Consider the following 576,716-nt stretch of genomic DNA (forward strand, 5'->3'; position numbering starts at 1 on the left):
AGACCTGGGCTAAACGGTGAAGATAAAAACAGACATGTAAACGAGCAAAAGGAAGAGCAGGTAATGGTGCAAGTCAATACAGTAAGGAAAGGGGTTGTGGGAGACAAACACTGAGAAGGCAAGAACCCGGAAAAGGTGAAACAAAGGTGAGCAAGGAGGCTGAAGACAGGTCAGCTGCAGCGGGAAAGAGGAAAGGGCCCTTTAAGAGACACATCAAGCCGCAGGTGTTGTCCGGGAGGCTGGCGCAGGGCTGGCGCCGCACGTGACACGTGCTCATCGGGGAGCGTCTTGGGAGCTGCGGAGCCCTAGGGCCTCCACCCCCCACCCGCCCCTCTCCCCCCGCAAACCAGCTCACGTGTCCCACCTGGGAAGAGCAGGGGTGGGTGGGGAATGGTGGAGGGAAAGGAGCGAAAGCGGAGAAACCGGAGGGAGGGGGAAAGCGGCTGCTGCAGAAAAGAAACGAGTAACTAACCCGCTTTGTGCTTGACTTGCGAGGCGTTTCCTTCCCTATGAGACTCAAAGCTGTCACCTCTCACTCTCGGTTTGGAATAAATACACTCGCCCACCAGAGGGGAGGAGGCGCCGTGCCTGGCCGCACCTGGGAGGTACCTGACCGCACCTGGGAGGTACCTGGTCGCACCTGGCCGCTCGTCTCCGGGAGCCACGAGCAAGGACCGCCTCCTGGACTTTCTACTGCTCTGCAGGAGGATCCGATGACTGTGACCGACTGGGAGACCGACCCAGGAGTGCCTGGCGGGGTGGAGGGTCTGGAGACTGTAACTGGGGAGCTCAAGAGACGGGGTGGCGGCCCGAGGAGCAGCAATGTCTACGGAATCGGCCATAAAGGATCAAAGGGGCCAGATAGGCCCCTATTTCTGGTTCTCCTCCAAACATTGGTCTCTGCGGTTTTTTTGGCAACATTTTCTAGCTGGCTGGCTCCTAGCAGGCAGATCATGCGCAGAAGAGGTCGCGCCACTGGGGAGGACTCACGTGCTGGCTGGAGAGGGCACCTGGGGCCCTGGTGGGGATAGGGTGGGTGGGTGGGGGGTTCCTGGAGGTCACTCTCTCTTTAGGGAAGCTTCCCAAAGCTGGGAAAGCTGTGACCTTGTACCTCACTGAATGGTGTCATATTCCACTCCATCACTATGGCCTCGATTCTCCTCCCCTCCCTTCCTCTACCCCTTCCCCCTCTCCCCCCTCCCCTCCCTTCCCTTCCCCCTCCCCTCCCCTTCCCATCCTCTCCCATCTCCATCCCCCTCCCCCTCCCTTCCCCTTCTCTCTGTCTGCTTCTCTCTTCTCTCTTTTTCTCTCGTTGTTCTTCTTCCTGGGCCACATCTGAGACTTCTTCGGGCCCATGCATGTGACCCAGTGTACAGAGCACTTAATATAAAGGGCATCACTGAGGCCACCTCAAATGAAGGTTTCTTTCCTCAGGCACCTTGGGTGACTTTCTTCTGTTACACCAAGTCGCCTCACTGCCAAACTCCACCCCAACCCTGTTGGTTAAAAATGCACAATTTACAGCTGTTTAAAGCAACTTTTCAGTTGGAACAGCTGATAATACATTGCACAGTTCTAAAATGATGGAGCTGACATTCCAAGCTTCCCAGAAAAACCGCTTCATCACTTCAGTTACATGTCAACAGTGACAATAATGGTGCAGTCTTGTTTCCTTTAAATATCTAAGCATGGATGGAGTGTTCTTTCCATGTACCCGCAGTTGTCAGCCTTCTTTGCAGCTCTTCGGGCCAGGTTCCCTGGAGCTGGGGGAAGGCATGGGCAGTTGGTGTCTTTCCTGCTTCTGCTTCTGTCTGCCTCTTGGAAGCTTTGGAAGCCAAGGCTCTTGGGTTGCCTGAGTTGCCTGGGTCCACCAAGCACTTTCGGAGCTCCATTCTTTTTTTTTTTTTTTTCCTCCAAAGCACTTTATTTTCAGAAAGGAAAGGACACCAAAAATAGGCCTGTCCTGTGCAGATGTCCAATAACCTCAGTGTGGGGACCAAATACCCCCCAGCCATTGGAAAGACAGATCTTGTAAGTCCCATTCATCGGTGCACTCACCCATTCATTCGTGTTTATCGAGTGCCTGCTCGGTGTTGGGACAGATGAGGATGGACGTTCCTGCCATCGTGCTGAGCTCCATTCTTATAGACAGACCTCTTCTTCCTTGTAGTTCTTTCTTTGTTTCCTCCTTGCTCACAGGGTCTCCTGGCCCTTCCTTTACTCTTCTGTTTATTTCAGCAACTCTGTAGTCTGCTTTCTAGAACGACTACATGAGGGAGTTCCTTTATCTTCTTACAGCTTCAACCCCTGGCCTTGGCAACACTGGGCTTACCTGGTTGCTCCAGGGTCCAACCCTGTCACCACATTACCTTGACCTACAGTGTCTAGCGGGCTCCAGGAAGCTGGCATCCTCTCTGTTGGCGAGTCCCAGCTGGGTTCTGCTTATAAATTAAGATTCTTAAGAAGTTGAGTCTATTTACTTTTCCAGAGACACAGCCTAATTTCCACCTTAGTCTCAGTTTCTACTTAGGATACTGCCACTCTGAAGGAAGGCTGTGGAGCTGGAAATTTGAATAAGACAAAATGATTGTCTTTAGATAATAGAGTGCCTTGTAGATTCCCAGAGCTTGACTCGACCTTAGACATCCTCTAGTCCAGTGGCTCCCAAAGGAGATGTGGAGGATTAATAGAGCTGAAACATGACAGCGAGGGGAAAGCAACAGTGTTTCCAAGCATCTGTAACATCCAGGGCAGGTAGACCAGGAAAATGGTTCCATGCCCAGCTGATCATCAGGGTCACAGGGGGAGCTGGGTTGCCAAGTTTCTGCTCAGTGTCCGCTTCCCTTCTCTGCTGAGGTTCTCTAAAATGTTAATTATTTCTTCAAATTCTTTGTCCACTTGTTCTTCTGAAATGTTCTATCCTCCCTACGACTTTCTTGGTGGTTTTCTCCTTCCTCTTCACTTACTCTATTTCCTGAAATGCTCTGCTTTTCCACCCACCAACTTGAGTCCCACACAAATAGCATAGGATAGCATAGAAATCATCGTCACTTTATATTTACCATGTATTTTCATATTTATTCTCATTCATGCTATCTCCTAAAGAACATACCACCCAGATAAGGTCTCCCTCTCTCCCATGCTCAATTGGTACACAATGGCATGTGTAGGAATGTACACATGTAATAGAATGTTTAATACCAGTCTTCCTGAGGTCTACTGTTTCCACCAAATCCCTAAAGATAGAGAACAATGTAATAGATGCCACATCCCCCATATACTAGAAGGTGTTGAACCACATACAAAACACCTCAGGAGCTTAAGAAACCAGTGTTGCTGCAATTAGTACATCACTCGCCATTGTCCCGTGGAAGGAGTCGACCACACCTTTACAGAGTTTTGATGCTGATATGGCTTGGCTGTGTCCCCACCAAATCTCAACCTGAATTGTGTCTCCCAGAATTCCCACATGTTGTGGGAGGGACCCAGGAGGAGGTAATTAAATAATGGGGCCCGGTCTTTCCAGTGCTAGTCTCATGATAGTAAACAAGTCTCATGAGATCTGAGGGGCTTACTGGGGGTCTCTGCTTTTGCTTCTTCCTCATTTTCTCTGGCCACCACCATGTAAAACATGCCTTTTACTTCCCACCATGATTCTGAGGCCTCCCCAGCCATGTGGAACTATAAGTCCAATTAAACCTGTTTTTTTGTTACCAGTTTTGGGTATATCTTTAGCAGCAGCATGAAAACGAACTAATACAAATGCTTTGCTCTCCTCTCAAGTCACCTGGCATTGCTGGGATCACTCAGAGAGCCTAACATGTCTCTTAGGGAATATTAGGAACTAGTATCTAATACTTGCTTGAAAATATAAAGGAAAAGGCTTGACATGGCAGAGGAGAGAGAGAGGCAGAGACAGAGACACAGAGAACTGCCCTCAGAGCAATGTGCACTTGGACGTGTATCTGCAGAGCAGTGATGCTTCCTGGTGGACCATGTGTGTGACATGCTGGGTGGAGATGACCTGGAGTCATCTGCAAAGGGGCCCAAAGCTCTGCTGCTGGGATGGACTGAACTGGAGAGGGGTAGGCCCTTGCAGTGGAGAGCCTAAGTGTTGGAAGCTGACACAGCCAATGGGGGAGTCAGTGCCTGGTCTGCTACAACAGCATTGGGAGGCTCTGGAGGGGCATCTTAGAGAAACCACAGATATAAAGCTTGAGTGAAGAGTGCACTTGGAAATTCTGCCAGGCCAGAGACCACTAACTGCACAGCAGCCAGAAACTGTACCCTTTCCTGAATCCCTTTCTCCACCCTCATCAGGGCCAGAAATAGCAACCAGCAAGTAGCTAAGATACCAGTGGAGAAAGAAAAGCAGCCATCTGCCCCGGTCCTGTTCAGCAGGCAGTGCAGAGCTGAGGGAGCCGCAAAGCTCCAGATGGGATCAAGTATTATTTGGGACTGGGCATATTAACTATGAGAAGAAACTTACTCTCATGACAGGATGAGACACATCTTAAGACCTGCCCAGGACTTGCCAGGCCCAGGGCAAAAACTAGCCTTCAGAGCAGGTTGAAAGGGACACAAGGGAAGTTGAGTTCAGATTAGCAAGGACTCAATGGCACACAGACAATAATGAGCAGGGGAGCAGATAAGAACAGACGAAAACATTCATTGACCTACAATTAAAATAACTGGGAAGGCTGTGGACTTTCTATTTTGACTTGGTCATTCTCACTGCAGTCTTTCCTATGACCAGAGGTTGGGCTTACGACCGGGCAGTAATGGATGCTCTTTAGCTTCCAGGTTCTTGATTGCCATTAGGTACCCTGCCTGCCACTGATGAAATGGGAGGTGACTTGGTTATGGATTTATAATCCAAAACTAGGCCTCCTAGAGAGTGTTAATAACGTGCTTTTCTGCTCAGTTATATTTTTGCATAAAATACAGATCTTTAATAAAACCAGATCAGCCTAAACTAGTACTAGCAGAACACGAACTATTGTTTTAAATCATGAATTCTCTATTTCTATAAGGAAATAGGAATATCTAGATATTTTCTTTCTAGTCCAGAGGATCATATATGCATTAAAAAATTGTTAGGATCTTGTTAAAATACAGGCTCCTAGGCCCTGTCCACAGCGATTCTGGGTTAATAGTCTTGGGGCAGGACCCAGGAATCTGTGTTTTGATAAGCACTCGAAGTGACTCTGATGTCTCTTGCAATTTGAGAAAGATTGTTTTATTGGGTACAATGTGCACTACTCAGGTGATGGTTGCATTAAAGTGTCAGGTTTCACCACTGTACAATTCATCCACATAATCAAAACCACTTGTACCCCAAAAGCTACTGAAATAAAAAAAAAGACTGTTGTAATTATTAGTGATCATATTATCACTCTTTGTTCAGTCTAACCGTTTGCTTTTTCCCACTTGAGTGAGACTACGTTACCTTGAATTTTTTAGGTTAACATTAGAACATTTTGAGGGGCACTCAGCGTTAGCAACTTTATCAGACATCAAACCTACTAACACTTCTCTCATATAGGAAACTAATAAATTTGTTCTATTTACCTGACTTCAAGTTTATTAGAATACATATTTGCCCATTTTTTTTTGTGGCTCCTTTTCTTCAGGTGACAGAAATAAATAAAATGACCAGTTAAATTGTAGCTTCACAGTGGTTTCCCTACCAGAACGACTGCACCAATCAATAACAAACAAAACTGAAGTGTATTCACTAAACACTTTCCAAAGTACAGATCACACACTCGGGATTAAATACAAGTCTGCCTCTGATAGACGTGCTTTGAAAGCTTGGGGTTTAAAAATCTAAGCTATCCCAGTTCATTTAATTGGAATCTAACAAGATTTTTAAACAGACAAGGTAATATCTTCACGCACTCAGAGATCGTCAGAAACAGGTGTGATTAGAATAGTAAAAATCAGGAGGGAGGAAATCTAGTTCAAGGATTTAATCAGAGGCTCCAGTCAATGACCTATAAGGTCCTTTTCTTCTACAATCCTGCCATTTGTTTTTCTCTATTAAATTTCTTTCTGGCTCTTGCTCATCATTCCAGCCTGTTGAGAACAGTTGAAGTCTTGGTTTTGTCTTCTATCATATTAGCTATTCCCCCAACTTCCAATTTGATACACATACTTATGAAGAGGTTCTTTCAAGCTGGTAATAAAAAACCCAGACCAGGACAGATCCATAACTTTACCACAGGGCAAGTGGACCTGTTCTACAAGCAACACGTACGTACATTGTCCCGACTTGCACATGAAACCTCAATATATAGCTATAATCACACAGAGAAAGAGAGCAGAAAGGTAGCAAATATATTATTCCCTATAGTTGGTCAGAGACAGATAGTAGGTGTGAGTTAGGGTTCACATTGAGGGTAGGGGGAGCAGGATGGGACTGGAAGGAGACTCTACAAAGGACCTCAGGGCATTCATAATAATCATGAACAATTACGTTGACTGTTTAACAGTGGCCATGCTTCCTTCGCTATGCTAGCACTGTGTATGCATTATCTCAATAATCCCAATAACTCCTTATAGGAGAGACTTCGTGGCTACCAGCATAGTCTTTGGAGCAAAATGGCTTGGCTTTGAATCTTGACTCTGGTACTTACTTGTTGAGGCCTTGGGGAAACTACTCTCTGTTTGAAGAGCCTCATTTGAAAATGACAATAATAGTAGCACTACTTGTGGGCTTGTGCAAATAGGTAGGGACTCTAGCTGCTTTAACGGATGAGCCCTTAAGTCTTACTGGCTTAAGATAATAAAGGTTTACTGTACATGTAGAATAGTACAAATGTGTGTTCAATGGCAGCCTTCTGTATGGAAATTTAGTTCATGTTTCTTCCCCTTTGTGATTCTGCTAACTGCCAGATAGAGGAAGATCATCTGGAGAAGAGCTGGGTGGATGAGGGGAGGGGTTATGGATCAGACCTAAAGGCTTTCCACAATACCCAGGGTGCACTCATGGCAAGGCAGGCTGAGAAATGAAGTCTCTGTGTCTAGGAGCAAAAAGAAATGAATTTGGTCTCTTCCATACTTGTGAGATTAAACATTAAGTTACTTGGAACAGCACCTAACACACAGTAAGTGCTTGGAAAATAATGATAGTGATTATTCCCATTTATGTTGTGCCAGTGCTGGCTGTATTTCTTTTCTTTCTTTTTTTTTTTGTTTTTGAGATGGAGTTTCGCTCTTGTTGCCCAGGCTGGAGTGCAATGGCATGATCTCAGCTCACCGTAACCTCCATCTCCCGGGTTCAAGCGATTCTCCTGCCTCAGACTCCCTAGTAGCTGAGACTACAGGCGTGCGCCACTGTGGCTGCCTAATTTTGTATTTTTAGTAGAGATGGGGTTTCTCCATATTGGTCAGGCTGGTCTCAAACTCCCAATCTCAGGTGATCCACCCGCCTTGGCCTCCCAAAGTGCTGGGATTACAGGCGTGAGCCCCCATGCTCGGCCAGCTGTATTTCTTATACGTCTTCCTAATGCCTATTGCTGTCTTGACCTTTCACTTTAGAGTTTCCTCGGATTTAGCCTGTTGGACTGGTGATGCCTGGGGGGTTCTCTTCATAACTATTGGAATCCTCCAGGCATTAAAGCCGACTCTGTTCTGTGGACACCAACCCCAGATTCTTTTCTGAACTTTAGTCATCACTGGAACACTAGTAGGATATGAGAGTGGGGACAAGACAGGGAGAGGCAGTGTGCCTCTGGACTGTCCGCTGAAGATCCCCGCAGCCTTGGCATGGCAGACCCCCTCCTGCATTCCCAACATGCTAGAGGCTGTTGCAAAAACCTTTGCATGAAAGTCCATGATTTAAAGTTTGTCTCTGTGCAATCATTTAATCAGTAATAGAGCAAGCAACTTAATCTATATCCCCCTAACCTCCCCAAACTCATAAACATAGTCTGACTAAAATGTTTTGAAGTGGGTGGGGTACAGGGCCTTTGAATATGGTAGTGCAGGTATTTTTTTTTCTGTCTTGGGTAAAATATTTGCAATGCATGAAACAAATTGAACTGTGACTTTTGTTTTGCGGTCGATGTTGCAGATATAAATAAACATTGAAAAATTGATTATGCTTTTGTTAGCGTAACAAAATGGTTAGGATCTGCACTTGAATTCCAGCTCCATATCTTACTAGTCTTGGGATTATGGACAAGTGATTTAATTACTCAAATCTCAGTATCTTTATCTGGTAAATGAGGATAATAACAGAATATATATCACAGAGTGGTTTTGCATGGTACCTGGCAATAGTAAACTCCAAATATTTTTATTTTTGTTATAATGATGACAAAAGACACACACACACACACACACACACACACACACATGCACACACACACTCCTCTGTAACAGTGAGGGACAGATACATGTGTTTCTCATGGCTCCCTTAAGGCCCTGAATACCCTAACTGGAGTTTTGAAGAATATTTGGAAAGAGTTGCCTGTTGCATTCTAACTCTGCATTTTTCCATTCGTAGAAGCATCTATCCTCCCTCATTATCTTCTTTGCACATCTAAGAGGGAGACACCCCAAACAGCTAAGGTTATTATCTAAGCAGTGTGCCATGATAGATGCTGAGGGCTTCAAAAGGTAGGAGTTTGTGGGGTGAGTGATGCAGATGTCGGAGAAGCTCCCGAAGCAAAGCCTGGTTGAGGCTAGGGCTAGAGAGTCCTAAGTGCAGCCCATGTCTCACTCGGTCTCCTTGTTAATCTTCATGACAATTCTGTTTGTTGAGAAAGGCTCCCCACTTAGCCTCAAAAGTCTCTCTGAGGATCTGATGACAGTCATGAGCTGTTATCCTAGAAAAATGCATTCATGGCCACTCACATAAAGGTTTGCAATCAATTTCAATACTCCCATGGGGCCCATCTGTGGATCTCAGATCTAGACACACTCTTCATACTGTCCATTTGTTTTTGTATGTGGGGAAAAACAGCACCCTGAAAACTTTGCAAGGACGCACATGGTGAACCCTTCCAAGAGATGATGAGACTACTTTAAGGCAGCGGCATGGAGGAGAGAAAATAGGGGACACACATCAATGCATAAAGACTCAGGCACTCCAGATGCTGGGTGGTGAGGAGGTAGAGGGAGGGTCCAAGGATGACTCCAAGTTTCTCAGTTTAGTTGACAGACTGGTGCCATTCACTGAGACAGGGGATGCAGGGAGGGAAGGAGGACAATTATTTGACGTACTTGTGGGATATCTCATGGGGATATCCCAGAGGTGGTTAAATCTGTATCAACAGTTCAGGAGAGGGCTACAGATAGAGATTTGGAGGTTTGATCAACATTTTATCAGAGGCCATTGAATTTGATTGAATTTTATCAGTGGTTATGAAATTTCATTGAATTTATGGGACTAGATAAGAAATCGCACGAAGATTATATGGAGTGAGAGGGGGCCAAGGTCAGAGTCCTGAGAAACACTACAAGAAAAGCTGTGTTTCCGAAACCTCAGGCATTTGCAAATCCCAGGCTCATGTCACCTGTACTATGATTTTCTTGGGATTTTTTTTTCCATTCAGCTTTCTTTGTTTTGTAAGTTTTGAAAGGGAATAGATTATCCCTATAATAAATGAGTCATAAAGAGAAAGTAATCTTAAAATGTCTACCAATTGAAATAAAAACCCAAAACCTCTTTTTCTGTATTCTTGCTGGTGACTATTGGCCAGAGAACGCTTTGTGTCTGAGATTGCTCTCTCTCTCTCTTTTTTAGAAAAGGAAGATGAGCTGGGCGCGCTGGCTCACACCTGTAATCCCAGCACTTTGGAAGGCCAAGACTGGCAGATTATGAGGTCAGGAGTTCGAGACCAGCCTGACCAACATGGTGAAACCCTGACTCTACTAAAAATACAAAAAATTAGCTGTGTGTGGTGGTGCGTGCCTATAATCCCAGCTACACAGGAGGCTGAGGCAGGAAAATTGCTTGAGTCCAGGGGCCGGAGGTAGCAGTGAGCCAAGATCGTGCCATTGCACTCCAGCGTGGTTGACAGAGCGAGACTACTCTGTCTCAAAAAAAAAAAAAAAAAAAGTGAGCAAGTGTTAGAGAGATGTTATACTAATATAAAAACTGAGACTTTCTCCTTGTTTAAATCAGAAGAATTAGAAGAGAATTAAAAAAGCATCAACTTTCTCGCTATAAAACTTGTGTTTTTATTAGCATTGAAGGTTCAGATATAGAAGGTAAAATCTTATCTCTTCTGCCACCACACTATGAATCTCTCACTTGGAAAAACCAGAAGAGATGGCGTCATAGTATCCAGGAATGGAGAGGTCCAAAGAGGGAGTGGTCAGTGTCAGAGGCTGCAGAGAGGCCAGGCAAAGTCCGGACTGAATAGTAACCCCTGGATTTGGCAACCAAGGATCACCGGTGTCTTTGGTGGAGTGGATTTAATGGCATGGTGAGGGGTGAAATGTAGAATGTAGCAGATTGAAGAATGAATGGGAGATGACAATGGGAAAAATCAGCATGAGGAGCTTAGCTGTGAAGGAAAGGAGAGAAATAAGATGTTCAAAAAGATGGTGTTTTGCTTATTTTGTAAAACATGGGAGATAGTCAAACATGCTTTTAAGTATTAGGGAAGGCAATGGATGCATTGTAAGTACAGATAACAGAAAGGGGATAACAGATAAAGCAAGGTCTCAGTTTGAGGGAAGATTGGAAGGGTTCAAATCAAGAGCACAGGTGGACAAACCAACTCAGAATAGAAAATGGGTCATCTTCTCTTAGCTTTGAAGGTAACAAGGTGAAGGCACATGGAAGCCCAGGGGATGGCTTGAGTAGAGGAGTGGAAAGCCAAAGGAGTTTACATCTGGAGCCCAGTTTTCCTCTGTCAAGTAGCAGGTGAGATTGTATCTGGGAACAGAGAGAGAGCATGAGAAATTGATTCTAAGGAATTGGCTCATGTAATTGTGAAGGCTGAGGCAAGTCCAAAAACCTGCAGGGTAACCTGGGAGGCTGGAAACCCATGGAAGAACTGACGGTGCAACTCGAGTCCAAAGGCAGTCTAAGGCAGAATTCCCTTCTCCTTCTGGGGACCTCACTCTGTTTTCAAGTAAGGACTTCTTCAACTGATTAGATGAGGCCCACCCATATTACAGAGGGTAATTTGCTTTACTCAGAGTCTATTTATTTAAATATTAACCTCATCTTTAAAAAAGTATTTTTACAGCAACCTTCAGACTGATGTTTGACCAAATATCTGAGCACCATAGCTTAGCCAAGTTGACACATAAAATTAGACCATCACAGAATATTAATCATCCCATTTATGTCAATAGTGAAAATATGAGATCATGTAGATAATGAGAAGACTATAAAATGTGGAGGGGATGTGGATTCTAGGATGTTCTGGCTGGTAATAGGTGCTCTGCTGACCAGATTTTCACTCTCCTTTTTTTTTCCTCCTAAGAAATTTAAGATTTTACCTGATTCTTGGCCACAGGGTTTCAAGGGAGCCAGAGCTAATGAAGACAGCATGGAAGGCCACAGATGAGACCTACCTGTGGGAGTCAACCTCACCTTCAAGAAGAGCTACCATTTTAACACGGATGGATAAACCCCATGAAAGTGAACCTCCTAAATGCAAATTCTAATCATGAAGCCCCAGTCGGCAAATCTGCTGGAGACTCTCCCTTAGCAACAGGACATAGATGCTTTAGAGATAACAAATTGTACCAATTGTCTTCCATCCTTTCTCCTTCCTCTATTTTCAACATGGATAAAATACATATACACTTATCTTGTTCAGATCAGTAGGATTATTTAGCTTTATTTTCATGGCTGCCTTTTCTTAATGTCATAGAATTTCCAGTCGGGCTTATTACTTCCTTCAGCCACAAGCCTGAGGTCCTTTCACATCCATCCCGTCCTTGGCAAGGATCTCTGGAAAGCAGCCTGGGACATACCTAGTGGTAAGCCACCTGCTCTGGGTTGAGGGTGGATCTATTCTAGTCAGAGGCTTTGTGATCTGGACAAAGGAATTGAGTATATGGCTCAAATTGTCAGGCAATACTAAATTTGGCTGGCCAGCTGAATTCTAGCAGAAAATCATGCAAAATAAGGTTTAGCAATTGGAGAAAAAATGGCCCACAGGAAAAAGAATGGGATGAAATTCAGTAGGACTATACGCCCATAGAATTCTAACTGAGGGCTGCAACTAGTTATGTGACCTTGTAGTACAAGAACCAGTCTTCAGATATAAAATAGAGTTTGGAGTTAAAGGGATCTTTGAGAAGAAGCCATTAGCCACCCCTTCCTCTCAATTTTATATGCATTAAGAAAAAGTTTCCCTTTTTTCCTTTTTCTTTCTTTCTTTTTTTTTTTTTTTTTGAGATGGAGTCTCAACTCTGTCACGCGGGTGGAGTGCATGATCTTGGCTCATTGCAACCTCCGCCTCCTGGGTTCAGGCGATTCTCCTGCCTCAGCCTCCCAAGTAGCTAGGACTACAGGCACGTGCCAACATGCCCAGCTAATTTTTTGTATTTTTAGTAAAGACGGGGTTTCAATGTGTTAGCCAGGATGGTCTCGATCTCCTCACCTCGTGATCCACCTACCTCGGCCTCCCAAAGTGCTGGGACTACCTATATAAGCCACCGTACCTGACCAGGAAAAGGTTTCTTTCAACTTAAAAAGGCATGATTCTTGAAGTGCATGTCCTCTGAGTTTCCTGATCCTCCCAATCAAAACGACTTGCACTTGCCCATCCATTCCCATCAGCTCATGCTCATACCCTGCAGTACTTCATTAGGAAGTACAGACAGGTGTACAAGGTGAGGAGGCTTCATTATGCCTCACCTTGTACACCTGTCTGATTTCTTTTCTAGATTACCAGCACCTTGACAATAGTATCATATCTTGTGTATCCCTGAATTTCCAGGGACAATGATAGTGCCTGCCACATAATCGATGGTCAATACATTTTGGTTAAATAATGATAATGAGAAACTCCCATTTGAAAAATGTGCTATAATTATTATTCTTTCTCAATCCAAAGGCTCTCCTCTAGACACAGTTTTATTCAGTAACTCTTTTAAAGTTGTAAAGGTCAGAAATTGAACACAGTTCCCCAGGTCTTTGAGCAGCATTAAATATAGGGAGAAAAAATTGCTTGTGTGCCGAATACCCTACTTCTGGTTGGAGAAAATAAACACTGCACTGGATTATTTTTAAAGATGTATCACATTACGTTTGTGATCAACTGAAATGCTAAAATATTTGCATGTGGATTTCTGCCAACCTGCTTTTCTCTCATTCTTCATGTGTGTGATTGATCTTGAACTCAAATGATAGGACTTCAAATACTTTTTTTTTTTTTTAACTCAAGGTAAAGTCCAACAAAAATCACTTTAAATTTGATGCTGTCAGTGAAGACATTAGCAATTCTTCCTGGCTTAAGGTCACTGGCAAATTTCATATGCATATCTTTTGTGGTTTTTGTTGTTCTTCTTTTTGTCTTTTTTGAGACAGGGTCTCACTCTGTCACCCAAGCTAGAGTGCAGTGGTGTGAAAATGGCTCACCGGAGCCTCAACCTCCTAGGCTTAAGCAATCCTCCCACCTCAGCCTCCAGAGTAGCTGGGACTACAGGCATGCGCCACAACGTCTGGCTGATTTTTTTTTTTTTTTTTTGGTAGAGATGGGGTCTTCCTATGGTGCCCAGGGTGGTCTTGAACTCCTGGGCTCAAGCAGTTTACCCACCTCAGCCTCCAAAAGTACCGAGATTACAGGCATGAAACACCACACTCAGTCTTCTTTTCTGTTTTTATCCCACTCTTTGACAATGTTGGAGGGACTGGTACTAGCTCTAATAAGAATCACCCCCTTCCATGTTGGGTAATGAACTAACAGCTGAATATGCACACTGAAATACTACCAGACGTCCCTTATTTGACCATCTTATCCACAAAGATCTTACAGATGACATTTTAAAAACATTTTCTAAAGCACAGAAAGACTTTTTAGTACAGTAGCCCCTGAAACTTGCCAGACAAATAATCTATTAAAACATAAATGAAGCAAGGCGTGTATGGTGCCTGTGTATGGTGCCTGTGTATGGTGCCTGTGTATGGTGCCTGTGTATGGTGCCTGTTGCACCAGTGACATTCTTCTTTAAATTCTACAGTCTTCCCACCATCACCCTCTGCTTTTTAAGGAAGTCTAATTTAGTATATGCCTTGGCATTGATATTAAGCTGACTTTCCACAACTGACATCCCATCTGATGGCTATCTCCAATCTTATTTATCTTTCATGATTCCTCAAAAATTAATAACTGTGTCATTGAGATCATAGTACAAGATCTTCAAACATCCACAAATAAAGTTATTTAGACTTGAAAATAAACTCTTTGAGGTTGGCCTTAATAAGAATAGGAGAGCTCTCCTAGATGCCTCACTTAAGTGGCAAGGATCTGCTGTCAGAGATTGACTACCACTTCTGATTTTTGCCCAATGCTGCACGGTGAGGCAATGGAACAGCCTTTGTCACCCTAAACATCTTTAACTATCAGACACAACCACCTGGTGAGAAGCTCCTTATCTTCATCTTGGGAAGCTTTAAACTTTTTCCCTAGTTGCCTTGAAGATTTTATACATCTTGGTATTCTTCTGTTCTTTTGAGGCTGTACATATGAAGGCCCTGAATGTTTCCTATGGTACAAAGAGGCCAAGCTAGTTGTCACAACATGCCAAGGACTTAGAAGGAGATTGTCCAGGTTAAACATGCCGGAATTAGAGGTGAAGGTCAGAGGCCACACTCCCTCCTTCCCTGGTCATACCTCAGGCTGCTCTCCTGTGAAGAAGGTGCCAAACCAGGAGGCAACTGGAAAATATCTTGATGGGAGAAGGAGTTTTCCTCTTACTCCTATAGTCCTTGTTCACAATGTAAGCCTTGGAATTGGTAGAAGGTATCTATGTTCTTGATTCCACAAGGCTTCAAACACAATGAGATCAATAAACTATCCTAAGATTTAGAAAACTAGGTCAGGCTTTGTCTCTTCCATCTGACTCTGAAACTCCAAAAATCCATCAGCTTTCCAAAAGGGGTCCAGTAGTGGCTTCATTGCATGGTGGGGTATCAATGCTTGAGTCTTTAAAAGGTAGCTTAGAGGTAAAGAAGTGAAATAGCCTCCTTTCTTAGAAAACTGAAGCCCAAAGAGGCTTGATGATTTGCACAAGGTCACACAGTTATGAAAAAAACGGAGCTTGCCTTTGAACCCAGGGCTTTGCAGCTTCAGACTCCATTCTTTGTAACAGGCTGCTGCTGCTTTTGCCCATGAATTGTAGTTGCTTCATCAGCCTTTATTTCTGCTCCTTCTAGTTTGAAGATGTTTTTTTCTTTCTAGACAATAGTGACAGAGAAGGATTTGAATAATTCTGGCTTCTGCTAATATCATGCCACATTTTCTAAGAGTGGGCATAAAGAAAGTGGTAAATTTGGAGACAGAGAAGCCAGTCATGGAAAAACAGGGTCGAGGAGGAAAGATCCGGCACAGGTGTAACACAAAGAGACGAGAGAGGTCACGCTTGACCACAGATGGACAGATGCGGCAATGGACTGCTATTGCTGAAAAGCCAAAATGATACCGGGCTGTATTTATAGAAGGATGCCATGCAAAGCCCATGAAGCAATCACTAGGCTACAGTCTATATTAGATCTCTATTCAATATGATGCTCAGTTTGTCACACTTTGAAAAGAGAGAGCCCACAGGGGTAACAAAGTAACAGAAAATCACAACTTAAAGTTAAGGAACTGGGGTTGCTAAAGGCAACCATTTTCTTGAATTCCACCATTGTCTGGTTGCTTGAACAGGTAGGAGGAAAGAGAAGAGAAACGAGAAGGAGAGTTGCCTCAGCCAGAAATTTCTCTCCAATCTTCCTGCCTCTCGGCACAGAATTTTAGAAGCATGTTCCACCTCCTCACCTTCCAGTCAAGGTTAAGATCCCCTGCCTGAGGTCTCTCTCTGTGAAAACTTGTAGCCTCTCATAATCAGATCTTATTAGGGATGGCTTCTCTACCTGTGCAGGGCTCTTACTGTGTAAGTCACCACCTCCACTGCTGGCTACAGGGACTTCAAGAGCAGGACTGGCTGAGCAGCCCCGGGTTCATGCCTGCAGCCCCACACTGACCACAGCAATCTTGTAGCCTCTGCCTGATTTTTGAGCTTGTTTTCAGCCTGTATGTGTAAGATTTTCTCCCTGTCTTCACCAAATCTCTGTGGGAGGCTGAACCACTTCCACCTTGCCCACATACTAAGATACCTTCTTTATGTATCAGCACATTGAATACGATGGGGAAATATATAGATCAACCACAGAGACTCAACATTGACTTCCAGAAGTGAAAAACTAGGATTGTTTTGATTTTAGATGATTTTTTGTGCAGTAATTCCATATTTTGGAGAAAGAGAGTGATGATTTTAAAACGATTCCTCTGTCATGTCTTCTTTTCTTGTCTACAGAGGTTTTAAGCTTCTTTTAATCTCTCCTGAAAAAAGCAAAAGAAAGAACACCGAAAGAAAGACAGACAGGCCAAGGAGAAAGCTCCTACGGATCACATACCAGTTTCTCACAGGCCACTGACGGCAAGAGGAAAAGTTTGAGAGCTGGCTTTCTCCATCTTGCCCCAGGAGAAATCCCTGGGAAAAATACAAGGATACTACTTCCTAACTATGAGGGGAACACTTCAAGAGGCAACGTCTCCAGTGGCTGACATTGGGGGCTAGGTCCTCATAGGAGCAGGGGCTTAACTTGCTCCATCTGGCCCCAGAGCTTAGGAGTTATTTTTGAGAGAGTTCTGGGGCCCACAAGTCCAAGGAAGTGCTGGGCATTGCAGAGAATGGCCTCGTCCCCAAGTTCATGCCACCAGAATTGCAAATGATCAAGTATGTAATCATGAAGAGGCTGTGAATGGTTAGGAACAGAGGCTTTGTGGCCAGACACACCTGGGATTGAATATTGGTTCTATCAATTTTCTTCCCCCAGTCCAGGGCAGCTCTCAACTGTGTCCAAGGACAAACTCACATACCTTCTAGAAACTGCTAGTCTCCTTTAAGATCAAACTTAGATGTCTGGTGTCTTTTGCTTAATGGTTTATCTTGTACATCTTTCCATAACCAACACACAGAGATTGACCAGATTGTTTTAATGGTATTCCACTATAGGACCAGATTTATGTTTGCCATTTTCCAAGAATGAATGCTAAGTTGTTTATGATGTTTGCTATGGGAAACAATGCCGCAATGAATATCCTTGTACAAGTATCTGTACATAAATATAGCTGGAGCCAAATTTCCAGAAAGATAATTTCTGCAAGTGTCTTTCAAATCTTGTTATTGTCGAATAGTCCTCTAAAGCACCTCCGCCAATTTACCACCCACTAATGGTGCCCAAGAAGGCTTCTCTTTGAAAAGACACTAAGAAAGAAGAATGAAAGGCATGTTGAGGAAGGAGCTAAAAATGTCTTTTGTTATTCTTTAATGCTCCAGCAAGGCATTGTTGGTGCTATTTTAGGGGTCCTTGGGTGCTGACTCCACTGAAGATGAGAGCACGGTTTACTCAGAGGGGACATCTGTCAGAATCTGGGCTTATTTCTGGCAACCTAGTGACGTGCTCCCTGCATTTCTAGTGGACTCTTGGCTTCCCTCAGCAGTGACCCATTTGTGGCTGAATATTTAGTTGGTCTCTTAATCCCCATGTCTGCTCGGAAATCTATTTTGGGATTTGACATGTTGGTCCCCTGCAATAACCGTGAGATGCAAATCCCAAAATCAGGATCTTACAGTCTGTTACTTGGAAAGATGTATGGGGAAAACATGGTTTTTATTTTTATTATTTAATAGTTAAACTTTAATTATGGGAAATTACAAACATACGTAAAAATAGAGAAAATCATGTGATAGTGTCCCCACCACCCAGCTTCGGTAATTATCAAGTTATCACCTATCTTGTTTTTCTGTATCTCTACCGATTCCTCCCCTTATATTATTGTGAAGCAAATTGCAGACATCTTATCACTTAACCCATAACTATCTCAGCGTCTACAGTTAAAATATAAGGTATCTTTAAAAAGATATACTCATATTACCATTAACACTCCTAAAATAATTAACAATAATTTTTTGTTTGTTTATCTTTGAGACGAGGTTTTACTACATTGTCCAGGCTGATTTCAAACTCCTGAGTTCAAGCGATCCTCCCACCTTGGCCTCTCGGAGTGCTAGGATTACGGGCATGAGCCAATGTGCTGGGCCCAACAATAATTCTTAATCTACTCAATGCAGTTGGTGTTCAAATTTCTAATTGCCTCATAATGATTTTAATATGATTTTTAGATGTTATAAAAGCAAATGTTCAGAGTTGGGAGAACTGAGTGCAAGTCTCAAGTTTGTCTCTTTCTCCTTGGGTGATTTTGGTTGACTCCTCTGATTTTCATGGCCTCTTTTTCTTAGAATTTTAGAGCTAAAAAAGACATATAAATCTAAACATTTTCGATGGTGTTGAGGATGAGGAAAAAGGAATAGGAAAAATCTGGTTACAATAATTGAAATCAGAGTCAACTTTTATATAACTTGTATATGATAGTTATAAAATCAATGTGTCCACCGAATTCAATAGAAGTTACAAAATCTGTCTACTCTTATCTCTATAAAACAGAAATAGTAGAGTCAGGGGATCCTTATCTTCTCCTCTTGGTAGATAAGTACTTTTCAAAATGAAGTAGAGATAAAAGCTGCTTTCATTTAAGGCACATAATCTTAATATAGTATTTGTTTAAATCTCACAGATACTCCTTTAAAATAATCATGTTAGGAAACTGGGAAATAGGAAGGGGAGAAAAGAAGAAAGAACTAAGATTTGGCAGTGATTCTGGAAGTGAAGCAAGACCATTGGTGGCTCTAACGTCACACGGGATAATGGATGCATACGTATGCCTTATCATGTGCCATAAAATTATAATTAGAGAAATGAGGCTCACCAGACTGTTCTAAATCACACCCAGTATTTTTCCCTACTGAATTTGTGTTGGCAGCAATTGTATTTCTAGAGAAAAATGTATTTTCTATTAAAATCTAGAAGACCAGGTGAAGGGAGGGAAAATAGCCAAATGAAGATACGCATTGACAAGAAAGCAAAAATATTACTAAAAACTCTTGGGAGATGAAAAAAAGAGACCGTCGCCCATCCCTTCTTCTTGCTTCATGTTTGTGTCAGGGCAGCGGAAGGTGATGGAGCTGGTGGTGTAACAGGAAAAAGGAGAAAATGAACAAAAAATCTGCAGTTCTCCTTGTGGTTTGGTGAAGACAGAATTGAGAAGATCTTCCTGGACCGCAGCCGCAGGTGGGCTCCAGCTGCCAGGGATAGCATGCGTCTCTATCTTCTCCGTGAGCTGGATGCTTTAGTAGAAAAACAGTTTGGGAAGGATGAGAGGTGGGTACTTTCTCTTGTGAAGTAAACAGTCCTCAGGGTTTGAAGAGGTTGCATTTCTGCTATTCCAGCGTCTGTAGGGCACCGTCTCTGTCCTTCATCTGAACACAAGTGCCCACACATCTAGATTCAATATCTTCTCACTTAAACCTAGCAAGGACTCTGACAACCACCTGTCTCTGTTTAAAGATCACAGGCCAAGAGTCTGCTTCTTCGTGAGGGTGGTGAGGAGGGGAGAGACTGTGGAGCAGGGCTGGGGTGGGGGAGGCATCACACGGACAACCTGGAGAGGACTCAGGTGGATTCTGGGGAGAGCTGCACCACCAGCATCCTCGGCTGCCCATGGCTGGTCAAGAGCAAGACAGAGATTTACAATTACCTTGGCAACCAGGTAACAGGTAACAGGTAGAACCGTTACTTGGCAATTTCCATTCAATTTCCCTCTTTTCCCTGCAAGGCTTGGGGGCTGCAGAGTTAAAGACAGTCTTTTCCCCCAACTACAACATACACATCAACATTTTCCCCCCTTTAATAATCCTCTAAGATTGCCAGACTCTTTGTTGTAAGGAAATGCAAGAAAATGAGGAAAACAGTGAGACCTAAGATGTGGGGAAGGAAAACACATTTTTGAAGCACAGGTGGGAGGTAGCGGTTTGAATGACCACCTCTCAGTGGAGACCAGAAAGAGAGGAGTCAGGAATGGGGGTCTGTGAGAACGAGAAGCGGGTAGTTAGCCGCACACCTATAATATCAGGCAGTTGATTTGCTCATTGTTTCCGGAAACTACAAAAATGGAACAAAAGTGGAAGGAACAAGCAGAATTTATTCCCATTTTCATTTCTGCCCCTCCCACCTCTTTTCAGAGGTCCTGTTATGGAAAGTCCCCTGTGGCAGTCCATATCTGTGTGATTCCTAATGGGTGCTGACCTCCTTCCTTTTAGTCATTGATTCCACACACATTTCGCAGGCCAGGGTATGTCAGGCGTTGTGCTAGACTCAGGGGCAGCAGAGTTTTAAGAGTCCCTGCCCTCATGGAACGTAAGTTATTAGTGACAAAGACTGACAGAAACAAGGGAGCAGACAAACGACATAATTGCAAATTAGAATGAAAGTGCAATGCAAAGCCAGGGCCTGAGATTAAGATTAAGGACTTAGTTTTGTTTGGGGGCGTGGTCAGGGAAGGCCTTTGAAGAAGTATCATTTAAGCCAAGATCTAAAGGATGACTGGGAGCAAGGGAAAGATGGGGAGACTGTGCTCAGCAGAGGGACCACATGGGGAGACTGAGAGGCCAGGACATGCTGGGCTTTGCTAGAGGAACTGCAATTAGACCAAGGTGATGTCAGACTAGTGTGTAAGGAGAGGTAGACAGATGAGGATCAATAATAGGGAAGGTCAGAAGAAATAGGACCTTGAAGGTTTCAGAAGGTGTGTGGATTTTGTTCTTAGTACAACAGCAGACCATTGAATGGTTTTCAGCCTCGGAGTGTTGTGATCAGATGTGTATTTCATTTCAATATGGCTGCTGGGCATAGACTGAATGGGAGGGTGTGGAGTGGAAGAATGCAGATTGCTGATGACTGTGGTGGTCCAGGAGAGAGATGATGAGGCAGGTGAAAGGGCACACGATGGCCTTCCTGCAACAGGGCCCAGCTCCAAGTGTTTTTATATTTTGCTTGTTTATTCTCTTTAGTAGGAAAAAACCCCAATACACGATAAAACAAAGCAGTTAAGATGCAGCCTCTACAGTGAAAATCTGACACCACCCCCGCTTCCTATGTGACCTTGGCAAGTTACCTAACCTCGTGTCTGAAAGTGAGACTTGATATAGAGATTGAGGGAGACAATTAATGTAAAGTGATTAGTATGATGCCGGGTATATAGTAAATGCTCAAAAAATGGAAACATGTTATCAGTCATTGAAAACTTCAAACTAAGCTGCTCAATTTTAGGTCTAGTAAAATTATAACAGGGTGAACATAGGGAGTGTATTCCCTCAATAAAAATATGTCTTTAACCAAATAAGAAGTTTGGATTTATGAAAAGAATCTAGAGAAAGCAAATAAAAGGTAAATTTAAAGATGTTTAAGGATTTTGAAAATATAAACTACATGGTGGCAGGAAAAATACATTATAATCATTAAGAATATGAGTTTTGGCTGGATGCAGTGACTCATACCTGTAATCCCAGCACTTTGGGAGGCCAAGACAGGAGGATCACTTGAATCCAGGAATTCAAGTCCAGCCTGGGATATCTTAGGAAAGTCCATCTCTATTAAAAATTAAAAACAAAACAAAAAAATGTTCCAGGCATGGTAGCATGCTCCTGTAGTCTCAGCTACTCAGGAGGCTGAGGTGGGAGGATTGCTTGAGTTGAGGAGGTCGAGGCTGCAGTGAGCCATAATTGTGCCCCTGCACTCCAGCCTGGGCAACAGACCAAGCCCCGGGTTCAAAAACAAACAAACAAAAACAAAGAGTATGAGTTATGAGTTTTGGAGCCAGACGGATCTGGATTTTCTTCCTAGGTTTGCGACATACCAGCTCAGGAATGTCACCTAACCTCTGAGCGCATTTTCCCATCTGCAAAGATAGCTAATAGCCATGCTTTCTGCATAGAGACATGGTGGGGAGTGGATTAAAAAACACATAAGGGCTTGCTTGGCATGAGGCCTAGGACCTAGCAAGGGTTCGGTAAATGGGAAGCTGCTGAAGAAAGGGAGCAACGTTATGCTGATGTGTTAGGGGTTAGGAGACCCATCTCCATAAAAGCTCCATAAAAGCTAAAGCTTCTTTGAAATGACAAAGGCCTCTCTGGAGAAGGAGATTCCACACTGTACTTCTCCACACACTCAGTAGGTGTACAAGTTTGCCTGGGCTGTTGTGACAAAGTGCCACAGAGCAGTCGGCTTAAACAACAGAAATGTATTGTCTCGTGGTTCTGGAGGCTAGAAGTTTGAGATCCTGGTGTCGGCAGGGTTGGTTACCCCTGAGGCTGTGAGGGAGAATCTGTTCCATGCCTCTCCCCGAGCTGCTGGTGGTTACTGGCAATCACTGAGGTTCTTTGGCTGGTAGATGTGTCACCTGGCCTTTGCCTTCATGTTCATCTAGCATTCTCCCTATGTGCATGTCTCTGCATCCAAATTTCCTCTTTTTATAACGACACCCTTCATACTGAGTTAGGGGCCAAGTCTAGTTACTTCATCTTAGCTTAATTATCTGCAAAGACCATATTTCCAAATAAGGTCACATTCTCAGGTACTGAGGCTTAAGGTTTCAACATCTTTTTGGAGGGACCGAATGCATAACAGTGGGTATACCAGCACTGTTTCTATGTCAGAATACGCAGTTAGTCCAGGCTTCCACAGCTAGTATGGAGGTTGGGGAGGAAGTGGAAGACCAGGGCTGACTCTTCACAAATGGACTCTGCAAATCCTCTCTCCTAGGAGCCCCTCCTCACTAAGTCAAATGCTCCCAAATTGGCAACAGGAGTTTGCTTGCAGGCAACTGGACAATCACATCCACATGTCCACTCTAACACTGGTAGCAGCGCCTATACAAATGAGCAAGCATCAAGCTCTGCTTCCTGTGTGGTCTTGTTCCACCTTCGCTGGGATTAAGCCTTGAGATTGCACTGCTGGGCCACTGTGAATGTTGTCTGGGTTGTGTACTGCACAAATCTAGAGGATGCGATTTACATTATAGTCTATTTTGTACAAAAGTACGCAAAAATCTTGAGCCATCATCTAATCCCTACACCTCAGTTTTTCTCATCAATCGCTTTCCCACACGTTTCCCAACCGAGTATTCAGGTTTACTTCTATTCCACTGGTGGAACGCAGCGAAGTGTGTGTGCCCATGGCAGTGGGGAGGAGAAAGAGAGAGAGAAAGAGAGAGAAACACATGAAGGGAGTGGGGATAGTAGGAGGGAGGGAGATTGAGAGGAAGAAGGAAAGAGAAATGAAGAACGTAAGAGGTCATAATAGAAGAGCCTGTTTATAATCCTTCAAAATCGCTAACGACAGGAAAAGCAACACTTTAATAAGGGCCCTGATAAGGAAATTCATTAAGTGATGGAGAAGAAGCCAACCAGCAGCTTAGCTATTGGCAGAACCATTGTGCTAATTATTAAGGTATAAAAGGGGGCAAAATGAAAAGTGGAGCTTCACTGTTTTGCACTTGAAGGCAATATGCAGCATTTAAAACTGAGATGGATTTCCAGATCAAGGCTGGAGCTGGTGCTTAAAGTCTGGCCTCTTTTCAAGCTGAAGTATTTTGATGTTGAAGCAGGAACATGATAAGAGATGGAAGGATGAAGTATTCAGCGCAAAGAGAGTGACCCTGATTTTTACAAGCCAGTGTGTAAAAACACTTATGCTGTGTATTCAATATGATTACAACTATTCTAACAAATATAACAACCAGAAAAAATATGTCAAAATGTTAATGGTGGCTATCTTTAGGTGGCAGGACGTGTGGATCCTACTTCTTTCTTCTTTTTCTCCTCTTCCTTCTTTTTGCCTTTTCCGTATTTTCTCCAATGGGGACAAAAAATTAAAATTATGAATCCTTTGGTTTTTTAAATTGCAGTTCTTAGTGTAGATAAACTGACATAATTTTTTTTCCTAAAATGACTTAAAAGTCATTGCATATTTTAGTTTTAGAAAAGTTTTCAGTATCAGGGGAACTGGGTTATTCTAGAAGATAATGTAGGCCAGGCATGGTAGCTCATGCCTGTAATCCCAGCACATTGGGAGGCTGAGGCAGGTGGATGATGAGGTCAAGAGATTAAGACCATTCTGGCCAATATGGTGAAACCCCATCCCTACTAAAAATACAATAATTAGCTGCACATGGTGGCACACTTCTGTAGTCCCAGTGACTCAGAAGGCTGAGGCAGGAGAATTGCTTGAACCCGGGAGGCAGAGGTTGCAGTGAGCCAAGATTGTGCCACTGTACTCTGCCTGGTGACAGAGAGAGACTTCATTTCAAAAAAAAAAAAGAAAATGCATATTCCAGGATATGCAATATCCAGTAAGATGAATCCACACTTGGCCTCAAAAATAGCTAAGGATAGATTTTATTTTTGCTTAGTCCTAATTTTAGTGTAGATGAAGCTCAATCCTTCAGCATTTGAAAGTTATATTAAAAGGCAGACCTCTAGGGGTAGAAACCAAATTCTCAAGCTTGGATAGATAGAGTACTTTCTGAAGGCCGTTTTGTTTTTATGACCATTTGGTTCAGAATTAATGAGAACTACTTTGCATAGGCATCATTTTATCTTCTAAAGCAGTGCCTTATGGGGATTCTTTCCACTCACCTTGTAGATACAGATTATCAAAGTTTTTTTTTTTTTTTCAGGTCCCAACCCTTCACTGTTCTAGTATATGAACCTCAGAGATAATTATTTTTTAAAGCCTACAATTTTAGAGCATTTATCAGGTTATTAAAACCACCAGTTATGGTGGTAAACACCCAGGGAATTTGGATACTGCTGAAAAGATTAAGAAAACCAGACCCGATGCGGTGGCTCACGCCTGTGATCCCAGCACTTTGGGAGGCCAAGGTGGGCGGATCACAAGGTCAGGAGTTCCAGACCAGTCTGGCCAATGTGGTGAAACCCCATCTCTACTAAAAATACAAAAATTAGCTGGGGGTGGTGGCGGGCACCCTTTAGTCCCAGCTACTCAGGAGGCTGAGGCAGGAGAATTGCTTGAACCCGGGAAGTGGAGGTTGCAGTGACCAAGATCGAGCCACTGCACTCCAGCCTGGGTGACAGAGCAAGACTCTGTCTCAAAAACAAAACAAAACAAAACAAAAACCCCAAAAAACCTCCAAAGACGCCACTGGGGAGAAGGAGCACACAGAAGAAAAGTTAGTCTTAATTGAATGTTTATGATTTCTTTTTCTTCTCAAGCAGAGATAATCCTTGTGAGCAAAGGAGGTTGTGAAGTCCTCAAAGTCTTTTGAGCCACTGAAATGATTGGTAATTCTTGAAGTACATACACAACAATGGAATTTCATTGTTGCAGATGGAGAGCATGAGTTAATACAGATGGCAGAAGACCTTTGGTGGACTGGGATTTACTGTGCCAGATAAGCTAATTCCATTCAAAAATATACTTGAATATCAGTCTCAGTGGTTCATTTTCAGGGCTGAAAGGAGCCAAAGGAACCTGCATTTCATTAGTAGGTCCATCCTTTACTAAGAAGCTGAGCCACAAAGAAGAGTAAATAATGGCTCAGCAGTATCACAGTGTGGTGAAAACCGCAATTTGAGTCCCACAGTTTGTGTAAACAGCATGTTGGCGTGAAGATGCAGTGAACATTTGACTTGGAATGGGCTCTGTTGCTCCCTTGCCCATTCCCCCACCCTCTGCCTTGTGTTCCTAAAGTCTGACCCAGGGACCACAGCATCTATGCCCCTAGAGTGCAGATGTTTTCCCCCTGCCCTCACCTCCTTCTGGTTGTTAACAGAGCGTCATTTTCTGTCCCTATTTAAAACCACACCCTTAGCACCTCCATTCCCCCTCCCTGATTTGTTTTTCTCTATATTATTACCACATTGACTGCTACTGATTTCATTATCGGTCTCTCCCTACCACACACTACACTGTCAGCAACTTCAGGGCAAAGGTTTGTCTGTTTTGTTCAATGCTCCATCCCTATAACCTGGGACTGTGCCTGACACAAAATACGTGCTCAGAAAACAATTCTACTTATAAGTAGTGTTGGTTCTGTTTCCATTTGTTTTCTTGTAGATCAAAGGCCATGGAGGGGGAGAATTAATTATTTAATCTTAACCCCATATAGCACATTGCCAAAATTTAAAAAGCAGTGTAGGGAACCAAGGGAGGAAACGCTAAGGAGACCCCTGCCCTAGTTAACCCCTTGTTTCACACGTCAGCAACAACATGAGGACACTGAAGGTATCTGAAAAACTCATTTCACAGTCATTGCTACCTCACTGGGGGCTGGCAAGGTTCTGAAGCAGGGCTCTTTTTAAAAATTTGTATAAGTTTGTGGGGTACAAGTGTAATATTGTCACATGCATTGATTGTATAGCGACGAAGTCAGGGCTTTTAGGGTATCCATCACCCAAACAATGTACACTGTACCCATTAAGTAATTTCTCATCATCCACTGCCCTTCCACCCCCTCATTTTTCTGGGTCTCCACTGTCTAGCATTCTATCCTCTATGTGCATGTATACACATTATTTACCTCTCATTTAGAGTTGAGAACATGTGGTGTTTGTCTTTCTGCATCTGACTTGTTTCACTTAAGATGATGGCCTCCAGTTCCATTCATGTTGTTACAAAAGGTATCATTTCATTCTTTTTATGGCTGAATGGTATTCCATCGGGTACAGGCACCACCACGTTTTCTTTATCTAATCATTTGTTGATGGACATGTAGCATGCTTCCATATCTTTGCCACCATGAATAGTACTGCAATGAACATACAAGCTGAAGCGGGGTTCTTTATTGGTCTCCTAAAACAACTGAGAGATGGAAGCCCAGAGTGAATGTAGAGGGAGTCTGGCTGCAGTCCCAGCCATCAGACAGGGGGTAGAACTAGGGATATTATCACCATAGGGGCTGCAGCCCAATCAGTGGCATCACACCCTGACATGGGAAGTGCCAGGCCCAGCCAGTGATGCCGCCAGACATGGAGAGAGGCCTTCCCCACTACCTCCAGATGACCGGCGCCATCATCAACTTCAAAGTGCTGCTCCACAGACAATCCTTTCCCACTGGCATTCTTTATGAAGGCTCTGCTTTAAGTGCAGCTGCAGAGTCGCATCACCTCATTAGCCAGTGGGACTTTGCACAGGCCATTGACATTTTTAACTCTTTAATAATAAATACTTACATAGTATCTATCTACTAATATGCCAAGCACTGTTTTAAGCATGTGGCAGAGATTAACTCATTGTATCCTCACAACAAGGTTGTATTTTTTATTATCCCCACTTGCTGAGGAGGAAAGTAAGGCACAGAGAGGCTAAATATCTTGCCCAAAGTTACACCACTAGCAGGTGGTGCCAAGTTTGAGCTCAAGTGGTCTGACTCCAGAGTCCTTGTGTGTAACTGTGAGTTATACTGTCATGAATGAAATCTTTGCAGTCGAGCTCACAAAGAACACAAAAGAGGTGACAATGAGGATGATGGCTTCCAGTTCCCTCATCCTTCAGATCTACTTAGTCACATGGTCCAGGCTTTCTCAGGAAGAGGCAAAAGCAAGCTTCTCTCCTGGGACTACCCAAGCCTGCTTTCCCGTAGTGATTGAAACCCGTGTGGTCTCAGGCACACCTTCTCTGAGGCTACTGAAGAGTTAATGCTTCCCTGACACCTGCTCATTAGGCCTTGTTCCCCTGGCACTTACCCTAAAAATCAGTTAGACCCAGCAGGAAGGGTTTTTCTATGAATATTAGTTTAAATGGATACTTTTTCTGATGTGGCTCTGAAACCTCAGACTGATTAATTTTTTTCATTGTCTTTCGAAGTCCTACTGTGATCTTTATTCTAGATAAAATATGTTAGCAACTGAGCCCAGCTTACGCCTGTAATCCCAGCACTTTGGAAGGCTGAGAAGGGTGGATCACCTGAGGTCAGGAGCTTGAGACCAGCCTGGCCAACATGGTGAAACCCCGTCTCTACTAAAAATATAAAAATTAGCCAGGTGTAATGATGTGTGCCTGTAGTCCCAGCTACTTGCGGGGCTGAGGCAGGAGAACTGTTTGAACCCTGGAGGCCAAGGTTGCAATGAGTCAAGATCAAGCCACAGCACTTCTGCCTGGGTGACAGAGCAAGGCTCTGTCTCAGGAAAAAAACAAAAACAAAAAAACAAAAACAAACAAACAAAAACTAGCAGAAGTGTTGAAGCAATCTTTCAAGCTACACCTAGGTAAATGAATGTCCCAGACCAGTGTACACAAATCCTCTGGGGGTCTTGTTAAAAAGATTCGGATTCAGTGGATCTGAGGTTGGGCCTAAGATTCTGCATTTTTGGCAAGATCCCAAGTGATGCTGATGCTCCTGGTTTAAGAACCACCAGTGGAGGAGTAGCAAGGTTCTAGAACATTTCTGTCACTTCTAGCAAAGGAAGAGTTCTGCAGGGGGAATGAGTATTTTCAATCCCAGATTTTCTCCTCTCCTGAATTAAAAATGTTTCAAAGCATGATTTTATTACACCTGTATAGGATAGTTGCAAAGATTAAACAGTGATTGAATACAATAAATGTGTTTGCACTTAAAATATTAATGTATCCACTGTACATTTGCTGTCCGCTTCGGGTGTAGTGAGTAGGGTACCTGTGGGACACTAAACACTGGACAGGTTTCAGTTCAAAAATACTTCTTAGGCTGGGCCTGGTGGCTCATGCCTGTAATCCTAGCACTTTGGGAAGCCAAGGCGGGTGGATCATCTGAGGTTGGGAGTTCAAGACCAGCCTGACCAATATGGCAAAACCCTGTCTCTACTAAGAATACAAAAATTAGCCTGGCATGGTGGTGGGCACCTGTAATCCCAGCTACTTGGGAGGCCAAGGCAGGAGAATTGCTTGAACCCGGGAGGTGGAGGTTGCAGTGAGCTGAGATCATGCCATTGCACTCCAGCCTGGGCGACAGAACAAGACTCCAACTAAAAAAAAAAAAAAAAAAAAAGAAGAGGAAGAAGGATAAGAAAGAAAAAGGAGCCCATTCAAAAGTGGGTGAAGGATATGAACAGACACTTTACAAAAGAAGACATATATGAGGCCAACAAACATATGAAAAAATGCTCATCATCACTGCTCGTTAGAGAAATGCAAATCAAAACTACTTTGAGATACCATCTCATGCCAGTTAGGATGGCAATCATTAAAAAGTCTGGAGACAACAGATGCTGGAGAGGATGTGGAGAAATAGGAACAGTTTTACACTGTTGGTGGGAGTGTAAATTAGTTCAACCATTGTGGAAGACAGTGTGGCGATTCCTCAAGGACCTAGAAATAGAAATTCCATTTGAACCAGCAATCCCATTACTGGGTATATATCCAAAGGATTAAAATCGTTCTATTATAAGGACACATGCACATGAATGTTCTTTGCAGCACTGTTTACAATAGCAAAGACTTGGAACCAACCCAAATGCCCATCGATGATAGACTGGACAGGGAAAATGTGGCACATATACACTATGGAATACTATGCAGCCATAAAAAACAATGAATTTGTGTCCTTTGTAAGGACATGGATGAACCCGGAAACCATCATTCTCAGCAAACTGACACAAGAACAGAAAATCAAATACCGCATGTTCTCACTCATAGGCGGGTGTTGAACATGGACACAGGGAGGGGAGCATCACACACTGGGGTCTGTGCGGTGGAACTAGGGGAGGGACAGCGTGGAGTGGGGAGTTGGGGAGGGATAACATGGGGAGAAATGCCAGATATAGGTGATGGGGAGGAAGGCAGCAAACCACATTGCCATGTATGTACCTATGCAACAATCTTGCATGTTCTTCACATGTACCCCAAAACCTAAAATGCAATAAAAAAAATATATATATATATATGTATATATATATATAAAGAAAGAGAAAGGACAAACTGTGCATAGGAGGTGAAGGGAGCCTAACAGTTACTGAATTCTGGGCCAGACACTCTCCTATTTGCTAACTCTTCCATTTTCTAAAGTGGTGTGGGACAGAGGTGTTGGAATACCTATTTTTACATGACACAAGTTGAGGAGGCCAAGTGGCACAACTTGTATGGAGAAGGACTTGAATCCAGATCTGCTTAAAGATCCAAGTATGTGCTCTTTCCACCCTCATCCCCCTACCCTCAGCCTCTTGTGAAGGGCACAGGGAGCTGCCTGAGAAGAAGCAGAGAGAAAGGAGACCGCTAGACATAATGGTCCTCCCCAGGGAAGAAGGCCATGGCCCGGCTTGTCTGTAGAGGGTCAAGGGGAAAGAGAAGGAATCTAGAATACTTGGGAGGAACTCTCATGTGGACAGGAAGTGTGTTTTGTTTGCTCTGACTCAGCACATAGCTCAGTGTGCAATAGAGGGTTGACTCAGCTCTGGGCTTGGGTTACCCCAACTCTGCACATCCCAGGGGAGCTCTGGCCTTTGACTGGCTCCTGGAGATAGATCACCTCTAAATTATCTCCATAGAGCACTTAGCATATCTTGCCTGATGAGAGCGCCTTTGTCCACCTGCTGTACCTTGGGTCCTGCTAGATAGTTAATGCTAACAGTGTGACTTACGGTGGCGACCTTGGCCATGGATCATCAGTTTGACCTCTGACAGGGCTGGAGACTGAATAACTAAGGTTAGCCACATAGGTACTCCATGCCTAGGTGACTAACACCCCCATCCCTAAACAATCCCTGGACACCAAGGCTAGGTGAGCTTCCCCATTACTAATGCTCCTTCCATGTTGTCTGACAGCATTGCTGGGAGAATTAAGCGCTGTCTGCTGAAATCCACTGGAGGAGACAATAGGACGCTGGCATCTGGTCTCCCCTGAACCCTGCCCTACGTGCCTTTTGCCTTTGCTAATTGTAATCTGTATCTTTCCTGTGTAATAAACCATAACCCTAAGTATAGTCACTCTTCTGAGTTCTGTCAGTCCTTCAGACAAATCATTGAATCCGAGGATGGTCTTGGGGAACTCTAAAGAAGAATTTAACACCAGCCATTAAGAATCAACTTGCGGACTGGGTGTGATGGCTCACACCTGTAATCCCAGCTCTTTGGGAGGCCGAGATGGGTGGGTCATGAGGTCAGGAGATCAAGACCAACATGGCGAAACCCTGTCTCTACTAAAAATAAAAAATTAGCCAGATGTGGTGGGGTGCGCCTGTAGTCTCAGCTTCTTGGAAGGCTGAGGCAGAAGAATCGCTTGAACCTGGGAGGCGGAGGTTGCAGTGAGTCAAGATCATGCCATTGCACTCCAGCCTGGGTGACAGAGTGAGACTCTGTCTAAAAAAAAAAAAAGAAAAGAATCAACTTTCAGAGATGGATGGGGGAGGCTTTAGTTTGGTTCCGACCAGTAAGTACCTATTGAGCACTTACTTCTCAACAGGTCCTGCTAGTTGTTGGGATACCAAGATGAATAAATCACAATCATTGCTCTTCAGGTCAGCTTAGTGCCTTCGAGGATCCCAAGAAAAGCAATACTTACATCCGGAGGTGCTAAGCACCACAAGAGACACAGCATGCTGCCACGGCGCTCGGGGAAAAGCTCTCTGCCCAGGTGGGTGTCCAGGGAGGAAGGCTTCCTGGAGGAGACTGCCCTCTCTGAGCCACTCTGGGTATTTTGAGGGCTTGGTTACAGCTCTTGGAATCGCCTGTCTGCAATTATTTAACAGCTCTCACTAGGAACATTTGTGCCGAGGCTCTGAAGCTAAGGTGAGGGGGAGTAGGTGTGTTTCCCATAAACCCAGGTCTCTGCTAAACTCTGTGGACTGCATAACTGATCTCAGACATGGAAATCAAAGTGGTGCTGCACTGGAAAAAGGAGAACAGAATGTCTCTTTGTGGCTTACCTGAGGCTGTCCATAGAGCATAGGGTCATTCTGCCTCAAAGAGCTGCTGGCAATTGCACCCACCCCTCAGGTCACAAGGCCACAGCATAGAAGTCCCAGGACCTGGTGAGAACATCTTCCCCATCTTACTCATCCCTGCCCAGGCTGGGACACACACTCTTCAATTCCTCCTGCTTTCCCTGGAAGGTGCAAGGGTGAAAAGCTCTTGCTCATTTCTTAAGATCAGTGGTATTTCCTTTCCATTCTTTCTTTCTTTCTTTTTTTTGAAATGGAGTCTCGCCCTGTCAACCAGTCTGGAGTGCAATGGTGCCATCTCTGCTCACTGCAACCTCTGCCTCCCACGTTCAAACAATTCTCCTGCCTCAGCCTCCTGAGTAGCTGGGATTACAGGTGTCTGCCACCATGCCCAGCTAATTTTTGTATTTTTAGTAAAGACATGTTTTCATCATGTTGGCCAAGCTGGTCTCGAACTCCTGAACTCGTGATCCTCCCGCTTCAGCCTCCCAAAGTGCTGGGATTACAGGTGTGACATTATTTCTCTCTTCTAAGGAACATTGCTACCAAGCTGGGGTGGGGCTCTCCCATTTCTTCAAGTTCTTTTCCACTTATAAAACCCTCCCCTCATCTAGTCTATAAAACACATTCTCTTGACCTGCAGTTACTTTTGAAATGTTTTACTGTTTCTATTACTTCCAGGATACCCCTTTTAAAAAAGTTCCACAGCTGATATTACTCTATATCAGAGTAAATCCTCACAGGTCTTCTTGTGCGAGGTCTAGCACTGTGCCCATCTTTCCACAGACCAGCCACGGCACTAATCACCATCCTTTTTATGCCACACCCACTTGGCCACCCTTGAGATCTACCACACGGAGATGCAGCAATATACCTCTCATTCAGGAATCCCTCCTCTCCCTCAGCCATCCCACCTCTAATGGACATTTCTTCTTTTGGGCTGCCCAGATCTAGGTTTGGGGAATTGTGTATTTTATGAATCTTGGTGGGAGGCAGAGCTGACCACCCAAGAGAGAAGATTAAAAGGCTCTAAGCCTGTTTTCTCAGTCTCCTTACATGGTGCACCCATGTGGGATTCTGATGCCGGAACTACTGCCTGAGAGAAGAAGGGCGCTGGGGATTCATCCTGGTGGAGGTGGCGGCAGAAGTGGCACCATACGGTCTCAGGGCAGTAGCAGCAGCCAGGCAAGCTGTGGTGCCCAGAGTCCAGCAGTGGTGACCACACGGTCCAGATCAGTGGGAGATGCGATTCTGGCTGCTCAGCCATGCGTTTCTTGTTGCTTGTCCTACAGGCTTCCAGCTACCCGTGTCTCATCAGTAAATTACTTCCCCACTTATGTCAGACATAGCCAGTTTCTTTCACTGTAAACCAGAGATGCTGGCTGAGACACACTACGCTTTACAGAGCACTTGCCTCTCCAGTCCATTTCCCTCCTCCCCTAGCCTCCACCCAGGTGTGAGCCCGAACCGTTTAAGAGGTAGATGGGCGGAAAGGAACCGTGACTCAGTTAGCGACAAAGCTGATGAAGACTAGGAGAGAAATTTCTCTCTTCACTGGAAACTGGGAAACAGGTTGAGGGGTTAGAATGTAATCAGTCATTCCAGCATCTCATAAAGTCTTTTTAAACAAGTTATTAATGCCAGTAATAGGGAAAAAAAGAACAACAGTTTCCCTCTTGTTCTCTTCTGAATCCCTCTCCATTTTTTCTTCTTTCACCCAACGTTCAAAGCATGTGCCTTTGGCCTTAGCATGATTGAAATGTTTGCTGTCTATTTTTTTCTGGATTCAAGTTTTCAGCTGGTCGGCTACATAAGAATTGTACTTTTTTTTTCTATACAGAACCTGAGGGAAAAATACCTTTCACCATCAAATACTGTAGCCTCCACCCTCTCCCATCTTGCTTCCTACCCCCAAGCAGACACAATCCTTTAAAACACACAACATAATCTTCTTTATTTAATTGTTTAATCAGTTTACATTCCACAACTGACAGATTATTTATTTTTATTTTTTCCATGAACAAGTCGTTTAATTAATTACCAGACACTTGTTTATCTTCAATCGATGGAAATACAATATTTCTGCCAATTCCAAAAAGAAAATTGCAAGATGCAGTCAGTTTCAGTGAAGTCCCCAAATGCTCTCTGCTTCCTCAGTCCTTTCAAAGTCACAGGAACCTGGCAATTTCCCTTTTCATCCCCCCCTCCCACTTCCCTGATAATGTTTACCTCTCAGAATATCACAATAGTTTCAAGATCTGGTTTGGATCACCTTTCCTGTAATTAATTAATTATGAGAAGGAACAGACAGTACAATAGATCTGATAAGATGTAGCATTCTTGTTAAGATTAAACAACACATTTATTCACATCGTATCAGAACAAATTAACATAATATTTAGTCTTATTTTAGCACCAATAACCACAGGAATTGCTACCTCCAAGGGCAGAGGCGTTGTTAGAATCCTGCAGTACATGCCACTCCTTGTCTGACCAATCAGAAAGCACTATGCAAATTAAAGGTAAATAAATTTATATTGACTGAGCAATTATCTGGTGGGCCATAAACATTCCAGGCCTTCAAGCGTTTTGTTGGCTATGGTCCCTGTCTAATGACCTTATATAAAACGTATTCACCAAATCAGCTCATTTTCGCTTAGTAACACAGGGCTCAGAATGTTATATTTTAAATCAATCAAACTTTGTCGTACTGACTCGTGGAAATGCTTTGAGAATGCCCAGGGGTTGGCTTCTTGCATTTTATTCCGTTCTCTCCATCAAGATCTCAACACTTATCTTTTTTGCAAACAAAAGAGTTTCTTCAATCCCAAGGAAGGTCTCCAGGCAAGGAGGAGAGGTAGGCAATGGTGGGCTGAGTCCCAGTGCAGGGGTGGAACTTGTCACCGTCACTGCCACCTCCTAGGATACCCAGTCTGCCTGTGGCCACTGTCCTTCCCAGGGTATCTCCTTTTTAGCATTTGACTTAGAGATAAATATTTAAGAAAATTAAGGGATTGAGAAAACAGTTCCAAATATTGGTGAGATGATCTTAGCAGGTGACTGGACCAGATAACGAAATGTTGTAGAGATCTTTATTCTTGACAGAGAGAAGGCCTGCCAGCCCCTTTCCCACTGTATGATAAAAGGATCTGGATAAAGGGGTGGCAGTAGCTGACATTCCTGCAGCTGAAGAATGTGACCTGCTTTGGCCTCTAGGACTTGGACAGGTCATCAGGGACATGGCTGGGGCAGCGCCAACACCCTCTGGGGACAGATGGGACACGTAGTCCACAGGAGTGATCACCTCCTCTTACTAAGCAGGTGAAGCAGAACTTCCAGAGACTTAGACAGCAGCCTCGACATAGTTCTGTGCTTTCTACTCTAGGCCAACACAGCAAGACTCACTCCTGCCTCCATCAGCTATGACAAGAGCTATGACAGTGAGTGACCCACTAGAGAGGACCACGGTATCCATCTCCTAATGAAGAACCTAAATCCATGCTGTCCTATACAGCAACCAGTAGCCATGTGCGGCTACTGAACGCTAGAAATGGGGCTGGGCTGAACTGAGGTGTTTTTTCTAAGAGGAAAATCACATTGGATATTGAAGACTTCATTTGGAGAAAAGAATGTAAAATATCCCAGTAATTTTTTGTATTGATTCCATGTTGAAGTGATACTATTTTCGATATGTTAGGTTAAAATATAGTCTGAAAATTAATTTCACTGATTTTAGCTTTTTCTTTGGACTTTAAAAAATCAGGCTACTAGAATACTTAAAATTGCGTATGTGGCTTGCATCATGGTTCCATTGGATGACGCTGGTCTATACCACCTTCCTGAAGCTGGTCCCATAGGTCATCGCTGTGAACCAGCAGAGGAGAGGAAAGTTGGGACTGAAGGTGCCTGGAATCATGGGGTGGTGAGAGGTTGGGTCACTGGCCAAGCTCGGTGTGCTTCCTCTCTCTGGGGCAGCTGGTCTTCTCAGTCCTGCAGGGAGGCAGCTGTTTGTGCTGCAGGTTTACCTAATCCCTGCTCCTCTTTCCTACTTCCTATTATTTTAGGGTTACTGCTTTGAGGATCCTTCTCGGCTGCCTTGCTGAGGATTCTCTGGTGATTCTGCCATCTGTCCTTCCCAAAGGTCCCTTCGTCTTACCTCTGCTCCCAACCCGCATCTTCTGCCTACTGCCTCCATGCCACCACTGCCTCTGCTGCCTTCATTCTTATTTGGTAGCATCCCTTGGCCAGACTCCCTGCTTCTGACACTGCAAGCCACATTTATATGGTGAGTCATAAATCACAAAGCAATTCACAAGTGTCATCTCCTTGGATGCTCTTCCTCCTACCCCAGCCCAGCGCAGCAAAGCTCAGTCAGTAGAGATAGATAGTAAAATGAGATCGTCAAAGTGGGTGGGAAAAGGAATCTGAGAATGAGAAGGTATATAGAAGGCTCTGGACTCTGAGTGCAAACTGGCTGTTAGTGCGACGTCACTTTCTGAGGGGCGAAAGCAGGGGCTGGGGGTAGCAGAGAGAAAACGTCTCCTAAATGACCTCTACCCAGTAAGCACACACCGGCAAGGGCTCAAAGTCTCTCTAAAAATAGCAGCAAAATACACAAGGAGACTGGGCACCCAGGAGCCCTGCAAGCCCCTGATCCCCATTTGGCTGAGAGGACGTGGAGACACGGTGAGGTAACGAGACTCCCCCGAGGCCCCGAGTGAGCCGATGGCAGGGCCACTCATGCCACCCCAGAGTCAGCTCTCTGTGTTGACCTTTGCCATAACCCTCCAAACACTGATGATTTGTTTTTATTTTTGGGGAAGTATATTTTACTTTACAGGCAAAACCTTTAGAACAGAGAGTTCTAAGCAGACATTGGTGACTGTGAAAGAAACAACCAGAGAAATCCTCCTGTGCCAATGGTATCCCTCCCTTCAAAGCCCGCCCCAAGTCAGGATTTTAGGGCCGTCCACATAAGTCCTCAGAAAACTGAGGGCTACATCGTTGCATTTGTTTCGTCTCAATCTCCCTCCCCTTTATTTTCAGTTTCCACTTTTATTTGTACATTTTTACAGATAGTCTTGAATAGCAAAACAGTCACACCATGGGTGGAAATGGGGAAGGAGTATGAATGAGTTTGTGAAAGCTCTTCACAGGAAAGGCTTCGTCACGCTCACAACACAGATGCACTGGTACAGACAGACTGGAGAGGGTCTATGGGTGACCCGGAAAGGAAAGGAAAAGCTCAGCCAGTGGGAGGAGTGGGGTTCTGGAGAGGAGAGAGGGATACAGAGTTCCTTAAGGAGCAACACCTGGTCCTTGGGAATGAAGAGTAGGAGTTGCATTTGCCGAGGTTGGTGTTTGCCAAAGAGATGCCAGCTTCTTGGAGCTACTGCTGTGCAACTCTTCATGTTCAGACCCAGCTTTCTGTTTTTCACACCTGAACATACACCCCCCTGCAGTTGGGTGGCTCCCCCGTTACTGGCTGGGCTCTATCTATAGAGGGAGCAATGGCTTCCCTTCCCTTGGAGGAAGTCTCACCCTCACATGGACACTTGATCCGCTGCAGAGCAGAAAGTGTGAGGATCCTTCGGGAAGGGCGTTATTTTCCTGTTTAGAACCTAGGGTTCTGCTTTTCCCAAACAGGATCACATCCAGATATGTCTTAGTGAATGTACCATCTAACGGGCTTCCTTATAAGAATCTTTATGTTTTTAATGCAGCTACAGGCTTCAGCCACTTACGAGAGAAAGATCCCAACTCCCTGAAACTTGGTTTCATCCTAAACTTGAAAGATCACTGAAACCTTTCAGAATCTGATTTGCTTCCATTCATTCCATTTGGGAATATACAGCTAGAAATAATGTTAGGAGAGTTAAAAAAATACTAAGGCATTGACCATGTGCCTTGGTTAATAGTTAACTGGTTTAGTTCATATATGCTATTTGCCCCATATGGTTTACTCATTCTGTCACCTCTGGGAATAGCTGAGATGGATAAAAGTGCCCTTTGCAAAATTGGCTCTGGACAAAAGGAAGTCTAGGAATAGGTAAAGTAAAATAAGGAGCCAGTTTCTCTGGGGGCCCTGAATGAAGAATGGAATCCCGTAAGTGTGCTTAAGTGGGACAGGCTCAGCCCTGTTCAGCAACAAGATGACCTTGCACTCCGGGTTATCGTTCAGCAGCGAGGCACAGACACTTGATGGAAGAATTCCATTCCAGTGGGAGCTCTTCTGAGGGATACTTAGAACACACATAACTCATATGACACTTCATGTTTGCAAATCACTTTGCAATTTCTTTGTCACCTTTAATATACCATGAGGTAAGGTGTTATCACTGTCCTCATTGTAGATGAGGAAGTTCAAGTATGGAGAAGACACAGTGCCCAGAGTCACAAATCATTTTAGTGCAGAGCTGTAGTGAAATTTACAGTAACTGTTATACAAGTGTAGCTTAATGAGTGAGTTACTCTGGCTTCAGCATTCTTACACCTATAATTAGACTGAGATGGCATCTGCCAAAAAAAAAAAAAAAAAAAAAGGAGAAGAAGAAGAAGGAAGGAAGAAGAAAGGAAAGAAAAGGACGGAAGGAAGGAAGAAAGGAAGGGAAGCAGGCAGACAGGCCCAAATAGAAATCTTTTATCCCTGCTTCATCCTGCCCTTAAGGCCTGGCATTAAACTTTTAGGCCTCTTTGCTATCTTTGGGGGCTCAGGGCCCTGCACTCTTGCTGCCAGGAACACAGGGTCAACTCGATTCAGACCAGTGTGGTTCTGTGGCTGTGCACTGCTCATGTGGCCCCAGCTGCCAATCCAGAGACGAGCACTCACTGGGGAAGTTTTGAGGTCATGACCATTTCGATTGGGCCCACAGTGGATGCCTCAGAGTGACTGGATTATGAACAATCTTGTAGTCTTTTTTGTATTTTAGTTTGCTCACTTTCTACAATGAGAAGGTATTATTCAGGAAAGGAACCCAATACTCAGTAATCACATATTCTAAGAACTAGGAGTAAGGTTTAAGAAACATTTGGCATTGTGGCAGCATCAATGAAAAGAGGGCAAATACAGCCCTAGACATCGAGAGCTTTGAGAAACAGAAACCAGAATCACATGTGTATGTCAACTCCGGAGGGGTTCTTAAAAATCTGCCCCCTTACTCTATCCCACACCAGCTGGAAGATGGCATGGAAGGCAACCCGCTAGTGTGGACCAGCTCTTTCTATCTGCACTGAAATCACCTCTCACTCTGAGACATCGTATTTCCCTGGAAAGGTCTGTGTGTGTCCCTGGGATGGATAAGTCCTCATAAGAGAGGGAACATTTTCAGAAAAGAAGCTTCACTTTAACTACAAGAATCAACCAAGTATCCCCCATAAACCACACCAAAGGATGACCAGAGTGTATTTCTTCCCACTCCTTCCTCCAGATACTTGAAAAATCAGTTAATACTCAGTGCATAAGCCAGGTGAAGAGAGAGTCCATTCTAAATGCCTCTGGGTGATGTACTTGAGTTCCTTATTCTGAATTTGACCCAGGTAGGCATCTTTGGAGACCTAAGCAGCACATCCTCCCACTAAGTCAAGACAGCTACACACAGTGCATTTGTTTCCGGCATCTTATCATGAGTGTGGATGAATATTGAGATATGGGGCTCAGTCTCAGAGTCTTGGGATATCCTTCCCTCTTGTCACAGGAGAGGCAAGCATTGCTAGGTGGGACCACTCATCCCTGATGGAAAGATATGCACCTGGGCTCAGGGCGCTTAAGGAAGGCTTTGTACAGATTTGGAGGAACTGCCCAGTCTCTGTGATTCCATGATCCCTGAAGTTGAAAGGGTAGGGTTGTTGAAAAGCTAAGGCTTGGAGGATTGAAGCTGGAACAGGCACAGATCATATTTTTCATATTTTGATGCCAGGGAGCCACAGACCTACAGCCACAAAGGAAGGGGGCTGCTTGGAGTCTAGGAGCTTCTCTACAGATGAATCATTTATCTATCTTAATTGACCAAAGTTGACACAGGAGGAAAGTAGGAGTGAGTGGAGAGAGAGAGAGAGAAGGAAACAGAAGAAGAAATCATAACTTCCAAAATAAAGAGAGAAAGATATGGGACCTCTCTCCTGGTAGAACACCCCACTTTCCTGAATCCCAATGAAGTAGGGTAGGGAAGGAAATAAGAGGTGCAATGGGCCACAGGCTCAAGGTTGACTTGCATGGAGCTCAAAGCACATATATGTTCATATACCAGTAAGAAGTTTGAACTTGACCTAGGGTTGGGACTGGCAACTTCGGTGAGGTCATTGGCCCTACATCCCCTCATAGGGTTTGATTTAGAGTTAGCAGAGTCTGACCTACAGAGCCTCACAAATCGAGGCTCCTCTCTTCCTCCTCCTCATCTCCCTCACAGCCAGAGAGCTTCCATAACTGGTTGGAGTCATATGTTTTAATCTGTGGTCAAGCCCTTATGCTAAGAGGGATCAAGGTCACCTGGCAGTCCTCCCATTGGCCAGGACTTGCCCTCTGAACGGGGCCTGTATCCTGGCCATGTGGCTGGGCATGTTTTTTTGCTTCCCAGCAGGATCAGATTCCAAAGTGTGTTTGTACTTATCTGCCCCACTATCAAAGAAGTCACTCAAAGCCCCTGCTCTGCGGATGGTGAGTTGAGCCCAGGTGGTTTACATCTTTCCTGGGACACTCAAGATTTCAAAGGGATGCAGTAAGCTTTGCTAAAGGTCTGTCACAAAGATAAGTAATTGGATACAGCAGATAATCTACTTGTTGAAAGTACAGGATTTTAAAAAAAGAGGATATAAATAATGATAGGTCTGTAAGCCAGCATCCTCAAACATGATTACTTACAAAAAGTTTAAATGGTTCATAGCAAATTTCCCCATTTAGAATTTTCCCCCTCTCTCCTGCAACTGGGAAATTGCTGGGATTTCAGTGTGGGCATAGACAAGCCCTCTGCGCCAAATGGATGCTCATGGACACCTGTCTGTCCCTTCCTCAGCAGAGCCCATTCAGGACACTTGGAAGGAAGACACAAGGCCTCTCAATCTGAGATACTTTTCTTCACTTTTCCTTAAGCCCAAGTATGCCCTTCCCCTTGAGGGAGAAATCTAACTTTTCAAAGAAAATTAAAAATAAAATGCCCAATTGAAAAACTGGGTTTTCCTGAAAATTATTTCCCTTCTCATAGAATAAATCCTTTATTTTAAAAATAATCCTAGAACCCCAATTGGAAGCTAACAACTTCTCCCGTTGCACACCTTACCCTATCACCCAGCACACCCACACACAAGGAACTCACACACGAGACCTTCTGCAGAAGCTGACCAGCGTCCTCAGTAAGGAAATCTTGAGTAGTGCACCCACACCTGCGTGCAGGTGCATACCGACACAAACGTACACAAAATGCACCAGAGAGATACACATACGGAGAGACCTGCATTCAACCCCATTCATACACATCAGATGTCATATCATATCCAGATATGAATTACACACACAAAGTTCAAAGGAGCAGATGAAGGTGGAAGATAGAGGAGAGAGAAGGTAAGTGGTTAGTAGGTGAGAAGAGGAGGAGGGTGGTGGGAAGATGGGTTGGAAGACAGGTAAATGAAGCAGATCACACAGCAGTGGAAGGAAGGCTGCTGAGTGCTTGGCAAAGCTCCCAAAGCATATTTGTTTATGAAACAATGGGATTCTCTGCTACAGGGTTGACCATGGCTACACCAGCTCAGGGATTTTCGCCTGGTCTCCCCAGGGCTGCTGGGCACCAGCAGGGTCACTGAGATGACTGTGAGTGGCTCCAGCCCACTCCAGCAGAGTCCCACCCCTAGAGCGTTCACAATTCTCTGGCTGACTTTGCTCGCCAGCACCTGCAGTGCTAATTTGCTCAAATGAGCCCGAGACACTGGGGTGGATTTATTCCACCTCTGTTTGGGTGCTAGCCACTAAGACTGCTATTCTGGGATTCATGGCCTTGAATATCAAGAGGGAAAGAAAGAGGATGGAAAGAGTCAGGAGTTCTGCATTAATTTACACAATATCATACAAACTTGAGCCCATGGGAAATGGAGGTGCTCTCTCTGCATGTGACCCACTTCCTTTCATTCATACAGAGGTCACCCCTAGGGAAAGGGCAGATGTCCAGTGACAAAGGACAGCTTCTCTAATGGGGAGTGAAGGTCTCGTTGGTCTATGCTTTTGTACAACAGCAACCAGAGCAACACGCCTTCTCCCTCCCGAACCGTGTGTTCCCCCTCTTCTCTCATGGCTTATGTGCCCAGCTGTGTCTTGAACTTCCAAAATTAGAGGGCTAAATCCTGCAGAGTCCCAGAGCTGTAATGTGGAGAACCACGGGGGTCCTCTGGCCCAGTGGCTTTGTTCTTGGTTCTGCCCTCTGGAAATTTCAGCTGTACCAAAAATAATAATTTAAAAAAACACAACACAAACAATAAAACCCCACACTCAGGAAACATCCACCACATGCACACACACACGTGCACACACACACACATACACACACACACACACACGCCTCCAGGGATCTGTAGCTGCAGAATTGGCACCCTTATAGGCCTGCCCCTCATGACAATTTCTAGGTCTCTGGGCCTCTATCTGGGGCCATGAAACCACTACAGTGATAGAGAGACAACAGTCATAATGCAGTATTTCCATTTAAAAGATAGAAAAGAAAAAAAGGAAACTGCCCGAAGTGCACATGCACGCACACCCACACACACACATCACAGCATGACTCCAAGGCTCCAGTTGGCCCAGGGAGTGCAGGTGCGGCTGGGGACAGGGTGGCCTCTTGTTTCACTGGGTGTAAGGCAGCTGGAAGGTAAGACTGGGTTTTCTGAGCATCCACCGAAGCGTCCTTTCATTGATGCAGATCTTGCCTCTCAGCATGTTCTCTTCCCTTCCCACCTCTGAAACATTGTCCAAAAGTTTGGCAGCAAAGAGAAAACGTCCTTCTCAGTTTGTTTTCTCTTCCACTCCTTGTGTGTTGCTGGTGGGCCTGGAAGGAAGTCCGAACAGGAAGAGTAGGAGAAGTGATTCTGAAAATGGCCTCAATGATTTGGTTCCATTCTAGGAACTAAGGGCTTTGTTACCCTGTGATATGACTGGTGGGGGGGGCGGCGTCCTCTCCTGTTGGCCCAGTGGGTGGCACTTCCTTCTCTACATCTGTGCCGCCTCAGACCCCTGTCACTGTCCCTTCACCACCCCGTCCTTGCCAGTGATGGGGATCAGGACGTGGTCGCAAGAGGTGGTGTTCGCTCTGTCTTCAAGAGACCACGAAGCCAAAAGTCAAAACTGATGGAAGAGCCACAGGACGGGAACACTTTCCCCATCTCAGAGATGAGGCAACATAAAGTCCGGCGAGATGCAGGTGCCTGAGCCAATTCAACTCTACCTTGGCACTGGCATCGTCTTGATTTAGTTTTGTTTTATATATGTATATTATATATATATATTTATATATATATATGTATGTATGGGTTTGTTTTTTAGCACACTGTCCCATTCTCGGGTCTGGATTTAGGGTAGTTGGTCCTCGGGACAGGCTGAACAGAAGGGGCCAAGGTACAGAAGAATCCCGAGATGAGTGTGAGACCCAGGCCCCCCCATGCACAGAACATGGACCAGCCATAGCCATGGCTGATGTCATCGGGGAGTCCGTACAGGTAACGTGGGTAGCGTGACAGCTCAAAGTTGATCCCGGCCACACAGGTGCACAGTGAAATGATGCAGAAGGTTCCTGGAGGACAAGGGAAAAGACACGGGTTGGGGAAATGGAGAAAGAAAGGGGAGAGGAGAGGGAGAGAGAAAGAGAAAGGTTAGGATTATTACATTTTCAATTTTCTTGAGTAGGAAGAAAACAGGAAGTCCAGGTAAGAGCAGGTTATTACCAAGATCAGTATCTGGAAATGTTCATGGAGAGGAGAATAGTATTAAAGGATCATCACTTCCTCCCTCTCCAATAATGGCTCAGTCTTGGACACACTTGGGAAGTCTCTCTTTTGGGAAGATACTAAATAGATATCTCGTGAGCATTTTGTGTAGGGTAGAGCGAGGCAGAAAAGCATTCAGTTCATTGTCCTAAAGCATTTTAAATTCATTGTCTTTCTTTGGAGACATGGAAAACATCTCCTGTTTGTTACTTCTATAAAGACAGAGAGAAAAAAGAAACCTTTTTTTTTCTTTCTAATACATAATGACTTACACAATATTAGGTTTTCCTTCAATCTGTTCAACAATTCTTCCAAATCCTGGAAATATTTTCCTTTTTTTCTATAGGACATTTCCCAGAGTGTTCCCTCTGGAATGTTAATGCTATGAGATCCTTTACAAGGTGGGAGGCAGAGTCAAAAGACTGGGAATCCTGCTCATGACTTCTCACCCATGAACATGCATTGTCCATATTAATGTTAATATCATCTACCCTACTTTTATGAGGAAATTCACAAACACTGATGATGGGACAGCCTCTAAAAAATATTACTCATATCAGTCTCCAATAAGAAAACTGCTATATGAGGTAGAATGTTATAAAATGGTTTAGAATTACAAACCCACTTTAAACGAATACAACAAGTTTTTGGTGTGCCTAGAATAAATTCAGTGACTTTCCTCTGTGTTTGCTGTATTTTCTGTTCTTTATGTAACCACTGATGTGACAGCAATGAGCAGAACAAGAACATATAGTTTGGGAAGGCTGGGCTGGGTCAGTGGAAGGAAGAAAAAGGAAAAGGATATTTTTTACAAGGAACAAAGGAGACGCATTGATTCAATTTTATATTTATTATTAAAACTCTTGATTTCTAATAGCCAAGTTTCTTTAAGATTGAGCCTTGTTTCTTTAAGATCTAGCCTAATTTTTTCCAGAAGATTCCTGGAAGACAAGGAAGACAATATAGAGTGGAAGAATGAGGCTCACGAGCTTGTGATAATTTAAATGGCCACAGTTGACCCTAACATGTATTAAGTGCTATGTGCTAGAAACTGTACTAATGATACAGGAGTCAAAAAGAAATTATTTAGGCAGATAGTGAGGGTCAGGAAGCCCTCGGTAAGGTCTTTCTTTTAGTAAAAAGCAGCCCCCAAATCATTTTTTTGAGCAAATGAGCAGGTTGTAAAAATTGAGCTGCTGACATAGATAAGCAAGCAGGAAGCTTGCATGGGTGGATGCCGGCAGCTGTGCCAATAGGAAAAGGCTACCTGGGGGCCAGGCATGTTAAACATGGGGGCTTCATCTTCCCTTTTCTTTGAAACCACATAAACAGTAAGGAGCAAACAACATGGCGCTGGCCAGGTAGAACATCTGTTTGCATAGTGAAAAGATTAGGATGGGGTGGCCAACTTCATCGCGCCCTATGTAAATGTCACACACCTAGTTCAACCAATCTTTGGGCCCTATGTAAATCAGACACAGCCTCCTCAAGCCAGTCTATAAAACCCTGTGTACTTTGCCACAGACTGGAAGTCCCACTGGGTGAGAGACAGCTATTCTCCTTTCTCTTTCTTTTGCCTATTAAACCTCCACTCCTAAACCTACTTCTTGTGTGTCTGCATCCTCGAGTTCCCTGGCATGAGATGACAAATGTTGGGTCATTACCCCAGACAACGCTGCCGCCTCACCAAGTATGTGGCGTGTATTGAAACTTTAATTCACAAAACAACTCTAAGATGTGGGTTATACGCCCAGAGAGCTTAAGTCATTTGCCGAAGATCATACAGCTAGCAACTGGAAGAGCCAGGTTACAGACTCAGGCGGGCTAGTTCCAGAGCTTGCAGTCTCATCCACCGTACTAGTTACAACTGGTGCCAGGCAAGGCGGGTCACTTCATGGGTTTCCCCTGTTGCACACCTAGGTTCCAGATGACTTCTTTCTCACTCGGCATGAGTTAGGGCGGTTTGTAGTCTTGGAGGACACAATTAAAGCAGATCGCTGAGCCCCAGATTCACAGTTTCCGGCTCAGGAAGTCTGGGGTGGCGGCCTGAGATTTTGCATTCTGAAGAAGTTCTTGTGGCGTGCTGATGCTGCTGGCTCGATGACCACACTTTGGAGTTATAGGGTTCGAAACAAGTTTTCATTGGAGAAGGATAAAACTATATCAGCCAAAGCTGATCACAGGCGAAGAAATACAAATGGATAGTACATGAGTACATGCGAAAAATGCTCAATTTTACCAATAATCAAAGAACTGAAAATTACAAACATAGTGATCATCAAATCAGCAACCTTCTATTTTACTTTGTTGTTGTTTTGCTTGTTTTGTTTTGTTTTTAAAGATCATCTTCAAAACTAGTACGGGGCAGAAAATGGACCATCCTATAGACTCCAAGGGGAGTGTAAGCTGGTGTTTCCTTGCAGAAGAGTGATTTTTAAAATGAACACAAGAACAGAAAACCAAACACTGCATGTTCTCACTCATAGGTGGGAGTTGAACAGTGAGAACACATGGACACAAGGAAGGGAACATCACATACCAGGGCCTGTCAGTGGGTGGGGGTGGGGGAAGGGATAGCATTAGGAGAAATACCTAATGTAGATGACAGGTTGATGGGTGCAGCAAACCACCACGGCACATGTATACCTGTGTAACAAACCTGCACGTTCTGCACATGTACCCCAGAACTTAAAGTATAATTAAAAAAAAAAACTACTAAACATTTTACCCCTTGCCCTGAAGATGAGGCCTAATTTAAGAGATGAATAATCGGCCGATGACTGATTCAATGAAAAAAAAAATTCATACCTTTATCCTAGTAATTTCATTTTAAGAAAATAATCCCACCTGGGGACAAAGATTTACATATGGAAATGTCTAAGATTTAGATATAAGGATGTCTATGGTGAGGGTGCATTGAGGAGTGGCTGTCAGAGGACAGACCAAATTAAGCCCCAGACACTGGGCAAGCACTGTTTTCAGAGCTGAGAAGTTTGAGCTTTATGTAGGGTCAAGGCACTTTGGTGACTTTAATCTGCATTTCCAAACACCACTAAGTCAGAAGTGTAGAGGGCAGCCCAGAGGTAGGGAGACCAGTTAAGAGGTCTTCAGGGAGAAGGGGGAAGGGTCTGGCAAGGTGGGAGCAGAGCTGGGTGCTCCAAATGACTTACTGGATGATTGTTTAGTCAATGATTATTTATAGAAATAACTGAAGATGACCTGGCCACAGTGACAGCATGAGTAAAATGCATTTGTATCACACGTGTATGCATTTGTATTTGTGCATGTGTAATGTGTGTGTGCGTGTAGTGCCATCAATGCTTGTGAGAACAGTACTCCAAACTTGTGGGAGTTACAGAACATCACAATTTTTTCGTTGTGCACTAAAGCTCAGATTGAATTCTCTGATGGTACCCAGGGTGGATTAGGTCTCAGCCTAGACTCCCTGAATTAGAGTGTCTCGGGAAAAAGCATGGGAATCTATAGTTTTTACAAGTTCCTCAAGATGACTTCTGTTGGTCAGCCTGCTTGAACTCTTGGGTGGGGCAAAGGTGCTTTGTATGACCTGGAGAAGTGATTGCAGGTGGCAAGAAGCAGGGGCAGGAAAGGAGAATGAGGCAGCCTGCAGGGCACAGCCAAAGCAAGAGCAATTGCCTGGGGTCGGAGAGCAAGAGGAAACTGTGTCTTGGCATTAGTTTCAAATAAACGAGATTCCAGCAGACCAAAGCCAGCCTGCTCATGCCTCACCTACTGTGGATGCTTCCAACTACTGGTTTGTGAACCTATCACAGGATGTGTAATACTATAGTTTACTAAAATTTAGATTTAGGACAGAAAGGGGGGCAGTGGAGTGGGTTCAAGTTCCAGCCACCCTTGGGAGGTTCAAGGCATTTGGAAACATGAATCTGAAGCCTGACAGAAAGTTCTGAGCCAGAAATGTGGTCTGAGTCATCGTCTCATAAATTCAAGCTGTGGATGGGATTGAGGTCACCCAAGGACTTTATATAAACTGTTTCTACAGAGGATACTTAAAGAAATGGAGAAATTTCTTCTTATGAAAAGCCATGCTATCCTGGTGACATCCAGTAATTTGTTCTGAGATAGGAGGACGACCTCAAGGAAACTGTGGTCCTCCCAAGCCGACGGTAGCTGATGAAGCTGGATATATGTGATTCTTATGGCATATTCCACAGCAGCGCAGGCAAGACACAAAGGATGTGGCTGATGAATGGGGAGTGATGGAATACCATCGGGGTGGACCTCAGTACCTGTAGAAAATGACTCAATATCTTCACAACATTCATCTTGTTGTTCTGCTATGCTGATGAAGGCTTCCTGCCTTCCCTTCCTGTTGGTTGCTCTGTGACTTTGGAACCTTTTGAAATTCCTTCTATTAGCTCTTGTCAATATTCCCATAGATGGGAAAACACCTTTATGGCTCCCACTTGAGATGGTCCTTAAAGTAGACCACTGATACAACTTGCTTAGAAAGTCCACGTGACAAAGAGGGAAGAGTTGGAAGAGGTTTGATTAATTTCCAGATATGCTACTGTTTTCTATTATGAGCAAGGATTTATATGTTCTTAATATATACATTTTTTGAGACAGGTTTTCACTCTGTTGCCCGGACTAGAGTGCAGTGGTGTGATCACTACAACCTCTGCCTCCAGGGCTCAAGCGACCTTCCCATGTCAGCCTCCTTGGCAGCTGGGACTACAGGTGCATGCCACCATGCCCAGCTAATTTTTAAATTTTTTGTAGGGACAGGGTCTCACCATGTTTCCCAGGCTGATCTCGAATTCCTGGGCTCAAGCAATCCACCCACCTTGACCTACCAAAGTGCTGGGCTTGCAAGGATTATACGTGTGAGCCACCACACCCAGCCAAGAATTTATATTTTTATGTACCTCTCCACATATAAGTTCAAATTTGAAAACGTGTACTAATAAATTTGAAAATGTGTACTAATAATTCCATCCCTTGATAAAGGGACAAAATGAATAATGTGGTGCCATTCCTACTCAACACCATATTCTTACAGTTTAAATAATGATGTGTGTTGACAAACACTGATTGAATCCTGTAGAGGGGGGACAAAGGGGAGACATATGGGCAAGGACCCTGACTGACACAGCTTTCTGTCTAGTGCGATGAACACAACTCTTTGCCTGTGATTTGGTGGCAAACGGGGGAGTGTGGGATTCAAAACTCCTCCCCAGTGATGAGCTGAGGTTAAGGGGTGGGTCCTCTAGGAAAATATCTTAAATGGCTCTGCTGGAAAAGATGTCTCAATTAAAGGACAGCAACAGATATTACAGCCTGGGGAACTGCAACCTCCTCCATTTACCCAAAGCTCAGCAGTCCCTTGTGCAGGTGGCACAGGCCTGGGGAGAGCTACTGATGCAGATAAGGGAACTTCTGCTCAGAAAAGAGTTTGTATGTACTCACTCTATGGGAAAGATAAAGTCCTGCTCTCCCCAGAAGAGGCAGACCATGGCCTCTGGGGCTAAGTCTTCAGGATCTGTCATTGTATTTCACATGAGCATTTATTGATACATAAGTGAGGATCCAAGAAATAGAACAAATAGTAATAATGCATAGTCATATCTTCTTGGTACTGCCCACTACGAATTGGGGTTTGGGCCCAATCCCAATCAGACTACAATATTGTCACGGTGTAGCAATTACATGAAAGGAACTCTGCCCCCAAGTCCTTCCTTTTGGAGCCAGACTCTGCTGTGTGCTCCATACACTGCTGTAAGCAGTGCCAGGTATAACCCGGGCCAGTACTCATGGCGGTAGGAGTGGTGGCTGGTGGTAAGCAATGTCAGGTCTTGGGGAGGGGGCATTGGCGGCATGGCAACTGAGATGGGGGAAGGAGGAGACATGCCTGTGGCTGTAGGCACCCTGGTATGCAGAACAGCAAATCAGCAAATATTTGTTGAATTTCTTTGTTTCGGTCAAGCTTTATGCTCGATGCCAGGGAGATAAAAGAGAGAGTAAGACATGATCTCTGCCTTTAAGAATCTTTAAGTAATCTAAAATAATAATTGATCTTTAATCTAAAATAAAAAGCTTTTTAAAAATGCTTATACTCTAGGCAGGGATGTGAGATATGCATAAACGAACAGTTGAAGATGAAATGAAACAGTATCAGACTGAGGAGGAAGAGACCTGAGTTTGTGATCAGCCCTGAATGGTGGGTCCCCTCATCTGTAAAATCAGGGAGCTGGAGTAGATGACCGCAAGGTTCCTTCCCAAGTCTAGTAGTCTCTAGGAAGCGCATGAATCATAGACACCCAGTAGCAACTGGTAAGAGTTATACTCTGCTACAGATGATAATGCTGGGTCGGGGAGGGCTTCCCATGGAAGTGGCGTCTTGTAGGAGGGACAGGGTTTCTGTGACAGTAAACAGACAGGGGTCCCCACTGGGTCTGGAGAGCATCCCTCCTTTCACTTCAATGCCTCATTGGCCTAGGGCTCTGTGCCTGCGATAAGACGGCATGGTCACAGACAACTCTTACGATGCCTCTAACCTCTGAAAGGCTCGCTGCTACCCTCTGAGTCACGCTTCCATCATTTCTCACACAGACCACTGCAACAGATCACTAGAGTCCTGCCTTCTACTATTGCCCCCAAAGAGTAGCCAGTGGAATTTAAAAAAATTAATCAGATGATGATTCTCTGCTGCTTAAAACACTCCAATAGCTTCCTATCACACTCAGAACACAATCCAAATGCCTGTATGCCTGTATCCTGCCATGCTGGCCTTACCTGAGTGCATCCCACCCACCTAGCCAACTTCATTTCTCACCCCGACTCCCACCCTCCCTATGCTCTGGCCACACTAGAGAGCATTCTGTGTCTCAAGCCAGCAAAGGTTGCTCTACTTCAGGGCCTTTGCACTGGCTGCTCCCGTGCCCAGAATGCCCTTCCTCCAGCTCTGCTCAGATCTCAGTTCAAATGTCATTCTCTCAGACCCTCCTGGTCTTCTTCGGAAGTAGCACCTCCCCCAGTGGTTTTCAAACCCTGATCCATGGAGGCCTCTCAGGAGCTGCCACTGGGAAGGAGAGTGGGAAGTAGAAGAGACTCCCAACCCTCTCTTCTCTTTGGCCAGAATAGCTTTGTTTTGATCTGTTTCCATGTGAAATTTCATTGGAAGAAAGGATTCCAGTGATGTAAACATTTTTGAAAGTCACTGGCTTTGTCCATCTGCGAGGGGAGCTAAGGTTGTCATTGCAGGACCTGTCCTTTGGATAGCAAAGTCCAGTGGCTGCTCTGTGGGTGGCAAGGCCGTGCCTTTGGCAGAAACAGCAAATTGATCTCAACCCTCTTCCTGCTGGTCCTGGAAGGGACCTCAGACTCCTACTCAACCCAGCCCTCCAGGCAGCTAGCTGCAGCCAGCCAGTCGCAGCTGGTTGGAATGAGAAACGCAAACTAATTACCCTTTCTGTGCCAGGACTCTCACTGGCATTGGCTCAGAGTTCAGGAGTCCACTTAGAAGAAGAGATGGCACCACCCCAAGTAGCTGCAGGCTGCGAGCTGTGCTGTTAAGACCTGCTAACATATAAGCAGCAGCACCCCGCAGACCCCTGAGCTCCAGTGTCCCCATCTGTAAACTCCACTTGTGAGTGGGAAGTCATGGTCAGGGTGGGGAATGGGCTGTGTAAACACACGTGCTCCCTTGTGTTGGCTCAAAGGCAGCACCTGCTTTCTTGATGACCGTCCCCTCCTGAAGCTCTTTCAAGAATCACATCCACAACGTCACCTCACAACTCCCATCTCTGAGCCCTTGTGAACACCCGGCTGGAAGAGGGGAGGATGGTCCCGGTGCTCTGGACCTGCTGCTCTGCCACGGCCCCTCCACCATGAGAGTGAAAGCAAGGAAGCGTCTTTCATGCCCAGGTTGCCCACTCCTTGTCCCAGCACCAAATATAGCTTCCTCCTCCGTCTCCTTCACATTCACATTGCTGCCATCCCTCATTAATATTTCTCTGGTTGCCAAATATTAGCTTCTAGTTTCCTTGCTAGTTTTAGTGATTGGGCTATCTGACAACTTCCTCCTGCTTGGATACCTCTTCCTTTGATTTCCAAGCTGCCCTGACTCCAGGCTTCCCCCTCAGTCCGTTCCATCCTCCACTGGTCTTCCCAGCCCTGCAGTTCCCAGCTCTCTTCTCCTCCTACATCACACGTCCTCGCTGGCAACATCCTCCTCTCCTACTTGAACTACCACAACCGGTTCGTGTGATTATTTCCTTCTTCCTACACCCCTCCCCAGGGACACGGTATATTCCTGGTGTTCCCTGGCCACACACACATTTTCAGTGCTACCTCCCTAAGCCCACATTTCTGCAAGTTCCTTACTTGTTTTATGCCTTCAAAGTCTTGCTTCCCTAGTAGGGTGACCGACCATTCCAGTTTGCCTGCAACTTGGGGGAGGATGGTGCCTGGAACATAGGACTTTTGATCCTAAAACTAGAAAGTCCTGGGCTAAGAGAGTCTCTGCTGTTTCCACATAGTCCCGCTCTCTGCTCTGGAGCCAAGAGGTAGTGTTGTAGTGATGACATCAGTGAATCTTTGCTTGAAAGTTAAAAAGCACCACGCGGTAGCCAGAGGGAACAGAAACTTGGATCCCTGGAATGTGTCGCTAATATTAGGAACTGCCAGGCAGGGATAGTATTATTGGGGAGCAGCTAATTCTTTTTCTTTTCTTGAGACAGAGTTTCGCTCTTGTTGCCCAGGCTGGAGTTCAGTGGCGCACTCTCAGCTCACTGGAACCTCCACCTCCCAGGTTAAGCAATTCTCCTGCCTCAGCCTCCCAAGTAGCTGGGACTACAGGCATGCACCACCACACCTGGCTAATTTTGTATGTTTAGTAGAGGCGAGGTTTCTCCATGTTTGTCAGGCTGGTCTCGAACTCCTGACCTCAGCTGATCCACCCGCCTCGGCCTTCCAGAGTGCTGGGATTACAGGTGTGTGCCACTGCGCCCGGCTAGCTAATTCTTTTGTCATCCTGAAATGTCACCAGGGAACAATCAGCCACCCAATCATGGCTCTTTCCCAGTTCCACTGTAAAGGTTAATGACCAAAATATTTCTGAGTTGATATTCAGAGTCAGGGAGTGAGCTCCCTACTCAGCTCACTCTGAGTGCTAATTGCAGGTGTATAAGGCGGACGAGGTGGTGCTTCCTGGGTGCTTGTTGCTGGCTTTGCCAACACGGAAAGGGGAGGCTAGAACATGTGTTTCCATTCCCCTTAGGGATTCTCAGAGAAGCCATGGCAGTCATGACACAGCAATGGACCCTGAGGAGAAATACCATCAACACCGAGGCCTCGGGCTAGGCAGCAGAAATGCTCTTACTAATTCAAGAAGCCGTCTCCTAGGAAACTGAAGCCCTCACAAGGCTTCTCACAGAGATTCAGGGCAGTTACATATTGTGTGCACAAGCATTCGCCCAAATATCTATTCCTTCTGTGACCAGGTTATGCCCACAACTTCACTGGTATACAATTTCTACAGGTTTCTAGAGCCCAATATCCATCTGTGTGACATTTTCTGCTCCCAGGAATGAGGAATGGTGTCTGTGGACCCCCATCCCTGGCTTTCTCCCTTGTTGCTACGTGGAGAGAGGGTCTCTGTTCTGACCCGAGCCCCACAGGTCGCTGCAAGGCAGGTTCTGCAGAAACACCCACGTGCGTGTGCGTGTCAGGGAGGTCAGAGAAGAAGCAGCACAAATCCTCCATGAGACACCTCCCTCTATCCCCCCTCCAATCTTTAAAACCAACAAGAAGCAAATCAGCAAACAGAAGAAGAGTGCCTCCTCCTCCAACAGTGGCACATCCATCCTGGGAAGTGGATGATACAAAACCCTGCCTTTGCTTAGATTAAATGCTTCAGCCACATTTAGCTCTCGAGAGCATTTTATAGCTTTGTTCAGACCTGCACGGAATATAAATTACTGTTGAATTATACACGATTGCATCATCAGCGCTCAACAGGCAGGTCACAGGGTTTTACATCAAAGGTGCCTATGGGATTTGTTGGGATGAGGCAGGGGAGGGTGGATGTGTTCAGAAAGAGAACACGCTGAGAGCAATGGGACTCTGAGTTGGGGCAAAAATCACTCATTGTTCTGTAAGCTGTGCAAAGGCTCCAGGCAGACACTGCCAGGAGTGGAACTCAGGAGTCACGCCTCTTGGGCAAGCAGGGTTTGTGTTCCTGATGCTGTGTTTATACAGGACATAGCTGCTCTGCACCCAGGTGTAAGCATGCCACAGGGACACAACATCACAACACAAGGGACTGGTCCATCCATAGAGGCTGGCCTCAGTTCCAAAGAGAATACGTCCAGATTCCTATCACAGAACCTGGAATCTTCTCCCTTGGTTTTTACACATCTACGGATGGCCATGGAAACATGGGAATTTTGCCCTTGAAAAATTCTTACTTTGAAATCCTAACCCCTAGTATTTCATATGTGACTATATTTGGAGATTGGGCCTTTAAAGAAATAATTAAATTAAAATGTGGCTATTAGGGTGGGCCCAAATCCAATTTGACTGCTGTCCTTATAAGACGAGGACCTTGGGACATAGAAAGAGACGCCAGGGGCGTGCACATACAGAGGGATGGCCTCGTGCAAAGACAGAAGAGGGAGGCCACCTGCAAGTCAAAGGTGAGAGGCTTCAGAGGAAACAACCCTGTTGGCACCTTGAGATTGGACTTCTGGCTTCTAGAACTATAAGAAAATTAATTTTTATTGTTTTAGCCACCCGATCTGTGGTATTTTGTCATAGCATCCTGACAAAGTAATACAGCAGATAAATATATAATAATTGGCTTATTAATATTACTTTGCAACACAGGATGAAATAAGAATATCTATGTGACCAGACCTTGTGGCCATCCTGTAGCTAGAACATGCATCTAACATGGCCATACAAAACAACAGCTGTTAGGCATCTTGTGTTGTTTTTGTTCTGCATCTATTCTCCCTCACCCAGGTAATTATGCTCACTCCCACTCGACTCCCATCAATCCATTTGTTCTTTTGGGTATATGTTTAGACTGTATCATAAGCTTAGTGGCCCTGGTAGCCTCTATACTAAAGCTAGAGCCTTTACAAACTTGTGAAGCCATCCCAAGAGCTGAGCAAACGGAAGAGGACATTGGCAGGGTATTCAAAGGGTTTCATGACAATGGGAATCTACTAAGGTCAAAGTGCCATTGCACTGTCTCCTGGACTGGAGTCTGAAATTCTCATCCTCCATGCGGTCTACACAGAGTCTCTGAAGTTACCCGTTATGGTCTGTCTAATCCTAGTCCTGAATCTCCCAGGACATCTTCCCCAAGTTTGCCTAGCACGAGATTATCCACACATTTTCTGAATCTTTAAAACTTTTATGGTCCCAAACAGCAACCTACCAATTAATTGCACCTCCTGTTCTCTAGCTTAGTTTGTGTTCAGCTAGCCTGTGACTTTCTCAAGAACTGGCATGGTGGTGGTGTCTCCTTATGTATCACACACAGCACTGAGCATTCAATTCCTATCACTTGGACAAATGCGATTTCTAGGCTGTGCAGCTTATAAGTACAAATATGATCACTGAAACCTAAAGGAGAATGAAGTAAACACTTTGCCTTGTTCCCTCATTCCCCTTTCTTAAATTGTTATGTGATTGCTGAGGTGTTTGTGCATTACAGTGCTGTGTTTGTGTGTATGTTTGTGTGTGCACACACGCACATACACACCTTCCTTGTGTTTCAATGGACAGCTTGGATTTCAGAAGGTAGGTTTTTTCTTTTTTTTGGAGGAATTCAGCATCAGAATAATACCCTCTCTGCAGGATTATTTTGAAGAGGCATAATAATGAATGTGAAAAGTTAAAATTGCTTTCTACATGTAAAGTATAATATTAGAAATGGAAAGCTTTAAGTGAGATTGAAGAAAAATTGTTCTCAAGGACAAAAAAAAAAAAAAAACCTGTTTGCTGTTTTCATCTCCATCACCCACTTCATTCTCCTTCAATCCCATCCCAGGGTAAATGCTACCCCCGGGGAGCAATTGCTCTCAACAGAGAACAGAGGAAGTGCTCACTCAGGCCCCTTTATTCTGCAGACTTTGTCAGAACCAGAAGCACAGAACTTGGAAAGATCCCAAGATACACTTCTGAGACAGACCCTCCTTGGTAATGGAACTTATCTCCTAGATCCAAGAGGCGACAGCCTCCAATGGGGGTACATGATGACATTGGTGGGTCTGTGAAGAAGCTTGTTAAGCTCATATCTCAACCAGGATGTGAAGAAGGAGCTAGCCCCAAGAGAAGTGTTGGAAATTGCTGTAGAATACAAGTTGGGGAGCTGGGTGTGGTGGCGCACACCTGTAATCCATCCAGCTACTCCAGAGTCTGAGACACTACTCGAGAGGCTGAGAAAGGAGATTCGCTTGAACCCAGGAGGTGAAGATTGCAGTGAGCCGAGATCGTGCCACTGCACTCCAGCCTGTACGACGGGAGTAAGACTCCATCTCAAAAAAAAAAATGTTTGCTATCTTACTTTTAATTTATTATTTTTCTCAAGTATAACAGTAATAAAAAGTTGTGAGAAAAGATCACCATCCATCTAGAAACGCATACATGACTCGAACAGAAGCTCTCCTTCTTCCCACCTGACTTCCCCACCACTTTCAGCCAACACTACCAAGAGTTTAGTGTGCACTCTTTCCATTTTTCTTTCTATTGTTATACATTTTTGTAAGTTTTATACCTACAAAATCCTACCTACTCTTCTGTATCTGGCTTTGGCCACTTAATGTGCTTTTGATAACATACCATGCCTATACATCAAATCTCAACAACCACAAAACATGTGACACCGTATGCATGAACCAAATTTACTATTCCTCCACACTGATGGACATCTGCACAGTTGCACATTTTTCAGTATCACAAAGAATCCTGCAGTAAACATCCAAATTGGGGAACTTTTCTAAGTGCAACAGAGGTTCTGACCCTGGTTTCTCTGGAATATAGAGCTGCCATTGATGGTTACACCACACTTTCTTATTAAATGACCATGAGAGTGGCATTTTTATTAGTTTTAATCTACATAGCATACGCTCCTTCTTTCTTCCTTTGGCTAAAACACCACCATTGTTCTTTCTTATGAGGAAGCCATTCTGTACTCACAGTGATTGATTCAGGCATAGGCTGAATTAAGTGCAGTCTCAGTTTCTGTATCTTCTGTATCTCTTGGGGTTGCTGTGGGATTATACAGATGTACACATGTATACACACATACATACATATACATGTTTATGAAAATTATATATATATATGCATCTGTATATGCATGAGTATATGTATTAGCATATACACAGAAAATAAATTATGTAATTGACATAGTCATCCCAAGTTACATAATTTGCTGAAGGTCTTAAAGCATGTGACAGTACAAACATTTGATTTTGCTGTAAAGCCTCAAATTATTTGGCTGCAAAAACATCTGAGAACCATCCATTCCACTTGCTTCCACTGCTTTCATTAAAAAAACAGTCCTCCAGGGGAAGTAACCTCTAGCCCACTCCACTTGGCCCACCTGACCTTGGATATTTTATGCTCCATGAAATGAAAGGTTGTGCAGATCTGCTTTGAGCTGTCTATTAGGATGGGAAGGAGAGCTCTGGAAAGGAAATGAATTAAGAATACAGCGTCTCATATTTTTCCATGTGAATCTTTGCAGCTTCTTATCCATCTGGGCCTTGGTTCAGAGCTGAGAGTTAGTGGGATCCAACTGGCTTCTTCACTAAACTGAGGGTGGCACCTACAGCTGTGCAGTAAGGAGCGTCCTCAAGCTGTGATTAGTGCGCTTTCAAGAGTGAAGCCACTTAGAGCATGCCATCTTCCTGCCCTGCTTTTCTTCTCTCGCCTCCTTCTAGCCAGCTCTTGCTGGTGAATGACAGTGGTCCATGGAGCAAACTTGGAGAATCTGTAGGGCAGAGGGAAACCTTACCCTGGGTTTCTTGCTGGGAACGATGCTGGAACAGAACTTCCTGCAGACCTCTTCTGGCACTGCATCTTCTTGGTTACTCTTGTCATTCATTTTCTAGGTACCATGCAAGGTTTTTGCAAAGAAAGCCACATCACTCTCCAGGGCTGGCAAGAGGTCCAGTACACACAGATCTATCGTTGCGTTTGAATTCCTGTTTTGGTAGTCATAAGGTTCTCTTGACCAGGGGTATATCAGGACAGCCTGTACCAGCTTCCTGGTAGGGGAGCTACAACATACAGGGGTGTGGTTTTGTGGAAAGTATACACTACCAAGAATCAAAAAACGTGGGTTCTGATCCCATCCCTGCGCATAAGTGGGCAAATCACTTCATCTCTCTGGATCGTGATTCCTTCAACCATAAAATACAGGGGTAGGACCACATCTCTATGGTACATCTTTTTCATCTAAATGATCCTACAACTCTAGGTATTGGAGTAAGAAGGTGCCATCCTCTCTGACTTGCTCTAGAACTAGCTGTCACTTATTGTGTCAAACATGAACTACCTGGAGAGGATACTGCTTCTCACCTCCTGACATGCACAGAGGGCTGGTGGATGAGACCATTAGATGCCATTATTTGACACCAATGAGCATATGAGGCTCAGCTCTAAACTGCTTTGATTTTAAGCATGGAAGGATTGGGCCCCAGCTGTTTAAGTGTCTGGAATAAATTGTGTCCTGAATGAAATCTCCCTGGCTTCTGCCCTATCTGATTCAAGCCAATGCCATGTTAATTAGTAGAGGGAGAAGCTTGGGGTGGCAGCCAAAAGATCAGGCAAGCCTGCCACCTGGTTTGGCTATGTTTCCATGTGCCCGGCACATTTGTCAGCTTGGCCCTGGCCTATCTTTGAGATGAAAACCTAAACCCAAATGAATTTTGCATGCTGTCACCCCACCATGGGGTCACTGGATGCACACACAGCTTTATATGGTTAAATCATTTGGACGTAATGTTTATAATACGATAGACATTGTTCCAAGAACTTTAAAAATGTTAACTCTTTTAATCCTCGAGCAATATAATATGGTTTAGATGATGAAAATGAGGCACAGAGAGGTTAAGTAATTTGCCTAAGGTCACACAGTAAATACTACAGCCAGTATTCAAACCCATGTGCCTCTCATCACAGCAATGTCATGTACCTCTGTACTGACTGTCTCTCCAGTTGCACTGAAATCACTACAAGCAGACAAACTCTCCTTTTCTCCAGTGGGACCTACACACAGTGGTTCTGAAGTCAGATTCATCAACTAGCTGGTGAGAATGGAAGAAGAGGGCTTATCATTATTCAATGTGGCCCCAAGGAGGTTCTGAGGGCCCTTCAGACTCAGGCCCAGTTGGTAAAATCTGACTACTTCATGGAACTAGGGAAACCTATCATGACCTGTATACAACTTCACACATTATTTGTGTCAGGTAGAAGGGGGACTCCTTCTGGAGGGACCTGAGTTTTCTATGAGGATTAGGATAGAGAGGTCAAGAAAGGAATCAAGATCAGAGCATTAAATATTTTTCAATGAGAATCCCTGTAGCTTCTCAACAGGTCAGAAACTAAACCAGTGGACAGAGGAAGCTGGTGGTCAGAAGAGGACCCAGAGGAGCTCAGTGTGGACTTCGGCCCATCAGGAATGTCCTCTTTCTCCTTCAGGTCCTCCCCACAACCCTCTGCCTTGGGAATGATTCTCTACCTGGCAGCCCTTTTAGCTCTATTTTCCTCTTGGGGATTTATTTGAGGAATGAGAATTATTCACTCACCATCCCCACTCCCTTTTGAATTCAAACTCTAATGAGAAAAGAACCACAGAAAGGAGGCAGATGAGGAGAAATATACCAGCTCTGTTACTGACAAGGCTAGACTGGCAACCGCGGCTTGCTCCATTGTCCCATGGCCACAGCCAAGTTCCCCAACGCTTTCTCTCCAGGCTTACCTTTTAGGAGGATTTCCTTAAGGGAACATTTGAGTCTGTAGAGCAGATACACTGGCCCAGAAGTGTAGACTCATATTGCTGGGTCAGAGAAAGAAAGAAAGATAGGTCCTCAAAATGGCCTTCTGAAGCTGACCTGGGTCTTGGGCCTTGATCCCAGGAAGGCTGACCACGTGGAGGAGTGAGCAAGGGGAGGGGACCCAAAGGGTGCTGGGCCCCATGAGCTTGGCCTTCTCTCCCACCAATCTCACCATCAGAGAAGCCAGTCACTTCTTCTCCTTTAGTAAGGCCTGAAAAGGTGGAGCCTGCATCCTCCTAAAGAGAGGAGAGATGTTTCCTACTTTATGACACGGGGTCTGTGTGGAATGCCGAGATGAGAAGAGAATGGCTGCCCAACTTCCCTTAGCCATGCTGCTTGGGGGCTATAAAAAGCTGTGAGCCAGAGGCTTTTGGGAACTGTGATTTCAAAGCAACTTATCTGAAAATGTTAAGAGCTGAGCCAGAGGGGTAATTACATTAATTATTATTTTAAATAAATTGTGCCTGGGAGTGCAGCGGCAACTTCAAGAAGAGATTCTTAGGTTTTGCTAGGGTGGCAACGGGAAGGACACAGCTCTTGACATTCCCTATTACCCAGGGCCAAAATCGGAGGGGCACATATCATATTAGATTTACATTTTAACTTTACATAAAGCTGCTTATACTTTTTTTTTTAGATAAAAGGGATCTTTTGCTTCATTCACAACAGAGTTTTAGTTACATAGCAATATATAAAAATGGAAATGTATTAATGACATGTGAAATCCTAAACTAGAATGAATAAATAAAGACTTGGCATACTGCTTCTGAAAAGCTGCCAATGCTAGGTCTAGGGGCAGTTTCTTTTAATAGATGGACATTAAAAGCCTTTTGAGGGGCAATGAGAAGAATAGGGCATTCCTGCTCCAGCCTCAGTCATTGGCTCCCCTGCGAGGCCTCTTAACTCCCCAGCAGAGGGAGGCTCCCTTTGTCCATATTCCCACAATCTGCCCTGTTACGGCACTAGTCATAAGCTGCTCTGAGCACTTATGTGCCTCTACCACTTGCCGGGGCAGCCTTTAAGGACAGGAACCACACAAGTTTCTATCTGTGTGTCCTAGGTGTTAACACGATGTCTAGCACACAGTAGGTATCCAAGCAATGCTTACTTAGCTGAACTTAGTTTGTAAAGCAGATAATTAAGAGTGTGATAGTATTGTTTCCAAATATTTGAAAGACTCGGAGGAAGAAGGCACTGGCTGTAATTTGTGTCACTTTAGCAGAAAGAACCCAAGCCCAGTAAGTCAAAGTTACCAGAAACCTTAAAATAAAGATGAGCAAAATAACTACTGGAGTCACCTACAAGGAAGGGGGCCCCTGTTACCAGGGAGGTTTTGACTCAGAGGAAAGGTAGGAAATGACTAGATCACTACCATCTACACTCACGATGAGGCAAGTGCCATCAAAATGAGACAAAGTGAGGTCTGAGTTCAGAGGAGGAGCCTGGGTCTAGGTAAGATCATTCCAAACGGTTTCTAGAAGATTCTAACTACAAGTTGAGCCTTCACAACAGCTTCCAGCTTCAATAGGCAGAAAAGGGTGTCATGGAGGCGGTGACAGTGAGTGGCCAGTGTGAGCGGAACACAGGGCCATGGCTAAGGCACGTGAGACAAGATTGTGGCTGACATTCAACTCCAGACTGGGGGCACTGGCCTTTATTCTATTAACAACAGGGAGTCGCGAAACAGGTTTTCATCAGAGACATGACGTAAGTGTATTTTACAAAAGCAGTATGTTGTAAAGGATTAATTTAGTGGAAGGTAGGGAAACGAACATTTACAGAGTGCCTACTCTCTGCTAGATGCTTTTTCTACATATTAACTCTTTTTATCTGCACAACAATCCTACAGGGTAGGCAGTACTATCTCAATTTTACAGATGAGAAAATGCAGGCTCAGAGGTTGGCAACTAAGTGTAGGGACAGAGATTTCCACCAAGGGCTAAATGACTCCCAAACTAAGGCAATAGTAATAAGGGCCCAGATGGCACTCAGGGAATGGAAACAAATGAATGAGCTGCAAAGAATATTGCAAAGGAAATACTGGCAGATGTTGGCAATTGATAGAAAGGTAAGGGTGAAGGCCGGGCGCGGTGGCTCACGCCTGTAATCCCAGCACTTTGGGAGACCGAGGCGGGCGGATCACGAGGTCAGGAGATCAAGACCATCCTGGCCAACATGGTGAAACCCCGTCTCTACTAAAAATACAAAAAAATTAGCCAGGCGGGGTGGCACGTGCCTGTGGTCCCAGCTACTCGGGAGGCTGAGGCAGAAGAATCGCTTGAACCCAGGAGGCGGAGGTTGCGGTGAGCAGAGATTGCGCCACTGCACTCCAGCCTGGTGACAGAGCAAGACTCTGTCTCATAAAAAAAAAAAAAAAAGAAAGGTAAAGGTGAAAATGGAAAAGTGGAAGATGACTCAGGTAATAGACTGATCTGCAAGGAAGTGAAGAAAACAAGTCATTCACTGGAGGAAGGAAAAGATAGGAGCAGACATGTGTTGGGTACCTACAGTCAGTCAGGCGCTTAGCATGTACTCAATAAACATAAAGCACATACACAACACATAGAGAGAAAGGACAAATCCAGGTCAAGGTATGTTTGAAGTTCCAGAAAGGTGGAGATGTTTAGCAAACATTTTAAAACATGAGGCCAGAGCTCAGGAAAGACTGTTCCATACACGTGTTCCAGATTCATCTGTGCAGAGAGAATCACCGCTGTGGTGGTGGGTCTTGTTGACAAGGGGACATGTTTTTAGGTAAAAAGAAAAGAGAGTCAAAAGCCTATATTTATTGGTAGAAAAGAGTAAAGGAAACAGAAAAGGCAAATAAAAAATGAAAAATCAAAAGTGTATTGTTATAGAAGACAAGAAATGAGAGTTTCACAAAAGATGGGGCTAGGTCAACCCTAGTGAGGTCAGGAACAGGAGGGTCAAGAACAGGTGACAGATGGAACAGCCAGGAGTAAGCGCATCTCCAGGAAACCAGCTTCAGACATGGTGGGAACAGAGACTAGACTCCAAGAGATGAAGTGGGTTGGCAGTGGAGCTCTAGAACTAGTAAGTAAGGATTATCCCGTCCGCCGCATGAGCCCCAAGCTTTGCCATCTGTCTTAAAACACATAAAAATGTTCATATATCCAGCCAAAGAGGCTCATTTTCCGATTTCTCTAAGAACTATTTTATGAAGAGAACCAGCTTCCTCTTTCCTGCCAGCCCAAGAACACGCCCTTTGTCTACCATGCATGATGAGATGGCTGTGTGGGGTCGTCTCTTACCCTCCCAGGTCATGAGCTGTTTGAGGATCACAGCTATGTCAGTAAGTTAATGACCATCTGGAAGATAGTGCTGCATGCTAATTAAAAGCCCAGGCTTCAGAATTGAACAGACTTAAGTTTGAATCTTGGCTTTGGGAATAATGTGTCCAAGGTCCTGAAACTGTAAGCTAGCGCTAGGTACTGCAAAGATAGGAGTCAGTGCTAAACTGAGCATATATTATTAAAAATGTACTGAGCGCTCGTTATGGGCCAGGTACGGTTCTGAGCGTTTGACACATCAACTCATTTGATTCCCACAACAACCCTACAAGGCAGGTATGGTGATACAGAGGTGTATAAAGGAGAAATCTGCCCAAGGTTGTAGAACTTTTGAGTCTGACTCCAGATGACATTCATTCCATCTGGCCTTGAGGCCTTTGTTAACACTTGGGTAGCAGAAGTGGCTCCATTTTGCCTTCTTGGCCTGTCTTCCTCCTTCCTACCCCAAACAACGTCTGCCTGCCCCTTGCTGGTGGGAGTGGAGGAGGACCCTCTGGCTTACGGCTGTGAACAAATGCATGTGAGTAAGCCTGTGTTTGTGCACTGCTTATGTCCTCGGGCCTGTTCCTTTACCCCAGGTGGCGTTCCCAGTAACCTTTTCTTTCCTCCCACTGTAACAGGAACACAGAATTAAAAATGGGTACCATTCTGAAGACCTTAGATTAAGGCTCCATCATTTACTTAATTGCAGGACTCCAAGCTTGTTTCATGGCTCTCTGGGTCTAGTTTATCATCTCCAAAATTAGGGTGGTAATGCCGACCTTAAAGGGCTGCTGGGAAAGGAGATACCATTGGAACAGTGTCTACTGTTGACCTGGTGTAGGTTGTCTGCTCATCTTCTTCCCTCTCTACCTCTTCCACCTGCCTCCTGTGGGGGTTTGCAGGTCACATGAGACCCTACCCTCCCTTTAAAGTACTGTGAACTGTAAGATATTACCCAAAACATAAATGGCCCCCTTTCTTCCCTTTTTGGGTGACCCCAAACTTCCTGCCCCAAGAATGGTGGATGGGTGGATTGGTGATGTCCTCTTTTCTGCTGAAACAACATGAAATTCTTAAAAATTTGTTTCAAATATTTTGCACTTAAGGGTTTCAGTCCTGAAAAGGAAAACAGCTAATTTATCTCTTATTGATCCAGGTGCCTGACTCCTCTCTAAGATTGTGAGCAACCCCGAGGCAGAGATGAGTTTGATTTTATTTTCTCTTCCACAGCACCCAGGGCTTAGTAGGTACTTAACAACTGGTTGTCCATTTCACGAATAACAAGCATTGGGCATGTTCCAATGGTTCACTAAAGTGGGGATGGGCTTGCCTCCTTCACAGCCACATCTTGGAAGTCCTTGACATTTTGATAGCATTTATAGATAGGGTGAATGTACTTTCCAAACCCCAAATCCAGACATAAGGTATGAGAAATGATCTAATCATTGGAAAGTATGTTTGAAATCAGGAGGATTCTAGAAAGTCAGGGAGGCACAGTGCCTTTGCATAGGCCCTCATTCCCCAATTATTTCGGACATGGTGAGAAAACGCAAGCCATTTCCTGCCTGACCCAGTAGCCCAGGCTCTGTTAGGATGAGCAGGTGTGTCCACGAGAGCAGAATTCCTTTACAACTCAGGGCTGTGTTCATAGACCCTCGAGTGTAATGCTTTGAGACCTTCACAGAGTCCCTCTCCCCTAGGCCTTAAAGGGCCCTGTACTGTGTGGATTGCTGAATGGTTCAGGCTTGACAGGCTTTGCTCACCTCCTCTGCAGGGATGCATCATCCACAGTGAGGTTCAGAGAGGCTGCCTGGGCCAAGGTGTGCCTGGAGGCACATTGTGGGGCTGCTGCTGAGGCCCTGCTCCCCGGCTCTTGATCTGGGACAGTTCTCTGAGTCTCTGGTACCCAGAGGGAGCCAGGCGCCCTCCCTCCTACCTGCGCATTCTGACTTACTCACTGAGAGTGTGCTCTCAGCCTATCTTGGCGTTCCTTGTGTCTGGTCTGTTTGCCTGATGACTTCAATTCCATCCTCCAGGCTCTAGACTGTGTAGCACATCTCAGCCATCATGGAGTGGAGGTGACAAGAAGCCTTGGAAGGGCAGAGAGTGCCCCCCTTCCTTGGGTCAGGCTACGTTCAGTCACTTCTTACCTGTCTTTAACCCCTGTGCTCTCGATATCCCCCGGCCCCTGCAGTCACTGCCCCCATCCTCAGAGGACAGGAGAGAGAAAATTCCTCTTCATTTTAACCTGCTTCTCCCTCCTGTTTCCTAGGAACAGCTTTTAAGCCTAATAAAAGGGGTCTCTCCATTTACTTCAGAAACCAGCATTTTTCTTTGATTTATGACTTGTTTCAAGGGCCAGAAGCTTGCCTGACAAGTTCCCTTTCTCTGAAGCTTACCATCCTCTCTAAGAGCATCCCAGAAGAGCTATGAGGAGAGAGACTTTTGAAATTACTTTAGAAATCATCTAAGTTTCCATGGCAATCCAGCACTGTGGAGTCATCATCACATTCAGGGTCTTTCTGTTTCCACTGAAAGGGCTGTTGGAGAAATCAGTCCCTTCTCAACAACCACTCAGTGGTGGAGGTGGTCTTCATCTACCCTTTCCACCTTCTCTCCTCCTGCCCACCCTCTTCCCGGCTCGCCTTGCTTGTCTGTCCATGGCATGGAAGCAACAGACCCCAACTCAGCACAGTGTAGTGATTTCCACCCCAGAGAAGACAGGGTCTTGTTAATGCTGAGAGGAGGAGATCTCAGGGTGTCGGGATCCTAGTCCAAGCCTGGACTGTATTCCTTCAGTCATTTGGATATGTCCAGCACAGCTGTGGTGGTGGAGGCAGGCCAGCTGGGAAGGCACTGGGCTAGGGGAAATCACTCATCCTAAGTGAACCCAAATCGTATACCCCACCCTCAGTCTGGACACTGAGAACCAAAAGCTGACCTTACTGTCTGCAGGAACATGGCTTTGCTATTCTGCCATCTCCTTTACACTCTGGGACTGTCCTGTGCAAGTAAATAATTTGATTGTTTCATTACAGGAACTTTCCAAAAGATCCACCAACACTTTCATCAAAAGCATCACCTGACAGCAAGTACCCCAAGATCCTCTGAATCCCTGGCCTGAAAACCTTCACCTTGCTGTTCCCACCAATTCAGGACATTATCATTATTCTTTCCCAATTGTTATCTCATTATTCCTACCCAACCTTAATCACGTGTCCACACTGAAATAATGGCCTTAAATCAAGCTTCCAATTCTCTATAAATTCTGATCTTACCCCCTCCCCGAGAGGCCCTGCCAAAGTTTTGCAAGGTGTGTTCTCTCTTATCACAGAAGCAACTGTCTGATTAACAGGTTGTGTTCTCCATATCTGGGGAGTAGCTTTTGCCATAAGGAAAGAGGCACACACGCCTTGTGTGATTATTCAATCATCCAAGGCAAGTGGTGGTCTTAAGCACAGCAGACTGGTTAGGGAGAAGGGGGTTTACAAGCAGAATGGAGACTAGATCCGGTTCCTTAAGATCTCTGGGAGCCCCTGCAGCAAAAGGCTATGGTGTTCCCGGGTCAGGGCATTTAAGCATGGGACAATGCTAGAGGCAGAACTGGCTTCATGAACGTGTGACCTATGCAGACGCCCACTTGCTTGGATTCTCTACTGTTGCTGTCTTGAAATTCTTAATCATGTGTGAACAAGAGGTCCTGGGTTTTCATGTTGCCCTGGGCCCCACAAATTACATAGCTGGTACAGGCTAGATGGTGGGGGTGCCCCGCCACACCTTCAGGGGGCACATGCCAGGCCCCCAACCCTGCTGGGGTTTCCCCAGACATGGACAGACACAGCACCCCACTCACTGGAACTGGGAGTGGCAGGTGGTAGAGAGGCTGACATAGCCACAGAGGCTGATAAAAGTCCCACAGTATCAAATGATTGCCCAGGAAAGAGGTCCAGGGTAAGCTGTGAAATAGACAGAGGCAGGGCAGGGCAAGCAGAATGGGGATGGATGCCCCTCAGTCCATCAGCCCCTGACCATGCCTCTGAGGTGGTTCATGATCCGCCTTGGTGGAATCATCTCCATTCTCACTCTGCTCCCATCACAGTCATCTTCTTGCTCAACTTCTTCAGACCCAACAAGCTCAGTCCCCTCCCAGGCCCCTTCCCCTTGCTGCTTGTTTTACCTGGCGTGATCCTGCCTCAAGTCTTCTTATGGCTTCCTGCCCCCTACATTCAAGCCCTGTTCAAACGTCACCACCACGAGAGGCCCTCTGTGCTCTCTCCAACAATAGCCATGCCCCCATCTCCGTCACCTTCCCAGCTTTATTTTTCTCCATGGTTCTTATCACCTAGCATCGCACCATATATTTATGGTAGTGATGGGATGACGCTGCTCAGAGCAGTGTCACTAAAGGTGGTTATTCAAAAAACGAAGTATCTCAGTAGCTACATAATAATACCTAAAATGGTATTGGGCACAATCCAGGCATCTTGTGAACCCTGCACATGTATTAACTCTGTAAGTCTCACAGCTGTGCTCGAACTGGGTCCTGTTACTAGACCTCTTTCATAGATCAGAAAATTGAAGCAAGGCCTGACAAGTGGATAAGAAACTTTCCTAGGGCCACATGGCTGATCCAAGACTCTTTTGGTCCTGGACTGGTTCTCTATGACAAAACTATAATGCCCTCTTCAATTGGGTGATTCTACTTAACTAGGACTCTCACCCGCTAATCAAGAGGCAGAGAATAGAAGGCAGCTCTTGTGCAAGTGTAGAAAAGGGTTGACTCTCCCCAAAGAATCTTTCTGAGATGGCTTTACCAACCATCCTCCTTTGCACCTCCTTCCAGGGCCTGCTCTGTCTTAGCATTTCCATCTGGAAATGACAAAGAATCCTCTGGCTTTGGTGAACATGCAGCACTGTGGCTTTACTGAAGGCCTGGCAGGCAAGTCATGAGGCATTCCAATTTTTTTTTTTTAGACAGAGTCTTGCTCTGTAGCCCAGGCTGGAGTGCAGTGGTGCGAGCTCAGCTCACCGCAACCTCCACTTCCCAGGTTCAAGTGATTCTCCTGCCTCAGCCTCCTAAGTAGCTGGGATTACAGGCACGTGCTACCACGCTCAGCTAATTTTTGTATTTTTAGTAGAGATGGGGTTTCACCGTGTTGGCCAGGATGGTCTTGAGCTCTTGACTTTGTGATCTGTCCACTTCAGCCTCCCAAAGTACTGGGATTACAGGCGTGAGACATCGCGCCCGGCCTCTGATGTGGCTTTTAATCACTGGCCAGATTTGGATTCACAGAGCTAAGGCTTCTTACTGTTCTCTTCTGAACCCCACATCTATAGGAGGAGCAGTTCCCATTGGGTGGCAAAGGTGAAGCTCCTTTGGGGCTGCCCCAGCTTCAGTGTGAAAATGAAGCCCTCCTGCCACCTGGGTTACCGAAGTGGTGCATCCTGGCCACTCATCCTACGTTAGGTACATTAGGTAAGCCTGGATGCATTTTCCTAGTCTTCCTGACAATGTGTCTCTTCCCCTAAATGTCTTATAGAGACATGATTTACCCCTTCCCCGATTTGTTTTAATTGTAACCATCAAATGCTAATACATACTGAAATCTGCACTTTCCAAGAGGCAAGATACTTTCCAGGGTATGAAGTAGTTTGTGAGTCTGAATCAGGATTTTGAAAGAAAGATTATAAGACAAAAGTCAAGAGATGAGTTGTGATGTTCTAGTGAAATCTCACATAAAACTATAAAAGCAGATTGGCAGGGGAAGAGGATGGGTTTTATGCAGGAGTTGCCCTTGATTCACCATGATAGATCACAGAGACTTCTCTGCCTATTAAAATGGACTTCACTTAGGCTATACATAGAACAGTAACAGCTACCATTTATCAAGGGATTATTATAAGACTGCCTCATAGCAAGTCATTAACTTACTGAAAATATTCTCCCTCCCCAAAATATCTAACTTACGTGGTTCTTTATTCCATGTCTCTCCTCTCTGACCTGAGTCATGCAGTTTGAGACATAATGCCTCCTGAACTTATATTAGGTTGGTGCAAAAGTAATTGCCATTTTTGCCGTTACTTTTAATTACTTTTCAACACAGTCCTAGCCATGTTTTTAAGTACAGCAAGCTAGGAATAACAGTGGGGAGAGGCTAGAGAGGAAAGGCTGGTGAGGAAACCTGCATGTTGTTCTATATGATCCCTTAAATCATTTTACTGTCTAAAAGAAACAGTCCTCCAGGCAAGATGGCCATTGCCTTGGACTTTTCCTTTTAGGCCAGTATACTTTCAGAATGCCCAGGCCTCCATCAGCGTCTTTGTCTAGCAGTAGAGGGGTGTTATGCTGAGTGTCGAGGGGTTCATCACACAGCTGAACTGCTCTCTGGTGAGCTTGGTGGAGCGGGCATAGATGCCACCAATGTGGCATCATTGGTTTGCAAATCACTGCAATCACTCAAACATAATAGCCTGAGCTTCTTTAGGGCATTCTCTTCGTTCCCCCTGGCTGACTGGGAAGGTATAAAAGGTCACACTGATCGCAGGTGGTAGGAAAAGGAACTTTAATGATTTCCTTTTCTCATTACCACCCCTGCCCTTGGTTCTGGCCATGGTCTCCTCCATATGCCCCTTTGTGCTCTGTGAAGAGAAGCAAAGGAGAGGGGGAGACACAGAGTGAATGACACACACTGGCACCCACTTAGAAGCCCAGAACTAGAGTTGTGCCAGTGTGGGAAGAAGCAGGGACTGTGGGGACACAGATCTTCAACATGGGGTGCCGAAAGCAGGGGCAGAACAGGGGATGCAGGAATGCAGGCTGGGTCCCAGGCTGGGCTCCAGCTCTCATCTGCCTCTCACTGGCCAGGTGACCTAGGACAACCTGACATAACTACTTATGACACAAGGAAGTGGAACTGTCTAGTCTCTCAGGTCCATTCCGTTTCTAATAGCCTATGAGCCCAAGTTCAAGACAGAAAACTATTCATGAATTCATGTGTAATTCACACTCTATCTCCAAAGAGAATTTGAGATATTTTATAACAGAAGTAGATAGACCCTTGGTCTGTTCAAATGAAGATAACAAGAGGACAAGAAATCCCATGAAAGCAGAGATGATTAGAATAAGAACAGAAGGTAAGATGGGGTATTTTATTGAAGAATTGCTGCTCTATTGAGACAAAACCAAAATATTTTACTTGTTACACACAATTCACTTTTCCAATATATTTGTTCCACAAATATTTATTAAGAGCACAGACACTGTTCCCGACACTAGAGACATCTTAGGGAAGGTATCTTTTCACTAAGGTAGACAAAGTTCTGGAGAGCATGGAGCATGTATCTAAGTTCAGGGAGGGAGACAATGAACCAATGCCGAATGTTAGAAACATTTCAGACACTTAGCACCCAAGCACCCATATCTTGGTTTCTAACACCTTTCTCTAATAAAAGGAAAGAGAGCTCCTTGGAGAAATGGCTGATTTCAGGACTAGGGCAGGAAATATGTAACATGAGCCTGGAGCATCTGGCAGTGCCAAGAACTAAGTGCTCAAACAAGCGAGCAAACAAAAAATAATCAGAACCAAAACCCACATTGATGGAGGTATCTCAAAGGGGCACAGGAGCCAACAGAAAGCTCTCCCAATGGCTAGAGCTGTAACAATTAAAGCAACAAAAGAAAGTAGTATTGTATTAAACCCAAAGTGTAAGATAAATGCTCATGAGTCCACACTGGTATAAATGACTGAATAAATTAATAAATGGGGGAGAAGAGACAGATCTCTTCCCATGCAGAAGAATTCCAAATTATGTAGCTACTCCATCCTAAAGCAGCATCTCCATCCTGGCACTCCATCTTAACATTCCATTCCTCAAGTGTGGGTTGCACATAGTGACTTCCTTCCAAGGAAGTCATGGAAATGGAGGAAAAATAATTTTACAGTGTGGAAACATGAGAAACATATGATCAGGGCAACATCAACAGTTATAAATTGTGTTGAAATAATGTGATGAAAATGGCATTTTACCTCTTTCTCCCCAAACCCCCTAACTTAGTTTAATCATAAGGAAAACATCAGACAATTTTCCATAGAAGAGCATTCTGCAATACGCCTGACTAGTACTCTTTCAAACTGCCAAGGTCATCAAAAACAAGGAAAGTCTGAGAAACAGCTACAGCCAAGAGGACCCTATGGAGACTCGAGGACAAAGTGCAGTGTGGCATCCTGAATGGGATCCTAGAACAGGAAAGGGCATCAGGTAAAAACTGAGGGAATCTGAGTAAACTGTGGCCTTTGACTAATAATAATGTACATATTTACTCATTGATAACAACAAACCTATCATATTCATGTAACATGTTAATAATAGAGGGAACAGGGTACAGTGGCAGAGGATACTATGGGAAGTCTACTCTCTGCTCAGCTTTTCCATAAACCTAAAACTGTTCTAAAAAATAAGGTCTATTAAAAATCAAACAAATGAACAGAGGGTCTAGAGGTCAAAGATGGAACAAGTCAGAGATTCTCTTTCTTGCTGGCCTTGAATAATCAAACTTCCCTGAGCTCTACAGCTGCAAGGAAATGAATTCTGCCAACATTGTGATCTTGGAAAAGGACCTCAAATATCAGATGAGAACCCAGCCCCAGCTGACGCCTTGATCACAGTTTTGTGGGACTTTCCACATAAAATCTAGTTAAGCTGTACCTGGGATTCTGAACCATATAATCTATGAAATAATAAGTGTTTGTTGTTTGAAGCTCCTAAGAAATCAGCCAAAATTAAAGCACCACAACAACAAACACTTCGGAAAATAAAAAGGGTGATACAGAAAATTAAATAAAGTATATAGCATGCCTGGGTAGCTTCATGAAACTGGGTGGTGAAGAAAGACCTCTCTAAGAGGATGGAACCTGAACTGGAAAAATGAGCCATCCACAAGGCATTACAAAAAAACACTATGGGCAAAGAGGTGAGCTTGCTCCAGGGCCTTGAAGTAAAACTTTGGGGTGTTCCAGGGTAGAAAGACAGCCAGTACCACCCCACTTTAGGGGAAGAAACAAGAAAGAGGTGAAAGAGAGCGGGAGCCTGATTACAAACAGCTTCCAAAGAGGGGTAAGGAGTTCAGATTTTAAGTACAACTGGAAGCTATTGGACCTTTGATGGTGGATGACTGACATATCTGATTTATGGTTTCAAATAAAATTTATGCTAACTGCTCTGTAAAGGACTGATTGCAGCGTGGCCAGAGTGGAGTCAGGGCGTCTGGAGACAAGGCTCCAGCATTAGTCTAGACAAAAGATCATGGAGCCTTAGACCTGAATTGGGGAGGAGGTGATGGATGTCTTCCAGGGAGTGTGAGAGGGGTCTTGATGAGGTGGGGCATACATTGATGTTTACACTCATCTCGGGGATCTGTATCCACGAAGTGGTACTGAGGTGCACCCAGCAATGACAGGTACTCATAGCAGTCATGTGCTCCCTTTGCCTGCAGTCTTTCCCTGGTGGCATCCTGTTCCTGAGCTTCTGAATGTCACTGGTGATTCATCAAGCACACAAATGGTGCTGTGGCAGTCTGGGCGGGATTCTCCCCTGAAGGCCCTGCCGAAGGGAAAACTGGATCCCTCTTGCCACCCCCAGCCTCCTAGCCCAGTAAAGCTGCCCTACTTAATTATCATCTTCTCCGGGCTGAGCGTTCATTAAACAATTTGTTGCGAATTCTTTCCTGGGGCGCAGTGTGCCATGACTTTGACTAGGAAATAGTTAAATCTGGAACAGAAAAGTGCCCAGCTCAGGCCACCTTCCTTCAGATCAGAAGAGAGAAGAGATTGGGAATAGAATCTTCCATTTTCATGTTGGTCGTGGCAGTTTCCTCCGAAGTCACCTGCAATTTCATCTCTGGACTCTTGCCTCCAAATTTTCCTTCTTCTTTCTTGCTGTCTCTTCCTGTTGCACCTGCTCCACATCCATGGCTATGCCTAACCAGCTCCAGGCACTGCAGATGTTGTCCTCCATCCTTCTCACTTGCAGCCCCATTTTACCCCTCGGGATTCTGTCTGTGCTCAGTTTATAGATGCCTGCAACTCATAAGGCTGTGGGGCCTTTCTGTCCCACTTTGTGGTAACTCTCCATAGTTCAAGTGGCTGATTGCTCTGCTGTATCCATGAAATGGCTGTCACGGGTGGTTTACTCTCCAAGTTCTTCAACAGGTCAAGCCCTAGAGATTAACTCCTAGAGAGCAGGGACTGGCCAGGTTCTGAGAGGGGTGGTGCTGATATGTCTCTTTGACATACAGGGTTCTAGAGGCCAAGGCATCGTTTTTTGGGTTGATGCCCCAGGCTGTCAGTTTGCTCTCTCTGCTGAGCAGGGAAAGGGGAAGTGCAGCTTCTGTTCCAGTCTGTTCCTTCCCTAGTTCCTAGCTCACAGTCAGCAGATGTCAGCTGCCTGGGACTTCTGGACTCCCATGGCTGTGTCTAACCCAGTTGGAAAGAACCCTAACTGGAGAAGAAACGGCATGCCCTTCAACCCCTGAGAAAGTCAACTTCAAGAAAGACCACCCTTCAAGGGACCAGTTCTTAGTGGTTTTGTTCTCGTCTCTTCTGTTGCTGCCTAATGGTACCCACAAGGTATGTGGACATCCCTTTCTTCCTCAGACTCTTTCAGAAGACATGGCTTTACCTAGGGACACAGGTAACAAGGCACCAGAACAAATAAGAAGGTGACCTGGTCTGTGGATGAGATGGATTTGCTCCAACCTGGCTGGTGCCAGTCAGCAAGAGGCAGTTTTTGAGAACAGCAGTTTCCCTGAATCTTTCCGTGATGCTAACACTGTACCTTAAAGAATGGTTTTGCCACTTGAAAAACTAAATTGCATGTCCCTAAAAAGCAGATTTACCTGGGCCCCTCAGTATTAAAGGCTTGGATGAGCTTTCCCAGTAATAATTGAGGCCCCATCTTAGCCCTGCCATATATCTTGCAGAATAAAGTATGGAGAAATAGTCCTTAAAGGCCGGGGTTAAAAAAATCATGAAAGGTGTTGGCCAACCAGTTCATTCCTAGTACCATAAAATATTAGCGCTAGAAGGAACTGGAAAGTTCATCTCTTCCACTAGTTCTCAACTCTAGTTGTACATTAAGATCACCCCCAGAAGTTTCACGTGGATGGGTCTGGAGTGGGGTTCTAGTATAGGTATTTTTTTTAAAAACTCTGCAGGTGATTAAATGTGCAGTGGCTGAGAACCACTGCCAGGACAAAGGTAAGCAAGGCTCTCACTCATTCACCCTGTAGAAAGGGGCCTCTGACTCCTAATTAAGCCCAGGGGTTTTCAGAGCTCTTCCCCAGAACCCTGGGCTTTTGAAAGGTGCCTCAGCAGTCCAAGGGCAGGGCTCCAGGCATGCTTACATCCCTCACTGTCTGCCCCCACACTCCATCCTGGGAGGGTGCTCACCAAGGTCTTAGATAAGTGGGACATAGCCCAGTGGTGCTACCACAATCACATCTATTGGTCAACAACTGTCACTCAGTTCTGTCCCTTTATTGTCTGACCAGTGATTTGTTCTTTGGCTGGAAAAGATAAACCAGCCAATTACACAATCTCTTTCTCTGGAAGCTGACTTCAGCAGGCCAGAGGGAAGTTGTCAAAGAGCTGAAAAGTCCTGGAGACTTAGCACCTGGGCAGGATCTGAACCTTGTGCCTGGCCTGGAGAGAAGGGAGAATGGAAAACCATGCAGGAGCCTCCAATGCCATCAAAGAGGTGGAGATGAAAGAGAGCCAGCCCCCAGGGCTCACCGGCTTCATTTTCTGCCCAAGGCCTGCTTGCTGCGCTTCTCTCGGATTCCTGGGAGACCTCTCTAGAGCCTTAGGAAAGACTTGTTTTACCAAAGCCTGCCTTTATATATCCGAAAGAGTCTTAGAGAGAACACTCGCTACAAACAGAGCTGCTCCACTTTTATCTTTTTACATTTTGGGGGTCCACATAAGATTTGGATTTCAAAGGGAAAACCAAAAAAGGTTCCATTGCTAAAATACAGTGTGGAAATCATCAAGCTAGTTTGACTGCTTGTTTCACTGAAGGGGATCCTGAGGCACAGAGCAAGGAAGTAATGCCTGGTTTTGTCAACCTCTGTCTCTGTGGGGGACCAGAAGGAGGAGTGTGGAACTGCTACACAGAGCCACAATGTCCCCCTCCCTCCCCCAACCTCTGCCATAACCACAGGTGTGCGGCTCTCCAAGGAGGCATCTCTGATGTGGGGCATCCTGACTCTAATAGCAGAGGGTTTTGTAGCCTTGAGTGATTTTTCCTTGGAAATACCCTGCTTGACTTTGGCTGTGTTTCAAGGGAATAAGGGTAGGCCTTCAATAAATTCAGGACTCAAGCAGAATCCCACAGCTCACTAGCCCCCAGGATCTCTCCATACACCTAGAGCAACTCACTTCTGTCCCCAGCTTGACCTGTAGACAAAGAGCCAGCACGGCCCACTCGTTCACCCCCTGCCTCTGTTCAGAAACCTATAGCCTGGTGGCTCACAGAAGGGACCTGAGTTGGGTGCTTGCCCCAGGTGCCTAAAGTCTAACTGACATTTGTTTCTATATGCAGGACTCGCTTTTCCTTCTTTCCATAAATATTTCTAATTCCCTCTGTACAAGCCCAACTCCCCCTCTACTGAGCCCCACACAACCCATCCATCTAAGGAGGAGTAGATGGTGATGGACATACCCAGTGGTCAACTTCAGCTTGGGACTGAGACTCAAACTCCCCCTCTACTGAGCCCCACACAACCCATCCATCTGAGGAGTAGATGGTGATGGACATACCCAGTGGTCAACTTCAGCTTGGGACTGAGACTCAAACCAGGAGACCAAAAAGCACAATTTAGCTCTTACAGGGAAAGAAGATGCACAAGAGGAGCGGACTTTCTGTTACTTCCCATGGGCTGGACCGTATTCCCACATAGCTGTGCAGTTCCCCTTATGCAGAATCCCTTTAGAAGGACACTGGAGTGGTCCTATGGACATGACAGTACAATCATAGCATAAGAGAGACAGATATAAGAGAGGGTCTAATCCTGTCCCACCACCACCTTACTTGAAAGGGGAGCAGCTTTAGGACTTATATGTCAGAGGTGAAGATAGGCTTTTGGACAGAAACTGCCCAGATAGCACTTGCTTCAGGCTTCCCACACCAATGCCCAGGGCCTGCATATAATGAAATCCCCGAACACTTCCTGGGCTCATGCTTGCTCTGTAACCGCCCGTCTCATGATAATCTCTGTAAGTGTCTCTCTGCCATAACCACCCATCTCATGATCATCTTTGTAAGTGTCTCTCTGCCATAACCACCCGTCTCATGATCATCTCTGTAAGTGTCTCTCTTCCACACAGGCAGTCAGATCTGAGCAGAAGGTAAGGACTGTGTCTTATTTTCCTTTGCATCCCCAACAGCTGGTGCAGTGGTGAGGAGCTAAAAGCAACTCAAGAAGTGCTTGCAAATCAGTGGATGAGTAAATGAGAACCCCAGTCATGTCATGGTCCCCTTTGCCATGCCCTCTGGCCATTCTCCCCAAATTCTGGTAACCAGGACCTTGTCCACTGCCACCCCCCAGCCGAGCCTGCAGCCTTACCTCCCATGAGGAAGAGCAGCCCTGCCACGTACTGCATAAGGCCTCGGTCCCAGCAGCAGCCCAGCACGCCGATGATCCAGCCAAAGAGGATGATGGCCACCGCCATGCCCATGAAGCCAGCCGTCATTCTGCGCAGGTCTGTGAGGAAGCAGGCGAGCAACAGTTAGCAGCAGAGCCTGGGACTGAGGGCCAGCGTACACCCCAGCTTTGATGTGGGAGCAGGGAGGGAGGGGCCCTCCAGAGGCAGGAAGGCAACCTGATCTTCTCAAATAGAAGCACACAATCTTTGCAGAGGGAGAAGCCCCTGTGGTGACTCTATCCTTGTGTGCACAAACATGCTACAGCAGTTTGCCACCTAGGCACAGGGACAGATCATCACAATATCATGACTGTTTCTTCTATGCCTCGTTGGTGCCAGGCGTAGTGCTACCTATCTATGTATCTGTCTCAACCTTCTGAGACAGGTACGATCTTTATTCCTATTTGCAAATTGCAGCAACTTGCTGAAAGGCATACAGCTGGTAAGTGGTTGAACAGGGACTGGAACCCAGACCTGCCCAGTGCTCCCAGCTTCCAAACATAGCATCACTCAGCCTCTCCAAGAGCTGAGAACCAGAGAAACCAGCTGCTGGATCTGGGCAGTCAGGCTGCACCTGCCAAGGCCTCCTGGTCTCTCTAGGAGGTTGCAAATGCTCAAGGTGATGGATATTCAAAATACCCCAACTTGATAGCATGTGAGGGGAAGCTATCAATGTGGGGTGCGGGGGTTGGTGTTCTGTTCCTTCCCCTCCACGCTGGCTCCTGGGCTTAGCTTTCCCTGCACGCAGGGCTGCAGGGGAAAAGTCACACTTCCTGCTCTACTCTAAGTTCCAGGGCAGATCCCTTTCTTGGCACTTGCTTCAGCTCCTCCAACCCCGAGGTCAACCCTGCTTTCTGAGTCAGGCCCGTCTCTGTTCTACGCTTGGCTGACCTATCAGCTCCAGGAGGAAGAGGGTTATCTGGAAAGGCAGTATTTTTAGCAGAGGGCAGAGCTGTTGCCATGGCTAGGTTGGCCACTCAGCATCTGGCTTGACTTCCTCCCCAGCTCCAACCCCTGCCCTCTTGCACCCAGAAGCAGCCAGAGCTGCTTTCAACCCTGCTGCCCTTCCATGTGCCCACTGCACCCCAACTCCCACCAAGCTACGGGCACACCTTCCTCATCTATCACTCCTTATCTAGAGCTCTACCTTCTGATCTCCTGGTCATGCCACCCACTCTTCTACCCTCCACCAGCATCCACCACAGCTCCCTCGGACCCCTCTCCACCCACCCACACCTAAGCCTGTGCCCTAACCCCGCCAATGAAGCTCCACACAAGAGCAAAGCTACTTATTCTGCCTCTGCCCCAGGGTCTGTGCTCCCCAGGGGGTTGCAGAGCATCCTGGAGGACCCTTGGGCATCCCTCTCTGTCAAAGGGAAGTGCCTGAAGTAAACCACATACATCGACACCTCATGCAAGCACACCAGCTGCTGCCTGGACAGTCTTTTCTCTGAGAAACAAACACCCCACAGGTCTCTTTGGAGAACACCTCAGAGACCACACACCTGAAAACATGTCCAGGTCCCATCCCCTCCATTCCTCTCTCTCACTCCAGTCACCCCATAGAACCCCAGCAGAGCAAACAAAAGGATCTATGGCACAGTTTGGTTTAAGACCCCTCTGTAGAGGGACCCAGGCCACCCTTCTTTTCCTGACACTGACCATCAGACATTGACAGCCCCCAGCCTGGGAGGAAGTTGGTCGGGGAGTGGGGAGGAATGGGGCACAGGAGGGGAACAGCAGCAGACCCTTCCCTCTGGTGAGGAGGGGCCTGCGGAGGAAGGAGGACAGGGCTCCAGTCACAGAGACAGAGATCTTTGAGAGCCACAGGGCAGGTTCCTGCTCTACTAGGGTTACCCTGCCTGCCCTGGCTGACCCGGGATGCCTGCCCCAGCCAAGTAGAAGTGATGCTCACAGTCACTTATGGAAACTGCCCAGGGTGCCTGATTATCATGCAGCCCTGTACCCACTGCTCACACCACCATATGTGCCAGATGGAACTGCTGAAAGCATCGACTGATCACAATAGGAGCTTGTGAGCCCCGTGGCCTGCATGGGGAGCCACAGCCAGTCAGAGAAGCAAGGAGCACTCTTGCCCGTCTTACTGAACTACCTGTGCTGTCCTTCCCTCCATCTCCCCAAATGCTATCGCCACGGCCACCAGCCCTGTACCTTAGTCCCTGCCTTCTCCACCATCACAAGAGACTCTTGAGTAACCGAGACCTGAGCTGCCGTCTCGGTATACAGAAAGGTCCCCACTTGACATGTGACCTTATCTGGATCATCTCTTGGAAAAGAGACACTCTTTACTACCAACGCTTCTACTCCCCACCATCTTCCAGGGAAGAGAGAGAACAGCTTATTTTCAATGAAAAGGAGGTTTCCCTTTAAGGGATTTGTACTTCCTTAAACAGGATGTATAGTTTTAGATTTTGCTTTTAAGTCTTTAATCCATTTTGAGTTGATTTTTGTACCTGGAGAGAGATGGGGCCTAGTTTCATTCTTCTGCACACGGGTATTCAGTCTTTCCATTTACTGAAGCACCATTTACTGAAGAGGGTGTCCTTCCCCTGGTGTATGTCACTGCCTTTGTTGAAAAATCAGTTGGCTGTGAGTATGTGGATTCCTGGGTTCTCTGTTCTGTTCCATTGATCTATGTGTTTTTACACCAAAGTCATGCTAAGTGTCTTTCAATGAATGAATAAAGAAAATGTGTTACATATACACAATGGAATACTATTCTGCCATGAAAAGGATGAAATATCATTTGCAGTAACATGGATGGAACTGGAGGTCATTATCTGGGGGTCATTATATCAAGTGAAATAAGCCAGACCACAGAAAGACATGCTCTCACTCATATGTGGGAGCTAAATATGTTGATCTAATCAAAGTAGAGAGTAGAATAATGGCTCCCAGAGGCTGGGGAGGGTGTGGACAAAGAAAGACTGGTTAACGGGCACAAACATACAGTTAGAAGAAATAAGTTCTAATGTTCGATAGCAGAGTAGGGTAACTGCAGTTATCAACAATGTATTGTGTACTTCAAAATAGCTGAAATATTTCCAACACCAAGAAATGATAAATGCTCAAGGTGATGGATATTCGAAATACCCCAACTTGATCATTATACATTCTATGCATGTTATCAGAATATCACATGTACCCAAAAAATGTATAAATATAATATATTGACAAAAACCAACAAACAGGAAGTATAAAGGGTCAGCACATTCATCTTCTGGGCCTATCCCTTTTTGGTGTGTGGAGGTGGAGATTTCTTTTCTTTTTTTTTTTTTTTTGAGACGGAGTCTTGCTCTGTTGCCCAGGCTGGAGTGCAGTGGCTCAATCTTGGCTCCCTGCAACCTCCACCTCCCAGGTTCAAGCGATTCTCCTGCCTCAGCCTCCTGAGTAGCTGGGACTACAGGCGCATGCCACCACGCCTGGCTAATTTTTTGTATTTTTAGTAGAGATGAGGTTTTACCATGTTAGCCAGGATGGTCTCAATCTCCTGACCTTGTGATCCGCCCGCCTTGGCCTCCCAAAGTGCTCAAGGTGATGGATATTCTAAATACCCTGACTTGATCATTATACATTCTGTGCATGTATCAGAATATCACATGTACCCCAAAAATGTACAAATACCATATAGCGACAAAAACCAACAAACAGGAAGTATAAAGGATCAGCACATGCATCTTCTGGGCCCTTCTCTTTTTGGTGTGTAGAGGTTTCTTTCTAGGAGAAACCCTATCCCATCTGGCAGCACTACGCAGGATGTGAAGCGCCCCCCTGCTGGAGGCCCAGCTCCCACCTGGCCTTGCTCAATGGAATCCCTGTACTGTTCCCCAGGCTCTGCAGACACCAGGGGGCAAAGGTTCTTCCTGGGGGAATTAAGTGGAAAATGGGTCAATAGGAGGTGTCCACCTTGGCCAGGGATGGGAAAGTGGGCTGGGCGGAAATGCAAATCAGAAAAAGAGGGAAGGTGAGAACTGTTGGAAGATGAGAACAAAGTGTTTTACTTGGAAGAAAACAGAGGAAAAGGCAGAATAGCAGCCAAAGGAAGACAATAATTCCTCTTCCAAAGGTCTGTGTTCCAGGTTGGGGAGGGGCTGCTGTCCTCTAACACAGATCAGGAACTCTTTGCCTTCTCCCAAAGGGCTTTGTCAACAGAAGCCGAGGGTTGTGCTAAGTTGTTGATCTGGAAACAAGAATGAAAACCAGAGGCCAGGCGTGTGTATTTCCACTGACCTGGAAAGATTTTCACATCACCCTGAAAACCTTATTTTGCCAGGGCTGTGCATGAACAGCTGGTTACTTTGTCCTTAGACCTGTGGGGTAACTCAGGGAAGCTGCAATGACAACGTAGAAGGTAGACAGGACAAGAGATATTCCAGCTTTACAGACGAGGAGCACAAGATCCAAAGAAGTTACATAACTTATTGACAAATAATCTCACAACCAGCATACTACAAGAAGAGTGAGTTGCATTATTGAGTTACATAGGAAAATGACGCAGTTAAAGATGTACTCGGTTATAATGGCAGATTGAAAAAAAAAAAGCATCTAGCATTTCTTCCTCCTAAACCAAGCCAGACTGCAGTTACGAGATTTCTTAGAAAGACAGACGTCTTCAGGAATGGGGAAAACAGAGAAGGAGACAGGGATGGCAGCAACAAAAGTCTGCAGGGCTGACGGATGCTGTCCCAAAAGTCCGCATTGGACCTAAAGAGTCAAATCTAAAGTCAGCATCAGAGAAGCTGAAAACCAACTTGTGGAATCCCCAAAAGGCTCACAAACTGGCACCAACAGGTCCATTTGGATCTGGCCATTAAGCAGAAGGGAGGGAGATAAAACAGGGATTTGGTGGAAGTTATTTAAGAGGGAACTAGATTTCTACATGCCCTTGGCCACTCCACCTCGCTGAGGGATTCCTCTCTCCCATCATTGACTCCTGGGATCAGGGTGCGAGGGGGTCATAAAACACAGTGCTTAGGTTTGGAGGTCAGCAAGCTCAGGTGAGGGCTGGCCAGCACAGTTAAGAGTCAGGGTATGGTACTGAAGTTCACTGCACCACCCTGATGGAGTTATGGACTGTGTGCATATGGGCGTTGAGTTTTAGCGTCGATCCCAGCTCTCTTCTACTTGGCTCCCAGACCTGGCTGCCAGGGCTTTGCCCTCCAGCCTAGAGAATGGGAGAGGACTTTCTGAGGATGACCAGCACAGAGGAAAGACCTACAGACACTGGCAGTAACAGTGCCCCAGAAGCTGCCCCTCAGACCACTCTCCAATGATGCCCCAGTTGAACTGGGGTTCATTAATGCTCCCAGGTACTGTTTAACATGAGCAGACAAGTAACTATCTCCATATATCTGAGAAAAGCCCATGAATGGGGAGATAAACACGAAGGAAAAAATTTTCAAAATTATTTTCATATCCCCAGGAAGACAAGAGAAGAAAGATGTTGCCTCCGTGAAATAAAAACAGAATACTATTAAAAAAGAACTAGCTGGGGAACAAAAAGAATACTTGAAATAAAATAATGGGACCAAAATCTATGTAACTTATATACTCAATTCTAACTTACATATTAATAGTCCTGCCATGTTCTAAAAAAGACTGAAGGAGGCTTACAAAACGCACACAGTAGAGCGGGATAAAAATAATGATGCAGAGCCGGGCGCGGTGGCTCATGTCTGTAATCCCAGCACTTTGGGAGGCTGAGGTGGGCGGATTACCTGAGGTCAAGAGTTCAAGACCAGCCTGGCCAACATGGTGAAACCGAGACTCTACTAAAAATACAAAATTAGCCAGGTGTGGTGGCACATGCCTGTAGTCCCAGCTACTTGGGAGGCTGAGGCAGAGAGAATCACTTGAACCCAGGAGGCAGAGGTTGCAGTGAGCTGAGATTGCATCACTGCACTCCAGCCTGGGTGACAGAGCGAGAATTCATCTCAAAAAAAAAAAAAAAAAAAAGGATGCAGTGAAGGAGAGAAAAAGAAAGAAAAGATGAAGCTAAATATCACATTCACACACAAAACTTGGTCCATGAGGTCCTTAGGAAGGTTATTCTGTCCCATATTTGCGCTTAAAGGCATTAGACGTTATTTTTGTTGTTTAAAAACCTTTGTTGCTTTTTATTTGCACTTGAGTAAGTGCTGACCACCTATCTGCCCGAGGAAAGGCCTGTGCATGTATTCCTGCCCATCCTCGTTAACCTATGTGTCAATCTCCTCTCTTTAGGGGTAAGAAACTGACTTTTAATTTCTTTGTGATTGCTAACTGTGCCCACAGCGGTATTTTGTACTCAGGATCATATATAGCTTGTATTTCTTTTCCCATCTCTTCCTGCCTTTTTAGAAAAGAGAAAGAAAAGAAGAGGGAGGAAACCCTAACTCTGAGGCTTTGGAAAAATATTATGCAGGGCTGGCCTAAGAATAATTCCCTTGGAAAGAACCCAGAATGATGAGTTTGACTCTGCAGGCAAAGGCCACGATACAGAAAAACCTCCTCAAGAATCATTCGGGCTTCAGTCCATTATCTGTATTCCATGACCTTAACGTTTAGCATTCTAATTTTTGCAATGAGAAAGGTACATTTAAGCTTTGTTGAATTTAGTTCAGGGTGGTGGAAAGGAGTGGGCAGAGGGAGGCTGATAATGAGGGAAGGTGGAGGAGGAAAGGCGAAGAGAACCATTAAATAGAGCCAGAAAAAGCTGTTCTCCCTCATGGAAAAATTTTGATTTTGAAGTTTACACTCCTATTAACATTTAAATGGACAGATATTACTTGCAACTCTACACAGGAAACCAGGATATCTGCATTTAAATAAACACCACTTAGAGAAAGAAAATATATGGGCTGAATGTCTTTCTGTTTGCTCTTTTAAGACCTTGCACAAAAAATGATGATGATTGGAATTATTTTTTTTTTTTTATGAAAGAAACAGAAATGGTGAGGATAAGTATGCGTTAGACCTTGTTGCATTGGTAATGACTGGGCTAGAGGAAGAATCACATCAATACCACTGGATTGATGGCCCCATGGCAAGAGTCTGCAGTGCTGAGTTGCAGCTGGAGGCCAGCAGGGCCACGGTCCTCTGAGGGCCACGCAGGCACCGCTGGGGAGGCTTGCTGGAAGCGCTCCCTTCTGCATGATAGAAGCACACATCCTGGGTTACAAAGCAGGAGAGTGTTAGCTGCCCTGGAAGCTGGACGTTCATTCACAAATTAATCAAGTCCTTGAAAATCAAGCTCACAGGAACTGAAGGGCAGAGCAAAGTGGTAAGGGCGGAACTCAAGTGTTTTTGCCCCAAAGGATCAGTGGGTCTGGGAAGTAAGAAGTGGAGAGACAGACAGAGAGAGAGAGAGAGGGAGGGAGGGAGAGAGGGAGGGAGGGAGGGAGGGAGGGAGGGAGGGAGGGAGGGAGGGAGGGAGGATCTACAATGAACCTGCTAGCCATGGGATCAACTCAGGACAAGTTGATTCAAAGCGCAGGGAAGACTCCAGGGCCCAATCACTGTACAGCAACCACCTCTGAAGGAAGTGGGGGTTTTAATTCTGGGGAGCCAGATAGAGATGCAACTGGCAGGAATAGGAGAAATCAGCCTGTTCCATTCAAATCCTGGCTCTTCCACAGCCAAGGTGGTGGGAACTCAAGCAAATTAGTCCCCCTCTGTGGATCTCGGTTTCCACATCTGTAAATGAAGGTTATGACAATACCTACTTCAAAGAGCTGTTAAGAGGATTAAATAAGCAAATATGTGTAAACTGCTTAGAATAGTACCTGGCACAACGCTAGAGCTATACAAGTGTAAACCGAAATAGAAGTCACCTAAATTAAAGCAGTTTTCATGCACTACTACTCCCCTTGAATTTGCCATACATGAGCACATAAGGCACCAAGTAACATGTTGGGATATGCCCCTAATTAAGGATTTGGGACCCAGAGAAAGTAGACTTCTGGAAGCTATTCTTATGCCTTTCAGTTACCTGGAGAGGCCAAGGTGAAGGCATTACTTCTTAATTTACTGATACTGAGTTACAGCCACCCCAGAGGGCTGATGCTGCCTATCCTCCAAGGACTAAAACAGCTGGAGGCTAAAGCAGCTAATAGCAGAGGCACCGGTGGCTATAGAGGCTGTTTGGACCCTGAGCTCTGGCAGTAAGCACTGCACTGATCTAGAAGGAAAAGACATGGGGCAGGACTGAGACTCTGTTGGGAAAGCATCAGTGATTTAGTTAAGAACTGAAACAGCAAATTCCATAATGGGAGGTTTTGCCTACGACTTTCTTCTAGGGTGTAAGTTGGTTCAGCATCACAATGTAGTGATATGTTTTTGCTTTTTTAATTGACAGATAACATGTTATGTTTTTATCATGTACAACATGATGTTTTGAAGTACACATGCACTGTGGAATGGTTAAATCTAGCTCATTAACCTATAAACTCACATAGTTACCACTTTTGTGGGAAGAGCACATAACATCCACTCTTTCCATATTTTTCAAGAATACAATATATCGCCATTAACAATAGTCACCTTATTGTACGACAGAGCTCTTGAAATTTACTTTTCCTATCTAACTGTAATTATGTATCCTTTGACCAACATCACCCCATGCCCTCCTCCCTTCTAACCAGGACAGCTTCTGGTAACCACTGTGTTCTATTCTCTACTTCCATGTGATTAACTTTTTAGATTCCACATAGGAGTGAGATCATGCAGTACTTTTGTTTCTGTGCCTGGCTTAACATAGTGTCCTCCAGGTTCATCTATGTTGTTGCAAATGGCAGGCTTTAATTCTCTTTTATGGCTGAATAGTATTCTATTGCGTGTGTATACACACACACACACGTGCACACACACACACGTATGTATATGTTACATTTTCTTCATCCATTTATCCACTGATGGACATGCAGATGATAGGATTCCACATCTTAGCTATTGTGAGTAATCTGAATGAGCAAGAAAGTGCAGATATCTCTTTAACATATTGATTTCAATTTCTTTGGGTATATACTCAATAGTGGAATTGTTGGATTGTATGGTAGTTCTATTTTTAATTTTTTGAGGAACTTCCATATGGTTTTCCACAATGGCTCTACTAATTTCATTCCCCTAAAGAGTATATAAGGGTTCCCTTTTCTCCATTTTCAGTATTTGCCATCCTTTGTCTTTTTTATAGTAGCCATTCTAACTGAGGTGAGATGGCATCTCATTGTGGTTTTGTACCAGCAGTGAATCCAGTGGGTCTACAGAAAACTCAATCCTTGTCTCCTTGGAGGAAAGAATTCAGCTGAGGGGCAGAAGTAGATTTAAGGAAGAGACTGAGGCAAGTTTTAGAGCAGGAGTGAGAGTTTAGTGAAAAGTTTTAGAGAGGGAACAAAAGGAAGCAAAGTACACTTGGAAGAGGGCCAAGTGGGCAACTTGAGAGATCCAAGTGCCCTGTCTGGCCCTTGATGCGGGGTTTTACACATTGGCATGGTTTCAGGGTTTCCATTTCTCCCCCCTTGATTTTTCCCTTGGGGCAGTTGTCCACATGCGCAGTGGCCTGCCAGCACTTGGGAGGGGCTGCATGCACAGTGTGTTTACTAAAGTTGTGCACATCCTCACTTGAGGCATTTTTCCCTTACCCAGTCAAGCATTTTTAGAGGAAGGTCATCTACCAGTTAAACTCTGTCATTTTGTCTCTTAGCATGCATGCTTGAGCCTGCTCATCCAGCTCCTGAGATCTTATGGGGAAGCTGCTGTTCACCAGCTTCAGGTGTTTTCTATCTGTTGGGAGACTATCTTTCCCTTGCACCAGCTATGACCAATTATTTTTTATTAATAGAAACAGTTTAACAACTGACTGACCATCACCTGATGGTCACCTGGCATTCATAGGGGGCCCTCTTCTGTCCTGGTCACGTCTGCCTAACCACCTACTCAAACAGTTTTAATATGCATTTCCCTAATAATTAGTGATATTAAGCATTTTCGTATATACCTGTTGGCCATCTGTCTTCTTTTGAAAAATGTTGATTCAAAGCATTTGCCCACTTTTAAATTGAATTTATTATTGGGTTGAGTTTCTTTATATTTTGGATATTAACCCCTTGTCAGATGTATAGTTTGTAGCTATTTTCTCCTATTCTGTAGATTGATACTTCACTCTGTTGATGGTTTCCTTCACTGCATAGAGCTTTTTAGTTTGATCCCATTTGTCTATTTTTGCTTTTGTTGCCTGTGCTTTTGAGGTCTTATTAAAAAAAAAAAAAAATCCTTGCCCAGACCAGTGTCATGAAATATTTCCTCTGTTTTCCTCCAGTAGTTTCATATGTTTAAGTCTTTAATTGATTTTGAGTTAATTTTTGAATATGGTGAGAGATAAGGCTCTAATTTAATTCTTCTGCATGTAGACATTCTGTTTTTGTAACACCATTTACCTGAAGGACTGCCATTTCCCCATTGTGTGTTCTTGATATCTTTGTTGAAAATCCGTTGGCTGCAAGTGTGTGGATTTATTTCTGGGCTCTCTATTCTGTTCCATTGGTCTGTCTGTTTTTATGCCAGTATCATGCTGTTTTGATTACTACAGCTTTGTAGCATATTTTAAATTCAGGAAGTATGAAGTCTCCAACTTGCTTTCATTTGCTCAGGATTGTTTTGACTATTTGGGGTCTTCCGTCATTCCATACAAATTTTAGAATTGCTTTTTGTATTTCTGTGAAGAATGTCTTTGGTATTTTGATAGGGGATTGCATTGAATTCTACAGATTGCTTTGGGTAGGTATGAACATTTTAACAATATAAATTTTTCCAATCCGTGAACATGGAATATCTTTCTTTTTATTAGCGTCTTCTTCAATTTCTTTCAGCAGTGTTTTATAGTTTTCATTGTAGAGATCTTTCACCCCTTTGGGTAAATTTACTCCTAGGTGTTTACATTTTTTGTAGCTACTGTACTGTACGTGATTTCTTTTTCATAGAAATGCTACTGATTTTTGTACGTTGATTTTGTAACTTACAACTTAATTTATTAGTTATTACAGCTTTTTAGTGGAGTGTTTAGGGTTTTCTTTCTGTAACTACATAATGTAGTTATACTTAAGAATTAGTTTTATGTCAAAATAAGATAGTTTTTATGTTTCCATGAGAAAGTCCATGAGTTGGGGCTTTGATCCCTAACAGGCCCTTCAGAACTGTCCTCTGCCTCTCCCTGCCTCACCATCTTTCTCTAAACCCCCCATGCTTCAGTCACAAGAGGGAGTTCCCCTCCCTCTTTCCATGATGACACTGTGCTCTCTGCCAACATGGGTCCCACTGGCTCCATCTGTCAAGTTTTCATCATCCTTGCAGAGGTCCCTAAAAAGTGCATATCTCTGGGAAACTTCCATGGTACCTTAGTAGACCCTCACATCCAGTCCTTGAGGTTCCTGGAGCAGTTGGTTGATATCACTACCACATCTTTTTATAATTATTTTTGTCTCCTTTTACCAGTAAATTTGAGCTTGTTGAGGGTTGCATTCATGTTTGGTTTGTTTTGTCTTTCTAGTCTCCAGAGCACTACCTAACATAAGAGGTGCTCACTAAATATTTACTAAGTGAGATCACCATTCCACCCTGCAACAATTAATAAAACCGTATGTGCCGTGGCATAGTGCAGGGTGAGGAGAGCAGATCCACTTCAGTGACTCAAATATCATTGTGACTCAAGGCCAATTTTTCTCTTCTCCAATCTAATTTTTTAAGACCAGCATTAACTATCACTTAATAATTCAACATAGTTTTTTACTGCATACAATGAAAACATCAAGATGTGTCCAGATTCCAGATGACACACAGCAATAAAGTTTAATGAGCACATATGATAGCCCACAGATTAGGGACCCAACAGACGTTTCCACACCGTCCCTCCCCCAAGTCAGGAAGAGACAGTGGGGGAAGGTAGTTTCTGTGGAAACGAGAAGTGGTTTCTGGGTCAGAAGACAGACTTGACACTTCCTCCTCCTCAATCCTACCTCCGGATCAGAGAAGTGCCCTAAATAGGGATATTATGTGATGATGCCATATACAAATCAAATCCATTGTCAAAACAATGAAAGGAAAATTGCAAAATTTGTACTCGCCTGATGAAAGCTAGGTCAGCCGGTAACACAAGTGCCTGGAGAGAAGAAAGAAGTGGGTAAAATGCAGGACCGACAGGCAGAGTTGCAAATCCAAAACTCACAAGGATGGCTCCTCTCTTGCTGCTGTGACACTGCTAAGCCAACAGCAGAAACTGCAGAAGGGAAGGATGAAAGGAAACTGCAGCTCAGTCAACCAGATGTACTTAGGTAGACCCAGCTTGGGGTCTGGTTCTCTGTCCTCTGGCTGTCTTTACTGATGAAGACAAGCTAGGTTGGTACAATCTGCTACCCCACCCAAAAGAAGCTTCCATTTCCCCTTCCCTACATCACACATCACTGGCAGCTGTGCTGAGTGCAAAGTGCAGGAATTTGGGGTTGCTTGGCAAGAATGTCCCCCCAGAGGGTTATCACAAAACAATTAGATGGGACTTTTAAAACACAGGGGTACCCTAGAGGGTGTTAGCCAACCCAGAAAAATGTTCCAGGTGCCTGGGGTTTGGCTGATGGCAAAGGATTTGAAAAGCATAGGAAAAGGGAAGATAAATAGGAATTAACACTGATTACACATTTACTAAGTGCAGGCATGTGTTGAGCAATTTACATAGCACAGGTCACCGTGCTCCATCCTCCCAACGACTATATAAGGGAGGCACTGTTTTTCTCACTTTGTAGGTTTGGAAATTGAGACAAAGGGATTTTAGTTGGCCAGGGTCACACAGCCAGTAACAGGCAGCTCTAGGAAGGTGTCTTGGGCTGTCCACACCCTTTTCATTCTTCCTCAGTGCTTTTCACGATCCATGCCACTCCAAACCCAGAAGGGAACTGGACATTCAATCAAATGTAATGGAATAGTATTCAGCTACTAAAAGTATTCTTTTGAAGAATGTCAAGGACATGAGGAGAGTTCAGAAGAGAATATTAAATGGAAAACAACGCACAGGCTACATATGCTACATGACCCCCATCCGAGTGCTGCGGGTGTGTCTCTGCTGCTGCATGTGTCTACCCACGTGGGAAAAGCAGAGGAAAATTACACCAAATGTTAACTGGGAGGCTTTTTTGGGTTGTGATATTTTGGGGTTTGTTTGTTCTTTTCTACAATAAGGATGTGTTACTTTAACAATCAGCTTTTGAGTTATTTGAGAGATGTGAGCTTTATTGTTTTTAAAAAATTCCAAGCACGAATCGTGAGGCAAGCTGCCCTAACTGGAGCTCTGATGGAAGAGAATAGTCGGAGGCCTGGCCACAGATTTCTTCTCATAAGTACTGTCTTTTAAAAGACATGCTGCCACTAAATATTTTCTTTTTCCAGTGAAAGCTGCAGACCTGCCATGTTCGTCTTTGGCCAACAGGGTGCAGGCGCTGTGGAGATGCTCACCTTTGGAGGCCTGAGCTTACTTTATTGGCAGCTCCAGTGCAGGTCAACACTGGCTGGTTGCCAGGAATGAGGAATGGGGCTCTAAGGGGTCATGACCACCATTGCCTTTTTTGCATGTGATGCTTTCAGTGACGTGTGCCTGGTTCCCTGAGTACCTGTTGTCTGACTATATCCCATACTTCAGTGGCAAGTCTCTTTGGGACCATGCTGGAAGCTCAAACAAAAGTTATACAAATGTTGAGGCCAGGAGCACAGTGGCTCATGCCTGTAATCTCAGCACTTTGGGAAGCCGAGGCAAGCAGATCATCTGAGGTCAGAAGTTTGAGACCAGCCTGACCAACATGGTGAAACCATGTTTTTACTAAAAATACAAAAAAAAAAGATTAGCTGAGTATGGTGGCACACACCTGTCATCCCAGTTACTTGGGAGGCTAAGGCAAGGAGAATGGCTTGAACCCAGGAGGTGGAGGTTGCAGTGAGTCAAAGTCGTGCCACTGCACTCCAGCCTGGGTGCCAGAGCAAGACTCCATTTCAAAAAATAAAAATAAACAACTTATACAAATGTCACTATTGCAGTCTTCTTACTCAAACCCACCCCTTTAACTACTGAGGTCCACATGAACAAAGCATGGCAGTTTGTTTGAACAGCATGACAGCATGGGAAGAACAAACAAACACATACTGAACTTCAGGTTAGAAGACCAGCGTCAGAGTCCTCGTTCTGCACATCCTGGTTGTAATGAGTTGTATATGTCACAACCAAACTCTTAGTTCTGAGTCCTCAAAGCTGAGAACGATAGATGGTGAGTCCCCTCCTCCTCCATATTCTAAAGCTGAAGAGTCTAAATGGTAGCCACCAGCACATGTGGGTGTAGAGCACTTGAACTGATACAGGCTGTAAGTATAAATTACGTACCAGATGTTGAAGACTCAGCATGACTTTTTATAAAATATATCAATAATTGTTTCTATTAATTGCATACTGATATGACAGTATCTGGATATACTGGATTAAATAAAATATATTATGGATCAGGCATGGTGGCTCATGCCTGTAACCCCAACACTTTGGGAAGCCAAGGCAGGCAGATCACCTCAGGTCAGGAGTTCAAGACCAGCCTGGCCAACATGGCAAAACCCTATGTCTACTTAAAATACAAAAATTAGCCGGGCACCTGTAATCTCAGCTACTTGGGAGGCTGAGGCAAGAGAATTGCTTGAACCTGGGAGGTGGAGGTTGCAGTGAGCCGAGATCGCGCCACTGTACTTCATCCTGGGTGATAGAGCAAGACTCCATAGCAAAATAAATAAATAAATAAAATTAATTTTACCTGTTTCTTTTTGTGTCTGTAATGTGGCTAATAGAACATTGTAAGTTACACATGTGGTTTGCACTCTATTTCTATGGGACAGCACTGTTCTAAAGAGAGGTGTGAGACCTTGTGCAGACCTTGCTACAAAGTGCCCCAACCTAGTTCTGGAACTCACAGTGTATTCCCCATCTTCAGTTTACACATAACAAGAGACTAGGAGATTGAGGCAGAAGGTGAGTGACAGTTTCTTGCATTTCTATTCTCTCCCCATGGGAGCTTTTCCACTCCTACCACCAGCACCTCTCGAGAGGGTGACAGCTGGCTCAAGGACAGAAAAAGGCCCTCAAGAGAATCACACAGATTGTTGTGTGCAGATACTCTGGAGTTTAGAGGGCATAGGGGAGGGTGCCTAGCTGTGGCCTGAAACAACGAGGCCAGGGGCTGTTTCATGCTGCCTGTGGCAACAGAACCAAGACAGGGCTGTGTGTGGGGAAGGATCCAGTGGTTTCTCCATGTGCCAAGCAGATGCCGATGAAGACTAAGCACCTTGAAAAGACTCTGTCCTACAGCTTTGCCTGTTAGTGTATGGTCACGCCAACAAAAAGCATCTCCATGGTGGGTTAACACCAAAAATGGGAGGTGGAGAGGGAGCAGAACCAGCTTAGCTGGAAGGTGTCCTCCCCACACCAGGAGACAATCAATGGTGCATCACCAATTCCTGCAGAACTTTCCCAAAGGAATCTCAAAAGTGCCGTACAAGAGAGCGAGCGAGCCAGCCTTTGGGCCCCACCACATGGAGGGCCCAACACAGAGAGCAGTAACACCAGGCAAGTCAGACCCTTGGCCTTTTGCCTGTCCTTCTTTCACCAACCCCAGCCCTGGAGGAGCCAAAGTAATAGGGTTACCAGGGAGCAGGTCGAATCGTAAAAATGAAGAAGCCAAACAGATCTCTTCCTTATTGCAGGTTTCTAAGAAAGTGTCAAGCCCAAGCTGGGAAAGGGAGAAAATGTAAACTATATAATATTAATATAAGACTGAGGTTCTGATATTAGATTTGAATGAAATTTTCATACCTACAGATAAAAGCCTATGAATATGTAACAATTTACCCCAAAATCTATGGAATCTCCCATAGGTATCATCTAGGAGTGGACATGGTAGCTCAGACAGGATGGGCTTAAAAGGTTGTAGTGAGAAAACAAACTTGTAGGGTACAGTTTTTTAAATAGTTTACAGATGACTGTATGCAAGTCATATCTGAGACAAGAATGATATGATGATGATGATGGCGATGATGATAAAGCCAGCATTTCCGATGTGCTAAGCATGTTCTAAGTGCTTTCTTTATATCATCACATTGAAATCCTCCCCCAGAATTAATGAGCTTATCATTTCCCTTTTACCCATGAGATCATAAGGAACTTGCCCCAAGCAGGCAGCTTAGAAGCAGCAGAACTAGGGTGAGAATCCTGCTCTGACTCCAAGGCCTATGTTCCTTTTTTTTTTTTTTTTAAATTGGAGTCTTACTCTGTCCCCAGGCTGGAGTACAGTGGCGCAATCTTGGCTCACTGCAACCTCCGCCTCCTGGGTTCAAGCGATTCTCCTGCCTCAGCCTCCTGAGTAGACTACAGGTGCGCGCCACCACGCCCTGCTAATTTTTGTGTTTTTAATAGAGACGGGGTTTCGCCATGTTGGTCAAGATGGTCTAGATCTCCTGACTTCTTGGCCTCCCAAACTGCTGGAATTACAGATGTGAGCCATGCGCCCGGCCAGGCCCATGCTTTTAATCACTGTGTTCTATGACCCCGTAGAGTCACTGATCAGAAGAGATCTGTGAAAGCCCTTTTGTAAACTGTAAAGTGCTATCACAAATGCCAGTGATCTTTCTGTTTACTGCTATACTACAAGGCAGAGGAACAGACACAAGGCCCAGTGGGCATTACTGGTATCATCCAATGTGTATTTAGCAGGTGCAGGGCATACCAGTCTTTACAAACAACATGGAAATATAAGATAGCAACTTACTTTTCCCCCCAAAAACCTTCAAATTCTAAAATTCTAACAAATTCTGTTTTCTAATTTAGAAGTATGATAGGGAAGGGGCCTAAAAAGTATGTTCTTACCTCCATCCACATATAAGCGAGGAGGTTTTCCAAAGCCCATTACATTGGAGGGCAGGATCAGGCAGTGTGGCGGGAAAATGGGGCTTTACAGGATAGTGGCGGCTGCTGTTCTGGGAACAGGAGATGGCCTCTGACTCCTTCTTCTAGTTCTTACTTTATAGAAGCTGCTTAATTTTTGTGTTCATCTGTCTACTTTCTGACATGGGAATAACATTCCTTGCTACCTGGAAGTTAGGGGATAGACCAGATGACTCTGCCCCAGTAGCTGAGATTCTCAATGCCATGTATGTATGCAATATACCAGTCTGCCTTTATCTCAAGACATGGAACAAAATTTGCAAACTAAGAGAATGTTATTTAAACACTAATAATACATCATGGAGCCATTTTTGAGGAATGCTGAGGAACCATAAATCAAGTCAATGGTAACAGGTTTGTGTTCCTCCCACAAAGCTGGGAGTCACTGTGCATGAGGTAACAGAGCCTTCTCCCCTCCCTCCCTCCAAGGCAGTCCTTCCTTCTCTCTACTTGCTCCATCCCCTGCTAAGGAGATGCCTGTTAATAACCTGTAAAGAGTGAGTGGCTCAGTTGACCTCTCCTTTCCCCTGTGCCTTTCTCTGCAGCTCTATTGACTGATTTTTGAAGGCTATGTTGACCCAGGCTTTTTTTTTTTTTTTTTTAGCAGATGGTTAAAACTCATTCAAATAAAGATCTTGCCAAGAAAACAAATTCTATAGAAGGAAACTAAAGTCTGTATCTTACCCCTCACTTGAAAAAAAGTTCCATCAACACAAATTTTCTCTTTGGGTTCATCCTACATTCACTTTATTTATTCAGTGCGTGTTTATCAAGCAGCTGCTGTGTGCAAGAGGTAAAGCAGTGGACCAAACCGAATTACTGGCTCCCTTAAACATACTTTCCAGAGAAAGACACAAACTACATGCATATTCATATATATATGTCAGGGGGATGGTGATAAATGCTATGGAGAAAAATTTAAGTAGGTTGGGGGATGAGCTGTAACGAAGTAGATGTAGGAGAGTTGCTGTTTAACATAGGGAGGTCAAGAAAGCGCTCTAAATAAGGTGACATTTAAGCAGACACTGGAGGAAGGGAGGGAATGGGTACACGAATGTCTGGGGGAAAAGCATTCCAGGTAGAGAGAACAGCAGATGCAAAGGCACCGAGGCAGGTGTCTGCTTATCATATTTGATGAATAGGAGAGAGTAGATGTTCTATATACTCCTGTGTTTTTTTTTTTCTCACAATTATTATAACATGCTGACTTAGAGCCACATAATAGATTGTAATTAACTGTTAGAAAAAAGACATACTTGCTATAACCAGCTAAGTTCTCTTCCTGGGAATAAATACATGTTCCAATTTTCCATCCTGATGACTAGGAGAAGGGGATAGAGATTTTTACTCAATTGAACTGCTTTTAATGAGGAATTCACTTGGTCAATCACTCACCAGGGACTTCATATGCCATGCTTAGAGTTTGGATTTCATCCAGAAGGCCATGGCAAGCCACTGAAGGAGTCTAAACTGGGAAGAAACTGGTTCAATTTCTGTTTTCTCTAGAAAGATGACCATGGCTGCAGAGTGGAGCTCTGACTGGGAGAAGAAAGTCTAGAGACAAGACAATCCTTTAAATGATGAAGACCTGCACCATAGCAGAGAACAGGGTTGAGAGGCTGAATTCAGGGGACAATAAAGCAATCAAATTGATAGGAATTAGTGATCAATTGAATATGAGAGAAGGAGAATGATGAGCCACTGATGACTCCCAGGTTTCTGGTTTGGATGATGGGGAAAATAATATCCTTGACCAAGATACAGACTCAAAGAGTGTTGCCTTTCTTTGGGGGTTTCTTTTTCTTTCTTTTCGTTTTTTTGGAGGAGAGGCATGATGGAAACCATGGATGGGGCCAGGTGCAGTGGGTCACACCTGCAATCCCAGCACTTTGGGAGGCCAAGGCAGGCAGATCACATGAGGTCAGGAGTTCAAGACCAGCCTTGTCAACATGGTGAAATCCTGTCTCTATTAAAAATAAAAAAAATTAGTTAGGCATGGTAGCTCATTCCTGTAATTCCAGCTACTCAGGAGGCTAAGGCATGAAAATCACTTGAACCTGGGAGATGGAAGTTGCAGTGAGCCAAGATCACGTCACTGCACTCCAGCCTAGGCAACAGAGCGAGATTTTGTCTCAAAACAAAAACAAAAACAAAAACAAAAACAGAAAAACAGAAGGACAAATCTCAGAAGAGAAATGTGTCAAGTTCAATTCATTAACTACCTAATACACATCTAATTGGAAATGTCCGTTATGGCCCTGGCTATACAAGTCCAGCACATAGGGTAGCAATTACTACTTGAGATACTGACTTGAGAATCATGTAATTAAAACTGTAGGACTGAATGCCTGCTTTCTCAGAGATGTAACATAAACTGAGAAGTAAAGAAGGTTAAGGACAGAATTTGAATACCAACATTTAAGGGATGAGAAGAAGAGGAGAAGGAGAATGAACATGGATGACCTAAAAGTGTAGGGCAAATCTAGCATGAGGGACACCATGGAAGCAGATAAACGAACAGGTTTCACTGATGGCTAATGTTACTGAGATCAAATAAGACATAGATCATAAACTTCAACAGTGATTTGCCGAGTGCCGATTGTGTGCTAGTCATCGTGCTAGTAATAAGAAGCACAGTTTCTACTATAGCATGGTTTTTTTCCTGCGTGGTGCTTACTAGATTTACAACTAGCAGTGGTTCCCTTGTGGCCTTGTCAAGGGCTCTTTGAGTGGAAGTCAATTTCACTGGGTTACTGGAAATGAGTGGGAGGTAAGGAAGTGAAAGTCGCTCCTAACCAGTATGCTTTCAAGTAGCCTGGCTGGGGAGAAGAGGAGGGAAATGGAGTGAGGCCAGAATACAGAGTAGAGGAGTACTTTTCTTTTTTATACAGGATGTAAGACTTAAGTATATTTCTGTATACTTAAGAGGAAATTCTATTTCATATTTCTATATATGAAGAGGAGAAAGACTTAGCAGAGAGGATGAACCTGAAAATACCCGAGACAACCTTTCCCATGCTCTGAATCTTGTCCAAGTCAATATAGCAGACCACAGGCAAACTGAGGGAAGCTCTTCCAGATTCTACTTGATAAGCACAAACAGCAGTTTCAGTAGTAAAAGACACTGCTTTGGGGCTGGGGCGTTGGATCATGCCTGTAATCCCAGCATTTAGGAGGTCAAGGCAGGCAGATCACAAGGTTGGAAGACAGAGACCACCCTGGCCAACATGGTGAAACCCCATTCCTACTAAAAATACAAAAATTAGCTGGGTGTGGTGGTGGGCATCTGTAATCCCAGCTACTCAGGAGGCAGAGGAAGGAGAATTGCTTGAACCCAGGAGGCAGAGGTTGCAGTGAGCCGAGATTGCACCACTGCACTCCAGCCTGGTGACAGAGCGAGACTCTGTTTCCAGAAAAAAAAAAAAAAAAGACACTGCTTTGGGGTCAGACTATCTGGGCTTGAGCTGTGGATCTACCTCTTACTAGCCATGTGACCTTAATATCATTGGGTCTTCGTTTCCTCAGCTCTGAGAGGGTCTAATAATAGTACCTAGCTCATGAGATTGTTATGAGAATTATATTTGCATATTACTTAGAGGCTGGCACAAAGTAACTGCTATGTAAGTGCTCAAAAAGGCTTAGAAACAGACACGCAATGTACAGGTACACCCACACAGGCATATTCAATGGAAGGCACTAGTGGAGAGTGAAACAAGAGAGGACACAGCTTTCTAGGTGGGGGGTAGGGAGTAAAATGGATGCGTTTACAGGTCAGAGGCACCTTTCCTCTTCCCAAGTCACTCACAGCTCCAAGAGAATCACTTGTTCTGTAAGAAGTGCCAATCATGTAGCATCATTGTGGGCAGGACGTCTCACTTAGTACCCATTCATTCATTCACTGACTCATTCATTTGTTCATTCACTGAGGTCATGTCTCAACCAGGTATTATTCTAGACACTGAAGAGACAAAGATGGGTAAGACACCAGCCCTTCCAACTAGAGAAAGCTGCTGGTCCAGAAAACAAGTTCTCTTGTTGTGTTCTTTCCTGCTGTTCTCCCACAGCCTAGGCAGTCATCCAATTGTTTGGAGAACAGAGTCTGCATTTTTTCTTCTTTGAGTCTTTCACATCATCTAAGACATACCAGAAGGTCTAAATCTCTATGGAACGAAGGAATGAGTCTATTCCATTTGGTAGAAGCATGAATGACTAGCAGTCCACAGTGTCTCTCCTGGACCATGAGCTAGCAAGAGAGGAAGGAGCTGACATTTATTCAGCAGCTGCTATGTGCCAGGAACGGTCGACAGTACACTGTACGCAGCTCACTAAGAGGCAGATGATGAGAATGCCTTTTCTATTTGTTTTGTTCAAAAGTGATGCCTAATGGCTTTGCTTTTATGTTTTCAAATGCTTCCCATTTTGCATGGTTTGCTTTCTATGCTTGAAGCGTCTCACGTGACTGGAAACATTTTTCATGCTTCACGTGTAGTCAGTCACTTTTGAATTTTGCCGGCGTTTTGCTGTTGGGTCTTTTGTTAAGTAAATGCTCGTTATGTACTTTGTGTCTGGTTCTACAAGAGACAAGCATCCCCACCCCTTTAGCCCCATGTGTGCCAATCTCTCCCTCTGCCCTCGATGTTGTCTTTGTTCTGTGGCAGCCTGTCGAAGCATGCTGGAATAAGGTGCTCACTAATGAGGCCAAGGTAATTGGCAGATATGTGAAAATCCACAACAAAACAAGAAACATTTGGGCAAAACCTTTTTTTTTCAGTTCTCCCAAAGGAAACAGTGCATTTGATTTACCTCCAAGTTGGAATAAAACTAAATGGATGGTGGATTTTTTTAAAGCATGATGGGTAAAATATTTAAGGCAAGATGTTTATATATTGATAGCCAGCCTGTTCTGCTCCCCAGATGATTCCTAAAGGAGCATGAGGCAAGCTATTTCTCTGAAACTAGCTCATGGAGTCTTTATACTTCCCGTATCCTCCTACCCAAGTAGCACAAACCAATTCCCAAGTTCACGATTTATTTCTGCCTTCCAAAGACACAGTCTCTGTCACTGGAAAAGCACAAAGGGTCAGGGCCTTTCGTGCTTGTGGGATTTGGATGTAGAGGTGGTGGGAACGTCTCTGGACTCAGGGCTGCACCTCCGATGTCTGTGAGTAGGACGGACTCACAGGTGTGTCCTCCATGTGTTCTTGAGGAAGTTAACAAGGCTAAACAGGGAACTCGCTGTCCTACCTGCTCAGAAGACTCAGCACAAGAGAACCCACAGCAAGACCCAAGGTTTTGGAAATGAAATGAAGTGGAAACCTGGCTCCTTCTGGCTCTCGGATCTTATGACTCAACAAAGAATTTAAAAATAATATTCTCCTTATTGAAAGGTGAGCGTTTACATTTATATAAGCTTATAATATTGCATTGTGCTTTAGCTTCATTCATATATATTTGTAACTCACACAAATCAGAAGCACATCTGTGTGCATCTGATGTCTCTCACATCTCCATCAGTGGTGCTGATCTTACTCCTGGGCTTCTGATCCAATTCTCACAGCTGTCTGGACATGTTGACTTGAGTGGTCTCCCTGGGCCTCTAATTCAGAACTTCTAAAACCCAGTTCCTCATCTTCACTGTCAAAGGGCACCTCCCCTACTGATGCCAATGACATCACCATCCTCGCAATCTGTCTGTCCCCTAAATCTCAGGGACATTTTGAGCCTCATTCCTTTTTGTCCCTGGATTTCTGATCAGTTGCCAAGCTCACCTGATTTTGCCTCCACGGTAACTAGTGTATGCAGCCCCTCCTCTTGGCCCCTGGAGATGCCGCCTCTGCCCTGACTCTGCCCTCCTTCCCTTGACCCCAAGCAGCTCGGTGTAGTCAAGAGAGCCTGAGCTTCAGCTTTCAGTTTAACACTGTCTCTGTCACTTTCTGCCCTGTGACTTTCAACAGGCCTCAATTTTCCCATCTCTATGGACAGGCGGTAAAATGAAAGAGTTTACATGAAATGCTGTCTGGCCCTGCTCAGCGAGCACTGGTTTTCTTCAGTCTTGCTGATCCACTCCTCAGAGTCGGTCTTTCCAGAGTTTCTCTGCTCCAATTCATTTCATGTCCTGTTGCCAGATGACTTCTCCTAGAGCCAGCCTCATCCTCTCTCCTCTGCGCTCAAGCCTTGTGGCTTTCCACTGTCTGTCAGAGTGAAGTACATACCAAAGGCCTAGGTTTTAGGCCCTGCCTGTGTGACCCTCCTCGCCAGCACAATCTCCTTTCTCTCCTCCCTCCTTCACACGCTCAGCACCACGGCCACCTGGGCGGCTGGTTCACCCTTCTCCATGAATGCTCTTCCCTCGCCACGCTGCTTGTCCCCACCTTTGCTGATGCTGGAGAGAAGGCACTTCCTCTCCAGCCCTGCAGCCTTCCAGCTCAGCACGACCTTTGGCCCTCAGAAAGATACACTCACCTTCTAATGACATGGAAATGATCAATTGAGCTTGATTGGTAGCAAATAATAGAATAAATAATAATGCGCACACATAATTGACCCAACTTTTAGAACCCTACAGGGACCATTTAATTTGTCAAAGTTAGATAATGTTTATGTGAAGCAGATGCTACTACTAAATATATAAATACACATTTACAATAACAGGGTATTTGTGGGTATGTGAGTATAGATAGGTAGAGAGGCTTAGAGAAGATGGAGATAGAGATAAGCTAGACTGTAGCTTTCTATATAAACATTTGTAATCCCAGCACTTTGGGAGGCCGAGGCAGGTGGATCACCTGAGGTCGGGAGTTTGAGACCAGCCTGATCAACATGGAGAAACCCCGTTTCTACTAAAAATACAAAAAAATTAGTTGGGCGTGGTGGCGTATGCCTGTAATCCCAACTATTGGGGAGGCGGAGGTTGCAGTGAGCCAATATTGTGTCACTGCACTCCAGCCTGGGCAACAAGAGTGAAACTCCACATTAAAAAAAAAAAAAGCCAAAACATTTACATCTTTCTATCTAGTAGTTTGAGAAGGAAAAGTCATTTGCAGATACTCTCTAATTAAATATTAATTTTCAAATGTTATAAGCTGACCAACCATATCCTTTTATGTAAGAAGCATACTGCAGACATTAAATACCCTATTACGAAAACTGAAAATGATCTAAACTATTCCAACAATTGGGATATGGTTATAGAAATTATGGTATATTCACATTATGAGCTATTACACATCCATAAAAATGATGTTTTTGGAGAAATTAAGTGATGCTGGAAAAAACTAGACCTGAAATTGTATGTTTTATCTGCTCCTGGATATGTAATTATAATGATTATGAATACTAAGGATAATAATAATAAGCAAGAAAAAAAGACCAAAAGAAAATGTACCAAAGGTTAATAGTGAGAGAAGAGAATTTGCAATGATTTTTTTTATTCTTCTTTATCCTTTTCTGTGGATTCTAAATTCCCCACAGTAAGTATGCGTCACTCTTACATCAAAGAGGAAAATACTTAAAGCATTATTTAAGAACAAACACGGAAACAAACAAATGTCCTTGAGCTTCAATAAGGAATAGAAGGATAGAGCAAGTTCAAACAGATATTTCTGCATTGTCTAGCCAGAAGCCGTCCTTCCATGGAGGCATTTGGATTCAACAAAGAAAGTTTCCTCATCAGCAGACTCTGTGAACCAAATACTACCAGCAGCTGCCTGCTAAATACTCTCAATGACTTGGCTTAGACGCAAGATGACCCAAGAATACCAGAAAAAAGGATCCAAGGTCTTGCAAAAGAACAGAGGCATGTTTTTTCCATAATGTCTCTATCCACGATTGACAATGCATCCAGGCAGAAGTCTTGTTAATTTTATTTTGTCTTTTCTTAAGATCTTTAAGGCTGTTATGCCATTTGTCCATGAGGCAATCTTTGTATAGGCCTCTTTCAAGGATTGGAATATGGCTCACGCCTATAATCCCAGCACTTTGGGAGGCCGAGGTGGGCAGATCACAAGGTCAGGAGTTCAAGAGCAGGCTGACCAACATGGTGAAACCCTGTCTCTACTAAAAATGTAAAAATTAGCTAGGTGTGGTGGCACATGCCTGTAATCCCAGCTACTTGGGAGGCTGAGGCAGGAGAATCATTTGAACCCAGGAGGTGGAGGTTGCAGTGAGCTGAGATCATGCCACTGAGAGCGAGACTCCATCTCAAAAAAGAAAAAAAGAAGAAGAAGAAGAATTGGAATAAACACAGGAATCTCTAAAAGAAGCATCAATGTGACTCACAACAATTACACATTTACAGATACACGTTGGGATTGGGGGAAGAAAAAAAGTTGTGATTTGAAATCAGTTTTCTATAGAAAAGTAGAAATAGGAAGCGCAGATACCCTAAAGAATGTATCAGCTGTACATCCCGAATGTCAGGCAGAGGATGGGGTGGCATACACTTGCTTTACACATGGCACCGTGAGTGGTGCACAGAAGGGCTCAGTAATATTCATGGCTGACGGATCAACACTTTTCATAACATGAAAGACCATAACATTGCGGCAGAGCGCAATCAACTGTGCTTCTCTGTGACATCGTGCAGCTGAGCACTCTCCCAAAGATCTAAACAGAACCAAAGACTTCACCAACTTCAGTGATGCTGTTAAATTAAAACTAGAAATCGAGACTGTTGAGACCCAAAAGCGTCTGAGGTTAGACTTCTGGGTGTGAACACTGGCTCTTGTCAGACTGGTTAGCTCTATGCCTCAGTTTCCCCCTCTGTAAAATGGGATTAATAACAGTGCTTCTCCTCAGAATGGGAAGGTTGAGGGGCTCATACATGGCACATACCATGTGCTCCATGAAAGTGAGCCATGTGGAGCACTGAGCGCTGGGTAAGCCTGACTCCCCCAAGCTCCGCTGAGAGCTGCACATCACTGGCAAAGCCATTTTCTTTCCCTTCCCTCATCTGAATCTACCCAAATACTCTCTAGCAAATGGCTCAGATCAAATAAAACTCAACATTTTGCAGAATCTAAATGTATAAGTTAAGTGAAAGTTTTTTGTCAATAAACAGCATGAATTGTGTTGTCAACCAATTCAGGCTGCCGCAAATCTCTTGGGCCCACAGCCCCAAGGCAGAAACCTAAGGAATGGTCATGCTGCTTCTCTTCCGAACTCACCTCCACTCTAAAGCCCGGATCACCTTTACAGCAGGCTCTTGGACAATTTACATCTGGATGAGTTTGAATCAGAATATCCAAACGTTGGTCAGATTTGACACTTAGTTCCTGCACTCCCCTGCTCTCATCCTAGGGTCTCACGTTGTGTTTTGTTTCATGAATGACAACACTGATTCAGCCCACTCCCCATGTGTTGAATAAAACACTCTTCTAAGGACTCTCCATTTAACTCAGTTAATTGTCATAACAACCTTATGCTTCAGAGACGGAGTGGAGGGACGCCCTGCCCTATGCGGTCACTTCTTTCTGAACAATGACAAGCTGACCCAATCGGATGCTCTTTGGGGATACAGGACTACAGAGGGCGTACTGAAAGGGCAGTTCACTCAAGCTCAGCCCGAAACCCAAACAACACAGAGTTACCATTTCTGCAGTGTCCAGCCTGGGAAGCCCTGGGACCCAGCGAGAACATGGGTTCCCTGCATCCTTCATTCCCTCGCATCCTTGCACCAAAGACAAGCCAGACCTGCCTCCTCCAGGTAACCTGAAAGACACTCACCAATAAAACCCACAAGAATCAAAAGATACTGGATTCCTTAGGTTCAGCAGGCTGTCAACCGATTTGTAAGAAAAATGTCAACTGTTTTAAATGAAATTCAATTAGCGAGTTTGCGCTGATTGTTTTATTCCAGGCTGAGCACTCTGCCTCCCACACCATCTCCATAAATGTGCTGAATGAATGGGTGAGTTGAGTTATACTTTTAAATTGAATGCACCAAACAAACATGATGATTTTTGTGAGCAACCCAAATTATACATAATCCATTTTTATATCCTAAAGCTAAGAGAATGACTTTGAATCAATAAATGGAGCTTTGAAAAGTTATTTTTATATTTTTTTGCTTTTTAAAAAATGTTCATTTGAGGCTTTAAAAATGCTTTCATGGTGGTTCCCTCCTCCCTCTTTAAAAATTATGTTTATACATAACATAAAATTTACCATTTTAACCATTAAAAAATATACAGTTCGATGGCATTAAATACATTCACATTGTTGTGGAACCATCACCACCACCCACCTCCAGAACTGTTCATCTTCCCGAACTAAAATTCTGTCCCCATTAGGCATTAGCTCTCCATCTTCTCCACAGCCCACCATTCTGGTTTTTTTTTTTTGAGACGGAGTCTCTGTTGTCAGGTTGGAGTAAAACGGCACGATCTCAGTTCACTGCAACCTCTCTGCCTCCCAGGTTCAAGTGATTCTCCTTGAACTGGGACTACAGGCATCCGCCACCATGCCCAGCTTTTTTTGTATTTTTAGTGGAGACAGGGTTTCACCATATTGACCAGGATGGTCTCGATCTCCTGACCTCATGATCCATCCATATCAGCCTCCCAAAGTGTTGGGATTACAGGTGTGGGCTACCGCACCCAGCCTCTAAATTCTTTAAAAAAATTTTTTTTTTAATTTTATTTGAGTAAAATGGCATCCATCACAAACACCATTCTAGTTTCTCTATGCATTTGACCACTCATACACTTTAAGTGCCTGGAACCATAAACATTTGTTCTTTTGTATCTGATTAATTTTACTTAGCATGTTTTTAAAGTTCATCTATGTTGTAGGATGCATCCGAATTTCATGCCTTTTAAAAACTGTAGTAAAATTTATCATCTTCATCATTTTCAAGTGTACAATTCAGTGCCCGTGGTCGTCCACTTTTAATATGATAGTCATAGCAACAGCAACAATAGATTGAATGATACACAGTCCTCATCGCTTTTCAAAGTTCTTTCAGAGTTTGTGCCAAAAAGAGGTGAGGAGGTCTGAGTTAGGACCTGGCCCTGCTGGGGACTTTGTAAGTCCCCTCACCTCTGAGCCTGCTATTTCTACGTCTCCGGTGACAGGTACCAAGCCAGAGGATGTGGGTGTGGGTGGATTATTACAACCCCTTGCCCCGACCTGGTTTTAAAAAAGGAAAAGAAAAAGAAGGAAGAAAGAAAATGCCCAAGGACACAGCCTCAAGGGAAGTAGAAAAAGTGGTAACAAAAGACAGAGCTTGGAGCCCTGACTTGTGAAGGCATCTGTTAGGCGGGTTTTGTTTGGTGGAATTTGTTACATCTGCATTAGCAAAGCTCCTCTAGGCTGGCAGCTGCGGTGTACAGAGGCTCATTACGCAGACCCAGACGCCCCGCTGAAGTCCATGAAGGCATGCCAAGTCAAAGCAAAGTGCTCCAAATAGAAACACATGCCCCTTTTTACACTGGGGAGAAATCAGGAAATTTTCCAGAAAACAGGCGATGGGGATGTTGAGATAAGAAGGCAGGCAGCAGAGCAAGGATGTGAAAGGCAGGTGGAGGTGGGGGAGGCAGGAGGCCCATGGTCTGGCTGTCGCGGAGCCCAGGGCTGAGCAAAGTACAAAGGGATGGCTCCAAGATACACATGTCGCCGGGGCTCAGCAGAGGAGAGAGGCCGCAAGGCAAAAACCCAAGGAAGGAAGGGTGAGTTTGCAAGGAGCTGAGAGCTGAAATCCCACATTGTGTTAATTAATAGAACTGTGATTTGCCAATGAATGCCCAGCAGGGACGATCATCTGCTTGATAGAGGGACCCAGCTTTCCTGATGGAATCTCAAGTGCATGAGCCATGAAATTACTTCTAAAACACACACACACACACACACACACACACACACACACACACAGAGAGGACAAGCACTTGCGTTTGTGTACTGGAGGGACTCTTGCTGTTTTCTTTCTTGAAGAAAGCGGGCTAATTACAGATACCAGATATGAAACAAAAATATTCACCCATATCATCTCTCCCAGGAAAGGAAAGAATGCCAATTAAAATAAATTAATAAAAATACCAAACGTGAAGCACTTACAATACACTTGATGGCATTTTACTTATATTATCCTGTACAATCCTCACAACTCACTGCCATCCTCATTTTACAGATGAGGAAACAGCAGCACAGCAAGTTTAAGTAACTTGCTGAAGGTCATACAGCAGAGTAGAATCAAAGCATTATTTTTCTTCCTGAGACACTCTAACATTCTGTTTTTCTTCCGGAGACACTCAAAGCTCTCTGGTGATAGATATATATATTTTTTTAAATAAAGGTCTAAAATGCAGTTAGCAAGAGTCCCAAATAAAATGCAGCTGCGAAGTGTTTCTCCCCTCCTCTTGCCAGCCATCTGCAGTGGCATTGCCCATTTCTCCCACAGCCCTTTGTCCTCCCACATGATACTGACATGGGGTGGCCTAATTCCAGCTCACAGTATCCGCATTGAGTCTCTGCGTCTTTCTTCGATGCACACCTGATCTTGCTATTCCACAGCCTGTACTCTTCAGCGGCTCCCCACTGCTTCTAGAAGGATATCCCAGCTCTTCCGATGTGCAAGTCAAGACCCTCAGTGGTGTGGCTACTGTTTTGCTCCCGGCCTTTTCTCTCATTGTTCCCTGCCTCCCTGTCTCTTGCACGCAAATGCACCTTTCATGATAGTCACACCTACTATGGATTCCCCAACTCATGAAGGCTCTCAGCCCTCCTACTCTCCTACCCTGTGCCTCTTCACCAGCTATTTCCTAGGAATAAACTCACCTTCCCTTTCTGCCTGGTTGATGCCTCTGGGACTTTCAGAGCCCACTGGGGCTACCTCCTCTGCAAAGCCTTCTGTACTCAGCCAGACTAAGCTGGCTTCTTTATTCAGTTCCCCACACCTGTCTCTATTCTAGTTCTTTCCACACAGTGTTGTAAAGGTGTTCTTTACTCAGTGCTCTCCCTCTGCTCCAACACACTTCTTTCATTCATTCATTCATTCATCCACTCACTGATACATGCAAGCTCCATTCAGGGTAGGAACCACAACTCTCTGATTTAGTCACCATGTCTCAAGTCTCTAATACACTAATTCTCTCAATGTGATTCCTAGCAGCAGCACTGCCACTCTGGGAAATTGCTAGAAATGAAAATTCTTGTGCTCACCCCAGACCTGCTGAATTGACATACCTGGGGGCGGGACCAAGCAATCTGTGTTTGAACAAACTCTCCGGATTGAGAACCACTATTCTAATACAGTGCTTGGCACATCATCTTCAGCAAACGTGGGATGGAAGGACCTGCAGCTGTCACTAGAAACCAGCCACCCCAGAGCCGCTGGAGGCCTCTGCTGCCCCGTCCTCCCTGGGGAGATGATCAGATGTTCTTGGACTAGCTGTCCTTTCTTGCCCAGAAATCCTAGGTTCACCTTCTCTTCTTCTAGCCCTGGTGCTGCTGACAACTAACTAGGAGACTTTGGAACAAATGAAATTGCTGAATCCTTGGGTCACGTGGCATTAGGAAATCTAATAAATCTCAGTGTCGGAAAAGTCGGGGATGAAGCCCAGCCAGTCCAGGCTGTTACTAAATAATGCATGTGAACTCTCTGGTCCTCCATTCCTTTTCTGGAAAAGGAGACCTGTCTACATCATGGAATTGGCATGCGTATTAAATAAGAGAATCTACGTAAACGTGTTTCTTCAACTTTAAAGCATCATATACGTGTTTTAGTTACTACTGACAAAATGAGAGACGCTGGGCCAACAAGTACCAAAGTGTTCCAGCTATAAAATTCTATGATTCTGTGAAAATCTAGATAAAATTTCATTTCAACAAACACTATAAAAAGACATGCTCCTCACAGAGTATTGGATCATGACGTAGGTTCGGGCATCAGATTGGGTTCCAACCGGCTCTGATGCTTCCAAGTGTGTGACACAGGAAAGTCAGTTACCTTCGCCGGACCACAGTTTCCTCATCTGTAAAGTGGGTCATGATTCCCACCTACCTCCCCAGTGTTGTTTGAACGTATGTAAGCTATTCAAAGATATCAGAAGCATTCAATCAATGCTGGGAACCATTCTACTAATGCAGTATTGCTATTATTCATGGTGCTATTTTTATTCCTGAGGGGAAAAGCGCATCTGGTAGCAGGCAATCTACAAAGAAGAGCGTAGTTAATTCAATCTTCTGACGACGTGACACCGGATCGTACCGTTTTTCTGTGCTCCAGACTATGGAGTACAGATTATTGTGTTTTGGTTTTATTTGGTTGCTGCAGGCATCAAACAGGGCAGCCTTTCAAATTCTTCTGTCAGAAGGTTCACCCAGGGATGCTAAATAGCACAGAGTGTCAACAGCTCAGAGCAGAAGCCAGCAAACTTTTCCTATAAAGGGCCAGATAGTAAATATTTTCAGCTTTGCAGGCCATATGGTCTCTGTTACTCAATTCTGCCATTGTAGCATGAAAACACGACAGGCAATATATGAAGTGATAGGTGTTCCTGTATGGGCCTGGTGGTGGGCTAAATTTGCTCCGTGGGCCATAGTTTGCTGACTTCTGGCTTAGATAGACAAGGAAATGGAGGTGACAGAATGGGGGGTCCCTCCTTGCCTCATTTAAGACACTTTTTCCCCCTTCCCTAACCCATTACAGTGAAACTGGCTATCAACTCTATTTTATCTCTAGTTCACGCAACCTGGAGGTGTGAATTCTAGAAATACATGAATTGTAACAACACCCCACTTCAACTTCAGAATTGGAGTCATGTGGCGCTTGTTACAGGATTTTTATCTCAACAGATGACGTTCGAAGGTCCAGCATTATAAAACAGAATTTTTCCCATGTCTGCCTACACAAACTGCTACTTTTTCCTCCTACTTAGAATAAGATATATTTTGGTTAAGCGAAACTTTAAGTGCACCACAGGCATTTCAACTGATCTCTGCCTTTCTAGGAGTTAGTCACAATTATGGAAATATGGTCCTTTTGATCCTGCATATATGTATAGTAATTGTATAAGAACATCAGTGCAATGATAAGTAATCTCAATAAACACAGACACAGCTCTCCAAGTGATGGGGGCTGAATTAGAAGTCCTTAGGATTTATGGGCAGTGAAGGGAGTTTTTATTTCACGTCCAACTCTAGTATCATCTGGGAGAGTTACTGATATCATCTAGCATCAGCTGGTTAAGTACACCATGAAGATGGAAGGCAGGAAACAAAGTAATCAATGGAAAGAGGTAGGAACTTCCTGACACCTTAGGGCAGTGGCTTCATGGGATACAGGATGGGGAAGAGGCCAGAATGCAGAGAGATGGAAGCCAAGGCAGGGACTTTCCTAAGAAAGGAAAGAATAGAAATAACCCCTACAAGTTGCCAGGAAGCTAGACAAATCAGATTTTGGAGGTACTGCTCAGGCCTTCTGACACTCTGGTAATGTAACATTTAACATACAATGTGCAGTGAACAGACGTGAGCTGGAAAATGACAGGGTGGAGAGAGGTGGGTGGCAATTTTATCTGCCATTTGAACCTGAACAGCCCAGTTTTAGGAAGGAAGATAAAAAACAATAAATAATGCAGCATACCTCCTCTGTGCCCTGTAGCAATGGGCCTCCATTTTAATGAGGACAGAACACAACAGAGACATTTTGATGCCCTGACACATCCATTAAAATGGAAATCCATCTGTAGAGCCTGTCAGAGCTGCTTCATGACACAAGGAAGCCCCATCCCTGCTCCAAAGACACCCAGAGTTTTTCATGGCAGTGCAAGGGGGGAGCCCCATTACCATTTTCAAGGCTCCTGCCTCCTCCTTTAGGGTAGACCCTCCCCACTCTGAAGGGCAGGGGATCCGCTTTTGTGCACCTGGGCACTCTGGGCAGAGGAACAGGTGCACAACCTGGTGAAGGAGTCCAGTTTCTCAGGAGTCTGGGTTTGGTTTGTGTGTGATGTGGGGAGGACAGAAGTGGGAGGCTAATCACAATATAATTAATCCTCATGCTTGTATTCAAGAATTTTCACATAAATTAGTTCATGTGATCCTCACAGCCTGGGAGATCGCTGGGAGTGTGTTTTCTCCTCCTTAAGATAGGAAACTGGCCCCACAGTCAAAATCAGGTAAGATCAAGGTCAAGGTAAGCTGCATAGGCAGCTTATGACCTTGTCTCTGGACTTGGGGAAAGTCCTCCATGATGGTGAGGTCCCTTCCTCTGGCCCAAGGACATGTGGTTGATGGCACTGTCTTAGCCAGGCTGAGACCCTGGTGTGGATGCCAGGTGGCTGGCTTTCTTTGGGCATGATTCAAGGTATCTGAGAGTTCAGTTGCCCAAACAGCACCAGTTTGTCAGAGGAGCTGCAATTCCTATGTCCCAATACCCTCCATTGGATTAGGACTCAAGGCCTTTACATCTGACTGTAGATCAAGTAGGAGAGGGACGGTCACAGACACAGGTTAGTTTCCATTGTGAGAAATTAGCATGAAGCGGCTCCACAGAGAAAGACACACAGGGAAGCCTCTGCTGATGTAGGAGGGAGAGAGGGAAGGGCCTGAAAGGCCTAGAACAGGACCTCCCTGTGTGCCCACATATTACAAGGAGGTGCAAGGGAAACTTCACCCCTAGCCTTGCCCTTGGGCTGCTGGGTGCTGGTTAGAGGGTTGATCAGAGCAGTGGACACAGCACTGGAAAAGATATCAGGAAACCTAGATCTCAGCTCGGGCTGTGTCATGAAGCAGCCATACAGCCTCAGAAAAGGCAGGAAACTTCTCTCAGCCCGTTTCCTTATATATAAAATGAGTATAGTGGATTGAATTTATACCAACAAATATGTGTAAGTCCTAACCCCTGGTGCCTGTGAATCTGACCTTATTTGGAAAAAAGGTCTTAGCATTGTAATTAATTAGAGATGTAATTGAATGGAGGATCTCGAGATGAGTCACCCAGGATCCAGGGTGGGCTCTAAATCCAGTGCCTCTTGCCCTTAGAAGAGAAAGGTCAGGAAGATCTGAGACCCAGAGACCCCAGGAGGAGGATCATGTGAAGAGCGAGGCAGAGAAGGGGTGATGCTGCTGCAAGCCAAGGAGTGCCTGAAGCCACTAGAAGCTGGCAGAGGCGAGGGAGGATCCTCCCCTACAGCCTTCGGGGAGAGCACGGCTTTGCCAATGCCTTGCCTTTGTTGCCTTTGGACTTCCAGCCTCTAAAACTGTGGGAATAAATTTCCATTGTTTTAAGGCCTCCGGTATATGGCAAATGGCTATGGCAGCCCTAGAAAACTAATACATCGGGGTAAACACCTTATCCTGCTTATTTCCGAGGAGGAACTCTATGGATGGACTACAAAGGAGCACCCTTTATGAACTGCAAGGGACAAAGTAGCAAAGTGATGCGTTTTCAGGGAGAATTTTTGGTCTTTCTGGAGAAATTTGTGTCTGTAATAACTACTCGTGACCACTTCCCTCCTTGGGTGTTAGGCAGTTGCCAAAGACAGGGACTTTCTGTAACAACAGATTCGCTATTAATGATCGATGGGGGCCATGTTCCAGGCAAGGGACTAAGTACTTGATGTAGATTTTCTCACCCTTCACTTTCACATCTATGTGAAATAGAGACCATTATTATTCCCACCTCGCAATGAGAGGCAGATATTGAACACCATGCCCAAGACCATAGTTAAGCAAGTGACAGAAACAAGACCCAGTGAAGAAAGTCTGAGCTCGCCCCTGTCTCAGGAGGGTGAATAATAACCAGACTCTCTCCTGTAGGGGCTGTGCAGTTGGGAGCTCTGACACTTATTATACCAATTCCTGCTGTGAGCATCGACACTATGCCTGGCACTGGAAAAGGCCCTGACACTTGATCAGATTAAATCATAAACTTAGTGTGTCCATTGATAGAAAACTGAAGCTCAGAAAAGGCAAAGTCAATTTCCAGGATCATGCCACATCTAAGTAGCAGAGAGAGGGTCTGATGCGGTCCCAGGGATATCAAACCCTTGCTCACTCCACCATCACACATGGCCGGCTGCATGAACCACTGCCCCGCTGACCTCCCAGAGACCCCCCAGGAAGGCCAGGGGCGAGATAAGTTTGTCACAGTGTTTCGCTTTGGCCTTAACAGCCAGGTAGGTTTATCTATGGGGTCTCTGTGACCTCAAAGCCAATCTTTCAAATAGCCACTAACCCAGGGCAAATGAAATTTATACCAGCCACAAAGAAATGAATGCCTGTGTCCCCATTTCCTGTTTGGGGCCTGCTTCCATAGGATTATGGAAAGCAGCACTCTGATAGAATGCTGCCAAGGGCAGTAGGTTCCTCTTCACAGCAGTTAACTGAAAAACAAAGGAAAACGAAGTATTCTCAAGTCTCTATTCTACTCTTCCTGCTACTAACCCAGAGCCCTCGGCAGAGTTGCTGTCAGCACTCAGGCCTCCAGCGTGCCGGCAGCCCCAGGCCTCACCTTGGCATGCCTAAGTGCCTGTCATCACAGGTTGGTGGGGGCTAATTCCAGACCCAAACTAGCCGAAGTTACAACATCTGTCTCCTCTAATCTATCTGTCAAGCTTCCTTCACTTCTGTCTACCTGTCCCCAGGCAACTGCCCATAAATTCACTTCCCTCCCACCTACACTCCCTCCCTCCTCCTCTCACTCAGTTGTGTCTTTGCATGGAAGCCCCAAACCACTTGATCCTAGGCTGCTGGTGGCTTGGCACGCTGAGGTTTACCTGCTGCCCAGCCACAAACAGCAGCACTTGAGCGCTACCAAGATGCAGCTCCCACATGGCAGGTGAAAAGTCAGCAGGAATGAGCGGCAGGGGGAGGGAGGGAAGGAGGAAGGAAGTCACAAAAAAGACTGGACTCCCATTTCTGCAGAATGCGTGAAAGGAGCCTACACCCATGCGGGCCAATGCCACACACCAGACAAGGGGAAAACAGGGTGAGCTAAACCCGCAGGCGCAAAGGAGCTTCCTCAGCAGCCTTCTGACCCTCCCATGCTAGAAGGGATTTTTCTCTCTCCAGAACTAGAACAGTGTCCACTGTCTGTGCAGCTCCTCCTTTGTAGCGCTTCCTGGGACTGACTTTCAGTGTCGTGATCAGACCCTCTGGAGGACAGGACTGTTCCTCACCCCTCTTGTGACTCCCTGGCACCATGGAGTCCCTCACACGCTGCAGCATTCGGTAAATGTTTGCTAGTGTTATTAATGAAAGGAAACATTGCTAAGAACATCTATCCTGGTATTGGAAACAATCATATAGGATCTGGAGATGCAGAAAAGGATTGACTGCAGGTCCTTTTACTATAGTGCTGGAAGGTGTTTACCTGGAGTTATCTGATGTTTTAGGGGTGTGCACCTTGGTTTGATTTGCTATTTACTATTGAATAGGGATCCCTCCATCAGGGATGTTAACTTTTAAAAAACTGAGAGCCATGTAAATGATTCCATCCAATAGCAAGGCAGATGAGTATGGTCTGTAGAAAACATGACCACAGGCTGGCATGGTGGCTCATGCCTCTAATTCCAGCACTTTAGGAGGCCAAGGTGAGAGGATCTCTTGACCAGCCTGGGCGACATACCGTAACTCCTCTCTAAAAACAATTTTTTAAAAATTAGCTAGGTGTGGTGGCCTGCACCTGTAGTCCCAGCTACTTGGGAGGCTGAGGCAAGAGGATCAGTTGAGCCCAGGAGTTTGAGGCTGCAGTTACCTATGATCGCACCACACTGCACTCGAGCCTGGGCCACAGAGCAAGACCCTGTCTCTAAATAAATAAATAAGAAAAAGAAAAGAAAAGAAAAGATAACCCTGTGCTTATTGTTTCTTGCTCAGCGGTACATGAACCAATTTTATATCTTACCTAGCAATCTCATTCTCATATATTTTAAATGTTATTTTAAATGCCTTTCCCTATGGAAGCAATAAACTCTGTTCTTTAACAGTCTTAGAATCAGCTTTTTACCATCTTAATGGTTCCCTCATTCATCCATGAGTTGAATACATTTTTGAAACATACTCATTCTATTTTGTATGAGTCATGTTTTTAACTTTTTCAAAATGATGCTTTGACGCTGGATAAAGCTGAGGATTGAGGAGAGTCTCCCAGGCTATAGCTACCCTCGATCAGCAATGATCCACTAGAGGCTTGTTTTTTGCTTTTGTTTGTTTATTCATTTGTTTGTTTGGAGACAGAGTTTTGCTTTTGTTGCCCAGGCTGGATGCAATGGCGTGATCTTGGCTCACTGCAACCTCCACCTCCCAGGTTAAAGCAATTCTCCTGCCTCAGCCTCCTGAGTAGCTGGGATTATTACAGACATGCGCCACCACACCCAGTTCATTCTGTATTTTTAGTAGAGATGGGGTTTCTCCAGGCTGGTCTTGAACTCCTGACCTCAGGTGGCCTCCCAAAGTGCTGGGATTGCAGGTGTGAGCCACCGTGCCTGGCTGGAGGCTTGGATCTTTAATGGCCACTGACCCACACTTTTATTGCCCCTGATAAGTGCTTCTAGATGGTCATTCTGGAGGATGAGATTCTCAGGCCTTTGGAGAAGATCTCAGAGACTAAAAGAGAAGAAGGGCAATATTGGGACAACTGGTTACCCTCTAAGCTGGGGGGCAGAGAAGACAAACCAGACGGGGGATCGTGACATACTATGTCCTTGCACACTCTGTGCTTCTTGTGTGTCCCACCAGTGACTCCCTGTACTTAGAATACTTCCCCGCTCTACTACTCACACCTCAAGGCCTATAGGAAAGGCTACTTTCTCCTGAAGCCCTCTTTGACCATCCCTACCCCCCAGGAAGAGCTGGTTGCAGCCTTCTTTGTGACAGTGTTAAGGAGACCATTGCTTTGCAAAAGGATTTAAACACCTTTTGTCAGAATTACGTGAAAGACTTAACTCTGATGTAAAGCTGCCAGCTGCCTTAAACAAGAGTATGGGTAAAAGGCACTATTCTGGGAATGGGTGGGTGTATTCCCTGCCTCAAACAAGGAGGAGGAGGAGACAGGAGGTTCTAGGAAAGATGAAACAGCTTTGGAAAAAGAAGGGCAAAACTGGCCCAAGCTAAGGGATGCATACCTCCCAGAGCCCAAGTTGAAGCTGTGGCAGAAAAATGCAAATGTTTGAGAGAATAAGTCAGGAGCAAGAACTTCTTGAAGTTCAAGGAAGGGCGAAATGAACAGAAGAGGGTCTACAGAATCTTCTCTGGATTTTTGAACCTCGCTCTTAATTAATTTGGACATATCTTTGTCTTTGTCATCTGGTGAATAGATGCAGGAAAGATAAAAAATATGAACAGTGACTTCTGCTAAGCATGGTCCAAAACTTTAGAACTCCCAGTATAGAGGGGTGGCCATTATGCCATGGCGCATCATGACTCATAGCACTTGGAATGTCATGTAATAAAAATCTGCATCCATGAGCTCCTGGAAATCAAATATCAGCTTCTATTTATCCTTGCATTCCCAGAACCCAACAGAGTTTGACATGTGGGAGACTGATTGTTTTTAAAGTTGCTGAATATGAGTTTTTGTTGGTCACTACATTTTCTTTTTAGATGAAGAATACCAGTGCACTTATTTTCAAATATAGGAAGGAAGAAAGGAAGGAGCAATGAAAATTTCAAGACCCAAAGTAAGACATAACTTTAAAAAGGAAAGGAAAGTAGAAAATCCATAGGGCCAGCAGAAGAAAAGGATTCGTAGAGATGTAGAGCCTTGCTGCTTTTAGCTTATCCTCCTGAAAGAGTTGGCATGAAGTTCTAGACTGTAAAAGTCAAGCAAAGGTCATTTTTTTAATTACCCCCCACCCCCCAGCCAAGCAAAGGTCTTAAATATCCTAAGTTTGCTTTTCACATGTGTGGAAGCCATTTGATACTCCCTTTAATGTGGTGTAAGGTGCAAAGAAAGAAAGCGAACAAAACGATGCCCATAAACCATCTTCCAAGAAATGCAAAGACACATGCCTAGAAAACAGGTGTGAAACGACTTGTTCTGCAAAGACCCAGTGGTGTCTAGCAAGCTTAGTGAAGGACAAGTCACCCTCCTTGGACATTTGTGATTGTTGGGAACATTTCATTACCATAGACTCCAAAGAACGGGCACAACTGTTTACTTCTACTGGACTAGAATGTTATGAAAAGAGCACTAGTCTGGGAATCAGGAGACCTGAGTTCTTGTCAGGATTCTGCCCTGACTATACATCAGCTAATATATGAAAATATGATTCCACCACACTCCATATTGCCCACAACGCTTACGCTAGCAATCGACTCCCATGTTGCCCAAGTCAGGGACAGACTCAAGGCCAGAGATCCGGTCAGTCAGCTGCAGCGAAAGTCTGGGCATAAGGAGAAAAGCACTTCCTGGCCTGAGCTGGCTTTGAGATAAAGTCAAGGTCTGAGGGGGGATGTGTGGTAGGCATCTGAAGGTAAGAAACAAGAAAATGGGAGGGAAGTCAGGACGGAGGAGATAAATCCAGTCAGAATTAGCATTGATGTGAAACCTTTCCAAAATTAAAAAAGAAAAAGCAAAGGAAGAAAACAGGTGCTGAATCTGCGCTGTCCGCATATTCAAAGCACACTGATTACCGCTTGATGCTTTCTAATTTGGGACGACTGGGGAGATGGCATATTTTCCCACTGATGAAGATGCCCTTTGAGCCATCTCACCTCAGTGCCTCTTCTGTGAAAATGTACCAGGAGATTTAACAATGACAAATAGTGGGGTCACTACCCTTTCTCTGTCACCTTCTAACTTGATGATCTCGGTGAAGTCAGTTCATCTTTCTGGGTCTTGGATTCCTCCTCTGTAGATGGAGAGGGTTAGACAAGAGCTACCTGAATCACCTGCCAGCCCTGGGCTGGCTGAAGCCATCCCACAGTACCCCCTGTGGCTTCCAGATAGCTCAGAGTTTTCCATCAAACCATTCCAGCAAATCACATTTCCTGCTTCCTGCTGAACAGTCAAATTTGCCTCCCATGTGCTCTTGCAGATGTCCCAGTGAAAATACCACACTGGTATCTGAGGCTTCAAAGCTTGGGAACAAAAGAAACCCCACTGTGGTGGGAAAGAGGCGTGGGGAGAGGCAGAGGGGATGGGAGGAGAGAAGTGGAGAGGAGGTGATGTGCTGTTCACTGAGCTTCCCCTGAGTAGGCTCCAGCACCATCCTCCTGTTTCCCTGGGTATTCCCCAGACTCCAAGGCATAGGAGCTGGGTCACAGCTGCTACCCAAGCCACACAGCAAAACAGAGGATCCCTCCATCCTCAATGTACCTAGATGGCCAAGGTGTTTCATAAGCAAAAGGCATGAAAAGGGCTTCTCCTTTTTAAAATGGAGATACAGGACTCAAATTTATCCTCCTGAAAGAGTTGTTGGCATGAAGTTCTAGACTGCAAAAGTCAAGCAAAGGTCTTAAATATCCTAAAGTCTGCTTTTGATATCACCCTCAACCCTGGTCAAATCCTTGTTACTGAATTCCCCATGCACTATAAAGTTCAGCTGTGCACACTGGGACGCCCCTCTCCAAACTTGCCCTGGTGGCCTCTCCTACCTGCCCACTCCACACACCACCACTGATCTCCTGACTCCGATAATGACCTTGACTCAGATCCTAGTATAGCCGAGTTGGACCCCTTCCCATTTCCCCTGCTGCCCTGATGCCAGAGGGGCCGTATCACAGCTCTAGCTCTCCTCTGAGTCCCCACTTGCCTGATAACTACTACAGCTGGGCTCTGGGCTACTGGGGACAGTGTGGGCAGAACTTCCCTGCCTCTGCAGAAGAGATGCATGCTTGGCATTACACATGAGAAAGTGGAATATAGCTTCCTATGGAAGTATTTCTAATGGCAATTAAATTCTATATTATCCAATAGAGAGAAATAATCAGACTTTGGGTGAGAAAATCAGGGGCAGTGCCCAAAGGATTTGTTCATCTCATAGAGGGAGCTAGTGACAGAGCTGAAACCAGAACCCAGGGCTCCTAACTCCCAGCTCAGTTACGAATGGGCCGACGGGTGTTTACTCACTGGCTGGCGAACCTGTCTGCCATTGAGAGCATGATTCCCATCAGAAAATGTGTTCCAAGTTCCAAGGCATTTACTATGGAGAAAATCTGGACTGCGGCTCATTCTAAGTTGGAGGCCAGTGGCAATGTGTAAGGTCCGTCTGTCTGAGGGCTTGCTGGAGAGGTCTGACTCAGGGAAATGACGTCACTCCTGACCTGATTTGCCAACAGAGGGATCTTCACAGCACAAATGGCCTCAGGATTCCCATGTTAAAGGAAGTCCAAAAATTACTCAAGAGAAGAACCTTTTCTTATCCCTCAAGGCTCTGCTTACTTAAATTGGCTTTTATTTTTCCCCTCTCACCGTACCACTTCTAGGGGAAAGAAGCTGGATGAAACAGTTAACCACTATGATTTTGGGCAGAAAATTCCATGATCTCATCACTTCAGGCACCAACTGGAGTTCATCTTCCATGCAGCCCTCAACCTTCAATGAACATGAGCTGACGCCATGGTGTTCTCAGGCTGATGATGGCGGTAATAGTGACACTATTCCCAAATCTCATTTTCCCTCCTCAACAATGCTTATGGGACAAAAAAGCCAAGCTCAATTTCGATGATGTTTTGTCCTCCTGGCTCTCTTTTTCTCTCCTGAATGACAATAATCAAAAATGTCTTGGAGTGCTATTGTCCCCATACTGAATTGATGGTGAGATTTCAACAACACCCAACCCACGGCGACTGTTGAATGTTTTTTACCAGCTCCATCACCACTTCATCTCTCATTTCCACTCTGCCATGCTGACCTTCTTTGTCCTCTCTCTGGGCTCATGTGGACGACTAACAGACTGCTAAGGTGGGTCACAGTGCCCACTTTCCGTGTTAGAAGAGTGTTTTGTTCCCTGAGACTTATCCCATTTTTCTCTTCTTTGAGGCCTCATCTGAAGTGGCCTCTAGCCCGTGAACAGATGCAGATATTACAAAGAGAGGAGGAAAGGCAGTGGTCAGCCCAAGAGGGGGTTGAAACTTTTCTAGCCCCAGCGCTGTTGCTTCATCTTTCTGAGGATCTGTTTTCTGCTCTGCAGTATGAAAGGCCCAGATCCATTGAGCCCCAAAGGTCATTCTGGCTCTCAAGACCCTCAAGGCTGCAAATGCCACAGGACCAGGGACCCCACACTGCACAGCAGAATAAGTATGGGGCGCCTTCAGGAAAAAGGCAGGAGAGTAGTAGGTGGGGACAGGCGTGGGTGATGGGAAAGTGGCGGGGTATTTGCCTCTTTTAACATTTTGAAACAGACTCTTCCTCTTCTTACTCTGGATTTTGGGCAGCAAACTCCTGGGAGGGGAGGCAGGCAAGAAAACTGGGAACGACTTGGGATCCCCAACAGGTGAGGCACACTGGTCTGACAATGATGCTCATTCCCTGGTGTGATGGCACAGCCACCCCCCACCCTGAGCTGCTGCTGGCTCCCCACCTCTCCTGAGGGAGCTGATGAGCACCCTCAGGCCTCTGGCGTCACTCTATCTCACAGGGCGTGGCCAGACGCAGAGCTGGGAGGATCCCCGCATCTCCATTATGATTAAGATGGTGAAGACAATTCTATTACCAGTAATAGTATGTTGTAAATTTCCCAAATCCACCTGTTAATTAGTGTCGCCCCCTCCCTCTCCTCCCAACTACGAAGCAACGCTGTGTAATCATGGCATTTTGCTGGTGACGCTGTTTATTATATGCGGTATTTCAGTGGTTTGTGTGGGAGAAAGGATTAATTATAGCTCTCTGGTTCCAACCCGTTCCCAACCCCCATGCCCATCCTTCTCTCCCATTCCCCTGATATAGAAATCCATATGTGTATAAATAAGCACAGTGAATATACAGTGCTGATTTGCCGTTGACTGAGGGGGAGCAGAGTGTTGTGGAGCGAGGACGGAGCCAGACACCATCAGCTCAGGTTCTGGAACCACTGCAGACTGGCAGAGAGGCCCTGGGGAGAGCTTTGATGTCACTAGGCCGCAGCTTCCTTGTCCTGCGAAGAGAGAAACCAGCCAGCGTTGCTCCTGCTCTGAGCTTCTGAGGAGATTCAAAACAAAGGAACTGTGGAAACTAAGCAATGCTATCTACTTGTGAGGTGAAATTCTTTTTGGTTTCTGTTTTTGTTTTTGAGACAGAGTCTCGCTCTGTCGCTCAGGCTGGAGTGCAGTGGCGTGACCTCAGCTCCCTGCAGCCTCAACTTCCTGGGCTCAAGTGGTCCTCCTGCCTCAGTCTCCCAAGTGGCTGGGACTACAGGTGCAAATTGCCAAGCCTGGATAATTTTTTGTAATTTCTGTAGAGATGGGGTTTCACCATATTGCCCAGGTTGGGAGATTGTTAGTAACTGCTCTCCACTTGTGTAGATTCTCCCGGAGTAAAGTTGCAGCCAAATTTCTATGGATACGAAGGAACTAGAATCAGAATGATTAGATAAGAACAAGTAGGTGGCCAGGGATTGGCAGAGGGGGACTTCCCAGTGTCTGGACAAGTCAATTGGAAACAGGAGTGAGAGGGTCAGATCGGAGGTGAAGAGGTGGTAGGGCGTGGAGGGTAGACAAAGAGAAGCTGTGAGATAATGAAAGGTCAAAGGGATCGCAGGTGGGCACGGAATTCCTGGGGGACACATAGTTAAATCATAAAACAAGAACTTTAAAATGGGCTTGTATGCTGGAAGACATTCAGAGAAGTGAGGCAAAGGAGGATTTGGGGTGAGATATAGCTGAGGAGAAAAAATATATATAAAAAGAACTGTTTATGTCATTCCTCTATTCTGTGTCTTAGTAGAGTCTGAGAATATATAAACTAATATAGCATAGATGCAAAATGGAAAATGACAGAACTTGCTCAAAATACCATAGATCCACATGAACACTGGTGCTGGGTGAGAAAAACATCTATGTCAGGGACTGTATCCCTGGGTCAGAGACACCACACAGGTTATTATTCTACATAGGAGCTATGATTTGGCTGGATTCTCATGCATCATGGATGGCAAGGCATTTTATAATGTCATTTACAATCCTCAAAATAAGTTAGATATTATTGCCCCAATCCTATGGATTAGGAAACCGAGGCTCAAAAAAATGTAGATATCTGATCCAAGGCCACATTGCCAGTCACTGGCAGAGCTGGGCTTCAAATCCACATTCAACTCCTGAGTCACCACACAGGAGAGGGTCTACATGACATTAGGTCCACGTAGCAAGGATGTAGGGAGGTCACATGTGAATCAAACCCTTTTAGGCCCAAAGCCTAAATTCTTGCCGTGACACCAAAGTTCTGAAGATAAGCACCAAGACAACAGGTGGGGGTGAAGAAGCTGGCGTGGAGCTGCTGCGTTCCTTCCAGTCTTTTCAGGGTCTCCTGCAGGGTGCAGAGGGTGCAGCTGCGATTGTTAGGGGGAAAATCCCTGGCCAAACTCTGTGGGATCATTCTCAAAACAAAAGTAAAATTCTCCAGAAATCCAGGTGTAAGTCAACAGGACCTCAAGTGACAGAGCTTGCCATTGATTCATTGAGAAAAAAAGAGGCATTCCCCTTGAAGGTAAAGAGAACATCAATAGTGGAGGGTAAACACCAAAGAATGCAGCTGTCCCTTTGTCTAAAGAACAAAAGAAATATTCTAGGCTAATAAATCCCACCTAAATGAAAGTTAAAAACATGTCTTTGAATGAATTCCCCAAAATGGAGTGTCGTAACCTTGAAATTCACTTATCTAGTTGGCCTACTTTGACCTCTCCCTAATTTGAACAAGTACTACACTTTGTACTCTTGGCTGAAAACATGGATTCTATACTTATTTTGCTTCTATTAGTTTTCTTTCTCCTGGTTTCAAGCGCTTTCGATTTCCTGTGACTTCCCCTCAGTGCTGAGTAAATAGTTGTATCAGTAAATACACTGCTGATTCAGTGACAAATTAAGAATTTAAGAATTTTTGGTTTCACATAAGCTGAAGACTGAGTTGCCCTGGGGAAGAAAAATGCCCCTCTCACAGCATCCCAGGAAGGCCTCCTTCCCTAGAAGCAAGTTCTCTTTACCAAAGAGGAGAGGAAGAACCCTGCCGGACAAAATGAGTGATCATACGTATTGTGAATTCCCGGCATCTAAATGTACCACAAAAGCACAGGCTAAGATTGCGGCAACTGGTGTATTATTTACCTTAAATAGCAAGGCGTGGTGATAGTGAATGCAGAACTTCTGGTTGCTTGGTAATAACTACTCTAAGTCTTTTTTTCAGTTATGTTGAAAGTTGGCAAGAGTATATGATAGCTGAAAGCCTCATTAGAACCTATGTCTAGTTTGCCTCCGAGTAGGGATTCATTCTTCAGTCTTCCAAATCCACCCAGAGTTGGATTATGGCTCCAGGGGACCTAGAAAGATGCTGCTGTCCACTGAGCCAGATTGGATCTTTTCTCTCCTCCTCAAAACCTCCAGTGACTCCCTTTTAACTGCTGAATAGAGTCAAAAGCCTGCCAAGTGTGATCCTTGGTTACCGTGTTCTGGTTTAGAAAAATAAACACAACCATAATAGACATCTGGAGGACATTTGTGGACATTAAAAAATGAGTGAGGTACGGGTGATGTTAGGGAATTATAGTTCACTTTGTTGGATGCGATCATGGCAATGTGGGTATGTATGATATATGCAGGGATGAAGGGTCCTGAAGTCTGCAATTCACATTAAAGTGGTTCACTGAAAATCAAACTTTTGATAGGTAGGCAAAGAGGAAGAGAGAAAGAGGATGTAAATATGGCAAAATATTAGCACTTGTTAGAATTGGATAATGGATTTCTCTGTTTACTTCAGAAGTACAGAAGCATAGATTTTCTTTCAAGCAAATAAGTATCAGAATTTTGTGCATCACATGAAACTGAGTGCTGAAGGCCAGAACGCGGGTGTTCTAATCCTTGTCTCTCTATCCCATACTATACGTAACATCCTTAATCAAATTGCATTCTAGGGCTAGGTAGTTTGAGACCCTTGTTTTGTTTTGAATCTGAGTGATGTGTATATAATTGTTTATTGTACTTTTCTTTCAACTTTTGTACATGCCTAAAATTTTTCATAATAAAAAAGTACAGCAGTTTCTAAAAAAATTAAACACAGAAATCCACTCCTCTGTGTATGCCCCCAAAAAGTAAAAGCAGGGACTCCAACAGATGTTTTCACACCAGTGTTCACAGCAGCATTACTCACAAAAACCAAAAGGTGGAAGCAACCAACGTGTCCACTGACAGATGAATGGATCAACAAAATGTGGCATGCACACATCATGGAACACTGATTAGCCTTAAAGGGAAGAACAGTCTGACACATGGAATGACATGGATGAAGCTTGAGGACATGATGCTAAGGGAAATGAACCACTCACAAAAGAACAGGCGTGATCCCATGTATCGGAGGTCCCTGGAGTCGCCAAATTCATAGACACAGAAAGTAGAGTGGCGGTTACCAGGGGCTGGGGGAGGGGAGAATGGGGGAATTCGTGTCTACAGAAGACGGAGTTTCAGCTTTGCAAGATGAAAAGTTCTGGAGATGGATGGTGGTGATGGTCACACAGCAATGTGAATGTGCTTCATGCCACTGAACTGTACACTTACAGTTAAAAGGGTAAATCTCATGTATATTTAACCACAGTAAAATAGTAGGCTGGGCATGGTGGTCCACTCTTGTAATCCCAGCACTTTGGGAGGCTGAGGTGGGCAGATCACGAGGTCAGGAGATCAAGATTATCCTGGCCAACATGGTGAAACCCCGTCTCAACTAAAATATAAAAAATTAGCCGGGAGTGGTGGTGCACGCCTGTGGTCCCAGGTACCTGGGAGGCTGAGGCAGGGCAATCGCTTGAATCTGGGAGGCAGAGGTTGCAGTGAGCGAAGATCACACCACTTCATTCCAGCCTGGTGACAGACCAAGACTCCATCTCAAAAAAAAAAAAAAAAATCACTTCAAGTCAGCAATAGTGTTTTAAAAAGTGTTTTTAAAAATTGAAAGAACAAAACTGTGCACACAAACAGTAAGCTACAGCCTGGCCTTTGAGGCCGTCTCAGCTCTCCCAAGGGCTTCCTGCCCAGCTTCTTTGGCCCCTTCACCCTCTCTAGCCCTGCCCTCTGAACTTTCTCCTCCTTTCCCATCTGTCAAATCGCATTCGCTTTTGGCATCAAGCTCAGATGCCATCGTCCTTTTAAAACCCTCCCTCGTTCTTTCTACCAGAGCGATTCTTTCCGTCTAATTCCTGCTGCATATTGTTTGTATTCTCCATAAATATTTGTTTGTGCTTGAAAACAAAATCAATGTTCAGATACTGGCCAAGGCTGAGTACACTGTGCATATAGTTCATCTGAGATTCCATGCAAAGGTAGAGGAACATAAATTTTCTTTCAAGAAAATATGCACATTAGAAAGGTTATGAGTAATGTGGGATTGAAAGCTAAAGGTCATAACTGGGAAATTATGATCCCTGCCTTCAATCCCAAGCTATATCTAAAATTTCAAATCACATGTCATGCCAGAATGAGACAGGTAGTTTGAGAATTCCTGGCTTTGAAAACCCAAAGGCAAGGGAACCGAATTGTAGAATGTGACATGCATTCTTCAAACCCCACTGGGATACCCGGCAGCCCCTGTAAGGGCTGGGGATGAGGCCGGCCCCTGTGGAGTGGGAGAGGATTTCATCAACCAGTAAAACTCACTTGATTCTGAGTGGGAGCTGATCCTTCTGAAACCACAGTAAAATGTTTTTGTGAAACAGGAAACAGAAGCAAACAAAAAACTTGTCACTTGAGAATAGAAACCACCAACCCCTGTTCACAGTAGAAGAGTGTAGGCCTGGGGCTTAGGGCCCTCAGTCCCTGTGATAAAAGAGTAACACAGAGCCACCTCCCAACTTCACAAAGAGGGTGTGACCCCCAAAGCCCAGGAAAGAAGGAAGGAAGGTTGCAGAGAGAGGCTTGATTTACCTTGTAACTCAGTTTTGGTTTGACTTCTCTCATTCTGTCGTTTAAGCCTAAATAATTCCCTCTCTTTGTATCTTTTTTTTTTTTTTTTTTAAAAGGGAATTTTAAACTTAGAGGAAATGGATTTTAGTGCTTGAAGTATTTCTAGGTGAGATGCAGCTAAAATGTCCCTTAGTAATAATTGCTTAGGCCTAGAACAAGATGTTTTCCAGCCATGCGTCTGGTCCATCCCTGAAGGCTGCCTTCTCTCAGAGACTGCTCGGTTTCCAAAGAAGCCATTTACTTTTTTTTTCTTTCTATTTCATTTTATTTTATATTTGAGACAGAGTCTTGCTCTGTTGCTGGCCAGCGCTGGAGGGCAGTGGTACGATCTCGGCTCACTGCAACCTCCAACTCCCTGGTTCAAGCTATTCTCCTGCCTCAGCCTCAATCCTGAGTAGCTGGGATTACAGGCACATCCCACTACGCCCAGCTCATTTTTGTATTTTTAGTAGAGACAGGGTTTCACCATGTTGGTCAGGCTGGTCTCGATTTCCTGACCTTGTGATCCACCTGCCTTGCCTCTCAAAGTGCTGGGATTACAGGTGTGAGTCACCGCGCCTGGCCAGCAGCCACACTTTTAAAAAGAAAAAGATTCTCCTTTTCTAGACATCCCAGGCAGACTGTTGAAGTGCCCATGCCAGTCCCTCTCTGACAGACTGGGGTCAGTAGGAACAGCCTTTTCCCCCCAAGTCTCTGAATGACTCCCTGTTCAGACTCAAAGGTTTCTTATAGACCCCATATAATTTTCTCCTATAGATTCATTTAGACATCTCCCAATAATAATGGCTTTGACTCTGATCAAGGACAATTTTGAAAGCAAAGGGGGCTGTCACTCTATTGATGACTTTGACAGCTTGGTGCTGCCTCGTGACAGCTGGCATAGTTGGTGCACTAGTGTGTAATTATTGGCTAATCAGAGATCTTAAGATCAAGGGAACATCAGAGCCTCCCACACCAATCAATCTTCCCAGCTCTAAGTGATAAACACATAACAGCTATCACTGCTGTTTCTTTTACTACACTACACTGTGTACAGAGGTACGTTCTTTCTTCCATTAGGCTGTACAAATGGAAGTCTAAGCCTGGATATGACCCAGTTTCAAAACCAATCTACTAGAGAGACCATTCCAGGGTCCAGAAGGGGCTGTCAGGAGAGTACATGTGACTTACTCACTGTGGCAAGCTGGTAATAGAGAATGGATATGCTTTCCCTTCTAAGTTATCCATTACCCACGTAATTGATGGAGGGGAGCCCAAAATAGCTACCTGGTTCTTTTTATTACGCATTCTGTACTTGTACCTCTTGAACCTAATGTGAGTAGTGGTATCAGGAAGAAGTGATCAACTTGTTGGCATGCTTCCACTGGCTGGAGTTTAGGGTTTGGAGTTTGTTTCTGCCGGCTTAAAGAAACCCAAGAAGGTCCAGTTCCCAGATCCTGTAGATCAACAGGTGGTGACACTATACTAGACTCAGTTGGACTTTGGAACCTAGAAAGACCTATGGAAACCTTACTGCTGCTAGGAGTAAGGTACCACAAGTCAACTATTGGACTGTCTGAAGATACTACTCAAGCAGATGAGTTTGCAGAAGTGGTGTTATTTAAAACACCCATAACTTCCTTAATAGAAATTTCAGGAAGCTCCAGCATTATTTGATTTCACCCATTTTTGTTTATTTGTGTAGATCTTTGGAAATGAGAATAAGTCTTCGGACCCTACCAAAATCAGCCCCAAATGTATATAAAACATCCAGCATCACACAACTTTCAAATGGCAAAGGAGGTGAGCATGCAAAGGCAGTGCCCACCACTCATGTTGCAGTGATTGGTGGGAAAAAATTAATGCCAATCCAGAACAGTTATTACCCTGGTCCTTTTCAACTAGCTCTTTAACCATTTCTAGGATTAGGTTTTGGATATCACAACATGATTCTTCTGCCAGGCAGGAATGGGTGTGGGGGCTGAGGGAGGGGAGAAAACAACCTCAGGGGGAAGAAAGAATTGATCTACTTTCTCATTGTTTAGAAGAATTCAGCATAAATCCATTAAAGTGACAAGGATATTTTTTACTGAGAAGAAAGTAGATCAATCTTTAGTGAGTTCACAGTGATATGCACAGCAAACCAGGCGGTATTATTAGAGACCATCTTCTTGAAGTTGAAAGCATGCACATCATTTATCTCAGGCAAATGTCTCCGCTGGAAGCCTATCAGTGACATGACTGGGGTGGTCCAGGGCGAGTTCTTATGGAGACCCTAAGATGAGTCTGGCATTCTGCCAAGTCTGGAGTAGCCAAAGACACCTCTGGGCTTCCTCCTCCTAACCTCCAGGAAGTTTACAGCCACCTGATACCATGCTCAAGCTGAAATAATACTATTTGAGTAAAGAAAGCTGCTTCACTGACAGACACGTCCTATATGGTCATCTGCGGTCACAACCAGGAAGACACACACCCTAGAATCTGCCGATGAGAGCTCAAAGGGTGTGTGGTTTGGCAGCCAGAGCAGGTGACAGCAGGTAAGTGGACAAAGGCAGGTTTCAGTGCAGGTGGGGAGTTGAGAGAGAGGGCTTCCTGCAAGAAAGGAGTGGCCGACAAGATGACCACCAAGACAAGGAGGAATCTGCAGGAGTTCCAGGTTCTGCGACAGAAGAACAGAGCAAGAGTGGGTGGATGAGAGGCCCAGAAACAGAACAGTTGTGGGTGAGACATGTGGAGCTGGAAGACAAGTGTCAGGCCACAGGGAAGCGCAGCAGGAGGTGGGCAGGTGGGCAGAGGGAGGCCACCCACTGGGTGACAGGAACGGGGGAGTGTGCAGCTACGTGAAGGCTGAGCACTTCCTCCTTTATTAAAAGGAGTCTGCTAAATATAGCTCCTCGCTATGAAAACCTCTTCAAAGTCCTGATTGACAATGATATTAAAAACGACAGGAATGAGGGGGGATTTGTCTGCCCTGAAATCCATTTTAAATGGGGACAAAATGTTATTCTGTAATTTACCTTATTAGCTGGATATAAAATATGGATCTCTAGGAGCTCAGAAGAAGGAGTAGAATTTCTTCTTCTGACTATAATAAATTATGAGGCATTTAGGGGATGCCAAACTATCTTTTCTAGGGTGATTGTCTCAGTTTCTCTATCTGTAGAATAAAAATGCACCTGTCCTATGGGGTTACTGTAAAAGTAAAATGAGGAAGTGCATGTAAAGTGTTTAGCTTGATGTCTGACACATAGTATAAATGCTCAATAAAGTTATGTAGATATAATCTAAACCCTTTCCAACTCTAATAGTCAAGATTCTATGAATTCTGTCAAAACTAGTCATATCTTCCTTCAAAGCACGGGGACTGTGAGTGCCCTGAGATTGCATGCAAAGTTGAGATTTAGGAGATAAGCCTTTCTAGCTCATGATGACTTCCCCATTGCTGGGAATGGACTCACCCTCCACCAGTGGACCCTAATAAGCATCCCAGTCTCCTGGAAGAGCCCACAGATTCTGCCTCGAGCTAGAACAATCTGACTTTTTTCTTTTGGGATTTTGAAATTTGGGGCAGATATGGGCACTGGGGATTATTGAAGATGAGTTATTGATGGTGTGTTAGAAAGAGAACCTCCAAACTCCAGCTGCTGAACCCGTGGGACTGCCCTGCCCTCTTCAGATCACTTATCTCTTATTCAGTTCCATGAGCTACCCCAGGATCCTTTCTTGTTTAAATTAGTCAGCGTTGATCTCTACTGCTTGCAAACAAAGGACAGGTCCATGATAACGCAGATATATGCATAGTTGCAGTACTTGGAAAGATGATCCACAGCTTTCATAATAGTTTCAAAGTACTCATGACTTCCGCACAACATGTTTAAAGCCCAAGAGTGTTCTTACCACAAGTAAATAATAAATGCATGAGATGATGGATACACCAAATATCTCAATCACTATAAAACATGTATATATCAAAACATCAAATTGTACCCCATAAATTAACTGCACAATGTGTCCAGAGAAAACAAACAAAAAACCAAGAATACAAGACCTTCATGTAAGGTAATAGGCAGCTCCATGGAAAGCAAAAGTAGCACTTTATTTTACTCAGTGGAAAGCAAATTTCCTGAGAGCAGATCTTAATGCTTCTGATTTCTCCCATATTTCAGAGTCCAGGGAATACTGCTGAAGCTTCTGCAAGGTCCCCAGACAACCCTTTGTACTAGAATGGCACCAATGGAGGCATTCTAGCACAAAGGGTCATCACCCGAGAGAGAAAGGAGCAGAAGGAGGAAACAGGAAGGACTAATTAAATCCATGACAATTCCAAGCCCAGAAGATGCGTGCAAAGCTTTAAAACCACTTCAGCCCCTTAAAATCCATGTGTGTGTGTGTTTTTTTTTTAAGAGGCCACTTATTCATATACTCATAAGGCCCAAGGTTTCTGGTCCTCTTGACTTTGATGAACGGTTGCTGAGAAGTGCTGAAAGGTAGAGGAATATTGTACCAAATCCAGAGCTTCACAGAAAATCTTTTCACCTTTGTGTGATTTAATAGGTTCAGAAAGAAGCCCCAGAAGAGGAGTCCAATCTCTCTGTAATACAACTAGGCCCAGGTGGGGCCAAACTAGCAGCTGGAATCATTTTTTTAAGTTAGGGTGGTATAGAAAGGAGGAGTTATCTTCTGTGTTGTCAGGGAGTTGCTCTTCCAGAAATAGAAGTGGACCCGAGGGACTGGTAACAGATGTTCCTAGACTCACCTAGGCCAGGGATAGTAAGACCAACAGGTGGTCCAGGAATAACAGGAAAGGTGCTAATGGTGCAAATAGGATTTATGTCTTGAAACATGGCTGAGAATAACAGGACGAACAGGTAGAACTAGATAAAAAGGTTGTCAATCCCTTAACAGAAAGGATGATGGGAAACACTATTTGCTAACATTCAGGTGAGCACTAATGATGTGCTTTTGGAACCTAGAGTTCCCCCACCCCGCCACCATTTGCTCTAGATAGGAATTACTTATACAGTTCAAGGTTATATGTAATATTTTCTGAATTTTTCAATGTACATTTTTTCTTTAAAAAGCCCAAATATCTGGGCTGTATGGACTATCCCTGAAAATCCCAACTGTGGTTATAGAAAGCCATCCTATCTGTGAGGATGCCCCTAGAGAAGACCATCTTATGGTAGGACCATAATTACGTATACAGAATCCAAGGGGTCTGGTTCCATGTTAAGGGATACTCTTTCAACCTACTATTTTATTGCAGAGATGGACACACTGCAGCTTCTGAAGAGCTGGCATAATTAAGGACCAGAAACATCAGGAATAGTGTCACGAGTGATCTTGGAAAATACAAAACATGGGAGAAGATTCTCTTTGTAGTAGAAAAAAATTGGGCGACCTTTCTAAAAGCCCACATACATTTAAGTTTTGATGGTTAGTTGAAGCAAAGAATGTTTTGGGTTTAGTTTTGAATTCAAGGGTACATAACAAATGTAGAAAGTTGATTTGGTTTATCTAAGAACAAAGAAATATAGAAAAAGAAATAGAAGAGTACTAGCACGCCCCATAAGAGAAGATGGGATTAATTATGCATGGTGCATTTCCACACTACACGGAATATCAAAATACTAGATAGCTGAGATCTCAAGCAGAACTTGACCTATAGAAAGCGAATCCCTGAGAACAGATTTGAATACAATATAGAAAGATGGCTAACTCGGCAGTCGAGAGTCTCCTCCACATGTTGAAATTAAAAGCAATGCTAAAAGCAGCAGTCCAATGCCAGTGTGAACTCAAGCGCTATCAAGGAAGTAAAGGTTGGGCTGTAGCCTCCTACCCTGGCCCAAGCTTTGCCACTACTTGGGGCATAGCAATGAGTTTGCTTTTGAAGCTCCCATATTTCCAAGGAGATTGGGATGGGAGAATGGGGCAGTGATGGTAAAGATATCTGAAAGGAAGGCAAGGGAGTTTCTGTGGATTCACAATGGTAGATGTTGTGATTTCTACATTTGTTAAAACACTCCAGGGACATAAAGAAACTCACCCCTTTGCTAAGGCACAACTTTGAGTTGTGTGCATTGTGAAGTTTGTTTGTGGGACTGAATCATTTAGCTAGTGACACACACAACTAAATGCATTACTGTTGTTTTCTCTTTATCATTACATATATATTAACACGCATAAAGTGGTTATTTTAAAAAATTGTCTTTCTTGTGAAATAAAGTGGTTATTTTAAAAAATTGTCTTTCTTGTGAAAGTCAGTGTTAACGGTGGTAACAGATGAGAAGAGGTCTCAGAAAGTGGAGTTTTGTAATAAAGTAAAAGTAGAATATGGAATTTGGCAGTAGATCAGACATATGACAGAAATAAGTTCACTTATATGGACTAGGAAAATTAGAAAACATAATTGATGAATGCTTCAGTCAGTGCAGAAACTGTAATTTATGGGGGATCTTAAAATAACAAGCAATATTCACAAATTGGTGGATTCTCAAAGGTCTTAGGACCCATCCTTTAATATCCCACAGACTCTCAGCTTGAGGAGAGGCTGACTTAGTCTGGCACTTCACAGATTCCTGTGCCTACAGTGGTGCCTGGCACACAGGAGGTGGAGAGACAGCCAGCAGCCAAAAAACACAGCGCCTAGTGATTCATAATGAGGAGTTTGGATATCGATCTAAGTGTAATAGGAAGTCTTTGGGCCTTTTTACACAGGGGACTGACACAGAGTTCTGTTTTCAAGGGCCACGTTGGCTGCTGTATGGAGAACAGATGATAGGAGGAGCCTTGGCAGGAGGTAGACCAGTTCTCCCTATGGAGAAGATGGGACCAATGAGGGATCACACTTGGTTGAGTGCAAGAGGAGAATCCAGCCCTGTTGGGGTATGTTGCATTTGAGATAAGTATTAGACATCCTGTGAAGATCTCAGACATTAACTAGAATAGCAGAAGATATCTAATCCTGGAGCTCAGACAGTAGAGTAGAGATTGAAACCTGGGACGAATCAATGGATCTCTGAGGCCCATTCTCTGTATTAAAAATGGGGTACATTGGTGGCTCACACCTATAATCTGGTGCCTCATGCCTGTAATCCCAGCACTTTGGGAGGCTGAGGTGGGTGGATCTCAAGGTCAGGAGTTCGAGACCAGCCTGGCCAATATGGTGAAACCCTGTCTCTACTAAAACTACAAAACTTAGCTGAGCTTGGTGGCGTACCCCTGTAATCCCAGCTACTTGGGAGGCTGAGGCGGGAGAATCGCTTGAACCAGGGAGATGGAGAGTGCAGTGAGATTGCGCCATTGCACTCCAGCCTGAGCAACAGAGCATGACTCCGTCTCAAAAAAAATGGGGTATGTTCTAGCCAAAACAAAATAGAAAAGTGTAAATACGTTCAGTGCTTCTCAGTTAAAAGAAAAAAATGTACCATCCTTGTGGGCAAAAGGAGGGACCTGAACTGCCATTGTCCTAAGACATAAAAGTAGCTCCTATAGTTGACAACAGACCCAAATTACACAAAACCTCAGAGAAGTACTCAGGGCTTTTAAAAAATGTAGGCAACATTGGCTACTAAGGTCCTCATTTTTTTTTTCACTTAAATATATTTGAGATTCCTTATGTCCTAATCAAGCAAGGTTGGTGGGATATCTGGAAAGAATTAAGAGAAATAGGACTTAACTTTTGAAATAATGACATTTAAATATAAGAATTTGGAGCTCAGGAAAGAAAAAGAAGAAATATAAAAAATAAACACTGCTTCTTCTAAGGAAGGACAAATTTCACACAACACTTAGCTCTCCGACAAATCAAGTGTGGCACAGGAATATCAAATGAAATTACTTCCTCTACTACTACAGGGAAGGAGTCTACATCTTTATTAAGAATAAGAAACTAGAATTATCTGTTACTTGGCTTAAGGATCTAGAAGAACTTAAGAGATGTAAGCAAGGCCATGAGAGGAGAATTGAAGAAGCCATTGCTTATTAACTACAAGACTTAGATGCAGGTGGAGGAGCTCACATCACTGAATTACATGTAAAGATTACAGTCACATTGATGCTACATTTGCCCCAACTTCAAGGACTGGCAACACTTCTATTTGTTTTACCTCACTTCCTGCAGTATTATGAGACAGTGAAGTATGCATACAAAATGTGCTGTGTAGGCATGTAAGATGTGAATTGTGTTGTGGTTATGGGGTGGGTACCTGGTGACAGTGATGAATCTGTTATAGGTACTCAGCAGCCACCATGTTTTCCTCTGTAATCCCCAGTTAGGTCTGCTTTCTTCTAGATGTATATTTGAATCTGAAAATTCCTAACAGACTGAAAGGTATAGTCTTCTTTCCCTGCCTCTAACATGCACGAGATTAGCATGCTGAGACTATTTCACATCCATGCCATGATCAGCTGAAAAGATCTAATACTACAACTGAGAATGATTGTAACTTATGTGAATAATTATCTTAAGGATCAAAATGATAAATGCATTCAATATTTGCTTATAGAAGGACATAGAATACTCCCCCAAACAAACAATTACACACACACATACAATAACAACAATACAAATATAAAATTGGATATAAAATATATATCTAATTTTATTTTGGATATATATTTTATATCCAATTTTATAAAATATATATCCAATTTTATAAAATATGAAGTTGGATTTCCACCATTGGAAGAGAAAAGAACATAGAATTATTTTTCCCCCAAGTTTAATGCAACTCCTGGGCCTATACATAGCACAAAATAATCATAGTAGTAAACAACATATTCTACTTGAGCAAGACACTTGGCAAAATGTATATTCCAGTTAGGAAGGCAAAAACACTAAATACTTAAAACATTTTGGCATGAAACTCATCAAGTTCAGATATTGCAAAAAAGGGGTATGGGATATCATTTTCTAAAACTGCAGAAAGGTTTTTACAATTGAATATAAGAAAGATAGAGTCTCCTATTCAATTAGGAAGGTATTCCCAAAAAGAACAGAATATGACTTAAAGACTAGATTTTTGTGTACAGTGAACAAATGTTGACATAATTTACTTTTTTGCTATCCCTCACTAAGCGCTATAGAATTACAATCAGTTCTAGGCTACTGAAGTTGTCAGCACCAATGTGTGGGGACTTTAATCAAGTATTCCCCAAAAATACACATCTAGACCTCAACATTTTGTCGCTGAAATATGCATTTTTTAAATTCGACTAAATTTGTTTTTAGATTTACGGGTAGAGGGTGGTGAGTAAGGAACGTCTTGGTCTATATCTAGAGTAGTAAGAAGAGATGGCTAGAAAAAGCTATTGAATGTAAAAATCTGTAAATTTACATTCATTTCCAAATTCTCTAAAGGTAAAAGGATTTTCTGGTAGAATTGTAATATACCTGAGACATCCCCCAGTTTGATGAAAATCTCCTAAGAACTGTTTAGTGTTAGCCTGAAGCAGATGCCTTCACTTCTTACAAAATAATACCCATAATCAAGAAAGGAAGAAAGGGAGAAAGGGAGAGAAGGAAGGTGGATGAGAGAGATGGAAGGAAAACAGATATAAGGGACCATATGAATCTGTGAAGCTCTGTGTCTATGGAGAAGACCCCATCTAAATATCACGAAAGGATTCTCATGCCACAGAAAACTAAAAGGCACAGCACACAGCCCTCTATTGGGTAAAGTTGCAGGACACCAGCAAGACCTAGGATTAGAAAATAATAAACCAAGTCATTCTGAAGATAATGTAACTGCTTTGGGTTTGCTTCTCATGACCCTGCTGAGGGGCACTCTGGACATTTTATTTTGTTATTTTATGTATATATTTTATTTGAGACAGGATTTCACTTCGTCACCCAGGATGGAGTGCAGTGGCATGATCGTGACTCACTGCAGCCTTGACCTCCCGAGCTCCAGCAATCCTCCTGACGCAGACTTCTGAGTAGCTGGAACTACAGGTACATGACACTAGGCCTGGCTAATTTTTTACATTTAAATTTTTTTTTTTTTTTTGTAGAGACAAGGGTTTCACTGTGATGACCAAACAGGTCTTGAACTCCTGGGGTTAAGCAATCCTCCCACCTTGACCTCCCAAAGTGCTCGGATTACTGGCATGAGCCATTGCGCCTGGCCCACACTGTGGCCATTTTAGAAGGCTCCAGAATGCTCTGTTAACTGGCAGTCCAACAAAGCTCATGAGCAGAGAACTGGAGAGAGACTAAGATGCCCCTATGTGGCTCTCCAAATCCAAAGTGGTTCCTTTTGTTCTGCACTTCCCCCAAGCAGAAGATGTTTCTGAGGCCCTTTGGTGCCCCTGTTGTGCACCGTGAGACAGACTGCTGGTATGTCACACAACTTGCACATCTAGGGTGCCCCCAAGGGCAATTCTGAAATGTTATGTGGCTAATGGCAGCATAAATCCCATTTCCCAAAGTGGGAAGGGATGTCCACCAGGAAAGAGAAGTTGGCTGGCAGTTTTCTTTTGCTCTTGCTACCATCCTTTCCTTTTTCCTGCAGTTTCTTCTCCAGTAGCAATTGCTCAGCCTGGTCCAGAGCAATGAAAGCTCTGTGGAAATAAAAAATAGCTCCCCTAAGGGAAGACCACCACTTGAATAAAGTGAAATTCATGCTTTTCTAATTTAGCCGGAAACAGATCTGCAGGTTGGCAGAGGTCAGTATGTAGCTGTAGAGGCGATCCAAGGACTCTGGGCTTTATACCCCAGGGACCACTTTCCCTTAGGGGCCTCTGCCTTCAGCACCATCTCCGCCAATGCCACCCCCCTAGTGTGTATTGTTAACCAGGCAATGTCTCTTTCAAAAGTGGGTAAAAATTAACTCCTCTTAGCTCAGCTAAAAGTAACCATGCTCTGTTTTTTTTTTTTTTTTTTGGTGGGGGGGGGGGTGGTGGTTCGGAAAAAAAAAAAAAAAACCATATGGGCTGGACTCAGTGACTCATTTCTAGAGAATAAAGTATGGAAAGGGAAAAATAGTAACTTTAAAAAATAGTCACTAGAAAAATAGTGGAGAGACCTGGCAGACACTACCTTAACCAAGTGATCAAGCCTAACTTCACGAGCAGTAAGCCACATCAACACGATATAATGCAGGAAGAAGAGCCCTTGACCTCCACAGAATGACTCACAAAAGCTATACCCCGGTCTAACTATGAGAAAAACATCAGACAAATTTAAAATGAGGGACATTCTACAAAATACCAGAGCGGTATTCTTCACAACTGTCAAGGTCATAAAAAACAAGGAAAGGCTGAAAAACTGGCACCAACCAGAGGAGATAAAGGAGACACGATGACTAAATGCAGTGTGGCGTCGTGGAACTGAAAGGGGACATTAGTGGAAAAAGGGATGAAATCTGGAAATAAAGCTGGGAGTTCAATTAATAATAATGTACCAATGATAATTTCTTAGTTTGACGTATGTGTTGTAGTTATATAATATGTTAATATTAAGGGAAATGGAGTGAAAGAGACACAGGAACTCTCTGTACTTTCTTTGCAACTTCTCTGTAAATCTAAAATTACTCCCAAATAAAAATTTATTTTAAAAGTACTCAACTTCCAAAAGAACCAGCAGATCATCATATAAAATGAAATCTTAATTCCTTTTGATATGTTTTATTTATAGTAATTTCTTAAAATATGGAAGCAGGGAGGCTGAGGCAGGTGGATCACCTGAGATCAGGAGTTCAAGACAAGCCTGGCCAACATAGTGAAACCCCGCCTCCAGAAAAAATACAAAAATCAGCCTGGCATGGTGTAGGGAGCCTGTAATCCCAACTACTTGGAAGGCGGAGGCAGGAGAATCACTTGAACCTAGGAGGCAGAAGTTACAATGAGCCAATATCGCACCATTACACTCCAGTCTGGGTGACAAGAGCAAAATTCTGGCTTAAATATAAATAAATAATAACAGAAGCAGCCTCCATGCATTATAGAAAATTACAAAATATAGACAAATAAAAACTAAAAATCAAACAAAACTCTCATATTTCTACTACCTGGAAATCAACTGTTACAATCCTAGGACATATTTTCTTTTTGGTTCTCTTCCTAATATACATATACACGTACATTTATCAATATGAGACCTTAGGTTGCACACTATCCTACAGCATTTTTTCTAGTCATTGATTTATTCTTTTCCATTTAAGTACATTTTAATATCATCTAATGCTTTTATCATATTCAAATTTCCCTCCAATTTAATCTAATCAAGGATGATTACACTTGATTGTCATGTCCTTTTAAATATTTTTAAATCTAGCAAGTTCTCCCCATTGACCCTGATTTGTGAAGACACCAAGCCTGTAGTCCTGCAGAACGTCTCAGCTTCCGTTAGGTTGGTGCAAAAGCAAAAGTAATGGCGGTTTTTGCCCTTAAAACGTCAAGACCACCATCACTTTTGCACCAACCCATTGGATTTGTGTGATTGCTTCCTCATGGTGATGTCGACTTGTTTCTCTATCCTTTGTATTTCCTGGACACTGAAATAACTATCTAAAGTTTTGACAGATTAATTAGAAACATGTTTGTCAAGAAGACATCGGTGATGTTCTGTAGTTGTATTCAATTACGTCAAAGACATAGAACGTTGAGCTGTTACAACATTAGCGATGCTACGGTTACCGCGTTAGAGGGGCAGCAATCTCTTTCCTGTATTACAGTTATGTTTTCCGCTTTAGACCAGAAGGTAATCTGTGTAGTTGGTATAATTTTGGTAATACAATAAATGTTTATTTCCCAAGTAGGTAGATATCCAGTGATTTTCCTGCCAGTTAATAATACTTGCTAAAATCAATAATTCCATTGAGATTGGCAAAAAAAAAATTTAATTCTTATTATTTGCTGGTTTTCTTCTATAAGTAGAATATTCTCTCATCAGCTGGGACTATTGGTTATCCTTAAATATAGTTCCTTACAGAAAGGACAGGAAGTCTGGCTGAAGCATTTAAAAGATTTTGCTAAGCATTAAGGAAGATCAAAAAGGAGATAAATGTTAAAGGTATAACAAATATAAAATAGAAACTTGCTTTGGCTTACAAAGATTAAGACAGATACCCACAGGACTGGCACAACTTAGGGTCACCTTGCCTTACTCCCCGAGTTGCTAGCTCCTGAGCTACTTCCCTGTTGGTCCCATATGAACTCCTGCAGGCCTGTGGCCAAGAGGGCTATCTCCTCCTGCTGCTCACCCAAGGCTTGCCCTCTCTGTTTCTATTTTATGCCTAAGAGGCTGGCCTCTTCCCCAAGAATAATCTCCCCTTCAAGTGAGCCTCCCACCTCCTAATTAATACACCAGTGTATTAAATTCTTACAGACCCATAACATGACCAATTCTAAATACACTACAATAATCATGGCCTCCTAAATATAATTCAATAACCGTAGCCTCCAATAACCCAGAATTATATAGAGTAACAGGGGGCTCATTTCTTCATGGCTTCCTTAACAGAAAATGGTGGAAGAACCCCTGGAGTCAAATAATTTCCCCTGGAACACAATGATTACCTCCTACTATAATAAGAATAGGATATAACGCAGTTTGCTTCTAACACAGATGTTAGTCCTGTCTGCTAAAATCAGCATCATAAAAGGTTTCTACTATATTTGTAACTCTCTTTTTCATTTAAAAATAAGGGTCTGACTTTGACAATCTCTATGCAGGTGCAATCAAGATGGATGTAACGGAAGGACTCACTTTTGCAATTCACATGGCACATCACAATGACCCTGAAATGATGGGGTTGGTATTTTCAGGCTGCAAGCAGTTTCAAATATGAACCACGTCGAAACCTTTCCACTGGGTCAGCGTCTATCAAGGTTATATGATCCTAGGCATAATTTACTCCTAATTATTAAAATCAGAGAAAGATGGAACAACATTAAAGTGTTTTAAAGGAGTAAATAAAAGCAAATGGTCATAACCATCATCTGGTATATAAAGTGAGAGGATGATCTGTTCTTCAAGTCTGCGAAATCCTAAAGGGAAAGTATCTGTCAGTATCCAAGGATACGTTAAATTATGAACAAGAAACAGCACAGAAACAGGAAGACAAACTCTCAAATCTCAGCCATGGGACATGGGGACATATATCTTAAGAAAACTACAAAATGAATACTGAAGAGGATGCAGAAAGTGTCGTGCACCCTGGGATTTTGTAAATGCAGTTGGTATACTGCTTCATTACCTTTGCCACACGTGGAGTCTTAGGAAGGCAGAGTCTCCAGTGATGATCTCCTCTATCAGATTAAATTTTCACAAATGTAGTTCAAATACCTAAGGCGAATCTATAGTCGTACAGAGAAAATTGCCTACAAAGGTAAACACCAGAGTAAAATCAGGTGACAAGTTGCCGGTTTGAGAAAGCAAATCCTGTGAATGCTTAAGTAATTGTCACATGGGGTGGCATGTGAGGGAGCACTTGGGAAGAGGCAGTTTCGCAGATGGAAGAGACTCTGATGCTGGTGTTTCCAAGCTGTGCTAGTGGGCTCATTCTTACTCCATGTCTATCTCTAGGCCAGCTCTCTGCCCTCAACAATCACTTGTTCGCACCCACCCGTGTAGGCTTCTCTCCACTCCAGTGCACACGAAGAAGAGGTGGGAGAAGTTTGCGTGCACAAGAGTGTTTTTGAGTGTTGTCTACATTGTGTGTGTGTGTGTGTGTGTGTGTGTGCATGTGCGTGCGCGCCTAAATGAGTATTATTTGAAAGAGTGGTTAGCCAAATAGGGCATCTGACACTATGGAGCACCAGGAAATCATCTAAGAGATGCCACAGGCTTTCCCATTAGAGCCACAGACAGCTGCTGGTAGAACCCCATTTAAATGCTGATTTCAAATCAAGAAGCTGGTATGAAGCCCCACCTTAGTATCACAAGGCTATGAAGGAGGAGCTGCTTCTGGGTGATTCCAGTCCCGGACTTCACATCAGAAACACACTTACCTTGGTGACCCAGCTCAGGATTTCCCAGGCCATCAGCTACAGGGTGGATCTAAGCTTTCTCTTCATAGCCACTCTTGAAGGAATCAAATGGAAGGAGGGAGGGCCCTTTGAAAATCATGACCATTTCCTTCCTTGCCTGTCTATTCCCCAGAGTTGGATTTCACGCCTAACTAAATGTTTGCCCATGTGAGGAATTTGGGGGCATAGTTGTGAGTCCTCCTTCACAAAATTTACGTTCACATTCTAGCTCCTGAGCAGAGGGTTTAAATATTTTCAATTCCCCGGCTCTGGACTCAGGTGGAGAAACAGAAACCAGCCCTGTAGTGGATACTGTGGCGTGCTGCCCGGCTCACCCTTCAGAACCAAGCCCTCACTCACCCAGCTGCGGGCAGTGTTGGCTGCTGTAGGCTTAGCGGAGCCTGCCTCACCCAAGGCAATGCCCCTTCCCCGGGGGCAGCCTGCCCAATGTGTGCTGGGGCATTAGGCCTGATCCCCTTGTCTCTATTGGGACTTCTTAAAAGGCTACCCTAGCTCTAGAACTCCTCATAAGTTGGCAAAGGCCTTGGCTGCAACTGCGCGGCAGTTCATCCTCCTGCTCTGAGGCGGTCCTGCTTCCTTCACTCCTCCCGGCGTCGTTCCCAAGAGCATCCCCTGAGAAGCCCCCTGCATTCAAATCTCAGTCTTGCAATGCATTTCCCTGAGAAACCTGACCTTCTGCAAGTCCACTTCCAGCTGTGGCTCCATACTGGTCATCCCGACTTCTTGTTGTTGATGATAATGATGATTATTTGGGCCTGAGGATCACATCTTACAGACTTCGTCTCATCTGTAACCTTTATCTCACCATCTGCTCTGGCCTCTGCCTATTCCCAGAGCCTGCACCACAGCAACTAGAACACCAGAGTTCCTGTTTCCAGAGCACTTCCAATATGCTGTGAACTGCAAGAAGTATTTCATATGCAGGATCCCATTTCATCATTGACATCCTCAGGGGAAGGCCCAATTAACTCTATTTTTATATAAAGTAGCCAAGGTTCAGAAAGGTTAAACAATTTGCCCAAAGTCACACAGCTACTAAGTGTCTGAGCCACGGCTAGACTCCAGGCTGTCTTGATGCTAAAACCAATGCTCTTAATTGCTAAGCCATTTCCCTCTCCTTTTTTCCATCCCTCTTTTAAGAGCCTTTTAATTTTCATCACCCCCACCCTGTTCCTCATCACTGCTGCCTCCAGTCTTCTCACAAGCCTGGATGGCTCAGATGTCTGGAAGTCATCTAATCATTTAGGTTCCCAGTCTGGCTGGGACTGGGACATCCTCAGAACTACACACAGTTTTCAAAGCATTTCTCTGAGTTTTTGTTCATAATTTTTAAATAATTAAAACTCACATTCTATATGGGAACATAGACACTTCCAGCAACTTCTCCTGTGTCTTTTATAAAACCCATACAGATGAGGAGGGAGGTTCTGCATGATTGTCCCCTGGGATTGCAGGAGAAACAGACTCTGATCAGAGAGGCAATGGACTTTGGGAACCTACAATGTAACCAGACATATGCATTTTGTAATGTAAGTGCTGCATGGATGGCAGCCCCACTGAGAAGGTAACATTTGAGTAAAGACCTGAAGGAGGTGAAGGAGTGACTCACGGGGTTCTCTGCAAGGAGGGAACCGTCTATGCCAAGGTCCTGGACAAGAGCACACCTGGCCTGCACAAGCAGCAGCCTGGAGATCTGCATGTCCTGAGCAGAGACGGTGAGGGGAGGATGGTGGATAATGAGATGCAACTGCAGGTCACCCAGAGAAGGGAATGATCCATTCTGTCCAATGATGCTAATAGGTCAAGTGAAGGGAGGACTGAGGACTGGCTGCTGAATGAGCAACGTGGTGGTCATTGGTGACTTGGCCGGTAGATTTTGTAAGGAAGTGGTGAGAGTCAGACTAGTGTGAGTTTAAGAGGGAAAGGAAGTAGAGGAATAGGTACCAGTGAGGAGAAGGCAACTCTCTGTAAAGATTTGCTGAAAAAAGGAGAAAGGATGTGGGGGATTGGCTGGCAGGAAAAAATGGGTCCAAGTGAAGACTTTTATTTAAGAAGTGAAAAATAACAGATGATTGTATGCTCCTGAGATTGACCCAATGGAGAAAAAGAAAGAAGATGAGAAGTGGAGAATTGGTAGAGCAATGTCTCTAGTAGTTAAGACGAGATGGGATCTAGCTAGGGGTGGAAGGACTGGCTTTAGCAGGGAGGAGACGGGGAAGAGAGGTTATGTAGGTGGGCAGATGGGCTGAATGGCCTTAGCTAGTGGCCATTTGGCATCCTGGCCCTAGTGGTAAGTCTACCTCTAATGCAGAGAGATATGCTGGGGTCACAGTCTTTAGACTTTTACTGTTTTGGTGTCATGCATTCTGTTCTCACAGAAGAGATCAGAGGTGGCTGAGAGATCAAGACATCTAGTTTGTTTCTGCCTAGTGCCATTAAATCTCCTTTCCTTCTTCCTTCCAGCCCCACGTACTCTGCATTTACAGTGTTGCTACGAGGGAATACTTGAGGCTGGGTAATTTTTCTAGAAAAGAGGCTTGTTTGGCTCATGGTTCGACAGACTGTATAGTGGCATCTGCATCAGGTGAGGGCCCCAGGATGCTTCCATTTATGGCAGAAGGTGAAGGGGAGCCAGGGTGTGCAGATCATATGGCAAGAGAGGAAAAGAGAAAGGTAGGGAGGTGCCAAGCTCTTTTTACCAACCAGCTCTAGAGGGAACTAACAGAGTGAGAACTTACCCCCAAGAAAAGCATTAGTCTATTCATGGGCAATCCACCCCATAACCCAAACACCTCCCATTAGGCCCATCTCTAATACTGGGGACCAAAGTTCAACATGACGATTGGAAGGGACAAAGATTCAACCTATAGTCCACAGTAACTCCTGTTGCCTGTAAGTCACCTTTGCTCATAGATCTGCCTATATGGGAGAGAGCAAGAGCTCTGTCACATAAGTTAATGAATATTCCCCCCCATGTGCCCATTCATTTGTCAGGTGAGTACACAGTACAGGGTTCTGGTTTTCTATATTCATCCCCTGAATTTGGTCATTGTGCATCCTCTCAGGAAAGAGAGATCCACACTCAGAATGCTGACAACATCGGGCTTCTGAGCTGCATGAGTGAGAGTCTCGATCAGTGGTCAAATAGCAGCTGTCCTTGCCTAGGTGGAGACCAAATGCACATTCTCTGCATTCGCAGTACAGAAACGCTGTTTTTTTTTTTTTTTTTTTTCCTAATCCTTAGGAGCAACTACCCAAACTCTAAGGGGTCACCCTGGCAGAAACCACCCTACTAAATATTGGCAAATGTCACAGAGTCAGAATCTGAAATGCTTTGCAAGTCCTGTCCAAATCTCTTTCTTTCTTCAAGACTTAGCACAAATCCTTTTCCTCCCAGGAAATCCTCCTTAACTGTATCAGTCAAAACTAGTTCCTCCTTCTAAGCACCAATAAAAGTTCCTGTCTATTATCCATACTAGGACACTTTATCACACATTGTTTTATACAATCTGTTGCATATATTAGTCTCCTTTGCTGGATTAAAAGCTCTTTGAGGGCAGATACCATGTGCTATGCGTGTTGTACATTGCCAAGCTCAGCACTGTGCCAGGATGGTTCATCTGGAACAGCATCTCGGCCCAGCCCTGTCCCTCTTGCCAAGGCATTTCTCAGCTGCCAAAATGGAGCACCAGATGCACCTCACTCCCTGAACTGCTGGTCAGTTAAAACCCCAGATCCTCACTGCCTTCTCCTGGGTTTCTTCACTACCATTCTTAATATCCTAAAACTGGGTCTTCTCTCTTAATGATCTCTCTGCAATGGTCCATTCCTTTTTTCTCTGCTGCCACCCCTGCTATGACTCCTCCCTCTCTGTGTTCCAATCACACACTTGGGGGCTTCCTCCCAGTTCCAGTTGACCCGGGACCCCTCCTTATCTCAGGCCTGTGAGTTCAAAACCTACATGGAACCCATCGTCACTTGGGAGGACTAAGGACTAGGTTGGCCTTGTGCTGGGACAAAGAGAGACAAAAAAAGCAGCGATTTGTTCCCTGTTGTTGCTTTTATATTGTTCTCTTTATTTGTTTCTCGCCAAGCTGTTTGAGTCTATGGGCCTTTTCAAGCAATAGAATATTTCCCCACTTGCCAGGCATATTTCCATTTTATGGCTTATTTAAAAGTTGTGTTGAAAAGTCATTGTGGCTATAAGGTAGAAAGTAATCCCAGCTCCAGGGGACAGATGGAATGATCCACTGGGATTCTGCCATATCTGTTCTCAAGAGAGAAAGTGGCAGAATGGATTTGTCTGAAGTGAATTTCTGTAAACCTGGGCTCACAGCCAGTCTGCAGAGAGCAAGCTCCATTAGGAACGCCGGGTGGAGGCACTTCCCTGCTCGGCATTCTTGCTCGGGGGAAAAAGCAAAACACCTTCCTTTGAATTTTCCACTTTGCTAAGACATACAAACAAGGAAGCACACAGGAGGCAGGCATTTAAACAGCTGGAGAAGCCCAGAAACCCCGTAAGGAGTTGCTGCTTTGAGAGAAAGGCAGAGCCAAAGAGATCAACAGAATTTTACCTTCTCTATAGTGATATTTATTTTCTCTCTTCTCTACACACACACACACACACACACACACGGGGTGGGGAGGGAGGGAGAGAGAGAGAGAGAGAGACTGGAAAAAAATAATGATGAGAGGAAATTATACTAGGCAGTATCACTTAAGAAACGACTGCATCTTTAGTAATTCAACAAACACAAATACTGAGTATCTGCACCTTATGGGGAATGGGCGGGTCCACTGGGGAGAGAAATAGCAGAGGGACAATTGAGAAGCCCAGTTGAGGTGGACGGGATGTTTACCTCTTTCTATGGCTTGAAAAGCTCTTCTACTGACAAGTCTACTGGGGCAGGCACAGGAGCAAGAGCCCCAGACTTTGTTCCTAGGGTCATCCCCATCTACAGGAGGGGCCCACGGCCCACAGGTCAGTCTTTCCCACCAAGTCAAACATTCACTGACAACTCTTTACTTGAGAATTTTTCTTTGTTCAGACTCAGATGTAAGGGAGCAGGGCAGGAGCGGCATGGTCCTCTAGTGAGAGACCCAGACTGACGAGACAACCCCGCAGAGGGGATTTGGGAATGTTTTCATACCATTGGAAATCCTGGAGTAAAAAAGGAATCTTTCAGCAATCTGACTATATGTATCAAGAGCCTCACCTATATGCCTGTTTTATTTCCAGGATTTCTAGGATAACCAGATAGGCACCAACATTTATCCACATGATGTTCAGTGCCCAGTACAGTCAGGAAAAATCAACACAAAAGAAATGTACACACTGAGCATGGACACATTAAGAAGCCCCGTGCAGTAGAATTGTATTCGGTCTCTATGTTTCATAGTCTTGAAGCACTTTTAACAGTGCACAATTTTTGTTATATAACATTACATTAGAGAATGGAATCTCAAGTTCATAGGCATAGAATCTATTCGTGTAAAAATCCAGTAAGGTGTACACTTAAAATAAATACACTTTATGCACTTTACTGTACATGTTATAGCTCAGAGAAGTTTAAAACATGTAAATATAGTATGATACCCATTCAGAAGAGTGACTAGTAGGGTTTCAGATCATTTTTCCTATTTTTCTTTTTTTTTGAGGCAGAGTCTCACTCTATCGCTCATGCTGGAATACAGTGGCGTGATCTAGGCTCAGTGCAACCTCCACACTCGAGGTCCAAGCAATTCTCCCACCTCAGCCTCCTGAGTAGCTAGGATTACAGGCGTGCGCCACCATGCCCAGCTAATTTTTGTATTGTTAGTACAGAGGGGTTTCACCATGTTGGCCACGCTGGTCTTGAACTCCTGACCTCAAGTGATCTGACCACCTTGGCCTTTGCATTCATGCTTTCCTCTGCCTGGAACCCCATCCTCTCCACCTTTCCTTGGTTAACCCTTGTCCACCTCTCAGTTCTCAGTTCAAGGTCCCTGTCCCAAGAGAGGAGGTCAGGTTATACTCCACAGTGCTAAGCACAGCCTGAAATCACACCTTTTTTCTATAATTATTCGTGTATTGACCAATGAGATCTTCCATTTTTAAGAAAATGTTTTACCTCACGTTATACTCCCAGGACTGAGCTCAAACAGTAATTGTTGGCTAGGCTCAGTGGCTCACCCCTGTAATCCCAGCACTTTAGGAGGCTGAGGCAGGCAGATCACATGAGGTCAGGAGTTCCAGACCAGCCTGGCTAACACGGCGAAACCCCATCTCTACTAAAAATACAAAACTTAGCTGGGTGTGGTGGCACATGCCTGTAATCCCAGCTACTCAGGAGGCTGAGGCACAAGAATTGCTTGAGCTTGAACCCAGGAGGCAGAGGTTACAGTGATCCGAGGCCATGCCACTGCACTCAGCCTGGGCAACAGTGAGACTCAGTCTCAAAAAAAAAAAAATGTAATTATTGAACCAGTGAATGGACTACCTTCCCACCCTGTTATCAAATAATTGATTTGTAAAAGAAGGTCCTATATTTCGAGAAGAACAGAAAGAGTCCCTTCTTCCCTCTCTTGGTCCATGAGGCTGGTGTTAGGGCTGGTGCTGTCTTCACAGGCCCTGGGCAGATAGCCTGCCTTCTGCAACCCCCGCCCCACGCCCCACCGCTGTCATGTGGCCCCCTGAATCACAGCAACATAATCCATCAACAAATAGAGGGACATAAATAAGCAGCTGTCCATCAAGAGCAGCTCCACCACCAAGACCCTCCACATTCAATTTAGCATCAGCACTCTCCTTTAGGGAGCCAGGATATTGAATCGTTTTCAGGTCCATAAAACAGATTATAAACTGTCACAGAACACTGGCAGGGTACACTGTGGGCCAGAGAGCCTGAATGGCTCCTAGAATGAAATTAACCAGAGGTTAGCCAAGGAGCCCATCCAAATCGGATGAAGGAAAGGACGTGAGTGGGAGAGGGAGGGACATCTACATTCTGGAAAAGGAGCAGAAGTGAAGAAGAAAAGCAGGAGAAAAATGGGGCAGAAAAGTAGAGAGGGAAATGGCAGTTAAAGAAAAGTTATAGAAAGCCAAACAAAATGGCTCCGTAAAGAGGATAAGAAGAACTCCAAAGGCAGACAAGAAAGGGCAGCTGTGAAGACGGAGAGGGTGAAACGCCGAGAATGCAGAGAAGCCCTCCCCCCTCCCCAAAGCAAATGATCCCTGAGCTCATACAGACCAGACATGCATTTTTTTGAACCTTCAGAAACAAAGAGGTCTTAAACCCAAGGAAATGTATCCTTTGGGCTAACAGGCAACCAAGTCAGGCAGTCAGCATGGATTTGAAAAGCAAAATACCTTGAGACAGATTTGTTGTGACCCTTGCATCCGTTTATTTTCTTTGGGAGGGAAAACAATGCATTCATTTTCCTTTCAAGCCAGGAGTCACAGACATGCTTTCAGGAGAGGGAGTGGTCAGGAGTAGGAAAAATGAGAAGAGTGTCAAAGGATCCCATCAGCAGGCTCCTTGGCCTCCAGGGATCCAGTAAACAGGTTATTAATAATAAATGCTACAAGCTTTTATTTTTATGATAGCTCCAAAGGAACGCACACACTCAGCAGTCATCATCTCTGACCTTACCACATCCCTTCCAGGGTGAGAACAAGCTCCCATACAGCTATAAAGGTGCTCTATGCTTTATAGAAATGTTTCTCCCAACATTAATGCATTTCATCTGCTCCAGGAGATGGGTGAGGCAGACAAAAAAGATGGAAGTGACATTGTGAGGGTTAAATGACTTGCCTGAGATCACTGTTGTGAATTGTATCCCCACAAAAGACACACTGAAGTCCTGATTCCTAGAACCTGTGAAGGTAACCTTATTTGGAAAGTGGGTTTGTGTAGAGGTAATTAGAATGTCAGGTAAGACGAGGTCATACTGGAGTTGTGTAGGCCCTTAATCAAATATGACTCGTGTCTTTATAAGAAGACAAGAGACAGAGACAGACACATGCAGAGAGAATGTCATGTGAAGACACAGACACACAGCGAGCAGACAGCCATGTGACGGGAGAAAGACAGAGACTGGAGTTCCGCAGCAAGCCAGTCCATTTATCTTCCGTGGAAAACGGAAACGTACTGGTGACATTGATTTAGCGTTCTCTGTCAAGATCTTTACAAACCTTTCCTCTAGTCCCGCGAACAGCCTTACAACTCACTGCAGATCATCATCATCCCCATTTTACAAACAGAGAACTGAGGCTCAGAGGGGTGAAGGAGATGGGCCCCAATTTCTACAGGTCCTAAGCAGTTGGCGTAGGAATTAACACAGGCTCAATCCCAAAGCTAGTGGCCACCATCTTGCAGGGAACTGCAAGGGCATCAAGTCAGAAGCGTCCCCTGGAGGCCCTCAAGCTAGTCTGCCTCACTTTACAGATGAGGAAACTGTCCTCTATCTTTGCCAAGGTCACACTCCAACTTAGTTTCTAATTTACATCATAAAGGCCAATTTGAACCCAGAATGCCTACAGCAAGGGTTAAAAGACAGTAATCTGGTTGGAAAAAGGGAGGGTTCTCAAAGCTGCATTTACCAGTGTTTTACATAAGACTGAGAAAATGCCAAGGGTTCATGTTAAAGAAATGAGGAGTGATGGGGTTTCTGAGACGGGCCTACGGGTTCCCAAGTCAGTCTTTGCCACCATCACTAGGCTACAGATGTGTTTCATTTAGTCCAAAAAGTGTTTTAAAATTCTTTTAAGGAGTTACAACATAAAAAGTCAGGAGGCATTACGTTCAAATATCAACTTCCAGGTTTCATTGGAAAACCAGAAGATCTGGCAACATTTGGCCTATATTCTCACATAGCATCATGAGTCAAAGCTGAGAAGTGGCAGCGGGCTTTATCCTCAGTCCCCACCACTCCCTATCACCGCACTCAGAGGCTGAGGGAGAGTTTCCTTTTACATTATTACTCTTACGGGGCTGGTTTTCTTACATCCGGCCCACTCCATTCTTTGAGTTACCTGCCTGGCCTGTAGAGTGGTCACTTCACTGTGTGATCCCTGGCCCAACTTTTTTTCCTTTTTCTCTTTTGAGACAGTTTCACTCTTGTTGCCCAGGCTGGAGTGCAATGCCACTGCAACCTCCATCTCCTAGGTTCAAGGCATTCTCCTGCTTCAGCCTACCGAGTAGCTGGGATTACAGGCATCTGCCACCACCCCTAGCTAATTTTTTTGTTTTATATTTTTAGTAGATAGGGTTTCATCATGTTGTCCAGGCTGGTCTTGAACTCCTGACGTCAGGTGATCCACCCACGTAAGCCCCGCAAAATGTTGGGATTACAGGTGTGAGCCACTGTGCCTGGCCTCCCTGGTCCAGCTTTTTAATGTGTTCATAATACTTGAGAACAAATACTGGGAGTGGTGTTTTCTAAAGGGAGTATAGCCCAGAGGTGCAGCACAAATGAATGAATTTCTAACCGAACTAAAATGGTATAGCTACTGGGAAATTATTTTAGGGCAGGAAAGGGGAACTGCTCACTTTGCAAAGCAGCCATTTGAAGGAGTTGGTTACAGGACAAGTGAAAAGAGGCCAGATTTTTTGTTGTAGGCAGAAAACACATAAATCTATGACTTCTAGAAGATGTAAAGCTGTAACTACACCTAAACATAATATAGATACATGGGTGATAAAAGCCTAAACAGATATTAGGAGTGAGTTGAGGCAATTTATGAAGCCTTCTTAACTTTTTTTTCAATTTTAAATTTTTTAATATTTAACATTTTATTTTCATTTATAAAGATTCTTATTTCTGTTTTTTATTTGATTTCTTTTTATTTATTTATTTTTTAGAAACAGGGTCTCGCTTTGTTGCTCAGGCTGAAGTGCAGTGGTGCAATCACAGCTCACTACAGTCTCAACCTCCTGGGTTCAAAGGATCTTCTACTTAACTTTTAGAATAGTCTCAGACAGGTTGATCACCACGTCTCCTGTGTGTCCAGGCTTATCTTTGTTCTAAACAGCACTTTGTTTCAAATGAGCAACTACAAGAGACCTAACTTCCACGAAACTCTCCGTTTTCCACTTCTGAAGATAAATGATGGACAGGAGGGGGTAATTCTTTGTGACACACCATCCTCATCTTGGGAAGGCATTCAGCTTCTGAGAGCAGAAACAGCACTGCAGTTAGAATCAGAGAATTGGGTTTAAGTCCTGGTCTCCCACTTACGAGCCTGACTCTGGCCAATCCCTTCACTGATCTTCAGTTTCTCTCACTTGAAAATTAAAATACTTCTGTCAACTCCAGAAGGTTACTTATTGGGAGGGTCCTACAAGGCCACGCGTGGAAGCACTTGGTGAACCAAGTTATGGCACGTTGAGAAACTGACACCCAAAAGACACGTGCAATAGACTCAGGGAAGAAAGTGATGTGTGATGTATTTTGCTCAAAATATTTTGGCTCTCAACAGCAAGATCCTAAAGGAATTCCTGTTTACTAAACCAGCAAAGGCGAATCCCGAGGGTTTCGTGCCAGTCCCATTCAAGAGTCATAATAATGTTGACTCACATGAACATTCGCTCTTTTTTCCAAGCATTAATGAGCTATTTGGTGTTAGGACCCTCGGGACTTTTCTGATGATTTTTGTCTCCTTTAAATTTTCTGCCTTGCCAATTCTCCAGAACCCACTGGCATGGGAGCTCTCGGCCTGCTCTGTCTCCAGAGGAGAGACCCATCTTTATCTTCCTAGCCCTTGCTATACCTGCTCAAACAATTTCCCTCTGCCATGGTTCTGGCCATATCTGATCTCACGAGGGCTTTTTCAGATGGCTGGCCAGAGAGGTGCCAGTCCTGGATGACACGCTGACCTCTGAGCATTTCTCGGTTGCTCCAGGAGGGATGGCTACAGCCCAGGTGGTTTCCTTTCCATCTCTCCTGTAACTTTCAAACTGCTCATTACATCTCTGCCCAGCTGAAGTGGGGGGACTCACAGATGCTTTCGCAATTATTCATGGACATCCAGATTCCAGGCCCTAAGCCAGTCTTTCAGCCAGAATGTCAGCAAAGTTACGATGCTGACCTCAAAGCACCAAATGCCCCCACAGAGTGATGATTCTTAGATTTGTCACTTTCATCATAAAATTATCTAGGCCTCCTTGTTCCACAGAGCACTTTTCTTTTAATGGACATGTTAATTGTCTGACCAAACAGAATTAACAGGTCTTCTTTTTTTAAAAAAAAGTGCATGTGTTATGCTTAGGAGAAAATCAAAGAGGAAAGTAGCAGTTTTATGGGCACCATGGGGACAGCATTTTACTACGAAGCATGAGAGGTGATCAGGCTGCAGGCAACTTGTCTGTACACTTCAAAGCCAAAACAAGTCCACTTTGTCATGACTATGGTGCCATATGTTTATTTTTTTTTTGCATTGGGATCGAGTGACTTTTGTCCCAGCAAACCCTGGTAGGGCACCCTCTGCCATAGAAAGTAAAAGTCCTACTGCTGACACCCAGGACTTCCTCAGTGCCAGATGAAGATTGCAAATCATATCTTAATCTGTGGCAACTGTTGAAAAGCACTGATTGTGACCTCCAGATAGTGAATTCCCTGCCATGACTCAATGCACTAATTAGCAATGGCATTTGTCAGGCTAGCTGTCTTATAGGAAAGGGGTCTGGAAAGCTGAATTAATTTAGCCATTGCCATGCACTAAAGATGTTTTGCCTTGTAAGAATAATCAACCTTATCAACTTCCCTCTTCCAAGAAGGATGAGTTTGAAAGTGTCACAGATACAAATTTCCATTTGTGGTCTGTACTATACAGTTAGAGTTGGGTTTGCAAATTCTGAGGCCTACAGGTGCTGGTAGGCAGCTAATTTTAATGATGAAGTGGGCTGGGTGTCAGAAACATGCCGCCCACTCTATCTTTTCTTTTGTTTTCCTACTCTTGAGAGACACAGTCTCAATCATCAGAAAAACAACACTGCAAGGGTGATAATAGATAAACTAACACTCAGCCTCGGTGTCATGGAGACAATCAAGAGAGGGTGATGGTGGCAAACTAGAGAGTGTAACACATCAGGCTAAAATGAGACAAGAGTTACTCTGCCCTGACCAGTGTGTCATGCAGAAATGCAGGTCTAACAATGCCAGGATGGCTAAAAGAGATCAGAAACATAGTTTTGTTTTTTTCTTTTTTTTTTTTTTTTTTTTTGTTGAGACTGAGTCTTGCTATGTCACCCAGGCTAGAGTGCAGTGGCGCAATCTCAGCTCACTGCAACCTCTGCCTCCAGGGTTCAAGCAATTCTCTGCCTCAGCTTCCTAAGTAGTTGGGATTACAGGCACCTACCTCCAAGCCCAGCTAATTTTTGTATTTTTAGTAGAGATGGGGTATCACCATCTTGGCCAGGCTGGTCTTGAACTCCTGACCTTGTGATCCACCCACCTTGGCCTCCCAAAGTGCTGGGATTACAGTCATGAGCCACTGCACCCCACCCAGAAACATCGATTTTTATGTAAAATCTCCTGATTTTTAAAAGTTGGCAACTAATCTTTTAGATGTGTAAAGTGTGTACATCAAACAATACACATCTTACCAAACCAGGACCTCTAGAACTGTCTTACAGTCCCTGCTGGAGCTGTTTGTTCTCATTCTCCTCTCCCCCAACTGTGTTTAGATATAGAGAAATTGAAGATTTTTCCCACTTCAAGGATTTTTTAGTACTGAATTGCACTCATCTTCAATTGTAGCTCCCATAATTCCCACATGTTGCAGGAGGGACCTGGTAGGAGATAGCTGAACCATGAGGGTGATTTCCCCACACTATTCTCAATGGAGTGAATAAGTCTCATGAGATCTGATGGCTTTATAGTACTGGTTTTACAGGACATTCTTCAAGTTACTTGATGCTCCATTTGGGTTGCTTGCCTACTTCCTGCTTCCCCACCCTAAAGCCTAGAGGGATGGTGAAGACAAAGGGCCCTGTGACACTTGCTTCTGTTACATCTCCGGTAGAGGAGAAAGGACCACCAGCCAGTGGCAGGACAGTCCCAGGCCAGTGTTCAAGACTGGCCTCTCTTGAAATAGCAGACTGCCTCCCTTGAAATAGTTATTATTCTGGCACACAATCCCGGAAAATATACACGAGATGCCCCTGCCTTTCCTGGCTTAATGCTTTTGACCTTTCCTTCTGTCTGCCCAGAGAAGCCCCATTCATTGATTGTTTCCTTCTTGGAGGGCTCTTCTGGCTGAGTTGCCCAGTGATTAATGTTCTCTTTGCTAACTGGTCTTGCAGCTCCCAAGACTTAACCAAATCGCCTTTTTTCCCCCTTCCACTACGGAGTATCAGATGATATTTTCTTCCTAAAAATGTCCTCTAAAATGTTTGATTCTTACTTACAAGTACACCTAAAAACCAGAACCTAGAACGTGATTCTAACCTAAATCCCAGATGGAAACCATGGTTAAAACACCGTTTTATGTTAAGCCCAAATCAGTTAAAAATGTGTTTGGCTGCAAGTATCAGAAAATCTGATTTCTGAAAAGTTGTTCATTTATCCTGCGTAACACTAAGTCTAGAAATGGATTCCTATGGAGTTAGTGCAGGGCACAGAAACGTTAGGCTGCTGGGTCAGCATTCTGTGTTCCTCTTGACCACTCCATCATACTTGTCAGACAGCTACAGCCACTGCAGACATCCTGCTTGCATACCGGCATGCCAAGCAGGAAGGAATGAGCAGAGGAAATAAGGCTTTCTCTTCCTGAAAACTTGGCCTTTCATTTGGAATCAAAATCCTTTCTAGAAGCCTTCAGAAGACATCTTCTTTGCTCTTATTAGCTATAATAAGAGGATACCTATGAATACCCCTGGGACGCATGGAGGCCACAAAAAGGAGTATCTATGAGAGCAGAATGGGATTACCATGGCTGGTTCATATCAATCATGACTCATCCCCCAAGGCTGCAGGAAGAACCTGCCTTCCCTATCCTCCCCTCTCTACCCTTATCTGAACAGAGTCAGGATTTGTTAGCGAGAAAGGCGTGGTCATGTGTCTTCTATGGAGGCAAAGCGTGGCACAAAGCTAAATTTACAAAATAAATATAAGTTAATTGTCAGAGTAGGGTGGTGATAAGGTTAGGCTGTGTCTCCACCTAAATCTCATCTTGAATTGTAGCTCCCATAATTCCCACGTGCTGTAGGAGGGACCCAGTGGGAGATAATTGAATCATGAGGTTGGTTGCCCCATACTGTTCTCATGGGAATGAATAAGTCTCAAGAGATCTGATGGTTTTATAAAGGGAAACCCCTGTTGCTCTGTTGCCTGCCACCATGTAAAACATGCCTTGTGCCTTTCACCTTCCATCATGATTGTGAGGCCACTCACATGGAACTGTGAGTCCATTAAACCTCTTTTTCTTTATATATTACCCAGTTTCTGGTATGTCTTTATCAGCAGCATGAAAACAGACTAATACAGGTGGCATGCAGCCAAGAGTTCTGAAGGAATTTCAAGAATACAATTGGCCAAAAAATGTAGTCTACTCATAAATGGCCCCTAATTCTGGACCGGATAATTGAAAATGCATTCCCTATTCACAAAAACTCCAAGGTGGACCTGAAGAAATGGCTGATCAAGCCTGTAATAAGAGGATATGATCTACTGTGAGCCAAATTGTTTCAGTAACCCTTGTAAGAATAGCTTATCATCACAATTGTTTACAGTCATTATGGTTAGAGTAAGCTAACAATTGAGTTAATGATAATGGGTCAGTTAGGAGAGACTAGAGTACAGGTTTGGATGGAGTGAATCTGAGAGGCGTAATGAGAGCATGGCAGTTACTATAAGAAAATGGTAAGGAGAAATTCAATACAGAACTTCGACAATATCATCAAATGTGTTAATTAAGCAAAACTCAACTGCAAGGAGGGCATCAAGCTGGGAGGCTCTACCCTGGGGCAGAAATGATGAGCACATCTCACTGAGACCAAATGTACTCTGGAGATTCAGGAAGAAAACAATCATCAGTAAAACACTGAGTGAAAAGGTGTTTTTCCCCTTTTTTCTTTTTTAGGAACTAGTGCAAGTTTCCTGGATTTTTATATGAAAGTGTCTCTCAAATAGAATTTCTTGGGGCTATTTCATTTAAATAACACATGTAGCTGCTTCCTACCATTTTAGTTTCAAAGCAATGGCTTCATCGAAACAATTTTATGAAAAAACAGCTGGTCACCCGGTCAGTTACAGTAACTGGGACCTGTCTGTACAGGAGTAGGGACAGAGGTGAGTGTGTGCATGTGGCATGTGTGTAAAGGACTGAGTAGTGGGAATGACTTTTAGTAACTAACAAAGCTCTTGAAAATCAGAATTCTGCATCTATTGACGATTTGTCTAAACCCTATCTCCCTGAGATCTAATAGTTATAAAAATATTCCTTTTTAATGGGCAGCTATAAAATCTAAACATTCCCTATTAAGGAAAAAGCCAGATGGCTCAAACAAGGGAATGCTTCCCTTCTTATTAGAATTCTCTGAGAAAGGAAGTAGGAATCTAGATAAAGAGGGACAAAATGTTAGTCATTAATAAAAGTTGAGAAACTTTTATGAAAGAGCTCAATGATTTTTTAATCTATGTAATGAGTTTTCATGGGATTGAGAACATAGGGTAGGGTTGGAAGTTCATGTATATAAAGAGTTGGTTTAGGGATCAAAGAACATTGATGTGTCTCTGGGTAGAGAAGCATGATGTAAAGAGCCTGGTTTCTCAGAGATAAGCTCCAGACCAGTGCTTTTTCTGCATCTTTATAAATGATGTTGAGGGGAAAAGACATAAGGGTGTCTTGCAGATGAAATTGTGTGGGGAGAGGACCAAGCTTGAAAGATGATACAGGAAACACTTGTAAACCAGTGTAATTGGCAAAAAAAAGAAGGGGAGGGGCATGCATCTTTAAGTAACAAGGCAATGCATTTCAATATAAATAATACCAACTTCCCATGTGAAATGAGATACTGAGTATCAGTTAAGAAAGGATGTTTCCTGAGGATACCAGGCCAGTATGCTGCTACAAACCAAGGCCAATAAAATATTGATCATCATCAAAATGTATATTGGAAATAAGGCAGAAAGGCCTACCTTTCCTTTATATAAACAATAACATTTCCATTTCTTAAATGCTATGCTCAATTCTGTTCTCAAGAACATTTATATTATAGAACTGGGGCTCTAGATAAAGGGCAGTTAAAATGGTACATGAGCAGCTGTACGAAGACAGAATTCCAAAAAGCTTGGGAATCTGTAGTCTGTAACACAGGGATTCTTCACCTGTTTTGCACCTGGACACCTGTGGCAGTCCAGTGTTCTTATGAATGCCTTCTCAGCATAATGTTCTCACATATACAAAATAGAATACATGATATAACTGAGAAAACTCATAATAATGCTACCTAGTTATCAAAACATTTTTATTAAAAATTGGTGATGTAGTGATATATGTATGTCTTTATTCACACAGTAAGTAACAAGGGCTGATGGCAGATTAAATAACTCCACAAATTCAAAGTAGTGATGCACATAAATGGTATTTCAATATACCCACAAAAATTATAACATGATATGAAAATATCTGTGATGCCTATTGGTGGCATTTTTAATGGAAAAAATACTAAATTAAGATGCAATTTTTCCCTTTCAAGCTCATGAACCACCTGTATTTTTCTTGCAGATATCTTAGGGGTTTGGGAACCCCCAGCTAGTACTCCCACTATGACAGCAAGGGCTGAGAAAGACAATGATCTATGCTTATCATGTAATAAATAATGTAGGTAAAATGAACTTCTTTCGCATGTCCACAAACAAGTAGATAGGTGGGAGAGAGGGCATACGAAACACAAATGAAGTGAGTTCAGGATTTAAAAAGGGTGATTTTACAACAAGTTTTATAAAGATGTGTACCTCATTATTACTGTAGGTGGTACTAACTGGAAATATGAAAAGATTCAAAAAGGATTTGGACAAATTCGTCAACTTTAGCCACAAAAGGCCCCTCAAAGAGAAGAGCTGGAGACAACTTAACTTTTAAGGCTGACATTAGGGAAAGGATAGAGCCCTCAATTGAGGATATTATTTGCAGCAGAGGACAAGTTGGAGATGGTGGGTCTGAAACAAATACTGCAATACTTTTCTTCTTCTTTAAGAATTCACTCTTGTTCTGAATCAGCTTCTCTGTTCACAATTAAAACATATTACAACACAATCCACCATAATTACATAATAGGCATTCCCTCACTGACCCCAGCTTAAGGGGTCTGTGTTCACAGTTATTGATTTAGGATATACTTTATGGGCTACAAAATATCATTTTTGCAGGAAATTGGGCAGAGAGTGACTGAAGGGCCCAGAGAATATGTTAAAAGGAGGGATGGCATGAGGTCATAGTGCCAAGGGTAGCAAGAGTCAAAGGTAGTCAATTTCTGAGGCAGAAACTCAGGATCAGATCAATGACCAAGAGATCATTTGAAAGCAGAGGCCACTCAGCACCTTGGACAGCTCAACCTTAGGCAGAGACACCCTCCTCCCCTCACTAACGCTATGTCTGACAAAGATCTAATATCCACGGTCTATAAGGAAGTTAAACAATTCAATAAGCAAAAAGACAACCCCATTAGAAGGTGAGCAAAAGACATGAACAGATTTCTCAGAGGACTATGTATAAGTGACCAACAAACATATGAAAAAATGCTCTACATTGCTAATCATCAGAGAAATGTAAATCAAAACCACAATGAGATACCATCTTACACCAACCAGAATGGCTATTATTAAAAAGACAACAACAACAACAAAAAAACAGATGTCAGTGAGGTGTCAGAGAAAAGAGAAAGTTTATAAACTATTTGTGGGAATATAAGTTCGTTCAGCCACTATGGAAAGCAGTTTGGAAATTTCTTAAAGAATTGAAAATAGAACTATAATTTGACCCAACAATCCCATTACTGGGTATGTACCCAAAGGAAAATAAATCATTCTACAAAAAAAAAAAAAAAAACCCATGCATTTATATGTTCATCACAGCACTATTTACAATAGCAAAGACATGGAATCAACCTAACTGCCAGATTGGATAAAGAAAATGAAATGTGGTACATATACACCAGAGAATACTACAGAGTCATAAAAAAGAACAAAATCGTGTCCTTTGCAGCAATGGTTGCAGTTGGAGGCCATTATCCTAAGAGAATTAACACAGAAACAGAAAACCAAATACCACATGTTATCAGTTGTAAGTGGGAGTTGAACAGTGGGTACACATGGACATAAAGATGGAAACAATAGGCCAGGCGCGGTGGCTCAAGCCTGTAATCCCAGCACTTCGGGAGGCCGAGGCAGGTGGATCACGAGGTCAAGAGATCAAGACCATCCTGGTCAACATGGTGAAACCCCATCTCTACTAATACAAAAAATTAGCTGGGCATGGTGGCGCGTGCCTGTAATCCCAGTTACTCAGGAGGCTGAGGCAGGAGAATTGCCTGAACCCAGGAGGCGGAGGTTGCTGTGAGCCGAGATCGCGCCATTGCACTCCAGCCTGGGTAACAAGAGCGAAACTCCGTCTCAAAAAAAAAAAAAAAAAAAAAAAAAGATGGAAACAATAGACAATGTGACTAGTAGAGTGGGGAGAGAAAGAGGGAGTGGGGAAAGGAATTGAAAAATGACCTGTGGGGTACTATGCTCACTACCTGGGTGAAGAGTTCAGCTGTACCTCAAACTTCAGCATCACACAAACTCTTGTAACAAACCTGTACATGTGCCCTCCTGAATCTAAAACAAAATTTGAATAAAAACCACAGGTTATAAAAACAAAAACAGATGAATGGGACTATGTCAAACTAAAAAGCTGCAGAAAAACAAAACCTAACCTGTGTTGAATGCCCATCTGTGTTGAATGCCAATCAAGGCTCACCTGGCTCCACCTCATCCTTCCTATCCAGCACATACCCACCCCACTTCACTCAGGAATTGGCATAGTTATTACAGCTTCATCCTCTCTTTAAGAAAATCAGTGGTTTTCATTTGTTCTGCATCTCTCTCAATTCATGGCAGCTACATGACTGATGAAGGGACTGTCAGTTGTCCATGGGGGTCCTAATGCTTCTCTAAGCCTCCACTGCAGGGAGGGAAGCCTGACTGGCCATGGGTCTGTTTTCCTTCCCCAGATTTCCCATCGAACCCTTTGACTCCCTTTATTTCCTGAGTTAGTCACCCAGTCTGAACAGCAGCCAAAGCCCTGACAATATTAGCAAGAACATTTGATTCCCTTCAATGAAGCTGGGAACGACCCTAGAAAGTGATCAGTATTCACCCTAGATCTCCCTCTGCTTTCCTAAGGGACAGTCCTTCATCCCTTCCACCATCACCCCCCACCGCACCCCATCTCAGCAGCAGAGAGCCTGGTGGAGGAAGCTGTTTACCTTGGTCCGGCTGCCTTGAGTCAAATGTTTTATTAACATAAATAACTTTGTTTCCTCTAAGCAAAACAAAAATAAAAATAAAAACTCAAAGGGGAAAACTTGAATCTTAAAATAAGCAGCTAGAATCTCTGAAACCTTTTGCTAAACAGGATATTCAAAATAAGTTCACAGGAAGGGGAGAAAAGTCAGAAGACCTGGAGTCCAGAGGAGATAAAAGGAAAGAGAGAAACTCAGTGCAATGTCTCAGGAGGAGGTGGTGCAAGTAACAGTGGCTCAGGAACAAACAAAGGACACAGAAATGGAACTAAAGGGGGTGAACAAATAGGAACCACGAAACCACAGAGGTGGAGGGTGTGGGGCATAAAGATGGGCCACTGCAGGTTTCTAAGGCTTAAAAGGATTTGACTTTGGAGGTTAATAATGGAGGAACATGGGTGAATAGGTAGGAAGGGGATACAAAAGAATACAAGAAACTGCTCCCAAAAGAAAAGACTTTACAGCCTGAGCACACACACCATCTGAACACATACACTCAGACTCCTGAACGTCTCATTTTCCTGGTCCATACTGGAATGAGTAACCTGCTTCATTATTTTGTCAGAACTGTCGGCTATGCCAAATTTGAGGTTTCAGAGTTGTGGCAGGAAGTGGAAGAGCACTTACTGTGCATAGCATAACAGCACCAGAAACATCTCTGCCAAATACGGTATATTTCTGATACATACATTCTTTAACAGTCTTTGAGAATATCTTATCCTAAAGAAAAGAAACCAAAAATGACAGTATTTAGAAGTCTATATTAAGCTCAAAACATAACATACATTCACACTCAAATCATATATATTGCTACTGCCTCCTGGAGCCTTTATGCAAGTTGCAGAACATAAACTGTGGAGCCAGGGAGTGGGTTAAGAGACTACAGACTCTTCAAAGCCTGCTCTAAGTACTTGGGCTAGTTCTCGGTTTTGCTTTGCAAAAATTAGATGCCCACATTTCATTCTCTCATGTGATCCTTTTAACACAATGAGGTAGACAGGGTAGGTTAATTCTTGTTTAGCTAATGAGGAAACTGAGACTATAAGAGGGAATGAGACTTCCTCAAGGTCAAATGGGTATTAAGGGGCAAAGCAGCCTCTTCTGGCATCAAATCCAATGATCATTACAGGATACTTTGCTGCATGTCCATTAGTATAACTAAAATGAACTTAATATTTTCCACTTCTTTCTGGTTTGATTTAATTCATTCCATTAGTATTTATTAAATACTAGTTGCTGAATAAAGAAGGCTGAAAAGATATGGTCACTGTCTTAAAGGTTACAGAGAATGAACAAAACAGAACAAAGACAATAATGATGCAGTGTGATCCTAAGAGGAAGGGAGGCTTATGCTTGAAATAGGAATAGAAGTCTGAAGTCATCAGACACAGCAGTGATACTGTATGTTTTGAGCACCGTATACAGCTTCTAAGTAATTTTGAGAATGACCTGCCTCAAAGAAAGTTATAGGCTATAGGCAGACAAGTGAGAGAGGAGTGGCTCTTGTCAAAGGGAACAACACATGTAAGGCAAAGGATTTGAGAAAGATTGGCATGTTCAAGAAACTATCAACAGTTCTGTTTTCCTTGAGAATAAAATGTGAGATAAGCCTGCAGAGATGGTGGGGTGGCAGCATGCCAGCTCAAAACGAGTCTTGCACTGCACGGAAAGATCCTTATCTGTGAGCCTTTATGATCCTTAGCTGTGAGCCTTTAGGCTGGAAAGATCCTTGGGAGAATGCTTACAGGGGCATTCTCACTATGAGCATGTTGCATGGCCAAGTTTGCCGGTCAGGACATTCCAGCTGGAATGTGAACTCAGCCAATATGTTGGCAGAGAAGGAGAGATTGATGCGGGGAGACCAGCAAGAAGGTTGTGCTGTAGTCATGGCAACAGATGAAGAGGACTGAACTGAGGCAGTGGTGGAAGGGATGCATCCAAGGAGGCGTTTAAAAGCAAAATCCATGGGACTTTGTGTTTGAACGTAGAGCTGAGGAAGAGTGAGCCACCAGGAACACTGCTAAATAATTTGAAAACAACTGTGAATGCCTCAAGAACAGAAGTTGTATTCTATTCTTTTTTTCTTACTGAGCCTGGCAATTTGGGATACTCAACAAACTTCTATAAAATAGTGTTATTCTCAAGTCTCTCTCTTTTTTTTTTCAGGTTGCATCACTTTATTTCAGAAATATAGTGATAGTCTTATAGAGCTACATAGAGCAGGGGGTACCCACACAGCTCCTCAGGCAGCAGCAGCTTCCCTTGCAGCTTTTCTCTCCACTGTCCTCTTCCTGTTTTGACAGGCACTTCAGAATAGTGGACCCCTGGTCATGACAGCAGTCCTGGCAGACCTTGGCCACCTGGGGGAATGGTTCCAGCTCCTTGGCACAGTCTGCCTGTAGCTCCCTCCTTAAGTCTCTCCTGGAGGATGCCGACAATTTCTTGATCGACTTTATGGTCCCTTCTCCATTGCATTTCAGCGCCAAATATGCACAAACATCCTCCTTGAGCTCTGACGTCTGGCATGTGGTGATACTCCCAGTGGTAGTAGTAATGCCTGTCTTCACATGCTGCCCCTTTATAAACACTCTCATACAAAGGCCACCAGGAGGTCAAAGGCCTTCATCAAGTAGGTGATGGGGTTGGGGAGCAAGGCCTGCAGCGAGGGCATGGGGACTTGGGGTACACATCCTTGCCCCAGCTCTCTGGCACAGTGGTGGCAGGTGGTGGACTTCATTCCTGGACATGCTGCCCCAGCCTCTGTCTCTGTCCCTGTCTCACAGCCTTTCAAGTCTCTTTCTTATTTCTTTTTGTTTGAAGGAGCACCTTTGAAGGTAGGACACATCACTTGATTACTTGTTCATTTCTTATCTCTAAAAATACTTGGTTCAGTGATCTGAAGTTGGGGGATTGTTAAAAAGGGTCATAAAATTAGGACTTTTTTTGATTTTTAAAAAATTGGATGAGAAGAAAAAGTGAAGTAGACATTTAGATTGAAGTAAAATGGTATCAGTCTTTGGGAAGATTCTAAGCAAAAATGGTCACAACTATTCTATTCTCCCTATTTTATCCACATTCCTCCAAAGGTGACTTTGAAGCTCCTCTTATCAAGGAGTGGGTCTTTTTCTCCACCCTTTCAATGTGGGCTGACTTTGCGACTTACTTCAAGCAACAGAATACAGCAAAAGTAAACTTGTCAATGCACACCTGTGCCTTGCACACTGCTGCTCTCTCTCCAAAACCTGCCAAACTGCCAGGTAAACAAGCCTGGACTGGCCTTCTAGAGGCAGTGACCAGCCATTCCAGCTAAGGCCATTCTAGGCCAGCCTGCCCTCAGCCAGCTTCAGCTAACTGTAAATGCATGAGTGACCTCCTGAAGACGAGAACTGCCCAACTGAGCCCAGCTCACATTGCAAACTCAGAAACTTGTGGGCTAAATATATAATTGTTACTTTGTGTCATGAGAGTTTGGGAGAGGTATTTGTAGCAAAAGCTAAAGATGGACCCCCTTTGAAAAAGGAATAGGTGAGACACTCTTTCACTTTCTACATCAAAGGAAATCAGTGCTTCAGAGGAGATCAGTCCCGGAGACACTGAGTTTTAGTTGTCACATTACCAACATCACTTCCTGCTGCGTATCACTCCATCCATCATCCACATGGGGGTAAGATTCGCTAAAAAGAATGCCAGAGGATGAGCAAGTCACATGTTCTATGAGGGCCCCCGCTGCAGTTCCACCAAGCCAGGGGTAGGGGCTATTCTTTGAGGGATGGACACAACTTCTGTAGTTTTTAAGTGATCAAGACCTGCTTGTTACTAAGTCCTGCTACTTTGAATCATGGGAATCAAACACTATAAAACTTTTAGGGAAGTGTTTTGTTATGTGTATGTAAGAAAAATAAAGCAGAAATCCATGTTAAAGGTATATGTGACAATTTGATGTACATTTCTGTTTGTCTGAAATGTTTTGTAATTTAAAATTAAAAATTTTAACCTGATAAACATACATTACATTTTCTTACTATAATAACATTACTTTAATCATCTCCCTTACACTGTTCCCAGGAGAGTCTGTGAATATTGCTTTTTCTGCTCACTGCTACATTAGCAGATACAAGGTCAGCAGCACCATATTTAATATATCCCTCTTACATAGCTCTTCATTTATTTATTCTTGTTTTCAACAGATATTAATTATCTTCTCCATACTAGGCATTGTTCTGGACAATAACAATAGAGCCCTAAACAAAACAATGCCCCTCCTCTCAGACCTTACATTCTAGTGGGGGAAGATAAAATACAAATAAACATTTATGATGCCAGGAGTGATACATACCATAGAGTGAAATAAATCCTGGTCAGGGATTAGAAAGGCATGGAGAGGGCTTTTCTCGATGGCATGGTCAAAGAAGGCCTCATTGGAGAAGGAAGAAACAGTTCAGCTGGGCCTGAATGAAGGGACATTGGGAGACAGCTCTCTACAACGTAATCACTGGCTTGCTTTTGTTTTTTTTTCGGTTCGTTGTGACATCTTGAAGGTAGATACCATGTTTTATTCATCTCTGTACCTTCAAACCCAGTATAGTGCCAGGCATATAGGAGGCACTCAATCTTACTAGATGGATGGATGGATGGATGGATGGATGGATGGATGGATGGATGCATGGACAGATGCATGGAGGGAAGGAAGGATTCTTCCTCGGGGTTTCAGCAAACAGTGAGAACTCAGTAAATAAACAATGATGGGTCTGCCTTCTCAGTAAGGCTTACCCTGACCGTGCAGTTTAACATTATATTCTCCCCTGGCTCTGCCTTGCTCTTCCTATCCAGCACATACCCACCCTACCTCACTCAAGAATTAAAAGGCCTTGACATTGTTATTATAACTTCTTCCCCTCTTTAGGAAAATCAGTGATCCCACCATCCCCACCACTGGCACGCATGTCCCCTTATTCTGCTGAATCTTTCCTTTGTTCCATAGCGATGAGTACCTTCTGCCATACCAGATAATTTACCTATTTGTTTCGTTTATTGCTTGCCTGTTTCCATCACTGGAATACAAGCTCCTGAATACAGGGATCTTTGTCGGTTTTGCTCATTGCTGCAACCTAAGCACCTCACACAGCATCCAGCATACAACAAGAGTTCAAAACATGTGTGTTGAATGTCTAAATGTGAGCCCATCCATCTCAGGGTTTCCAGAGCCTGATCTAAAGTGTGTCTGGGCCCCTTTCCTGTCTGTCTTCTCCTGCAGTATGTCTGCTTTGAGGATGATCCATCGGTCATTTGCTCCATCCAGAGATTGTAGGTTACTCCCATGAGTAATGTGCATTTAAAAACATATATCTTTTGACAATCTAAACATTCCAGCAAGCTCAATACACAAAAAATCAATACAAATAAATACATATATAAATATACTGAATATATAAATGAGAAATAGAATACTTTAAAAATATAGAACATTTCTGGTTTATAAATAAAAGCAGGATTGTTTATTTATGAACCAATAACAATATTGATTAGCTATTAAATGAAGTACAGAAGAAAAGTCTAGTGGAAAAATTACAAAATATACTTAAGCTATATTATTTGTTATTTCTTGACCTTTTTCCTTTGCTGTGTGTCAGTCACTGTGGGAACATTTCCTGGTCCTGCCTATCAGCGACACCCTGCTGCCAGTACCCAGTCATGAACCCTGCCAGTCACTCTGTCATGAGCTCTGCCAGTCACTCTCAACAGGAATCTGACAGCTTCTACTGTCAGTTCTGCTCACTAATGCTGTGATTTTTTGTAACCTAGTTGAGGTTTCATTAGCTTAACTAGGGTAAAGATATTCTTTTTCAGACAAAATCAGCCTTCCACCCAGGGTAATACACATTAACTACAATTGCCTCCTTTCTTTACAGGTCCATTTCAAACTCTCATATTCTGATTTCTTTGTAACCTAGTTAAGGTTTCATTAGCTTAACTAGACTAGAGATATTCTCGTCGGTGAAGATTTGCTTTCAGCCTGAAATTATCCACACTCTTCGTAAATGGCTACATTTTCCTCACAGTCTAAATTAGATTAACTAATTTCAGACTGCTCTCCCCCTAAATTACAATTGCCAAGATGGCCCAGAGATGGTCTCATTCTTCCAGAAACCTGTCTTTCTTCTAACACTTGACTCCCCAGTCGGAATGCCATTCCTTCACAGCCTCCTCACCACCCTGCCTCTCCCCAAAAAAGACCAGCATCCTTTAAAGACCACAGGAATCTTGCCCATCTGAATTACAAGTTGGATGCAAGACATTACATAGCTTCTGCAATGGTGAGTGTAGAAAACTGTTGGACAATTTGGGATTTATTACAAAGGAAACTTTGCCTCATCACTTTTGTGATCTTATTTTCCCGTAGAACAAAACAACTGTGAAATTTGGAAATGAACAAACAACAACAAAAACCCAATCCACTATGGCCAAAGCCAGCCTTCTCATCACCCTGCCTCTCCCCAGAAAAAGACCAGCATCCTTTGAAGACCACATGAATCTTGCCCATCTGAATTACACGCTGGATGCATACATTACATAGTTTCTGCGATGGTGAGTTTAGAAAACTGTTACACAATTTGGGCTTTATTCCAAAGAAACTTTGCTTCATTGATTTTGTGATCTTATTTTTCAGTAGAATGAAATAACTGCGAAATTTGGAAAGAAACGAATGACAAACAACAACAACAACAAACAATCCGCTATGGCCAAAGCCAAGATTTTAGCTGAAACAAGAATAAAATAAAGTAAAATAACCTGGCTGATAAAATCTCACAAGGACACAACAGCATATGTAAGCATCGTTGCTAAACGTAGTTAGATCTGTTTAAACCGTTTTCTCTCCCAGCTAGTAAATATTGTTCTGTACTCATAGAGTCGGACCTTTGGATATGAGGTTTTTAAAGGTTCTATTACAGAGGCTGTTGGTCAAATCATCTCTCTTAGGTAACTACTGTAACAAAGCAAGATTGTCCCAGTTGTTTGTCCTCAGGTTGCATTCATTATATTACATACACTTTCTACTCGTGAATTCCATAATTGGTGAAGGGGCAGAGTGGAGAGGTGGGGTAGAGACAGTATAAAATGAGGTGAGGAGGACAGAAAGAAGAGAGAGATGAGGAGACAGAGAAGGCAGAGGAGAGAAGGAGATGTGGAGAGTAAGAAACACGGCATATATCCAAAGGATTATAAATCGTTCTACTATAAGGACACATGCACACGCATGTTCATTGCAGCACTGTTTACAATAGCAAAGACTTGGAACCAACCCAAATGCCCATCGATGATAGACTGGACAAGGAAAATGTGGCACATATATACCATGGAATACTATGCAGCCATCAAAAATGATGAGTTCGTGTCCTTTGTAGGGACATGGATGAACCTGGAAACCATCATTCTCAGCAAACTGACACAAGAACAGAAAATCAAACACCTCATGTTGTCACTCATACATGGGTGTTGAACAATGAGAACACATGGACACAGGGAGGGGAGCATCACACACTGGGGTCTGTGTGGGGGGGAACTAAGGGAGGGACAGTGTGGGGTGGGGAGTTGGGGAGGGATAACATGGGGAGAAATGCCAGATATAGGTGATGGGGAGAAAGGCAGCAAACCACATTGCCATGTATGTACCTATGCAACAATCTTGCATGTTCTTCACATGTAGCCCAAAACCTAAAACACAATAAAATATATATTTAAAAAAAAAAAAAAGAAACACGGACCACACATTGACCTTGTGCTTGTGTGGAAAGACTGTGATCCAGAAAAGGGCGATGAACCTGTTGGCCCCAGAGGCATCCCTGGTTACCACGACTCCCCCAGCCATGAGCATCTTGCTACATGGATCATGACGCTGGTGCTTAAAGATAAGTATTTTTGTATATTGTGGCTCCTAAACACCAGTCAATTATGTCATAGGATGTTCAGCTGAACAGTGGTCTGTTCCCACCCCAAAGGAAAACCAGCTCTGCCAGGAGGCCTGAGAGACCGTATGCCTGTCTCCAATGTGGGGCACAGCCCAAAGAGATTTCCAAGGGAGTGATTGATCTCACACCCTAACTTCACAGTCTGCATACAATATCATGACCCTCCTCCACACTATATTTAAATCTGAAGGAACATCTAAGTAGAACCTTATCCAGAAGATTCTTTATGCACACCTCTCTTTTCTTTATATTAGTCTGTTCTCACACTACTGAAAAGAACCACCTGAGACTGGGTAATTTATGAAGAAAAGAGTTTTCATCGACTCACAGTTCTGCAGGCTTACCAGGAATCATGATGGGGAAGCCTCAGGAAACTTACAATCATGGTGGAAGGTGAAGGGGAAGCAAGGGCCTTCTTCAAACGGTGGCAAGACAGAGAGAGCAAGGGGGAGGCACCATCACTTTTAAATCACCAGATCTTGTGAGAACTCGATCACGAGACAGCACTAGGGGGATGGAGCTAAACCACTAGACACCACCCCCATGATCAAATCACCTCCCGTTAGGCCCCACCTTCAACACATGGGGATTACAATTCCACATGAGATTTGGGTGAGATAGAATTAAACTGTATCAATGAGTAATTTACTTTGTAATGGAAATTTGCTTTCTAATTATAAAATATGCAATCCTGTTAGTGCACACGCGCGTGTGTGTGTGTGCCACACAATGTTAGTATATACGTATCTGTGTGGCTCTTTCTTTCTTCTCTCTCCTTCCATATGGAAGAGAATCATGAGGACTCCAAACAATGCAAAGAATTAGAGGGGTTTGTGTGTGTGTCTGTGTGCATGCGCACGTGTTAGCATTGTGTGTGGAGTGTATATGGGTACGCACATGTCCTTTGCCTATGTGTGAGGTGGCTGAAGTGAGAATAGGGAAGAAGTTAGGTAATGGCATATGATACTCGCTTATAAAGTCCTAACAAACCTTACACAAAGCTGACAGTAAGTCAAGCCGTGAAAGTAGGTACTATCCTAAGAAGGGCTGATTTTTCCAGGTAACACTTTAGATAAATTAGGAAAGATAACACCAGGTTGAAGTAAAAATTGTTGAAAATAGTCCCAAATTATACCTAGGCCTTTATTTTTTAGCATTTCTCTATCCAATTTTCTACAGCATGATGTACTGTTTTTTTCTATTCACTATTTGGGTAAAGAGTTTTTATTAAAGTACATACATAAATAGAAGTTTCATACATAAGATCTGGATCACATGCCACAAAACAAAAGTTTTATAAGGTTCTTTTTAAGTCCCTTATAAGGTGGTGGAAAGTAAGACTTCCACCACCTGGTGACAGCATGCCCAATTTACAGGTCTCATTTAGTTAACAACTCTCTTAACGTTTGAAAGTTTAAAATGCCAGTCTAAGGTTAAAAGTGGTAGTTAATGTAAAGCAATCAGTAAACATTTTTCCGTAAATATTTATAATTTGAGTTAGTAATTAAACTAACCCCGTTAACTTTTTTTTCTGTGAAAGAGAAATGTTCATTTCCACATCAGATCTCCTTTTGCATTTGCTGTGAAACACTAACCATCTGTAGCAAGCCCATTACAGGGTGAAGAGAATCACAAAATCACCTAGTACTTGAATATAACAAGGATAGCATGACCCTGAGGCACACAACACAGCTTGCCGTGTGATAACTCTATCACTCACTGTAACGGTGCCATCTTCACTGTAGCTTGGCAAAGAAAGAGACTAAGTACTGTAACTATGAGGACAAACAAAACCGAAGCCAAATCAGGGCAGAAGGAGATACCCCACTTTTCCAGAACCTCTCCGAAAAATCTTTCCTACCAATCTCAAAGTGCTAATATGATCAATCTCAAACTACTAGCCTAAATGATTTTATCATGGAAATATTAACTCCCTCTCTAAGTTTATTTGTAAGTTTGGGGGTTTTATCAATAGTACCTGTTATTGACTCAGGTTCTATTGATCATGAATTTGTTCCAATTTGACCTGAGTTAGGTTAAAATGTAAGCTCTCTTCAATTTATAAATGGAAAAGTGAGAGTGGGGGGTATCCCAAGCAAGTAGCAATATAAATGAAAATACATCTGTAACTTTTTACTTACTTTAGGACAAAATTTCTTTCCAAGCTCTTTTTCATGACACATTTGTATGCAACATGCTAATTATGACTAGCTTTAATCTCTTCATAAAAGTAGAGCCTATTTCTTTACTACATCTTGTAAGCTATTAATTCATGTTTAGTAATTAAATCATGGGTCGGCATCAGAGATGTGGTCCTGTTCACTTCTGTAATTTTACAACCAAGACCTGTAAGTCCTGGTTCCACAGCCAGCTAGCGGCAGAGCCACAGCAAACAGCCAGGTCTTCTGACTTCCAAAGTTTGAAATCTTTGTAATCTCAGTAGTGTAGCATTTAAGCTGATTTTTTAATTCCTAGGGGCCTGGTGTGTGTGTGGGGGTGCTGTACCTTCTGTGTCCATCTTTATTGTTTTATACCTTGTTCTTCCTTCTGAGAGGTCTTTTGAGAATGGATGGAAGGAAGGAAGGAAGGAGGGAGGGAGGGAGGGAGGGAAGGGGAGGGGAGGGGAGGGACAGGAGAGAGAGAAAGAGATCAGCATAGAGTGAGGAGCCAATATCTCAAACACTCTGTATTTTCAAATCTGTCACAATCCAAGCTGCCCTTTCCTCTGCCCTATGAATAAGCGGATTTATTTTGTGCCTGAGGTTTGAGAATCACAGGCCAAGATCATGGACCCTCTGGGTTGCAACAGGAGATCGAGGGCTTGGGCAGCCAGCCCCACAGTTGTCTCTAAGTCCAAGCCAGAGCACGAAGGCTTAAAAAGTGTTCCCATCACAGCTGTGGCTGTAAGAGCCTGATTCTGAGCTGGGCAGCTGCAGGAAGGTCAGCAGTCTGGGCACCAATCTGGCCTTATAATCTGAGGTTGCAAATGAATCTGACAATAGGCCACAGGCAGACATGGGGAGTGCCACCCCACAGGCCTCTCTGGCTTTGGAAATTCATGATCAGAACCCCAGGACTGGGGTGAGGTCATGGAGGTATCCTGTTTCATTCTCCTGCTTCAGCACAAATACATGTTTACCGTGCGTGGCTTTGCCATATGCAATGCAAGGGCAAGTGGTACAGGGATGAATCGGACCTATGTGATCCAGAGATGTGGGTGAAGTCTAGGGCAGCAGTTCTTAAATGCAGTCCCCGGACCAGGAGCATGAGAACCACCTGGAGTTTGTTAGAGATGCACCTTCTCTGGCCTCAGCTCAGGCCTAGTGAATCAGAAGCCCTGGGGGTGGGCCAAGCAATCTGTGTTTTCTTTCTCCCAAGCCATCTCGGTGAGTCCCATACAGCTTAAGTTTAAGAAACAGTGGTACAGGATGTTTTCAAGAGGAGCAGCTAGACATGAGCAATGGAAAACAAAATAACGACAGGAAGTTGGCATTCTATCAGGATAGATATCACAAAGACTTCATGGCATGAAGAACGCACCGACGGTGGGCAGAACAGTCAATCAAGCTGAGAGAAACTGAAGCCTGACTCCACATGAGATAGGTCAGAGAGTTTCACACCTCACTGACTGCAGAAACTCAAAAGGAACAAAACACAGGAATGATTAAGTCATCCGTATGTGAGAAGAGTCTGGTTAAAGTGGATACTCAGCTTGCTCTTCTCTCTGTTCAAGGGAGGAAAATTTGCTAAGATTTACCTTAAAGAGATTCGTTATCAACCAAGGGGCTATGCAACCATGTAACAAGTGAGCCTGGCCCAAGCTTTCTGCTTCCCTGAAGCTCATCAGGAAGACCTCGTCTGAAAGGAGGAGCTGGATCTTGAAGATAAAATAAGCAAATTCCTCAGCCCCTCCCAAAAGATACCTCGCTCAGAATGTCCAAGAAGGAGTTCCGTGAAAATTATTTTTTTGAATATGCATTTTTAACAAAGGATTCCACCTATCCTGGCTTAGATGGTCCAGTTTGAGAAATACTACTTTAGTGATTCACTTATACACAGTGGGAAGGTTAGAACCAAGGATACTGAAGGATCCATAATTGCTTTTTTATTCAACACTTTGCTTATAAATTGTATTTTGGGCCAGGCGTGGTGGCTCATGCCTGTAATCCCAGCACTTTGGAAGGCAGAGGTGAGTGGACTACCTGAGGTCAGGAGTTTGAAACCAGTCTGGCCAACATGGTGAAACCCCATCTCTACTAAAAATATAAAAATTAGCCAGGCATGATGGTGTGCACTTGTAATCCAAGCTACTCAGGAGGCTGAAGCAGGAGAATTGCCAGAACCCTGGAGGCAGAGGTTACAGTCAGCCAAGATCATACCACTGCACTCCAGGCTGGGTGACAAAATGAGACTTGGTCTCAAAAAACTGAAGTTGTATTTTAATGTAATTTGTACATTCCTACTAGAAGATGTTGGAGAAGTCAAAATTAATTTCCGAAGTGGGAAAAAGTCACTGGAGCCCTAAGTGTAGGAAGTGTCCCAGGTCAAGGTAGAACAGGGCTGATGGAAAGGCTGGGGAAGCTTTCTGGGCTTTTGAAGACAGCTTTGCCATGATTTTTTTTCTAGTTAAAAAGGAGATGCATTTGAAATTCATTCCCTTTTTTTTTAAGTAAGTGGCTGAAATGATTAATTGCTGAATTACTAGACAAGAGAGTTGGCAGGGCCTTTAATGGTCATCCCAGGCAGCCTCCCAGCCACCGCCTGCCTGCAGCGAAGATGAAAAATAGTCAGAAGATGGTCAGTCTATGGGTTAGAAGGATCTCTTCCTCAGGGTGAGCTGAAATCGGCACACTTCCTTTCTCACAGAGAAATGACAGATGAGTGTGCTGCCTTCAGACTGATGGGTTGATGCTTTTCTTTTTTAGAAGAAAAGAAAAGGTGATGAGAAATCCAAGCGAAACCCCTTAGGTAAAATGGGACCCGGCAGAAGAGAAATCCTTGCTCTTTTTCCTTCACATTCTTCTCCCCACGCCAGTCTGGCTCCATAAACCACAGCACTAAGTTAAAGTAGCGCAACGTGGAGACAGGAAAAGAAAATCTCATTTTTTTTTTTTTGAATCCTTAGATGTCATCTTATTCCTTCATTTTTGTGGCCTTTTGTCTCTGCCAGTTTCCATAGCAACGACAACCAGCAAGCAGTTTGCATCCCTCTCTCCAGCTTGTGTGCGGAGAACTCCGAACGGGGTCAAAAACAGCTCTGGGTTGAGGAAGAAAGTAGAAGGTGCATGTCTATATTTGTGTGCGGATTTGTTGTGAAGGTGCACATATAGATTTCTGTGCATTGAGCTCCCTCAATATTTTTGGCTGCAAATTTTTTTAAAGCTTATCTTTCTTTCTGATTTGGGAGAAGGGAGCAGTGAATTTCATATTTAGTGACAAAGCTGAGACCAAACAGATTCATAATTCATACAATATTGAAAAAATAAGAAGGATTAGCTGATCTTGCAGAAATAACAGTATACAGTATTCTGTATGCACCTGAGAAGGAGAGAAACTTTTCTAAAAGTGTACCAGGCTCATGCAATATTTATAAAATCCATCAATGACCCACCAAAAGGTTAGGTACAGTTTCACGTCAAGGTATGGCATTTCTTTTCCTTTCCTTTTCCTTTTTACTTCAGTGTTTTTCTGTTGCAATGCTCCTGATGTTGTTTTATGCTTTCCTTAGATGTTTTCCTGAAATGAAGACTGTGTTACCAACAGGTGGTGGAATAGCCACAGATTCCTCTGAAGAGCACACAATATCTCTTGACATAGGTGACTTTTGACAAAAATTGAAATAAGCATGACTCCACCCATTTGAAAAACACAAAACCTTATTTAAATAGAATGTTATTAATACAGCTACATGTACCAAATCACATTAAAAGTATTTATAGATGAAATTTCTAGAGCAAACTGAAGAAATGACTATCTCAGAAGAAATTGGTATCTCAGAAGAAATTGGCACCTCAGAAGAAATTGGTATTAGTTTTCTATTGCTGCTGTAACAAGTAATCACAAATTTAGTGGCTTCCAACACAAATTTATTATCTTACAGTTCTGTAGGTCAGATGTCCAAAATGGTTTTCACTGGGCTGAAAGCCAGGTGTCAGCTGGGCTGTGCTTTCTCGGGAAGCTCTAGGGACAAATCTGATTCCTTGCCTTTTCCAGTTTCTAGAAACTGCCTGCATTTCTTGGTTCATGGCCCCTTCCGCTATATTCAAAGCCAACAGTGTAGCATCTTCAAATATCTCTTAACTTAATCGCATCGTCAAAGTCCCTTTTCCACGTAAGATAACACGTTCACAGGTTTCAGGGATTTTTCAGTAATTTTTCATCAAATCATGCTTAACAATCATGTTTCAATTTGATCCTGGTCTTACTCCAAGACTTTGACAAAATAACCGTTCCAATTTGCCCTAAATCCTACCACACAGACAAATGTCCTGCTCTTTGGCTTCAAACCAGATTGACAGCAAATGTTTTGCAGTTTCTACTAACACGAGCCCATTGCCTCCAAGGCAGTCTTTGCTGTTCCTGGTTCTGCCTACATTTTCCCCAGCTTAGACAGGTGTTCTCCATCGCCTGTCTCCCCACCCCACACTTACAGCATCGAGGACTGGTTTCTGCCACAAAGGCCACATTTCCTTGAAAATAGGATGAGAATTTGCTTTAATGTTCAGATTTTCTTTCATGAACCACATGAATGCCCTTGTTTTTCTACTCAATTTTATATTTACACCTTCCACTTTACGAATTCTAGTTTTTTGTTTTTGTTTTTGTTGTTGTTGTTGTTGTTTTTTTTTAGATGGAGTTTCACTTTTGTTGCCCAGGCTGGAGTGCAATGGCACGATCTCGGTTCACTGCAACCTCCGCCTTCCCGGGTTCAAGCGATTCTCCTGCCTCAGCCTCCCAAGTAGCTGGGATTACAGGTGCCCACCACCATGCCTGGCTAATTTTTTTGTATTTTTAGTAGAGATGGGGTTTTGCCATATTGGCCAGGTTGGTCTTGAACTCCTGACCTCGTGGTCCATCCGCCTCAACCTCTCAAAGTGCTGGGATTACAGGCGTGAGCCTCTGGGCCCAGCTGAACTCTCTAGTTTAAAAAAAATCTCCTCTGCTAATTTTCATCCTAATTAGCAGCTCTTTTGCTGAAGTGTAGTCTTGGTTTTCTGAACTCCTGCTTGGCCTGACTTCTGAAATCTGCACTTACTCCAGTAGCTGGGACATTTGGTTTCCTGAGCCATTGCTGACTTGCTCCACCCTCCTGATTGCTCAGCTCCACATGTCCATTCTACAGACCCTGCTGCAGCACACTGCCCATTCTACAGACCCTGTCCACTGAGGCCAACCAGAGATGGCTGCCCTACCCCTCCTGGCTGCTGGCTGTGTGATCTGTCCACTGTGGAAACTATCCCTCTCCACCTGCAGACACCATCCCTTGGAAGGGTCATCTTTCCACTCCTCAGGGATGAGAAAGCCAAAGAGATGGAAAGCAGCTCCCAGGGAACATCACTGTAGCCATCCACAACCTGGTATGAAGAAATTGCCCCACTTGAGGGCTTATAATTTACAATGCATGTGAACTACAATGTGAAGTCCCCACAGTCTGTCTCGCTCTCTCTCACACACACATGCATGCACATGCACACCTTCTCTTCTCCACACCCACCATGGCAATCCCCACGTGTTTCTGAAATAACGATTTACATTTTAATAACCCCCACCTCCAGCTTCTAGATCAGAGTAGCTCCTCATTGCACAATTATTTGTGATGGGCAAGAAATATATCTAGAGCAAGCTTTTAAGATCCTATTTTCTAAAATATAAAATAAGGTGACTTTTTAATGCAGAGATGTCCTCACTGACCAGCTTGAAGTGGTTTTGACAGCTGTGAGGGGTAGAATTATCAAGTCAGCCCTCATATCCTCTGCAAACCCCACCCACCACAGCACTGCATGGCTCAGTGGCTGGCCAGGGGGACAGTTTGGTCACTGCCCTCCCCGCAAATTCATACTACATCCAATGTCCCAAACTCACTTGCAGTTAAGCAGTCCATTGTGGTACTGATGCCTGAAATCACTAAAAAGGGCGTTTTCTTTTTCTTTTGCTCTAAACAAGGTAAGAAAACAGACATCACCCCTTCCTTTCTCCCATCCCCATCCAATGTCAAATAGAGGGCAGACACTCTAGGATTCCAGGTGTTTTCATTCATAACTATTTTAATGAGATGTTTCTTGCCAGAATAAGAGTGCCCTCCAGTTTGAACCCCAAAGATTGCTTTTATATGCTTCTTTGATTGATAGGGAAGAAAACAAATTTGGGAATAAACAAAAGTTGAGAGAAAGCTCAATTACGTAATTGACTAATCTACAGCATTTCTCCACTGATAATGATCACTTAAACAAAATAGATTTATTAATAAAGGCTTTAACTGCATCATGACCAAAATTCTACTGTCCTTTCCTTTCTTATATCTCTACTGCTCTAATTAATTTCTATCACAGAATTTCAAAAATAACTGTGCTTTAAAAAATATCAAACCATTTTATGCCATCTGCCAAATTTCTCTTGAATATGTTCCCTCTTTGTTTGCAATGCACTAAAAGGCTTTATAAGGCCCCCATGGGCCTCATTGTCAAAATGACAAAGTATACACTGACCTATATAGAAAAACATACACAGACACACAGACAGATACAAAAGCACACACGTAAATATCCTGAAAGATGTACCCAAAAGTGTTGCCAGAACAGAGGCTCCATCACCATTTGTTAACTCTATGACCTTCGGCAAATTACTGAGGATCTCTAGGACTTACACTTATCATCTCTAATATTAAGCTAATAATCTAAAAAAAATGAAGCTAGTGATTTTGAATATATCATAGAGGTTCTTTGAGAATTACATAAGTAAATTACATGTAAAGTATATACAATAGCTCTTGGCATGTAAGCCCAGTAAGAGTTTCTTGTTGCTGTTTTTAATGGTGATGGTGGTAGTGACAGTGGTAGTGGGGTGGTGATGGTAGTGGTGGTGATAGTGATGGTGGTGTTGGTGGTGATGGTGGTGGTGATCATGGTGGTAGCAGTGGTGATGGTGGTAGTGTAGTGGTGGTGATGATAGTGGCAGTAATGGTGGTGGTGATGCTGGTGATGGTGGTGATGGTGATGATGGTGGTGATGGTGGTGGTGATGATAGTGGTGGTGATGGGGTGATGATGCTGGTGATGGTGGTGATGATGACAGTGGTAGTGGTGATGATGAGGTGGTGGTGGTGGTAGTGGTGATGATGGTGGTGATGATCATGGTGGTAGTGGTGATGGTGGTGGTGGTAGTGGTGGCAGTAATGGTGGTGGTGATGCTGGTAGTGGTGATCATTGGTGATAGTAGTGATGATGGTGGTGGTGGTAGTGGTGATGGTGGTGATGGTGATGATGATGGTTGTAGTGATGGGGGTGGTAGTGGTGGTGATAGTGGTAGTAGTAGTGATGATGGTGGTGATAGTGGTGGTGGTGGAGGTGGTGATGGAGGTGGTGATGAGGGTAGTGATGGAGGTGGTGATGGTGGTGGTGATGATGGTGGTAGTAGTGATGGTGGTGGTGTTGATGATGGTGGTAGTGGTGATGGTGATGGTGATGAGGTGGTGGTGGTAGTGGTGATGGTGGTGGTGATGGTACTGATGGTGGCGGTGTTGTTGCTGATGCTAGAAATGATGGTAATGATGATGGATGTGATGCTGGTGATGGTGGTGGTGATGATAATGGTGGTAGTGGTGATGGTGGTGGTGGTGATGGTGGTGGTGATGGTGGTAGTGATGGTGACAAGGTGGTGGTAGTGGTGATGATGATGGTGATGCTGGTGATGGTGATGATGGTGGTGGTGGTAGTGGTGATGATGGTGGCATGGGGTGATGGTGGTGGTAGCAGTGGTGGTGATAGGGGTGGTGGTGGTGATGGTGTTGATGGTGGGGGTGGTGGTGTTGCTGTTGCTAGAAATGATGGTAATGATGATGATGGTGATACTGGTGATGGTGGTGATGAAGATGATGGTGGTAGTAGTGATGGTGGTGGTGGCAGTGGTGGCAGTAGTAATGATGGTGGTGTAATGGTGATGGTGGTGGTGGTATTGGTAATGATGGTGGTTTATTGGTGATGGTGGTGGTGGTAGTGGTGATGGGGTGGTGGTGTTGGTGGGGGTGGTGTTGCTGATGCTAGAAATGATGGTGATGATGATGGTGGTGGTGATGGTGGTGGTAGAAGTGGTTGTGGTGGCGCTGATCCTAGAAATGGTTATGGTGATGATGGTGATGTTGATGATTGTAATGGTGGTGGTGGTGATGGTGGGATGCTAGAAGAGATAGTAGTAAGAGTTATATAATGTGTAGTTCATTGGGCAATAGAGTTTGAGTAGTATAACTATACATTATGTTATTTTTGAAATATATTGTCCTATGGATATTATCCTTATGATAAAACTAAAATTAACTGAGCCAATCCTTGTGTTAGGAACTTTACAGCATTGGTTCTACAAATTGCTACAGCCCAAACAGGTAGGTGTTAGTAGATGTATTTTACAGATGAGAAATTAGAAACTTACAGCAGTAAGTGAATGACCAAGGCCATGCAGTGGACAGTGGAGCAACCAGGATTCTGTCGTTTAACAAACATTCTCCTCCTGACTGATCTCTGCAAAGCTCAGCACTTCCCACTGCCTGGTCCTACGGTGGAAAAGGCAGGCAGGGATGTAGACCCCTAGTGTTTAACAGATGAGGAAATGGAGGCAGACAGGCAGGAGGCCAGGGAGCTAGGACCAGAATGCGTTTACACGTGGGTAGGAGCAAGGGGGCCTGGAGGTAGAGAGTGGCCAAGGTGGGTGAAAAGAGTGAGGAAGAGGTGGGTGAAAAGAGTAGCAAATAAAGTCGTGTAGCCCAGGATGACCAGGGCGGGTCAAGTGAGATTCTTCCAGCTGGCTCATAACAGCGACTCTCCGAGTCTGCCCGTGGCAAGTGACTATTACTCTTTCTCAGTTGAAAACACCGTCAAACATTTTAAATTACAATTGTCAGTAGTGAGACAGTGTTTCATCATGTGAAATGATCTAAAACTGCAAAGCATAAAGCCTTCTTTAAACAGCAAAGTAATGGCTCCCTGCAGAGAACTCAACTTCACACACACAGCACGGCTTCCTTTTCCCAGAGACACTGGGAGGAAAATTAGCAAGTTCCTCCAGATTTGGGAAAAAAGAACATGGCCACAGAACTACCTAGGACACACACGCATCATCTTCCCGGCCCTCCTTCTAACATTACCCAAACTTCTCACCTGGAATGCCAACCCAACCCAATCCAATCCAACCCAACAGAAGCGGCCACAAATCTCTGCTATGAACACATCTGTGATGCCGACAGGATCCCACGGAATTGTGCTAATCAGGGAGAGGTGAGGCAATGAGAAGTTTAAAGGGGGATAAATAGTAATCCCAAACTGCACACTCTGTTGTGACTGTATTCATGAGGTTCTCTCACCCGACAGCAGTTACTAATGAGCAGCAAAATTGTCTATTTGTGGGTTCCTTTCTTCTATTCTTCCATAACCACTGAAATACAAATGAGCCACAAATCTTCAAAGTGCCAGGCACCAGAAGGAGAATTCAGGGGGCCCAGGGACCTGCCTCAGACTGTGTCAGGTCTGCACAATCAAACTAAGACCGATGGTGACAAAAATGAAGAGAAGGGAAGAGGGTAGCCAGGAGCTGCCAGGTACGGAGGCGGAGACTGAGATGGGGAGAGAGGAGGGTCAGTTGGAGGCATCGCATGGGTTACCCCAGGGCCTGCTTCTGAATTTACATCAGTCCTGGAACAGCTGTCCCTTTATTTCTGGTTGCTTCTTCTGTCTTACAGCCCAGCTGCTAGGAGTTTCTAAGTGACAGGAGGTGCCTGGACTTCAGGTCCTCGAGCAGGCCCTGCTGCATTCCTCAGCCTATGGGCACAATAGGATTTTCTGAAAGTTCCAAGCACTATGATAGCCCTTTTTCCACCCCCACCCTCTGTTCCAGCCCTGGGAACCTTCTTAGGACAACTAAATCAAGACAAGGAAGGAAAGAGTGATTCATTCTTTCAACAAATATTTATTGAGCACCTACTCTGTGCCAAGAAGTGTTCTAAGAACTGAGGCTACTGCCATGTGTATCCTTAAGATGGAGAAGAAGAGAGACCAGAAACAGGAATCCTCTACAGGAAGCTGGTAGGGGACCCAGGAGTTGGGGACATTTGGGTGGCCCTCTCAGCTGTTGCCTTGGGCTCCTCCACAGGGTGCCCGTCCAATTGTCCAGAATCAAGACTACGAGGAGAGACCTGGTCAAACCCGGTTTCACCTCCCATCTGTTCTCAAGACACAACTACTAAAGCAGCGCCACTTCCAGAGCGCTCTCTGGGGGCAGAGCTCCAGCACCAAGTGCTGAGGCAGAAGAGAGGAAGAGAGGCAGATAGGAAACCTGGTGGCAGGAGACGAGGGTTGACCTCAGTGCACAGGTCAGGAACTCTTGGAGGAGGAAGCTGAGCTGAGGGTCCGGGTAGCTTCATCTCCTCTGCCCATCTCCTAACAGTGCTGCTTCTTCCCTCCACTGGGCCAGACTCCCTTGGTCTCCTGACATCAATTTCCCTCCTTATCCAGGACTCTATCCAGGCTGCCCACCTGACAACTGTGCTGTGGCTTGTATCAGAACCATGGAGGCCGCACTAACCAAGCTGTTTATATCATTGTCTGCTATTGATTCGGCAGCCCTGGGAGAAACTGCAGGTACCTGGAGGGAGGCAAAGATAAAGGTGAAACAAAAGATCCTCCAGACCGGTTTTTTCCCCCACTTCTCCTAGGACCTGCCCTGGATTGAGAACCATTTTCCAAATCTTTACCAGCTGTCTGGCAGCTTGCCACAGATCAATAAGTCTTCTTCAGAGTTCCAACTTGCAAAAATATTTACTGTACATAATTTAACAGAACCCTCTCCTGGATAAGGAGCTGACACTTTTAATTACCTGGATCAAGTGCTCTCCTTCTATAGGACAAGGCATACACGTGGCTCAGAATGCCAGCTACACGCATTTCCCAGGGCTTTTCGCTCTTGATTTGCAAAGAGGAGGAGGACGAGGGTCTATGGGATGGTGACCTCTATGTAGGGCTTTCTTCTCCTACCTCCTTCGATAGATTTTTGCATGCTCAAATACAGACAGCTTTTCCCTTCTATTACCAAGGAACTTGGTTATGTATCTTCTTTGGGGCTCTGCCTAGGGTGGCCCAGGATTCATCTTCTTCAGGTCCCTGAAGATACATGACTGCAGGTGTGCAATCGGAACGGAACACGACAGCCATTAATAATAGCTAGCATGTGTTGACTACCTTCTGCGGGACAGACATAGTACCAGGCTCACAATATACTTCATTTCTAAGCTGCAAAATAGACCTGCTTAGAGGTATTATTATGCCCATTTTTCAGATGAGAAAACAGAGGCCCACATATGTTATATAACTTACCCAACGTCACCTACTCATGAATTGCTGAGACAGGACTAGAACATACATCGGTCTGACCAAAACCCTATGCTGCATCTCAAGCCCACCCTGAGCAAGTCCCACACATTCCCAGAGAAGCTCCAGAAATCCATACTGGTTTCCATATGCCAGGGTTGTGTGGAGCAAAGATGAACAAATGCCAGGCAGTTTTGGAGACTGGCTTCCTCAACTCTTTCAGTCTCTTCCCCCTGGGTTTGGCTCTCTTCCAACCCTCCTCTTTCGGGGCCCTTAGAGCAGGGGTTCCCCAGTCCCCAGGCTGTGGATGGTACAGGTCCATGGCCTGTTAGGAACCAGGCTGCACAGCAGGAGGTAAGCTGCAGGTGGGCAGGCAAGCGAGCATCACTGCCTGAGCTCCACCCCCTGTCAGACCAGCTGCAGGGTTACATTCTCATAGGAGCATGAATCCTATTGTGAACTGCACATGAAAAGGATCTAACTACTGCCTGATAATCTGAGGTGGAACAGTTTTATCTTGAATCCATTCTTCATTCTCCATCCCAGTCCATGGAAAACTTCTTTTCCATGAAACCAGTTCCTGATGCCAAAAAGAACATCTACCCAGTACCGTGGACAGTCTTAAAGAACATCTACCCAGCACCGTGGACAGTCTGGGTTCAGCCTACATCCAGCTCTGGCCCATTTTGGTCTATGATGCTTCTCCTCCAACACCCTTCCTATGTCTCAGGGAGACACAGGAGACCTGAATAAGAAGACAAATGGGTTAGAACACTGAAATAGGTGCAGACACAAAGAGAGTTACAAAGAGACCAGGAAGAAAACCCCAAGGTCTGTCCCTGGCCCTGGAGCCCTGCAATCACCAGCCCAAATGGTCCTGTTCTGCCACAATGGTCAGGAGGCCGCTTTGCAATGCAGGCATTTCTCTCAAATGCTAATTAACTTTCTCTGGCATCTCAGACAAAAGCAATCCCTGGCAATCATGTTCTGCATGGCACCTAAAAATTTGTGGGTGTACAATAAATATTCAGCGCCTAACAACAATTCCCACGCTTGCTAATGATTGTGTGGGAGCATTTGGTTTCATAGGCAGAAAAGCCAAATAAGAGATTGCTGAAACCAGAAAGGAAATTATTAACTCAAAGTAGCTGTGCTTTGCTGTGACAAAGGGCTGATGCTGAGGAAGCAAAGAGGATGGAAAATGGAAACTTCCATACCTACACGAATCATGAGTAGTCCCAGACTGGCCAAGGCCTGCCAACTAACATGCGATCAAGCCTCATGAATGTTTATGTCTAATGTTGTTTTCTACATCGTAGAACTTTAGAGCTGGCTATTTCACTGAGATGTCATTGAGAACTGGAAGAAGTAGATGTTAATTCTGGGCCACCTCTAGGGGCAGCTGACCTCTAGGAACAAGGAAGGGGCAGGGCAGAGAGGATAAAATGATAAAGAAACTTGAAAATTTCCTCAAAATGGTGGATTCAAAGTGGATGGGCCAACTCTTCAGCTAAGTGAAGAGTTGGTGTGAGCAAAAGGAAATCCCTGCAACCCACTAAAACTGTACCATCCAGCAAGCAGGAAATGAACAGCAGAGCACCAAAATACGTCAGTTCTCAAAACAATGAACGAAGCACAGGCTGGTGAGTCCAGAATTTAATTTGCAAAACTCACTACAAGGTAGGGAAACACTAAAGAAAATGGACCCATTTTGCCTATTCCAGGTAAGACGGGCAATAGATACATTTTCGTGCAGAGAGAGTTGCAGGCAGGAAACAAACCGATCTACATTTCATGCCTCTATTTTCTGGGCAAACTCAACTGTCACCCTCCTCCCATATACACACACTGTTGTTTTGAATAATATGAAAACTATGTCTGGAAGAGATGAAAACCTTCACAGACATTCAGGTGACATTCACTTGTGTCTCTACATTGATGATGAGGGAGCTGGAGGGATGAACAGTGGAGTTGTGTGACGAGGAAAAGAAAAATAAAAGCTCATGGAAGGACGGGGTCATGGGTGGCAGAATTCGTGCTGACTGCTGATTGGTCTGAATGAACAGAATTCTTCAACAGAACATTTTTTTTCTTAGGTGTATATCTATGAACCATATGATGTTAACAACAGACAGATGAGGGTAGTGGGCTGACGGAGGGCTATTTTCCTTTTGTTTATAAGTATATTCTAATTTTCTGACAATATAATGTATGTAATTAAAAGAGTTAAAAATATTTGGAATGTGAATCTGAATAACTGGCACCTGTGTTATATATTAATGAACAAAACTATGCATAAAAGTTTGGAAGAGGGTCTTGGATATTGGGCAGCAACACGAGACAGTTCAGAACCATGAGCTGAGTTAGATGGACTTGGAGTGACAAATGTGAAGGTCAGAGCTGTGTAGATGGACAGTCACAGCCAGGAGGTCATCTCCTCACTCACTGGAGGGGAATAGGTAAATGTCCTGAGAGCATAGGGGAAAACCAATCCAGAGGACACAGCCTCATGAGGGAATGTTCCAAAGGGAGACACAGGAGATCCTGAATAAATAGACAAATGGGTTAGAACACTGAAATGGGTACAGACACAAAGAGAGTTACAAAGAGACCAGGAAGAAAACCCCAAGGTCTGCCCCTGGCCCTGGAGCCATGCAATCACTGGCCCAAAGCACTCACCCTTTCTAAAGGTTCAGCAGATACACTCTTGCGTTCCTCCCTCAGGGTCACTGCATCAGCCCCTGAAACTGTCATCAAATACCAGCGACTTCCTTTACCCCAATTCCACTTCCAACTATCCCTCCCCATTTCTTTCCTTTCCTTTAGAGCAAGGCTTTTCACAAGAGTCATTATCTCCAATTTCTTGTTTCTCATTTTTTTCTGAAACCAGCACAATCACATTTTTGCCTCCTCTACTTCCCCTGAACTTTCCTTATCAAGTTCACCATTGTTCTTCACACTGCTGATTCCAAGGGAAGCTCACTTGTCCTCTTTTTTTCTTAACCCATGAACAGCAATTGTCACGGTTCCTCATTTCCTCCCCTCAAAAGGCTTTATCCACACGGCTTCCAAGCGTCACACTGCCAGGTTTTCCAACAACTCACACACCATAGATTTCCCATCTACTTTTCTGCTCCTCCCTGACCACTATGGCCTCTTAACTTTCAAGTGCCCAATACTTCTCTTTTCTACTTACATTTACTCCTTTGGTGTTATCATCTATCTTATGGCTTTAGAGACCATCTGCATGCCAAAGACTCCCAAATTTATGTCTCCAGTCCCCACCTACATTGAACTAAGACTTGTAATCCACTTGCCTACTTAATACTCCACTAGAATAGCCAATAGGCATCCCAAATGTCAACAGCCAGCACTTGCCCCATAAATCCAACCCTTTCTGCTTTCCTTTCGATCTCAGTTGATGGCAATTCCAACTTTCAGCTGCTTAGACCAAAAAAGACCTGGAGTCATCCTTGACTTTTCTTTCTCTCACACAGCACACCTAGCCTATGAGCATGTCCTGTTGGCTCAACCTTCAAATTAAAGGCAGAATTTGACTACTTCTCCTGACCTCCACTGCTACCTTCCTGGACAAAGCCCGTCATCCCTTGCCTAGATTATTGCAATCACTGGTCTCTCTGTTACTGCCCTCTTCTCACCCCCCAGTGAAATATATCTATTCAACACAGAAGCCAGAGTGGTTCTGTTACAAGTACAAATTGGATCACGTTGTTCTTCTTCTCAAAGCCCTCCAATGGCTTCCCATTGAAGAGTTTCCCTCAAATCCATCAGTTTCTACAGATCTACCTTTCACTTCCATCTCCTCTTCCCCAATTGTATGTTAAGACCACCCACATCCTCCCGTATTATTCTCGACCCAGCAGGCAGTGTTTTCTCTCTAAATGAGAAATCTAATCATGTTACTCTCCAATTAAAAGCCCTTCAACATAGACTGGATAAAGAAAATGCGGTACATATATGCCATGGAGATACTATGCAGCCATAGAAAGGAATGAGATCATGTCCTTTGCAGGGACACAGATGGAGGTGGAAGTCATTATCCTTAGCAAATTAACACGGGAACAGAAAACCAAACACCACTTGTTCCCATTTATAAGTGGAAGCTGAACAATGAGAACACATGGACACAGGGAGGAGAACAACCTAAGCTGGGGCCTGTTGGGAGTGTGGGGGGAGGGAGAGCATCAGGATAAATATTAATAGCTAATGCATGTGGGGGTTAATACCTAGGTAATGAGTTGATAGGTGCAGCAAACCGCCATGGCAGACGTTTACCTATGTAACAAATCTGCACATCTTGCATATGTATCCCAGAACTTTATACTAAATTTAAAAATTAAAGAAAATTTCAACAACCAAAAAAAAAAAAAAAAGCCCTTCAATAGGATCCTCCTGACCTCAGGGTGAAGACTAAATTTCTCAGAGTTACTATGGCTGTCTTCACTATGCAGTGACAGTCCTAGTGTATCTCCTGGCCACAGGCCTTGGTGAGTACATTCAGCTACCATTGATTCTGTGTCTACCACGTTAGTTAACCTGTCATTAGAATACTTCCTGATGAGTTCCCCTCTTTATATGAGTTTCATGTCCCCAGCCAGATTGTTTTTAGGTCTTTATGAGCTGTGATCACATCTCCTATTTTATTTTCTGTCCCTTTATCAGCTCCCTGACAATAGCAGGTCACTTGATATTTGTTTAATTAATGGGGCAGAGCAGACTGTGTAACTTGCGTAAAGGAATGCTGGGTAAGTGTTTCTGGGACACAGGTTGATTTTCTTCCCCCAGCACATCTGCAGTGGCTATTATAAAATGTTCTGTAGGATGGTCAATGTGCTAGCCATTCAGTACAACTAGTTTTTCAATTCTTTTGAACAAAAACACCAAGAACAAATGACTGTACCTGAATACGCTGCAATGACAGAAAAGCTTTATCCTGTGGAACAGGAATAAAAGGCAACTCTGCTGACCTGATAAGTCTCGGGACAAAAGGATAATGATTTGATACAGTGGTTCAACAGGCTGTACACTGCCTTGGAGAATCTGTTACCCAGTCACGGGAGGGAATAATGAAGATGGCAACCACGATGGCCAGATAGCCAGAGCCCCAGCTTTCTTCCTCTTGTCTTATATGGGGAAGGTGCCCAGGACTCTTCCCAGACAGACACTTACAAATCCACACCCGGGGTAGGGGGTAGGAATAGAGTTTAAGGGGCGGCATTACTCCACTCATTTTATCATGTAATGTTTTAACAAAACTCCATGGCATCTCTTGCCAAATATCTGAGGTTGGACTGGTTGGAGGGGAGTAACAGACATTGTACCCCTCAGGGAATTTTAGGGAATCCAGAAGCAATGCCTCAAGTACCCTGCCTCCCATTCCAAGGCTTCAGGGTTGATTCTAAGAACACCTAAGGGCAATTGATCTGAAGACATTATAGACTTTGGGGAGATAATTTACAAAGAAGGCCAATCAGGAAGGAAGCACAGCATATCAAAATGATCTGAAAGTCTTGAGACCTGATTCTCACCATTAATTTCCTAAGTCACCTTGAGCTAGTCGCAGAAACTCTCTGAGCCTCATCTGCAGAAAAAGGAGTTGGAAGTATAGCTGATCTTATACTAGCTGTTTTCAAAGCCCTTTGCAAGTCAACGAGCCTAAGATTCATTACAGGAAAAGAAAATGAAAGGCACTTTTGGCCTAGGTCATTGAACCTGGGAATGGTAGATGACACTGGCCGGGCTCCTTGGCCCATGTCAGAGAAGATTTGTGACAATAGCTTCAACCTCTTCTGAGCAGAGGAAAAGCTTTAAGCCAGGTGTTGCAGAAGGATATAGCACAGGGTGAAGAGAGAGAAGGTTACAAACCAGTGTGAGGACCCACAGGGACTCAGATACTCTTCCCCTCTGTTCCTGGGTTAGATCCAGAGACCCTGAGTGACCCAGTTATACTCTCAGTGGCCCAGCTATCTGCCTCCTAGACTAGAGCTCTTCCAACCACATCAAAGTGACTTTTTAGGCTTGGAACTCCCTCCCTGAGTCTCTAGCCCCTACCAGGGGAAAAAGAAAGGATTGGGGGTGGGGAGAAGAAGCCTATTTCTCTTCCTATCAGCAGACACTGTGTCTCGAAGTTCCTTCTCCTATTCCCCCATTAAAAAAGGTATTGGATAGAACATGCCACTTGTGTCAAGTTTGGGCAGAAACTCCAGCTGGCATTCCTCTTCACCACTCCAGTCACAATAAAGTTGCCTGTGCCTCCAGAAGAAATGTGATGACCGGAAATGAAAATAGAGACAATCTCCCTTAGGAGCTACCCTTACCCCTTCCTTCTCCACTTGGGAAACAGAAATGAGCATGCAAGTGAAGGTCTTGTGACGCATTTATGAATGATACCAGGTCCAGTTAAGATCCTTGAAAGATTCATTCCTCTACTTCCCAAGCTGGCTAAATACTCCCAGTGCTAGCCAGCACTCAGGGTTTGTGCCCGGAATGCATGAGGAAACCAGGCAGAGAGAGCTCAGCTTGGTGCCTCTCCAACATGTTACTGACTTTCACTTAGTGTTCATGCTGAATTACACACACTCTACTTTATATGGTGTGGTGCTGGTTTAGAAGTTGTTTTCAGCTATAACTACAACTTTAATAGAATACCGTCTATTAAAAACACAACTGTGGTAGGGCGCAGTGGCTCACACCAGTAATCCCAGCACTTTGGGAGGCAGAGGCGGGCAGATCACAAGGTCAGGAGTTTGAGACCAGGCTGGACAACACAGTGAAACACCGTCTCTACTAAAAATATAAAAATTAGCCAGGCGTGGTGGCGGGCACCTGGAGTCCCAGCTACTCGGGAGGCTGAGGCAGGAGAATCACTAGAACCCAGGAGGTGGAGGTTGCAGTGAGCTGAGATTATACCACTGCACTCCAGCTTGGGCAACAGAGTGAGACTCCATCTCAAACAAAACAAAACATGACAAAAAAACTGTGCGCTTTAATGGGCTATCAACATTTTGGCCCAATTATGTCCATAATTGTAGGATGTATAAGCTTCGTGAAAACTCTATGTTATAAATAGTGTTAAATTATCAAAATTTGACAGACTACATCTTATATCTCTTATGCCAGTCTCATTTTTATATACCTCATTTCGGCTGCAAATGCATTAAAGACATTGAGTAATAAACCACCAAGATCTTCAGTGGTTATATGATATAATTTAATATCATTCCCTGAAAGACATTGGGATTCTTACAATGCCCTTCCAGTATGCTGCATTAATAATGAGACATCAGAAAGGAAGGACTAGTTGGAGGTATGGGGTATTAGATCATTACCAAAATCTGAGACTTTGAATAAAATACATATGGCTTTCTTTAAAAGACCAAAATATTAAAGCATGTTGCCTAAAATCTTGATCTCATTGTGAAGCCATATTACATGTGTCATGGAAAACAGCAAATCCTAACTCATCCTTGGACTTCACACAGACTAACTGAAAGAGGCCACATTCAAAGGACAAAGTTCAGAGACCTCAAAGAGTTTTGTTTAGGATTCATTGTACTGAACATGCAATTGGTTTGGAAATGAGAAGTCTGCAAGCTGTAATAAGAACAGTAAGAATCCCTGGGAATATATGTCTTCTGAGGAAAATCAGACCGGCTGTTTGTATTGCCAACATTGTTCTCTACCAGGTCATTTGGATGTCTCTGGAAAGCACCTGAAATAAGTAGGGGAAATACAGAACACACCCTTTAAAATCATGGGTGCACATGGTGAGGATGGGATGCCCGAACTGTATGAAGCTCATATCCACTTATGTTTACCTGCCCACCTCCAGCTTTCAGCAGGCAAAGAGAGAGTATCAAAATTGTAAAGCAGATAACTGTTTTCCTTCATTCTCCTGTTTCTCCTTTCAGCACCCCCTCCATCCTCCTCAGCCTGCCTTGCCTGCTCTATCTTCAAAGCTGTGCATTCATTTATGATCTTACAGGTCATTGTGAGCTTTATCTAGAATTTAAAGGTTAATGATTGGGTTGTACATTGTCTTAGCCCATTTTGTGTTGCTACAAGAAAATGTCACAGACTAACTTACAATGAACAGAAATTTACTGGCTCATGATTTTGGAGGCTGAGAAGTCCAAGATCAAGGCGCCAGCATCTGGAGAGGGCTTTCTTGCTGCATTTCTCATAGCAGAAGGGCAAAGTGAGGGTAAGAAAGACAGAAAAGGAGACTAAACTCATCCTTTTATAGAGAACCCACAATAATGACATTAGTTCATTCATAAGAACAGAGCCCTTATGACCTAAACACCTCTTAAAAGTTCCACCTCCCAACACTTCCTCATTGGGGATCAAGTTTCCAACACATAAACTTTCTGGGACACAAAGAAACGAAGTATACATCTTGTCCTTCTTGTGCCTCAAAAAGGGATTTGAACATGTCTTTATATAGTTGTCAAAATCAATGGAATCTATACAAAGTGAACCCAAATATAAACTACAGACTTTGAACTTTGAGTGATAATAAAGTTCCAATTTAGGCTTATCTATTATACCAAATGTACCACTCTAATGGGGAATGTTGATAGTGGGGGAGGTTGTGCATGTGCAAGAACCCTCTGTTCCTTCTGCTCAGTTCTGCTGTGAAACTAAAACTGCTCCAGAAAAATAAGTTTATTAATTTTTTAAAAAACAGATTTAAGCTCCTTCCATACTCTCTGCCCAATATTTAATATTTTTCTCTGGCAAGTCTGTCTTTCCCATAACGGGATTTTTCTGGGTAGAAAACTTCATAAACTTCATACCTCATGAAAAGAGGCCACCGTCTACCCAACTTAGGAAGAGAAAAAGACATTTAAAAAAAAAAAAAAAAGTTTTAGTCCAGAGAGCCTGGAGAGGACCAAGAGAAAATCACTCAGGTTGAACAATGGCACAAAAAATAGAGCTCGGGGAGGCAAACTGAAATAACTTCGCGGTTTGGTCTAGAGTTGCATTGCCCAATACAGTCGTCACCAGCAACACATGGATATTTATATATTCAAATGTGAGTGAAATTAAATTCAAATGTCAGTTCCTCATCCCACTAACCAAATATCAAGGGCACAGTAGATACATGTAGCTAGTGGCTGCCATATTGGACAACACATAGAAGATTTCCATTGATGCAGAAGGTGCTATTGGACAGCACAAGTCTAGAATAGAGGTCAGCAAACTTTTCTGTAAAGGGTTAGAGAGTAAGCATTTCAGGCTTTGTGGGCCAAACCATCTCTGTCATAACCACTCAACACTGCTTCTGTAGTACAAAAACAGCCACAGACAACATGTAAATGAAGGGGCATCATTGTGTTCCAATAAAATTATTTATAAAAACAGGATTTGATCTGTAGGCCAAGTTTGCAAAGCCTTGGTTTAGAGGAACCACTCTTAATCTATAATAGGAAAATTCAGCTCCCAAGAGGCTTTAATTACTGTGAGGCATCTATCCATAGACACTACAAGCAATCAATAGCTTTAGACCAAATAATATGTCCATCACATACCCGTATCTTTATTTATCCGAATACCTCTATATTCTCATGACTGATAAGATACAAATTCATTTCAAATCACTACTGTTTTCTTTTTTTTTTTTTTTTTTTTTTTTGAGACGGAGTTTCGCTCTTGTTACCCGGGCTGGAGTGCAATGGTGCGATCTCGGCTCACCGCAACTTCCGCCTCCTGGGTTCAGGCAATTCTCCTGCCTCAGCCTCCTGAGTAGCTGGGATTACAGGCACGCGCCACCATGCCCAGCTAATTTTTTGTATTAGTAGAGATGGGGTTTCACCATGTTGACCAGGATGGTCTCGATCTCTTGACCTCGTGATCCACTCACCTTGGCCTCCCAAAGTGCTGGGATTACAGGCTTGAGCCACCGCGCCCGGCCTCAAATCACTACTGTTTTCAAAGGAGCATTTGTCATTGTGCATTATTTTCAGTAAATGAACCATGAATTTTGTCTCTTTTGTTATGTTTCTCTAATATAAGAAATGCATGTTTGGTTTAGAAAAATGAAAAGGATAAAAAAGAAAGAAGAAGAGAATTACCTGAGTTTCTACTCAGGAGATTTTTAACCGTTGTTAATATGTAAATAAAAACACATGGTTCCTCTGTTCATTGCTATATTCCTGGTACCTAGAACAGTACTGAATGCATGGTAGATAATAAATATTCATTGAATTTCAAAATGTCTGAATATTACAAAATACGGTATTCACAACTGTACTTCAGGAGTTCTATAAACTTTCTGACTGCATTAGCACTGCTGGCTCTATCTGAGAGTTTCTGCAGTGACTTGCAGTTTTCACTGGATTATCAAAGATGTCTGTGATCTAAAAAGGTGAAAAAATCCTCAGTTATCTCCAGGACTAAACCTACAAGGACTTGACTTTTCTGCCCATCTATGACTGAACTCCATAGAGAAGCAGACTTTTTTCCCTATGGCCGTCTTCCATGACTAACTGAAGTCATCTATCTGGATTCAAACCATCAGGTGGAAAAGCTGCTTGCCTTGAACATAATTCACTCAGGATAAATGGAGGAGGAGGCTTCTGATGTCACTTTTCCAAGTCTGAGAACATGGACCAGTGTAAAGAAAAAGATCCCCTGTGACCTTCCCAAGAAGTTCAAGCTTGTTACACCTTCTCTGGGCACTGTGAGAGCAGCAGGCCTGAGCATGATGCTGATGGGGTCAGACCATAAGCCCAATCCCTATGGGGACCAGGTAAAACAGGTGCCACAGTTGGCGCGCCGAAGGTCAAGCATCAAGTGCTGGCCTTTGGTACCTGGGGGACAGTGGGAGAATGAGTGTCCTGGGGAAACCCTTGCTGTGGGTAGGCAGCACTGGGGTGACAGACAAAAGCACAGCATCCTGTTTGCCATCAAAAATAAAGAGCTAACACAGACATGCAGAAGTTTTCTTCCTCAAGATGCTTTTATAATCTGGGGGTTTGGTGGGGGGCAGGGGAGACTTGAGATTTATAGTCCCCATTTAGAGTTCTCTCAGGCATTTTGCCTGCATCTGCTCCACAAAGATGCACGTCTAGGTTCCTTTTCTCCATCTTTATATTATAGCACAGTCAAATCAATGCCATTAATTGCTCAGTGTAAAGGACTTTCTGATGCCTAATGAAACCTTCAGCAGGCTCCTTAGAAGCAGTTCTATTTATAGATCATACATTTTCCTGGCCTCCTTCCCTTATCACTAAGAGCATGGGGATAGGAGGCAGGAATTTTTTGCATCTGAGAAAATTATCATTAGCCTCTCACACTTATTCTCCACCTGGAGTCCTAATCCCAATTGTGACATCCTAATCATTTCCAAGAGCAACCAGGATGCTGTCACAAAGAGCGGATTATGATTTCAATTGGAGAGTATGGCTAGGAGCTAATCATGGTCTCAGAAACAAAAGGCCCTGTTTTTATGCAAGTAGACACAGTTACAAAGAATCCTTAAAGATGTCCAACCAAAAATGTAATCGATGATGAACAGATTTATGGCTAAAACAAAATGTGTGTGCGTGCACACACACACACAAGTAGCAACTGATTCTTGAAAGGGATGATATGCTCTGATTCCAAATATGATGAGGAAATCCCCTAAAATCTAACAGTTGCATTTCTCAAAACTGGGAGCCAACCTGTACTTTAAATGAGAACAGCTGTAAAGAGAAATTGTTCAAAGCCATGGAATGCTGCATCCCAAAGGTCTTTTGAGCCTGAAACCCAGCTCCTGAATCCGCTCTCAACCCACTGCCCTCACAGTGGGAGCACTTATCTCCATCTCAGTTAATGGCAGTTGCATTCTTCGATTGCTCAGGCAAAAAAAAAAAAAAAAAACCCACACCCAGATCATCTCCTGGTCTCCTCGCTTACTCTCACACTCCACATCCAATCTGGCAGCAAATCTTGTTGGGTCAAAGTACATCCAAAGTCCTATCACTTCTCATCATCCTCCCTGCTGTCACTCTCCCCAAGCCACTACATTCTGCTACCTGGAATATTCCTATAGCCTCCTGTGTCTCTGTGTCTTGAGTTTGCCCTGTCTTCAGGCTATGATCCTATGAAAATACAACTCATATCGTATCAGTCCTCTGATCAAAGCTTCTCAATGGCTTTTTTTCCAAAAACCAAGTGCCGAAATGATCTGCTTCCTCCCTACCTTTCTTATATCATCTTCCACTAAGCCCTCTCTCTTACTCACTCTATTCCACGTTCACTGACCTCCAGGTAGTTTCTTGAATGTACCAGGATCTCGATGCCCCAGGGCCTTTGCACTTGCTGGTTCTGTGCCTGAAATGCTTTGCTTGCCTCCTTGTAAACCCATACCTAGCTTCCTCCTCTCTGTATCCAAAAGTCCCCCTCTCTCTGAAGCCTTCCTGACAACCCTTCTCAAAGTCTGTTCCCATCCCCTCTTCAATACGTCATATCCCTTTCCATGCTCTTTTTTCTTCTTTGCACTTATCACTACCTAGCATACTTTATCTTTTATTTATTTATCTTGTTCATTGTCTGTGTCTCATAATAGAATATAAAGTCTACTTGTCTCTTGTTCATGAAGAATCACTGCTATAGTGCCTAGCCTAGTATATAACAATAAATACTTATTGAATATATGAATGCTAAAATACAGCACTCCGACTGTTAATGACAAGTTAATAACAAAATGTAATTGGAAAAAGATTAGAAACCACCTAAATGCCTATACACAAGAAAATGGTTAGATAATAATACAGCCATAAAGTGATACGCTATGCAGCCTTTAAAATCATGATGTAGAATTTACTCACTAATGTGGAAAGAACACCACACATATTAAATCAAATAAGAAGGTTGAAAAACAGCAGGTATATTACCCCAGCGTAGGATATATTATGAGCTTGATACATGTATGTATCTCATATGTTTATTATAAAACTCCACTTGTTTGTGTATGTATTTGTGTAGCTAGATGATAGAGAAGAGAAAAAGAGAGAGGCAAATTGGTCAATCTTGGTAGAATAATTTAAGGAGATTTTTGCTTGCTTTATTCCTTCTGCATTGGATTTTCTACAACAAGCAGCTTTTAAATAGAGTTTTTTTTTAAAGAGAGTTTTCTCTTTAACATTTACCAAGGTTTATCTACCTGCAGGGAGCCTGACTAAACTTAACATTCTGTAAAAAGCAGCATTCAAATCATTTCAGTTCTACCTTCCAGAAGCTATTTGACAGCTGGCACTTCAGAATTCCAAAGGAAGATATAGCTCCTTCCCTTACAACAAAAGGGCATATAAGGAAATGGTAAAATGTAAATACAAATTTAAAAAATCAAGACCAGAAAAAGCACATAATAGTCAGAAGTCTAGCTCACTAACATTTTGTGAACCCAACCTCAAAATACAATGGGGCAGGGGAAGTTAGGGGAGGAGAAGGAGTCCTCACAAGAAAGCCTGTGCTTTCACTCTGCCCTCAACCTCTCCTTTCCTGGACACTCAATCTCAGTCGAAGGCTATCTTCCAGGCAGGCTGGGGGAACTGGGTTTGTTAAATACCCCATGCACCTCCGAGCCTTTGTTCTCAACATGTCCCTGCCTTGAACATCCCCTGTCCATCTGAACTTGCTAGAGTCTTCTGCCAGGAAGCTTCTTGACCCCAGACTCCTATGACTCCATATTCTTTGTGTTTTCTGTCTGTTTGATTGATTGACTGATTAATTTTTAAATGGAATCTTGTTCTGTTGCCCAAGCTGGAGTGCAGTGGCACAATCTTGGGTCAATTTAAGCTCCACTTCCCGAGTTCAAGGGATTCTCCTGCTTCAGCCTCCCAAGTAACTGGGACTACAGCCATATGCTACCATGATGGCTAATTTTTTTTTTATTTTTATTTTTTATTTTTAGTAGAGATGGGGTTTCACCATTCTGGCCAGGCTGGTCTCGAACTCCTGACCTCAAGTGATCCACTAGCCTCGGCCTCCCAAAGTGCTGGGATTATAGGCATGAGACACCAGGCCCTGCTTACTCTGTATTCTTATAATGTCTCTAATGGACACTGAAGTTACACTCCATGGCACTGTGATTTGCCATCATAATTGTCACTGATAACAACAAAAGTAACAGGCTACATTTATGGAATTTCTACAACAGAGCAGGTAGTAAGGATGCATGACAAATGAGACAGGCTGGCCCTGGATCTCAGACAATCTCAGATCCCCAGTCAATCTGTAAGCTAACTTGATTTTGACCTTCTCATTTCCCAAAACAAAACAGAGAATGAGGAGCTCCACAAAATGTATGCTGGCAATAGTGATGATGAGTACAGGCTGCCTTTGGTCAGTGGGAAATGACTTCTGTATCTGTTTGAATACAAGCCTCCTGGGTCCTGGAGCATCTTCCTCCATGGTTGCACGTGAAACTCACCTAGGAAGCTTTTTTTTAAATTGTTGGACAAGTAGATCAGAAACTCCAGGGCAGGACCTGGGCATCCATGATTCTTTAAAAGCTGGTTTTAAAAGATGGTTCCAATGGGCTGCCAAGATTAAGAACCCCTGCTCTGGTCTCAAGGTTATTTTGTCACATGGCAAGTATGAGCAGTTCCTCTCTTTCTTTGATATTCTATTCAGGCCTGGTACTCTTAGTAGAACAAAATTACAAGTAATGGGACCAATGCTGAGCCCTTAGAGCCACACTCAAGAAATTGTGGCAGGTAAGAGAGAAAAGGTTAGAATGAGGACATGGCTGCAGGCATGAATAGTGACCACTGCCTCCTGACTGCACTCTCTTCCTTGGCTATGGCTTCTTTGAGAAGTCTAATTTCATTCATCGGGTTCCAGTGACCCGTACAGTGTGTGGTGTGCATGATACCCAACAAAGTGCCACTTGAGGTCCCACCGTGCATACGGGTGTTGACACGTTAGGGAAAAGATGCCCATGCCTGTGAGGGGCAAACTGCTTCGAGAAAGGCCATTGGCATCTTGGGAGGGCATGCCCAACTTTACAGGATGTTAAATCCCTAAAGCATGGTGGCCATCATACTGATGATCAGTTAAGTTTCCTTGGTCAATTCTGGAGATCATCAGGGATGTGGTACTGGTCTTGGCTACCTCCAGATGCTAAGCCTCACCCAGGCAACAGCACAGGATTTAACTGTATTCTTAGCTTCTCCACAGAGGGGAGTCACAGAAGGAAGGACTGCACTTTCTTAAGAAGTGTGTGCATGGAACAAGATCTCACCAGTGACCATGAATGGGGTGTATTCTCAACAACGGACTCTTAGAGTAGGCCCAGATGGGAAGCAAACTGAAAAACATCTCAATTTCTGCAAGGTTCCTCCACCTGAAAGGCTAGTCCTTCTCCAGGTAGCTCATAAGATGGGGTGCCGCAGCCTGGAACTTAAGAATGGGAGTTGGACTTAGATAACCCAGGTCTGAATCCCACACTACTTATTACCTGTGTGACCTTGAACAAGTTATCTAACCTCTTTATGCCTCAGTTTCCTTTCTGCTAAATGGAGACATTTGTGATAATATCTTTATCATAGGACTGTTTGGGGATTAAATACAGGGTAATATGCAAAATACTTAACAAATGGTACGGCACCAATATGCCGAGTGAATGAATACGTAAATGGATAATGACTGAATAAGTAAAGCACTCCAGGATTAGCTTAGGATGGAAAATCGGCCTGAGCCTCCAGATGTGAGGGCTTTACTGATCTGCAGGAGACAGAAAGAGGAACCAAGGTGGGATGGGCCAGGCACTGAGGCCTGTAGAAAGACACAGGCTCTGAACTCACAAGGCTCAGAAACCCTGAGTCATGTCTCTGCTTCCCCAGTGGTCACCTCAGTCACTGAGGTGGCTCAACTTTACCAGCTCAAATCTGCATGCCTGGTGGAGTTCTCTGAATCAAATAATGGCCAGTGTGTTATGAACACATACTATGTGCTGAGCCCCTTAATATAATTAATCACCACTGCATTAATTTGTTTTCACACTGGTATAAAGAACTGCTTGAGACTGGGTAATTTATAAAGAAAAAAAAAGATTTAATTGACTCATGGTTCCACATGGCTACGGAGGCCTCAGGAAACTTACAGTCATGGTGGAAATCAGAGGGGAAGCAAGGCATGCCTTACATGGCAGCAGGAGAGAGGGAGCACACAGGGGAACCTGCCACTTTTAAACCATCAGATCTCATGAGAACACCCTATCATGAGAACAGCATGGGGGAGACCACCCCCATGATCCAATCATCTCCCACCAGGTCCCTCCCTCGACACGTGGGGATTACAATTTGAGATGAGATTTGGTGGCGACACACAGCCAAAGCATATCATATCAACCACACTGACTCTGTGAGTCAGATTCAGTACATCCCCATTTTACAGATGAGAAACAGAGGCACTGAGATATTAAGAAACTCACATAAGGCCACACAGCTAGAAAGTAGAAATGCAGAGTCTAACCCAAGCAGTGTTTCTCTAAAGCCTATTTTTCTTGAACTCTGTGATAAGAAGAGAAACACATTCGCACAATGAGGCAGACTGTTTTTTGACCCCATGCTTCAGAAGTTGGCCTCTATATTACGTCTTTCCACCATGAAAAAAATGCCTAAGCTCCACCCATGTCTAACAATGGATATTAAGCAAATGAGTTCAAACTAATAGAGACCCCAAAAGGCCAATGAAGTGGGCACATGTATTGCAACTGGCAAGCTCATAAGCCTTTTGAAGGCCGGAGGATAACACCTGAGTCTTCTGCCTGGGGGCCCAAGCTCAGTGCCACTAATGGCTGAAGGTTCTGGCCAGGGCTGTGCAGTCTGTCAATGAGGCAGTATTTTCCTACAGGAAACCTAATGTAAATCACTGCTCTTTGAGACAGGTCCTTAAAAGCCAATTTATTTCTAGAGTGACTCTCCTATACTCTTGTTCTAAATACAGTGGTCCACTAGGATTGCCAAATCTCTTGATTCTGTGCTATTTCTAAGCCTTCTGCTTTGTACTTTGCTTTTTGGAGATAAGCTAGACTCACATTTTGCAGTTTTTGACAATATTCTCCAACCATCACAGTCACTACTTTTTTTTTCCAATCACTTGAAACTTGGTAAAAATTGTTCATTTTTTTTTTGGCAGAAGTATCTCATATTCAAGCTTGGTTCCAAGGTAAGCATTTCTGGCACATATGGTTAAAAAAAGATCTCTTTAACTGAATTAAGACAACATGGGGAACACACATTCATTTAGCTCTTTTCCAAAAGTTGATTCCTAGCAGTTTAACAATATTCGACAGTATTATTCTTAGCACATGTGATAGAACTGTTGTTGCTCTCTATAAGGTAGCAGATATTGTAAGATCAAGATGAGCTGTGAATCAGACAGACTTAAAGCACCAAAATTCCAAGTGTCTTGGTACAGGCTTCTGAAGGGGTGGCATAGGTTTAGCTATCAAACAACTGGGCAACATAGCATGGGTTTGAAGAGAGGAGGAATATTTTAGTCTCCAGTACATCTCTACTTCTCACTGAGTGACAAATGATATATACCTTAGTGTTGGTGAAAAGTTTTACAATCAGATAAAACACGTATTCAAAGAAATAAAAGCTAAACAAAACTTGAATGGTTTTCTGAATCCAAACACTTAGGATTTTCCCCCGACTAGATTGATTCAAGCCAGCTTGGATATGTGGACGACCAAGCTTTGTAGCATTAAAACACCCAATTATTGATTTTACAGCCCCATTCCCACCCTCAAAATGGGCTAAAATAAAGAATGGCCAGCCATCATCATACTTTATCTTTACAGGCTCAACATTCAATATACTGTGTGTCATTTACATAGGGAATGCCATGTTGTAGGCTCAGTGATTTGTTACTGAATGGAAGAATGGATGAATGGACTGATGGACAGAAGGGTGGATAGATGGTCATCCAATAATACCCCAGGCTGTGATTATACTGCAGTCATTACCACAAGATCTGAAAAGAAAGCTTATACGATAATTGTTTTCAATTAAAATAAATCTATAATTCCCTCCCTAAACACCCATCTTCTTTTTTGAAGGCAAAATCCAATAAAATAAAATAAATATTAGGTGATAGACAAACACTTCTAGCATTTTCCACTTGAAGATATTGGAAAGAATCACATTCTGCAGCTTTTGACAGCCCTAGGCAACCATCACAGTTACTATTTAGTTCTCAATTTACATTAAAAAATCTAATACATTGTCACTAAATCCTTAATTGTTGGCAGAACCAGACGAACTTGAGTCTTATCCCTAGGCTCTGGTTAAATGCTGTGGATCATATCTTGGAATGAAATAAATTCCAGGACTGGGTTATGGTTCTAGAGTTTCTAATCAGTTTTGTGCTGAAAGCTTGATCAGAACACATGGAGATTCTTTATCTTGGCATCCTTTCACTCCTGGGCAGATAACCTCAGCACTTTGGCCCCAGGACCGCAGGTCATCTTGGCATTAAAAGTCCTCCTAGTCTCTCCTGGACACCAGCAGTTTTTCTCCAGGTCTAGTGCCACCTGTTTTAAGTTGTTTACACTAATTAAAGACACAGCCTCAGCCTGCCTTCTTGCCTCCTCCTCAGCTAGAAAAGGTCTGCTGTTCTCACTGATGCACCTGCAGCCAGGTGGGCCAAGCAGAAAGGTAGGAATATAACCACGAAGGACCTTTCTTTGCTCCAGCATGAAATCCTATCACTTATTTTTTCCCACTCAGAAGAAGCAACCTCCCACTCTCTTCCTTAAGAAAAAACAAGTCCCCTCCCTATAGGCATCTCCAGAAACAGCTGTGCTACTAGATGTTGCTTTTGACTACAACAACACCGCCTGCCTTGTCCATGGCTTCGTTAACAGGAGCTTCTCCTTGCTTCTGTACAGTTCAAGACAGATGTAGGACAAACTCACAGTCACACTGTCTATGTCTATTAAAGGAGAAAAAGAAAATATTTGGATTGGAAAGTTTGGGTCATCTTCCCAGACATACCTGAGATGAACAAAGATATCCAGCACGAACGCCAGAACTGGGGGGACTGTGGCAAATGCCTAACCATCGTTCTCATTACTAGAGTGTTTGTACCTGCATGCAAGTTGAGCAGCTTCCAAAACTGTACGAGAGGCAGGTCTGTGTCACAAAAATTCAGTGACACAAAACTGATGCGAACAGCCAGTTTTATAAACACACCAACTTAAGAAACGATTTTTAAGACACAAGAACATGTCCATCTGCTGCTACTATTTACTCAATAATATCTAAAACAGACACCTGTCTGTGAACTCCAAGACAGCAGGCATACTGCCTGTGTCCTCAGCACTTAGTAGGACTAAGTAAATACTTGCAAATATCAGAGGTAAATGTGTGGAAAGTATGTGATGTATTTGTGTATGTGTTTGTGTGTGTGTGCATAACATGCACACACAGCGATCCAAAGGCGATTTCTCCAGGCTGTCCCAGAGTTTGAAAGACTATCCCCAGATCACTGCTCTGATTCACTTAAAATATCATAAATCAACTCTCTTAGAATTAGTTTGCTTAGACGCCTTGATACCTTCTACATACAACCCCGGGAATGGATGTAAATATATCAATTCCAAAGGTTTCTAAGTTAACCGTGAGTTAATACAATGGAATATTCACTGTTTTTATAACCAGCATTTATAGGTTTGGCGAATATCAATTTCCCACTCAGAAAAATGTGGTGAACGATTAAATCAAGCTTATGAATTTGCCAAGCGGAGAACTAGGCCCAGCCTCACCAGCCAACCAATCTCCCCCTTTTTCTTAAAATCCTTTTAATGCAAAAGTCATCAGGGCCAAGTCGTGCCTGAATCCGGTTTAGCAGCTGCTGTGTGCAGTGTTGCTACTTCCTTCCCTCTCTAGAGTTCAAACACATGACCACCGGCAAATTCCACCCTGGGCATCACTCTCACAGGCTCATCAAGGAAAATGAGCCGACATGGCTTTGGCAACAAGGATCCTATTAGGAGGCCTCAGCTGTCAATCATACATAATCAAGCTCATAAGCAATAAACAGCACTATTTTTTGATGAGTAAAATTGTATTTTTACATATTGATGGCAAGTTGGGAGGGAAGAACAGTTTAATAAGTTTGTAAAATAGCTATTTTAAATATAGGCTTTCTTGATTAAAATAAGGTAGAAGTCCCAGATAACCTTAAACTTCATTCTGCACTCTAGTGCCAAATGACTCCACATGTCAAGTTCTGTACTAGGTAATAAGGGGGACACACGAGGTAAGTGGAAGGCTCTTGCCTTCAAGAGGCTTATATTCATGTCAGGGCAATAACACATGCAAATGAAAAGGAGAAAAAATCTAAATCCAAAAGATGCAAAAGATACTAGAAAGTATGGGATTAAATGTAAGGTAAGTGCAGAATATCAGTGTTGAGATGAATATTTATAGAAAGTTTCATGAGAAAATAGATCCTAATCTAGAGCTTGAAGAAGGGGTAAGATTTGAAAATGAGAAGAGAAAAGTGAGCGGGCATTCTAGACAAGGAAACTAGCACAAGCATAGGTGTGGGGCAGGACTGCCCTTGGCGTGTCGCGGGTACACAGTGTCACTCGACTGGAGGAGTGGATTCACATTGGCCTGAATCAGAGTTTTTTAATGATGGCCTGAAAATTGTAGACTTTAAACTACTGACAATGGTAAAGTGTTTGCACAGAGGACCTGGTGGAGGGATGAGGCAATTTCAGAAAATTAATCTGACAAAGATGCAACAGAAGTTGGTCAGAGACTGGCAGAAAGATCGGTTCACGGGCAAAACTTCTTAACCAGACTGAGACAGGTAGGAAGCATGAAACAGATTGCAAGGACATTAAAAAACTATCATCCGGGCCTGAGCAATGGATTGGATACACGCCCCAAAATAGAAGCCAAGTGGCCATAAGCCTGGGCTTTCAAGGTTGAAGAACATCAGGAAGAAGACTCAGATGTGAAGAATTTGATCAATTTTAGGCAGACTGGGTCTGAAGCAATAATACCTGTGATAGGATTGTGATACCTGGGTATAAATGGCCACCAAGCATCTGGCCCATATTCTGCTGGAACTTCTTTAGAGCAGAGCATAGATTGGAAATATCTGGATAGAGTGGATGACTTGGCCATAGGGTGACTGAGGTCTCAGTGGGAGGACAGAGTAAGCATCTAGGAAAAGTGTAGAGACACAAGAGCCACTGATGTACAGAGAAGGAGCATTCTTAGAGGCAGAAGAGAAGCAAGATCAGACAGGGACCTACGGCCAGAGAAGTAGAAGCAAGGATTGCTGAGTTTGAAAGATGAACGAGGATGCCCAAGAAAGCACACAGGACCCGAGCCTCAGAGTGTGTCTTCTTGGGAGATTGGTGGGTACAGAAGCTAGACCACAGGGGCCAGAAAGATACAGGAGGAGGAATGAGTATGTGGTGGAAGGAGAGCACTGATACAAGCGACCACACGATTGCTCACATCGCCACAAACACGGCAGTGACTGCAGTGGCAGAGCCAGTCAAGAGTCTCATCCCTGCCCCATCAGAAGGAAACTTCTCCTGTCCCCAAAAAAGTATAAACATCCTGCAATCAGATCCTCTCTTTCTTACAAGGCCAGCCCAAAATCTTGCAGGAGAAAAATATTCCATGGTACCAATGATGTGTGAGAGGGCTGAAACCTGTCCTCCTCAGAGTTGAAGCCATATGGCTGCTCTTTCTTCCCTGCAATATCGATTCCAGTTGGCAGGGGTTAAACATTCCCAAGGAGAGAGATGAGAGAAGAAATCTCCTGGGTTTCCAAGCAAAGAAGCTACGGCTGTTGCAACTGAGTGAAAGAGATTTCAGGTGGTGGTGATACTCAGCGGAGGCAGAGGCTGAAACGGCTGCGCCACAGGCAGCCAAAAGTTTTTGCTTTGTTTGTTTTCACCTCATTGCTCTCCGATCTCACTGGAATCGTTTAGTGGAAACTCTCTCTTATTCTTACCTGCTCCCTATCAGGGACTGGATTTCAATCAGTGATTTTTGCACATGCTAATTTCTTGGTCTCATCGGCAGGTGGGGGGGGGGGTCCTAACCAAAGTGTGCCTCTACATTTTTCTGAAATAATGCCCTCCTTCCAAAGACGCATATCAATAATGCCCAAAGTGCAAATGCAGGATTTTTTTTAAACATAAAAATATGTCCAGCAGCCTGTGTTGGCCCCTGGGAAGCCACAGTTTCATTCTGCTTTCAGACTGTCAACTCGCAGAGGGATCTTGTAACAACGTCTCTGTGGAGGGCAGCCGAAACACAGAGAAGGAAGCAAAGCGTTTAGTCAAGGGCATACAGCGTTTGGAGCCCAAGCCTCCTTTTGGGCATGGAACTTTCTCTAGTAGTTGTGTAAGAATTAATGTCTTCTTTCTAAAGATCTGCAAAGTTTCCTGGAAAGAAAATGGCTGTGGTCTGTTTCTGCAAGTTAGCAGGAGGCACTTGGATTAGAAGCTGACAATGGTAGTATCCTAGCAGAAGCAGGTTTTATCAAGGGAAAGGAGACAGATCATGAATGTGGGCAGAGCAAGAGAGAGCCTGACTTCCAGGGAGAGCCATGAGGGTGAGAGCAAACCATGAGAGAGCCCAAGAGCAGGGAAAGAGGAAGTTCTCTGTTTGATCAGCTTAGTGGTTGCCAGAAAGGACATGGTGAGGACAGGGACAGAAGGAATCGTGGCAAAGTCTTCTATTACACCTCTTAGCAACTGCAAACATTCTTCCCACTCGGTCAGTACCAGAGTAACACGTGATGCTGTTTCACTTTTTCTGATTTTTAAAACAGTGATCCCATCCCTCCAAATAGAGTTTTTTAAAGTACGTTCTTACCTTCCAACCTTTGTGTCAGAGGCATTTGAACCAGAGCAACCCCATCTTGAATAGGGGCTGGGTAAAATAAGGCTAAGACCTACTGGGCTGCATTTCCAAACAGGCATTCTTTGTCTGCTCCCTCAAAGACACAACTGGCCCCAATTTAAAACTTTAAGGTGCCTATCTTCAAAGAACTGGCCCCATTCTGATCAACCTATTGTGTCTTTTGTTAATTAAAAACATACAATAAAAAGCCAATTCTGCTCAAAGGAGATGTTTGAGAAGTTACTCTTTGAAAGGCTTCCACCTGCTTTAGGAATAGCATTTACCACCCTCCACAGACCACCAGCAGAGGATTTCAATTCTACTGCTTAGTTGTTACCCTACATGATCTGCAGGTGCATCTTCCTATGAATGCAAATCATTGAAGCAAATTTAGAAACTGTTTTGGAATATGTGACCTTTGAAGATTGACTTTGCAAGTTGAATACTTGGGAGGCTATTTACAGAATCCTTATATTGAAGCAATCCTCAGAAACTCCTGTCTCCCAAATGACCTCTCAGGGCCACTGAAATATCTAGGGGTTAGAACTTTATTTCTCAACTCAAAGAACATTCTTTCTCCTGTTTTACTTTTCCTTGGGACCTACTCTAGCGCTTTCTCATTCTTAGAAATGGCTTCATGTTTACTCAAGTTTCTCACTGAGATGTGAATCCCTTTCTCTTAACCATACCTTTCTGAAAACAGAGCTCAGAACCACTTGTTAACCAACCCATTCACTAAGAAAACTCTGGAAGAAGAGCATACATGTTGAGTAAGTTGGTTTCTGTGGGAGAAGAGGGAAGATGATGTGTTCAGTTCAGACCATGCTGAATTTGAGAGAAGATAGGCAACCATTAGATAGTTGGATATATTCACTTCAATTTCAGAAGAGAGGTCCAGATTGAAGATACAAATTAAGAGGTAGAGTCCTCAGCATATGGGAGGTAATGGAAAATGGGAGAATAGATAAGACCACCCAGGAGGTCTCACAGAGTAGAGGCCACAGGGCCCCACCTCGAGGTGGGGATGGCAGAGAGTAGAGAAGTCATCTTTTCTTCTTTCAACCTTTGTTTCTGATAGTATTTCAACTGTGCTAATCAGTACATTCTTTGGGGATGCATCCCTTGACTCTGCTGTCCAGTTGTCACAAGGCTGTCTTCCACATCCTCAATCCCACTCCATTTGGGTGCCGTTTTCTCTCCCAGTTACATTCTCCTCCCCACTCACTTCATTCAGCCAGCTCAAGATGACCGCTCAAACTTGGTCCTCACTCTCCCTCAAATTCTTTCCTAAATTGTTTCACCACAAACAGATGACACACAAATACACACAATGGGTTTTAAGGTTAACTGAACAAAATCAAACCAGAAAAAATAGTTTTCTTAAAGAAACACCTAAGCATAAAAATAGACGGTAGAAAATTGGAGAATTGGTAGATTTAACCATATAACATAAAATAGCAAATAAAACTAAATCAAATATAAAATTTATGGTACAAGATGAGAAACCAATTTTAGCAAATATTACAATGTTAATATTCAGAATTTATATTTTTGAAACTAATAAGTCAGTTAGAAAAGCAATAATCTAATTGAAAAATGAGCAAAGCATAACAGTCAGTATACAAAGCACTCACACAAATAGATGATCAAATAGGAAATAATTTAAAATTAAAACAAAAGGCCATTTCTCACTTATTAAATTGGACATTTTTAAAATTTTATTTTAAGTTCCGGGACACATGTGCAGGATGTGCAGATTTGTTACATAGGTAAATGTGTGCCATGGCGGTTTGCTGCATTTGTCAACCCATCCCCTAGTTATTAAGCCCCATATGCATTGGCTATTTATCCTGATACTCTCCCTCCCTCCACCCCCCAACAGACCCAGGTGTGTGGCATTTCCTTCCCTCTGTCCATGTATTCTCATTGTTCAGCTCCCACTCATAAGTGAGAACATGTGGTGTTTGGTTTTCTGTTCCTGTGTTAGTTCGCTGAGGATAATGGCTTTCAGCTCCATCCATGTCCCTGCAAAGAACATAATCTCTTTCCTTTTTACAACTGCATAGTATTCCACGTCTATGTACCACATTTTCTTTATCCAATCTATCATTGATGGACATTTGGGTTGATTCCGTGTCTGCTGTTGTGAATAGTGCTGCAATGAACATACACGTGCATGTATCTTTATAACAGAATGATGTATATTCCTTTGGGTATATATCCAGTAATGGATTGCTGGGTCAAATGGTATTTCTGGTTCTAGGTCTTTGAGGAATTGCCACACTGTCTTCCACAATGGTTGAACTAATTTACATTCCCAGCAACAGTGTCAAAGTGTTCCTATTTGTTCACAACCTCTCCAGCCCCTGTTGTTTCTTAACTTTTTAATAATCACCATTCTAGGTTGAGGAATATCAGACACCAGGGCCTGTTGGGGGCTGGGGGACAAGGGAAGGGAGAGAATTAAGACAAATACCTAATGCATGCAGGGCTTAAAACCTAGGTGATGGATTGACAGGTGCAGCAAACCACCATGGCACATGTATACCTATGTAATAAACCTGCATGTTCTGCACATGTATCTTGGAACTTGAAAAGAACAGTAATCACCATTCTGACTGGCATGAGATGGTATCTCATTGCGGTTTTGATTTACACTTATCTAATGATCAGTGATGACGTTTTTTCATGTTCGTTGACTGCATAAATGTATTTTTAAGAAGTGTCTATTCATGTCTTTTGCCCACTTTTTAATGGTTTTGTTTTCTTGTAAATTTAAGTTTCTTGTTGATTTTAGATATTAGACCTTTATCAGATGGACAGATTGTAAAAAATTTCTCCCATTCTATAGGTTGTCTCTTCACTCTGATGACAGTTTCTTTTGTTGTGCAGAAGCTCTTTAGTTTAATTAGATCCCATTTGTCAATATTTGCTTTTGTTGCAATTGCTTTTGATGTTTTCGTCATGAAATCTTTGCTCATGCCTATACCCTGAATGGTATTGCCTAGATTTTTCTTCTAGGGTTCTTATAGTTTTTGGGTTTTACATTTAAGTCTTTAATCCGTTTTGAGTTAATTTTTGTATAAGGTGTAAGGAAGGGGTTAAATTGGACATTTTTTAAAGATAACAGATAAAAGTTTAGAGAAATGGATGCTGCTTATACTTCTGATGTCGAGTAACCCAATAACCCTGTTTCTCTAAACCAATCCTGAAGACATGATGCAGACAAGATCTGTGTGCAAATATTGTAAGTGTAGCATTATCGGTAGTAGTAAAAACTTTTAAGTAACCTAAATATACTGTAGTTGCCTGACTAAATTATAGACTCTTTAATTACATAGTCAATATTTCTGCATACATGCAAAAGGAGAAGAGATAAATATTTTTAATCTACGAAGAATCTATAAATCAACAAGAAATCTATAAGAAATGACAAGACATGGATAGGCAATTTGTGGAAGAATAACAAATAATGCATAAACTTTTTTAGTTTATCATCAAGTAATGAGAGAAGATAAAATTAATACTATCCCTAATCTATCACATTGGAAAATATTTAAGTACATATAATTATATTAAAAATGTCTTCATAGTAGATGTAATAAAAAGATCAGAAGAGGATTCACCAAAATGCTAGCAACAGTTATTTTTGGGTACTGAGATTATCAGTGATTTTTATTGTCTTCTTGGTGCTTATCTATAGTTTCCAAATTTCTACAATGAACATATATGACTTTTGTAATGAGAGCAATGTATTATGGTTTCAACAATATATTGGTGAGAATGGAAAATGCACACGCTATTTAAAAAGCAAAAGGCAGAACACAAGACAATATATTAAGCAATTTGTACCACTTAGGTATATCTGCATTATGTACAGAAAATTAATGGAAAGAGATACACCATACAAAGCTTTGAGTGGATATCTCTTGGTTGTAGCAATACAGGTAATTTTTATTTTCTTCTTTAATTTTTTTCTGCACTTTCCAAGTTATTTTATAATATAAATGTATCATTATTGCGATCATAAAAAATAAAATGTGTTTGTTGAAGTGCTTTACTCTTCCTGACAACAAAATAAAGCCTCTCCTAGTTCAAGCTGAAGCTCTGGTCTCCTTTTCTCTAAAAAATTCACTTGATTCAATTTCTGAGTCCTCCCCTGGAGCACTCAGTAATCGGGGTGTCTTTACATCATGTTTGTTTTACTTCTGTGCTTTGGGGTCAGTCTGTAATGTTAAATTAGAAAACACAAGTATGACAGAGGTGGCCAATCACAACAGAGGCTGGGGATTCAGGAGACGCGGTCCTGACCTCTCCCTGCCCAGCTCATGGCCAAGCATCAGGCAGGTTGCACAGCCTCTTTGGAACTCAGTTTTGTCATCTTTAAAACAATAAGGTTGGGCTGGATGCATGGTATTCATGGTGTGTTCTTTGGGGACCTGCTCTAGGGTCACAGGGAGACCAATAGGGTGGGATCCGAGGCCCTGAACTGCACTCTCAACCAAAGCAGCTCCACGTGTATGTGTTTTATATTGGGGTTCTACATAAAATGTGTTGAGGCCGGGCACAGTGGCTCTTGCCTATAGTCCCAGCACTTTGGGTGGCTAAGGTGGGAGGATCTTTTGAGTCCAGGAGTTTGAGGATGCAGTGAGCTATGCTTGCACCACTGCACACCATACTGGGCAACAGAGTGAGACCCTGTCTCTAAAACACACACACACACACAGAGACACACACAGACACACACACAAATGGTTCTGCTTTTAACAAAAACAATTTTGAAACTATGGATGAAAAATGTACAACACATTTCCAACATTTCCCACAAAGCTTCCCGCCCCACCTGTCAGCAGACTGGTTCTATCTCATATGACCTTCTGAGCTACAAGTCTGATGACTCAGAATTATTTGTTTCAGCTGGAGTTCCACTTCATAGTAGGCACATGGTAGGAGTTTGGGTCTTAGAGCCAGAGAATCTGAGTCTTGTTTCTTCCCCTGACATTTATTTGATGTGTGACTTGGGGCAAGTTATTTATCCCTCTGTCCCCGGTTTCTTCATCTTCAAATGGGGATACAAATCAAATCTCTATCACAGAATGTTATAGACAAAATAAGCGAAAAGTGCTTTATACAAAACATCTGCTCTACAAAGTTACCTCACTCACAGTAAAGGTAATCACAAGCCCTACACTTGTATTCACTCATTCAAAAACCAATAACTAATCATCCACTGAATGTTGGTTTTATATTTCCATCAATGTGACCAAATTTCAAGACCCTGCTAGGCTTACATTCAACATGTTGTTTAAATGAATCATGTAGACAAAGCCCTTAGCCCGGTGCCTGGAATATAGGAAGTTAGCTTCCCTACTGCCAACATGTACTGAACATGGGTTGGTTTCCTAGAAAAAAAGAAAAGATTGAAAGCAAGTGGTGATTCCTATTTACCCCATTTTTCAGGAAGGCTAATGTGTGTCCTTATGGGGAGAGTCAGGGAGAGTGGGAAGTGTCCCTCAATCACACCCATTAGTTCAGAGATCCTGTAACCCCATAATGCCCCTGAAATGCCAGATTCTGGTACATATGTGCTCCAGCAGGGTCTGATGGGAGCCTCCTGTTGGCCTGAGAGTGGGGGCTCCCAGAAGGGAGCCCTACTGTGGAGGAAAGCATGTAGAGGACCCAGCAAGTGAGTGACAGCTGCTGTCAGGATCCCCAGCTGGTGCCATCGTCTGGGGTACCTGGGCCACAGGGGTGGACTAGCACCCTTCACAGATTGCTAAATATACCCTTATGGAAATTATCTGTTACAAAATTAATGCCTGCTAAATTAATTAATGACTGCTAAATTAATCCACTTTCCACTTTTTTAAAACAAACATATTGTCCCTTTAAATGGAAAAAAATCTGATTTCAATATTCAGGCTAAACTAGACTACAGCCCAAGCATTATTGTTCAGAATGAAGTGATATAAAAATGGTACCAACATCCCCAATTGCCACGATTTAGTCAATAAGGGAGAGATAGCATGGGGAGAAATGCCACATATAGGTGAAGGGGAGGAAGGCAGCAAATCACACTGCCATGTATGCACCAAAGCAACAACCTTGCATGTTTTTCACATGTACCCCAAAACCTAAAATGCAATAAAAAAATATCCAAAAGGAAAAATATGTATATTTTATACGCTCAACATGGTGTAAAGGGCTGCTGAGTCAGAAAAGCAAAATAGAATAAGGCCTCGGTCCTCAAGAAGATCCCAATCTACTTGGGAGACAAAACCAATACCCAATAAACAATGAAGATGTTCCCATTATACATGGTAATATAAGTAAGTACTAAATTGTGTGGGACAGACCACAGTCTGCAGAAGTTTGGGAAAGCGGAAGTGGCATTTGTATGAATGAAGAGTCAAGGAAGCCCTCCTGGAAGAGATGGGAGTTTATCTATGGCTTGAAGGCCAAGCAGTGTGACACAGGTATGAGGACGGTTTACGCTGGGCAGACCAGGACTGGGAGTCACTGTGATTTTTTAAACAGAGGGATGGCACAAAGAGAATAGAATATAACAAAGATGAGGCTTTTTAGAAAAGGTAAGGTAAACTGGAATAGCCTGAATTAAGGTGACCAGAGAGACCAGAAAAAAAAAAGACTCTCAGAACCATGGAGACCCCATGTATTTTTTCCTCTAACCTCTTCCTACTTGAAGCTGCTCATATTAATAAACCTACAAGAATGGCTTATACTAAAAATGTTTGATTTTTCAAAGCTAATAAAACATAGCACAAGAAAGCCATACTCAGAAAGGGGACACCTTTTCTAGATACAGAATTTCCTTCCTGTGACTTGTGGCATGAAACTGTGCCTTCAGGTCCCATGCGCATTATTAACACAGCCACAAAAAAGCATCCCTCCTCTCCTTCCCCTCCAGCAAAGGGCATCCCTCCATGACGGCCCCTCCCATGTGCTTCTTTTAAAGAGCACAGACAACTACTGAATACTGATAAGCGGGTGAAAGAGGATTTTGCCTCTCACTCATGCTTGGCATCTTCATTCTTTCTGATTTGATTGGGTTTATCTAGCCTTTTAGCTTCAAGAGACTAGGCTACATGAATGACATTAATGGCAGTCAAGGAATCTGGAATGTGAATTCAATCCTATTAACTTCAGCTCAGTGGACCAACTATATCTAGCACCTACTATGTATAAAGAACTCGCCGGATTCTACATGATATACAGATCTGGAGGAGACAGTCCATGACCTTGAGAGTCTTTCTTTCTTTCTTTCTTTTGAGATGGAGTTTTACTCTTGTTGCCCAGGCTGAAATGCCATGGCACGATCTTGGCTCATTGCAACCTCCACCTCCTGGGTTCAAGTGATCCTCCTGCCTTAGCCTTCTGAGTATCTGGGATTATAGGAGCCTGCAATGACACTGGATAATTTTGTATTTTTAGTAGAGACGGGGTTTCCTCCATGTTGGTCAGGCTGGTCTTGAACTCCCGATCTCAGCTGATCCGCCCGCCTTGGCCTCCCAAAGTGCTGGGATTACAGGCATGAGCCACCACTCCCAGCCCCTTGAGAGTCTTTCAAGAGACCAGACAAAATAACTCAAGTACATACACGACTACCACACCTGGTAGAAAATGAGAAGTGCAATGCGAGAGAAGCAGAAACATAAAGAGCCTATCTAAAGGGAATTAGATGACCAGCATTCTGGAAAAGAGCAGAAGAACAGGGAACCAATGATAACCTCAAGAAAGGGTTAAGATTTAGACCCGGAAGGGTATAGAGGGAGTACTGACGGGAGTAACAGTAGGAAAAGCACATAAGAAAAGCACAGGACCTAACCTGCAATAGCAGGTGGTGCATTGACTACAAAAACAGTGCCAGCTCATTGGGTAGGTATGAGAATTAAATGAGTTAGTATGTACATAGCACTTAGAACAGTGCTCAGCCGCCAGCAGGTGTTCTATGAGCATTGGCTACTACCTTGATTAAGGCTGTTGCTTTACTACTATTACTAGGATTAAAATCATGGCTCTTACTGCTCCTTCTATTTTGGGGTAGTAAAGTGATGGCAGAACTCGACACTGGAAAGATGACTGAGGATCATAGTTTGGAAAACCCAATATGTCATAGACCATAAAATATTTCTGACAGAGTTTGTGTGACCTGGGTTTCACCTGGGGAACATTAATCTGGCAATAGCACAGGACAGAGTGGAGTGGAAATAGATAGAAGGTAGAAACACCAGAAAAGTTATTCTGCTCGTCTGTTGAACAAGTTCAGGAGAATCAGGACGAGGGGATGCAAGGGCTGTGAAAAGCGCTTGGCCTGTAGTGAGTGTGTAGTAAGGAGATTCTGAATGAGTGAAAAGGAGAGATGGATGCGGGTGACACTGCAAACAGAAGTCACAGGACTTGCAACAAGTTAGATATGGAAAATAAGAGATGAAGGGTGTTGAAGAGAACTGGACTAGGAGGTGGCTAGAGAATTGTGCCACAGAGTGGTCAGATAGGGGGAAGTGCTAGAGTGGGGAGGAAGGGGAGATAAGGTGATGGAACGCATGCTGAATCAAGATGCTGGAAACACCCCAAGGGCAACTGTGTAACAGAGAGTTGAGCAGCAGGTCTGAAGCCTGGAGAGGCTAGGGCTGGTGATGTAGAACTGAGAACCACCTAGATGATGGTGGTCATGGCAGTGGCCACGGCGGCAGAAGTCGAGCAGTGGATGAGAGCCCTGGAGAAGAGAATGTGCAAGAGAAGAGCAGGCAACTCAGGACAGACCTTGCTTTGGGAAGGCCCACATGTGCTGGGCAGAAGGTGCAAAGATGACAGGGTGGCAGGCAGTGCACAGAGCCAATGGAGCAAGTTCGCTCCTTTGTCTCAAAAGAGGATAGAACCCATTCAGAAGAATGGGACTCTGCCATCCTGTAGCCACTCTGCCCCACCCCCTTCCCCAGGCATCCACCCTTCCATTCTCCTTTACCTCTGTCTTTAATTGCCAGTACCTCACAGAGCATGTAAGATCTTACAGGTAGGAAGATAAAAAGGAGAAATATGTAGTGCTTTTAAAAAATCGAACCAATTAGTAGCCATATACTGTAGCTGCCTGGTCTTTTGGATTAAAGGCAGCTTCCTTCATCAGCCCTAGATATTTAGCTCTTGCAATGAGCACCAGCCCCTGAGTGGCTGGCTATAGAACTGCTGAAAGAATCTGGAAATTTGCATCCAAAAACCTGATTGCAATCTAGTTTCTACTGTTTGCTGGCTGTGTGGTCTGAGACAAGTCACTGAACCTCTCATTTCTTTCATCTCTAAAATGGAAACAATGATACCCATACCTCATAGAGTTATTGTAAGGATTGCATAGGCAATACGTTGCATGCACTTTGCATAGTGCCTGACCATAACAAAGAGTAGCTTTTGTTATTATTAATATTAAAGGAGGCCTTGATGATAAATATTCTTTGCTCCTTTTTCCCCTGCTTTGGGAAGAACACTACATTTGCTTACCCCAAAAACTTTCAATGTCTTTGCTCTCATCAGGTGATGGGGATTGGTGGAGGCATAAAGTAGGAATCATTGATCCTAAAGCTCTCTTTCCATCAAAAACTGGTTGTACATGCTGTATAGCCTGGGGAAATAACAGCAAGAGCAGCCTGAGGCCTCATCTCTGAATTAATTAGTCCCCCTCACAGCTGAGCATGGCACTCTTCTCACGAGCATGCAGCTCATCACGTATGGGGAGGCCATCTCTGCAGAGTGGGCCCTGCCTGGGCAGCAGGACACCGGCTGTCAATGTGAAGCCAGATCCTGCAGCAGGCATTTCACAAGGATAGGATTTGGATGGGTTCTGAATCTCCCCTTAATTGAAGTATAATTGTTTGATCCTTACCCATGACAGCTATTCATGGAAGATGCTGCAAACATGGTATTTGGCCTTGTACCTTCTGGAGGCTACAAGAATCCTGCTAACATAGGCAATAATTCTAGCTAGACACATTTCCAATCCCACAGAAAAGCTACAAGGTCACATGATTGAAGAGGAGGAAGCGTAGCAATGGGCAAAGACAGGCGAACATCTCCACAATGACGCATGCATCCAAAGCCGCCTGATGCCTGGCAGGAAGGAACAGCACTGAATAGAGATGTGATACCTCGAGGAAGAACCTAGTTGCAAATTGGTTAGCCATTTGAATGACCAAATTACCCAAGACATAATTAGGACAACATCTCTCCCCTTGGAACTCCTATATGTGAATTAATGAACCCTTCTCAGTAAGCCAAGCTAGCAGCAATAGCATTTTCTTTGCCTCAGATCGTTTAAATCATTAATCCCTTTTCCAAGCTGGCATTTGTGTTTGCATCTCCTGTGCCCAGAGGTCAAGTCTCTATCAGGCTGCGTTTTGCTCTCTGGCATGCAGTAATGCTGGGCATCTGTCAGGACAGAGAGAACCTTTCTAGTTCTGTGTACACAGCGTTCACAGGAAGGCAGTTAACACCGATCAAAAGAGCACTGGGCTGGGACAGTAGACAAGTTTTGTTGTCACCTTGCAGCCTGCCAAGACTTTTTTTCTATTGTGGTAAAATATACATAACAGCAAGTTTGTGTCTTAACCATTTTTAAGTGTACAGTTCAGTAGCATTAAGAACATTCACTTTATTGTGAAACCATCACTACTATCCATCTCCAGACTTTTTCATCTTCCCAAACTGAAACTCAGTACCCATTCCCATTCCCTCTTTCCTTCAGCCATGGGAACTACCATTCTACTTTCTGTCTTTATGAATCTGACTACTTACATAAGTGACTACTCAAAGTGGACTACTCATATAACTATGCATACTCATATAAGTGGACTACTCATATAAGTGAAATCATATAATATTTGTCCTTTTGTGACTAATTTAAGTCACTTAGCATCACGTCCTCAAGGTTCATCCATGATGGAGCATGTGTCACAATTTCCTTCCTTTTTAAGACTGAATAGTAGTCTACTGTATGGATATACCTCATTGTTTTATCCATTCATCTGAATCTTTGGATTTTTAAATCAAAGACTAGTAGTTACAAAACCTTGTTTTCATGATGGTAACATAGACATAGCACTTCACCATTTTCAGTGAACAGTTTAGTGGCATTAAGTACATTTACCATCACCATCAGCCATCTCCAGAACTTTTTGTCTTCCCAAACTGAAACTGCATACCCATTAAACATTAACTCCCCACTCCTCCTCTCCCCAGTTCCTAGCAACCACACCTGCCAAGACTTTCTGCTGTATCCAACCTCAACTTCTTCATGTGAAAAATGGAGGCTGTCATCACAGCCTCAAACCCAGGAGTGGTTTAGGTGCTCACTGCATCATTTCCATTCAGCTCAGGACTCTCTTCTCTGTGGGGTGAGGGCCCCCTGGGGCTCCCTTGAATTCTTTCTGCACTGGTGCTCACAAGCAGTCTGTTGGTGGCGGCTGGATTTGGAGGATGTCTGGGAACATGCACAGGTCCCACACACCACAGGAAAAGAGGCCAACACTTCCCACGTGGCAAGGAGTGGAGTTGTTCCTGACCTTCACACACACCTACGAAACACTGCTCTTGGAATAATTAAACACACTTAGCTCAAGATTGAAAAACCAGGCACAACAGGAACGATCTAAATTTAAGTCCCCATTTGGCTTTCTTTCCATCACAATCTTTCTGCACCTGAACAAAAAGAGGAGAAGGCGTTACTGGTTTTGATTACTCATTATCTCCTACAAGAGAAAAAAGTTTACAAATAGCACCCACCCAGCAGTAGAACATAACTACGTGAAACGACCTCTCCTTAAAGAGAAGAAAAATAAGACCCTATTCAAATTAAGAATCTCACTTTTGGAAAAAGAGCCAGTTCCAACAACTTTATATATTGTACGTGTTTATTAAAGTTTAACGAAGAAGAGAAATTTCATGTAATTAGTCACCAGAGGATACCCACACAACACCGTAAATGTAACAGAAGCATATTGACAGTGGTATAAAGGGAAACGCTAATTAAATCCCAATTTACTCCAAATATTGCCAGGTCTTTCAGGTATAAGCTCACTTCCTGGGCAGTGGAACATTCTCTCTAAGGTTCCCACATTTCAGAGCTGGTGCTGCAGTACCCAGAAGGATCTGGAACAAAGCCTCCTAGGCAGAGTTCAGTGTTTCTCTGCAGTTGGGATGTATCTTGCACTGCCCAGGAAAGTGGACTGGAAGCCAGAGAGATGTGGGAGAAGGGGACTTAGGAGACACAGGCAAGGCCAGCTGGGGAATTTTCTAGAAACATGTAAATGTAATACAAAACTACGAATTGTGGGTTGGAAAGAAAATACAATTAAAAACAGAGATGGGCACAGAAAGAAAAAAGATGAAAGAAGGAAGGATGGGAATGGGGTATGGCAAGGGGAAGAAGTGGTGGGGTGGGGTGTTGGGAGAAAAGCTGGAAGGGACGGGACGCTGGGATTCTGTGCTATCCTGAGTGGGTCAACAACCTTGGTAAATGTTGGAAATAAAAGCTTTCTCCCACCTCTCCAGGATGTTCCTTAGCCTTACATTGAAATTAGCCACAAATGGTGAGAGATGGGAGGATCCAAGAAACTAAGAGATGGAAGGAGAAGAAGCAGAAGAGATCCAAGCTGATGCAGAGGAGGAACAAAGGTTCTCACTCTCCTCTGCTGTTTCATCAGAGAGAGGGGGTGGACAGGGACAGGAAGGTGCCTGAACTCTTGTTCTAGCGGACCAGGCATGTGGCCCATCCTCCCTCAGTGTTTCTCATTTATCTCTCCCACATTGAGAGCTCATCAAATAAAATAGCCTTTCTTTCTGAGGACGACCATTGCTTGATCACAGATACATGAGTCCCATGAGGAAATGTCCTACAAGCAGCTGAACAGAAGCTAGTGGAGCCAGTTCCCCTCCCACTGGATTTGATGCCTGCCAGTGGGGCAGTGGTGGCTCACACCTGTAACTTTGGGAGGTGGCTCACACCTGTAATCCCAGCACTTTGGGAGGCTGAGGTGGGAGGATCACTTGAGGCCAGGAGTTCAAAAGCAACCTGGGCAACAAAGCAAGACCCCATCTTTACAAAAAACAAAAAATTAGCTAGACATGATAATGCATGTATGTAGTCCCAGCTACGCGGGGGCTAAGGTAGGAAGATCACTTGAGCCAGGAGTTCAAGGCTTTAGTAAGCTGAGATTGTACCTGGGTGACAGAGCGAGACCCTGTTTCCAAAATCAAACAAATAAGTCACTCTATGGACCTCACAGAACTGATTTCCAGAATTCCAGATTTTCTGGCCCATAAGTATGTGGCCAGGAAGAAGGGACAGAAGAGAGGACATCTTCATTTTCTCTCCTCCCCTACCCTCAGTGGATATTCTGGAGGGAACCAAAGGGAAAGAGCCCATGGATTTTCCCATCCTGCTTAGAGAAGGATGTTAGGAAACCTCCAGGATAAAGAACCTAGGAATCTGAGCAGGAAGGAGGCAGGCCTGGCCAGGGGAGGCCTGGAGAAGGGAGGCCCTGGGGGAAGGCTGTGGATCTGGAAGGTAGTGTTTCAGCTCTGCCTCAGAAGGGTTTTGGGTGCAAAGAGTGACATTCTGGGAACCTGCTCGTGGAATGGATAATCCAAAAGACTACTGTCATGAATGTAAGTGAAGCCCCATCTCTACTAAAAATACAACAATTAGCCAGGTGTGGTGGTGCATGCCTATAATCCCAGCTACTTGGGAGGCTCAGGCAGGAGAATCACTTGCACCTAGGAGGCAGAGGTTGCAGTGGGCCAAGATTGCACCACTGCACTCCAACCTGGGTGACAGAGTGAGACTCTGTCTCAAAAAAGAAACAAAGAAAAAAGAAACAGGCTCTCTAAGAAGAGAGAGGCAGTGGATAAGCCCCCTTCTCTGAAACACCATTCTAGCCCTACCACAGCCACCACTACAGGGCAGCTCTCCTTTTCCCCAAAATAGATCTTTTCCAGTGACATTTCTCTCACCCACCCCTCCCAGAAACAGCCTTCTACTCCTGTCTCCTGCAGACAAAGGCCACATGATCCTACCAAAGTCAGGTGTGCATGCAAGCAAAATAGGACCGGGAGACAGCTGGAGTAGGGGCCAAAGTCCTGGCTTGTAAATGAGGTGATCTCTCCATATTTTTCTCAACTTCAATCTCTAACTGACCTTCTTTACCAAAAAAAAAAAAAAAAAAAAAAAACCTTTTTGAAATTGGTATGTGGATTGCATATCTGCAGATGTGTCCAAGTGCATATAAGGAACTGGTCCTCTTTTCACCGTATTTACTTGTTTACCAGATCCCTTTCCTCCAAGAGGTATTAGAAGAGCTAGTTTTCCAATCACCCCGGACATCCTTGAGATAGTACTGACCAGTCCAGGCCGCTCTCTACTCTGATAACCATACATACCAGATTAGTGAGATAAGAACTAATGGAGGCTCATCAAATAAATTCAAGAAGCTTAAGAATAAGCTCCTGAAGAGTTCTACCCAATGTTGGTCTGCACAAGTTGTGACCCTAGACCTCTCTCCACAGCCAGCTACTCTTTTGGGGTTTACATTAAAGATAATCTGACCCAGCTTTGGCTTTAAAGGAAGAGGGGAAGAGGGAATAGGACTGGAGTATGTTTTAAGAAGCACCAGTAAGAGGTTCCCCATCATGCTGACATTGTTCCCACAATACTGCTTGGGCTCCTGAAAGTCCACTGTTACCAATTCATTTCTTTGTTTAACTCCTACTTTGAAGAAAGAGTCTAGAGTTCTAAAGAATCTTGCCTCTGTTATTAGCAATTATATCATTAATCTCTCAGGTCACAGGCACTGCCCCATAGAGTTGTTTTAAGGAAAAGATACATCAGTACCTACGGCACAAAGGCTTGGTTATGTTACTACTGTTATAATAATATCAATTATGATTATTTCCTTTAAGCCAGTAATTCTCAACTTCCCTAGAGATGAACTATGATATACAAGTAAATGGTAAGAAAACAAACAGAACTAAGAACCACCATTGTGGGCTCCCTCCCCCCAGAACAAGCTCGAAGCACACACGTTGCCACTGTAATATGAATGTGTTGACTAATTAAGTGACTTTCTTCCATGGATGCAGAGACCCTGTAGCCTGCAAAGACTGTGTGGGTGAGACGAGAAAGATCTTCTTAAAAGAAGAAAAGAAAAGAGGAGGTGGGAGACGGCGCAGAGAAAACACGCCTAAACAGACTTAAAAGTCTGCCAGATTGCACTAGAGTGAGGCAAGATGTCACCACTGGGGGAAACTGAGTGAAGGGTATATAAGATCACTCTGTGCCTTTTCTTACAACTGTGTGTGAATCTAAAATTACCTTAAAATAAGTTTTTAAAAGAAGTCTGCCAGAAGCCTAGGTCTCTAAGACTCGATTAAAATAAATCTGTGTGCCCTCGGAGAGCTGGCTGTCTCAGCGTATTCCTCTAGACCAGGGCTTTCTGCAAGCAGGCACTGTTTTCTTTTCTTCCCTGCGTCCCCAGCCTAGCATGGTGCCAGGTTAAATCTCTGCACAAACCCTCTTTGCCAAACCCCTTGCCCCTGAAGACCAGTTGAAAGTAATGCTTCTGGGTTGGGTGCAGTGGCTCACACCTGTAATCCCAGCACTTTGGGAGGCTGAGGCAGGTAGATCACTTGAAGCCGGGAGTTTGAGACCAGCCTGGCCAACATGGTGAAACCCCATCTCTACTAAAAATACAAAAATTAGCCAGGTGTGGTGGTGTGCGCCTGTAATCCAAGCTACTCGGGAGGCTGAGGCAGGAGAATTGCTTGAACCTAGGAGGCTGCAGTGAGCTGAAATGGCACCACTGCACTGCAGCCTGGGCAACAGAGCAAGACCCTGTCTTGAAAAAAAGAAAAAAGGAATGCTTCCACTTTGGCTGTAGTGCAAACGGTCAGGGTTTTGTTGCATTTAATTTTTTCCTGTGTCTTTGGAAACCTCAACTACAAGAGACATGTGCGCGCTGCTGTCAGTTACAGATGCCCAACCAGGAAAGGTTAACACAGATGCAAACCAGACACCATTAGCATCGGGAGGTTAATGGGAACAGGGCTGCGGCTGGGCCATCTTCAGATTTCTGAAAATGTGGGGACAAAGGTTCACCTCTCTTCTGTGCTTGTATTCCCTCTCTGCTCTTCCACCTGCCTCCGGGTTGGCAGCCAAAATACCCGCTCTAATTTCATTCCCTGCTCTTGGCCGTGTGCTTTGTGAATTGCCTCTCTTGACACAAGATAAAGTGAATTAGCAGAGGAATTGGCCCCCTGCAGAAACCAAAGGCAAGGCCAAGTCTGTTTGCTAAGAAAACACTCCCCACTCACCAACCACAGCTCGACAGGTAGCTGCTGCTTCTGACTCTTCATAGAGCCTCATAATAATAATCCTTGAACATCTGGGACCCACCAGACCCTGAGCTAAATGCACTCACGAAAAAGGATACCTTATAAGGCATCCTCCTGGGAGTATATCACAGCAGGCCAAGAGACAATTAATGCTTGTAAAAGACAAGAGAAAAAAAATAGTGGATTACGCCTTCTGGGTCAGTAGCCCTGGGCTGGATGTGCAGCACCCTCCTCTCACAGGCCTGCTGTAGAGGTCCTCTTTCCTCACCTCTGCACACCTTCCCAAGCCAAATACCTAACCTCAATCCACCTAGCCACGCTGGAGGGCACAAGACCTCTCCCAGCCCCCATCTCCCTCATAGCCAATATTCAGGTTTCTGGAATCTGGATAGCTTCTTCACCTGTGTCCAGGATCTCCCACAGAATAGCAGAGCAAGTGTGCAGGTGTAGACATCTGTCGTATTTCAAGCAGGCTCCCAGGTGGGCAGCTCTGGTCATGGGAGACCCCACTAAAGGGAAGAACACTTCTCATCAGATCATCCCAAATTCACGTTGCAGACAGCAAGCCCCAAGAAGCCTCTCTATCTAGTGGTATTAAAACAGCAAAATCACCTGTGCAAGCAGAGTTCTGCCAAATCGTATCAGATTGAAAAGGGCCCATGTTTGCCTGATGTCTCTTTACAGTCGAGGTCTGTGCCCATGGCAAGGGTGCATTCCACCAGGATTTAGCACAGCTGAAAGGCGGAAACGGCAGGGTGTTCTATAAGAGATTCATCTATCATTTCCTAGCTGAGAGAAATGAGGGTAAAGTGGGTCATGTTCAGGATGTACCTTCTATTCACTTCTCTATATTCTCTCAAGGAGTCTGGTCTTCAGTGGGAGAGAAATATGAAATCCCTGTCCCGGTGAAACCAACTTGGTTTGTGCTGAGTCAGGATGGGAGCTTAGAGGACTGGGTCTCTAAAGGACAATGCCCTGACTCAGTTTGTTTCCCCCACATAGAAAGTCTTTAATTGGGAGTCTTAGTGTAGTTAACATTTTTTTGAAAACTGTAACAGCTAAGAAAGGATGCTCACTCTGAGCCTGACTTGGTCTCTTTCAACTGCCTGTTTCTTTCTGTTAAGCATCATTACATTCACAGTCCAGCCAGACCTGCAGCACCAGAGGCTGTCAAAAAGGTGGTGTCCTGCTGCTTCTTGCTTTGAGTCTGAGATCCTGAATCTCAAAATAAAAGGTCTGGCTTTCTCAGAAGGGCTGTGTTCTCTTTTCTGTTTTCAAGTAGCTGAGATCAGCAGGGGTGGAGAGGAACTAAGGGATCCTGAAACTTCATCTTAATTGTCTGTAATCATTGCAACTAATATTTGTAGACCACATTTGCAGTTTCCAGACTGCTCCTGTCCACATCATTTTATTTTATCTCACAGCCCTTTGGGAGTGGGAAAGAAACATTACCCACAGTTCAGAGAGAGTAGCAAACTGGCCCAATGTCCCTTTCCACCAAGTGGCAAACTTGTGACTCGAACCCTGGTCTCCCCATTCAAATTCTCTGCTCCTCCCACCACCAATCACCTCCTTCTCCCAGCAGAATTGCAGGGGGTAGAAATGTCAAACAGCAGAACCGTTGCTACCTTTCAAATTAAAAGCTCAAGTAGGAAATAACAACGTAACAGTCTCACATTCTTTCGGGTTTCCTACATTTGTGATGGGACAATGAGATGCCATCTATTATTACAGATTCATAAAGACTTTCTATTCACTCTCTACACGCCAGGCATTGTGCTGGCCACAGGTATGTAACCTTGACAAGCATTACGCATAAAGTCTTGCTGCTGTAGGCAAAACTTTCTCCTTTGCTCTCCCAATAACAAATTAGAGAGAAGCAAAGAGAACCTTGGCTGTCCGCTGTGCAAAACAACGTCAAGCAGTTCTTGGTGAATGCCCAGCAGAAGACTGAATCAAGTAAAGCCGACATCTTGATTCTTGTCTCTCCCATGGTCTCAACTTGCTTTTCTTTTTTCCCTTTCCGCCGCCTGCGTCCCAGTCTTGGCCACCACTGCACTTCCCCCTCATCATTAGGGCCTGCAGATACAGTTGTTGTGTCTAAGCTCATTTCTAAAAGTCACTTTCTGCCCAGAAAAAAGCAAACAAATAAAGCACAAGTCAGGGGTCTTAACAGCCAAGCATTCTAAATGAAAGGATTACCAAAGACCATACTCATAGTCGGGTGCAGGCCTTCAAGAGAGAGTGCAAGAGCTGGAAACAGGTGAATACCTGGAAGATGCTCAGGTCTGGCCATGCCTGGGAAAAGCAGGGGAGATCCCAGGTGGGTCCTTTTCTAGGCATCCCCGATATGATAGACCAAAGTCAGGTCTTGATCTTTTGAGGCCATTTCAAATATGTTTCACCTCCAAACCCCAGATGAATCCTCCTGTCCAGATAAGAGTGATTTGGGTTCTCCCCAGTCTTACCTCCAAAAACAGAACAATCTCTGGGGTTGCGGTGGACCTATAGGTCTCTGTAATATTTTTATTTCATAGGACCCTTTTCCCATGACTGTGGCAATCTCATTATTGCAGGCTCAACACTTCCCCAAAGCAGTCGTTAGAGAATTTAACAAAAAGAAGATCTGACTGGGCTCTGAGGCTCACGCTTGTGATCCCAGCACTTTGGGAGGCTGTGGCTGGCGGATTACCTGAAGTCAGGAGTTTGAGCCCAGCTTAACCAACATGGTGAAACCCTGTCTCTACTAAAAATACAAAAATTTGCTCGGCGTGTTGGTAGACACCTGTAATCCCAGCTACTCAGGAGGCTGAGGCAGGAGAATCGCTTGAACCCAGGAGGTGGAGGTTGCAGCAAGCTGAGATTGCATCACTGCACTCCAGCCTGGGTGACAGATCAAGACTCTGTATCAAAAAAAAGGATGTAAAAGCAAACCTCAGGGGACAGGGGACATTTAAAGGTGATATATAGGGAAGAAGCTGGAAGGATATTGGTTCATTAGCAATGTAAGCACGTGGTCTCCAGGCCAATGACTTTCAGGGCATGTGCAGGCTGCCCTCTTGTTTTCCTGCGCAGGGAGATGAGCTTGCAAGGGCAAGCTCATTCCTCCATCTCAAAGATGAAAGGCGCTTGAGGAATGATTCTTTACGTCTGGTTTGTTAGACAAGATAAAGGGCTCCTAGACAAGATGGCAAGGTGAGAGTGAGAAGATATTTCTGAGAAATTAGAATAAACCAAAGATAAGTGGGAAAAGTGTCAGACTATGATGCAGTAGGTCAAGGAGGAAAAATTCAATAACTTTGCAGCTATGCTTCATATGCATAAATATTCTGGATCTTCTAAATAAGAACAGGGTTCCACGCGCCACACAACACTTAAGTGAATTCTTGGTAAATTCTCGCATGGGTGGAAGGAAACATTAGCGACCTGGGGTCATGGGGCAGGAGGTAGGTACACTTTGGTGCTTGGAGGTTCCCTCCCGAGAGGCACAGGATAGCTATTTGTAATCTGGCAAAGCAGAGTGCTGTCTTCCTATAATGTGTATCCAACGTGAAATAACAAAGAGCCAATAAGGAAAGGGAAAAGAGCAGGCAGGGCTTTGATATTTGGGGGAAAAAATGATCTCTATGAGACACACAAAACCAGGTACATACCCCCGGGGAGCACATTTAGGTGAAGACAAAAGGAGGCGCCCAGCAAGTTGCCAAAATACCGGCTGCCCCACGATGGTCTCGACAAGACTGTGATTCTTTTTTTTCATTGTAAGAAAATGAAAATTTCTGTACCCCAAAAGAGGAAACTTCACCAAAAGTCTTTTGCTGTCTCCAAATTTCCCACTAAACTGAAGGTGTGATTCTTCAGTGAACCCTACAATTGGCACAGAACTTGGTGGAACAGGAAGGAGTAAGGTGTTCTCACCTCTTTTATTACCTCCCCTTGGGGCACGAATTGGGAGCTTTGCTGTCAATTTTCTTACCTCTTTCTGGACGTGGGTGGCACATTTCACTCAACAAAGAAAGGAAGTCAGTGTGATTACTCAATGAAGAGTTTTAAAAGGAAACCTGTACCTATTATATGTTCTTACTCCTCGCACTACTGCCCGGCTTTCCTTCCAGGAACGGGGGCACACATCATGGTCTAACCTACTTAATTAACAGACTATAGGCACCGTCTGTTAATTTCAGCTGCTTCTTACAAGAAATAAGAGTCTGTTATACGGTGATGTCAGAAGGCCTCGAGATCATAAAAAGATTTCCCACGGGGTCTCCTAAAATAGAAGAGGCAACCAGAAGTCATTTTGGTTGAGGTAATCGAGTACAGAACACTCCTCCAGCTGCAGGGGATAAATAACACTTTCCCAATATAGATGGCAAAGTGTTCTCCGAATCTAGCAACAGCAGCGCTGTCAAGAATCCTGCTATCTCCTGGAGGCTTCACTCTATTACATGTAGAACATCAAATAGATCCCTGCCTTGTCGTGCTGACAATTTTATCTCTCAAATGGTAGAGAAAGCAATTAGGGAAACTGCTCTTCTTGACACAATCCTGACATCAAGGAAGAGCCAGCCAGCGATGGGTAGGTGGCAGGAATCACCTGAGTATGTGACCACTTTATCTTGGAACAAAACGTAATCACTTGGGAAGGGACACAGCTTGAAGGTGGACATGGTCACTATTCCCAGCCATCGTCTCTGAGTAGAAACCAGCTATGGCTCCTTCCCAGAGCTTGCAGTCTACCCAGAAGGTAAGTCATGTCTGCAGGCATTTCATCTGGGACAAAGGAGAGGCCGAAAGCGCAGGTGTTACAGAATTCAAACACGGAAGAATATCTTATGGGTGAAGTGATGTCATAGAAAAGGTATTCTACAGAAATCTGACTTGAGCTGACTGACTGTGAAGGTGATGAATTATTTAAAGCACGTATGTGTGTGTGCATGTGTTTGTGTGTGCATGTGTGCATGTGTTTGTGTGTGCATGTGTGCACACACAAAGACAGAAGGTAGTAAATGGTTTAACTTTTCAGTAAGCCACACCTCCTTCTCTTGTCCTCAGAATCAGCTCCTGCAACGATATTTGTTCTAAGTGGCCATTCACACTTCACCCCAGCACAGCTGTTTGAATTGGGGTGAACACGTGACAAAAACTAAACCAAACAGATGCTTTCTCCCAAGAATTTAGAATTTAGATTATATGCTGGTCAGCTGCTCTATGGGTGCAGAAACTCAGAAGCTACGAGGAGACCATCTGCTCCTAAGAACAAAAAGAAGTGAAAGCTAGTCTGAAAAATGAGAAGATGAAGCAGACAAATGCGGAAAGGCAGAGATGAGCTCTCAGGACAGAAGGGACCAAACTCGCCACTGCCTTGCTCCATTTCTTCTTCTTCTTTCTTCTTTCTTTTTTTGCAGGAAGGAGAGATGGGGTCTTACTCTGTTGCCCAGGCTGGTCTCTGGCCTCTAATTCCTGGCCTCAAATGATCCTTCTGCCTCAGCCTTCCAAAGCACTGGGATTATAGGCATGAGCTACCATGCCTGGCCAGCCTTGTTCCATTTCCATCCTGATCTGAGTCCTCTGGGGCCAGACTGCTTTCCTTGTGCAGAGTCCCATGAAAGCCCTGCACCTTGATGTATCCCCCTTTTTTTTCTTTTGAGACAGGGCCTCGCTCTGTTGACTAGGCTGGAGTATAGTGGTACAATCTTGGCTCACTGCAACTTCTGCCTCCTGCATTCAAGCAATTCTCCTGCCTCAGCCTCACGAATAGCTGGGATTCCAGGCACGTGTCATCATACCCAGGTAATTTTTGTATTTTTAGTAGAGACAAGGTTTTTGCCACATTTGCCAGGCTGGTCTCAAACTCCTGACCTCATGTGATCCACCCGCCTCGGTCTCCCAAAGTGCTGGGATTACAGGTATGAACCACTGCACCCAGCCACATTCTCCTTTTCAAGTCAAGCTGGATTGCATGGGTCCTGTGACTGCACCCAAAGGCCATGATAATATCTGCCAGGCACGGAGCTGAGCGCATTACAGAGTTATTGCAATGAACCTGTAGGTACGTACTCTGGAGTATAAGTAACCTGCATAAGGCCGTTGAGCTTCTAGGATGACAGCAGAGCCAGGCCTGGAACCCAGACACTGATTTGGAGCTGGTGCTCTCAACCCTACTACTATTTTCCCCCATGTCTTGGCAAAGGCATGTGCTCTGCAACCAGAGCTTATGGCTAATGATGTTGAACTTCATCCTTCATATCATAAAAGTAGTTGAAGATTTTTGAGCAAGGGAATGATATGTGTAAGGAGCGGACAATCCACAGGCAGGAAGATCCTAGGGGTCAGACCATGAGAAGAAAATAATTTCCAGGGTTATCTTTGAATGCATTGAGCCTAACTGGGAAAGAAATGAAAACAAAACTGGGAGGAGAGCCAAGGCTGTTAGCCCAGAGGGATGAGAACTTGTCAGTCTGATGGGGGAGGTGAGGATAGAGAGGTTGAATGAACAGCTAGGTCAGCAGCCAGGTAAGAAAAAACCACTGAAGCAGAACACAAGGTAAGGAATAGTCAAGAAACTCAGTCAACCAGCGCACAGTGAGGGAAGTCACTCTCACGCAGAGCCTAGCATTCGCTGCCTGGGTCGGGGTAGCTCTTTCGGACAACCGCACCGGAGCTTATAGCTTCAAAGCATCAGGAGACCAGAAGTCTGTCTGCAAAGGACCAAGGAAAGAGTGGGTGGGAGCAAATGATGGGGCAGAAGGACTGTCAAGGAATCCAGGTGCAAACTCAAAAGGAAGATGCAAGACAGATACTAGTGGGAATAAGACAATCGAGGGTTTTTTCTATCATTTTTTCTTTTCTTATTTTAAATCTCTCTCTCTTTTTTTTTTTTAAATTTCTTTCCATACAGGGAAGCTCTGCTTATCTTTGTAGGTCAAAGCTAAGGAGCCAGCAGGCAAAATTGAATTGTTCCTTGCTGCAACAGACAAGGAAGAAAGGATGGGGCGAGGCACTGGGTAAGCACCTGGACTTGAGAAAAAAATGAATGGAAAACATTATTGGCGAAAACTAGGTAAAATCCCACAGCTAGGCAGGCCAACAGAGTAAGCCCTTCATGCAAGAAAGATTATGAAAGGTAAAGTTTTGGCGTAACAATCACAAACAATCCCAGAGGGAAAAAAGAGTAGAGATATCTAAAGAGGGCCACACAGTCACCCAGGCAGCTATATGCCAGAGCCAGAGCATTCAAGTGACAGAGACAAATGTGGGGAGGGGGGATCCCCAAATGCAGGGACACACAGTTCTGCCACAGGGGCCAGGGTATCTGTCAGCAGGGCTGTGGGCTCAAAAAGTGCTAGATCATTTTTAAAAGAATTTCTGAGCTATGCTTTGGGGGAAAAAAAAAACAAGGAAGAAATGATGAATCCACGGCTCAGGGAAGATAATTGAATGGCCACAGATGGCAATAAGAAGGCAAAACTCTTAGTTCGTTTGCCTTTCTTTAGGAAAATAATCTTGAGAGGAAGAAAAGTAGAATAAATATCATAAAGAAATAAGTGAAGCACAGGAGAGTGAAAAGATAATAAGAGAACAGTTGGCTTCCTTCAATGAGTTCAGCTATTCAGGCCCCGACAAGGCACTGCCCAGCACTGAAAGTCTACATCTGGAAACATTTTCAAAGAGACGCCAGAGAACTGGAGAGGAGCGGATTTTGTCCACAGCAGGTGAGAGGAGAGGGGGAAGGCACACCCTCAAAACTCAAGCTAAAGCCCACAGTGGAATTAATTATTAAACTGGTGGCTCGTGAATATATGGAAGAGATGTTGATTACTCGAAGTCATCGGGGTTCGTAAACTGTGCTACATAACCTCATTTCTATCTTTTAAGAGGGGCAACTAGACTGCTAGCTGTTTTTTTAAGACCTATATCATTCTAAAAAGGGCTGAAGGTTGATTAAAGAGACACCAAAAATCCACCAAGACATTGAAAATTATGAATATATGAGAAAGAACAAAAGGAAAACAAAGGATAGGAGAGACATAAAAATCAAGCCATAAATAAGACCAGTAATAAAATGTACAGTCTAGAGTCCTAGCCGCTTGTTAAAATAAATTACAGTCACTTGCTAAAGATGGACCACTGATTTGGTTCTAAGTGTTCTTAGAGCCAAATTATCAGGCAACAACAAAAGGGAGTGGTGATCAATTATTCATTTCACACCATCTATGAAATTTACAAAAGCAGGTAAGAAGAAAAGAGGATATAAGGGGAGATAGATGAAGGAGGGTGACAGGACAGAAAGGTGGAAAGGAATAAAGAAAAGAGGCCGGGAGCGGTGGCTCACACCTGCAATCCCAGCACTGTGGGAGGCCAAGATGGGCAGATCACGAGGTCAGGAGTTCAAGACCAGCCTGACCAATATGGTGAAACCCCATCTCTTCGAAAATATGAAAATAACCAGGTGTGGTGGTGTGCACCTGTAGTCCCAGCTACTAGGGAGGCTGAGGCAGGAGAATTGTTTGAACCCAGGAGGCAGAGTTTGCAGTGAGCCAAGATTGCACCACTGCACTTTAGCCTGGGTGACAGAGCAAGACTCCAACTCAAAAAAAAAAAAAAAGAAAGAAAGAAAAGAAAAGAGAATGGAAAAGAAGCACAATTATTCCTGAGACTAGACCCAAAAGAGACTTCTCCCAAGGATCCTCAGAAAAAGGAAAGTGTGTAATTGTAGTAAACAAGCGCTTCAAGGACTTTCTTACAGTTAAATGTAATATATAACCTCCAAGAACTTCCTAACTTTCTAGTGTAGATTATTTGTAATTCAAATTTGAATAAATTTCATTAAAAATCCCCGTACTGTAAAGGTATCATTAGTATCTAATGTTGGCGTGATTATTTCAAGCAATATTCCGTACAGATTAATTTTAGACAATCCAAATACCAGCACAACAAGCTCTGGAGGACTTCCACATTCTTCTTTCTAGTACTGGCTCAGGGTCACACATTCTCTATGCAGTCTGTCCAGGGCCCTGCTTTGGGAAGACTTAGGGTCCTCTTGTCTGTGGAGACCAGCGGTATGTGTGATTCTCCCTGAGGTTGGACAGGCTCACATGGGCAGCCAGCTTGGAAGGGTCTTGAGAAGCCAGCATCTCTGTCTTCAAACAATATGATAGCCAGGCCAAACATACCACATGAATGATTATCTTCAGATGGCTCTTTAAGTTATCATACCATCTCTAAAGAAAGAGGTTTCGCATGTGTTCTAATGGTTGGGATAAGGGCAAAATACACTAGAAAAACACTAGACTAGGAAGAAAACTGAGGTTCTGGCTCTCTACCTAAAACAATGTGAATTTATCCAAGCCATTTCATCTCTTTGGGTCATTCTCTGTAAAAGAAAAAGTTATAAATTTAGATGACTGTTGACCATCCCTTCTTTGCTAATATTCAATAATTTAGGAGTATAAAGTAAAAATGCATAGTTCTATAATTATACAATATAGATAGTATCAGTTATCTTGATAATTTATGATGTAAGCCATTTGATTTACAGAAATCAAATTTCTTTTTTTTCTTTTTAATTTTAGCTGTTCGTTTTTAAATTATACTTTTAAGTTCTGGGGTACATGTGCAGAGTGTGCAGGTTTGTTATATAGGTATACATGTGCCATGGTGGTTTGCTGCACCCATCAACCCATCATCTACATTAGGTATTTCTCCTAATGCTATCTCTCCCCTAGCCCCCCACCCCCTGACAGGCCCCAGTGTGTGATGTTCCCCTCCCTGTGTCCATGTGTTCTCATTGTTCAACTTCCACTTATGAGTGAGAACATGCAGTGTTTGCTTTTCTGTTCCTGTGTTAGTTTGCTGAGAATGATGGTTTCCAGCTTCATCCATGTCCCTGCAAAGCACATGAACTTATCCTTTTTATGGCTGCGTAGTATTCCATGGTGTGTATGTGCCACATTGTCTTTATCCAGTCTGTCATTGATGGGTAGTTGGGTTGGTTCCAAGTCTTTGCTACTGTGAATAGTGCTGAAATAAACATTTATGTGCCTGTGTCTCTATAGCAGAATGATTTATAATCCTGTGAGTATATACCCAGTAAGGGGATTGTTGGGTCAAATGGTATAGAAATAAAATTTCTACATAAATTTTCAGGAAGATCTGCATTACAATGTGTACCTATATGATGATCAAGGTGGGACAATTCTGAATGCACTGTAGAATACTGAATTCGATCCTGGGACAGAAAAAGGGACATTAGTGGAAATACTGGTGATAGCCAAATAAAGTACATAGTTGTTTTTTTTTTTTTGTAAAGAGGTTTCACATATACTTTTCAGTCTGGTAGCCTTGACCTTTTATCTCACAACCAGCTCCACAAAAATATGAGCACCAGAATTTATACCTCTAATGGGATCCATTCGTTTTGATTGGTCTTAGACTCTGGTCTCCGAACTATTCGCAACCTTCTTGGCTCCCTACCAAAGCCCTGCATAAAGTCATGTAGCCCCTTTGATTACACAGTTTCCAATAACCCTTGATATCCTCGAGATAATACTAACCAGTCCACACCCCTCCCAGCCAATGGTCGGTCTGATTCACCCTTCATTCTGGGTTTGAACAGACAGTAGTATTGGTGCTCATTCACTCATGTGACAAACCTCACTGACCCCATATTACGCCTTGTATTGTTCCATCCTAAGACACTTTGGAATAAGACCATGGCATTCTATGATAAATGCCACTTTCATTTTCAATTCTTGGTAAACATAATGGAATCAGCAAGGTCTAGAGAAGAGCAGCTAAAATCATCAAAAGACAGAAAAGTCTCCTTTCTGCAATGAATTAAATAAATTTGGAGTCTGCAAGACAAATAAAAATGTTAGGAGGAGACAATGTCAATGTTTTCAAAGACTTGAAGAGAAAAAATGGATTTGTAAACCACGTTCCAGATAACAGACTAAGGTATCATCCCTTGAATCTTAAAACAGACAAATTTAAAGCAGTTAGAAATTACTAATAATAACAAAACGAATGATATCAAGAGCCAGTAAGGACTAAAAATGTAAATTTAGGGAAGATGTAGGTAAAGTCATGGGAAAAAAATCTATGTAAGAACCTTAAGAGGAAACTGAACATCTATAACCTCTGGAGACAGGCTGAACTCGCAAATCGCTCAGCATGTTGACTACTGATAGCTACTACTCACTGCAGGACCTTGAGAGGTGCTTGTTTCCTTAAGCCTGTGTTGTTCGTTTGCTGTGAGAATCAACCATGTAAAAATCCATAGCGCTGTGCCCAGCACACTAAGCCTCAATCAGTAGCAGCAGCAGCCATGCAGCAGTGATTCTTGCATGATTCGGCTGAAGGAAGTCGGGTCCAACTCAACATAACAGTGCTGCTGAGCTGTTATTCTGTCTTCAATAAATCAACAATTACCACTTTTCAATCATCAGATTCTGCTGCCAGGTCCCTCTCAGCTCAACACTTGGAATTACTCTGGAGCATTCCAGATACATCCTTTCACACTTAGAAAGAGGATCTAGCACTAGAAATTTTTTCAGTATCAAGATCATTCTGGTCCTAGAGAAAATGTTTTTGCCAAAAAATAAGTATACATTAACCAGCTGTTGTGTGGTCCTCCCCTCACCTCTGACCCCAGTGACAGATGGTAAGGAAGCTTACGTGCTGAGAAGTAGAGCATCAAAGAGCTTACTTTGTGGCTGCCTCGGAAAGGACAATGGGAAATCTCAACAAACACTTCAGACATTTGTCTTTGCAATAGGACATGTCAAAAGTGAAACATACAAAATTAAAAGGAGAAGAATGAGAAGAAAGAAGATTTCTAGAGAAATGCACACTTCAAAGCAACTCAGAGTCCATCCAGGGAAATGCCATCCCTTTGCTGCAGGACATAGGATGGGGAATTCTTAAGGAGAAGGAAGCCACTGCTGGGACTCCCATATTCCTCTGGTACACTTCACAGGCCCAGGTGGACAGCTCCCAAGACGGAGATGTATCCGCTCTGAAATTCACCTTCTGCTTCCCCAATCTGGGAGACTGGTATCTTCATTCCCACTGGTCACTCTCACCCTGGGCTAAGGCACATTTGCTGGACTCCTGAGGCCAGAAGCAAAGGCAACCACAGGAGGAAGAAGTTGGTTGAATGCTACAGCTGGAGAGCACTTTAGAGGCATTTGGAACCAGTCTCCCTTTGCTGACAGATAAGCTGAGAGCCAGTGCATTTGGGAAAGAGCTGAGTCTATGCTCTTCGGACATGGCCAGGGCTGCCCAGTTGGGATTGTGACATCCACGGAACTAGCCTTGTGACCAACTGGCCTTCAAGTTCTTCAGTGCCAAAACGGGGACAGTAATAGTCCCTCCCTCATTACTTTTCATGGCAAAACCCGCAATTATTTTTGCACCAATCTAATAGATGAGATAGTTTACAAACCATACTTAGCTCAGTGTCTGGCAGCACCTTAGCATTCAATAAATTATATCTGTCATTATACCTAGAATTCTTCATTATTATCTCCTGTCCTTTTTCATCTGAATGCAGCTGGGGAGAAAGAATGAAAAATGAGAACATTTTAAGATTAATTGTTATCTGCCATTCCTTCACCTTCAAGTGTTCATTTACTGAATAGGCTGTACCTGGATTATAGTCCTATGTGGGTTTGAATTTACATTCACAAGTATGTTTGAATTTCACTAGAATTCCTCTCCAGGGACTCATGCTAAGTCAATACCTCTCATCCAATAAGGCTTAAATTGGTGTTGTAAACTACCATTTGGACTCCGTAACAGAATTGCAAATGGAGTGATAATTAATGAACTTCCCAGTTATTCTCCTCTATTCCAGATTTATCAGGCATTGCCTCTTCAAAGTTGTTCTTTACCCTCAGGGATATGGTGTGATGATAATGAGCAAAGAAGATAAAAAAGGAAAGCCCTACTGATTATAGGCAGGTGGTTTAATTCCACAATTCATTCCTCTTAGTTGAGCGCTATCTTAGTGTCTTCTCTTCCATCTTCTCTCCAACCGCTGCAGTCTGTTTCTCCCATTCACCAGTAGATGCTTCAAAACTGTTCTCCCCAAGGGCAGGGTTACAGAAGCCTCATAACTGGCAAATCCGTAACTGGCAAACCCGGGGGTATTTTCAGGACTTACAAATGTTTCCTTCTTTGAATTTTCTCTGTTGGCACCTGGTTTTCCTCCTATTTCTCTGGCCACTCCATCTAGGTCTATAGTACCTCTTGTTCTGTTGTACCTTCTAAACATCTCTTCTTTCTATCGCTCTTCATCCCCAGTGCCCTGGTCTGGTTCACATCTGTAGCATTGTTCACTCAAACCACTGCCATGGCTGTTAAACAGCCTCCCCTCTCAATCTCACACAACTATCAATACAACCCTTACTCTACCAGCAAAATGATCATTCAGAAAAAGCAATCACATCACTCTCTTACCTAATTTTTTTTTCCATCTCCAGAGTATCGTCCAGACAGTACCACGTACACACAAATCTGCTCTTGACTGGGCCCGCCAGGCCTGCCTGCCATGTGTCCTGCCACATGTCCTGCTCTCCTCTCATTCACTTGCAGCTCCACAATGCTGTGTCCTTCCCTTTGCACACATGCTGTTTCCTCTGCTGAAAGTATCTTTCCCCACTGCCAAATTCTGACCCATCGTTGGAGACTTGGCTCCAAAGTGACTCGTTTACGAAACAGCTGACTCCCCAGAAAGAGGGCTCTGTGTTCCTCGCCCATAGCACACAGGACACACAGGAACCCTCCCATTACCAGGGTGAGTTTGCTTCTCCACCTTCACACTAGACAGAAAGCTCCAGGGACCATGTCTTACTGGACTTCATGTTCCCAGTATCAAGTCCTGCAGTGCTTGGTCCCCACCAGGCAGACGATGCACGTTTGCCGCTCAGTCCTCAACTAGAGATTAGATAAATGACTAGTGAAGGTAGACAAGTGTTCCTTCAAAAGGATATTTTTAAACCCCAGAAAAGAAAAGATGACAAAAATCCCTGTCTGCTCATGTGAGTGGCGTTCTGTGAGGCTTTCAGGAGGAAAAAAAAAATCCTGTGGGTCTCACTGATGGCACCAGAAGAGCAAGCCTATCCCCGAGACACTATTTAAATTCCACTCCGTGATTTTCTTTCTAATTCATTTTTATTACAGGTGCAGCCCTGCAGCTATTTTAAAACTGAGACTTAAAATAAAGTAATACTAATAGCTGGAGTTATCACAGGCTCCCCAGTAACAGGGAGCCTTGAATCCAAAAAAACAAGGCCCTTCACAGAGTTTTAACAAACCACAATAGCCCTTCCCAGGAGAGGGCGGAGAGTGAAGAGAACAGGGGGCTCCATCATCAAAGGATTATGCTTCAGTTTGCAAAAGCATTCATTCCTAGATTCCCTGAAATAGTTCACTTTGTACATTAAACCGTTCGTTTTCAAAATGTTAACAACCTGAAGGAAAGACTAGAATGCTTTGCAGGAAAACAGGAAAAAAGCCAGAAAGAAAAGCAGCCTCCAACTGTGGCCAGCAGGCCACCTGTGTCAGTCCCCCGAGACATAGGGTCTGGGCACAAATGCCAGATCCAAGTCCCACCCCAGACCCATGGAATCAGAACCTCTGCTAGGAGGAGAAAAGTGTCCTTTAGATGCGTGTTTTCTGGAAAGCAACTCCATGCTAAATAAAGCTGCTCCAGGAAATAGAGTTTTGTGAGTGGTGCTGTATTGGTCTGTTTTCACACTGCTGATAAAGACATAGTCGAGACTGGGTAACTTTTAAAGAAAAATGGGTTTAGTAGACTCACAGCTCCACTTGGCTGGGGAAGCCTCAAATCATGACAGAAGGTGAAAGGCATGTCTTTCTTACATAGTAGCAGGCAAGATAGAATGAGAACCAAGCAAAAGGGGTTTCCCCTTATGAAACCATCAGATCTTGTGAGACGTATTCACTACCATAAGAACAGTATGGGGTGGGGGAAGGGGGGAACCATCCCCATGATTCCATTATCTCCCACTAGTCCCTCCCACAACACGTGGGAATTATGGGAGCTACAATTCAAGATGAGATTTGGCTGGGGATACAGCCAAATACTGTCAGGTGCCCAGAGACACAGGCCTGCTTCTGATCTGTTTGGGTAGTCAAGAGCCAGGGTTGTTTCTTTCAACTCATTCAATGAAAAAAAAAAAACAATCATTCTTTAATTACTGGTCTAAGCCAGCAGGGAGTCCACAATATTAACACAGCCTAGACAGGGAACTTTCCCAGAAATACAAGACATTTCTTATTTGGTCAGAGCAGCCCCTCCCTTTATTTCCTTTTTCTAGAGGATGAGCCCAGGAAGGCCCACAGGGGCCCCACTTGCCCCTCTCATGCCATGGGAAGTGAGCTTGCAACTGGATTTGCCAAGTTGGGTTTCTGCCACTTGCAACCGAAAGAGTCCTGTGTATTATACAAGGTCAATGAGTGAAAACGTAATCTATTTGAGAGGTTGGACTTCCAGAATCGCAGAAGTGAATAACTTGGGAACCATGGAGGTATGCAATGGGAATCCACTGATGGCTACAGAAAGGGCAATCTAGGAAGAGAAGCCAGTGCTATTCGCTCAAATAGCTGGCTTCTCCAGAGACACCCCAGTCGTTTTTGGTAACTGAGGTAAGACTCGGGGTTCCAGCCGGGGGCTGCCCTAGCAGGACCCCACCTGAGGCCCAGGGAAGCCTCTCCTTCCCAGCTAAAAGTGCATGCCTCTCTGAGGCCAGCTTGCCAGATTTTGCCTTGCTAAGGGAACAATTCCTTTGCCTAGAACAAAAGTGGTCAACTCCTTCTTTCATGACTTTTCACAGCATTTGCTCTCCCCATCACTCTTCTTATTTACAGCCTGTGAAAGCCTTCAAGTCAGAAAAATCGGACAGTTTCACAATATTTAAAATTTCACAGGCCTATAAAATCCTCTCATAAAATGACTGCTAACTTATTATTTTGCTAAAAGTGACACTGTTTCAAAAATACAACCCTTTAATACCATCCTATCATATAAGAAAGAATGTTCTCATACCAAAGAAAAATGAAAAGCACCTGAAAGACACAATCTCAGAATAAACAAATGAAAAATGTATTATGCTGCCACCTACTATCTCCTCCTTCTACTTAATTTTTTCCATTTTGCTTTGGACAAGAGAAAATGGCCTCATGGACCAGCGTCGGACTGCATACAAGCATTTCTGAGCTACTCACCTTGGAAGTTCTCTGGCTCAACTAATCCAAGGCAAGGACCCGTGAATGGCCAGCATGTGACTTCTGTTTGGCCTCACTGAACAGAATCTTACCTTGGTAAGACGTTTTCAGGTTACAAAATGCTCATACATGATTTACTCACATTAATTTTGGTGGATTCTCATCACAAAGCTATTTTGTGGATGAGAGAGCTAAAGTGCTCACCCTAGTCTAATGGTAATAAAGGATTTTCCTTACTTAGGCCCCAATTCTGCCTGTCTTTAACGTCCACCTTTCAACCCTTATTTTGCCCTTTGAAAGTTTTCTTCTACACGATTGTTCTTAAATTTCACCCTTCAGTCCTCTGCTTTCCAGGGTGACTAGCCAGACCTCGATAAGCTTCCATCTAAATCCCTAACACGCTCCACAGTGCTGGCTGCACATATATACTCAAGCAATATTTGCTGAAGAATCAATGAAGGAACTGCTCCTTATTCAATGTGATTTCTAGACCCTTCACTTCCCTGCTTCCCTGATCATACCCTTCAAGAGGCATTTGCAATCTTTTTTTTTTTTTTTTTTTTTTTTTTTTTTAGATGGTTTTGCTCTGTCACACAAGCTGGAGTGCAATGGCACAATCTTGGCTCACTGCAACTTCCACCTCCCGACTTCAAGCAATTCTGCTGCCTCAGCCTCCCAAGTAGCTGGGATTACTGCAAGCAGCCACCACATCTGGTTAATTTTTGTATTTTCAGTAAAGACAGGGTTTCACCATGCTGTCTAGGTAGGTTTCAAACTCCTAACTCAAGTGATCTACCCACCTCAGCCTAACTGTGCCCAGCCCTGCAATCTTGCTGTGCCTCCTAAAATGCCATGCCCATGCATAAGCCATGCACCATACAGGCTTAGCTGTGCAGAATGCCAAGGCTCCCGGCCCTCTTGCCCTGGGAGCAAAGCCTTCATTCAGAAGTTTGAGATTGTGTGTATCTCCTTTCTGGAAGCTATTTCCCACTGCCAACACCTATGAGACTGTAGTCATCTAAAATTCTTAGCTATTCCCAATTCTGAATGTCTTCATTGGTATTTTAAATCTAAGGAAAATTCTCTAACATTTAGCCCTGTTGTATTTATTGTTATTAGTCTCAAAAGTCAATGTCTTCTGTTCTTATCTGACTCTCCATATCTTCATATCTTATCTCTCCAACTAAATTATAAGGTTTGTGAGATGGAGTGTTACATACTTTTATGTTAGGAATAAGTGTAAACGTTCAGCATGGTAACATTCAGCAGATATTCAATAAATATATGCTGGTTCATTAAGCTTCATTTTTATCCTAATATCCTTTTGCCCAGGACTCTCAACGTCTGAAGAATTGCATCTAAGTTCTAGGGGCAAGCACCTGAAGGCTTATGTCAGCTGCCCCTACACACACACACACACACACACACACACACACACACACACACACACTGTCAGGAGCTGCAATTATGACATTTCAGCCAACAACGAGTCACATATATGAGAGCTGGCCCAAGAAGTTACGATGGAGCTGAAAAATTCCTATCATCTAATATTTACTACACTATCCTATCCTTTTTATTGTTATTTTAGCATGTACTCCTTCTACATATATATATGTAGAAGGAGTATATAAAATTAACTGTCTTTCTGGCCAACACGGTGAAACCCCATCTCTACTAAAAATAGCAGGGCATGGTGGCACACACCTGTAGTCCCAGCTACTCAGGAGGCTGAGGCAGGAGAATCGCTTGAACCTGGGAGGTGGAGGCTATAGAGAGCTGAGATCATGACACTGCATTCCAGCCAGTGTGACAGAATGAGACTCTGTCTCAAAAAAAAAAAAAAAAAAAAAATGTTAACTGTAAAACAGCCCCAGGCAGGTCCTTCAGGAGGGATTCCAGAAGAAGACATTGTTATCATACGAGATGACAGCTCCATGTGTGCCATTGCCCCTGAAGGCCTTCCAGTGGGACAAGATGTGGAGGTGGAAGACAGAGAGACTGATGATCCCAACCCTGTGCAGGCCTAGGCTAATGTGTGTGTATCTTTGTTTTTAACAAAGAAATTTAACAAGCAAAAAATAAATGACATAAAAAATTTTACAAATAGAAAAAAATCTTATAGAATAAGGATACAAAGAAAAGAAAATACTTTATACAGCTGTACAATGTGTTTGTGTTTGAAGCTAGTGTTATTACAAAACAGTCAAAAAGGTTTTAAAAATTAAAAAAGTTTATATAGTACATTCAAGTTGATTATTGAAGAAAGAAAAATATATTTTATAAATTTAGTGTAGCCCAAGTGCGCAGTCTTTAAAGTCTATAGCAGTGTACCGTAATGTCCGAGGCCTTCACATTCACTCACCACTCACTCTGATTCACGCAGAGCAACTTCCAGCTCTGCAAGTTCCATTCATGGTAAGTGTCCTAAACAGGTATAGCATTTTTATCTTTTATACCATGTTTTTGCTGTACTATTTCTATGTTTACATTATTTAAATACACAACTGCTATTGTGTTATAGTCACCTACCATATTCAGTAGAGCCCATGCTGTACAGGTTTGCAGCCTAGGAGCAACAGACTGTGCTGTATATCCTAGGTATACAGTAGGCGCTACCATCCAGGTTGTGTTAAGTGTGTTCTATGGTGTTTGCATAATGGAGAAATCACTGATTTGGTTTGGCTGTGTCCCCACCCAAATCTCATCTTGAATTGTAGTTCCCATAATCCCCACGTGTTGTGAGAGGGACCTGGTGGGAGGTACCTGAATCATGGGGACAGTTACCCCTGTGCTGCTGCTCTCATGATAGTGAGTGAGTTCTCATGAGATCTGATGATTATATAAGGGACTTTTCCCTCTTTTGCTCGGCGCTTCTCCTTGTTGCCACCATGTGAAGAAGGATGTCTTTGCTTCCCCTTCCACCATAACTGTAAGTTTCCTGAGGCCTCCCCAGCCATGCAGAACGATGAGTCAATTAATCTTCTTTCCTTTCTAAATTACCCAGTCGCGGGTATGACTTTATTAGCAGTGTGAGAACAGACTAATACAAATGCATTTCTCAGAATATCTCCCTGTCGTTCTATGATGCATGACTGTATTTCCAGCTCTGACTCATGCTTGTCTCATTGGATGCCCCCAAGGCAGTCTGCTGGTATCCAGGCACACCCTGCTCTCTATGACCCTCCCTTCCACAGTTCCATCACTGTCATCTCAAAACCCACTGTTCCCATGACCAACCTACTGCATTTTCCCCATGTCCCCTTAGCCTTTCTAATCCTCAGGAACAACATCTGGAGCAAACCAGAAGTTAACCAAAACAGAGGAAGACTCATCCTTTACTTTAAAATGAGATTCTCTCTATAAAAGTTGTCATGAATTTATTTTTATAAAATATGATCAGATGTCCCCATATGTGCTTAACATGTAGCTTCCCATGAACACATCCATTGTAGCAGGAGGAGCCACTGAATCTTCACAAATCATTGTTCTCTGCAGCAATGCTGTTTCCAGGCTCCAGCCAATGGCCTTGGGAAACAGTCTGTCATTGATTAAGTGATAATGAATTCTGTACAACAAATAATTATGTACAGAAGACGTGCTTTCCTTGGACTCTATATATTGCAGTTTTTCCGTGAAACTTATGATGAAATTAAAGAAAGCATAGTCTTATATCCAGAAGGGACCTTTATTGAGCTATGTGCATTATGAGCAGAGAAGTTTGCAACTTCTTTATCCTGCTTTCAGATACTAACAATCCTTTAATGAAACTCACCCCTGAGCACCCCCTCTAGATGCTGAAGTATGGTGCTCCCATCCTTCCCCTACGGAGTTCAAAGGATTATCGCCAACTACCTTAGAGGCGAGGCTGAACATCAGTCCCCTTTCATCTGCAGCTCCTGCAGACTAGTGGGATGTTACAAGGTAAACTACACAGTTTTTCAACATTTCACTATCACAAAGTCATCTAGATGTCCTGTTGCATATATTCATAAAAACTGCAGCTACATGTACTTTACTTACTCAAATACTGCTTTGATTTTGTCTTTTCTTGGGAGAGGTGCTACATTTGGATAGAGGCTTCCTTCGACTCTTCCCAGTTCCCAAGATAGTGCTGGGCATAGGAATTTTTTTTGTTGTTGGATCATTTGTTATTTTTATTGGGTTTTGAGTATCTTGAATACAAGTCCTTCATCAGATATGTGATTTGCAAACAATTCTCCCAGTCTTTGGCTTGTCTTTTCACTCTCTTAGTGTCTTCCAGAGAACCACTTCTAGACCTCCACATTGCTAGCTCTTGAGATATAAAACTTAAATCTTCAGATTTTAGGCAAGGGAGGGAAGACACATGCTTTTGGGCCTTCACTTGTTTGGTTCCATCTACCCTCGGTTGGAGTTTGGGTTTCATCCCAGGCAGTGTTGCCATTAGACCAGGGCCACAAAACTGCCTCCTTGGTCCCTGCTTTTTAAAAGGCCCTGATGTGCCTTTCCCCAGGGGGCCAAAGGGATGTTCCCATGCAGAGCACACCCTCCGCCCTCCTTCTAGATCACAAACTCCAAGTGTTCAGGACTTTGGAATATTTTGCCCAAAGAAACAGCTTCTTCCTCATGTTTCTTCCTTCAAGGGGGGAAGAAATAGCTGCCTCTGTGTGCCCTTAGTATTTGGGGGCATGGACAAAGCTTGGACCTGCAGATTAAGTTGCCATATCTGGGAGTGAGGACCCTCCTGGAATGGAACAGAGTCAGAATAGAGAAAGGAGGGGGAGGGCCTTCTTTGGATTCCATTTGTACTCTTGCTTCAGCCCTAGGCCCAGGTATACAACCAAACATTTCCAGGAGTGATTTATGATAGGGATTCAGAGCCTATGAAATCCAAATTTTTGCGGTGAGTGAGTTGTTGGATAGATGAGTATGCTGCTAACGGAACCAGAACACACAAAGAGGAGGGGTCTGGGATGGGGATAAATATTGCAAGTTAATTAAGTCATTTAATAAAAATTTGTTGAGCACCAACTTATATGCCTGGCATAAGAGTGAATGAAACAAAGATTTTGGCCTCGTTGAACTTATATTTTGGTGGAAGAGACGGACAAAAAACAAAGCCATTTATAATGTCAGGTGGTAAGAAGTGCAAGGAAGAGAAAGTAAGGGCAGTGAATGGGAACTGCTTTCTGAAGAGGAGCAGCATAGAAAAGCTCTCTACAGAGGTGACATTTGAGCAGAGTTCTGAATAAGTCATTGTGATATCTGGGGGAAAGTGTTCTAAGTGTTCAGTTTACTGAAGAGCAAATGTAGGGGGACAGAGGCAGCAGTCGGTTTGCTGAAGAAACCACCACCAGGTGGAATGGATGGGGCTCTGTGAGGATAAATCAAGGAGTATGAGATATAAGTCATCTTTAGAGACTAGTTGTTGAGTTTGAAGAACCTATTACATCCGAACATATGTCCATATGCCCAACAGGCAGTGGGAACTACAAGTCCAGAGTTCAGGGCCAAAAGTGGTACTGCAGATAAAGAAACAGGCATTGCTAGTACCTGTATGCAGATGGTGGGAGCCATGAAAGCCTCAGGCAAGGGAAATTATGGCAGACCTTCTCGTGTGCTTATAACTGAAGCCAATGAGAGAAGTATACAAGTGCACACTCTCTCTGCAGTCATAACTACTGGTCAATTTTCTGAAATAGTAAATGCTTAAATGATTAATAATCACTATTCTATTGCTTGTAGAACGCTGTGTTTTGATTTGGTTTTTAAATTATATCATAGGTCAGCATCATACCTGTGCCTTAATGTTTCTTCAAAAATGTCTCCATTTCTCACTCATTTATTATATTCCAAGGACCCTCAGGGTTTCAAATTTTATTTCTGCAGTATTTTTTTATTTTAATATTTAATTGATGAATAAAGAGCAAACATATTTAAAGTGCACAATGTGATAATTTGATACACGTAGACATTGCATAATGATCACAGTCAAATTAATGAAAACATCCATCACCACTTATGCTATACATGAGCTCCCCAGAACTTGTTCATCTTATAATTGAAAGTTTGTACTCTGATGAACACCTCCCCATTCGCCCACTCCTGTCCTCTGGTGACCATCATTCTACTCTGCTTCCATGAGTTTGACTTTTTTGATTCCACATATACATGAGATCATGTGGTATTTGTCTTTCTTTGCCTGGCTTATTTCACCTAGCATATGTTCTCCAGGTTTATACATGTTGTTGCAAGTGGCAGAATTTCCTTTCTTTTACGGCTAAATAATATCCCATTGTGTGTATGTATGTGCACACATGTTACATTTCTTTATTCATACATTGATGAACAGAGGTTGATTCGATGTGTTGGCTAGTGTGCATAATACTGTAATGAACATGGAAGTGCAGATATCTCTTTGACAGGCTGATTTCAGTTCCTTTAGATACACACCCAGAAGAGAATTGCTAGATAGTATAGTAGTTCTATTTTTAATTTTTTGAGGAACCTTCATACTGTTCTTCTTAATGGCTGAAAATCAAGTTGCTATTATCTTGTCCGCAAGTCATGTTTAAAAGCATCAGTGAGAGGCAGTGCCTACGCTGCTCAGGGTGGATGGCAAGAGCAGCCCACAGGCTGATGTGTAGAGGGGAGCTCTCAGAATCTCTGGATTTGGGGGCATTACTGATATAATCCCCAGCACTGAGGCCCTCAGGACCTCTGGTAGAATGACCCAACAGTTAAATTTCAAAGTGGAGATTTTGTTTTTGCCAGGAAAACAGCATAGTTGATACTGAATGTTGTTTGTAGATTTGACTTTAGAAGGTTTAAACCATTTTTCTTGGTTTCAGTGAATCACTTCATGAAAATAGCCATATATCATTCCTTGTTTTAGAACGAAATTATTTCTTAAATAAGGGGGGATTGGAAAAGTGAACTCTTAGTAAAATCCTCAAATTGCTTTGCACAATATCAATTCAGTGAGATGCATTCCTGTTTTCATAGGTAATGGCCCAAATTTAAAGTAACATAATAAACAACCAGGATTTGTCAAACATAAGATTGTGTAGGAATGTATGCTAACCACCGCAGGACATAGGAAATGCATTAGGAATTGCCCTCAGAAAATGTGCCACCCAATTGGGAAGCAGCACAAGGCAGTGAATGGTAAGCAGTTTGAGCTATGTGAGTTATATGAGTCCACAGAAGAGATCACTTCTGTCTGGGATGTCCAAAGAGCGGGTAGGATTTGAGCTGAGCACTAAAGCATGGAGAGAAGGAGACCCAAGCAATGGGACAATGTGTGCAAGGGCATGAAGATGAGGCACAATAGGGCAAACCTGCAAGGTGGAAATACAAGTTTAAATGCTGACACTTACAAGCTGTGTGACCATGGGCAAGTTGCTTGACTTTTCTGAGCCACCATTTTCTCATGTTAAAAGAGAGATACTAGAGGAACCTGGCTCATAGGATCATTATGGAGAATAGAGGATATACTACAAGTGAAGCCCTAGGCAGTGCCATATGTGGAACTAAGGGTAAGCCCGCAGGCAGTGTTCAGTATTGTTACACTTTCCAGGTTGTGAACGAGCATGGGCAACCCTTGAGTTGAGCTCAATGCTGGAGCCAGGATCAATGACAGAGGGATCTTGTTTTGAAACAACAACTAAAGACCAGAGAGAGGAAATGGGTCACCAAGCTCCACGGTGCCTTTCATGAAAATGAATGTAAGGGAGTGATTCAGGATAAAGGACCACAGTCGACGCCAGCAGACTCTTTCTATGCACTGGGCCCATCTCATGATGAGCGTGAGAAATGGAGTCCATTCACCCTTGCCCAGCTCCTACACCAGTTACACTCTTTAGACCAAAAAGCTCCTAAGAGGAAAGTCAGAAGGAAACCAACCCAGGGAAATACTTGGGAATGGTGCCTTACAATCTTTGCCCACTCATTCCTTCCCCTCAGGAAATGACAGGAAGTAAGAGTTTACTGAAAGGCAGAGACGACTGAGAGTAGTTGCTACAATGCTTGGGACATGGAGAGATTTTGAAGCTGAACTCCTCCCCACCCCAACCCCAGCATCTCAGAAAACGGGTGAAGGAACAATGCTCACTGGCACCAGATACAGCAGCACGTCTCACCTAGGAGCCATTGCAGGGGTAGGGACTCCTCTGCTACTCGGGGCAACAAACAAAGGAAGGAAACAATTGGCTGTCCCTTCGAAGTCCCAGGGGAGACTTTTGCACCCATATTGAATGTACCTGGCTTAGAGGACTTGGGAATGAGAAGGCCTGCAATGTAGCTGACTGTCAGCTAGTGCTACCATCCACAATGTTGAAGATGGTACAGCAGAAATGTATGGAGGTGAAAAGAACCAGAAGGCTTGGGAAAGCACAGGAGAGACCAAAGAGGCTGATAGATGGAAGCATTCTTACACACCTGAACTAAGCAAGATAGCTCAGTGGCCAAAGTGCAGTGGCATTTTCTTTTCTGATACTAGAGAGAGAACAACATAGTGACTAAGGACATGACATTTAGCAGCAAAGGCTAGCAAGAGCTGTGCTTTGGTTTCTGGGGGCTTGTAAAGAGAATTTATCTTTCTCTGCATCATTTTTATTAAACCTCAACTCGAATCCTACAGTGTTTTTAAAAGGCCCATATTTTAATTAGAAATGATGCTTTGAGCAGGACTGGAAAGAACAGCAACAAAACAATCATTCAAAGTAGGGAAACGACTCTTGGTGAACGCATTTCCCAGCCAGAAATAATGTTAAAAGGTGGCTGAATACACCTGTTACCATATTGCATGAATCTTTAGGATCAAGAGAACCTACCTAAAGAAAATTCTCAAATGTCAGCTTCTTATTGTCCCTAGGCAGGAGAATCACTTGAACACAGGAAGCTGAGGCTGTGGCGAATCAAGATTGTGCCACCTACAGCAGATGCTTCCTAGAGGTATCAACTACCCACCTGAGCTTCTGGGCCTGAACCAGGTGCTCCCCAAAGCTGTAGACTGTCTCCATCCACCTAAGTGTCTGGGCTTGAACCAGGTGCTCCCAGGGCTGTGTACTGACCGTACAAAGATCAGAGCTTTGAACTGGGTGCTTCCTCAAAGGTCTTTACTTCTGCTACTATATTCTTCCAAAGCCACACAATTCTTTTTTGTTGTTTTCGTTGTTGCTCGTTGGTTGGTGTTTTTTTTTTTTAATTTTTGAGACTGATTCTCACTCTGTTGCCTGGGCTGGAGTGCAGTGGCACAATCTTGGCTCACCGCAGCCTCTGCCTCCTGGGTTCAAGTGATTCTCCTGCCTTAACTTTCTGAGCAGCTGAGATTACAGGCATGCACCACCAGGCCCGGCTTATTTTTGTATTTTTAGTAGAGACAGGGTTTCACCATGTTGGTCAGGCTGGTCTTGAACTCCTGGCCTCAAGTGATCTGCCTGCCTTGGCCTCCCAAAGTGCTAGGATTACAGGTGTGAGCCACCGTGCCCAGCCGCAAAGCCACACAATTCTTACAGCAGTACTTCACACACACCGCAGTCCTCCATTCAAAAGACATAGAGTCAGCAGTATCCAGGGAAATCTATCCTATCGTGAATGTCTAGCCAGTCACTGCATTTCATACTGTTGACAAGGGAGAAACACAAGACTCCAAAAATTTATGAAAAAAATTAAATTTAAATTTAAAAATAAAAATCATAAGCTTCATTTCTCAACATAGCTCCATCAAGCTCAAGATACTTTCGGAAGAGATGAAATCAGCCATTCAGTTCATCCCTAAAGTACTGAGGTCCTGGGAATGTAAGCATGTCAGCAGTTTTTTTTTTTTTTTTATATTACTAACTGGAGAAAAATTGATTCTCTTTAAAGCTGTTTTAAAATTGGAAACAAAGGCCAGGCACAGTGGCTCATGCCTATAATTCCAGCACTTTAGGAGGCTGAGGCGGGAGGATCACCTGAACTCAGGAGTTTGAAACCAGCCTGGCAAACATGGTGAAATCCCATCTCTCATTTTGTAAAAATACAAAAATTAGCTGGGCATGGTGACGTGCACCTGTAGTCCTGGCTACTTGGGAGGCTGAAGCATAACAGTTGCTTGAACCTGGGAGGCATAGGTTGCTGTGAGCCAAGATCACGCCACTGGACTCCAGCCTGGGCAACAAAGTGAGACTCAGTCTTTTTAAAAAAGGAAAAATATTAGGAAACAAAAAGAAATCATAAGGAACCAAATCATGACTGTAAGGTAAATGGGATGCCTAATGATGCTCCTGCTGAAACTCTTGCAAAATCCCCTTGATTGATGAGAGGCATGAGCAGGAGCATTGCCGTGGTAGAGAACTCTCTCCACCTTGGTGTTTTCTGCTAAACCTTTGCTAACTTTCTCAAAACACTCTCATGATAGGCAGGTGTTATTGCTCTCTGGCCCACCAGAAAGTCAATAAGCAAAATGCCTTGAGCATCTCAAAACTGAGGCATGACCTTTGATCTTGCTTTCACTTTCCCCTCCTAGAAGCCACTGTTTTAATTGTGCTTTGTCTAAAAGATCAAGTGGTAAAGCATGGTTCCATCTCCTGTTAGAATTCTTGGAAAAAATCCTTCAGGATCTGGATCCCACTTGCTTAAGTTTTCCATTGAAAGCTCTGATCTTGTCTGCAGCTGATCTGGGTGCAACAATTTGGGCACTCATTGAGTGAAAAGTTGTCTCAACTTTAATTTTTCAGTCAGAATTGTATAAGCTGAGCCAGTTCAGGTGTCTCTAGTGTTGGCTACTGTTTCTGCTGTTAATCGCAGGGCCTCTTCAATTAGAGCATGAATAAAAGGAATTATTTCCTCACAAATTGATGTGTATGACCTGCTGCTGCAGGCTTCATCTTTAACATTGTCTCAACCCTTTTAAAACAAGTTATCCATTTGTAAACTGCTGATTTCTTTGGGGCATTTTCCCCATAAGCTTTTCATAAAACATCAATGATTTCACCATTCTTCCACTCAAGTTTCACCATAAATTTGATGCTTGTTCTTGCTTAAATTTTAACAGAATACATATTGCTCTGATAGGGGCTTTTTTCAATCTAATATCTTATTCTTCTTAGTGCTTCAAATTGGGTCCTGTTTGGACATGTTATTGCATGTTAGTGTGACTTTAGTTCATGCAAAAAAAAATTTGAAATCCATTGCGTAGTTTTTTCATAATATGCATTTTCCATGAACTTTTTGTAGAATGCTTGCATGGGCTCAATGTAACTCTGTAGCTCTATACAAGCAGAGTGGCAAGGGAGACAGAGCCACAAATGGGCTGGAATCAGCCTTGTGCCCCTTTATCAGCTCCAACACTGACCTTCAGGGTGAACTATGAGAATATTTAAGGAACATCTGCACAGGCACCTGCTACGTTCTGAGGAGGAAATAGTTACCAGCCTGGCCCCTTTGTCGCCTCATCCCCCAATTATATGATGAGGAATAATCAGGCCAGTAGAGCTCTTCAGAGGCTTTTAAAGGAAAGCTGTTCTAGACAAGGATCTACCATAAATTAAATATAAGGATGTCCTAAGTGCTGGAGCAAGGAAGCTGGAAAAGCCCAGAGAAGACTGTGGCAGTGCCAGTGAAGCCTGAAGCACGTAAGGCTCTGTAGCCACTCCTGCGTCTCTGCAGACATGGCTTGGTTTCCAGCCTGATGCTTAATGTCAGTCCATTAACTGGGGATGCCCACATCCAAACCTGGGCCCTGGAGGATGTTGGTTCAAAGCCAGGGCCAACCTAATGCAGAGGAAGAGGAGGCTGTGGGAAGCTGACAATATGATGAGCTAACGAGGGTCACCCTCAAATATCTTCTCCATTACCAAGGCCTCCAAACCCATGACGGTGGGTTTTGTTTTGAATTAGGCAATGTCCTCTCATTTCAGTTCTCTCTAAAAAAAGCAAAAGCTGGACTCTAGGTAGGATTCACTCAAGCTCCTACTACTTTAGTGGGAAGGAATTTAACAATTATTTAATGCCTTGTTAGGGTAGATAGGAAAAGCCATTAAGTGTAAAAATTTCAGGTAAGTAGAGGGCCCAGAAACCAGGAGACAGAATCAAGAAAGGTTACAGAGCTTCATTTGTTGGCTGAATTTCCCTGGGCCAACAAGCTTTTAGCTCTAGATTGGCTGCCATGGGAGAATGCTTTGTGTTGTCACATTCCTCCTGCTTTATACTTACCTCTTCAGGTAGCAGGAAAGGGCAGGTGACACACCTGGGAACCTACTCCTGTCACCCTGACCAAGGGCAAAGCCCCCAGCAGCATTGCCTGGTTTCAGAGAAATGAGAGGCAGGCCCTATGGGCTTGTGAACAGCTCTCAGGAAACAAAAAAATCCAGGCCAGCCATATCTTCAGAAAATTCAACTCTGGTAAGAGCATTGAAATATGCTCCCTAACCCAGGTCTGGGTGTCCTCTCCTATCTCAGTTAACAATGTTTCCCATGTGAGTAACAACTTCATCATCAATACAGAAATGCAGTATTTCTGAAAAAATGTCCTGTAAATAATAACTCCCATTTCATGCCACAGCGTTATACAAGTAATCCTTAGTCCAGAGGCCCCCTGAGACTAAAGGCACCAATGGCTTGCAGAGAAGCTACAACAGGTGTGGCCAAGACTTGCTCAAGATCTCCAGAGGTGGCCCCTAGCTCACCAGGAGATTCTCACAGTCTTCCTTAAGCCAAAATCCTGCAGAACCACACCTTGGTTATTCCTCCTGAGGTAGGGAGTATGCAGAGCTGAACCCACCAGGAATGCTCCATTGACACTGGGTTTTCCAGAATGAATAGCTCGGAGTGTACAACATTTGTCGAGAAAGCAGTTACACCCAGGATTCTGAGTTACTAACAGATAATTGATAGGCACCAGAAATGAGGCTTCTCTCTCTACTCAACGTTCCAGAGTCAGTGGGGTGAGGTGTCCAGCCTTAGGCATGCCTTGGCCGGTGAGCAAGGCAGTTACTAATCATGGTCCAGGTGGCTTCTGAAGGAGCCTGGAAGATGAATGCAATGATCCTCCCCAATAGGGGGAAGTCCCAAGGAGTCACACCAGAAGAGGGGCTGCTCAGGCTATAGCGCCTTTTGGGGCTTCAAATTTCAGTATTTTTCTTAAGGCATTTAAGAGGGTCTTCAAGAGACATTTTCTCATCTAGTCCCTAAACAGCCTCTGGGTTAAGGTCTCTGCTGCCAGGAGAGTTGATGTGTTCCAGAATGGGCTAAATGATGAGCAGGAGGAATTCTACCACTCAGGACAAGCTCACGGGGGACTCTGGTCCCTTAGCCAGGCACCACATCCAATGCTGGTGAATAAGGGTGAGCTTCAGCCCAGCTAGCAAAGAGCCTTCAGCTGGGGAAACCAGACCTTTTGTCACAATGGCTCTCCAAAGAAACAAGATCTCGGTTCTCTGTGAGTTACGTGGCCTTCAGCAAGTCACCAAGGATGTACATGAAAGCACCTTAAACTATACAGTTTACCTTAAACTACAAATGTCAAGTGTTATTTTGAAAGTACTTGGAAGCCTTTTGAAAACAAACATGGTGGTGGGAAAGCTGATTCTGCTTCTTTGTTCTTCACCCAACCCAATCCCAAAAGAGATGTGCCCCACCTAACTGCCTTGTATATCTACCCACTTGGTTATTTGGCAAATATTCACTAACCCTCTCCAGGGTGCTATGTACTGTGCTAGATGCTGGAGACAGAACAATAAATGAGACAGCCTTAGAGAATTGCAACACTGCCTATTCCTATCTGTTTAATATTCTTAATCTGTGAGTCCCATCCTGGAAAGATCCCTTGTCCCAGGAGCAAATATAAACCATCTCCTTCCTGGTATAGATGAACAGGCCTGAACATGCAACCTCACCCTGTGAGCTAGGGAGTCCCTTGAGGTAAAGTCTTCACCACTGTCCTGAAGCCATGAAACTCAGCCCTCTCCCACCCCACCCAATCATTATGGCCCCATTCAAGGCCTTTCAAGACTGAGGCTCTTGGTGCATCCAGCCTCAGTCTTAGCAGATACACAGTTGTGAAGCCACTCTTGAAATAAACACATGAAAGACCAAACCAGGAAACCAGAGATTTATCTCTACCTGCAAAGTCGTGTTAAACATGTCCCTCATGGGGACTTGCAGCAGGTTGAATATAAAGTCAGAAAGACCTGGGTTTGAATCCCAGCTTTGTCACCTGTGAGTCTTTAAGCTAATTGTTTGACCACTCAGAAGCTTAATTTTCACATGTATAAAACTCAGAGAATAATATCTACCCCGTTCGTGATATTCAAATAATTAAATGTGATAATGTTGGTACATAATTTAACAGTGCTTGCACTTGGAAGCACTCTATAAACGGCAGCCTTTATTATTTATCATTATAATGGTCATTACTATTGACATGCTCACAAAACACAGTCCATTTCCTCCCAAGCAACGTGGTATCTCTACTGCCTATATGTATATACAACAAAAGCAAAACCTCCACTAACTCCAGAGCAAGTTATTTCCAACTGTGACCCCGCTGCATCTTGCCTTTTTGGCAAAACTAGCTCTCAGTCCTGAAGGTTAAGATACATTTATCCTCAGTTTAATACCCACCTGATGGACAAAATAAAAGAGTAAATCACAACCTAAAACAGTATTTCACTTACCAATAAATCCACTGGGTTTCACGTCTCCCAGTCTATTCATACGTAAGCTTCCAGCACACTTCTTCATAGCATATCCCCTTCCTTGCCAACTACAGCTATTTCCTCGCCCCCTCCCTCATCTGTGGTTCTCTCACCTCCATTGCCACTACTGCCAACTGCCTCCTACAGCTCCAGAACACCCCGCCTCAATGGAACACATTTCTGTAGCTGGCATGAGAAACCCCAAAGAAGATACAGGCAAGCAAAGAGAGGCTGTGTAGAAAAGAATTAACCTTGCCCAAAGAGAGTCTGGCCTTTGCCCTGGACTTCTTTCTGGGAGGTCATCTCTAAGCTCTTGGAATGTCAAGTCCTGAGAGGAGTGTCTTGGTTTGCCTAGGACTTTGGGTCATGCAGGTTAGTACGATGTGACAGTGTGACAGTGTGACAGTGTGACACAGTAGGGGCTTTAGGTCTTGCTGAGGCAGCTCAACCTCAGCTGAAGATTGGACTGGAGACTAGAATCAGCCTTACTTATGTGATGGAGCCCCCCTATAAAAATAATCTGAATACCTAGGCTCAGGTGTGTTCCCTGGTTGGCAATGCTCCGTGCATACTGTCATGTTGATGCCAAAAGAGTAACACTCTCCATGACTCCAAGGGGAGAGGAAAACAGAAGCTCCACATGTAGAATTATCCTGAATTCTTCCCTATGTGCCACTTCCCTTGGCTAATTTTAATCTGTATTATTTAACTATAATAAACTATATCATGTAAAAAACAACTTTTGGTACATGCTATGCATCCTTCTACAGAATTATGGAAAGTAAGAGCGGTTCTGGGGACCTCTAAACTTGCAATTGGTGTCAGAGATGAGGGCAGTCTTGTGGGCTGTTCCTCTAACATTGGAGAGGCCATTGGGAAAATCCCTGCAGATGGGCAGCCAGGTTCCAGTACGTACCAGGAAGTTTCCAGGAAACTGAACAACCACATCCTTGGGCCATCCCCTGTCATCATCATAAGGCAAGACTCAAAGCCTAAAATTGTTACTCTGCTTTCACTTGCAAGTCCTTGTGTAGTCTCAATCATCGACCCTCCCTGATTAACGTGTACGGACAGACCTTCCCCTACCCCAGCCTTCACTCTGTCCCCTCACCCCCATGTACAACATGGGAGAGGTCCTACCTCTGGGTTATTTGGGATTTCTAAGTCTGGCATAAATAGCAATGGTAGGTGGTGGATTGGAAGGAATAACATGTGGAAGCCTGTACCTGGGAAACTGCCACCTGTGCCCACGTATCCCATCAGCCTGGAAAATGTTATAGCCACTATTCCGCTGAGTCTGGTCCTCAAGCCAAGAGAAGAAATTATATGGGCAGAAAAAGGGGGGTGTGGGGGAAGGAGCCAGAGGAATGCCCAGGGAAGCCAGAGGTCAGTAAGCGTGTCGACCACAACAGCGTCTGAAATCCTCAGGAATCACGCCCTGTAAGGATGTCTTCCCTCAGCTTGCTGGATCCCTCTACTTAGGAACAAAGCTCTTTTTCAAGGTTGTGCTGCTATCTGCAGTGGTTTGGTGTCCAGATAACTGGGAAGCAAGGAGGTACATTCCTATGTCAAGGCTCATGGGGGAAATACAGGAAGAAGAAATGTCAGCATTTGGATACCAATGGAAATGGAAAGCCTCAAAAAAATCAAAAGGGAAAGAAAATGCATTTTGGTGATAAAGGCCTGGAGTGAGCTGATGCCAGCTGAATGCTATATTGGGTCTGAAGTAGCCACAATATCTTCCTTTGTTAACCCTGAGTCCCAGCCAACTGCCCCAAGCACACAGAGTAAAAATGAGGGAACAAACTGGACCCCATATGTTTAAAATGAAGAGGATTCAGGGCTGTATCAGTCACTTAAGCCTAATATTTGGCTTTCCTTTAAATTGCATTGTCGTCAACGACTGTTCAGGCTGAGTTGCTTAGACAGTAAATTCTGGTTCTAGTTGCCATTTCACATTATGCTAATGTATGTGAGATGCTGTCTCCCTGGATACCGTAGCAAATTGCCAGCTGAATCATAGAAATGCTGGCAAGTTTTTTTTTTTTTCAAGTTTTCCATTTTTTTTTTGCCATTGTGTGTAGTCAAGAGAAACCAGGAAAGGCGGGGAGGGGGAGATATATATATATATATATACATATACATATATATTATATATGTATGTATCAAGCTTTCCATTGGAATGGTTTTGCCTCTTTGAGAAAAAGCGGTCGTTTTCTCCCTTGTTTCTAAAGCAACCCACATGCATGACTCCATTTTATTTGAAATCATTTCTCGGCCCAAGTGTCTGTGTCAGTTTCAGGGACTCAGCCTTGAGAGCCAGCAGAGGGAGAAAGAGAGCACCAAACCCTTCTTTTCTATAGATTCCACTCAAAATCAGAACCTGAAAAAGTGGACACTTGCTGAGCACAAAGAGAAGTGTGCAAATCAAATGGATTCACTAGGTGAAGCCACTGTTTAAAAGACGGGCCAGGGTTCCTGGCGTGATGCAAAATGCCTTGGCTTGTAAACTGGTTCTAGTTTTGGCACTGCTGTCTTCTCTCCTTGGATGACCCCTGTTGTGAACAGTTATTTTATCTATAAAAAGTAGGAGAGGAAACTGGATGAGTTGTAAGGTCCCTGTGGACATTCTAAGTCTCTAGGGCTCTTTTCTGGCCTTAGCTGCCTGTGGGACTAATGATAACAATAATTCACTTTGTTGGAATCAGGAGCTAGACCTGATAGCCTAGCAAGGTTCCTTCCAGGTCTAAGAGCTAGGATTCTGTGAAGCTCAAGGTGCAAAATGGGTAATTTCCCCTATTGTCTGTTGGTGGATAAGACTGATGCATGCAGGAGTTGAAGCAGCTGCAACAGACAGAGCATGCACTCCGTGTCTCCCACCTCTTTTCCCTTTTGGACTCCACTTTTCTTTCCCTGGCTCTTGTGCTACTTCCTGGAGTTGTGATGAGGCAGAAGCACGTGGCAGAGGACCTGGAGCGGGACTGGAGCTCAGTCTGTGGAAGTTGCGATGATAATCATGTTCACTCACAGCTCTCAAGCATTCACTTGGTCTTAGACTTCCTGAACTGCTGTTTTGTTAGCTCTGGAACCGTATATGACGAATGATCCCTGCACTTGGGACCGTCCTCTGCATCCACAATTTCTTTGCCTCATCTGTCCCATTTCCAACCATCCAAAAGTTCCACCTATATCCCAAAGGCCACTTTTCCTGCAGACAAAGGTTCTAACTTCTGTTCCACCCTAGCCCTTACCTAGATTTCAACCAATTTAAGGGTAGCAAAGTCGAATGGCTTTGGGAGATGATAAAAGAAACCTAAACAAGTGAGGTTTCCCAATTTGAGGCAAATAAGAAGTATTTGAGGCAAATGGGGAGAAGCAGAACCACATCTTAATAGAAGAGAGTGCATCCCCCTCTTCCTCATGAACACAGCATTCAAATTGAATTTTTAAAAAAACTTTGTGCCCCAAACAAAATGGTGATGAAGAAATTAAGCCTCCACCCCAAAGGTTTTTGACTGCAAGCAATACATTCATTAAGTTTGGATTTCTTTTTAAATACAGAAATATACTGCATTGAGAATTCACAAATCTTTTGAGTCACTAAGGCTGAACTGGGGTTATCATTTATATTATTACAAAATGGTCTTTTTAAGTTTAATGAATCCTAAAGCTTTCTTACCATAAAGCCTATATTACCTTCTATTAACTGTTTTAGGCCTAATCTCTATAGTATATCTGTAATTTTCGAATGGAAATACTTCCAAGCAGGAAGTGATACCTGTAGGGCTACTCCAAAGTGCCCCCAATAAGTGTAAAATTCCTCTGATATCTTATATGGTTTTATCTTTAAAAAGAATAAAATATTTTTTGTGAATTTTGTTTTCTCTATATCTGGATTTATTAATTTGAAAATAATGGTTTCTTTTTAAATTACCACCTACGTAACATTCACTCTAAATCTTCAAGTAAAATATAAACTTCTAGAAGATGCACCATGTTGATTTTACCATATCCCAGATGGGGCCTAGGTTGCCCTGTGGTGCATAAATGATAAGATTATTTGACTATTACCTGCTTCCTAAGGATGAGGTAGGCAGATGATTTTACACAAAAGTGGCAGAGTCAGAGATGACCAAAATACAAGGAGGGGGAGTGACTTCTGGAACGGTGGTGAGAAGTTTGCTAAATCCTATTCCCAATAGTGATAGAACTGTGGAAGGAAATGGTCAGAAACAACAATATAAAAAGTTTGGACATTAATGTAAGACATACATCAAATTGAAAAATGTTTATCCAAGATCAGTGGGACTCTGCTGGGTTTTAGCTTAGGAGATGTTCCCATCTACTTCTCCCTCCAATGAAATAGTACTTCAATTAAGGTAGAACAAGACATGAAAATCATCAGCTTTGCTGAGGAAGGTGGTGGCTGGCTTGATTTGGAGCATATTGCAAAACAAAACAAAGCAATCTCCTGGGCATTGTCATAAACAGTAGCAACCTTGGTGGCAAATAAATAAGCAAGGTCAATGCCAAGATGAGGCAATCAACTAAATGGCAGACAAGCTAGACATACAGCAAAGAGATCCAGAAAATAAAACATTGGGGTCTTGATACACTCCCACAAAACCATGGTAGTCTGAAAGGCTGCATGCATGTACAAGGCTGTGCTCACACTCAGAAGATATCAGAGGGGGCCCCAGCTATCCACACAGCCCTAGATGAAAGTGAGGCATTGCACATGGACAGAGGAGACACAAAGGGCGTAAGGGAAAGTAGAAGCCAGGGAGACTTATAAGCTGACTGAACATTGAGTGTATGTCCCAAACCATCCACAGATTCTTCAGCAAGGGCTGGAGACCCTACCAGATTAAGATGTTAAGTACAATCTCTGAGCAATTGCTGGCTAACCACTAAGCTATGCTGACCTAGAAGCAATCCCTAGGAAGCCAGTTTAAAATAAAAATCAGAAATAAAGAACTGAGCAGAGACATTAGTAGCTAAATATTGTCAGGGACACAGACCTTACTTAGACCAGACAAGTCATTAAACTAACAACAAGCAACAATGACGATCCCCAAGGAAAAATCAGAGCTTAGAGTTCTTACAATATATTATCTAAATTTCCTAGGAAAGTGTGACCCACACTCAGGAGGAAAAAGAAGCAGTCAATATAAACTGTCTCTAAACAGGTTCTGGAATCAGCAGACAGATGTCAAAGTAACTATTATAAATATGCCCAAAGAATTAAAGGAAACCATATTTAATGAATTTTTAAAATATGATGATAATGACTCATCAAATAGGCAGTATCAATAGAAATATTTTTAAACAGAGACTCTGGGGTTGAAAGATATAACAACAAATAAAACTTTATTAGAGAGGCTTAAAATAGTATATCATATGGCAGAAGAAAGAATAAGCAAACTTGAAGACAGAACAATAGAAAGCATGCCATCTGAAGACCAGAAACAATAAATACAAATGAAGAACACCTCAGAGAATAGTGGAATACCATCAAGCATACATATAATAGAAGTCCCAGAAGTCAAGATGAGAGAGAAAGGAACAGAAAGTATATTTGAAAAACTAGTGGCCAAAAACTTTCCGAATTTGATGAAAACCTCTAATCAACACATTCAAGAAGCTCAGTGAACTCCAAGCAGGATAAACACAAGAATGTCCACACTCAAACTCATTATAGTCAAACTGTTGAAAGCCAAAGATAAAGGGAAAATCTTGAAAGCATCAAGAGAAAATGGACTCATCACATATAGGAGAACAATAATCTGATTAACAGTTGATTTCTTATCAGAAACAGCAGGCCAGAAGACAGCAGGATGACCTACTTAAAGGCTGAGGAAAGAAAAAAAAATATCTTTAACCAAGAATTCTATATCCAGGAAACTCGTGCTTCAAAAATGAGGCAAAATAAAGACATTCCCAGATAATTAACTATGGAGAGATTTCATTGAATCAGACCTGCCTTATAAGAAATAATAAAGGAATTGCTCAGGCTGAAAGGAAATGACATTGAACTGCAATTTGAATCCATATGAAGAGAAAAGATCACAGAAAAGTAAATACATAGGTAAAAATAAATGACTATGCAAATATTTTCTCTTTTCTCCCCTTAATGCATTTTAAAGTCATAAGATTTATTCTTTAAACCAAACTAGTCCAATCTACAGCCCACAGGCCACAGATGGCCCAGAACACCTTTGAATGCAGCCCAACACAAACTTGTAAACTTTCTTAAAACATTATGAGATTTTTTTTGCAATTTTTAAAACTCATCAGCTAGTTAGTGTATTTTTTATGTGATCCAAAACAATTTTTCTTCCTCCCATGTGGCCCAGGGAAGTCAAAAGATTGGACATCCCTGCTAAACAATGTTAAACAACAATATAAGAACCCTATCTGGGGATTTATAATATATAAAGATGAAATATATATATATGCATAAAGGAAAAGAAAGAGAGTCCTATTGGAGCAAAGTTTCCTCATTTTGCCAGAATTAAATTAGTATTAATCTGAAGTAGATTATGATAAACTGAAGATCATAATATACTCTCTAGAGAGGCTACTAAAAAACAATATAGGACAATTTTTTAAAACAAAAAAAAAAGGTATACTAGACAATATCTATTTAACTAAACAAAAAAGGAAGTAAGGGAGGAACAGAGAAACAAAAATGACAGGAGACCATATAGAAAAGAAATAGCAAAGTGGCCAATGTAAATCTAACCATGCCAATGTTTACATGAAATGTGAATGGATGAAACATTCCAATCAAAAGGCAGAGACTGTCCCTCTACATTTAAAAGATAAGAAGATTCAACTGTATGCTGTAGAGCTTCTTACCTAGCTGCCTTGCCTCCCCTCTCCATCTTCTGGCTTCACTGTTCTTACAGCACACATATCAGGAGCTGAGGAGCTGAAAGCGGAAACTATCAGAGGGGAGTTTTTGCAGTCAGAGTGGGGATAACTAGAAAGCAGTCTGTGATCTGAGGACTGGATTTTAAAACGTCAATGGTCATTCAGCTCTTAAAAAGAAGCAAACTGTGGAATCACCACATATTCTAACTGTCATATTCCTGAAAAACACGAGGTAACTTGAATTTCAGTGTTCAGAAACATAGATCCTACAGATGTTTTGCGTCAACATCTTGAAAATATAATTCTCAACAGCAAGAGCTATTAGGAGGATAGCTTGGACTCAATCTGAAGTTAGAACCAGAGAAAAAAAAGTGAAGGACTTATTTCTTCCATTATTAAGGTATCACCAACAACAAGCTGGTTTCCCTGGTTCTGAATTTTCGCCTTGCCCAGGCTTTCACTACGTATGTAAGGGTTGAACACTTTGTCTTTCTTAAAATATCTTATTTACCTGGCTTCTGCAATATCAATCTCCTGGGTTTCCTTCTGCATAACTGGACATTCCTTTTTAGTCTCCTTTCTTGGATCCTTTCCATTTCCATGACTCTATGTTGGGATGTCCCAATCTGAGTTCTTGGGCTGCTCTCATCTATATCTTTCCTCAGAAGGTGACCTCTTTCAGCACCATAACTGTCAATATCATGCACACTGATCCCATTCCCCTGAACCCCAGACACAAATATTGTACTATCCAACTCTGCATTCCAATGTGGATGTCAAATAGGCATTTCTTAGTGTTGTACATCTCAAAAATTGATAATTCCATTCTCTCACACTCCACATCTAATCATATCAGCAACATCTTGAGAATGTATCCCAAATCCAACTACTTTTCACTTTCACTACTACCTGGTCCAAATCACCATCATCTCCCACCAGGCTAAGTACAGTATCCTCCCAACTGATCCTCTTTCTTCCATCCTTCTCCCTTAAAACAAAATTCTCCACCTAGAGGCCAGAGCAGACCTTTTAAGTATATATCTTATTACGTCAGTTTCCCCATGCAAAACTCTCCAGAGCTTTCCACCACACTTGGAAAACATTCAGAGGCTGATCTTGGCTGTAGGTTACATGAACTTGACCCTGGTTACACCCCCCAACCCCACCCCTTACCACTCTCACCTTTAGCCACTGCACTCCAGCCACTCCGGTCTCCTGAGTTACTACACACTACAAGCACCTCCTGCCTTAGGGCCTCGGCATTTGCTCTCGGCACCACCTGTAAGGCTTTTCCCCTAACTATCACTTTGGTTTTCCCATTAAATCCATTCAGGTTTCCCCTAACTTCATGGGAGAGAATTTTTCTGATTACTGTGTTTGAAATAAACACTCTTGGTTTATTTTTCTTCATAGCTCTATCCCTTGTTTTAATTTAAGTTTACTTGTTTATGGTCTTCTATTTATATTGGAATGTATGAGACCTAAGAATGTCTATTTTGTTTACTGATAAATCCCCAGCATATGGAATATGCCCTACCACAGGCAGGTGCTTCTTAAATATTAAGTAAGTCAATAGACAGACGGAGGGAGAGAAGGAGGGAGGGAGGGAGGGAGGGACGGATGGATGGCAGGCAGGCAGGCAGGCAGATCTATCTCATTCCTAGGTATGGGAAATGTTAAGTAGCCTCAGCAGAGACCACAGGTCTCTCAATGCCTGATTCATCCTGACCATTTGCTTTACTTAGAAGCCCCAAATGGCCAGGTGCAGTGGCTCATGCCTGTAATTCCAGCACTTTGGGTGACCAAGGTGAGAGGATGGCTGGAGCCCAAGAATTTGAGACCAGCCTGGGCATCACAGTGAGACCCTGTATCTTTAAAAAAAAAGGCAGGGGTGGGGGACAAATGCCTTTCTGCAGATTCATGTTGGTACAAGATTAGGTTTTTTACTCCTCCTGAAAAAAAAAAAAAACTAGAAAAATAATAATAATAATGTAGTGAATCTTTCATTGAGCTGAATTTTTATAACTCTCCTTTATTTTGAGATTGTCCTCATACTTTAAAATTCATGTTAAAATTCTCATTATTTTACGAAGCAAAAGTGGAAGTAAGTGGTAACTAGGTTTTGACAATTTCCTTACTAGTGATCCAATGCTGTGTTCCACTGTTTTAGAGGTTAGTATGTTTGTTCATGAAATTAAAGGATTAGAAACACCTGTTTCATTATGCATTTTCTGCCTTTTTCCTGTGAGCAAATTATTTAATAATTACAAAGTCTTGACAAATAACAACATGCAAAGCACCCTTGTTCCTTCAAGGCTAGAGTCCGGCCTTAAATTAAGCTGTTCCTCACACTACCTTCACCCCCACCGCACCCAGAAGTGGAATCCAACCTCTGTACCCTGGCTCTGCCTCTGGGGCCCTGATCCCACTGGCAGATACCTTGACAAGAGCAGGAAAAAAAAGAGAAAAACAGGCAGACCTGGCATCAGGCTCCTGAAAACTGTGCAAAATAAGCCTTTGTACATTAAGTCCCATCTTCCCACTGACTTCATGGTTACTTTTCTTCTTTCAAAGTTGTGTTTCAAAAGACAATGCACCCTAGCACAGTCAAGTTTCTCTCACCTCTATTGAGAACCAGTGATTTGAAACACTCAAGGGAGATAAGGAACTTTTCAGATTGTGAAGTGAAAAATTATTTTGTGTGGAGAAAGACTGCCCCCTGATCCATTTGTTTCTCTAAGTACAGATTTTTATTTATCACCTGCTGTTAAAATGGGGGTCACCTTTACTTAGATTCTGCTATCTAAGAATGTGTACACTGAAAATCACTACATGACTCAAAAATCACACCTCTGTTGAATTCTACCTGCAGTAAACAAGCTTTTAATTTCAGGTGAGAAGGAAAGCAATGAGACAAACCAAGGGGAGCTGAGCTGCTCTCCTGGAAACCCCGGGTAGCACCTGTGAGCAGCTGAGGTCATCTCAGCGAATGAGCTGCCCCGCACCCGGGCAGCCTCACTGGCATCACCTGTTAGGGCTTACCTCCGAAAGGCCATTTCCACCCATGCTGCCTCTGTACTTTGGTGGGATGAACCCATCCTCAGATGCCAATCAAACAAGAGAGAAACTGGTTACTTCTCACTTAGGAAACAAAGCAGATTCAAATAATTGTCCTTTCCACCGAGAAGGTTCTCTTTTACTTTACTAGCAGAGTGCAGGAGATCCCCACTTTTGACACCTTTTCAAAAAGCAAAACTTCAAACTCATAAACAAAAAGTTAAAAGAAGGGAAACAGTAAGGGAACATGGAGGCATAATTTCCTTTGCCGAAAGATGCATAGCTTTGCCCTGGGAAACAAACGCAGGTTTTGTTACGGAGGTGGTCCTAACAAAGGTCCCTAGTGTCAGGAGTCACAACTCGTTGTAGAGCCTTCAAAAATTAAGGGAAAATGTGTATCTGAAATGAAAGTCATATAGAAAAACAGGGGCTCAACTAACAAACGTGTAACTTAATGCAGCGTTTTTGGAGCACAGCTATTTTGTAGACGAAGATAAACCTGCTACAGGGGATTAAAATGAGCGCACCATGGAGCTGCTGAAGCTGCAGATTTGCAGATCCAAACACCCCAGAGAAGGAGGAGCCTGGATCCATCAGAGTCCAACACAGTGGGCACGCTCAGAGGGAGTTAACGGGAAAGACTTTAAGGAAGAGATTATGCATGCAGCTGTGTGCAGAATTAAAGGAACCAAGAAGGGACGGGGAAGCACAAAGGGATTGCCAACAAAGGGGAAGCAGATATTGCCCCTAGGCCTGAGGAACAAGAGGAGGGATGTATGTGTGCCTGCAAGCCTGCAGGGCCAGAATTGTGGGAGAGAGATCACTTTGCACAAGCCGTGCCTTAAAGGAGCACAGTACTGTAGAACTGGAGGAGGCAGAGGGTGGGGCATGTGCAGATAAAGATTGCCACCTCTTTTCTCTTGCCCTCTGGTTTTCTGGTGGTGCCTTCCAATGGCCAAACCCAAGTGGAAGGCAGAAAGCCCGAGAGCTCAGGGAATGCTGTCCACAGAGGTCAGCCTCCCAGGGCAAGGAGAATGGAGCTGGGGCAAATGAAGCTGAGCCAGCAAAGAGCCCTAGACTGAGACCCAGGACACCTGGTGTTAACTGTGCCACTGCTGTATGGGCTTTTGGACTTTGGACAACAACCCATCTTCTAGACTTCTAGGTAAGAGACCACTAGACAGTACCTGTGGTCTCTCTGACTGAATTTCATCCAGGTGTTCTGTAGATCCAGGAGCTATATATATCCAGGAGATGTGAGGAATTAGTCATGACGCATCAGCTACTACAGGTATCATGAGGCTTTCAACCAGAGCCCTTCAATCTGTGTAACAATGATGTGTTTACTAACTCCAAAATTCAGACAGACATCAAATCCATGGACGCAGAAACTGACCCAGGAATTCTCATCCTCATTTCTCAACAACCTCGTCACTAGAGCGATGTCTACATCGTGGCCAGTTTCCCTTGAGGTTATCGAAGAGTTCAAAATTTCACATGGCTCCCTTGTTTGTTTTGAGAACAGCAAATACAGGCACAATTGGAAGATGAAGTATCCTGAACTCCAGAACCAGTTAGGCTGTGCCTGCAGGAGAGAGGGTCAGAGCCCCAAAATAGCAGCAAGAGACCAGCAGTCCAGTCCTCACCACCGCAGGCAGCCTCTCCTATCGCAAGGGTCCCTTCTCTTTTGCATCCTTCTTACCCATGGACTGGTACCTGCCCCACACCAGCTAGTGGGAAAAAGATCCTGTGAACAATAAGTCTGCACTCTGCCCTCTAATGACAGGACTTCTACTCTGTCCTGTCTCATTAGTACTTCTAGTGACTTCAGTCCTGTAGCTTTACAAAGCCTTCCTCTAGTTATTTCGTAGCAGCTTGGGTAGGGACACTAACACATAGCAGAATTGCATATTTTTAAGCCTTAAGCAAACAAGGATCTTAGAAAATTTCTTTCTCTTAAGAGGAAAAAATTGAATGATAAAAGAAACATCAAGTTTACAATAGCAAAGACTCGGAATCAACCCAAATGCCTATCAAAGATAGACTGGATGAGGAAAAGGTGGCACATATACACCATGGAATACTATGCAGCCATAAAAAGGATGAATTCATGTCCTTTTCAGGGACATGAATGAAGCTGGAAACCATCATTCTCAGCAAACTGACACAAGAACAGAAAACCAAACACCGCATGTTCTCACTCATAAGTGGGTGTTGAACAATGAGAACACATGGATACAGGGAGGGGAACATCACACACAGGGGCCTGTTGGGGAGTTGGGGGCTAGGGGAAGGATAGAAGGGTGGTGGGGGGTAGGGGAGGGATAACATTAGGAGAAATACCTAATGTAGATGAAGGGGGGATGGATGCAGCAAACCACCAAGGCACGTGTACACCTATGTAACAAACCTGCACGTTCTGCATATGTACCCCAGAACTTAAAGTATATATATAAAAAAAGAAACACCAAGTTGAATGACATTTCAGAGAAAAGCAACTTCCCTTGCACCCTAGGGAAGGTAAAAAGGTGAGTTGTAGGGTGCTGCTGAAATCCCCAGGTGAAAAGCCCACGGAGATATGACCTGAGAGAAAATATGGTTTTAAAGCCAAGTCTACTAATAAATCAAAGAAACGCTAGTCTGTTGACCGTGGACAGAGGACCGTGGGTCGGGACCTACTGTAATAGGTACAATGTGTGGTGGACAAAGTATACCTGGGATAATAAAGGCTGTAAATTTGTTTGATAAGTTTGCTCTGGAGTTATTACTGTCATTTTTTGACTTAATAATCATGGCTTAATGTGTTAATAATTTTTACTTATGCAGTAATCTTGCAGGCTAAGTAGTTACCCGGAAACTCTATATCATGCACCTAGTAGGTCCCAGCAATAAATGTCAATTGCAGTATCTCCAGCCGCAGAACTTTGGAGGCCACGAGGATACATTGCTCTTTCTTCACCCACTCATGCTCCCCCAAACTGCCTCGTACTATCTCGCATCAACACCCCCTCTCTGGTCCATTCCCATGTACACATATGATTTGTTTCCCTGCATATCTGTCTGTAATGAACTGCCCAGGCCGCTCTAGCTGTCATTTTTTAATGCCTCTCTGATTCCTGTGGGTGCTTCTGTTTGTTTGGTTGGTTTTCTTGTTTGTTTACCTCCAGTATAGAAATTTCTGGCAAAGAGACTGCATCTTCCTTAGGGATTGAGAGAACCATGCACATTAGACTGCAAGCCTCTTGCGATGAAGGAGTTCTCTCACTCATCACTGTATCCTCAGGGCCCAGCAGAGCAACGTGGCCCACAGAAGATGCCTAAAAAAGATCTGCAAAATCTGAACTGAGTTTTAGGCACACTGGAGACTAGCTGACCCTTTAGGGAAACAGAGTTGAATGCAAAGGAAAAGCCTAGGAAAGGAGTTTTCCTTGCACACAGCTTGCAGTGCTGAGAAATGCCCTTCTGTTGCAAGGTGGGAAGAGAGCAGAGACAACGCTTTGGACTTAAATGCTTTCAGAAAGAAAGACTGTAGTGCGATTAGACCCATTTGATCCTGTTAGACATGAAAAAGGCTTGGGCAAACGATGAGGCCATGCTGGCCAGGGCTCCACTTGGTGGAAACTGTTGAAAGGTAACAGGCAAAGGAAACTGATTTAGCGCATCTTGGGAAGGGGGGATGAGAGAAGAGCCACACGTGGCCAGAGGCTCAGCAGGAGCCTCTTGCTATGGAGAGGCTGATTGTGATAAATGTCAAGAAGCCCAGGGGTATTAAAGGAAGGCAAGCACAGAGCCCCCATTTAGCTCCCATGAGAGCATCAGACACTCCATCCTGTGTTCTTTCCTTTGAGCTCCTGGAACTAAGTGGTTCTCCCTACTCTGTCATGCTCTCTTTTCTTAGCAATATATTTCCTTCTGGTACTGTCCCAGTTACACAGAGAGGACATATTGTAGTGGAAATGAGCACTGATGCTGGAGCCAGACTGCCCAGTTCGAATCCTTCCTCTACCACTCACTAGCTGTGTGACTTTGAACAAGTTACTTAACCTCTCTGTACTTCAATTTTCTCATCTATAAAGTGGGATAATGATAATAGTATCCACACATAGGGCTGACATACAGATTCAATAAATCAGTGCATGAGTGCTATAAAGGTGACCTGCAAGCTCACTGGCCATGTGACTCTCTGAGACTCAGTTTCCACATCTGTAAAACTAGCTAGTTATTAATAGGCATTTTGCAGGGTATTTGAGAGGATTGGAGGTAATGAATATATTCAATATAAAATACCAAGAATACAGTATTTGCTCAGAAAAAAAAAATTAGCTATTTTTATTATTATCAATAGCTAACGATTTTAACCCAAAAAAATTCATTTTAGGAGTTCTATTTCTTTTAAAAGAATTCATCTCTACGACATAGGTCTTGTAAGTCTAAATTTTGTTTCCTTAAGGTAAGGAATATCCATGTTGAATTAATCATCTCCACTAACACTTGCTTCTATTAGAATGATGTTAGATGGAGGAAAGTCTCACATTAGATTTAATATAGCCACATAGAATATCTTTTCAAAATTCTGCTATCGGAAATGCATCTCCAGGGAAAAGATGAAATAGTACCAGCAACCACTGGAGTGGCAGAAGACAAGCTTCCCATTTAGAGCAGAGAAAGTTCTCCAAGTGGAAACCTTCCATTTTTCCAGACAACTCCACCTTTGGCCACGCACATCACAAGGAGCCCGTTTTCTCATCGGGTCCCATGTAATTACAAACAGGGCAGAGTTCAGTGTCAGCATCCTGCTAACTCCCTCCCTGAACTGGGCCTTCTTCTGCACTCTTACCTACTTCGGCCGTCTCACCTGTTACCCAGTTCCAAAGTCGCTTCCACATTTTCAGGAATCTACAGCAGTGTCCCACTCTACCGGTACCAATTTACTGTCTAAGCATGTTTTCATGCTGCTGATAAAGACATACCTGAGACTAGGCAATTTATACAGGAAAAGAAGTTTAATGGATTCACAGTTCCACGTGGCTGGGGAGGCCTCCCAATCATGGCGGAAGGCACATCTTACACGGCAGCAGGCAAGAGAGAATGAGAGCCGAGCGAAAGTGGAAACCCCTTATGAAATCAATAGATCTCATGAGACTTATTGACTCCCACGAGAACAGTATGGGGGAAATCACCTCCATGGTTCAATTATCTCCCACAGGGTCCCTTCCATGACACATGGGAATTATGGGAGCTACAATTCAGGATGAGATTTGGGTGGGGACACAGCCAAACCATATCAGCCACTCTTGCTCTTCCAGGTAGACCTGCTCCCTCCTCTTATGTAAGGAATCACCAACATCCAAGAGCCCACATTATCTGCAGCTTAGAAACCTCAGTAGGAAACTCTAAAGTCACCATAGGAGAGACCCCAGCTCTGTGCATGCCTCAAAATATAGTCCATACACCGACTAAGGACATACCCATCAACAAAGAACTACATATATGACAGTGGTCATCCAGTAAGCTAAGGTTAATTTATTATTGCAGAAAGAAAACCATCTTGTATAAATTGAGTGTAGCTTAAGTGTATAGTGTTTATAATGCCTACAGTAGTATACAGAAATGTCCTAGGGCTTCACATTCACTCACCACTCACTCACTGACTCACCAGAGCAACTTCCAGTCCTGCAAGCTCCACTTATGGGAAGTGCTCTATTCAGAAGTATCATTTTTAACCTTTTACACCTTATATTTACTGTACCTTTTCCATATTTAGATACACAACTACTTATCATTGTGTACAATTCAGGATAGTAACACACAGTACAGGTTTGTAGCCTAGAAGCAATGGCTCTATCATCTAGCCAGGTGCGTGGTAGGCTATACTGTCAATGTCTGTGTAAGTACACTCTGTGATGTTCACAAAGCAATGACATTGCCTAATGACACATTTCTCAGAACGTATCCCCATCTTTTTTTTTGAGACAGATTGTCAATCTCTGAATATCTGATGTACTTATTTGCCAGGCTGGAGTGCAGGGGTGCAATCTCAGCTCACCGCAACTGCCGCCTCCCAAGTTCAAGTGATTCTTGTTCCTCAGCCTCCTGAGTAGCTGGGATTACAGGCACCCACCACCATACCTGACTAACTTTTGTATTTTCAGTGGAGGCAGGGTTTCACCATGTTGGCCAGGCTTGTCTCCAACTCCTGACCTCAAGTGATCTGCCCGCCTTGGCCTCCCAAAGTGCTGGGATTACAGGCGTGAGCCACTTTGCCAGGCCACGTATCCCCATCTTTAAGCAATGCATGATTATATTTGTGATTTAAGAAACAACTTGCAGAATGCTTTAGAAATGGACTGAAAAAAACAAAGAATGGGGAAGTCTGGTCACATATGTATTAATAGAGGATTAAGTAAGAAAACATGACAGGGCCTGGAGGTGTGCCAGACACGGGCTAGCATGAGGGTCCTGAAATCCCCCGATTAATTAAGGTTGCCAGATTTAGAGGGAATAAAGAGAACACTCAGTTCAATTTAAATTTCAGATAAACAACAAATAATTTTTTAGCATATGTATAACCCAGGAAATACTTGGAACATACACACAAAATTTATTGTTTACCTACAATGCAAATGTAACTTGGCATCCTACATTACCCGGCAATCACACCTCTGATATGCCCTGGTATTACGGCTCCCACCTTTTAGAGGATCTGCTGGAAGCTCTCTCCCATTCATCTTCCTCTGCATCCTCCACTAGAAATACAAAAACAAAGCATGGCTTCATCCTCTTTCCCTTTCCCTACACGCAAAAAGAATGAAAGCCCAGAGAAAACCCCTTCCCCACGTGACAGAGGGAGAAGCCATGGATGTAGCTTGGAGGCAGCCAGATTCAAACATCTTGAGCAGAACATGTGATCTTAAGCTCGTTTCAGGGTCCCTCATGGGTCTGGGGATGGACTACTGTGATGGAGGGTGACCAGTCTAAAACTGTAGGCAAAAAATTCTAAGTGTGCATTTTCCAGGAAGCTTATATAGACAGACACCTATCGACAGATATATCCATGTATATAGAGAAATGTCTACATCTATATCTATGTATATATAAATATCTATAACTACATAGCCATACATCTTAATTTGACGTGTGTGTGTGTGTGTGTGTGTGTGTGTGTGTAGAGAGAGAAAAACCTATAGAGGGAGAGATATCTATAAGATAAAAGTCTATTTCCATATATATATATATATACACACACACACACACACACAGAGATGTATACATATGTATACACACATAAATAATTCTGCCAGGGTCCTATAGCGAATCAGACAGACATGTTCCCTGACCCCATGGTGTTCACATCCTAGCTGTGGAGATCACCTGCAAAGAAGCAAACAGGTAACCAGACATTTATTTCAGGGAGCAATAAGCTCTATAAAGTAGGAATGTGGACAGGAGCCGTGGCTGATGCCTGTAATCCCAACACTCTGGGAGGCCAAGGTGGGCGGATCACCTGAGGTCAGGAGTTCGAGACCAGCCTGGCCAACAAGGAGAAACCCCACCTCTACTCAAAATACAAAATTAGCTGGGTGTGGTGGTGCATGCCTGTAATCCCAGCTATTCAGGAGGCTAAGGCAGGAGAATTGCTTGAACCCAGGAGGCAGAGGTTGTGGTGAGCCAAGATTGCACCATTGCACTCCAGCCTGGGCAACGAGAGCGAAACTCTATCTCAAAAAAAAAGAAAGAGAGAGAAGGAATGCTTGGTAATGCAGAAAAGAGTGCTAGGGGTGGCTGGACACGCTCCCTTATTCAGATTCTACAGCAGCCCTGTATCCCCTAACATGTGCACAGCATTTATGAGTCTGGCATTCTGGCCCTTCTGTACTCTGACCCTGACCCCTTTACCAAATCTCATCCTTCATTTCTCTACAACACAAATTCTCCACCTCCACCATGTCTCTTGTTCCCACTTCTATGTCTTTGTTTACCTGCTCATGCTCTTTTCCAGTCTCCACAAATTTTTCCAGTTTTAACTCTATGTGATCCAGTTCTTGGTCTGCCTCCTCCAGGAAGCTATCTCTGGTTTTTTCTACCCCTTAAAAAAATACTTCACTTACTTTGAATTCTTACCATATCCCCAAAGTATCACACATATTTAGCCAAATTATTTTTAAATCATTTTACTGGAGATCTTCTTGTCTCTCTACCTACATTATAACCTCCCAGAGAATGGACATCACTCCAAATACCCTTTCATCATCTCGGAAACTCCCCGCATTTTCCTGAGCCAAATAAATACAAGCTGAAATCATGAATGAAAGATTTGCCACTTGCATCCACATGGGAAAATGGGTCATTACCCTGTAAGTATTTTTCAATTTCATTTTACTCAAAAAGTAATAGATATTTGGTAACACAATTTTATGTGAACTGAAATAAGCATGGCTCCATAGAGAAAAATGGACACGTTTGCTGCTGGTCCTCAGTAGCTGTCTAGGATCTGGAAGCGATCTGATTCTTATTTAGAATCATCCCCTCAGAAACAAATTTGAATAAAAATAAAAAGTTGTGATAGGCCTAAGATAAACAGGCTTTTCCTAAGTCTGTAGAAATCTTGAGAAGTTACAGGTTTAGTTGGAATTCAGGAAAAAAACAAAAATTAAATCATTTCCCAAACTCTACTACTCCCACCCCTACTCCCAAACCCTTCTCCAGTCTGACGGTGGTTCCAGAATAAGGTCAAAAAATACTTGTTTACATAACAGAAGTGGAGTTACATCTTTCTCCACATGATAACATTTCCATCATGGACCATAATGAAATTCACTGGACAAACTTACACAACAAAAAGAATACGGATTTGGAAAAGGTTTGGATGCAGATCTATTCGCAGCAGGCTGATTCTCTTGCCTCTATTTCCGCTGAAAAATCTATAGACATTCCCAATTCCTGTGGAGTCCCATCAGGGGAGCTGGCTTATGTATATGATGTGGCCGCAGTTGAGCTTAAGGACAAGTGAAAATATACCAGCACTGTTTGCAGAAATGAGAGAGTTTGCAGGAGAGGATTCTCAGAAGAGAAGGAAAACAGTTCTAAGACCTCAGTGATTTCTCTTCTTGCTGTAAACTCAACAGACTATCAGAGACTTTTTGCTGTGTTTCCCTATTTTGCAAAATGTTCTCAAAAGACGTCTTAACCTCTGTAGCAAGAATTTAACATTCAGGCCTCTGCAAGTGTAAAATTATCTGCAAGTGTCAAATGAACACACCTCTATCCACAAATGTCCTTTCCCAGTTCCACTCCAGAAGCAACCTGGGTTCTGCTTCCAGCCTTTCCACGGTCCTGTTTTTCCCCCTTTCCCAGGAGGCAGCCCAGACTGGGAAGCCTTCTCACTCCTGGACCCCTTGACATGATGCTTCTTGGCTGTCCTCCTACCTCTCCCATGCATCCTTCTTTATGCCGTTTGCTGAGTTCTTCTTCCCCCTGAGGGCAACTGATGTGCACTTCACACCCTCCTCTTCCATTTTGGAAACAAATCCTATTTTATGACTTCACTATCACCTCTATTCCATGACTCAAATCTGTATTCTCACTCAATTTTTCACCAACACTAGCTCAGGTGCCCACAAGCATCTCCAGCTGCACCTGTCATCATCCCAGACTCTACGTGCCCCAAACTGAAATCATTGCCACCATTCTCATTACTCCTTCTCCCAGCCTGACTAGGTTCTGCCACCCATGCTTAAAAGCCTGGAGCCATCCGTTCGTTCATTCAACAATCACTCACATGTGTATCTTTTGTTTCCTATAGCCTTTCTAGACCACATAGCCACAATTTTAGCCCATTTTATTCTGACTCAAAATGCCATCTTCCTTTCTCTCCACTTATCCCAGTCATAGCTACGCTTAAGGCTCAATTTTAGTCCTAACACATCTCTCCCTTCTCTGAAGATCTGATGCTCTTATTTACCATGTTATCATTTGGATACTTAATACAACACTGCCTTGCACAGTTACCTTTCCATGGGATATATTTTACATCAGTTATATTATATAGACATACTTACAAGCTCTGGATGAAAGGAACTGTATGAATTTTTTTTAAAGGACCTGTCTATCCTGGCACATAAGTAAATGAGCTGATCTTTATGCAATGTTTATCTCAGGGCCTGGTGCACAGTAACAGCCTAAAAGTATAGGTTTGAAAAAATAGCAAGAAATACTTGGTAAATTGAATGAGATTGAACTACACAAAATGCTCCCCCAAAATGTCCACAGCCCCGGTTTTGCCTCTTCTACCAGTTCTAGTGGAAGGCTATAGATGCTGGATATGGTTAGGGCAGGCATTGTGGAGGACACAGATACAAGGGGGGATTCAGTGGTGGGTACGTGTTTGGACCTTGACAGGTCAAGCAAAAATGGTCCACGCAGACTTGAATTATTCCAGAAGTGAAATGGAACATGAAGATACACTCGCTACTATCACTTTCCTTCCCCTCATCACTTTTAATAATATAAATGTCTGGCTTCACCTCTTCCCAGCTCTGTCACTGGGTACCTGGCTGGCAATGAGAACAAGAGTGTTCTGCAAAATAGATCTGGACCCATGGGCCGATACAGCAGGGGAACCACGAAGAGTGCAGCTGGATTCGAGAAGGAGGAAGGAAGCCGAGGACCAGCAAGGAGAGTGACTTGGTAACGGTCACACCTCTACTGGCCCAAGTTAACCTGAGTCCCTGCCTCACTCCCCTCTGCTCCCCTCCCTCCAGTCTCCACTGGAGGACACCACCAGCCCCAGCTGACATTTCCCTCAGCCTCATCAGCATCTCACACCCTTGGTTAAGAGGCTCCTTCCTACTTCCAATGGCTGCCATAACGCCGCAGAGCAGAGCTGACCTCCCTCCATCCCGTGCGAAGACAGAAGTGCTGAGAGACTTCAGTGTCATTTTTAACCTCTAAGCAGAAGTTAACGGTTGGAGTCAGACAAAAACAAAAGAATAAAATACCACAAGTGACCATCCCAGAAGCCCCTCTGCAAAACCCCACACAGAGTCCCAGGCAGACCTCAGATGGACTCCAGGAAAGGGATGGTTCTCCCCTTCATTAGTCAATGACCCAAAAGAAAAGGCAATCAAGCTAGGGTCACATAACTTTGGTTGTCTGGGGTTTAAGTTTTATTTTATTTAACTTATTGAAGTAATCTAAACTGTCTCTCTTATTTTATTCCTAGGGATTCAAAGCTAGCCAATACAAAAAAAAAGACATTTAAAAAATAGACTTTGTGGCTAGTTCAAGAAGAAAATCAGATGCAAAAGGAGGAGAAAGAGGAAGAAGAAAAGGTAGATGGAAGGGAAAGTGGAAAACAACAACATAAAGGCAGGAGACAGGAACAAATGCAATTCAAAGGCAGAGAGACAGCACTTGGAATCTCAGATAAAGAATCGGGGCCTGGCACTGTGGCTCACGCCTGTAATCCCTGCACTTCGGGAGGCCGAGGTGAGCAGATCACTTGAGGTCAGGAGTTTGAGAACAGCCTGGCCAATATGGTGAAACCCCGTCTCTATTAAAAAACACTAATAATAAAATAAGATACAAAAATTAGTCAGACATGGTGGCAGGTGCCTGTAATCCCAGCTGCTCAGGAGGCTGAGTCAGAAGAATTGCTTGAACCCGGGACACAAAGGTTGCAGTGAGCCAGGATCGCACCACTGCACTCCAGCCTGGGCAACAGAGTGAGACTCCATCTCAAAAAACAAAGAAAAAGAATCGGGAAGGTAGGTAATGGAGAAACATGCATGCGCACACACACACACAAAGTATGAAAATAGCCACACAGCAAATACTGTGAGGAAATCACTATGCAGTTCTTCTCTGTTTATATTTTGTTTTTTCAATTCAACAGTACTTTAAAAGATTTTAAAATAGCTACATGTGGCTATTGAGTAATCGAAATATGGCTACTGTGATTGAGAAAGTAAACTTCGACTTTAATGTAATTTCAATTAAATATCCATTTAAATTTTTTAATGAAGGCAATGTAAAGCCTGTTGCCACTAAACACAACTTTATTTGGCAGGATTACTTTTCCCTTTGCTTCAAAGTCAATCTGCTTCCAAGTTAATCTTATCTAAAAAAGATAAACCAGTTCCATTAATAGGAGAGTGAATATTAAAACTGATTTTTTGGTACTCAATTTAGTTATAAAAAACTTTTAAATATGTTTGGAATAACTTGAATACATGTATTCATATTTTCGATTGTAAGTTTTATGAACTCTAACTATAGATCAAATATTTCTGATGAAAAGGTAGCACCCAAATTCAGATGTGTTTTAAGTATACCAGATTTTGAAGACTTAGTACAAATAAAACACATGATATCTCAATAAATTTTATATTGATTATTCATTGAAACAATAATAATATTTTGGATATATAGGGCCAAGTAAAATACATTATTAAATTTCCGTCAACCTGTTCCTTTTTACTTTTTCTAACGTGGCTACTGGAAAATCTAAAATTAGGTATGTGGTTCATGTGTTTCAACTGGCCAAGCCCATTCTGAAGGAAGCAAAGCAAAGCTCCCTTAAAAAGGTCTGACATAAACCAACACCACCACGTGCCCTCAAATCTTGCTGGAGCCTTGGTAGCTGAGGAAACGGATAAATTCTAAATAATCTGTAATGTTGGCTCCTGGGATGAGATGAACCAGGAAAGCAGGAAACTTCTTCAATCAAAAAAGGTATACAGAGTGATATAATGGACTTCAGAAACTCAGAAGGGGGAGGATGGGGGGTAGGGATAAAAAACTATACATTAGGCCGGGCATGGTGGCTCACACCTGTAATCCCAGCACTTTGGGAGGCTGAGGCAGGCGGATCACCTGAGGTCAGGAGTTCGAGACCAGCCTGGCCAATATGGCAAAACCCTGTCTCTACTAAAACTGCAAAGAATTAGCTGGGCATGGTGGCAGGCGCTTGTAATCCCAGCTACTTGGGAGGCTGAGGCAGGAGAATTGCTTGAACTCAGAAGGTAGAGGTTGCAGTGAGCCGAGATCGCACCATTGCACTCCAGCCTGGGCAACAAGAGTGAAACTCCGCCTCAAAACAAACAAACAAAGCAAAACCACTACACATTAGGTACAATGTACACTATTCGGGTGATGGGTGCACTAAAATCCCAGAGTTCACCACTATAGAATTCATCCATGTAACAACAAAACAAAGAAAAACACGTGTACCCCAAAAGCTACTGAAATAAGATTTTTTTAAAAAAACCGATCCCAGAGGATATGACAATGGTCTGGGGCTTCCCACTGGGAGGAGCTGCAAGGCAGGAAGTCCAGAAGTAAAGCTCCCCGGTACCCACCTTTAAGAGAACTTATCAAAAGCTGGCAGATACCAAATCAGAAGGAAGACGAAAGAAACAGAGACATGGAAAAGCAAAAGCAACACACACAAACTCACAGCAGTGGAGGATAAGAAAGCAATTCGCTTCATGTAAATAATAGCAAAACAGTGCGCACAGCTGTGCGCTTATACCTAGAAAACCCATCCTGGTGTTTGCCAAAGGCAGAGGAGATCTAACTCATTTATAATACTGTTCTCTTCGGTATTAAAATGCAATCTAATCAATTACAAAGTTTTACCCAGAAATAGTCTTAAAAGTAAAATTTGTCATCACAGAAATTCTTGTCCTTATTTGCAACACAGAAAATCATTAACTTTCTACTCTGGGAAAGTGGAAGGTGTTATTATCCATGGAAGAGAGAAGAATATTTTACTTTTGCGGCCTGCACTGAATATAGATAATATAGATTTAGAAGCAAAATCAGTAAACACTGTAACAGAAGCTTAGAAACTTTTAGCAGGAAAATACCAATCTTGAATAGCCTTCTTTGTACTGTACACAAAACAAATTCAATCTTGTGTGTTGTACATGTTTTTTAATAATAATGGTAATTAATTTGAATTATTGGCCATCTAACTCCCTCCAATTAAAAAGCTCATTTTTTTTTAATGGGAGGAGTAAATTCATAGCAGAAAGAGATTGTACTCTAGAACTACCCAATACAGTAGCCACTAGCCACACATAGCCACCGCACACTCGAATGTGGCCAGTCTGAATTGAGATGCATCATAGTATAAAACTCGCATGTGATTTCAAAGACCTAGTACAAAAAAATTAAATCAAATTAAAATATTTTTCAATATTGATATGTTGAAATAAAATTTTGATTATATTAGGCTAAACTCTGTTATTAAAATTAATGTCATCTGTTTCTTTTTATTTTTTAAGTGGTTACAAGAAAAAGTTAAATCTGTGGCTCACCTTCTATTTCTATTGGACAGCACTAAAGTGACCAACTTTAGCTTCCTAAACTAGGGGGCAAGGCCCAGGTTCACTGCCACAGGTGATGAGGTTGATGGTATTCTGGAAGCAGACACACTAAGTCCTATAAAAAGCTCCACGTATCTGCCCTGATACAGTGACCAGGACCATCAGGAAGGCTGTCCTGATGGAAACCACTATGGATGGGCTCAGGATGGGAACAGTTTTCAGAATGTAGGTATTCTGAGATTCTTATCACCCCCTGCAGTGGGAGCCGTGGGATGCCGCCAAGATCCCACATCAAAACTGAAGCGTGGGATCCCCTAGTTATCCCCCTGCTGAGACTCGAGGCTGAGTCTCCCCCAGGGAATCGTCCCTGGCCAAAGGCAAGGTTTCACCTAAGGTATGACTCTTTCCAAGCAGTGGCTGGCACCCAGTGACAAGTCAATTGGCTCATTGGAGGGTACAAAGTGACCACCTTCATGAAACAACAGGACACTCTGAAGGGCTATCTCAGGTCCAGATGGACTGAGGCCTTTGCTACAACTACAGCGCCACTCAGTGGCTCCCTCTGCTCAGTCCTGCTCCCCTTCCTTCCTCCATCCCTCCCTCCTTCCCTCTCTCTCTCTCCCATAGCCCTCCCCAGTAACCTCTGCATACAAAGCTCCATCGCAGCGTCTGCTCCTGGATGAGCCCACCTAAGGTATCCCCAGATGTGAAGAATACATTACAGCAAAATGTATATTCATGCATCAATGTGGCATATGCCCACATATGCACATGCACAGAGGGGACTTCATCTGCTTTGCATTCAGGCCCAGGAATGATGTCGGGAATGGGTCAGCTAACGGCAACAAAATAAACCTGAGCTCCTATCAGCTCCTGCAGGGTCCCTCCATTGTGATGATTATTGTGAAATATTTTTCAGCCCCTGCTCTATTGGGCAGAGAACAGAAATCCTGACAGCCAAGAGCTAACCTACCCATGAAACTGGTTTTCTCACCTAGTTAGAGCCCTTTGCTAACGAGTCAGAAAATGTAGGCTGCAGCTATCCCAAGGGGGCCAATTAATTTCATTCTGTTCCTTGACCACAGACTGTACCCCTAACCACAGAGAACCCAGCAGCACTCCCACTGTTGGTCATAGGGAGGCTATGTGGGAACACAGGCTAGATCCACAGAAACAGTGGCCGGGTCAGGAAACTCACAATGGCGCACCCAGGCAGGGGCTTTCCCCAGCCACGTTTCTGCTGAACCTGCCTCAGTTCATTCACTGCTTCCATCACCAAGAGTGATTTTTCTCCCAAAGATGGTCTTCTGGGTCCCTGGTCTTTCCCTGTTTCCTCTTCTTCTCTGAAGCATTACTTCACTGTCTTGCAGCCCTGATACTTCAGTTGAACTGCACAGCTGTTTTTGCTAAAGTTTGGAGAATCCTGGGTTGCAGGTTACCCACAGTTAAGATACATAAAAAGCACAGCCTTCTATTACACGCTAAGCGAGACCCGGTAGGGACATGCAACGGTCTTCCAGGGATCCCGAAGGTCTCTTTCCCCACTCTCTTTTCCCAGGGGGCCCCTATCCCGCTTGTCATAACACTGACCACCACTGAGCTGCCCCTTTTTCTCCATAGAGAAGTCAGACCTTTCCAACCTGGACTCGGTTCTAAAGCCTGGGCTTCAGGGTAAGACTTTACTCCTGTCAACAACCTGTCCTACTCCCTGGACTCCGAGCCTAGGGACAGAGACAGGATTTGTTAACACAGCTCCTGAGCGTGAGCCTCCACTGAAGTCAACTGGTTTCCCAGTTTGTGCTTCGGACTGGGTTTCACAGTCCCAAACTCTGTGCCTTGTTTTACTTCCTCCTTTCTTTTTTTTTTTTTTTTTTTAGATGGAGTCTCACTCTGTCACCAAGGCTGGAGTGCAATGGCACAATCTCAGCTCACTGCAACCTCCACTCCCCCAGGTTCAAGTGATTCTCCTACCTCAGCCTCCCGAGCAGCTGGGATTACAGGCACCCACCATCATGTCCAGCTAATTTTTGTTTTGTATTTTTAGTAGAGACAAGGTTTCACCATGTTGGCCAGGCTGGTCTCGAACTCCTGACCTCAGGTGATCCACCCACCTCAGCCTCCCAAAGTGTTGGGATTATAGGCATGAGACACCACACCTGGCCCTGTTCTTACTTTCAAAACAAAATATCTGATGGTGATGGTGGTGATTGTTATTATTTTACTTCATTGAATCACAAATATTTATAAGATTAAATACAAAAAAAAATCTTGAAAGGAAAAATCACTCATAATCCCACCACCCAGAGATAATCACTGTTAACATTTTGGTTTATTTCCTTGCAGCCCTTTGCCATGCATATGTGTATACGTTATCTTGTAACATTCTAGTTAGAAGGATAATCTACATCTCATTTCACATTCTGCTATTTTCAATTTGTATTCAATATGCAATCATTTCTTTATGTCTAAAAATTCTGCACAAATGTCACATTTAATGGTTATAGCACACTCTACTATATAACTGAACCATAATTTGATTAACTCTTATCCCATTTTGAGCATTAAGATCATTATCAATTTTTAGTGATGAACCATTTGAATTTAAAACTCTCTGTATATTTCACATTGTTTCCTTAGGATGGAGACTCTTTTTTTTTTTTTTTTTTTTTTTTTTTTGAGACAGAGTCTCACTCTATCACCAGGCTGGAGTACAGTGGCATGATCTTGGCCCACTGCAACTTCCATTTTCCGGTTTCAAGCAATTCTCCTGCCTCAGCCTCCCAAGTAGCTGGGACTACAGGCACGCACCACCACGCCCGGCTAATTTTTTTTTTGTACTTTTAGTAGAGACAGGGTTTCACCATGTTGGCCAGGATGGTCTCAATCTCTTGACCTCATGATCTGCCCGCCTCGGCCTCCCAAAGTGCTGGGATTACAGGCATGAGCCACCACGCCTGGCCTAGGATGGAGACTCTTGAATAAAATTACTTAGTCACAGAGTAGGAACATTCTAAGATTTCTGATAAATATTGCCAATGATTTCAAGTAAGGGTGTATCAATCTGATCTCCTATGAACACACCAGCAATGACTGGGAGTGTTCTAATTTTGTTAGATTTAAAAAGAACAAAACAAAACAAAGATGCTATTAGTATATTAATTTGCATCTCAGATTACTTGGTGAAACCAAATACTTTTCATGTTTGTTAGAAATGTCAATTTCCCTTTGCAACCTGTTCACGTCCTTTATGTATTTATGTATCGGGCTCTAAATCTATTTCCATGCCCTCTTACCATATTCAGAAAGTTAATATTTTGTCTAGCATGTTTGTTACAAGTATTTTCCCAATTTTCTTGCCTTTTAATTTTTCATTACTTTTTGGCCTACACAGTTTTTGATTTGAATGTAAACAAACCTATCAGTCTTCTCCTTCATAATTTCCCTTAAGCTTAGAAAAATCTTTCCCCTATTAGGGTATCGGACAGATAAATAATCACCTCCTTTTCCTTCTTTAATAGTTTCCCATTGACTGTTACCACTCTCAAAGCATTTCTAATCAGCTTCTCTGCAGGGCTTCCCTTATTCTGGGTTATTTTGTCCCACTCCTCACTCATCCTATGTCCGCAGGTGTTCCTGGAGTGAGGATAGAGGCAATCCCTTTCAAATGGGCCTTAAATACGTGGGGAAACATGCAGGCTGCAGGCAGCTGGCTTGGCTCTGTTATCCTCTTGCAACATTGCGCACAGGACCCAGACAAAGTGCCCTAGTGCCCTAGTACTTCCCAAGGGCTGGATCTATTTGCAGCCAGGGAGAAAGAAACAATGCTCAGGATTGTTGGGGACTCTTCCCAGGGGATCTAGTAACCCCACCCCACTTGCACACAAGCACCTCCTTTCTCTTCTCTTTTCCATCTTTCCCTTTCTGTGCTTTTCTTCACCAAATCTCCGTAACTTCTCAAATTTGGGAGCAGTTTAGTCAGTGATATTGAGGACTTTCCTCTTCCTCTCCCACTCAATACAAACCCTCTCTGAGATTGGAGCTCCCTCCATCCTGTACCTCCAAACATTGACAGGGACCTGTGGGGGTAAAGGTGGGGCATAGATGGGATTTGCATCTCAGAGAACATTTGGAAGCTGGAATTAGGGAGCATCATGGTAGCTCTGATCTGGTTTTCTCATCGCCGTCTCATCTGCTGGTGATTCGGCAGAGAGAAGAAAATCTCTGCTACACTCTTCTGTTTGCTCTCATCAGAAAACTAAACAGTGGACAAGCTTAAAGATTATCCCACATCCAGGACGAAGAAGGCTGATCCAGAACAGCCAAGATAGGCCTGAGATCAGCAGGAAAGCACTGCGTGTCTAGGGGAGATTGTAAGATTCAAAGGGCAAGGGCCACGCCTATCTTAGTCACTGTATTTGAAGCCCTGGCAATTTCTTAGGGATCAGTCAATAATTGTTAAGGAAAGGTTAGGAGTGTCCTCCCATGATGTACCCCATGAAGTATGGGGGCTAAAATATGCATAGACAATTAACTGTTTGGAATTATCCATAGAGGATTTTGAGGTTTGGTTTTGTTTTAGTAACAAAGGCACTTTTTTATCCTGGGCTAGCCCAGGCCCCACTTTTAGTACTTCATCCTCAAGTTCCTTAAATTTCTCCCAGCCTCATCACCAAAATGATAAAGTTAGATTAGATGACCTCAAATGTCACTTCTAGCTATAAAATTCCATGATTAGATTAATAACTTGAAATGAATGTTTTTATTGATGGTTATAAATTCTGTTCTGTCTGCACATGGGCTTAGAGTACATGCAATAATTTACATCTGACGGTATTTTACTGGAAACTAAAGTTCAAAAGGGAATTAGAATCGTGATTGGCTTTTTCTAACCTGCTGTGTACACTGCAACACAGACACAGAAATGATCCTGCCTTCTACGCCAACCACGAAAATATTATTAATGTAAGAACATATTCCTTACCACAATGAATCAGAAGGCTTTATTTAATGATTCTGAAATTTGGTAAAGGTCATTCCCAGATTCATGAAAAATCAGTCACGAATGAAGACGTGCCACTGGAAGCCCATTTGCCATAGAAGCCAATGTGATGGGAATCTCTGAATGCTAATACTCTAGAACATTCCAACTAGTACTAACATGAATAATACTCATATCAAAATGAAAATTGATCCTAGGATTTCCTTTTACATGGCCTTAGGATTTGGTGGCTTGTTCAGGGAGTGCCAACTCATTTGAATATTTGCCTAATTAGGAAGATAAATCTGCTACCCCCGCTGCCAGCAATCATGTCGTGCATTCCAAAGCCAAATATAAATGCCTTTTGTATCACTCACTGTTTCGGATTATTCACCTCCCACATCTGCATAGACAGCACAGAACTGACCCAATTGTTTCTCTTCTTGGCCTGTCCTCTGCTCTCTCACCAAGGCTTGGCTCTGCCACATAGACAAGAGCGCAGATGGCACAGAACAATTTTGAGGGCATGGGGTACAAGAAGACGCAAGGGGAATTAGGGTTTTATTAACCCATAATGAGGAAGTGTGATGGGCATGGAAATTCTCAGACCAGGTTCGGCACCAAGGGGAGTGATCACATCTAATCCTGCTGGGAAAGGCTGAATCACCACCCTGGACACAGAAGACAGCGCTGGTGTGCCTGAGTTTCACCCAGCATCCGTCTCTCCTCTCATGGTACAGCTTCCTGCATCCTCCCACCCAGCCACTCGGGACTCCTCTCTGCTGCTCAGACATCCCTCCAGCCTCCTCATTTCCATGACTTGATCAAGCTGCTACATCAATCTAGAAAGTCTTTGTTTCAGGCTGGGCATGATGGCTCATGCCTGTAATCCCAGCACTTTGGGAGGCTGAGGCGGGTGGATCACGAAGTCAAGCGATTGAGACCATCTTGGCCAACGTGGTGATTCCCTCTTATCTGGGAAGTCCCAGTCATTGTTCAAGGCCTAATTTGAAATCCCATAAAACTCTCACCAGATCATCCTAACCTCAGCAAAATGACCTCTCCTTCTCCCCATCTTTTATGGCATTTGATTTGCCCCAATGTGCCCTTTATTGAAGTGATTTATTTATGAATATAGACACTTTAAGTTTTAAGCAACAGAGAACAGAGGCAGTATCTTGTTCATATTTTATCCCCACCAATGCCTATCACAGATTTTACGTATAACTATAGACCAGCAAGAGACAGGCAAAAGAGAGCAGTTACCTTCTCCCAGTGCCATCTGGACCATACATCTTTTTAGAAGCATCAAAGAGGACCACTGCTCCTAGGGGCACCAACTCCCCATGCCTGAAGACAGAAGTTATCCAACTTTAGCTACCACAAAGGAATAATCTTTACATCAGTAGTCTGAAATGGCAGGATAAGAATCTGCATTTTTGCAAGCCCACTCAGGTAATTCAGATGCTGGTGGTCCTGGGATCACTGTTTGACAGTTCTGCCCTGAGAAATATTTCATGTGATAGGAACAGAGACACAATGAAGTCAAAGAGGTTGAACTTGGCATTGCCAGTTTTGCAAAAGAGAGAAGTACATTTTGATAGAGAACTCATGGGAATGAATAGGGCTGTCACCATTCTTTTGACCAGCAAAAGTCCATGTCAAAGTGCTAAGGGCTTTATACAAACACCTAGCTCCCTGAAGGGATCTGTGCTACAAGGGACCTAAGACTCTTTTTTCCCTCACAGAAAAGATACCCCAGTAGGACATGGAAGTCGTAATACTCCCAGTCTAGCTCTTCACATGTGTCTGTGCCAAAATGCATAGGAACCCCTGAGAAGGAGTAGCCCAGAATGGAAAAAGAGCTTACAGTGAACGATCTCTTGGAGAAAGGTTTCCAAGGTTAATATGGAAAATGGAGAAAATTTATCCTCAGAACAATGCTCCCCCAGCTGAAAGCAATAGAAATTCGACCCCATTATGCTTTGATCTAATCCTGCACCTAACAACTCCACTCTCACATTCTTTAACTTCTTTTGATTAATCAAAGAAATGTCTTTCATGCCTACTATGTGTCAGACAGATATCATACTAGACACTGGGATTAAAAGATAAAAAGGCATGTCCCTTGCCCTAGAGTAGACAAGCACAACAGTAAGTAATTGTAACATAAATAGTGTGCTGACAGCTCACAGGAGAGACTCCCAGCCTGCCTTGGAGAGAGGAGCAGGGAAGATTGAGGTTTCAATCTCAGCATTGACACACTCCTCCAGGATGACCACATTCAAATCAATGTACTCTCCCTCCACCTGCTCCAAGTTACAGGAGAACTTTCCAGCTCTGGCTGTTAGGGAGGGCAGCTCACAGCTGTGCTCAGATGGTCTCCTCAAGCTTCTCTCAATCAGGTGTCTCCATTACTAACCTCCTGCTTCCTGAGTTTGAGGCATGACTGCTGGATCCCCAAGGGCCTGGTAGCAGGAGCTCAGGGCTCCTAATGGGACATAGGCCTGCCTGCTGGTAAAGGCAGGGTGGATGGAGATCCATGAACACCATGGAGCCAAGCAAAGTTTTCTAGCAGGAGAAGAAAGTTACAGAAACAGGAAGTAAGGAAGTGGAGCCCCTAAGTTTACATGAGTTTATTGGCACTTAATCATATTTTTACTTCTATTTCAACTAAGAATTAAAATGTACAGAAAAAGCAATGCTGTGCTGCTGGATTTGGTTTGCAACATCACTGATTATTAGAGAAATGCAAATTAAAACCACAATGAGACGCCGTCTCACACCAGTCAGAATGATGATTATTAAATAGTCAATAAACAACAGATGCTGGCAAGGTTGCGGAGAAATAGGAGCACTTTTACACTGTTGGTGGGAATGTAAATTAGTTCAGCCATAGTGGAAGACAGAGTGATGACTCCTCAAAGACATAGAGGCAGAAATACCATTTGACCCAACAATCCCATTACTGGGTATACACTCAAAGGAATATAAATCATTCTGTTACAAAGATACATGCATGCATATATTCATTGCAGCACTATTCACAATAGCAAAGACATGGAATCAACCCAAATGCCCGTCAATAACAGACTGGACAAGGAAAATGTGGTGCATGTACACCATGGAATATTACTGCAGCCATAAAAGGGAATAAGATCATGTCTTGTGCAGGGACATGGATGGAGCTGGAAGCCATTATCCTCAGCAAACTAATGCAGGAACAGAAAACCAAACACCGCATGTTCTCACTTACAAGCGGGAGCTGAACGTTAAGAACACATGGACACATGGGTGGGGAACATCACACACTGGAGCCTGTCGGGTTGGGGGTGGCAGGGGGAAGGAGAGCATCAGGAACAATAGCTAAGAGATGTTGGGCTTAATACCTAGGTGGTGGGTTGATAGGTGCAGCAAACCACCGTGGCACATATTTACCTATGTAAGGAACCTGCACATCCTGCACATGTACCCCAGAACGTAAAATAAAAGTTTTTGGGAAGAAGGAAAGAAAGACAAAGCAATGCTAACTAGGCTAGACCATGTGTTCAGTTATCTGAAGCCCAGCTAACTGGCCATGGGAAAACTGCCAGTGGAGGGAGCCATGCCACTGTGCAGTTTCCAGCAAGCAGCAGCAAGTCTCCACCTTGCAGATGCAGTGTCAGAGAAGGCCCTTCCAGCCCCCAGGGAGCAGGCTTTGCTTCCGTCTCTAAATAGGAATGCTGCAGAGGAGATACCATGTCAAATAGAAAAAGAAAACAGGAAATGGCTGGCACTGGGTGCAGAATTATTTTACTAAGCATGTGTTTATTTTTATGAGACATCAGCAATTTTTTTTCAGGTTACATACTGAGTAACTGCAATCATTGATTACATTAATGGATTACCTCTGGAGAAGGAATCTAATTACATTTTTGTACAAATTGCAAAATGTAGATTAATTTCCAACTTCCTTGGCAGCCTTGTTGTGTTTTACTTTTTGTTTGTTTGCTTTTGTTTTTTTCTTGGGCTGCAGGTCAGGAGACCAAAAGCATAGCAAAGAAACCTGAACCTTGAGAAGGCTTTGTTTCATCACAAATACGCACTGAGCTCCTTGACTTCTGTATGTACTGGCTCTGTTCTAGGCCATGGAAATACAGAGGCAAACAGAATAATGTCTCAGTTCTCTTGGAGTTTCACAAGCTGTTAAACAGTTTCAAGAGCTGAAAAGTCCCAAATATTCCTGAACCCATTTAGTAGCTGCTGGGCTTTATTTTCTGAACACCAGTTAGGGCTTGGTGCCTCTTATCCAAAGGTTGTCAATTTCTTTAGCCCTGCAAGAGAAATCTAAAAGAGTAGGAAAAGTGGGAGGCCAAAGTGGGAGGATCATTTGAGCCCAGGAATTTGAGACCAGTCTGGGCAACATAGAGAGATCCTGTGATCTGCCTGAGAGGTTCAGCCTCTGCTGTCCAATGAGAGAGCCTCTGAGCTATCTTGTAATCTACCAAAAAGTAATAATAATTAAAAATTAACTAGGTGTGGTGGAGTATACCTGTAGTCCTAGCTACTGGGGAGGCTGAGGTGGGAGGATCACTTAAGCCCAGAACTTCAAGACTGGCAGTAAGCTGTGATTGCACTGCTTCACTCCAACCTGGGTGACAGGGTGTGATTCTGTCTTGAAAATTAAAAAATAAAATTTCAAAAGAGTAGGAAAAGGAATAAATAAGGGGGAAAGTGGGGAGGGCAACAAGAGAAGGAGTCTTTGGCCAAGTGGCACATCCACTGAAGACATTTATTTACTCAGAGATGGCAAAAGTAAGGTCACAGGAAAGTAGAGACAAAGAAAAGAAAGAGAGAACTTTACGAAGGAGAAATACAAAATGGTTGACAACCATTTCTTAAATCCAACCTTTCTTATGATCATATAAACATTTCGAAAATGAGTAACACTTTCTTCATCAATCAAATCAACATATATCTTGAGGGAAAAAGGATTTTTCAATGTAGGTAAAACCGGGTAGGACTATAAACTGCTTCAATTTTTCTGGAAAGCAATTTGGCATTATATATCAAGAACCTAAGAAATGGTTGTGCCAGTAGTTCCAATTCTGGGCATTTATCCTAAACAAATTATCAGAAATATGATCAAAGATTTATGCACAAAGATTATCATTACAACATTATTATAAAGGCCCAAAACTAGCTCAACATAAACATTTAACTTTAGAAGAAAGGTTAAGTGAATTATGTATACTCATGTGATAGAATATTATAAAGCTATTAAAATTATGTTTATGAAGAGCTTTGATGACAAGGGAAAATGCTTATCATAGATTATAAACAAAATTTTGGATACAAAATTATAAAGTATGATTTATGCTATGAAAAGAAATACAAAGAAAAACACAAAGGATATACACCACCACAGTAGTTTCTCTATTTTTATTGTTGTTTGTTTTGAAACAGGGTCTCACTCTGTTCCCCAGGTTGGTATACACTGGGGAATTATAGCTCACTGCAGCCTTGAACTCCTAAGGTCAAGTGATCCTCTCCACTATTTTTTTTTTAATTTTTTTTGAAGAGACAGGGTCTCACTGTGCTGCCCAGGCTAGTGTCAAACTCCTGAGCTCAAGCGATCCTCCCATTTCAGCCTTCCGAAGTGCTGGGATTACAGGCATGAGCCATCATACCCAGCCTGTAATTTGTCTATTGATTATAGCATTTCATGTGGTTGTTTTTGCTTTTCTTTTATACTTTTCTGTTGAATTTTTTCTATAATAATCATGTTTCATCTTGATGATCAGGAGAAACAAAATAAGCTGATGGAAAATACAAGAGAAAATAATAGGAAGGGAAAACATTAATGTAATGAGGAATAAATGGATGTCTCCCCTTTTCCATGGAACTGGGGAGGGGGTAGGTAGTTACAGGGAAGGATTACAACCAGAGACTTCCAAGATTCCGAGGATGGGCAAATGCATGCTGTCTAGAGTAGCATTTGGTGACAATGCCTGAGCCAAATTTCCTCCCTCTTTTCAAGATTACCTGGATTTACTGTTAGGTTTCTGTCTCCCTGACAACTCTTAAATAAACTTGACTTGAGTCCATGGAATTTTAAGTCTTATTTAATTCTATCATATTCAGCCTCCAAATTGAATCCTAGCTGGTCCTAGAAACTTCACACATTGACCCATAGTAAAAAGATTTTTAAAAAAAAAACATCATTTTTCAAAAAAAGATCCCTGGTGGGGGAGATCCAAGATGGCCAAATAGGAACAGCTCTGGGGGGCAGTTCCCAGCGAGAGCAACACAGAGGGTGAGTGATCACCACATTTCCAAACAAGGTACCAAGTGGATCTCATTGGGACTGGTGGTACAGTGGGTGTAGCCCAAGAAGGATGAGCCAAGGCAGAGTCGGGTGCTGCCTCACCCGGGAAGTGCAATACCCAGAGGACCCCCCTCCCTACCCAAGAGAGGCCATTGGGGTTTTTCCAGCCACTCCAGCACTCTGGTTCAGATACTGCACTTCTTCTGCAATTTTTACTGCCCACAGACCAGGAGATTCCTAGGCCGAAAAGCACCAGGAGTTTCCAGCACAGCTGTTTCAGCTGGTGCCATGAGTTTCTGCACAAAAACCCCCAGAAATCTGGGTGGCCGTTTCTGGACTCTGAAATACCTGGGAGACAGAGTTGCCCATTCAACTATAAAAGAGGGGACTGAAAGTAAGGAGCCAGAGGATCTGGTTCAGCGGGTCCACCCCTCACAAAGACCAGAAATCTGAAACGCTCTAAACTGAGAGTTTCGCAGCAAGTACAGCTGGACCTGGTACGGTCCAGCTCTGTTGGGGGAAGGGCATCCGCCACTACCGAGGCAGTCCACCATTACCGAAGCAGTCCGCCATTACTAAGGCAGACTGCCATTACCGAGGCAGTTCTAACTGTACCTCTGTAAACAAAACCACAAGGAAGTTTACAAAGCAGCTAGGCAGAGCCCGTAGCAGCTCAGCAACACCTCTGCTGGCAGACTATGACTAGACTACCTCCTTTACCTCCTTGCTGGGCAGGACATCTCTGAAAAAAGGCAGCAGCACATCAGGAACCTGTAAATAAAGCCCCACCTTCCCAGGACAGAGCACCTGGGAAAAGAGGCAGTTATGAATTCTGCTGCAGCAGACTTAAATGTACCTGCCCAGCAGCTCTGAAGGGAAAAACAGAGCTCCCAGCACAGCACTTGAGCTCTGATGAGGGACAGACTGTCTCCTCAAGTGGCTCCGCAACCCCCATAGATCCAAAGAGGCACCTCATAAAAGAGAGCTCTGGCTGACATCTGACAGGTACCCTTCTGGGAGGAAGATAACAGAAGAAGAAACTGGCAGCAACCCTTACTGTTCTGCAGCCCCCATGGGTGATTGCCAGGCAAGCAAGGTCCTGAGTGGCCCTCCAGCAGTCCTGCAGCAGAGGGGCCTGACTATTAGAAGGAAAATTGAAAAACAGAAAGAAATAGCTTCACCATCAACACAAAGGATGTCCACTCAGAGACCCCATCTGAAAGTCACCAACTACAAAGAGCACAGGTAGATAAATCCACGAAGATGGGAAGAAACCAGCACAAAAAGGCTGAAAACACCAAAAACCAGAATGCCTCTCCTCCTCCAAGGGATCACAACTTCTTATCAGCAAGGGAACAAAGCTGGCTGGAGAATGAGTCTCATGAATTGACAGAAGCAGGCTTCAGAAGGTGGGTAATAATGAACTTCTCTAACCTAAAAGATCATGTTCTAATCCAATACAAAGAAACTAAGAACCTTGAAAAAAGGTTACAAGAAATGCTAACTAGAATAACCAGCTCAGAGAAGAACATAAACGACTTGATGGAGCTAAAAACACAGCATGAGATCTTCGTGAAGTATACACAAGTTTCAATAGCCGAATCGACCAAGCAGAAGAAAGGATATCAGAGATTGAAGATCAACTCAATGAAATAAAATGAGAAGGCAAGATTAGAGAAAAAAGTAAAAAGAAATGAACAAAGCCTCCAAGAAATATGGGATTATGTGAAAAGACCTAATCTACATTTGATAGGTGTACCTGAACATGATGGGGAGAATGAATCCAAGCTGGAAAACACTCTTCAGGATATTAACCAGGAGAATTTCCCCAACCTAGCAAGGCAGGCCAACATTCAAGTCCAGGAAAAACAGAGAACAGCACAAGAAGAGCAACCCCAAGGCACGTAATCATCAGATTCACCAGAATTGAAATGAAGGACAAAATCCTAAGGGCAGCCAGAGAGAAAGGTTGGGTTACCCACAAAGGGAAGCCCATCAGACTCACAGCGGATCTCTCAGCAGAAACCCTACAAGCCAGAAGAGAGTGGGGGCCAATATTGAACATTCTTAAAGAAAAGAATTTTCAATCTAGAATTTCATATCCAGCCAAAGTAAGCTTCACAAGTCAAGGAGAAATAAAATCCTTTATGGACAAGCAATTGCTGAGAGATTTCATCACCACCAGGCCTGCCTTACAAGAGCTCCTGAAAGAAACACTAAACATGGAAAGAAACAATCAGTACCAGCCACTCCAAAAACATATCAAATGGTAAAGATCATTGACACAATGAAGAAACTGCATCAACTAATGGGCAAAACAACCAGCTAGCATCATAATGCAGGTTCAAATTCACACATAAAAATACTAACTTTAAATGTAAATGGGCTAAATCCTCCAATCAAAAGACACAGACTGGCAAATTGGATAAAAAGTCAAGACCCATACAGCAAATTGCTGTATTCAGGAAACCCATCTCATGTTCAAGGACACACATAAGATCAAAATAAAGGGATGGAGGAAGATTTACCAAGCAAATGGAGAGTAAAAAAAAAGCAGGAGTTGCAATCCTACTCTCTGATAAAATGGACTTTAAACCAACAAAGATCAAAATAGACAAAGAAGAGCATTACATAATGGTAAAAGGATCAATGCAACAAGAAAAGCTAATGATTCTAAATATCTACACACCCAATACAGAAGCACCCAGATACACAAAGCAAGTTCTTAAGGATCTACAAAGGGACTTAGACTCCCACACAAAAATAGTGGGAGACTTTAACACTCCACTGTCAATATTAGAAAGATCAACAAGACAAAAAATTAGCAAGGATATCCAGAACTTGAACTTAGATATGGACCAAGCAAACCTAATAGACATCTACAGAACTCTCCATCCCAAATCCACAGAATATACATTCTTCTCAGCACCACATCACACCTACTCTAATATTGAACACATAATTGGAAGTAAATTACTCAGCAAATGCAAAAGAATGGAAATCACAACAAACAGTCTCTCAGATCACAGTGCAATCAAATTTGAAAAGAAACTAACTCAGAACTGCACAACTTCATGGAAACGGAACAACTGGCTCCTGAATGTCAACTGGATAAACAATGAAATGAAGGCAGAAATAAAGATATTCTTCTAAACCAATGAGAACAAAGACACAATGTACCAGAATCTCTCAGACACATTTAAAGCAGTGTCTAGAGGAAAATTTATAGCAATAAATGCCCATATGAGAAGTGAGGAAAGATCTAAAATCGACACCCTATTGTCAAAATTAAAAGAGCTAGAGGAGCAAGATCAAAAAAATGCAAAAGCTAGCAGAAGACTTGAAATAACTAAGATCAGAGCAGAACTGAAGGAGATAGAGACACAAAAAGCCCTTCAAAAAAGCAATAAATCCAGGAGCTAGTTTTTTTTAAAAGATCAACAAAATAGACCACTAGGTAGATTAATAAAAAGAAAAGAGAGAAGAATCCAATTGATGCAACAAAAAATGATAAAGGGGATACCACCACCGATTCTACAGAAATATAAACTACCATCAGAGATTACTACAAACAACTCTATGCATATAAACCAGTAAACCTGGAAGAAATGAATAAATTCCTGAACACTTGCACCCTCCCAAGCCTAAACCAGGAAGAAGTTGAAATCCTGAATAGACCAATAACAAGGGCTAAAGTTGAGGCAGCAATTAACAGCCTACCAACCAAAAAAAGTACAGGTCCAGAAGGGTTCATAGCCAAATTCCACCAGATGTACAAAGAGGAGCTGGTACCACTCCTTCTGAAACTATTCCAAACAATACAAAAAGAGGGAATACTTCCCAAATCATTTTATGAGACCAACGTCATCTTGATATCAAAACCCGGCAGAGACTCAACAAAAAAAGAAAACTTCAGGCCAATATCCATGATGAACATAGATGCAAAAATCTTCAATAAAATACTGGCAAATCAAGTGCAACAGCACATCAAAAAGCTTATCCATCATAATCAAGTAGGCTTCATCCCAGGGATGCAAGGATGGTTCAACATACACAAGTCTATAAATGTAATCCATTACATAAACAGAACCAAACACAAAAACCACGATTATCTCAATAGATGCAGAGAAGGCCTTCGACAAAATTCAACAGCACTTTATGCTAAAAACTATCAATAAACTAGGTATCGATGGAACATATTTCAAAATAATAAAAGCTATTGACAATAAACCCACAGCCAATATCATACTGAATGGGCAAAAACTGGAAGCATTCCCTTTGAAATCTGGCACTAGACAAGGATGCCCTCTCTCATCACTCCTATTCAGTATAGCATTGGAAGTTCTAGCCAGAGCAATCAGGCAAGGGAAAGAAATAAAGTGTATTCAATTAGGAAAGGAGGAAGTCAAATTGTCTCTATTTGCAGATATCATAATTGTATATTTGGAAGACCCCATCGTCTCAGCCCAAAAACTCCTTAAACTGATAAGTAACTTCAGCAAAGGCTCAGGATACAAAATCAATGTTCAGAAATTACAAACATTCCTATAAACCAATAACAGAGTAAAAGACAGCCAAATCAAGAGCAAACTCCCATTCACAATTACTACAAAGAGAATAAAATATCTAGGAATACAACTAACAAAGGATGTAAAGGACCTCTTCAAGGAGAACTACAAACCACTGCTCAAGGAAATGAGAGAGGACACAAACAGATAGAAAAACATTCCACGTTCATGGTTAGGAAGAATTAATATTATGAAAATGGCCATACTGCCCAAAGTAATTTACAGATTCAACACTAACCCCATCAAGCTACCAATGACCTTCTTCACAGAACTGGAAAAAAGCACCTTCAACTTCACATGGAACCAAAAGAGAGCCTGCATAGCCAAGACGATCTCAAGCAAAAAGAACAAAGCTGGAGGCATCACGTTACCTGACTTCAAACTATACCACAAGTCTACAGTAATCAAAACAGTATGGTAATGGTACCAAAACAGAGATATAGACCAATGGAACAGAACAGAGACCTTGGAGGCAATGCCACACATCTACAAGCATCTGATCTTTGACAAACCTTACAAAAACAAGCAACAGGGAAAGGATTCCCTACTTAATAAATGGTGTTGGGAAAACTGGCTCCCCATGTGTAGAAAGCAGAAACTGGACCTCTTCCTGACACTTTACACTAAAATTAACTCCAGGTGGATTAAAGACTTAAACATAAGACCTAACACCATAAAAACTCTAGAAGAAAACCTAAGCAAAACCATTCAGGACATAGGCATAGGCAAGGACTTCATGACTAAAACAGCAAAAGCAATGGCAACAAAAGCCAAAATAGACAAGTGGGATCTAATTAAACTCCAGAGTTTCTATACAGCAAAAGAAACAATCATTAGAGTGAACCAGCACCCAAAAGAATGGGAAAAAATTTTTGCAATCTACCCATCTGACGATCTCTACCAAGAACTAAAGCAGATTTACAAGAAAAAAACAAACAAACCCATTCAAAAGTAGGTAAAGAACATGAACAGACACTTTGCAAAAGAAGACATATACAAGGCCAACAAATGTATTAAAAAATGCTCATCATCACTGGTCATTAGAGAAATGCAAATCAAAACTACATTGAGATACCATCTCACACCAGTTAGAATGGCAGTCATTAAAAAATCTGGAGACAACAGATGCTGGAAAGGATATGTTGGAGAAATAGGAACACTTTTACACTGTTGGTGGGAGTGTAAATTAGTTCAACCATTGTGGAAGACAGTGTGAAAATTCCTCAAGGATCTAGAGATAGAAATTCCATTTGACTCAACAATCCTATTATTGGGTATATATCCAAAGGATTATAAATCATTCTATTATAAAGACACATGCACACATATGTTCAATGTGGCACTGTTTACAAGAGCAAACACCTGGAACCAATCCAAATGCCCATCGATGATAGACTGGCCAAGGAAAATGTAGCACATGTACACCATGGAATATTATGCAGCCATAAAAAATGATGAGTTCGTGTCCTTTGTAGGGACATGGATGAACTTGGAAACCATCATTCTCAGCAAACTGACACAAGAACAGAAAATCAAACACTGCATGTCCTCACTCATAGGTGGGTGTTGAACAATGAGAACACATGGACACAGGGAGGAGAGTATCACACACTGGGGTCTGTTGGGGGCGGCTAGGGGAGGGACAGCAGGGGGTGGGGAGGTTGAGGAGGGATAGCATGGATAGAAATGCCAGACATAACTGACAGGGGGATGGAGGCAGCAAACCATCTTGCCATGTATGTACCTATGCAACAATCCTGCAAGATCTGCACATATATCCTAGAACCTAAAGTACTTAAAACACACACACACACACACACAGTACTGACTCTAATCCATGAGATGTTCAAATTATTTCTCTGGAAACTCCATCCCACTGAAGGAGATGAATTATAGTCTTGGAAAGCTTCTAAAAAGGGTGCCCCATCTGTTCAGCACTTACCTTTCACTCAGTGAACTATAAATACTTAATGATGAGGCCAACTGTTGATGACAAAGTTGATCAATACCGAGCATGGAGACAGCATTCCATTTCCACGCCCGACCAGGATGGATGCCGAGGGAATGGAGGAAAACGATACAAGTCAGGGGGACAGCTGACTGCTCCTCCACTGCTATCTTCATTCACCCATTGGTGACCCCCAGCTGGTGGCAGCTCAGTGCTCCCAGAGAGGGGGCTTAGGCTGCACTGGAGGTCCTGACAGTCGATATGGGGAGCACCAGCCATCTCCTCACCAGTGTCCTCTGGCCATGCAATTTTAATAAGCTCAACCTCAGGAAAGGAAAAGGGAGCCTGGGACCCTGTTGAATTATTCACAGCTCCAATCAAGGAAGGCAGAGGAACCCCTCTTGTGAGAGTAAGTGATAGCTACTCATTGATTTTTTCCCCCCTCATGACCCCTAGATAAGAATCTACTTTAAAAAAAAGAAAAGAAAATCTATCTTCTTAAATTTGAGTTAGTGAATAATTAGTGAAGTTGAGAATTGTGTTTCAGTTGACATTCATTTGCCGAAGAATAATTTTGATATCTTGGACTTCATTAGAAAAGGAAAAACAGCAAGGACTTTGAAATATCTAAATTTATTTAAATACAACACATATATGAAAACTATTTTTATGGATTAATGACCATGATCAAAGTGACCTTATTTAATAACCCAGTAAAAACGACATGACACCTGAAAGCCAAAAAGATATATGGTTCATGCATTTATTAGATACCTAAGTTGAATTAGCTTTTGAATGTGGTGTGTGTGTGTGTGTGTGTGTGTGTGTGTGTGTGTGTGTGTGTGTACACACACCTTATCTTTGTATGGACAGAGAAAATTCAGCTACAAGAAAATACAGTTAATTCTTCCCTACACTTGAAGGAAAGCTTGCTTTCTAGGATTAATCTCATACTCCACACTCATAGATAGTGCTGATAAATGTATTCCTGGAAATAAAGACAGTACACTCCTTTAGAGAGTGGGTTAGAAAACAGCCACAGAAGCTTCTTCAGGCCTTGTCCACACTCCTCAGAATCTCTGCTCTCCCCTAAAACACTTATGCAAGGGCAACCACTGCTTTAGCAGGTGGCCTCGGCTCCCTATTTTACAAAGTTTCATATCCCCTGCTGAGAGTCTAGTCCAGACCCATTCTCTCAGAGCAGGAATGTCACGAAGGCTCCTCACAGTCCGGACTCTGCTCACTCACATCCATCCCATGCCTGGCTAACAGATGCACTTCCTAAGATCTCCTAAAGTCATAAGGCTCACACGACATGGCTCTTCTGTGACTTATTTAACCTCTGTTAGCCTCAGCTTCCTCCTCTGTTGAACAGGCATAATCATAATGTGTACCTCACAGTACAGTTGAGATTTAAGTGAATAACCCATGTTAGGCACTTAGCACAGCCTCTGCACACCCATCAGTAAGTGGTTATTATTGTACACAAATGCAAGCTCCATGAGGGCGGGGATTGCTGCCTCTTCCCTCTAATGCCTAGAACCTTGTCTGGTTAATGAGAGAAACTCAATCCATTTTACTTGAGTAAATGAGTGAAGTATTTCACATGCCACTATTCCTGGCCAGTTATCCAAGCTAAGATGGTCATTTCCTCCTCTGGATGCAGCCAAAGCATTTTGTTTACCACACTTGTAGCACTGGTTTCTGCCATCCTGAGTCTGTGTTGCTGCTCTGTGTTCCCTGGGAGACTTCAGTCTCCCTGAAGGTGTCTCTCTCACTGCCCAGCTCCAGTGCTGTCCACACAGTGGACCCTTCCACACTGGGCACGAAGTACCAGCCCTGCAAGTCATTCTAATAACAACCAAAGATGGCTCCTCATGAACCAGATCTACAAAGCTCCTGTCAGGAATGGTAAACGCTAAGAACCCAGGCCCCTCTCCTTCAATTTAATGAGCTAGTATTTTTTTTTTCAGAGTCGCAGCTTCTTACTCTGTTGCCCAGGCTGGAGTGCAGTGGCACGATCTCAGCTCACTGCAACCTCCACCTCCTGGGTTCAAGTGATTCTCGTGCCTTAGCCACATGAGTAGCTGGATTATAGGCATGCACCACCATGCCCAGCTAAATTTTGTTTTGTTTTAGTAGAGACAGAGTTTTGCCATGTTGACCACACTGCTCTTAAACTCCTGGCCTCAAGTGATCCACCTGCCACAGCCTTCCAAAGTGCTGGGATTAAAGGCATGAGGCTCCACGCCTGGTCAGTAATTTTTAAAATTGTATATTTCTATTAGCTCTGCCAAGCTAAACAGTAGCTGTATTTCAGACCTTACCCATCAACGAGAGGTCCCTACTCTTTTTGATGTAAAGGAATTTTCACTTCCTGAAAATGAGAAGATCCCTTGCAAGTAGGTACTAATGGCAATGTGAGATGAGAGAGGGTGGCGTGTGGGACTCAGGCAACACAAAGACAAAGCCAGCCTTAGGGAGGGTTATGGGAGGGGAGTTGGCATGGAGCTACCTACTTGGGGCTGGTGTCAGTCAGCACTGTCATCCACACTCATAAACAACTCCCCTTCCTTCTCCTCCACCCTCTCCCCCAAGAGGATGTGCCTGTGAGCTCTGGGGAGGAGGTGACTTGTGCACAGTTGCTTTTCCTAGTTTCCTTGGCAACTGTGCAGCACTAGAAGCTCCAAGAGTGAGGCAGTGGATGGGGTGGCGGATGGAACACAGATGCTGATGTCAGTCAAATGTGTCACCTCCACACCATGTTTAGCAGCCTCGCGGTTTCGGAAGCTCACACACACCACACACACCTCTCGTTGCTCATTTCTAGTTTGGTGCCAGGCGCCCAAGCAAAGAGCCTCAGAGAAACGTGGCAGAATGTGTCTAATTTTACCCACGTGAACTGAGACTGGGACCTAAGACTGAATGATCCTAGCACCAAGGACACTTGATGTTCCTTGGTTGGGTTTCTGGATTTCATACAAGCCTACACAGTGCACATCGAGGGGCATTCATCGATTTTGTATCAGGGGTTGGCTATGGGCTGAAAACAAAGGTCAGGAGAATCTGAACTTTCACCATGGGAGTCGAGTGTATCCAACTTGGGGGAGCCAGCCTAAAAATGATAGATGTAGCTGGGGTGAGGTGGTGGGGGTGGAGATGGCAAGTCCATTTGGAGGCAAAACTGCCTGGAAAATAGAAAGTTGTAAAGTCTCCAGCTTTGAAATGAATTCCATTCCAAAATCTCATTTGTTAAGTCAATTATTTAGAATTGAGAACCCATTTCCAGAGAAGTCCTGTCTGTTATAAATGATGACTGGGTTTCTAGGCTAGTCCACAAAAGCCTATTTAACTCATAATGTAGATGAAAAACTATACATTTGCAATGAAAAAGAATAGAAAAAAACTCCTGTTGTGATAGCAGTAATTAAATGAAAAAGAAAAACTGAGATGTGGAAAATAAATAGCTTTCCTTCATTTCTTTTGAAGAAATGAATAAAGAGAAGGGTTCTTCATTTACTTTAGATAATAGGATGGAGCCTATGGTGGGGGAGGGGTGAAGGATGTAGCAGGGAGGTCTTTTGGGAGAAGAGAAGGGCAGTAGGCCTGCCCCACAACATATGTGTGGAGCTCCCAGGCAGTGAGGAAAAAGCATGAATTTTGTAGTCACAACTGCCTGGGTTCTAGTCCTGCCTCTATTTCTTCTTGTTGCTCTGGAGGAGGTATTAGATCTCTTGTCTCATTTCCATCACTGGCAACCTCAATTGCAACAGACAAATGCCTGCATGATAGATACTGTGGTGCACCATCCAGACTTCCCTGCAAGGAAAGACTTGTTGCTGGGTTCTAGGAGGGCTGTCAGCCTTCAGTGGTCAATCCCTCTAGAGATTGCTCATACACAAATAGCCACATACCCAAGGTCACTCCACTTCCAGTGCTTACATCCAAGGGGTGACCAATGTGGGAGTATAAAGACACAGCCATTTCAGCCTCATTCAGGAGACTTTGAAGGGTTGCTCTAGGACAAGAGCCCTCCAAGGGGTGTCACTGCACCCACATCTCAGGCTGATTTCTCTCCTGCCCTTCCATGGACATGAGCCCTAAAAAACTGAACTCCATCTGAGTCCACTTCCCAGGGAATGCAGCCTGCGACAGCCTGGCCCAGAGTTGGCTCAGGTAAATGTTGAGATCTTTGCCCTGCTGCCTCTCTCTCCTTACCTGAAGAGGACACAGATCAGCAGAAAAGCTTAATAACACCCCAGGTGGCTCTGGGATTGGGGCTGCTGAGAGCCCAAGGGCTCCATCCAACAACAACCAAAACAACGAAAATGGCTGGGGCACATGGGTAACCTACAAGGTTTTGTTTCTAATGTATGAATGCTTGTAATCAAGAGTTTATGATTTGGAGACAGAATCTATAAAAGAAATACAAGCACTGCTTGTTTGGAACTGCTCTGTCCTATATGGTAGCTGCTGGCCATGTGTCACACACAAATTTAAGTTGGTGTATGTATTAGTCTGTTTTCACTATGCTGATAAAAACACGCGTAAGACTGGGTAATTTATAAAGAAAAAGAGGTTTAAGGGACTCGCATTTCCACTTGGCTACAGAAGCCTCACAATCATGGCAGAAGGCAAAAGGCATGTCTTACATGGCAGCAGTCAAGAGAAAATGAGAGCCAAGCAAAAGGGGAAATCCTTTATAAAAAAAAACATCAGATCTCATGAGACTTACTCACTGCCATGAGAACAGTATGTAGGAAATCACTGTAATGATTCAATTGTCTTTCACCAGGCCCCTCCCACAACAGGTGGGAATTACGGGAGCTACAATTCAAGATGAGATTTAGGTGGGAAGAGTACCAAACTGTGCCAGTTTATAAGTAAAATTTGAAATTCAGTTCCTCAGTTGAATTAGTCATATTTCAAGTGCTCAATAGCCATATGTGGCTTGTGGCTACCACATAGACTTATAGAACATTTTCATCACTATGGGGAGTTCTATTGGGTGGTGCTGATTGGAATGTTGAATTGTAAAGGATCTAAGAAGGTTTGAACTGTATTCTGTGCCAACCTTTCCCCAGAAGGCTCCTCAGATGGATATGCATAGAGAGTGAAGCAAGGTAAGTACCACTAAGCTTTGCACACCCACCCCCAAACTCCCAAAATTCTAGCTCAGCATATCCAAGGCTGAACTCCATGCACAACTATGCTAGGCAAGCCAGAATGACCCATAACCATGCAGGACTCTTGGCTATGACCCCCAAAGTTAACCAGAGTTAGATATCAGGGAAAGACCAAAAAAAGAGTGAAAACAGCAGAGAACATCAGCCCCAAAGCCTAAGAAAGAAGGAGGTCTCCTCTCAGAATCATCTGAAGAGGGCCTTCCATGTACCCCAAACATATTAGGTCTGCCTGGTAACCCCAACTCCGTAATCCCATAATCCAATCTATGACACAGTCTCACCAGAACCAGAAAAAAGAGATGAAAATAGGAAGGATAGTAATACAGTATAGTAATGTCACCTCCACGGCCTCCCCTTCATCTTAACAGCAGCTCTTATCCTATTCTTGGGCACTCCTTTCTATCTACGTCCAACATTCTTGCAGCATCTTCCTTTCAGGTATGTGTTTTCACACACCTGAAATAGAATAGAAGAGGATCTGATCATAGCAAATGGAAGGCATGGCTGGTCTAGACAGGCAAGTCTTTTGGTTGCCCTCAACTTCAATACATTGTACTCACATTGTATTTATATTCAAAGCTCTGCAATATTATTTTTTAGACAGTATGTACATAAATCTTTTAAAGACTGTTTGTGTCTAAACTGCATTCTTTTTGGACACAACTGATAAATTAAAGAGCTGCTGCTGCTGCTGCTACCACACTGAGTACCTCAAACACTGACAATTTTCTGCTCTAAAACTCCTTTCACAATATGCCACACTGTTGTCAGTAAATAATAGTCAGCCACTTTCTACTCCCACACTGTAAACACCTGATGCAAGCTCCCACCACACGCACCTGTGCAGATAGCAAACCCCCAATACTCACCAAGACCAACAGCCACACACAAGGCCAACTCACCTACACAGGCTGCACAGAGTCAAACAGAAAAGCCCCAAAGTTGATGAATGTCATTTCAGAGGCATTCCCCCAGATCCCATGGGACCTCAGTATACTCCTGCCTTCCAATAATAATAGCACCTCATGTTGGCTGGCATCAGACTTTGCAGACTTACTCAGAGATTGTGTGTGAATCATTCTATTGAATTTAAACTTTATATTAATCCTCAAGGCAGGTATTTCCATCTCTGTTTTACAAATGAGTGTGCTGGGTTCAAAACACTTAAATAGTTTCTGAGAGTCATATACTAGAGAGTGACAGAGCTGGAACTCAATCCAACATCTGCTGGACTCCATGAGGCTTAAAGCCTGTTTCCCAGTGAAGGAGTACATCAGAAACACAAGAAAGAGATTTGAGGTTAGATATTAAAAGGATTCCCTCAGCTATCACACACAATGCCAAAAAAAAAAAAAATTCATGTACTCACCTCTTCCATGCTGTTGTATTCAACTAAACCCAAGAAATATGGAAGGAAAGTAAATTACCAAATCTAAAGCCAGTCAACAGACAGCACACAAATACAGGTCCTGCTTCCCTGAGAGGTTGTGCTAATTTCCAATATTCCATCTCCCAGCTCCCATCCCAGGCCTACCTATCCTCTCCTGCCCTGACCCTTCTCTGACCACTACAATCCACACCAATGCTCTCCAGACCAAGAGCTCTCAAACCTTCATGTGTTACAGGTCATACAGATTCCTTTGTCCCACTCTTAGAGATTCTGACTCAGTAGGTTAGACTGGGTTCTAATAATTTGCATTTCAAACAAGTCCCCAGCTAATGCAGATGCTGCCAGGCCATGAACCTCACCTGGGAGGCACTGGCCTTGACTCTGGTAGGACTCTCATCATACAACACAAACTTGGTTACTTGTTCTGTTACCCTATCCTAGTTCCCAGTCACCTCCCTGCTGCCCTCCCCATCTTCAGAACTCCTATCCCCCAAGACCCAGAATCAAACCCAATCACAGTTTGTGACTGGTGCTCTGACTATAACAGCTTCCTGTCTTTGTTCTGGGCATAGCATACCTGCCTTGTGTGCCCCAGTTCTTATAAACGGGCCTCTCTCTCAGCCACCATTCTCTATTTCTTATTCTAACACCCTTCTACTCCAAATTTCATGTAAAGTTGGGGCCTTTCTTCTTTGGCTAAGACTCTTCCCCGGGAGTTCACTCATTCAGTCCTGAATGCCAAAGTAGCACCTACAGGACTTATACCTGCTGACCCACTTTCCTGATGCCTGGTATCTGCCTGCTCTGCCATCCATGTCTCACCTAACCCAGATTCCCCATCGCTGAGCTGTTTCTGCCAGCTGCAGTGCTGAGCAACTATTCTTGTTCCTCTTCCTCACTGGAGCAGTTTGCCTGGAAGCTGAGCTCAGATTGTCTTAACTTTGGAAAGAGGAATCACCTGCCATGTTGAGTTCCCTTTTCAGCACCTGGAACTGGGACAGTTCCCAAGAAGTGGCAAGTCCTAGATGATGTCCACTTTTCCCTCGCTGTAAAAAGCAGGCCGTGCCTCTTATTGAGATAAGGTAGTTTGTCTTATATTCTGTTTTTTCCCCCCTGCAATGAATCCTTGCTGATTTAAGTATGGAAGTTGGGTCCTATGAAGTGTACATGTCAGCATCATTAACCTGCACTCTCTAGGTGGTCTTAAATGCTTAAAACATTAAGCAACAAATAATTTGAGTCCTTTCCTGGTTGGCACCTGAAAATATATCATGCAATTTGGGAAGCAGAATATCTTTTAATGTCCCCTCCAGCACCCAACATGGGGGCTCTCACAGAATAGGCCCTCCACAACTACTGAATGAGCAAATGAACAAATGGATGAAGGTGACCAGTGGGGTTGTTCTCTCAGTTCTCCTTCATGGTGTGGTGTCTGTGTCAGTGCGCTCAGTCAGAAAGAAAACACTTGCGATCTGCAGAAGCTGAGAGAATACCTCCAGGCCAGACTTCCAACTAATTCCCAGCACAAAATTGGACCTGTGCATTCAGATGAATTGTGGCTTGAAGACTGCAATTACACCAGCACAGTGGTTCTCAGGTTTTGTTCAGGACATGAATGTCTTTAACAGAAAAGGCTGTACTGTAGTCCCTCCCACCCCTACCCAGGCCTCCTCTCTTCCCTCCCCCTAGGTCATCTTAAAAATAAACTCTCCCTCTTGTCCATGTAGAGGGTGCCCCTGTAGAGGCCAGCCATGCTACAGTGCATTTTCATCACTGACCCCCAGCCAGGCCAGCTATCTAAGTAGGTAGGACCCACAGCTGCACATGCACATGCATATATGATTTTTTTTTTAGATGGAGTCTTGCTGTCACCCAGGCTGGAGTGCAGTCATGCAATCTCGGCTCACTGCAACCTCCACCTCCCAGGTTCAAGTGATTCTCCTGCCTCAACCTCCTAAGTAGCTAGGATTACAGGCATGTGTCACCATGCCCAGCTAATTTTTGTTTTTACTAAACACGGGGGTTTCACCATGTTGGCCAGGGCGGTCTCAAACCCTGAGCTCAGGTGGTCTGCCTGCCTTGGCCTCCCAAAGTGTTGGGATTACAGGTGTGAGCCACCATGCCTGGCCCAACGTTCATGATTTTAAAGCATCTCTATGTTACCTGTAACTCTCTTGTCATCATTCCTTGGGGCAGGCCTCCAGAAAAATAAAAAATACTATCTGGGGAAGGTAATCCAAGAACACATTAACCACCCAGGCTCAAGCATGTTCATCAGATCAGTAAGCCTGTTCTCCAGCAGAAACCTGAGGGAGTGGGACAAAGAAGAGGTAGGTTTTGACAGGCAGGAAAGCTGCGAGGGAAAGGGAATGTCCGGGCATGAGTTACTTCTGCAAGAGCAGGTCTCAGTGCGATATCACATTAAGGGGCTTGTGTTCTCTGCCTCGCTTGCTGCATAAATACCACCAGAGCTCTGGGAGGACAGGCACGAGGCAGCGAGGTTCTCTGCAGGGGCTGGGCTCGGGCAGAGACACAAGGAATGGTTTGCAAAAAGCAAAGACTTCAGGATTCAAGGCAACCTATGAAGACACGCCATTGGCTGTTTTCTTGCTACCAAGCTTTCTCAGTTCTGGGTCGGGGGTGGTTTCTTGCTAGTGAAGACCCCCATGGATGCCAGTCTTGGAAGCAAGAGGCAGCTAACAACAGATTGCACACAGTAAGAGCCTCACACTGGCTGAGCTCCAATGCGGATGTGGGAGAAGGAAAATGGCTGATGCTGCAGGGGACCTAAGCTTCTACCGTCTGGGATGTTTACCTCATTAGGCTGTTTTACATAACATCAGCCAAAAAAAAAAAAAAGAAGACAAAATAGCTGGAGGGACCCTATTGGAGTTCAGACCCGGATTCTGAGCCCTCGCCCTTGGATTCCTCTAAGGTCTGAGATGGGACATCTAGGCAGCCCCTCACATTGCCTCAGTTACCTCATCTGCAAAGGAGCCACAGCAACACGGGAAGGGCTCCTGGGAGAAAACGCTCGTCTCCCTCTGAGCAGCATTACAGCTGATTGAACAAAAAGAGATGCTTACTGTTGTTATTACTGTTAGTTTCATCCCAAGCCTTTTGGTCCACAGCATTCATCTTCTCATAACAAGGATGGCTGCAGGAGGAGGGACCAGGAGACCAGGCAGCTCCTACGCTGAGAATGCCAGGGAGGTCTGAGTGGGAAGAAAGTCCAGAAGGTGGCCATTCTACATTGGAGCAGGCTGGGCTAGGACTGGCCAGGTCAGTCCATTGGGAAAGGGAAGGCAGGTGCCATCAGGCAAAGAGCCAACATAAGTTCAAGGTGGGAAGGTTGATGCCAGTGGGGAGGGCAGGACCTAGTGTGGCTAGAGAGAATCTAGACAGCATCAGGGACCCTGGGGTTAAGGGGCAGGACCCTCTAATTCTGGAAAGGGAGAGGGTGAGGAAGAGGGCATGGGAGAGGCCAAGTGAGGGGGGCCAGGTAGGGCTTGGCCACAAAGAATAAGTTAAATGTCCTGCCCTAAGATCCACACCAGAGCAACAGGACATGCTGGGCTTCCCACCACACCCCGGCCTGGGGTCAGGACTGGTCCCCCAAGACTGAGTCAACCCACAGGCAGGGGTAACAGATCAAGAGCTGTGGGGACAGGGAGCCAAGTGTGTCATGCAGGTGTCTGCAGTAAGTGAGGCAGTTCTGGATTTTTACTTCTTGTCCCTCCTAGTGATGTGGACACTAAAATGTCCCTGCTCATCCACAAAGTCTTGGTCTCCTGCCTCCCTTCCTCCATCCTCACTGCTCCCTCCCTCCTCTTCTCCTCTCTTCTCCCTCCCTCTACCGGCCAGGCTGTACTCTGTTTGCAGATGGCTCCTTGGCATGGATGTTCTCTGCCCCAGGGGTGCAAGGATCCTCTGTGCAGGTAAAGGCGAAGACCCCCAGCGCTGTAGATGTGGAGCCTGTTCTGCCTGGTCCTGGTACGTGCTCAGCTTGCCTGAGCTCACGAGTGAGCTCGTGTCTGTGTGTCTGGAGAGTAGGGAGTAGAGAATTCCGGGAGGGAAATCATCTTTTGTTCTTTCCCTCCCTGGCCAGCTGGAAATGTGCTGTGTGACTATCCAATCTAATTAATTGAACCCTCAGTCTTGAAAGAAGAAAGCTTCAAAAAAACACGTCTGGGTTTCTTGGCTCTCAGCATCTTGAAAGATAACCAAGAGCATCTGATTGCAGGAAAGTAGAGCCCAGCTCCTCAACTCTCACTGCCAGGGGCAATCCACTGGAAGCAAAACCCTCCATCTTGAAAACGCCAAGCAGAATAACATCCGAGCTCACGTCACAGTGACTCCGCATCTCAGGGCTCCGACCCTGAGGGAACGTTAGTAAAAACTGCCCAAGGAGGCCCTGCCCAGCAAATCAGCAGATTAGGGGGCAAAGAAGACCCCCTTCTAATACCTTCCTTCAGTGGGTGTCTGCCCTGCAACCTCAGGCGGGTTCTGCCACTGTGCCCTATGCCAGCCTCCCTGGGGTCCTTGCCTGGGGCAGCCAACACCCAGCTCATGCCATCCCTGTTCCTTCCTGGGACGAACACACTCACCTCTCAGTGACATCTTCCCATCCCCTGCTTTCTCAGCCTCCCTCCTCTGCCAGAGCCCACCCTGGCTGCCCAGGTCCTGTCTCAGGCCCCTCCGCTCCCGATCACCTACCTCCCCTTGCTGTGGCTGGGCAGGGCCTGGACCCCACCTGTGCTGAAAGGGCAATGCCAGAGGGGAGCCAGCGGCAGGGAGAACAAGGGCAGAGCTGTTGGGGATGACCTCAGAGGCTCCTGGGGGTTGTGCGAGGACACCAAACTCTCCAAACAAGTGATGCCTCCATAGACTGAACTGCGGGATATGAAAAGCCTATAGGGACATATTCTAGTGAGAGGGTGAAGCAGCTCCGTTTAAAATGTCACTGGTTCCCCTGACTGTGTCAATCGGATTCTGTCACATTTAAAACATAAACCAGACAGCCCACCGGGAGCAGCACCAGCCCAGCTCATCTCCTGCAGCTGCCTGTCCCCTCCTCACTGGCCAGTGACACTTGCCTGTCCCACTTTGTCCTAGAGGCAGCCAGAGGATCTGGGTCAGGCATGCAGCTCACCCTTGGAGCCCACAAAGGCAGGACAAATGCTGTTCTACCTCACTCAGCCCTGCACCCCAGGGCACTGCACCGCACTGCAGCCCACCCAGGGCCGCTGGGACCTCAAGGCAGACAGTGGGTGGCTAGGAAGGCAGACAGGCTGCACCAGGTCTGGGTGGACTGGTGATACAGATCCCAACTCCAGAAGGAATTCTGCCTTTTCCCAGGGTGAGCAGGAGAAACAGGCACCCACAGTACCCACCAGCAATCACCTACCAAGCCAGAGTGAGAACCTGGTCACTAGTTCACCCACACAACTCAGCATTTGAACCTCATCTACAAAGTTCACCCCTCTTCCCCACCACACACACACACACACACATACACAGGCTTCATCCTCTGGCCTTTACTCCCTACAGAATTTATTCTCTCTTTACAATTAGATTCGTAAGCCTAGTGGCCTCCAGAATCTTCTATCCCTTTACCAGCTGTCACCTGACTATAAGGTATATGAGTGCACACCCCAGCAGTTAAGCTTCTCATTGGTAGGCTTAACTTTTCAAAAACCACAATGTAGTTTTAAACCTAATTGTGCCTTTTCCTACTTGAAAATTTTATTTCCATATCCATGGTTGATGATGAGGCCACATGCAAATTCTTGGTGAAAAGTATATAACTCAGACAAGGCACAGTGGCTGACACCTGTAATCCCAGCACTTTGAAAGGCAGAGACAGATGGAGCACTTGAGGCCAGGAATTCAAGACTAGCCTGGCCAACATGGCAAAATCTGGTCTCTACTGAAAATACAAAAATTAGCCAGGCGTGGCGGCACATGCCTATAATCCCAGCTCCTACCAGCCTGGGCAGCAGGGCAAGACTTTGTCTCAAAAAAATAAAAAGAAAAAGAAGAAACAAAGAAAACTATATAATTCAAGTTTAACCAAAGTTCAAATATTTGCCAGAAAGTGTTTCAGGAAAAAAAAAAAATCACATTTCTTTCCTTTGGCAAAAATTATCTAGCAGGAAAAAAATACAGAATACAAGATATTATGGTCAAATTACAAAATGATAACCAGGCCGGGCACAGTGGCTCATGCCTGTAATCCCAGTACTTTGGGAGGCCAAGGCAGGTGGATCGTCTGAGGTCAGGAATTCGAGACAAAAGCCTGGACTACACGGTGAAACCCTGTATCTACTAAAAATACAAAAATTAGCTGGGCATGTTGGCACACGCCTATAGTCCCAGCTACTCAGGAGGCTGAGGCAGGAGAATGGCTTGAACCTGGGAGGCAGAGGTTGCAGTGAGCCAAAACTGTGCCGCTGCACTCCAGCCTGGGCAATAGAATAAGACTCCATCTCAAAATAAATAAATAAATAAATAACCAATCTAGGATGAAATTAATTAATTTGATCCCACTTAAAGTATTAAAGAGTACAGGACTCTCAAACCAAATAAAGAAATCAGACTGTGATTTTTTTTTTCATTTCCAGTGTTTGATCAGGAGTTTGCTAATATTTAATCATTTCTGCTTTATTTCAAAGGGAGTTTATGTGCCTACTTCCCACCTAATGTCATCAATATCTGACCTCCGAAAATTAAAATCGACACTTCCTACGCTTCCCCTCTTGCCAGCATTCCCAATTACACTTAGGACCAAATTCAGCTGTGGCAGATGCTCACCTGCCCTCTGGCTAAAAATAGCTGTCATCGATGTCAGAAATGGCAAATGTTCCCTCTCTCTGCTTAACAGCCCATTAGGCGGCTTTGTGAAAGAGGCAGATGAATCCCTCACCAAAAGGTGGCCTCAACTTCACCCACACCAAGCGCCCGAGACCTTTTCATATATCAATCATTGAGATGGCTTTTATCAGTTAAAAATAGATCTGTCACCCCAATTCACAGCATAGGCTGCACACTAGATTTTGCAGAACCCAACAGCACTACGCTTTGGGAATAAGAGCCTGGAGACACGCAGGGCTCAAAGAAGACCCCACAAACCTTGGTGTTATCTTCTCCTCTCTGTCTTTGCCAATGCCTTGTGACATGTTTCCAGCGATGCCTCCCTAGGTAATCTCTTTGAATTCTAGGTATCTGAAGTGTGTGCAGTCAAAAGGGTTCTACTAGGTTTCCCTTGAAGTGTGTCTATGAAATTTACACTAAAATAATTTTCCTTCTTGCTAAAAAACTTCCAAATTATCTTAATTGCTTAAAGCGATTCTGCTATATTGTAATTATCACACTGTCTTGTAATTACTTGGATTATGAATGTCTCTTCCCATCCCCTACCCTCCTCCACCCCCAAACTTGAGCTCCTTAAAGAGCCCTCTGTGGCCTCGGTATCCACTGACACAAAAAGAAACAGGGTAACTTTGGTTAAATTGAGTTAATTTGAATTGAAGCTGCTATGTCAATAACTTCTTCCTTCTTAGATTCTGAATCCTATTATGACCCCTGTAACTTAAGTTAGATTTCAGTGGTTAACAGGACTTATCAATCTTGAACATCCCTTCTAGGCTTCTAAGAAGAAACTATATTATACCAATACATTGTGGGAAATAAGGAGTCATTGTATATTTCTACATTTTGATCCTTACATGTCTATCTCCAAAAGGAAATTGATAACCCTGATGCCTAGTGTCTCTAAGGCAAATATAACACTGAAATTAAATATGTGGCATGCTTAGCTCATGGCCAGCACATGGGAACCCTCTTTGAACATTAGCTCTCTGTCTCCATGTGCTGCTTAGAGTCTCTAGTAATGGATAAAGCTTGTAGGGGAAACAGTCTGGTGAATGCGGTCTCATCCCTTGGCACCTGCTCTATCATTTCAGGCCAGGAGTATTTAGTGACAATCATCTGGACACACAGCCACAGAATATTTCTTAAAACCAATGAATGATTTTTCTGTTGGATTTTACTTGTCTGTTTCACCCCCACTCCCACCCCCAGTTGTGGTGCTTTAATTAAAGCCAATCCCAAAAGTAGAATACACCTTCTGGGCCTAATCCACCCAAAAGATAACTAGGCACCAATAAGGAGAAGAGAGATGTTTCCCACCTAGAGATCTACCATCTTCAAAGTTGACCAATTAAGGGATCCTTACATTAGGAAACAATAAAAGAAACTTCCTTCACATATAAATGTCAACAGAATCTAAACCTTTCAAAATCTGGTGAAAAAAGATGGACTATGAATGCACGACAAATCAACAGAGGCAGCATGAACTTGCTGACAATAAGAATGTGTCGGCTTGAAGAACTGTGCCCGCAAGAAGGAGAGCTCTCCCGCCACAGACAGACAGTGTATCCCAATGGAGCAGAAGAGTAAAAATAGCCAACAAACTCTGTTTGCTCATTAAGTCACCCTCTCGTTGTCATTTAAGTCTCTGAGGATCCCTGGCCAAGAAATGTCCTAACGAATGCATGCAGATAGTCTGACCTTTGCCAAGGAATTGCACATGAACCAGGGTTCCAAAACCTATCATTTGAGGGTAAACAGTAGCTACTTCCAAGACCAGATCCTACTTCTTAGTGATCCATCCAGATGCAAATCTCCCATCCTGCAACCACCAGCTGGTCTCAACCTTTACAAATGCAACCCAAGGGACTAACAGGTTACCGCAATAATATTCCAAGCAACTTAGAGACAGGCTGGATTTATTAATAAATCCCAAGAGTTGGTTAAGTCAGGTAGGTGAAATCTTACGTACCTACCAGGGTAGTGAAATAAGATAGCTGTCTAATGGCTAGTTGTTTCTGAAGTTTCAATGGTTCGCTCTTTCTTTGATTTTAGAAACAAACTCCCCAAATTTATAATGCAATCAAAACCAACTGAGGCAATTCTGACCCAAAGATATTGGCACTTTACAGAAACATCTCAAGGTTCTGAGACCATCCACAGATCCCAGAAGGAGGCATAATCCAACCCTCCAATTCCTCTAAAGGGGACAATCACAGTCACCGAGACTCAGGTGCACTTACGTAGGGCATGCCACTCATCCTGACGGATGGTCTTCGTGATGTTGAAAGTGAGGTTCCTGGGGATGGTTGCTGAGGAGTAGTGGTATTTGATGTACGTGCATCGCTCAATTTCTCCTGGAAAAGAGAGACAGGTAATGAAATGTTAAGGAAGCAGCAACCACATCTGGAGTAGTTCTGGAATTAATTTTCCCATCCTGGGGAAGAAGATTTGTTTGATATTGGGCCTGGTGACAACTACAGAAAGGCAATACCTTCAACTCAAAAAGAGCAATAGAGTAGAACTATAATCAAATAGCATCGATTTAGATGGAAAAATACATCTCTGGGATCATGCAGAGGTGGGAAGAACCATGTTTAGGCTGACAGCAGCTTGTTTAACATTACTAAGAAAATCCACTTTCAAGTCAAGAGAGAAAGTTTGGCATCAAAACACATCGTTTCCAACCAGGGACCAGCAGAGAACGGGCTTTGTTAAGCCTTAATGATATCATTTGTGCTTTGAGCACTTACAATTTTCTAGAATGGTGAGATCGGGGATTGTGAGGGGGCCTCTGTCCTCCCAAACTCATCCTCCCAACCTCACCTCTGAACACAAAGCACTCAGATAAATCTGTGTCTCTTTGAACTAGTCTCTTCAGATTTCTTGAACAAAACTTAGATTTCTTAACAGACTCAACACCAATCAAAGCATGCTTTACTAGTCAATTGTCAAAATGTTTTTGGCAGAGATTCTGAAAGTGTGGTCCCAAGGCTGGCAACATCAGCATTCCCTAAGAACTTGCAACAAATGCAACTTCTCAGGCTCTCAACCCCAGACCTACTGAGTCAAACTAGGAAGTAGAGCCTGGCAATCTGAATTTAAATAATCCCTCCAGGGATTTATTACAAACTTAAGTTTGAGAACCACTGGCTCAGAGAAGCTAACAGAATTGCCAATGTGTTAATGCATAAATCCACCCTGTTTGCCAATTCCAAAAGGAAGGCACCATGGGGAGCTCTTCCCCCATTACTTTTGGTCTCTTGCAGCTATTTCTACTGACACTTGCTCATCTGGGGGATATAAAGACTCAATGTCAGTGCATTGTGAAGAATCAGGAAAGGGGTGATTTTTAAAGGTGAGGGGTTTTTAAATTTGGTTTTGTGCCTGAATGGATTTTGATGGTAATCCATTTTGCACCCCACTGATTTTCAATTTATAAGTGGTGGCACATGATTGAATTGTTTGACCCCCTGGCCCACTGTCAGCAGGGAACCTGGCAATTGGTGAAGTGCAATTAGACAGTGCCTCATGAAACCGATGCCTTATTATAAATCATATCTGGATAACTGCCCAGTTGCCAGTTATTGGTGGGCGCTCCTCCAATGAGACTGACGGTGTCCAAGAGGCACGTTCTAGAGAGTGGTATGTGCTCTTCCTGTGTCTTCAATTTTTCAACTTTTCTGCCTCTTTTCCTTTAGCCCACAAACATCCTGAAGCCTCTCACATGCCCCCAGCATTCCCCCTAAGCACACCTCCTCCTCATACCTTCATCCTGTCATCCTCCTTCCTTAACTTGCAAAACTTGTTGAAAAAGGAGTCTACCAGACAGTCTCCACTTCCTCCATTCACATTCACACCTCCAACCCCACACGCTCTAATTTCCATAACAATTTCCATTAATAGCATCACCTCCCATCCAGTCTACAGCATAAATCCTGCAGTCATTGTGAATGCTGCCTCCTCCTCAAGGCAGCCCCTCCTTCCTGACATCTAGCTGGTGGCCAAATTCTGCCAGTTCTACTTGAGAAATGTCCCAGGAGTCCAGCCCCTACTCTCTGTCTCCTCTCCTCCTATAGTAGTTGTCCTGATACAACGACTATATCAACCAATAACCACATTGCTGAAGGACTTATGAGATAGGAGGGACTCGGCAAGGCTCTGGAGACCACTGGTTTCCAACTTTGCTCATGCTACGGCGCACACACAGAAGATGTTTACGAGGCACCCTGGAGTGAACAGATGAGGCTGCCCGTGGCTATGTCCAGGCTCCTAGGGCACTGAAGGGACCAGGGTTTCCAACACACCTGGAACCTATTTATGGGTTCTGGACTTGGTCCACCAGTAGGAAATGCCATTATGGATACCATCTCATTTAATCATTTAGTCCATTCTACAACCAAATTAAGTAGGCATTACCATCTTCATCCCTATTTTTTAATGAAAAAGTGGAGGCATGAGAAGATTAAATGACTTACCCAAGGAAGTAGCAGTGCCAAGATCAGAACCCAGGACCAGAGAGTCTCCTCTACCAGGCCACCCTCCCACGTGGAGTGTATTCCATAAAGGAAAGGAAAATATGATAATGTCACACTCCATTCACAGGCCCTGTTGGCCTCCTTATACACAAGATAAACCCCACACTCCTCAGGCATCAAGTCCCAGCTCCCCTCAGGCCCCAACCTTCACACACCCCAGGCTCCAGCCAGGGGAACCTCCCCACCTTACCCTGAAGATGCCATATTCACTCCTGACTTGGCATCTATTCTCCTCCCTACCTTGCTTTTCCTTAGGATGAGTCAACACCCACTCATCCTAAGAGATGGCTCAAGTGGCAGCTCCTCGGCAGAGCTTTCCTGGCATCTAGAATGGCACCCCAGCAGCAGGTGTTCCACCAGCAGCTTCCCTGCTCTCCTCCCCACTCCCCTGTGCTTCTGCCCTTCCTGCAGCAAACACACTCCTGCACTGTGATTTATCTGTTTACACGCCTCACTCCCCTACTAGAATATGAGTTTCTCAAGGGCAGGGATGTTGTCTTATTCATTCATCTTTATCTTCCCAGCCCCTAGTACAAGGTAAGCACCAATAACATGTGCTTTGAGGAAAGGAATAAGTAATATGAGGTGTTCTTTGTAAGACTGCAGTGGGCAAAGAATCCAACTGCTTTTATTACATGCAAGGAATTAAAATAATTGAGGCAAATTAGAATCTAATGAATTAAAGGAGGCGATTGTGGCAGAACTCTGTGCATCTATAGCAAACGCCTCCTCCCTGCCTGGACAATACAAGGAGAGGCTTATTAATCACAGTGAGGTAGAGGAAATCTGTATATGGTCACAGAACACTGTCTCAATGTACTTGGTAAATGTAACCCCAGGGGCAACCAGGTCAGTGGTTTGGGGGTGAAAGGAATAAAAGAAAGAGGAAAGGAAGATATAAAGGTAGAATGTTGTAACAAGAATACCATCATGCCTTGGACATGTGCAGTCAGGCAGGTTGTGTCCTGCATAAGGGCACTTCCCAGGGATATGTGGACACTGAAACCCAGCTGCTGCTCTGCTGGCCAAGTCTTGCACCCCGGTCGGGGGTGTTGGAGGCTCACCCTGCCAGAAGGGCTGCCTTTGTCTCATTTGCACAATGGTGCCTTATGAGCTAGCAGCAGCTGTACCTGCAATAATTTCAAGATTCAACAAAACAGCTCCAAGACCCAGACTTGGAACGCAAAACCAGGTCCCACTGGGGATGGCCAGATTGGTGACTCACTCTTGTGTGAGAAAAATACCTGATTTCTTAGCTCAGGTCAGATTCTCTCAGCCTCAACACAAACTCAACAAGTTGCCACTGGTTCCAGGCAGGCTGGAGCCAGCTCCCTTAACCTCCTCCAACCGTAGCCCACCCAGCCAGAGAGGGAAGAGGCCCTTGACATTCAGCAAGAGCAAGAAGCCAACCCACAGGCACTGCAGGTGACTGGCCGGGGAGCCTGCCTGCAGCAGCGACAACAGCCCCGCTGGAGGCCCTCGCTATTTGCTTTGCCTCTGGGATTGCAAGCATCCTGCCTCTGACAGCAATTAAATTTGAAAGATTCAAATATTGCCTAAAAAGAAAAGCAAAATATTTATCCATGTGTCTGTAGGTCCTGTCAATGTGCTGGGCTTTTGTATATACAGGAACCATCTGGGCACCAAATATGTATGCCTAGAATGTGGGCTTCCTAATACAAACAGGTTTTCCTGCAGCACCCAGTACAGAGGGGCTACCTGGAAGGCAATGGAGAAGTCCATGGCCTTACCAGGAAGGAAGGACAAACCCCTCTGCACCAAACTCCTGCATTCTAGCCCAGAGTCTCTGTTCTCCCTCCAGGAGCCTCAGGTGGGGGAGGACTGGCTGGTAGGAACCCCAGGGGTGGCTCCTTCCTGTGGCCCCTATGGGGGACTTAGTTAGTTAGTTAGTTAGTTAGTTAGTTAGTTAGTTAAAAGAGACTGGTCTCACTATGTCATCCAGGCTGGAATGCGGTGGCATAATCAGAGCTTACTACAGCCTGGAACTCCTGGCCCAAGGGAGTCTCCCACCTCAGCCTCTGCAATAGCTGAGACTACAGGTGCATGCCACCATGTCCAGTTGATTTTTTTTTATTTTTAGTAGAGATGGTGTCTCACTATATTTCCCAGGCTGGTCTCAAACTCTTGGGCTCAAGCGATCTGCCCACCTCAGTCTCCTAAATTGCTAAGATTATAGGCACGAGTCACTGTGCCCAGTCTTTTCTTATGTCCTGTAGTGATGGGAGTCTCACTGTGTTGCTCAGACTGGTCTCAGATTCCTGTGCTCAAGTGATTCTTAAACCTCTGCCTCTCGAAGTGCTAAGAGTACAGGTGTGAGCCACCACCCCTGGCCTGGTGGGACACTTTAAACCCTCAGTCACACTCTGCCTTCGGAGCTAGTGACCCCTCCTGCCCGTATGTCAGGGTCATAGCAAGACACAGGTAATTAAGGAGAGTTTCAAAAAAGGACAATTTAACCCAGTAGCAAAAGAATAACCTGACTAAAAAAACGGGGAAAGGATTTGAACAGACATTTCTCCAAAGGCAATTACATTCAAATGTCCAGCAGGAAATGATGCCCAGTATCACTAATCATCAGGGAAATGTAAATTGAAACCACAAGGAGATGTTACCTCATACTTGTCAGGATGGCTATTACCAAAATAAATAAATAATACTGTCGAGGGGGTGGAGAAAGCAAAACCCTTGCATGCTATTGGTGGGAATGTAAACCAGTTACAGCCACCACAGGATTCAGTGTGGCGGTTCCTCAAAAAATTACGAATGATCCAGCAATGCTACTTCTGGGCCAAATCCAAAACAACTGAAATCACTATCTCAAAGAGATGACTGCACTCCCATGTTCATTGCAGCATTATTCACAACAGCCAAAGCATACAAGCAACCTAAATGTCCATCAGCAGACGAAGGATAAGGGAAACGTGGTATCCACACAATATCCAGTGTTGCATCCCTACAGTGCCATATAATCGGTCTTTAAAAAGAAGAGAAGCTTGAGGCATGGGACAACCATAGCGTAACCTAGACGTTATGCTAAGTGAACAAGCCAGTCATAGAAGGGAAAATACTGCGTGACTCCACTGACATGAATTCTCTAAAATAGTTGACCTCATAGAAACAGAGGGTAGAATGGTAGTTTTCAGGGGTTGGGGTGTGGGAGAAATAGGGAGATGTCATTCAACAGATACAAAGTTTCAGTTGTGCAAGATAAATAAGAAATTGGCTGTATAACATTGTGCCTATGGTTAACAATACTATTATACACTCAAAAATCTCTTAAAAGGGTGGATCTCATGTTAAATGTCCTTACCACCATAACAACAAAACAGGGAGATTTACAAAGCTAAGCACGGAGTATGAAGAGACCAGCGAAGGATGGTGCAAGGGACCCCGGGCTGGCAACAGGAGCAGCTGGTACAACCCCGAGGCCTGGACAGAGAAGGGAGCTGTCACCAGGACCTGGCAAGGGTGGCCATATGGACAGAGATGATGCAGCCTTTGGCCGAGAGTCACAGCCAACCTGTGGCGAGGCGGCAGGGAAGAAACATCCAACCTCTCACTGCTCCCTTTAATCTCTCGTCAGACCCCTCATCCCAGTAGCAGAGCCCAAACTAGAAGCCGGAGGGTAAGTCAGCCTCCAGGAGCTCAGAGCAGGTGCAGAAGGCAGAGGCTGGATTAGACGGGCAGACAAAACATCCAGCTCACTCCTCTCCTCTCTTTCTCCAGGACTCTTCCCCTCACATCTCCCTTCTCCTGCCCCCTTCCAAAAGCATCACTGTAGCTCCCACTTAGTCCAATGCTAGCACATTCTTCCTTCCCAGAGCTCCACGGCGGCAAAGGGAGACGGGGAACCATTGACGGGGAGAGACTGCCCATTACTTTTTCTCCATCTCAAGTCTTCTAAGACCCAAGCATAGCTTGACAACTCACATCGAGTATTAAGTATGGTCCCTGCACATAGTAAGTGCTCAGTAAATATTAGTTATTCTTAACAGTTGCTGTCCTAAGACTACTTTAAGGGGACATGAACACAGAAACTCAGAAATAATATTACTGAAATGTTTGCATCATGCTATAAACACAGATCTATGTCTATCAAGTATAAATTTTCACACACAATAGCCCCAGGAGGCTGGCGGAGCAAGAGCTCTGATGTGCACTGGACACGTGAGGAACAGAGACCAAGGAAGAGAGGGTGTCAGAGATGGCACAGAAACTGCATGCAGTGATGCTGAATTCTGAAGTCTGGTCACACCTACAGCAATGCCAGAAGGCAGTTTTTCTCCCACATGTATCAGCTCTCAGCAATCCAGGGTTTCCTAAGTGCTGTCAAAAGAGTCTATCACTCAAGGCTAATATATATTAAGCAGAGCCCTTCTAGGCAGCGTGGTTTTAGAGGCAGCACTGGGACCTAGCTTCACCCCATCTAAAACTATCTTCCCTAAACAAGTGCTGTGTTACTTCATATCTCCACTAGAGAGTCATTCCTTTGGATCGAATATTGTTCTCCTGGACATCCATTGTTAAAGCTCTTGTAAATAAGTCTGAAGGGGTAGCCCTGACTTGCACCTAAGTGTGAATGAGATCCACATCCCCTTCCTCCAGATGGAGGGGCTCTCAGCTACAGAGGAGCTCAGCCTAGAGAGCAAAGATGCAGAGAAGAGATAAAGCATTCAAGGCGACTCTCCAAAGGCAAGGCCCTATACTGTCCACAACGGGGCGCCAGGGAAGCACAGGAATGTGGGCACTCCCTCCACCCATCACTTTAAAAGTGGCAAGATGGGATTGGAGTGTGATGGCCCAAAGTATTTAGGAGAGGTTGGGTTAAACAAATTATAAAAGGCTCACTTGTTGCAGGACTTTAAGCATTTTTAATATACATTGTGACTCTACCAAAAAGGGACAGTTACAGCAGATTTTCCCAGACTCCTTTAATCCCAAATCCTTTTTTATTCAAAGAACAGTTTCCAGCACTAGACAGAGTTTATCAAAATCAGAAACCAGGCCAAGTGCGGTGGCTCAGCCTGTAATCCCAGGACTTTTGGGGGCCAAAACGGAAGGATCACTTGAGGCCAGGACTTCAAGACCAGCCTGGGCAATATAGTGAGAACTTGACTGTATTAAAAAAAACTGTTTTAAATTAGCCAAGTGTGGTGTTATACACCTGTGGTCTTAGCTACTAAGAGGCTGGGATGGGAGAATTGCTCGAGCTCAAGAATTGGAGGCTTCAGTGAGCTGTGATCACACCACCATACTCCAGCCTGGGTGACAGAGCAAGACACTGTCTCAAAAAAAAAAACAGTCAGAAGCCATTTCTTTTGTTTACATTCTACTCCAGAGCCAGGCACAGCAATGGGCACATAGGAAACCCTAGATTATATTTGGATGAGTGAAAAATTGATATCGGGTCTGCTTTGATCTACTAGGTAAATTAAGTAATGGCTCCAAGTGTCTGCTGTTCTCTTCTCCGAAGCCATATCTGAGAGCCACCAGCAAAGCCATACCAGGGTTGAATGCCTACCCCCAAGCTGTGTTTATGCAATGCCTTAAAATGACTCCAGCATCTCGTGGACAGAACTAGTGCAATCGTCCTCAGTGCCACGTCCCCTCCGCCCACCTCTGATTCCAGCTCCAGCTGCAGTGGGTGCTCCTGGGCAAGCTGATGGTGCCCACAGCAAGCACCCAGCAGCCCTCCCTGCCTCCACTCCCTTCCCAACTCCACTGAGCCCACCCTGAGCAACTGCAGGAGTGCAGCCCTCAGCCAAGCGGGTGACAGGCAGAGAGCAAAAGCCCCGTCCTTTGGGAGAGTAATTATGAGATGCTTTCTGCACAGTTCCTCGGAGGGTCCCCTGGTACTGAACCTGGCACTCATAGTAGTAACAGGCTCAACCCCGCCCTCTTGACTGGTTTCTCTCACTTTCTAGTCGGATGCTTCCAGCTCGGCACACCTGCTTCCCTCAGAGACCCTGTCACAAGCTCTACTTTTAGGAGGACCCAAACTAAGAACAATGACCTAGAGGAGTATAGTGGACATAATTTACATGCTTGAAAGAGAACTGGTACAATTTAGTCTTGAGGTTACTTTGAAGGGTCCTGTGGGCACCGTTGGATGAGGCAGGCTTTCTCTTCCTTTACTGTTCCCCTGAGGCCCTTTCCTCTCTTGGTATTCACCCATCTACAGGCACAGGATGGACCCTAGTAGTCCAGGACACACTACTGGACCACTTCTGAGAGTCCACGTGTTTCCTTCATCCTAGAGTTCCTTTTTTTAAAACAAACAAGCAAAAAATACAGTCAATGCCTACCACATGCCAGAGGCTCTCATGTTATCCCATGCCATTCTCATGACAACCCCCAGGAGGGTGGCATTCTAGGACCAGCCCTGTTTGACTAAAGAGGCCTCCAGGCCTTCGTCTGTGGCAGCCAGGGGACAAGTTGGGATGCAGATTCAGGCCTCTCTAAGCCAGGTTGGTGCTTTCCAATGTGAGCACAGCAGTTTCAGACACCACGGCTGTAAGGATTCACTGTTGGGTGGAAGCTTTGTTGGGAACAAGGATTATTTTTGCAGCCACAGTGCCTTGTACATGGAAGAAACTCAGTACGTCCACTGATGAGGGAAGAAAGAGAGGGAGGGAGGGAGGGAGGGATATCGTCCGTGTCTCGTATGTTGCTCACCTTTCCACAGTGACAGCGCCTGGAGTGTCCAGCCCACGTGGGATCCCCCAGTGACACATGCTGGCCTCTGCCCACCACAGTGTCAGCCTTTAGGACTTGACGGCTGTCTCCCGCACTGGGCTGACAGTTCTTAGACTTTCTAGCTCGAGGCCTGGCTAATTCCCTGCACTTAATATATGGAAGATTACATCAAAAGTAGAAAGAGCACATGGAAAAAAACCACCAACAAAAAAAGACAAAACCAGTTAGAGCTTTAAGGCCCAGTCTTCGTCTCCTCTTTAAAGAGCACTTTCTCAAAAAAGAAAAAAGGAAAAATTACATCTTAGCAGGAAGATTTTTCTTTAGCATATTAGGAAGGCCATTTATCAGATGTATTAGCATTATCACATTGGATTCTTCAGAAGACCAGAAGAGGCGGGAGAAGGAACACAGGAGTCTAGGGGCTTAAAGACTGGAGATTAAAAGGAAAACTTTGTCAGTGATGAAAGCGGCAGGAAGCAAACCAAGAACATTCTGGAGTTGCAAGGTGGGCAGACCATGCTGGTGGTTCCCATGCCCCCCACAGCCCTGTCCCCATACGGGGCAGAAATGGGAGGGGCAGAGAAGACACACCCTTGGCAACCTCCACTGAGACTGGCAATGTTGACAGGAGCTCTCCCTGTTTAAGAGGCAACTCTTCACAAAAGCTTATTTCAAGAAATCTCCACACCCCACCTCCCCCACATCTTCTCTTTAGCGCCTTCTGCTCCTCCCAGATGTTCTGAGCCCAAGGATTTGCAAGGCTTATAGCTGCTGCAGCCCCAGCCAGAAAGAAGGTTTTATTTTCTTCATACTGAGGAAAAGTGTTATCTACGTTTTTATTTTTAATGCTTTCAAATGCATTCCATTTTGTATGCTTGGTTTTTTTGTGCTGCCCTATCAATGTGGCCTTTTAACGTCGTTTCGTATGCACTGCATAGACTGAGTCGTACATGTTTAATTTGTTTCCATTCTATGTTACATAAATGTTTGTTATGAGAGGCGCTCAGGGGACCCTCCTCATTACACACATGGAACTTTGTTTTCAAAACCTGTCACCCACCCACCCACCCCACCCTCATGTTTCTGACCCCCTGACCCTGCTCTAAACACCTTCCGCTGGTTACAGTTACAACGCAGTTATTATATATGAATCATGTAACTCTAGCTATAGTAAAAGCTCTGAGATAGAGAAGCTTGTGTTTTTCACCTTTGTAGTCCTGATGGTCAAAATGGTGCTTTGAGTACTGTTATTCATTTTAACAATAGCTTCTGTTTGATGAATACTTTCTATGTGTTAGGTACTGTACACAGAACCGTTTTATTCATTTGCCTGTTTAATCCTAAAAGGTGCCTTATTATCCCCATTCATAAATGAAGACTGAGAAGCTTAGAGAGGCATCCTTCTAGGTATCCTCAAAAGTGCACAGCGATTAGGTGACAGAGGTAGGATTCAAATCCACCTAACACGCGCCTAAGCACGCCCTGCCACACATGTGAAAAGAACTTGGGAAAGACCAGGCTCTTCTGAAAGAAAGCAGGAGACCTTCCAAGGTTTTCTACTGGAAACATATAAAGTAAAACTTTTCCATTTGCGGGGATTTTCAGCACCTACAGACTCTGCTGCTCTTATCAGAGTAAGACAAAATGTTTGCTTCCATCGCTCCCCTAACAAGCTGGAGAGAAGACAGCTCCACAGTAACACAGAGCGCAGCAGTGGAGGAGAGCTAAAGAGTGTTTACTAGCCCGGCATCTGACTCTCAAGTCTCAGCCACATTCTTGTCCTCACTCCCAGGACAAGCCGCTTACCAGCAGGAGCCTTTGGGCAAGGTCTTAGTCCCCTCAAAGCCTCTGTTTCATCATCTGCAGAATACTGGTAATAATAGCACACACCTCAGAAGACAGATGAGAAATGAATGTGATAACCCATGTAAAACCTGCCCCATGGTGAGCCTTCAATAACATCGCCTTCCCATACAACAGCACATAAGTATTTAAAGACAATGCTCATGCCTTTCCCCACCCCTAAGTCTCCCTTTCTTCCAGCTGAACACTTCCAGTTTCTCCCAATCACACAGTCACAAAAAACACTGCCACGCTGGCCATCGTCCAGGTTCAGTCTGTGGTTGAGAATCTCTCCCAGGGTCACACAGAGCACTGGGAACAGTCACTCCTGTGCACAGTTAGACCTGTGCAAACCCAGTAGGGCCATGGGCTCCCAGGTCTGCTGTCACAGCTCTGGCCATGTGGCCTGGCCCCCTCTTAGCTTTGTGGGCTGCTGTGTGCTGGTGCTGTCACTCGAGGGAACAGCGTAGTTTCCTCCGACAAAGCTATTAGGCCAACTCTAACCATTCATGTGCTTGGGCAGCTGTCTTTCCTCATTTTTCAGTTTTTTGTTTTTTGTTTTGAAATGGGGTCTCACTCTGTCACCCAGGCTGGAGTGCAGTGGCGTGATCTCAGCTCACTGCAACCTCTCCCTCCTGGGTTCAAGCAATTCCCCTGCCTCAGCCTCCCAAGTAGCTAGGACTACAGATACCCACCACCATGCCCGGCTAATTTTTTTTTTTTTTTTGTATTTTTAGTAGAGACGGGGTTTCCCTATGTTGGCAAGGCTGGTCTCAAACTCCTGACCTTGTGATCTGCCCACCTCGGCCTCCCAAAGTGCTGGGATTATAGGCATGAGTCACTGCGCCCAGCCTCAGTTTTTTTAGATGTATGTATTTTGGTTTGTTACCTCAGTGTAGGATCTTCTGTTTGTTTCAGCCCCTGAAAAAATGTTTGGATCGTGATTCTGTCATCCTACAAATTAGCAATTAGTCCCACATGCTGCATCAGCAGGCCATCCCCATCCTCGCCAAGCCATTGCTACAATCTTTCCACAGGGCGGTGTTGGAGGCAGAACTCCACCCAAGCACACACACAAAGCCTTGTCGTGACCTGAAATCAAGCAGTTATGAGAAAGTGCTTTGGGTGCCATCGTTACACTGCCAGGAACTCAGCTCCCTGCCTCCACACGTTCCTGTTTCATCCACCTGGTCGTCACGAGAGGCCTTGCCCACATTGTTCACCCCTATCAGTCTGTCTAAGAACTGTATCCAAAAAGGGAATGAGGTCAGCCTGGCATGGCTTGTTCACTCTGCCGGCATCACCACTTTCTCACTGTGTGCTCACCCACCATCTGTTTAATAAGCCTTTTGGACGGTTTTCCAGGGCTCCCTTTAACGGAGCTGCTTATCCATATTCACGGAATCCTCTGAGAGTGCTCTCTCTCTCATTGAAAATCTAGACACTGGTCACCTGCCTCCAGGCTCGCTGCACGTTGCATTCCAAGCTCCCTCAAGCCATCCCGCCTCCACTGGCAGCCAGGACAGCCCTGCTAGATAAAGCACCTCTCACATCCTCCCTGTGCTTCCACATCATTGGGTGGCCAGCATTCCAACTAAGAAATAAAAATGGGCCAGGCACCGTGGCTTACACCCATAATCCTAACACTTCAGGAAGCCAAGGCGGGAGAATCACTTAAGCCCAGGAGTTCAAGACCAGCATGGGCAACATAGTGAGCCCCTGTCTACAAAAAAAAAATTTTTAATTAGCCAGGTATGGTGGCCTGCACCTGTCGTTTCAGCTACTCGGAGACTGAAGCAAGAGGATCGCTTGAGCCCAGGAGTTCATGGTTAAGGTGAGCTATGATTGCACCATGGCACTCCAGTCTAAGTGACAGAGCAAGACCCTGTCAGGAAGAGGAAGAAGAAGAAGAGAGAGAGAAAGCAAAGAAGAAAGGAAGAAAATAAGAAAGGAAGAAAGAGAGAAGCAGCCTCCCCACTGAGGGACCACAAGGCACCTCCCCCACTACAGCTGATGGAGATCTTCCCCAAATTATGCCAGATGGCTTCCATTCCTCTGCCTTCTCATTGCATTTGCTAACCAGGTTCTTTTCATTCCTTTATCATGAGACTCTTTTCCTTCACGAAAGCACTTAGTAGGTTGCTACTACTACTGGCAGAAACCACAATTACTTTTGCACCAACCTATAACATTTCACAGTCCTCTGTTGTAAAGGTCACTTCATCTTTAGTGGGATCTCCAACCTTTTTATCCTAATTCCTTTTTTTCCTGGATTCTGAATGCCTTTGCCCCTTCTCTGAGTTGTTTTTTGTTTGTTTGTTTGTTTTTTTTTGCATGTTTTAAACAAGATATTTTTAAATGTCATTACATCGTCGCTTCTTCACAAGAGGAAATAAAGAATGAGCTGTCACCGTCTGTGCCCCCCATGGCCCATCCTGCCTGCACATTTGTGGCTGCCTTTTCCCCAGTTTGCTCATGTATTTTCCAGCCTGAAACAGACTTCTTGGGAAAGAATGAGAAGGTGAGGTATGGCTTTAGATTACCATCTGGGGTGTAGTAAATAATCTATCCCTTATTCCCATCACATCCCTAATGACCTTTGGGAAAGTTCGGAGCTGCGGGCTGCCACTACCCTGCCTGCGGCCTCCACATGCCCGGTGCAGACACCAGGCTCAGCTCCTCCAGGCACAGGTTCAGCTGGTGGAAGAATCATCCATCTCCAGGCTCTGACAGACAAACGAGGCAAGGAGACCAGATCTGGTTTTTCGCTGGAAAACAATGAGCTCATGCTTTCTCTCTAGGGACCCAGGAAGTGGAGACAGATCTGGAGATGGGAGACAGTGATGGAGGCGGGCAGAGGTGATGAAGGATGGGCCAGGAAGAGGAGGGAGGCCAGTCTGGCACTTTTTTAATGTCACTTTTGATAAGAATCCCCAGCTCTCAGGCCAGAGGGAAACATCCATTTTCTTTAAATTAAGGATGCAGCATGAGGCAGTTGTCCTAAAGGAAAGGGACAGAGAGAAGATAAACAGACTTGGAAATTCGTCATTTCTGCTTCTTCAGAGAAAAGTAAAATGATTGTTCATGAGTCACCAGAATTGCAGATGCCAGGACAGAGATGGCTTTCCTGGGCTCTGCCGCCGCCGCCTCTGGGTGTGGGGCTGTGGGACCCGATGGCAGACACTCTGCTGGCCAGCTTCTCCCCAGGCAAGTCTATCTCCCCCAGGTATGCACCTCTAGAAGGCCAAAGCCAGGCATTTCCTACAGGCTGAGCCCGGTAAAAATGAGAGGATTCAGACAACCATCCAGATGCTTCCGAATAGCTGAATGAAGCTGTTTCAGCTAGGGCAAAAAAAAAAATGCAGATCACTGAGTTTTCCACTTTCCCTTTGAAAAAGCAGTTACATAATGCTGATTTTCCTTTTTATCAGTTAATTTAGAGGAGAGAGAGAGAAAGGAAGAAGAGACTGGGGAAGGATTGGGAGGAGTTGAGTTGTACTTGAGAGACAAAATTCAGATGATTGACTATTTTCTTCTTCAACCTGTTATATGTCTTGGCTAAAACTTGAATGGAAACTGGCTAGGTGCAGTGGCTCACATCTATAATCTCAGAACTGTGGAGGCCGAGGGTGGTGAATCACCTGAGGTCAGGAGTTTGAGACCAGCTTGGCCAACATGGTAAAACCCCATCTCTACTAAAAATACAAAAAAAAAAAAAAAAATAGCCAGGCATGGTGGTGCATGCCTGTAATCCAGCTACACAGGAGGCTGAGGCAGGAGAATCCCTTGAATCCAGAAGGTGGAGGTTGCAGTAAGCCAAGATCACGCCACTGTACTCCAACCTGGGCAACAGAGTAAGACTCTGTCTCAAAAAAAATGGAAAAAAAGAAAAACTTGAATGGAAACTAAAGATCACAGACAGAATGTAGAAACCCCAAATAGATGAATTATGTTTTTCTTTATACCTCTGTCTACTCACAAAATTGATTATTTCCATGTTTAAGTTAAATGGCTTGGCTAGATTACAGATATTAAAGTATTAATTTATCCAGACTCCCTAGTTGCAATGAAATTCAAAAACAGAACTGAAGAAAGGAATAGCAACTTGTTCACTCTATTCCTCCTGTGTCCTGTGGCACTATACTGGATAAAAAGCATGGGTGCTGGAGCCAATTTGCCAGGGGTTCTAATCCCGGCTTTAAGACTCCCCGGATATGGGATCTTGGCCAAATTAACGAAGCCCTTTGTAACCAAGTGTCCTTATTTTAAAGGGCGTGATGCAAGTATCTACCCTGTTGGGGATATTGTGAGAATTCAACAAGTTCATACAGGTAAAGCACTTAATGCCTGGTACGTCACAAGCAATCCATAATTACTATTGCTATTATTATACTATGGCACCATTTGGGACACAGATTTTTTATATATATCAGACACCATAAATGTCCTTTAAGACATGCAGCAAGTACAAATCTGTCATGGTTTAACAAAAGAAATAAACATCTAGGAGACAGCTTCCTATCATCCTGTCTTCTTCTGACCTCAGGTACTGATCTCAGTTTCTTTCTCAACCATGTTGCTGGCATCTCACCCCATCCCCACTTCCAGCCCAAGGCAGCATTTCCCATTATGCTGTAACCCTGGCTGTGTCCTACCCTCCTACTCCTGGCTCAAGGACTGAGCCTACTGTGCCCTGATTTCCAGCCCCCTCGAAGACCAATTACACCAGAGCTTCTCCGACACATCTCCACCACCCATGCATGAGACCTCCAAGACATGAAGCAGAAACATGGCTACAGCTGCCCAGCACCAAATATAGTTTGATGTTTGACACACGCAGGAGAGTAATGATTTAGGACTCACCTTTGACCTGCAAAGATGATACTTGGTAGTTAAACAAGTGTTCCCCTAACCCCCAATCCTTAGCTCTAACCTGAGGAGTCCAAACCAAGATGGAATTTCTTATTTTTTAACTTTCAGAAATGCTGCTCTACATTCCACTTCCCAATCAAAACAGCAAACCTAACAGATAAAATCAAGATTTGGTAAAGATAGGAGAAATAAAAACTTCCAGACATTGTTATTTGAAGTATAAATTGTCCCAAATGCTTGACAAAATCAAGTAGAAATGTATATGTCCTATGGCCCAAATTTATACTCCCTCAACAAACTCCTATACGTGTGCCTGAGGACGACACACGTACAAGGATGTTCAATACAGCATTGCTTGCAAAAAAAAAAAAAAAAAGACTGAAAACCAAATGTCCAAAAAAGAGTGAAAACCAAAGGAAGTGGAAAAGTAAAAGGTGGTCACATTCACATGATAGAATATTATACAATAACTAAAATAGAATTAGAACTGTGTGTGTATATAGCATTTTATACATATAAATGATAGACCTCAAAATATAACATTAAAAGAAAATAGAACTGCAGATTGATAGGTACTGTATCACAGTGATATGGTTTGGCTGTGTCTCTACCCAAATCTCAACTTGGAAGCGTATCTCCCAGAATTCCCATGTGTTGTGGGAAGGACCCAGGGAGAGGTAATTGAATCATGGGATCTAGTCTGTCCTGTGCTATTCTCATGATAGTGAATAAGTCTCAAGAGATCTGATGGGCTTATCAGGGGTTTCCACTTTTGCTGCTTCCTCATTTTCTCTTGCCACCGCCATGTAAGAAGTGCCTTTCGCCTCCTGCCATGATTCTGAGGCCTCCCCAGCTATGAGGAATGTAAATCCAATTAAACCTCTTTTTCTTTCCAGTCTCAGGTATGTCTTTATCAGCAGTGTGAAAACAAACTAATACAGTAAATTGATACCATTAGAGTGGGGTGTTGCTGAAAAGATACCTGAAAATGTAGAAGTAACTTTGGAACTGGGTAACAGGCAGAGGTTGGAACAGTTTGGAGGGCTTAGAAGAAGACAGGAAAATGTGGGAAAATTTGGAACTTCCTAGAGACTTGTTGAATGGTTTTGCCCAAAATGCTGATAGCGATGTGGACAATAAGGTCCAGACTGAAGCGGTCTCAGATGAAGATGAGGAACTTGTTGGGAACTGGAGTAAAGGTGACTCTTGTTATGTTTTAGCAAACAGACTGGCAGCATTTTGCCCCTGCCTGAGAGATTTGTGGAACTTTGAATTTGAGAAAGATAACTTAGGGTATCTGGTAGAAGAAATTTCTAAGCAGAAAGCATTCAGGAGGTAACTTGGGTACCACTAAAGACATTCAGTTTTATAAGGGAAGCAGAGCATAAAAGTTTGAAAAATTTGCAGCCTAACTATGCGATAGAAAAGAAAAACCCATCTTCTGGGGAGAAATTCAAGCTGGCTGCAGAAATGTACATAAGTAGCAAGGAGCCTAATGTTAATCCCCCAGACCATGGGGAAAATGTCTCCAGGCCATGTCAGAGACCTTCACAGCAGCCCCTCCCATCACAGGCCTGGAGACCCAGAAGGTAAAAGTGGTTTTGTGGGTCTGGCCCAGGGTCCTTGTTCTGTGTGCAGCCTAGGGACTTGGTGCCCTGTGTCTCAGCCTCTCCAGCTATAGTTGAAAGGGGCCAGTGTACAGCTCAGGCTATGGATTCAGAGAGTGGAAGCCCCAAGCCTTGGCAGCTTTCACATGGTGTTGAGCCTGTAGGTGCAACACTGAGAAGTCAAGAACTGAGGTTTGGGAACCTCCACCTAGACTTCAGAAATGTACGGAAATGCCTGGACGCCCAGGAAAGTTTGCTTCAGGGGTGGGACCCTCATGGAGAACCTCTGCTAGGGAAGTATGGAAGGGAAATGTGGGGTTAGAGCCCCCACACAGAGTTCCTACTAGGGCACTGCCTAGTGGAGCTGTGAGAAGAGGGCCACCATCCTCCAGAGCCCAGCAGAGTAGACCCACCGACAGCTTGCACCATGCACCTAGAAAAGCCGCACTCAACGGCAGCCTGTGAAAGCAGCCAGCGGGGAGGCTGTACCCTGCAAAGTCACAGGGGCAGAGCTGCTCAAACCTGTGGGAACCCACCTCTTGACATCAGCGTGACCTGGATGTGAGACATGGAGTCAAAGGAGATCATTTTGGAGCTTTAAAATTGGACTGCCCTACTGGATTTCAGACTTGCATGGGCCCTTAACCCCTTTGTTTTGGCTAATTTCTCCCATTCGAAATGGCTATATTTAGGTATTTAGGTATTTACTAACACCTGTATCCCTATTGTATCTAGGAAGTAACTAGCTTGCTTTTGATTTTACAAGCTCATAGGCAGAAGAGACTTGCCTTATCTCAGATGAGACTTTGGGCTGTGGACTTCTGGGTAATTGCTAAAGTGAGTTAAGACTTTGGGGGGACTGCTGGGAAGGCATGATTGGTTTTGAAATGTGAGGACATGAGATCTGGAGGGGCCATGTTAGAATGATATGATTTGGCTGTGTCCCCATCGAAATCCCAACTTGAATTTTATCTCCCAGAATTCCCACATGTTGTGGGAGGGACCCGGGGAGAGGAAATTGAATCATAGGGTCTGATCTTTCCTGTGCTATTCTCATGATAGTGAATGGGTCTCATGAGATCTGATAGGTTTATCAGGGGTTTCTGCTTTTGCTCCTTCCTCATTTTCTCTTGCTGCTGCCATGTAAGAAGTATATGAGGCAGCCTGAGGCCAGCCCACAAGGTCCGGACTGGCATATGAGGAGTCCGCACCTTGCTCATCAGGAAACAGAAGTACTTCAAGAACCAGAACTGGGCAGGGTCCCACAGGGGGCCTTTGGAACTGGCAGCAGAGCATTCAGGGAAGGACCTGGGCTGAGGCTGTTGTGCTTGTCCAGGCACCAGAGTGGGGACCTGAGTATGGCTGGAGACATGGGCAGGGTGGACATACGGGAGCCCACGCAGTCTACACTTGATTTCCAGGTCCTGTTGAAGTTGACTGCTCCTTCCAGGGATGGGCTCAGCCTAGATCTCCCTCAACACTGTGTTCACTCTTCTCCTGCAGCAGAGTCAAACAGCCACTCTCACTTCCAGAGCATCAGAGCAAAGTGGTGGCCAGTGGGTACCCCCTGGGAACCCAGGGCTGCAGACGAAGTAAATGGAGAGGAGCAAATCGTGCTGATGGAGTCACCTGATCCTGGAAAGGCTGCCCAGCTCCTCTGGAAGCTCATTGTTCCCGTGACTCCCGGGCCCCCTTAGGTTTTGCATTCAAGGCTTCTCTGAAATCAGAAGCCAGCACACAGAAGCAGAGAGAGATAAGACAGACAGCTGTCTCTTATCTAGTTTTGCAAGGCCTCAGGGAGCCACTCCATTCACTGCAGTGAACAGAACTGGTGCTGCAAAAGCCTGTCAAGGAAGCCTTCTCAAGGGAACTTAGGATCCCAAAAGCACAGCCAAGAGCAGGGGTGGTTCAGCGGAGGGCCTGGAGGCAGAGGATGGGTGCTAGAGCTACCACCTCGCAGGAGGAGCGGGCTGCAGGGGCAGGACTCAGCTGGAGGATGGGCAGAGGAGTTGGAGGTAAGCAGAGACCATGGCCAGAGTGAAATAATTAGATAGAGGGCATGGGCAGCTAACGCTGGAGAAATTTCCATTTTCCTACATTTTTTTCCTGCTTACAGAAGATGGAATACATTAAGATTTTTTAAAATAAAAATAAATATCTAATTGTAAGATGCCTCCCCACTGGGAGTTAGGACTTCAAAATGCACATCGTAAAGATGTTTTTGGAATAAAGTACAGATATGAAACCAAGGCAAGTGGTGTCTAAGTACCAAGACAGACTGAAGTAAACACCCAGAAATGAAGACCACTGTGTGGAGAGTCCCCATTCCTTCCCATCTCTCATCCCAAGTCGCAGCAGCTCCCAGTTCACTCCTGGGATATCTGCCTTGGTGCTTCTTTCTGCTGGACACCCCGCAACCCCATCTCCCCCTTCCCCAGGTGCATTGCCTGTCTCTCTCTCCACACCCTGACAGTCCTTACCTAACCTCTAGTGTCTCTGCTGACCCTGGTCCCTCCCTGCAGACCTGGAGCCCTCTGCCTGTCCTCTCTCTGTAGCTACTTGGTACTTGTTCCCCAGTAGGGCCCTGCCTCTCTCTGCTGCCTAGGTGATAGAAGAACTGGACCAGAATTCAGAAAATCCAGCTCAATTTAAAACATGGGAATTTACCATATAGTAATAGTGGCATCTCAAATCAGTAAGGGAAATGATGGTTTATTTAATAAAGGATATTCAGTAAACTGGATCCCCCTCTGGGAAAAATAAGATAAAACTGAAGCACACTTTGCATGGTTTACCATGATAAATTCCAAATGGATCAAATATTTGTTTGGAAAAAGTTAAGTCACAACGCATTGAAAGAAACCAGGATAAAACCTTTTTATAGCCCAAAAGAAAGAAAGCCTTTATAACTACGACCCAAAATCCATAAAAGAAAATACTGATAAATTTGAATATATGAAGATACAAAATCTCACACAGCAAAACCCACCATAAGCAAAATCAAAAGACAAAGAGAAATACTTGTAAGTCACGTCACAAAGAACTAATTTGCTGCAAACATAAAAAAAACACCTACAACTGATAAGAAAAAGATCAACCAATACAATTTAAAAATGAGCAAAAAAAAGATGAACAGAAAGTCCATGGAAATACAAATGTCACTTAAACATATGAAGATACTCAAGAGCACTCAAAATAAGACAGTTACAGATTAAATCTACACTGAATGCCATTTTTAACTATCATTCTGGCCAAGGCCCAGAAGGAAGGTCAATAGCAGTGGTGAGGTGTGGAGAACCAGGCACTGTCGCTGAGTTGCAGTTGGAGTGCAAATTTTGTAAATTTGTTCAGCCTCTCTGGAGGGCAATCCATCAATATCTCTCAAAATTAAAAAGGCTCAATTTGACCCAGAAATTCCACATTTGGTAATTTCTCCAAGAGATGTCGTTTCACAGGTGTGAAATGACAGACGTACAAGGTTATTCATTGCCACTTTGCTTATAAGAGCAACCTAAATTTCCATCAATAGGAGAATGAATAAATTATGGTACATCCATGCAATGGAAGGCAATACAGCCATTTAAAAATAGACAAGACTCTCTAGAAACTGATATGGAAAGCCTTACAAGATGAATTAAATGAAAATAAGCAAGGTGTAGTATGTACAATAAGTCCTTACTTAATGTCATTGATAGATTCCTGGAATCTGGCTTTAAGAGAATGACGTATCATGAAACTAGTTATTTTTTCTCATCAATGTTATAATAAAACAACGTTATTCAGGGACCTGATGTATGTTGCTTCACTTAAAATCGCAGTTTCCAAGAACCTATTGATGATGTTAAGTGAGGACTCAGTGTACCACATTTATGTAAAAAAAGGGGAAGAGATGACATATATAAATATAGATGATTAGGTATATGCTTGCCTACACATGAAACATCTCTGAATCCAAACCAACAATATTGGTTATCTACAGAAGGATACCTGGGAAGTTGGGAAAATGAGAAGGAAAGAAAGATTCCTTGTTCATACAGATGGCCCCCAACTTAAGATAGTTTAACTTAGGATTTCTCAACTTTACAATGGTGTGAAAGTGATACACATTCAGTAGAAACCATATGTCAAGTACCCATATGACCAACTTGTTTTTCACTTTCAGTACAGTATTCAGTAAATTACATGAGCTGGGCATGGTGGCTCCCGCCTGTAATCCCAACACCTTGAGAGGCTGAGGTGGGAGGATCACTTGAGTCCAGGACTTCAAGACCATCCTGGGCAACATAGAGAGACCCCATCTCTATGAAAGAAAAAATTAGGGCTGGGCATAGTGGCTCACACCTGTAATCTCAGCACTTTGGGAGGCCAAGGTGGGCAGATCATGAGGTCAGGAGATCGAGACCATCCTGGCTAACACAGTAAAACCCCATCACTACTAAAAATACCAAAAAAAAAAAAAAAAAAAAAAAAAAAATTAGTCAGGCATGGTGGTACATGCCTATAGTCCCAGCTACTCAGGAGGCTGAGGCAGGAGAATCGCCTGGCCCTGGGAGGCAGAGGTTGCAGTGAGCCAAGATCATGCCACTGCACTCCAGCCGGGACAACAGAGTGAGACTCTATCTAAAAAAAAAAAAAAAAAAAAAAAAAAAAAAATCAGTCAGCCACAGTGGCACACTCCCGTTGTCTCAGCTACTTGAGAGACTGAGGCAGAAGGATTGCCTGAGAGCCCAGGTGGTCAAGGCTACAATGAGCTGTGATCACACCTCCATAAACCAGCCTGGGCAACAGAACAAGACCTCATTTAAAAGAAAAAAAAAAAGGTACATGAGGTATCCAACACTTTGTTATAAAACAGGCCTTGCGTTAGATGATTTTGCCAAACTGCAGGCTAATGTAAGTATACAGAGCACATTTAAGGTAGGCTAGGCTAAGCTATGACGTTTGGTAGGTTAGGTGTATCAAGTGCATTTTCTACTTCTGATATTTTCAATTTATGATGGGTTTATCCGGACAAAACCTCATCAAACCCTTTATGCTTTTAAGACACTGAACCATGTAAATATATTGTCTATTTTCTAGACATTGATTGTAATGCTAAAACACAACGTAGAGTTAAAATCATAAAAAAAGAACATGGGTCTGTCCCAGCTCTGCCCAGGATGATGTGGGGACGGCCACTTCTCCTCTCCGAACCTCAGACTATGCGCCCTGCCCTTCAGGGTTCCACACTCACAGCTCCACAGTGCCCAGCAGCTCTGGTGGTTCTTGATGGAGACCTTCCAGTTTCCAGCACTCACAGCCCTCCTCTCCCCACAGCTTGGGCCACCCCTCTCTAAACTCCAAGGCAGGGCTGACCTTTCCCAGAGAGACATTAGAATGGCTGACACAGTCAGGATGCTGCACAGGCTTTGATATGGGAGCCAGCTCTGTCACTGTCACCATGAACTCTGCCCTGACCTTATATACCAGTCACCTTGACCTTATATACCAGCTTAGGTAACTGGACCTCTGCTTTTTTCTCCCATGACCAGGGCCTGACTGTGATGACCACTTCAGTCACCAGTTTCCCTAAGCTGAGGACTCCACCTTCTGGATTCCTGGCCTCAGGTGAACCTCAGAGGCTTGGTCCCTGGCTGCCAGACCTCCTAGGAATTGACCCAATAGTCTACAGGCTGCCCGTAAGTTCCTGCTGCTCTGCCTGTCTGCTGTCTGCCCACGCACCAGGATCATCCCACTGGCAGGGCTCACCTGTTCATTCCTGGCTCCAGAGTGCCCTGGAAGGATTTCCTCTACTCTGGGTATGCCTTCAGCCACTGCCTTCACTCAATGCCTTGCGTGGCCAACCCATTAGAGCTTTGCTCTTGGAAACAGCCCTTCAAGTCTTTCTGGCTACATTCTAGTACGATGCAGTGAAGGATTCTCTTTTGTCATTTGATGTTCATTCTGGGTTATATTCAAACAGCTCAGAGAGCCTCTTGTGATGTCCAGGTACCACAGCTGTCTGAAAGATGAAACATGGCTTCATTGTAGACCTTCAGAGCTATGCTGGCTCCACCACTCTGTCTTTCCAGAGGACACTGTGACCTCCTTGGTTTGGTCTTCTGATTCCTTGTCAACTAATTCAGCATCAGGCCTTGTGGCCTTGGACCTTCCTCAGGCGGCTGGATTTAGGGACACCTTCCAGCTCAGCACTACCACAGACTAACATTGGCTGTTTTCAGGGTTTCTCAGGTTTGGGTAAGTCTGTGACCTTGATTCTCTCCAGGCTTATCTTCAATCCACAGCACATCACAGACTTCGCAAAGCAGCCTATAATTTTTGCGTGTCCTCTCATGTGAGTACTTCAAGGTCAGAATCACCAGCACAGAGCAATCAGCTCTCAAATGACTGTCTTAATGGATGCTGTTTGCAGCTTATCCTAACTAGAATATAAGCTTATTTCTGTTTTATCTCCTCATAACACCTAGGGAAGCACAAGCCCTGCATGCAGATGTAGAACATACTGGAAAAAGGTTGGGAACTGGAAGCCAGGAAGACAGACTGGTCCTGCCTCTCACTTGCTCATTGTGTGTCACTGAGCACGTCTCTCAACTTCTCTCCGACTCAGTTTCCTCCTCCATCAAATAAGAGCAGTTATGCAAGTTGAATTTTCGATTTCGGTTCTTTTCAGATTTTGAAACACTTGCATTCTACTCACAATTGAGCCTTTCTAATCCGAAAATCCAAAACCTTAAGTGAGAATTTCCTTTGAGTGTCATGTTGACATGCAAAAAGATTCAGATTTTGGGGCATTTTGGATTTTGCATTTTGGGGTTAGGGATGCTCAACCTGTACCTACTTCAAGAAGACACAAGAAGACCCCTCTGACCAAAGGGTGGTTGCGAAGATCCAATGAGTTCCCGCATGTGAAGATACGGGTTTAGCCATTACGCACAATGTAGGAGCTAAAGAGATTGATATACTGAAAGTCACTTTAAGAGCATCAGCTCGGCCGGGGCACAGTGGCTCAAGCCTGTAATCCCAGCACTTTGGGAGGCCGAAGTGGGTGGATCACCTGAGGTCGGGAGTCCGAGACCAGCCTCACCAACATGGAGAAACTTTGTCTCTACTAAAAATACAAAATTAGCCGGGCATGGTGGCACATGCCTGTAATCCCAGCCACTTCGGAGACTGAGGAAGGAGAATTGCTTGATCCTGGGAGGCAGAGGTTGTGGTGAGCCGAGATCACACCATTGCTCCAGCCTGGGCAATAAGAGCAAAACTCTATCCCAAAAAAAAAAAAAAAAGCATCATCTCAAAGAATCTTCTCTAGGAGAAATGTGCTCTGTGCCATCCACATGGATTTGTGCTGCTCCGCTGTGACAGATACCAAGTGACCACTTAAGAGCACTGCAGGGCCGAGAGCCCTGGTGGGGCAGCCACAGTGTTAGTAGCCACTGGTGGGCTACTCACTGTCCCTGGGAATCAAGAGACCCACTTGTATAACAGTTTTCACAGTTCCATCCCCTACAAGCCCGAGAGACACACCTCTGCCACCCATGCCATATGGCCCAGCACAAGATGTTGAACAAGGCTGATCAATCCTCTCTCAAGTGAAGATGATGCCAGAAACACTGAAAGAATGCAGCTGAAGTGAAGAGGGGACTATAACATTAAGCTGGTGCCAAGGAAAACAAACAATATCCATAAAATGAAATAAATAAAATGTAGGTTAAGGTGAGAGGGAGATGAGCAAGGAGGAAGCTGAGTAGAAACAGCAGATGGAGAAGGAGGAGCAGAGGTCCCGAGAGGGAGGGCAGGATGGGGCTGCTCCAGTTTACACCCCTGCAAGGCATGCGCGCAAATCCACCCTCTTTACCTGACATAATCCTTGTGGGTTTCCTGATGTCAAACCAAACAGACCTGGCACCCTAAAAATGCATCCAACTTCTAAAATGCAACCCTCTGTCTGGACCCGGGTTGTTGGCCTCACCCTCTCTGTTCTCGGCACCCACTGGACCCTGTAGGATTAGCTCTGGTTTCCTACCCATGACCTTGACTCTTTGACCACACACTGAACCTGCCACAGGCTGATAATGGCTTTCTCTCCACCCTAACACATACACACCGCTACCCAAACCCCCTTTTTCTTTTTTATAGCATCAAGTCACAGTAGGCAGGAAAGAAGATAAGTTACTAAGGATCCTGAAGGTTTCAAGAAATTGAAGTTTCAAAAGGAGAGAATTCTCAGGAGAAGTTGATCAAGGACCAAAGTCGGCATTAGTATCACAATTAAGATCATCTACAGAGCTCTGCTCTGTGCAGGTCTCTGATTGAGGTGTTTCATATCAGCTCCCCAGAAAAGCCTAAGCGATCACTGTGACATGGAAGGGGGGAAGGGAAGTGCTGGGTAGAGGAGGGCGTGGTTCCTGGCTAGGGCTCCACCCCCAAGGACATAGGTGAGGACAGGCATTTTTGTTTGCCTGCCCAAATGTTGCATCTTCCAAGACCACTTTGGCCTGCCACACCCCCATCCTGTGTCTATAAAAACCCCAGAGGCCCTAGCAAGAAGACACACAAGCAGCTGGACGTCGAGAGGAACGGATCTTCGGAAGAAGACACAAGCAGCTGGACGTCGAGAGGAATGGATCTGCAGAAGAAGACACAAGCAGCTGGAAGTCGAGAGGAATGGATCTGCAGAAGAAGACACAAGCAGCTGGAAATAGGAAGAAACACACAGGCGGGAAAAGGCACAAGTGGCATTGAGAGGATGCTGGGAGCACACCGACAAGCACCAGCATGCCAGCAGGCCACTGACCAGCAGAACGACGTGGAGTTTGGCTGGGGCAGTCAGAGGCCTGACTCTAGGGGAAAACCATCTCCCTTCTGGCTCCCTCGTCTGCTGAGAGCTACTTCCACTCAATGAAACCTTGCACTCATCCTCCAAGCCCCTGTGTGATCTGCTTCTTCCAGTACACCAAGGCAAGAACCCCAGGGTACAGAAAGCCCTCTGTCCCTGAGATAAGGCAGGAGGCTAATTGAGCTGACCAACACAAGCCGCCCACAGATGGCTAAAGTACAAGAGCACCCTGTAACACACAGCCACTGGGGCTTCAGCTGTAAACATTCACCCCTAGACACTGCCGTGGGGCTGGAGCCCCACAGCCTGCCCGTCTGTATGCTCCCCTAGAGCTTTGAGCAGCAGGGCACTGAAGAAGTAAGCCACACCCCATCGCACGCCCTGTGAGGGGTACAAGGGAACTTTTCCCATTTCAACTGCACTTAGCTTTAGACATGTCTGGCCACGTCCAGAGGGTCAGTAGGGCAGCTGCAGCTTAGAGCAGAAGTGCTGATTGGAATTCAGAGTATCTGGAGTCTAGTCCCAGGATTACCTGTCTCTTCCTCTCTCTGGGTCTTCCACAACTTTATTTGTACCAAGGATCAATGAGTCGGCCAGGAAAATATTCATCCTGAGAAAAGGGTCACTGTCTGTAAACTTGGTCCAAGGAAAATAGATCAGAGTGAGGAGAAGGGTATTCCAAATGCAGGGGGATGTGTTCTTTGGAGTTCCCCCAAGCTTTGTGCTCCAGGGATTGATGTCAGAGCCCTAGAGAAGAGAGGTTTCACAAAATAAAGAGCCAAGCGCCAAAAGTCCCCGTGAGACATTGCCGCACACCCAAGGCAGCACAAGTGGCTGAAACTGACTAGGATAGCAGAGGCTCCCACATGTAAGACATGGGGAGTGGCAGGATACCCTCAAAGTCAGGGCAAGAGAGGCCATGGGGGGGTCCTGCTGGCAGAGAGGACAGGGTGCAGAAAATGTCAGGGCCATCCAGGTAGCCTAGAGTCAAAAGCATTTAGAAACACACAAGACACTCCCGGGGACTCTCTGAACCCGCTGGGAAGAATCTGAGGGTCCCTAAAGAGCAACAGTGGGGGAGGAAAGACTGAAAATCAGGCTTAAAACCTGATCCAAGACAATAAAGCAACTGCAGATCTATCACATCAATCAGGTAAAATCCAGCAAACAAATACTGAGCGACTGAGAAAAATACTGTTCAAGATAATAGAAATACAGCCTCCAGAATGTCACGTAGATTACTAGGCCCCAATATTTTCCTCCAACTTTAAAAGCAAGTGCTGTTCTCATTGGTAATGGCCGATAGCCCGTGCTGTTCTGCAGGGGACTCTGCAAGGGAGAGGAACCCCCCAAGAAAACTAACAAAGAATGTCTCTCCTTTACTAAAAACCCTCCAAGGGCAGGGACGAGTTTCCAAGAAGCGTCACCAGCTGGAGGCTGACCTCAGAGAGGTCCAGTTCCATCATGTCTGAACATAATGCTGCTTTGCTGAGGCCAAACCTTGCCATCCTGCACATCAAGGAGGCTGCATGCCGGCGCTAACTCCACCACGAACCAGCATGTGGATGAGCCCACAGGCCTCAGCTCAGGACTTGCCACTTCCAGAAAACGCTCTTATTTCTCAAATGTCATAATCATATACATATTCATAATTATCCGTCATTCATGTCATTAGGTATCAGGAACAACACAAGGTGCTGGGTTGAGAAACGTAAGAAAACACAGCCTCGGAGGAGCTTACGACAGTAATCTGTTTGGGGGAGCAAAAAAGAGGAAGATGAGGAGGAGGAGAGAAAGCAAGTCTAAGGAATTGTTGCTGTAATAAACATAAAGAACTATGGTGACTAACACATCAGTGTTTAGGATATAAATAGGTGACTCTAAATTGTTTGGAATCAGAAAATGATACTTATTTACATTTCTAATATAGACAACTAACTACTTTTTCCGAGGTAACAGAAAGAAAAATTTCAAACCCAGCTATTTGCAGAATGAAAAGGTCTGGCATAAAAGGGCACTAATTTTTGCCACTTACCAAATTAATTCCATGTGCATTTTCAACAATTAAGGGTAAATCAAGGGACCTGGAATTTGAGAGGGAACATTCTAATGATAGGGCGGGCTGTGGAGGCCGCCAAAGATCACAAATTCTTCCCTCCCACCCTTGGTTTATTAACCCCGTGCTGCTGAAAGATTTCAGGTCTGGAAGAGATCAAGGACAAAATGTTTACTCTGAGGTCCTCTGACTCACAAGGTGTTAGGATGCATAGTCAACATTGTTTTTATAATCAGGAATATTAGCCATTGGGGCAGAGCACTTCATCCATTCAGGAACAGATGATTCTCCAGTGAAAAGGTCTGATTAGGTGACAACATTCGGGACTTTAAAATCCTTACTTCAATGTCTGATAAACACCATTTCAACATGTTGACTATTCAAAGCTGTATTAGTTCATTGTCACACTGCTAATAAACACATACTCAAGACTGGGTAATTTATAAGGGAAAGAGGTTTAATGGACTCACAGTTCAGCATGGCTAGGGAGACCTCACAATCATGATGGAAGGCAAAGGAGAAGCAAAGGTACATCTTACGTGGTGCAGGCAGAAGAGAGCTTGTGCAGGGAAACTCCCATTTATGAAACCGTCAGATATCATGAAAGTTATTCACTACCAAAAGAACAGCATGGAGGAAACTGCCTCCATGATTCAATTATCTCCATCTGTCCCCACCCTTGACACACAGGGATTATTACAATTCAAGGTAAGATTTGGGTGGGGACACAGTCAAACCATATCAAAAGCCAATGTCCCCATCACCTCTTCTGTTTCCCTCACTAATTATTTCCAGCCAGGTGACCCACTTCTCTTCTCTTACCTGTGTGATTCCAGATGGACTATGTCCTAGAACTGGATTGTTTAAGGCTTTAACGCAATAAATTCTTGACATGTTTGTTAAAACTCATGATTAAATACATACAAGGAGAATATACAATACAGGGATGACCAGTATAACAAGCCAGTACAATAAGTTTGAGACCTTAACTCACAATAACTTCTTCACACACATGTCAAGGACCAGGGCTGTTGGCCCCACCCTCTTGGACCCAGTAGGAAGAGATGTAAAGAGCTTCCTGGCTGCACACAACATGTCCTTAGTCAAGCAGGACTTCTCAATCATGGTGGCCTGAGGCTGCTGCCCAGCAAGCAAGCTTGAGTTTCCCCAGTGCCCAGGACACTTACCTGATTCTAGACCCCTGACTGTCCAGGCCCCCAAAACTCCTACTTCCTAATTCTGTCTCTCTATCATATTCTCATAGGTCTAGCTTCAAGGCATGAGAACCTCAAAAGTAAGCCAATAGAAAAGGATGTGCACTGGGAGTGAGCAGGGCTGGATGAAAAGACAACTCAAGGTCTAGCCTGAATGATAATGATCCCCAGTCCAAATATCAGTGTCACTAGTGCAAACTCGATTAGTTAGTTCACAAGCAAGGGATCCAAGCTGGTGGGTGGACACCAGCAGCTGGACTCTTTGGGTTGAGGTGAGCCTCCTAGTTGGGCAACCAGTAGCACCATGATTCTAAAGAAAGTGATTGTGGGTTCTGGACAGGATCAGCACCCAAGGAGGAAGACTTACCAAGAGTTTTCAGGAAATAAGAGATGCAGTTTAGCATGATACAATTCAAAGATCAGAGATCGAAGAGGAGCATATATGGCTGTGGCTCTCCTGGTCCTAGCTCATGGCTGCAAACCCCAACTCACTGTCACCCTACTCTTGTCACTGACAGTTAATGCTAATTGCAGATTTGAAGTGACAAAGGTACATTGATTTGCAAAGAAATGCAATGTTAATGGAAGAACTAGGGCACAGGATATAACCTCCCAATCCGCTCATCTCAAATATTTCCCTCTGTGGGAAGCCAGTCTACACTGAGCCCTTTATGAGACAGTCAGTCTACATGGAGCCTTTCCAGAATTGACTAGTCTACACTAACCATTTCCACAGTCAACCTGTCTACACTGAGCCTCTCCTTAGTCAGCCAGCCTACATCGACCCTTCTCTAGTCAGCCAGCCTATATTGGTCATCCTGTATTGTATATTCCCACTGTATGTACTTTATAGGGAGTTTTATCAAATGTGTCAAGAACTTCTTATGTGTTGGGGCCTCAAAGGGCTTACAATCTAACTACACATTTGCAGATGTATTTATGAGCACATTGTTGTGATGACACACACTTGCATTTGTTTCTAGTCTCTGGCTGCTTCATGTATCTAATTCTGTCTCTAATACTGAAAGGTAAGTTCCCCCTCTGGGGGGATCATACCTTCTATGCCATTTGAATCCCTACCATGCTACCCTATGCAGTTCATTATCATACTTGGCACATGAGGAATGGATGGATGGGTAGATGGGTGAATGGATGGGTTGATAGGAGGATGGATGAATGGATGCTGATGGAATTTTCCTTATGTGGAGTATTTTTTAAATGGGATTTAGAAATGACAGAGGACAGGGCACAAGAAAACCTAGAAGTTTACAATTGGAAGTGACCTTAGAGATAATCTGATCATACTTCTCATTTCACAGATAAGGAAACTGAGTACCAGAGGAATTAGGAGATAAGTCTTAGGTCAAACCACAAGTAATGGATAATTATAAAATTTGAGAACTTGGAGACACTACTGTCCTCAGCAAGGTGGTATTGAAAACTAAAATGATAATATGTCAAAACAACCCATTGCATTAATTTGGATATTCCTAATTAATGTGACATAGTAAGTCTACTAGTAAAATACTAATTTTGGTCCCATGAAGTGACTAAAGGAAGGGAGGTCTCTGGGCAAAGGGAGATGAGAGGACAGGGCTGGAACAAATGGCATATATTTGCATGGATTTGTATTTTCTTTTTCTTTTCTTTTTTTTTTTTTTGAGACAGAGTCTCTCTCTGTCTCTCAGGCTGTGGTACAGTGGTACGATCTTAGCTCACTGCAACCTCTGCCTCTCATGTTCAAGCGATTCTCCTGCCTCAGCCTCCCAAGTAGCTGGGATTACAAGTGCCCACCCCCAAGCCTGGCTAATTTTTTATATTTGTAGCTGAGACGGGGTTTCATCATATTGGCCAGGCTGGTCTCAAACTCCTGACCTCAGGTGATCCACCAGCCTCAGCCTCCCAAAGTGCTGGGATTACAGGCATGAGCCACCACGCCCGGCCTGTGTTTTCCATAGATTCATAGTTTTTTAAAACACAGCCACCAATTCTTCCCCTCTACCATTTTGACATATTGATGATAAGCACAAAGAAAACACCACTTCTCTCCATACTGTTTCATGGAGAGTTATTTACATCTAAAGTTGTTGTAATTAAATTGCTTTCCTCTTAAAAATGGGCCAAGATGGACTAGACAAGGATGCCCTCTCTCACTACTCCTATTCAAAATAGTACTGGAAGTTCTAGCCAGAGCAATCAGGCAAGAAAAAGAAATAAAGGGTATTCAATTAGGAAAGGAGAAAGTCAAATTGTCTCTATTTGCAGATGACATGATTGTATATCTAGAAGACCCCATCATCTCAGCCCAAAATCTCCTGAAACTGATAAGCAACTTCAGCAAAGTCTCAGGATACAAAATCAATGTGCAAAAGCCACAAGCATCCCTATACACCAACAACAGACTTAAAGAGAGCCAAATCAAGAACGAACTGCCATTCACAGTTGCTACAAAGAGAATAAAATACCTAGGAATACAACTAACAAGGAACGTAAAGGACCTCTTCAAGGAGAACTACAAACCACTGCTCAACGAAATATGAGAGGACACAAAGAGATGGAGAAACACTCCATGTTCATGGTTAGGAAGAATCAATATCGTGAAAATGGCCATACTGCCCAAAGTAATTTACAGATTCAACGCTATCCCCATCAAGCTACCAATGACCTTCTTCACAGAACTGGAAAAAACCACCTTAAACTTCATATGGAACCATGAGAGAGCCCACATAGCCAAGTCAATTCTAAGCAAAAAGAACAAAGCGGGAGGCATCACACTTCCAGACATCAAACTATACTACAAGGCTACAGTAATCAAAACAGCATGGTACTGGTACCAAAACAGAAATATAGACCAATGGAACAGAACAGAGGCCTCGGAGGCAACACAACAAATCTACAACCATCCAATCTTTGACAAACCTGATAAAAACAAGCAATGGGGAAAGGATTCCCTGTTTAATAAGTGGTGTTGGGAAAACTGGCTAGCCATATGCAGAAAGCAGAAACTGGTCCCCTTCCTGACACCTTACACTAAAATTAACTCCAGATGGATTAAAGACTTAAACATAAGACCTAACACCATAAAAACTCTAGAAGAAAACCTAGGCAAAACCATTCAGGACATAGGCGTAGGCAAGGACTTCATGACCAAAACACCAAAAGCATTGGCAACAAAAGCCAAAATAGACAAATGGGACCTAATCAAACTCCACAGCTTCTGCACGGCAAAAGAAACAGTCAATAGAATGAATCGGCAACCAACAGAATGGGAAAAAATTTCTGCAGCCTACCCATCTGACAAAGGGCTGATATCCAGAATTTACAATGAACTAAAACAGATTTACAAGAAAAAAACAAACAAGCCCATTCAAATATGGGCGAAGGATATGAACAGATACTTTACAAAAGAAGACATACATGAGGCCAACAAGCATATGAAAAAATGCTCATCATCACTGGTCATTAGAGAAATGCAAATCAAAACTACATTGAGATACCATCTCACACCAGTTAGAATGGCAATCATTAAAAAAATCCGGAGACAACAGATGCTGGAGAGGATGTGGAGAAATAGGAACACTTTTACACTGTTGGTGGGAGTGTAAATTAGTTCAACCATTGTGGAAGACAGTGTGGCGATTCCTCAAGGACCTAGAAATAGAAATTCCATTTGACCCAGCAATCCCATTACTGGGTATATATCCAAAGGATTATAAATCGTTCTACTATAAGGACACACGCACACGAATGTTCATTGCAGCACTGTTTACAATAGCAAAGACCTGGAACCAACCCAAATGCCCATCGATGATAGACTGGACAGGGAAAATGTGGCATATATACACCATGGAATATTATGCAGCCATCAAAAACGATGAGTTCACGTCCTTTGTAGGGACATGGATGAACCTGGAAACCATCATTCTCAGCAAACTGACACAAGAACACAAAATCAAACATCGCATGTTCTCACTCATAGACGGGTGTTGAACAATGGGAACACATGGACACAGGGAGGGGAGCACTATACACTGGGGTCTGTTGGTGGGGATTCAGGGGGACAGTGGGGGGTGGGGAGTTGGGGAGAGATCGCATGGTGAGAAATGCCACATATAGTTGAAGGGGAGGAAGGCAGCAAATCACACTGCCACATATGCACCTATCCAACAATCTTGCATGTTTTTCACATGTACCCCAAAACCTAAAATGCAATAAAAAAAAATGGGCCAAGATGGAAGAAGTGACAGAGGTGGTTTAGGAACATGGGGCCCTGAAAGTGTGAGGGCCTGAGGGGAATAGACAGTTCAAGCTTTGGACAAACCAGCAAGGCCAGGAGAGACAGAGGAGCTGTGGGTGAAGGCTATGGAAGGGAGGGTAAAGTGCATTAAGGACTAAATGGGACAAAATCAAACTTCATCTTCTTTGCAATGTGGCCAAGGGTCAGCCTGGCCGTGGGCTCTCATGTGGCCCTGGGGACAGAGGACACTTGTCCAGGATGGCCTGCTGTGACACTGGCATTAGAAAAGTATTTCCCTCAATCTCACCCTTTAGACGGTGCTCTGTCCCTAACTACTTAAATCCCACTCCCCGCGGCCCTTTCTCTTGTAAAGGTCATTTTAAATTCTAAATATTTTCAAATAGAACTTGAACTACAACTATTTCTCTAGACCTAATCTTTCGCTGTCAGCAAGTTCACAGGGAAAAAAAATCAATAAAGGGATTAGCTTCGAGTGACACTGCATATTACAGTAGCAGCACATTGCATCCATGCTGAAGGACTTGCCGACTGACTAATATTATGCAACCATTTCAAATGATGACTTTTTATCAGAAGGCCTCTCCTCACATCCTGTCCCTCAAAGAAAAAAAAATTAATTTATCAAAAAAATCCCTTTTTTTCAAACATCCAACTTTTCATTGGCAAATGCTGCCACTACTTTGCCTAAATTATTATTAACCCTTCAAAGCAAGTATTGACTTTTATAATTTTCTATATTAATATAGCCCTTTATCCAAGAAACTAAACTTGGCTGGAGGAGGGCATTTTCTTCCAAATTTCAGAGAAGTTAAGCAGGTTGTAACAAGTATATCTAGACCTTTAGCTTTCTAGTCTGAAGTCTTATTCTATGGACCTGTGGTTTCCAGTTTGATGTCAAGGGCTTGCCCATAAAATCAGTAGCTCTCTAGCAGGACAGTTCCACTTCAATTATCTGAAGGGCACTTACAGATCAACCTCAACTATGCAAAAGTCAACTGAGAACCCAAAAGCAAGTGAAAAGAGGTTTGGAGCAAGCCCAACACCCATTTACAGAAAGTCCCCATTCTTTGGTAGCAGGAGAGTCCCTCAGGCCTCCATTCAGAGCCTACGGCTGCTTCCTCTAGACAAAATTCTAGCAAAGTTAAATTATGGAGGCCATGGAAAATATAACCAGAAAGAACTACTGCTAAAAGCTGGCAAACTAGCAGCACCCAAGAGGTTGTCTGCTGTTGTCAAAGAAGGACTCAGGAGAAAGACAGAAGATCTCAAAAGCCAGAACAACCTGGGGCGTTCCAGTGCAGGGACCACCATGGAGCACACAATTGCATTACAGCAAAACAGAATACTGGACCTTATGATGATGACAGCATATCACCAACAATACCTTAAACAATGGCTAGAATGAGCCATTTAAGGAGGAATAAATTCTACAACCAATTCTATGGTTATTGCCATTGAAATTGTTTTAAGCTTTTTGTAAGTTGTAACACAAAGCCTAAGTAATCTGGAAAATTAAACTTTGTGGTCCAGTTCATAAGTCAATGATTATAAAAGAAATGATTAGGTTTATTAAAGTGGATAGAGCTCAAAATGCTTTTATGTCTTCCCAGATGCATAATTTCTTCATGATAATTAATATTTTTAAAGAAAGCACCTTCACTAGAATCTCTTCAAAGCCTGTTCTCTCCAGTCTGCTAAGAACTGTTTTTGTGATGGAGGACTTGACCGATTAGAAAGATAGAGAACCACGTCTCACACCCGCACGGTCTCTTCTCCTTGTGTGAGTTGGCACAAAACACATTGCCAGTTCCTATTAACTCTATATATGGATTTGAGTCAAAACAAAGGAGAAGGGGTTACTTTGAAGAGCCCAGAGACTTAATATGACAATGACTAATGTATGATACAACTATTCCTCCCCTACCCATGGCAAACTTGGCCAATCAATCCAAAACCAGTATAAGACTTCAGAATCCTTCCCTCAACACAAGTTCAGACAACTATTATGATTGATTGAGGTTGACATTCAGAAGGAAATGATCCCAGGCCTAAGTCATTGTTCAATGACCTTAAATTTGATTTATATATTGTCAGGGTTGCAAGTTTCTCATGTGAGATAGGCTATCCTCTTTGATAGCTTCACATCCTCAGTCATGACTGCAGGCCAATCTTTCAGTCCTGACTCAAATATTCCCTCCTTGGTGAAGCCTTCCTTGGGGGCAGGGTAGTCAGGGAGTAAGTGACTGGTTAACTCTGTTTCCATAACACTTTTTATATTATTGATTCAGCTCAATCAGGAAACATTTATTGAGCCTCTACTTTGTATCAGGCATGGTACTAGGTACTGGGGATATGAATTCACATGACATTGTTCTTGCTTTCAAGGAGCTTAGTCTACCCGTCAGTATTTACCTCTGTTTCAAGTTCCTTAAGGGGAAAGGCAAACTGTCACTCAGCTTCAAACTAGACTACTTCTCTAGAATGTTCATTCCAGCTGTGCTATTCGTTACGTGAGCCATCAAAGAATTCTCAATGTGGTATATAGACTCGGACTCCAACATTAACCAATTTGTCAAGTACCTAACTCACTTTTCTCAACACCACATTAATTCTGGTGATGAATTCCTGGATTCCCAGAGCTGAGTGTAATGCTCAGCAGTCTCTGGGAGATTTAGCTGGTCCTCCTGTCCAGGACATCTGGATTTCAACAGTGATATTCATGCAGACACATACTCACACACACCACAATACATCTGTGCAGATCTCATCTATACAATACTAAAAGGAATAATTTAAGTAGGATTTAACAAGAAGAAGAAAAGAATTAATGGAGAATGACGGTTTTTGCTTTGAGATGGAACTTACACATAATTAAGTACAGCAAACTAGAAGTACTATAACTTCACCATCTCATAATCACTAATTGCTCCTCCCTTAGCCGATGTGGCCAGCAATTGTTTCTATTCTCATCCATTCCTGCTATATCTGCTCCTCAGTTCCTCCTCTGTGCTGCTGGGAGGTAGCAGAGTCCTGGTCAGTTACTTCTCAAGAGGCTCTGAAACCAAACCTGCTCCTCGTGGGTGCTGGGCAAAACGCCACTTGCTGAGGTTACAGGGCCCTGAAATTTACTCTGGTTCTCTGTTCCAGGGACCCCTCCTCAGCCCTGTTTTCTTCGCTTCACTGTGGGTCTAAAATGGTCTTGGTTTCCTTTCTGTGTGAAAATAACTTTCAGCTTACATTCAAGCAGAAAAATACTCCCAACACTCCCTATCGTGGGCAGAGACATGGAGTCTGGTACTCTCTATGTAACATTATTAATATCCTCTCAGGCAGCAAATCAGAGGTTTCACCCTTGAGCACGGTGCCTAATACCATGCTGGCATCTGGCAGGCTCTCAATACACATTTGTGAATGAATGAATGAATGGAATGAATGAATGAGATGAAGTGAAATTATGAAATAGACTACTTTATGTTCACTGTTCTGTGAGCTGGAATACTGGTTCCAACTCTGTAACCTTGGAGAAGGTGTTTAATCTCTATACGTCTCAGTTTCCTCATCTGTAAAAGAGCAATGTGTAACCCGCGGCATCAGTGAAAGGAATAGAGAAACCATGTACCAAGCACCTACTACAGTGCCTGTCAAATAGTAAGCACACAATAAATGGCCACAATCACAGCACTAGCACACAATAGGTACTCAACAATTACCTGTTGAGAATTAATATGTAGAGGCTCCAAAAAGACTTGAAGGCACACATGCCTCTTGCCCTCACCATTCATTCATTCATTCATTCACAAATGTGTATTGAGAGCCTGACAGATGCCAGCATGGTATTAGACACTGGTTGATGGTGTGAAGCTGGCCCACATTTGCACATGTTCACACTGCCTTGCTCAACTGTCGCCCTTCTACCCCCAACTGTCTAAGACAGTGTCTTTGTCTGCCAGCTCTCTGCTATGACACCACAGCCATCCGCTCTGTCTGGAATTTGCATGCATCACTCAGAAGACAGTGTCATGTGGGAAACCGAGGCCTGGAAAGGTGGTCATGCACCCCCACTTCATAATAAATTATGGGTGTGGGTCTGGCCAAGCCACAGCCCAGAAACACCAACTAGCAGAATATTTGAAAGAACTGAGTTCTAATTCTGTCTCCATCACTCGCCAGCTCAGTGACTGTGGGCAAGTTACTTGAGCTTCCAGAATGTTTCCCAGTCAGTAAAAACAATTTCACAGAAGTACCTACATCATAGCATTGTTATATAAACGAAGTAAGATAAAGTGTGTAAGCACTTAGAACACTGCCTATCATATAGCAGAAGCTCTAAAATGTTTGTTTTTTTCCAGAGACAGGTCTCACAATGTTGCCTAGGCTTGTCTCAAACTCCTGGACTCGAGGGATCCTCTGTCCTCAACCTCCCAAAGTGCTGGGATTACATGCATGAGCCACTGCACCCAGTCTATTTTTAAACAACAGGCCTACACTGAAAAGCTAAGAGTAGACTAGAAGATTTAAAAGCTAGGAGTTACACTTCAAGCATTTATTTTAATTTATATTTAGGGGGTGTGTGTGTGTGTGTGTGTGTGTGTGGTCTGAACCTGTAATAACTATTCAAAGGCTGTAGATTAATCAATCACAGAGTGAACTAGAACACATAAGTCACACGACATTGATTGACAGAGGAATGCCGACTCTGCTTTGCAGTTTGGCATATTCAGGGCCAGGCACGGGACCTGTGATAGTGCAGCTGGGAAGGCAGAGCCACAGCAGTTAAATGAAGACCTGACCAACAGGGGCTGGCCCGGGATTAGTACCGTCTCGGGCACTTTCACATCCTTCCCTGTTAGCGCCTATGTCTGTCCCCGCCCCACAATCTTAACTTTATTACAGCAATGCCTTGCACACAGTCCTTGTCTACTGGTGGGAACTTAGTGGCAGCCATTCTGGGAAGGGTCATGTGGAGCAGATGGGGGGCAGGGATTTGAGAGGCAATCAATTACACCATTGGTAACAGCTGACTTTTGTATCATTTAGAGAGCAATTCCATAAATCCTATTATTAGATTTTTATAACAATCCAGCAACCACTGATGGTTCCCATCTATAAACAGTAAAAGGCATACTCAGACTAGGGCACTCATCCATGATCTCATAGCCAGTCACAAAACACTTGTTAAAAAACCTGAGAAGAGCTGCAATGAAAGAAACAAGGTATAATCAACAGTAAGACTGATTATACCTATTTCGGGGGTCCTGCAAGAACCCCAAAAGTTACTCATTATAAATAGAAGGGATGCTATCCAGGAAATATTCAGATCAAGAAAATTAACTCACACTTTGGTGATAGAATAAATGAATACAAACATGTGAATAACAATATGAAAATACTTACCAGAAACCATGAAAATGCTCATTCTTTGACCTAGTAATCATACTTGAGGAAACCTAGGCTAAGGAAATAACCCAAAAGAATTTGAAAGTTATACCCAAAAAATGTTTATTGCAGCTGTATGATGGCAAAAATGTAGAAATCTACGTATCCAATAATAATGGAAAGCCAAAGAATGTGAAATACACCCTTGATTGTATTTATATAGTAATATGGAAGAATATTTGTATAATATTGAAGAAAAATCTTACTTTATGCAAAAGAAATTATGTATTCATGTGAACAAACAGTGGAAGGGAGCATACACTATTGAAAACAGTTTGATTTGACCAAAGGGATTATGGTTAATTTTTTTTCTTTCTTTAATCCAGAATTGCACAAATATTGCTAAACATTATTGCAATATAATGTAAAAGTCTAAAAATCAAAATGTGGAAAATTATGCTAGAATCTCTAAGGTTTCTAATAGCTCCAGTAATCTCTGTGAGCCTTTTGAGGCCAGGACAAGTGTCTTTTTCATCTTCATATCCCCTGAGTTTTCTGCAAGTGATTATTTTCTCCACAAATACTGAGGGAATGTTACAAGCAAGCATGTGGATGGTTCTTCGCAGAGCCTGCCAGAGCCTTGATTACCCCAAGAGCCATGTGCTATTAACTAGATGAATGTTCTATTATAAAGATACATACACGTACATTCATTGCAGCACTATTCACAATAGCAAGGACATGGAATCAACCTAAACGCTCATCAGTGGTAGACAGTATAAAGAAAATGTGGTACATATACACCATGGAATACTATGCAGCCACAAAAAGAATGATATCATGTCCTTTGCAGGAACGTGGGTGGAGCTGGACGCCATCATCCCTAGCAAACTAACACAGGAACAGAAAACAAAATACCACATGTCTCCCTTATAAGCAGGAGCTAAATGATGAGAACACGTGGACACATAGAGGGAACAATACACACTAGGGTCTATCGGACCATGGAGGGTGGAAGGAGGGAGAGGATGAGTGGATACTAGGCTCAATACCTGAGTGATAAAATAGTCTGTACAACCAATCCCCATGACACAAGTTTGCCTATATAACAAACATGTACCCCTGAACTTAAAAGTTAAATTTAAATAAAGAAAATATTCAGGAAGAACTAATTTTTAAAAGAGGAGATCAGAGGAATGGATTTGGAATGTTTCCAACACAAAGAAATGAGAAATGTTTGAGGTAATGGGTATTCCAATTACCCTGATTTGATCATTACACACTGTATGCTTGTATCAAAATATCACATGTACCCCATAAATACATAAAATTATGTCCCCGTAACAATTAAAAAGAAAAAAATGAAACAAAAAGAAAATATCCAGGAGAAATTGTCTTTTTTTTTTTTTTGAGACAGAGAGTCTCCATCTGTCACCCAGGCTGGAGTGCTGTGGCATGATATCAGTTCACTGCAACCTCCACCTCCCAGGTTCAAGCAAGTCTCCTGCCTCAGTCTCCCAAGTAGCTGGGATTACAGGCACGCACCACCACGCCTAGCTAATTTGTATTTTTTAGAAGAGACAGGGTTTCACCATGTTGGCCAGGCAGGTCTCGAACTCTGGACCTCAAATGATCCACCTGCCTCAGCCTCCCAAAGTGCTGCGATTACAGGCGGAATTGTCTTTTGAAAGAGGAAATCAGAGCAAAATCTGGGGAAGAGAGTGCTGGATTAGAAATTTCTCAGTTTGCCCCTTTGATGTAATTCCACACATTACAGTCCCCAATGCCAACTGCACAACAACAGAATAGCCTTGGTTACCATTCTCCGACATCTGGAGACCTTCTCCAAGGCAGGGTGTATCTCTGGAAAGAGATGCCACAAAGTTTGCATTAAATTCAAGGTCACCAGAAGAATGACTTGAACACAAGAGCCAGCCATATTATACCAAGCCAAAGGCATGAAATAGAGATCTTTGGATTAGAAAAGGGAGACAACCCATCTAGGTAGGTGATCTGTCTCCACCAATTCAAGCAAGTCACTTAAACACTGAGACTTAGATTCCTGGTCTCTGTCCTGGCCATCTCACAGGGATGTCATGAAAATCAAACATGTTAAGAAAATATGCCTGAAGGCCAGGTGTGGTGGCTCATGCCTGTAATCCCAGCATTTTGGGAGGCTAAGGCAGGCAGATCACCTGAGGTCAGGAGTTCGAAACCAGTCTGGCCAACATGGTGAAACCCCATCTCACCATGTTGGTGTGGTGGTGCGCGCCTGTAGTCCCAGCTACTCAGGAGGCGGAGACAGGAGAATCACTTGAACCTGGGAGGCAGGTTCAGTAATTCTTAAATAAAAGTAAAAAATTAGCTGGGTGTGGTGGTGGCGTCTGTAGTCCTAGCTACTCAGGAGGCTGAGGCAGGAGAATCACTTGAACCTGGGAGGCGGTGGTTGCAGTGAGCCAAGATTGCACCACTGCACTCCAGCCTGGGCAACAGAATGAGACTCAAACTCAAAAAAAAAAAAAAGAAGAAGAAAGAAAAGAAAATGTGCCTGAAAAAGATGCATAAACTTGAAAGTGCTATCTATAGAAAAGTCTGGCTGCAGCAAATTCACAGTAAATGTTGGAGCTAAGTGAGTGCATGAAAGGGTGAAAGGAAGCCAAATGATTATGAGGCTTTTATAAAAATGTAGAGGCAAATATAAGGTGGGGTGCTGGTCCGTGTTCAGAGCAGCAGGAAAAAGCTGCTTCCCTGGGGTACAGTGGATAGGCTCCTCAGATTGCTGGCAAATTGGCGTTGGGAGGAGCCACCAGGGCATGCTGGCCCTGTCCAGGGCTGCAGTCCTTTATAGGGCCTTAAAAGTGTAGAACAGCCTCAGAATCAGGAAGATAGCTACCCTACATTCACTAATTTGCATTTAGGGCCAGCACAGGCCTGAGCATTTCACAACATTTTAAGGGATTGAAGGGAAGCCCTTTGTGAGAGGGCACGCCAGACATGGGCTGTGATCAAAGGGATAAAAAAGAATGAGGGATGTCAGTGACATAGATCCAGGCCCCTTGTACATGGTGACGTGATTAAAGCCATGAATCCACTTCAGAGTTGTCATTCCTAATAGAACCTGACGGGAACGAGGAGCGACAAACTGGCAGGAGGGCAACACGATTTGTGCACACTCACAGCGACTGCCTCGTGCCAACTTGCTGCTGAGGGCCCCAGGATGCTGAGACAGGCAAGACAGAGTGTCCTGTATTGGATCTGCTCAGAGTGATACAGAGGAACAAATGACAGTGAGGGACATTTGGGGTAACAGATGCATGGGCGGTTTCTTAACTCCTGCATTGAAGGACAAGATGTAGTACTCATGGCAACTCTGAATAATGTGTCAGGTGACTAGATCCACGTGCCCTAAGAGCAAAGCAAAGAGCCCAGGGCAGCTTCTGCTGGAAGGGACCTTAAATCACATAGGTCAACACCCTCATTTTACAGATGAGAAGAATGGAGCCCAGAGAAGTTAAACGGCTGCTGTAGGCCACACCGGAAGCCACAGGCTATGACCCTTAAGCCTGTCATTCTCTAAGCATAATATTATGTGATAGGTACGAATCTGGCAGAGTGAACATGAGACTGAGAGAAAACTATCCATTCCAAGGCACCCTTACAAGGACCACAAAGGGCAATGAATGCTTGTTAAGAGGCATCTGTGGGTATCAAACTTCAGGAGGAAAAGCAGTAGCCAGACAGGGCACACTGCTCTCCAGCCACAATTACAATGTTTAGCTCCCATCCGCAGGAGCAGAAGCTCTTCTTGGTTTTTCCCCATTTGTCTTTGGAAACTAAAAACCCAAAGGCAAGACTTGGCAGTGATCTGGTTCTTGGTTCCTGGTGCTACTCTTTGTCCTAAGAAGAAGCACCTGATACATGAAAGACACAGGGCAGGTTCTGGGCCATTCCTGTGGGTCTCCTGGGTGGCAGCCCTCCACATCCCCAGGGATATTTCTTCCTATCCCCTCCTGTCAATAGATAATATAAGGTAGCTGTGATCTTTGCAAAGCTTTCTAGCCCACCCCATCTCTTATGGCAGTTTCCAAAGGAGCTACCTTCTCTTCATGAAGATTAAATATGTTCTGAGGAAAGCAAACATATCAAACGCTCACATGGATGCACTGCTGCTTCCCCCAGCTCACGCTGGTGTGAACTACTCAAAAGGATTTCTCCACTGGGATTCCAACACAGAGGAAAGCTGATTGTTCCCAACAATCAAATAAACCCAGCAGGACTCTTAATTCCTGATGACCTCTTAGCACCTGTCTGGTTGCAGTCTGTGTTTCTCACTCTCCCAGAGCCCAAAATGACCACTTCGAGAGCACTGTGGATCCTGTACAAGGGAGACTTCATAATGGGAAAGAAGGTTACATCTGGGTCCCACCTACTATAGGTCTAGTGGCCCAGATTCTAAGTACAGCAATTGTGGCCGACGCAGCTGGTTGTCTTTGAATATCCAGCCTGCCTTTTCTTCCTTAGGAACAGCATCCCAATTTTTAGCTAGCTAGGCTTGTTGCTTCCTGGAAAAAAAAAAAGAAAAAGACTAAATTTCCAAGGCTCACTCATAGCTAAGTGTGGCCATGTAACGATGCCCATGGCTAACAATGACAGCACCTCACTATGTGCCGAGCACAATGCTAAGCACCTCTCTGTACATAAACTCACTTAATCTCACAAAAACCCTATGAGAGACAGTGATTATCCCCTTTTCACAGGGCAAACATTCCAGAGAAGTAATTTGCCCAATTCATACTGTTAATGAGCATCACAGCTGAGATTTCAACTCAAGCAGCCTGACCCCGGTCAAAGCTCTTCACCATTCATTATACTACACTCAATTCCAGCTGTAAAAGCAGAAGTTTTGTGTTGAACTTCCAGGAATATGCCTTTAGAAGCGGGGGTGGCGGGGGTGGGGGGGTGCTCCAGGAGATGGAGCTGAATACTCCTTCCCTTGCGTATGAGCTGAATTTAAGAGACTTGCTTCTAACCAGGAGGGTCTGGAAAGGAAAATAAAATAACTAGACAGTAGAGAAACCTAGGCAGACCCCACCTTAACCAAGTGATCAAGGTTACCATCACCAGCAGCAAGGCACGCTGATATCATGGACCTTCATATGATGTAGTAAAAGGGGATTTCACTTCTGTGAAATTCTCTCCAAAACCCAGTAACCCAGTCTATCCATGAGATAACATCACAGAAACCCCGGCTGAGGAACTTTCTATGCAATGCCTGACCAATACTCTTAAAAACTATCAAGATCGTGAAAAACAAGAAAAGATGGAGAAAATATCACAGATGGAAGGAGACTAAGAAGGTATCATGAGTACATGCAATGTGGGATCCAGGACCAGATCCTGGAACGAAAAAGGGACATTAGTATAAAAATTGGCAAAAATCTAATAAAGAATATTGCCAGGTTAATAATATTGTACCAATGTCAATTTCTGCATTTTGAAAGATGTACCATGGTTTTGTAAGATGTTAACGTTAGGGAAAATTGAATGAAGGATATGTGGGAACTCTCTGTACTATTTCTGTAAATTTTCTATTAATCTAAAATTATTTCAAAATAAAATGTCTTTCAAAAAGGAGGAGGCAAGTGCTCCCCACTGCCATTTCTTCCTATTGCTGACCTGTTAAATGATGGTGATTGCTGGAACTCCAGCAGCCATATTGATCCATGAGGTGACCTTGAAATCACCTTTAGGATGGAAGTCATGTCCTGAGGATAACAGAGCAGAACGATGGATGCCTAGATCCCTAATGACACTCACTGCCCTCTTATCATCCCTGAACTCCTGGTTGCAAACCTCTTTTTCTTATGAGAAAGAGAAATCACCTCTATCTTATATAAACCATTTATTTGGGGGTTTCCTGTCAAATGCAGCCAAACCTAATCCTTGCTAATAACAGCAACAGAATGAAAACTGTGCAATTTCTACCACTGATATAAAAATTAGAATTTAGCCTTGGAATTGGTCTTAAATTCCATCTAGCCCAAATTATCATTTTTCGCATGAGTAACAGAAGAAACGAAGAGCTGAAACATGTGCTCAGGTACCATCACCAGCCACAAAGCAAACACAGAAACCCAAGTCCTGTCCCAGTCCAGCTTCCTCCACTGGTCTCACTGCTTGGTGAGAATTCCAAACACCAGCATTGCAGCATTAGTATAATCGCACACATAAAAGTCAGGGTGAAATACTGCAATGCAGGTTTCTTCTGATTGTCACACTGACTTGCCTCTCTTACTCTAATGATAGCGTTCTGAAATCTTACATTTCTGAATAGATTACTGAACACGGCAACACATCTGCAAATTATAATTTTGTGAATTTCATAATTTGAGTTTCTCAAACTGAAGACTCACATATTAAAAATGATGCATTTGTTATATTTACTTGGTTTTCATTAAAAGGGGGCTGTACAAAGGAAAACATGTACTATTATATCTATCAAAGAGTATTATGTTCAGAGAAAAAGTAAGGTTTCAGTAGTTATGGTCACTAATTACCTAAAAACCCAGGGCAAGTCACTTCTCCAATCTGAGTTACAAATTTCTTAGTCTGTAAAATTAGAGGATTAGCTGGGATTTGATTTCCCATGGGCTTCCTTCTAATTCTAATAATCAATAATTTCACAACACTAAAAAAAAAATCACTCAGTTTTCACTACCTGTGTATACATGATTATTTCAAATACCTATACCTTTGTGTTCTTCACCAAATCTGCTTAAAATATGCTATTTGCTGGCCGGTTATGGTGGGTCACCCTGTAATCTCAGCACTTTGGGAGGCTGAGGGAGATGGATCATTTGAGGCCAGGAGTTCAAGGCCAGGAGTTCAAGGCCAGCCTGGCCACATGGTGAAACCCCACCTCTACTAAAAATACAAAAATTAGCCAGGCATGATGGCACTCACCTGTAATCCCAGCTACTGGGGAGACTGAGGTACGAGGAATCACCCTGAACCCAGGAGGCAGAGGTTGCAGTGAGCCAGGATTGTACCACTGCACTCCAGCCTGGGCCACAGATCAAGACTCTATCTCAAAAAAAAAAAAAAAAAAAAATGCCTTTTGCTAAACCAGAGAATACCAATCTGTGGCAGACTGCACTAATGATCCCAATTCTTCACACTTCTCTTTGCTATGAAACACCACAATTTCTCTCACCAATGAAGTAGAGTCACTATTCCTGCCCCTTGAATCTGAGCTCAACCATGTAACTTGTTTTGGTCAATATCATATGGTAGGAGTGACAGCATGCCCATCCCAAGCCTAGGCTTCCAGAAGGCTTACATATTTCCATACTCATGCAGCTTCCACCATTATCATGAGAATGGCATGCTTTGGCTAGCTTGCTGGTTCTGGGTGGGGGATAAGTACATGAAGGACCACCCTAGCTAAGGCACCTCAGGCAGGCCCCCACCAACCTAGAGATGCATGAATGAGTCCAGCCAACCAGCAGAATCACACAGCACAGAACAGGACAGATCTAGTGCACCCTGTAGACACTGGAGAAATAATGTTCATTGTGACCCACCGAGGCTTTGTGGTTGGTTGTTACACAGCAAAAGCTAGCTGATACACTGCTTGAAAACCTCAACTTTGAAGAGAACTTATTTTTGGCAAGCATTGGCTATATGCACATGCCATAAAATGTTCTGCAGGAAATAAGCTTGGTTTGCTAGTGAAGTGATGGATCCACATGCACACTTGGCACCACACACACAATCAATCCTTTGCCCACAAATGGATCAGGAAATCTGCCTACACACTCTCTTGAGCTTTATTCTTCACTCCCATAAAAGCACATCCAAATGCTCGATTATCGACACAATACCACCTTTTGAAATCATAATTTAAAACCATGCATAACAGTCCCCATCTTTTGCCGTGCCTAAATTCAATCCAATGTGCCTATTTTGATTAATGAAATGAAATGCTACTGTTGGTACCGTGGGAATAAGATTCTTTTCCAACTATGCATTGGTAAGAAACTAAATTAGGTGTCGACATCCTATAATGGGTTGAATATTGCTTTTATTCCCATAGGCAGTAGTGCTAAAAGGCAAATGTATTTAGTTGGGCCCATTTTGCTTGTTTTTAAAACATTCCACAATTACTTATTAAGCATCAACTTGCTCTATGTAAACATTGTTCAGGTGTCAGCCCCAGGTGTGGACAGCATCTGGAACCAGCGAAGCCCAGGGTGTATCGCATCCCAGCAATGAGCAGACAGGGGGTCAAAGGACGGTCAGGCCACAGAGCCCAGGGACAGCTGAGGGATGTTAAACAAGAGCGGAACAAGGTGAGAGGCAAGTGGCTGGAGAGAAGGAGCAGGACAACAGCCAGCAGGAGCTGCGGGACACACAGCATCACGCGTCAGCCTCCAAATCAGAGATGGCTTCCTGTTTTGTTCTGGGCTTCTCTGCGGTTCCTGTGGGGAAATGGGGAATCCTAGGGGAGCTGGCCAAGCCCTGCAGGTGGAGAGAGGCAGTTATTGGCACCTGACTGTGGGGCATCTGGAAAATTAGCTCCTGGCAAGGGAGTGCTGGCTGCTCAGCACTGGGAAGGATGCCTCCTTTCTGCCTGCAAGTGCACACAGACACATGCTCTCACACTCTCTCACACATCCTCGCACAAACCCACGCACACTCCCACATGCTCTTGCACACTCAGACCACAGCCCTGCACTCATACACCACACAGTCACACACTCACATGCCACACACTCTGCTTCTCTCACACACTCAGCACCAGCCTCATAAACTCTCTTATACACACTCTTCACACACACACACTGTCACACACACCACACACTCTCTCACCTATGCACACACACACAGAGTTGTCAAGTTCTGTCCAGCCCACCTCAGAAGTGCCTCTCGCCCTCCTCCCAGGCACCCACGCTCAGGCCCACACAGGCTCCCACTGCTCCCCTGGAAGAACCTCTGGGTCTGGGGGACCACTGCTGCCAGCCCCTCAACCCACCCAGGCCTTCCTGCACATGGTCGCAAATATCTTTATAAAACTCAGCTTTGATCTCATCATTCTTCTGCTAAGAAGCCAGATTCCCCCAATGTGACAGAATAATGGCCACACCACAGACCCAAAAAGGCTCTGGCTTTGCTCCTGCATCACCATCCAGGCCTCCTCCCACCTGTTAGAAACCCTCTGCCTTTCCCAACTCACCTCCAGCAGAGCCTTTCTGTGGCCCTTGACCCTAAGGCTTAGAGTAAAATCTCCTCCCTCTGTGGCTCCCTTAGACCACTCACCACCTCACCATCCACCATGGCCCTGGTCACTCTCATCCCAATCTTGTTGTATAGAAGTTCTTTGAGACAGGTCCTGTGTCCCATTCATCCTTGCATCTCTCTTCCCCTTCCCTCATGCATTAAGCATAAAAGAAATACAATAAAAATGTGTTGAATTTGCCAGGCGCAGTAGCTCATGCCTGTAATCCCAGCACTTTGGGAGGCTGAGGTGGGCAGATGACCTGAGGTCAGGAGTTCAAGACTAGCCTGGCCAACATGGCGAGACCCCGTCTCTACTAACAATACAAAAATTAGCCAGGCATGGTGGCAGGCACCTGTAGTACTAGCTACTTGGAAGGCCAAGGCAGGAGAATCACTGAACCGGGAGGTGGAGGCTGCAGTGAGCTGAGATTGCCCTACTGCACACCAGCCTGGGCAATGAGTGAAATTCCATCTCAAAAAAAAAAAAAATATTGAATTCAAGGTTAATAATTGAATCTCTATGCAAGCCAATTAATTGTGTTAATCCCACATCTGGCCAGTTCCCATCACTGAGCACAAGTTCAGTGTACCAGAGATCATGGCTGGCTCTCGGTAATTCAGCCCCACCATGAGGAAAATGGTACAGAACATATGCCCACTCTCAACAGTCACTCAAACACAAGCCTCAGAAAACAGCACTCAGTGAACAGTCACAGAGCATCTGTCACGTGGCAAGCACTCTTCCAGCCACAGTCCGACAGCAGGTTAGGGAGGCAGAGAACAACATAATTCATCCTGGAGAATGATGACCCTAGCAAGGCCGAGAGAGGTGGGGATATGGCAGAGGGAAGAAGGGGCAAGGAGGAGGCAGTGATCAGCCAAACCAAGTGTCTTCTGGGAGGAGATGCTCAGGCCAGTGGGACAGCAACAGCCAGTGAGCTCGGAGGCTTCAAGGAGAAGTGAAGCTGGTGCCGCGGTATCACTGTGTACCAGGGCCCAGCATGGGAGGCTGGCGAGTCAGAAGGTAAGATATAGACAGCTTGAAATCCACCACCTCACATAAGAAGGATACGATGGCCTTTGGGGACTCAGGAGAAAGGGTGAGAGGGAGTGAGGGATAAAAGGCTACACACTGGGTACAGTGTACACTGCTCGGGTGATGGGCGCACCCAAATCTCAGAAGTCACCACTAAAGAACTTATCCCTGTAACCAAACACCACCTGTTCCCCAAAACAATTGAAATTATATATTATATATTACATTATATATATAAATTATGTTTTACATTGAAATTATATACATATATAAAATAAGCAATGCTTCCCCATTGCTTAACAATTTTTAGAAATTCATCACCTTAGCTATTTTAACAGCTCGGTAGTGTTCAGTTCATTCATATTGTTGCACAGCCAATCTCCAGGGTTTTCATTACACAAACTGAAATTTCACACCCATTAAACAACTCCCCAATCCTCCCTCTCCCAACCCCCTGACAACCACCCTTCTACCTTCTGTCCCTGTGAATTTGTCCATTCAAAGTGGAAGAAATATTCTACCTCATATAAGTGAAATCCTACAGTATTTGCCTTTCTGTGTCTGGCTTATTTCACTTAGCACGATGTCCTCCAGGTTCATCCGTGTTGTAGCATTTGTCAGAATTTCCTTACTTTCTGAGATGAGATAATATTCCATTGTATGAATATGCCACATTTTGTTTATCCATTTGTCGGTGAACACGTGGGTTGCTTCCACCTTTTGGCTACTGTGAATGATGAGGTTATGAACATGGGTATACAAACATCTCTTCAAGACCCTGCTTTCAATTTTGGGGGGTGTATAACCCAGAAGTAGAATGGTTGGATCATATGGTAGCTCTATATTTAGTTTTGGGGGGATCTGCCATACTGTTTCCCAGAGCGAGGAGTTGGGATTTTCAACTAAGTGAAACTGGAGGCTATTTGAGGGATTTTGAGCAGGCAAGTAACATGATTTTATATAGATTACTATTTTTTTTTTCAGACGGAGTCTAGCTCTGTTGCCCAGGCTGGAGTGCGCTGGCACAATCTCAGCTCACTACAATCTCTGCCTCCTGCGTTCAAGTGATTCTCCTGCCTCAGTCTCCTGAGTAGCTGGGATTACCACACAGGCGCGCACCACCACACCCAGCTAATGTTTGTATTTTTGGTAGAAACGGGGTTTTACCATGTTGGTCAGCTGGTCTTGAACTCCTGACCTCGTGATCCACCCACCTCAGCCTCCCAAAGTGCTGGGATTACAGGTGTGAACCATCACATTGGCCTTTATTAAGACTTTTAAACCATCCCTCTGGCTTGGTAGCACATAGGATGGATCGTGGGAGCACGGGTGGCCCCAGAGAGATCGCTGCAGCTACGAGGTCATCATGAGGCCCTGGAGACAGAAGAGATGAGACAGAGAAGAGGAGATGGAAGCAACCGTCGGATGGGGATAGAACAGGGGTGCAGGCAGGAGGGGTTGGGAAGGGGTTGCTGAAGAGGCCTGAGTCCCTGGGTGCATGGTGACATCATTCACAGAATCAGAGAAAAGCAAGAGATATAAATAACTTTAAATAGTTCGTAAAAGGTACCAAAGCCCTGCCCTACCTCTTTCCTCCTTTCCCTTGTCCTCTCCATCTCTACTTTTTTTACAATCCAAAATTTCCATTTAACCTTCATTCTCTCAGGGTCCCTGTCTGTCTCCTCCTCAAGAACAGAAAGTGACTCATCAAGAGGTCACCCACAGGACCAAGACACCACTGGAGTATGCGGCTTGTCCTTTCAGCATGCAGGCTGGCAGGAAGTCAGATCGCATCTCCAAGCAGAGGCCTGAGAATTGGCCAATCGGCCATCCACAGTTGTCAGTGGGTCCCAGTGTTCAGGGGGCCGCCTGAGATCCTGGCATCCCCAGCCAGGCTCCAGGCCAGACAGTGACCCTGTCCACAGATTTGGCTTCTTCTCAAAGAGTCCCTGAGAGTCTTGTTCTTCCTGCTGCTCTTCTTGTCCTTGCCATACTTAGAGATAAAGGATGGCTTTGGGGAAGCTGAGATTGGTCTTTAGGGATTCAACAAACATTTACTAAGCACCTATTGTGTTCTCAGCAATGTGCGGGTATAAGGGACACAGATGTGGACCAGACACGGATCTTGCCCATGAAGAACTTTCGGGACAGACATCAACTGGCAATCTAAGAGGCTGGGTACAGTGGCTCACACCTGTAATCCCAGCATTTTGGGAGGCTGAGGCAAGTGGATCACTTGAGGTCAGGAGATCGAGACCAGCCTGGCCAACATGGTGAAATCCCGTCTCTACTAAAAATACAAAAATTAGCCAGGCATGGTGGTGCATGCCTGTAATCCCATCTACTTGGGAGGCTGAGACAGGAGAATTGATTGAACCTGGGAGGCAGAGGCTGCAGTGAGCAGAGATCACTCCAGCCTGGGTGACAGAATGAGACTCCATCTCAAAAAACAAACAAACAAAAAATTGGCAATCTGAGACCACACAAGGTTAAATAGCACACGGTAAGGAGAAAGAGACTGTTGCGGACTGATGTCTGTTAGCAAAAGAGAGTGGGACTCGTGCTGGCCTGTAAGGAAAAACCCAATTTGGGCAGAGAGGAGAGAAGAAAAGGCAGGGGAGAGTGCTTTATTAGAGGCACAGAGGTGGGAAACAGCTGAGCGGGTGAGCAGGACACAGGAAGCGGGGTGGAGGGGCCTCCAGGAGGCTGAGATGACACCCAGCCATGAGGAAATGAGGGTCTCAGAGAGGAGCAAGAAGGAGAAACTAACATCTTCTTACCCGTGATGTGCCAGGCATCGTGCCGGCAGCGTCATTGCTGTTACCTCACTCAGAACTCACAGCCACCTGCTAGGAGTGAGACTGAAGTTATCATCCCCATTTCACAGATGTGCAATTCAGGCTTAGTTGTAACTAAAAGTTTTTTTTGAGTAAGACTGCCAGCGATAGGACCTGGGCTCTAGCTGCTGAGAGAGATGAGGAAGCAGTTACTGTCTTGGACCCAGACCTCCTCTCTCTGTGTTGCTGTTGTTATTATTTTGTTATTGGCCCTGGGTGTTTTGAGTTTCATTTGTTTGCTTGTTGGTTGGTTGGCTGGTGTGGGTGTGTGTGGGTGGGTGGGTGGGTCTGGGCATGTGTGTACACACACACACGTGTGCAGGGGCAGGGAAGAGAGGATCTGTTTTGCTTTGCCTTGCTTCTTGCCTTGAAGCTGTTCTATAAAATGAGGAAACTCCTCTCCTAGGACCACAGCCTGAGAGGAGGAAGTGTGTGGTCCTCTCCGGTAGACTGCACCAACTGTCCCAATTCTTCACCCTTTCCTAACCTCAAAGTCACCATGAGACTTGGTAGTTTGCACCAGGAGATGCAGGGTATCCATCCCTGCCCCGGGGCTGTCCAGCTTGGCGAAGTGACATGCCTTGGCCCGTGGGAAGGGGGACGAAGGGACAGTGAGCCTCAACTCCTTCAAGGCCTCCAGAAGCTCTGCGTGTTTCCACTTTCACCATTGCTCAGAGAAGGATGTGCTCAGGATCGTCTGCTGGCCGCAGAAAACTGAAAGTTGGGAGCTGGGCGGAGAAGACATGAACCCCAACTACAGCTGGGAGGCCAGCCCAGCCTAGATCAGCAGCATTCTGAAATGTCCCCTGGTTGCAAATCACTGATCTATCCCAAATCCCTCATTTATCAACAGATGCGTCTAAAGCCCAGACCGGAGAAATGATCCCCTGGAGCCATACAACCCATTAGAAACTGGGTCTCCTGGTTTCTAATCCACAGCTTTTTCACCACCTCACCCTATCTCATCAAAGGAATTCCCTGCAGGCTTCAAGAAAAGAGAGGAAATCTGAGATGCCAACCAAGTAAGTAATTAAGCAGAATAGATGCAGTCAAAAAGCATGAAAGCAAGATTTAACCTGGATAATCCCTCCATAATTTAGAGTTGATCTGTCTAAACGAGTCCCTGTTGATTTCCCAGGAGGACCTTTCTTCTTCTGCTGAAGTCACTGGGAGCATCAGAGCTGAATCCATTAACCCCATCATCTTTCAAGGTGTCTGTATTTTGTACCTAAGAAACGTGGCCGACTTTTTTCATTTTCGAATTTGTGTTTTATTACTAGGCTCTATGGTACTCAAAAATAACTGTTTTTTCCCCAAGTGACTTTGCATGTTCTTCTCTGCTTCACACAGATTTGAGTCAGACTCAACATTGCCTTAGTAATATCATTGTCTATAAATACTGCTGTCATTCAAAAATCCTTATAATCATGGTATCGTACGGCTGGAAAAGACCTCAGAGATCAAGTTCCAACCCCATCATTTTACAGAGAAGGACACTGAGGCACAAAGAAGGTAACTGATCTTCCCCAAGTCACAGAGCTGGTTACTGGCAGAGCAATCAGTACTATGAGTGAGACTAGCAGGACCATGCTAGAAATATACAATAAGCTCAAGTGTCTAAGGGAGTCACTGAAAATGGGTCGCTCCATATTCGTCTGTTTTTGTTTTTGAGATGGAGTCTCACTCTATCGCCCAGGTTGGAGCGCAGTGGCACCATCTCGGCTCACTGCAGCCTCTGCCTCCTGGGTTCAAGCAATTCTCCTGCCTCAGTCTCTCAAGTAGCTCAGATTACAGGTGCCCGCCACCATGCCCAATTAAGTTTTGTATTTTTAGTAGAGACAGGTTTTCACCATGTTGGCCAGGCTGGTCTCAGACTTCTGACCTCAGGTGATCTACTTGCCTCAGCCTCTCAAAGTGCTAGGATTACAGGTGTGAGCCCCCACCCCCAGCCCTGTATTTAAGATGCCTGATGTCAGGACTCATGCCCCAAGTCTGGGCAGAGGCTGAGTAACGAAAGAAAATGGCCCTGCCTGGGAAGAAACTGAGACCTCCATGAAGAGCCAGCAGGTTACCAGGGCTATCGGCACCTCAGATGCTAGCCTGACCCCAGATGGCCGAGCACACACACCCCTTCCATCAGACGTGGTAGCCAAGCACTGCTGGGAGGGTGAGGGCATTGCTGATGGAGCCAGTCCATGCCAACAGCTCAGAACCAAAAGCTTCATTGTGTGTGCCAGCTGTTAAACTGCTGAGAGCTTGAAATCATAGTGGGTGCATTTAGACCATGGGGTACTGTCCCTCCATCAGGGACTCATGACCTGCCCTAAAATAAGGAAGAGCCTTCCCAACAAACAGGGATACTCAGAGGGGGAAAATTAGAATTAGCAAAGGAAAAAGAGCTCCTACCCAGATCCTTGGCAGCAAGAGCCCCATGTGCTGTGTCCCTGTATGATGAGTACCCGACTCACATGTGCCTAATGTGATCTCCACGAACTGCTTCTCTGTCTAAGCCCTCTGCCTAAAATCCCAGTATCCGGATCCTTGCTGCCCACACCAATCCCCTGATTTCAGCCCTGGACCGCTTAACACTGTGTCCTATGAGTGCTCCACAGATTGGCCGAGTTTGGGCAACAGCAAGGAAACCAACCTGTTTTCTCCTTTCCAAACCTGAGCTGAGAAAATCGACAGCTGGGCCTGGTGCGGTGGCTCACACCTGTAATCCCAGCACTTTGGGAGGCCGAGGCAGGTGGATCACTTGAGGTCAGGATTTCAAGGCCAGCCTGGCCAATATGGTGAGACTCCCCCCACCCCCATCTCTACTAAAAATACAAAAATTAGCCAGGCGTGATGGTGCACACCTGTGGTCCCAGCTACTCGGGAGGCAGAAACAGGAGAATCGTTGGAAACAGGGGCATGGAAGTTGCAGTGAGCCAATATCACATCACTGCACTCCAGCCTGGGCAACAGAATGAGACTCTGTCTCAAAAAAAAAAAAAAAAAAAAAAAGTCAACAGCTGCATCCCAGGGACTGAGAGCCCCAGGGCTCCAGCTAACTCATGAGGAAATAGAACTAAAACTATCCAAGGGCCACTGTGGGTCCAGGCCCATCACCTTTCCATGGAGAAAAGGTCCAGTGTTTACTGGAAAATGCATGTGCAGGAACTGCTGCCGTGACCCAGAAAAGCAAAATTCTGACAAAGGAGACACTGTGTGATCAGCTTAGGGGAGCCACATGACCTACATGAGTCAAGTTTTCTCATCCATACCAAGCCACCTCTGCAGAACCAACTGCACAAATAAAGACGCCAACCACTCACTCCAGTGGCTATAGCAGAGCCTTGGTCTGACCTGGATGAGGGCCCACACCTGCCCTCGAGGACCAGTTCCAGGAACCAGGACCTCAGCGGTCCATGTGGCATGGGCTGGCCTGAGGCAAGTGCTCTGCAATTTTACTGTCTGATCTCTTGGCGATTCATCTTTCATTTAGGCAGAAAGCCATTCTGGCACAAGCCTTCCAATTCTGGCCTTGTCTAAAGAATTTTCCTCTTTATCTTTTCCTCCTATGGAAGGCAGAACCACCACAGAGGCATTCAATCAGCCCCCAGCTGACTGTATTTAAAAATAAATTTGAGATAGATAGCCAAAGTAAATAGAAGTGGGAAACTTACCCACCTTGCTTATGTATCCCCAATGCCTAGAAAGTGTCAGGTATAGAATAGCATTGAATAAATATTCATGAAGTAATTGACTTCAAAATGAGTAAAAGAATTATTTTTTTAAATGAAGGTATCTATATCACCCTGCATTGAACCAAAAATAAAAACAATAAAGGCCAAAGATTGGTAGATTTGATTAGCTAGAAATGTAAAACTTCTGTATGTTAAAAATATGATAAAAATAAAAGCACATGATAAATAGAAAGATATCTGTAACATATGACAAAATGTTTGTCATATCATAATATATAAAGAGCTCATCCAAATCAATATGAAAAAGATTAACATTCTAATAAAAATAAAGGCAATTCACAGAAAAACAAGGGTCCAATAAATGCAAAAAGTGACCAACATCATTTGAAAAGGTATTTTTCACATGAGAAAATTTACGTTTAAAAATTATGATATACCCACTGTTAGCAGAGTTGTGAAGAATGAATATTATCATACTCTGCTAGTGGGAAAGTAAATTAGTGCAAATCTCCCAGAAAATGTTTTTGCAATAATACCAAAAGCCTTTAAATGTGCATGCCTTGTGATGCAGAAATAGCACTAATAGAATTTATCCTCAGGCAGTCTTCTGAGATATTTGCAAAGATGCCTGAACAAAGTTGCTCATCATGGCATTATTTAAAACAACAAAATTTATAAGCAAACTAAAGTTCCAATAATAGGGAGAGATTTTTTAAAGTAAATTATGGATTCCTAGATAATGAAAGACTTTGCAGCCACTAAAAATCAAGGTGTTGAAAAAAATCTTCAATATTGGAAAATGTTCAAAATATATTGCAGAGGAGGGGAAAGCAGTCTATAAATCAGCACTTACACGACTCCAGTTTTTAAAAAAACTACACACATGGGTACATGGAAAAAATATTAACAGTTCCTATCTGTGATTAGAGAAACTATAGATAATCTGGCTTTTTTATGTTTTGCAAATTTTCACCGGAAAGCATGTCTCTCTCTTTCATCTGGAAGAAGCGCAGTTAAGTATTCAGGCCTTGGTTTAATTTTTGGTTTGACAACTTATCAGCCACGTGACTTAGGACAAAATATCTACTTTCTCCACACCTCCTTTTCACCATCTGTTTAAAAAAGGATTCTGGTACTATCTCCCAGAATTAAACAAAATAATCTCTGTGAAGTGCCTAGCACAATTCCTGGTACATAGTAAATGTCTAGTAAATGTCAGCTACTGCTATTAGAGAAAATGAATAGGAACTATTATTTAAAAAGAGAAATGAACATATTTTGAGATTTGGCCTTGGCCTCTATGAGAGTCTAAGAGGCTTCCTAACTGCCTGTCCAGTGGAAAGGACAGCTCTGTCCAAGAGGAGAAGCAGCCCCTCTGGTTGGAGGCCCCCCACTGAGCCGCTGGACGGAGGGCCCACTTTCCACCTCCCAATCCCCTGCTAATATTCTCGCTCCTGAGTCCACAATACTATCTCAGAAAAAAATTTAACTTCAAAACCCTCCTAAGTGTCCCAGTCAGGACGAAGCCTGGTCTCATGATGTAGAAGTGATGGAGGGTCACACTCTGCCTCAAGTCCCAGGACTCACAGAACCCTGGAGTCTATAAATGAGCATCAGGAAGCAAAAAGAGGCAATCATTGTCTTTAAGGTGTAGTCTGGAAGCCACACCAGCATGACCTTTTGGAACTCTAAGGCCCTTCCTCTCAGAGACGGCACCCACCAGTTCTGAGCCACCCAGAAGGGCCTCCCTGCAGAAAGCAACGCACGCTGGGCTGGAGGCTGAAACGCCCCACTGCTGCGAGAGCACTCTATGCTGGTTTCCACAGCCAAGAGTCTTTCCCAGCTTCCTAGGGTGGGGCCCAACCGGCCTGCACCCTGTCCTAAGTGCTGACTTTGGTCTCCTGGCTTGGGAGCTATTTATCCATGTGTGCTCTCTTATTAAGCTGGCTCTCAGGGTGGCAGCTGCCACAGGCTTCCTCCAACCCTGCACAGTGCCATTTATCTTGGCAAAGGGCAACTGACTTGCCACGGAGCCCCCTCTCTCCTGGTGAGTTGCAGTGACACTCAAGTCCTCTGTGGATTGTAGCTTACAACTCCCACTGCAGCACACTGTGCAATTGCTGTGACACTATGTGCCAGGCTGCACCCGTGAAACCTGGCTGCTATGTCAGTGCTGTGGAGCCCACAGGACACAGTGTGGCCAGGAGGGACCTGAGAGGTAATAGTCACCGCCCGCCCCGTAGCTGACCCACACCCCGTATATATGGCTGTGTCTTGAATCTGGTACAATGAGGCAATGTCCTGGAGAAGCCCTGCCTGTTAAGGTCTATTTGGCAGGAAGGAGGGGTGTGTCTCAAGATCACACAGATTAAAATCATGATGGCATGGGTTCATGTGACCTTCCCCTTCCTGCTGTGGTCCTGATTCTCCTGTGCAGAGAGAGAACTAGGGGCTATAGCTCCACAGCGATTCTCACCATCAATCCTCCTGATGCTAATCACCAGCCCAGTCAGGGACTCCGTCTGACCACAGGATCCACCGAGCCCGTCCTACCATCTGGACCCGAACCCTGCCTTAGAGTCAGATGAGAAATCCATGGACGATAGGCAACCTGGTGGAAAGAATATAAACTTGAGAGTCAGACCCAGCTGGTGCCTCATCCACCCCTTTCCAGCTGTGTAATCCTGGCCAAGCCACTTACCCCTTACAAGACCCAGTTTCTTTAGCTGTAGAATGGAGAAGAATCATCTCTACCACATAGGGTTGTGGTGAGGTCTAAATAAGATAATGAATATAAAGTGCATGGGACCTAGTGAGAGGTCAATCAGTGACAGCAATTATTATTGCTAACCACATTTTCTATCTCCATGGCCATTTCTAGCACACAGGGATGCTGTACACTCAACAATAAACACCAAGGGGAGAGTCACTGACAGTATTTTGAGTGTTCATCCCATTTTCCTCTGTGTCCTTCACCTACTGCCCTACCAGGCATATTGTAGAGAGCAGACCCTTAAATATTTGCTGAAGGAATGATTTAATGAATGACATTTGGTCTCTGAAATGTACCGTCTGTATTTTATCATTTCATGAATGATGTATTATTTCATGACCTTTGGATTTTCATTTAATCATGCATCTAGATTAAATCCTGATTTATTTCCATGACCCTGAACAGCATAGCTCTTTTCCTCCATCTTATCCTGCCTATCTGGATATAAACTCTACACCAAGTGTATCCCTTTGTGCAATCAACCACCCCAAAAGTATGTGACTTAAAACAACAACAATCTATTTATTTCCTTCAGTCTTGTCGGCTGACTAGGCAGTTCTTCTGCTGGTCTCACTTAGACTCACTCATTTGGTTGCAGTCAGACAACAGCTGAAATGACTGGCCCCAAACGGCCTCAGCCCCAGCTGTCAGCTGGACCTCTCTTGCATCCTAGAGAAGTCCAGCCCAGGCTTCGTTCTGTGACAGCAAGGGTGAGCCAAGAAGCCAAAGCCAGAAGCTGAGAGACCTCTGGAGCCTAGGCTTGAAACTAGCTCAGCGTCCCTTCTGCCACATTCACAGATCAAGGCAAGTCCCAAGACCGGTACAATTGTTTCTCAGTGGGGGAGGACTTAGGAGGGAAGATCAGACTCTACCTACTGATGGAAAGAGCTTCAAAATATTTTGGTCCAATTTTCAAACCAGATAAAGTAAAAGAAACATACATATAACTGAGCCCATGTAGCTGTGGGGGAAAAAAATACATCCTGACTTGGACCTACAAAAAGTCAAGAGTATCTGACATTGGAAAATACTTTTTCTCCAAACTCGGATGTTTCAAGGCCATTCAGGGTTGTCTGAAACTTCCTCTCCCTGGGTGACTTCATTTACTCTCATTATTTCAATGCCATCTATATGCTAATGACCCTCAAATTTATACCTCTGGCTCAGCTTCTGACTCACATATTCAACTCTTGATTTTCCTCCCCAAATCTGCTCCATCCGTAGTCTTTCCAATCTCAGTAAAGAGAATCCTCAGCCACCCGAGCGCTCAGGCCACAGATATAGTTTGTCCTCGGTTGCTCTCTTCCCTTCACCTCCCACTTTCCATCCACCAACAAATCCTGTCAGCTCTACCCCGAGGCCACCTCTCCCCCTCTCCACTGCTGCATCAGTTTCTAAGGCTGTCGTAACAAACTACCACAAACCGGGTAGCTAAAAACAACAGAAATGTATCGTCGCGCAGTTCTTGAGGCCAGAAGGACAAAATCAAGGCGTCAGCAGAGCCACATTCCCTCCATAACCTGCAGGGCAGAGCCCTTCCTTGTCTCTTCCCAGCTTCCGGTGGCGGCCTTGGCGGCTCTTGGCTTGCAGTTGCATTGCTCCATTGCTCCCTTCTCTGCCTCAGCCATCATAATGCGTTCTCCCCAGGGGTCTCTGTACCTGGGTCCAAGTTTCCCTCTGCTTATAAGGACAAAAGTCACACTACATTAGGCCCATGCTAATCCAGTGTGACCTCATCTTAACCAGCGTCTGTAAAGGACTATTTGTTGTTGCTGTTGTTGCCCAAGCTGGAGTGCAGTGGCATGATCTCGGGCTCACTGCAACCTCCACCTCCAGTGATCAAGCAATTCTCCTGCCTCAGCCTCCCAAGTAGCTGGAATTACAGATATGCACCACCATGCCCCACTAATTTTTGTATTTTTTTAGTAGAGACGGGGTTTTGCCATGTTGCCCAAGCTGGTCTTGAACTCCTGAGCTCAAGCAATCCACCCACCTTGGCCTTCCAAAGTGCTCAGATTATAGGCCTGAGCCACTGCGCCTGGCCTAAAAACCCTAATTTTGAATAAGATCACATTCACAGGTACCAGAGGTCAGGGCTTCAATACATTTCTGGAAGATAACAACTACTAAAATCTAGTCCACGCCAGCATCATCTCTTTCTGAAATCTTTTCTTTGACTAGTCTCCCTGTTGCACCCTTGACCCCTCCCTACAACAAAATCTTAGCACAAAATCTGAACTTACCTGGCATTCAAAGCCCAAAGCTGTGATCCTCACAGCCTCTCCCAAACTAATTCCCTACTGCCCTCCTCCTCACCTTCATGGCACAGCCACACAGAGCTCCTCTCCATCTCTGACAAGCTAGGGACCACCCAAGTGAGGGCCTTTCCAAGAGTAGCTCCCTGTGCCTGGAATGCAAGATTCAAATGACTCACTCTTCTTGTCACTCAGCCATAGGCTTAGACATCACCTCTTCGGAGATTTTCCCAGAAATCTTCTCACACCTTTCCTAATTTCATTCCTTATATGGCACTTAGAACCATGTGACTTACTGATTGATTGCCTGTCACTCCCAGTAGGATATGAGCAGGGACTGTGCCTCCATCACTACTCTATTCTCTGCACCAAGAATAGTGCCTGGCACATAATAAATGCCCAACATATATTTGTTGAATAAATAAACTGCTTCTTGATTGTCAAGTCCAACAGGCATTTTCCAATCTTTGTCCTGCAGAACCTATTGCATTTGACAGGAGCAATCACTCCCTTGGAATTCTTGACTATCTCCTCCCACCCCTGACCAATCTCCAGGCCATAGTTTCCTGGCTCCCTTAACTATAACTTCTCTGCCTGCTTTGCACACTCCTCTTCCTCTGTCTGTGCCTTTAATGTCCATAAACCTTGGGGTTCTGTTTTAGGTCCCTGTGGTAGACAGAATAATGCTCCTCTAAAAATGTTCACATCCTAATCACTGGAACCTGTGAATATGTTACCTTGCATGGCTGAGGGTCTGTGATGAGGAAATAATCCTGAATTATCTAGGTAGGCCCAATGTAATCTCAAAAGGTCCTTGTAAAAGAGAAAGTTAAAGTTGGAGAAGATGATGGACAATAGAAACAGAGGTTGGAGTGATATGGGGCCAAGAGCCAAGGAATGTGGGCAGCCTCTGGAAGCTGAAAGGGGCAGGGAATGGGCTCTCCTTAGAGCCTCCAGAAGGGACACAGCTCTGCTCACACCCTGATTTTGGCCCCCTAGGATCCATTTAAGCCTTTGGACCTCCAATACTATAATATAATAAATTTGTGTTGTTTTAAGTCACTGAGTTTGTGGCAGTTTGTTAAGCAGCACAGAAACCTAATGCTGGTCTCTTCTCCCCTGTGCGTGTTCTCTTTGAGCAACTTTATCTTCATCCCTAGCTTCAATGGCCATCTGTTAGTGGGTGTTTCTCTCTCTAAAGTTCAGACTTCTACACCCAACAGCTTGTTAAACATCTTTAACTGGATGTCCTGTGGGTTCCCCAAACTCAATACACCCTCAGCTCAATCCCTCTCCCACTCCCCCACAACCTTTCTCTCCCTCTGTGTTCTCTGTCTCAGCTGATGGCAGCATGGTGTGCCCATCCTCCCATGTGGGGTTCCTTAGGGACTTCCTTTCCTTCTCCCCAAAGTCCAATTAATCTCCAAGTCCTGCTCTTTAGATTTCATACGCTCATCCCTCCTCTCCATTGCTTCCATCACACCCCTCTTCATCACCTGCCTTAATCTCCACAATAACCTTCCCTCTGGCCTCCAGCCTCCATCCTTGAACTCCTAGACACCATCCTCCATGTGGCATTTTTCTTTTTAAAATGCAAATATCTTAACACAGTCCTCCTTTCATAGATTACTCTGAGATAAAAGTCAAGTTGCTAAACGTGGCTTACAAGGCTGTCCTCGCCTGCCTCCCACCCCTACCACCCAGCCTCACCACCACCCAGCCTCGCCACCACCGAGCCTCACCTCCTCTGCACCACAGCCTCTGCTTCCGCTACCCCAAATGCACTCCCCTATTAGAACACAGGAGGAAGGGAGGAAGGGAGGAAGGGAGGAAGGGAAAAGGAAAGAGGGAGGAAAGAAAAAAGGTTGGTTTTACTACCATATTTCCTTCGCTCACTATGCTTCTCCAAAACCCTCATTTGACTAATTCCCAATTCAAGGGAAATAGCAGCACCCCTCCATATAAGACACCTGCACACATAGATATCCGCTCTTACACGTTCTCATTAATCAAGACACAACTAAAAATGCAAAATCATGCTCCAAGATACAAATTCATGGAATAGTCATTCCCTTATAGATATGTCTACCCACAGAAATACACAGATACAGAAGACACAGACAGATGCTGATCCAGCTGCAAGCACCTTCCTGTAACTAACCTTAAAATCCTCGTACACAGACACAGCCTGAAGACACAAAGGTCCACGTTTCTGTGGCTTAGGGAGCAGGAGAATACATAGAAGGGGTGGGAACAGATGGTAGAAGGATTATGGGTAAATAGGGGGAAAGAAGAATGACCATGGAAGAGACAACTGGGTTATATTCATTCACCAACATTCCCCAAGTCCCAGTGACAGGCCAAACACCGTGCTACTGAACAATAAGGCTAAACAATATAACAGTCACTATCATTGGCTGCTATTACTATTGTCATCAGTACTACTGAAGATCCTCAGGGAATGGGCTCTCCCTCAGAGAGCCTCAGTAGTACTGATGAAGATCCTCAGTAGTAACAGCAGCCAATGATAGTGATTGTTATATACCAGACACTAAGTGCTATACTCACGCTAACTCCTTTAATCCCCGTGGCAATCTCATGATAGATACTATAATTATCCTCTATATATACATGATGTAACAAGGTACAGGAAAGTTAAGTAATATATCCAACATTACTTTGCTAAAAAGTGGCAGAACTTGGATTCCTACCCAGGCTGTCAAGAGTCCAGGATCTGTGTTCTTACCCACCTCACAATACAAGACCCTGCCCAAGAGTAATTCACGGGCCACTAGGCACTCACATGCTGAAGTTGGGGATTGGATGTCTTTTTCTCCCGGGAAAGCAGCGTGGAATAGAAAGAAGCAACAGGTCCTCAGGGGATGGACACCAGCCTTAAAGTCAGGTAGACCTGTACCCAATCCTAACTGCACTCAAATCCTGGCTCTGCACCCAAATGCTAGCTCTGCCGCCCACTTGTTGTGGAAACCTTAGCAATTTACTTCACTTCACTTCTTTGTCAGTTTCCTCATCTGTAAGTGAGGTATTAACACCTACTTTGCCGAGTTTTATTAGGATTAAATGGATGCAGGATATAAAAGTATTGAGCATAGTCCTCAGCATACAGTAAGCACTCAATAAATAAGAAATCCCTTCCTCTTGTTGCAAGAAATAGCTATCCTTCAGCTCCCTGAACCTAATGCTTTCCAGAAGCATTAGACGAACAATTGCAAACTACAGCCCTCTGGCATGTATAGTGTTTGGCCAGCAAAGTGTTTTAAAAGGCTCAGTAACTGGGCAGGAGCCCTAATTTAGGCCACAAGACAAGCAGCTCAGCACCTAGCAGCTCTTGCAATTACAGATGGCCACCCCCAGCCCCTGAAGGCATTTCAGTTCTCAACTCCTGCATCAGCATCAAGGGGGCCTAAAACTACCTGGTTCAAATCTACAGAATCAGACTTTCCCTGGCAGGGGCCCTGCACTCTGCTGGTGAAATCCTTCTGCATGTTCATGTGTGAGAACCACTGAATTAAGGAGTAAAAGACACTTCATGTTTTCCAGAAAGATGCCTGGCTCGGGGGTGAATGCACTGAGCCACGATGCTGCCAGGTTTGGATGCTTCTTTTACAGGAGACAGGAAATAAACAAAGGCCATCTTTCTGCTCCTAGAAAGAAGCAACCCTCTTAAAATAGAGTTTCCAGGAATTTTTCCAGGGGAAGTCACTGGGTCTTTCTTGCCCAGATTTCGGAAGTCAGGAAAGCTAGGCACACAGGGTTAACTCTAAGAGGTGGATCTGAGGCAGAAGAGAGCAGTTCCTGGGGGACAGAACCCCTGGCTGGAGTGTCAGAGTCAGGAGGGAAAAAGTCCTCTTCAACCCCTCCTCAGGAGCCACAGACTGACTGAGGGTAGCAGCATGGCCCAAGGTGTGAGGGAGCAGAGGCAAGGCGCAACCGAGGGTCCTCCAGGCCAAGACAGAGATATTTATGCTGCACAGGAACGAAGCTTTGCCTCACAGGCTTCGGGCAAGTCTTGCCAACTGATTCAGTGTGCAACCAAAAGTGACCTTACGATAATTTTCTCAGAAAAGTAATTATCCCAGGGCTAAAGGTCAGACAGCAACCAAAGACTCCAACATCAGACTCAGCATTTCCCCCTCAACCTAGTTAGGATGACATGACTAACCTCTCCACCCAACCTGGAGCCCCTGCAGCCTCAGCCGCCCTGAGCCTGGTCAATGAAAAGAGGCAACAAAGGTGCCAAGGGCCAATTGAGAATTCAGCCTCTGGTCTGGCATGCAGGGTTCAGTCCTGGCATCTTGCCTTTCACTCTTGCTCCCTCCTTGAACTTCATCTCTGGGAAATGAGCTCCTACCTTGTTTATGCCCAAATCTCTGAGCCCAGCTAACCTCCATTCTTAAATGAAGGACTCTTCCTGAGTCCCTTTCCTGAATTTAGAGTCCTGCTCTCTGCAAGCCAGTATCCTTTAGAAACACTTCCGACCCCCAGTGCTCAGCCCTCCCACCATCATGGGTTCAGCACTGTAAGGACAGTGACCCATCAGCCCCACCCAGCCCTCCATGCTCTACCATGTCACATCTCTAGCTTTGTTCCAAAATGTTACCTTCAACAGAGAAAAAATAATTAGCACATTTATTGTGCCTCATTTGTACTTCTTTGCCCTCAGCTATTCTTTTTATCTTATTTTTGGCATAAGAAAAAACTTGTGTCTTTATTATACCTACCAGAAAATAAAATTTAAAAATACCAGCCAGATATCTCACCAACAGAAAGCAATACTCAGCTGGAATTCATAAATACCTTTTCTGATCATAAAACTTAATTAACAAGTTGTGGAAGCCCTAACCAGAGCTATTAGGAAAGAGAAAGAAATGAAAGGCATCCAAATGGGAAAAGAAGAAGTCAAACTGTCTTTACTGATGCTATGATTCTAAACCTAGAAAACCCTAAAGATTCTGCCAAAAGTCTCCTGGAACTGCTAAATAAATGTAGTAAACTTTCAGGGTACAAAATCAATGTTTAAAAATCCATGTCATTTCTAGACACCAATAACGTTCAAGCTGAGAGCCAAATCAAGAACACAATCCCATTTGCAATAGCTGCAAAAATAAAGTAAAATAAATATCTAGGAATACATCTAACCAAGGAGATGAAAGATCTCTCCAAGGAGAACTATGAAACACTGCTGAAAGAAATTATAGATGACACAAACAAATGGAAAAACATTACATGCCCATGGATTGGAAGAATCAATATTGTTACAATGACTATACTTCCTAAAGCAATCTATGAATTCAATGCTATTCCTACCAAGATACCAAAGTCATTTTTCACAGAACTAGAACTATTATAACATTCATATGAAACAAACAAAAAAAAGTCTGAATAGCCAAAGCAATCCTAAGCAAAAGAACAAAGCCAGAGGCATCACATTACCTGACTTCAAACTATATTATAAGCCTACAGCAACTAAAACAGTATGGTACTGGTACAAAAACAGACACATAGACCAATGGAACAGAATAGAGAACCCAGAAATAAAGCCACACACCTATAACCATCTGATCTTTTGACAAAGTCAACAAAAATAAGAATGGGGAAAGCATCCTGGTTCAATAAGTGGTGCTGTGATAGCTGGCTAGCCATAGGCAGAAAAATAAAACTGGACCCCTACGTTTCACCATATGCAAAAATTACCTCAATATAGATGACATATTTAAATGTAAGACCTCAAACTATGAAAATCGTGGAAGGAAACCTAGAAAACACCATTCTGGACATCAGCCTTGGGAAAGAATTTATGACTAAATCCTCAAAAGCAATTGCTACAAAAACAAATATTGACAAGTGGGACCTAATTAAACTAAAAAGCTTCTGCACCACAAAACAAATTATTAACAGTGTAAATAACCTACAGAATGGAAGAATATTTGCAAACTATGCATCCAACAAAAGTTTAACCTATAAGGAATTTAATTCACCAAGAAAAAAAAATCCCATTTAAAAACAGGCAAAAAAAAATAAACAGACACTTCTCAAAAAGAGACATACATGCAGCCAACAAACATGAAAAAGTACTCCACATCACTAATCATCAGAGAAATGCAAATCAAAACCACAATGAGATAGCACCTCACACCACTTAGAATGGCTATTACTAAAAAATCAAAAAGCAACAGATGCTGGAGAGGCTGCAGAGAAAAGGGAATGCTTATACACTATTGGTAGGAATATAAATTAGTTCAGCTACTGTGGAAAGCAGTTTGGCGATTTCTCAAAGAACTTAAAAGGGAATTACCATTTGACCTAGCAATCCCATTACTGGTTATACCTCCAAATGAAAATAAATTGTTCTACCAAAATAGAATGCACTCGTATGTTCCTCACAACACTATTCACAATAGCAAGACATGGAATCAACCCAGGTGCCCAAAGGCAGTGGATTGGATGAAGAAAATGTGGTACATATATGCCAAGGAATACTATGCAGCCATGAGAAAAATGAAATTATGTCCTTTGCAGCAACGTGGATGCAGCTGGAGGCCATTATCCTAAGCAAATTAATGTAGGAATAGAAAACCAAACACTTCCTGTTCTCATTTATAAGTGGGTGCAAAACATTAGGTATTCGTGGACATTGGAGGCTGGGTGGAATAATTATTGGATACTATGCTCAGTAACTGGGTGACAGGATCAATCATACCCCAAACCTTAGAATAACACAATATACCCAGGTAACAATCCTGCACATGTACCCCCACATCTAAATTAGAAGTTGAAATTATTTTTTTAAGTTTTCTAGATAATTAGAAAATAAAAACAATTAATGAACTTGTATACATAAAGGGAATCCTCAATTTCATACATTCAGCTTTTTTTAATCAGTCTAACTTATCTTTAATACTTTATGCACTGAAACCCCTAAAGTTTAAACCATGACTCATTTGTTAAACTTGGGCTTTAATTCATCAGGTGTTGAATGAACATTGCAAGCTCTCTCAGGAAAGTTCTGCTTCCTGGCCAGATTTCATTCATTCCTTCCCTCAACAAATGTTTCTTGAGGGACAACTATGTATTAGGCACTGTGGGTGAAACATGGCACCTGAACCCACGGAGCTGACAATATATATGTGGGGAGACAGATAATAAATAGGAAAGCAAACAAATAATAACATACTGTATAATTTAAGCTATGGATGAAAGAATCAGGGTACCATAATAAAAATAAATGAGGAGCACACCCATAGCAACGGGCATACCTGGCACCCAGATCTCCGTTTCTAAGGCCATTTTCCAATAAAAGGAACCAGGGCTTTTTGGAGAAATGGCTGATTCCAAGTCTGGGGCAGGAAAAATACAAGATGATTCTGGAGCATTTTGTACTTCCAGAAAGTAAGAAGATGGGGAAAAAAAAGAAAAAAAAAAGATGGGGCAAGGTCAAAGAAACACAGGAACCAACTAGAAGAGCTACCACAGGCCAAGGCTGGAGCAACTGGAGCAAAAAAATAAGCAAGGCAGTACTGAATTATAACCTAAAGTATAAAATAAATATTCATGAGTTGATACTGATATGAATAAATAATTGAATATATTAATAAATGGAGAAGAAATAAATTTCTTGTGCAGAAAAATCCCAAATAATTTATGTAGATACTGCATCCTAAAGGAGGGGAAGTGTAACTCCCAACTCTACAGGGTGGTCTGTGTCTAGTGACTTCCTTCCAGTGACTGCAGTAGGAAAAGAAGGAAAAAGAAACAACTTCGCAGTAGGGAAATCTGACAAACACTACCTCATTCAGGTGATTAAAATCAACATTCACATTCATAAATCGCATTGATAGCATGCACCCTCGATACACTGTGATGAAAATGGCACTTTGCCTCTGTGGTCTTCCTCTCAAATACCCGTAACTCATTCTAATTAAGAGAAAAACGTGAGACAAGTTCCAGTAGAGGAGCATCCTACACTATCCCTGACCAGTACTCCTCAAAACCACCAACGTCCAAAAACAGAGTCTGAGAAACTGCCAGAGCCAAGAGGAGCCCAAGGACACATGAGAAATAAATGTAATATGGAGTCCTGGAGGGGATCCTGGAACAGAAAAAAGACATCTGGTAAAAAACTAAGCAAATCTGAATAAACTATGAACTTTCATTAATATTGATATATCAACATTGGCTCATTAATGGAAATAAATGCACCACACTAATGGAAGATGTTAATAATAGGAGGAACTATGGGCAGGATCTATAAGAACTCTGTACTGTCTGCTCAGTTTTTCTGTAAATATAAAACTGTTCTTAAAAATAAAGTCTATTAGTAAAAATAAGTATATAAATGGAGAGAGGAGTCTAATTTAAACAGGGTGGTCTAAGAAAGCCTCACTGAGGCGTTAACTCTAAGTCTGCACTTGAAGTTCGGGGTCCTGTAAGGAGAAGAGGAAGAATGTCCAGAGCTTAGAAAACAGTTCATGCAAAGACCTTGGCAGATCTGAGGAACTGAGAGAATGTCCAGATGCCTGAAATGCCATGAACGAGAGGTGGAGTAGAGGGAAATAAGGCTGAGGGTTATGCAAGAGCCAGACCACTCAAGACCTTGATGCTACAGTAAGGAGAAGAACCTCTGGCTGGGCACAGTGGCTCATGCCTATAATCCCAGCACTTTGGGAGGCCAAGGTGGGTGGATCACCTGAGGTCAGGAGTTCAAGACCAGCCTGGCCAACATGGTGAAACCCCATCTCTACTAAAAATACAAAAACTAGCTGGGAGTGATGGCAGCCACCTGTAATCCCAGCTAGGTGGGTAACTGAGGCGGGAGAATCACTTGAACTCGGAAGGCAGAGGTTGCAGTGACCCAAGATCACACCACTGCACTCCAACCTAGGTGACAAGAGTGAGACTTCATCTCGAAAATATATATATATATATATATATATCATTCTAAGCGCACCAAGAAAAAACAGGAGTTTAGTTTCTCAGTTCAGCCATCTTATTTAGCAGAGCAATGTTTGTGCAACTATGGGTATTTTATTACAATTATTCATTTCATAAAAGCAAATGGGGGCTCAAGTGTGGCAGCTCATGCCTGTAATCTCAGCACTTTGAGAGGCCAAGGCAGATGATGCCTTGAGCCCAAGAGTTCAAGACCAGCCTGGCCAACATGGCGAAACCTTGTCTCTACAAAAAATTAGCCAGGCATGGTGGCATGTGCCAGTAGTCCCAGCTACTCAGGAGGCTGAGGTGGGAGGATCACTTGAGCCCAGAAGGTTGAGGCTACAGTGAGCCATGATTATGCCACTGAACCCCAGTCTGGGAGACAGAGCAAGACTCTGCCTAAAAAACGAAAAATAAAAAAAGTGAATGGGAAATGAAATAATAAAGATAAAAATTGGAAGTCTCGTAAACACATTTGAGCAAAGATGGAAACCATTAGGCAGCCTGAAAAGGTAAAAATAAAGGTGAAACTAAACTCATCTTCACATATTCATTGTATTTCAGCTGACTGTGTGATTAATGGTGAAAGAAAAGAACAAAATTTAAAAATATCTTTAAAATGTTGAGGCGATTTCATTGAAAATCATGTCTGAAAGATAAAATTTAACTTTGGTGTTCATAATTTTTTGTATCTCTGAGGAAAAAACCCACCTGAAAACATGTAAGTCATTTTTGTACATAATTTTAGGAATAAAAAGAAAGTAGGGAACTGCTTTTATACTTTCAACCTGTAAGTCTTATCTTTAGCAGATTGACTAAATTTTGAAACAGGCTTTTTTTTTTCAGACCCTTCCCTACTGCTTCCCAAGTCCAGCATTAAGTCCACATTCACCTCCCAAAACACGAGATAATGAAATTCCCCATCCATACCCACACACATCCACACCTCCACCCCCACCCTCAGAAGGCAAGGCCCTGGGATGAACCCATCTGGGCCCTCTTCTCTCTTCTAGGGTCTTGTTTCCCCAGACCTTAAAAAGGAACTGGCAATATAATCTGTTAAATTAATTCTCTGTAAGGACCCATATGGCTCTCCCTTAAAATTTTGAATTTTAAAAGAGATCTCATAAAAATAAGAGCACCTTAAGCCAAGAAACAAATCTTTACTAATATACATTTTAGAAGTTCTGCCAATCTGGTGGGAGATATATTTTCCATTTTGAAGAATGGAAACTTATAGCAGCCCCCTTCCATCATACAACATGGACAACTAAATACTGTGCCAACTCAGAAGTTCCGTTTTATTGCTAATAACTTCAGCATATTTTCTCTGGCTATTTCCATATCCTTTAAACAATTTTTTTCATTGATACACAATAATTGTACATATTTCTGTGGTACCTGTGATATTTGAAATATGCATACAATGTGTAATGATCACATGAGGGTATTCAGGATATCCATCACCTCAAACAATTATTATTTCTTTGTATTGGAAATATTCAAAATCTTCTCTTCTAGCTATTCTGAAATATACAATAAATTATGGTTAACTGTAGTCACCCTATTATATTGTCAAACACTAGAACGTAGCCAGCCTCTCTTCATGCCCCACACATACCTCTCCCAGTCTCTGGTAACTGTCATTCTACTCTATACCTCCATCAGATCAACTTTTTTAGCTCTCACTATGAGAACATGTGGTACTTGTCTTCCTGTGCCTGGCTTATTTCACCTAACATAATGACCTTCAGTTCCATCTATATAGTGCAGGTATCCCTTTGATATACGGATTTCTTTTCTTTTGAATAAATACCCAGGAGTTGGATTGCTGGATCCTATAGTAGTTCTATTTTAAGTTTTTTTAAAAACCTGCATACTGTTTTCCATAATGGCTATATTAATTTACATTCTCACCAACAGCATATAAAGAATTCCCTTTTCTCCACATTCCCCCCACCCTACCCAGCATTTATTTTTTGCCTTTTTCATAATGGCCATTCTAACTTGGGTAAGATGATTTCACTGTGGTTTTGATTTGCATTTCCCTGATGATTAGTGATGTTGAGCATCTTCATATGTCTGTTGGCCATTTATTTGTAATGAGAAATGTGTATTCAGATCATTTGCCCACTTTTTATTTTTTTTACAGATGAAGTCTCACTCTGTCACCAAGGCTGGAGTACAGTGGTGCAATTTTAGCTCACTGCAGCCTTGAACTCCTGCGCTCAAGCAATCCTCCTGCCTCAGCCTCCCAAGGAGCTGGGATTATAGGCATCAGCCATGGTGCCCTGCTTGCCCACTTTTTAATGGGATTGGGTTTTTTTGTTCTGTTTTCTATTAAGTTGTTTGAGTTTCTTATATATTCTGGATATTAATCCCTTGCTGATGAATTTCTTGCAATTATTTTCTCCCATTCTACAGGTTGTCTTTCTACACTGTAGTTTCGTTTTCTGTGCAGAAGCTTTTTAGTTTAATATAGTTCTATTAATCTATTTTTGGTTTGGTTTTGTTGCATATGCTTTTGAAGTCTTAGCCATAAAATCTTTGCCTGAACTAATGTCCTGAAGCATTTTCCCTATATTTTCACCTAGTAGTTTTATAGTTTCAGTCTTATGTCTTTAATCCATTTTCAGTTGATTTTTGTATGTGGTGAGACATAGGGGTCCAGTTTCATTCTTCTCTATGTGTCTATCCAATTTTCCCAACACCATTTGCTGAAGAGCAAGTCCTTTCCCCAATATAGGTTCTTGCTGACTTTGTTGAAGATCAGTTGGCTGTAAATATGTGGCTTTATTTCTGAGTTCTCTATTCTGTTACATTGGTCTATATGCCTGTTTTTATACCAACACCAAGCTGTTTTGGTTAATATAGTTTTGTAGTATATTTTGAAGACAGTATGAAGCCTCCAGCTTTGTTCTTTTTGCTCAGTCTTGCTTTGGCTATTTGGGGTCTTTTGTGGTTCCATACAAATTCTAGGACATCATCTCCTTTTTCATTTCTGATTTCATTTATGTGAGTCTTCTCTTCCTTTTTCTTGGTTAATCTACCTAACAGTTTATCAGTTTTATTTATCTTTTCAAAAACATTTATCTTTCATTTCACTGATCCTTTGTATTTTTTTAGTCTCTATTTCACTTTGTTCTTTTTTGATCTTTATTATTTATTTCCTTTTACTAATTTGGGGTTTGGTTTATTCCTGCCTTTCTAGTTTCCTGAGGTGTACCATTAGGTTATTTGAAATCATTCTACTTTTTTTATGTAAGCATTTATTGCTGTAAGCTTCCCTCTTAGAACTGCTTTTTCTGTAACCCATAGGTTTTGAGTATGTTGTGTTTTAATTTTCATTTGTTTTCAAGAATTTTTTAAATTTCCTTCTTAATGTCTTCACTGATCCAATGGTTGTTCAGGGACATGTTGTTTAATTTCTATGTATTTGTACAGTTTCCAAAGTTCCTCTTGTTGTTGATTTCTATCTTTATTCCACGGTGATCTGAGAAGATACTTGATATGATTTTGAGTTTTTTAATTTATTGAGACTTGGTCTGTGGCCTAAAATACAGCCTATTCTGGAGAATGTTCCATGTGCTAATGAGAAGAATGTGTATTCAGCAGCTATTGGATAAAATGTTCTGTAAATGTCTGTTAGATCCATTTGGTCTAAAGTCCAATTTAAGTCCAATGTTTCTTTGTTGATTATCTGTCTAGATGATCTATCCAATGCTGAGAGTGGGGTGTTCAAGTCTCCTACTGTGATTGTATTAAAGCCTATCTCTCCCTTTAAATTTAATAATATTTGCTTTATATATTTGTGTACACTAGTGTTGAGTGCATATATATTTAGAATTGTTATATCCTCTTGCTAAATTGATCCCTTTATCATTATACAAAGACCTTGTCTATTTTCTCTGATGTGAGTATAACTACTCCTCTTGCTTTTAATTTCTGTTTGCATGTCTATTAGTCCATTTTCACGCTGCTGATAAGGACATATCTGAGACTGAGCAATTTACAAAAGAAAGAGGTTTATTGGACTTATAGTTACACATGGCTGGGGAGGCCTCACAATCATGGTGGAAGGCTAGGAGGAACAAGTCACATCTTATGTGGATGGCAGCAGGCAGAGAGAGCTTGTGCACAGAAACTCCCATTTTTAAAACCATCAGATCTTGTGAGACCCATTCACTATCATAAGAACAGCATGGGAAAGACCTGCCAGCATGATTCAGTCATTTCCCACTGGGTCCCTCCCACAACATGTGGAACTTATGGGAACTACAAGATGAGATTTGGGTGGAAACACAGAGCCAAGCCATATCAACATGGAATATATTTTTCCATCCCTCCACTTTTAGTCTATGTGTGTATTTACAGGTACAGTGAGCTTCTTGTAAGCAGCATATACTTATGTCATTTTTTCAATCCATTCAGCTGGTCTCTATCTTCTAAGTGAGATATTTAATTTGTTCACAGTCAAGGTTATTATTGAGAGATGAGGACTGTCATTATTGTTCATTGTTTTCTGGTTGTTTTGTATATTCTTTGTTCCTTTCTTTCTCTCTTATTGTTTATCATCGCAGTTTGGTGGGTTTTTGTATTGGCAACATTTGACTCCTTTTCTTTCCTATTTATATGTCTGCTCTACCAGCTGCTTTTGTACTTTTGTGTGTTTTCATGATGGTAGATATCGTTCTTTTATTTCCAGATGTAGGGCTCTCTTAAACAGTTCTTGTAGGGTCAGTTTAGTGATGATGAATTTCCTCAGTTTTTGCTTGTCTAGGAAAGACTTTATTTCTCCTTAATTTTTGAAGACTAACTTTACTAGGTTTAGTATACTTAGCTGATGGCTTTTCTCCACCACCCCACCCCCTTTCAGCACTTTGTTGTGTTGGGGTTTTTGGTTGTTGTTGTTCTGTTTTGTTTTTTCAAGTCAGAGTCTCACTCTGTTGCCTAGGCTGAAGTGCAGTGGCATGATCATAGCTCACTGCAGCCTCAAACTCCTAGTTTCAAGTGATCCTCCCACCTCAGCCTCTCAAGTAGCTGGGACTACAGGCATACACCATATTTTTATTTTTATTTTTATTTTTTTATAATATTTTTATTTTTATCTTTTGTAGAAATATTTTTATTTTTATATTTTGTAGAAAAATATTTTTATTTTTATTTTTTGTAGAAATTTTTTTTTGTAGAAAATTTTTTTAATTTTTATTTTTTGTAGAAATTTTTATTTTTATTTTTATTTTTATTTTTTGTAGAAATGAGGTCTCATTATGTTTCCCTGGCTAGTCTCAAACTTCTGCCCTTAAGCAATCCTCCCACCTCAGCCTACCAAAACACTAGGATTATGGGCATGAGCCATCACATCCAGCTCTTTCAACATTTCAAATATATCATTCCATTCTCTCTTGGCCTGTAAGGTTTCTGCTGAGAAATCTTTTATTAGTCTGATGGGAACTCTCTTATATGTGACTTCATACTTTCCTTTTCCTATTTTTAGAATTCTTTATCTTTGACTTTTAGTAGTTTGACTATAATGTGCCTTGAAGAAGATCTTCTTAGATTAAATCTATTTGAGAATTTTGGAATTTCCATGTACCTAGTTGTCTATATCTCTTGCAAGACTTGAAAGGTTTTCAGCTATTATTTTGTTAAATGGGTTTTCTATACCTTTGCCTGTCTCTTCTCTGAAACTTTCAAAATTCAGATATTTGGTTGCTTTACAATGTCCTAAATGGAATGTAGGCTTCCTTTATTCTTTTTTTTTTTTTTCAGTCTGACTGGGTTATTTTAATAGACCTGTCTTCATGAACAGAAAATCTTTCTTCTGCTCGATTTAGTCTATTACTGAAGCTCTCAACTGTATTTTTATCTCATTCATTGAATTATTCAGTTATGGGATTTCTGTTTGGTTCTTTTTTATGGTAAGTATATCTTTGCTGAATTTCTCATTCAGATCATAAATTTTCCCGATTTCTTTGTATTGTTTATCTGTGTTTTCTTGTATCTTACTGAGTTTCTTTAATGTCATTATTTTGAATTCTTTTTCAGGCATTTCTTAGATTTCCTTTTCATTGGAATCTGTTGCTGAAGAATTATTGTATTCTTTTGTAGGTGTCATATGTTATTGCTTTTTCATGTTTGTTGTGTCCTTATGTTAATATCTGCACATCTAGTGTAACAGTCACTTCTTCCAATTTTATGAATTGACTTTCATAAGGAAAGGCTTTTTCTATAGATATATCTATAATGTCATTTGGGTAGGATACTTTGGCTTTGATTCTGGGCGAGTGCTGTAGCATAGGCCCTGTATGATTTCTTTGGCTGTAATCAGCATCAGAGGCATCTATTAATTCCTCAGTGGTTTAGGCTGTAATTGTTAGTGGAGGCTGTGGCAAGGCTCTGTGGGAGACAGGGATGCCAGCAGACCGATCATCAGACACCATTGGTGGTGGCAGTGAACTGAACATGTCAGTCCTTGGATCCCCAGGTGATATATGCTGGTACTGGTGGTAGCAAGTTCAGGCAAGTGGATCCTTAGGCCTCCAGGCAGCTTGCTTGGATGCCTGCAGTGGCAATGGTGGCTTGGGTGTGTAGGAGGGCCTCAGGCCCCTAGGTAGCATGCGTGGTATTGGTGGTGACGGTAGCATCAGCCAGCCAACCCTCAGGCCCCCAAGTGTCACATGTGGGCACCAGCAGTGGCAGAGTCAGGCTGGGCAAACCAGTCCCTAGGCCCCCAGGTGGCATGTGCAGGTGGGTGTCAGTAGCTATTTCCAGACCCTGTCACCAACCCATGTTACATTTTGTTTTTAAGGAAAAATTTAAATATTAACTTTGGCATTGTCAGGAACTCCTAATAAATACATTGCTAAATGTTGATTAAAGTGTAACATGTTTACTTTCATAGCTTTAAATTTATTCATTAAATGAATATTTATTATGTGCCAGCACTATTCTGAAAGCTGGGAATATAATGATGATCAAATCAGACAAGCTTCCCAGTCTTGAAAACCTTATTTTCTAGTTAAATTTGGTTACAGCCAAAAATCCAACAGAAAATGGTAGTCTGGCCTTAGAAGCCCAATAGGAACTTATAACTTGCCACACAAAGAGAGGAAAAGGTAGGAGGAATTAATAGTCTTCTTTTCTTGAGCAAAGAACACTGAATCCACAATGAGGTTCAGGGTAAGAAGAGTGAAGGAAATCCTCAGCCTCAACACTCAAAAAAAAAAAAAAAAGGCCTAGGGCTATGAATAAAGGTTCAAAGTCTATGTTGAGATAGAAAGAGGAGTGAAATTATATAAAAGCAAATGTTGGGAGAAATGAATGCTTGTTCAAACAGAACTGCATACACTCATGATCATACTAACATGATAACAATACTAACAATGCAGGTAAAGCTGCAGAGCAACTGCAATTTTCCTATACTGTTGGTGGGTGGATAAAATAGTTCAACCACTTTTAAGGACTGCCAGTTTCTTATAAAGCTAAACATGCACTTACCACAAAATCCCACTTTTAGGAATTCACCCAAGAGAAACGAAAATCTGTCCACAAAAAATCTTGTATAAAAATGTTCATAGCAAATGTATTCAAAAAAGTCCAAAACTAGAAACTACCCAAATGTCCGTCAACAAGATAGTAGATAAACAAATTGTGAGATATTCATACCATGAGGATACTACTCAGCAATAAAAATAAACAGAAAAAGGTAAATCTCAAAACCCTATAAGTAAAAGAAGCCATTCAGACAAAGAGCACATAGTGTAGGTTTTCATTTATAAGTAACCCTAAAGTGGGCAAAACTAATCTATACTGAAAGAAGGCAGATTTGTGATTGGTTGAGACTGGAAGAAGGTAGAGAATTGATGAGAGAATATATGGGGTGATAGAAACATTCTGCATCTTGTTTGGGGTGACAGTTATACCCAACTGGCAACGCATATCAAACAGAACACTTTAGATCTGGGCATTTTATTGTATGTTAATGAAGACTCTATTTAAAAAAAATTTAAGCTGCTTAATATGAGATTACCAATAAAGAACACATAAAAATATCAGCAAACAACTGAGTTAAGACAGCTGCTCTCTTTTAAGAATATACAAAGTTTTGGTGGCTACCCTTGGCATTCTAGGTCAATTATATCAGGTTGGGTAGAATGATCCAAGAGAATTTTGTGGCGAATGCCTTATAAGATTCAAAAACAACTTGGTCACAAATAATCTTTTAGAAAATAGCTCTCTTGTAAAAAAAGCATATTTATTGAGCGTCTACTAGGGCCAGGCAAGGAATTGAGTACCTGGGAATTCAACCCTAAAACGGATGAGTTCCCACTCTAATGGGGAATAAAATGGCAGCAGTGGGAGAGGGTCAGCAACAAAATAAACAAAACAGTTAATTAGATAGTTGCAGATGCTGACTGATCACATACTCAGTTTGTACTTAAAAGGTCGCCTTGCTTTTAAGTTTTTCTAATTCAAGTGTGAAGTTGGAAGGCAGAATGGTATAGCAATAAAAAGCATGCATGGGCTATGGTACTAGAGCATTTAGTTAATTGCTTAGTATAATTCCTGGAATATAGTAAGCTTTCAATAAGTCTCAGTTATTATTATTATCCTTATCATTATTTGCCTCCTCTCCCTCCTTTCTTATGAAAAAAACATAAACTTTGAGAATATATGTGCAATTAAAGATATGAACAAAAATATTCATAAAAGTTTCATTCATAATAGCCAAAACTGGAAACTACCCAAACAGTAGAATGGATAAATAAATTGTGGTATAGTCATATAATGGAATAGCTCCTTGCAATAAAAAAAAACAAACTGCTGCTACACAGCAATTAACCACTTGGATGACTCTCATAATATTGAGTGAAAGAAGGCAGACATAAAAGATCACATACTATACAATCACATTTATATTGAGGACTAAGCACTGAATTTTTCTTATCTTATCTTGCCCAAATTCCTATCTAAGGGGTCTGGGGAGTCATGCCCTACAAACCACAAATTCTCATCAGATGGGTTTTATTTAACCCTGTATATGATGACTTACTTTCCAATCTGACTCTGACATAATGTTATGTGACAAAGAAGAAAATCTAAATATTTTACCCCAAAACATGTTTCTTTGCCATATTTTGAAATGGCCCTGCAAAGCCATTCTTCGTGGGAGAAAATTCACATCTTTAAAGAATCTCTATTAATATAGCTAGATAATTTTCTTCTAGGCCCTCCAAATCCTGAAGAGATTAACTGAGAGTCTAGCACCTTGTAAAGGTATGAATAGGAATCTGAATAGGAAACATCTGTCATCTATTATCTTTAAGGGCAGTCACTATGAGACTTGAGACTTCCAAAGAACCTTGGTCTCCATAATCTTTTATCTTAACCGGAACATTTCCTTTCTATTGATCCAAGGTCTTTAGGAAAACTCAACAAATTGTCAACTGGAAAATATTTATAGCCTGGAAGCCACCCTGCCCCCTATCCTTTGAATTATCCCACCTTTCTAGATCAAACCAATGTATTTCTCAAATGTATTTGATTGATGTCCCATGTCTTCTTAAAATGTATAAAATCAAGCTGCACCTTAACCACCTTGGCACATGTTCTCAGGACCTCCTGAGGGCTATGCCATAGGCCATGGTCACTCATATTTGGCTCAGAATAAATCTCTTCAAATAATTTTAACAGTTTGACTATTTTCCTCAAGTTTTCATCATATGAAGTTCAAGAATAGGCAAAACAAACCTATGATAAAAGTCAGAAGAGTGTTTGTATTTATTTGGCAGGAGTTTTTGACTAGAAGAATCCACAAGCGAATGCTCTCAGCTGTTAGAAGTGTTCTTTATCTTGATCTGAGTGCTGGTGACATGGGTGTATACATGTATAAAGATGAATTGAGCTGTTCACTACAGAGCTGAGCACTTTATTGTATGTAGCTTATACCTCAACTAAAAAATTTCTAAAGAAGATAAGCACAACTAAGCAAAATAAAGAAGTACTTATGGGAATATGAATATTTCTTATATAATATCGCAGATATTTTCAGCCACTGATGACTGCAGTAAATGAGAATGCTGGACCTCCTCTATCATAAATAGTTCATTCATTCAATCCACATTTCCTGAGCATCTCTCAGTTTCCAGGACCATGCTAGCTGCCCAGGACACACAAATGAACATGACAACACAACCCTACCCTCAAGGGCATCCCTTCATGTAACCCACTAACCTGGGGCAACTGGTGGTAGCTTCTCTAAATGTAACCACAAACTCTTGCAGGATTTCACTGACTTCCACAGGAGAAACCTCAGACTCTAATTTTTAATTTAGTAACTGAAACATCATGCATGGTCATCCATTTCTCCTGAGGAGCAATATGGGTAATATATCTCCGATCACGGTGTTTAATTACAATTGACATTTCTAGGTCTTTCTTGGTGGTGATGGCAAACATCCTCCTGGAAGGCTCCTTGTTTCTGACAACAGCAGAGGAGAAGAGTCTAATTTTAGAGAACATGGCCTGGCTTCTACCCTCCAGAGGAACATCCAACAGATGACTCTTTGTTCTCTCAGCAGGGGAAGTGATGTGGGAATCAGGAAACAGTATCTGATTTCAGCTCCTGCCTACTACCCTCATCGTGGGCCCCAGAATTCTGCCTTCCAGATGGTTCAAGAGTTAACCCCAGGCAGTATTAATGTATGAAACATGACAAACTGTGCTTTTGTTCCTGGCATGAATTAACAATTGGTTTAACATATTTTGGAGCTCTTTTTTTCAAGGATTCGAGTTAATTGATGTTGCAGCCAAAATAGCCTGATGTGCTTGTTCACTGTAGAGAAGCATTTTTACAATGCTGAGTGGCAAAAACGAGGACAAGTAAGGTGCCCAGGGGCTGTTTTGCCTTGCCAAATAGGTCTGAAGACCAAAGAAGTTTAATAACTCCTCAACTATAAAGAAATAGTCAACCCCTGGAGAGAATAAGAAAGCGAGAGAAAAGGGACTTGAGAAGGCCAACAATTCCTCCTAAGGTCAAGCAAGCAATTATTCCTGACTTAATACTGACAAGACCAAAAACGAGGCCCAATGGAACCGTATTCAGGGTCTACATATGACCAGTAAGAAGGGTAACCAGTTGTCCCTGTTTGCCTAGGATGGTCCCAGTTTACAGTTGTTATAAATATTAATAGTGTCCCCCTGCCCTTTTTTTTGAGACAGTCTTGCTCTGTTGCCCAGGCTGGAGTGCAGTGGTGCAATCTCGTATCACTGCAACTTCTGCCTCCCAGGTTCAAGTGATTCTCCTACCTTAGCCTACTGAATAGCTGGGACTACAAGCACGCACGACCACATCCAGCTAATTTTTGTATTTTTAGTAGAGACGGGGTTTCACCGCGTTGGTCGGGCTGGTCTCGAACTCCTGACCTCATGATCCACCCACCTCGGCCTCCCAAAGTGCTGGGATTACAAGTGTGAGCCACCATGCCCGGCATGTCCCCTTTTATTCTCAAGGGTGTCCAGGTTGGTCTCAAACTTAACTTATATGCTCACCTTATCAGTAAGGGGATAATAATTGTTTATACGATCACCTTATCAATAAGGGAAGCAAGAGCCAGTGAACTGGAGTTCACATAGCCTTTAGGAAAACGGGACCAGATCCTCTTATACCCTGTGGTTCACCGTGGGCCTGCTCAGAGAAGTACAGATCCCACAGCCAACACTCTGAGGGGTAATATGGTGCAAAGGAACCGAACCTAAAACTTGAAATTCTTGTTTCACCAGCATGAAAGACCTCACAGAAAAGAAAAAGTAGAAAACCTCTAAAGAAGCAAAGACAACCTCTCAGGGAGGTCTAAAGGGCTGACCACAGAGGGGAGAGGAGGCTCTACCCCACAGTGGTTGTGTTAGTTCCCTAGGGCTGCCCTAAAAAACTTACACAAACTGAGTGGCTTCAAACCACAGACATCTACTCTCTCACAGTTCTGGAAGCCAGAAGCCCAAATCAAGGTATCCACAGAATTGGCTCCTTCTGGAGGCTGTAGAGGAGCATCTATTCCATGCCTCTCTCCAGTTTCTGGTGATCCACTGTAATCTTTGGTGCTCCAACATCCCAATCTCTGCCTACATACTCACGTGGCCCTTCCCTCTGTGTGTCTCTGTACCTCTGTGGCCTCTCTTCTTATTGGGACACCTGTCATTGGTTTTAAGGCCCACCCCAAATCCAGGATGATCTCATCATGAAATCCTTAATTACATCTGCAGAGACTCTTCTACCAAATAAGAGCATCTTCCCAGGTTCTAGGGGTTAGGATGTGAACATAACCTCTTAGACATTGAGCCCACGATAAATGTGTACAAAATAGTACCCAGGTGGGTCAAAGTTTACCAAATATTCTTTTTAAAAGTTCAAAAGGTCTATCCAAACTAAATTTGGAGTAAGAAGAAGAAAAAGAGCTAGATCCCGTGCAGGAGAAAGGGGCTAAATGAACCAAATGCCCAAGAGGTGGGGACACTCTTTTGCAGCCACTGTGTCCAAGAAGGAGCAGCTGGACTGTTGGTCATGCCCACCTCTCACCTGCAAGGCTTTCCCTGGTATTCACTGCCGATGGCCTGGGAAGCTCAGTTACACAAAAGGTCACACAACTGAACATGCCAGAGCTGCATCTGACACAATTCCACTGACCCTACAGCCTCCACACTTTCCATCTTTTGGTCACCAAAAATACTGGCTGCCCACCCCTCAACACACACACACACAAACAAACAAACACACACACACTTTGAGGAGATACCAAAGAGGAGATGGGTGGCTTCTGTCTCAAAATTCCCCCAGGGTTTTTCTAGACCAAGGTCTTGCACATGATTTTAACACCAAACACCCATCCGACTTAGTGCATCCACTGTCCACCAAGTGCCCACGAATATAAACAAGACATAAAACAATAAAAAACTGAATTTAAAATTACCATGTCATTATCTTCTAGGCATGTCATTCCCCTGATCAAAAGCATCACTGATGACCCCTTGCTAAAGCAGTGTTTTCCCAGGGGTTTTCCATTTACTAAGCAGGAACAAGGTGCAGAGTGTCAGGGGAAGGAATAGAGAGGGTTGGGTTCGGGGAAAACATTGCAGATTTCAAAAGCACATCTTCGCTTCTTCCCATTTTATATGACAGCCTTCCATGTAAAACTGCATCTTAAGAAAGGGTTTTGAGGCTAAATAAATGTGGGAAACCACTGATCTACAGAGCCAAGACCTAGCCCAAATTACAAAGCTTTTCACAAACCAGTCCCTGACCACCTCTCCTGCCCCATCTCCCATTCACCTCCTCAGACCCCATCCCCCACGCCCTCTATCTCAGCATGCCAAGACAGGGCTTAACTCATGCTACTCCTCAGTGTAGAATGTTCTTCCCAACCCCCTCCCCAACCTGTAAGCCAAATATCCCCCCAGGATCCTTTCCTCCATAAGGTCTTCTTTCTTCACCCCAATCCAAGATGGCCTCTCCCTTCTCCGAACTCCTAGCATACCCACGATCTGATCACTTATTTCACACAATCTGGTCATCTCTTGATAACTGTCTTGCTCCCTTCCTGCTCACTAGCACAAAGCCTATTAAGGAAGGGAGCTCTCAGCATTAAAGCCCAGTGGCATCCCTCAGCAGTTACACAAGAAAGTCCACCAACTGACAAAAGACAAGGTTACTTGAGGGTCCAGGAGAAATTCCAAACCTGGGCTTTAATACATTAAATACAACTTTATCTTTGGCTCATTCTTATTAATTTCCTGCACTTTCAGTGCCAAAAGAAATTTTCTAGCGAACTGACTTATTTCACCTGGAGGGTTGCAAATGCCAACTGTAATTAAAACCACAACTTCATTTTCCAGTAGGTTTCAAATGGCTTGTGGCACTAAGCTTCTTTTTTTTTTTTTTTTTTTCAAGATGGAGTCTTGCTCTGTCATCCAGGCTGGAGTGCAATGGCACAATCTCAGCTCACTGCAACCTCCACCCCCTGGGTTCAAGTGATTCTCCTGCCTCAACCTCCTGAGTAGCTGGGATTACAGGCACCCAGCACTATGCCCGGCTAATTTTTGTATTTTTAATAGAGACGAGGTTTCACCATGTTGATCAGAACTGGTCTTGAACTCCTGACCTCAGGTGATCCACCCACCTGAACCTCCCAAAGTGCTGGGATTACAGGTGTGAGCCACCGCATCCAGCCTGGGCTTTACTTCTTAACAAGCAAGGAGGAATTTGAGTTGTTTCAGTTTGGGAGGTTTGTTGATGTTATTGTTACTTTCGTTGTTGTTGGCCAGATTTTATAACAGCTTCTTCCTCCTGAAGTGATGTATGGCATATCTGTTTAAGCCAAAGCAAACTGAAATTAATTTTGCCTTGGGAATTTCTGTTAATGTCTTAACACTCCTTAAGCTAATTGGAGACACTTGAGAATGTCAACTGACAAAACTGAGGTTGATATAGGAGAGAGATTGTCTGCTAAATCAAACACAGACATTCTCTTAGAAGCATTTTTCTTAAATTCCTTGGACAAGAAACAACTAATTAACATCCCGATAGGGGGCCTCAGATATTTCTTTTATCTTTGGTTAACTTCCAACAAAACAAAGTACAAAAAGGACAGAATAAAGGAGGAGAGTAGGTAGCCCAGGTAATTCTGGAAGCTTTCTTATAAGTTTCTCTTTTGACTTTGTTTGGTGAGACAATAAGTCTTGAAATTCTAGGGAGGAGGAAAGTGATAAGTAATGAGAAAGAAAACCGCTGTGTAATCTTTGAAAGGTTTTTATTTCACACGGTATGTGTTATGTTAGAAAAAAAATAAAATATAATACTCATATCCCTACCTTGCTTATGTTGCAATTTCAAACATTTACAATACCTGCTTAGAATACCATATGTTGGGCATTGGAGTCAACAAATATTTATCATTATACATTCCTGGCACTCTGCTAGGTGCTGGGAAACAAAATAAATAAAATGCGACCAACTTTTTCATTTCCAGGAATGTGGACAAGTAGATACTCTGAAGGGGGTCTCCAAAATAAGACAACCAGGAGTCCTGCCCTCACAGAGCTTACAGTCAAGGCAACCATGCTTGCCAATAGTAAAAGGAGGCAGAAGGCGACACAAGAAAAATCATCACTTCTTAATGTTTGATATTCATTATCAAATAGCCTAACCTGTGTCCATTGAGGCAGAAGCTCACATTTGTTTGAAACTTTTTTTTTTTTTTTTAGGCAGAGTCTTGCTCTGTCACCCAGGTTGGAGTGCAGTGGCACGATCTCGGTTCACTGCAACCTCTGCCTCCCAGATTCCAACGATTCTCCTGCCTCAGCCTCCCGAGTAGCTGGGATTATAGGCATGTCCCACCACACCCAGCTAATTTTTGTATTTTTAGTAGAGACAGGGTTTGGCCATGTTGGACAGGCTGGCCTCTGACTCCTGACCTCAGGTGATCTGCCCACCTCAGCTTTCCAAAGTACTGAGATTACAGGCGTGAGCCACCACGCCCAGCCGATTTGAAACCTTTAAAAACTGAATGTTCAGGCCTGGTATGGTGTTTCATACCTGTAATCCCAGCACTTTGGGAGGACAATGAGGGCAGATCACCTAAGCCCAGGAATTTGAGACCAGCCTGGGCAATGTGGCAAAACCTTATCTACACAAAGAATACAAAAAAAAAAAAAAAAAACCAGCCAGGCATGGTGGTGTGTGCCTGTGGTCCCAGCTACTCAGGAGGCTGAGGTAGGTGGATCACTTGAGCCCAGGAGGTCAAGGCTGCAGTGAGCCTAGATCATGCCACTGCACTCCAGCTTGGGCTACAAAGTAAGACCCTGTCTCAAAAAAAAAAAAAACCTGTTTAATATGACTCTAAGAAAGAAGAAGTAAGCAATATGCCATCCTAGCATACATATATATCAGCCAAGAGCTTCAGAGTATATTCTAGTTCAAAGAGCTGCAGCAATCTCTGGCTCCCCCATTACCAATGAAGGAAGCCAAGGCCCAAGGCCCGCTGAGGTCAAGGTCTGCCTGAGTTCACAGTGGTCACCAGTACAGACACCAGAATGAGAACCCATGTCCCTGGGTCTGAAGCAGGTACACAACCACTAACCGCCACCGTCTCCTCTGCGTGATGCAGACACTTCAGCCCGTGAACTCCTCTAGAAGCTTCAGGGGATGATGTGACAAGGAGGAGAGGAGGCGAAGACACTCTCGTTCCTGTGGTTTCCTACATCTCCTACTGCAGGACATGGAAAGCCGTGCAGTCCTCTGAGAATCTTCACAATGACAGACAGTGATACCACTAGTCTCAGCACTAGGCCTAAGACATAAAGGCAGAGCCTCCCGGGCCACCTAAACACCCCGTCCATTAAAGCTCAGTGTTGTCTTCCTGGCCTTATCTGATTCCAAAAGTCTCTTTTCCCACAAGGCAGGCATAATTTCTATTTTCCTGTATATCCTTGATACAGCATCAAGAGACAGAGAAAAAACAGACTAAGGCAACATGCAGGACACTCAGAAGAACTCTTAAAGCAAGGGACAGCAATAAAAATAATTAAAGGAGAAGAAGCAGAAGCATCAGAATGTCCAGCACAACACAGAGCGTAGAACTGGACTGAAACTCAGACGGAGGCTCTTGGCTGACCACACCTGGAATTTCCAGTGTTGAGAATGTTTTTCTTCTTTAACTGACCAGTAGCCTTGATCCACCTGCAAGTGAGCAGGAAATAATGTTCGGTTACGGAAGCAAACGAGCTATAATGCTTACCTTTATAGCTATACAAACAAACAAGCTATTATAGTTATCTTTCATTCAGAGCCTTCAGGTTCACAAAGAAGAAAAGTGGGAAAGAAAGTAGAAAAATAATGGGCAAGATGAAAAAGGAAAAAGCCCTTATCCATAATTTCCTCCCATACCATCATGATATTATGGTTCCTCCTGTACCATACATAATATTGCATTTGTGTAATCGTATTTAAAGTTAGGCCCACAGTCTCCACATAGTTCATGGACATGCCCCGGGACCCTGCGTTTCATCTCCCATGATGCTGGTGGTCTTCCTCTGATGGAGGTGAACCACCATTCCTAGGACAGGATGGAATTGTTTTGCATAATCAACATCCCTTTGTTTGACAATCTTGTGTCCTTAAGACCCTTTGAGGCTGACAAGCATAAAATTCTTATATGTGACAGCACTTGAAAAAGATGCTACAATAATGTCCCATTGATAAATCCATTATCAATAACAATTCCCTAATCTACAGTGTCTGAATAGCCTGCATTAGACATGACTGGCCTAGATTTCTGCTTTTTTCCTTTCTTGAAAAGTCTTTATGAAGTCCCTCCTTGAGGCTATTTTTTTTTACTGAGATCTCTTCCTTTCTTGTTCCATTCTTTTTTTCTTTTTCCCTGTTCTCTCTTTTCTTACCCAGCAAAAGTCTTACTCATTTATCAAATGAAAGACCTTGAATATATTATGTTCCAGTTTTCCAGGGAAATATTCAGGCCATTTTCATTTATTTCTAATAATAACAGACTTCTAATTGGACAGAGCAAATCCAATAACACTTGTTTTTCTCCTCTCCTCATGAACTCTACCAATGGAAGGAAAGGGCTTAAGGGGGGATATGTCTGCAACCCACAAAGACAAAGAATGTGAAAGGAGACTTCAATAGATGAAAGATTTCAACAGATTTTTAGAAGGAAGAGAACAGGTGAGAGTACCTGACTGAAGAGAGCAAAGGAAGTTATAAGCTCAGCAAGTCAAAAAGGGGATGCTAAAAAGAAGAGAGATTCATCTCTAGAGACCCAAGGAAAGGTTAAGACAATGATACCAGGTTCATGGGGAGGGAAAGATCAGGTCTCACACAAAGAAACAATCTAAAAGTCATCGCATCTCTCATTAACTAGAGATTTGTGCTTTCAAACTGAGGCATAATTAATTTCAACTTAGAACTCTCTTCCCAATCAAACCATCAGGCAAGACTAAGAGAATAAAACCATATTCATGGAAACAAGAACTCAAAAATGCACACCCTTTTTAAAGAGACTACTACAGGATGTACTACAGCAAAAAGAAGAAGTAAACTAAGAAAAAAGAAGACACAGCACTCATGGAAGAGGGGATCTAATCAGGAGTGCGATAAATGAAAGCCTAGGATAATTGAGATGGAACTCCAAGCCTAAAGAGAAACTAACTCAAGCTGGAAGAAAGGGAGCTCTACAAAGGGGAAATAGAACTTACAGAGTTTCTGACATGCGTGGGTGTTTAGAAGACAATACTGACAGGTATTTCACAGATCTACTATACTCTCTGGGAAAATTTAGCCATAGATACATAAAAAGCTAAGCAAAAGATTTAAAGGTGATTATTACCTCTAGGAAAACAAAACAATGTACAAGAATTAAACATAATCATAATACAATTTGGCTCGAAAGTAAATGATATTTACACAGTCATAATAATGTAAACACTGACAAGGGATTTAACCAAAAATAGTGATACAGTAATATTGAGAAAATAGGAAGTGGGTAAAGGATGGGGTATAAGGACTATAATCCAATCAAGTATGTTAGAAAGTCATAATATGCAATGCTCTCCAAGAAATAGCAGAAAGAGCATATAATTATAATTATAATTACTATTTAGAGGCAGAGTCTTGCTCTGTCACCCAGGCTGGAGTGCAGTGGCAAGATCATGGCTCACTACAGCCTTGACCTCATGGGCACAAGTGATCCTCCCACCTCAGCCTCTGATCACTGAAGTTGCTGGGACTACAGGTACATGCCACCATATCCAGCTTTTTTTTTTTATTTCTTTTTTTTTTTTTTTTTTTTGCAGAGATAGGGTCTTGAGATATTGTCCTGGCTACTCTCCAACTCCCAGCCTCCAGGGATCCTCCCACCTCTGCCTCCCAAAGTATTGGGATTATAGGTGTGAAACACTTCGTCCAGCAAAGTATATTATTTTTAAATATGGTGATATATGAGAAGATAGCCAAGAACATCCAAAGTCAATTGCCTCTAAAAAACTGGCTTAGGAAACAGAAGGCTGGGGACTGCTTTTTTCTTTAGGACACCTTTAGTTGTATTTTAATAGCACTGTTTGTTTAAAAGTATTAATTAAAATAAAAGTAGGTTTAAAAGCTTGTGTCCTACTAATATATAGTCTGAATTAACATTTTATAAAAGCTACAATCAGCCGGGCATGGTGGCTCACGCCTGTAATCCCAGCACTTTGGGAGGCCAAGGCAGGCAGATCGCGAGGTCAGGAGATCGAGACCAGCCTGGCCAACATGATGAAACCCCATCTGTACTAAAAATACAAAAATTAGCTGGTTGTGGTGATGTGTCCCTGTGATCCCAGCTACTCGGGAGGCTGAGGCAGGAGAACCGCTTGAACCCGGGAGGCAGAGAATCGCTGAGGCGGAGAATCACTTGCAGTGAGCCAAGATCACGCCACAGCACTCCAGCCTGGGAGACAGAGTGAGACTCCAACTCAATAAAAAAATAAATAATAAAAGCTACAATTATCTTGTATAATCTTGCATAATTGTATATTGCATTATTTTACTAAAAGCATTTTATTGAATGGAAACATTTAAAATAGTCCACCATTTTCAAAAAAACTAACATGGATATGAATGGTACTCATTCATAAACAGATATATTTTGTCATCTAATCTTAACAACAACCTGGTAAATTGCATATTATCATCTCCTTCCTTCTGCAGATAAAAAGAAAGGAAGGTTGAATTCGCCCAAGGTCACAAGACTTCTAAAGGGAAGAGCTGATTCTCCATGTGGGACTTCTGACTTCAGGTTCACATGGCACACTGTTGATATCACCTCACTATTCTAAGCCAGATCCCTCAATGCTGAGCCTCCAAATTTTGGCTACAGATATGGAGAAAAACTTTGCCCTTCCCAAAGCTACAGTTACAAGATTCATCTCCACCTCACCTCACCCTCCCATTCCTTTCTAAGATCTGGCCACTTTCTCATTACAATTGGACTATCTAGTAAAAGCAGACTATGCCTTGATGATAACACTTTTTTTTTTTGAGATGAATTCTCACTCTTGTTGCCCAGGCTGGAGCTCAATGGTGCAATCTCGGCTCACTGCAACCTCCACCTCCCGGGTTCAAGCAATTCTCCTGTCTCAGCCTCCCAAGTAGCTGGGATTACAGGTGTAAGCCACCATGTCTGGCTAATTTTGTATTTTCAGTAGAGACAAGGGTTTCTCCATGTTGGTCAGGCTGGTCTTGCACTCCCAACCTCAGGTGATCCACCCGCCTCTGCCTCCCAAAGTGCTGGGATTACAGGTGTGAGCCACCGTGCCCAGGTGATGATAACACTTTTAATTCCATGGTGATGGCAGAGTCTGTTCCAGGCCTCCAAACACTAGGAGAAAAAAAGAGCCCACATAGCCCTCTGAGGTCTCATCCTGCCTCACTGAGAGCTACACCTAAACCAGATGGTATCCAACCCAAGGCCTTCTCACATTCCAGGGGCCTCATCGCCTTCTCTCAACCCACATAACCCCGGCTCCCTTCTCCAGCCTTCCCTCCAGCTCACTCTCACCCTCCATATTTCTGAGACTGAACCAAACAAAAAAGACAGGGATTCCCGACTGAAGACAATGAACAAATATACCTGCAAAAGGCATCAAAGCATGTTCATTAAAATGCATGCTGAGTGCCACCCTGAGGTGTAGGTGTTGCACAGAGCACAGACTTGAACCATCTCTGTGTAGTGAACAACTGACATTAGACAGAGAGAGTACACATGCTATAAAATCACACTAAGTGACTCTAGTCTACAGAAGGGCAGTAGCCCACATCAGTGTCCTTCCCCCATCCCAAGGGCTCCTCAGGTCCTTCAGGCCCTCTACATCTTCCACTTGCCAGCCTATGCCTGACAGCTCTCTCCAGCCACTAGAGGCCACTGGGACCAAGTGGGACAGACCAGAAGTGCCAGGCAATTAATGCCCCCATCCTCAGCAGGGCTCAACAAATGACTGAAGAGAATCAGTGAATAAATGGATAAATAGGCCAGCACCCTCATGGGTCAGCCAGAGTAACCTGAAGCGTTTTCTGCTCTGTCTCCCAGCAGTCCCTAGTGAGATGGAGCCCCAGGTTCCCCCAGAACTAACCTGCTCAACAGCTCAGCCTCTGCAGGCTTCCTTCCTTCCACGCCCCCTCCAGTCTTCCTCCCGCCTCATTTCAGGACTTCTGGGAGAACTCAAACTAACACAAGGCCTGCCTGACTCAGCAAAATGTCTTAAGAGAGCCAAGCATGCCAAATAATTGTCCTTGGGGACCTGCTACACTAAATAGATAAGATTAACACATAATTAGCACATCTTTTTTTTAATGCAAAATAAACGTTGTTAAGAAGTAAGATTTTCTGAAGTGCCTTGGACAAGACCCTTTCAGTTTTGTTTAGGCCATTGTTTTCTTCATACCATTTCCTCAGTGTCCTTTCTTCTTCTCAAAGGCAAACTTCTTCTGACCACAGAGTCTTTCAAATAAGCAAATTAATCATTTCTGAAATAATTAGTGTTCTAGATCATTGATATATTTTCCACCCTAGTGCTGCCTCTTTAGCAAAGAGTCTTCAAAATTTTTAGCCATTCAGTTGTCCTACCGTACTCATATAGGACTCTAACAAGAAGGCCCAGAGCTTCCCACCTGAGGTCACAGATCCCTGATTTATCTAACATAATCATCATCACCATCAGTCACTATTGTATAGCACTTACAATACACTGGATGTTCTAAACACTTAACACATATTCACTCATTTCATCCTACAAAGTAGGCATTATTTATTATCTTCCCCATTGTACAGATAAAGAGACAGCAGTACAGAGTTTAAGTAACTTGTCTCATGTCACATAGGAAATGGAGAAGCTAAGATTGAAACCCAAGCCCCCTGAACCTAGACCCAGGGCTCTCCACAGGCTCTCACCTCTGGGCCCTGATTGCAACAGCCAAGGCAGAGGCCAGGCTTCCAGAAGGAATCCAGTGTGAGTTGGAGGCCAAGCTAAGTCTAGGAATCAGCCTTGAAAGAGAGGCTCTAAAATAGCTGAGGCCACTGCAGGCACAGGAATGAGCCACAGACAGAAACATTTGCAGTGCTGATCGAGTCACACCACCTGAACTTTGTGACTAAGCTCCCTTCCACAGGAATTTACAACACGATAATTTCCCAAAATTGTATGAGGGATAGCAAATAATGTAACATTTCACAAATATTTTACTCCACCCACAGATGCCATAGAAGAGCCCCTTAACCCCCCAAAAAAGTCTCTAAGTTCAGGCATCATGCTACCTGACTTCAAACCATACTACAAGGCTGCAGTAACCAAAACAGCATGGTACTGGTACCAAAACAGATATATAGACCAATGGAACAGAACAGAGGCCTCAGAAATAATGCCACACATCTACAACCATCTGATCTTTGACAAACTTGACAAAAACAAGCAATGGGGAAAGGTTCCTTATTTAATAAATGGTATTGGGTAAACTGGCTAGCCATATACAGAAAACTGAAGCTGGACCCCTTCTTTACTCCTTATACAAAAATTAACTCAAAATGAATTAAAGACTTAAACTTAAGACCCAAAACCATAAAAACGCTAGAAGAAAACCTAGGCAATACTATTCAGAACATAGACATGGGCGAAGACTTCATGACTAAAACACCAAAAGCAATGGCAACAAAAGACAAAATAGACAAATGGGATCTAATTAAACAAAAGAGCTTCTGCACAGCAAAAGAAACTATCACCAGAGTGAACAGGCAACCTACAGAATGGGAGAAAAATTTTGCAATCTATTCATCTGACCAAGGGCTAATATCCAGAATCTACAGATAACTTAAACAAATTTACAAGAAAAAATCCCATCAAAGGTGAAGAATATGAACAGACACTTCTCAAAAGAAGATATTTATGCAGCCAATAAACATACGAAAAAAAGTTCATCATCACTGGTCATTAGAGAAATGCAAATCAAAACCACAGTGAGATAGTGTCTTATGCCAGTTAGAATGGTGATCATTAAGAAGTCAGGAAACAGCAGATGCTGGAGAGGATGTGGAGAAATAAGAATGCTTTTACACTGTTGGTGGGGTGTAAATTAGTTCAACTATTGTGGAAGACAGTGTGGTTTTTCCTCAAGGATCTAGAACCAGAAATACCATTTGACCCAGCAATCCCATTTCTGGGTATATATCCAAAGGATTGTAAATCATTCTACTATAAAGACACATGTACATGTTTGTTTATTACAGCACTGTTCACAATAGCAAAGACTTGAAAATAACCCAAATGCCCATCAATGATAGACTGGATAAAGAAAATGTGGTACATATACACCATGAAATACTATGCAGCCATAAAAAAGGACAAGTTCATGTCCTTTGTAGGGACATGGATGAAGCTGGAACCCATCATTCTTGGCAAACTAACACAGACACAGAAAACCAAACACCACATGTTCTCACTAGTAAGTAGGAGTTGAACAAAGAGAACACATGGACATAGGGAGGGGAACATCACACACCTGGACCTGTCAGTGGGTGGGGGCCAAGGGGAGGGATAGCATTAAGAGAAATACCTAATGTAGATGACAGGTTGATGGGTACAGCAAACTACCATGGCACATGTATACCTATATAACAAGCCCGCACCTTCTGCACATATATCCCAGAAATTAAAGTATAAAAAAGAAAAAAGTCTCCAAGTTCATTGGAGAGAGTCAATTTCTTTGACTATTAAATTCCAAGGAATTGAATCTCCAACGAATTGACTTCAACTCCCTAGCCGAACTAAACATCTGAGTCTAGCATCACTCTTGGTCTCAGGAGATGCTGTTTGTACTCCTGAGTCCTCTTTCTTCCTTTCACCTCCAACTCTGAGCTTCCTTCCAGCACCTTCTGGAAGGCCACAGGGCAGAGGGAAACACACTCTGCCATTTTGTGTCTGCACCCACCTTTGCTTTGGACTTATGACTGTGTTGGCACAAAGAACACCAAATTGTCTCTGGGTAATGAGAAAAGAACAGAGGCACCTCAATAGGTAAATAATGCATTCAGTCGTGACCAGCTGTTCAAACAAAGGTTTCTCAGTAGTTCAAAGAGAAAAGCAGGCAGCAGAATGACTGCATGGGACACACAAAACGTTGAACTCGGAGCTGAAGCTGCCAGCGCCATACTCGTTTGCCAAGAGCAATTTCATTTGAGTAAAAAACATCATCCATCACATTAAATTAATGTTGTTAATTTGAATTTTATTGGTTTTGTCATTTTATTTGTTTTTAATGTGTAAATCTCATTTGGTTTCACGGATATATGAGAGCTTTAAGTACTAGGAGTTTATACCTAGCTTAATTTTATACATATTTAATAACATCATAATAAAAATAATCTAAGTCAACTCTGAGGGTCCTTAAGAATGTTTTCCTTTAAATGCAGCTCTCAACCTTGCAGACAGGCCTTTGCCCTCAGAGATGAATGTCCTTGGAAAGGTCACTTTTTGCCCTCCCCAGGAATCCTGACTTCTAGCAGGTGCTAATAAAATTTTCATTAGGCCAGGGAACTTTGCCCCTCATTCGCCTGATCCCTACTTTTATGTCTTGGCAATTTCTTAGCCCTTACTCTTACTTCTCTATCCAATAGCCCCCAAGTTTTAAAATTTCCACAAATCAATTCCTACTTTTTGTCAAATTAAGGAAAAGTTGTGAGTCCTATGCCTGGCATTAAAAATTTTAAGCAATCTGATAATTTCGAGTACGTCTTTCATTCTTTTTCTGTAACACACCTAGGCCCCACCCAGCTTTTCTGCTCATTCCTACCACTACATAACACTGGAATCTCCTCTGCCCTTCTCCCCAGTCCCTTCAAATCCCACAGATCCAGCCAGGCATAGTGGCTCATGCCTGTAATCCCAGCACTTTGGGAGGCCAAGGTGGGTAAATCACCTGAGGTCAGGAATTAAAGACCAGACTAGCCAACATGGTGAAACCCTGCCTCTACTAAAAATACAAAAAAAATTAGCTGGGCATGGTGGCACACACCTGTAATCCCAGTTACTCGGGAGGCTGAGGCAGGAAAATCACTTGAACCCAGTAGGCAGAGGTTGCAGTGAGCTGAGATCATGCCACTGCACTCTAGCCTGGGTGACAGAGTGAGACTCCATCTCAGAAAAATCCCACAGATCCTGAGTGAGCTTCTTGGGATCAACCTAGTTCACAAGCTCCATGCACGCTGCCCTTCTCTTTTTCTTACCTGGTAACATCCTCCCAAGCTGAATCACCCATTTTAGTCTTTACCCATACAAGACATTCTAAAGCAACCCAAGCATTCCATACATTTCCCAATCAAAGGGGAAGCTCTTGGAGGACAGAGAAAATATCTTACAACATTCTTTATTCCCCTGCCTTAGCCTGAATTCCCCGCTTAAGCAGAGTCTGAGATAACAGCTTATATGCAGTAGGTTTTCTGGGATGGATCCAAAGAACAAGAGTGAAAAACTGGGGGAGAGACAAGTCCAGGAGGGAAAAAAGCCACTGCATCGGCACATTAATGAGCTCAGCCCCATGGGGACTTTGGAAGGAGACAAATAGAATAGGCCTCAGAATCATCTGTCCAAAGGGCAGAAGGAGGGAGCACTTTGCCACCAGCTCGTATTCACTGGTCAAGGGTTGTCCTGACAGCTTTTGACTTCTTTGCATCTCTAGGTAGCACATGCATGAAGTCCAATGGGCCTCCCAAAGACGCTTCACAGAAACGCTGGGATGGAAAGGGAGAGATACACAGATATACAGTGCAGCTGAAGGGAGATGCTGTCTAGTTACGTCTGTGTGAGGCTGGTGGCCCAGCAATGACTGGAGGACAAGATGGACAGAGGATGTGAGACAGGACACAGAGATGCCTGCCTCCCTCAGCAACCAATACGATGCTAGGCTGAAAGGAGGTGCATTGCAATTCCTGTAGAATCAATGCAAACATTTCTCCCTTGAGGCTTTCACATGTTAATCAATGCTCTTCCGTGGTCATCCCATTTCAGATCTGGAAATCTCAAGGCTTCCTCTTTATACCAATTATAAACCATCTTTGATCCTCATGCTAAAATGCCCTTAACTGTGAAAACACCAAGACAATAGAAAACCACTATGTTAGATTTCTACATCGCATTTCTGTATACTAATCACATTATCTAAATAACCTTCTCCCCTGTCTGAGATAGCACAATTACCATGCCCATAAATCAGAGGTCATATAGCTCAAATGCCCATTCAATAGTAACCAAATAAAATGTTGTCCTCAACTCAATTCTACATTCACTGAGGCCCTGCAATACACAGCTTGCTGCTGTAGGTGCTGGGATGTAATGATGTGTATGCCATGGTCCCTGGCCTCAAGAAGGTGACCCTCAGACTGAGGATGGCCCAGCTCACTGCGAGGTAGACATCAAGAGGAAGCCCAGAGAAACAGATGCACAGAAGGAGCTCCCATTCCAACTGAGGAATGAGGAATGGTTTCCTAAAGGATGGGGTGTTGGTTGTGATGGGCACTCATTCTGACTGGTCATTCTGTCTGAAAGGATCCTCCCAGGAAGAGGTATGAGAATAGGAAGGAAAAGGGTCCCAGAAGTCCCATCTGGCTGGGCAATGCCCTCACATGAACCTTTCATGCCTGTCTAGTCCAATGGTTTTCAAGTCCAATGGTTTTCAAGTCTGATGCTGTGCAAGCTGTGTGATGTGGAGTCTCAGGATCTCAGGGAACAGATGGACAGTGATGGGACAGATGGGACAGAGCACAGGGCTCTGAGTGTCCCCCTCCCGCTTCAACTAGAACAGCTGAGTTAGAACAAAATCGACTCCACTGTTAAGCATCCGAAACCCAAAAACCCCTCTTGGAGTTAAAAGCACCAGTCTAGGTCTTTTACCCCACTACCAGTCAGCCACACAGACATGAACAAGGCCCTTGAATTTTCTCACTCTCGTCCTTCAGCATGTCTCAAAATGTCTCCAAATATTTCTGCTGTCTCTGAATTGTTAGACAGCATGAGTAGATATTCCAAATATCTACTTAATATTTGGAAGCCTGATAAAGTATTTGCTAATACCCAGTGGTCTGCCTCTGGTTAAAATGCAAAGCAGGTTCCCAAGTCACAGTATATTTTACTTCCTTTTACACCTCTTCCCCACACGAGGGGCTTGAAGAGTAAGATAAATGAAAGGCGCTTCCTGGCCACTCACCCAGCAAAAGCCATTTATCACCCTGGCCAAGTGGATGAGTGGCTATTTGCAGAACAGAACGCATGCTTTTGAGGAGTGTCCAGGTGAGTTCTCTTCTCTCTGATAAAAAAGAGAAAGCCCTGCTCTTTGCTGTGACCAGCCACACTTACCCCCTTAGATTTCTTAGAGTTACATGGCTGGAGATGATGGAGAGGTATCCTTGCAAAATACGTACGGTAGCAAAGCAAGGAAGAGAAGAAGTTACTGATACTTGGACCAGTGACTGTTAACAGATTGTTAAATTCTAATCCAATAATAAAAGACTTCAGGTGGGCATGGCAGCTCATGCCTGTTATCTCAGTACTTTGGGAAGCATAGGCAGGAGGATCACTTGAGTCCACAAGTTTGAGACCAGCCTAAGCAACACAGCGAGACCCTATCTCTGCAAAAAACAGAAACAAAAATTAGCCAGGCCATGGTGGCTCGCAGCTGTAGTCCCAGCTACTCAGGAGGCTGGGGTGAGAGGATTGCTTGAGCCCAGGAAATCAAGGCTACAGTGAGCCATGATCAAGCCATTGCACTAGCATGGATGACAGAGCAAGACTAGCATGGATGACATGGATGACATCTAGCACGGATGACAGAGCAAGACTCTGTCTCTAAAAAAGTTTTTTTTAAAAAAAAACAACAGACTTCATGAGTTCATGAGGTGGTTTCTGAAATAAACCACTTTGAGGTTTATCTAATCTCTCAGATTAGAACTAGCCTGAAAAAGCATGAAAATGGCCTATGTGTGTTCATTCTTCATGACTACCAACTAATACGTTAATATACACATATATACAGGCAAAAACTAAAGATCAAATATAAGCAAATAGCAGGAAAAATAATTATTGACTTTGTAAATTGCGTATCCTTAATACTTCTAGAGACAAATATTTCTGCCTTTGTCAGGAAATGCCAAGATTGTTAACTTCAACTACTGTAAATTAATACACACACTTTAGATTATTGAGGGGTATAATCAGAATGAAAATATTGATATAGGCAAACACTCATTTCTGGCAATAGAAAAGTAAACATAAACACAATTCACAACAGCATTAATTTGTCTTACTCCTTTTCCTCCAGGACTATTATAAAGTGTTCTAGCACTATTACATCTGAGGAAATGATTGAGAGCCTTTTCAGTTCTGACCATTTCTCCTTCTCTTTAATTATTTCTTTAACCAGAATTAGCACTGGCAAATCCCCCTAACCTTTTAACATTCATCTTTTCCGACCTGTGCAAGCTGGCTTCTCCACAGCTAAGACAAGAAGCAGCCACCCACATTTAAGGGACATTCCCTAGGCTAACGCATTGTCAGCAAAGACAGCATTTTTGAAGCAATCATGCATAACAAAAATGGCAAATTAACATGTTAGATAAAGGCAGGTGAGCAGATGCCCTATTCTTCAGGTTGGAGACAGTGCCTGTATTTGCTGGCTAAGGCTGCCTGATGTGGTTTGGCTAAGTCCCCACCCAAATTTCGTTTTGAATGGTCGCTCCCGTAATTCCCACATGTCATGGGAGGGACCACAGTGGGGGATAACTGAATCATGGGGGGAAGTTTTTCCTGTCCTGTCTTGGGATAGTGAATCTGATGGTTTTATAAAGGCCAGTTCCTGTACACACTCTCTTGCCTGCCTCCATGTGAGACATGACTTTGCTTCTCCATCACCTTCCACCATGATTCTGAAGCCTCCCAGCCATGTGGAACTGTGAGTCCATTAAATCTCTTTCTCTTTATAAATTACTGGGTATGTCCTTATAACAGCATGAGGACGGACTAATACACTGCCATAACAAAAGACCATAGACTGCATGGCTTAAACAACATTTACTTTCTCTCATTTCTGGAAGTCTGAGATCAAGGTTCCAGCAGCATTTGGTTTCTGGTGAAGCCTCTCTTCTCGGCTTGTAACTGGCTGCCTTCTCACCACGTGCTCATGTAACCTTTCCTCAGTTGGAGAATAAGAGAGTGAGCTCTCAGGGGTCTCTTCTGAGACCAGTCCTACCAGATCAGGGCCCCAGCCTTATGACCTCATTTAATCTCAATTACTCCCTTACCCCAGATAGAGTCACACTAGGTTGAGGACTTCAACATATGAATTTTAGGGAGACAATCCACTCAGTCCATAAAAGTGTCTGTGGAGAAATTTGTTATTCTCTAGAACTTAGGAAAATTAGTTATTCGGTCAGTCAAGATATATTCAGCTCTCCTATGTGCCAGCCATTGCCCTGATGGTGAAAAGAAAGAGAAGAAAAGGGAGAGGACATATTTGGAGAACAGGCAAGCATGAATAAGTGCTCACATCCTAACAGTTGCCTCTCTTCTTCATACCTATAGGTTTGCCTAGTAACCTTTGAGTGTATATTTATTGATTCTCTAAATGCTGCCTCTACACATTAAGTGTGGTGCTTCAGGTGGAAGTAGCACAATGCAAATCAATATTTGTGTGTTCTTCCCAAGTTTTGATTTAACTATGTATTCCAAATCATATTATTAGACTTCCACTACTTATTTACTAAAAAAGTTATTTCTTCAAACAAATATTACGATCTATAAGCCCTTGAGGGAAGAGGCTTTGTCTTGTTCCACTGAAATCCACAGCTACATAGCATCTGATACATAAAAGACATTCATACAACTGCTGAATGAATAAAGAAACAACAATTACCACACACAAAATTAAAAGATACTGTTTTAAATAAAATTGTTAAACAAATAGGCTGCTAAAATCCAATCATTACTTTTCCTACCATGTACATTTTTTCCTATAAATTAGCCTTTTAAAATGGCATAGCATTTTATTTTTTAATCAATAAATCACAAATTTTATAAAATCCTATTTAATTTTTGCTCAAGAGTCTTTTTTTTTTAGCGAGAGAGGGTGACAGAGACAGAGTCTCACTCCATCACCCAGGTTGGAGTACCATGGGAAGATCATAGCTCACTGCAGCCTCGAACTTCTTGGCTCAAACAATCCTCCTGCCTTGGCCTCCCAAAGCACTAGAATTACCAACGTGAGCCTCCACATCCAGCCCAACAGTCAGTTTTTTATTCCTGTGTTAGTGTTATCAAAAGCCACAACAGCCAAGTGAACAGTGTCTACCTCATCTCCTGCCACAGGCTCCTCCCAAATTAACTACCATCACGTGCAACTTGCTTTTCATTCCATAGTCATTTATCAAGCACCTACAATCTGCCAGCCTCCGTCCTAGACAAGGGGGGTTAATGGTGAGGAGAAAGACACAGTCCCCACCCTTGTGATGCTTACTATCTAACAAAGGAAACAATCACACTAATAAACACTAATTACAAACTGAATCAAGTATACTGAAGAAGAGGAACCCAGGCCTTTGAAAAGTGAGAGCAAGGGATCAGGTAAAAATCCAGAGGCTTTGTCATTATCACTAACTCTAACTCTTCCATAATCACAATTTCATGTATCACACTCTGTCTACCACAGAGTGGTAGCTTACTTTCTTCAATATCCCATCTCCATCAATCCTATAACTCCACCAAGACTTACAACCCATTGATCCACCACGTTTTCACCTCCCCTCACCTTTTCCTGTCCTTTTTTCCACGTATCTCAGCCTGGAATCCATCAGCAGGCACTGCATCACTCCATTTCCATGCTCTCATTCACTCCCAACAAACTCCTTGATGTGGTTTGGCTGTGTCCCCACCCAAATCTCATCTTGAGTTATATTCCATAATTCCCACGTGTTGTGGGGAGGACCTAGTGGGAGATAACTGAATCATGGGGGCGGTTTCTCCTACACTGTTCTCATGGGAGTGAATAAGTCTCATGAGGATCTGATGGTTTGATAAAGGGAAACCATTTCACTTGGTTCTCATTATCTCTCTTGCCGCTGCCATGTAAGAAGTGCCTTTCACTTTCCACCATGATTGTGATGCCTCCCTAGCCACTTGGAACTGTAAGTCCATTAAACCTCTTTCTTTTGTAAATTGCCAAGTCTCAGGTATGTCTTTATTAGCAGTAGCAAAGAAACTGACTAATACCCTCCTGGTTAACTACAACGTTCTGCCTTCTCCGTGCTTTTGCTAACACAGCAGAACACTGATAGAGAAAAAACATACAATCATGCCAAACTAGTCTCATGTTATACCTCAGACCACAAGCCTCAAGTGAGCCCTAAAGCTGCCTGCAGGGATACTGGAAGTCTAAGTCCAACCACTTGTTCAAGCATCTGGACAGTTATTTCACAATTCTTCCTTCCTCTTCACCCCTCCATCACCTGCTCCCCCATCTCACTCTTGGGTGATGATCTTACATCCTTCAACACTAAGAATTGATGCAATCAAAAGAATTTCCACAAACTTCCACTACCACATCTGTCTACCTAACAGCACGGGTCTAACCATGACACACTCTGCCTTCTCTCCTGCTACTACAGATGGATTGACCATGAACCATCCCGATGCAAACCTGCACACTGGGTCCCATCCCCTTGTGCCTATTCAATGACATCACTCTAAAGATTCTCCCTCTTTCCCACATCAGCAAATCTTCCTTCTGCATTGGACCATTACATTATCATTCAAACATGCTATTATTTCTCCCATCTCTGAAAATCCTTCTTCCAAAACCCCTTCTCACTCCAGCTAATGAAGCCAATGCTTCATTTCGCTACCACCTTTATGACAAATCATCTTTAAAGAGATCTCTCTTTTAACTCTCCAATATTTCTCCTTCCATCTTCTCATGAACCTCCTCCAATCAGGTTTTTACTCCTCTACCACCACTACTAACAATAACTTCTAAATTCCTAAAGGCAGTGGTCAAATCTCAGTCCCCAACTGTTCAACCAGCAACATCTGACATAGACCACTTTCTCCTGCTGGAAACACTTTCTTCACTTGACCTCCAGACCACCACAAACTAGCACTTCACCAGTCTCACCTTTTCGATCTTATTTGCCTTTCCTTTTCTTCTCCAGGAACTCTTTGTATTCTAGGGTCCCAAGCTTCAGTCAATGGGCCTTTTATTTTCTCTTGTCTCCTCCCTTGGTGATTTCATCTAATTATAGCTTTAAATACCATCAATGCTGACAACTCTCAAATTTATATCTCCAGTTCAGACTGTTCTGCTAAACTCTAGACACATATATCCAAGTATCTACTCTCTGATGTATAACAGACATCTCCAATTTAATATGCCCCAAACCAAAGCCCTTATCTCCCTAAAGCCTGCACTAGCCATCTCATTGCCCTTATTAGTTGATGGCAACTCCATTCTTGGCCAAGCAAAACTGTGAAACTTTCCCTGAGTCCTATATTTCTCTCATATCCCTTATACTCAATCCATCAGAAAATGCAGTTCACTGTACCTTCAAAGTATCTCTACTTCTCACCCCCTCTACTGCCAACACTGTGGCCCACGCCACCACCACCATGTCTACATTGTAGATGCAGCTCCTAACTGATCTCCCCGCATCCACTCTTCCCCAGCTACTGCCTCTTGTCAACACAGCACCCAGAATGATTGAAAAACAAAAAGCAGATTATAAACACTGGTCTGCTCAAAATGGTCCAACAACTCCCATCTCAGAGTAAAAGCCAAGGCCTTGCAGTGGCCGTGTGACCACGTCCACTGCTCTATCCCTCACTCACTCTACTCCATGCCACCAGCCTCCTGCTTCTCAAACACGCTGGGCATACTCCAGCTTTAGATACTTGGCACAGGCTGCTTCCTCACTCTTCCCCCTCCTACCCCAGAAGCATATTTATTAGTCCTGTATCTTCTTCAATGTCATCTTCTCAGTGAGTTTTTCTTCCCAGTCCAGTCTACTTGAAATTGCAAATCAACACCCCAACTCCATACTCCCCATGCTTTTTACCTAGATCCATCTTTTCCCGAAACGTTCATCAGCCTCTGATCGTTGTCTCCCCATTGGAATGTTAGGCTCAGGCAGGACAGGGATTTTGTTTATTTTTGACTCGTGCATTTTGGATGCCTAGAACAGTGCCTGGCACACTATGGGCACCCAATCAACATGAAATATGTGTTAAGTGAATACAGTAAATGAGAGGCAGCGACACAATCACTAAAAGTCACAATTAGAATATGCATAGTTTATCCCAGAGTGAAGATATTGCTGGTGAGGGAGGACCACTGGGTTCACAGGAACAGGTTAGCATTCATGAGCACATTTACACTAATGTGTTTATCAGATTATCTGGTTGTTACTTTGGAAAGTGGCCTGAGGAAGAAAGAAGGCTCCAGACACCTGGTATCTCAAAGAGTGTTTTAAGTATTTCTAAAACTTTCCCGCAACCCATCAACCTACTCCAAAGAGTAAATGACTTGGAACTTGTACTCTCAGGGGTCATGGAGTGGGTGTGGCCCACCAAAACCTAAATGTCTTTAAAGAATCATGTTTTAACTTGAAAAGTGAGATGCATCTTATGTTCCTGTCTGTAATATATCTATGTGTTTCAATATACAAATAATGTTAAATTATTTAATGGTTTAATTGATTTCCTAAATAATCTTAAAGTAAAATGCACAAGCCAGAAAAGCATGTCATTTCTGCCCTGGCCATCACGCACTCCCTAGGAAGCAGGGGGACCCCTGTTTTAGAATCACTGGGCACTCTGGAACTACCAGGAAAGAACTAGGAAGAATATAAAGTCAAATGAAAGTATAACTACACACCTGCCTATTTTACAATTTGCTTTGGCTGACCCAAACTGCCTTTTTTTTTTTTTTTTTCTGAGACAGGATCTCACTCTGTTGCCCAGGCTGACTGAGATCTCAGCTCACTGCAACCTCTGCCTCTCAGACTCAAGCAATTCTCATGCCTCAGCCTCCCAAGTAGCTGAGACCACAGGTGTACACCACCACGCCTGGCTAATTTTTATATTTTTAGTAGAGACAGGGTTTCACTATGCTGCCCAGGCTGGTCTCAAACTCCTGAGCTCAAGTGATCCACCCTCCTCAGTCTCCCAGAGTGCTAGGATTATAGGCGTGAGCCACTGCGCCCAGCCCCAAACCGATCATTTTAAAAGGTTCTATTAAAAGGCTCCCTTGAATTATGTGAACCCTGTGTAAATTTCTGGCTTTGCTTTCATAGTCTTCTAATGACCACTTTGTTCTAGAGCTATTTACAGCATTTTAGGTTTTCCCCTAACATCTTTAGCAGCTCGAACTTGGAAGAAGTCATTACAAATGATTAGTGAAATTAGGAAGAAGAGCGTTTTTAATGAAAATGATATTCATGTGCATTTCCATTTGTAGCTAAATAAAACAAAAGAAATAAAATATTTCTTCTTTTTTTTTTTTTTTTTGGAGACAGAGTCTCACTCTGCTGCCCAGGCTGGAGTGCAGTGGTGCAATCTCGGCTCACTGCAACCTCTGCCTCTGCCTCTGCCTCCCAGGTTCAAGCAATTCTCACATCTCAGCCTCCCAAGTAGCTAGGACTATAGGCGCACACCACCATGCCATCTAATTTTTGTGTTTTTAGTAGAGATGGGATTTGACCATGTTGGCCAGGCTGGTCTCGAACTCCTGACCTCAAGTGATCCGCCCCACCTCAGCCACCCTGCCAGCCTTATGTTCCCTCTTTTTTTTTTGAGATAGAGTCTCGTTCTGTTACCCAGGCTGGAGTGCAGCGGTGCGATCTCTGCTCACTGTAACCTCCGCCTCCTGGGATCAAGTGATTCTCCTGTCTCAGCCTCCCGAGTAGTTGGGATTACAGGCATGTGCCACTATGCCCAGGCTAATTTTTGTATTTTTAGCAGAGACAGGGTTTCACCATGTTGGCCAGGATAGTCTCGAACTCCTTACTGACCTCAATGGATTCACTTGCCTAAGCCTGCCAAAGTGCAGGGACTACAGGTGTGAGCCACCGCGCCTGGCCATGATACCAAGATTAAATAAAATCTTGGTATAGAGGGAGGTTTGCTGACACAATGACAGTTTAGCCAGCTGGTCCTTTCTTTTTCCCACAGGGACTCCTGCTTCCTTGCCCCTCTTTCCTCTCCCCACTTCATACTCCCATCATGTCAACTTTGGGAATGAAAGGCCACATTGGGGTTGGGGTAATTCTCTGCTATGGTGGATTTAAGTCAGATCTCTGACTCTCATTCAATCCAGCTGTCTTTAAAGTTCATGAAGAGTTCTGACTTCCAGGCCATGTTATGGGCCGAATTGTGTTCTTTCAAAACTCATATGTTGAAGTCCTACCCCCGGTACCTCAGGATCTGACTGTATTTGGGTCTTTACAGAGATAGTTAAGGTAAAACCAGGTCATTAAAGGAGCCCTAATCCAATATGACTGGTGTCCTTATAAGAGGAGATGAGGACCACACAGGTGCAGAGGAAAGACCACGTGAAGGCACAGGGAGAAGACGCCACCAACAAACCCAGGAGGGAGGGCTCCAGAGAAACCGGCCCTGCCAACACCTTGAGCTCAGACTTCCAGCCTCCAAAATTGTAAGAAAATACATTTTTGTGTTTAAGCCACCCAGTCTGTGGTACTTCGTTACGGCAGTCCAAGCAAATTAATATAGCCCGTAAACAGGAGGTATGATCCAGTCCAGAGAGGGAGAGTAGAAAGCAGCAGAGGCAGCTGATGATAGGGCTGAGAAGGCAGAGACAGAGCAGCAGAGGGAGGCAGGCTAAAACTCTGAACGCCCAATTGCATCTTTAGCCATAGAAAGAATCCAGCTTTGCCCTGCAGTAATTCCCTCCTCACATCTTCTAATATATTCTTGCACCTGGAGAGGAGTGTCATCTCTCTTCCTGGCAGTACAATGCTTTCCAGCACTCCACAGGAGGCCTAGCTCAGCCTTCCATAGGTCACTGTGCAAGAAATACAGGCTGAAAACAGAGGATCCTTCACCTCTATGGCAGGAGCCGGGACAGCCCACATGCCGTCAGCCTCCAGGTGAGGCAAAGGCTTTACCAGCTGCCCAGGATGCAACTCCTGCATCCCAGGAGGTCGGGGAAAAGCAAATCGTGTTTGTTTTAGATTCGGAACTCGTAAAATTTCTGACCTGACTCAGATTCAACTAAAAGAACTGGTCGCTCTAAAAATGCATGAATGGTTTTTTCAGTTGTGCATGGCAGGGGGTAGGTGAGAAAGAAAGGAAGAAAATAGTTTCTGTTTTTTCAGATGATACCCAGTGACCCCAAGGGAAGACACTCTTCTGTCAACAGTGATTATGCAGAGGAATTGGTTCCTGAAAGGATCCTCAATCCAATCAACCCTGTTCTCTTTGCAATGATAAGGGTTTACCAAGGAAAATCCATAATTCCAGCACTAATACAGTCTTAGTAAAATCTGCCAATAAATCTTCAGAGAAAATGTCAGCAATGATGTTTTAAATAAATAGAAAAAAACATATTATATGGCACAAATTCAAAAACTACATCTCATTATTGCACGAAGTCAGGTTTCTTCCAGGTCAAATTCTGTTCCCTAAAGCTATATAGAAACCCAAAGTTCATCCTAATTCTCCTTCTAAAACCAATATTAAAAATTCACTCGGTCAACCAGCATTTCCCATGGACCTACTATGAGCCAGGCAGGGTGACAAAAATGAGAATAAACAGACAAATGAGACAGAGCCCTCAAAAAACTCATTATCAGGTAAAGTAGACACATAAAAATTGAAAGGTTATAGTGAAATATGATATGTGCTCCAACAGAGGGAATGTGAAAGAAGACAGGGAAACTCAAAAGGTGATCTTTGTACATGGATTCTGAAGGCACTTGAATTTTAACTTTCAAGCAAAGAGGATACGAGGCAGAAAACATGCTGGTTTCAATGCTTTATACTCTCAACTCAGTCTAACAATATATGTCCATTATCAACTGCCCCTCTCTTTCCTACCCCGACAATCTACACCACAACTATGATTTCAGCAGGCCTAGGCTGGTTTATTCTTTCCAACATTCTCAGAAAAGATGATTTGACCCCACCTGGGGAGCAATAATTTTTTTCCTCTCCGTACTTGGAAAGACTAGGTAGCTGGAAAATGATAGATATAGCAGCAGGGAAAACCCACAAATGACATGAAATGCTACTCTGAGTATCTTTGGGCTCCTGGATTTACCTGCCCCTTGGAGCACAGGCCTTGGGATGGCAGTGAGTGTGGCTGCCTGCGATGGAGAGAGATCCAGATGGTGGTCCCAGAGACCTGGCTCCACCCATCTTAGCCACTTAACTGGGCACATTTCATTTAATCACATAAACTTCAACTTTCTCTTCTGTAAAATGGGGTCATACCACCTACCTAGACTGCCTCACAGAAAGCTTGGGAAATCAAAGGAACCATGATAAGTGGAAATGCTCCTAAGCCTCAAAAACACTGTGCGAATGTAAGGGAGGGTTATAATTAACCAAGCCACAGAGCTGCCTTAGGGCTTGATTAAAATACACTGTACCCCTCCAAATCGACAAAGTGTGAATGTGGTTAAAAAATAGGGACAGCTACTCCTAAACAGAGACAGTTGGTGTGTGGGCACATCCCCATAAGCATTTTCTATGCCAGGAAACCTGCATATGCTTAGAAACTAGCACGTTTCTGTTGGCCTTATAGCAGCAGTGTAGGAGAGCTTGAAAAATTAAATCTGTAACAGGCAACACCACTGCCAAACACAACTGTCCCAACTCCCAAAAAACATGTCGAACACCAACCCCTGTCAATGGAATCAAATATACCCTGCTATTAGGCCAGGGAACCCCATGCAGCCAGATACAAGCATGAGAAATGCAAATACAGCCTCAAGCAAAGTGACCACTGCCCTATACAGGTCAAAGCCTATGAGTAAAAACCATTTTTTAATAAGAGAAGGGTTGGAGATAGTGAAACTCTTTCCCCACCCTGACAAATGATTCACAAAAACAGTACTTTCTCTTTCTGATTACAGTAAATTTTCCAATACAATGAATGCTTTGTTTGGCTGAACCATTTAATAGTCATTCACACTCTCTAATGAAACTACTAATTACAAAATCTCTGCATTGCAGGCAATAAAACAGGGTTGCTAACCTCTTCACAGTTCTTTAGTTCTGCCATCAAGCAGCAATTATTCTTCAGCGGGGCTCCCTCTTTTTCACTGATTCTCACCTCAAACATCCCAATCAAACCTGAAAGAAACTAAAATCTACTCATACATGTAGGTAAGCATACAGTATGAGCATGTATGAATACACACACACACGCGTGTTAGCACACACTATCCAGGGACCTGAAGAAGAAAAATAGAGGATGCTGACAAGCATCCTAGGAGACCCCCAGGTTCCCATTATTCCTTTGCACTGGCTAATTCATGAAGAGCAGGGCTTCAGCTCGCTGGACATGTAATTTTTAGTAAAAGTCCATTAAAACTAAACTCTACCACAACAAAAATATTTGATACCTAATGGAGTTGACTGTACCAGAATATGCTGCATATATTTTTATTTATAGATAGCTATCTGTTATCCATCAGTCTCTCCAGCCGCTGCCACCACACAATATAGAGGGAAGCACTAAGGCATCATAAGACATGTTTGTTTCAGGCTTATTATCGTTCTGGCAGCTTCCAGGCTCAAACCATCTCAGAGTAGCTGACACACCCTGTGTCCGCAAGGGCGTCTTCACCTGTACCAGAGAAAACAGGAGTTAATCACTTCAACCATTCCAACTAGGGCCCCTTAATCACTGGTGAGGTCTGTTGCTGAAGAAATCGATGCTTACCACCTGAACACTGCCAAAAGAAAGATGTAAAAATCTATTATTCCAGTTTTTAAAGGTTAAAGGGAAAAACAGAAAGACTGTGTGAAACATTTTATTGTCATTCATTAATTAATTAATCAAGAGTTAGACAACAAGCAACAGATTTAGAGTAGCTTTTGCCAAACCCAAATTAGGTTTGAAAGAGCCAAAATACTTTTTCCCAGATTTGCAGGTTACAGACTCAGAATTTGGTGGCTTATTTAATGCTCCAGAGTATATATCTGAAAGAATTACTTTAATAACTAGAAAAGTACTCAAAATTGAGCCTATGGAAATTTATATTATCTTCTTTCCAAAGATCCACAGAACGGTGTAAGAGCTTGAGGGCACATAAGTCAACATATGTTTACCTATAAAGTAGCCAGATTCTTTGACAGCATCTGTTTCTTTACAGAACAAACACCAAAATGTATACCCTCAGTTTCATTCCTCAGAGCCCTTTAGTACTTTACATTTGGGGCCTATATAATTATTCCATTACTCAAAAGACATTTGGAATGCTTCTTTTGGAATAATTTTTAGAATTAGTTTATGAGCCACACAAGAAAATCAGTTCAGTGTCACACATTCTACATATATATTTACCAAACATGTATGTACCTGTGTACAATACAGTCAGCCCTTGTTTATATCTACAGAAGAGCTTCAAAGAGTCTAGAAATAATTTCTATTTCGTATTTGATGAAGTATGCTTTTGTATTTATGTAAGAATATAGGTGTATTGGAACTTCTGTAAATTTATATTAATTAAAATAATACAAACACATGATGATTAAGGAGCCAGACTGGATCAGGACTATCTGGGAGATTGACCAGTTTTTCTGTCTCCCCTCCACAAAATACAGCATGCTATCTACTCCACGCTGGTTATAGAAAATGCCAGCTTCATCCATACTTTCCAAAGAGAAATGTGTATGAGTGTTTACACTTATGCAGAGAGCAAAGTGAGAACTTTCAGGAAGAAAACAATCATTCAATCAAAAGTTCCAAAGCAACTAAAAGATGGATGTATCCAGTAATTCCCAATCCAGCTATATTATAGAACACCTGGCCAACCAAATATGCTGAATTACAAGTTACTTTAAAAAAAAAAAAAAAAAGAGTCACAGATTTGGGCTGAGAATCTGTTTATTCTAAAACTGCCCAGGTGATTATGATTGCAGTCTGAATTAAGAGACACTATTTTCATTTTACAGACAAGAGCTCCAAAGGGCCAGTGACCTAGGTAAATAGCAGAGCTGGATATAGGAGTCAATGCTTTGACTCAAACTAGCACAGCGATCTTTCAATTAAATGTCACCAAAGCTGTGATTAAGGACAATAATGCATGAATACAGTTGATACATATAAAATTGCGATTTGCTATAGATCTGTAATAGTGCAAACCAAGATCCTGTGCCAAATCAAGAGATTAGAACATTACTGAGTGTGGAGGTCTACTCTGATCTGCATCCCTCCTTGAGAGGCTGCAGCTTATGGTTCTTTAACAATACATTGCTGGCCATATGTGAGTCCATTCAGCACATTGACAGTTCAATTCAAGGTGAATTAATGTGTAAACCCTTAAACAGACCCAGACATGTAAGAAAGTTTTCAAAAGTAACTACTTATAATAATGTTTAAAAGGAATGTGTGGCCACAAAATACTCATCTTACCTAATAGCTTAAATTTCACATTAGAAATGTATATTTTTGCCCTAAAGCTTAGTTTCCCCATCTGTACCAAGTTCTCCTGGAAAGGGCCAGGCATTGAACCTTATTAGTAATTTACAATTGAAAATAATAAAGGGTCTGCCAGTAGGATGAAAGGTAGAGAAATAACTTAATTCATAGAAAAGGGAGGAAAATTAATATTAAGGAGGAAAATATTCTGAAGGAGGAGGCTGGAATCTCCAAAGACCAGCTTCACAGCTGTCCCTAGATCCTGTTCTGTGCTGGATGATAATGTATGGTCTAACTGACTTTAGCAAAGTTAGAAGAGTTTTATTTCAGGTTTTCTAAACATTTTTGTTTGTTTTGGTTTGGGTTTGGTTTTTGCAAATAACGATGGCCAAGATAAAGCCAGACAGATTATTAAAAGGGCTAACTTCATCGGGAAGGTGAAGGCAAAGGCCAAAAGAAATCACAGCTAGAGACTTTCAGATATGCACTTGTACATAGAGCACTTCTGATGAGAGAAATCACTTTGGCAGATACCCAAGTGGAAATGACCTTGTCAATACATTCTATTTTCTTATGAATTTTAAAGATAATAATAATAATAGCCTACTCTTACTGTGTGCCAGGTACTATTCTATGGCATTTACTTGTATTAACTCACTCAACCCCCACAATAAATCTCTAAGATAGAATACAAATATAATCTCCATTTTACAGATAAGGAAATTGAGACATAGAAAGCTTAAGTAACCTGCTCTGGGTCACACAGATAGTAAAGCTGAGATCTGAAGGCAGTATAACTTCAGGGCGTATACTCTTGACTGCTCACTCTCTACAGAAGCTACTTAAAACAGTAGCCTAGACAAACCACTTTACATACAAATGTCTTTAAATTGGGTTAAGACAAAAATATTTGTAATCGTGTCCTGATAAATCTTGGATCTAAAACCTTAAGCCCTTCAAGAAAGCAGTTCTGTATTTAATCTGGTATAAGGGATTATGGTTAGAAGAATATTCTCCCATTGACATTGGGGACATTGTCCAGAACCAAAAGTTTCAAGTGGCACAGACTGTAACATCAAGTGAGTGAGTAAAAGAGATAATAAATCGGAGAGATAACTTCTCACTGGGAAAAAGTTGTAAGGATTCACATTTTTTGTAATGGAACATGCAGAATGGTGGACTTTCGGTAATGTCATAAATCAGGACAGAAAATTTGGATGGGTGTGGTGGTTCACGCCTGTAATCCTAGCACTTTGGGAGGCTGAGGCAGGTGGATCGCTTGAGCCCAGGAGTTTGAGACCACCCTGGGCAACATGGCAAAACCCTGTCTCTACAAAAATTAGCCAGGCATGGTGGCACACACCAGTAGTCTCAGATACTTGAGGGCTGAAGTTAGAGGATCACTTGAACCTGGGAGGTCAAGGCTGCAGTGAGCAGAGATCATGCCATTGCAGTCCACGCTGGGTAACAAAGTGAGACTTTGTCTCAAAAAAAGAAAAAAGAAAAAGAAAAAGAAAGGGAATGACAATTTGTTGAAGGAGAAAAATAAGTATGTGATGAATAAACTCTATAAGAAGAAGTACTGTACACATCATGGATGATGAGGTTTGGGAAAGTTTGCAGATTTAACACGTGATGAAAATGCTAAAGATTTCAGGACCATGGACAGACTCCATCTCTCTCTCTATTGGCCAAGATGGTTCAAGGCAGACTGGTTTTCTTCAATTTTGGACTAGTAATCAGGATTAGGTTAAGAGACGCTTGACAATTCTTAACACTTTTGAGAAAAAAAGTACTGAACTGATTCTTTATTTCTTCAAATATTGTTATAAATGCATATAGATTAACATAGCATGTATTGTATTAACCTAGATGTAGTTTGCATCTTGTCTTAATGTTAGCTGTGATATAGGATTCATATTACAGTTGAAAGGAGATGCATTATTATATACATGTATAAATAATGGAATACTAGCTACTGTAACAAACTCTAAATTCTTAGTAACTTAGCTAAGAATTTTATTTATTTATTTATTTATTTATTTATTTTTGAGAGTGTCTCACTCTGTCACCCAAGCTGGAGTGCAATAGTGCAGTCATAGCTCACTGCAGTCTTGACCTTCTGGGCTCAGATAATCCTCTTACCTCAGTCTCCCCAGTAGTTGGGACTACAGGCATGTGCCACCATGCCCATAAACTTTTTAAAATTTTTTGTAGAGATGAGATCTTGCTATGTTGCCCAGGCTGGGCTTACACTCCTGGTCTCAGGTGATCCTCCTGCCTCTCAAAGTGCTGGGATTACAGATGTGAGCCACCCACCCAGCCTTTCTGGAACTTCTGTCTGACCAGCTTCAAGTTAAGTTTCCCATGATCCCCTTTTGGGTTTGATTAATTTGCTGGAGCAGCTCACAGAGCTCAGAGAAACACTTACATTCTGTGGCTTATTATGAAGGATATTACAAAAGACACAGAAGAAGAAGCTATAGAATGCAGTATGAGGGAGGAGCATGGAGCTTCCTTGCCCTCCCTGGTTACACCACCTTCTAGAGATCTCTGAGCACATCCCCAATTCAACACAGCACCACAAGGCAGCATCCTGGAGAGCAGTAGTTGAAAGATCACTGTAAAAGGCAATGGTTCTGATCTGGTTCCACACTTTATTAGCCAGGCAACAGGTGGCAAACCTTTTTGAGACTCAGGTATTCTGTATGTAAAATGAGAATAATCATACCTCCTCTGCATGCCACACATATTGGTGAGGTGGCTTAGGGTTTGATTGGTGAAAATAAAAGTTCTGTTGAAAGGATCTGATTGAGAGAATACACAGCTGCTGAAAGAGAGAGAGCAAATGGGTGACCAAAGATTATGGAGGAGAGCAATCTAGTCAATAAGCCTATGTACTAGGATAGTTGTGGAAGAAAGCAGCAACAACCTAAGAGAAAAAAATCATAAGCTAAAAAATTCCCAAGAGTTTGAAAAAATAAAATTGATCATAACACATACTCCAAAAAACATTTTATGGAAATTAAGAATCTACTTGTTTACAGATAGAACCCAGTATATTCCCAGACACATACCAGAAGGGTAAAGAAAAAGTCAAAAGGTAGAGGCAAATTACAGGTAGAATTAAATGGCAGTTCTCACATGGTTTCCAAATTGGAAACTAGTATCCCACCATTTCTGAGTAGAAGGCAATGGGGAAATGATACACCACCTGTTCCACTAACTTGCACCTGTTACTCTTTGTCTCCAGAACATACATAGCTTTTCTTAGAACGTTGAGTCCTTACAATCCCCGGGGAAGAAATAAAAAAGGCTAATGACATCCATACCTTCTCAACAAACCTGCAAAGTGGTTGCCTATAAATGTGGCCAATAATTTTTACACAATAGCCAGATTTTTTTCCAAGAAAGGAAGGTTTTGTGACCATATTTTCTATATTAATTTAGAAAATAGGGGGAAGATCCAAGATGGCCAATTAGGACCAGCTCAGGATTGCAGCTCCCAGCTAAAGTGTGGCGGGTGAGTGGATGCTGCATTTCCAGACAGATTTTTATTGCCCACAAACAAGGAGATTCCCAGGTGGAGGAGCCCCACGGGTCACCAGCAGAGTGGCTATTTTTGCCAGTGTGGCTCTTTTGGCCAGTGCCCCGGTGCCACGGTTCTCCGTACAAAATACACAGATCTAGGCACCATTTTAGCTGGCGATTGGAGCTCCTGGGAGACAGAGTCACTCATTCAACTGATAAAAAAGGGGACTGAAACAGGGAGCCAGGCCAGGAGATTCCCAGGCAGAAAAGCACCATGAATCTCAGCATAGCTGTTTCAGCTGGCGCAGTGGGTTGCCGCATGGGAAATCACACAGAGCCCGGTGCCTTTTCAACGGGCAACTGGAACATCTGGGAGACAGAGTCGACTGTTCTACTTAAAAAAAAGAGGGGGGGGGGCTCTGAGGCAGGGAGCCAGGTGATCAGGCTCAGCTGGTCCCACCCTCACAAAAAAAAACTGCAATTGGAAACGCTCTGGATTGAGAGTTTCATAGCAAGCACAGCTGAACCCAGGATGGTCCAGCTCTGTGGGGGAGGGGCGTCCACCATTACTGAGGCAGTCCACCACTACGGACATAGTTTGCCATTGCTGAGGCAGCCCACCATTGCCGAGGCAGCCCGCCATTACAGAGAGAGTCCACCATGATAGAAGTGGGCCGCCATTGCCAAGGTAGTTCTAACTATACCCGTATAAACAGGACTGCAGGGAAGTTCACATGGCAGCTGGGCAGAGCCAACAGCAGCTCAGCAAAGCCTCTGCAGGCAGACAGTGACTAGGCTGCCTCCTCGCTGGGCAGGGCAGTCCTGAAAAAAGGCAGCAGCACAACAGAAACTCACAAATAAAGCCTTAACTCCCCAGGACAGAGCACCTGGGAAAAAAAGGGTGGGGGATATGAGTTCTGCTGCAGCAGACTTAAACGTACCTGCCCAGAAGCTCTGAATGAACAACGGACCTCACAGCTCAGCACTTGAGCTCCTATAAAGGACAGACTCTCTCCTCAAGTAGCTCCTGACCCCTGCATATGCAAAGAGTCACCTCATAAAGGAGAGCTCAGACTGACATCTGGCGGATATCATTCTGGGACAAAGATAGCAGAAGAAGAAACTGGCAGCAACCCTTACTGTTCTGCAGCCACTGCAGGTGATCCCCAGGCAAGCAGGGCCTGGAGTGGACCTCAGCAGTCCTACAGCAGAGGGGCCTGACTGTTAGAAGGAAAACTAAAACACAGAAAGAAATAACTTCATCATCAACAAACTGGATGTCCACTCAGAGACCCAATCTGAAAGTCAACAACTACAAAGACAACAGGTGGATAAATCCACAAAGATGGGAAGAAACCAGTGCAAAAAGGATGAAAACACCAGAAACCAGAACGCCTCTCCTCCTGCAAGGGATCACAACTCCTCACCAGCAAGGGAACAAGGCTGGATGGAGAATGAGTGTGATGAATTGACAGAATCAGGTTTCAGAAGGTGGGTAATAAGAAACTTCACTGAGCTAAAAGAACATGTTCTAACGCAATGCAAAGAAACTAAGAACATTAAAAAAAGATTTGACGAAATGCTAACAAGAATAAACAACTTAGAGAGGAATATAAATGAATTGATGGAGCTGAAAAACACAATACAAGAACTTCACGAAGCATACACAAGTTTCAACAGCTGAACTGATCAAGCAGAAGAAAGGATATCAGAGGTCGAAGATCAACTCAATGAAATAAAATGGGAAGGCAAGATTAGAGAATAAAGGGTAAAAAGGAACGAACAAAGTCTCCAAGAAATATGGGACTATGTGAAAAGACCTAATCTACATTTGATAGGTGTACTTGAATGTGACGGAGAGAATGAATCCAAGCTGGAAAATACTCTTCAGGATATTATCCAGGAAAACTTCCCCAACCTAGCAAGGCAGGCCAATATTCAAGTCTAGGAAATACAGAGAACACCACAAACATATTCCTCAAGAAGAGCAACTCCAAGGCACATAATCGTCAGATTCACCAGGGTTGAAATAAAGGAGAAAATGCTAAGGGCAGCCAGAGAGAAAGGTCGGGTTACCTGCAAAGGGAAGCCCATCAGACTCACAGCAGATCTCTCAGCAGAAACCCCACAAGCCAGAAGAGAGTGGGGGCCAATATTCAACATCCTTAAAGAAAAGAACTTTCAACCCAGAATTTCATATCCAGCCAAATAAGCTTTATAAGTGAAGGAAAAATAAAATCCCTTATGAACAAGCAAGTACTCAGAGATTTCATCACCACCAGGCCTGCTTTACAAGAGCTCCTGAAAGAGGCACTAAACATAGAAAGGAACAACCAGTACCAGCCACTCCAAAAACACACCAAATGGTAAAGAGCATCAACACAATGAAGAAACTGCATCAACTAACTGGCAAAACAGCCAGCTAGCATCAAAATGGCAGGATCAAATTCACACATAAAAATATTAACCCTAAATGTAAATGGGCTAAATGCCCCAATCAAAAGACACAGACTGGCAAATTGGATAAAAAGCCAAAACCCATCGGTATTCTGTATCCAGGAAACCCATCTCACATGCAAGGATACACAAAGGCTCAAAATAAAGGGATGGAAGAAGATTTACCAAGCAAATGGAAAGCAAAAAAAAGCAGGAGTTGCAATTCTCGTCTTTGATAAAATAGACTTTAAACCAACAAAGATCAAAAGAGACAAAGACGGACATTACATAATGGTAAAAGGATCAATGCAACAAGAAGAGCTAACGATCCTAAATATATACGCACCCAATACAGAAGCACCCAGATACATAAAGCAAGTTCTTAATGACTTACAAAGAGACTTAGACTCCTACACAATAATAGTGGGAGACTTTAACCACCCCATTGTCGATATTAGACAGATCAATGAGACAGAAAATTATCAAGGATATCCAGGATTTGAACTCAGACCTGGACCAAGTACACCTAATAGACATTTACAGAACTCTCCACCCCAAATCCACAGAATATACATTCTTCTCAGCACCACATCACACCTACTCTAAAATTGACCACATAATTGGAAGTAAATCACTCCTCAGCAAATGCAAAAGAACAGAAATCATAACAGTCTCTCAGACCACAGGGCAATCAAGTTAGAACTCAGAATTCAGAAACTAACTCAGAACTGCACAGCTTCATGGAAACTGAACAACGGGCTCTTGAATATTGACTGGATAAACAATGAAATGAAGGCAGAAATAAAGATGTTCTTCAAAACCAACGAGAATGAAGACACAACATACCAGAATCTCTGGGATACATTTAAAGCAGTGTCTAGAGGAAAATATATAGCAATAAATGCCCACATGAGAAGCAAGGGAAGATCTAAAATCGACACCCTATTGTTAAAATTGAAAGAGCTAGAGGAGCAAGATAAAAAAAACTCAAAACCTAGCAGAAGACAAGAAATAACTAAGGTCAGAGAAGAACTGAAGGAGATAGAGACACAAAAAACCCTTCAAAAAATCAATAAATCCAGGAGTTGGTTTTTCTTTTTTTCTTTTTTTTATTATATTTTAGGTTTAGGGGTACATGTGAAGAACATGCAAGATTGTTGCATAGGTACACACATGGCAGTGTGATTTGCTGCTTTCCTCCCCTTCACCTATATCTGGCATTTCTCCCCATGCTATCTCTCCCCAACTCCCCACCCCCCGCTCTCCCTCCCCTATTTCCCCTCAACAGACCCCAGTGTGTAGTGCTCCCCTCCCTGTGTCCATGTGTTCTCATTGTTCAACACCCACCTATGAGTGAGAACATGCGGTGTTTGATTTTCTGTTCTTGTGTCAGTTTGCTGAGAATGATGGTTTCCAGGTTCATCCATGTCCCTGCAAAGGACACGGACTCATCGTTTTTGATGGCTGCATAATATTCCATGGTAGATATGTGCCACATTTTCCCTGTCCAGTCTCTCATCGATGGGCATTTGGGTTGGTTCCAGGTCTTTGCTATTGTAAACTGTGCTGCAATGAACATTCGTGTGCGTGTGTCCTTATAATAGAACAATTTATAATCCTTTGGATATATACCCAGTAATGGGATTGCTGGGTCAAATGGAATTTCTATTTCTAGGTCCTTGAGGAATCGCCACACTGTCTTCCACAATGGTCGAACTAATTTACACTCTCACTAACAGTGTAAAAGTGTTCCTATTTCTCCACATCCTCTCCAGCATCTGTTGTCTCCAGATTTTTTAATGATTGCCATTCTAACTGGTGTGAGATGGTATCTCAATGTAGTTTTGATTTGCATTTCTCTAATGACCAGTGATGATGAGCTTTTTTTATATGTTTGTTGGCCCCATGTATGTCTTCTTTTGTAAAGTGTCTGTTCATACCAGGAGCTGGTTTTTCGAAAAGATCAACAAAATAGACAGACCACTAGCCAGATTAATAAAAAAGAAAAGAGAGAATAATCAAATAGATGCAATAAAAAACGATAAAGGGGATATCACCACAGATTCCACAGAAATACAAACCATCATCAGAGATTATTACAAACAACTCTATGCACATAAACTAGGAAACCTGGAAGAAATGGATAAATTCCTGGACACTTGCATCCTCCCAAGTCTAAACCAGGAAGAAGTTGAAACCCTAAATAGACCAATAACAAGTTCTAAAGTTGAGGCAGCAATTAAGAGCCTACCACCCAAAAAATGCCCAGGTCCAGATGAGTTCACAGCAGAATTCTACCAGACATACAAAGAGGAGCTGGTACCATTCCTTCTGAAACTATTGCAAACAATCCAAAAAGAGGGAATACTTCCCAAATCATTTTATGACACCAACATCATCTTGATACCAAAACCCAGCAGAGACTCAGCAAGAATAGAAAACTTCAGGCCAATATCCATGATGAACATAGATGCAAAAATCTTCAATAAAATACTGACAAACCGATTGCAACAGCACATCAAAAAGCTTATCCACCATGATCAAGTAGGCTTCATCCGGGGATGCAAGGCTTGTTCAACATACACAAGTCTATAAATGTAATTCACCATATAAACAGAACCAAAGACAAAAACCACATGATTATCTCAATTGAGCAGAGAAGGCCTTTGACAAAATTCAACAGCCCTTTATGCTAAAAACCCTCAATAAGCTAGGTATTGACAGAACATATCTCAAAATAATAAAAGCTATTTATGACAAACCAACAGCCAATATCATACTGAATGGGCAAAAACTGGAAGCATTCCCTTTGAAATCTGGCGCTACATAAGGATGCCCTCTCTCACCACTCTTATTCAATATAGTATTGGAAGTTCTAGTAAGAGCAATCAGGCAAGAAAAAGAAATAAAGAGTATTCAAATAGGAAAGGAGGAAGTCAAATTGTCTCTATTTGCAGATGACATGATTGTATATCTAGAAGATCCCATCGTCTCAGCCCAAAATCTCCTGAAACTGATAAGCAACTTCAACAAAGTCTCAGGATGCAAAATCAATGTGCAAAAATCACAAGCATTCCTATACACCAATAACAGACTTAAAGAGAGCCAAATCAAGAACAAACTGCCATTCACAATTGCTACAAAGAGAATAAAATGCCTAGGAATACAACTAACAAGGAACATAAAGGAGTTCTTCAAGGAGAACTACAAACCACTGCTCAATGAAATAAGAGAGGACACAAACAGATGGAGAAACATTCCATGTTCATGGTTAGGAAGAATCAATATTGTGAAAATGGCTATACTGCCCAAAGTAATTTACAGATTCAATGCTATCCCCATCAAGGTACCAATGACCTTCTTCACAAAACTGGAAAAAACCACCTTAAACTTCATATGGAACCAAAAGAGAGCCTGCAAAGTCAAGTCAGTTCTAAGCAAAAAGAACAAAGCGGGAGGCATCACACTACTGGACTTCAAACTATACTACAATACTACAATAATCAAAACAGCATGGACCTGGTACCAAAATAGAGATATAGACCAATGGAACAGAACAGAGGCCTCAGAGGCAACACAACACATCTACAATCATCCGATCTTTGACAAACCTGACAAAAACAAACAATGAGGAAAGGAGTCCCTGTTTAATAAATGGTGTTGGGAAAACTGGCTAGCCATGTGCAGAAAGCAGAAACTGGACCCCTTCCTGACACCTTACACTGAAATTAACTCCAGATGGATTAAAGACTTAAACATAAGACCTAACACCATAAAAACCCTAGAGGAAAATCTAGGCAAAACCATTCAGGACATAGGCATAGGCAAGGACTTCATGACCAAAACACCAAAAGCATTGGCAACAAAAGCTAAAATAGACAAATGGGACCTAATAAAACTCCACAGCTTCTGCATGGCAAAAGAAACAGTCATTAGAGTGAATCGGCAACCAACAGAATGGGAAAAAATTTTTGCAATCTACCCATCTGACAAAGGGCTGATATCCAGAATCTACAAAGAACTAAAACAGATTTACAAGAAAAACAAACAAACAAGCCCATTCAAAAGTGGGTGAAGGATATGAACAGACACTTTACAAAAGAAGACATACATGAGGCCAACAAACATGAAAAAAAGCTCATCATCACTGGTCATTAGAGAAATGCAAATCAAAACTACATTGAGATACCATCTCACACCAGTTAGAATGGCAATCATTAAAAAATCTGGAGACAACAGATGCTGGAGAGGATGTGGAGAAATAGGAACAGTTTTACACTGTTGGTGGGAGTGTAAATTAGTTCGACCATTGTGGAAGACAGTGTGGCGATTCCTCAAGGACCTAGAAGTAGAAATTCCATTTGACCCAGCAATCCCATTACTGGGTATATATCCAAAGGATTATAAATTGTTCTATTATAAGGACACACGCACACGAATGTTCATTGCAGCACAGTTTACAATAGCAAAGACCTGGAACCAACCCAAATGCCCATCGATGAGAGACTGGACAGGGAAAATGTGGCACATATCTACCATGGAATATTATGCAGCCATCAAAAACGATGAGTCCGTGTCCTTTGCAGGGACATGGATGAACCTGGAAACCATCATTCTCAGCAAACTGACACAAGAACAGAAAATCAAACACCGCATGTTCTCACTCATAGGTGGGTGTTGAACAATGAGAACACATGGACACAGGGAGGGGAGCATCACACACTGGGGTCTGTTGGGGGGAAATAGGGGAGGTACAGCAGGGGGTGGGGAGTTGGGGAGAGATAGCATGGGGAGAAATGCCAGATATAGGTGAAGGGGAGGAAGGCAGCAAACCACACTGCCATGTGTGTACCTATGCAACAATCTTGCATGTTCTTCACATGTACCCCTAAACCTAAAATGCCATAAAAAAAATAGAAAATAATTGTTGTGGAGAGGTTACCAGAAATTCTTGCAGTTTATTTTCCAAAAGAACTTAACAGTATAATAGACAAAGAAAACTGATTCTGCGCCACTATAGGTCTTCAGTCATTTAATCAGAGGCTCTGAAATGCAGACACAGTGCAGCATTTTTAGGATGACAAGGCAAGAATGTGGCTATTCAGCCTGAAAATAAAGCAGCTTTATCTCAAAAAAAATGACCCAAATGTCATCAGAGCCAAAGCACCCTAAGATTCTAATTAGAGTGATGCTATTAAATGAAAAACTGCAGAAACAATTGGCTGAAGGATCCCTACAGGAGATAGCAACTAGAAAGAGAGAGAGGAGGATGCACTGTCCTATCTTTTTAAAAATGAAACCTGTTTATACTTTTCAGAGCACCATACTTCAAGACACAGCATGTCACATTCCAACTAACTGAGGGCAAAGTGTCTCAGAATGCCCAACCAATCACCAGCCACCCAGGGCTTAGAATAGCTAGGCTACTCTGACCAGAGATCCTTTTTATAAAGTAAAAAGCAAACCACCACACCCAAATGGAATATAGTAAGGTTCACTTTCCAATCCTGCTTTCTTCAGAGAACTCCCATTAATTACTCAATAATAAAAAGATGCTAAAATACTATAGCAACTCTCTTCTAAAAAGCATAAAGCTCTTTGCTCTATTTTCCCATTAGGTTGTAACAAGAGCAAGATAGGTGATACCTTGCATCAAGAAAGACAGTCTCCAAGTTTTACTTCCTGCCTCACCTAAAACATGTGTTTCTTCCTGGTCCATGTTCCTTTCCTTCCATCTTTTTTTCTCTACCTTCCTTCCTGCTTCAACCCTACCCAGCAGTTGCTCCTGCAGTTCTATTCTCTCCTTTTTGTTTTTTCTGCACCATCAGTTTGTCCCTACCTATGAAACATTCCCATCAGCCTACAGAGATGCTTTTCTCTAATTTAAAAAGAGAACCTTTTTAAGTCTCTCTTGACCTAACTTTCTCAGTCCAGCTATCATTTCTTTCTTTATATTTATACCAAAACTCCTATAAAAAGTTGTCTTCACTCATTGTCTCCAATTCCTCTCCTCCCACTCACTCTTGGACCCACGTTGGTCAAGTTTTGCCCCCAACACTGAAATCAATTACCTCTGCATTGTGAAATCCAAAATTCAAGTCTCAGGCCTCATTGTACTTGACCCACTGACAGCACTTCACTCTGGTCACCACTTCCTCCTCCTTAACATACTTCCTTCATTTGGCGTCTAGGACAGCATACTTTCCCAAAGGTTCTCTCAGTTCACTGGCTGTTCCTCACAGTCTCTTTTGCAGATTCCAATTCATCTCCTTGAGCTCTATCAAGCTGGAGTGCCCCAGGGCTTCTTCCTTGGACATTTTCTCTTCCCCATTTACAATCGATCCCCCTCTAGGTGATCTCTTTCAGTTTCACAACTTCCAGTACCATGAGCTGATGACTCCTCTGCTTACATCCCCATTGAGACTTCTCCCTTGAACTCGGTCCAATATATCCAGCTAACTCTTGGCATCTCCCCCTTGAACATCTAAAAAGGCATCTCAAGGGTTACCATACACAAAATGGTAGATCTTCAAAACAAGATCCTGCAGTCCTATTCATCATAGTAAATGGCAGCTTTGCTCTGCCAGCCCCTGTTGAAATGTTGGTGCCATCTTTGACTCTTCTTTTTCCTCATCTGCCCTGCATCTGATCCTTCAGCCAATCCTGATAACTTTCCATTCAAAATACATCCATAATCCAGTCCCTTCTCCCTGCACTCTGGTTCTAGTCATCATCTTTGCTGGCTGGTCTCCTGGCTTCTATATATGCCCTGCTATAATCTACTATCAACTCAGCTACCCAAGGGACCCTTTTGAGCCATAAATCTAATCACATCACTCCTCTTCTCAAAATCCTATAATGCTTCCTAGAACCGTCAAACCCTATGTAACATGGCTCTTTAATTCCCTGACATCTGACTACAAGCCCCCTCACTTGCTCTGCCCCATTCATTCTGCCACCTTTGCTATTTCTACAACATGCCTGCCATTCTCTGACATCAAAGTCACTGCCCTTGTTATTCTCTCCACTTGAAATCCTCTTTCTCAGAGAGCCCCATAGCTAGCTCCTCATGTCCTTCAGACCTTGACTCAAACATCAGCTTCTTAGTGCGCTCTTCTCTGGCCATGCCATGTGCAATTTCAGCTCACCACCTCACATTTCCTATCCCTTTTCAATGCTTTGTTTTTTTCTCCCTAGCACTAAGCTTTCTCTAATGTATTATATGTTTTACTTATTTATCTTATTATTGTCCATTTTCTCTCACTGGAATATGAGCTCCACATAGGCAGAGTTTTGCCTATTTAGTGAACTGCTGCATCCTAAGCCCTCTGTACAAATTATGACATGTAAGTATTCACCAAATAATTGTTGAACAAGTGAATATATAATCTATATAATTTACCTGTGCATTCATGAAGGAGAAGCATAGAGTAGAAATTGTCACCCCACTGAAAAAAGTCACCATCTTCCCTCAATTCGTATGGACCTAGGACCTCACCTGTACATAAGTACACCCTGCACAGGTAGACGCTAAGTGTCCCCAGCCTTCAAGGCAAGAAGCTCAGCCAAAGAGCTTCACACTGTCTTTGCAAGTTTCCATTACCCTCCACTTCCATCTATATCACTTTTTTTCCAGGGTCTTTCTCTTTCCCAGTTCCTCACTGATGCTATGTCCAAGCCCACACAAGTCTCTTAAAAATCAGTTCTCGGATTACAAGATTTTTTTTTTAATTAGTAGGGTAACCAAGAATTACTATAATCAAGAAATATTTGAGGCCAACGGAACTAATCCTGTCTTTCTCTGCCTGGGAATCCTTCCATTAACTGAAGCTAAATTTGTATGGAATTCAAATTCATACAAATTCAGCTTCTGTTAATGGAAGCTATAACAGTGGACACAAGACCTCCTAGTATGTATATTTAGCATGTTAAAGTACATTCAGCGGGGCGTGGTAGCTCATGCTTGTAATCCCAGCACTTTGGGGGGCCGAGGCGGGGCGTGGTTCGAGACCAGTCTGGCCAACACAGTGAATCCTCATCTCTACTAAAAATACAAAAATTAACCAGGCATGGTGGCACACATCTGTAATCCCAGCTACTCAGGAGGCTGAGGCAGGAGAATCACTTGAACCTGGGAGACAAAGGTTGCAGTAAGCAGAGATCATGCCACTGCACCCCAGCCTGGGTGACAGAGCGAGAAACCATCACAAAAAATTAACAAAGCACATTCTAGGACTCATCACCTTGAAAGAGTCTATTTCTTCCTTCTAAATAATAAGGATCTCAATGCAGGGATAGTATTGTTGTTATTCCTAAATGCACTTCACTACCTGGAGACAATCTATCTCCTATGAAGTAGCCATTATGGTCTCTGATGCATCTCCCTTTTTAGCAGCTTATTGATCTACAAGCGCCCAGCCAGCCACCACACCGCTACGGATACGTGTAATAAAAGCTGATACAGGCATGCTGCTGGCAGAGGGGCACAAATGTCCTTCTTTGAAATGTTAACAACTGTGCTGACCCAAAGAGAAGAAATGCCACCTTCAGTTTGAAATAGACCACTGGGTTCCTACAGGTTTAAAATAAATAAATAAATAATTAATTAATTAAAAATTAAAAAAAAACATATATATATATAAAGAGACAGTTTTCCATGGTAAGGGTTACCCACCATTTTATGAAGCTTGAGTTACTGTATAACTCATCAATAATATTTATAATTAGTTTTTACAATTAAAGTCAGCTCTTTAAAACACAAGTTTAACTGAATGTCTACCTAATGGTTATTACTGAATTTTGACCTAGAGTGCTTTATACAACTTGGGCAGAAAGTGCTGGAAATCATTTTCCAGCTTAACCCAGCATAGTTAACTCCTAATATAAATCCAGGCGTTACAGGGGTCATAGGAAATGTTTCCTTGATATGAATCATTTATTCAACCTAGTTTAGAGAGCCAAGCAATGCAGCCATATCTATATTTATCTGCTAAAAGCAAAAGAATTACTCTATTTATCTGAATTAGATGGCAATGGGCTATGTCCTTCAGATCTTACGGCTAAAGGAGAAGTCCTTAAAACCCTGACTGTGAGATGACCTAAACTGAACAGTCGCTGGCATTTCCAAAGAGAATCTGCTTCTCTGTGAGACCCTGAGGAGTGAAACTCATACATTGTTAACCGGGAATTTGGCGGTCTTTGTAAGAAAAGATGTGTTGACTGGCCATGACATCTCTCTGTCCCCGAATCCCCCTATAGGGAACAAATGCTTTCTGTAATGTTCACCCACCACAATAGGGACAGATACACCAGAGAATCAGAGGCCGATACCCGCCATATTTCCAACATCACTGACCCACTCCTTTTGAAAGTCATGAAAAGTGAACTGAGGAATGAACCAAAGAGGAGGAAATTACAGAAGCCACAGTCTGCTTTCCTTCTTCAGTCTGTTTTCACTATCTGACCAAAGTCACTATCAGAGGAGCTATGAGGACGCTGCTCTAAACAACATTTGAGAGGGAGTCTTCATCAAGATGACCTGAGGACAATAAACACTGAGAAACTTGGAAACGGATGCTGAGGGAATAGTCAGATATGCCAGTAAAAAACTCAGAAGCAGCTGGGCATGGTGGCTCATGCCTGTAATCCCAGCACTTTGGGAGGCCGAGTGGGACAGATCACGAGGTCAGGAGTTTGAGACCAATCTGGTGATCATAGTAAAACCTCATCTCTACTAAAAATACAAAAAAATTAGCCGGGCATGGTGGCACACGCCTGTAGTCCCAGGTACTTGGGAGACTGAGGCAGGAGAATCATTTGAACCTGGGAGGTGGAGGTTGTGGTGAGCTGAGATTGTGCCACTGTACTCCAGCCTGGGCGACAAAGTGAGACTCTGTCACACAAAAGAAAAAAAAAAAGGACTCAGAAGCAGGCTGGGTACAGTGGCTCACTCCTATAACTCCAGCACTCTGGGGTTTGGGATGCCAAGGTGGGGGGTTCCTTTGAGGTCAGGAGTTCAAAGCTGCAGTGAGCTATGATTGCACCACTGCACTCCAGCCTGGGCCACAGAGTGAGACCCTGTCTCTAAAATCAAATATTTTAAAAAACTTTAAAGATCCAGAAGTACACTTGGAAATTCTTATATTTATGATAGGAACAAGAATGGAAGTAGACTTCTCTGTATCCAAGGACGCTCATGAGAGGAGCAGCCTGGGAAAGGTATGAAGGGCAGCAAAAGTGGGCAAGATCGTCATGAAGTGGTGGCTAGACTCTAAATTACCTTGTGAATTGGGAATATGGAAGCTTTAAGAAAATATAAACCTTAAAAAAGGAAATAAATTGAAGTTTATCATATGCATTACAAAACAAATCACATTAATGTTCCTTTTAATAGTGAGTCCCCCACCCTAGTCCAATGAAGTATGAATATTTTTAAAATGAGATTTCCAGATCTAGTGCATTAACTGAGATAAACTTTCATTCATTCAACAAATATTTACTAAGCACCAATTATGGCCCATGAATTACATCCATGCATTATGCAAAACCCTGTGGATAAAAAGGTGAATAGGAAATAGTTCCAAAATGGTCTCAAAAGGGAGGGAAACATATGGGTAAGGAAATAAATATAACAAAATGTCACTGTTGCTGGAAAGGAAGTATGCTTGGTGCATCCAGGAGCCTAAAGGAGGGAGAAAGCACTTTGACCTGATAGACGGGGATGAGGGAACATCCAGCAGGACTAGGAGGAAGGACTTTAGGCTGATTCCTAAGGGATTAGCAGGCATTGGACAGGCAGACTAGGAGGTAGAGGGGCGAGATGGGGAGGAGGCTTCCAGACAAAGGGAGCACCATAAGCAAAAACTCCCAAGGGATAAAATAGCTTAACTTGTTTGGGGACCCAGGAATTCTTCATCATGACTAGAGCAGAGTGTGCTGGTGTGGAGGAAGTGTAGAAGAGAATGGAATGGCAAGGGGGAGGTGGGGACAGGCATGTTGCCAGACTGGTGGTATGCACCTTATGTGCCATGTGCCATGGTTAGGATTGTGGACTTTATTCTGATAGTAGGCTGTGGTGAACCACTGAAGGGCTTCAAGAAAAGTGATAACGTATTAGTGTTCATTTAAGGAAAATCACTCTGAATAGAAAGCCTGACAAGAGATTCGAGAAAAGGGAAACCAAGTAGACAGTGCTGCCAGAGCCCAGGAGACCAGGAAGGACCCTAGGATAGGATGGGGAGATGGACATAAAAGTTTTCCCTGGTTTGGGCAAGTAGAGAGGCAATGAGCCACGTTCTCCAAGACAGAAGAAAATGAAGAAGAGATGAGTTGGGAGGAAAAAGATAAAATAGATTCCTTTGGACCCATGGGTGATCCTAGTGGAGACATCCAATAGGCAAGATGCTTGGATGGAAAGACTGGCTAGAGATTCCCAGTGCAACTAGTCATGAGCATAAAACAAAATGGCCCTAGACATGGCTGAGACTGATCCCAGAGAAGGTGAAGAGTGAGAAAGAGAAGTGGATTTCTGAAGGATATCCACACAGTCTGAGAAAGAAAAACTGGCAAAGGAGAAGGAATAAGAATAGAGCTATAGGCCAGGCACGGTGGCTCACGCCTGTAATCCCAGCACTTTGAGAGGCCAAGGCGGGTAGATCGCAAGGTCGGGAGTTTTAGGCCAGCCTGGCCAACATAGTGAAACCCATCTCTACTAAAAAAATACAAAAATTAGCCAGGCATGGTGGTGCACACCTGTATTCCCAGCTTCTCGGGAGGCTGAGGAAGGCAAATCACTTGAACCCGGGAGGTGGAGGTTGCAGTGAACCAAGATCGCGCCACTGCTCTCTAGCCTGGGCAACACAGCAAGACTCCATCTCAGAAAAAAAAAAAAAAAAAAAAAAAAGAATAGAGATACAAACAGATCTGGTAGAGAACAGTGTCTGAAAAGCCAGGGATGTGAGGTTTTTCAGGAGCAGTCCTAGGAGGGGGATGGGTAAGGAAACCAAGCACACAGGAGTGCATGAGAGGTGCACATGAGGAAGGAAAGAAAGTCAGGCAACCAGAGAAGCTGCAACTAAAAACAACAAGGGCCAAGCAAGTCAGCTTCCGCTTCATCGATGTTGACACTGAGGAAGGAGTGAGGGAGAAGAGGTTGAAGACACGGAGGCCGGCCTTTTCCAAAGTGGAAGGTCATTCACCTAATGAAGAGCAACCTGTCTCCCTCCCCACAGAGCATCAGGAACCAAGCAGATCAGCCCCCTGGGACTTCAGCACAGGCCTGTCCAGGGCCGCATCTGGGCAGCTCTTGCAGCCCCGTGGCTACCGAAACATGAGCACTGAGGTTATTCTGCTTCAACACCCCTGAAATCCCTTAGAACTTTCATGATCCCTTGGTAACGAGAGGCCAGCTTTGGTTTTTTTTTAGAACATTATCAACTGAAAAATGGAGTTCTTGCTACAATTCTGAGGGGATTTTTCTATTCCAGCTATAGTTTGCATAAATAAAGAAGGCAGAAACGCATTATCTTAATGTAGAGGGTCTTGGCTTAAGCAACCGTCGTAATTTTAAGAATAAATGATCGATACCTTATTCATCAGTAGAAAAACGACTTAAAGTTTTACCAACATTCTCTACTCAGTTTCAAAAGTGATATGAAAACTGCTGAAGAAGACAAATATAACTCTATTTCTTTTTTATCAACTCTCACCTTTTTCTTCACTAGTTCGCACTGAATTCTCTTCCCTGGAGTTAAAATGCCTTCTGAGAGGTCTGTGCTCAACCCTGGGTTTGTCTCACGCCCTCAGTATCTACTCTCGGTCTCCGTGCTCTAGCTATTTAAAGTTCAATCTATGATCAAGTTAATTGAAAAACTGACTTCAGTTCAACTTTCTGGCCCTTGGAATTCTTGATTTTTCTCCACAAGCAGCAGGAAACGTAAAAAGGGGGTAGAATGACCTGTACATTACTCTCCATCTCAGTAATCAATCATCGTAAAGCCCTGATTCCCTCCTCTTACACATCAGAAGGGAATAAAGCAAAATGTTATCCTTTCTACACTCTTCCCTAATAGCTACCTTCAAGGAAAACTGTTGGTTAGGGATAACCTGATTCCCTTTTTCTAAATGCTTCCTGTTACTACTTACAAAAGTCAACCACAGACTGCCCCAAAGGCAAAGCTGTCCTGTAATTTTCCTTAAAGCACCTGCATCCCGCACACTGACCAACACAATCTGAATAAAATTTTACCTTTTTTATCAGAATTGTAATGATCACTCATGTGGCTTGAATATGCATGCATGTGAATATTTGCTTCAGACCTTTTGGGTTTTGTTTTTAAAAAATAAAATATCAGGCCAGATGCGGTGGCTCACACCTGTATTTCCAGCACTTTGGGAGGCCAAGGCAGGCAGATCACTTGAGGTCAGGAGTTCGAGATAGCCTGGCCAATATGGTGAAACTCCGTCTCTACTGAAAATATAAAAATCAGCTGGACCTGGTGGTTGGCTCACACCTGTATTTCCAGCACTTTGGGAGGCCGAGGCGGGCAGATCACTTGAGGTCAGGAGTTCAAGATAGCCTGGCCAATATGGTGAAACCCCGTCTCTACTGAAAATATAAAAATCAGCTGGACCTGGTGGTTGGCCAGGTAATCCCAACTACTCAGGAGGCTGTGGCACGAGAACCGTTTGAACCCAGGAGATGGAGGTTGCAGTGAGCAAAAATTGCACCAATGCACTCCAGCGTGGGTGACACAGCAAGACTCCATCTCAAAAAATAAATAAATAAATAAAATATCGTAGATGCTTTGGAAGTTTCCTGGCACCCTTCCTAATTCCATTTCTTTCCCTTTCTTGAGAAAGGTAAATACCATCCTTCATTTTGTGTTTATTAGTCTCACGCATATTTGTATTCATACAATGCAAGTATGCTTCTTTAGAGAATACCTAATATTGTTCTACCTGTTTTTGAACTTCGTATAAATGGCATCCTATTCTACATGTCATTCTGCACCCTACCTTTCTTACTCAATGTTGTGTTTATCCATTTGGAAATATATAAATCTATTAATATTACAGGTACTTCGTGTATATAAAATATGTAATGTAAATGTATATATTACATGCAGATGTAATATGTACTTCATGTAATAATATACGTGTGTTAGAGAATAGAAATGATCACAGTATATTTGAAATGCATGTTTTAATATTAACTGGGTCAGGCGTGATGATTCATGCCTGTAATCCCAGCACTTCGGAGGGCCCGAGGCAGGTGGATCACTTGAGGTCAAGAGTTCGAGACTAGTCTGGCCAACATGGTGAAACCCCATCCCTACTAAAAATACAAAAATTAGCCGGGAGTGGTGGCAGGTGCCTGTAGTCCCAGCTACTCAGGAGGCACAAGAATCATTTGAACCTGGGAGATGGAGGTTGCAGTGAGCTGAGATCACACCACTGCACTCCAGCCTGGGCAACAGAGTAAGACTCTGTCTCAAAAAAAATTAATAATACCTAAGTAATTAATATTAATATATTAATACTTTATTTTAAATATACTGTGATCATTTCTATTGTATGAATGTATCATACATCATTATCTTATTAATGAACACTCATGTTTTTTATTTATTTTGTGATACTGTCACAAACAGTGGTGCCATGGACATTCTTGGGCTTCACGTGCTCATGAGCGGAAGGCCAGGCCACAGGCACGCATGTCTTCAGCCTCATGAGAGAGTGCCCCGTCTCTCTCCAGTGTTATACCAGTGAGCAGGCAGCACCACCTGAGCGCGGAGCTTCTTTCAGGTAAAAACAACCCTAGACCATCTAGGCCTGTGAAATACTCCAGGCCCTTGGGGAAATGAAGCTCCATTGCCTAAATAGAATCACTATTATAAAGATGAAGAGAAATTGAGGGCAAAACTGAATGAGAGGGACTCCAGAGCAAATAAAGTGTCCAACAGAGTGAGCTTCAGAATATAGAACAGCAGGGCGTTTTAAAAAACAGGAAATGATATAAATGTATGAAGATGACCTAATATAAAGTAAATTGCCTTTTCTTGGCAAAATACTTTGACGCCAGAAAAAATCAATTGAAATAACTCAGATACTGCAGTCTCCCATAAAAGCAGCAAATCTGTCAAACTTCTGTGAATGTTCACAGCAGCTTGTACTCAGACAAAACATCACCTGTAGATAAATCCTAGTGACCCCTAGGAGTCCTTTAAATGCCATTTCTGTGCATACAAATTTACAAAAAAATAGGCCAGGCACGGTGTCTCACACCGATAATTCCAGCACTTTAGGAGGCTGAGACAGGTGGATCACCTGAGGTCAGGAGTTTGAGACCAGCCTGGCCAACATGGTGAAACCTCATCTCTACTAAAAAAAAAAAAAATTAGCCAAGCGTGGTGGCGTGTGCCTGTAATCCTAGCTACTCAGGAGGCTAAGGCAGGAGAATCACTTGAACCTGGGAGGCAGAGGTTGCAGTAAGCCGAGATCGTACCATTGCACTCCAGCCTCGGCAACAGAGTGAGACTCGGTCTAAAAAAAATAAAATAAAATAAAACAAAAAAATAAACTCTTTTCATCCTTGAATCACCTGTTCATTGCCCGGCTTATATTTATACTTGCTGTTTTTAAACATTATGAATGTATGATCTCTGATATGATTTATAAAACTTGGGTAGCAACAGTTGCCTTTTAGGAGAAGGACAGGCATCTGGGAGAGAAGCAGGGGTGGCTGGGAGACTAGAAAGTATCACCCAGTCAGAGTTCATAGCTTTTAAGTGAGGCTGAGATTCCACCTTATCAATGCACAAACATCTCTCTAAGAACATCTTAGGATCGCATGTCCCTTTTTCTACCAAACATGCCTGCCTGCTCCCAGATGGGGCCCAGTCATCCAGCTTCCAGCACAGAAATCTCCCACAGACCCAACCAGGGGGCTTGTCCTTGTGAGTCTACCTGCCTATCTCCTCACTTTTTTGCCCCATGAGAGCAGAAACAACAGATTTCACTCAAAATCCTTCGCCCCAAGTAAAGTGCCTGTCATTGTTGATGCTTGATAGACATTTTTTTAAATAAGTTCAGTGAAATGACCATTCAATGACCTTTTAAATGGCCCAAGGAATGTATTCAAGTAATGAATATATTGAATATACAAAACATATATTCAATTATACATATTGAATATATAAAACAAGGTATATAAACCAATATAAACAAGTTATATATTCAATAAATAATATTATATATTGGTTTATATACCTTGTTTTATATATTGGTACTCCTTAAAAGTTCTTTAGAAAACAATAATCTAAAGCTCAAAAATGTTTAACTGCAAGCCCTATGAAGGCCGGAATTTCGTGTTTTATTAACTTCTGCAGCCCAAGCATACTTTGGCTGTGCCTAATACATAGCAGGTGCTCAATGAATGTGCTGAATGGGCCAGAAGTGGTGGCTCATGCCTGTAATCCCAGCACTTTGGGAGGCCGAGGCAGGTGTATCACCTGATGTCAAGAGTTCGAGACCAGCCTGGCCAACAAGGCGAAACCCCATTTCTACTAAAAATACAAAAATTAGCCAGGCATAGTGGTGTGTGCCTATAATCCCAGCTACAGCCTGGGCAACAAGAGTGAGACTCTGTCTCAAAAGAAAACAAAAATTGTGCTGAATGAATGAAGAGACTTGGGCTATGAAGTATTCCACACACTAAACAGAATCCAGTTCCTTTCTCTATTGTTTAAATTTATTTATTTTAATGGGGGTAATTTCCCATTTTAACCACTTTTAAAGTCCAGCGGCACTAAATACATTCGCGCTGTTGTGCACTTGTCATCACCCTTCTCTTAGGTTTTTCATTTTCAACCCTGATCTGCACATCACATTTCAAGCCATTCAAAAGAGGAAAAGTTCATTGTTATTACATGATTGTACAGTGGTAAGAAATTACCTATTCCTATTCAAACTGCACCCAGGATGATCTCTTTAGAAATCACTCTCTCTTGTCTCTCATGCCTCTGCCTCTGTCTCTCCCTCTTCCCCTTTCTCTCCCCACCCCCACCAACTTTCACCTTGCCCCTCTTTTCACCCTCCCTCAACCACGTACCTAGTATCTACTCTTTATCACCTGATCCAACTTTCTCATCAAATATTAAAGTGTGAGAGGGCTTGGAGTTTATAGAATCTAAACATTTTAGTTTATAGCATCTAAAATCTATTTTACATATGAGAAAAGAAGTCCTGTAAAAGATTGTGTGAATTCTCTCAAAAACAGCAATCAAGACATTAGGATGATTTTCCCATCTAGTCAGCCACCAAGTCACACCCTCCCTCCTCTCTCTATGTATTGTTTGGTGGTAGTAAGTTATAAACATATCTGCATCTAAATAAACGCTTGTGATTCTAACATCTAACATCTAACTGTGTACATGCAGGGTGCGCATGTCTGTATATGATGGGTCAAAGCAACTCAGAGTGTGTTTAGCGTTCTGCCTGAAGGCCTAGGATTACTAACTAATAGCAAAGAGGGGGAAACGTTTTTAACTGACATCCAAAGTGGAATATATAGTATTGATCCTCTAATTGATCCTTACTGACGCTACAGTAAAAGAATAAATAAACTGACCTCTGCAAGAGCAAAAAGGCTCTAGACTTTGTTGACTCAATAAAGAGGGCTCACTCCTGCATTCCCTGACTAGTTGATTCCTGATCCAACTGATGCAGGTGAGATCTCCTAAGGAAACACCTGATCCCACTGCACATGACAATGAATTTGGAAAACAGCACTGGAGTGTAAGCTCCCTTAGGACAGGAACCAACCATGCCTTTTTGTTCTCCCTCCACACCTAGCAAAGAGCTCTGCACACAGCAGCTGCTCAAAACACATCTCTTTTCATTTACCCCATCCATTCATTGCCCAGTGAGTCACAGGGTTTCCTCTCTAATCATTGACTCTCACTGGTTAGTTGAGTTTTAGGATGGAGGGGTGGGTCTATGAGCGTGTTTATTTCTTACATATGGGCATACACATGGCGTATGTGCAAGGAGGTGCACATCCTGTATACAAGACAGTGGGTGTTTCCATGTGTTTCTTTGCAAGTGAGTATGTTTTAAGTTTTTTAATCAATCAGCAAACAGTTTTTCAGGACCTACTATGTACAGGACCCCAAATGTATTTTAGAAATTAAACAGTTCCTGCCCTCTACCAATTCAGTAAAGAATGCAGAAAGAAACAGCCTGTGGAGGTCCCTCGGCTAATGAAACCTCCTGAACTCCAGTCTACGTTAGGTTTGTCACCTCTTTTCCCGGCAGCACCCAAAGCCTCCTTGTATTATAAAATTAAAACTAATGCAACTACAGCCACGTGTCACTGAACAACAGGGATATATGTTCTGAGAATAGCATCGTTACGCAATTTCGTCATCATGCAGACATCAAGTGTACTTCCACAACCCAGATGGTGTAGCCTAGTACACACCTAGGCTATGTGGTATAGCCTATTGCTCTGAGACTATACACCTGAACAGCATGTTAGTGTACTGAACACTATAGGCAATTATAACACAATGGTAAGTATTTGTGTTTCTAAATGTAGGAAAGATGCAGTCAAAATGCAGTAGAGAAGACAAAAAATGATACACTGGTGGAGACTCTTACCATGAATGGGGCTTACAAAACTGGAAGTTGCTTTGTGAGTCAGTGAGTGAGTGGTGAGTGAAAGTGAAGGCTTAGGACATCACTGTACACTACGGAAGACCTTATAAATGCTGTATACTGCTATAACAAATGTATCAAAATTAGTTTTCTTTCTTCAACAATAAATTAACCTTAGCTCACTGTAGATTTCTTTTTTCTTTTTTTGAGACGGAATCTCGCACTGTCACGCAGGCTGGAGTGCAGTGGCACAATCTCCGCTCACTGCAACCTTCGATTCCTAGGTTCAAGCAATCCCCCTGCCTCAGCCTCCCAAGTAGCTGGGATTACAGACGTGCACCACCACGTCCAGCTAATTTTTGTATTTTTAGTAGAGACGGAGTTTCACTATGTTGGCCAGGCTGGCCTTGAACTCCTGACCTCATGATCCGCCCTCCTCGGCCTCCCAAAATGCTGGGATTACAAGTGTGAGCCACTGTGCCTGGCCAGATTTTTTACTTTATATACTTCTTAATTTTTTTCACATTTTTACTCTTATGGAACAACGCTCAGCTAATACACAAACACGCTGTACAACTGTATGGAATATCTTCTTTCTTTATATCCTTGTCCTGTAAGCTTTTTTCTGTTTATAAAATTTTTTATCTTTCAACTTTTGAAAAACAAACTGTTTTGTTAAAAACTAAGACACAAACACACACATTAGCCTAGGTCTGCACAGGGTGGGATCATCGATCTCGCTGCCTTCCACCTCCACATCTTGTCCCACTGGAAGGTCTTCGGGGGCAGTGACACACAGGGAGCTGTCATCTCCTATGATAACAATGCCTTCTTCCGGAATCCCTCCTGAAGGACCTGCCTGAGGCTGTTTTACAGTTAACTTTTTTTTATAAGCAGAAGGAGTACACTCTAAAATAATGAGTAAAAGTATAGTGGCCAGGTGCAGTGGCTCAGGCCTATAATTCCAGCACTTTGGGAGGCCGAGGCAGGCGGATCACCTGAGGTTGAGAATTCAAGATCAGCCTGACCAACATGGAGAAACCCTGTCTCTACTAAAAATACAAAATTAGCCGGTGTAGTGGCGCATGCCTGTAATCCCAGCTACTCAGGAGGCTGAGGCAGGAGAATCGCTTGAACCTGGGAGGCAGAGGTTGCAGTGAGCTGAGATGGCGCCATTGCACTCCAGCCTGGACAACAACAGCAAAACTCTGTCTCAAAAAAAAAAAAAAAAATATATATATATATATATATATAGTAAATACATAAACCAGTAATAGTCATTTTATTATCCAGTATTACATACTGTACATAGTTGTATGTGCTAGATGTCTATACCACTGTCAGGGCAATATGTTTGTTTACACCAGCATCACCACAAACACAGGAGTAATGGGTCGTTGCACTGTGACATCTATGATGTCACTAGGCCATAAGAATTTTTCAGCTCCAGGATAACCTTATGTGACCACTGCCGTATATAAAGTCTGTCTTTGATTAAAATGTTATGGGGCACTTGACTATGTTTTATTTTTGGCTTGTCATTCTTCTCCTTTGCACTTCATAAGGGCAGACCTTCAAGGTACCCACCATCCTGTCCTATATTATGCATGATTCATATATTAGAGATTATTTTTATTCTATGAGTATTTATGGTCCGCCTCTCCCCTCTGGAACATAAGCTTCTCCATTTGGTCCAACACTGGACCTGACGCACAGATGCACAGCCCACAGGCCCTCAAATACCTTGTTGAATAAATGAATGTGTCCTTCATGTCTATAACCTCAGCATCTACCACAGTGAGCAAAGTAAATACGCAAAAGTTATATGACAAAATGTGTAGGCACTTCAGTCAGTGAGCTTCGAAACATGGTGTGTGAGCCACTCTAATTACTTCAATTTAGAATTGAGATTCCAAAAGTATTATTTTCTTTTTCCTCTCAATTTGTGGAATCAATATCCTAGTTTCTTCTCCACCTCACTCCTGCCCCGATAGATTCTAAGGTGACGGTAGAGTGTGGGGGGTGAGTTCCCACACCTGGAGCCAGAATTCAAATTCTGACACCTTTGTTTCTAACTAACTGTGAGATTTTGCAAGGTATTTGACCTTTATGTGCCTCAGTTCCCTCAACTTTAGGATGAGAATTTAAAATAATACTAATACTTCCTCAGGCTATGTGCTAATACATGTAAAACTTAAGAAAGACCTGGCATCCAGGTTAGCTATAATTATTATTAATCTCTTTCCCACCCCATCAGCTTTGCAAGTGATGTTTAATGGAGTTGGAGAGGACAGGAGGGAAGAAGGGAGAAGCTTGTGAGAATTCTGTGAGTTGATGATGGGAAATTATAGATTTAGCATAATTGACCATGAACTAAAGCCTTCTGTCCAATACATTCAGGTAGCAAAGTTTCTTAAAGTGTAGGATGATATACTTAAATTTAAACCCAAGTTATCATGGAATTACCCTCATCTGAAACAAAGTATGTGCTTGGTTGCTTGGTTATTTTAGAGGCTACAGGCTCTGCGTGGCGCTGGCCAACAGAACTTTTCTCTGATGGTGGGAATGTTCACTGTAATCTGCACTGTCCCATACAATAGCCAGTAGCCACATATGGCTATTGAACATTTGAAATGTGGCCAACACAAGTAAGAAAATTAATTGTTTTTGTTTTTGTTTTTTGAGATGGAGTCTCGCTGTATCGCCCTGGCTGGAGTGCAATGGCACGCTCTCAGCTCACTGTAACCTCTGCCTTCCAGGTGCAAGCAATTCTCCTGCCTCAGCCTCCCAAGTAGGTGGGATTACAGGCACACACCACCACCCCCAGCTAATTTTTATATTTTTAGTGGAGATGGGGTTTCACCATGCTGGCCAGGATGGTCTCAAACTCCTGACCTCAAGTGATTTGCTTGCCTCGGCCTCCCAAAGTGCTGGGATTACAGGCGTGAGCCACTGTGCCCGGCCTATTTTATTTTACTTTGGTTATTGTTAACTTAAACAGCCACATGGGGCTAGTGTCTCCCCAGCTGAGCAGGATAGCTACACGGGGTTTAATATACAAGTTCCCTAACTTGGTCCAGGCCTGCTCTCCAGCTTCAGTCTGCTCCTTCTCCTTGCCCCAGAAATCAACACTCACAAAGGCAAACCGCTGTTCCACACCTCCATGGCTGTGCATACACTGGCCCATTGCCTGAAATATCCTTCCTCCATGTCCACCTCCAAACCTTATCCAACATCTTGTTCAGATTTCATTTCCTCAGGACAACTTTCCCTAACCTCCCCCCGCCTACCTCCCGCGACTGCCAACACAATCTACCATCACTTCCTCTGTTTCCCTCCACATCTGTTTCTGTTGTTGCTGTCATCCTCCTGTAGTTGTAACCATTCTCTGTAACACTAACGGACTATAAGAATTTTGAGGACCAGGTCTTATGCATTTCTTCATCGTAGCGATGTGTGGCCATCACACAACACATGCGCAGTAAATATTTACTGTTCCCATTTCTAATTTTTAAGTATGTAAAATGTTTTCTTAAAATTATTTTTGGAGCATTGACAACCATTCTGTGATTATGGGAACTATTTAAGTCAAAGTCTATTAAGAGGTCAATTTTCAAATAATAAAAAGTTCTTAGAGTATCAATTGAACTTCTACTTATTTCAAACCATGTCAATACAACATTTCAGTACAAACCAAAGAATATAACTGTCCCCTTGTTGTTCCCTGTAACAAAATCCTACCTATAGCTGCTCCTCCTAAGGGTCTCGAAGTCTCTTGGATTTCAGAAACTGATCTTGTCACTGATCTGTCCCCAGTGCCTGCAGTCACTTACTAGGGAGACATGGATGAGATTTAAAAGCAAGAAGACAAAAGGACCTGATTTAAGACTTGTCATGGACACCATCAAATGGGAATTCAGGGTAATCTACCCTTGCTGCACCCCATGTCCAATTTTACCCACAAGGAGGAAATAATTAAAACCATATTCATCACAAAAAATAATGTCCATAAGTGATGTGTCTGCTTAGTGGTATGTTATCCAAAAAAGAATTGTCTGTTTTCCTTATTCCTTGGCAAAGCTCAAGAAATTGTCCTTTTATAGATTATGTAGCATGTGTTGTGATATTAATCTGCCCTGGTTAATCTGATATTAATCTGATATTAATCTGAGCCACACTGGTTCATTTTTTTCCCTTCACGATTTTCTAATTTTTTACTTAAATGCTCATACAAGTGTTTCTATAATTAGAATAAGCTCTTGATGGACACATTTATGGGAACCTCATTTGTAAGAAATATTTCCCAAATACCAAACATCTGGTGAATGTATAGTACAAATTATCATCTTTCCTGCCCTCCAGGAACTTACAGTTTAATAATGCAAACAAATGAATACACAGTGATGAGAAATACATACGTAGGGGTACCGCATGGCAGAAGGTCTTTGAGGAGAATGGATTTCAGAATTAATATAAATCCAGAGGACTTTATCTTCAAATCAGACCTAAATTTGACTTTTGTTTCCTTATTAATTATGGGGTTTTATGTTGAAATGCACAAACAGCACTTTCTAATGTAATTAACATCAATTTAACAAATAATTAAGTTCTTTAGATCATTTAGATAAGTCTCTAATTTTCCTATATATTGACAGATTTTAAAGTCTTTTCTCTGATTTTCCTTTTCCCTTGCCCAATACATAACTCTCAGAGTTTTAATCAAAGTAGATATTTCAAAAAAGACAGAGGTCTGAGATCTCTTTTGAGGTTTCTAATGAATAACGTGAGACAAACATCTTTTTCTAAAATGTCTCAAATTTAGATATAGGGATATCAATTTCTCTTTTCAACTTCCTTATAGAATCTGCCCATCTAGGAAGAACACTGATTAAGTGTAAAAATTATGTTCTATATGTTACTGGAATTCCTCATGAACTCGACTAATATAAGATGCACTTATTTCCAAAATGTGTCTATTTCTGCTCAGAAAAGGAAGATCTGGTTTTCAAAGATTGTGTTTTGAGGTTAAAAATGAAGATAGTGACCTTAACTCTCGCAAGATTTGTGAGGCTGGCATGCCATCTATCTCAATAATACCAAACAAGAATGTCAGATGGACAGAAATGGCCATGGTAAGCAGGTGCTTGCCGCTGACAGTGATTGCTGTATTTTGGGTGATGGGGAACAGCATTTCCATTAGTTCAGGTGAAATACAATGCCCTGCCAACTCTAGGTATCAGCGTATTCAATACCCCTGCTGTGCCATGTCCATTTTCTGTAGCTGCAATTAAAAATCAGTCGATACAAAGTCAAAATGTTGTACATTCTTCTCCTATCCCTTTCCCTGTCACTGTGTTTCCAGCTTCACCGGAAGAACAAGTCACTATGGCAACCAATCCCTCTGGTGCACAGACCAAGTCAACCTTTCCAGTCAGACTGCCAAGCAGAGCAACAGGGAATCAAAGCCCTGAATGGAACCACCAGAAGCCATGAATTCCATCCCCCTTTCTCTAAGTGGGGTTAACCAACACCAGACGGGATACCTCTCTTATTCTAGAAGGCGTTCAAAGAAGGAGATGTAAGAATCTCTTTCGGCAAATTCTCCCAGTGTTTGCTGTTCATTATTAACATGAATTCTCCCTCACATTTCAGCTAACTTCCTCTCATTTCAATTTCAAAGAAAGAAGAAAATTATGGATAAAATAATGCTTTCTAAATCTGAGAATCTGAAAACTGTTGTAAAGTCACCCATTGTCAAAAACTATTCTAGGTCCTCTTGTTTTCCTGCCTCAACATCCAAACCCAAGTTGCTTTCTTCTGGACTCCTGTATCCTGTACATCTTTACAAAGGGGTAGTGCTCCAAGTGGGTCAGCCTGTTCCAATAAGAACCTAATTGTGAAGCAAATGGGATCCTGGTCGTATTAACACACCCGTAACAAAATCAGCTAAAATCCCTAGTCATTCTACAGAAGGTGCAAAACAAACACTTAGATGGATTCCCTCTCTGAAGTCACCTCACCTAAATCTGACCTGGCTACCTAGACCAGACCCACGTTTATCATTCTTAAACAATTGAGTTTTTTACAAATTCACATTTTTTTTCTGATCAATTGCAACACTTCTATCTATCAAAGAACATCAGCTCTCATAAATATTATTTTAATACAGCAGCAAACCTCACGACATTATAATGAGACATTAAGAACTCCTTTTATGTCTTGGCCTCAAAGACTTTACAAATAATAGCATCTTTGTCACCTCAGCACCACCATTTAATAGTTGAAGAGAATGAAACACAAGGGGAAAAAAACAAGACTCAAAATCTGCCCATCTTCCTACAATGTAGCTACCATAGAAGAGAACACACTCCTTTCTTCGGAGCAATATTAATAAATACTCAAACAATATTCCAGTGAGTTGACAACAGGATGGTTCCCAGAGTATAAATCATACAGGGTTTACAAATTCCATCAGATAAGCAGAATTTTTTTAAGTTATGTGATCACATTAAAATATCAAATAATGTTTTATCATTAGCAAATGTAGCTTGTTTTATGTTTTGATATACACTTTGGTTATTTTTATATACATTTTCTGAATTTTTTTTTATCTGACATGCCCACTCTGGTGTTACCCAAAGAACTACTTTTTTTTTAACTTATTAGACCTTGTTGATATTCAGTGCACACAAGTCACTACTGTCAACCACTGCTTCAGAAGGAGACATAAAGAATTGTGATAACGATGCTGCTGGTCAGCTGGCTTTGAGCTGCTTACAGGTCAGGGGCTGCGATTTATTCATGTTTATATGACCAATGCCTGCACCATTCCTGGTACAGTATAGCGCTCAGCAAACAGTTCTGGTATGAATAAAGCCGCCTCTGTAAAATGTTTCCCCCACTTTCCCTTGTTTGAATCAGCTCAACAAAAATATCAGTGGCTTGTCTACCCCTGACACATGACTCCTTAAAGGGTTTCCTTTAAGAGCGCAAACAACGTTCGAGATTCCCTTCTTCCCAGAGGCTGATGAAGCATTATCCTGGATAAGAACCCTAGACCAAGAGGTTCCACTCGAATCCCGACAGACGGAGAAGCGCAAGAGGAGAGGCGGGGGAGAGAGTTAAGCCTGCACCACGCTTCATTAGCAGCTGTTGAGAGAGGCAAGTTCTGGCCCGAGGCTCAGCCAGGCCTGGATAGCCGGACCACCTGGAACCAGGAGACCTGATAGCCCTGATAGCCTAGTGTGGCCTGAAGAGGAGATGCGAGGGGCTGCGGGGCCTAGAGGCGCCGGGCTCTCCGCAGCGCCACGCCTCGCGCCCGGCGCTTACCTTTCCGAATGAGGGCGGCGATCTCGGGGTCGAAGCCCTGCCGGTGGCACTTCCTCCAGAGGCCCATGTTGGTGGAGTTGTACTGCCGGCTGCACTCATCCGCGGGGCTCATGGCGAACAGCTGCCGGCGATTCCGGGCCCGGAGGAGTTTGCCCTCCCAGCGGTCCAGGCGCGAGCGGCTCGCCCGGAGCGGCAAGTTGTTGTTATTATTGTAAATGAAGCCGGGGTCGACCCGGCGGGTGTTAAAGGCCTTGCACCTGTCCCTGTGCTTCCTGGCGTCCGTCTCGTACCAGTGGTCCGAGCAGATGGCCACGGCCAGCATGCCGAGGGCGCAGAGCGCTAGCGAGAGGCCCGTGTAGAGCAGTAACCTTCCGGCAGCCATGCCTCCGCTTGGCGGCTACACCATGGGCATGATCCGCCGCAGCCTCGCCTTCCCTCGCCGCGCCCGGAACAAAGCGGAGGGCGGCCGAGCTGGGGGAGGGGGCAGGAGAGCGACTCGCGCCGCGGCGCCCCCTCGGCCCCCACCTACCGGTGCGCAGCCCGGGGACTGCGGGGATGGGGGCGGGCGGCCTAAAAAGTTCTGATCCGAAGAGGCTCCCGCGAGCTCCTGGACATCCTCCGGGACAGGTGCAGCCTCCAGCGGCGGCGAACCCAACACGGCCGCCTCCCGCCCCCTCCCTGCCCCGCAGGAAGTGACTGCCCCGCAGCAGCCGCCTCGAATCCCAGCCCGGCTTCGGGCGCCGCTGCCCTCGGGCCGGAAACTAAACGCCAAGTGTCCTCGGCTGCGGTGGGGCTTGCCGGGGTTTCTTTGTGCAGGGTGGTGACGGGACAGAACTCGCCTGCCTCTCAGAGGGAGACGAGGGGTGCTGTCAGGAGGCGCCACCCGACCACAGGGTGAAGTGGAGCACCCTCGATGCGGCTGGCAGGCCGAAGAAACCTCCAGGCGCCGAGGCCGGCTGCCCTGTGTCCCGCCTGGGTCTCCCGCTCAGAGACTCTCCCCCTTCCGTCTGCAAGCAAGGACCTGGGGCGCGTACCCAGAAATGTTCTTCCTCTCTGGGTCGGGTCCTTTTAAAATCTCCGTTCCCTGGTCACCCGCAGGTCGGTTGCTACTTCTGACCCGGGTGCTGCTCTCAGAGGCGCGCTCCCAGCGGATGCACTGTCTCGGCCGACCTTCCCCCGCGAGCTCCCCGGGCGCCTGCCTCTGGCATGGCCAGTCAAGCTGCCCCTCGGGCCGACGGCGCGGTCACCCGGGCGGCGTTACCGGACGAGTCCTGGCCCGGGGTCTGCGGAGACTGGGCGGCTGCTGGCGGACGCGAGGGGCGGGCTGCGCGGCGGAGGGCGCACCGGGCAGCACTCACGGTGCGCGGCGCCTTCAACACCATGGACAGGTCACGCCGTCGCGGCGCGCTGCTGGCCCAGCAGCCAGCCCCCCGGCGTCACGCAGCTGTTCCTAGCGCCGTCTTCTGCCTGGAGTGTCCACCCGGCCGCCTCTGGACCCGGCTTTCGCGCGACGCCTCCTCCTCACTTCATCTGGCACCCGGAAGCCCCGGGAGCTGGCCGCCCAGGTGCAAAGAAAATGCCGCAGGCACCGAGGACAACCTTGGTCCCGGCCCCTTGGAACAATCCGCCCCTCTCTCCAGCCACCTGAGCCCCTGGCACTCTGGTACCCTGTCTGCTCTGCCCAGCTGGGCTCAGCTGCTCTCAGATTGCACCATTTTCGTCGCAGCCCACCCTGGCGCCGAGATGCCGGCTCACTCGGCAGCGTGCAGAGAATCCCGTCCCGGCTTCGGCGTCCCAGGATCCCGCTCCCGGCGCGCGGTGGTCGCCGAGATGAATGGGGCGAGGGTGGGGGAGGGAGTCTGGGTCACTCGGCTTCCCCTTGTCGCCTCCTCCTCTAGCCGCGGCGGCTCCGAGGCCTCGCAGGCTCGGCTGGTGACTGGGAGGCGCGAGAGCCCAGGCTGCGCCCAGGGGACTGGGGAAATCGCATCGCCCGGGTGCGGGCGCCGGAGGAAGCCGCTGCCGCGCTCTCTAGTCGGGCGCGGGGCGCTGCAGCCTTGGCTAAAACCCACAGACGAGAACACCGAGCGCGCAGCCAAAAGCTAGTGATGTCATCCGTGCAACGTGAGCCTCATCTCTTATTTTTCTAGCCTCCTTAAAGACAAACTGCACCATTTCCCAGGCACGAAATGTCTCAGCCTTATTCTTTGACCAGGCAAGTCAATGGTGTCTAGATAGGTATGTGCCCAACCACATCCATATTTATGCACATATACATATATGTGGTATGTAGCATGTTTACATACATTATTGTAAATTCAGGGTTGTTGCCTACAGCTCCTGTTTCTTTTTCCAGACATGGAAAATTCTCTCAAACCCACCACAGTTAAAGGAAAAACTGCTTATTGCAGACTCGGCCTTCGGAGGGGCCAAGCGAGCTCCCTGCGTCCCGGGTTTGGGCCGCCAGTGTCTTGGTATGCATTTGATCTTTTTTTCCCCCGGAAAGCCACAGGCACTACCTTGCTAGCTACAGGCATTTCCACCCAGGGCTGAGCTGAGAGCGGCCGCGGAGTTAACCCGCCAGCCCCAGAGCCAGGCATCCCGACACACACCCACCTCCACCTGCCCTCCCTCCTCAGCAGGAAAAGAAAAGAAATTTGGCCGATCCACTCAAGACAACAAGGAGAGAAATTTAATGGTGGATGGGGGTGGTAGGTTGGTAGATATTTTGAAAACGCTGGAGAGCTCGAGCACTGAGGAGGGGAGGTGGGGTGAAAGGAAACCTCGATGCGGGATTTGTCATCTTGTAAGGGTGGCCGCTGGATTTAGGCTCTGCAGAGGCTCTGGGAGGTAGCGCCAGACCCCAGACCTTGAGCGGGTGGGCCCCAGGCGAGCCCCGCTTCATCCCAACCTCAGCCCCCCTGCTCTGCTCACGTGAGACAGCGCCGCAAAGGCTGGGAGCCTCCCTCCTGGCATCAAACGCTGGATTTTTCACTCTCTTGCTCACCCCTCGTTTTCACCCTCACTCCAAAGTCGAGGTCTGGCACTGCCGGGTAAAGAGTTACCCTAGGGGAAAAGAAAGTGCCCCACACCCTTCTTTGCACAACGGGGCTTGTGAGCCAAAATGAGCACACCTCCACCATATTCTTTTTGTCTTTTTTTTTTTCCTCTCTCCCCTTCCTGCATTTTGAAAACCGCGAACGAGGCGTTTCAGTGCCATCTAGTGGGGGAGGGGCGTGCCTCTTCTTTCGCTTTTCACCCCTGGATTCTGCAATGGGATTTGCCCAAGGGACAGCAGCGCCTGAGGCGGCCCGCTGGATTCTCGGGTGCCTGACTGGTCGAGGGACTGCAGGTGTGAGCCCTTGGCCAGATCTCTGCCCTCTGGGTTCCCTAGGATGTCGAGATAGAGCCAAGTGACTCTGGCCTCAGTGTCTTCTCACCTTTTTTTTCCAGCCCCCCCCCTTAATCAGTGCACCCTCCCCCAACCTTGAAAATAAACAAATAAGTGCAAACACTTTGCACTCACGCAGACAATATCTTAAATTTCTGAAGTTATTTTCCTCACTAAAGTCCAGAGCACTTTTAGACTAACAAGCTACCTGCATCTAATAACAGCGAGGAACAAGAGGGGTGAAATGACATCTACAAGGTCACTTGGGAAATCAGGGCACAGAAGGCCTTCAAGAGCAGTCTCCTGGTTCCCAGCTTTCCTCTCTCCTTAAACCCAGCTGAACGGGGTGCCCCTGAGACCAGTCCAGGCAGTTGATCATTCCCAGTAAATGTACCTGTTTATTTTGTCCTTCTCTTTCCTCCCTCTTCCATTGTGTCACCCATCTAGTGCTCTTGATTGTAGCATTTTCTCCTGACCTGTACCTGAGAGCTGCTTCCAAGGATGTGCCTGGCCATTCTCCAGGGTCCTCAGCAGTCCTGTATTTGGGGCCCTGCTTGCAGTGGGAACCCGAATGGTACACTATCCTCTTCCTTACTGAACATCATTAAAATTCTATTTTGAAATATTTGTCCTTGATGAAATCCCCAAAATCCAATAAAGTCATGGATTTGCGGCCTCCTTTGAAGTGCAGTTACCTTGGGCAGCCCTATATCATTATGGGATGATCCTGGTCCTCGAGTCTAAGATGGCCGCATGACTGTCTTTTCTTAACTGGGTGATCTAAGTCTCTTCCCACTGTCCGCTTCCGATTCCTTCCACTCTGCTGGCTACGGCATCATCATCTTTGTGTTTCCAACCTATTTCTTCCCATTTGCACCAACACTGTCCCAGATCATAGGATCTCAAAATCTAAAGAGACTTTAGAGTCAAACACACATGTAATAATGCATGAATCTCTTTTAGAACATTTTCCAAAAAGTGAATGACCAGCTTCTGCTTGCACACTGGAAGTGATGGGGAAATCACTTTGCAAGCAGCCCATTCCACGTTAGAGTGTGTAAGTAGCTAGACAGTTCTTCCTTATACTGCGCCTTCTCCTAAGTCTCATAACTTATACTCATTGGCCTTTGTTTTTGCTTTCTAAAGGCCCACTGATGGGGCCTGATTCGTCTTCCATTTAGTGGTCCTTCTTGCACTTGACATAGCCATCAAGTTCTCCCTACACCTTCTTTCCTCCAGACTAAATATCCCTTATTCATTCTCGTGCTTGCTCTTCTCTGGCTTCTGATGCCTCCTGATTGTTAGTGTTCCTTTTGGGTAATACCTCTTTGATCCAGCAGTCATGCAAACCTATGAAGAAATTTTGGTAAGTCTGTCATGTTTTTATATGACTTATGTGCAGTTCTAATGGTCCTCACTTCCTCTTTTGGGAGCCCATAAGTCATCCCCTTCTTAAGCCATTCCTAGAATCTTACTCCAAAATGACATTAAGATCACTGATCTGTAGTTTGTGAAATCTGCGTTTTTGAAATTTGGAGTTTCATTTGTTCACACCCACCTACTCCCTGTTTTAAAGCGTCATTAACATTCTGCAGACTCTCTCTAAAGTCACCAACAAAGGTTGAGACATCGTTTAAACTTCTCTCCATTTCCTGGAATACAGCTCACCTGGAGCAGACAGATGTTCTCCTCCAACTTCTTCACCCATTCTGAACTGTCTTCAGTTACCATATTGTTCCACCCTATACCCCACCTTCAGCCTGAAAATCTCTCTTTGACATTGTTAATTGTCAAAATAAGTTCATGTGGTGTGCTTTCTCTTTGCCATCTATCAGTACAATATTACACAATTTGGCCAGGCGCAGTGGCTCACACCTGTAATCACAGCACTTTGGGAGACCAAGGTGGGAGGATTGCTTGAGCTCAGGAGTTTGGACAAGCCTGGGCAACATAGTGGGACCCTATGTCTACAAAGCCAGATGTGGTGGCATGCACCTGTTGTCCGAGCTACTCAGGAGGCTGAGGTGGGAGGATCACTTGAGGCTGGGAGGTCATAGCTGCAGTGAGCCATGATGGCACCATTGCACTCCAGCCTGGGAAACAGAGTGAGACCCTGTTTCAAAAAAAAAAATAATAATACACCATTTGTCCAGAGAAAAGTCTCCCCACATATATTTCTTTTTTCATAATTAACTTTGTACAATTTGGACATTATTTGTAACCCAAAAGTTATTTTGAGCTCTAGCTCTCCTGGCATAGTTCCCAAGTTAACGACATGCTGGTATTTATGGGGTAACAGGTATCCTTCTTTTATCATGCAGATCTTCTTTCTAAATCTCAGCTTTAAGACTGGGCAGGGTGACTCATGCCTGTAATCCTAGCACTTTGGGAGGCTGAGGCAGGGGATGACTTGAGGTCAGGAGTTCAAGCCCAGCCTAGTCAACATGGTGAAACCCCGTCTCTACTAAAAATACAAAAATTAGCCAGGCATGGTGGTGGGTGCCTGTAATCGCAGGTACTTGGGAGGCTGAGGCAAGAGAATTGCTTGAACCCAGGAGGTAGAGGTTGCAGTGAACTGAGATCATGCCACTGCACTCCAGCCTGAGCAACAGAGTAAGACTCAGTCTCAAAAAAAAAAAAAACCTAGCTTTAGAGAGTCATATTAGTTTGTTATTAGTTTGTTTAACTACCTTCCTTCTCTTCTTCCTCATTAAAATCATTACAGCAAAAGGCTCTTTTCATCTCACCCCAGGGCATCTAAGTCCTCTCCTTTTATTTTTTTTCTTCTTTCACCACACCAGCATATTAATCTTCTAAAATTCCACAGTTATCCTTTAAAATTCTGTAATAGAGTTGAGCACAGTGGCTCATGCCTGGAATCCCATCTTTGGGAAGCCAAGGAGGGCAGATCACTAGAGGCCAGGAGTTTGAGACCAGCCTGGCCAACATGGCAAAGCCCCGTCTCTACTCAAAATACAAAAATCAGCCAGGCATGGTGGGGCAGACCTGCAATCCCAGCTACTCAGGAAGCTGAGGCATGAGAATCACTTGAACTCAGGAGGTAGAGGCTGTAGTGAGTGGAGATCGCGCTGCTGTGCTCCAGCCTGGGTGACAAAACGAGACTCTGTCTCAAAAAAAAAAATAAAATAAAATTCTGCACTAGTTTCACCTTGTCTTTACTGTAAAGCTCAGACCTTTTACATCTCTATAAGACCCTGCCCAGGGCTTCAACCTATCCTCTGAAGATGACTTCCTCACTCTCAAGGATACATGCTCCAAACATGTTTTGAAAGCTCTACATTGGCATCATTCCTCTTGCCCACCTAATATCTAACTGCTCTGGTTTTTAAGATTCTTACAATTACAGGTGCCTCATATCAACAGGTCAAAAAAACATCATTTGATCATCTCACTAGAAGCTAAAAAGACCACCAATTAAACCCAACAAACATTCTTGATACGTAAAAGTTCTTCCTAGAGATAATTTTAAATGAATACGATCATCTCCTGCATAAAGAAATATTTCAAACTAGTAGGAATAAAACAAATAACACAACAGAAAAAAAATATGCAAAGTTTATAAAAAGAGAATTTACAGGAGAAGAAATTCAGATGGAAAATTAACGTATAAGAAAAACTTCACTAGTAATCTATGGAATACAATTGTTTTTGAAATACTGTTTTTTTACCCACCAGATGGGGAAAATATGTACATGTTTGTTACTATCAAGTGTTGGCTGGGTGTAGAGAAACATACTCTCATGCATGTCTGGTGGGAGCATCAGCTGATAGAGCCACTCTATGGGGCAATTTGGAGTCACTGTTAAGATGAAAAAGACGGCTGGGCATGATGGCTCATGCCTGTTATCCCAGCACTTTGGGAGGCCAAGGCAGGTGGATCACCTGAGGTCAGGAGTTAGAGACCAGCCTGACCATCATGGAGAAAGTCCGTCTCTACTAAAAATACAAAATTAGCCGGGTGTAGTGGCTCATGCCTGTAATCCCAGCTACTTGGGAAGCTGAGGCAGGAGAGTTGCTTGAACCCAGGAGGCAAAGGTTGCAGTGAACCGAGATTGCACCGAGCCAAGATAATTGCTCTCCAGCCTGTGCAACAAGAGTGAAACTCCATCTCAAAAAAAAAAAAAAAAAGGCATGCCTCTATGACCCAGCAGATATCCTTCTGTACGTGCCTGCCCATGTTGTCACATGACTATCTTCTCGTGTATCTTCACATCACTCCTCTGTGCATCTCCATCTCCAAATTTCCCTCTTCTTATGGGGACAACAGTCATGTTGGTATACAGACCTACCCTACTCTTACTTGACTTATCTTAATTAATTACATCTACAGTGATGCTATTTCTTTTTCTTTTTTCTTTTTTTTTTTTTTTTTTTGATAGAGTCTCACTGTCTCCCAGGCTGAAGTGCAGTGACACAATCTCTGCTCACTGCAACCTCTTCCTCCCAGGTTCAAGTGATTCTCCTGCCTCAGCCTCCCAAGTATCTGGGAATGTGTGCCACCATGCCCAGCTAATTTTTGTATTTTTAGTAAAGACGGGGTTTCACCATGTTGGCCAGGATGGTCTCGATCTCTTGACCTCGTGATCCTTCCACCTCGGCCTCCCAAAGTGCTGGGATTACAGGCGTGAGCCGCTGTGCCTGACCACAATGATGCTATTTCTAAAGAAGATCACGTTCTGAGGAACTGGGGGTTAGGACTTAAACCCGTAACTCTACTTTTCATACAGAAAAAAAAAGGAGCATAAGAAAATATACATGTATCTACTTATTTGTGCAAAATCAAAGGGTAAAAAGTCAAGCAGGCAACAGTAAGTTGACAGCAGGAAGCCACTAGCACCCTGAGTTAAAAGCAACATTGAGAGATCCCACGGCAAGCATACAAATGAGGGTCCACGTACCATATGCCTCAATGTTTAAAATAAGTCAAATGACAGCGGGACACAGTGGCTCACCCCTGTAATCCCAGCACTTTGGGAGGCCAAGGCAGGCAGATCATGAGGTCAGGAGTTCAAGACCAGCCTTACCAACATGGTGAAACCTCATCTCTAATAAAAATACCAAAAAAAATAAAAAATTAGCCAGGCATGGTGGCGAGTGTCTGTAATCCCAGCTACTCAGGAGGTTGAGGCAGAAGAATCACTTGGACCCAGGAGGCAGAAGTTGCAGTGAGCCGAGATGGCGTCACTGCACTCCAGCCTGGGTGACAGAGTGAGACTCCATCTCAAAAGAATATATAAATAAATAGATCAAATGACAAATTGTTAAAGTATGTTCTATCCTTCTATCTAATGAATGCCTTTATGATGAAAAAATTTTGAAATATATGTAAAGTTATTTTTTTTAATAGAGACAGGGTCTCATTCTGTTACCCAGACTTGAATGCAGTGATATACTCCACTGTAACCTCAAAGTCCTGGGCTCAAGTGATCCTCCTATCTCAGCCTCCTGAGTATCTGGAACTACAGACGTGCACCACCACACCTGGCTAATTTTTGTATTTTTTTGGTAGAGATGAGGTTTCACCACATTACTGAGGCTGGTCTCAAGCTCCTGGGCTCAAGTGATCCTCCTGCCTTGGCCTCCCAATGTATTGGGATTACAAGCATGAGCCACCATGCCCAGCAAGTTATGTTTCTTATGTAAATAAAAGTTGGCAAAATAGCATGTGCTGGTGAACCATGATTGTTGAAATAAATAGTAAAATAAAAGCATTTCATAACGCATAACTAATTATACATATATTTTTTGTTATTTTTCTTGATGTTTACTCCAGAAAAATCATTAATCCTATTGTTACAATCAAGATTTTCACATAACTTATATTCTATCGATGGTAATGCCAAATGTTTTTAACAACCTTCTGATTCATTGTAACTTTTAGATAGTTTTTTGTTTTGTTTTGAGACAGAGTCTCTGTTGCAGAGGCTGAAGTGCAGCGGTGCCATCACAACTCACTGCAGCCTCGAACTCCCAGGCTTAAGAGATCCTCCCACCTCAGCCTCCTGAGAAGCTGGGACTACAGGTGCATGCCACCGCATTCGACTAATTTTTATATTCTTAGTAGAGATGGGGTTTCATCATGGTGCCCCAGGCTGGCTCAAACTCCTGGGTTTAAGTGATCTGTTCACCTTGGCTGCCCAAAGTGCTGGAATTGCAGGCATGAGCTACCATGCCCAGACAGATAGGTTTTTTATTATTATTAACTTAACTTGGACAAATTTCACTCTACTGTGACAGTAACACTTTTATTGGAAGTATTGGTAAAATTTTTAAAGCATACTTATTTTGAAATTTTACATGTTATTTTCAAGCACTATAACAGCCGTATATGGAAAGTTCTTATTAGTACAGAACAATACTATACTTTACTCTTATTATATAAATCATGATCATATATACCATTATTTTTACCATCTCTGAAAGTAATATCTAGATCCATACAACATTTCTTAAGTTCTTCTTTCAAATATTCCAATGTTAGGATAAAAAAAAAAAAATCAAAACACATTCCTTAATTTATTAAAATCTCTCTTTAATTAAGACCATATCTTGATCTATAATGACTGGAAAATAGTTTTTATACATATTACTTTGGGATAATGAATCTTCTCCTCTAAAGTCTTTCTTTCTTTCTTTTTTTTTTTGGCTCAAGCGATTCTCATGCCCCATCCTCCCAAGTAACTGAGACAACAGGTGTGCACCACCATGCTCAACTAAAGTTATAAAAACATTTTCACTTTCTTGTTCAAATGTCCTAATATTTTATTAAAATATCATTTTTATTTCACATGCAGTTCATTTCTATTTAGGAAAGACATTTTCTTTCAAATTTAAGAATATATTTTAAAAATTAAGTGAGAAATTACCAAACTTAGATCTGAATTTTTACAGATTTTTATTTCTGTACATTTTTTTTTTACATTTTTTTCAATTTAATCCTTGGATTTTCTTTGGCTTATATGTTAAAAATCATTAAAAGAAAGGAAACTAAGCTAGAGACCTTTTAAGGAGGACTCTCTTTCAGGACCTCCTACCTAGTTTGTTTACATTATTAATAACAAGAAATAGTTCACATCAAAGAATTGTGGATAGCACAAATCCAAAATTAATTTCCTTTTCCACCAAAGACCACATTTCGCGCCGTATCTGAGCATCATCTGTTGTTTCAGGTAGCTGGTACACCTTATACCTAGTATACCTCGTGTCTTTTCTAAATAAAATTCAATGGCTTTAGCAGCATTTTTTAATCAGCATTTCCATCATGTGTCTTCAGGGAGCTTTAAGATCAAATTTAAATGTATTTTGTCTGTGGATAGATCCAAGCTATATCACAAATACCTATCAACTTTTCATTTCTCCAAAGAATATTATGTCTTTTGGCTCAAGTTGAGGCCACATCTCTTAGTAACACATTAAACCATGTGCCATATGTAATATTAGCATGTTTCTGTATTTTAGGCCAAAATTCAGATGGGGTTGAGAAGTACAGTTAAGAGCAACACAAATTGCTTAATATTGCAAAACAGTCCTCTGTTACCATGTACAACTGTTGCAAAATATCATCCTAATTCCCATGCAACTCCAGAACCATGAATTGGAACACAAAAGGAAGACAGAAAATGAATACCCATGCCTTCTGGGAAATTATACATCCTTATTCAAAAATCTACTGAACGCATGCTGTTGGGGAGAAAAGATTACAAGTTAATCATTTTGTCCTCTTTTGTGTCTAAGTGCTTCTACTCTCAGATCCTCTCAGCACGAAAGCAGTATCCATCCCCAACATCAGCAGCAGTACAACCCAAAACACTTAATGGCACTCAGACGCAGTTGTCTTTTGTTTTGAGGATATAGGCCAAGAGGTGTCTCAGAGCATTTCCCTGGGGCCTGTTCTGTGTTAAGCAGAAGAGCAGAAGTTTAGGGTCACAGTCCAAGCTGTGCAGCTCTGATGCAGGAACTCAAGACACAGAGGCAACCATGAGATCTTCAGTTCAGTTATTTGTGTGTGTTTGGAATATGCAGAGCCCTCTAAAATGTGGAGCTGGGAAGGGACCCTCTTGCTGGGGACTACGGGCAGCCTAGCTGAAGAAACAAAAAAGGCAGGAGTATTTCCTGAAACCAGGGACCAGCTTTGCCCAACAGAAGCTGGAACCACAGAGACACCTGTCTGGCCAGAGGTGAAGCCATGACATAGATGCAGCTGCTGCTAGAATTGTTACTTGTGGCAGAGAATAGAGGAGGAATGCCTGGGCTTCTCCCTTTCTTCTATTCACCAATCTCTTGCCAGGACCTCCCACTGCCTGCACTCAGCGGGAAGCCAGCTGACATGGGAATCTTGGGACGTGCTGATTTCAGCCCACTGCAGTACAATAGAGCAGGGAAGGGCAAGGAAAAATGTTAAGGCAAACAGGACAGGGTGGACTGGCATGCAGTGAAACTTCAGAGACATTTCCATAAAATCAGGACCAAGATAAATATGCTCTCTCACATATGTACATACATGTTGGTTTCTGAGACAGGGTCTCCCTCTGTCACCCAGGCAGTTCAGTGGCACACTTACAGCTCACTGCAGCCTTCACCTTCTGGGTTCAAGCGAGGTCCCCACCTCAGCCTCCCTAGTACCTGGGACTACAGGCATGCACCACCATGTCCGGCTAATTTTTTTGCATTTTTTTGTAGAGACAGGCTTTTGCCACATTACCCAGGCTGATCTCAAACTCCTGGGCTCAAGCGAGCTGCCCGCCTCAGCCTCCCAAAGTGCTGGGATTACAGACATAAGCCATCACACCAGGCTACTATTTAATACATTAGAGGTCAAGAATAGGGCAGGAAACAAAAATAACTGTTATAACCTTTGGAAAGGAGAATGCAAAACTATCATCATATACAAAAATATGACTGGAAACTCAAAACAGAGTTTAGTAAGGTGGCCTAATATAAGAAAAATAAATGGATATCAATACTTCCCAATATAATAGCATTTAATTATTAGAAAATATATTGGAAACCTCTTCCATTCAAGATAACAACAAAAACTATAACACACTTAAGAATAACTGTTACAAAGAAAGGAGAGGATACAAAGAAAACTACAAAACCTCATTGAGAGACATAAATTATATAAACAAAATGTAAAAACCCGCCAGTTCCAGCTGGGCGCGGTGGCTCATACCTGCAATCCTAGCACTTAGGGAGGGATTGGTAAGAAATTAGACCTGTAAGTGACTACAATTACGATTACGATTTGTAAGAAATTAGATAATGATTTATAAGAAATTAGACCTGTAAGTGACTACAGTTCCTCAAGATCTGGAAAAGTGATGAGTAAATGGCAGCCTCCCAGCCAGGTTTTAACCCAAGTGAGTGCACCATGAGGCCCTCGGCCTATGCAATGCCTCAGTGTTTTCCAATCATTGAATTGAAGGCTGAGGAGGCATGGATTACTTGGACAGCATCCCATTCTGCTTCCAACCTGACTCCTCCTGAGGCTGGATTCTGAAAGTCCTAATCACCTGCTACACCATCTCCTATAGACTGAATTGTGGTCCCCCCGAATTCATATATTGAAACACTAATGGACAATGTGATAGCATTTGGAGATGGGGTCTTTGGAGGTAACTGGATTTAGATGAGATCATGAAGGTGGGGCCCTCATGATGGGATTAGTGCCCTTAAAAGAAGAAGAGACACCAGAGTTCTCTCTCTGCCGCATGAAGACACAGTGAGAAGGCAGCTGTCTACAAGTCAGTAAGAGAGCCCACACCAGAAACTGACCATGCTGGCACCTGATCTCAGACTCCCATAACTGTGAGAAATAATTTCTGTCATTTACACCACCTGGACTATGGTATTTTGTTATAGTAGACTAAGGAGACTATGGCACCATTGCCACAAGTCTGAACTTGTGTTCTCCCCAACATCCTGCCCAATCAAATGACATTTTCACATGTTGCAGGACAAGGTATCGACAGTTCTAGAGTAGGATAACTCACAATTCCCCTTCTAGATATCCCGTATTTGGGAGGGGAGGATTTTCTACATATTACCAGGACTTCATTGTCTCCTTTTCTTTTTTTACTCCCCTACCTTGACAGCCATGGTTGCTGACTTCAATCATCCATTTTATACTTACTATGTGCAGGTACTATTCTAGGTTCCTGGAAGACATCCATGAATAACAAATAAAGATCCCTGCCCTCCTGGTGCTTATACTCTACTAGTAGAGAACAGGTAAAAACTAACTTAATTTAAAAAAAAAACAAAAACAAAATTTTTTTTTGAGACAGAATCTCTGTTGCTCAGGCTGGAGTGCAGTGGTGTAATCTCGGCTCACTGTCACCTCCACTTCCTGGGTTCAAGCAATTCTCCTGCCTCAGCCTCCTGAGTAGCTAGGATTACAGGCATGTGCCACCATGCCTGGCTAATTTTCGAATTTTTAGTAGAGATGGGGTTTCACTATGTTGATCAGGCTGGTCTTGAACTCTTGACCTCAGGTGATCTTCCCACCTCAGCCTCCCAAAGAGCCAGATTACAGGTGTGAGCCACTGTGCCCGGCCATATTTTAAAAGATGATAAATGCTGTAGGAAAAACAATAGAGCATGATGTAGGTGTTATGGACTGAATGTTGGGTCCCACTGAAGTTCATATGTTGATGCCCTAATCCACAGTGTAGCTATATTTGGAGATAGGGTCTTCAGGAGGCAACTGAGGTTAGGTGGGTAGGGCCCTGACCTGATAGAACTGGTGACCTTATAAGGAAAGGAAGAGATTTCTCTCTCTTTCTTTCTCTCTCGACAGGAGCACAGAGAAAGCCCATGTGAGGACAGAGCGAGAAGGAGGCCATCTGCAAAGAGATATGACAAAGGCCAGGAAGACACACCTTAGCAGAAACTAAACCCACTAGCACCTTGATCTGGGACTTCCAGCCTCCAGAAATGTAAGAAAACAAATAACTGTTTAAACCACTCAGTCCACAGTGTCCGAATAAAAATCATCAAAGCAAGTGAAAGGGAAGTCATCTCAGAGAAAAAGACAAAGAGGGAATCATCTCAGAAGAGAAAATTGTACAGTCCTTGGAGGGTGCATGAGAATTTTGTGGTGGACAGCCTTATTGATCTACACTCTCTCACACACACACAGACACATGTACTCACCCACAAACACACCCTGGCTCACTACAACACAGCCACATTAGCCCAGCCAATCCCAGACTCCAGCTTGGCAGTGGAGTTCATTCCTACCAAGGGGAAACTTGAGTGTGAGGATTTCCATTCCTCTACCACTTCCTGAAGATGCTGGCCTTACTAGGAAGTGCCCCACTCTGGAAAAGAAATTACTTGTCCTGGCATGGTGGTGCATGCCTGTAATCTCAGCACTTTGGGAGGCCAAGGCAGGCAGATCAAAAGTCAAGAGATCGAGACCATCCTGGCCAACATGGTGAAACCCTGTCTCTACTAAAAATACAAAAATTAGCTGGGCGTGGGGTGCACACCTGTAGTCCCAGCTACTTGGGAGGCTGAGGCAGGAGAATCGCTTAAACCCGGGAGGCAGAGGTTGCAGTGAGCCAAGATTGTACCACTGCACTCCAGCCTAGCAACAGAGCAAGACTCTGTCTCAAAAAAAAAAAAGAAAAGAAAGAAAGAAAAAAGAAATTACTTGTCAACAAAGGCATGTGCAAGCCTCAGAGGCAAAGCCAAGGGCATTGCATTACAGGATGCTCACATGGCCACAGCCTGCAACAGCTGACACAGGCACAAAAAACAGCTCATTCATAACAAACCAGAGGCTGGCCAAGTAACTCATAAGATCGTCATTTGATAGCATGACAAGCAGCCATTAAAATTAACGTCTTGGCGTTACATTTAAGAATGTAGTGAAACACTCAACAGATACTGCTAAATGCAAAAAATAGGATGTCAAACTGTGGGTAAAAACTGATCCAAATTTTGTAAAGAAAAATAAATGACAAGGAAATACACCACAATGTTAGGATTATTTCTGGGTTATTTTCTCTTTAAGCGTTTTTGTATTTTCTAGATTTTCTATAATGAACATGTATTACCATCTGAAAATAATGGCCATATTAAGATAATAAAGGTACTCACATTCAAAGGCTTACATGTATGATTAATTCTCCATGTAACCAGCCTTCTCGAAATTCCTACTGAACAAATTCATTCAAAAGCACAAAATCTATAAAGGAGCCATTCACATCCAAAATTAAAAGTACTCTCCTTAGAGATAATTCTGCTTCTAAGTGCTTTGAACTATATATTTTTTGCCTTACTCTTTTTGACAGTGAAGAGTCTTTTCAGGAGAAAAAAAAAATTATGATTTTTTCCAAGGTTCTCTGCTCATTGCTTTCAATTTTCCGTCCTTTTATGATATTTTTGAGGCAAAGGCCACCTCCTACCTTAGCTGGTCATTATGTTTCAGTCCGATGGGCATCTGCTGTAAAGAAGCACAGGTATGGCACAGGACTTTACGTGACTTTGCCAAGTTTACAAGGCCAGCAATGGTGGGACCTGACGGGATGGAGCTCAAATCAGAACAAGCCGGGGCAGTGGAGAGGGTAAGTCACCACTCCTGAACTAGTGGAATCACAGACAGAATCAAGAAGTAAAATAATGGGACCTCAAACATCCACATGAGGAAAGAAAAAAGGCCCGAGAGGAAGCAGGAATTAATTATGAACAGAAGGCAAGATTCTGGACCAGTGAAAGGACAGTCCTGCGAAGAAAACCAGAATCCCTTGAACTGGGTCAGATACCTGAAAGATAGGACAGGTCAGAAGAAAAGCAATGACCCAGCTACTAGGGAGGCTGAGGCAGGAGAATTGCTTGAACCCGGGAGACAGAGGTTGCAGTGAGCTGAGATCCCACCACTGCATTCCAGCCTGGGTGACAGTGTGAGATTCCATCTTAAAAAAAAAAAAAAAGTTGTGAGCATCCAGCTCCCATTTGTAGTAACTGCTTTTTCACAACAGTCCTATAACTGCTATTATCTTCATTTATCAGATGAAGAGAGTCAGACAGTGGTTTGCCCAAATTTATCCAACTGGTAAACAGTGGGGTGAGGATTTAAAAATCTAGATGTAACTAACTACAAATCTCACTCTCTGTGCACAGTGACTGTTTCAATTAGCAATAATCGTGCCTTGGATAAACCTCATTGGCTGTGATATCGCCACTGCACAAAGCTTATGAATCTGTTACAGGCTACAGAACCAGGCAACAGTGGAAAGGAAGGTGACTCCTTAGAATCAGAGATGAAGAAGGCATGGTAGGATTGTGGCTATGTTATCCATCGTGGGCAACCAATGAACCCCAGGAGGAAATCATCCGATGTAACACGCAGTGACTGTCGAAGGATGATGACGATGAGTCTGTCTGAAGTCTTTCCTCTTTGTCTCTGATTTTCTGCAGTTTGAATACAGTATGGCTACATGTAGACATTTTTATATTTATCCTTCTTGGTGTTCTCTGAGCTTCCTAGATCTGTGATTTGATGTTTCAGAAAGTTCTCAGTCATTATGACTTCAAATAATTTTTTTATTCCTTTCCCTCCTCTCCTTCTGAAAGTCTCATTTTGCATACATTACATCTTTTGTAATTATCCTACAGTTCTTGGGACATTAAGTTCCAAGTTTTTATTATAAATATTATTATCAGGCCGGGTGCGGTGGCTCACGCTTGTAATCCCAGCACTTTGGGAGGCTGAGGCGGGCAGATCACAAGGTCAAGAAATCGATACCATCCTGGCCAACATGGTGAAACCCTGTCTCTACTAAAAAAAAACAAAAATTAGCTGGGTGTGGTGGCATGCACCTGTAATCCCAGCTACTCAGGAGGCTGAGGCAGAAGAATCACTTGAACCCAGGAGGCGGAGGTTGCAGTGAGCTGAGATCATGCCACAGCACTCCAGCCTGGGTGACAGAGCGAGACTCCATCTCAAATATAAATAAATAAATAAACATTATCATTTTCCTTATAAACATTATTCTAAATAGTGCTATTATGAACATCCTTTTGCTGTATCTTTACATAAATCCCTGATTTGTCCTTAAAATAAAGTTTCGTCAGAGAATTGATGGATGAAGACTTCAGATCTGTTCCACAGGGGCTTCTGAAGCTAGGGCTTTCAGTTCTTATGTTAGGACTCATTATCTTACAGTCTGCTGTTCATTTTAGTGCTGTGCTAAAACTGCAGATGAGATTACTGGTATATTTGTCACGCAAGCCTTGGAACCTGTGATGGTTAATATTAAGTGTCAACTTAATTGGCTTGAAAGATGCCAAGTATTGTTTCTGGGTGTGTCTGTGAGGGTGTTGCCAGAGGAGATTAGCATTTGAGTCAGTGGACTGGGAGAGGCAGATCCACCCTCAATGTGGGTGGGCACCATCCAATCGGCGGCCAACATGGCTAGAAAAAACAGGCAGAAGAAGGTAGGATACACTGGCTTGCTGAATCTTCTGGCCTTCATCTTTCTCCTGTGCTGGATGCTTCCTGCCTTCAAACATCACACTCCAGGTTCTTCAGCTTTTGGACTCTTGGACTTCTACCAGCAGCGTGCCAAGGGCTCTTGGGCCTTCAGCCGCAGACAGAAGACTGCACCATTGGCTTCCCTATTTTTGAGGTTTTAGGACTTGGACTGAGCCACTAATGGCTTCCTTACTCTTCAGTTTGCAGACAGCCTATCATGAGACTTCACCATGTGATCCTGTGAGTCGATTCTCCTTAATAAACTCCCTTTCATATATACATATATCCATTAGTTCCATCCCTCTGGAGAACCCTGACTAACACAAGACCCCCACAAGGTACCCGTGAATAGCAGACAACTGCAAAATGGTTTTATTCCTCTTTCCAATGGGCCAACTCCTACCCCAACTACACCCCCATGTCAGCAAGAAGTTAAAGCAATTGTTAGCCTTTTCCCATCTCTGTAGCTAACAGCTCAAGAATGAGGTACGGTCAAGCTTAAAGAGGGGATGGAAATGGTCTTTACAAAAATTATAAAGGTGAGGGAAATCTGACATACCTAACTCTGTCTTGCTTCTAACCTCTGAAACTAACCATCTTTGCTTTTTCCTGGGCATAGGCCAAGTTAACTATGGGAGAAATTTAGTTTATAGTTTAACCTTAAAGCAAGGATAATAATGGCCCCTCCTTGTTCAAGGATAGAATTGCCTTTGTAAAACTAACGACAGGCCATAAGGTTAGAATTATGGTAGGGGCCTGAATTCTGCTAAGACCCATGCATAAATGATAACTAGTCATTGTTTACTGCTCAGCAGACACACGGCGTGGGCACAAAATTTGTAAGTTCCCTCATCACCCCTATAGACAATGTTCCTATTGTAAAGCCTAAGACTGGCGGTTGAGGTGTTTTTCAGACTTTGCATTCTAGGAGAATAACTAACACCTCCCAGACTGATGACCCTCACCCAGGAACTGACTCACTGCACAAAGACAGTTTTGACAGCCCTATGCTTCCATCCCCAGCCCAACCAATCAGCATTCTCCATTCCCTAGCCCCCTGCCTATCAAACTATCCTTAAGAAGCCCTAGCTTTCAAATTATCTGGGAGACAGATTTGAGAATTAACTCCCACCCTTCCACTTGGCCAGCCCTGTAATTATTAAACTATTTCTATGAAGCAAAAAAAAAAAAAAAATGGATGAAATAAATGACATGCAGAATACCAAGGCCCTTCAAACCTGTACTAATAAATTTCATACCAAAAAAAGTTTATAGCAATTTCCATTTCCATAGAAGATTGTGAGCATTCTTTGTCCTTCACAGCTTCCTGTATAGGACTCACCTATCCCGAGTAAAGTATCTTTTAAGAACTTTCAGAGATCTTCATGAATCCCTAATTATTAGTTACCTTTGTAGCATATAATTATTTCCTAAATCAGCAATGTCCATTGACACTGTGGACAATGTCTCACCTATCCTGAGTAAAATATCTTTTTAATCTACACCAACTTGATCACTGGGGGATAGAATCATATAAAGAATTAAACATACCATATGTTTAATACTAAATGCTAAATATACCTATTTCCCACTTCTTCAGAAAGCATGCTAAATATACCTGTTTCTCATTTCTTCAGAAAGCACGCAGGTGAACTCTTCATCACAAAAAAAAAAGTGTTTCTGAAAATGTGTCTATAGAGTAGAGGGGATATGTCTTAATCAGAAAAAATAAAAGAACCCTTATCAGTTAGTTTAAGCAGAAAAGGGATTTATTAAAGGGTATTAATAGCTCACAAAATCATTTGGAAAGCTGAAGCAACAGTCTCAAGGCTCAGCTTCAGTGCTACAGAACTGGCCTTGTGAGTCAACTTTTGCCACCACCAGTGACCAAATGCCAGCTGAAATTCCTGATTTAGAAGTACTGATGTGGGGGTGGTTGAGGAAAAGCCAGAATTCAACTCAACTCAGCTTTGTCTCAGAAGTGGTACATTTACTGTCTCTTCCATTGACCCAAGTAAGTGACATGGCCAAGTCTGAAAATGGAATGGGGTAATGTTCTCCACCTATATAAAGGCATGAGCAGGCACAGGTGATAGGGAGGGCTGTGTAAGCCTCTTACAGGGACAGGAGCAAATACTCAAGAAAAGTAATATAATCTACCTATTACCAATCTACCAACTACTAGTAACCAGCTATTAGCTGGGGGGAAAAATTATATATATGGAGAGGGAGGGAGGGAAGGAGAGAGGGAGGGAGAGAGAGAGGGAGAGAGGGAGACAGAGAGAGAGAGAGACAGGGAGAGAGAGAGAGAGTATTCCTCTGTCACCCAGGCTGGAGTACAATGGCACGATCTCAGCTCACTGCAACCTTCCCCTTCTGGGTTCAAGGAATTCTCCAGCCTCAGCCTCCTGAGTAGCTGGGATTACAGGCATGCCCCACCATGCCCAGCTAATTTTTGTATTTTTAGTAGAGACAGGGTTTTGCCATGTTGCCCAGGCTGGTCTTGAACTCCTAACCTCAAGTGATCCATCCACCTCGGGCTCCCAAAGTGCTGGGATTACAGATGTGAGCCACTGTGCCCAGCCAGGACAAAATATTTAACTTGTCTCTTTCCTTGACCTCTTCAAATATAAAAGTATCTCCAAGTACTCTTCTTGCTCTGAAATTCTAGAATTTTAAGTAAAATTTTATACATTAAGTCAAATAGTTAACTCACTAGGGTGAATATTAATAGGAATCATAAAGCTTTGTTTAAAGTGAAAAATAATTTTACATGCAAATAATCACTCCTCAAATAGACATTTCATAAATCTTCTCAAATACTAGCTTCTCTTAAAGTAAAACTCATTTAAATGTCTCTGCTTTCACTGTATCAACAAGTACAAATCTAAAATGTAAAGGTCAATAAATGGTGGACTTTAGGGAAAGATTAAATTTCTTTTAAAATAAACCAGGAGCTAGAACATTTCCAATATTTTTGTTTTGCTTTAGTGGGTACCAAATATAGTTAGGCTACAGACTTACTCAAGAAGCTTGGATCTTAGACATAGAAGGCTTTTGAAAGAAAATTCTAGGCTGGGTGCAGTGGCTCATGCCTGTAATCCCAAGACTTTGAGAGGCCAAGGCAGGTGGGTTGCTTGAGCCCAGGAGCTGGAGACCAGCCTGAGTAACATGGCAAAACCTTGTCTCTACCCAAAAAATACGAAAAGTACCCGGGTGTGCTGGATCACATTGTAGTCCCAGCTACTCAAGAGGCTGAGATGGGAGAATTGCTTGAGTCCAGGAGGCGAGGTTGCAATGAGCTGAGATCATGCCACTGCACTCCAGCCTGGGTGACAGAGCAAGACCCTGTCTCAGAAGGAAAGACGCGAAAGGGAAAGGGAAAGGGAAACAGAAAGGGAAAGGGAAAGGGAAAGGGAAGGGAAAGGGGGAGGGAGGGAGGGATTCTGACTTGATGAAATGACAGAGAAAGGAAATAAATTGCAGTAGGACAAATTAACTAGTAAGGAAATATAGTTAATGTCTGGAATTGAGGATTTAGCACTGTAGAGTTAGTCTACCCTTTTTTCTGAAGTCTACATCACACAGCAATAAAAAAAAGCTGAACATTAATTTTGAGAATCCTGTGCCCCAAGTCTCTGGTGCATGACCCAAGCATCCAAATCCCACTGCAGCATTTTTGTCTTTGATTTGTTGCTGTCTCATGTGGACATTGCTGATTTAGGGAATAATTATATGCTATAAGGGTAACTAATAATTAGGGATTCATGAAGATCTCTGAAAGTTCTCAAAAATCACAAAGTTTATTATATTTTCTAAGAAGACATAAACAAGTTTTTAAAGAAAAACAAATCTTTAGAAATGAGACACAAGCTACCATGCATGATACAAAGGTCCGTAGTCCAATTGTCAGATACAACATCAGTTAAGACTCTTCCTGCTGCAAGTGACAAAAACTCAACTCAAATTGTTGTAGGCAAAGGGTTTGGGGTTGTTATTGAAAAGTCTCAGTGATTGTATTAACCTTCTCTCACATTGCCGTAAAGAACTACCTGAGACTGGGTGAGTTATAAAGAAAAGAGGCTTAATTGACTCACAGTTCCACAGGCTGTACAGGAAGCATGGCTGGGGAGGCCTCATGAAACTTACAATCATGGCAGAAGGCAAAGGGAAAGCCAGTGTGTCTTATCATGGTGGAGCAGGAGAGAGAGCGAGCGTGAAGAGGAGGTGCTACACGCTTTTAAACCACCAAATCTCATGAGAACTCACTCCCTATCATGAGAACAGCAAGGAGGAAATCCACCCTCATGATCTAATCACCACCCACCAGGTACCTCCCCTAACAATGGAGATTACGATTCAACATGAGATTTGAGTGGGGACGCAGAGTCAAACCGTATCAGTGATTTTCAGGCTTGACTTGATCCAGGAGCCCAAATGATGTCATTAGGACGCAGTTTCTTTCCAACTATCACTCAGTCGGCAGCTCCCTCAGCTCTCATCCTTCCAGATTATATTTCAGCACAGAAGAGATGCCTTTACTCAGTGTCTCAGGTGTAAGTCCCTGGATTTATATTGATTGGATCAGTTTGGGTCACCTGCCTGCTCCTGATTAATCAGGCCTTGGTCACATGTGCTGCCTCTGGAGAAAGGTGCAAGCCCTCACCCAATCCATAATCCACAGGGATGGAGTCCTGGAGAAATGGTCTCCAAAGGAAATTCAGCGTGTCCTAATCCAGAAAAAATGCAAATTATAATAGGTGATCAAAACAGTAAATGCTGCCTATGGATGCTGATATGGTTTGGCTGTGTCCCCACCCAAATCGCATCTTGAATTGTAACTCCTACAATTCCCACGTTATGGGAGGAACCCAGTGGGAAGTGATTGAATTCCGGGGGTAGGTCTTTCCTGTGCTGTTCTTGTGACAGTGAATGGGTCTCATGAGATCTGACGTTTTTAAAAACGGGAGTTTCTCTGCACAAGCTCTCTCTGTGCCTGCTGCCATCCACATAAGATGTGACTTGATCCTCCTTGCCTTCCACCATAATTGTGAGGCCTAGCCACATGGAACTGTAAGTCCAATAAACCTCTTTCTTTTGTAAATTGCTCAGTCTCAGGTGTGTCTTTATCAGCAGTGTGAAAACGGACTAATACAGATGCTTAAGATAAAACTGAAGGGATCGGTGGCTTCAATATACGAACGCCAGATCCTAAGCAAGTGTAGGTGCAGCGTCAAACTCTCCCTGTTCGGAAAGAAAAGGAAAGTCCCAGGACTCCGGCTGAGGCAAGTATTCTAGCAACTGTGGTGAAGATAGCTTCTCCATGACTCCCCCAGAAAAACATCCTAAAACTTCTGTAGTATCTGTTACCTTTCTGCCTTTGGAAGTTTAACCATTAACGTAATTGTCAGAGAAACGACACCACCAGCTCCATGTTGTGTCTGAATTAATGACCTTATTTTTCATTGAGCCAGCCTTCAGTACATCCAAATTTATTCCTTAATCTGTTTATTTTTGTGTAATTAGCAGGACCCAGGAGTGCTTGCATTTATCAGATGTTCATTTTTGTGCTTTTTTTTTTTTTTGAGACAGGGTCTCACTCTGTTGGCCAGGCTGGAGTGTAGTGGTGCAATTACAGCTTACTGCAACCTCACCCTCCCAGGCTAAAACAATTCTCCACCTCATCCTCTCGAGCAGCTGAGACCACAGATGCAATCCATCATGCCTGGCTAAGTTTTTGTAGAGACAAAGTCTCACCATGTTGCCCAGGCTATTTTTGTGCTTTTAAACATACCTTGGAATAAACAGTGCAATATATTTTGAGGGAAAAGAAACTTGAATTGTGCTATTGGAATTTTTGAACTAGCATTAGATTATGTAGAAGATAAACACTAACCTAAGTGTGTACATTTTTCTGAGGACAGTCCACCCCTATTTCAAAGAGGTTGATGACTCAAAAAATGTTCAGGGCACTGGCCTATGCCCATGACCTGCAGAGCACATTTTGCCCATATCAGTAAGACCATGGAGCATGATGAGGACATGCCAAGGCAGTGAAGTCAGATTCAGAGTTTAACCCCTGACTCTACTCTGTGACCTCAGGCAAGTTACAGAGTCTCTCTGTGCCTCATTTTCCTCATCTATAAAATAGGGATAATAATAGCTCCTACCTCAAAGGCTTATGGTGTAATTAAATGAGATAATTTATATCAAGTATTTAAATCAGTAACTGATGTGTAATAAGTAATGAATAAATATTATTATTATAACTATACAAATTTGGTTTTCATATTTCTCTTCCCTAAACTTTCAAACTCTATTTGTTACAATTAATCTACAGTTTATGCAACCTCAAGATGTCAATCACTCACTATATAGTAATATATTTACATAATAAGGACATATACACCTGGAATTTGGTACTAAAAATTTACAAATTAAGTATCTTCTATTTACTACATATGTATATAGCACTAACTCTGTGTTGAGGCTGTTATTAAATACTTTACTAATATTAACCCTTTTAATCCTGAGAATAATCCTGTGAGGCAGGTTCTATCAGTATCATTCCTTTACAGATGAGGAAACTGAGGCATGGAGAAAGTAACTTCCTTAAGGTTACATAGCTGGTAAACATTAGATTTAGAATTTGAACCCAAAGAATCTGGTTCCAGAGTCAAGGACTTTAACTATTTTACCATTTGTGTTTCACTTTTGCTGCTCATTTGACGGAGAAGGAAGGATTAGAGGAGAGATAAAATAACAGTCGTCAACTTCTTGCATTTAGTAAGCACCTACCATGCTGCAGCTTTCACACTTACTTTAATAATTTCATCTCTGTTAAGACTTTTATGAACAATTATAAAAAGATTTTTATAGAGCACTTTAATACCAGAGTTTATCTCATTTAATATTCTAATAGCACTACAAAATAGGTGCCATTATTACTGCCATTTTACAGATGAGGAAAGTAAAGCTTAAAACGATTAAGTGATGTACCCAAAGTCACATGGGTGGTAAATAGTGGAACTGGGCTTCAAACCCAGAGTCTGGCTCTGAAACTCTCATGTTTAACCACAACATTCTCTCTCTCTCCTGACTCCCTAACCCTCTAGGGTACATATTATGATGTTATTATTATTAATAAATCACATGAAGTTATTTGGCCTCCATTCAGAGGATACTGAGCACTGACACTGTTGTCTATCACTTTGGAAATGGGAGAGTGAAGCCATGGAGACCAAAGAGATACTAGTAAGAACCAATGAAGTGTCAGTCTTGTCACTGCGAAAGCTTACTGCAGTCCAATTTGGGAAGCAAATGAATGTTCCTCGAGGGTTTCCAAGCTCTCTTTCAAACCTATCGTTTCATCCTGGAAATTCTGATTCCCCATGGTGCTATTGGAAAATAATACATTCTCTCCAAATTATTATGACTCGATTAAGAACTCAAAATGGGTTAGGGAGGATATGATGAAATATAAATGTGGAGTTTTCAGAATGCTAATCCTATCATTAGACTGCTCAAAGGCAGGGCATTTCCATTAAATAAGAATTTCTAACATTCTGGTGTATATCTGAGGACAAGAACTCCCTGTCACCCAGGGCAGAATTGTGGAGAAACTTTGAGATAGCTTTTAGATTCAGAAATTAAGAAACATTAAGAACATTTTAAAAACAGACTACTCAGGGGTCTGCTCTAATAGTAATAAATGCCATACATAAATAGAGTTTAATTTATGCAATTTATTTCCCTTTTTTTTTTAGATAGAGTCTTGCTCTGCTGCCCAGGCTGGAGTGCTGTGGCATGACCTCAGCCTACTGTAAACCCCACCTCCCTGGTTCAAGCAATTCTCCTGCCTCATCTCCCTGAGTAGCTGGGACTACAGATTTGCACGACTACATAGGCTAATGTTTGTATTTTTAGTAGAGACAGGGTTTTGCCATGTTGGCCAGGCTGGTCTCAAACTCCTGACCACAGGTGATCCACCTATCTCGGCCTCCCACAGTGCTGGGATTACAGGCATAAGCCACTGTGCCTTGCCTTTTTTTCTTTTTTTAAGATGGAGTCTTGCTCTCTTGCCCAAGGTTGGAGTGCACTGGTACAATCTTGGCTCACTGCAACCTCCATCTCCTGGGTTCAAGCAATTATTCTGCCTCAGCCTCCCAAATAGCAGAGATTACAGGTGCGTGCCACCATACCCAAGTAATTTTTGTATTTTTAGTAGAGATGGGATTTCCCCATGTTGGCCAGGCTGATCTTGAACTCCTCACCTCAGGTAATCCACCCACCTCAGCCTCCCAAAGTGCTAGGATTACAGGCATAAACCACTGCCCCCCAGCCTAATTTATGGAATTTCTGTTGACCAAGTCCAGAGATATTAAGCTTCTGGTAACTCCTAGGAGGACAGGTTCAACTTTAAACTGAAAGGAATGACTAATGACAAACACACACCATGTAGTTCACATATCATGCTTCTCAGTTTTACAATTGCTTTGCTAGGTAGCTTTGACCAACCTGTTTTATTAATAAGGAAGAATATCTAAGTGTCATTGATAAGAAAGATAAGATTCACACATAGTTCTGATTCCAAAGACCTTTTTTTAAAAAATGCTGCTCTTGGGAGCAGAGAGAGAATATGCCTCTCCCAGGATTGCAAAATGCACTCGTCATGAGGTAGAAAGGTAAACTACCAAAGACCAGGCTCAGAAAAGCAGCCAGTCTAACACAAGAGTGTGTCCCTGTAATTTACATATAGTATTATATCCCTTAAACGAGAGTTCTTCTACATGGTCCACTGGCTATGCTAGAATCTGTTAATCTCTGGGACACTGCCTCCTGCCCAAGTGATCTAAATGCCAAGATTTCTGGATACTGATGGGGATATTTTTCCCAGTGATCTCTATGACACCAACATCTTTGTCTGGATCCTTTCCCTTCGGTATTGGCAGGTGACTTTCTGCTCTGTCTGAATTCTAAGTTCCAAGATCTGAGTTGAGGTTTCAGAGTAGGCCATGTCAGCCCAAATCTTTATATTCATGAGTTTTTAGGCCAAAGTACCATGACAATGTCACTCATCAGCACTTCATTACAAGGTCCCCAATAGGCTGGGGGTTTTTGTCTTTCCTTTTGTTTTTTTCAAAATAATACTTGTACTTTTCAAAATATACTTTATATTTTAGAGCAACTTTAGGTTCACAGCAAAATTGGGCAGAAAGTACAGAGAGTTGTCACATGGCCCCAGTCTCCCAGAGCACAACCTCCCCCATTATCAACACCCCCGCCTACACACCAGTCTGGGACATTTGTTACAACTGATGGAGCTGCATGGACATGTCATAATCACCCAGAGCCCAGAGTTTGCATTAGGGTTCACTCTTGGAGTTGTTCATTGTGTGGGGTTTAGACAAATGTATTCACCATTGTAGTATCATAGAGAGGAGTTTCACTGCCCTAAAAATTATTTGTATTCCAACTATCCCTCCCTCCCTGCAGCCCCTGGCAACCACTCATCTTTTGACTGCCTCCATAGTTTTGCCTTTTACAGAATGTCACATAATTGGAATCATAGAGTATGTGGCCTTTTCAGATTAGCTTCTTTCACTCAGTAACATGCACTTAGGTTTTTTCCAGGTCTTTTCACGGCTTGACAACTAATTTCGTTTCAGTCCTGAGCAATATTTCATCGTCTGGATATACCACAGTTTATTATCCATTTACCTACTAAGAGACATCCTGATTGTTTCCTGGGTTTTTTTTTTATGAAGAAAAAAGAGTCCAAATCATTTGACAGGTATATTGAAATATTTGTTAATGAAATTATACTATTGTATATGATGTTTCCATGGTGTTTCTAGGACTAGCTTCAAAATAATAATCATGTGAAACAAGACGGGCAATGGGTTGATGCTACCTGAAAGTGGGTAATGAATATGTAGGATTCATCACATTATTCCTCCACTTGCATATATGTTTGAAATTTTCTATAATAAAAATATTTAAATGCATTCCTGGAGCCAAGATTTTGTTTAGAACATTCTCACAGCCTGTTACACACTTCCCTTCTTCTCTCTGAAAACTCAGTCCCATTTCTTTGATTATTTCCCTAGCTACTCTAGTCTACTGGGTTATCTTCTTCCTCAAAAACCATCTTTTTCTTTTTCTTTTTTTTTTTTTTTTTTGAGATAAGGTCTTGCTCTGTCCCGTAGGCTAGAATGCAGTGGCATGATCACAGTTCACTGTAGCCTCAACTTCCTGGGCTCAAGTGATCCTCCTGCCTCAGCCTCCTCAGTAGCTGGGACTACAGGCATGCACCAGGATGCCTGGTTAAATTTTTTATTTTTTATAGACATGGGGTCTCCCTATGTTGACCAGGCTAGTCTTGAACTCCTGGACTCAACTGATCTTCCCACCTCAGCCTGCCAAAGTGCTGAGATTACAGGTGTAAGCCACCATGCCCAGCCCATTTCTTTAAATACATGTATTAGAAAAGAAGGCCAGGCATGGTGGCTCACACCTGTAATCCCAGCACTTTGGGAGGCTGAGGCAGGCAGATCACCAGAGGTCGGGAGTTGGAGACCCACCCAACAAACATGGAGAAACTCTGTCTCTACTAAAAATACAAAATTAGCCAGGCATGTTGGCAACGCCTGTAATCCCAGCTACTCGGGAGGCTGAGGCAGGAGAATCACTTGAACCTGGGAGGCGGAGGTTGCGATAAGCTGAGAACGCACCGTTGCATTACAACCTGGGAAAAAGAGCAAAATTCCATCTCAAAAAATAAAAAAGAAAGAAAGAAAAGAAGAACATTTGAAAATTAATGCACTAAGCATCTACATTAAGCAGTTAACAAAAAATGCAGCAAACTCAACCCAAATAGAATAGAAAGAAAATAATAAAGAGAGAAAAACAATAAAATAGAAAACAAATACATAGGAGAGAAGATTATATAAACCAAAACAGGTTTTTCAAAAAGTGATTCATGGCATATTGTGCCAATAAACATTAAAATTTAGGTGATATCAGTAACTTTCTACAAAATATGCAACTTACCAAAATTGACATAAGAATAAGGAAAAATCCAGAGTACTGTTTATTGGGCAATGATGGAATTGGGGGGGAAAATCTTAAGAATAACGATGTATCTTTTCTACAAAGGGAACTCCAGGCCCAGATGATTTCACCAGTGAATCATCTCATACCAACATCTATAGAGCAAATATTGCTAATCTCAAAACTCTTAGGGAATAGAAAAAGCAGGAATATGCCCCACAATGTTTTATGAGCTAGCATAACTTTGACATCAAAACCTGATAAATACATTTTGAGAAAGTAAAATGACAGGCTAATCATACTCATCAATACAGATACAAAATTCCTAAACAACACATTTGCAAACTAAATACAGAAATGTACAAGCAGAATAATGGGACTGGGCATGGTGGTTCACACCTATAATCCCAGCACTTTGGGAGGTCAAGGTAGGTGAATAGCTTGAGCCCAGGAGTTCGAGACCAGACTGGTTGACATGGCAAAATCCCATCTCTACTAAAAATACAAAAATTAGCCAGACATGTTGGTGGGCATCTGTAATCCCAGCTACTCAGGAGGCTGAGGTACGAAAGTCGCTTGAATCCGGGAGTCAGAGGTTGCAGTGACCCAAGATCGCACCACTGCATGCCAGCCTGGACAACAGAGCGAGACCCTGTCTCCCCAAAAAAAAAAAAAAAAGCCGGTGCGGTGACTCAGGCCCGTAATCTCAACATTTTGGGAGGCCGAGGAGGGCAGATCACGAGCTTAGGAGATCGAGACCATCCTAACCAACATGGTGAAACACCGTCTCTACTAAAATACAAAAAAATTAGCTGGGCATGGTGGTGGGCACCTGTAGTCCCAGCTACTCGGGAAGCTGAGGGAGGGGAATCACTTGAACCCAGGAGGCAGAGATTGCAGCGAGCCAAGATCGCACCACTGCACTCCAGCCTGGCGACAGAGCAAGACTGTCTCCAAAAAGAAACAAACAAAAAAAATTGAAATATGCATACATTATGGAATGACTAAATCTAGCTAATGAACATATGCATTACCTAACATAGTTATCGTTTTTATAGTGAGAATATCTTACATGTACTCTCTTAGCATTTTTCAAGAATATAAAATATTGTTAATGATAGTCACTTGGTGTCCAACAGATCTCTTTAACTTTCTCCTATCTGAAATTCCATATCCTTTAACCATCTCCCCAACCCCACACCCCAACTGCCCCAGTCCCTGATAAGTACCATTCTATTCTCTACTTCTATGAGATCAACTTTTTTAGATTCTACACGTGAATGAGATGATATTTGCATTTTTGTGCCTTATTTCACTTAGCATAATGTCCTCCGGGTTCATCCATATTGTCACAAATGACAGAATTTCCTTTTCTTAGAGCTAAATTGTATCCCATTGTGTATATGTTCCACATTTTCTTTTTCCATTTATCCATTGATGGACACTTAGGTTTGATTCTATATCTTGGCTATTGTGATTAATGCTTTAATAAACATAGCAGTGCAAATATTCTTTTGAATACTAATTGCATTTCCTTTGGATATATACCCAGTAGTGGGATTGCTGCATCATATGGTAGTTCTATTTTTAATTTTTTGAAGAACCTCCATGCTGCTTTCCATAATGGCACATACAACCATTTTTTAGATCAGTTTAGTGATGCCTAATAAAGTTGAAAGTTATATCCTTTAAAGAAGTCATAACATTTCTAGGTACCTTACCTAAAATTCTTATGCATATACTAAAGGTGACTTATAGAAAATGTTCATTGGATCATTGTTTCTGATAATAAAAGATAAAAATGGAAACAACTGTCCCCTTAGTGTAAAAAATAGCTAAATAACTGTAATTTATTCATACAGTGGAATACTCTACATAAATTAAAATGGATGAATTAATCTGTATATATTAACATGGATTAATCTCAAAAACACAATTTCAAGTGATTAAAGCAAGCTGCAAAAGATTCATACAGAATAATAGCATCTACATAATTTTTAAATAAAAAATAGTTGTATGCATATGATTTATAGATACATACATATGTCCTAAAAGTAAAAATGCCCACCTGAGAATAATACACGCCAATTTCAGAACAATGCTTATCTCTGCGAAGAAAGAGAGAGAAAAGGTAGGAGGGATAGAACTTTAGCTATATCTGTATCATATTTTACAGAGCAAAACCTAAATTTTAAAAAGGAGAAAGTAAAGGAGGCATTCATTCAAAAAGATATAAAAAGAATAATTCTTTTTTTAACAATTCAGGTTTCTTGTGGTATAATTCCATACCATAAAATTCAGCCTTTTTAGGTATACAGTTTGATAAGTTTGGGGAAACATATACTGTTGTGTAACCACTAACGTAATTGAAAAACATTTCTATTACCCAAAATGTTCCTTCACGTCCCCTTTGTGTTCAATCCCCTCCCTTCATGTCCAGCCATTGACAACCACTGATGTGTCCCTAGTTTCCAGTCCTTATGGTATTACCTTTTCCAGAATGTCATATATAAACGGACTCATACAGCAAGTAGCCCCTTGTGTCTGGCTTCTTTCACTTAGCATAATCATTTTGGGATTTATTCACATCGTGGTGATGTATCAGTTTATTCCTTTTTATTACTTAGTAGTATTCCATTGTATATAGGTACTGCAATTTGTTTATCTCTTCGCCAGTTGATGAACATTTGGGATGTTTCTCAGTTTGGACTACTATCAATAAAATTGCTATAAAAATTGGGGTATAGGTTTTCCTGTAAACATATTTTTTCATTTCTCTTGGGTGAAGTGGAATTGTTGGGCCTCTTGGTAAGTATATTTTTACCTTTAAAATAATCTGCAAATTGTTTTCCAAAGTGGCTGTACCATTTTTCAATCCCATTAGTTCCACATCCACATGAGAACTTTTCATTGTCTGTTTTTAATTGTAGCCATTCTACTCAGTATGTTGGCTTTAATTTGCATTTCCTTAATAACCTATGATGTTAGGCATCATTACATGTGCTTATTTCTCATCTGTACTTCTTTGGTGAAGTGTCCACAGAATTTTCCCATGGTGGTGGTGGTGATGGTGGCGTTTGAGAGGGAGTTTCACTCTTGTTGTCCAGGCTGGAGTGCAATGGCATGATGTTGGCTCACTGCAACGTCCACCTCCTGGGTTCAAGCAATTATCTTGCCTCAACCTCCTGAGTAGCTGGGATTCCAGGTGTGTGCCACCACACGTGGCTAATTTTTTGTATTATTAGTAGAGATGGGGTTTCACTATGTTGGCCAGGCTGGTCTTGAACTCCTATCCTCAGGTGATCCATCCGCCTCAGCCTCCCAAAGTGCTGGGATTACAGACATAAGCTACCGCACGCAGCTTGCCCATATCTTAGTTGGGTTAATAATTGGATTGATTATCTTCTTAATTTTGCGTTGTAAGAATTATTTATATATTCTAGGTACAAATCCTTTTCAGATATGTGTTTTGCAACTATTTTCTCCCAGTTGTGACTAGTCGCTTCATTTTTTTTAACAGTTTATTTCAAAGATCAGAAGTTTTCAAATGTTGATAAAGTACAATTTAACAATTCTTTCTTTTATGGTTTGTGTTTTTCCTGTCATATCCAAGAACACTTTGCCTAACCCAATTTCACAATAATGTTCTTATATGTTTTCTAATAGAATTTTATAGTTTTAGCTCTTACATTTAGGTCTGTGATACAGAACTCTCTGAATTAAACAAAGTTGTTAGCCTGCTAAAACAAACAAAAATCAACATTCTCTAGAGAAATTAAACAGGCCAGAGAGACCTTACACTATAATATCCAGATTTTCCAGGATATAGTCCAAAATTATTCAACATAGAACCAACAAACTGTGAACAATCTCAAGGAAAAAAAGAAATCAAGAGATCACAACCTCAAGATGACCCAGATGTTAGAAATATCAGACAGAGACCTTAAAGCCTACCACATCTATGTTTCATGAGGTAAAGGTAAACACTTCTTAAGTGAATAGAAATACAAATGTTATCAGAAGCTGGGTGCAGTGTCTCATGCAGGTAATCCCAGCAATTTGGGGGACCAACTGGGGAGGATCACTTGAGCCCAAGAGTTTGAGGCTGCAGTGAGCTATGAGTGTGCCACTGCACTCAGCCTGGGCAATAGAATGAGACCTTGTCTCTAAAAAGAATAAAAAACAAATAAAAAAAATTTTAGAAAGCTAACAGAAAAAAAATAGAATAACAAATAATTGAAGATAAATTTTAGGACTAAAAAATATAATATATGAAAAAGTCATTGATTGTTCAATAGCAGAATGGAGATAATGACAAAGAAAAAGTCAATGAATTTGAAGATGGATTAATAGACATTATCTAATCTGAAGGACAAAGAGGTCGGGGGAAGAAACGAACGGAACATCATCAAATGATCTAACATTCATTTGACTGGACTCCAAGATGGAGAGGAAAAGTAAATTGGTTCAGAAAGAATATTTGAAAATACAAAGGTCAGAACTTCCCTAATTTGATGAAGGACATACATTACAGATTAAAGCAGCTTAGAATCCCAAACAAGACTCCTGCAAAGAAAATCAACTGAGGCCAGACACATCAAAGTCAAACTTCTGAACACCAAGGTTTTATTATTCTTGTTGTTGATCTTGAAAACAGCCAGAAAGAAAAGTGGCACATTCTATAAAGGGGAAGAACTATTCAAATGACTGCTAATTTTACATCAGAAATCATGGAGACCAGAAAACAGTGGAACGACATCTTTAAAGAACTGAAAGAAAAGAACAGTCAAACCAGATTTCTACATTTGATGAAAATATCCTTCAGGAATGACCTGAAATAAAAACATTTTTACATGAAAGAAAAATAACAGAATGTGTAACCAGCAGACCTGCTCTTAAAGAAGTGTTGAAAGTTGTTCAGGCTGACAGGAAATCATATGAGAGGGACACTCGAATCTTTAAGAATAAAGGAAGAACAACAGAAATGGTAAATATCTGGGCAAATATTTTTGCCCTTTAATTTTTTTTTCCTGAGATGGATTCTTGCTTTGTTGTCCAGGCTGGAGTACAGTGGTACAGTCTCAAATCACTGTAATCCACTCCACCTCCTGAGTTCAGCTATTCACCTGCCTCAGCCTCCCAAGTAGCTGTGAACCACTACTCCTGGTAAATTTTTGTATTTTAGTAGAGATGGTGTTTCACCATGTTGGTCAGGCTGGTCTCAAACTCCTGACCTCAGGTGATCCGCCCATCTTGGCCTCCCAAAGTGCTGGGTTTACAGGCATGAACCACCATGTCCAGCCCCTTTAATTTATTTAAAATAGATTAGACTATTAAAACAGACTGTTGAAAGCAAAAATTATCACATTCCCTGATGGGTGTTTTAATATATGCAGATGTAATACTTAAGACAACACTAGCATATAAAGAGTGGAGGGTAAATGGAGTTTTATGGTTTTAAGTGTTTAAACAGAAACTGAGGGAACATAGGAAATAAAGGACCTAGGGGGTCTGCAAAAACCCTTTGATAATGTGTCTTTATATATGTACACACTGTTAAATCCTTTCACAAAAATTTGACATTTTTAACTGTGCTGATGTAAGAGAAAATGTATTTAAATTCATTTGATAAAATAATTTTTCCTACATTGCTGTTTTATTTCTCCTTTATTTGTCAACATCTTTGTATAAAATAGTATGCAACAAATATATGAGAAGGGAGTAACAGAAAGAAAAAGAAAGAAAAGTCATTCATAGTAGTATGTGCTACCAGAAGAAAACTTTGCTTTCCTGTATCCATAACTTTTTTTTTTTGAGATAGAGTCTCGCTCTGTCACCCAGGCTGAAGTGCAGTGGTGCAATCTTGGCTCACTGCAACCTCCGCCTCCCAGGTTTAAGCAATTCTTCTGCCTCAGCCTCCCGAGTAGCTGAGACTACAGGTACGTGCCACCATGCCCAGCTAATTTTTGTATTTTTAGTAGAGACAGGGGTTTCACAATATTCACCAGGCTGGTCTCCTGAACTCATGATCCACCCACCTCAGCCTTCCAAAGTGCTGGGATTACAGGTGTAAGCCACTGTACCCAGCCTCCTGTATCCATAACTTTGATTAAAACTACATAAGGGCCAGTCATGGTGGTTCCCGTCTATAATCCCAGCACTTTGTGAGGCTGAGGTGGGTGGGTCACCTGAGGTCAGGAGTTCAAGACCAGCCTGGCCAACATAGTAAAACTGCATCTCTACTAAAAATACAAAAATTAACTGGGCGTGGTGGTGCATGCCTGTAGTTCCAGCTACTTGGGAGGCTGAGGCAGGAGAATCACTTGAACCCAGGAGGCGGAGGTTGCAGTGAGCCGAGATCGTACCACTGCACTCCAGCCTGGGCAACAGAGCTAGACTTCGTCAAAAAAAAAAATACGTAAGTATTCAGATACATACAAAAATGAGACAATTACAGATAAGTGACAGGTATAAAACTCTTTTCCTCAATTAGTTCTTACAAAAAGAGATACTGGAAAATTGTAATTAAGCCAAGAGAATTGCCTTAATTCTCCAATTAGTGCTTGTGGAAATATCCTTAGTTAATGTTAGCATAAACTATAGTACCAACTGTCTTCAAACCTTTTGCTTATGAGCCACCTAAAAGAATTTGCAAAAACATATGCTCCCTTGCCCATTTTTATTTGACATGTTAAATTTTTCATCAGAAATTTAAAGAGTAGCAAAGGATACAATTTCTAATATATTACCAGTATTACAATTTAAAAATAAGACCATTATATTATTTTGTCAAGGTCTAATGGAATAGTAATTTCATAGCTATCATACAGTGTTTTTAAACTACATGAAGAGGGCCAGGCATGTTGGCTCATGCCTGTAATCCCAGCACTTTAGGAGGCTGAGGTGGGTTGGTAACCTGAGGTCAGGAGTTCCAGACCAGCCTGACCAATATGGTGAAATCCCATCTCTACTAAATATACAAAATAAATAACCGGGCATGGTGGCATGCGCCTATAGTCCCAGCTACTTGGGAGGCTGAGACAGGAGAATTGCTTAAACCTGGGAGGCGGAGGCTGCAGTGAGCTGAGATCACGCCACTGTGCTCCAGCTTGGGTGAGAGAGAGAGATTCCATCTCAAAATAAATAAATAAAGAGGATGAGTGTGGCGGCTCACACCTGTAATCCCAGCACTTTGGGAGGCTGAGGTGGGAGGATCACTTGAGGTCAGGAGTTTGAGACCAGCCTGGCTAACATGGTGAAACCTCATCTTTACTAAAAATACAAAAACTAGCTGGGCATGGTAGTGCACGCCTGTAATCCCAGCTACTCAGGAAGCTGAGGCAGGAGAATTGCTTGAATCCAGGAGGTGGTGGTTGCAGTGAGCTGCGATTGCACCCCTGCACTCCAACCTGGGTGACAGAATGAGACTCCATCTCAAAAAAATAAATAAAATATATGAAGAGAGGCTTGTGGGATAATGAGGACTAGGAGATAGGACTAACATGCATCTACCACTTGGACAAACAGAACAGCATGTGAAGACTCACATTGTAAACTTTTGCTCCAAGAACCACTGGAAGAAAATAGTAGGAAAACCAAAAGAATTTACAGACCCTTTGAAAGAAGCAGCTTGTTGCTGCAAACTCCACAAAACAACCAAAAACTGTGAGTTTCCAAAGTGTGAGAGGGGGGATAAGTTGGCCTCTGAACACACATCCCCACTGGGGAACCTGAAAATTCAAATCACAGGAGAAGGACTTAACCATACCTAGAGCTGAAACAAATTTAGGGAGCTGAGCAAAATATAAAAGTAGAAGAAGCAGCAGGAAGAGCCCTATAGGCACTCCTGGTCCCCAGCTCGAGCCCAGGGAAGCCATTCCTAGCTTTATCTCACAGGGATCCCTGGGGAAGGCAGCCAGCTAAATTGGGGAGGGTCCCTGGGGTGAAGGAAGCTTCTAGCTGAACTTTGTAATAATTTCAACTGAGCATGAATTTTCCTAAGCTGAATCCAGGTGGGAGTGGGCAAAAAGGAAGTCCAGATACAAGCACAGAAACCACAGCTCAGCCAACGGTGTGGGCAGGGAGGAGGAGCAAGTCCTGAGAGCCCTGCTTGCTTTCTCAGCAGGGAGGCTAGTAGCCTGGGCCAGGATCTCAGCCTTACTTGCCAGCTGTCTGGATATAAATTCAGCGTTAGGTGGGGCACAGAGGGAGTGAGACGGCCTTGCTGGCTGCAAGGGAGCTGGGTGAGGCCTGTCACTACTGGCTTTCCCCACTTCCCTGGTGACCTATATGATGCAGCAGAGACAAATATAATTCTTCTGGGAACATAACTCTATTGACCTAAGAAGCACCCCCCTATTCCCCACAGTGGCCACAGCAAGCCCTGCCCAAGGAGAGTCTGAGCTCAGACATGCCTAACCCTGCCCCCTCCTGATGGTTTCTCTCTACCTGCCCTGGCAACCAAAGACAAAAGACATGAACATGTGGGAGCTCTGTGGCCCTACCCATGACCTGAGAAAGCTGATTACTTATCTGGCCAACGTAGGGCAAGCTTATATCCCCCTCCTATTACTGCAGGTGTGGCTCTCTTGAAAGTGCCACCTCCTGGCTGGAGGTCAACCAACTCAAGCCATTACAGCAACTCATAACAGAAAAATCTTGTTCCAAAGAAATAAAAAACAATAGCTAATTCTACCACCTACAACACCCTGGCTAATTAGAGGCCCCAAGTCTAACTTCACTGGTAGCATAACCACTTCACTGGTAGCATAACCAGCATTCAAGAAAACCAGCACACTAAACAAAACTACAACTAAGGACTTTAACAGAGTCTATTTCACTCCCCTGCCACCTCCACCAGAGCAGGTACCAGTATCCATGACTGGGAGGCCTGAAGATGGATCATATCACAGGACTCTTTGCAGACTTTCCCCAGCACCAGCCCAGAGCTCAGTAGCCTTCTGGGTTGACAGACCCAGAAGGGCAATTACAATCACTACAGTCTGGCTCTCAGGAAGCCCCATTCCTAGGGGAAGCGGGTGAGCACCACATCAAGGAATTACCCTGTGGAACAAAAGAATCTGAACAGCAGTCCTTAAGTTCCAGATCTTCCCAGTGAAACAGTCTATCCAAATGAAAAAGAACAAGAAAAGTAAGTCTGGTAATATGACAAAACAAGGTTCTATAACACACTCAAAAGATCACACTAGCTCTCCAGCAATGGATCCAAACCAAGAAGAATCTCTAAATTGCCAGATAAAGAATGCAGATGGTTGATTGTAAAGCTACTCAAGGAGAACAGAGAAAGGTTAAAAACCAATTTAACCAATTTAAAGAAATTTTTAAAAAACAAGCTGGGCCAGGCACAATGGCTCACGCCTGCAATCCCAGCACTTTGGAAGGCCAAAGTGGGCAGATCATCTGAGGTCAGGAGTTCAAGACCAGCCTGGCCAACATGATGAAACCCAGTCTCTACTAAAACTACAAAAATTAGCCAGGTGTGATCATGGGCAACTGTAATCCCAGCTACTCAGGAAGCTGAAGCAGGAGAATCACTTGAACCCAGGAGGCAGAGGCTGCAGTGAGCTGAGATCATGCCACTGCACTCCAGCCTGGCAACAGAGTGAGACTCCATCTCAAAAAAAAAGAAATGAAATGGGAGTTATTACAACCAATACCACAGAAATACAAAAGATCATTCAAGGCTACTATGAACACCTTTATGCACACAAACTAGAAAACCTAGAGAATATGGATAAATTCCTGGAAATAAACAACCTTCATAGATTAAATTAGGAAGAAATAGAAACTCTAAACAAAGCAAAACTGAGCACTGAGGTTGAAACAGTAATTTTAAAATTTCCAACAAAAAAAGGGTCCAGGACCAGATGGATTCATAACTAAATTCTATCAGACATTCAAAGAAGAATTGAACTGATACTACTGAAACTATTCCAAAAGATAGAGAAAGAGGGAGTCCGCTCTAAATCATTCTATGAAGCCAGTATTACCCTAATACCAAAACCAGGAAAGGACATTATAAAAACAAAAAAGAAAAAGAAACTACAGATCAACATCCCTGATGAACACAGATGCAAAATCCTCAACAAAATACTTGCTAACTGAATCCAACAGCATATCAAAAGGATAATACACCACGATCAAGTGGGTTGTATACCAGGGATGCAGGGTTGATTTAATATATGCAAGTCAATAAACGTGATATACCACATAAACAGAATTAAAAACAAAAATCATATGTTCATCTCAATAGATGCAAAACAAAAAAAATTTTGACAAAATCTAGCATCCCTTTATGATTAAAACCCTCAGCAAAATTGACACGGAATGAATATATCTTTTTTTTTTTTTTGAGACGGAGTTTCGCTCTTGTTACCCAGGTTGGAGTGCAATGGCGCGATCTCAGCTCACCACAACCTCCACCTCCTGGGTTCAGGGAATTCTCCTGCCTCAGCCTCCTGAGTAGCTGGGATTACAGGCACGCGCCACTGTACCCAGCTAATTTTTTGTATTTTTTTTTTTTAGTAGAGACGGGGTTTCACCATGTTGACCAGGATGGTCTCGATCTCTTGACCTCGTGATCCACCCACCTCGGCCTCCCAAAGTGCTGGGATTACAAGCGTGAGCCACCGCGCCCGGCCCATGAATATATCTTAAGGTAATAAAAGGCATCTATGAGAAACCCACAGCTCACATTATACAGAATGGAGAAAAGTTGAAAGTCTTCCCCCTAAGAACTGGAACAGGACAAGGATGTCCATTCTCACCACTTCTATTCAGTGTAGTACTGGGTCCTAGCCAGAGCAATCAGACAAGAGAAAGAGAGAAAGGCCGTCCAAATTGGTAAACAAGAAGTCAAAGAGTTGCTATTCACTGATGATATAATCGTATGCCCAGAAAACCCTAAAGACTCATCCAAAAAGCTCCTAGATATGATGAATGAATTCAGTAAAGTTTCAGGATACAAAATCAATGTACACAAATCAGTAGCACTGCTATACACCAACAGCAACCAAGTTGAGAATCAAATCAAGAACTCAAGAGCTGTTTTACAACAGCTGCAAAAACTAAAATAAAATAAAATACTCAAGAATATAACTAACCAAGGAAGTGACAGATCTCTACAAGGAAAACTACAAAACATTGCTAAAAGAAATCATAGACAACACAAAAAAAATGGAAATACATCCCATGCTCATGGATGGATAGAATCAATATTATAAAAATGACCATACTGCCAAAAGCAATCTACAGATTGAATGCAATTCTCATCAAAATACCACAATCATTGTTCACAGAACTAGAAAAAAGCAATCCTAAAATTCACATGGAGCAAAAGTGGAGCCCACATAGCCAAAGCAAGACTAAGCAAAAAGAACAAATCTGAAGGCATCATATTACCCAGCTTCAAACTCTACTATTGATACAAGGCTATAGTTCCCAAAACAGTATGGTACTGGTATAAAGAAAAAGGGACATGGACCAATGGAACAGAAAAGAAAACCCAGAAATAAAGCCAAACACTTAACAGCCAACTGATCTTCAACAAAGCAAACAAAAACACAAAGTAAGAAAAGAATACCCTATTCAACAAATGATGCTGGAATAATTGGCTAGCCACGTGCAGAAGAATGCATCTGGATCCTCGTCTCTCACCTTATACAAAAATCAACTCAAGATAGATCAAAGACTTACATCTAAGACCTGAAACAAAAACATTCTAGAAGTTAACATTGGAAAAACTCTTCTAGACATTGGCTTAGGCAAAGAGTTCATGACCAAGAACCGAAAAGCAAATGCAGCAAAAACAAAGATAAATAGTTAAGACTCAATTAAACTAAAACACTTCTGCACAGCAAAAGAAATAATCAGCCCTGTAAACAGACAACACACAAAGTGGGAGAAAATATTCTCAAACTATGCACCCAACAAAGGACTAATATCCAGAATCTACGAGGAACTCAAACAAATCAGCAAGAAAAAAATAATCTCATCAAAAAGTGAGCTAAGGACATGAACAGACAATTCTCAAGAGAAGATATACAAATGGCCAATAAATATATGAAAAAATGCTCAGCAACACTAATTCTCAGGGATATGCAAATCAAAACCACAATGCAATACCACCCTACTTCTGCAAGAATGGCCATAATTTAAAAATCAAAAAACAATAGATGTTGGCATAGATGTGGTGAAAAGGGAACATTTTTACACGGGCAGTGGGGATGTAAACTAGTACAACCACCATGGAAAACAATGTGGAGATTCCTTAACGAACTAAAAGTAGAACTATTATTTGTTCTGTGTGGGAAACGCACGAGGGGAGAAGAAAAAACAAACACACAATATCTTTAAGGGTAAACAAGATTTATCCCATGTAAATGGCAATGCAGATATAATAAGCAAATGATATAATAAGCAAATGGCAATGGGAAGGGGAGAAGGGAAAATAGATATATATATTTACACTCACCAGACTATGGAGGATTTACCACCAGACTGGGAAGCAGCAGCCTGGGCTCCAGTCGGCCACTCGTCCATGCACAGACAAAGAGAGGTCTCATGAAGCTTCGGTGCAGTCTGGGACTCTAGCTGTTTTTGTAAAAAGTTATTTGGCATGAGGCCCAGCCACAACGGCCCTTAGCGACTGGGCTCAAGGAACACAAAAAGGTCAACTTGTTTTTGCAATTGTCTATTGTTTTTCAATAACTAACATAGAGGAATAGATTGAAATCTCGAAAACAGCGCTGGAAGAATACCTGAAGGGGCTCACACAACCTATTCCAGGACTTGGTGACCACTGTTTGTGTCCACGTTCCATTGAGTTCAAATTTAATATTTAACTTTTCCTCCACACCCAGCAATCCCATACTGGGTATCCACCCATAGGAAAAGAATTCATCATATGAAAAAGATACTTGAACACGCATGTGTAATGCAAGACAATTTGCAATTGCAAAAATACGGAACCTGCCTAAATGCCCATCGATCAATGAGTAGATAAAGAAAATGTGATATATATATCATATGTATATATATGTATGTATGTGTGTGTGTGTGTGTGTGTGTGTGTGTGTGTGTATAATAGAATACTACATAGTCATAAAAAGGAACAAAACAATGGCATTCACAGCAACCTGGATGGAGTTGGAGACTATTATCCTAAGTGAAGTAACTCAGGAATGGAAAACCAAACATCATATATTCTCACTTATAAGTGGAAGCTAAGCTATGAGGACACAAAGGCATAAGAATGATATAATGACTCTGGAAACTCAGGGGAAGGGAGGAGTGGGGGTGAGGGACAGAAGACTACACATCGGGTACAGTGTACACTGCTTGGGTGATGGGTGCACCAAAATCTCAGTTATGCATGTAACCAAACACCACCTGTCCCCCAAAAACTACTGAAATGAAAAAAAGGTCTTACTATGTTGCCTAGGCTAGTCTCAAACTTCTGAGCTCAATCCTCCTGTCTCAGCCTGTCAGAGTGCTAGGATTACAGACATGAGCCACTGCACTTGGCCAGTTTACATCATTGCTTTTTCTCCTCAAAGTTATATTCTACTTCTCTCACAAAACATTACTTTACCTTAATATGTTTTTATGCTTGAAAGTTTTAACTGACCATGTGTCATATTTTCCTGCAACAAAATATTTGTAAATTGAATTTTAACTTTTTTAACTTCTATGACTAAAAGTATGTGCTAAAAATATTTTTCTCTTTGGATTGAGTTATTACAATTTTTTGTACACAAATGATCAAAATGACTTAAATATATCATGAATTTTGATGAATGCTTACAAACAAAAAATGTCTTAACATACCCCTTAATAGATGAAGTTTTCCCCATTTAGTTAATACATTCAAATATGACTTTTTAATTGCTTGAAGGGGACAGCATCAATCCTATTGCTATTTTCACTTAAATGGATGTAAACACTGAGAAAATGTGTTCACGTAAGTAGATGGAAATGGGAAAACCTGTGTTATAGCAGAATCACACAATTTTTTAAAATCATGGTAAAAAACAGGGAACATAAAACTTAACATCTTAACCATTTTTAAGTGTACAGTACAGTGGTGTTGACTACATGCGCATTGTTGAGCAACAGGTCTCTAGAACCTTTTTTTTTTTTTTTTTTGAGACGGAGTTTCGCTCTTGTTGCTCAGGTTGGAGTGCAATGGCACAATCTTGGCTCACTGCAACCTCTGCCTCCCAGGTTCAAGCAATTCTCCCGCCTCAGCCTCCTGAGTAGCTAGGATTACAGGCACACGCCACAATGCCCGGCTAATTTTGCATTTTTAGTAGCGATGAGGTTTCTCCATGTTGATCAGGCTGGTCTCAAACTTCCGACCTCAGATCATCCTCCCGCCTCAGCCTCCCAAAGTTCTGGGATTAGAGGAGTAAGCCACTGTGCCCGGCAGCTAGAACTTTTTTATCTTGCAAAACTGTGACCCTATCCGTGGAAGAACTCCCCTTCCTCCCACCCTCCACCCCTGGACAACCACCATCCTACTTTCCATTTCTAAGAATTTGACTACTTTAGATGCCTCAAGGAAGTGAAACCATGCAATGTTTGTCTTTTTGTGACTGGCTTATTTCACTTAGCACAATGTCCTCAAGGTTCATTCATGTTTTAGCATATGACAGGATCACCCAAGTATTTGAACTCTTTCTGAGTTAAATGACAAAGGTACATAGAAATCTATCATAAAAATTATTTAATTATCTGTCAGCTAAAAACTTACCTGGTTCCTTCTTCTTTTTCTGAAAACAAAGAATTACTTTCAATCTGACTTTTAAAAGAATGTATTATATAGTACAGACGCTTTCATGATGTTTGGGAAATATAACAAAAAGGCAACACCAAGATTTGCCAAATCTATACTTTTTCCATTTTCATTTAGAATCACCTTGTTTTTTTTGATTCAATTCTTTCACTTCAGAGAACCCAAAAAAACAAAATAAAATAAAAAGAATCACCTTGTTTTGTCCAGGCACAGTGGCTCACACCTGTAATCCCAACACTTTGGGAGACCAAGAAGGAGGGATCACTTGAGCTCAGGAGTTCCAGGCAAGCCTAGGCAACATAGCAAGACCCAGTCGCTACAAAAACTTTAAACAGTAGCCAGGCATAGTGGCTCACACCTGTAGTCTCACCTACTCGGGAAGCTGAGGTGGGAGGATCCTTGAGCCCATCAAGGGGTTGGCAAAATGGAGATACTGTTAATTTTGATACAAAATAGTTTTATAACATGATTTTATCTCATCATGTACTTTATACATTTTTGCCAAACCTTGGAGCTGTAGATATGGCTTATTTAATTTATAGAAAACACCCATTACCCACATAGTCTAATTAGTAAAGCTAATCCTCATTGTCAAACCAATCATCTAGGTCAAATTTACTTTCTAACCTCATTTTTAACTCAAATGTATTAGAATATGTATTTTTAGTTTTTTTTAACTAGGAAATTATCAAATACATCTCATAAGCTCAATTATTAAAAGCAGTCAAGATTAAAATATTAAAATGATATTGAAACTATTAGAATTGGTTTATCCATGTTTATAATAAGTCATAAAACCAAGAATAAGTCTATATTGTTTTTCTCATTGCTTATTTCATAATAAAACATAATATGCAGCTGATATGTTATTTATGAATTATAGTATACGAGACAGTATTCCTTCAGTATGTCTGTGTGTATATTGAACTTTGGTTTTCAGCTTTTAGGAATAATTGAAGAATAATAATATATAAATATTCTAGAATAGCTCTAAACATTTTTTGGAAATCATAATCAAAACATTTCCTATATATTTAATGAAGAATAAAAGAATATGCTATTTAAAAACTAATTACCCCAGAAGCTAAAGCATAATTTTATTTTTGTTAATAAGAGACAGAAAAAGTCAGGATTGGGCCGGGCATGGTGGCTCACGTTTGTAATCCAAGCATTTTGGAGGCCAAGGTGGGCGGATCACCTGAGGTCGGAATTTCAAGACCAGCCTGACCAACATGGTGAAACGCTGTCTTAAAAAAAAAAAGAAAATGAAAAAGTCAGGATTGAAGTATTTCTCTGATTCATAATAGAACTTGATAAAATAAGTGTATCAGATACAATAGGCTAGGTCATGCTCCAATAACAAACAACAAATTTGTATGGCTTAAAACAAAGTCCTATGAATTAAAACAACAATGGTTCATTTCTAATGAAAGCTGTATTTCCATTATGGTGGGCAGAACAAGATCAGCCCCTCATAATGACTCAGGAGCATGGCCTGAGAGAGCAATGACTCCCTGTCTCAGAGGGGAAGGAGAGCTCTGGGAGCTTCATCAGGGAAAACAACCACCCTAATCAGAAGGTGACGTTTCACTTCTGCTCATATCTCATTGGCCAGAAAGAGTCACACGGCCCTAACCAATCTCAAAATTCCCATGAAATACAGTCTAGCCAAAGTGGAAGGAAATAGAAAAGATTTGGTGAACTGTATCAGTGATTATCACAACACATTTTAACCTTCATTGAACAACACATACCAAATCTAAAATAAAATTATGTATGACTTTTGCACAGTTTATTCCAGTGCAATGTGAAAAATTCCAAATAATCTGTATAATATTTATAATGACCAGTGTCACAGTCAGGTGCAGTGGCTCACATCTATAATCCCAGCACTTTGGGGACCAAGGCAGGTGGATCACCTGAAGTCAGGAGTTTGAGACCAGCCTGGCCAACACGGCAAAAATCTGTCTCTACTAAAAATATAAAAATTAGCTGGGCGTGGTGGTGGGTGTCTGTAATCCCAGCTGTTCAGGAGGCTGAGGTATGAGAATCACTTGAACCCAGGAGGCAGAGGTTGCAGTGAGCCGAGATCATGCCTCTGCACTCCAGCCTGGGCAACAGAGTGAGACTCCATCTCAAAAAACAAAAAATCTGTCAGAAAGCTCCACTACTTCAGCTGTTTAGAGCTGCTTTTCTTTCCAGATAATGACGCATCCTATGGAGAAGTACTGAGAATAGCTGAAAAGAATTGCTTAGGTTTAAATATACAGGAAAAAAAATTGGCTTCGATACTTTCTTCAATGCTGCTTTGCTCTACTCTCACTAAACTCTCCTTCAAAAACAATGTATTTTTCAACAGAAGATGGAAGAGATCTGATGATTAAAGGAAAATTACTGTCGCTCTCACCACTAACATTCACACAGTACATCTGATATCAGAAAATCACAACAAACCATATTTCTGACAGTCATACTTCACCATATTCTGACATAAGTCATACTTACCATATTTCTGACAGTCATACTTCATCCCTAAATGGAATATATGTAAAATGGGAAGGGACATGGAGCCTAAGAAGGGTTGATGGTGCCTCGATTGATCATTAGAGGAAGCTTCCTCCAAAACATTTTGAATTGTCCTTTTGTTTCTCATCCTGGAAGGTATATCCCTCACACCTTGGGTGAGGGATATACCTTTCTTTTGTAAGCTGCAAGAACTATTGCAAATGCAGAAGTAAAAAAGAACCTACATGGTGCTAAGAAAGAGTACTTATGGGCTGGGCACAGTGGCTCAAGCCTGTAATCCCAGCACTTTGGGAGGCCAAGGCAGGCAGATCACAAGGTCAGGAGTTCAAGACCAGCCTGATCAACATGGTAAAACCCTGTCTCTACTATAATACAAAAATTACCTGGGTATGGTGGCACACACCTGTAGTCCCAGCTATTCAGGAGTCTAAGGCAGGAGAATTGTTTCAACCCAGGAGGCGGAGGCTGCAGTGAGCCGAGATCATGCCACTGCACTCTAGACTAGGCAACTGAGCAAGATTCCATCTCAAAAAAAAGAAAAAAAGTATTTATGAAAATAAGGTATCTGGCTGGGCGTGGTGGCCCACGCCTCTAATCCCAGCACTTTGGAAGGCCAAGGTGGGTAGATCACCTGAGGTTGGGAGTTCGAGACCAGTCTGACCAACGTGGAGAAACCCCATCTTTACTAAAAATACAAAATTAACTGGGCAAGGTGGCGCATGCCTGTAATCCTAGCTACTTGGGAGGCTGAGGCAGGAGAATCACTTGAACCTGAGATTCAGAGGTTGCAGTGAGCCAAGATCACACCATTGCACTCCAGCCTGGGCAACAAGAGTAAGACTCCATCACAAAAAAAAAAAAGAAAAGAAAAGAAAGAAAAGGAAAGGAAATAGGGTATCTGTAAATTTATTTACTTAAAGCAATAAATATTCCCCTGCCCCTTGGACTATGCCATACCATAAGAACTTAAGTTGATGTAGCTTTAATTCTTGCTCTTCCTAACGACAAAGAGCATTTGCCAAAGAGTATGATGAATAATGAAATCACTTAAAGTGGAGGCTTTCCATTTTACCACAACCTACAGCAAGAAATATATTTACATTATGATTCAATACACATATACATATTGTTTCATGAAATAATAATTACCCCTACTACATGTGATGCATTTTGATATTTTGTATCCTGTCTTTCTTTTAATGCTGATCTCTATTCACTAAATTGATTTCACAGCCAACTAATAATTCACAGCCCATAGGACTGTAGAAAACAGAAATATATAAGGCAATATCTGATTTATAGATCAATCTCTGATTATAAAGTATTCTTAAAAATACCTTATCCTGGAGGTATAAGTGGATAAGCCAAGGTCTGGTGAAGTCAATATCCATAGGAGGTTAGATTTTATTTTATTAATTTCATTTTTCCATCCCTAATACTCCAACTTTGCTTTTGGTCAGTAACACTCTGGCCAATTTCAGGGGCTTGCTCCTTCCATTCCTGCAGTAGGCTGAAATTGTTCCCCAAAGATAACAGATTCTAATCTCTGGGACCTGCAAATGTTACCAAATGTGGGGAAAGGGCCTTTGAAGATGTGATTAAATTAAGGATCTTCAGATTGAGAGAGTATTTTGGATTAGCGCCGTGGGCCCTCAATGCAATTACACATATCCTAAAAAGGTGGTAGTGGGAAATCTGACACATGTAGAGACGGTAAAGTGAAGAGGGAGTAGAGATTTGAAGATGTTGGCCTTGAAGTCTAGAGTGATGTGGCCACAAGCCAATGAATGCCAGTAGCAACCAGAAGCTGGAAGAGTCAAAGAACTGATTCTCCCCTAGAATCTCTGGAGGGAACACAGCCCTGTCAATATCTTGATTTTGGCCCAGTGATACTGGTTTTGAATTTATGGCCTCTAGAACTGTGAGAGAATAAATTTCAGTTGCATTACACCACCAAGTTTGTGGTATTTTTGTTATCGCAGCCTCAGGAAACTAATATGAACCCCATAAAATTGACTTAATAAAAGTGATAGTGCAAAGTACCTAAACAGTCACCTGAAATTCTATATACCTAGCTATGTTTCAAGAAAGATTTATGGTAGCTTACAGTAATTCACAAAACACTAATAACACAATTCATAGGTGAAAAGGGAAAAACAAGATGGCTATACAAAACGAAGCCAACAAGGTTTATGCATATATATGTAAAATATATCTATTATACATAATATATATATAATAGCTCTTGCCTCGAGCCAATTAAAATTTGGCTTTAAACCAGCAACTTACACCCAAAGGAAGTCTTCTTGTTTATATGATCCAGTGGCCATTAGATAAAAACAAGCCAACTCCACAGAAACTAGTACAAAAGACAAGATAAAATTTCTCCCAGGAGTTTCGTTCCTTGGACTTCCTTTTGGAACTGTAGCCATGCATAGTATACTCATTACCCCTTCGTAAACGTAAATGTAGTCACTAGACCCAACTTTATAAGGTTTTTTACTATATCATATAGATAAATAACATGTCAAAACTTGATAAAAGCAAATCTTATAGTATAGATTGATTAGACGTCAAACTCAAAAGTAAATTCTGTAGGAGGAAAGAGGGTGTAAATACAATACCCTGTAGGTAGGTATATTTTGGAATATTTATGAAATACCTTGAACGATGCTCAGAAAACGAATACTGTTTCCTGAAAACGAATACTGTTTCCTCAGCCAAACTATCAAACATTGAGTACGTCCTGCATACAATGCCTATGGGATGTGGCTTGCTTGAAAACATTTAATATGGACCGAAATACAGTGTTTTCTACTGTCTGCCCAGCGATGTCTAGATAACTACCGAGGAGGCAAATGTTCCATCCCTACTCCCTGAAGAAGCTTCTGGGCCATTGGGGAAAAGTGCCCCTAACCCAGTAAGGAAGGCTTGCGCCAAGTGATCCTATTTAACTATTAGAGGATGAGCAGATAGATGGAAGGGGAGGGGAATGGCGCCGAAGGTCAGTCAGAAAAACCACACAGCACATGCATCGCCATTGCTTCCAAGCTTTTAGGGGCAGGTCTGTAGCCATTCCCAACAAAATATACTACCGAACCCTGTAAGCCCTTCCAAGAGAGCCAGTCCTCCCTGACTCTCCTCAGCTCACCACCTCCCGGGGTCCACCTCACAGGCGGCGGCGCTAGCCTCACTGCGCAGGCGCCAAGTGCACCTCCGCCGCCTCAAGAGCCGGCGATAGTAACTCCGGGTCGTTCACTAGGGCTCTGCTCTAGCCGCCAAGCTTCCGTTTCTCTACTGCTTCCCGTAGTAGTCGCCGGCGCGAGCTTGGAACCGGATAGAGGGCGGGTCTTCCGGGACAAGGACGCATGGGTGAGGAAGGTCAGGTTCAGGTAAGGCTGTCGGTGATTTTTGGGGGTCTGCAGTGAGGGGCGATGGCTATAGAGATCTACGGGAGTCTCCAACCTTGTAGAGTCGCCAGGAATAGGACGAATCCATTTCATTAGTGACCAGCTCTGGCGGTTCACGCACATCACACAAATAACTTGGCCTTTTCCTGCTTCATTTGGGGGATTTGTTAAACGAAGGACACCCGCGTTACTGCTACCGTAATTTCCTCTCAGGCGCAATTAGTCTCTTCCAGATTGGTTAACGGTAGAAGGCTGTTTCTCTGCTCACCACACGGCCTTCTGCACTGTAGCTTTGGGTGGTGAGCTGCAGATTAATTTTGTAACCATCTTAAGAAAAAGACAATAAGGTGATATTTAAGAAAAATATTTGCGAAATGCTCTCCCAAGTCAAATGTCGGTTAACTTGACACTACTACAGTTCCCATCACAGACATGCATGGTCGAGTCAGGTGGAGGGAGGTGAAGATTGTTCTTGCTGAACTGAATGCAGCTAATACGTTTTCAATGCCGTTGATGCCTCTATGACCCCGTAAAATAATCGGTACTGGGCTTTTTAAGCATTCTGTTTAGATTGTTTTTATGTTTAGACTGTTTCTATGACAACGTGTGTACACTGTATGTGAGTTCCTTGGATCCTAATGATTATTAGGGTAGGCACTGTGTCGTGAGTTTTGCATGTCAGCCTCAGCGCAGATAGTATGACTATCCTCGTGTAGTCGATGACAGAACCTGGCAGAGGATAAGCACCATTACAAAAACGTCGTGGCCATTAAAAGGCAGAAGCGAGACTCCTACCAGCTTTTTTCTTCTGCAGGTGGTCCGTTCTGCTAACCAATGGTTTTTGAGAAAATGGAGAAAGCTCTCTCAGAACAATTTACACACACACACACACATACACACATCAGCATACAGATTTACACTTCCAGTTTTCAAAACGCTAAAGCACACCCATATTAAGAACTCTTGCACTTCATCTTTACCTTTCAAAGAGAAAAGGCAAACTTAATACAAAACTACTTATTGAAATAAACTTGATCTTTTCAATGCATCAGACCTATCAAAAAGATCAAAGAAGTTTGCCCTTTTATGCCAAAGTAAAAATATGGGCATTTTCTTCTCATATGGGCTTAATCTGTTTTTCTTGGCACATTTGAGTAATTTGGTTTTGCTTAGCATTTTCAGCTCCAGTTAACTTTTCTTCATGATATTACAGTTTTCTTTGGTTCACATTTAAAAAAAGGTAACACTTAAAATGACTTGTTTTGTACTCTCTGAGAATGGTTTCATGTGAATCACAATGTAATTGACATGAAAATTATAAGAAAAGCTCCCTTGTCATTCTTCATGAGAGACATGTGTCCGTTCACTGTGGAAGGAAATGACAAAGCAGTGTCACTGCTAATTGTTACAACCACTTTCAGTTTCCTCCTGTTTAGCAAGTGGGCTTTTGTTTCCAGTAAGGGATTCAAGTTTTTCCCTTTCTCCAACATAAAATTTTAGGACTTGGATTTTATGATATAACCATGTTCCAGCAGATTCTAATGTGACCTTTTTACTTACAAGTTATGTATCACAGTAATTTGCCACATTCCGAAATGGGCATGGAGATAACAGCATTCTGTGATGGCTTCAGTGACTACTGCCCTACTGAGTTCCCTTCTCCTGGCTACCTTTGTAAGTGAGGTCATCATTCCAGGGAGGCACAAAGTTTTACTATCTGGAGTATGTCTATCTGTCTCTCTCTCTCTTTTTAATGTGATTAAGAACAAGGAATAAACAAATGTGTCTGTGTAGAACATATGAACACCAAACTTACAGTTCTAAGTTCTTTCTTTTTTGTAAGTTACCATTTACTGAGTGCCACTGTTACTCATTCTTACACTAGTCCTGCAAGCTTTGTTTTCAGAAAACGAAACTCAGATTTAGAGAGGATGAGTAACTGTTCACAACAACCCAAGGATTAAGTGACAGAGCCAGTAGTCAAACCTAGACCTCAGGATTCCTTGTTGCCTCTTTATTTACAAATAAAGTGACTTGGAATTCAGAACATATTTTCCTGAAAACACAGTCACAAAATGATAGTTCCCAGACCAGCTTACAAATAACTAACTGTGGAAATACCATGCAATTACAGCAGAAATGTATTCTGATGCCACAATAGTAATTAAGCAAAACAAAGCAAGTTGAAGAAACTGTTGTTTTTTAATCTAGTGTTTGGAAAAATAACTTTAAAGGGCAAAGGAAGAGAAAAAGCATGCAAAGAAACTAGGTGACTTCCTGACATTTGCAAGGCTTTTTAGAGGTTTATGGCACTGATTCATTAAACTGTTAAATGACTTTTCTTCACCTTGAGAATATAACCCTAGACCTAACAATCCCACCCCGAACCAGAATTGGGAAAGAAGTGAATCAGGGAACTGAGAATGCTGAATGGAAAAGGAAGAACAGGCTTGTAGGTCAAGAGATGCTGGGGAGGCAGCGGGGTGGACCTTGGATCTGACAGTTCTACCATTGCCAGCCTTCAGGTGGCACTATTGACCCACAATTGCTTGGCTGGTGTTCTGAATGGTTTTGAGGTTGACAATTTGAGATCAGCCTCTGCTTTTTTTTTTTTTTTTTTTTTTTTTTTTGAGACACAGTCTTGCTCTGTCACTCAGGCTATAGAGTACAATAGTGCAGTCATATCTCAGTGTAACCTTCAAATTCCTGGGCTCAAGCAATGCTCCTGCCTCAGCATCTGCAAGTAACTGGGACTACAGGTGTGTAGCACTATACCAGACTAATTTTCTTTTCTTTAATTTTTTCTGTAGAAACAAGGTTTCATCATGGTGCCTGGGCTGGTCTTGAAGGCCTGGCCTCAAGCGATCCTCCCACCTCAGCCTCTCAAAGTACTGGGATTATAGGCATGAGCTACCATGCCCAGCCTCCTCTGTTAATGGATCTTGAAATAGGCATTAAAACTTCCTTGATTTAAACACGGTTTGTTTTCTTGCAAGAACTATTTTGAAATTCACTTGGCACCATTTTTATGTAGGAGGGTTTTTTGGTATGTTCCTCCCATTGGTTTTTCACGGTTTATGCCTTTTTCCTGCTTGAATATCAGCATCTTTTCATCTCAGCTGAACTGTTCCCCAGGATAGTCTTTGAGTCAGCAAAGATTCTCATCTCACTACTAAAATTTATCATAAATTGGCATATTCTGCCAACAATAACCCCTACATCTGGTTTAAACTGAGTTGAGATATTTATTCCACCAGGAGGTTTCTTGATTTTTATGTATCCCCTGTATACTTTTTTATATCTATTAGCTGTAATTTGTGCATATCACGGATATCATTCTTATACCTGTTTCAGTGTTGTGTGCCTCTGAAGAAAAAGCTACTGTTTTCAGCTAGTTTGCATTAAAGCAGAATATATAAGATGGAAGCAACCTCACAATTCATACATGCCTTCTGTTTTTAAGAAAATGAATCTTTTGAGCTATTGGATTTATTTCTATAGGGCTACTGTCTATTTGTTTTTCCCAAATGGCTCTCAGTCTCTAGGCAGAATTCACTTCAGTAACCTAGAAGCCAAATGACCTCATAACTCATTAGCAGTTCTCAGAGCCATCTGGAGCACTTGAGGAGAACAGTGTTCAAAGGACTGATAGTAAAAACAACAGCATAATTATGTCTCTGCCATGATTACACCTTTTGATGGCAAGCAGTCAGCATATTAATGCTGCAGATTGCTTAGGTGGGTGTTTTCTGAAGGTATAATAATGCTGGACTAGGATAACTTGTTTCCCTGTCTTCTTCATCCCCAGCCTACAAATAGGTAAACAGTCAAGTCACTTAACCTGGTGAATTACAAAATAGTTGGTTGTGAAAGAAGCAGTACAGCAAGGAAGTAACAGCATATAAACACAAAATGCAAAAATCGCAGATATCAGGCATGGGAAGGAAATAGCCATTTGAACTATGGCTGTTCTCCACTCTAAGGCATATCCTGCTAACACTGCACTCATCCATGAGTGGTTTGCTGTGTTTTCATTTTCTAAAGTATTCATTAGATAATCTTGGCATTTCTCACCCTATCCTGTATCTTTCTTCTCATTTTCTATAGGAACTCTAACTCCTTGCCACTCAAGAAATGTCCTCCCTTTCAGAATATGCCTTGCGCATGTCTCGTCTCAGTGCTCGGCTATTTGGTGAAGTCGCCAGGCCTACTGATTCCAAGTCTATGAAAGTGGTGAAACTGTTCAGTGAACTGCCCTTGGCCAAGAAGAAGGAGACTTATGACTGGTATCCAGATCACCACACTTACTCTGGACTCATGAGGACACTCCGACTTCTGGGACTCTACAGGTGATGACAAACACAAAGAGGGACGTATGAGAGGCTTTTTTTTAATAGATCAGAAAAGGAAAAAAAAATTAGCCTTTCTTATACTAGAGCCCAGGTAGTTCAAAAGGTACAGTTTGCAGGAGAAAGGCTTCTTTCAAAATACCCATAATGGAGAGACCAAAAAAAAAAAAAGGAAAGTCACGCTTGTTGGAAGACATATTTTAATTATGTCTACAACATGACTAATGTTGAATAGATACTGAGCTGTAGAGAGGTGTTTAATAATCGTTAATCTAAGAGCACTCTAAAAAGGATATAGAGAGGCCGGGTGCGGTGGCTATAATCCCAGCACTTTGGGAGGCCGAGGTGGGTAAATCATGAGGTCAGAGATGGAGACCAGCCTGACCAACATGGTGAAACCCCCTCTCTACTAAAACTACAAAAATTGGCTGGATGTGGTGATGCGCACCTGTAGTCCCAGCTAATCAGGAGGCTGAGGCAGCAGAATCGCTTGAACCCGAGAGGCAGAGGTTGCAGTAAGTGAAGATCGCGCCACTGTGCTCCAGCCTGGCGACAGAGCCAGATTCTGTCTCGGCGGATGAGGGGGCAGGGGCGATTCAGTAAAAGCCCCAGAAACACCAGGGTTGCCAGGGCAGTGGGCTCTTGTTATCAGATGAACAGAGTGTCTGACCCACACCTGATCTGCTGCGTAACTGGTATGTGGAGGCTTTTTTCTCTTCTGGTGGCATTTTTGTTGACATTCTTATTTCTTCCTACTCTTTTCTGGCATTTTTCTTTTGTATACTTTTTGATATATTAACTTGGTCTTGATAAGCTGTAGTTTGCCTTTAAGGATAATATGTAAATCACACAGGCTCTTAATACCATGTGTTGGTACTAGGAAGTAGGTGCCTAGGACTGTATGCGTCTCTAGAAACAAAAAAGATCCAGGCCAGGCACGGTGACTCATGCCTGTAATCCCAGCACTTTGGGAGGCCAAGGCAGGCAGATCACATGATCTGGAGTTTAAGACCAGCCTGGCCAACATGTTGAAACCCCATCTCTACTAAAAATACAAAAATTATCTGGGCATGGTGGCACGCACCTGTAATTCCAGCTACTTGGGAGGCTGAGGCAGGAGAATTACTTGAACCCAGGAGACAGAGGTTGCAGTGAGCTGAGATCATGCTACTACACTCCAACCTGGGCAACAAAGCAAGACTCTGTCTCAAAAAAAAAAAAATCAAATACCTATGTGATCATTTTCATTAAATTATTTCTTTGACCAGGTGTGATGGCTCACACGTGTAATCCCAGCACTTTGGGAGGCCAAGACAGCCGACCACTTGAGATCAGGAATTTAAGACCATCCTGGCCAACACAGTGAAACACCGTCACTACTGAAAATACAAAAATTAGCTAGCCTTGGTGGTGCATGCCTGTAATCCCAGCTACTTGGCAGGCTGAGGCAGGAGAATCACTTGAACTCAGGAGGCGGAGGTTGCAGTGAGCCGAGATCACACCAGTGCACTCCAGCCTGAGCAACAGAGAGAGACTCCATCTCAAAAAAAAAAAAGAAAAAATATTATTTTTTTAATACATGCATTACAAAGAATTCAAATAGTACATAATTGTATAAAGTTAAAATACCTACCATCTAATTAAAAATGTAACAAGTTGTAATTGGACCTGTTTTGGGCAACAATACAAAAATTATTTGGAACCACTTATTCTAATACAATAGAATTAATAGTACAGGATGACATTCATTCCAGATAGCTGAAGATTGGTACATTCACTATCCAGTGGATATTTTTTAAGTACCTTCCATGTGCAGGCACTTAAGATGGCACTAGGGGAATAGCAGTGAACAAAATAGATTTGCTTGGCTAACATATTATTAGAGATTATCATCTGTGATATGTTTTGAATGTTTGGAATTGCTTTGGGACTACCTCCAGGCTTAGAAAATAAAAACTGATTTTATTATAACTCAAAATAAAATATTGGGAGACAGATATCCTGAGGAGAAGATTATAACATGAAAAAATCAGATTCAGTTATTTTAATTTATCTGTTTGCTGCTGCTCTCTGTTTGTTGAAAAAATAAAAACTTAGCTATCTTTGGAGACAGGGAAAAACTACTTTATCTGTAGAAAAGCAAAATTATTTTCATGTACTCATTAGGTATGGTAAATGGCACCTCTAATGCTAGACCTCCTGTGGCATCAGGCAGGATGAAACTAGACAGTCTCCAATAAAGAAAATATTATTCAGAGACCTGCACAAGAGGGAGGGAAGTACCAGTTCTCAGAAACAATTGATTCATTCAGTTAACCAGGTGCCTAGCTTATATCATCAACAGAGACAGAGTTGCCAGAAAGCTCTCTTTCTGTCCAACGGTTGATGAGAATGAGGGAGGGGGAAAAGAGGGGAAGGAAAAAATAATAATAGTAATAAGTAAATTATATGATCTGTTACAAAGTTGAACGTACTATGGAAAAAAATAGTAGAGCCAGCTGAGCAGGATCCAGAGTGCTGACGGGGCCTGCGGTGGGTGGGGAGAGGCCGAGTTACAGGATGAAACAGGACAGTCAGGGTCAGCCTCGTTGGGGAGTTGAGGTTTAAGCAGAGGCTTGAAGGTGGCGAGTGAGCTGAGTAGGACTTGGGGAAGAGCTGGCAAGGCAGAGGGGCAGGAGCGCAGCAAAGGCCTTAAGGTGGGAGTGTTCCATTCCAGGAGGAGTGCAGGCTACTGGGAGGGTGTGGGACTAGAGACAGATTGCAAGGGGCTGTGAGGCCATAATAAGGATGATGGCTTTTGCTCTGGGTGAAATGGGGAACCATTTGCAGGGCTATGAACAGGAGTGGCATGATCTGACTTATATTTTGGAAGAATTACTCCAGCTGCACTGTTGAGAATTGTTTGGGGATACTCACCACTAATCCCAAAGAGTTGTATACTGTCCATGATGTTCATGGATAGCCTAGAGAGTTAGAAATTAAGCTCAGCAAACCCCTCTCTTACAGTTGATTCATACACTGTTATTATCCATACTTTACAGGTGAGGAAACTAAGGTGCAGGGAGGTAAGGTCACTTATTCAAGGCGACAGATCTAGTAAATGGTGGAGCTGTGATTTGAACCCAGGTTCACGTTCCAGAGCTAGCATGTTTAAACACCATACCATTCTTTAAGTATCTGGGCTTAAGATGTAGGCTTCTTTTACAGTATAAGCAGTCTTCAACTTCTACACCATCCACATACTTACATAGTCCTGGGTGCCTTGATTCCTTTAGTATCTTTTGATTTGGCTTCCTTCTGCCTGAGCCTTTCCCCAGCAGGCTTTTTGTGTGAGTCACCCACTGCCATTAAGGTTTCACCATGTTGGCCAGGCTGAGCTTCCTCTGGACCTCACCCCATTCTTAGTAGGTACTAGTTCCTAGGGCAGTCAGGGTCTCCGTGTAGCTATTGAAGCTGATACCCAGTTTTTCTCCTCTCTGTATTTAGTCTTAGTGCTGCAGGGAAATTGGGGGTAATCATTAGTGTTGTGTCATTGTTATGTAGGTTTACATAGGCTGGCCTGAGAATTTCATTGCAGCTTGTGGCACTGTTTCTGTGAGGGGAAACGTATTCATAAGCGAACTTTTGGAATACACTGCATCTGTATGTTAGGGACCCCCTGTACTTTTTGTTCACCAAGCTGAGCATATGGCCATCTAATAAAAGTCAAAGATTGATAACCAGAATGACCTAAGAGAGCAGTGCTAGATTGGTGTACTTTTCTACTCTTGTGAAAACAACTGGTTAATTATTTTTTCCTTCTTCATTCAGAGATGAGCATCAGGATTTTATGGATGAGCAAAAACGACTAAAGAACCTTCGTGGAAAGGGGAAACCAAAGAAAGGAGAAGGGAAAAGAGCAGCAAAAAAGAAATAATGTTGGTCCCTCAAGAGGGAGAATTTCTTCCTCAGTGACAGAGAGAAGAAAGTGCATTTATTGTCTTTCCACCTATTGGAGGAATGTCATCTTCCTAAATGAAGGTTATTTGAGGAACACAGTCATATCCTTGTTGAAATCTAATCCAGTTAAACTATAGCTGGTTTCTTGAACACATTCTAACTGTGCAAAATTATTTTGGCCTTGGCCATGTAATGTGACGTTTACCTAGTTCTCTAATGAAATGAATAAATAAGTTATTGTTTGATGATTTGTTTGGGGTGTGGTGGGATGGTGGGGAATAGAGGGGAAACTTTATTAAGTGAGCGTTCTATAGCATCCTCATTTCTCCCTTCTTGCTTACTCACCCAGCCCTAAACTTCTTTCATCTCAGGCCCTTGAGCCACTGTCTCCACCACTAAGCTCACAAACTTTCTGTGCCTCTTCACCTACTCCTTTGAGAAATCTATTAAGATGAATTTGTAGGGTAAATATCTTTTAAAAGGAAGTATTATATACCTGCTGTATACAAGATACTGGCGCCCTGGTAATACACGTGGTTAGCAAGAGAAATACTCCCTACCTCGTATAAGTTTCAGTCTTATGGGAGGGACTGAATTACATACAATTGTATGTACTACATAATTACATATAATTGTATTACATGCTACAAAGGAAAAAGTCAGGCTCTGTAAGAGCATGGATGGATGGATGGATGGATGGATGGATGCAGAGAGAGACAGCCAGAAGCCCAAACCACATTAGGGAATTTAAAGAAAGCTTCCCTAAAGAAATTATATTTAAGCTGAACCTTGAAGGATAAATAAGAGGTAGCCAAAAGGAAAATGGTGAGAAAGGTGTTTAAGGCAGAGAGTACCATTTCCAAAGCCCTAAGATATGAAGAAATTGTCTGTTCAAAGAATACTGACTTGTTGGCCGGGTGCAGTGGCTCACGCCTGTAATCCCAGCATTTTGGGAGGCCAAGGCAGGTGGATCACGAGGTCAGGAGTTGGAGACCAGTCTAACCAACATGGTGAAACCACATCTCTACTAAAAATACAAAAATTAGCCAGGCATGGTGGCACGTGCCTGTAATCCCAGCTACTCAGGAGGCTGAGGCAGGAGAATCACTTGAACCCAGGAGGTGGAGGTTGCAGCGAGCTGAGATCACGCCACTGCACTCCAGCCTCCGTGACAGAGCAAGACTCCATTTAAAAATAAAAGAACACTGATCTGTTCATGGTTGGCCATAAGAAAATAGAGGCCAGATCATGAAGGGCTTTGCAAATTCTGTGAAAAAGTTTGAACATAACCAGAAGTTATTTCTATGAGAGATGACTGTTGTATAGATTTGAGTAGCTCACTGCTGGTTTTATTGTATTCCAGCAATGAGTTGCCAAAGAAATTGTGAGGCCTTCTCTGATTTTTTTTTCCAAGAGTTGTTCTGAATCTTTAGCATGTCCAGTAAATTTTTAATAACCTTTTTTATTGTGGTAACAACATAAAATTAGTGATCTTAATCACATTTAAGTGTACAGTAGTGTCAACTATATGCATGTTATTGCACTAAAGTACTTTTAACCCCTGTTTCTACTTCTCAGGTAAAGAGAACAAAGTGCATAGGCAGGAGTATGTATAGTATGTATGATTTCTGAATTAGAAAGAATTCCAGTACATATGTTTAAATGAATGTTACTTTTAAAGATACCTAATCCAGATAGTATGCCTAGGGCCTATTTTATAGCCTGTTTTTTTTAAAAAAGAACTAAAATTGGGTGGTTTGTATCTGATAGAAGTGAATTCCTAACAGCTTGATGGTGTCTGAAAAAAATTAAATTTAAAAAGAAGTGAATTCCAGCAGAAGGCTTGAGAATTCATTCATTTAGAACTTTTTACTGAGCACCTGCTATGTGCCTGACACATAATAGGTGTAGAGGTTACAGAGACAAATACACTTAGTCCCTAAGATTGTGTGAATGAGCATGTGTGTGTTACAAAGTATTGGCAAAATCTCAGAAATGTGCTTAGAAAAGTGCAGATGCACTGTTATTCTTGGCCAATGCAGCTAAGCCAGATGTAGGTGGATGGTTACCCCAGAATGTTGGACTGAGAAACAAGCTCTCAGCCTGACCCCAATGTAGCTAAGTAGATGTTTGAATTATGTGATCTCCAGCTTTTGGAAAAGATCTGAACGTAAGAGGAACTTAAGAGAATTTGCATGATAATTTAAAGAGAATAACTGCATTACATTCTAACAGCAGACTTGAGTCAGAAATCAAGAAAAGAATCGATGTATTGGTTTGCCAATGGAAGAGCTTCAGTGAGATCTCAGACCCTGACCCTGCAGTGAGCCTTAGCAATGGTTAACAGGGAAGTTTGTAGATAACGCAGCAGTAGATCAATGTGCCACTGCTCCAGACTGAAAATCAGAAATGAAAGCTAAAATACATTTGTACATAAGCTATACCTTCAACTGATAGAGAAAGCTGTGTGACTCAAAACAGCCTGTACAGAACTACGACGGACCAGCTAGAACATATTAATAGAAGATAAGGAAAAGTTAACTGTTGACAGCAGGGAAGTCAAATTTCAGTATGCCAGTGATCAAAGGTTAAGATGAAGACTAAGTGTAATCAGAAAAAATCTTTACCTCCAAGTTTAGACTAGCTAGTTTGTTTAATTGGATTTCTCTGGTCAAAACCTAAACTATTGGTGCTTTCTAATGTTTGGGGATTAGTGTGCATAGGCCATTTTGCCTTCGATTTCAGCATAACGTAGTAAAAAGACTGCATTTTGGATTCAAAAGTATAGGTTTGTGACATAGTGTACTTACTGGTTATGTGACCTTAATTCAGTTACCTGCTTTGAACCTCTTTCCTTCTCTATAAAATCATAATACTTGATTGGATTAATGAAATAAGATATTTGTGAAAAGGACTCTGTAAATTACAAAAAGTTAAAAACTTAGCCAGGCATGGTGGCTCACGCCTGTAATCCTAGCACTTTGGGAGGCTGAGGTGGGTGGATCACCTGAGGTCAGGAGTTCAAGACCAGCCTGGCCAACATGATGAAACCCCAACTTAAAAAATAAAAGTTAAAAACTTTTACATATAGTGTACTGTGTGACTAGTAAGTACCGCTGTATCTTACTAGCACGATTTTCTTAGCAGCATTGACACATATCTGCTAAAAATATAAAGTTCCCCACAGTTACAAGCAGCATGATAGGTTCAGGAAGAGGAGGTAGATGAGAGGTAACATCTTATTATTTATGTAATTTTGGGCTCCAGAAGTTTATTTTTTTAAGCACCATATATGTTTGTGTTTCAAGACAAACATAAGGCATCATATATTTAAACATAACCATAATGCTTGTATTTGTAAATCATCTTCCAAGAAAGAATAAATCAAAATTTGAAATTCTGCCTGCTTCACCCTGTCTCTCTTTTATCACACATTCCTCCCAAACTCCTATGTGCCTAATTTTAGAGATTTAGAGCAGGGAACAAACCTCAGGAGCAATAAATAGGGGGGAACATCTGTTTTCCTGCCAACCCTGTCTTCATGGCTTTCCTTAAGTACTCAAGAAAAGCTCAGAAGAAAGCATTTCTTTAAAAAAAAAAAAAAAGAATCAGCAAGACAAACAATATTACATTCAAGAAGACTTAGATAAAACAGAGAGACTGTCCAACCCTGGATATTAAGATAACTGGGAAAACAGTAAAACATTTATGCTGAACATAAAACAGTGAAATGTTTTTTAAATGCCATAAAGGCAGCAAAATGGAGAGAAGGGTTATAAAACTACCCAGATGCAATTTTGTAACTTAACTGGAGATGTGGTAATATTACAGGTTCACATTAAAGTAGAGACTAGAGTTAAACCAACGTAGATTCTAAGACCTTTTTCATTCTACTTAAGGAAATGTGTGTTTTCTGAAAGGATGGATTAGTTTATGGAGAACTTTCTGTGTCTCTGATGCAGAAGACTGAGCTCCACCCAGCACTGTCTTAGTAAGACAATCTAAATCAGTGCTCAATGCAGAATCATTTTCCTGATAGAACCACACAACTAATGATTGGCCACACAACTATTGATTATCCTAAAACTTTCAATTTCTGTTTAGAATAGTTTTTATTCTAAACAGAAATTGAAAGTTTTAGGATACAGATAAATCTAAAAAGAGCTCCAGTCTGAAAATATCTGAGAAATGGCCAGTGGGTTAAGTACCGAACTAGTAACAAGTTAATATTTAATAAGGGAGTTAGAGATAAAAGAGGTCAATGTTTGTATCATCAGGAATGACTTCCCAAGCAGGAAAGCAATAAATGCAGATAAGGCCAGCATTTCTGGAATGTGTAATACATTGTGCTTTGTAGGCTATATCTTATTTGGCCCCCCTCATATGGTAAGTATCCCCATTTTGCAGATGAGGAGACCGAGGTCCAAGATCACATAGCTATAAATGTCTACCCCTCGAAGTCCCAGTGTCTTCATGACCTGGTGATAGAGCTCTATTATCTCTTGAGTATCATTATATCAGTATAATTTGTCAAGTGCTTCACCATTTGCTAGACACCCTGCTTCACTCTTTTTTTTTGAGACAGCATCTGGCTCTGTTGCCAGGCTGGAGTGCAGTGGCACAATCTCAGTCCATTGCAACACCCACCTCCTGGGTTCAAGTGATTTTCCTGCTTCAGCCTCCCGAGTAGCTGGGACTACAGGTGCTTGCCACCACATCCAGGTAGTTTTTGTGTTTTTAGTAGACAGGGTTTCGCCATGTTGGCCAGGCTGGTCTCAAACTACTAACCTCAAGTGATCCACCCACCTCAGCCTCCCAAAGTGCTGGGATTACAGGCGTGAGCCACCCGGCCTGCTTCACTCTTACTGTAAGTTATATCAATCCCTACAACAGCCCTAAGTATTATTTTCCCCCATTTTATACACAAGTTCAGAGCTGTGGTTCTCAACTCTGATTATGCATTAGAATCAAGATCCCTGTCACTTGTCCCACTCCAGACCAATCATAGCAGGAGTGGACAGAGAAAAGCTCCTTAGGTGGCTCTACTGTGCAGCCAAAGTTAAGAAATATGGTTTAACACAGTATTTCTCAAACTTAAGTATTCATCAGTATCATCTTGAGGGTTTGTTCAACAAATGGCTGAGCCCCACTCCCAGTTTCTTACTCAGCTGGTCTCCAGCAGGGCCTAAGAATTTGTATTTGTAATAGGTTCCCAGGTGTGGCTGATGATGCTGGTCTGGAGATGATGCTTTGAGAACTATGACTTAAAGTAACTTGGCCAAAGTCCCCCTACTGGTAGATTCCTGTGCCCCCAGCTCCCTTGTGAAATTCCATAGCCGTCCTGGAGCCTTTCCCTAACTCTAAAGGAGCAAAGCTTTAGAACCTAACAGCAAAACAACAGCAACAAAACAAAAGATGTAACACATGAAGAAAGTTTTAGTTACTATGCCCAAGTAAAGATGTTACTTGGACCATGGAGCAGGGCACCTGCCAGGGCTGCCAGCTGCTGTGTGAAAGGTGCCTGTCAGGGACATGATAAGCTGGCAGAGGTCTGGTTCAGCAACATCACAGCCAAAGCCAAATCACTGCTGCTGATCCGATTAAAACAAGCCTTGGACCAAAAGGAATGGAGAAAAAAATTCGAGGTGGAAAAGGCAATGTACCACTGCAAATGATGGTGCCACCATTCTGAAAGAAATGCAAGTGTCACATCCAGCAGCAGAATGCTGGGGGAGCTAAGGCTCAAGATATAGAAGCCAGAGATGGCAACGCATCAGTAGGCACTATTGCTGGCTCTCATAGGTTCCTGGGCCAAGCTTCTTCAGAAAGGGATTCATCCAACCATTACTTCCAAGTCATCCCAGAAGTCTTTGGAAAAGTGTATTGAGATCTTGAATAATATATCTCAACCTGTGGAACTGAATGACAGAGAAACTTTGTTAAATAGTGCAACCAGTTCACTGAACTCATAGGTTGTCTTTCGGTACTCAAGTTTTGCTTTCGCCAATGAGTATAAATGCAGTGATGAAAGTGACCCAGCCACAGCTACTACTGTAAATCTTAGAGATATTAAAATATAGTCATGTGCCATATTAACAGTATTTCAGTCAACAGCAGACTGCATATATGACAGTGGTTACAATGCCATGTATTTGCTGTACTTTTTCAATGTTTAGATATGTAGTATTCAGTATAGCAACATGCTGTACCCGTTTACAGCCTCCAAGCAATAGGCTATGCTATGTAACCTAGGTGTGTGGTAGGCTACACCACCCAGGTTTGTGTAAGTACACTATGATGTTTGCATGACAAAATTACCTAACAATGCCTTTCTCAGATGGTACCCCATTGTTAAGCAATGTATGACTGCAGTTAAGAAAGGTGGTGGAAAAAATTGATGACTGTGAGTTGGTGGAAGGTCTTGTTCTCACCCAGAAAGTGGTAAATTCTGGCATAACCCAATTTGAAAAGGTTAAGATTGGGCACATTCAGTTTTGCTTATCTGCTCCCAAACCAGATATGGAAATCAAGTAGCAGTTTCTGACAATGTTCAGATGGACTAAGTGCTATGAGAGTGAGAGCCTATATTCTAAGTTTAGTATAGCAAACGTTTACAAATGAGATATAATGTCCTTCTCATACAGAACACTAAGAGATGCTCCTAGTGATCCTGCATGACATTTCCTGAACAAAATTATTATGGTGTTAAAATATTGAAAAAGAAGGGCTGGGTGTGGTAGTTTATGCCTATAATCCCATCACTTTGGGAGGCCAAGGCAGGTAGATCACCTGAGGTCAGGATGAGACCAGGCTGACCAACATGGTGAAACCCCATCTCTACTAAAAATACAAAAAATTAGCCGGGCACCTGTAATCCCAGCTACTCGGGAGGCTGGGGCAGGAGAATCACTTGAACCCAGGAGGCAGAGGTTGCAGTGAGATGAGATCATGCCATTGTACTCCAGCCTGGGTGACAAGAGTAAGACTCCATCTCAAAAAAAAAAAAAAATTGAAAAAGATGTTTAATTCATTTGTAAGACAATTGGAACCAAGCCAGTTGCTCATATTGACCAATTCACACTGACACACTGGGATTTGCTGAGTTAGCTATGGAAGTCAGTTTAAATGGTTCTGAAAAACTGCTCAGTATTACACACTGTGCAAGTCCTGGAAAAACAGTTAAAGTTGTCACAGGACTGAAGAACTGAGCCCTCCATTCATGATGTGCTATGTGTTATTTGCTGTTTGGTGAAGAGAGCTCTTACTGCAGAAGGTGGTGCTCCAATACAATTGGCCATATGGTTAACTGAACGTGAACACTGATGGTAAGGAATTGTACTGTGTTCATGTTTTGCAGATGCTATGGAGGTCATCCAACTACACTAGCTGAAAATGCTGGCTTTGAATCCCATTTCTACAGTAACAGAACTAAGAAATCAGCATGCCTAACAAGAAAAAATTGCAGGCATTAATATCAAAAGGGTGGTATTTCATTTTGGAGGAACTGATTGCCCAACTTTTGTGATTCCATTCATTGCTCTGACCCTAGCAAATGAAACTGTCCAGAGAATTCTTAAAACTGATGATTTGGTAAATGCTCAGTAATCTGGATAACACTTACTGACTTACACTCTTATAGCTACCAGTAGTGTGGCTGAAGAGGAAGATCACCTTAGTGCTCCTTATTATTTGGAAAATTGTTTCCTCTATGAATTCCTGGTCTTGGTCTTCCAATTGGCATTAGCATGAAATTGTATTGATACAATTTAGTGAACACATTAAATATTTGATTTCCAAAAAAGATAATTATTTGTATTTAATTTATATAATTTATATCAAAATTTTAATTGACATTTTTGGAGTGTGATAAAATCATTCACATTTTCAAAACCCATTTGGAAAAACAAATAGGAGAGGACACAAGAGACATTCTAAAATGCAAGAATAATGTGGAGACCCATATGAGATGCTGAAAATTATGTGATTAAAATTGATTTTTAAAAATCAGACCACTGGCATTGGTGGTCTCAAAGAGATATTTGTACACTCATGTCTATAGTGGCATTATTCAGACAAATGGTCAGCTTCTGAACACAGAAGTACATACAAAGAGGTGGCCATTGTTGCACCTCCTCCTTTTCTTGCAAGCCCCTCTGCCTTTAGCTGAAGTGACTTCAGGGGATCTAAAGGGTAAAGGCCCTCTTTTCCTCTCCATTTTTCTCTTTTTACCCTTTTGGGAGCCAGGTATTTTGTCAATACAAAAAAATACAAAACTTAGCTTGACATGGTGGCATGTGCCTGTGCCTGTAGTCCCAACTACTCAGGAGGCTAAGGCAGGAGGATCAGTTGAGGCCAAGAAGTGTGTCATGTTCATGCCACTGCACTCCAACCTGAGCAACAGAAAAAAAAATATATATATATGTATACATATACACACATACACACACACAAGGAAGTGAGAAAGAAATTTATCCATTTCTCTAAAAAAAAAATCAACTAAACACAAGGACAGTAATGTAAAAATTAAAAGAAAATGAGGAACTAAAAAGCCATAAGGCATGTAGAAAACATAGCAAAATAACAGAAGTCCCTCCTTATCAGTAATTAATTTAAATATACGTGGATTAAAATCTCTAATCAAAAGACAGATTAAAAGAATGGATAAAAACGCATGATCCTGGTCGGGCGTGGTGGCTCATGCCTGTAATCCAAGCACTTTGAGGCCAAGGTGGGTGGATCACCTGAGGTCGGGAGTTCAAGACCAGCCTGACCAACATGGTGAAACCCGGTCTTTTAAACGAAAAAAAATATATATATATATATGATCCGGCCAGGTACAGTGGCTCATGCCTGTAATCCCAGCACTTTGGGAGGCCGAGGCTGGTGGATCACCTGAGGTCAGGAGTTTGAGACCAGCCTGGCCAACATGGTAAAACCCCGTCGTCTCTATAAAAAATACAAAAATTAGCTGGGTGTGGTGATGGGTGCCTGTAATCCCAGCTACTTAGGAGGCTGAGATAAGCGAATTGCTTGAACCGGGGAGGTGGAGGTTGCAGTGAGCCAAGATCATGCCATTGTACCCCAGCCTGGGTGACAGTAAGACTCTGTCTAAAAAAAAAAAAAAAGATCCAACTATATGCTTCCCACAAGAGACTCACTTTAGATCCACAGATACAAATAGAATAAAAGTGAGAAAATAGAAAAAGATATTCCACTTAGAACAGAAAAAGAAAAGAAAATAAAAGAAAGAAAAAGATATTCCATGAAAATATTAACCAAAAGAGGACGTCTCCATGTCTCCATTGCCTAGAACCTGACTCAGTTGGCATCACTAAATTTTTGTTGAATGAATGAAATATCTAAACTCACTTGGATTAAGAATAAATGAAGTACATTTTTTTCATTATATTAGAAAAGAAAGTAAGAATAAAAAGAAAAGAGAATGGGAGGGAGAGAAGGATGGAGGGAAGAATAAAGAGAAAGATAGATGAATGATACTTCATTTGAATTCACAATGTGATTTAGTAGAACTGGAAAAATTGGTGGCAGTGTATTTAGTTTAAAGTTACTTAAAAAAAAATCTGGCAACATGTATACTTAGCTGTTAGTAACATCCATGTTTTTTGACTCCAAAATACAAGTCATAAACCTTGTTTTCTAAATACTATTCTCCAACAAAAGAAATTGTGGCTCCTTGGGAAAATAGTGGATTCCAGAACTGGGAGAGGTAAGACACAAATTATGCTAAAAAGTAACGAAGTGTCCCCCACTTCAAAAAAAAATAGGATGGGGATCTTGTTGATCTCTCGTGAAAGCCAACCTGAAAGAGCCCCCTATGGCCAAGGCTGAAACAATCTGAGTGACAAAATAAGTAAGAATAGTACTGAATTAAGCATAGTACTATATTATGATAGTACTAGATAAAAATCCAATGGTTAAATAAAAATCTTTGAGTCCATACAGTATAAATAAATTGAGGAGAAGGTACAACTTTACCTTACAGAAGAATTCCAATTTTATTTTATTTTAGTTTAGTTTTTGAGATGGAGTTTCGCTCTTGTTACCCAGGCTGGAGTGCAATGGGGCGATCGCGGCTCACCGCAACCTCCACCTCCTGGGTTCAGGCAATTCTCCTGCCTCAGCCTCCTGAGTAGCTGGGATTACAGGCATGCACCACCATGCCCAGCTAATTTTTTGTATATTTTGTAGAGACGAGGTTTCACCATATTGAGCAGGATGGTCTCGATCTCTTGACCTCGTGATCCACCGCCTCGGCCTCCCAAAGTGCTGGGATTACAGGCGTGAGCCACCACGCCTGTCCTGAATTCCAATTTTAAAATGTAAGGTATAAGGAAATAGAAAATCACAATTAGAATGCCACAGTAATAATAGCTACAAGCAGTATCCACTGATGGATGCTAAAATTGATGGGCAAAAGTTTTAGAAGAAGCAGGATATTATGCTGTCAAATTATCTCCCCCGCAAAAAAAAAAAAAAAAAAAAATTACTTACAAAGAGAAAAATAGTAACTTTATGGTGGAAAAAGCTGTCAGATACCACCTTAAGTAAGTAATCTAGGTTAACATCAATTGTGGGTAACACCCCCCATAGGCACCAAGGAAGGAGAACTGTCCAGACCCCAGGCACAATTAGTGCCTGAAGAATATCTTAGTTTAAAGTGTCATTACTCAGCTATTTCCTTTATTTAATCCTTTATATATAATCATATATTAGTTTATAGAATTAGTGCCTGAAATATAACTTACTGCTTACATAAATTTAGCTTATATAATCATACTTAATACTTACGTCTAGCATACTTAGTTCTATATAATCTTTCTATATAATCATATAGGTATTGTAGTCAGAGCTGTACTGACACATTTAGTGCTGATTTATAGAATCCTTCTATATAACCATATAGTAGTTTGTAGTAGGAGGAATGCCTGGAGCAGTCACAGAACAGAAGAAGTACATGGGAAAACAGCCAGACCAGAAGGACAAGAACCAAAGACTAGTGTCCCTACCCGAAAGGGCATACGCTGTGTGGCAGGCTTGGAGCAAGAGCCTCTCCTCGTGATAAAGGAGTTGTGGTACCTTGCATCCAGTTCCTGTGGAAAGTAGGCCTCAGGCCTGAGATCCTGGAAATAACCAAGGGAGAAGAACCTCTCTGATGTGACCAATCATGGCAGCTGTACACCCTGTCAGTCTTTTCTCGCTTCTGTGCTAGCTCAAATCATCCTCCCATAAATGTCTTAAGGGAAGAGCACAAGTCTGTCGGCTCCCACTGCACTGGCTTACAGTATCCTTCTATCAGAAATCCTTTGAAGTCTCCAGCCCCCAGATAAGAAGTGTTGCGCACAACACCTGTTGCACACAGCCCACCTCCTTGCCTCGGTGACCTAATGGGAGTGGACCCCTTTTCTGTACATGATCCTCTACTACTGTGCACTGCATGGCCCCCTACTGCCCACCTCTCTGCCCAGGTGGCATAATGGGGTGGCCCCCTCACTTGTGACTCACGTGATCATGTACGCCCTATTACTAAGCCTATAGACAACGACCTCACTTATGACCCTGCCCCCTGCTTGTACCTAATAAATACAGATGCTTCTGAGCATTTGGGGCTCTCACCGATCTCCGCTCACAGGTGGCGTGGCCCCCCGAGTCCAGATGCTCTTCACCTGTTCTTCAGTGTCCTGTCTCTTTACTTCTCAGATCCTGTACCTCAGCACAGCATAAGGGACACCGCATGACCTTGTGGGGCCCTACAGCCCTACAATCAATAATTACACATACTGACATTTTGTGTGCCCCGCCATCAGTATTATGCCCTGAGAATGCTACCTCTGTTGAATTCTCTCCAGTAATCAGATCCTCTATCTTATCATGAGAAAACACCAGAAAAATTCAAATTGAGGGACATTCTACAAAATACCTGGCCAGTATTCTTCAAATATCTCAAAATCATCAATGACGAAAGTTTTCAAGAGTGAAGAACTGTCACATAATTAGAGACAACTAGAAAGATGTGACAACTAAATGCAATGTGGATTTCAGATTGAGTTCCAGAACCTGAAAAGAACATTAGTGGGGAAAAAACCAAAATGATGAAATCTGCAGAAAGTCTATAGTTGAGTTAATAGTATTACACAAATGTTAGTTTCTTAGTTTTGATAATTGTACTCTGGTTATAAGATGTTAACATTAAGGGAAGTGGGGTGAAGGATATACAGGAATTCTCTGTACTATTTTTGCAACTTTTCTGTAAGTCTAAAATTTTCTTTAAAATTTTTTAAACTATATTTTAAAAAAGCTTTTTTGGCTGGGCACAGTGATTCACGCCTATAATCCCAACACCTTGAGAGGCAGAGGTGGGTGGACCACCTGAGGTCAGGAGTTCAAGACCAGCCTGGCCAACATGGTGAGACCCTGTCTCTACTAGAAATACAAAAATTAGCTGGGCGTGGTGGCACACGCCTGTAGTCCTAGCTACTCAGGAGGCTGAGGCAGGAGAATCGCTTGAACCCGGGAGGCAGAGGTTGCAGTGCCGAGAACGTGCCATTGCACTCCAGCCTGGGCAATAAAGTGAGACTCCACCTCAAAAAAATAAAAAGCTTATTAAAAAATATGTTTCAGGAAAAAAAAAATTGACACAGGGTCTTGCTCTATCATCCAGGCTGGAGGGCAATCCTGCAATCATGGCTCACCACAGCCTCAACCTCCCAGGCTCAAGCAATCCTCCCACCTCAGCCTCTCAAGTACCTGGCACTACAAGTGTGTGTGCCACCACATCCAGCTATTGTTTTACTTTTTTGTAGAGAGAGGGTCTTATTATATTGCCCAGGTTGATATTTAAGACAATTTTAAGACAACATAGGCCAAACATGGTGGTTCATGCCTGTTATCCCAGCACTTTGGGAGGCCAAGGTGGGAGGATAACTTGAGCCCATGAATTGGAGACCAGCCTGGGAAACAAAGTGAGACCCTGTCTCCACAAAAAATTTAACAATTAGCTGCACATGGTGGTGTGTGCCTGTGATTCCAGCTACTCAGGACACTGAGGTGGGAGGATCTGGGAGGTTGAGGCTGCAGTGAGCTGTGTTTGGGCCACTGTACTCCAGCCTGGGCAACAGAGACCCTATCTCAAAAATAACTTTTTTGAATGAATATAAGAGTTCATGTATAGAATGCTGTCAGTTATGAAAAGAAAATGCCAATGAACAAAAATGCTGGAGGAACTATGCCCAAATATTAACATTTGTTGCTTATGAGAGATGAGACTATGGTTGGTTTTCTTTTCTACACTTTCTGAATTTTCTGTAATGAATGCTTATCATTTCATACTAATGTGTAAAAAAAATAATAATAACATTAAAGAGCTAAAGGAAGGCAGGGCATGGTGGCTTATGCCTGTAACCCTAGCACTTTGGGAGACTGAGGCAGGCAGATTGCTTGAACTCAGGAGTTTGAGACCAGCCTGGGTAACATGGTGAAACACTGTCTCTAGAAAAAATACAAAAATTAGCTGCATGTGGTGGTGCATGCCTATAGTTTCAACTACTTGTTGGGGCTGAGGCAAGGAGGATTGCTTAAACCCAGGAGGTTGAAGCTGCAGTGGGCCAAAATCACACCACTGCACTCCAGCATGGGCGACAACAAGGTGAGATCCTTATTCAAAAAAAAGATAAGGCCGTGCATGGTGGCTCACGCCTGTAATCCCCAAACTTTGTGAGGTCAAGGCAGGAGTATCTCTTGAGTCCAAGAGTTTGAGACCAGCCTGGGCAACATAGGGTGATCCTATCTCTACAAAACAAACAAACAAATCAGCCAGACATAGTGGTATACACCTGTGATCTAAGCTATTCAAGAAGCTGAGGCAGGAGGATCACTTGAGCCTGGGAGGTCGAGGCTGCACTCCAGCCTGGGGGATAGAGCAATATCTTGTCTTAAAAAAAAAAACTGAAGAAAACGAAAGCAAGAGGAACAAAAATGGGAGGAGAGAACATTCCAGGGTGAGGACATAACATGAGCAGAGATACAGATATGGCATTGGAAGATGCACAGTCCTAAAAAGAATAAGACGTTGGCTACAGCTAGAAAGTAAGTCGCACTGTGGGGAAGATTACAGAGAGAGAGAGGGAGAGATCAGGCTGGTAAGATAGGGCCTTGTGGGCCATTCTGAGAAGTTTAGGTTTTACCCTCAGATAATGGGGAACTATTAAAGGGACACGGCAGGGCGATGATGTCAGTACATCAGTAGTTTAGAGAGCTCCCTGGGGCAGCCAAATGGAGGGTGGATTAAAAGGGACTAAAAAAGGTGGAAGGAGGAAAGTCAGGAGAGCACCAGGTGGTCCATAGGACAAATAAGGAGAGACTGATTTGAGCAGGGACAGTGGGAATGGCGAAGAAGATTCTTTTAGGTTGGACCCAGGACCAGGAGGACCAACAAGAGCTGTAAGTGCTCCCACGACAATCAGGTTCATTTATATTTCCAGGGAGAATGGCCCATATCAGACTCCTAGAAGGCTGGTGCTCTCAGGATTTTCGAGAATCCCAGAGCCAGATAAATGGCCAGCCCCACCAGGGCAACCAGTCTGACAGGCAATGTAGGAGCTGGGTCACTCTGGGTCTCCAAACTGCAAATTGACAAGTCAGCCAGGGAACAGTGGAGCAGAGCCCCAGAAGAGCCAGGCCCTCAGGCAGAGTGTAAATTCCACACAGGGATGCAGGAACCCAGAGAAGAGTGATCCCTGAGAGATAAGAGGTCCACTCTGTCAACAATGGGCTGGAGCTCTTGATAAACAAGAAGCTCTACTGCTGTGAAGCAAATGGCCCTGGGTGCTCTCTGTAGCTGGTTCACAGGCAGTTACATTCTGGATGGGAGGCTGGGCCTAAGTGGAAGAGAAAAAAAAGGTGACAAAGTCACTACCACATGAAAATCAAAAGTGGATACATTAAGTTAGGATTTAAGGGAAAGTAAAGATTAACTCACACAAATTCGATTATACACAGCCTTTTAAAAATACCCCTCTGATATAAACATTGAGGTTTGTCTATTTTGTGTTTTCTCTGCTTTGGATCTCTTCCCTTCTTTGCCCTTAGCTCTTGGTGGGAGACCAGCAGGGGTAAAAACATGACTTTCCTTCCTAGTGTCACTAGACCTACCCTGTTTCTTTTTTTTTTAAGTGCCTTGTCAACTAATGTGAATTCACTAAGGCAATTATGCTCAGAGGATGGGCTCAATCCACCTACTGAGAATCATCAGGGGATTCTCTGAGTCAGCAGGCTGGATTGCAGCCTAGGAATCTGCATTCCCAACAAGCTCTTCCAGGTGTTAAATATGCCCCTAAAACATGAGAATCCCTCTTTCAGGAATTCTGGTGGAAGCAAAATTGAAGGAGATAAACTCTGGTTCCAAACTGCTTATTTACTAAGCCCCAAGATGCAGGCATCCAGATGACCTGGGCTCTTGCCTTGTGCTTGGGAATATATCAAAGATGCCTTGAATTGACTTTGCATTGTGGTGTCCTCATCACCTAGTCTCCTTCAGCCTCTGGTTTTATCATTCTCTCCAACAAGCTCAGACATCTGTCTAGATTTATTCTTAGCGAGTCCTTGGTGTTAATAATTGTTTATCCTTCTAATGTGATCTCTTATCTCTGCAACAGTCTTTATGTGGGGGATGGTTTGAGATACAGAGGTAGTAAGCCTATCCCAATTCCTGGGTGCTGAATTTTAGCCATGTGGTCTGCTCCAGGCTATCTGTGTAGGTCGCAAATGTCATTAGGGAAAGGAAGGCATGACCAGAATGATCCTTCTTGTGAAAAATAATCACCTGATCTCTCCTCCTCCTTCATTAGTCTTAAGAAGACTCCGATTCCATTTCACAATCAGCATAAATAGCAGGGAAGATGAAAGTGAAAAAAAAAACTCAGTGACCTCATTTTGAGATCGCATTTGTCTCCAGCACAACAGGCAGGCCCCCCAGCTCTTTTTCAACTACAGATAATTATTTACCATAGTACCAAACCCTCACTGGTGCCAACACCCCAATGAGGGTAGGCAACCAGGTGACATATGGAAAACAAAGAAAGGAAATGAGTCCAAATCATCTGCTGAACTATGACCACCTCAAAATGTTGTCAGGTTTTTTTGTTTTTTTTTTTTTTGGCAAATGTTCTGCCAAGGACAAGTGCCTACTTCTATAATTTTTTTAAAGGTTTTTTTTTTTTTTTAAGAAAAAAACCAGTGTTTTGAATGTAAAACAAAGCAGTCAATGATGTAGCTATTTTCTCACTAAAATTTAAACACTTGAGAAAGCATCATTGAAAAAAAACTCAAAGTGGCGATTGAGGTTTTTTTTTCTAATTATCATTATTATTCTGTAGGAACCTCAAACAATTTAGATCTTGTGAAAATACTATGTGCCTGGCTTTCTTTCCCACCTCCTACCACACAGTCCCCTCACACTAAGGATATCACCATTGCCCCGGATGCACAGGAACTAGCTGGGCCTGTCGGGACCTTTCCCTCACCTTTCCTGTAGTGCTTGCTCCCATGTCATCTGGACAAGTGGCCTCCAGGATGAGTCATTCTATTTACACCCTGGGCTGGTTCTGGTACAGTGCAGAATCTGTTTCTGAAATATCACAGTCTCAAAAAGAGAGCCTTCAGATACTTGCTATAAACTTTTTCATGGCAAAAGACAAATGTGTGATCTCCATCTTGTTTCTAGGTTGTGCCAAGTAGCAGGCCTGGCTGAAACAGACAACAGTTTACAGTGTTTAGAGCCTTTCTGCTCAAAGTGTGGTCCATAGGCCCCTGGGAGCTTGTAAGAAATGCAGAATGACAGGCTCGCTCCAGGCCTTCTGAATCAGAACCTGCATATTAATGTGCTTCAGATGGTTTGTATACACAGAAAGTGTGAGAAGCACTGGCCTAGGATTTGCATTAACTTTCAGAGTTCTTAGAAGGGATCCAAAAGCCTTTCTGCCTTCACTCATGCAAGTCATCATTCTCTTTGCCTTGTAATGTCTTCCATTATGTCTTACCAACCTGGCAAACTCCTACTCATCCTTCAAGGCCCAGCCCAAAGATCGTATCTCCATTGAAATTGTTTGGATACCCTCAGTTAAAACTAATTATTTCTTCTTCTCTGCTCCCTTGATATTTTACATCTATATCCAGTGTTATGTCAATATTACATAGCTTTCATATGATAACTACGTACTCACTTGTCTGTGCCGCACAAAAATGTGTTATTCAAGGACAAAGAACATCAATGTCCTGTTCATCTGTGTTCCCTAGCACCCAGCCCAGGACTTGGAAGAGAAACTCAATAATATTACTTGAAAACGATCTTTTCATCTTTCCTTCCATTGTTTTAAAGTCACATAATAATAAACCTTATGTTGCCCAAAGATTTTCACATTTTAACCTGCTATACTTTAAGAACTATTCTTATATTTTTAGTATGCTAATTTACAGCAATAATTCAAAAACACTTCCATTGGCCTGGAAACAATCTCTTAGTATACATGTCATTGGGACAACTATTTCTGCCCCCTTTCCCTCACACATACACCCCTTTCACAAAACATGACATATTCATTGCAGATGAAAAGCCAGACTACTGGATAGGACAGATATTTTTAGGGGGAATTATGGGTAGAATAATTTTTAAAAACTATTATATTTATTCATTTATAGTAAGCCTTTCTCAGTACCTCTGATATTTTCTTATAGATATATAACTGATATTACTACATCAATTGTGACTAAAAGATGAGAAAATAGTAAAGAGAAGAAAGTAAAGTAGAGGGTAAATACCGATCGAGTGTTGCAATAATTAATAGCTGTCTGCATTCTTAAAATAAACACAACAGAAAACATGCAGGTAATTATGGGCACTTAACAGAGTTAGCATAACCCCTCCGGTTAACAATTAACTCTTGGGGGACTGTAATCACGTATGTACCAGCCTGCATGAGATAACACATAGTTTACAAGTAATAAACAAGGGCAACTTGCCCTTCTCTGTGGTGATCAGCAATGCACACATGGCTGATTGTCACTGCTCTGTGCTGGCCAGCGAGCAATGCACAGCTGTAAGCTGTGGGCCATAAGACTCATCCAAATGACCCACAGATTTGACTTAGTCATCGTTCACACTTGTTCCTAACATATGGCTCTGCCAGTGGTCATTAAGAGAAGCCACTTAGCTGCATTTTGTGCTTTCTAAAGTGCAATGGTCCTTGCAATTTTATCAACAGGTTAAATACAAATATCCTTTGACTCAGGAATTTCACAACTATACCACAGAAAATAGACGCAAATGCACAAAAATATTAGTTGCAGCTTTTTATAGAAAAAGAAAGCAATCCACATGTTCATCAATGGGAAAATTATTACATGAGTTATACTACATCCATACCCTAGATGGTATAGAACTACATTAATTTAAAAAAGAAAAGAGGTATATGTATATGTACTGACATGAGAAAATGTCAGTAATATAGCATTTTAAAAATCAAGCAGCAGGCCTGGCACGGTGGCTCACACCAGTAATCCCAACACTTTAGGAGGCTGAGGTGGGTGGATCACCTGAGGTCAGGAGTTGGAGACCAGCCTAGTAAAACCCCATCTCTACTAAAAATACAAAAATTAGCTGGGCGTGATGGCAGATGCCTGTAATCCCAGCTACTTGGGAGGCCGAGGCAGAAGAATCACTTGAACCCGAGGAGGTAGAGGTTGCAGTGAGCCAAGATCACGCCACTGCACTCCAGCCTGGGTGACAGAATGAGACTCCATCTCAAAAAAAAAAAAATGCAGCAGAATATTCTGTTGTATAGTTGAGTATGAACCTACTAGAAATTGTGCAGGGACATACGTGGAGACATATACATATTCATGTATTTGTACATGCATAGCAAAAATTTAGAAAGCTACTCATCAAATTATTCATTATGATAATATCTAAGGAAAGAATGAAACAAGAGTTTGAAATCACTTCCCTTTTTTAAAGAGATACCCTTTTATATTGTTTAAATTTTGTTAAATTTTTATTTTGACAAAATTTCAGATTTACACTAAGTTACAAAAATAGTAGGAGGAGTCCAGGTGCAATGAATGGCTCATGCCTGTAATCACAGTACTTTGGGAGGCTGAGGTGGGTGGATAACAAGGTCAGGAGTTTGAGACCAGCCTGGCCAACATGGTAAAACCCTGTCTCTACTAAAAATACAAAAATTAGCTGGGCATGGTGGCACATGCCTGTAATCCCAGCTACTCAGGAATCTGCGGCAGAAGAATTACTTGAACCCAGGAGGCAGAGGTTGCAGTGAGCTGAGATCGCATACTGCACTCCAGCCTGGGTGACAGAGCAAGACTCTGTCTGGGGGGCAGAAACAAGTAGTACGAGGAATTACTTTGTAACCTCTACCCAGATTCCCCAGAAGTTAATATCTGTCACATTTATGACAGATATTTTATCTTTCCCTCTCTCTGCTTTTTCTCCCTCTCTGCAATCTCTGTGTGTGTGTGTGTGTGTGTGTGTGTGTGTGTGTGTGTGTGTAAATTTTAAAAACTATTTGAGGGTAAGTTGCAGATATGATTCCACTTTGCCTCTAAATACTTCAGCATGTATTCTCTAAACACATTCTGTTACATAACCATAGCATAATACCAAAAGCAGGATAATTAAGACGTTAACATTGATAAAACACTATTAGCTAATCTATAGACCACATTTAAATTTCACCAATTGCCCCAATAAAGACTTTTATAGAAAAAGAAAATCCCAGGTAGTGTATTGAATGTAGTTGTCAGGTTTCTTTAGTCTCCTTTAATTACAAACAGTTTCTAATTTAGTCTTTCTTTGCTTTTCATGACCTTGATATTTCTGATGAATCCAGTCCAGATATTTTGAAGAATGTTCCTCAATTTGGGTTTGTCTGATGTTTCTTCATGATTCAAGTCAGGTTACCATTTTTGGCAGCAAATCCGCAAAACTGTTGTGTTCTCAGTGCCTCACGGCAGGAGGCACATGATGTCCCATTATAATTAATGTTAAACTTTCAACACTATTGGCTGGCAAGGTGGCATGCACCTGTACTCCCAGCTACTCAGAGGCTGAGGTGGGAGGATTCCTTGAGCCCCAGAGTTAGAGACCAGCTTAGGCAACATAGCATGACCCCCCACTTCATAAAAAAAAGAACAGAAAATACTTTGAACACTTGGCTTAAGGGATGTCTGCCAAGTTTCTCTACTGTTAATTTGCTACTTTTTCCTTGGAAATGGTGATTTTCTGATTCCATCATTCCTTCTACATTAATTAATTGGAATTTTATCATCAAGGAAAAATTTCCCTTTTCCCCATTCATTCATTATTTCATTCATTCATATCAGTATGGATTCTTTATCCTTATTATTTACATTGATGCAGAATTATTTATTTTGATGCAAAATTCATATTGGTATGGATTCTATATCCTCATTATTTATTTTGATGCAAAAATTGCCCCAGATTTAGCCAGTGGGGGACACAGTAGAGCTGGCTCTCACATCCTTTAGACATGTCCCCTCTGTCTTTGAGCACTTCATTATTTTCTGACACAAAGATGCTCTACACCAGCAGTCCTCAACATTCTTGGCACCAACCTGAGTCAGCCATTTCTCCAAAGGTATCTGGTTCTGTTGGAAATAGATGCTCTGTGCCACAAAGAAAAATTAGCACTGAGACAAAGGCTCTTTCAGCAGCACGAGCAGCAGCCCAAGGCAAGAGCAGCTCCAGCCAGCAAAATATTAAAAAGAAAGAAAGTAAAGGTATGTGAAAAAAATGGTAAGAGAAAGTGTGTGTGAAAGAGAGAGACAGGAAGTAAAACTAAAGAAACAAATAGTGTAAAGAGAAAAGAAAGAGAAGCTTTTTCTTTTAAAAACTCAGGTAGAACAACCAAGCCAAAACATGTTTAAAGAAAAAGTTTAAAAAGGAAAATTATAAAGTAAAAGAGGAGGGAATTGTGGGAAGTAGAAAAGTTCCTTTTTAAAGTTTCCTTTTTTGTTTAAGAATAGTGTGCTAATAACTTTGTTAAGCCCTGTCCTATGGAGCTGTTAGACATGCCGTGCTTACAGGCATGTAGTACTTTCTATGTCCTTGTACTTTAACCAAGATATCTGTGCTGGATGTGCTCACGGGCATGTCCCAGCTCTCCATTGCTTTTACCTGTTTAGAAAAGTTTTAAGTTATTACCCAATCGGGTTTTAGTTTAGATTGTGAGATCTGGCTCCAACCAACGGAGAACAGACACAGCAGTAAGGATGACCCTAAATGTGTAAGGGATAAATTTGTCTGCTTTTCTTTATTCGCTGTACTCTCGTGGCAAGATGGCTAGTGAGAGTACCCTTCCTGCGATCCAGGAAGTAAAAATTGAGTTGCTGAAAGATCCTTTGTATGAGTGCTGATTTTTCTTTGCAGCACCGAGCATCTATTTCCAACATCTATTTCCAACAGGTTTTTTTTAATGAAGAACGACACTTGGAAGTTCATTGCTACTGGGTTTCATTGCTTTTAGGCCTTTTTTTTCTTTTTTGAGACGAAGTCTCTCTCTGTCCCAGGCTGGAGTGCAGTGGCACGATCTTGGCTCACTGCAATCTCCACCTTGTGGGTTCAAGCTATTCTCCAGCCTCAGCCTTCCAAGCAGATAGTTTTCCCATGTTGGCCAGGCTGGTCTTGAACTCCTGACCTCAAGTGACCCACCCATCTTGGCCTCCCAAGCTGGGATTACAGATGTGAGCCCCCACAACCAGCTTTTTTTTTTTTTTTTTAAGATGGAATCTTGTTGTGTTGCCCAGGCTGCAGTGGCATGATCTCTGCTCACAGCAACCTCCACCTCCCAGGTTCAAGCGATTCTTGTGTCTCAGCCTTCCTAGTAACTGGGATTACAGGTGCATGCCACCATGCCCAACTAACATTTGTATTTTTAGTAGAGACGGTGTTTCCCCATGTTGGCTGATCTAGTCTCAAACTCATGAGCTCAAGAGATCCGCCACCTCAGCCTCCCAAAGTGCTGGGATTACAGGCATGAACCACGGCACCTGGTCTGCTTTTAGGCCATTTTAGCAGAGTTAGGATATATATACACAAATGCCTACATAAGCTCCCCCCCAACACACACATATCTAAAGTTATTTCTTTTTTTTTTTTGAAGTTGTTTCATATTTTATTTTCTAATTGCAATAGTTTGCATCTGATTTCTTTACATCATTCCATATGATGGGAAAGGAAACCTCTAAACCAGTTAGTACTAATTAGCTATCATGAATCTACAGTAAAAGGACTCACTGAAGACTTAAAATATTATCAGAGGTATCAATATTAATAACTATAATCTTTCTCTAAAGAAATATAGAGCAGTTGGTATTTTGTAAAGTATCTTCAAGCAAATGAGAGACTTCATCTGTTAGTCTTATGCCAAATTAAATGAGACTGGTAGCAATTTTAAATACTGTGTTGACATGAATATACAAATATATATTCTACATGTTCCTTCTATTGTAAGAATCAAAGACTGCACACAAAAGAAATGGGAAATACAGAATATAGAAGACATGCATCTTCTATCTTACATAGCACTAGATATCAAGTGAAAAGAGGCAGACACTGCTCTAAGTACATTACATGTATAAACATCTAAATTATCAATCCTCCTAATAATTCTGTATGACAGGTACTGTTTTCATCATCCCCATCTTACAGGTGAAGAACCTGAAGCTGAGACAAGCTGGAGAATGTGCCAGTGGTCACCTGCAGGTAGATGGCCAAGTAAGGGTAGGACACAGGCCCTTTGACCCCAGGATCCATGCTCTTCCCTCCCCAGTACATTGCCTCACAAGTACCTAGCAACTTGCAGGGCTGGGAGGGTGGGATATATCTAAATTTATTTCTATACTTATTTGTCTAAATATGTAAAAAAACAACAACAATAAATTCATACCCCATACCTTCCAATTCTAATCCAATACCACTGGTTCACTTGAGTCTTCCACTTTCCCTATTTGTAACTTATATCTTTAACACTGGGACACATGACTCCTGTTAATCACAATGTATTTACTTTGTTGCTGAATCTTAGGATACACAAAAAGTAGCTTTAGAATTGTTTTAATTTTTTAAAAGAATGTATGACATTTGCAATTTGAAAGTAAATCTAAAAACAATGAATAACTTAGATCTGTTTCTGGAAGTATTGATTCGTACATGTTCTTTCTTTGAGCATTTCCTTACTTTCTGATACAAGGCAATTAGATAATGAAGTTCACTTGAGCCTCGATTTTATTTCTCAGAATTTAGCCTAAGAGTTTACATAAATTTAGCCACAAGACTGATCATCACATTATTATTTATAATAACACTAACTTAGGAACTACCTAACTACTCAAAAATGAGTACTTTGTTAAATTAATTATATTCAAGTAATGGACAACAAAGAAGTGGTAGAGTATAGTGGTTAAGAGCAGATTTTAAATCCAGGCAGACAAGATTTGAATCCTATCTCTACCAGTTATGAAATTGGGTAATTTACTCACCTTCTGTGTGCTTCAGTTTCCTTGTGTGTAACATGAAGCCGATAACAGTACCTTCCTTATAGGGTAGCCATGAGGATTAAATGAGTCCAAGGCATTGCTCCGAACCAGATGCCTTCTTAAATATAAATTTTGGAGGACCTTGTAGGATTAAAAATTGACCAGCCACGGTAGCTCACGCCTGTAATCCCAGCCCTTTGGGAGACAGAGGAGGGCGGATCTCTTAAGGTAAGGAGTTTGAGACCAGCCTGGCCAACATGGGGAAACACCGTTTCTACTAAAAATATAAAAATTAGCTGGGTGTGGTGAGTGCATGTAATCTCAGTTATGCGAGGCTGAGGCAGGAGAATGGCTTGAATCCAGGAGGCAGAGGCTGCAGTGAGCCTAGATCATGCCACTGCACTCCAGCCTGGGCAACAGTGAGACTCCAGCTGGAAAAGAAAAAAAAAGACTAAAAATGTATCATCAGTTTTTAATTTCACTCATTCAAAAAGCTCACTTTTCTTTTCTTTTTTTTTTTTTTGAGACAGAGTTTTGCTCTTGTTGCCCAAACTGGAGTGCAATAGTGCAATCTTGGCTCACTGCAACCTCTGCCTCCCAGGTTCAAGCAATTCTCCTGTCTCAGCTTCTGGAGTAGCTGGGATTACAGGTGCATGCCACCATGCCTGGCTAATTTTGTATTTTTAGTAGAAACTGGATTTCACCATGTTAGCCAGGCTGATCTCAAATTCCTGACCTCAGGTGAATCCACCCGCCTCAGCCTCCCAAAGTGCTGGGATTACAGCCATGATACTTTTCCTGATACTTTTCTCTAATTAGTCTGTGCCATCAGGTGGGAGTAGTGCCTTAATCATGGCCAGTTTCTTTGCCTAGTAAGAATTTACCATAGGAAGATGTTCTAGTATGTATGTTTTTATTATTTTCAACGTTTTAATTCTTTATTAAAATCTTTGAATTTAATTGAATATGATAGACGTTTCTCATACACAGTCATATTGGCCAGGCACAGTGACTCACATCTGTAATCCTAGCACTTTGGGAAGCCAAGGCAGGCACGTTGCTTGAGCTCAGGAGTGTGAGACTAGCCTGGGCAACACTGTGAAACCCTCTCTCTACTAAAATGCAAAGAATTAGCTGGGCATGGCAGTGTATGCCTGTAGTCCCAGCTACTCAGGAGGCTGAGGCAGGAGAATTGCTTGAACCCAGGAGGCAGAGGTTGCAGTGAGCCAAGATCATGCCACTGCACTCCAGCTTAGGCGACAGAGCAAGACTCATCTCCAAAAGATACAAATAAAAAATAAACAAACAAAAACAGTCATGTGTTGCTTAACCATGGTTATATATTCTGAGAACTGTGTTGTTAGGCAATTTTGTAGTTGTACAAACATTACAGAGTGGACTTACACAAATCTAGATAGTATAGCTTACTGCACAGCTAGGCTGTATGGTGTACCCTATTGCTCCTAGGATACAAATGTGTACAACATGTTACTGTACTGAAAACTGTAAGCAACTGTAACACAATGATAAATATTTATGTGTCTAAACATAGACAGAGTAATATATTGTGCTACCATGTTATTACAGCTGGGATGTCACTAGGTGTTAGGAGCTGTCATTATACGTGATCCATCACTGACAGAAACATTGTTATGAGGTACATATTGTATGAAGATTTTTTATAAACAAAGAAAACAGAAAAAGCTATCTAAAAAAGAGAACCAACACAGTAAAGTCAGAGACAGCCTATTAGAGTTACTTAAAGGAATAACATAAATTTGTCTTTCTTGTATTCCTAATTAGCTAAAAAGTTCTAGGCTGCTTCCCATGACTCTTCTAAAATGTCATTTTTATATAGGTAAAAAAGAAGAACAAGAAAAGCTATGCTTGTTAGATTTTTCCTAATTGCAGGATTTTTTGAAATTCAAGTTTTAGAGCTAGGTGGGACCTTAGTGATTTAGCCAAAGTCCCAATATTACAGCTAAAGAAATTGGTATACCAAGAGCTGGTGTTTTGCTCACCATCTCTTGAAGATGCAGAACTGAACCCCAAGTTTTATTATAACAATCCTTGACAAGTGAGCTCAAACAGGACACACATGTCAACTTGTGAAATTTGTGGTCACTTTATAAGGCTGAGTTTACAAAGCCAGTTCTTTACAAACCAAGCAGTTCCTCTTAGTCACTGTGCCTACAGTTCAGATAGGTTAAAGAATAAAACTGACCAGGCACGGTGGCTCACACCTGTAATCCCAGCACTTTGGGAGGCCGAGGCAGGCGGATCACCTAAGGTCAGGAGTTTAAGACCAGCCTGACCAACATAGAGAAACCTCATCTCTACTAAAAATACAAAATTAGCCAGGCATGGTGGCACATGCCTGTAATCCCAACTACTCAGGAGGGAGACAGGAGAATCGCTTGAAACTAGGAAGCAGAGATTTTGGAGAGCCGAGATCTCATCATTGCACTCCAGCCTGGTCAACAAGAATGAAACTCCATCTCAAAAAAAAAAAAAACAATAAAAAAACCTAGTCAGTAGCTATGAGACCTATCAGTTAGGCATTTTCCAAGTGAAAATGATTATGAGGACATATGTTATAATTTCAATTTTTAAGGAATGTGCTTGCTAACTTGGTAACCAAAACAAATATTTAAATAATCCACAAGGGTAAAACAAAAATAAACAGGTCCACAGTATAGATAAAATTTTATTAAGTATAAATTTTTACCTTTCTCATGTTGAATTTCAAATTGTATGAATGCATAATCTAGTTATGATATCCCTTATTTCATGTCAAAAGAGAAACTTCCAACTTCTTCTCCCTCTGGCTTCACAACTACAGAGGCCACCTTCCTCACTGAGACTCAAGTTTTCCATTAGACAACTTGCTTCTGTTATCACAGGAAAAGATGGTAAGAGACTCCTGGGCATTCCCAGACAGCTTTACTCCAGTTCTCTAACCTTTTAGTTTCTCTCAGCTTCTTTTGAAAATGAGGAACTTTGCATTCTGCAGCCCTTTAAGTCATCATTCCTTGGATTCAAGGTTGCTACAAATTTATTCTAGAAACTAAAAAACAAACAAACAAACAAACGAACAACAAAAAAAACCAAGAGAATGGAGAGCAAGAGGAGGCCTCATAAGAAAAGAAGAGAGTGGAGAACATGAGGAGGGCTCAAGCTCAATGTAAAAATGCATCTTTGGCCGGGCGTGGTGGCTCATGCCTGTAATCCCAGCACTTTGGGAGGCCGAGGTGGGTGGATCACGAGGTCAAGAGATCGAGACCATCCTGGTCAACACGGTGAAACCCCGTCTCTACTAAAAATACAGAAAATTAGCTGGGCATGGTGGCGTGTGCCTGTAATCCCAGCTACTCAGGAGGTTGAGGCAGGAGAATTGCCTGAACCCAGGAGGCGGAGGTTGCAGTGAGCCGAGATCGCGCCATTGCACTCCAGCCTGAGTAACAAGAGCGAAACTCTGTCTCAAAAAAAAAAAAAAAATGCATCTTTGCAGTCAGGAGAAGGATTCTCTAGCAGCCTCCCCTTTGTCATCCTCAACTCTTCATTAGAAGCCATCATCCACAGTAACACGTGTTTCTTTCAAATGCTCTTATTGAAATTTGTGGTCCAACTGGTTCTTAATAAAGGACAGCTTTAACTTCTTGGTGAATCACTACCTTTGCTTTCTTTAAGTTGATTGGTATACCCTCTGACTTTGAGGTGTATGTGTAGGTGTCAGGTACATGAGTAGGGGTGTGTGTGTGTGTGTTACATTTTAAACAGTTTATATACAGCAAAATATGCTAGGAGGAAAACTTTATTAAATCTCAGGACTGGAGATAACTTTTGAAGGTTAAAAATAATAAAAGAGGCTGGGCATGGTGGCTCACACTTGTAATCCCAGCAGTTTAGGAGGCCAAGGTGGGTGGGTCATGAGGTCAGGAGTTCAAGACCAGTCTGGCCAACATGATGAAACCCTCTCTCTACTAAAAATACAAAAATTAACTGTGTGGCACACACCTGTAGTTCCAGCTACTCAGGAGGCTGGGGCAGGAGAATCACCTGAATCTGGGAGGTGGAGGTTGCAGTGAGTGGAGATTGTGCCACTGTACTACAGCCTGATGACAGAGCAAGACTCTGTCTCAAAATAATAATAGTAATAATAAAAGAAAACAAAAGATTAAAAAGTTGGACTGCAGCAAATATTAAACTTCTATGCATCAAAAAGATATGTAGGTTTGAAATATAAGCAATCATTTCAGGAAATAGGAAAACAAACGTTATGGACTAAGTACTAAAGATCTTACAAATGAGTAAAATTAAAAACAATTCTAAATTCTCAATCATAATGGACAAAGAATATGAATACACAATGCACATGTGATTAAATGATCAACATCACTAATAATCAAATAACTGATAATTAAAACTGCAAATATATAATACTTTTCCTCCCTACCAATGTAACAAAGATGTACTAAAATGTGAATGCCTCGAACTGAAAGTGTACTGAAATGGTTTCTTTCATGTACTGCTGGTGGTAGGAATAAAAACTAATATATCCTCTCTGAATAGCAATTTCATAATGTGTTTAAAGAGGCTTTACAATTGCAACAAAAACAAAAACTGATAAAAAAAAAAACTGATCCAAGGAAAAAAAAAAACGGACAAATCGGAACTAATTAAACTAAAGCTTCTGCACAGCAAAACTATCAACAGGGTAAACAAACAACCTATAGAATGGGAGAAAATATTCTCAAACTATGCATCTGACAAAGGACTGATGTCCAGAATCTATAAGGAACTTGCACAATTCAACAAGCAAAAAAAAAAAAAGCAACCTCATTTAAAAATGGGCAAAGGACATGAACAGACAGTTGTGAAAAGAAGACATACAGGCAGCCAACAAACGTGAAAAAATGCTCAGCATCACTAATGATCAGATAAATGTAAATCAAGACCACAGTGAGATACCATCTCACACAAATCAAAATGGCTATTACTAAAAGGTCCAAAGAGTAACAGATGCTGGTGAGGCTGCAGAAAAAAGGGGAACATTAATACACTGCTGGTAGGAATGTAATTAGTTCAGCCACTGTGGAAGGCAGTTTGGAGATTTCTCAAAGATCCTGAAATAGAACTACCATTTTACCCACCAATCCCATTACTGGGTATATATACAAAGGAAAAGAAATAATTCTACCTGAAAGACATATGTGCTGATAGGTTTATTGCAATGCTATTTGCAATAGCAAAGACCTAGAATCAACCTAGGTGCCCATCAATGGTGGATTTAATAAAGAAAATATGGTACATATGTACCATGGAATGCTAGGCAGCCATAAAAAAAAACAAAATTATGTCCTTTGCAGCAACATGGATGCAACTAGAAGCCATCATCCTAAGTGATTTAACACAAGAACAGAAAACCAAATACCAATGTTCTCACTGATAAGTGGAAGCATTAGGCACACATAGGCAAAAACTTGGAAATAATACACCCTGGGGACTGCAAGAGGTAGGGGAGAGGGGAAGAGGGGAAGAGGGGAAGGCCTGAAAAACTACTTATTCAGTATTATGCTCCTTACATGGGTGACAGGATCACTCACATTCCCAAACCTCAGCATCATGCAATATGCCCATGTAACAAACATGTACATGTACCCCCTCAATCTAAAATAAAAATTTTGACATTTATTTTAGCTTCATAGGGTGTACACATGCAGGTTTGTTACATGAGTATATTGTTTGACACTTGAATTTATTTATTTATTTATTTGTTTGTTTATTTATTTGGAGACAGAGTCTCACTCTGTTGGCCAGGATGGAGTGCAGTGGCATTATCTCAGCTCACTGCAACCTCTGTCTCTCAGGCTCAAGCAATTCTCCTGCCTCAGCCTCCTTAGTAGCTGGGACTACAGGCGTGTGCCTCCACATCTGGCTAATTTTTGTATTTTTAGTAGAGATGGGGTTTCACCATTTGGGCAGGCTGGTCTCGAACTCCTGACCCAAGTGATCCACCCAGCTTGGCCTTCCAAAGTGCTGGGATTACAGGCATGAGCCACCACACTTGGACTAATTTCAGTTTTAATAATCCATACTAAAGAAGTGACTCAGCCGGGCGCAGTGGCTCACGCCTGTAATCCTAGCACTTTGGGAGGCCGAGGCGGGTGGATCACAAGGTCAAGAGATCGAGACCATCCTGGTCAACGTGGTGAAACCCCGTCTCTACTAAAAATACAAAAAATTAGCCGGGCATGGTGGCGCACGCCTGTAATCCCAGCTACTCAGGAGGCTGAGGTAGGAGAATTGCCTGAACCCAGGAGGCAGAGGTTGCGGTGAGCCCAGATCGCGCCATTGCACTCCAGCCTGGGTAACAAGAGCGAAACTCCGTCTCAGAAAAAAAAAAAAAAAAAAAAGTGACTCAAAGGAGGCACAAATATTTTGACATTAAGATGATCAACGTGGCCGGAAGTGGTGGCTCACGCCAGTAATCCCAGCACTTTGGTAAGCCGAGGTGGACAGATCACCTGAGGCCAAGAGTTTGAGACCAGCCTGGCCAACATGGTAAAACCTTGTCTCTACTAAAAGTACAAAAATTAGTCGGGGGAGGTGTCACACACCTGTAGTTTCAGGTACTTGGGAGGCTGAGTCACAAGAATTGCTTGAACCCAGGAGGTGAAGGTTGCAGTGAGTCGAGATGGTGCCACTGCACTCCAGCCTGGGAGACAGAGTGATACTCCATTTAAAAAAAAAAAGCCTTCTATATTTATGTATTATTTTTCTAATTAGAACAAAAGAGAAATTAAAATAAGGAAAAAAGCCAAAGAACAAAATATGAATTAATGAAACTACTGTGATTTCCCCATCTTCTGAAAAAAAAATTCTTTAGAAGACCCTACAAAGCCACCCTCTAGGTAGTCCTTACCCTGATGTTTACAGAGAGGAGTTGGTTTATTGCAATATTTATGTGGTAAATTGAGACATGTCCTAGTTCCTGCCACATGACTTTATAGGATGTTGAGTTCTCTGCAATAACACGCATACTAATCTTTTTAGCAATCCCTGCAATTAGGGGGTTGCCAAACTGGAATTGTTACTTTATTTGAAACAGGTACACACACATATCCACGCACACATATTACTGGAGATGCAGAACCAACTATCCCTTGATGAAAAACAATGTAATTAGGTTTCCTTTAGATGAAAAGATACTCTTCAACAACCTACATACAAACAGATTTCATACTTATTTTTCCTTTGAAAAACACAGATCACCAGTTTCTACCACATATTAGTGAGAGGTCAGGCAGATGACACCACATCTCATTGGTATCATAGGGGCTTTGGACCTTAGAATGACAAATTAAATTGGTGATTTATAGGACACAGAGACCCACTCAAGCTTTGAAGTTGAAGAAGCCATGAAAGAAGTTCTCAGGTTGCATCGTGAGAACCAATTTTCTCAAGCAGAACTTAATTACAACTGTACAACTATTAAAGCATTTATGGAGAATGCTAACCTTACACCCACTGCTGGGCTTCTATTAAGCTGATTTCCCTGAACTGAATTATTCCCATGCAGTGTTCACATGTGTGCATGTGAGAGAGACAGAGAGAGAGAGAGAGAGAAAGTGACTTGGAATAACTACTGTTTCTGCTCAATATCAACAGTTTGCCTCCCCCGTCTTGTTTATAGCAGAATATTTTCTTTGCCTGTCAAGAATTCAAACAGAATAATATCTTAGCACCTAGTACTAATCCAACTGTTGCTTTAAATATAAGGGAATCACTTTTGGGCAGGCACGGTGACTCACGCCTGTAATCCTCAGCACTTTGGGAGGCCAAGGTGGGTGGATCACAAGGTCAGGAGTGCGAGACCAGCCTGACCAACATGGTGAAACCCCGTCTCTATTAAAAAATACAAAAAATTAGCCGGGTGTGATGGCACATGCCTGTAGTCCCAGCTACTGGGGAGGCCAAGGCAGGGGAATTGCCTGAACCCAGGAGATAGAGGTTGCAGTGAGCCAAGATCATGCCACTGCACTCCAGCCTGGGCAACAGAGCGAGACCCCATCTCAAAAAAAAAAAAAAAAGAAAAGAAAAGAAAAGAAAGAAAAAGAAAACCACCTTTTCCAAAGTTCTACAGCTAATTAATTAGTGATAGTGGTTTTATTGAAACCCAGTTGTATTCCATTGTTCCATTGCCTTAGCTATGTGGTGCACTTCATTGCTTTGCCAAAGAGAAAACTAAGATATGAATATTTAGATTGTGTTTTTGAATGCAAAGAAAAACAAAAAAGCACACAATGAACTAAATTATTCTGTAGGGGGAAAAATAGCCATTTATGATGTGAAGGACTCTTGCCATTCTGGGGTGACCTTGGGGATGATTCAGAGATGGTTCCTGCACCAAGAGTTACAGTCCATGCAAATGAGAAGGTCATACCCACATAGGGGCAGGAAAGAAAATGAGTCATGACCAGGTAGATACCAGCATCAAGGACAATCAAGTGATTTGGGAGAATGGATGGGAATGGAGTAGACAGGGGTTAAACATTCTGTTTCAGCCCGTTATTTGAACATAGGGTCATGAGTCTTTGAAGAACCATGGGAGGGAAGTGAATAAACACCAGTTGACCTTATCAGCCACACACACACACACACACACACACACACCCAAAGCACCTCTTAGACTTGCTGCCTTAGAACAGTATTGATATTCAAACACACCCTTTGGCCTCTTTCCCTATGAACATGCAGTTGCTTCTACTTTACTGCTCTGACCTGGATAATTTTAAATATCCTTAAACATTTAATTCAAGCAACACTCCTCCTGGACACTGTCTCTGAGCTCCCTCATTCCCCCTGATTTCACCCAGGGTAGATTACATACTTCTCTTCTGTGTTCCTGAAATAACTTAGACATGTCTTACTAAGTGCTTTTCACACCCATGGCAATTGTCAGTCCATTGGTCCGTCACCCACGAAGGGACCAGAAGCTGTTGAAGAAGCAGGGACCTTGTCTTTCCTCTTTATATCCCAGTATAGAGCACTGGGCTTGTCACATATTATTGAGTAAATGAGTCCATTCATTCAACCTGTGACCACTGAGCATCTACTCTGTGCTAAGTCCTGGGGATACAGCAGCTGCAAGATAAAAATGGTCCCTGCCCTCAAGAATCTTGTTTTCTGCTACGGGACACTGGACACTCCAAAAGCTTCTCTGAAGAAATTCTGTTTAGCCTAATGGATGAATGTCAGATCAGTCTGACATATAAATAGATAAATATTTATTCTGCAGCACTGTCCTACTTCAATTGTGAAAACAGACCCAAAGAGAAGCATTTACCGTGACTTGGGTTTTCTTAGATGTTGGAAACGGGCTTAGAAAGTTGGGAAAAATCCACACCGAGACAATGCATCACTCAGCAAGGATAGTTTACTTCCTGCAGGAAGGGTGCAACTCACTGGCAGTCTTGCCACGAGAGCACACCTGAACAAAAAAGACAGAGACATTTATAACTTTCATAACCTGGCACAATCACCCTACTGCTGTGTCCAGTTTCCATTAGCCAGAACGGGACCGCACATTCTATGCTTGACCCGATTGGCTAAAAACTTGGAAATTTCCTGAATAGATAAGGAGGAATGGCAGGAACCAGGGTTTGGAGCTTGCCCAATTCTGTTCAGACATGCTGGAGCAAATGAAGGTTAGGTGATTTAAGACGTAGCTGATTTAGAGAATATATACATGGGTATATGTTTATGCTAATAGGGAATAACGGCCTTAGAGTGAGAGATTGTCACTCTTTATAATGTAGTCTAAAATATAAACCTTGAAGAACTTTCCCATCTCTCACAATTCCCTCCTCTTTTTTTTTCATAATTCTTCTTCAGACTTATCTAATAGGTCCTTGCTTTGTTGTTCAGCGTGGTCTTCCAACAGAAGTAATTTCTCTGGATAGGATGGAGGAGGAGTTGGAGATAGGTTAGCAAGGGTAGTATTAATGAGCCTTTGCATGACTCCTCGAACACAGGGTATAACACAACATCCTACAAAAAGAAGTATACCTAATACTGCTACCAGGGAGGTGAGGACTGACGCCAAAGTGTCCTTCCATTTGCCAAACCAGTTCTCTAGACAGTTTGAAATGGGGTTACTTATTCCTGAATTTTTGGCTAGTTCATTAGATAGGGCCGTAAGTCCCTGTAAGGCTCTCGTGATACTTCCATCTGGAGTCGTGTTATTTGGAATGAAAGTACAGCATTGGATCTTAATCATTATGCAAACACCACCCTTTTCAGCTAACATCATGTCAAGAGCAATCCTGTTTTCCCATGCTGTTTGGCTGGTAGACCTTAACTGTTCTGTGATTCCCTTAACAGCATACTTGGTATAGTTAACAAATCGTTGTTGATTATAATAAATATAATTTATCCAGTCTACATTTTTATTTGTTGTCACCCACCAGAATAGTTGTAAGGTTTGTTCTTGGGTTCTTGCCGCATTTAAAATGAAGAAACTGAGGCCAGCACGAAGATAATCCAATGCGAAGGAATTTATTTAGGCTCCCGGGTGAGGTTCTGCGGTCTGGACAGGAGGGGTCGGAGAAGTCGCACGGACTCCTCTCAGGCACGGGGTTTTATAGGGCGTGGAGGCATCTGATTGGTCGTTCCCCAGGTAAGTGGGACAAGATGGAGGGGAGTAGGGCCCGGATGGAACAAAATGGAGGGGAGTGGGGCCCAGATAGGACAAAATAGTAGGCAGGAAGACAAAATGGCAGGCACGGGGTGGGGCCTGCAGAAGACAAAATGGCAGGCATGGAGTGGGGCCTGAATAGGACAAAATAGTAAGTAGGGAGTGGGGCTTTTTCCCCGGGCTCCCGGAGGGGGTGTGTGTGTTCAAGCTCCCGGAGAGGGAAGGGGGCGTGTCCGAGCTCCCCGCGAGGGAGGGGGCGTGTCCAAACTCCCCGCGAGGGGAGGGGGTGTGTCCGAGCCCCCAGTGAGGCAACCGGCCTTACAATAGTGTTGACTCATATCCAGCAGCTATCTGATCTCTGGCTTTAAATTTATTTGGAATTTCTCTTGGGACCCCAATTGCATCTAAGTACACATGAGAATCAAAGGACCCATAAGGGGGTCCTCTTGTATGTAATTGGTTGGATTTCTTCTACCTTTGGTTGATGAAATGCCAGGGTAAAAGGGATAGCCAATTGGACTAGAGGGCAAGTACAACTCCAGTTATTTGGCAGAGTGTCCAGTAAGGGTCCCCCACAATACCACCATATGTCTGGTTGAGGATGGCTGATGGAAGACTGATGGGTTAGCTCTCAAAAGTGCCTTACTTCACTGCATCCTGTGAAATTTCCAAGGAATATTGAGTTCTCCTCCTATCATGAGAGACACAAGGTGAACTTCACCTTGAGAGATGGAGGCTGTATGGCCCTCAGGGGCTGACCCCACAGGGTGTTGAAACTCGGAAAATAGCAGAGAAACAACTTGGCACAATTTATTATTCTAGGTGTTGGAATCCTGTGAAAGAGCTACTATGCATTCCATGTCCGCTTGATTTGAGGACCATCCATGTGGAAAGGGGGACAACCTGGGCCTCTGGCCTACCGTGCACACAAGCATAACAGTCACTTTTATTTAAGATGCAGGCCGGGTGCGGTGGCTCAAGCCTGTAATCCCAGCACTTTGGGAGGCCGAGGCGGGTGGATCACGAGGTCAGGAGATTGAGACCATCCTGGTCAACATGGTGAAACCCCGTCTCTACTAAAAATACAAAAAAATCAGCTGGGCACGGTGGCGCGTGCCTGTAATCCCAGCTACTCAGGAGGCTGAGGCAGGAGAATTGCCTGAACCCAGGAGGCGGAGGTTGCGGTGAGCCGAGATCGCGCCATTGCACTCCAGCCTGGGTAACAAGAGCGAAACTCCGTCTCAAAAAAAAAAAAAAAAAAGATGCAAATGGAATATTTAATTAATTCTAACCAGGCATTTGCATCCTTATATCCTGTTTCAGTGGCTATGGTTTGCCTTAGGTCCTCTACTTCTACCATTGAGACTTTGCTTTTGTCATTGTGTCTAGGAGGAGTGATTAAATAAAGAGGTTGAAGGAGAAATGAAGTGTGTTTCAAAAATTTCTTTAGGATCCTTTCCTGAAATGTTGGCTCTTATACCAAAAATATGACTTAATGAAGGGGAAGACTTTTCAGATGCTGCAATAATACAGAATTACACTGGTTATATTGACAACTAGAAGGAGTAATTCCTTTGGTGAAATGGATATATGGTTTTAAGGACTGACAAAAACCTGTGGAAGCAGTTTATCCTAAACCTTTAGTGTTCCATATGACATTAGGCTAAGCAGAAAATAGAGATTCTGTTTTAAAGGGACTAAAGTCTGATTCCTACCAATTAATACAGCTACTATTCCTTGGATTACTAGTATCCTTAGAGGAACTCATTATGTCTTCCTAATCTGAGGAAGTCTAAGAAGGACAGAGATAATTTTCTGAAGCAGTAAGCTGTCTTTGGTCATGTAAATCTCCACAAGGTATAACTAAACAGGCATCAAAAGTAATAACTTGAGGTGAGTTACATTAATAACAAGATGGGGAGTAGTTAAACGGAAGACAAGAAAAAGAAAAGATAGACTAAACTTTTCTTAGCTTTAACTTGCTAGGGTCTGATCCTGGAACAATAGCCAATGATTCTAACAGTGATGCCACTTTCTCAACTCAGGTGTGATGTGCCCATCTCTTTTCTGCTGTACAAATGGTAGTCTCAGCAGTTAGCAGCACCAGGTAGGGTAGTCTCCAGGCTGGTGCTGGTGTGCTGGAAATTCTAGGAGTGGTGGTGCCTGTGCTAAGAGACCTTTTATAATCTTTGTTAAAGAGCAGGTTAGTGCTTTAAAAAAAACCTGTTGACCAGGCAAGGTGGCTCACACCTGTAATCCCAGCACTTTGGGAGGTCAAGGTGAGCAGATCACAAAGTCAGGAGTTTGAGACCAGCCTGGCCAACATAGTGAAACCCCTTCTCTACTAAAAATACAAAAATTAGCTGGGCATGGTGGTGCATGCCTGTAATCCCAGCTACTTGGGAGGTTGAGGCAGGAGAATAGCTTAAACCTGGGAGGCGGAGGTTGTAGTGAGCTGAGATCGCACCACTGCACTCCAGCCTGGGTGACAATGCGAGACTCCATCTCAAAAAGAAAAAAACCAAAAAACCTGTTTTGCTTTTATTTTAATGTCCAGTTTACAGAAAAACTAGATGATACCAGTTAACTTTAGCCAACGTGTTTACACACAGAATTTCCTTTACAATTAACATTTCAAAATTTGCTTACACTTTCAAAACAAAAATTATACATTTCTTGCATAAATTCCTTTTTATAACATTTTCACAACTATCAAAGATAATCTTAACTTTCTTTGTTTTATATAACTTTCCTTACTAAAGGTGCATTCCTATATCTGTAACTTTCTTAATATTTCTTTCTCTTCTTCCTAATCTCTCTCCTTTGTCTCTCCTTCTCTCTTTGCCTCATGTGTGTATGTGTCTCTCTCTGCCTCTCCTACTCTCTCTCTCTGACTCTCTCTCTCTCTCTCTCTTTCTGACTCGTTTCTCTCTCTCTCTCTTTGACTGTCTGTCTCTCTCTGTCTCTGTTTCTCTCTGGCTCTCCACATCTACCATTTCTTCCCTCGAAAAGAGATTGAAAACTGGGACTTCCGCCAAGATGGCCGAATAGGAACAGCTCCAGTCTGCAGTTCCCAGCGAGAGCGATTCAGAAGGTGAGTGATCTCCTGCATTTCCAACGGAGGTAACAGGTTGATTTCATTGGGACTGGTTAGACAGTGGGTGCAGCCCAAGGAGGGCAAGTTGAAGCAGGATGGGGCATCACCTCACCAGGAAGCACAAGGGGCCAGAGAACACCCCTCCTAGCCAAGGGAAGCCATTAGGGATGTTCTCCAACACTCTAGCACTCTGGCTGAGATACTGCGCTTTTCCCATGGTCTTCACAACCCACAGACCAGGAGATTCCCTCTGGTGCCTACAACACTAGTGCCCCAGGTTTCGAGCACAAAACTAGGCAGCTGTTTTAGCCACAGGAGTTTTGTTTTGTTTTTTCTCATACCCCAGAGGCACCTGGAATGCCAGCAAGACAGAACCGCTCATTCCTCTGGAAAAGGGGGCTGAAGCCAGGGAGCCAAGTGATCTGGCTTGGCGGGTCCCACCCTGACGAAGATCATCAGGCTAAGATCCACTGGCTTGAAATTCTTGCAGCCAGATAGCAGTCTGAGCTGAACCTGGGACATTCAAGATTGGTGTGGGGAGGGGCGTCCACCATTGCTGAGGCTCCGGTAGGCAGTTCTAAACTGCTTGTGTTAAACAAAGTCATTGGGAATTTTATGCAGCCACTGGGCGGAGCCACAGCAGCTCAGCAAGGCCTCGGCAGGCATACTGTCAACTAGACTCTCTTCTTGATGGGCAAGGCAAGTCTGAAAAATGGCAGCAGCCCATCAGGGATGTATAAATAAAGCTCCCACCTTCCTGGAACAGAGCACCTGGGAAAAGGGGCGGTTGTGGGTTCCACTTCAGCAGACTTAAATGTCCCTGCCTGGTTGGTACCTCTGAAGGGAGCAACAGATCTCCCAGCACAGTGCTTGAGCTCTGATAAGGGACAGACTCCCTCCTCCAGTGGCTCCCTGACCCCTATGTATCCTGACTGGGAGACACCTCACACAGGAGAGCTCTGGTTGACATCTGGCAGGTACCCTTCTGGGACAAAGCTACCAGAGGAAAGAACAGGCAGCAATCTTTGCTGTTCTGCAGCTTTCGTGGGTGATTCCCAGGCAAGCAGGGCCTGGAGTGGACCTCCAGCAAACTCCAGCAGACCTGCAGCAGAGGGGCCTGACTTTTAGAAGGAAAACTAACAAACAGAAAGAAATAGCTTCAACATCAACAGAAAGGATGTCCACTCAGAGACCCCATCCGAAAGTCACCAACTTCAAAGACCAAAGGTAGGTAAACCCAAGAAGATGGGTAGAAACCAGTCCAGAAAGGCTGAAATCACCAAAAACCAGAACACTTCTTCTCCAAGGGATCACAACCCCTCACCAGCAAGGAAACAAAACTAGATGCAGAATGAATTTGAGGAATTGACAGAAGCAGGCTTCAGAAGGTGGGTAATAATGAACTTCTCCAAGCTAAAGGAGTATGTTCTAATGCAAAGCAAGAAAACTAAGAACCTTGAAAAAAGGTTACATGAAATGCTAACTAGAATAACCAGCATAGAAAAGAACATAAACGACTTGATGGAGCTGAAAAACACAGCACAACAATTTCGTGACACATATACAAGTATTCAATAGCCAAATAGATCAAGTGGAATAAAGGATATCAGAGATTGAAGATCAACTCAATGAAATAAAATGAGAAGGCAAGATTAGAGAAAAAAGAGTAAAAAGGAATGAACAAAGCCTTCAAGAAATATGGGATTGTGTGAAAAAAACAAATCTACATTTGATTGGTGTATGTGAAAGTGACAGAGAAAATGAAACCAAGTTGGAAAACACTCTTCAGGATATTATCCAGGAGAACTTCCCCAACCTAGTAAGGCAGGCCAACATTCAAATTCAGGAAATACAGAGAACACCATAAAGATATTCCTCAAGAAGAGCAACCCCAAGGCAGATAATCATCAAATTCACCAGGGTTGAAACAAAGGAAAAATTGCTAAGGGCAGCTAGAGAGAAAAGTTGGGTTACTCACAAAGGGGAGCCCATCAGACTCACAGTAGATCTCTTGGCAGAAACCCTATAAGCCAGAACATGGCGGGGCCAATATTCAACATCCTTAAAGAATTTTCAAACCAGAATTTCATATCCAGCCAAACTAAGCTTCATAAGCAAAGGAGAAATAAAATCCTTTAAAAACAAGCAACTGCTGAGATTTTGTAAAACCAGGCCTGCCTTACAAGAGCTCCTGAAGGAAGTAAACATGGAAAGGAACAACTAGTACCAGCCACTGCAAAAACACATCAAATTTTAAAGACCATCAACACTATGAAGAAACTGCATCAACTAACAGGCAAAACAACCAGCTAGCATCAAAATGTAGGATCAAATTCACACACAACAATATTAACTTTAAATGTAAGTGGGCTAAATGCCCCAATCAAAAGACACAGACTGGCAAATTGTATAAAAAGTCAAGACTCTTTGGTGTGCTGTATTCAGGAGACACATCTCATGTGCAAAGACACACGTAGGCTCAAAATAAAGGAATGGAGGAAGATTTACCAAGCAAATGGAGAGCAAAAAAAAGCAAGAGTTGCAGTCCTAGTCTCTGATAAAACAGACTTTAAACCAACAAAAATCAAAGGAGACAAAGAAGGCATTATGTAATGGTAAAAGGGATCAATACAACAAGAAGAGCTAACTACCCTAAATATATGCACCCAATACAGGAGCACCCAGATACATAAAGCAAGTTCTTAATGACCTACAAAGAGACTTAGACTCCCACACAATAATAGTGGGAGACTTTAACAACCTACTGTCAATATTAGACAGATCAATGAGACAGAAAATTAACAAGGATATCCAGGACTTGAACTCAGATCTGGACAAAGTGGGCCTAATAGACATCTACAGAACTCTCCACCCCAAATCCACAGCATATACATTCTTCTTAGCACCACATCACACTTACTCTAAAATTGACCACATAATTGGAAGTAAAATGCTCCTCAGCAAATGCAAAAGAATGGAAATCATAACAAACCATCTCTCAGATATCAGTGCAATCAAATTAGAACTCAGGATTAAGAAACTCACTCAAAACCACACAACTACATGGAAACTGAACAACCTGCTCCTGAATGACTGCTGGATAAGTAATGAAATGAAGGCAGAAATAAAGATGTTCTTTAAATCCAATGAGAATGAAGACACAATGTACCAGAATCTCTGGGATACATTTAAAGCAGTGTCTAGAGGGAAGTGTATAGCCCTAAATGCCCACAAGAGAAGTGAGAAAAGATCTAAAATTGACACCCTAACATCATGATTAAAAGAACTAGAGGAGCAAGATCAAACAAATTCAAAAGCTAGCAGAAGATAAGAAATAACTGAGATCAGAGTAGAACTGAAGGAGATAGAGACACAAAAAACCCTTCAAAAATCAATAAAAAAAACCTTCAAAAATCAATAAATCCAGGAGAACTTGATTTATTCAAAATCCTTCAAAAATCAACAAATCTAGAACCAGTGTTTTGAAAAGGTCAACAAAATAGACCAATTGCCAGATTAATAAAAAACAAAAGAGAGAAGAATCAAATAGATGCAATAAAAAATGATAAAGGGAATATCACCACTGATCCCACAGAAATACAAACTACTATCAGAGATTACTACCAACACCTCTATGCAAATAAACCTGTAAATCTAGAAGAAATGGATAAATTCCTGGACACTTACACCCTCCCAAGACTAAACCAGGAAGAAGTTGAATCCCTGAATAAACCAATAACAAGGTCTGAAATTGAGGTGGCAATTAATAGCTTACTAACCAAAAAAAGTCCAGGATCAGACATGTTTACAGCCAAATTCTACCAGAGGTACAAGGAGGAACTGGTACCATTCCTTCTGAAACTATTTCAAACAATACAAAAAGAGGGAATTTTCCCTAACTCATTTTATGAAACGAACATCATCCTGATTCCAAAACCTGGCAGAGACACGACTAAAAAAGAAAATTTCAGTCAAATATCCATGATGAACATTGATGCAAAAATCCTCAAATACTGGCAAACCAAATCCAACAGCACATCAAAAAGCTTATCCATCATGATAAAGTCGGCTTCATCCCTGGGACACAAAGCTGGTTCAACATAGGCAAATCTATCAATATAATCCATTACATAAACAGAACCAAACACAAAAACCACATGATTATCTCAATAAATGCAGAGAAGGCCTTTGACAAAATTTAACAGCCCTTTATGCTAAAAACTCTCAATAAACTAGGTATTGATGGAACGTATCTCAAAATAATAAGAGCTATTTATGGCAAAGCCACAGCCAATATCATACTGAATGGGCAAAAACTGGAAGCATTCCCTTTGAAAACTGGCACAGCCACAGGAGCCAGCTCCTATCAGAGCTAAGAAAATACTCCAGGAGATCCAAGATGGCTGATCACTGGCAGCTCGGGATTATAGCTCCTAGTGAAAGTGCAGAGAACGAGAGGACGCCACACTTTCAGATGAATTTTTGTTGCTCACGGACCAGGAGATTCCCAGCGGAGGAGCCCCACGGGTCGCCAGCGCAACTCTTGTGGCCGGCGTGGCGGTTTTGCTGGCGCTTCAGCGTGGCGGTTCTTGGTGTAGACTAAGCGGGACTGGGTCCCCTTTTGGCTGACGTTTGGAGCTCCAGGAAGGCAGAGTCGCCTACTCAGCTGATTGAAGGATGGACTCAAGAAGGGAGCCAGACTGGAGATTCCCAGGCAGAAAAGCACCATCAATCTTAACACTGCTGTTTTGGCCGGTGCAGTGGATTGCTCAGATCTCGGCGCTGGGAATCAACAAATTGGAAGTCCACTCAGAGACCTAATAAGAAAGTCGGTAATTACAAAGATGACAGATGGATAAATTTATAATGATGGGAAGAAACCAGCCTAAAAAGGCAGACAACACCCAAAATCAGAACGCCTCTCCCTCTACAGGGGATAACAGTTCCTCATCAGCAATGGAACTAGGCCTGATGGAGAACGAGTGCATTCCATTAACAGAAGTAGGCTTCAGAAGGTGGATGATAAGAAACTTCTGTGAATTAAAAGAACTTTTTCTAACCCAATGCAAAGAAACTAAGAACTTTGAAAAAAGGTTTGAAAAAATGCTAACAAGAATAGACAATTTAGAGAGGAATATAAGTGAATTAATGGAGCTGAAAAACACAACATGAGAACTTCGTGAAGTATGCACAAGTTTTAACAGTTGAATTGATCAAATAGAAGAAAGGATATCAGAGGTCGAAGACCAACTTAATAAAATAAAACGAGAAGACAAGATTAGAAAAAAAAGGATAAAAAGGAATGAGCAAAGTCTCTAAGAAATACGGGACTATGTGAAAAGACCTAATCTACATTTGATAGGTGTACCTGAATGTGACGGAGAGAATGAATCCAAGCTGGAAAATACTCTTCAGGATATTATCCAGGAAAACTTCCCCAACCTAGCAAGGCAGGCCAATATTCAAGTCTAGGAAATACAGAGAACACCACAAAGATATTCCTCAAGAAGAGCAACTCCAAGGCACATAATCGTCAGATTCACCAGGGTTGAAATGAAGGAGAAAATGCTAAGGGCAGCCAGAGAGAAAGGTCAGGTTACCTGCAAAGGGAAGCCCATCAGACTCACAGCAGATCTCTCAGCAGAAACCCCACAAGCCAGAAGAGAGTGGGGGCCAATAGTCAACATCCTTAAAGAAAAGAACTTTCAACCCAGAATTTCATATCCAGCCAAACTAAGCTTCACAAGCAAAGGAAAAATAAAATCTTTTGCAAACAAGCAAGTACTTAGAGATTTCACCACCACCAGGCCTGCTTTACAAGAGCTTCTGGAAGAAGCACTACACATATAAAGGAACAACCAGTATCAGCCTTTCCAAAAATATATCAAAAAGCAAAGAGCATCAACATAAGGAAGAATTTACATCAACTAATGGGCAAAACAGCCAGCTAGCATCAAATGGCAGTATTAAACTTACAGATATTATTATTAATCCTAAATTTAAATTGACTACATCCCGCAATCAAAAGATACAGACAGGCAAACTGGATAAAAAGTCAAAACGCATTGATATGCTGCATCCAGACCCATCTCACATGCAACGATACATAAAGACTCAAAACAAAGGGATGGAGGAAGATTTACCAACCAAACGGAGAGCAAAAATAAATAAATAAATAAAAAGTAGGAGTTGCAATTCTCGCCTCTGATAAAATAGACTTTAAAGCAACAAAGATCAAAAGAGGCAAAGAAGGACATTACATAATGGTAAAAGGATCAATGCAACAAGAAGAGCTAACGATCCTAAATATATACGCACCCAATACAGGAGCACCCAGATACATAAGAAAAGTTCTTAATGACTTATAAAGAGACTTAGACTCCCACACAATAATAGTGGGAGACTGTAACATCACATTGTCAATATTAGACAGATCAACGAGACAGAAAATTAACAAGGATATCCAGGACTTGAACTCAGACTTGGAACAAGTAAACTTAATAAACGTTTATAGAACTCTCCACTTCAAATACACAAAACATACATTCTTATCAGTACCACATCACACCTATTCCAAAAGTGACTACATAGTTGGAAGTAAATCACTCCTCAGTAATTGCATAGCATTTCATAGGTTTAAATGAAATATTGGTTGGCTGCTTTTTTGTTATTTTCTTCCCTTATTCCTTCCTGTCTCCATTGTTAAGCACAACTATTGGCATAAAAGAGGTTTTCAATACCCATTTTTTAGACTGCATTCTAGCCTGGGCAATAAAGCAATACCCCCGTTCTCTCTCCCTCTTTCTCTTTCTCTTCCTTTTTCTTCCTCTCCTTCATTTTTTTTTTCTTTCTCTCTCTTTCTTTCTTCCTTTTTTTTAAAAAAAGAAAAGAAAAATAAATACTCCAGGTACTGTAGACAACTGTCAAGGAGTTGGCTATAAGAGTAAGAGAAGGGGCTCAGGCACTGCTATATGACATATTTCTCATTTTCATAAGAAGGTCTTTGGAGTAAAAGCCTGTGAGGAAAGGCATTCTTGTAAGTGCTAGGCTACCAGTAATAAGGGAAGAGGAAGCGAATGGTAAAGTCTTGAGTAATCCTCTTATTTTTTGAATGTCTTATTCATCATTGAGATTATGGATGATGGATCCTGAACATAGATTAATATAGCTTTTAAAAAAGTGTGGGTGCAGATGTGAAGGGATGCTAGGTGTGGCTGATTAATTAAAAAAAAAAAAAAGAAAACTGGCACAAGATAAGGATGCCCTCTCTCTCACCACTCCTATTCAACATAGTATTGGAAGTTCTGGCCAGGACAATAAGGTAAGAGAAAGAAATAGAGCATATTCAAATAGTTAAAGAGGAAGTCAAATTGTCTCTATTTGCACACGACATGATTGTATACTTAGAAGACTCCATCATCTCAGCCCAAAATCTCAAGATGATAAGCAACTTCAGCAAAGTCTCAGGATACGAAATCAATGTGCAAAAATCACAAGAATTGCTATACACCAACAACAGACAAACGGAGAGCCAAATTATTAATGAACTCCCATTCACAACTGCTACAAAGAGAATAAAATACCTAGGAATACAACTAACAAGGGATATGAAGGACCTCTTCAAGGAGAACTACAAATCACTGCTCAAGGAAATAAGAGAGGACACAAACAGATGGAAAAACATTCCATGCTCATGGTTAGGAAGAATCAATATCATTAAAATATCCATACTGCCCCAAGTAATTTATAGATTCAGCGCTCTCCCAATCAAGCTACCATTGACTTTCTTCACAGAATTGGAAAAAACCACCTTAAACTTCATATGGAACCAAAAAAGAGCCCACATAGCCAAGACAATCCTAAGCAAAAAAAAAAAAACACACCTGGAAGCATCACACTACCTGAATTCAAACTATACTATAAGCCTATAGTAATCAAAACAGCATGGTATTGGTATCAAAACAGAGATATAGACCAATGGAACAGAACAGAGGCCTCAGAAATAACACCACACATCTACAACCAACTGATCTTTGACAAGCCTGACAAAAACAAGCAATGAGGAAAGGATTCCCTATTTAATAAACAGCGTTGGGAAAATTGGCTAGCCATATGCAGAAAGCTGAAACTGGATCCCTTCCTTACACCTTATATTAACTCCAGACAGATTAAAGATTTAAACATAAGACCTAAAACCATAAAAACCCTAGAAGAAAACCTAGGCAATACCATTCAGGACATAGGCAGAGGCAAGCACTTCATGACTAAGAAACCAAAAGCAATGACAACAAAAGTCAAAATAGACAAATGGGATCTAATTAAACTGAAGAGCTTCTGCACAGCAAAAGAAACTATCATTAGAGTGAACTGGCAACCAACACAATGGGAAAAATTTTTTGCAATCTACCTATCTGACAAAGGGCTAATATCCAGAATCTACAAAGAACTTAAACAAATTTGCAAGAAAAAAAAACATCAAAAAGTGGGTGAAGGATATGAACAGACACTTTGCAAAAGAAGACATTTATGCAGCCAACAAACATATGGAAAAAAAAGCTCATCATCACTGGTCATGAGAGAAATGCAAATCAAAACCACATTGAGATACCATCTCACACCAATTAGAATGGCAATCATTTAAAAATCTGGAGACAACAGATGCTGGTGAGGATGTGGAGAAATAGAAACACTTTTACACTGTTGGTGGGAGTGTAAATTAGTTCAACCATTGTGGAAGACAGTGTGGCAATTCCTCAAGGATCTAGAAATAGAAATTCCATTTGACCCAGCAATCCCATTACTGGGTATATACCCAAAGGATTATAAATCATTCTATTATAAAGACACATGCACATGTATGTTTATTGCAGCACTGTTCACTATAGCAAAGACCTGGAACCAACCCAAATGCCCATTAATGATAGACTGGATAAAGAAAATGTGGCACATATACACCATGGAATACTATGCAGCCATAAAAAAGGACGAGTTCATGTCCTTTGCAGAGACATGGATGATGCTAGAGACCATCATTCTCAGCAAACTGACACAAGAACAGAAAACCGAATACCGCAGATTCTCACTCATAAGTGGGTGTTGAACAATGAGAACACATGGATACAGGGAGGAGAACATCACACACCAGGTCCTGTCAGGGATAGGGGGCTAAGGGAGGGATAGCAGGGGATGAGGGGATTGGGGAGGGATAGCATTAGGAGAAATACCTAATGTAGATGACGGGATGATAGATGCAGCAAACCACCATGGCATGTGTATACCTATGTAACAAACCTGCACATTCTGCACATGTATCCCAGAACTTAAAGTATAATAAATAAATTAAAACGAAAAAGAAAAGAGAATACTTAGAAAGGACATTAACTCAGTCTAAATATATTACTGGGGACCTAAAACTGATCAATCTGTTCAGCTGCTCCATCAGGCTCATCTAATAATGGTTTAAGTTCTCTCTTTAGACTCGGAACTTAAGAAGCAGTTAAGTGAGTATTCAAAAAGCCAACTGTGCCTCCTCCTTGAGGCTTCACACAACTAACTGTGCCTCCTCGATGAGGCATCTTCTTTAGAGAAAAAAAAGCTTTGAAGCTGAAGCTGATTCCTTGGAAGATGAGGGGAAAGGAGAACTCGAAATCTCTTTTGCATTGCTCTATCTCCCTCTGGAGAGCTTTCTTCAAGGAAGAACACTCAGGCTGGCAATGACCAGGTCTTTGAGACACTAGCTCCCAAGAGCCTGGGTTATACAGGGGAGTAGGGAATTCTGGGTTGGGTTCTGGGGTGGCAGCTTGGGGAGGAGGAGGAGGAGCTGGAGCAGGAAATGAGGGAAGATGGTCTAAAGGGTCCCATTTACGTGTGGATTGCTCATGGGTAAAAGCTCCACTCATTTTAGGTGAGACTGCTCCTGACTTTATTCTACTCTCTTACTGTTTTCCTCCTTCTCTTAATGGGTAGAGGAGAAATGGCCCTTGCTGCCAACAGAGAGCATAATCTGTTTCTTCTTGTGAGACAGGGCTTTTGTTGTTGACATACACTATTAAGAGTTGACAAACCTAATCCTCACCCGACCCAAATTTTGGCCAGACAACTGTGGTCTTGAGGATTGGTTCTTTAGTTCAAATAAAACAGTAATACTTTATCATTTGTTATGGAAGACTCAACCCCCTCAAGCTGGGAATCTCTTGCCTATTCTGTTGTAAAAACTTAAAGCTTATAGAAGACTCAACTCCTCAAGCAAGGAATTTCTTGCCTTCGCTGCCCTGGGAGGTTGACCTGTTTCCTCTCTTCCCCCTTCTGAGGGTCCCTTACACTCTTCGCATTAGTGCGGTCAGGACTTGTCACCATTCACACAAACAACACCGCATTCACACACACACTCCACCCTTCAGAAGTTGACCACCAAGGAAGTATTTTGTTGCCCCTTTGCAACGTTTCCTACCTTGGCTCGTGCACGAGATTGCCTGGCCAAGGCCCCTGGTCGCTGCGGTTTGGAATCTGTTTCCTCTGTGTTGCTGTGTTGCTGAGAAGCCAGGTTTATTCCTAACACCGGGTAAGTCCTGGCTCTCCGCTCCCCCACTCAACCCCGCCACCGCTGTAGGGCATGATGGCGCCTCTCCACAAGAGAGGACCAAGGACTGCCCCAGAGGGGAAACAGAATCCCAGATGACAAGCGCCCAGATTTGTTGGAAACGGGTTTATAAAGTTGGGAAAAATCCACACCAAAACCATGCATCACTCAGCAAGGGTAGTTTACTTCCCGCAGGAAGGGTGCGCAGTCTTGCCACGAGAGCACATCTGAACAAAGTAGACAGGGACATTTATAACTTTCATAACCTGAAGCAATCACCTGACTTCTGTGTCCAGTTTCCATTGGCCAGAACGGGACCGCACTTTCTATGCTTGACCTGATTGGCTAAAAACTTGGAAATTTCCTGGATAAGGGGGAATGGCATGAACCAGGGTTTGGAGCTTGCCCAATACTGTTCAGACATGACGGAGCCAGTCAAGGTAGCTGATTTAAGATGTGGCTGATTGATTGTTTATTTTTTGTTTTCTGAGATGGAGTTTCACTCGTTGCCCAGGCTAGAATGCAATGGCGCAATCTTCTCACCGTGACCTCTGCCTCCCAGGTTCAAGCGATTCTCCTGACTCAGCTGCTCAAGTAGCTGGGATTACAGGCATGCACCACCACACCTGGCTAATTTTGTATTTCTAGTAGAGACAGAGTTTCTCCATGTTGGTCAGGCTGGTCTTGAACTCCCGACCTCAGGTGATCCACCCACCTCGGCCTCCCAAAGTGCTGGGATTACAGGTGTGAGCCACTGTGCCCAGCCAAGAAGTAGCTGATTTAGAGAATATATACATGGAGCTTGGCACAGTGGCAGTATCGTAGTCAATGAGGTTTATCTGAAGCGCCATTATTGCTAATTGAAAACTTTTCCCAATACCCCGCCACGACGACTTGAAATATAGTCAGCATTGGCAATTTTGGGGTCTCTACAGGGACTGAATTAAAAAAAAAAAAGAATATACACATGGGTATATGTTTATGCTAATAGTGGATAATGGCCATAGAGTGAGAGATTGTAACTCCTGATAATGTAGTCTACAATATAAACTTCAAAGAAGAACTTTCCCGTCTCTCACATTAGATAAGCTAATTTTATAAGGAGTGCTCACAGAGAGATAGCATAGATAATTGGCCTGAGGCTGGCTATTAATCTTTCACAGCAATGCCTAACAAGACCAGCATGCTACACATACAGGAGAATAAAGATAGTCACTGCCAAACCTTATTTTATTGAATTCTGCTAATTCTGAATGTTCAAATTACTCAGAAACTTGGCTGACCTGTTCTTTGACGTTGCATACAGAGAATTCAGTTTTCAGAGAAAATTAATAATAAAAACGAATACTTAAATAGCTCTTCCAAGTTTGTCTTGCATATATGTTATTTTATTTGATAATGAGAATGTAACTACTGCCACCTTGGGAATCTTTACCTGTGAGTTTTAGGTCTTCTCAATAGAAGATACTGAAGCAACTGAAGTTTGATGAATCATTGTCCTCTCTGAACTGAGTGAGTTGGCCATCACTTGGGAAGGGCACTCAGTTCAGGTGATGATCCCAGTATTGACTTCTTCCTCACACCATTCCCAAGGATTCCAGGGGTTTGGGTTTGAAATGTTATATCCTTTTTGTTTATTTACTTATTTTTATTTATTTATTTAGAGACCGAGTCTCACTCTGTCACCCAGGCTGGAGAACAGTGCCACCATCTCAGCTCACTGCAACCTTTGCCTTCCTGGTTTAAGCAATTCTCCTGCCTCAGCCTCCTGAGTAGCTTGGATTACATGTGCATGCCACCACACCCCACTAATTTGTGTGTTTTTAGTAGAGACAGGGTTTTGCCCTGTCGCCCAGGCTGGTCTCGAACTCCTGGGCTCAAGCAATTCACCCACCTCGGCCTCCTAAAGTGCTGGGATTACAGGTGTGAGCCAGAGTGCCCAGCCTGTCTTTTCTTTTTTTTTTTTTTTGAGAAAAATGCAGGCTCATGCCTCTAAGAATAGAGCTGAAAAATCTTAACTGACCACTTATTTTCTTTCATCATGTCCAAATCTTTAGAGAAAAGTAAAATGTAGCAAAATGTTTAAATGGAATTTTCAACTGAGAGCCTAAGGCTCTAGATATTAGATACCAAAATGAGGTTTATTTTCTTTAAAAAAAAAAAAGACATTTATTCAGTGTCATGATCAGACTATTACATTTAGCAATCAACAGCATGGGTGCAAAAAAAAAAATTCTACATTAAAACACTTTGTTGGAATGTTTTACACTTTCTACAGAACAGAAACTAAAATAACCTGTTATACAATTAGTCACAAATACAGTCCTCGAGTTTTTTGCCCATACACATGAGTATTGTCTAAAACATGTCTTCTTTGCAGCAGCTAGGCCCTGCCACCACTGTGCTTGGCTGAGTTCACAAATCTGCTGTAACCTGTAGCTTCCCTGTCACTTCTCTGGCTCTCTTCTCTTGCTAAGCTCTGTTTCCTAGTTAAAATCTTCTGCCACTGCCATAGCTACTGCTGCTACTGGAGCCGCCATAGCCACCTTGGTTTCATGATTTGGCAAAGTATTGGCTGCCACCACCATAGGGGCCAGAGCTTCTGCCTCCAAAGTTTCCTCCCTTCCTGGGTCCAAAATTTGAAGACTGATGTTGTAACTGCCAAAATCATTGCAACTTCCACCACCTCCAAAATTGCCTCCATCATTACCAAATCCATTATAGCCATCCCCACTGCCACCATATCCACCACCACCACAACTGCCACCAAAACCACCACGACCATGACCAAAGTTGTCATTCCCACCAAAACCATCTCCATGACCACCATCAAAGTTTCCAGAAGCACTCTGACCTTTTTGGCTGGATGAAGCACTCGCCATCTCTTCCTCTGGCAGGGCTTTCCTAATTTCACAGTTGTGGCCATTCACAGTATGGTATTTCTGAATGACAGTCTTATCCACAGAGTCATGGTCGTCAAAGGTTACAAAAGCAAAGCCCCTTTTCTTGCCACTGCCTCGGTCAGTCATGATTTCAATCACTTCAATTTTTCCATACTGGTCAAAATAATCTCTTAGGTGATGTTCTTCAGTGTCTTCTTTAATGTCACCAACGAATATTTTTTTCACAGTTAAGTGGGCACCTGGTCTTTGAGAATCTTCTCTTGAGACAGCTCTCTTTGGTTCCACAACTCTTCCATCCACTTTGTGTGGCCTTGCATTCATGGCTGCATCCACCTCCTCCACAGTGGCATACGTGATGAACCCAAAGCCCCTGGATTGCTTGGTGTTTGGATCTCTCATTACCACACAGTCTGTGAGCGTTCCCCATTGCTCAAAATGGGTCCTCAGGCTCTCATGGGTTGTTTCAAAGCTCAACCCTCCAATGAAGAGCTTTCTCAGCTGTTCAGGCTCTTTAGGAGACTGACAGACATGATCACAGGGAGAAGAGAGACTTTAATGATACTTCTTCGGCGGCATCCACAGGCAGAAAGGAGCAAACTGACAAACATATCTCCCAAAATGAGTTTTGAGATGAACCATTCTAAAGGAGATTTAAAGTATATATCTGAAAACTGGTAACATGGCTCATAACAACCCTTGACCTATATTGAAAACATAAAGGAAGCAAATTGTTTTAAAAAAGAGAAGAATTTGTGGTACATGTACTTGCAGAAAATGGTTCTGTATTTGTCTGTCTGCCCACCTCAGGGAAGTAGTGGAGGGTCCTTCTCACTTTACATCAAGTGAGTGGACTGGTGCCTGACTCCCACCTGGAAAGTCTTGAGGCCAGAGAAGGGCTGGCATTAGATGCAGAAGCAGGATAAATACAAGGGAGTGAAGGGCAGGTGTCCTGTGCTCCTACAGTGTCAGAGTAAAGGATGTGTGAGTGTTTTTAAGGCTCACTGAGCCCTCTCAGTAGACAGCCAGACTGCCATTTTAAATCCTGCCCCAGGGACATGAAAAGAATGAGAGGACATCTGAAGACAAGAGTGTATGTGGCATGAACTTCTGAAAAACAAGAGAGAGAATTGGCCAACCTGTTAAACCACTACTTTCACCCACGTCACAGGAAATGCAGCCAAATGTTCCATGGACAGCCTCCAGAGAACCCACCCGAGAAGAGTCCCAGGAGAGAAAAAGTCAGCTTTAAACCCCTGCCAGATCCAGAGTTGTGGAGCCATTTTCCAAGTATACCAGTAAAATATGAACTTTCCTGCAGTACTGTGCCAAGCCTTATTGGAGCCTGAGGCCACAGGGAAAATCTGTACCCCTATATACACACTTACCAAAATGCCCTTCCATATTGTGAACCAAGTGGAAAAGTTAATAAAGACTCTCCAGTCAAAAACCATGATTACACATAATGTCCTAGATTGCCCAATCTGTTCACATGCCACTGTAAATCTTTATAAACTCACCCATCAAAGGACACCATGGCCCTGCACCCTGTGAACCTCAGGCTGATCAGAAACACTGTTCCCATTGAGCAATAACTTGAGTTCACAGAACAAACAGAAACAGGCTGCCTTTCTTTGTGTACATTTTTGGTATTTTGTTCATCTTGGATGTTTTGCCTTTAGACTTAAAGAAAAATATTGCAGGGCTGGGAGCAGTGGCTCATTCCTGTAATACCAGCAGTGTGATAGGCCAAGCCAGGTGATCGCTTGAGCCCAGGAATTCAAGACCAGCATGGGCATATAGCACAATTCTATCTCCACAAAAAACAAAAAACAAAAAAATGTAGCTGGGCGTGATGGTGCATGCCTGTAGTCCCAGCTACTCAGGAGGCTGACCTGGGAGGATTGCTTGAGCCTGGAATGTCAAGACTACAGTAAACAGTAATTGCATCACTGCCCTCCATCCTGGGTGACAGAGCAAGACCCTGTCTCAAAAAAAAGAAAATTGCATTAATCTTTATCTTGATTCCTGAGCCCCCTAAAATTTTGCACAAGGTGAATGCTTTACTGCTGGCCCTACTTTTCTACAGTTTTCCTTCACTCATCATCTTCAAGATCAGAGAATCCGGGAACTGTGCTTAGCAAGGAGGAAATCTAAAATAAATAAACTCACAGAAGCACAAAGTAAAATGGTGGTTGCCTGCGACTGGGGGAGGAGAAATGGGGAGATATTGATCAAGGGGTACAAAGTTTCACTTATGCAGGATGAATACGCTCTGTAGACCTAAAGCACAACAATGTGACTACAGTTAACATACTGTCTTGTATACTCGAAATTTGCTAAGAAAGGAGATTTTAAGTGTTCTCACCACACACACACACACACACACACACACACGCACAAATAAAATAGTAACTATGTGACATGATAGATATTAATTAGCTTGATTGTGATGATTATTTCACAATATATGCATATGTCAAAACAGCAACCTGTATACTTTAAATACATACAATTTTTATTTGTCAATTATACATCAAAAAAGACAGGGGGAAGCTTAGGTATGGTGGCTCATGCCTATAATCCCAGCACTTTGGGAGGCCGAGGTGGGCAGATCATTTGAGGTCAGGAGTTCGAGACCAGCCTAGTCAACATGGTGAAACCCCACCTTTACTAAAAATACTAAAAATTAGCTGGGCATGGTGGTGCTCACCTGTAATCCCAGCTACTTGGGAGGCTGAGACAGGAGACTCATTTGAACCCAGGAAGTAGAGGTTGCAGTGAGCCGAAATCACATCACCACACTCCAGCCTGGGTGACAGAGTGAGACTCTGTCTCAAAAAAAAAAAAGGGGGGGGTAGGTTGGAGGAAAGCCATAGTAGCTTCATTGATTTGATGGGCAATAATACGCTCTAGTTAAGTACCTTATAAACAGAAAAGTGCTAGAGAATGTTGACAATGATCATCCTCCTCGTGCTCTCCTTGCTGTTGTTCTGTTTCTGCAGGCCAAGCATCAGGGCTGCCAAGGACATTCGTGTTGGTTACTTTCTGCACACCAAGATGTGCCTTTCATATTGTAGTTTTTGTGAATGGCAGTCCCTGGAATTGGGCAGCCAAAGGTAGTGGCCCTGCCAAAATTTTATTTCAATGACACTCAGTAAACCTTAAAAAGTTTCTGGTGTTTTTAAGAACATGGTAAAATATGCAAGCTTGTATTTCTTAGGCATATGACACTGGAGTCTTCTTTGATCCCTGCACTTCCCAGCAGAAAGCAGATAAAATCTAGAGAATGGGCCTCAAGGTGCTTTGGGTCCAAGTTGCCCCTAATGAGGGGGGTCAGGTTATGAAAAGACAGGGAATGTTCGGCAGGTGAGAAACACTAGCATTTGGATTTGGCTTTCTCTTGTGGACATCCTTTAGCTTGTGCAGGGCCTGCCCATCCTGAAGATATCTGAGCCATGCTGTGTTGCACAGTACCTGTAAAACTGACTGCCATAGCATGTGGGTATGACCTGCTCGAAGGCGTTTGCCAACCCAGACGGTGTGTTAATAGGATCTGGGATGTTCACATTATCCTCATTGGACCTTCTCTTCTCCACCAAATATAATTGTCCAGAAATGAAAGACAGGGCCCAAGAAAGAACTTTAGTCCAATTTCCTCTGAGCCAACATCATGGGAGGAACCTTGCTTTACAGGGAAACAATTGGTCTTCCTCAGTTAATCATGATAAGCCCAAATATCATGCAAAAAATGTTAAAATAATAATTACTAAAACTATAGAAACGGAAAACTTCTTTAAGGTAGAGTAAGAAATCTTAAAATATACAGAATGTTAGGTACACCATGATTATAAGTGGATAAAAATATGCATGTACCTGGTTAAGGCCTAAAAGGAACGCCAAACTAAAAAACTTGTACCTGGTCAGGCATGGTGGCACCTGCCTGTAGTCCCAACTACTCAGGAGGTTGAGGCAGGAAGATTACTTAAGCCCAGGAGTTTGAGGCCAGCCTGGGCAACATAGTGAGACCCGCATCTCAATTAATCAATCAATAGGATTAAACTTGTTGTATTAGGCTGCTAATGGGTATGGAGTTCCTTTTGTGGTGATGAAAATGTTCTAAAATTACATCTTGCTGATAGTTGCACAACTCTGAATATGAAAATTTTATGGCACATGGATCATTTCTCAATAAAGTACTTGCACACACACACACAAAATTTTATCAGGGTAGTAGGATTGTGGATCTTCATCTACCTCTCTACTACCACAACTTCATCCCCACCCCTCCTCCCAAAAAGTGGATTTTGAGCCTCAGGTGTAAAAGAATGAGTGGAACGTGGGAAGATGATGGGGCCACACTGACAGGAATAAGTAGTGACTAAGAAGAGCAAGTCACTCTCTTTTCTCCAGGTTTGCATTCTACTTCTAGGATCCCCTATTGGCAGAGCCTGACATGGGAGCCAGCTAGCACAGGACAAATGTGGTTTGCAAAGACCTAGCCGTAGCATAACAGGGCAGACAAAAAAAGGGTGGATTTTGAACTAAAAGACAATAACTTTTTTTTAGGTGGAATCCTTTTGTGGTGATGAAAATGTTCTAAAATTAGATCATGCTGATAGTTGCACAACTCTGTGAATCTACTAGAAAACTAATTCATCCATTTTAAATGGGAAAATTTTATGGCACGTGGATCATTTCTCAATTTTGTACTTTTTTCTAATTTTGTAATTTTTGTATTTTTCTAATTTTGTATTTTCAGTAGAGATGGGGTTTCACCATGTTGGCCACATTGGTCACAAACACCTGACCTCAGGTGATCCACCTGCCTCAGCCTCCCAAAATTCTCGATTACAAGTGTGAGCCACCACACCTGCTAACACTCAGTAAATTTAAATAATGACTAACTGTAATTTTAAAATAACTGATTTCTTTGTGTTTAAAAAAGATAATGCAAAACTATTCAAAAATTAAAAGATGGAAGAGAAAGATGATTATAGTTAGAATACAGAAGATCTATATTGTTTTGAGGGAAGGATAAGAATACTGAACAATTTTAGACAAATAGAATACTGAACAATTTTAGCAAATGTGTTTTATATTAAACATGTGTGTTTAAGCATGTAGTGCTGGCATAAAGACAGATATATAGACCAATGCAATAGAAAAGATATCCCAGAAATAAACCCTTACATCTACAGTCAAATTATTTTTGATAAGGGTGCCAAGACCATTCAATAGGAAAAAAAGTGGTCTTTTCAACAAATAATGTTGGGAAAACTGAATATCCACATGAAAAATGATAAATATGTACTCTCATCTTACACTAAATGTAAAAATTAACTTGAAATGGATCAGAGACCTAACTACAAGAACTAAAACCACAAAATTCTTAGAAGAAAACATAGGAGAAAAGCTTCTTACAGAATTTGGCAGTGATATCTTGGGTATGATGCCAAAAGCACAAGCAACATAAGTAAAAATAGATAAACTGGACTACATCAAAGTCTAAAACTTCTGTGCATTAAAGGACACAATCGACAGAGTGAAAAGTCAATTCACTGAATGGGATAAGACATTTGCAAATCATATATCTGATAAATGGTTACATCCAAAATATATAAGGAACTCCTATAACTCAACAACAACAAAAACAAACCCAGAGGCTCACCGCAGCCTCCGCCTCCTGAGTTCCAGTGATTCTCCTGTCTCAGCCTCCTGGGTAGCTGGGATTACAGGCACATGCCACCACGCCAGGCTAATTTTTGTATTTTTAGTAGAGATGGGGTTTCACCATGTTGACCAGGCTGGTCTTGAACTCCTGACCTCAGGTGATCCGCCCACCTCAGCCTCCGAAAGTGCTGGGATTACAGGCATGAGCCAATGCTCCCAGCCTAAGATGGTACATTTTAGGTTATGTATATTCTGCCACAATTTAAAAAATAATTTAAAAACAAGAAAGATAAACCATGCACAAAAAATTAAAATAACTACAAGAATAAAAATATAATCTGCAATTTCCAAAACAATGGAGGAAAAATAATATAAGAAATGTTATCAATCTGAAATAAGGCAAGGGAAAAAAAAGAAAAAGGATGGTGGCTCATGCCTATAATCCCAGAACTTTGGGAGGCCAAGGCAGGAGGACCACTTGAGCTCAGGAGTGTGAGACCCACCTGGACAACATAGCAAGACCTCATCTCTACTAAAAATGTGTTTAAAAATTAGCTTGGCATGGTGATGCATGCCCATAGTCCTAGTTACTTGGGAGGCTGCGGCAGGAGGATAGCTTGAGCCCAGGAGAAGCTATGATCATGCCAATGCACTCCAGCCTGGATGACAGAGTGAGACTTCTCTCAAAAAAAGAAAAATCGAGTAAGAAATAACTGGGAGAAATAAATCCACTGTTAAGATTACTCAAAGACAAACAGATTAAACATATCTACTAATATAAAGAAATTTTGAGACTGGACTAAAAATGAAAATCCAGGTTTATTCTTTCTACAAGTAATAACACCTAAAACAAAAGCATGAGAAAGGCTAAGAAAATTGATAAATATATATGTTGAGTCCATATTAATGGCATAAATAACAGATTTTAAATTAAAAAGCCAGAATGAAGGCCAGGCAAGGTGGCTGATGCCTGTAATCCCAGCACTTTGGGAGGCCAAGGTGGGTGAATCACCTGAGGTCGGGAGTTTGAGATCAGCCTGACCAACATGGAGAAACCCTGTCTCTACTGAAAAATTACAAAATTAGCCAGGCGTGGTGACACATGCCTGTAATCCCAGCTACTCGGGAGGCTGAGGCAGAAGAATCGCTTGAACTCGGGAGGTGGAGGTTGCAGTGAGCTGAGATTGTGCCATTGCACTCCAGCCTAGGCAACAAGAACGAAACTCTATCTCAAAAAAATATATATATACAAAAAACATAAGCCGGGTGTGGTGGCATGTACCTGTAGTCCCAGCTACTTGAGAGGCTGAAGGAGGAGAATTGCTTGAACCCAGGAATTGGAGGTTGCAGTGAGCCGAGATGGTGCCACTGCACTCCAGCCTCGGTGACAGAGCAAGACTCCATCTCAAAAAAGAAAAAAGCCTTAATGAAAATAAAAGGATTAACCATAATTTTTAAAACTCACAAAGAATATTCAATCATTATGAACTTGCCTTCACTAAAACCCAACCCTCAAAACATAAAACAAAAAATTTATAGAATTATTAGAAAAACTAACAAATCAACAATCTTGGTGGGAAAATTTAACTTCTATCAGATGAATAAATTAAGCCGGCAAAATTAGTTAAAAATATAGAGTGTTGAATAATAGCAGGCTTGACCAAACAGAGATCAATACCATCTCCAAAGGGTACCGAAGTATTCCTTTATACAAAAGCATCAATGGTATACGTATAAAAACTTATAAAAAGGTCACACAGTAAGTCTTAACCACAAAAAGTTTTACAAAACATTCTTTCTTAATATTGCTAAAAAATAAAAAATAAAAATAAGGGTCATGTTTTAGATATACTTCAAGGCCAACAGCCCATAACCATGCAGCTAAGACTTGTCATCCTGATTTCCCTGAAATGCTAACTAATCATAAAACACAAAACATATGCTTTATGTCCTTGTCAGCATAATTCAATGACATTAAACCAATCAGCTATAGACAAATCAGCTCAACCATCTCTGCTTACCTTAAAAAGAATGTTAATCTACAATAGGAAATCATGAAAAAGGTCAAAATAAAATACTTCCTCCTTCATGCTTTCTAAACTATGCTGTAACTACTGTGAGCAGGACTGTTCTTTTTGGTTTTCTCTTTTTCTTTTCTTCTTCTTCTTATTTTTATTTTTATTTTTTTGAGACAGATTCTTGCTCTGTCACCCAGGCTGGAGTGCAGTGGCACCATCTCAGCTCACTGTAACCTCCACCTCCCGGTTCAAGCAATTCTCTGCCTCAGCCACCCAAGTATCTGGGATTACAGGTGCCTACTACCATGCCTGGCTAATTTTTGTATTTTTAATAGAGACAGGGTTTCACCATGTTGGCTAGGCTGGTCTTGAACTTCTGACCTCATGATCCACCCACCTTGGCCTCCCAAAGTGCTGGGATTACAAGTGTGAGCCATGGTGCCTGGCTTTTTTTTTTTTTTTTTTTTTTTTTTTTGAGACAAGGTCTCACTCTGGCTCTTGCTCTTTTCGCTCTATTGCCCAGGCTGGAGTGCAGTAATGATCACAGCTCACTACAGCCTCCAACTCCTGGGCTCAAACAATCCTCCTGCATCATCATCCTGAATGGCTAGGACTACAGGTGCTTTCCACCTCACCTGGCTAATTTTAACTTTTTTGTAGAGACAGGATCTCACTTTGTTGCCCAAGCCAGTCTCAAACTCTGGGCTTCAACTGATCCTCCCACCTCCCTAGTAGCTAGACTGCAGATGCATGCCACTGTACTCAACTAATATTTTAATTGTTTCTAGAGACAGGGTCTCATTTGTTGCCCAGACTGGTCTTGAACTCCTGGCTTCAAGCCATCCACTACTACTGCCTTGGCCTCTCAAAGGCTGGGATTACAGGCATGAGTCACTGCATAGTATTGTCAAAATTATTTGAAAAATAGTTCTATTTAATTGGCTTTAATAATAATAAGCTCTTATACAAATAAAGTATCCCTAAAACTCCCAGGAAAATAGAAAATGACTCAAATACTTTTTAAGTTCATTTGGGAAATGACTTGGAAAACTTAGGACTTGGAAAAACTTTGGTAAACAAAAATATTGTTGGTTTAGAAAAAAACTTTAAGAACACCAGACATCTCTTCAGAGTAATCAGCATTAAATGTAATACAGGCACACAACTTCTTCTACCTAGTTTTACTAGTCAAAAAAAAAAAAAAAAAAAAAAATAGGTGGCTGGGCCTGGTGGCTCATGCCTATAATCCCAGCACTTTGGGAGGCTGAGGTGGACGAATCACCTGAGGTCAAGAGTTTGAGACCAGCTTGACCAACACGGTGAAACCCCATCTCTACTAAAAACACAAAAATTAGCCGGGTGTGGTGGTGGGCACCTGTAATCTCAACTAGTTGGGAGGCTGAGGCAGGAGAATCACTTGAACCCAGGAGGTGGAGGCTGCAGTGAGCTAAGATCATGCCATTCCACTCGAGCGTGGACAACAGAGCGAGATTCCATCTCAAAAAAAAAAAAAAAAAAAAAAAAGGTTATCTCCATGCTACAAAACTTATCAGGAAGAAAAATAAAATGATGCTAGTTGTTCAATATCTCATAAAATTTTCATGAGCAATCCAAGCATAATTATTAAAAATAAGTGAATTAAATAGGCATATATAAAATTAAAGCTTATAAATAAACTTTAAAAAATTGTTTCAGAAATCTCTTTGGTAACGTATATCTTGCAGTTATAATAAATTAAATTAAATGATGGATAGTCATTGAATATTTAGATCATTTCCAAATAAGATAAAATTCTGAAATATTAATTGCTGAGCACGTTTATTTACTGTTAGCGTTGAAGGAATTTGGAACATGCCATCCCAAATATTCCACTCTGGCATGTTGACTATTTTGATAAAAGCACTTGAAAAATGGGAGATGCAAAACAACAAAACAACAACAAACTAAATTTCCATCTTTTTCTTTAAAGCTAACATATGAAAAATTATATTTAAAAATACATTTTAAAATATATATATATATTACAAAAATTGACTCAAGAAGATATAGGAAATTATTTACCATCAACAGACACCATGCACATAAGTTTTACAAAAAAATGTTACCGAATCTCCAGGGAATCTCTATCTTATACAAACTGTTTCAGAGAATTAAAAAAGCCTGGACTCTGAGAATCCATTGTATCAGATCTGGACTGCCTACCTATCCTCAAACGTCTTGTGGCTTAAGACAAATAATGCTCTGTTTAACAGTCACATTGAAGTTTTTGATTACTTGTGGATCAAAATATTTCTAACTGATTATGAATTTTTTCAGAAATGACAAGCTACAAGGAAAAAGAAACTAAATTGGGGAATTAGCTAAGAGAAAGTAGGCCACAGGGTACCAAGAAACCAACCATTTAAGGCTGAAGAGCTGGTGAAATTTGGTGTATGGTGATGAAATATTTGAGCAGATTGTCACCAGCCATAGCTTGGAATATATACCATATGCTTACTAGGGCTTCTGACTGTTAGTGAATAGTAAGAAAATTTCAGAATGTAGACACACAGTATTTTTTTCTTTTTAAGTTAATATTTGAGTTTCTACTATGTGCTGCTACTACCACATACCAGGCATTGTTCTAGAAACTGCAGATAACTAAATGAATGGTGAATAAAACTGACTAAGGCCCCTGCTCTCATGGAGTGCAGTGGCATGATCTAGGGTCACTGCAACCTCCATCTCCCAGGTTCAAGTAATTCTCCTCTCTCAGCCTCCTGAGTAGCTGGGATTACAGGCACCTGCCACCACACCCAGGTAATTTTTGTTTGTATTTTTTAATAGAGATGGGATTTTACCATGTTGGCCATGCTGGTCTCAAACTCCTGACCTCTCAAGTGATCCCCCCAAACCTCAGCCTCCCAAAGTGCTGGGATTACAGGTATGAGCCACCGTGCCTGGCCTCATGCGGTTTCTGTTCTAGTGGGGGAAACAGGTAAATAAATAATACATAATCTAAGAAGTCCTATGGGAAAAAAATTTCACAGAGTAAGAGAGATAGGTAGTTCCCAAGATGAGGATTGTTTTGTTTTGAGACGGAGTCTCGCTCTGTTGCCAGGCTGAAGTGCGGTGGCACAATCTCGGCTCACTGCAACCTCTGCCTGCTAGGTTCAAGCAATTCTCCTGCCTCAGCCTCCTGAGTACTACAGGCACGTGCCATCATGTCCGGCTCATTTTTGTATTTTTAGTAGAGACGGGGTTTCACCATGTTGGCCAGGATGGTCTTGATTTCTTGACCTTGTGATCTGTCTGCTTTGGCCTCCCAAAGTGCTGGGATTACAGGCGTGAGCTTGGCCAACGATTGCTATTTTATGTGAGGAGTCAGAACTCCAATAATTTGCCAGGTAAACAGATACTTGAAGCATGTGAGAGAGGGAGCCAGGAGGAGACCTGGGTGCACTGGCTAAGCTGGGGAAATAGCAGGAGTGTCCTTGTAGTGTTCCTGAAAGAAAATGGAGACAAACAGGATAGCAAAAAGTGATGACAGGGGGAAGGTCCTGGGGGAAAGGAATGAGATCTGGAAAGGCCTTTGAGGCTGAAAAGTCTTTAGCTTTTCCTCCAAGTGTACTGGGAGGCTGTGTTTCTTGCCATCTTCAACGAAGACCTTCAAAAGAAGAGCCAACTGAGACTCAAGCCAGCTGGAATTCCAGCAGAGAGAAAAGGGAAGATGGAGAACTACACGTTCAAGAGAGGCTCTTTCTGCAGAGAGCCTCCATTCCTAAAGTAGGGAGGCTTGTGAGACTGAAAAAGCCTAATGCTTGAGCACCTCACCCTGAGGTCCAACCAGTGGAGCTTTGCAGCAGCAGACTTGCTAGGATGGATGCCCAGGCATCAGGAACTTTATCCAGTGCCTTCACTTTAAGAATGCTTTGCCAGGCAAAGAAGCAACACCTGCTGAAGAAGATGGGATTAAGGGTGTTGTCCTCCTGATGATCGTAAGAATGCCTCAAGGCAGTGGTCATTAAATTCTGGGGGTAGGGGATTGGCAGAGCAATAAGGCCAGCCTAACAGCCAAACACTCTCAGGTCTGAAGTCTGTCTAGAAAAAATTTTGGCTCTGGTTACTTGCCTGTAAAATTAATTGGAAATAGATTATCCAAAAATCTACTGGGTTTGAGAGAGAAGTGTATTGATTAAAAAAAAAAAAAAAAAAAAAAAAAACACTGAAGCTTGTAATCTGGTTTAAAAAAAAAAACACCACCAAAATCTGATAATAGCCTGTGGCTATTGAACCCTAAAGAAAGCTATGGGCCCTCAATAGTACCAGCAGGTGGAGAAGGGTATAATCTCCAATGCAATGAGGGAATGGATAATGGGCACAGGGAGAAGACTGGGGCTGCCAGATTGGCTAAGCAAGGAACTTATTTCACTACCAAGGCAGAGAGTCCTCACAGTTCTTGTCCAGTAGGATTTAGTAATTGCCCAGCGGGATTTGATAATTTGTCAAGACTGGTAATTGCTGTAGTTTCCCGTTCTTCCCTTTTCTCTAAGCAGGAATTTTTGTTGCAGTTGTCTTCGTTTTCTTTACCATTGTATATTAGGTGTCCTGGACATTGGAAATTTGTCTTTAAGCCTATGGGTTGCAGGACTATAGGAAGCCAAGTTCACACCTGATAAAGAGGATAGCACTCCATCCAGAGATCCCAGATGTCAGGCTGGACATGGTCCATAGATAATAATTTTTTGCTGCATAAGGGAAGAAGAGTCTGTACCAGAAGATATGAGATAGCAATTGGAGGTGGTCTGACCCAGTCTCAATCTCTAGCCTCTTTATCTCTTGACTGCTGAACCACACAGGCTGTAAAGCTATTTCTAGTGTTAAAAATTAAACTTTAGACAAATTTAACAGTTTGAACAAAGATCAACTCATTAATCAGGTAGCACTCAAAACTGGGAGAGGTTCAAAGAGTGTTACTCTAACAGTGTGAGCAGTGAGCTTTTATAGTCTAGATGCAGAAGTTAAGAAATTACTTAACTGGCTGTAGCTAGGCCATTGCCTTATTTGAGTATAGCCCAATGGGAGGTCCCTCCCATTCTATAACCATGTGGCTGGTTGGGTTGTGATTGGCTGAGGCTCAGTTTTTTGTTGTTGTTGTTGTTTTTCTTTAAGTCAGTTACAAGAACTGCTTCCAGGTTAAGTTTCAGTTTGCTTATGTTAAGGCTCTAGGTACAGAGATAATCTCAGGCTAATTATCTTATTTGCTTTAACATTGGTCTTTTTTGATGCCAAGGGTGGCTATGTAACAAAAAATTGACTAAGGCATAAGTAGAAATCTTCCAGGACTTTCAGAAAAATTTTGCTTTCTTGATAGATGCATCCTGTTTCTCTTTCTTCCAGCTTAGAATATAGACTTGAAGCTGGAGGTGGAGCAGCTGTCCCCCAACTATGTGAAACAAGATAAGGATACAAGCCAACAACACACTAGCAGTGGTAGAAAAAGAAGGGGGAGAAGCAGACACAAGAAAGGGAAAGAGTGAGAGAGCGTAATCAAAGTCTGAATCTTAAATGGCATCAGTCTTAAATGGCGTTATTAAGTAGTTGGACCAGCCTAAGACAACTTACCTATGAACTTATAGGAAAACACAACAGCAATAATGACTCCTTATATTTAAACCTAGTAAATGTATACATTCAACACTAATAATCAGGGAAATGTAAATGAAAATAGTGAGATACTGTTTTATGCTCATCAAATGGGCAAGAATTGGAAAGTCTGACCACATCCAGTGCTGGCAAGGAAGTGGAAAAACAAGCATTTTTATTGCAGGATTGTTCGTAATAAAAGAAAAAAGGGAGACAGAAGACTTAAATACTTATCAAGAAAAAGATTAATAGATAAATGTTGCTATTACTCATTAAAAAGTAAATGCTATATTCAATTAAAGTAGTAAGTATAGTATTATATCATTTATATAAGCTTATAAAACTTGCAAAATCAATCTATATCCTGCTTATGGATATTTGTAAACATGAAGTGCAAGTATAAAAAATGCATGACTGGCCGGGCACAGTGGCTCATGCCTGTAATCCCAGAGCTCTGGGAAGCTGAGGTGGGCAGATCACGAGGTCAGAAGTTCAAGATCAGCCTGGCCAAATGGTGAAACCCTGTCTCTACTAAATATACAAAAAACTATAATCCCAGCTATTTGGGAGGCTGAGGCAGGAGAATTGCTTGATTGAACCCAGGAGGCGGAGGTTGCAGTGAGCTAAGATCACGCTATTGCACTCCAGCCTTGGTGACAGGGCTAGATTCTGTTTCAAAAAAATGCGCGGGAATAATAAACATGAAATTTAGTATAGTGGTTGCCTCTGGAAAAGGAAGGGGATAATGTCATAAGGGTTTCAACTATGTCTCTTATCATTATTTTTTAAACATAAGTTTGAAGCAAATAGGTAAAATAGTAATCATTGATACAGGTTGGTCATGGGTGACCTGGCGATTTATTATTCTCTCCATTTTCCCTCTGTGATGGTAATATTTCATAATTTAAAAAGGATTCAAGGCAAATACTAGAGCAGAAGCAAGGTAGCCTCAAAAAGAAAAATAAACACAGAAATATTATCAGATGGAGAAAAACATACTAATTAGAAAAATGACAGTCATGGCTTCAGATGCTCCTGCTTCAAATGTTTAAGTGCTGCAATCCACTGTCTGCCTTCCAATTAATTCACCAAGTCTCTTTCTGTGATTTGCTAGATCAGAAGGAAGAATAAAGGTCTTTTGATGCTAAGTTTACTTGATACTAAGAATACTTGAGGCAGGAACACGCCAGGGAAGTTTTTAGATGGACTTCTTTGTTCAACAAACTCGGTAACTACTAACATTTCTTTTGCACTCACTATTTTCCAGCCACTGTGCTAAGAACTTCGTATGCATTATCTCATTGCACCCTCAAAACAACCCCATGTAATAGGTAGTATTATTATCCCTATTTTACGAATGAGGAAATCAAGGCCAGTCACGACCTAGTAAGTGGTGAAGCTCTGACACAAACTGAGCAGTTTTCTTCCAAGGGGCTTCATCCTTAACCACCTTGCAATGTGCCATGAGTCAGGTGCTGAGGGTCCAGGACTTCATAGAGTTGCATGCAAAAAACAATTTTATTGATTTGTCCAATTCTACATCACAGAGTCCTGCTTGTTCAATGGAATAGTTACACAAAGTATTTTTAATGTCCCCTTTCTCTTTATTCAGTCTTATTGTAAACTCAGGGATCTAAGATACTTTTAAAAATATGATGTTTGAAGAAAGTGTGAAATTGGACCAGAACAATAGAATAGAATCAAGAGCACAGGCCATAACATAAACAGCATTAGTAAGATTTGAAAAAATATATAAATGTGACTATATATATATATATATATTTTTTTTTTGAGACAGAGTCTCATTCTGTAGCTCAGGCTGGAGTGCAGTGATGTGATCTCAGCTTACTGCAACCTCCGCCTCCTGGGTTCAAGTGATTCTCCTGCCTTGGCCTCCTGAGTAGCTGGGATTACAGATGCCTGCCACCATGCCTGGCTAATTTTTGTATTTTTAGTAGAGATGGGGTTTCACCATGTTAGTCAACCTGGTTTCGAACTCCTGCCCTCAGGTAATTCACCCACCTCAGCCTCCCAAAGTGCTGGAATTATAGGTGTAAGCCACCTTGCCCAGCCAATGTGACTGTATTTTTAAAAAAGAAAATAAACAAGCAAAACTCTGTTATTTGTAAGACAGTTTTAAGAAAATAAAAAGGCCAGAGTGGGAGAGGATGTTTTCAACACATATAGTTATATGACAATGAGCTTGCATCCAAAATAAAAATACTCCTGCAAATCAGTAAGAGCCAGAAGACACAAAGAAACATGGGCAAGAGAGTTGAACAAACACTTCACCAAAAAGGCTATCCCCATGGCTGATGAACATAGGAAAAGGTATTCTCAACCTCATTAGTAATCAGGAAAATTTAAACTATTGTGATGATGATTTAAAATTTTAAAAATAGATTTAGGGGGTACAAAGTGCATTAGCACTCAGTACTTACATGATTAAAGTTTTTTGGCCAGGCACAGTGACTCAAGCCTATAATCCTAGTACTTTGGGAGGCTGAGGCAGGTGGATTACCTGGGGTCAGGAATTTGCAGCCAGCCTGGCCAACATGGTGAAACCTCATCTCTACTAAAAATACAAAAACTTAGCTGGGCATGGTAGCATACCCTGTACTCCCAGCTACTTGGGAGGCTGAGGCAGGAGAATGGCTTGAGCCCAGTAGGCAGAGGTGGCAGTGAGCCAAAATTGCACCACTGTGCTCCAGCCTGGGTGAACAAGCAAGACTCCATCTCAAAAAGAAGGAAAAAACATGTAACGTTAGGAAATTTATGGATCATCAACTAAAAACTCTCCTACACTGGTAATGGCATTGTAAGTCAGTAAAGAGGTTTAGAAAAGAACTTGTGTTATTTACTGAGTTTGGACATACCCAATCTTCTGACCCCAAAGTTAACATTCCTATGTACATACCCAAGAGAAATGTTTTCATAGGCACAAGAACGTTAATTGTAGCACCTAATA

General features: G+C 42.9%; 2 protein-coding genes, 1 non-coding gene and 2 pseudogenes across 3 annotated transcripts; 2 read left to right on the forward strand and 3 right to left on the reverse strand.

Annotated features, from left to right (window-relative positions):
• Positions 1 to 38,550: 38,550 nt before the first annotated feature.
• On the reverse strand, positions 38,551 to 451,977 carry TMEM178B (transmembrane protein 178B). The gene is made up of 4 exons (XM_064372844.1): positions 451,593 to 451,977; positions 309,005 to 309,118; positions 76,941 to 77,078; positions 38,551 to 43,778 (listed from the first exon to the last, which is right to left on the reverse strand). Exons 1-4 carry the CDS (start codon positions 451,972 to 451,974, stop codon positions 43,528 to 43,530), a joined length of 885 nt encoding a protein of 294 aa, XP_064228914.1. The 5' UTR covers positions 451,975 to 451,977; the 3' UTR covers positions 38,551 to 43,527.
• Positions 451,978 to 468,090: 16,113 nt separating this feature from the next.
• Positions 468,091 to 468,202, reverse strand: LOC135274603 (U4 spliceosomal RNA; annotated as a pseudogene).
• Positions 468,203 to 501,168: 32,966 nt separating this feature from the next.
• Positions 501,169 to 512,974, forward strand: MRPS33 (mitochondrial ribosomal protein S33). Its single transcript, XM_012447480.2, has 3 exons — positions 501,169 to 501,268; positions 505,394 to 505,635; positions 509,446 to 512,974. The coding sequence occupies exons 2-3, from the start codon at positions 505,421 to 505,423 to the stop codon at positions 509,549 to 509,551; spliced, it is 321 nt and encodes a 106-aa protein (XP_012302903.2). The 5' UTR covers positions 501,169 to 501,268; positions 505,394 to 505,420; the 3' UTR covers positions 509,552 to 512,974.
• A 45,357-nt stretch (positions 512,975 to 558,331) lies between these two features.
• LOC135274598 (U4 spliceosomal RNA) lies at positions 558,332 to 558,470 on the forward strand. The gene has a single exon (XR_010342387.1). It is a non-coding gene; the product is annotated as a U4 spliceosomal RNA (small nuclear RNA).
• Positions 558,471 to 560,022: 1,552 nt separating this feature from the next.
• LOC105713649 (heterogeneous nuclear ribonucleoprotein A1-like) lies at positions 560,023 to 560,849 on the reverse strand (annotated as a pseudogene).
• Positions 560,850 to 576,716: the final 15,867 nt, after the last annotated feature.

This window comes from Aotus nancymaae, unplaced genomic scaffold (genome assembly GCF_030222135.1).
Source record: "Aotus nancymaae isolate 86718 unplaced genomic scaffold, 86718_ANA_hifiasm-v0.15.2.pri h1tg000002l, whole genome shotgun sequence".
Taxonomy (NCBI): Eukaryota; Metazoa; Chordata; class Mammalia; order Primates; family Aotidae; genus Aotus; species Aotus nancymaae.

Bases quoted from the DNA above. Each gene is read 5' to 3' on its own strand.
- TMEM178B (XM_064372844.1), bottom strand. From the start codon at position 451,974: ATGGCTGCCGGAAGGTTACTGCTCTACACGGGCCTCTCGCTAGCGCTC. The intron at 309,119-451,592 runs GTAAGCGCCGGG...TCTCTTTTCCAG, and splicing joins CGCCGCCCTCATTCGGAAAG to GAGAAATTGAGCGATGCACG. The intron at 77,079-309,004 runs GTAAGTGCACCT...GCTTCCTCACAG, and splicing joins GGATGAGTGGCATGCCCTAC to ACCTGCGCAGAATGACGGCT.
- MRPS33 (XM_012447480.2), top strand. From the start codon at position 505,421: ATGTCCTCCCTTTCAGAATATGCCTTGCGCATGTCTCGTCTCAGTGCT. The intron at 505,636-509,445 runs GTGATGACAAAC...TTCTTCATTCAG, and splicing joins CGACTTCTGGGACTCTACAG to AGATGAGCATCAGGATTTTA.